Genomic DNA, 567,670 nt, shown 5'->3' on the forward strand with positions numbered 1-567,670 from the left:
GCATTATAAGTTACATTGGGTTCGATTGGGTTCGATTGAACCCAATGTAACTTATAATGCATTCCGCAAAACAATCAAAACTGCCCCTATCCTCCCAATTAAAGAGGCTCAAATCAGAAAGATAATGCACAAATTTAACTTGCATGCGAGGTGTGCAAAGAGGAAACCTTTTTTCTCTAAGAAAAACATGAAGGTCAGACTAAAGTTTGCCAGAGAGAATGTAGACAAACACTAGGACTTCTGGAATAGTGTTCTATGGACATGTTTGGTGTACACCAAATATAGCATTCCTGGTAAAGGACCTCATTTCAACTGTGAAGCATGGAGGTGGAAATGTCATGGTTTGGGGATGTTTTGCTGCAGCAGGACCTGGCCAGCTCACCATCATAGAATCCACCATGAATTCTACTGTGTATCAAAGGGTGCTTGAGGAACATGTGAGACCATCTGTAAGAAATTAAAACTGAAGCAGAACTGGACCAGCAACACGACAATCACCTAAAATCATATAAAACATACCAGTAAATCTACCAAGGATTGTCTGAAAAGCTAAGAAATGGAGCATCCTGGAGTGGCCTAGTGAAAGCCCTGATCTTAATCCTACTGAGATGCTGTGGGATGATTTGAAATGGGCTGTACATGCAAAAAAAAACCCCTCAAACATCTCACAGCTGAAGGAATTCTGCATTGAGGAGTAGGCCAAGCTTTCTTTAGACCGATATCAGAGACCGGTAGATGGCTACAAGAAGCATCTCACTGCAGCTATTTAGTCAAAGGGGGTAACACTAGCTATTAGGGTATAAGGTGTCCTAATTTATTCCTCAGTTAGAATACACATTTTTGTAGATATCTTTTGTTTTATAAGTAAATCAAGGAAAATTGTTATTGTGATAATATTCACCACTACAGAGGTGCCTACTGTTGACTAAAGGCACGTCCAACATTATCCATGCCTGTTTTACCCTTAGGAACTGGTAGATACTTCCGTATTCATATTTGCAGTGCTATTTGTGGAGAAGCTATATTTTTTATAATTAGATTTTATTTGCTTTTAAATGATAAATGCAATCATTTATCATGTCAAAGGCAATTAAACCAATTAAAAATTGTTCCTAACTAGCAGCACTGTTTATAGAATTTGGGACCTTTGTAAAATTGGTGCCTTTTATAGAATTTCCCCTTATATATGCACTTAAATAGCTATTAAACTTTGTAAATGGTCCAATTGGAAATTGTCCTTACTCTATGTAGCTAATATTTAAGTGTGTCCTCTGCATTCATAATTTTACCTATGTTTGAGGGAAGCATTCTGAGTAGTTGATGTTTTAGTAGAAAAAGTGTTCATAAGAAAGCAAGGTGCAAGCATCTATGGGAATTTGTTGCCATACTGAATTGCAAAGCAAATGTCTGCAGGTAAAAAGAATTCACAGACTTTGCAGCTATACAAACAATATGAAAATGACCCTTCAGAATAATTTGAAAATGGAAAATTGTTTTGATTTTATGTATGCTTGAATTCACATGGATAACCTGGCAATATCAAAATGTTACCCTTTATTGTTTAGCTTCATCATTATCTGAAGACAGTCCATTTTAAGAACGGTCTTGGTGAAGAGATGTTTTTTGATGAGAATAGAGATCTCACCATTGGGTACAATATCATAAATGTTTTCTATTTTCACAACGGGACACGGAGGAATGATGTTGTTGGTAGTTATAACCCTTATGCTGCTCCAGGACAGGATTTCATCATTGACGAGGAGGCCATCATGTTTGATAGTCACTTCACTGAGGTCAGAATCAATTAACATTAGAACATGATGAGCTATGCTGAGTCATGTTTATTTATTTATTTTATTGTAAAAATGTATAAACTGCTTGAATCTAAGCTATCTTCCTGTATTCCTTTTACAAATATTTTGTTTTGAAATTCTATGTCCTCTGGTCAGTCAAATTATGCTTAGTCAGCATGTTGTCTGAGGAAAATATAGACATTGGCAAAAAAACTGAGTGAAAGTATTCTGCAGTTATCATGAGTGCTTCATAGGATTGTACACTCACTTGAAAATTTATGAGAAACATAATATATGCATGTACAATTTATTCAAACTTTTATCAGTTATACGGCAGGTGTAACTACTCTTTACCTAGATTTTGGAGATTATGAACAAGTGCCACAAGCTCTGTCCATACTCCACCCCATGTATTCCCACTTGCAAACTATGTTTATATGTATTGGAATCTTCTAAACCACTACTAATGACGGGAGTCAATTCAGAGCAGATTCCATGAGCTTCAGTAAAGGTGTTACAATACATGAGCTTCAGTAATTGAGTTACAATATATGAGTTAAATATATGTATCTTACCTATTTATACCATTTATATACACATACTATTATTATAGTTTCTGTGTATTATATGTTCATCTTTCTTTGTATTCTTTGTGAGTACACCCTTTCATGTTTCTAGCCTGCTGTTTCCTCCATGTTGCTATTCCCCTAATTGTTTTTTTATTTGCTAAAGTGTTTTGTGATGAGTATCATCTTTATTACTTTCTTGAACTTTTGATATCCTTTTCTAGTTTTAATTCCCTTGGAAGGGAGTTCCACCACATTGGGGCCATCACCAAGAACTTTATTTTCTTGACCCTTTTGTTTTTGATGTCTCTGAAAAAGGGTATTTCCAGTAGGTATTCTAGGCTCAAGCATAGGGTATGAGTTGGTTTATGGTTGTCTATTCTGTTTGTTAGGTGTTGTAGTTCTAACAGATGAATGATTTTGTGATCTTGAATTTCACCCTTCTTTCAATTGACAGCCAGTGTAACTCTTTTCCCTAGCAAACTATATGCTACTTGGTATAGGTTTTTGTGAAGTTTCTATCTTCAAGGATCTTTTATGATAGGTATTCTTTCTTTGAGTATCTTCCTCATGTAAATTCTGTTGAATCTAAGCCAGATTTATCTAGCTTCTTCATCCTCATTAGATTTCCTAATTTTTCTTTTGAGTTTCCTTTTCTCTCTTTTTAGCTTCATAGTTTCTTCTGATGGGGTGAATACATCTTTTATTTTGTTTCTTCCTTTTTGTATTTTTAATTGGCCTACCTCTTCTAGACAGTCCAGTGCCTCATCCCAAGGTCTGTAGTCTCGGTTTTTATGTCTGTGAAGTGTGTCTCCAGTTTGATTTTGAATTTGGTGCTGTCTATTAAGCCTCTCCCTATTCTTAGTCTTGTTCTGGAGGTTTTTAATTGTTGCCAACTCTCTGGTTGTCTTATCATGAAGCGTATTAGGTGATGGTCTGCTCATAACACTTTTATAGCTGTGAGGTTGCAGTTCCTTATATCTTCCTCCATGTCAAACAGTACATCTAAACTAAGTAGTGTTTTTTTTTTGTGTGTGTGTGTGTAGGGGGGGTTCCCTTCCCTATCTCCTTTCTTCCATTCCAATCCAAGCTACACGAGCATGCCATTCTTGATCCTCTTCAATCAATCTGATATTTACCCCATCTCTCCACAGAGACTGCCCTAACCAAAGTCTTCAGTGATTTGTATTTGGCCCGATCAAAGGGCATTTACTCAATCCTCTTCCTTCTTGACCTGTCTGCTGCCTTTAATACTGTTAATCAGAATGTAACATAACACATTTCTAGACTGCATAATCCTAAATTCAATGCAGTTAACAAAAGATTATGCTATGAGAAAATACAAAACTGATGTAGTTACATAGGGATTTAGTTAGCCACAAATTTGGAGAAAAGAAAAGTCTTTAAAAGTTTTCTATAATGTGTATAAGATGTAGATCTAATCAATAATGGATGAAAATCTTTTCATAATAGGCTGCTTGATAAGAAAGACAATGCCCGTGATGTTTCTGAAGGGAAAATAAATAGGGCATGCGATTTTCTACTCTTCTCAAGTGTCATGATAACAAATCTTTCAACAAGATAATGTAGTGCCACACCAGAAGGAATTTTATAATATAAACATCCCAACTTAAAAATCACCATGGCCTCCACAGCGGAGCCAGTGCAACTTACAGTAATAGGGGGTTACATGGTCGAATTTCCTCAGGCCATAAATCATTCTTACTACTGTATTTTGAACCAATGTCAAACAGGCCAAATTTTTCTTAGTACTTGTCAGATATACTGTACAATATTACAGTAATCTAGAATACTCAAAAGTAATGTCTGAACTAAGAGTGTAAAAGTAGTAGTATCGAAGTAGGATCTGATGATACAAAGTTTCCATAAGGTATAGTAACCCTTCTGAACTACTGCATCTATCTGGGTTTTCATAGTCAAGCAATGATCAAAAAACACTCCCAAGATTTTAATTGTATAACTTATTGTAAATGATACTGAACTGATCTTAATTATTGGTTCAAAAATAATCTTTGGTGATTACACAAAAAAGAATTTAGTCTTTTCCTGGTTTAGTTTCAGCTTGAATTCTTGCATCCAGGATTCCATCATATTCAACACAGACTCAATAAATTGAGTACTGTTGGATAACGTATTACAGCATGGGATAACTATTGTAATATCATCAACATAGCTGAATAACCTCAAACCCACAGCTTACTCCTTGAAATGCTGTCCTCACTTGGATTCCCGGTTTTCTTCCTGCCTATCCCATCACACCTTTAGTGTATATGTTGGTGGGTCCTCTTTTGCTTCTAACCCACTAGAAGTTGGTATATCCCAGGGTTCTGTCTTAGGACCACTTCGCTTCTCTCTTGCCACCTCTTTTTTTCGGTGCCCTGATCTCTTCCCATGGCTTTCAGTATCACCTATATGCAGATGACTCCAAGATCTACCTCTCTACACCCAAAATTTCACCTTAAGAACATAAGAACATAAGCAATGCCTCTTCTTGGTCAGACCTGAGGTCCATCTTGCCCAGCAGTCCGCTCACGCGGTGGCCCAACAGGTCCAGGACCTGAGCAGTAATCCTCTATTTATACCCTTCTATTCCCTTTTCCAGCAGAAAATTGTCCAATCCTTTCTTAAATCCCAGTACTGTACTCTGCCTTGGCTGGCTCCTGAAGGTAAAATAGGAACAAGAGGAACAGGGTAGGAAATGCCAAGTCTGACATGGGCGCAATTCTTTTTACCACAGGAGCAAGACTTTTCACCGCTCCCGCGGGGCGGTGAAAGGTCTTGTCCCCATTCCTGTGGTAAACCAGTTGCAAATGTCTCCATTCTTGCGGATTTACTACGGTGACCACGGTTTACCGTAGTAAATGGTCCCCGTGTCATTCTCTAGCCCTAACCTATTTAGTCTTTCTTCTGAAGGAGATGTTCCATCTCTTATCATTTTTTTTTTTTTTTGCTCATCTTTGAACCTTTCCTTTTTGAGATGGAACAGCCATAACTTCACACAATACTCAAGACATAGTCGCACCCATTTTGTTTACCATCCCTTTTCAAATATTTGTGTGTGGGGGGGGGTTAGCAACTGCAGCACATTGGGGTGAAAATGTTGACTTATTGTCATCAGTTCTTCCATACTGAATGAGGTTACAGCACAAATGAAAATTGCTCTTTCCGTAAAATCACAGAAATGTGAAGACCAGCTAATTGTGATGGCATAAAGGGGACCCTCACCTTCAGAATGTGCTCATTGCCGTTTTTGTCATCCGGTGCTACGTACACACGGATGAAGACGGAATTACTGTATTGACCCCGCAGTGCCACAAGGGTATGCAGCATACTGAACTTCTTTTCAGACCAAGTTCCCTCAGCTCCAAGATTAGATTCCAGCACTGGCCAGCGCAACGATGACTGTTTGAGTAAACTTATAAGTGGCTTCATATCTGCTTTCTCCACCTCAGCTGAAAAATGGAGATTTTGAAAAAATAAAATTAAGAGTGGAACTCTACATCTTCATCAATCAAGCCAAAAAAAAGTACGGTAGTGTTCAAGTTCGTTTGATTAATGTGCAATGTCTGAACTTTAAGCAAATGTAAAAGGCTATATAAGATACGAGGGGCCGCTGAAAAGTTCTCAGCCCAACCAACAAAGCCGGGGAAGTTACCATCGAGGGCCATACACTTACCCCCCTCCTCTACGAAACCGCACTAGCAGTTTCCAGCGTTAGGAGCTGCGCTGCTCCCGATGCTCATTGAGTTCCTATGAGCGTCAGGAGCAGTGCGGGCCATTCAGCGCAGTTCTCTGTGCTAAAAACTGCTAGCGCAGTTTAATAGAAGAGGGGGTTAGTCCAGTGATTTACCACTTTTTTGTTCTGTCTGAAAAATACGAAACAAAAAAAAGGGGGGGAAAATTGCTGGACTAAGTGTATAGGCCTTGATGATGACCTCCCCAACCTTCTTGGTTGGGCTTAGAACTCCTCAGCGGCCCCTTGTAGAGTTGTTGCAAAAGTCTAGGTAGCCTTAGTCAAACTGCATGCTTCAATAAATCTATAAGAGAACTTGCGCTGGATTTTACTAAACAGCGGTTGAGGTTTCTACCATGGGTGGGCAAGTCAAAAGCTCCGACACTCTTAGAATTTCTATGAGCATCAAAGCATTTATCTCACCAGCCCACAGTAGAAACCTCTACCGCTGCTTCGTAAAAAGAGCCCTTAGTGCTTTTCTCTCGATTATTTCCAGGAACCTTGAAACCTGTACAGGCAATCTTTAACATTAACTTATAGCACAAGGCTTATTGCCTTTTCAGTGAGAAACCAAACAGAATGCACTTCAGAAAAAAGGAGGATAGATTGAGACAACCGAGTTTTACTTCGCTGAAAGCAGTGGGAGTAGAACCCAGAAATCTCAATCCGCCCTCCTTTTCCCGGAGCTTTATGGTAACCCTAGGGTAGTGGTCTCTGCTAATTTTGGGGTCTGAAAAGGCTAAAACAGAGCCGACAAAAATCTTCCTACTTGGGGCCATGACACCAATAACACTTCTCAACCTTCAGTCCTACTAGAACACCTGGCCGGTCATACATGCAGAACACAGATACGAGTAAACTCTATGCAAATAAGGGAGCACAAATTAAAAGTACTAATATACACAAATGAAATTCTAAGCTGCCAGACTCTGCACGCGGTACAACATCAGAGAAATAGAAATACATGAATTTCTTCCTGAACAGAGCAAAATATAGACAGCAGATGTAAACTCTCAAAACTGACACCTATCAGTCACTAAATTGAAAATAAAATAATTTATTGTCTAGTGATTTTATTTTTCTACTCATTTTTTCCCAGTCTCTGGTTGCACTTCCTTCTGTCTGTGCTCCTAACTATGTTTCCAGGACCTTCTTATTCATTTGCCGTTTTTCTCTCCTTCACTCGCTGCCCTACATCCATCTTTGGCATTAATTTTTTAACATTCAACTTTCTTCCATTTTTCTGCTTTTTTCTCAAATCTTTCTACTTTTCCCATGTCTTCCCTTCCCATCTAATCTATCCATGCACATTATCTCCTCCCTCTCTCTACCCTACCTTTCCATTCCTTTCCCCCATCCATGTGTATCATCTCCTCCCCCTTTCTTCACCCCTATTCCCATCTATCCATAAACAACATTTCATCCATCTCTCTTCCCTTCCCCACCCCACCCATCCCTGTGCACCATCTTCTCCCTCTCTCTCCTGTGGTCTGACATCTCTGTCTTCCCCTTTGCCCCTCCTTTAGTAAATCATCTTTTTCTTCTCCTTCGCACAGTTTGGCATTTCTCTCCCCTCCATAGTGGTCCAGAATTTCTTCCTTGGCACTCATTGTCCAGCTTCTCTCCCTTACTCCCTTCTGCCCCTGGATCCAACATCTCACTCTGTCTCCCTTCCCTTTCCCTCTCATGCATATATCCTTCCCTCCAACCCAATGTCCCGCATCTCTCCCTCTCTCTTCCCTCCTCCCCCATCCAGTATCCTAGTCTAACATCTCTCCGTCTCATCTTCCTTTCCTCCCTGCAGTGTCTCCCCACCCCGTGAACACTTTACCCTCTCTCATCTCTTCCCTCTTTCCTTCATTCCAAGTCCAATCTCCCTGCTGCGAGTTTTGACCCTTTCTTCCCTCCCTCCCTTACCATCTCTCTGATGGGCTACAGTTTTAATTCTAAAGCAAAATCATCGCCAGCAGAGACTGTAAGCATCTCTCCCTCTGTTCTCTCCATTGCTATATCCAATATTTGTTCCTCTTCAACCCTCCCCCATAAAGCATCTCTCTCTCTGTCTTCCCTGCACTGCCTTATTCAACACCTCTCCCTCTCAATGGAAGTAAAACCTGGATATCTCAATCCATCCTCTTTTTTTCTGGAGCCATATGATAACCCTACCCTTAATCATTGTGGTTGCCCTTCTTTGAACCCGTTCGAATTCCACTATATCATCAATGAATATCGGGCTCCAAATGTCCTATCCAGTCTGCCTAGTCCAAGAAAAATTCTATGCCTGTTTGGCTGACCTTATTGCCTGGATATCCTGAATCTAAATGTAAGAAAATTGGTATAAAACAATGATAAGATCTCCTTAAACCCAGCCAAACTGAAACTAAACATGCCCAAGACTGAGTTGCTCTTCTTTCCTCCTAAACCCTCTGCTCCTCCTCCTCTACTCTCCATCTCAGTAAATAGTACTGTCATTGTTTCAGTCTCCTCTGCTCACAACTTAGGAGTCATCTATGATTCCGACCACCTCCTTTTCTATGCACATCCAACAAACTTCTAAGGTCTGTTGCTTCTATCTCTACAACATCACCAAAATGTGACCCTTCTTCTCTGAGCACACTACCTGAACTCTTGTCTACACTCTAGCAACCTCACACTTAGATTACTGCAATCTACTTCTAACTGATATCCCATGGTGTTGCCTCTCCCCCTTGTAATCTGTGTAAAACTATGTTGTATGAATCATTTTCTACAACATAAAACACTCATATCACCCCTCTCCTTAAATCACTTCATTGGCTCCCTAAAAACCTTCGCATACAGTTCAAACTCCTATTGCTGACCTACACGTGTGTTCATTTTGCTGCCCCTCAATATCATTCCTCTCTTCTCTCTCCTTATACACCTCACAAAGAACTCTGTTCTTCAGATAAGTCGCTCTTACCTGTACCTTTCTCCTCCTCTGCCAATTCCAGACTTTGTTCCTTTCATCCTGCTGCCTCCTAAGCCTGGAATAAATTACTTGAGTCTGTCCACCAAGCCCCTTCCCTTGTTTAAAAGCAGACTGAAAACCCACCTTTTTTTATATAGCATTCAATCCATAACCCTACTCCCCCACTGTCCTCCAAACTAGCCAGCAGATTAACCATTCCCCTTAAATGTATCAATAGCATCCTGTTTCTCTGTCTTGTCTGTTATGTTTGTAAGCTCTTTCAAGCAGGGATTGTCTTCTTTGTGACTGTACAGTGCTGCATATGTCTGGAAACACTATAGACTTTCACAACAAAACTCAAATTTCTTATCATCTGACTTTCCCACCAAAATTCAAATTGGTGGACAGCCCTGTTCCCAATCAGGTCAGTGAACCCACTATTTACAAAGTCACCCTGTAGAATTCAGAGCATACCATGAAGAAAGTTAAGGATTGAAAGCTATATCAAAAAGGTGGCTGAAACATCAGTTTCTTCCTGATAAACACGCCATGAGACCCGGAAACCTGCAACAAGAACAACTACATAGACTTAACCATTGATAATGTCAACTAAAGTTCTGATGCTGTTTGTAGACTTCAACTTAGTTATAATCTTTAACAGGTGAGACCTAAAAATTCAAGTTAGCTGATTGTTTTTGATCTAACCTAAATTCCCCCAGGAAACTACTACTTTAGAATTAAAAATCAATAGTGGCCATTTGCTTCCAGACAGGAATATTTTCAGGAAGTCTGATTGAGGTACAGTTAGGCAGCTAGATCCTTTGTAAACTAACCTCTCTGTGGTAAGTTTTATAATCAAATACAATTTCTGATTTACCCAAGATTGTCCATCAAGCCCCTTCCCTTGTTTAAAAGCAGACTGAAAACCCACCTTTTTGATATAGCTTTCAATCCTTAACCCTATTCCTCTGCCCTACAACCCAGCCCGCCGATTAACCATTCCCCTTAACTGTATCCATAACATCCTGTTGTCTATCTTGCCTGTTTAGATTGTAAGCTTTTTCGAGCAGGGACTGTTTTCTTACTCTTTGTGACTCTGTGCAGTGCTGTGTGCATCTGGTAGCACTATAGAAATAATTAATAGTAGTAGTAGTAGTAAAGGAATATTGTTTTTGCTAAATTACATTCCAGCATCAAATAAAATTATGTATCTTGTTTTCTCAATGCTTAGACACCTCCACAGTCCAGGTGTAGCTCAAGTTGCCATCCTGGTTACAGGAAATTAACCAGGGAAGGAGAACCCATCTGCTGCTATGACTGTATTCCATGTGCAGAGGGAGAGGTCTCCAACCAAACTGGTGGGTGATATCATGGAACATATGTCCGACACAAGGCTATAGATTCTTAATGATGGTTCATGTCGGTGAAATTAGACAAGGAAAAAGTCATAGAAACCATGACTAATCCACAGTTTAATTGACATTCTATTTATTTGAAGAATGAGAGAAATTGGCATCAATTATGGTCCCCTGTTTAAAAATAAACCACTTTACTACATGGTCAACATCTAATCACCAGCAATATTATCTCTATCTATCTATCTACAGTATCTATCCATCCTAGACTAATCTCTTCCATGAAAACGTTTCTGGACTAATAACAATAGGCAGATTGGATCGGTCATTTGATCTTTATCTGCCTGTCATGTTTCTTTGGTTTTGAGTGATAAATAAATATTGGTTCCTTCTGATGGTCCAAAAATACCTTTATTTGAATTTATTTAAATATATAAATGTTGAAGGTGATCAGATACCAATATCAATGTCCTCTACCCAATATAGAAGGGCAAAGGTTTGTCCAAGTCATAATATGGACATCCAGGATCAAGCCTGTTCTAAAATACATGTGAGATGGATGTCCATATGCTGGAAACATCTGGCATGAACATTTACTTTAAAAACAGAAAGGTCCAAATTATGAACCAGGCAAAACAAGGCACCTGGATGGATTTGTGGCTGCAGAACATCCATATTATAATATGGTCATATTTGGCTGGATTCCGTATTAGATGCCAGTTTCTGCAACTGCCTAAGAAGCAGCTGAGAATTGCACACTTGCATCCTAAACAGAATTGCATCTGTCCTAAGGGACAACCCCAGCTAACTAGCCCAATTCTTTAACTGGCACTTATGTCACAAGTGTTGGATAGAAAATCATGTCTGATCTCTTGCCATCATCTGATCAAGAGAATCCCCCTGCCACAATCAGCTGAGCAGCTGTGGCAGGGAACCCCTGAACTCCCAAGCAAACTTGGCTGGCAGGATGGATAACAATAGCCTTACTGGGTCAGACCAATGGTCCATCAAGCCCAGTAGCCCGTTCTCATGGTGGCCAATCCAGGTCACTAGTACCTTGCCCAAACCCAAAGAGTAGCAACATTCTATGCTATCAATCTAGGGCAAGCAGAGGTTTTCCCCATGTCTTAATAACAGACTATGGACTTTTCTTTCAGGAATTTGTCCAAACCTTTCTTAAAACCAGCTATGCTATCCACTTTTACCACAATCTCTGGCAATGCGTTCCAGAGATTTAACTATTCTCTGAGTGAAAAAATATTTCCTCTTATTGGTTTTAAAAGTATTTCCCTGCCAGAACCATCAATTCCTCACCCACAAATTAAGCCTTGCCCTGGAACACTCGTTAAGTAAGCCAGAAAGGAGGGATACCCATTCCCACCTGCCCCAGAGCCACTACCACCTGAGGCAAGCTGGGTAGGAGGGATGCAGTTGAATGTATGGCTTGAAGAATACTCAAACCTTCCAGCTGGTAGTGCACCACTCAAAAGTGGTGGGCCTTACCCTTCCCAGGGCACTTCCACTGCATCCCAGAATTCACTGGGAAGGAGGCCTGACTACATTTGGCCCAGGTGCCTAAGGCCCTTCTTATGGGGAAGGGCCTAAGGAAGGGGAAGCCCCACCATTTTGGAGTTGCAGGCCAGATAGCCAGAGGATATGAGCATACATCTAGCTGGACATTCAACTGAAAGGTACAGGGGGGTGTAGAGTTAGGGGTATGGGGTTGGGATCCTGAGCCTTGGGGGTATTGTTGGGGTTCAGGTTTGGGGAGGTTTGAGTTTGGGGGATGGCAGCACATTAGTATACAACAAGTTAACCTAATCATTTTTTTATAATGGGTATAACTTAAGGGCAGACTAGATGGACTGTTCAGGTCTATATCTTCTGTAATTTACTGTTACTATGTTACAATGTATCTTTCCACCTAAGTTAAAGAACATTCTTGCTTCCATCCTACTCAATTTAGATTCCACTCAAATCACAGCACAGAGACCTTGTTATTGACATTTGCCACCACAATCAATCAATACTTGACCACTGGTCACCAGGCAATCCTCCTCAAATTTTACATATCTGCTGCCTTTGATTCAGTAGAACATCAACTATTACTAGTAAAACTCAATGAAATAGGCATTGTAGGAATCATCCTGAAGAGGTTCAAAGACTTCAAAACAGATAATATCTTGTATACAAAGATGATTTTAAAAAAACACCTGGCAGGTGTTCTGTGGTGTACCGTTAGGATCACTATTATCACTGATCCTCTACAACCTGTTAATGAGCTCACTAAGCAGTAGCAAATTCAACAACAATGAATGCATATATTCATATGCAGATGACATTCATCTACTTATCCCAATTAGTTGGGACTCTAACGACACAACACCAATAATATCAAATGGAATTCTAATGACACAACAGTGATAATATCAGATGGAATAGACAAAATTCATACCTGGGCTGCATCCAACAAACTTAACCTAAATGTGTACAGAACCAAAATTCTGTGGTTTCTTAATGCTGTACACACAGTTCCTAATGCTGTAACTCTCACCTCAGGATTAACAAGATGTCCAAGATACTAGGAGTCATTCTCAACTCCATTCTATCATATCAAGTATCCAACTTTCTACAATAAGAGAAGACTAAGACTCATCAGGCCCCTTTTATCAAGAGCGCCACTTTGCCATACTAACAAAAATGTTCATACTATCCCAGGTGGACAATTGCAACTCGCTCTTTGAGGGTCTAAACTCTACTCTCCTGAACAAATACAAATGATTCAAAACACGCCTGTCAGACTGATATTCAAACGGAAAAAATTGACTCCTTCTCACCCTACTATAAGAACTGCCTGTCAAAACTCACATCACCTTAAATCTATCATGCATAATATTTCAAATCCTATATGCAAAAACTGCTGTACTGCTCATAAATGTATTTGACATCTACTGGTCTACATCAACCAGAAAACTGAAATCGCTTCAACTGCTACTCCTGTCTGCCAAAGGGGTTAAATACAAAGGCGTATTTGATTTGCTTTTCACATAACTTTGCACCAAGACCTGGAACAACCTCCCAAATGACATCAGGATGGAAACATTCTATAACAGATTCCCCAAAAAATTAAAAACACTCTTCTTTGAAAGCATACAAACCACAGACAACTAACTCAAAATAATTAATATCATTAAATCTCATCCTCTAAACTAAACTAAACTAAACCTTAGGTTTGTATACCGCATTTTCTACAATCGTAGAGCTTGGCACGGTTTACAGGAGCTGGGATAGAAGAGGAACTCCAGTGAAGGGTTATAGGCCTTTGTATAAAGAATGTTTAGAGGGGCTTAGTATACCAGAGAGGAAGGAAGTATTACATCTTTGAGAATAGTCAAGTTTTCAGATGTTTACGGAAAAGTTGGAGGGAGCTCAGATTCCGAAGTGGCCTAAGGGTCAACATTTACCCAGTTTGTACGGTCTGTTGTCTTGTATTTTTACTATAAGAAAGTATGTTTAATTGTCATTTTAGATAAATGTAAATACTTTTCGTCATTTTTGTTAAATGTAAATAATTTTTATTCTGTACAACGCTTTGTAGTAACGAAAAGGCGTTTAATCAAAAATTGAATAAACTATAAACTATAAGTAAGGTTGTTCCAAAGCTCAGTGATTCTGAAGGGGAGGGAGGTCCCTAGTTTTCCTGCATGGGAAATGCCTTTTAATGAGGGGAAGGATAGTTTTAATTTTTGGGTGGATCTGGTGGTATTAGGATTTGAGGAATTCCAAGAAAGTGGAATAAAGGGAGGAAGGATTCCATGTAGGATCTTGAAAGTTAGGCAGGCACATTTAAAGTGGACCCTGGAGATTACTGGAAGCCAGTGAAGGTTGGACCAGAGCAGTGAGACATGGTCAAATTTACTTTTTGTGAAGATAAGCTTAGCTGCAGCATTCTGAATCTACTGAAGTCTTTTAAGGCTTTTCTTTGTTAAGTTTAAGTCAATAGAGTTGCAATAGTCCAGTCTGGAAAAGATGATGGATTGAACAAGGACGGCAAAGTGTTTTTGATGGAACAGGATCTCACTTTCTTCAGCATCCTCTATATAAATGCTATACTAGTACAATCAAATAACCTACATTCTCTTTTCTATTATCCTTTCCATAATTCGCAACCTCCTCAAACTACTATAAAGTAGTATATTCATTCTGTAGCTCCAGGTACAAGTGGATCAATTTTTCACTCCGTCAAAAATTACAAAGACTAGGGGACACTCAATGAAGTTACAGGGAAATAATTTTAAAACCAATGGGAGTAAATTTTTTTTCACTCAGAGAATAGTTAAGCTCTGGAATGCATTGCCAGAGGATGTGGTAAGAGTAGATAGCTTATCTGGATTTAAGAAAGGTTTGGACAAGTTCCTGGAGGAAAAGTCCATAGTCTGTTATTGAGAAAGACATGGGGGAAGACACTGCTTGCCCTGTATCAGTAGCATGGAATATTGTTACTCCTTGGGCTTTGGACAGGTGCTAATGACCTGGATTGGCAACCGTCAGAATGGGCTACTGAGTTTGATGGACCATTTGTCTGACCCAGTAAGGCTAGTCTTATGTTCTTAATAAACTCGATTCATGGTTTCTCTGGCTCAACATATCTCATTATATTCTAATGTTAATTGATTCTGACCTCAGTGAAATCACTAGACCACACGATGGCCTCCTCATCAATGATGAAATCTTGTCCCGTAAATGCATAAGGATTATAACTACCAATAACGTTATTCCTACGTGTCCTGTTGGTTAGATAGACAATGTTTATGATATTGTATCCAATGGTGAGGCCTCTATTCTCATCAAAAAATATCTCTTCACCAAGACCATTTTTAAAGTGGACACTCTTCAGATAATGATGAAGCTGAAGAATAAATAGTACAATTTTGATATTTCTAGGTTATCCATATAAATTCAAGCATACATAAAAGCAAAACAATTTTCCTTTTTTCAAATTATTCTGAAGAGTAATTTTTATATTGTTTGTATAGCTGCAAAGTCTGTGGATTCTTTTTACCTGTGGACGTTCACTTTGAAATTCAATAAGGGAACAAATGCCCACAAACGCTTGCACCTGACTTTCTTATGAACACTTTTTCTACTAAAACATCAACTATTTTGGAAAACAATATATGCCACATTTCAATCCTTAGCCTAACACTTGTCCTCAGAATGCCTCTCTCAAATATAGGTAAAACTATGAGTACAGAGGAAACGCTTAAATATTAGCTACATACAGTAAGAACAGTTTCCAAATGGACCATTTATAAAGGTTAATACCTATTTAATCACATATACTTATAAAGTGGAGAGTTTATAAAAGGTACCAATTATACAAAAGTCACTTAAGCCCAAATTCTATAAACAGTGCTGCTAGTTAGGCACCATCTAAATAGGTTTAATTGCCTTTAATTGATGTGATAAATGATTGCATCATTTAAAAGCAATTAAAATCTCATTAGAAAAAAGATGGCTCCTCCACAAATGGCACTGGAACCACAACTACAGAGGCACCTACCGGTGCCTAAACGTAAAACAGGTATGGTTAATGCTTGAAATACACTTGGGTATCAGTAGGCACCTCCGTAGTCATGGATATCATCACAAATGTGCGCCAGAAATGTAGGCCAGGATTTTCAAGGCCTACATTTCCAGCGCCTATCTATGACATAGCTGTGATTCTATAAATGGTGCTATCGTGTGATTAACATGTGATCAGTACCACTTATGTGGGTGGCTGCTGATCATGGCACTGTTTATAGAATCTGGGCCTTAGAACAATGCTTAGCATACTGTAGATTTCCATACCTATTTTTGAACTTGAGGATTGTACTTGCAGAAACCTGGTGTATTTACTGCCTTTAACTACCCTGTTGCAGATCAAAGCAGTTTATAATTTAGAATTCAACATAAAATGAAAGGAACTTCAAAGTTTTTGATATGAAATCACAGAAAGTCAAGCAACCAGAGCACCCATAATACTTATATTTAGGTACAGTCATCAAATATCGACCTCAGTAATTCAGTCATGAACATAAAATGCCCTTTGAAAGAGCCAAGTCTTTAACTTTGTATTGAACAATTTTACTGAGATTTATCCCCTAATAGGCAAAGACAAAGTATTCCAGGTTGCAGCGGCCACAAAGAAAAATGCAGTGTATTATGTGCATTCTAGCTGGGCAGCATGAGGACTAGGTAAGACCAGTTAATGGTCATTAAGAGTTCATCCTGGTGAGTATGGTATAATAAGTGTTGATAGATAGCATGGGAAACTACAAAAGAAAGCTCCCAATGGGTCATTCCATGTCAATGGTCCAGAGCTCCCTACATGACTATCTCAGAAATTGATACATTTTTTTCATGGGGTATGTTGGGGCATCTAATAAAGATATCTATAGTTTTGGTTTTTGTTCCCCTACCAACATGGCTTCAGACCCTGCTTTAACACTGAATCCCTCCTAGTTTCCCTAATTTCAAAGGTACAACAATTACACTCACGTAACAAATTCGCTGTCCTACTACAATTCGATCTTTCCGCTGCTTTTGATGTCGTCCATCACGACATACTACTTTACCAACTTTCCGAGATTGGAATCGACTCCACCGTCCTAATGTGGTTCTCAAACTTCTTACGCTCCCGTTCCTACACCGTCAACACAAATGGCACCATGTCCACTCCTTGGACTCCATCTTGCGGTGTCCCTCAAGGATCACCCCTTTCCCCTATTCTCTTTAACATCTACATGTCCTCCCTGAAACTCTTTCAACTATCCCCCCTGGAAACAATCTACACTTATGCAGATGACATCCTTGTCCTCCTTGAGACTGACCAGAACCTCACCAACCTCCACGAAAACATTACAGCTTGCATAATGAGACTCCGTGCCTGGTCCCTCTCGGTACAGATGAAACTAAACAAATCTAAAACAAAACTACTCTGGCTCGGCCCAAAATTTGAACACCTGCCCACACTTTTCGCACTACCCACAGGCGATACACTACAGCTCGAGTTCTCATGCAAGGTCCTTGGTATCACTATCGATTCCTCTCTCTCCCTCAATGACCACCTCAACTCCTTGGCAAAATCATGCTTTTTCAGCCTTCACATGCTGAGGAAAGCTAGATCCTACTTCAGCCAACAACACTTTGCCATCCTTGTCCAATCCATCATCCTCTCCAAACTAGATTACTGCAACGCCATCTACTTAAATCTATCAAAAAAAAAAGTATTCTAAGACTCCAGCTAATCCAGAATACTGCAGCCAAACTGATCTTCTCAAAACGCAAGTCTGACCATGCCTCCCCACTCCTTGCCAAACTTCACTGGCTCCCAATAATCTCCAGAATCCATTTCAAATGTTCCTGCCTGGCTTTCAAGATCATTCATGGAATCCTGCCTCCTCTTATCCCACTGTCTTTCAACTCCTCCAGTCCCGACTCCTCCAGAATTCCCCAAAGGCTTAAACTAGCCTTCCCCTCTCCACGCGGCATCCACTATTCAGGCAAACTGGTAAAATCCCTTCTCTTCAAAATCACAGGTCTTTGGAACGACCTCACCACCCCGTTGCGGAACCTGAGCTCCCTTCAGTTATTCCGCAAACAACTGAAAACCTGGCTTTTCAGCAAATTGTAGCTCTATCCTTCCCCCCTTTCTCTCCCCCCTTCTACACATAAGTTCATGTAATCCTTTTTCTTCTTCTCTACCCACTATTTTAAGTTCTTGTAAACCGTGTCGAGCTCCATTCTCATGGAGATGATGCGGTATATAAACTTAAGGTTTAGATTAGATTAGATTAGATTATGTACTAGAATCAACATGGTCTGTGTTTTGAAAAACACTTCTTCCCCAGGGTCCTTGATAATCAGTACATAGAGTATCAAAAAGCCAAAAGGTTTAGAACAAAAACTCGAACAAAACAGGCTTATGTTTGAGTTTTTTTGTGTTCTAATCCATTTGATTTTTGATACTCTATGTCAGTGGTTCTCAAAATTGTCCTGGAGGACCGCCAGTCAGTCAGGTTTTTGGGATAGCCCTAATGAATATGCATGGAGAAGATTTGGATGCCTATCACCTCCATTATATGCAATTCTCTCTCATGCATATTCATTAGGGCTATCCCAAAAACCTGACTGGCTGGCGGTCCTCCAGGGCAGGGTTGGGAACCACTACTCTATGTAATGATTATCCTGGAGCCCTGAGGAAGAAGTGTTTTTTGAAACACGGACCGTGTTGGGTTCGGTACATAAGAGAACAAAAAACAGTTTTTGGATACAATTATTTTATTTATGCTGTTTATACATGTTTTTATGATTTTTATTAAATACATATTTCTACCTTGTACATTGTTCTGCAATTTTGTTTTTTTGCTCCTACATCTTTATTGAAGTTCCTGTTGGTTGTTTTTCGTTTGGCCATGTTTTTGTATCCAAGGAAGATGTTGAGTGAGAACCCTCCTTGAAATTGAAGCAGTTTACATGGAATTACCTGCATGTAAAAGACCCTATTCTCTAACACTGAGCCTAAATTTAAAGTATACCTCTGCCCTATCCATACCCCTCCACCGGCTATGCCCCCTTATGAGTTACGAACATGACAATTTAAGCACACAATCTCAGATTCTATAAATAGTGCCAATCCAAAATATGTATCCAACTAAATCAGCTAACAATCAAATTTGTATGTATAATTGGGTGCTAATTAACACTGAATTACACCAATTTAAATTTGCATCTGCATTTTGCTATAAACTATTTTATAACAATGGGTAGAGCACAACCTAAAAGGAAATGTGGACATGGATAATGCTTTCCACATTTTGATGTTCAGTGTATAGCACTCCTTTTACTGTGATCAGTTCTCTAATAAAGGATTTTACCTTCCAGGGAAAATAATCCAAAAATTTCCTTTCTCTACTCCCCATAGAGTTGTTTCCAAACCCAGATCTGACCATGTTATGCAGTGCGTGTGCCAAAGTATACACAGCATTGTATACACCATAGCTGCTTCCCAAGTATTTGGTGTTACAATGTAATCCAAGGAATGTTGCTTCATTGATGACACAAGATCTCCTGATGTTCTTTTGGCAATGGCTGTCACACAGGCTCCTCCACCATATTGAAGAAAAATAATCAAGTGGAAGCAGTGTATAATTTACCTCACGCACAAATTTTGAAAAACTTGGAATATTCTTTTTTGCAACTGTGAATGCCAAAGTGTTGTTCCTTACTCTTTTGTCCAATTCATAACTCAAGGTGAAATCCTGTTCAAATGTGGTGATCCAGACCTTTTTGGTTAGAGTTAAATTATCTACATTTATAAACAGATTCAAGAAATAATCCCTACTACAATAAAGAATGGTTACATTAGAAGACGATGCATTGATTCTGTGATAAATTTTGGAGATATCAATTGGTGTGACATTGTCACGACTGAGGACTTCTATGAATTCAAGGCAGCCTCCATTCTGCTCAATCCCTTCCTTTAGGATCTGGACAGCCCTCAGGCTCTTGTCTTCATAACATGCAAGGATACCAACCCAACCCCAGCCAAAATATTTCAGTAAGTTGATTATTCCAGCACAGAGGTGCAGTTCACTGGGAACAGTCCGATAAAAATAAGGAAACTTATCAGTGTCACTCATAAAAAGATTCTGAGAGGTGAAACTGATCTGTTGAGAAAAAGCAATTAATGCATCACCATCTTTGGCATTGTGCCACAGCATTTGAAATCTCATATTTAAAACAGAATTTTGCACAAAGAGTAAAAAAGGCTACAATGAGAGATCACAAAATAACCTTATGTGAAATGGCATTACAGCTGCATTGAGCTCTGAAGGAAGTGTGGTAAATTCAACCAGCATTAATCAACAGCAGGGTAATTTTTATAATTTCTTCATAGCTTGAAAGATACTTTGTAGATGAATTTCTCCTCCTGAGGTGTTACACAGCCAAAGAGACTTTTTACCTGATCTTGGAATACCTTCTACAAACAGAATACAGATGCCAATATGTATGGAATTCAGTAACTGCATCTTGAGACAGTGCCTGTCCCACCAAGCAATAATCTATGGAGAGCTATTCAAAAGTCTTAGAGGCCCCAATACTGCCCCTAAAAAAGCACTCATCTTTGCCTTGATCCACCTCAGGAGGTAGTTAGAATCCAAGTCTGCCAATCTGATACAGATAAGAAAAAGAAGAAAATTTTCTCTCTCAATGAAATATAATACAACTAAGAGCTAATGAACTAAGAAAGTACTTGAAGTAAGTGCACCATAGATCTTTGTTAGCACAGAACAAGAAGACTCAATCAGCAGAATTATCCCTGGACATTCAATAGCAGTCCTTATCTGGGCACCAGAACTGAATATAGACCTCATCTGGAGAAATGTGGCACCAAGGTCATTATCCACAATATTGCCCCAATATTGTGTGTGTGTGTGTGTGTGGGGGGGGGGGTTTGTGGGGGATTCTGTAACCGGTGTTGTTTTTGACAGACACTAGTTACAGAATCCAGCTTTTAGGCGAAGGACTTGCTCCTCCTTCACCTAAAAGCCCTTGTGTTGGACGTTTTGGGCTGATGCGTTTTTGGGGTTGTGGCCCACTGTAACTCAAAACCAGTGTTTAATAGCACACTCAGTGGATAGCCCACAAAATAACACCCTGACGTGTGGCCCGGACTGGAGCCACCCTGCAGGACCGGATTCCAGACAGGAACTCAAGAGAAAAGAAAACCAGAAAGCAAAAGTCAGCACAATTACTTTTCAATATCAAAATAATATCAGCTTTTATTTCTTTTAATCCTCCAGGTAAGTAGACTTTCAAAAATGGATGCCAAACTTATCAGAATGTTCTTTATTAAAAAACACACCAAAAAAAGTAGCAAACCACAACCAGCAAAAATAACAGTCCCAAATAAAGTCATTAACTTGCTCAGCAATGTTTCTTTTCAGTTGTGGCAGAGGGTTTGATTGTTCCCCCTCCCAGTCCCAGAGTTGTCTGCTCCCAAGCAGGCAGTTTCAAAAACCCAAATCAAGAATAGTTCATAGCATACATTCAGCACAAGTGCCTTAAAAGTCCTCACAAGCCTCTGGACAGTTCCATTCACTGCCAGGTCAGGAGAGTGCTAGGTTTTGCCAAAACAAAGTCCTTAAATAGACTTTCAAAAATTCCCACCCAGGATGTATGCAAAACCTCTCCCCAAAATACAATCACTCCTTAGCTTGTATTCAAAAAAAATAGTCTCTCAAACAGTTCATAAGCACAAACAACACTCACTGTTTGAGGGTGGAAGCCAAGTTCACCTGCATAGGCTCAACAATCACAGGAGCAAACTCTGTCAGGCTTTCTTCCAATTCCATGTCCTGTTCTTCTGGAAAATTAAATTCCCCAGCCTGGCCAGCCTCTATCACCTCCATAGGAATAGGCTTGTTGCACCTGCTTGGCTCTCTAGGGAGAAAGAGCTTAAAGGTTCTCCCTAGCTGGCTTCCTTTCCTGTTCTCTGCACCAGGTTTAAATATCTTGGGACGACGCCCTGCAGTGTCAGCCCTGGCAGTGTTCCAAGGGCCTCTTGAGCTCCCCCGGTGGTCAATGTAATTATCAAGCTCAGAAACTGCCTGTCCCTTCCCAATTCCTCTCCGGGATTTCTTTTCTCCTCCATTTTCTTTTGTCCTAACTGGGACCTGGGCAGGGAGGATACCTGGCTGGTCACAGGGTTCATTATGGGATATAAGTGTAGACGTCATTTGGGTGTACTTGTAGACGTAGTGGTTGGCTGGGAATTTAAACAGCTGAAGGTAGAGGCAGGCCATAATCAAAACAAGGACGTTTGTTTTGGTTATGGACACTTTCCCTGCTTCTGCTTTCAACGTTTAAGGCCTTAGGCCAAAAGGGGACTTAGACGGTTTCTTTGATTATGCCCCTCTCTGTATGTAAGATTGTGTAAACTGTTTAGGCTATAGAAAATTTTTTAAATAAATGTTAGGTGGATGTATGCACTCGACTGCCACCTAACAATCATTTTAATTGGTGTTAGTCAATCCGGCAATTGACATCATTTAAAACCAATTAAAATGTTATTTATAAAAAACATATAGATGCCCAAAGACGCCTCCAAAAAAGGATACCATAATTGCATCAAAAGAGGAGCCTAACTGCATCTAAGGTCCAAATAGGCATGGTTTATGATAGAAAAGACCTTAGGCAACTCAGTAGATGTGATTCCCATCAAGCATATGTGCCAGTTACTTAGGTCTGCAAAACCCTGGCATTACATTACCAGCACCTATGGTAGACATAAACTATGATTCTAATAATGGTGCCTAAGAATGGTTGACACATGGCCGGTGCCATTTCTGGAGGTGCCTGCCATGGCTCCATTATCAGAATCTGAGCCTAAGCATTTATAAATTTATAAAATACTCACATTTTTGCTGTTTTCTCAGCAACAACTGGGAATGTCAATGTGAGCTTTTACAATTTTGTGTGTTGTTATTATCTACATTTATTTATTTGGCTTTATTTACTTCCTTTTTCTGTTTTTTATAGTTCAATAAGTTTTATTATATAAAATTTATAAATGCAAACAAATCATAACAGATTACAATATACATAGGAACCAACAATCATCCTATACAATAATAGAAATATCAAACATTAGAAAAATAAAATTATAAGTTGACGCAATTAAAACAAAGCAAAAATGAAGGTAGCGTACTAACAACTACCAATAGATAATAACAAAGGTTAGATGTAAAGCGTTACAGGTGTGACAAACCCAGCACCAGCACTAGTTCGGTCCCTAATAGGATCGGGTGCAGAAGAGCTGATCAGATTGATTCTGGCGCTCAACTTGAGGCTGACCTCCCTTGCCCCTATGATCAGAGCAGTAGTGATCTGGAGCAGAGGCAGGCAGACTGGCAACAGCAGCCTCCGGGCTTTAGGGCAGTTAGAGAAGCCACAAGGAATATAGCTGCATTAGATAAACCCAGGCAGAGAAAAGCTGCTTTAGAGCCAAAGCCCATCCCCCGCTACAGGCTGAAGGGGATTGGCTCTGAGCTGTTTAAAAGCAGGCTGAGACAAGCAGCAGGGGGAGGAGGAGGAGCGAGTGACCAGGGTGAGTCACTCTCACAGCCCAAGGCAGGTGAGGAGCTGTGGAGCAGAGCAGGAGAGACAACAGTGCCAGATTGGCCCATGCAGGATTTGGAAGAAATCCGTCCCACTTCAAACTTCCAGATTCCAGACCGTGTGGAAAGCATGGAGGTACAAGTAGCTGGCCCTATGCTAGAGAGCCAGACAGAATGTATGGAAACTGAATGAAGAAAGTGAGTAACTGGGAAACCATTAGTGGTTTGTGTTTTTTTTTCCCTTTTGCCTATGTTTTTCTGCTGTGCAAACAAGCCTGAAGAATGTGAGATAGGTTTGGGCTTTATGAGTATTTTTGAGTTTAGGAATAATACTTACCGGAATCCTAAACTATGGAAGTGATTTAAAGTCAAGTTTGGGAACAAGAAGCTCAAGAGAGAATATTTAAGTTTGTGGTTTTGAACTTTGGAAATCCTGCTGTGACTCCCGTTCCTGAGGAGCTAATTAGCTTATCTCTCTCAGCTGTGTGTTTTGCCTGCACGAGGGAGCTGAGGGAAAAGCTGAACTGTTGCAAGAGTGTGCTGTAGCTATATTGCCTAAAGAGTTTGGTTTAATTTGGATTTACAGCAAAGGTTTATTTCAAACTTTATTTGGCTGCTGAAATCTGCTGTTACATGCCTCTGATATTAATACTGAGAGAAAGTTTGAATTATGAGTGAACACCAGGGTAAAGCAATCCTGAGTCAGAGCACATGATTCCAGGAATAACCAACTACAGGAAGTTGCTGTTTTGTTAAAGCTTTATTTTTGCAATTAACTTTATTTTGGAAAACATGCAAAAGTGTTCTTTATTTTATGTTACATCTTTTTGACCACCTGGTCAGAATAAACATCATATTCCTATTTGAAGAACTTGGTTTCACTGGTGATATTTGGAAACTCTTTGCTTGCTTTGTCTCTCATAGGCCTAGGCGGTCGCCTAGAGCCACCTGAAAAGTCCTGAAGGTACCCCTGGTTAGAGGGGACACGCCAGAATCCTTGTGTTTGTCACACGACAGCCCGCCGCTGCAGAGGGTTTGTGACACAGGTCACACAGAATGCGGCAACAAGATTGAAAATGGGTTTGTCTAAATATGATCATATTCTGCCTCACCTCCAAAAATTCCATTGGCTACCAGTTGCCTTCAAAATACAGTACAAAGTTTTAATGATTTGTCACCAATTCTTGTATGGAAATATTCCAGAATTAATTAAAAATAACATATCTGCTTATATTCAAAAAAGAATTTTGTGTTCTGAAAGTATGGCCTTGCTGAAGACGACTGTAAATCCATGGTTGGTTGATACTGGCAAAAAGGCCTTTTGTTGTGCAGGAATTAAGACTTCAAACTCTTTGGTAGGACGGATACAGAACTGTTATGAGAGGGGTATGTTTAGAAAATTACTTAAAACAAAGTTATTTATTGACACTTTCTTTTAGACATATTTTTTTGGTAAGCTTGATGAACTGTTTATGATCCACAGTTACGTTATTAATCTGTCTATGACATGCTATTAATTTTATCTGTCTTTTAATCTCTGTTTCTATTCAAAACTATGTTAGTATTTTTTAGCTATGAATTTTAAGGCTTGTTTGTATGTCTATTTTATTATGTGTTACAACTATGTATGTGTATTTTGTTAACCATTTAGCTGTAAACAGCATGGATGTACATTAATAAATTTCAACAAAATAAATTTGTTATGTCACTATTTTATTAGCGGTTTCCAAATTTTATGATATGTGTGCAAACTATCCCTTTTTCAGCAAAAGCCCTTTAACAATGAGACATACTGAATTCCACCAAGTGATATATTCTACCCTCAAAATTTTTTTTCAATAACTAAGAATTGATTTTATTGCTAAATTAAGTAAAATTCACAGTAATTTAGCCATTTCATCTGTGATTGGGACCTTTAGATCTAGTCTGCCCAAAAGAATATTTATGGTTAACTATTCTTGAATGTTAGCCAACAAACAAATGGACTCCCAAACTTATTTACAAAAGGAATTCATGCAAGGCAGTGTACAGCAAGAACAAGTCAAACATAAGTGAGCTTCCCTCTTGCTGATTTTTCATTGGAAGGAATGGGGGTGATGGGTGATGTTTGGAAGTGTCAGTGATGGGGGTATTGAGTGATGTCAGGGGTGTCAGTGATGGGGGTCAGGTGATATCAGAGGTGTCAGTGATGGGGAGTCAGGTGATATCATGGGGTATCAGTGATGTCAGGGGTCTCAGGTGATATTGGGTATGTCAGTGATATTGGGGGTATCAGTGATATCAGGGGGTGTTAGTGATGGGGTGATGTTGGGGGTATCAGTGATGTTAGAGGTATCAGGTGACATTGGGGTTATCAGTGATATTGGGAGTTGTCAGTGATAGAGTTATGGATTATATAGGAGGGTGTCAGTGATATTGGGGTAGTGAGTGATGGGATGATAGGCAATATTGGAGGGTGTCAGAGATATTGGGGGTATCAATGATGGGGTGATGTTGGCTGATGTAGGGTATCTGTGATGGGATGATTTTGGGTGTTTGGGGATATCAGGTATGTTGGGGGAGGCTTGTAGGACTTGAGGAAAGTGTCTATTTGTGGATGGGGCTGGGGGTTTGGAGGGAGAAAGGAATTGTGGCTGTCCCTGCCATTCAGCTGATCTTGGCATAGGAATTACCATTCAGCTGAGCCGCAAAGAGTCTGTTTAAATAATACATGTACCGGGCAATTGGGGGTGGAGTCCACAGCGTGCCGCCGCTGTGCGGCGGCAGAGAGATCACACATAAGTCAGCGGGCAATTGGGGGTAGAGTCGCTTAGTAAACTAAATAAGCAAATCATCAAACTAAAATAAAATTTCAAACTTGAAACTTGGATATCTTTTAGACCCTTATGCATGTTTGAAACAAGTCTACCTCCATACGTATAATACTGTTTCCTTAAAGGTTTGATTATCCCTGTTGAATTTCCATGTACTAATCCTACCCTAATCCCACCCAAAACATGCTCTTAATATTTAGACACACTGGAGACAAAAATACTAGAAATACATCCAGAAAGTCAATGTTGAAAATGCCCACTTGGACGTTTTGTCTAGTAAGACATCCAAATATCAGTTTATGCTGTGTTTTGGATATCTATCATTTTTTTGAAAATGAGCCTGATATTATGCTACACTACAAAATATATGTTGAATGGAATAAGATTGTCTTTCAACTTGGTGGTTAGAAACTATTATATAGAACAAAATTACAGAACATGTACATAGGCATGAATTGAAGAGACAAAGCAAACATGGATTTAATCAATAGGAGCAGGGAGGAGACAGGAGCGAAAGCAGCAAACCAGCAGCTGCATATCAGAGTGAGGGGAGGAGGAGGAGAATGGCAGGTGAAGAAGGCAGGCAAGAGGGGCCAGCGGTGAAAGGTAGCTCCACCCACCCCTCTGATGTCGGCGCTCGGATCCGGAGCTCCCCCTTACAAAGGGAGGGGCCAGCGGCAGAACACCGCATGAGCAGGGAGCAGGCAGAAGTCGGGAGGAGACAGGAGTGAAAGCAGCAAACCAGCAGCTGCATATCAGAGTGAGGGGAGGAGGAGGAGAAGGGCAGGAGGAGAAGGCAGGCAAGAGGGGCCAGCAGCGAGAGGTAGCTCTGCCCATCTCTCTGACATCAGCACTCGGATACGGAGCTCCCCCTTAAAAGGGGAGGGGCCAACAGCGCGCAGACATTCGGCATGCGTCAAAGGCACGCATTAAAGGCGTTCGTCTTAGCGAGAGTATCTTTGCGAAGGGCAGCCACAGCAGCCACACCAACAGAGAGGAGACACCAGCAGCCACACCAGCAAGCAGAACAGAGGGGAGACACCAGCAGCCACACTGACAGAGGAGAGACACCAGCAGCCACACCAGCAAGCAGAACAGAGGGGAAGCACCAGCAGCCACACTGACAGAGGGGAGACACCAGCAAGCAGAACAGAGGGGAGACACTAGCAGCCACACCAACAGAGGGGAAACACCAGCAGCCACACCAGCAAGCAGAACAGAGAGGAGACACCAGCAGCCGCACCAGCAAGGAGGGAGAAGCCACTTCATACGGACCAGCAAGCGGACAGCAATGAAAGCAGCGGACGGAAACAGGATGTTGAGCTACCAAGTTTTCTGCACCACTTGCCATATGTATGACTACCTCCACTCTGGGAGGCAGTCTTATGTATGCACTTGATGCGGGGAACTGGAGCACCTGAAGAAACAAGTTAGACTCCTGGAACTAGAGGCACTTCGAGCAGTGGAGGAGGAGGACAGAGATGCAGACAACTTCAAGACAGAGGAAACCACTGAAAAAGAAGTCTGAGAGTTAGAGAAATTCATCGAGGAGGCATACAGAGAGGCCATGGAGAATCACCCGGAACAGCCGGGACACACCCACAGTGAGTGAGGACCACCTAGAGGACAAACACAAGGAAGAAATGGGTGACATAGCAGTGGCACCTGGAAACAGCGAAGGGAAATCAAAGGAAGATGCAAGACATCACCAGGTTGAGGGAAGATGGAAGTACACAGAGGACACAGACCTACGGCTGGAGAGATGGGCGTACACCAGGGACACGGACCTGAGGCTGGAGAGGCCAGAGAAGTCAGACAGGACAGCGATCATCGTGGGGGACTCCATCATCAGGCAAGTTGACAGCCACGTAGCAGGAGGAATACAGGATCGGCTGGTGACTTGCCTACCAGGAGCCAAGATAGAAGACATAGTGAGCCGCATCAACAGGATCATCAACAGCGTGAAAGAGGAAGATACGGCGGTGGTGATCCATGTGGGAACTAACAATGTAAGCAACAGGAATTACAGCAGGGAAGTACTGAAGGAACAGTTCCGGATGCTAGGAAGGAAGCTGAAGACCAGATCACCGAGGTTAGCATTCTCGGAGATCCTGCCGGTACCCAGAGCAGATGAGAAGAGGCTGATGGAGCTGCAAGCAGTCAACGCGTGGATGAGGCGCTGGTGTGAGGAAGAAGGATTCCACTTTGTGCACAACTGTACAACATTCTGGGGGAAGAACAAGCTATACAGGAAGGACGGACTCCACCTCAGCAGAGATGGAATGAGGCTTCTGGCAAACAACATCAAGAGAGAAGTTGAGAAGTTTTTAAACTAGGAAGAAGGGGAAAGCTGACAGTCGCTCGAGTGAGAGAGTCGATGGTTGGGAACCGGTATACCCGGAGGATACTGTGCAGAAAGATAGCGGAGAAGACTCACCAGATCTCAGGCAAGACAGATCTAAAAGGACACAAGAGGGAAGGAAATGCAAGAAAGAAACAGGCCACATACTTAAGTGTACATACAAGAACACAAGGAGCCTAAGGAACAAGATGGGCGAATTAGAAGCTATGACACAACAGAATAACTTTGACATCATCGGCATCACGGAAACAAGGTGGACCGAAAAAAACACCTGGGACACTGTGCTTCCGGGATACAAATTATACCGCAGAGACAGAGTGGGTCACAAAGGTGGGGGCGTTGTCCTATATGTCAAAGAGGGAATCGAATCTACTGGAGAGAACATGCCTGAAAGTATGAATAAGTTAGAGTCTCTATGGGTCAAAATTACGGGAGCAAATGGATTGGAAATGAAAATCGGCATCTACTATCAACCCCCAGGGCAGCCCGAAGAAATGGATGGAGAAATGAGAGATGAGATCAAACGCAACTGCAAGGGAGGCAACACAGTTATCATGGGTGATTTCAACTACCCAGGAATAGACTGGAATCTAGGCACCTCCAGCTGCGGTAGAGAGACCAAGTTCCTGGATGCTGTAGGCGATTGCTTCCTGGAACAACTTGTCAAGGAAAACACGAGAGGAAATACAATTCTGGACTTAATTTTAAATGGACTACAAGGACAGGCACACGATGTAGAAGTAGAGGGGATATTGGGAACCAGTGATCACAATATGATCTGCTTCGACATAGATGCAGGAGCGAAACATAGATCCAGAACGATAGCCACGGCGCTGAACTTCCGAAAAGGAAATTATGAAAGGATGAGACTCATGGTGGGGAAAAAGATCAAAATGAGGATAAGCACTGTTAAAACGCTAAAGCAGGCATGGTCCCTTTTTAAGGACACAGTCACCGAGGCACAAAATCTATATATACCACATATCAACAAAGGAGCCAAGAGGAAAAAGATCAAAGAACTTGCGTGGCTCACTGTAGCAGTGAAGGAAGCGATCAGAGACAAGAAGACTTCATTTAAGGAATGGAAAAAGTAAAAAATGGATGAAAACTGGAAAAAGCACAAACAGCATCAACGTAAGTGCCATAAAGCAGTAAAAGGGGCCAAAAGAGACTACGAGGAAAAAATAGCCAAGGAGGCAAAAAACTTCAAGCCTTTCTTTCGATACATTAAGGGGAAATGACCCGCAAAGGAAGCGGTGGGACAGTTGGTTGATAATGGAATAAAGGGAGAACAAAGCCATCGCTGATAAACTGAACACATTTTTTGAGTCTGTATTTACCAAAGAGGACATACACAACATACTGGAACCCAACAGGCTATACGCTGTAGGCGAAGAAGGGAAACTGACAAGGTTGACAGTTAGTCTAGAAGAAGTATGCAGGCAGATTGATAGGCTTAAGAGTGATAAATCCCCAGGACCGGATGGCATCCATCCGAGGATCATTAAAGAACTGAAAGGGACTATAGCTGAACTGCTTCAACTAATAGCCAATCTGTCGGTTAGATCGGGAAGGATTCCAGAAGACTGGAAGGTGGCGAATGTTACGTCGAACTTCAAAAAAGTTTTGAGAGGAGATCCGGGAAACTACAGATCGGCAAGTCTGACTTCAGTACCGGGAAAGATGATAGAGGCGCTGATAAAAGACCACATCATTGATCACCTTGACAGACACAAACTGATGAGGACCAGTCAGCACAGCTTCAGCAAAGGACAATCTTGCTTGACGAACTTGCTGCACTTTTTCGAGGGAGTAAACAAGCAGATAGACAAGGGAGACCCGGTTGACATTGTATATCTGGATTTTCAGAAGGTGTTCAACAAGGTTCCGCACGAAGGACTACTTCGAAAAAATGAGAGCCATGGAATAGAGGGTGAAATACTCAAGTGGATTAAAAACTGGCTAGCAGATAGGAAACAGAGAGTGGGATAAATGGACAATATTCGGACTGGAAGAATGTCACCAGTTGGGTGCCGCAGGGATCGGTACTTGGACCTGTGCTCTTCAACGTATTCATAAACGATCTGGAAATGGGTACGACAAGTGAGGTGATTAAATTTGCAGACGATACGAAGCTATACAGAGTAGTAAGGATGCAGGGGGATTGTGAAGATCTGCAACGTGACATAACCATGCTCGAGAAATGGGCAGTGACATGGCAAATGAGGTTCAATGTGGATAAGTGTAAGGTAATGCATGTTGGTATCAAAAATCCCACACTCGAATACAAGATGTCCGGGGCAGTACTAGGAAAGAAACCTGGGAGTACTGGTCGACAAGTCAATGAGGCTGTCTGCACAATGCGCAGCGGCAGCGAAAAGGGCAAACAGAATGCTAGGAATGATTAAGAAGGGGATCATGAACAGATCAGAGAGGGTTATCATGCCGCTGCACCGGGCTATGGTACATCCTCACCTGGAATACTGCATCAAGCACTGGTCGCCATACATGAAGAAAGACATGGTACTACTCGAAAGGGTCAAGAGAAGAGTGACTAAAATGGTTAAGGGGTTGGGGGAGTTGCCGTACGGTGAGAGATTAGAGAATCTGGGCCTGTTCTCCCTTGAAAAGAGGAGACTGAGAGGAGACATGATCAAAACATTCAAGATAATGAAGGGAATAGACTTAATGGATAAAGACAGGTTGTTCACCCTCTCCAAAGTAGAGAGAACGAGAAGGCACTCTCTGAAGTTAAAAAGGGATAGATTCCGTACGAACATAAGGAAGTTCTTCTTCACCCAGAGAGTGGTGGAAAACTGAAACGCTCTTCCGGAGGCTGTTCTAGGGGGAAAACACCCTCCAGGGATTCAAGACAAAGACAAGTTTCTGCTGAACCAGAACGAATGCAGATAGGGCTGGTCTCGGTTAGGGCACAGGTCTTCAACCTGGGGGCCGCCACATGAGCAGACTGCTGGGCATGATGGACCACTGGTCTGACCCAGCAGCGGCAATTCTTATGTTCTTAATCTTTCCACCCCAATCTACTACCTTTTTTCAAAGGAGTGAATAAACATGTGGATAAAGTTAGACTAGTCAATATTGTGTATCTGGATTTTCAAAGATTTGAGAAAATACCTCATGAAAGACTCCTGAGGAAATTAGAAAGTCATGGAATAGGAGATAATGTCCTATTAAGGATTCAGAACTAATTAAAGGACAGAAAACAGAGTGTATAGTTAAATGGTCAATATTCCAATAGAGGATATACAGTGGGGGTTTCCCAAGGGTCTGTGCTGGCACCACAGCTTTTTAATATATTTATCAATGATCTAAAGATGGGATTAACTAGTGAGATAATTAAATTTGCTGATGAGACAAAGTTGCTCAAAGTTGTTAAATTTCAAAATAATTATGAAAAATTGCAAGAGGACCTTTCATGACTGGAAGACTGAGCATCAACAAGGCAGATGATGTTTATGGTAAGAAAGTGCAAAGTTTAACATATGGGAAATAGGATCTAGGTGTCATCATTGAGCATACTTTAAAACCCTCAATGTGTAACAGCAGCTAAGAAAGAACATAGGATATTAGGAATTATCAGGAAAGGAATGGAAAACAGAAAAAAAAAAAAGTTATAATGGCCTAGTATTGCTCCATGGTGTGGCTGCACCTTGAATACTGTGTGCATTTCTAATCACCACATCTCAAGAATGATATAGTAGAATTAGAAAAAGTACAGAGAAGTGTGATGGAAATGGTACAGAAGATGGGATGATTTCCCTATGAGGAAAGGCTGAAGAAGCTAGGACTCTTCAGCTTGGAGTAGAGATTGCTCAGGGAAGATATCTATAAATTACTGAGTGGAGTGGAATACTAAGTAGTAGATTTAAAACAAACCAGAGAAAATATTTATTCACACAGAGGGGCATAATCGAAAGGAACATCTAAGTCTGTTTTCGTCCAAGTCGCAAGTCGTCCAAAGTAAAAAATTGCTTAGGACACATTTTTGAAAAATACGTCCAAATTTTTTTTCCGTTTTTAAAATTGTCTAACTATATGTCCTGTTGATTTGATCATCCAAGTCACTAAATCGTACATCTTTATACCACATTTTCGGCCAACTTTTCGTCCAAGTCAAAAATGCCTAGACTAAGCCATGTTGGACGTGGGAGGGGTCTGCAAAGTGATGGACTGAACACCCAGACATGGCACCTAAATAGTGGGGTACCTTACAGGGCACTGCTGTGAACTTCACAAAAAGGGTGCCATGTCTTTTCCTCACTACAGCTCCCTTATAGGTCATGGTGAGCTCCCCAAACCACCTCTAGAATTCCCTAGACCCACTTATCTACCACCACTGTTGGAAACAGAATACAGGACTTAGTGGACTTTAGTTCTGTCCCAGTATAATAACTCTTATTCTCCTATGTTCTAATGTGTGGGGGGATGACTTTTTAAACTTTCCCCTGCATATTACATCAATAAATACATATTTGTGCAATGTTGCAGATTTGTGAAGCTATTTTATTAAAACACTTATGGGGTAATTCTATGAGGAAGCCACCTAGATCTAGATGCAAGAACACATGTTCATTTTTTTCCTAATCATGTACCTGTATAAATGTATCTTTTTATAGAATGCTGACTATTGGAAATATATGGGTCATGCTTTTGAAATGAATTCTCTGTTGGTGAGAGTGTAAATGAGCAGAATGGACAAATACGGTCCATATGCATATTATGGAATGTTATAATTTACTAAATATTTAGGAGCAAATCATTACGTATTTAGGCATTTTGACCATTTATGCTTATATTTAAAAAAATAAAAATATGTTGCTGACCTTTTTTTATAGAATAGGTTTAAAATAGACATCTGTTTTACCTTTGTCCTATACCCCTTGCTATAGAATCACTATCATAGTCATCGATATACCTTAAAAAATAGGCCCCAATTTGGCACCGAGTTGGACTTCCTGCCTTGGCAACTTGGTGTAAAATTACCATCCTCTGCTACCATCAGTTTTCATTTTCCTGGTCCAGAAATAAAATTTTGGCTTTATTTTGAAAAAGGATCATGTTCCGTAGGTCAGGTCTTATAATAGGGTTAAAAGAACATTGACAATTCCCCTCACCTGTGGGTAGTTGTATATATTGAACATACTGGACATATGGATTGATTCTTCTGCTGGAAGACCTTCAATTATTGCAGCCAGTGTGCCAGATGTTTTACAGCTGTAATTAGGGACCCAAAATTCCCCTCCTGAAAATATTTTCATGGCAGCCTGAAGTGTTAGGGTGGGATTGTTGTAAGACTCATGTATAAGGAACCCCAGAGTGAGGTTGGGTAAGAGCTCAGAGTTGTTGTTGATTTCCTCAATGGCATAAACAAAGGCCAGAAAGTTGAAGTAATTTACTGGTAGAAACCTGGAATGGCATTAAATGTCAGACAAAATATGCAAGATACTTATATGCTATATAGGTTGATATTCAAAGTGATTTGAAAGAGGATGAACTTAAAATGATTCAGATGCAGTTGCATTTAGTGCTGGTGTACATATAGCAAACTAGGCATGTACAACTGCACAATAAAACAAACAATCATTACATTATTTCCCCCCTTTAACTAAGCCACATTAAATGCTTTGACACTGGTACAATGGTCATAAAATTCCTAACTAAGCTAAACTAAACCTTAAGTTTGTATACCGCATCATCTCCACAAACGTAGAGCTCGGCACGGTTTACAGGAAATGGTATAGAGAAGGAACTCCAATGAGGATTACTGGACAGTATAGAGAAAGTTTAGAGGGTCTTAGTATAAAATAGAGGAGGAAGTATTACATTTTTGAGAATAGCCTATGAGTGTCGGAGCATTTAGTGATCCAGGCTGTGGTAGAAACCTCTGCAGCTTAGTAAAGGGAAGGGGTTGTTAGCTATTTGGATATGAGACTAAATACTGAGGTTTAATTTAGCTGACAGTAGTCAGCAACTAAAGAATTAAGGACTGTATAAAGACCAGAATTTTTTTTAGGTTTTTTTTTAATGGTACTTTTTAAAGTCTCCTCAATAATATATGAGTTAAAGAAAAAAAAGGTCCATATACTGTACTGTATATAGTCTAACTTCAATATAATTTTAAAACAAGCAAAAAAAAAAAAATTAACCATCAACTTTCCTCCCAATATTCAGCCAGAGAGGGTCAGGTCATGGCCTGATTTGTGCCCAAATATTCAGCCCTGGATTTTTTCTAGGTATTGGAATTGATTACCTGGGCACCTCATAGCTCCTGGTACTTAATCTAGTTATTGGCAATATTCAATGTGGATGAATACCTGGATAACTTCTAGGATTTCTCCAACTCTTTATGCTACAGTGGTCTGTAGTGATATTCAGTGCAGTGGAGGAGTAGCCTAGTGGTACAGCAGCCTGAGGAACTGGGTTCAATTTTCAATTCCTACTGCAGCTCCTTCCGACTATGAGCAAGTTACTTAACCCTCTGTTGCCCCAGGTACAAAAAAAGTAGCTGTATACAGTATGTAAAGCACTTTGCAACCACAGAAAGGCAGTCCCAACCATATATTTTTATTTATTTATTTAAAAACAATTATATACTATCTATACTCTAAGCCAGGGGTGTCAAACTCAAATCACATAAGGGGCCACAATCTAAAACATAGGCTAAGTCATGGGCTGGATTTTTTTATTAAGATACTTATCCCCTCCTTTGCTGATGCATAGCGTGGGCCCAAGTACCGGTGGTGGCTTTGATGCTCACAGGACTTCAGTGAGCGTCAGATCAATTACCGCAGCCGGCGCCAAAATCCACACTGCGTGCCAGCAAAGTAGGGGGTTAGTCTTAGTAGAAATATAGGGATACAACCTCTCCAATCCCATGCCAGTTACAAAATAAATAGGTACTAGTTCATGCTTGCTGTCTAACACCAGCTCTGGAAGGATACACATTTCAAATTCAACATATTGTAATCACAAAATGGAAAATAAAATTATTTTTTCTACCTTTTGTTGTCTGGTCATTTTGCTTTTAGTCCCAGTTTCTCTTTCTGATTTTGTCTATCTTCTAATTTTCTTCCTAGTGTCTGTTGTCCATTTTTTTCCTCTTCTCTCTTGTTCCAGTCCTTGTCTCCAAATATTGATTTTTCCCTTTCAACTTTTCTCCTTTTTACTTTTCTACCTCTATCCATATAAATCTTGCCCTCTTTCTCATCATTCTCCTTTTTAAATTTTCAGCTACCTATCAATTTCCATCTCCAGATCTAACTTCTCTCCCTTTCTCTTCCCAAATGCCCCCATCCCATCTCTCCCTCTGTCTGCTGCCTCCCTCCCTCCCCCAGGTCCACCATTTCTCCCTTTCTCTTCCCAAAGGTTCTCCCTTAAGTATCTTTTTCCCTCTTTCTCAATACTACTGCAGGTCCAACCTCTCTCCCTTCATCCCGCTCTCCTCACAGTCCAGCTTGCCTTTCCCTCCAGCACCGGCCCCTCTCTCCTTCTCTCCAGCATGCCTTTCCCTCCAGCACCAGTCCCTCTCCTTACAGCCCAGCTTGTCTTCCCCTCCAGCACCAGTCCCTCTCTCCTTACAGCCCATCATGCCTTTCCCTCCAGCACTTATCCCTTTCTCCTCACAGCCCAGCATGTCTTTCCCTCCAGTGCCAGTCTGATGTTGCTGCCAAGCTGAGGACTCTGCTGGCCTCAGTGATTCAGGAGTATTGTACATGGCGGTCTGTCTCCAATGACACGCAACTTCCCATTTCCGCCCAGGTGGACCGCGGTGGATGGAAAGCAGGAGGGGGAGCCATGGACAACACAGCAAAATCGCTGCCACAGCTGGCAGACTTTCTGGCATGATGGTGACATTGGACCAGCGCAGGAGAGAGGACACGCTCTGAGAAGGGGAAGTTAAGAAGCATACCCATGGGCCACATAAAAAGACTAGTAATGCTGGATTCGGCCCACGGGACTTGTGTTTGACACATGTGCTCTAAGCAGTTTCCATTAAAATAAACATTGTGTCTCAAGACCTAACAAACTTCAACTCACTCTCAACATACACTAGAGTCATGACATAGATAGTTATCAAACTGCCCACTTATAAACTTCAAACACCATTAGAGAAGGTACTGCTTTCATTAGATTCACATGTATCCTAACATTAGCATTCACACTTCATCATCTCCAGTCAACCTCTAATACATTTACTTTAATAAATCACCGACACTGCTTAACTGGAAAATGTTTGGCCGCAGCTTTATTTATAACCCCAACTTTAAACATTTCAACAATTAATTCTTATATTGGAAACATTTCACCCCAGTAAAATTGGCTGGACCAGAAACCCCTCTTTTCCCACCCCTCCCCCCATGAGCTATTCAGTGATGAAACTAGCTCATCCCCTCAGGCAACTCCTTGCCACTTTACCCCATAGCATGACCCACGATATTGTCAGGTCACACACACCCCCAACTCATGGCGGTGACGCCCATGAGTAATTCTTTTATTTCCCCCATCACATGTATTCAATTCCCCTTCCAGCCACATCAAACAATATCCCCCATGTTTTATGCACACTTCCCTTTTCCCAGCTGCGAATGACCCACCCCACCACATCTCACCCCCCCCCACCCTTTACCCTATCCGAAAATCATCAGCTAACCCAGACCACTACAGGGAGGGAGGGAGGGAAATACTCCTTCCACCCCTCCTCCTTCACATCCACCCTCTCCCACACCAAAACCCTAAAATGAATTAAACCGTCAAAATAACTCTACCTCAATATTCCAAACTCTACTCCGATTAACCAATCCCTATCCTTCAGTCAACTATCCCTTTCCTAACAACTATTTCCACCAATCCCGCACCTCTTCTATCTTTCATATCAGTTCACCCTCCTCCCGCACACACACCCCCTCACCCTCTAACCTTAACCTGTCCTCTTACTCAGTTCAGCTAATGTTATGACCCTGCCAGCTAAATCTGGCAGGGTACTCTAAACTGTGTTTTCTTTTTAATTTTCCTTATGGGACTGCATATTGGGATAAGGGTTGGTCAACTATATCTGCATTACTTACTATATCAGAACTTTTATCTTATCAAACTAGTTTTTTAGCCCGTTACATTAACGGGTGCTAGCAGCCCTTCTCCCTTACTTTTTCCTCCTCCCTGTCCTACAGCACCCCCACCATTCCCTGCTCCCCCTGTCCAGCAGTATCCCTTCCCCACTGTCCATTAGGAACCCTTCTCCCTTACCTGCAAACCATGCATCTTTGGGGCTTTTGGTAGGCCGGGCCACCTTACATTTGAGAAGTCCCCCGCCCCTTTCCCTGTGCAGCAGGGCAGCATCATTTATTTTATTTTCTGGCCGGCTTCCTTGTCAAATTTCAAAGCCGTGGGCAGTGGCGGCTCCTCGACCGATCTGTGCTTACAATGGCCCCACACTCGCAGTCTGGCTGGCTCCCTTACTAAAGCGTTTTGCGATGGCAGCTCCTATTGCATCCAGCCCTGTGTCAAAGCTTCTCTGAAGGCTGGTTCCCATGAAAATGTTATTTTTCTGTTCAAATCCACGGCAGCAGATTCTCTCAAGAGGCGCACCAGCGTCGGAAGCCTTATCTCTGACAACAGAGAGGTTTTCAACGCTGGTGCGGCTCTTGAGAGAAGCTGCCGCCATGGCTTTGAACAGAAAAATAACATTTTCATGGGAGCTAGCCTTCAGAGAAGCTTTGGACACTATACCGGATGCAAGAAGAGCTGCCATCGTGAAATACTTTAGTAAGGGAGCCAGCCAGACTGCGAGTGCGGGGCCGTTGTAAGCGCGCATGCACACTCTTGCTGACCATGGACAAACAGATCATGGAACACGCCGGTAAGAGTGTGCACAGATTTATTCTAGCTGCTCTTCATATGGATACTGGGTTGGATACTTACAGAACCCAGTTACTTAAAAAATCTAACAATGATAACTATTAAATCCACACTATTGAATTGGGAAGATTTTTCAAGATTAGATTACAATAACTGGTGGAATATGGCATGCTTATATGTTAAATATGAAAATATATATATATTTGCACATAAGTGTGGCAACTTGGGAAATTTTAAAAACTATGGGAGTTTTTACATGAATACAGGTGATTAATGTTTGTATTATGTTATGTTAGACAGTATGGTATTTTTGTAGCATCCCAGGAATTGTGATGCATTGTCCCATCCCCTTTCCTGCTATCTGGGTAGGTTGCCACTGAGTATCAGTGATGGAGCTGAGTAGTGCAGTTTGACTGCTCAGCAGTTAAATCATTTGGTATGATCTAACATTTTTGATGCTTCAATATTTCAGAAAATAGGGATTTGCTAAGACAAAGAAACAAACAATTTAAAGTTGGCAGCTAATAAAATCATGTTAAATGGCTGCTAAGAAATCACCTGTAAGGGAACTCTGTGAACAATTGATTTATCCATTCTGATTTTAAAATAATATTTTATAACTTTTCTTTGCAAATCTATGATAAAAGGAGCTTTTGATAAACACTGACATCATAGAGGATCAAGGGATGCTGGAGGTGAAATGCACAGAAAAATCCCAGGGTAGTTTCCAGCATCTAAAGATGCCTCTATCGGGTACAGGTTAGATGTTCAGTTCGTTTCAGATGGGAGCTAAAAGAGATGGTACTTACATGGTTTTTCCATGGATTAAGGGAGTTGTGAAAGACACAGGTCCATCTACATAAAAACGTTTCACAGTTACAATTACCCCCATCATGATGTCCCCCTCCTTGTAATATCCTGGTAAATACCCCCAGTTGAGTTCTAGCTTACAAGGTTGCTCAGTGGTTTTCCAAAGCACATCATAAAGCATTATTAGAAATAGAAGCGGATGAAATTCCATCTTTCAAGATCTGAAACAGCATTTCTTCTTATAATTGTTGCCCCTCAGTTATGTCTTAGACTTGGTGGAGGATATTCTGTGAGTCTTGGCAGTTCTACCCAATGTTAACTTTAAGTTGCAGATAGAAAAATAATAACATATTGAAATACTTCCAAAACAGCATGAAGGAAGTCAGAAAAATCTAATGCAGACACGGAGGTGAACTCTATTTCTAACTGAGATTCAAGGTCTATAGAGACTCCATGTGGTGGTTCTTTGGCCCTATTGTTCAAAGATTCAGCCTCAGGAGATGCTTTCTCCTGATCTTTGCATTTACTATTAAATATAGTTTTCTTTTTCTTTTCTTTTTGCAAAAGTATAATTTTGCAGATGCTATGCTTTCATTAGCAGAGTGCCAAATATTAATTTGACTGGAATTCTTGATAGATTGTAAAATTATACCAAAAAACAATACTGTCCGTTTGAACTGCAGTTAATAGAAATTAGATTGGGAAAGATGTTTGTGAGGCCAGAATTTACCAGACAGAGCAGGGGGGGGGTCACTTTTTATAGAATAAGATCTATAAGGCTTAGGATTGATTTGTCAAGTTATTTTTTTTGTACCATGCAAATGCTTACACTCACAGTTGAGTTTGCTCAGATGCTAGTTTCAATATATAAGTGCACTCTAACCATGTTCTCACATTTTTTATAAAATGCATAGGTTTACTGTATGTCTGTCCCTGTTCTGCACAAACTATGCCCCTGGGAATACTTACATGTGGCATCCTGTTGGTATGGATCCCAAGGATGGGGAGGTCTCACTATAGTCCCCGATGTCTACCCTTCTTCTCCCCCGTCAATCAGAATCCGAGACCAGGATTGAATTTCGATAAGGAAGTTTTTATTTTGGCCGCAGCATGGTTACAACACAATCCAAATAATTCTATGAATAACAATGTTCAACTATCAATAACCTGCCAAATAACAACTTATCCTAAACTTTCTAACAACCCTCCGGGGTAGGGCACACCATCATACCAAGTGGGGGCCAAGCTGGGGTCCATTCATCACTGCAGATGAGTAGATGTTCAAGTGAATGCTCTACTCCCACTTAGCCCAAGCCACTGTCCAAGCATCCAGGGCCCCATTGGTTGTCCACCTCCGATCGCCATTCAAGTGATTGGGGGTAGCGATAGTCCACCTCTGCTTACCTCTCATTCCAAGAGGGATCTCTCAGCCAGCAAGGAGTAGGAGCACTCACTTTAGAGCAGCACAATCCTATTCCCCTACCAAATGTTCCCCTTCCTCCACTTGTCTTGGTTCCCCTCCCTTTCTATTAAGCATTACACCTGCCACAACTCGCAGTAGTTAGCACGGTTTCAGCAAAGGCAGATGGTGTTTAAGGAACTTGATGCACTTCTTTGAGGGAGTAAACAGACAGATAGACAAGGGCGACCCAGTCAACATTGTATATCTGGATTTTCAGAAGGCATTTGACAAGGTTACACATGAACAACTACTTCAGAAAATTGCAAGCCATGGAATCGAGGGTGAAATACTCACGTGGATTAAAAACTGTCTCGAGCATAGGAAACAGAGAGTGGGGGTAAATGGACAATAATCGGACTGGAAGAGCGTCACCAGTGGGGTGCTGCAGATCTCGGTGCTTAGACCCGTGCTCTTCAACATCTTTATAAATGATCTGGACAAAGGTATGATGAGTGAGGTGATTAAATTTGCAGACGATACAAAGTTATTCAGAGTAGTGAACACACAGGGGGATTGCAAAGATCTGCAATGTGATATAATCAGGCTCGAGGAATGGGCATCAACATGGCAGATGAGGTTCAACATGGATAAATGTAAAGTGATGCATGTAGGTAACAAAAACTTCAAGCACAAATACAGGATGTCCGGGGCGGTACTTGGAGAGACCTCCCAGGAAAGAGACTTGGGAGTTATGATTGACAAGTCGATGAAGCTGTCCACGCAATGTGTGGTGGCAGCGGCAATAAGGGTGAACAGAATGCTAGGAATGATAAAGAAGGGGATCACAAACAGATCTAAGAAGGTTATCTTACCTCTGTACCGGGCCATGGTATGCCCTCACCTGGAGTACTGCGTCCAGCACTGGTCGCTGTACATGAAGAAGGACACGGCATCACTCGAAAGAGTCCAGAGAAGAGCGACTAAGATAGTTAAGGGACTGGAGGAGTTGCCTTACAGCGAAAGATTAGAGAAACTGGGCCTCTTCTCCCTTGAATAGAGGAAATTGAGAGGGGACATGATCGAAACATTCAAGGTACTGAAGGGAATAGACTTAGTTGATAAGGACAGGTTGTTCACCGTATCCAAGATAGGGAGAATGAAAATTGAAAAGGGATAGATTCTATATGAACATGAGGAAGTTCTTCACCCAGAGAGTGGTAGAAAACTGGAATGCTCTTCCGGAGTCTGTCATAGGGGAAAAAACACCCTCCAGGGATTCAAGATAAAGTTATACAAGTTCCTGATGAACCAGAACATACGCAGGTAGGGCTAGTCTCGGTTAGGGTGCTGGTCTTTGACCAGAGGGCCACCACGTGAGTGGATTGATGGTCATGATGTAACACTAGTCTGACCCAGCAGCGGCAATTCTTATATTCTTATATCTTAGTGACACCTCACTTGCCGTGAGTTACCCACACTGAGTTTGTGGTAGTGACACCTCACTTGCTGCGAGTTCCCCACAATGACTGACCTCATGCAGTGGCCCTTAGCATTAACAAACTATGAATAGTAGACCTGATGATAAACAAAGCAACAGATAAAACTAAGGTCCTCAGAACTGACCAACAGAAGAAAATGGTCCTACGGCCTACGGTGGACATGATCCAGGGGAATCGTGGTACTTCCAGAAAAGAAGAAGCTAGATAGGCCTGCTGATAAACAGAAGAAAAGAAGAATTGCGGTCCTCGGAAACTGACAAACAGAAGAAAATGGCCTAGTTTGGGACAGTGGACATGATCCCAAATTTAGGTTATTTCCATAAGGAGGAAGCTAAATAATTGTTGTAGCACTCCTGCCGGCCAATTTGTATCTGTGCACTGGACAGACATGTCCCCTGCTGCAATGCACACCTGCTGAAATACTGGAGCTGAATGAAATTGCCTGATAGACAAGGACATGCTTCCTCTATGGACTTGATAAGGATTCGTGGAGAAAAGACTTTGAAATGAAAGAACTGTTAGGAAAATATGACATATGCTAGAAATGTTTCTTCCTATCCAATCCCCCATCCCAGGATTGAATGCAGTGTGCCACAGTGACCCATGCTTAACATCTGGCAAGAGCAAGTAAGGAATATGAAGTATGATTCAAATGTTCCTCCCCCATCCCAGGACTGTCTGCAATGCGCGACAGTGAACCATGCTTAAGCATCTCGCAAGAGCAAGTCATACCTCCCCAGAAACCTTGCCTCCAGGTACTACCACTACTGGGGATCTGGATGATGAGCAGGTGTCACCCTATAGCACCACCACTATAGCACCAGAAGGTTATTGCCCCAAAGTCTGAGTAAAGCACCTAGTCCCCCGGCAAGGACAGTATTCTTAGCTTTGCCTAACATACCGGGAAACCACATAACCCCTTCACCTCATAACCCATGGGGAAGGGGAAGGAATTATACAATTTATGTAATAAATCATAGATGGCTATGTAGAAATTATCTGCCACCGTGCTTGAAAGCAATCAAAACCATTCAGCTGGAAAGAGCTCAACCCACAGTGGAACATCATCCTAACACCCTTATAACCCAGCCTATCCCCTGCAATTCCATCTATTTCTGAAGCTGTTGCCCTTAGTTCCGCAACACGGAATGACATAGGTATAACTATGAGAATCATATATGGAGGAATGATGAATCTACTGATATTGTTATACGAGACATGAATGAGGCTGGACTGGCCAATGAGCACTGATGAAAGGAAAAATGTCATTTAGCGATCTCAAGAATATGGAACAAAACAAAGAGCGAAAAGGATAACGCAATATGGAGATCCAAGACATGAGTACACGAGAACCATCAAAGAAAATGATCTACCTTCTACTCTAACAAAATAGGATTTTCCACAATGAATAGCAAAGAACTCTTCAGATTAATTAACACCCTATGTGAAATAGAACACCTCCAAAAGATCTTCCTCAACCCAACTAACATCTTCAAAACAAAGTTCTCAAACTAGGAGCCTCCTTCCAAAACTCCCCTCTCAACTACCGCATTGACCCTACCCCCAAAACCCAGCAGACAGGTACTGGAATCCTTTAAAAACCCTAACTTGTTCCAACTTCTCAAGCTTTATAAAATATGCCAGGATTCTGCAAACACTACCACACTGAAACAGCCTCCATTGTGGACTAAATCATCCTCATGCTCGGTTTAAGGAATCATGTACTAGTCCTACAATTCGACCTAAGCAGCACATTTGACCTAGTAGACCACAACATACTACTAAGCTGCCTAAATGCCATAGGCATCTCCGGCCACTTGCTTCACCAGGTCATTAGTGAACCAGTCTACTCCAATCATGGACCAACTCCCAAGGCTCCCCACATCACCTACACTGTTCGACTAGGCCATGAACTGTCCCCACTAAATCTCTACATGTACATATAAGCTGATAACATCATGATCATACACCCCTTCTCTACACTATCGACTGAAATCAGACTCATTTCATCCGTCATCGATCAGTAGAACAATGGATGAAAACTTCAAACTAAAACCAACCCTGAGACTAACATATTTATTGCCACCCCAACGAACAATTACAAGGAACCATCAATCAGCTTACCAGGGAGAAACTTTCCATTAACCCTATCATAATTCCTAGAAGTGACCTTAAATCAGCAACTGGCATTTGATGCCCACCTGACTTCTTAGTAATCATACCTGCTATGGAAACTATGTACGATAAACCATAGTTCAACTTTGCGTTATTTAGACTATTAGTACAATCACTAATCCTAAGCTTGCTGGACTACTACAACATCATCTACCTATGATCCTACCAAACTACCAAAGGTTAAGAACAAACCAAAACATAGCCATATGACCTGAAACATTTGTCAAACCAATCATTCCGAAGATCACTGTAAACCCATTTGACAAATGAGTTTAACTTCCTTAATCGTTTTTCTTTTGTCTTGCTCCTGAAGCTTGCACTTGTGAATGCATACCTTTATTTGTTGACCACCTGAGTTGCGGTGCTGTGTGTGAGTCATGATCCACCAGCAGAACCAATATGAAACAGACAACGACAATACCGGCCATGTCACCAAGCCCCAATAGTGAGACCATGACTGTCCCATGTTGTTCACACCGATCCCAAAGCCATTGGTGAAGGATATGCTGTATGACTGCGCTCTCTTGCAAGCTCCTCCTTTGCTTGGAACCCTTGCTGAGCACCAACCCTGCCCGGGTGGGCGTTTGCAATGCTGTATCAGCTGGTGTACATACAAATAAGATACAGTGGTACCTTGGATTACGAGCATAATCCGTTCCAGGAGCATGCTCGTAATCCAAAATGCTCGTATATCAAAGCAAGTTTCCCCATAGGAAGTAAGGGAAACTTGCTTTGATATGTTTTCCCCCCCACACCTTTCCCCCCCGAGGCCAGCAGCGCTGCTCCCCCCCCCCCCCCCGAGAACTGGCATTGCTCCCCCCGAAGGCCCCCTCGCGAACCGGCACCCTCCCCCCCGCGATCCGGCACCCCCCACACCGCCATCGGGCACCCCCCCCCCCCGCTGCCATCGGGCACCCCCCGCCGCGACCTGAGATCCCCCAACCCACCCGAACCCTCTTCTTACTTCCAGTGTAGCCTCCGCATCGGCATCAGCACCAGCATGTCCTGTGCCCGAAAATCTGCTTCCTGTGCCCCCCCTTCCCGATGATAAAAGATAAGTTATTCTAATTTATAATAAAAAGTTTTATAAAAAAAGATTAATAAGTCTAATATAAAGATGGAATGATGAGGAGTACCACATAATATCACCAATTCTATTATGAAAAGGTGGATTCTGAATGTCCATTGATAAAGCATTAGTCCATTCAACAGTATTGGATTGAGTGTGGAGTTTAAAGTGGGGAAAGATTTATTTATTGTATGGTGAGTCAGCTAATTGTGGTAGAATGGCCCCTTTTACTAAACCACAATAGTTTTTTTTAGCACAGGGAGCCTATGAGCGTCGAGAGCAGCATGGGGCATTCAGCGCAATTTTCTGCGCTAAAAACCGCTATTGCGGTTTAATAAAAAGGGAGGGGTATATTTGTCTATTTTTGTATAGTTGTTACTGAGGTGACATTGCATAAAGTCATTTGCCTTGACCTCTTTGAAAACCCGCTGAATATAAATGATAATTAACATTTTCTCTGCATACTGTGTGCTTTGTGTTTTTAAAATTTTATTGTTGGTAGATCATTTTGACTTGGCCACGAAGATAAGGGGGGAGGGAGGGAAGCTGCTGAAAGACATCTAGTAATCCTTGCAGGCTTGACTGTGCAGGGAATTCTTTTTGTAAAATCATGTTTTGTTATGTGACTGGCATTATTTAGACTTTAATTTCTATGAATGAATAGAATGAAAATGATATAAAATTACGTGCTTGTTTTTATGTGCGTGCGCTGAAGGAAACTGGAGAGAGTGGGCTGAGGACACTGAAGGGAAATTGGGAAGAGAGAGTGGGGAGAAGACACTGATTCATAAATTGACAATTGTACAGAATATTGTTTCTTTTTATACTTTAATATAATAAGTTCAATATAAAACAATTAAAGGCTTGTGTGGATGGAATCAGGTGCTTTGCGGGGATGGGGACCCAGCTGACTGGGAGGGGATGGAGACAAAATTTTCCCCCTGTCATTCTCTAGGCTCTGCCATGAATCAATTTCAACTATGTGCGGACGTGTGGGGTGTCAGTCGGGTTGACGTAGCCGTTGTAACGCAAGCGGGCACGGGGTATGGCTTTCAAAAAAAATCTTAATCGCTGTCACAAAGCGGTAAGAGACGCCAAAAAGGTCTATGAGAAAAAGTTAGCGCAAGAAGCAAAAAACTTAAAACCCTTTTTTAGATACATAAAAGGGAAAAAAACAGCTAAGGAGGCAGTGGGCCCTCTAGATGACCAAGGAAGAAAAGGGTGCATTAAGGATGATAAACAGATTGCTGATAGGCTAAATTTATTCTTCGCATCTGTCTTTACCAAGGAGGACACTGCATTACTGCCCAAAGCAGAGAAAGTATTCAAGGGAGAAGATGAGGATAGCCTCACCACAGTAAATGTGGACTTGGATATGATATACAAACAGATCGACAAACTAAAAAGTGACAAGTCCCCTGGACCAGATGGAACTCACCCGAGAGTCCTAAAAGAACTTAAGGTAGAAATAGGAGAGTTATTACAATTCCTTGCTAATTTGTCAAACAGAACAGGTCAAATACCAGATGACTGGAAGATAGCAAATGTCATCCCAGTCTTCAAAAAAGGATCGAGAGGAGAACCAGGCAACTATAGACCTGTAAGTCTTACGTCGGTTCCTGGGAAGATGGTAGAAGCACTAATCAAGGATAGTATAGTGCAACATTTGGATAATCATGATCTGATGAAAGCCAGTCAACACGGCTTCAGGAAGGGGAAATCATGTCTGATGAACTTGCTACAAATTTTTGAGAAGGTGAACAAACACATCGATAGAGGAGACCCAGTGGGCATAATATACTTGGACTTTCAGAAAGCATTCGACAAGGTCCCACACACAAGGCTTATGAGAAAATTAGAATGCCATGGAATAGAGGGGGACATCCTAAGATGGATAGGTAGATGGCTGGAGAACAGATTGCAGAGGGTAAGCATAAATGGGAAGTTCTCGGACTGGGAAAAGGTGACAAGCGGTGTGCCCTAGGGCTCGGTTCTTGGGCCCGTTTTGTTCAATATCTTCATAAATGACCTGGAAGAGGAAATATAATCAAGTTTGCAGATGACACGAAACTATGCCGGACAGTTGGGTCACTAATGGACATTGAAGAACTCCAAAGAGATTTGAACCAGCTAGAGAAATGGGCGGAAAAGTGGCAGAGGAAGTTTAATATGGAGAAATGCAAAGTGATGCACCTGGGAAGGAAAAACAAGGAACATGAATATAAAATGTTAGGTGTGACATTGGGCAAGAGTGAACAAGAAAGGGATCTGGGGATACCCTGACAGGACCCTGAAGCCGTCGGCGCAGTGCGCATCGGCGGCGAAGAAGGCAAACAGGATGTTGGGCATGATAAAGAAGGGAATCACGAGTAGATCGGCGGATGTCATAATGCTGCTTTACAGAGCAATGGTCAGACCACACCTGGAGTACTGTGTCCAGCACTGGTCTCCCTATCTAAAGAAGGTATGTGACCCTGCTGGAGAGGGTGCAGAGGCGAGCTACGAAGCTAGTAGAAGGTATGGAAAATTTGAGCTACAAAGAACGCCTCAGAAAACTGGGCTTATTCACCCTTGAGAAGAGAAGACTGCGAGGGGATATGATAGAGACTTATAGTGGCAGGATAACTTCTTTGGTTCTGGTAGTGATTCCTTTTTTGATAATGCCCAACATTCTATTCGCCTTCTTTGAGGCTGTTGCGCATTGTGCACCCGGCTTCATTGTTTGGTCCACCAAAACCCCCAAGTCCCTTTCTAGGTTGCTTTTCCCCAATACCATTCCCCCCATCTTGTAGTTGTACATCGGGTTTCCTTTCCCTATGTGCAAGACTTTGCATTTCTCTACATTGAAGCACATTTGCCATTTATTTGCCCATTCACTCAGTTTGTTCAGGTACCTTTGTAGTTCTTTACATTCCTCAACAGTTCTAACCCTGCTGGAGAGTTTTGTGTCATCCGCAAATTTTATAACTCGGCACTTCGTCCCTACTTTCAGGTCATTAATGAATATATTGAACAGCAGTTGTCCCTGAGGGACACCGCTCGTAACTGCTTCCCATTCAGAGTAGTGTCCCTTTACTCCTACCCTCTGCTTCCTGTCTGCCAGCCAATTACAGATCCCCTTCCACTCCGTGGTTCCACAGTTTTCTTAGCAGGAGCTCATGGGGTACCTTGTCAAAGGCTTTTTGGAAGTCCAGATATATGATGTCTATGGGGTCACCTTTGTCCAGTTGTTCATTTATCACCTCGAAGAAGTGCGGCAGGTTCGTTTGGCAAGATCTTCCTTTACAGAAACCATGCTGGCTGGTTCTAATCAGATTATTTCTTTCTATATGCTCATTGATGCTGTCCTTGATTAATGATTCGGCCATCTTCCACAGAACTGAGGTTAAGCTCACTGTCTGTAGTTCCCCGGGACGCCTCTGGATCCCTTTTTGAAGATAGGTGTAACATTCGCTATCCTCCAGTCCTCCGGGATTACCCCTGTTTTCAAGGATAGGTTGCAAATCTTCTGTAATAACTCCGCTATTTCGTCTCCGAGCTCCTTCAGTATTCTCGGGTGGATTCCACCTGGTCCCGGCGATTTGTCAGTTTTTAATCTATCTATCTGTTTGAGTACGTCTTCGAGGCTCACCTCTATTGATAATAATTTTTCCTCTTGATACCCCTTGAAGGTTTTTTCCAGATTCGGCACATTGGATGTGTCCTCTTTCGTGAAGACTGATGAGAAGAACGTGTTTAGTCTGCCACCTCCTTTTCCTCCTTTACCATTCCTTTCCTGCCTCCCTCATCCAGGGATTCCACTTCCTTCCTCACTGGTTGTTTTCCTTTCACATATCGAAAGAATGGTTTAAAATTCCGTGCCTCCTTGGCAAGTCTCTCCTCATACTCTTTTTTCGCTGTTCTGACCATGCGGTGACATTCTTTTTGATGTTTCCTGTGCTTTTTCCAGATTTCCTTGGTTTTATCCTTTTTCCATTTCTTAAATGATTTTTTTCTTGTCTCCTATAACCTTCTTAACTTCATTGATTATCCATGCCAGGTCTTTTGTTTGATTCTTTTTGCTCCCTTTTCTAATCTGGGTATATACAGGTTTTGCATCTCATTTACCATGTCCTTGAATAAGGTCCAGGCTTGCTCCACCGTCTGTGTTTTCCTGGAGTTGTTCTTGAGTTTTCTCTTTACCATTTGCCTCATGGCGTCATAGTTCCCTTTCTTGAAGTTGAACGTTGTTGCAATGGTTCTCCTCCCCTTTGGCATTTCTATTTCCACTTTGAATCGGATCATGTTGTGATCACTGTTTCCCAATGGTCCTACTACTTCCACTTCTTGGGTAGGTCCTTCCAGCCCGCTGAGGATTAAATCCAGTATAGCTGTCCTTCTTGTTGGTTCCTTGACAAGCTGCTCCCCCTTTCTGATGAGTCCTGTCTCTTTGGTAGAGCTTGTACCCTGGCAGTACTATGTCCCATTTGTTTGCTTCGTTCCACCACGTTTTCGTGATTGCTATGACGTCTAGGTTCTCATCTTTGGCCATGATTTCTAGTTCTAGAATTGCCGCAGTTGGGTCAGGCAAATGGTCTATTGTGCCGAGCAGTCCGCTCACGCGGCGACTCTTAGATCAAAGACCAGTGCCCTATTTGAGTCTAGCCTTACTTGCATATGGTCCGTTCCAGTAGGAACTTATCCAACCTTGTCTTGAATCCCTGAAGGGTGCTTTCCCCTATAATACGCCTACTACGGAAACTGAAGAACCATAGGGTGGAGGAGACGTTCATAGATGGATCAAAAATTGGTTGGTGGGTAGGAAGCAAAGGGCAGGAGTAAAGAGCCATTGACTGGAGGAGGGTCACAAGTGGTGTTCCACAGGGGTCGGTACTAAGACCACTGCTTTTCAATATATTTATAAATGATCTAGAAACAGAGACGAAGTGTGAAGTAATAAAATTTGCAGAAGACACCAAACTATTTAATGGAGTTGGGACTAAAAAGGACTGCGAGGAATTACAAAAGGACTTGAACAAGCTAGAAGAGTGGGCGAGGAGATGGCAGATGAAGTTTAATGTAGTGAAATGTAAAGTCTTGCATGTAGGGAACAGAAACCTGAAGTACAGCTATACGATGGGAGGGCTGGTAATGGGTGAAAGTACCCAAGAAAAGGACTTGGAGTTATAGTGGACAACACAATGAAGCCGTCGGCATAGTGCGCAGTGGCTTCTAAGAGGGCGAATAGAATGTTGGGTACAGTATTATCAAAAAAGGCATTACAACAAGATTGAAAGAGGTCATCCTGCTTTGTATCGGACAATGGTGTGCCCGCACCTGGAGTACTGCATCCAATATTGGTCGCCGTACCTTAAGAAGGATATGGCAATACTCGAGAGGGTTCAGAAAAGAGCGATGCAATTGATAAGAGGTACCTTTCATATGCTGAAAGATTAGAGAAACTGTGGCTCTTTTCCCTGGAGAAGCAGAGACTTAGAGGGGACATGATAGAGACTTACAAGATCATGAAGGGCATAGAGAATGTGGAGAGGGACAGATTCTTCAAACTTTCAGAAACTACAAGAACGAGAGGGCATTCAGAAAAATTAAGAGGGGACAGATTCAGAACCAATGCTAGGAAGTTCTTCTTTACCCAAAGGGTGGTGTATGCCTGGAATGCACTTCCAGAGGGTGTGATAGGACAGGGTACGGTATCAGGGTTCAAGAAGGGATTGGATGAATTCCTGAAGAAAAAAGGGATAGAAGGGTATAGATAGAGATCACTATACAGGTCCTGGACCTGATCGGCCACCGCATGAGCAGACTGCTGGGCAAGATGGACCCCTAGTCTGACCCAGCAGAGGCACTGCTTATGTTATGTTCTTAATAGCCTCCGGAAGAGCGTTCCAAATTTCTACCACTCTCTGGGCGAAGAAGAACTTCCTTACATTTGTATGGAATCTTTTCCCTTCTAACTTTAGCGAGTGCTCTCTCATTCTCTTCACCTTGGAAAGGGTGAACAGTCTTTTTTTTCTACTAAGTCAATTCCCTTCAATATCTGCTTCTCTCTCCTTTGGCAATGATTTCACACAGCTCAACTATCGAGCACAGTGACTGAACAGTTTTCCCTCACACTTGCTCCTCAGTACCCCTTTTGCTGACTCAGTTTCTTCTCTCAAACAGCTGTCACTCTGATTATCTCTCTCAGTCACTCATGTGCACTTATTCTCAGTGTCTCGTTCTTGATCTGCAAAGCTCTGTCCTGTTCACTGCCTTCTCCAGGTTTCCACTCTCACATCCTGATGCCATTTATTGGCCAGCCACATTTCCTGGTCTGCAGCTCCTCTCGATCAACACCAAGATGTGCAAGAAAATTGGGACCGCAATATTTTGTAATGATTTCAGGCTTTTTGCTGAGATACATTGTAAGCTGAAAATGCTAACTGGCTGAGATTCAAAGTTAGCAGGCACTGCCAACCAGAAAACTGCGAGTAAGTGAGATAATTCAGTGTCACTAACTGGATGTTATTACTGAGTATTCCCTCTGACCATCTCAGAAATGTCCAGAAAGTACTGGGACACTCAATGGGCAGAATTTGGACAGAGCCAGAGGTTGTAGATTTAGTAAGAAATTCTGTAAATGATATTGTTAATTAGGCAGCAGTAGGCCCTTAATTGTTTTAATTGGTTCAAATAGTGCAGTAATTGACTGTACCAGTGAAAAATCAATTAAAATGTCTAAGGCCATTATTAATGCTGGAAGTAGCTTTAAGCGCTGTTAGGCACCTACCTTTCACACATCCATAATTCTCCAAATGCTGCCATTGCATGATCGAACAAGGTACCTTTTTGACTTTATAGCATAAAAAGGCGTCTTGTGCCCCACTGAGGGAGTTATTTATCTGGTAAACACAACTTGTGCAAACTGTAGGAGGGAGGGGTGGGGTAGGGAACTTGCAGCTCCAGTGGTACCATTTGCTCTGGTACCATGAGTTACTTGAAAGGAAACTGTGATCTGCTTGGACTCAGGAGCAGCTTGGTTATGGAAATCCAAGTTAAAGGAAAGTATAGCCCTAAATAAGAAAGGGGATTGAGGTTTTATTCTTTGCCAACAGTTGGACAGTTGAAAAGTTTCAAAGTCATGGACTTTTAGGGTTCATTTTGCAGGCCTTGGGCCTTGAGCCTAAGCACAAACTTGACCTGAGAAATTGTGTAGGACATGAACACTCTAATATGGACTGGTTTAGGTGTTCCCAAGCCTTGCTATCCTGTTAAGATACATTTATTTTTGAGGCTTGTGGAATAAACACTGGCATCTTGGAGATGCTCAGTGGTGGTAGTCACTGATTCTTGTTTGCCTCTTGAAGTACTGAATTGGCCACTGCAGAGCGAACTTAGCTGCTGAGCTAACTGTGGTTTTTAGTTTAAGAAGTTTTTGCAGCAGTAACCACTTTTCCACCTGGACTTTTTTGCCCTGCGTTACACTAAAGTTCCCCCCCCCAAAAAATGGCCACTAAGATCTATTCTAGAAAGGCTGCTCTAAGGTAGGTGCTCTTTATGGAATAACATATGATGCCAGGATGTACAATGGATTTTAAGCATGATATAAATCCTTGTGCCTAAATAAGGTGGACAGATTCCAGCATTACCTCCAACTAGAGAATGACACGGGGAAAAAATCTGTCCCCGTCACTGCTCCTTCCCTGGCCCACTATCCCCTTCACCGCCACCACCATCCCCTTCACCGACCCGTCACCGTCCCTGCAGCATCCATATAAGCCTTAGTACTGCAATATTTAGCTTATTCCTTCCTTATAAATCAAAGTTCTGGCTGCTGAACTAGAGAAAGAGATGTTCAGCTGGCAGGGCTTTGTTTATAAATTTTTATCAACACAACTAATATACTACTTTATCCTAAAGCAAAAAATAAATAAATAAATAGAATTTTTTTCTACCTTTGTTGTCTGGTTTCTGCTTTCCACATCTTCTCATTCAATTCCTTCCATCCACTGTGTGTCTTCTCTCTGCATCTTCCATTTGCTGTTACTGTGCCTCTCCCTTCACCCCCCAATTGGTCTAGCACCCATCTTCTTCCCTCCACTCCCTCATTGTCTGGCATCTGTCTTCTTCCCTTCCAGTGTCTTCTCCCCACTCTGTCTTCCACATTTCCATTCAGGGTCGGTTCTTCTCTACCCTCTTTCAATGTCTGTTCCATTTCTTTCCACCACCACCCTTCCCTCCCTCCTTTGCCATCTGTTCCTTTCTACCACCCTTCAGCTCCTCTCGCGTGGCCTATCTATCTACCTTCCTCCCTCTTATTTTCATGGCACGTTACAATGTAATTTGTGCAAGCCGCTGGAGCCTGCGAGCTCGGTCCCTGTCCCATCCCCACAAACCATGTCACTTCCTATTTTCCCCATTTCTAATATCTCCCCTATGTATCTGGCATTGCCCCCCCTGTGTCCATATACCATCTCCATGGCATATCCCCTTTATGTCTCTGTCCCTATGCCCCCATGCATATAATTTCCCCTCTTTCTGTTACCTTTCTGTGTCCAGATTTCCCCTATCTTCCTCTTCCATACCAGTGTGTCTCTTCTTTTCAACCCCATCTAGCTTCTTTCCCTCTTTCTTTCCCTGCCCCCCTGCTTCCAGCATCTGGCTCACTTGCCTGTCCTCCCCTTTCTTTCTTGCTGTGGGTTTCTTTCTTTCCCTCTTCATCCCCTTGGCCCAGAATCTTTTTCCCTTTCACTCCCTCCTTCCTAGTGTGAGCCGGTAACATGTGCGATCGCGTGGTCCAGCAGCCCCCACCTACCCGATCGCAGCATTCAGCCAGCATCCTCCCTCCACCAAAACGGGGAACGAAAACTAGCAGTCACTGCGTGGACGGGGACAAGGCCATTCACCATGGAGCGGTGAATGGTCTTGTCCCCGCAGTGAGGCATGAAGGATCGCACAATCCCTGCAGCCCACATCCGCCTGCCCAATTGATCCTAGTGATTAGCGAGCTCTCTCCCTTCTCCTCACCTTAGTTTGTAGGTTTTCTTTTTCGGCGACCCGCATGCTATCAAAGAGCCGTGCACCCGCTGCTGCTCAGTTTCGATCTTCTGCTCTGACGCAACCGGAAACAGGAAGTTGCAGCAGAGCAGAAGATTGAACACTGAGCAGCCGCACGTGCGCGGCTCTTTGGGAAAGCATGCAGGTCGCCGAAAAAGAAAGCCTGCAAACTAAGGTGAGGAGAAGGGAGAGAGCTGCTAAACAGTAGGATCGATTAGGCAGGTGGGTGGGGGCTGCGGGGACCATGCGATCACCCGTGTTCCTGGCTCAAACTGGAAGGAGGGAATGAAAGGGAAAAGGATTCTGGTCCAAGGGGATGAAGATGGAAAGAAAAACCCACAGCAGGAAAGAAAGGGAAGGACAGGCAGGTGAGCCAGATGCTAGAAGCAGGGGGGGAGGAAGAAAGAGGGAAAAAAGCTAGATGGGGTTGAAAAGAAGAGACACACTGGTATGGAAGAGGAAGATAGGGGAAATCTGGACACAGGAAGGTAACAGAAAGAGGGGAAATTATGTGAATGGGGCATAGGGACAGAGACATAAAGGGGACATGCCATGGGGATGGTATATGGACACAGGGGGGGGGCAATGGCAGATACATAGGGGAGATATTAGAAATGGAGAAAATAGGAGCACAGAAGCGAGATGGTTTGTGGGGATGGGACAGGGACCGAGCTCGCAGGCTCCAGTGGCTTGCACAAATTACATTGTAACGTGCCATGAAAATAAGAGGGAGGAAGGTAGATAGATAGGCCACGCGAGAGGAGCTGAAAGATGGTAGAAAGGAACAGATGGTAAAGGAGGGAGGGAAGGGTGGTGGTGGAAAGGAATAGAACAGACATTGAAGGAGGGTGGAGAGGAACAGACCCTGAAGGGAAATGTGGAAGACAGAATGGGAAGAAGACAGATGCCAAACTATGGGGGAGCGGAAGGAAGAAGATGGGTGCTAGACCAATTGGGGGGGGGGTAAAGGGAGAGGCACAGTAACAGCAAATGGAAGACACAGAGAGAAGACACACAGTGGATGGAAGGAATTGAATGAGAAGATGTGGAAAGCAGAAACCAGACAGCAAAGGTAGAAAAAAAATTATATTTATTTATTTTTTGCTTTAGGATAAAGTAGTATATTAGTTGTGTTGATAAAAATTTATAAACAAAGCCCTGCCAGCTGAACATCTCTTTCTCTAGTTCAGCAGCAGGAACTTTGATTTATAAGAAAGGAATAAGCTAAATATTACAGTACTAAGGCTTATATGGATGCAGCGGGGACGGTGACGGGGCGGTGAATGGGATGGCAGTGGCGGTGATGGGGCGGTGAAAGGGATGGCGGTGACGGTGACGGGGCAGTGAAGGGAACGGCGGTGACGGGGCGGTGCAGAGGATGGTGGGCCGGGGACGGGATGCTATAATGGAGTAAAAGTGTTGGGGAATTTTACTCCTCAAATGGATCTATGACAGAGGTGGGTAATTCTAATTAAGTTGAATATTCCATGTATTATGTGCAACAAGAGAAGGAAATATAGGAGAGAATATTATGGATAGACAGTAGAATTACCAATCAGCTCCCAAAGGGCACTAGGCTAATTACTTTGAGAAAACATTCGGTGCTCTAAAACAATTAACTATGAGAAACTTGATTATGGGATGGGTTTTGAACTATATTGTGGTGAGGTAAGGGCTCAGTCTTTCAAAAGTTGGAAAAAAAAAAGCCTCTGTGCTTTACTTGATTGAAGCACCAGCCTTAATTATTTGAAATTTTCTAGGACCTTCTCAGATCTTCTACAGCTCAACACTTCCCGGACAACCAGCAGATACTACTGACCTGCCTTTCATAGTGAGAGTCTTTGCCTCTAACAAAGGAAACTCAGAGACAAACTTTGCACTGTACTTCCTTCCAGGGATCTTTATTTTCAGGTAACTTTATCCTCAGGGTGAATCCATTCCAGTATCTTGCATCCTTGTCAGACGTTCACTTTGCACAAGATAATTTACATTTCTTTGATCTCTGTGGTATCACATACTTGCTTACTCTTACTGTTCCTCTAAAGAGCAAGACATTAAAATAGACCACTTAACTTCATTGCCATATTCAAATGAGTCTCATGTTTTTGCATTATAGCCTCTATGTGGACAAGGGGGTTTCCATTTGATTAGCTGCCTCCACACCCTGGATGACAACTTTTGACAAATTTTACTTCTCATTTCATCCTCCACCCCAGATGATAGCCAAAGGAAATACTTAACACCAATACAAAACAAAGCTGACAACTATCTTCTCCCAGCACTCCTGCATTTCTCCTTCAGTGCTATAACAGCTCTGTCAAGGTGGACCAACTGCCTTTTCCTATTTCTGTTCATAGTTCCAGTCTTAACTACCCTCAGAGCTGTGTCACCTTCAAGGTCCCATTCAGTTAGCAGGGCACATGCTGTTCCTTTCCTCTGGCGATTCCATTCATTTCCCTTTCACTCCTAGTGTAACTGCTTTTATGCTAGAGGAAGCCCATCAGCACCACGTAGAGTTCCCAGGGCTGGAAAACTGTACTCAGGAAACACATGTGAGGAGAGAAGACATCCATGCAAACACAGAAGAAAACGAAGACGAGATAGGAGACAACCGCACAACAGGAGGAATAGTGAGAGCACAGGAAGATGTCCCCCCACCCAAAGAACAGGAAACAATTTCAAGAGTATCATTGGAGGAAGATGACTGGCCCTACTCCAAGGACGTGGACCTACGCCCCCCAAGGAACTCCCGAATAAAGAAGATGGGGATCATCGTAGGCGACTCCATTATACGACACGTGGACAGCCACACCGCAGGAGGAAGAGAGGACAGAGTCGTCACCTGTCTGCCTGGAGCAAGAGTAAAGGATGTGACCAGCAGGATCTCCAGGATCATAGATGGCGCACGGGGAGTGGACACCGCTGTGCTTATCCACGTGGGAACAAATGATGTGAGCGGGCGGAAGTATGACAGGGAAGAGATGAAGGGCCAGCTCCGCTCACTCGGAAGACAATTGAAGATCAGGGAGGTGAAGGTGGCCTTCTCTGAAATCCTCCCTGTACCAAGAGCAGATGGAAAGAGACAAGGGGAATTGCAAGTGATCAACGCCTGGATGAGACGATGGTGCGAAGACGAAGGCTTCGACTTCGTGCGCAACTGGACGGCGTTCTGGGGAAAAAGCAAGTACTACAGAAGGGATGGACTACACCTCAACAAGGAAGGAGCAAGAGTTTTGGCAGGCAACATGAAGAAAGCAATAGAGAAGGCTTTAAACTGAAGGACAGGGGAAAGCCGACAGTCGACAACCGGTCGATGGCACGGACAACAGGATGCCCCGACGTAGGAACAAAGGACCACTACTCATACACAAGAGAGGTCGACCTCACAGCCAACAAAGGAGAACAAGCAGGAAAGGACAACTCAGACACAGGAGGGGATGACCACACAGCAAACATGGGAGATAACACAGGAGCAGTAAAGGATACCGTAAATGAAACTGTAAGGACAGCCAAGAGTAGAAGGTCCAAAAAGGTAACACGAAGGGAACTTAGATGTATGTATACAAATGCTAGAAGTCTAGGAAACAAAATGGGAGAACTAGAGACGATAGCAAGACATGAGAACATGGATATCATTGGCATAACAGAAACATGGTGGAATGAAGAAAACAAATGGGACACAGTACTACAGGGATACAAACTATATAGAAGAGATCGAGAAGGGCAGAAAGGTGGAGGTATTGCCCTATATGTTAAGGAAGAAATAGATTCTGTTGGAATGAGTACAACAGACAGGAAAGAGAAGCTGGAGTCCCTCTGGATCAAAATTCCTGGTCGCAATGGCGCAGATATAAAAATTGGCCTTTACTATCGTCCCCCAGGACAGGCGGAAGTCACTGACTCAGAAATGATGGAGGAAATCAAACAAGTATGCAAGACAGGCAATGTAGTTATATTGGGAGACTTCAATTTCCCAGGAATAGACTGGAAACTAGGAGCCTCCAACTGCGGCAAGGAGGCCAAGTTCCTGGAGGTGCTAGGGGATTGCTTCCTGGAGCAAATGGTAAAAGAGCCGACAAGAGGCGACGCCACCTTGGACTTGGTCCTAAATGGTCTCACTGGACCGATAACAGAAGTAGAAGTCATGGTTCCACTGGGAACGAGTGATCACAATGTAATCAACTTTAAACTTGACATCGGGAAAGGGAAACATGTCAAAACCTTAACCACCACCTTAAACTTTAAAAAGGGTAAATACGATTGCATGAGAGCCATGGTAACAAAACGACTCGAGAAGATGGTGGACAAACTTGAAACAGTAGATCAGGCATGGTGCCTATTGAAAAATACTATTGCAGAAGCACAAGATCTCTACATTCCGAGGATTTCCAAAGATCGGAGAACTAAAGGCAAAAGAGAACCGGCATGGCTTACCATACAGGTGAAGGAAGCCATAAAGGTAAAGAAGGACTCTTTCAAAAAATGGAAATGCACGAAGACAACCGAAGCCTGGAACAAACATAAAGATGAACAGAAGAAATGTCACAAGGCGGTGAGGGAAGCAAAACAGGACTATGAGGAAAAAATAGCCCGGGAGGCCAAAAACTTCAAGCCCTTCTTTAGATACGTGAAAGGGAAAAAACCTGCAAAAGAGGCAGTGGGACCCCTGGACGACAAGGGAAGAAAAGGGTACATCAAGGAAGATAAACAAATCGCAGACAAACTAAATTCCTTCTTTGCGTCCGTTTTTACGAAGGAGGACACCTCAACAATACCTGAAGCGGAGAAAGTGTTTGCAGGAGAAATAGAAGACAGCCTCACCACAGTTGAAGTGGACTTAGCCCAGATATACTATCAGATCGACAAACTTAAAAGTGACAAATCACCTGGACCGGATGAAATTCACCCGAGAGTCTTGAAGGAATTGAAGATTGAAATTGGAGAGTTATTGCAAAAACTTGCAAACCTGTCAATCAGAACTGGTCAGATACCAGACGACTGGAGGAAAGCGAACGTCACGCCAATTTTCAAAAAAGGATCGAGAGGAGAACCGGGCAACTATAGACCTGTGAGTCTTACGTCTGTCCCCGGCAAGATGATTGAATCACTGATCAAGGATAGCATAGTTCAGCACTTGGACACACACGACTTGATGAAACCCAGTCAACATGGATTCAGGAAAGGGAAATCGTGTCTGACGAATTTACTCCAATTCTTTGAGACCGTGAACGAGCAAATTGATAGTGGAAAGCCGGTGGACATAATATACTTGGACTTCCAGAAAGCATTTGACAAAGTTCCACACGAAAGACTTCTCAGGAAGCTACAAAGCCATGGCATAGAGGGAGATATACAAAGATGGATAGGCAAATGGCTGGAAAACCGAAAGCAGAGAGTGGGCATAAATGGGAAGTTCTCCGACTGGGAGAGAGTGACTAGTGGTGTGCCCCAGGGCTCGGTACTTGGGCCGATCCTTTTTAATATTTATATCAATGACCTGGAAAACGGAACATCCAGTGAGATCATCAAGTTTGCAGACGACACAAAACTCTGCCGGGCAATCAGATCGCAGGAGGACAGTGAGGAACTCCAGAGCGATTTGTGTCGGTTACAAAAATGGGCGGAGAAATGGCAGATGAAGTTCAACGTGGAGAAATGCAAGGTAATGCATTTAGGCAGTAAAAATAAGGAATACGAGTACAGAATGTCAGGTGCAACTCTGGGGAAAAGTGAACAAGAAAGAGATCTGGGTGTACTGATAGATAGGACCCTGAAGCCGTCGGCACAATGCGTGGCAGCGGCAAATAAGGCAAATAGAATGTTGGGCATGATAAAGAAAGGAATCTCGAGTAGATCGGAGAAAGTTATAATGCCGCTTTATAGGGCAATGGTCAGACCCCACTTGGAATACTGCGTCCAACATTGGTCTCCCTACCTAAAGAAGGATATAAAACTGCTGGAGAGGGTGCAGAGACGAGCAACTAAACTAGTGAAGGGTATGGAGAAACTGGAATATGAGGATCGACTTAAAACACTGGGATTGTTCTCCCTTGAGAAAAGGAGACTGCGTGGGGATATGATCGAGACCTTCAAAATACTGAAAGGAATTGACAAAATAGAGCAGAGAAGATTATTTACAATGTCCAATTTGACACGGACAAGAGGACATGAAATGAAGCTAAGGGGGGGCAAGTTCAGGACTAATGTCAGGAAGTTCTGCTTCACACAGAGAGTGGTTGACATCTGGAATACTCTCCCAGGGGAGATTATTGCGGAATCGACAGTCCTAGGTTTCAAAAGCAAACTAGATGCATATCTCCTTGAGATAGGCATATAAAGATATGGTTGGCTATAAAATAAGCCAGGTGAATACCTAGCAGGGCCTCCGCGTGTGCGGATCGCCGGACTTGATGGACCGAAGGTCTGATCCGGAGATGGCGCTTCTTATGTTCTTATGTTCTTATGTTCTTATGAAAGGTTCTGAAACAGCTTCACCTAGGAATCTCTCCTGGCTTACTCAGAATTCTTCTGAGGTTATTTGAAGACTCTTTCTCTTCCCCCATAATATTTCAGTCTGGAATTTTTCCTTACTTCCCCAGGCTCCCAAACAACTGGCCCATGGCCTGGAAAGTGTAGTTGTCCATATAGAAGCCTGTCTTTCCTGGTCCTTCTCCTAAAACAGCACCACAGCTACCCCTAGTGGTCTCTGAATACTTATTTGGCCTTATTTTTAAGGTACAGGTTTCAGGTTGTAAGTTGTATGCTGTATTTTAGTGTGATTTCTTTAATTCTGTTCTAATTATATATACAGTTTACAGTGTATGTACATATACATACATATATATCTTAAATAATAAAATGCTAGCCATGCATGCACACTTGCCTCGCGTGTTCCCTGATCCCTTTTCTGTCGGGATGTGGCAAGACAAGTGTGCATGCATGCCCTTCCCTGCTCTCCACATCACAATACGGCCCTACCGGAACATGGCAAAACAGACAGCCGGGACCGAAGGAGCCAACGGCAGAAATCTCAGGTTGGGGAGCTGCAGCTCAGCCTCTTCAGACCCCGCCGCTCCTTCTCTTCGGGCAGCAGGCTTCTCTCACGCATCCATCGCCGCCGCTCTGTTGAGAACTGCTGGCGTGAGTGCGCATGCGTACGTCACCACAGGCGCAGCGAAACTGGAGCAGACTTCCCCCCTCCCCTCAGAGCAGACTGCACCACGCAGCCTCTTCACAATGAGGAGAGGGATCGCGGCCGCTCAGCGCCCCCACCGAGGAGCCCAGCAACTTTCCGCTGCCCGGGACCCGAGTCATTTGCCGCCCCACCTCTTCCCTTATCGCGGGCCCGACTGCTGATTTAAGCAGCGTGTGCAGCAGTCTTCACACGATGCTTCGGGCCCTTCTACTGCCCTGATTTGCTCCGGACGTGCCATAGTAAATCAGGGCAGTAGAAGGACCCAAAGCAGCGTGTGAAGACTGCTGCACATGCTGCTTAAATCGCCATGTGTATTCGGGCCCGCGAGAAGGGAAGGGAAGGGGGGGGGCAGCAAAGGACTTGAGACCGCGTTTGTAGTCGCGACTGTGGGAAGGGAAAGGGGGTAGAGGAAACGCTAATGCTACTGCACAGGGAACTGGTGTGGGGGGAGGGAAATGGAAGGGGGAGGGAATGCTGCTTTGGACAGACAGACAGAGGGAGGAAGGGAGACAGAAAGACAAGAAGAAAGACACAGGGGCAGGTGCAGAGGGAATTGGTGTGGGGGGAGGGAAATGGAGGGGGAGGGAATGCTGCTTTGGACAGACAGACAGAGGGAGGAAGGGAGACAGAAAAACAAGAAGAAAGACACAGGGGCAGGTGCACAGGGAACTGATGTGGGGGGAGGGAAATGGAGGGGGAGAGAATGCTGCTTCGGACAGACAGACAGAGGGAGGAAGGGAGACAGAAAGAAAAGAAGAAAGACACCAAGAAGAAAGACACAGGGGCAGGGAGATACACAGAAAGACAAACAGACAAAGAGGGACAGAGACAGATAGAAAGAAAGACAGCGGGAGTCGCGTCAGGAGGGGTGCGGGATGCCGCAGAGGGAACTTTTCCAATGGGTGAAACTGGGCGGCTGCCGGGAACGTCTGATCAGGGGCAGAGCAAGATAAGTGTATCATAGGGATAAGAAGGAGGAGGGGGGAGAAAATGGAAGGGACGCCTACTGCTGGACAGGGGGAGAAGTAAAGAGGTGCTGATGGACAGGGGGGTGAAGAAAAAGGAACGGAGGCCTAATGTTGAACAGGGGGAGAAGGAAGGTGCTGCTGGACAGGGGGGAGGTAAAACAAAGGGAGAAGGGATGCTGCTGCATAAGGAGAGCTGTGAAGGGGAGGTGGTGGACACAGGGGAGGTAAAAGAAAGGGAGAATGGACAGGGGGAGCAGGCAAGGGGTGGTGATGGACAGCCAAGGAAAAAGAAAGACAGAAAGAAAGAAAGCGGCTAAGCAGAGAGAGAGAGAAAGAAATAAAGACAGACACACGCACATATATTCTAGCACCTGGACAGCCGAGGAAAAAGAAAGAAAGAAAGACAGAAATACAGAAACAGGCTAAGAGGAGAGAGAGAGAAAGAAAGATAGACACATACATCTATTCTAGCACCCGTTAATGTAACGGGCTGAAAAACTAGTATATATATATATAAATTGTACCCTTAGACCCTGACTTAAACACTAGTAGCCATCGTAATGTTGGGGGCCAGTATATTAGGCCAGGGTTTTTGTGGCCTAATTTATAAGCGCCTAACATAGATGCCTATCAACACCTAAGTAATTTGATACCCAAACTCTACTCCTAACCATGCCCTGAACTAATGAGTGGCAGGAGGTTGCTTCTGGGCTTCCCCTGCCCTCAGCTGTTTGGGCTTCCCCTGCCAGCTCTACGCATGTATGAGAGTCGTTCTTACAGTAATTCATCAGTGGGATTAGATAGGGTTTACGATAAAGCTCTGCTGGAATCATTTAGAGCAAACTTTTTTGTGCATTAATAGCTCTTTTGGAATCAGCCAAAATCAGATTGGAGCAGACTCACATGGTCTTACTGACCCTGTTTATTTATTTTGATTTCTATCCTGTTCTCCCAGAACGGTTTACAAGTAGACATTCACAATCGTTTGAAAACAGACTAGTCATGACAACAAATAGGTTACAGTAGAGCTTATTCTAGAGACCAGACTGGTCATAGCGATGAGTACTAGGAGAAGTATATTGAGGAGGCAGTTTTTAATGGCCCAACTGGCATATTTGGTGCATCTAGCTCTTAATCCCCCCACTGTCCCAGGTACCACAGTTAGATTGTGAGCCTGATGGGACAGATAGAGAAAATACATGAGTGTGTGATTGATATTCAGTATATTGTAAACCATTTTGGATGAATCTCTTCATGAAAAAAAGATAGTTAATAAATAAATATATAGGTGATATGGGTAATATTGAGCGCAGAGGTTTTTCTTGATATATATATATATATATATATATATATATATATATATATTCCAGTCACTGTGATTTAAATAATCCAGATATTCAGTGACAGCAAACTGGATAGGAGCTGCCACTAAAATTCTAGGTTTTGCCTCAGCCCTATGGTTATCCAGATATTTAACTGTTCTCTGGAAAGTCAATTTGCATACATTTAGACTATGTATCCTCTTCAGCTCTGCAAGTACCTCCATAATAAATAAATAAATAAAATGGCCATAGACAGCTGATATCCACAGAAATTTATTCATCTAGGGAAACACCAACATAATCTGATGTACAGCATATCTACTAATACTTTTTTTACAGAAAGGGTAGTAGAAGCCTGGAACAGTCTCCCAGAAGTGGCGGCAGAGAAAGAGACTGTGTCTGAATTCAAGAAAGCCTGGGATAGGCACTTGTGATTTCTTAAAGAGAGGAAAAGATTATGCTTACTGTGGATGTGCCATTTGGCCTTTATCTGCCATCATGTTTCTATTATAAAACATAGAAACATGATGGCAGATAAAGGCCAAATGGCACATCCACAGTAAGCATAATCTTTTCCTCTCTTTAAGAAATCACAATCACTGCATATGCCTATAGAGCTAATAGGCATATGCAGTGATGTACATACTATAGTACAGTGGTTCCCAACCCTGTCCTGGAGGACCACCAGGCCAGTCGGGTTTTCAGGATAGCCCTAATGAATATGCATGAGAGAGCTCTGCATATAATGGAGGTGTCATGCATGCAAATCTGCTCCATGCATATTCATTAGGGCTATCCTGAAAACCCGACTGGCCTGGTGGTCCTCCAGGACAGGGTTGGGAACCATTGCTGTAGTATATGAAGGTTTCTCTGTCCAGAGTGGGCTCACAATGTAAAATGCTTTTTTGTACCTTGGCCAATGGAGGGTTATGTGACTTGAACAGGCTCAGAACGAGCTGCAGCAGGAATCAAACCTAACAATTAGCCTACTCCTTCATGAAAGAGATTGTATGCAAATCTATCACTATCAGTGCTTCTTATCAATTTTAAAGCCCTACCAAACATATATATATTAATTATAGATATTCTGAAATCCTGAAAAATTAGGTGTGTCCTGGAGACAAGCTTGAGAACCACAAGTTCAAATTTTTGAGTTTTCAATTTAAAGTGAGGATTATATATTTGGCAATCCTACATCAACTGAGATCTACACTGAACATCAGAAATAAAGATAAAATGATTATGTATCTATTTATCGGTATCATGGCATGTCTTTGAATATTTCATTCAATTGTTTTTGTTAGGTAATTTCTGTTGTTCCTCTCAGGTCTCAGCAGAATAACATAGCATTTAGGGAAAAATATACAACTCAACAGTCCAGCGCTGGAGGCCAGAATAGCAAATATTTCTACTGCCACCATGTACTTGCCCTTGGAGCTCAAGTATGTTGGGATGAAGGAGATCCAGACACTGCAGAAGACTAGCATGCTGAAGGTGATGTACTTGGCCTCATTGAAACTGTCAGGTAGATTTCTTGCTAGGAAAGCTACAATAAAGCTGATGCCAGCCAGAAATCCTAGGTAACCCAGAACACAATAAAATGCAATTACAGATCCTTCATTACATTCAATTAATATTTTTCCTGTTTCTGATTGCATGTTAAGATAGGGGAATGGGGGAGCAGTGAACAACCAGGAAAGACACAGAACAGTTTGAAGAAGAGAACAGGAAAGGACTATAGAAAGTGAAACCCTGGATCTCATCCATTTCCGGAGCTTGCTTCCAGGCTTGGTTGCATAAAAGGCCATGACCACAATTATGGTTTTTGAAAGGATGGAGGACAGAGATATGGTGAAAGTGATCCCAAAAGCAGTCTGTCTCAGAATGCAAGTCACCTTGTTTGGATGTCCCATGAATATTAATGAGCAGAGAAAGCAGAGCATGAGGGAGATAAGGAGAATATAGCTGAGGTTTCTGTTGTTAGCTTTCACTATGGGAGTGTCTTTGTAATTAATAAAGATTCCCAGGATGACAACAGTGACCAGAAAGAAAAAAGTTGTGATGGAAGTCAATGTTAGACCCAAAGGTTCTTCATAGGACAGGAAGGTTATCACTTTTGGAATGCAGTTATCTCCTTTTTTATTAGGCCACTGGTCTTCTGGGCACTTCCAACAAGTGTCTCCATCTAAGAGTGAAGAAATTGTCTAAGTATCTCTTAAATAGCATCAGTAAAATCACCTCTGAGAGCCATGACACTTTCATTCACTGAAGTTCTCACAATAATAAGAAAAGAAACACAAATTACAAAAATCTGCAGTGGGACTTAAACCAGCAACATCTGGATTTAGTGCTCTTAGCAAACCACTTTAACCATTAGGCTATTCCAATTGGTTGAGGACTATGAGCAGGGCCGGATTTTCCTATAGGCTAACTAGGCTAACTAGGCTTCAGCCTAGGGCCTCAAGATCTGTGTCATATTTTTTATAAAGGTTAGTACCAATAACAACATGTTTCATTTAACATATTGATATATATCACAGTAATGATGTATTTTATTATCTCTCGAATTTTACAAACTTAAAAATGGGAGGTGAAAGGGCCTCATAAGTGGAATAGCCTAGGGCAGCGATAGTGAACCTATGGTACGCGTGCCAACTGTGGCACGCGAAGGCCTTGCAGCTGGCACGCGCAGGGCCGCCATCAGGGCAGTACTATCAGGGGGTGCACAGGAGAGAGAGCTGAGCGGGGACGATGGGGGACCCGCGGGGTTAAATATAACTCAAGCCGCGAGGCTCGTCTTCTACTCCGACTGCCCTGCCGCTCACACAGCCGATCGGAAATCTTCCCCGACGTCAGCGCTGACGTCGGAGGGAGGGCTTAAGCAAAGCCCGCCCTCCGACGTCAGCGCTGAAGTCGGGGAAGATTTCCGATCGGCTATATGTGCGCGGCGGGACAGGCAGGAAATAGAAGACAAGCCTACGCGGCTCGAGCTACATTTTGCTGAGAAAGTTGCTAAGATGGGCTGGGAGACAAACGGGGAACACAAAAGGGGGAGGGAGTGCGTTTTGGACACAAGGCATGAACTTGGGAGAAAGGAAGGGAGGGAAAGAGATGCTGAGGTGGGGGAGGGAATGGGTTTTTGGACACAGAAGGCATGAACTTGGGAGAGAGGAAGGGAGGGAAAGAGATTCTGAGGTGGGGGATGGAATGGGTTTTTGGACACAGAAAGCATGAACTTGGGAGAGAGGAAAGGAGGGAAAGAGATGCTGAGGTGGGGGAAGGAATGGGTTTTTGCACACAGAAGGCATGGACTTGGGAGAGAGGAAGGGAGGAAAAGAGATGCTGAGGTGGGGGAGGGAATGGGTTTTTGGACACAGAAGGCATGGATTTGGGAGAGAGGAAGGGAGGAAAAGAGATGCTGAGGTGGGGGAGGGAATGGGTTTTTGGACACAGAAAGCATGAACTTGGGAGAGAGGAAGGGAGGGAAAGAGATGCTGAGGTGGGGGATGGAATGGGTTTTTGGACACAGAAAGCATAAACTTGGGAGAGAGGAAAGGAGGGAAAGAGATGCTGAGGTGGGGGAGGGAATGGGTTTTTGGACACAGAAGGCATGGACTTGGGAGAGAGGAAGGGAGGGAAAGAGATGCTGAGGTGGGGGATGGAATGGGTTTTTGCACACAGAAGGCATGGACTTGGGAGAGAGGAAGGGAGGGAAAGAGATGCTGAGGTGGGGGAGGGAATGTGTTTTTGGACACAGAAGGCATGAACTTGGGAGAGAGGAAGGGAAGGAAAGAGATGCTGAGGTGGGGGATGGAATGGGTTTTTGGACACAGAAAGCATGAACTTTGGAGAGAAGAAAGGAGGGATAGAGATGCTGAGGTGGGGGAGGGAATGGGTTTTTGCACACAGAAGGTATGGACTTGGGAGAGAGGAAGGGAGGGAAATAGATGCTGAGGTGGGGGAGGGAATGGGTTTTTGGACACAAGGCATGAACTTGGGAGAGAGGAAGGGAGGGAAAGAGATGCTGAGGTGGGGAGGGAATGTGTTTTTGGACACAGACGGCAAGGACTTGGGAGAGAGGAAGGAGGGAAAGAGATGGTTGTGTACACGGGGAATAGAAGAAAGGAGAATTTTTGGTCATAGGGAGGGAGTGAGGTACAGATAGTGGCATACCAAGGTGGGGGTGGGGGCGGTCTGCCCCAGTTTTACGCCCCAAGGGGGTGCACAGGTGGCCACCCTCCAGTGTTCTCCCTAGGCTGGCAAACTGCGTCTCTTTAGCCACTTGAGTGCCACCGCCGCCATTGGGAACAGGCCAGTGCCAAGTTCTCCCTGCTTTTCCTGTGGGGCCGACCAACTCTCGCCACCCGCGTCAATTCTGATGTTGGAGAGGACGTTCTGGGCCAGCCAATCGCTGCCTGGCTGGCCCAGAACGTCCTCTCCGATGTTAGAATTGACATCGAGTGGCGAGAGTTGGTCGGCCCCATGGGGAAGAGAAGCAGGGCGAACTCGGCGCCAGCCTGTTCCCGATAGCGGCAGTGGCAGCCTATTCCCCAGTGGCGGTGGCAGCATTTTCCCAATGGTGGTGGCATAGGGGAGGGCAAGGAGAAAGAAAGAAAGGGGGGGACAGGGAGCCAAAAAAAAAAAAAAGAAAGAGGGCTGGGTGAAACAAAGAAAAATAGGGCACGGAGAGAGAGAGAAAGACAGACATACAGAATGAAAGGGGATATGGAGAGAGAGAAAAAGAACGAAGGGGGCAGGGTGAAACAAAGAAAAAGTTTGGGGAGGGAATGAGGTCTGGAGGAGAGAAAGCATACAGGAGGCTGAAAAAAGGGAAGAAATATTGGATGCACAGTCAGAAGAATAAAGTGCAACCAGAGACTGGTGAAATTACCAAAGGTAGGAAATGATTTTATTTTCTATTTAGTGATCAAAATGTGTCCGTTTTGAGAATTTATATATGCTGTCTATATTTTGCACTATGGCCCCCTTTTACTAAACCGCAATAGCGTTTTTTAGCGCAGGGAGCCTATGAGCTTCAAGAGCAGCGTGGGGCATTCAGCGCAGATCCCTGCGCTAAAAACCGCTATCGCGGTTTAGTAAAAAGGGAGGGGGAATATTTGTCTATTTTTGTATAGTTGTTACTGAGGTGACATTGCATAAAGTCATCTGCCTTGACCTCTTTGAAAACCCGCGGAATATAAATGATAATTAACATTTTCTCTGTGTACAGCGTGCTTTGTGTTTTTAAAATTTTATTGTTGGTAGATCAATTTGACTTGGCCACAAAGGTAAGGGGGAGGGAGGGGAGCTGCTGAAAGAGTCTACCTTGATGTGGTTGCAGGCTTACAAATCTTTTGGTCAAAGAGTACGGCGACAGAGAAAAGTATGTGTGTATTCGGCCCATGAATGAAATCATTAAAACATTATAAATTGCCAATAAATTGAAATGAAAACCAAAGGATTGTGAATCAAATTGATTCTCTGACAATACAAAGATTCCAACCTTTAAAAATGATGTTACATAGTTCAGGCAACTTTATAAAGAGTTTTTAGATACTAAAATCTTGTTATTAAGGTTTAATTGACGTGCTGGCACTTTGAGGAAATTCTTTGGTTTTGTGCGGCAGTTTGGGCACTCGGGCTCAAAAAGGTTAGCCATCACTGGCCTAGGGCCTCTTTTCATCTAAATCCGGCCCTGACTATGAGGCAAATTCTATAAACAGAGTATTGATTTTAGGAAGGGGCAGGTCTAACCAGTCAATTAGGATACCTATTTGCTAAAATAAAACTCTGTAAATATCTGTTATGGGTGCAGGGAGACATGTCTGGAACTGGACATTTAAGTTCACCCAAGGCTGGGCATGGGTGTGTTTTCACCTAGAAGAGGCCATGGATGAGTTAAACGGCCCTAGGCATGTCTCTATGGCAGTGATAGATGCCCGAAATGTAGGTCAGCAAAATGCTGGCCTACATTTCAAATAGACCCAGCTGCTGAGCTGATTGCAGCAAGGAAATCTCCATGCAATGATAAGGATGCCAATTTCCTTCTGCCCTAGAACCCCTTGAAGCAAGCCAGGCAGGAGGAATGACCACTCCTTGCTGCTGACAATCTCCCAAACTTGAACCCCCCCAAACTGAACACCCCTAAACCTGAAACCCCAATACCCCCAAGGCTCAGACCCTGATCCCTACATCCCTAACTCTATCCCAAGTCCTTTGTACCTTTTGGTTGAATGTCCAGCCAGAGGGATGCCTACTTCCTCTGGCCAGAGGCCTGCCACTCCAAAATGATGGGCCTTTCCTTTCTCATTGCATTCTGGGATGCAGTGGAAGTGGCCTAAGACTCCAGTTGACCCATGTGTCTAAGGCCCCTCCTATGGTAAGGACCTTAGGCATTTGAGCCAATCAGAGCCTTAGGTCCCTCCCCGGTGTATCCAAGAATTCAACAGTAAGGGGAAGGTACACCATTTTGGAGTGGTGGGCCAGCCAGCCAGCCAGAGGGTATTAGTATACCTCCAGCCAGACATTCAACTATATCCTTCCTACCCAGCTTGTCTTGGGAGGTAGCTTCAGGACAGGAGGGAGTGGACATCCCTCCTTCCTGGATTGCTTTGGGGAGGGGTTTCCAGGGCAGAAGGGAGTAGGAATCCCTCCTGCCTGGCTTATTTCATGGGTGGGTTTGAGGGTTCTTGTGGGAGAGAGTGAACATACCTGCTGCCAGCCAAGTTTGCATGGAGGTTAAGAGGCTCCCTGTCATAGCCGCTCAGCTGATTATGTCAGAGGCATTCCCTTGCTGTGATCAGGTGCAATTCTCTAACCAGCACCTGTGACATGGACACCGTTTATAAAATTTGGCCAGTTAGTTAGGGCTGAGCGCCTATTCCTTAGGATAGATGCAATTCTGTATAGGATACTGGTGTGTAACTCTCATCCACTTCTTAGGTGACTGCTGCAACTGAAATCCTATACATAATCAAGTTATAGGTGACCATATTATAATATGGATGTTCTTCTGCTGCCAGAAGTCCTTTCAGGTGCCTTGTTTCATATGGTTCATAATTTGGACTTTTCTGTTTTTAAAGTAAATGTCAGATGTTTCCAGCATATGGACATCCATCTCACATGTGTTTTAGAACAGTCTATATCCTGGATGACCATGTTATGACTTGGACATCCTTTCTAAAATGCCCTTCTTTTTTTTTAATTTATTTATAAAATTTACACACTTATTATCAAGCATATCACCTTGTACAGAAAGTGAGATCAAGAAAACATAATATTATTATTTACTCTCAAACCTGAAAATAAATCAAAATATTAGAAGAAAAATAAACATCATAACTTAATCACACACTAGTCCTCAAATTAGGATCCAGGATTAACGTTGAGAGTAGAAATTAAATAATATTTTAACAAGGAAAATCACTTAAACTGCTACTGAAAAGAGAGCTAATTAATTATTGCAAGGGTACAGATGGTTCTACTGACTCAAGACGTTTCGAAGAAAAGGAAAGCAGTCAAGTGAGCTGGTTCTACAAATACATATTTCAAGGAACGGCATCTAATGACACATTTACAAGGGTACCTAAGAAAGAAAAGACCCCCTATCCGAGTCACTCCTGGTTTTAACATTAAAAATTCCCTTCTTCTTTTCTGAGTCTCTCTCGAGACATCAGGAAATATCTGAATACGGAGACCGAGGAAGTCCTTGGATCTATTTTTAAAGAAAAGTTTAAGAATCCAATCCTTGTCTGGGGCCAAAGCCACAGTCAATAAGAGAATGGCTGGAATAGCCAGTTCTCTATCTGATTGCTCTAATAAAGTGGAAACGTCCAAGGATTCTTCTTGTGGTTTTCCTTCATCTTCTTTCTTTGAGGATCCTGATTTCTTATAGGTAAATAGTAAACCTTTGTAAGAGGTGGTAAAGAATTCTCAGGTATTTTAAGGATTTCCAGAAAGTACCACTTTATCATATCAAGTTTCAAGTTTCAAGTTTATTAGGTTTTAATATACCGACCATCAAATAAATATCTGGCTGGTGTACATTACAATAAAATATAAAAAAGGAAAAGAAGTTAATATATTCAATATTTAGAGGACAGACAGTGTATATTAAAACATAGACTAGACAAACTTGATTGTGAGGGAAGGGGTTAATGATAGGGTAAAGTTACAATGTTGAGAGAAAAGGGAGAGAGAGGGGATGGGAAAAAAACATTAGGGTGGGGAAAAGTCATTGAAATAATTTTTTTTTTTTTGAAGTTAAATAATTAAAAATTACTGAGAAATAGATACTAAACTCGTGGAGAAATTGATAGTACTTTTGGAAAATTAATTAAATGCAAATTATTAAAACGAATATTATTCTCTAAAGCACAGGTGTCAAAGTCGGTCCTCGAGGGCCGGAATCCAGTCGGGTTTTCAGGATTTCCCCAATGAATCTGCATGAGATCTATTTGCATGCACTGCTTTCAATGCATATTCATTGGGGAAATCCAGAAAACCCGACTGGATTCCGGCCCTCGAGGAGGGACTTTGACACCCCTGCTCTAAAGCTTCCAATTTTCTCTTTATAATTGTGTTATCTTTAACAAATAGATCTTGATTACTCTTAATTGTTTTTAAATTCTTCTTTTCTTTTTGAATATCTAATTTCAACGACACTGTCTCTCCCTTTATAATTTTTATTTCTTCTTTCTGGATTTGTATTTCTTTATCCAAATTTTTAACTTGAAGATTAAGGGCATTTCCAAGATTGGACACTAAGGGGTAAATTCTCTATTAGTACGTCTAACATAGGCGTGCTTTAGACGTCCGGCAAACGCAAGTGTCAATCAAATGCTACTTAGGCGTGCGGTAGACGTCTCGAGAACCGCGTGGCGCAAGATAGACGCAGGTTTCTGAAATGTCATTAAGACATCTCCAATGGACTCGTGATAGACGTGGGTATGGGTTGTTTTTTTTTTTAGATTATACTTTTTTTATACTCTTTATTATCACTCATTCAGCATTGTAAGTATAGGATGATGAAAAAGATAACCAAAACACAGTATACCATTTTGTAAACTATATATTAGTTGATCTAGCAATATCAGTGAGGTAGGGAATGGCAGACAGAGAACACTGCTGTGTTGTATCTTTTTCCTCTAGGATATCAGAATTGTACAGTTTACCATTAATACAAGGAAAAAAAATATGTTATGTTTCAAAGGAGAACTAGAAGATGAAACGTACCAAGTGGGTGTTGAACTTACATTATCAGTATGGAAGGTGGGAACCGGTAGATGTATGCTACACAGAAAGCTGTACAGAAATGTCATACTCACCTCCTATTAGAAGTGGAAAGGATAGGACTTTGAACACCATATAAACTTCGTTTAAGTTCCACAAAGACTGGCAGGAAAGGCACCCTAAGTCATCCAATAAGCTTTCTCTCGATTTCCCAGAGACATTATTTCAGAGAGGATAGTTTAGAAGTGATATCTTGCTCGAAAGAACACTCCTGGTCTTAAAACATTGCAACAATCAGCTCATTCTTCAGAACAAAGGTAAATCCCATAACTTACACTGGCCCAACTTAGAAACAGAATCAAAACACAGATTAGACCTGAATGTGGCTTCTAGTTCACAGGAAGAGGAAGTAGCAAGCAGCACAATGCTGACCTCATTGTGACATCATCAAGGTGCACCTGGAAGGTAGATATGCCACAAGTAAAAGACAAGCCAGGAGTTGAACTCACAACCTACAGATGAGCGATATAGTGCTTTTACTCACTGACCTACACCTGTGTCTCTGGTTGCCCTGTCATAGCATATCTTAGTGATGTCCTAAAGTATACTCTACTTAGCTATCATATCACAGTCAGTTGAGGCAAAAGACTGGTAGCTCAATGGTGTAAAGCACTGTTGTCACGGATGCAACACCCATATTCTTAAGTATGGTTCAATAAATGTAATACAGAGTCAAAATTATGCTGTTTATTTTATCAAACCCAAGCTCAACTTTGTAATGTATTGTGTATAGTCTCGCTAATGTGTTTGTGATGAAAATGAGATGCGATAGGTGTATATCCTATATAATAAAACCCTAGCCGCGCATGCGCACATACCTGCGTGCTTCTGTGATCTCTGCTCTGTGATCAGTAGGTCTGAGGCCAGCAGGAGTGCAGATGCAGCAGCCAGGCGACTCCCCCCTCCCGCCCTCACTCACCACCAAAACCACCACCGCCAAAGCCTCCTCCTTCTGCCCAGCCGGGAGGAGGGCTCCGAGTCGCTGAAGACTGTCCCAGATCAGCTTACACAGTCCCTAAAAAATTAACCTTTTCATCTGAGGCGCGAGGCTGCGTTGACCTTCCTCCCCCGGCTCACTAAGGTTTCATCTTAAGAAATTCAAATGCATTGTTGAAAATGCAAGTGACTATTCTCTGTCATCCTAGACACCCCTGCAACACCCCAACAACACACTCCTGCAGCATAAACCCCTCATGTTATAATCAAGTAAAAGACAAGCTGGGAGTTGAACGCACAACCTATGGATGTTTGGTACAGCGCGTTTACTCACTGAGCTACCGAGCTACTTAACTCTAGTCCTAACCCTAACCATAAAGTAGCATCTGACGTCATAGAAGCCGTTAGAATTTTGAAATCGTTTTGGACGTTCATTGGGTGTTCTCAGATCAAATACACCTGTAGATACTTGCAATGATTACCCCTTGTCAAAGCTTGTACCTAAAGCCATTTCTGGAGACTCCTATTCCCAAGTCCCCAACATAGCTCAGTGCTTAAAAGCACTGCATGTATCTTCCAAAGGTCAGGGGTTCAAGTCCTGATTAAGGTTACCAAAGACATAATATTCTTTTTATTTTCCACCCACCCAAACATGCATAGCTAAGCTAAAATATGTGAACCTCACTTCCCAATCTTCATTTATTTAATTTATAACTTGTCATTGTGTTTGGGGGAGGTGAAGTTTCATTAGGTTTACATGGTAAGCTTCTAAGCTTGTACCTAAAGTCATTTCTGGAGACTCCCATTCCCAAATCCCCAACATAGCTCAGTGCTTAAAAGCACTGCATGTATCTTCCAAAGGTCAGGGGTTCAAGTCCTGATTAAGGTTACCAAAGACATAATATTCTTTTTATTTTCCACCCACCCAAACATGCATAGCTAAGCTAAAATATGTGAACCTCACTTCCCAATCTTCATTTATTTAATTTATAACTTGTCATTGTGTTTGGGGGAGGTGAAGTTTCATTAGGTTTACATGGTAAGCTTCTAAGCGTTCTGCTATACTTTTATGTATAACAGCGATATCGGCGTGCTTTAGGATGTAATCAACAGTGTTGATGTAGCGCGGAGTGGCCGCTGCAAGCACGCCCAAGCGGCACAAAAACGTCATCGCGTTTTTTTGCGTTGTGATGTCATAGAATCACCCGTTCTTCATACGCAGTTATTTCTCCTAAAATGGCTGCCAGGAGTCAGCCAAACTTTTCCACCCAGGACTCCAGGCTGCTGGCCAGGCTGTTTCTCTCCCGGGAGCACAGCTATTTTGTAGTGCCTGGCCATCGCAGGTCATACCTGCAATTCAGGGACTCATGGACCCGCCTGACCCGGCGGTACAATCGTAGAGCCTCCTGTCCCAGGGAAGTAAGTATTCCAAGTCAGGCCCTCACAATTAATCATGTAAAAAGTAATTATGATGGAAACCTGTTTCGATCAAATTGGTCATGTTTTTTGTGATTCCTTTTTAAAACTACAATTGTGCATAATAAATCTTTTACATTGAATACTAAAATTAAAGCGCATCCCAAAGGAGCAGTAGTAGGATTTCAAAGACAAATTCAGCTCCTACAAGGCATCTATTCCATTCACAACATGCACACAACTTATTTTTGGGTCACGAGCATCGCATTTGTAATAGAAACATCTTGAAATCAACTTTGCCAAAGGAAAACAAATATATTAAAGTGCTGCTATGTCATTTCAAGTACCTACAACTGTCCTGTATCAATCTGCTGGTCTAGGGAGATAGTGGCATGACGTTTAAAGTGACAGCGTCAGTACCCTGACGTCAGGGGTTTCAAGTCACACTGCTCCTTCTGACCAAACTATTTTATTTCCCCTGCTGCATAATTGTAAACTCACCAGGACATGCTATAATGTGGGGCAGTGCTGATAGAAACATAGAAACATAGAAATTGACGGCAGATAAGGGCCACGGCCCATCCAGTCTGCCCACCCTAATGACCCTCCCCTGCCTTTACTTTGCGAATAGAACCCACGTGTCGATCCCATTTGGCCTTAAAATCAGGCACGCTGCTGGTCTCAATCACCTGAAGTGGAAGACCTCAGCACCCTGAGGTTGTAAGTTCAATCCCACACTCCTCCTTGTGATGCTGGCCATGTCACCTCACCCCCCCCCCCCCCACTGTCCCAGGTACAGTAGAGAGATAGCGATGCCTCCAGCACAGAAAGGGGAAAATGCTGGAGTACGTGAATACATTCATGTAAAACATGTGGCAGAAGGGGGAGGAGGCAGGCAGCAAAGCGGATAGGGGCTCCTGGAGGGCAGCATACTCCATTTTTATGTGCTTATAGAGGTCAATACTTAAGTAAACATGTTATGCCACAGTGCTAGATGGCACTCATCATATCCCTCCCTCTCCGTTCTTTCTATCTCTCTCTCTATTATCCAGGTTGAGGATCTCAGGAAACGGGGTCGGATGCTGAGGCGCCAGGAGCGAGCCTTCCTTGAGGGGGTGAGGGAGGAATTGCGCGCTGAAGCCGGTGAGTAATGAGTCCAACGTGTGTTTCTTTGTGATCAGCCTACCAGAATAAATAGATGAAAATGCTTGAGTAGCTGTAAACCATTCTTAATCATAAAATCTGCAGTAAAGCTGCTATTGTGATATCATGTCACAATGGCTTTATGGTGTTCTACTTGCCTCACTTACTTATGCTACATTTTGATGTTTACAGTGGAGTAGGTGCTTTGCATCCTGTTATTAGCATTTGAAGAAAATAACGTAGTAAAGAATGTCATGTTCAAAAGTGTTGTGGACATATCTGACTGGATCCTGTTTCCCTCTTGTCAAGCAGCAGCACAGGCACCCCCTCAGGAGGCACCGCAGGTGATGGAGGGAGCCCCACCCTGGTCCTCGGCGGAGTAGGAAGAAGAGGAGGAAAGGGAAGAAGGGGAGGGGGAGGAGGAGGAGGGGGATTATTCTCCCTGGGAGCCCTCACGACCACCCACACCGCCTGCCCCACCACTGTCCCCTGGACCTCCACCGCCTGCCCCACCACTGCCCCCTGGACCCCCACCGCCTGCCCCACCACTACCTCCAGGACCCCCACCACCATCCCCTGTTGGACCTTCCCCTTCCCCCACCCATAGCCCTTCCCATCACTCTCCTGCCCTTCCTGTTCCTGATCCCATCCCACCCCCTTTCCTTTCTGTTCCCCCCCAGGAGCAGCCCAACCAGCCTCAGGTGGGGCGGGCAGGGAGATGAAGGCCTACTCTGCCATCTTGGAGGAGGTGCAGGTATTGAGAGGGTGTGTGGAGAGGATGGAACATGCCCTCTTGCGGCTGGTAACCGAAAGAGGGCATGGTGCCAGCAGCCATACACCCTCTCAATGACTGTACCTCTTCCGGCCCCCTCACCTGAGGTAGCTCAAGCTGCTCTTGGGGGGCACCCACCCTCTTTCCCTGCGTTATATGTTATATATGTAAATAGTTTTTTAAAAAGAAGTTTAAGTTTTTAAAAGTTTTATATTTTAATAAAAAAATTGTTTATAGTTTAAACGTGCCTGTGTGGTTTTAACCTTGTAGCATCATCAGTTTAATGGACTGAGTCCAAGGTAGATAGGGGTTCAGGAGGGACTGCTGAATGGGCCCTTTTCAATATAACAACAAGGTGACATATAGAAAGTTTGACAATCTTTATTGGGGTCTGTCATTCATTCTATTACCTGCTAGCCACTCTGATGTCAAATCATTGCAGAATCTAGGAAAAAAGCAAGTGAATGCAAGGGTATATGCAACTGTAGGTAGATGATGACATCTCAGCTATGATGTGCAAAGTAAGCCAGTCCCTGTTCCAAAGTAAATGGCTACATAAGGAAGAGAATATAAGACACTGTGGTAGATTTGTTGTTAAGGAATAGGGTTACTGCTAGTAAGAGTTGGCTCCACACCAGGAGAATCCAAATGAAACATGTGGGTTTTTCTTCCTTTCACGGAAGGTGATGGAAGTAAAGGCCAGATACCTCAATCTATCCTCCTGGTTCTTGAGCTGCACTAGTTTGGTTAAGCAGGTGTGGAAACCACAAAGATGCTCACAGCTGCACTGCTCTCAGTAATACAAAACTCCATCTGACAATACTGCAGGAAAAACTACAGTTGCCTGTCTAGGACACCTGAAAACTGAAAAGAGGAGAAGCTGGTTTACACAAGGTTCACAAACAGGGGGTTCAACCCCCAAGGTCCTTATCTGTCCTCCCTTCCCTGAAGCAATGTGTTAACCTCATTTATGTTGAGCTGCTTAGATGTCACCGTGGTATAGTTGTTAAAGCAATAGCCTTAACTCGCTGATGGTGTGGGTTAATATCAGCTGTAATCCTCCACTGCTACTGTTTAGAACTCATGTGAGGGAATAGACTAACTGAAAACAAAAAGTTTGTGTGCATATAACAGCAGGAATGCGTGCCATGGTGTTCTATGAGGCCAACATTATCAATTTACTATTGTTCCTGAAAGTCATCAAGGATACCTGTGTGAAGAGAACAATAGAAGTGTGAAACATGTTAGCTTTGTGAACATTTATTTCACTCATCAGAAGAGTGACTCAAGTGAAGAATAGAAGAGTAAGCAAATAAAGGTTACCATATATCATTCTCACCTAGAACTGTTTGGCTAGGTGCAAGCTGGTGTGCTGAGCTGCTCGTCTGGTCTCTCTCTGGCAAACACAAAGGTGATGAGCATAGTTAACCTGAAATGAAGAATAAAGAGAAACTGTTAACAAAGACCTATGTCTCCAAAATTAAACACTGAAGTTGTGGCAGAACACACACCTAGAAGTAACAGAGGTGCTAACATACCTTTAGACTCCTTATTAAAAATGGCAGCCATTAGGCACTCATTAGGAGTTTTCCACCTGAACCATGTACACTGATTGGATGTCCACTGAATGGCAGTGTTTCCCCCCCCCCCCAACACACCCGACCTATTCTTATCAATGAGTTAGTACACAGAACCATTCCTCACCTGATTTTAACTTGCCTGTAATTTGATTCTACAAAGAATTAACTTTAGCTCTATGAGTAAACCCTCTCTGATGTATGAACACATCCATTTTACTTACATATCCATATTTCTACCAGCAAAATATCTACCAGCATGGTCTTTATCAGTCTTCTCAGTCATTTTTGTCAGCCCTGTGGAATGGAGAGTAAGAGATATCAGAAATAAAATAACTATTATAAACAATAGCACACAATGAAAGCCCATAAAGAGAAGTCAGTTTTTGCTGGTTGGTTTCTTTAGTTCTATCATAAGGACACCTAAGTAGCTTACAAAATATCATTCTCACCTGGACTTACTATCTGAGCTGCTTCTAGAAAAGATAAAACAACATATTAGAATGACATGTAGCTTGTTAATGGCTCTGTGGAATAGAGAGAAATGGGAGGCAGAGATAGGAAAAAAAAATGTAAAAGACTAAGACAGAGTAAAGTCTCAAACATCTGCATAAGCAATAGGACAGAATAGAAAGGAAACACTGCTCACCTGGACCTTCTTATACCCATGCACGCCTATGTAGCGTCTGACGTCAGCATGGCGGGAAAACTTTCTCTATGCCTATTGGGCGCCATTCGGGTGCGGTTGCTTGTCCCGCTTCCTAACCACGCCCATCACACCTGATTGGGTGTCCTATGGGGGTGTGTTTGAACGTGTTCTACAAGTAGCCTGAAAAGATGTCTGCACCTTGCAACATGGCTCCAAAACGGAAATCGAATTTCTTGCATGGAGAGTTGCAGATAAGGAAAATGGAGGTGGGGCAGACCATGACATTATGAAAGCAGGGAGAGTGGTGGGTGTGGGCATCTGTGTGTAACCTTGCCTGGCCCCTTCTTTTCCCTAACAATTGATTCCCCTCCACACTTAACACAAAACCTAAGTCCTCAACAATCCCTCACACCAACACCCAGAAAAATCCATAAACTAAAGAAATACAGATAATGGGGGTGGGGAGGAGTGGCAAAGGCAGAAGGGAATATAAAGGAGAACAGGCAAGTCATAGCACAAAGTTTCATCATTGAGGAAACGAACACCACAAACACCAACTCACATGAGGGGGTCTTACATAGGAAAAATGGCTGTGCCAAAGCTTTCTATATACTAAGCACGCTTAATTAGCGTCTGACGTCATAGGAACGGTTAGGATTCAAATCTAATTGGATGTGCATTGGATGTCGTTTTGCCATATACAGCTGTAGTGACGTTGTAGTTATTTCCTTCACATCTCTAAGCTTTAATACGAAGCTCTATGTTCTAAACAAAGTTACCTCTATAGCTCTATGCCTTAAGGCATTGCTTTTCATCTTCCATACATCGGGGGTTCAAGTCTTGAGTAAGGTTAGCAAATAGTTTATATTCATTTCTCAGCCAGGACACCTGGTAACTCTTTAGCCTTGCCTTTACATATCAATATTTTGCTTCAGCTTTTATTATGTGCAACCATTGTCTAATATTTAATGCAACCTGTTCTCTCTCATGCTGAACACCCTCCCCCACCAAAAACATCCCCCCCCTAACTGGATCATTCTTCAACACCTGTCCAAGCCCTCTGAAGTTTGATTTAACTAATAGTTGTTGGCCAATGCCTATATTGCATCAAAAGAAACACATTCCTACTAGAATGGCTTGTAGTTAGGAGTAAATGAAAGCATCTCATGCACCTGTGGCTGCAGAATGCTGAGGAGAAACATCAAATTCCACCACTTCTGAGAACTGTTATGATGCAAGGAAACAAAAGTGAACAACAAACAGCACTGCAATCGGCTCTCTTTTGAAAGCAAAGAAAAAACAGCACACATTCTCAGCACTTAAAAAGAGAATAAACAGATACACACCTTAACATTCAAGCTTCCCTCATTGCAAAATGGAGGTCTTCAGTTGCACAAAACTGACCTCATTGTGACCTCATCAATCTGCACCTTCAAAGTAGTATGCCACAATTAAAGATGTGCTGGGTGTAGAACTCACAACCTCTGGATGTTAGGAGCAGAGGCTGGCTCTTAACACATAGAGCTACAGCTGCTTCTACTTAGGTTCAACTCACCACCCTTTCATATCATACTTGACTGAGCTGTCTATGCTCATTAGCTATCATATCAAGATGATCTCAAATAAGTTTAAGCAAAGGAATGCCTAAAGATTTGGAAGGTTTTCAAGTAGAAAACAAATATCAAATATGTATTAAAGAATTGCAGCACAAATGACGCTGATCGGTAAGGGCAAAAAAACACCACTTTTCCGGGTATGACGCCTAAACGGAACAGATTACTTACAGTCATATATCCATTAGTACAGTGCTTAGAATGAAGATTAGCGTGTGAGAAAAATGGAACTCCACCTCACATGCATTCAAGCACACTTGGGAATATGAGTTTGGGGCTCAGTGAAAGCAGCGCTTTTAACCATTGAGCTACCACTCTTTTGTCTCAGCCTACTATGACATTATAGCTAAACTCCTTTTCCCTTAGCACTTCACTAAGATATGATATGACAAGGGAGCCAGAAACATTGGAGCAAAAGTTGCTGTAGGTCAGTGAGGAAAGACACTCTACCAATCCTCCGGGCTTTGAGGGTTCAAATCCCAGCCTGTATTTTACTTGTATGAATCAAGGACCTGAGCTATAATATCCACAAGCTGTTTTTTTCAAAAGTAGCCTCAGCCCCACCACTCCACCGCTTTGTTACTTTGCCATTGCGGGAAGAATTACATGAGAACTCATCATTGGCTGCTTATGCTACTATTTTAATACATTTTGTTTTACTTTCAAAAAAATTTTTCCTTTTCAAATAATTATTTAATCCTTTAGTATACTAATGTACTTAGCTTTTTTTTCTTTTTTTCTGCTGAGCCAACGTCCGAGAGTTAAACCCGACATGCCATGTTTCGCACTAAAGAGTGCTTTATCAAGGGTCTCCCATGACCGCCCGAGTCATCCGACTATTCAGATTTAAGAATAGTCGGATGACTCGGGCGGTCATGGGAGACCCTTGATAAAGCACTCTTTAGTGCGAAAAATGGCATGTCGGGTTTAACTCTCGGACGTTGGCTCAGCAGAAAAAAAGAAAAAAAAGCTAAGTACATTAGTATACTAAAGGATTAAATAATTATTTGATAAGGAAAACATTTTTTGAAAGTAAAACAAAATGTATTAAAATAGTAGCATAAGCAGCCAATGATGAGTTCTCATGTAATTCTTCCCGCAATGGCAAAGTAACAAAGCGGTGGAGTGGTGGGGCTGAGGCTACTTTTGAAAAAACAGCTTGTGGATATTATAGCTCAGGTCCTTGATTCATACATATTGACCAAAGCTAAAATAATTAACAAAGCAAGCCATATTCTTTGAGCTTGTATTTTACTTGTGGCATATCTGCCTTCCAGGTGCACCTTGATGATGCTTTCCACTTCTTATAGGAGTTGAATATAACATTACTGTACAACTTTGCTGTGTAGCAGAAAAATAAACTTTTCCCCCTTCCATGCTAAGAATTTGAGTTCAACTCATCTTATATTTCTCCTTTTAAACATGGCATACTTTTTTGGATTTTATCATGGTAAAGTATACATTTCTGAAATGGTGAAGAAACAATAATATACAACTGCAGTGTTTTGTCTCCTAGCAGAATTAACTGCCTATAAGAAGCGGTATAAGCAAATCCAAACTGCTATAAGCACAAGAAAGCATTTCTAGGTCAACACGGTAATGCTCTTGTTCTGACCTCTGAAACTCCCAGGTTCGACTCCCTCCTTTGCTCATTTTAATAAGGTCCTAGTTTTTTCCTAGTAGCACTTATAACAGGGTCTACATGGTGGACTTTGCCATTTGTAAGGTGCACATTTTCCTTTCCAGGCAAACCTATTTTCAATTTACCATGGCTCGGACATCCTAAGCAGTGATGAGAGCACATTAACCAGGCGATCCACAAATGTCATCTTGCTGTCAGAGGAAAGGTTTCCTCTCATCACTGCTTAGGATGTCCGAGCCATGGTAAGTTGAAAATAGGTTTGCCTGGAAAGGGAAATGTGCACCTTACAAATGGCAAAGTTCACCATATAGACCCTGTTATAAGTGCTAATAGGAAAAAACTAGGACCTTATTAAAATGAGCAAAGGTGGGAGTCAAACCAGGGAGTTTCAGAGGACAGAGCTCAGAACAGAAGCATTACCGTGTTGACCTAGAAATGCTTTCTTGTGCTTATAGCAGTTTGGATTTGCTTATACCGCTTCTTATAGGCTGTTAATTCTGCTAGGAGACAAAACACTGCAGTTGTATATTATTGTTTCTTCACCATTTCAGAAATGTATACTTTACCATGATAAAAACTAACAAAGTATGCCATGTTTAAAAGGAGAAATATAAGATGAGTTGAACTTAAATTCTTAGCATGGAAGGGGGAAAAGTTTATTTTTCTGCTACACAGCAAAGTTGTACAGTAATGTTATATTCAACTCCTATAAGAAGTGGAAAGCAGTATCAAGGTGCACCTGGAAGGCAGATATGCCACAAGTAAAATACAGGCTGGGATTTGAACCCTCAAAGCCTGGAGGATTGGTAGAGTGCCTTTCCTCACTGACCTACAGCAACTTTTGCTCCAATGTCTCTGGCTCCCTTGTCATATCATATCTTAGTGAAGTGCTAAGGGAAAAGGAGTTTAGCTATAATGTCATAGTAGGCTAAGACAAAAGAGTGGTAGCTCAATGGTTAAAAGCGCTGCGTTCACTGAGCCCCAAGCCCATATTCCCAAGTGTGCTTGAATGCATGTGAGGTGGAGCTCCATTTTTCTCACACGCTAATCTTCATTCTAAGCACTGTACTAATGGATATATGACTGTAAGTAATCTGTTCCGTTTAGGCGTCATACCGGAAAAGTGGTGTTTTTTTGCCCTTACCGATCAGCGTCATTTGTGCTGCAATTCTTTAATACATATTTGATATTTGTTTTCTACTTGAAAACCTTCTTTAGGCATTCCTTTGCTTAAACTTATTTGAGTTCATCCTGATATGATAGCTAATGAGCATAGACAGCTCAGTCAAGTATGATATGAAAGGGTGGTGAGATGAACCTATGTAAAAGCAGCTGTAGCTCTATGTGTTAGGAGCCAGCCTGTGCTCCTAACATCCAGAGGTTGTGAGTTCTACACCCAGCACATCTTTTAATTGTGGCATACTACTTTGAAGGTGCAGATTGATGAGGTCACAATGAGGTCAGTTTTGTGCAACTGAAGACCTCCATTTTGCAATGAGGGAAACTTGAATGTTAATGTGTGGATCTGTTTATTCTCTTTTTAAGTGCTGATAATGTGTGCTGTTTTTTCTTTGCTTTCAAAAGAGAGCCGATTGCAGTGCTGTTTGTTGAGGAAAAAAAGGGGGTTGTAAAAGCCATGTGTAAATTATATTATTGTTCGGGCAGAAATGTGGTTTGTTATCCATGCAATATAATGTGTTCCATTGACATTATATTTATTAGGACAGAGAAAAGATGAAAATTACCTATTCAATCTCACTATTGGAATTATTGATGAAAAAACACAGCGAACGTCTGCCTCGCGTCTAACAAAGAGCCGCAATTACAAAAGTTGATACAGCATTGAAATCCAAGTTAGACCAGGGTTTCTTACGTCTACATAATACACGATATTTAGACACAGGCGTTCGCTCAGGTAGCGCCTATCTAGCGTCCCCATTTGGCACGCCCACGGAACGCCCACGTCCAGAGCTGGAGACGGGACTATGCTTTCTGTAGACGTCAGTCCGTCAACTACCTCTTAGGGACGTCTATGTGTCATTTATCTCCCAATTAACATTAATTAAGACCCTTAACTCCGTAATTATTCACTTACATCGGACGTCCAAAGCACGCCTAAGTTAAACGCAGTAATAGAGAATTTACCCCTAAGTCCCAAAGAGAGTCTAGAGTGACTTCAGAGGGTTTAACAGGGGAAACAAAAGTTGCTTGTACCATTAATAAATGTTCACTCGGCTGGTTTACCTCTCTGAAGTCTTGATTCCCTTTAGCTGAAGTTGTCTCTGTTGCCGGTTCTTCTGAGAGGAGAAAATCACTCTTAGCTATCTCATTTGCAAGCCCTCCAACACACTGGCCTCTTGAGAGGAGAACACTTCCTCCTCCGGCGTGCTCTCCTCTCGCAGTGAGCTTGCTCCCAGCTGCAACGGCTGTAAGGGTGGCGTCCTTACGTCGGTGCTCAGGGAAACTTCTAGCCCAAGGGAGTTCACCGTGGCACTACTCTCTGCTGGCGTTCCCAGTGGGCGATTCCACGATGAAACTTGCTCACTTATTCCCAAAGAAGAGAAAGGCAAAGGGATTGTATCAGGAGACTTGGATCTCACTGGTATGCTAGAAACATCAATTCAAGAAGAAATAACTGTTAGAGCAACTTTACTGGTAACCTTTGTTTTTCTCCAAGATAAAGAGGCAGTTCTCCGTTTATTCTATAGGACTGAGAATGTGGAATTTCACGGTTCCAAAGTTTCAATATTTCCTGACGTATCTAAATTGACGCAAGCCAGACGGAAGAAATTCCTGGCATATCGACAGTTAACTTTGAATATGGGAGCAACCTTTCAGTTACGTTTTCCCTGCAAATGCTGTCTTACCTATCAGAATGTTAGATATATATTTTATGACCCGGATCAGTTAAATTTCTTTTTAGAGGGTAAGACGGAATTTAGAGCTCCAGATCCTTCCATACAGTCCTCTATCCAGGCAAATGGTTAATCCAACCGTACTCTGTAATCTGTAACTCGTATGAGGTTTTTTTCCTTTCTTTTAGACCCAACTTCCCTTGGAGGTGATGGACTCTCTCTCTTCAATATGTGGACTCTGATTGGTCATATATGTGGAATTATTTTACATAATTTAATATAATCATTTTCTTTTTCAATTGTTAATTTCTTTAGATTGTTGTTAAACAATTTGTGAAAAATATAAATAAATAATAAAAAAAAAAAAAGAAACTTGCTCACTTAAGAGAAGCTTAAAGATGTCATCTACTGCAGGCAATGGGGCTTCTGAGCATCGGGAGGCTCCACCAACACTTCTACCCCTTCTCTTAGGCATTCCAAAGAGGTAAGCGAGACACTCCTAAGCGCCCTCTCAGCAGCAGCAAGTGGCAGCCATCTTGGATCCACTTCCCATCACATCTGAATCTTTACTACCATTCTAAAATGCCCTTCTATATTGGATAGAGGACACCGATCTCTAATATTCCTTTTCTGGCTAAAATCACTGAAAAGATAATATTTTCCCAGCTTTCAGACTTTGTTGAAAGCACAATTGTACTACACCCAAACCAAACCAGATTTAGAAAACATCATTATACGGAACTTTCATGAATAGTACTTACTACCAACATCTTATACAACCTTGACCATTACAACTCTATAGTATTAATTTATCTGGATTTATCAACAGCATTTGATATTATAGGCCATAAACTTCTTACTAACTGACTGAAGGAAATTGGCATATCAGATCAGGTCTTAGACTGGTTCACCTCTTATTTTAAGGACCGCATATCAAAAGTACCATTAAACAACCATACTACAGACACATTTCATAATAACTTTGGTATACCTCAAGGCTCTATTCTGTCCCCTCTTCTTTTTAATATTTTCCTGGCCCCTCTGATCACTCTTGGGTAGTCTGTCGGCTTCACCTTCTTTGCATATGCCAACGACATACAATCAACACACCCGGTCGATCTCACTAACATTGATGATATTCTTACTATCAATAAAAAAATTGGAAAAAAATAAGTGACTGGCTCTACATTAATATGTTCTCTTTAATGTAAACAAGTCCAAAATCCATGGTCTTCTCAATCAGGCATGGTCAATCGCTATCTCACCCATTGAATTTAGGTCTATCCCAGTTCAGTCAGTTTAAACTATGAAGCTTTTGGGGATTACTCTAGATGAGAAACTTACATTTCATGATTACATCAGTTCAATTGTAAGGAAATTTTTTACCATCTCTGCATGATTCGCTCTCTTGCAAAATATCTAGACCAAGCCTCACTTAACAAATTTGATGCCTTCAGATTATCCAGAACACCGCTGTCAAAATTTTTTTTTTTTTTTTTTTTTTTTTTTTTTTTTTGTTATTTAATATTTATTGAATTTTTCAATATAATCAAGCATAAAACCTTGTACAGAAAGGAATTCAGCATGAAATTAATACAATTGAAAAGATATATAAAAGAATATCAATATATAAGCATAAATTTCTACTCAAGTCCTCAATCAGATCCAAGAGGGGTTATAGGCGAATCAAAGAAATTATATTTAAACCAAGCAATAACTAGTTGAGTGAGATTAAAGCACCCTTTCTTAAACTAAGCACTTTCTTTCTCCAGAGGTGCAGTTGAGAGAAAGGTTGTCAGTTGAGATGGCTCAAAGAAAACATATTTATGAGAATGATAATTAACAACACATTTACATGGATGTCGCAAGTAAAAGGTCGCCCCCAGAGATATAACACCAGGTTTCCTTAACAAAAATTCTCGTCTCCTTCTCTGTGTATCCCTAGCCAAATCTGGGAACATCTGAATTTTACAACCTAAAAATTCTTTGTGTTTATTTTTAAAGAAGAGTCTCAGCAACCAGTTTTTATCTGGTGCGAGAGCTACTGTCAAAAGTAAAGTGGCTGGGGTCATCAATTCTCTATCAGACGTTTCCAAAATATTAGATATGTTCATTAAATCAGGTCCCATTTTCTGTTGTTGTTGATCTTGAGTTTTATTTGGAAGGTAATAGACCTGCGTAAATGGTGGTAACGACTCTTCAGAAAGTTCCAATACTTCCGTCATATAACGTTTCAACATTTCCCTTGGGGCTATCATAGGAACCCTAGGGAAATTTATCAGTCTGAGATTATTATTACGAGAGAAATTTTCCATTGCCTCCATCTTCCTTCTTAGGTTAGTATTGTCTTTAATTAATGTCTCAGTAATTTGTTGGGAGACTTTTAATTCTTGACAGACATTCTGTACTGAAGTTTTTGAGTCCTCAAGTCCAGTCTTTAAATTTTTAATCTCAATTTCATGGTTATTAAGTTTCTTTTCTAATTGTTGTAGTTGTGGGTTTATAGATCTTGCCAAATTGGCCACAAGATCCCACAGAGAATCTAATGTAACCTCTCGGGCTTTCTCAATTTGAAAAGGTTGTAAAGGTTGTAATTTTAATTTGGTTAGCTCACCCTCTGGCAGCGTGTCTCCTACAGCAGTCTGTCGAATTCTCTCATCCCCCACCGCTTCCTCCTCAGTCTCCTCGCTCAGACATCCTCTGCACCAGCAGGGAGTCCTGCCACATCAGTTCCCCCGTTGTTCTCCTTAGCCTCCGGGAGGAGGTGAACTCCGAACCTCAGGAAGTACCTCCTCTCGCGGGGAACATGGTTGACTGAGGGCGTGGGGGAGGTGCCCCTTACTTCGGGACTCAACGATGTCTCCGGCCCCATGGAGAGCGACACAGATGCGCCTCCACCATGCGTCTTCCCGCGGGGAACTCCCCCGAAGCTGTCGGCGTGCCCTGCATTCTCCTCATCAGGTCCTCGATGTTTCCGAAGACGGCCGTTTCTGGAGCGCTGCGAGGCTCCAGCAGCGCTGCGTCCCCCTCCTCTTCGGGCCAAAATTATTTTTTAACGCAAAAAAAATTTGACCATGTTATGCCTCTGATGGTCAAAGCACACTGGCTGCCTATTCCCCATTGCATCACTTATAAATAATGCTGCTAACCTTCAAAACTAGACAAAACAGAACAGCCAGAATTCATCAATAGATCTTCTAGTACCCCTAACCTCACAACGTACTCTCCGGTCATCAAATCAAAATCTGCTAACAACTCCTTTGCTAAAAATGATCAATACTATACACAATAATATTTTCTCTGTTACTACTCCCATGCTCTGGAATTTAGCACCGACATACTTATGAGAGATCTGCACATTAGATAATTCAAAACCAGCTTAAAAAATGCTTTTTAATGATGCGCTTGCATTATGACTGTCCTTCTAAGGACATTTAAATTGAGTTTTAACCAAATTTTTATGGCAATTATAGCAATACAGATTAAATTTTTACCCCTTACCTTCTGTTTTTTTTTCCCTTAACTGTTCTTTTCTTTCTGTTTATTGTAGTTGTACCATTTTTCCTCTCATGCGAGTTTGATTTGTGAGACTTTATAGATGTCTTTATTGGATAAAAATTAGTTACTAATTTTAATGTGTCTGTACACCCTGTTTTCTGTTTTTTTAAAATTTATTGTAAAGCCGCATTGTAATTTAAAAAGGCGGGATAACAAATTTTTAATAAAACTTGAAAACATTTAAGTCTCTAGATAAATTCAAATAAAGTTTTGTTCAAGGAGCCAATATTATTTTAACACTCATAGCCATAGAAACAGAAACATGCCATGAAGATAAAAGCCAAATGACCCATCCTGTCTGCACATTGTCGTCAGTTTAGAAAATATTTCATGGAAAATATTAGTCAGAATGTCAGGATAGATAGAGTGTTGAATGTTGGAGGTGATTGGATGTTGACCATCTAATGAGGTTGATTATTTTTAGACATGGGACAATAATTGATGCCAATTTCTCTCATTCTTTAAATAAATATAATGCCAATTAAACTGTGGATTAGTCATGGTTTCTATGGCTTTGTCCCTTGCCTAATTTCACAGAGATGAACCATCATAAAGCATCTATAGCCTTGTGTTGACCACATGTTCCATGATATCACTCACCTGTTTGGTTAGAGATCTCTCCCTCTGCACATGGAATACAGTCATAGCAGCAGGTGGGCTCGCCTTCCCTGGGTAATTTTCTGTAACCAGGATGGCAACTTGAGCTACACCTGGACTGTGGAGGTGTCTAAGGATTGAGAAAACAAGTTACATAATTTTATTTGATGCTGGAATGTAATTTAGCAAAAGCAGTATTCCTTTACTGACCACTAAATCAGAAATTGTATTTGATTAAACAGACCCACAGAGAGGTTAGTTTACAAAGGATCTAGCTATCTAACTATACCTCAGTCAGACTTTCTGAAAATATTCCAGTCTGGAGCAGCTAATGGTCACTATTAATTTTTAATTTTAAAGTAGAAGGTTTTCTGGGAAAATTTAGGTTAGAGCAAAAGCAATCAACTAACTTAAATGTTTAGGTCTCACCTTTTAAAGTTTATAACTAGCTAAGTTGAAGTCGACAGACAGTAGCCATAACTTTAATTGACATTATCAATGGCTAAGTCTATGTAGCTTTTCAGCTTTAACCCAGTCAATCCACTTGTGGCTGGAAATTCTCTTAAATCTATCTGATAGGGATCACACAGGGAAAAGATTTTCTACTCTTTTTTTTTTGGGTTCATAAAGCTTTTTATGAGATTTCTAAAAATTTAATTTGGTTCATTACATACATTTATATTAATGTTTATGTTTATTAAAATCTTTCTATATCGCATATACAGCCAAAAAGGATCAAAACAGTTTACAACATAATTCAATCAAAAATATGAAAAGAACTCTATTTTATTATTTATTTATTTATATTTGTTACATACATAACAAAAAAAATTAGGTACATTAGGGGTCATTTTATTAAGGCGTGTTAGCCATTTCAGCGTACTAAATATTAGCGAGAGCTAACCGCTAATGCATCCATAGACTATAATAGACATATTAGCGTTTAACGTGTGCTAAAATAGCTAGAACACCTTAGTAAAAGAGGGGGACTTTTACCAAAGCTCATATATTGTACCATCATATATGAAGCTCATACAAACCATTCTACATTGAGTCTCCAGTCATTAGTAGTGATATAGAACAGGGGTATCTAACCTTTTGGCTTCCGTGGGCGCATTGGCCGAAAAAAATTTTCTGGGGCCGCACAAACACTAACTCTAGCCGATGAGCCAAAAAAAAGTTTGGGCAGGTCCCAAATTTGCAATCACTAATATAGATGTATGTATCTAATAATAAACCTTCATTAAAGGAACACTGTGGAGAGGAACCCAAAAGAGCAATAATACGTACCCTGACTGAGTGATCCTCCACGTGCACCACTGACAGTGCGAGCAGCCACAGGCTTCCACATCCCCACTCTGATGAGCAGGGATGCGCGCTCCTGGTTCTCCCATTCACTTCTCTTACAGCTACGGTGAGCCTCTTCAGAGGTGATCCTCATCAGAGTGGGGATGCTGAATCAGCTGTCAGGAGTGCATGTGGAGGATCGTTTAATCAGGGTACATATTACTGCTTTGTTGGGCCTCCCATTTTGAGCTTAGGCTCCCTCAAAATGAACATCTCCCCTGTTGTAGCTAGTAGGGATCCCCAAGTCTCACCAACTGACAGCCATCTCCTCCCCCTCCAACTTCCCAAGTTCTGCAGCTGGCAGCAATATTGCAGAGCTGCTGCCTTCCCTCCTCCCTGCCCCCCTTTGCTTTCATGCATGCATGAAAGCAGGGGCAGCTTGAGGATATTGCAATTGGCTACAAAGCTTGGCGATTTTGAGTTGCCAGACTGGAGGAAGATGTCTTCAGTTGGCAGGGCTTGGGAATCACCACTAGCTCAAGCATTTATAAATTGCACTCAGGCAGGGAGAAACTTTGGTTCCCATCCACTAATTTTGGGCTCGTCCCTCCCCAAATCAGCAGTATATACACAGTATTCGCTATGCAGGCAAACTGGGAAAATCCATTCTCTTCAGAATCACAGGTCTTTGGAACAACCTTACTACCCTGCTGTGGAACCTGGGCTCCCTCTAATTATCCCGCAAGCAACTGAAAACCTGGCTTTTCACTAAAATGTAATTCTATCCCCCTTTACTATCCCCTCTTCTATATATAAGTTCATGTAAACCTTTTTTTTCCTTCTCTTCCTATATTTTAAGTTCTTGTAAACTGTGCCGAGCTCCACAACATCCATGGAGATGATGAGGTATATAAACTTAAAGTTTAGTTTAGTTTAGTATATGACTAAGCCACTGAATACAAAAATAATTGTGATGCACATATCCCAAAGCTAACTTATTCCATTTAATAAATTCAAAATAAAACCATTTTTCTATCTTGTTGACTGGATGTTTTGTTTTTCCATCATCTTGGTCCCAGTTTCTCTTTCTGTTTTTATCTCTATCTTCAACTAATTCTCTTTTCAGTGTCTGCTGTCCATGTTTTTTCTCCTCTTCTCTCATGATTTTTACCTGAAAAAATGATATCGGTTTGAAGTCACCATTCATCCTTAATAATACCCCAATAGAAATCGTTCCCAAATTAAAAATTTTAGGAGTTATAATTGACGATAAATTAGTATTCAAAGACCATATCAATAACATAGTTAAAACATGCTTTTATAAACTACGCTTGATACGATCTATTGCCAAATTTCTTGAGCCCAAATCGCGCAATATTTTGATTCATTCACTAGTAATAGCTAAAATGGATTATTGTAATTCTTTACTACTTAATATTACCCAAAAAGAAAAACGACATCTGCAAATTATCCAAAATACTGCTATCAAATTGATCTATAACGCTAAAAAATATGATCATGTTACACCATTATTTATTGACGCTCACTGGCTCCCTATTAGCCATCGCATATGGTTTAAGGTTATGTTGCTTATATTTAAAACTTTGGCTTACAACGAACCCCAGTTTATATCAAAAATGCTAATTCCCCACAGCTCTGCGCGTGCACTCAGATCATCTTTTCAAAATCTATTAGTTGTTCCTTCTCTAAAAATAATAGGCACACGAAGATCAGACATGTTTTCTGTAATCGGTCCCCAATGGTGGAACTCTTTGCCTCAACATATCAAAAACGAAAAAGATATCTCTTCTTTTAAAAAATCCTTGAAAACACACCTTTTTAAAGACGCTTTTAACATTTAAACCTTTTTGACTTTTATGATATTTTTTAACTACCCTGTTTCCTTTTGTTTTTTCCCTTATTTGTCTTTCTCAATATAACAGATGTATCTTTTTACCCTCCTCCCCTTCCAACTAATGTCTGTCTTGTCTTAATCTCAATGTTCATGTATTTTGTATTTATTTTTAACTCTATTCTATTTTATAATTATGTACATCGCTTTGTAAACAGATTCAGCGATTCATCAAATATTTAATAAACCTTGAAACCTTGAATTCCATTTCCTTCTTAAGCCTGTCTCCAATATATTGATTTTTCCCTTTCAGCTTTCTTAACTTTTTCTTTTCTGCCTCTGTCTACTCAAATCTTGCCTTCTTTCTCATCCTTCTTTTTAAATGTTCAGCTATCTCTCAATTTTCCTTCTGCTCTGTCTCTAGCTCTCCCATTTTCCATCTCACTCCTTTCCCAGCCTCCTATTCCTTTCTATCTACTCCCCATGACCACATTTCTACCACTGTACTCACTGCTCTCTCACTCATCTTGTCATCTCCATTTTGATCTCATCCACTGGCTCACCACCATCAGAAAAATAGAATATTGCTGGATCTCTGTTCTTTTAATATTCAGTGCTGTGCAGTTGTGATTAGCCGCATATACTGATTCTAAATGATCTTCTGGGATTAGACTTTGAGGGCCTGATTCTCTAAAAGTGCGTTCTGATTTTAGGCAGCTGTAGACGTCCTATAGCTGTCTAATCAGCCAATCGGGATGCACGTTTAAAAAAAAAAAAATGCTCCCCCAGGCAGGCCGCCTATATTGAAGGCGAGGCCCGCAAGACACATAGGCCCTGATTCTGTATAGAACGCCAGGGAGAGGCGTCCTATTCAGAATCGGCCTAAACTAGACACGGCCGCTACACTTATCGCGGCAAGGGATCTCTCTGCCGCTATAAGTATAGCGGGCTGTGGCCCCCTGACCGATCACTGGCAGGAGGGTGCCCAAACCTCCTGCCCGAAGATGCCCCCCCCCTCCCTGACACTACCGACCGCCCCCCCGACACTACCGACCGCCCCTCCCACCCCCGACATTACCGATCGCTGGCAGGAGGGTGCCCAATCCCTCCTGTCCGAAGACGCACCCTCCCGACACTACCGACCGCCCCCCCCGACATTACCGATCCCCCCCGACAATATTGGTCGCTGGCAGGAGGGTGCCCAATCCCTCCTGCCCGAAGACGCACCCCCCCCGGCGCTAACAACCCCCACTCCACCAAACCTGTTCTTACAGATGGGTCTTGCACGTCGAGCAAGCAGGCATGCCTCGTCGAAATGAGGCGGGCCCGCCCCTTCCCGGCCCATCCCGCCGAAGCCTAAGGCCTGATTGGCCCAGGCTCTAGAAGCCTGGACCAATCAGGCCTTAGGCATAGCGGGTCCACCCATTGGCCAATCAGACCTTAGACTTAGTAGGGATGGGCGGACCCGCTATGCCTAAGGCCTGATTGGTCCAGGCTTCTAGAGCCTGGGCCAATCAGGCCTTAGGCTTCGGCGGGATGGGCCGGGAAGGGGCGGGCCCGCCTCATTTCGACGAGGCGTGCCTGCTTGCTCGACGTGCAAGACCCATCTGTAAGAACAGGTTTGGTGGAGTGGGGGTTGTTAGCGCCGGGGGGGGGTGCGTCTTCGGGCAGGAGGGATTGGGCACCCTCCTGCCAGTGACCGATATTGTCGGGGTGGGATCGGTAATGTCGGGGGGGGGGGCGGTCGGTAGTGTCGGGAGGGTGCGTCTTCGGGCAGGAGGGATTGGGCACCCTCATGCCAGCAATCGGTAATGTCGGGGGTGGGGGGGGCGGTCGGTAGTGTCGGGGAGGGGGGTGCATCTTCGGGCAGGAGGTTTGGGCACCCTTCTGCCAGCGATCGGTCAGGGGGCCATGGCCCGCTATACTTATAGCGGCAGAGAGATCCCTTGCCGCGATAAGTATAGCGGCCGCGTCTTCTTACAATGTAGACCAGCATTTTGCTGGCCTACATTTTTAAGCTTCTCATCTACTAGGGAGACGCGTAGGGCCGCCTAGGTTCAGCCTAAGGCCCGCCTAAGGCCCTTAGACGAGCTTAGGCATCTTGCGGGTCTCCCTAGGCTCCCGGAAGCGCCTTCAGGCCTGCCTGGGGAGCATTTTTTTTAAAAAAACGTGCATCCCGATTGGCTGATTAGACAGCTGTAGGACGCCTACAGTTGCCTAAAATTGGGACACACTTTTAGAGAATCAGGCCCTGAGTGTACACCAGCTGAGACTGTACTTTCAGAGCAAAATTTGTTATATATTGAAGAGTTTAAAATACAGAAGTATATTGTGGACTCAAGTGATAGCACCTATTTTGGAGTTTTTTTTAAATCTAATCTAATCTTCTATTTGTGCATCACTCATACCTATACAGGCTCAAGGCAACTGTAAAGAGAGGCAAGAAGGGAGAGGATGAGGAGGGAGAGAGGGAGGAGAGGGGGATAGAGGAGAGGTGGGTAGGTAGGAGAGAAGAAAGGGTAAAGGAAATTTTCAGTTTTCTTGGGAAGATGATGTGGCAAGGTTCAGTTCTGGTCCTTTCTGTAACGCCATTCCAAATTTTTACTCCTAGAAAGGGAAGCATGGAGTGGAAAACTCATTTGTAGTGAAGATATTTTGTGGATAGGAGATTTAGTAGCATCCGGTTTAGGGTTCTGCGAGAAGTAGACCACGCTATTGAGAAGAGCTGGAAGAGTGGGGCTGCAGAGTTTCCATAAAGTATGTGGTGAATGATGCATGATATTTTGAATGTTATTCATGATGGGAGGATAGCCAGTGCAGTTGTTTGATGAAGGTCATGACTAAGTCATATTTTCTCATGTTGAAGATGAGTCTTATGGCAGTATTTTGGATGAGTTGCATTTTGTGAATTAGAGTAGTGTTGATTCCCATGTAGATGGAGTTGCAGTAGTCCAGTTGTGGTAGGATCATCTGCTGTATGATTAAGGCAAAGTGGTGTTGGTGAAAGTACAGTCTGATTAGCCTTAGTTGTCTTAGGGTGTAGAGGGACTTCTTTCGTAGACTAGATATTTGAGGTTCCATGGTAAGAGTGAAGTCCAGCATGCAATCTAGGATTTTGGAGATTTGTAAATGGAGAAGGTTTCACCTGATCGAAGGGTGATGCTTGTTGGTGCCATTTGCTGGCTCGTGTGGAAGTATAGAACTTTGATTTTAGTTGTGTTTAGTTTGAGTTTGTTGGTTGTTGCCCAATTTTGGATTTTTTCTATATTGTGTGAAATTTTAGATAAGTCCGATTGATTTTTGGTTGTGGGAATAAGGAGAAAAATGTCATCTGACAAATGCTTTTGTCTTCGAATTTGATGTTACCTAGAGAGCTCATGAAGAGATTGAATAGAATGGGGGAGAGTGGGGAGCCTTGTGGCACACCACAGAAGGCTTTCCAAGAGTTGGAGGTCTCTCCATTCTTATTGATGATATATTATTTTAGCACTGTGCCTGTTATGCCTACTTCTGATAGTTTTATTAGTAGTAGAAGATGGTCAACTGAATCGAAGGCTGCTGAAATATCAAATTGGAGGAGTATTGCTTGGTGTCCTATGCTGAGCAGTTGTTTGGTTTTTGTGATTAAGGTGAGGAGGATAAGCTCTGTGCTGTGTTGTTGGTGGAATCTGAATTGGGATGGGTGGAGGAATGAGTGTTGCTCCATGTAAGTTGTGAGTTGTTTACTCACATGGGTCTCAATGATTTTTGTGAAAATGGGTATGCCGGCGATAGGCCTATAATTTGAAGCTGAAGAGAGATCTGCCTTTGGTGATTTTGGAATCGGGGTGAGGGCAATTTTTCCCATTATCTTTGGCAAGTGGCCTTGGTTTAAGGAGTTATTGAGTAGGTTGATAATCCAGGTGGTGATTTGTTCAGGAGCGGCAGTGAGAAGGTAAGAGTTGTCTAGGGAGCTGCAGCCTGCAGATAGTTTGGATAGTAGTTTTTTATGTCAGGGATGGACAGGTTGGAGAATGAGGTCCATATTTGGTCTGCTTTGGTGGGTTCAGGGTGTGTTGAGATGCACTGAGAATATGTGTCTAGGTGGGGATTGATTTGGTTACCTCTGATTGTACAGTTTTGATTTTATTGAGAAAGAAGTCTGCTAGATCCTGAGCACTGATTTTGTTGTGTTGTCCTTTGTTTTCATGAGCCAGTGGGGTTGTGAGCTGAGATCTTTTTTTCTTCAAATACTGCTGAGGTCTTTTTTTCTCCAAATACTGTTTTAGAAAGTTGCTACTCAAGTTGAATGAATATTGCTCTTGCACTGTTTCAGATTAGATTTGCTCCACCTCATGATCTTGTATACCAGATAGACTGAGACAAGTGTCTAGCATATGTTTTTTGATATATATGGTGAAACACCATATGCTTCTCAGTTTTTCAAATAGTATGATTTCAATTACCCAACATTGACTGCTTAAATGCTAGGGAGGTAAAATTCCTAGATATCATAAATGACTGCTTCTTGGAGCAACTGGTCCAGGAACCAACAAGAGGGAGTGCTATTTTAGATTTGGTCCTTAGTGGAATGCAAGGCATAGTACAGGATTTAACTTGTTGGGTCTACTGGGAAACAGTGATCATAATGGGATCAAATTTGAACTGATACCGGGATTAACTTTGCAAAAGAAATCTACTGAAGCGGTATTTAATTTTCGAAAGGGCGACTGTGATAAAATAAATAAATGGTTAAAAATAAGCTAGAAGGATCAGTTGCAAAGACTAGGGCTGCAAACCAGGTGTGGGTGTTATTTAAAAATAACATTGTGGAAGCCCAGACCAAATATATTCAACATATCAACAAAGGTGGAAGAAGAGGAAATGAGAACTGGCGTGGTTAAAAGGTGAAGTGAAAGAGACTATTAGAGCCAAAAGAAAATCCTTTAAAGAATGGAAAAAGGATCTGAATGAGGAAAATAAGAAACACCAGCAATGGCAAGTTATATGAAGCATTGATAAAGACAGCTACAGAATATGAAGAGAAACTTGCAAAAGAGGCAAAAACTCATAATGATATTTTTTGTACATCAGAAGCATAAAACATGTGAGGGAATCTGTGGGACTGTTGGATGATCAAAGAGCAAAAAGGGCACTCAGGGAGGATAAGGCCATAGCGGAAAGATGGAATGAATTCTTTGCTTCGGTCTTTATGGAAGAAGATGTAAGAGATCTACCTGAACTGGAAATGGTTTTCAAGGGTGATAATGTGGAGGAACTGGAAAGAATCTTGGTGAATCTGGAAGAATGTACTAAGCCAAATTGACAAGTTAAAAAGTGATAAATTGCCAGGACCAGATGGTATACATCCTGGGGTATTAAAAGAACTCAAACATGAATTGCTGACCTGCTGTTAGTGATCTGTAACCTGTTGCTAAAATCATTCTGTAGTACTTGAAGATTGGAGAGTGGCCAATGTTACTCAGATTTTTTTTAAAAGGGCTCCAGGGGAGATCCGAGGAAATTACAGACCGGTAAGCCTCACTTCGTTGCTGGACAAAATGGTAGAAACAATTATAAAAAATAAAATTGTGGAATCGTAGACAACATGATTTAATGAGATGGAGTCATCATGGGTTCAACCAAGGGAGATCTTGCCTCACTAATTTCCATGACTTCTTTGAAGGTGTGAACAGATATGTGGATAAAGGTGAGCAAGTTGATATAGTGTATCTAGATTTTCAGAAAGCTTTTGATAAAGTTCCTCACGAGAGGCTCCTGAGAAATTTAAAATGTCATGGGATAGATGGCAAAGTTCAGTTGTGGATTAGGAATTGGGTATTGGATAGAAAACAGAGGATAATGTAAAATGGTCATTTTTCTCAATGGGGGAGAGTAAACAGTGGAGTTCTACAGGGGTATGTACTAGGACCAATGCTATTTAATTTATTTATAAATGATCTGGAAATTGGAATGACGAGTGAAGTGATTAAATTTGCAGATGACACTAAACTGTTCAAAGTTGTTAAAAGGCATGCAGATTGTGAAAAATTGCAGGCGTACCTTAGGAAACTGGAAGAATTGGCACCCAAATGGCAGATGAAATTTAATGTGGACAAATGCAAAGTGATACACATTAGGAAGAATAACCTGAATCACAGTTAGTGGATGTTGGGTCCACCTTGGGGATTAGCACCCAAGAAAAGGTTCTGGGTGTCATTGTAGACAATATGATGAAACCTTCCACCCAATTTGTGGTGATGGACAAAAAAAGTAAACATGGATGCTAGGAATTATTAAAAAGGGATGGTTAACAAAACTAAGAATATTATAATACCCCTGTATTATAATACCCCTGTATTGCTCTATGGTGTGACCTCATTTGGAGTACTGCATTTAATTCTGGTGTCCTTATCTCAAGAAAGATATAGTGGCACTAGAAAAGGTTCAAAAAAGGGCAACCAAGATGGTAAAGGGGATAGAACTCCTCTCGTATGAGGAAAGAATAAAGCAGTTAGGGAACTTCAGCTTGGAAAAGAGACTTCTAGGGGAGATATGATTGAAGCCTACAAGATTCTGAGTTGAGAAGAATGGGTACAAGTGGATCAATTTTTCACTGTCAAAAATTACAAAGACTAGGGGATACTCAATGAAGTTACAGGGAAATACTTTTAAAACCAATAGGAGGAAATATTTTTTTCACTCAGAGAATAGTTAAGCTCTGGAACGCATTGCCAGAGGATGTGGTAAGAGTGGATAGCTTAGCTGGATTTAAGAAAGGTTTGGACAAGTTCCTGAAGGAAAAGTCTATAGTCTGTTATTGAGAAAGACATGGGAAGCATGGAATATTGTTACTCCTTGGGTTTTGGACAGGTGCTAGTGACCTGGATTGGTCACCGTGAGAACGGACTATTGGGCTTGATGGACCATTGGTCTGACCCAATAAGGCTAGTCTTATGTTCTCATATTCTTAATAAACATGATTCATGTTTTCTCTGACTCAGCATATCTCATCATGTTCTAATATTAATTGATTCTGACCTCAGTGAACTCATTATCCCACGCAATGGCCTCCTCATCAATGATGAAATCCTGTCCCATAGATGCATAAGGATTATAACTACCAACAACGTCATTCCTACGTGTCCTGTTGGTTAGGTAGACAATGTTTATGATATTGTATCCAATGGTGAGGCCTCCATTCTCATCAAAAAATATCTCTTCACCAAGACCATTCTTAAAGTGGACACTCTTCAGATAATGATGAAGCTAAAGAATAAAGAGTAAAATTTTGATATTTCTAGATTATCCATGTGAATTCAAGCATACAATTTTTTCTTTTTTCAAATTATTATTTTTTTTTCAATTTATTTATCATTTCAGTACATCCAAGTTACAAAGATGTTGAAGGCAATACAAAAGTATAAACTCACTTAGTTATATTACTAAGGACCAGAAAATAAACAATGAAACATTTATCTAATACAGTCCAAATCTGAGAAGAAGAGACAAAATAATAAAACCCCTCGGGAAAGGGGACATTTCAAAAAAAAAAATCAAAAATTAGGAAGTAGAGCAGTATTAAGATATTATCCTATCCATTAATTAATTACCGCATTAATAACCTGTTTCAATCAGACTGTGTCGAGATTCCTTTACCCTCTAGGAAAAAACCTAATTGGACAGGTTCAAAGAAAATATATTTACTCCCTCGATATGAGACAAAACATTTTCATGGAAATCTAAACTGAAACACTGCCCCCATAGCAATCACCTTTGGTCGAAAAATCAAAAATTCTTTCCTCCTGGATTGTGTCCACTTTGAGACATCTGGAAATATATATCCCTTTCACCTAAATAGGTGATCTGTTTTAAATTAAAGTATAATTTCAACAGCATTTTTTTATCTTGTAAGAATATCAATGAGACCAATAATGTCATCTGCCCCTGAATTTCAATATCAGAAGATTGCAAAATAGCACAAACATCCAACTGTGTATTCTCAATTGCTACAGCTTTTTCCTTTTGCATTTGTTTTAAATAATAAATTATTTGTATGGGGGAGACTTGCTTCCGTAATATTTAGAACAGTCAACATAAAATTCTTAAAAAGTTCTTGTGGCGACATAAACTTAGCAATCGGGAAATTAAGAATCTTTAAATTCAAATTTTTTGTTGGTTTTCTAAGTTTTCAATCTTCCTTAAGGTCATTATTTTATCTGTCATTTGTTTGGTAAGCAAGTTCTTGGTCTCAGTTGTTACTTTCTCTAAGTTTTTAAAATTCATTTGATGTTGTTGAATAGAAGTCTCTAAGGAACTTATCCTAGAGGTAGAATTTAAAGTAATAGAAACAAAGTTGGTGCATACCGAGTTCAGGTTCTCAATCACAGTCCAAATAGAATCCAGCTTTACTGCTTGTGGTCTCACCAGCAGATTGAAGGGGGAGATAATAGCTGGATTTTCTTTGGCTTCTACCCCAGAAGATGAACTCTGGGCTCCCACAACCTCACCACCACTAGCTACCGATAGCTCCACTCTCCCTGAATGCTGCAGCTCCAATGCTGGAGTCTGCATAGTTGTAATCACTTCCGGGTCTACCGTGGCTAGAGAACATGCCTCTCTCCATATGCTGGGGGAGCTCTCCTGCATGCTCTGCTCCACAAACGTTTCTCCGGGCTTGGGAGGGGTATGCGGTCCTCACGGGCTCAGCAAGAGCAACATCTCACCGTCCAAGCTGTGAGCTTCCCGACTCACAGCAGCAGAAGCGCCCAAAGTGGATGATTGGACTGTAAATGCTGTAATTACAGTCTGCTGCGGTGTCGAGAAGCCTGAGCTAGGTGGAGGGAAACCCCTCTGTTTCTCCCTTCTTTTAGGCATATAAAAACAAATTATTTTCTAAAAGTTTAAAGGAAAATTCATCTTCGAGGTGGGAGTGCTCATCTCAGCGACCTGCTCCTGATGCCATCTTGTCTCCCCCACTCCTTTTTCAAATTATTCTGAATAATAATTTTAATATTGTTTCTATAGCTGCAAAGTCTGTGGATTCTTTTTACCTGTGGATGTTCACTTTGAAATTCAATAAGGCAACAAATGCCCACAGATGCTTGCACACTTTTTCTACTAAAATATCAACTAGTTTGGAAAACAATATATGCCACATTTCAATCCTTAGCCTAACACTTGTTCTCAGAATGCCTCTCTCAAATATAGGTAAAACTATGAATACAGAGGAAACGCTTAAATATTAACTACATACAGTAAGAACAGTTTCCAAATGGACCATTTACAAAGGTTAATAGCTATTTAATCACATATATCTGTATAGGGGGAGAGTTTATAAAAGGTACCAATTTTATAAAAGTCACTTAAGCCCAATTTCTATAAACTGCTAGCTAGCTGCTAGTTAGGTACCATTTAAATTGGTTTAATTGCCTTTAATTGATAGGGGATAGAGGGGTATAGATAGAGGATTGCTGCACAGGTCCTGGACCTGTTGGGCCGCCGCGTGAGCGGACTGCTGGGCGTGATGGACCTCGGGTCTGACCCGGCAGAGGCATTGCTTATGTTCTTATGTTAAATGATTGCATCATTTAAAAGCAATTAAAATCTCATTAGAAAAAAAGATGGCTCCTCCACAAATGGCACTGGAACCACAACTACAGAGGCACCTACCAGTGCCTAAAGGTAAAACAGGTATGGTTAATGCTTGAAATACACTTAGGTATCAGTAGGCACTTCCGTAGTCATGGATATCATCACAGATAGGCACCGGAAATGTAGGCTAGGGTTTTCAAGGCCTACATTTCCAATGCCTATCTATGACATAGCTGTGATTCTATAAATGGTGCCATTATGTGATTAACATGTGATTAGTACCACTTTTGTGGGTAGCTGCTGATCTAGGCACCTGGGCCAATCAGGCCTTATGGTTAGTGGGATGGGCGGACTCGCTATGCCTAAGGCCTGATTGGTCCAGGCTTCTAGAGCCTGGGCCAATCAGGCCTTAGACTTAGCGGAGATGGGCCGGGAAGGGGCAGGCCCGCCTCATTTTGACGAGGTGGGCTTGTCGGCTGGATGGCAGCAAGACCCGGCCGGCCAACAATTTAGAGGTTAATTGTGAGGAGGTTAGTTGGGGGAGAGGTTAGGGGGTCATCAGGTCGTTAGCATGGGGGGTCTGGTTTTCCGGCAGGAGGGGTTGGGTACCCTCCTGCCGGCGATCAAGAGTTTTTTTGGGGGGCGGTGTTGGGCACCCTCCTGCCAATGATATGGAGTTTGGGGGGGTGCTCCGGCAGGAGGGGTTGGGCACCTTCCTGCTGGTGATCGGACAGGCAGCCACGGCAGCTATACTTATTGCGACAGGGAGATCCCTTGCCGCAATAAGTATAGAGGCCACATCTACTTACAATGTAGGCCAGGATTTTGCTGGCCTACATTGTAAGCATCACTTCCTCTACTAGGGAGATGCATAGGGCCGCCTAGGTTTGCCTAAGGCCCTTAGGTGAGCTTAGGCATCTTGCAGGTCTCCCTAGGCTCCTGGAGGCGCCTTCAATATAGGCGGCCTGCCTGGGGGGCATTTTTTTTTTAACGTCCATTCCGATTGGCTGATTAGACAGCTGTAGGATGCCAACAACTGCCTAAAATTTGGATGCACTTTACAGAATCAGGGCCAAAATGTGCTTTGAAAGAGCCAAGTCTTTAATTTTGTATTGAACAATTTTAATGAGAGTTATCCCCTAATAGGCAAAGACAAAGAAATCCAGGTTGCAGCGGCCACAAACAAAAATGTAGTGTATTATGTGCATTTTAGCTGGGAAGCAGGAGGACTAGGTAAGACAAGTTAATGGTCATTAAGAGTTCATCCTGGTGAATATTGTATAGCAAAAGAAAGCTCCCAATGGGTCATTTCACGTGACTATCTCAGAAATTGATACATTTTTTTCATGGGGTATGTTGGGACATCTAATAAAGATATCTATAGTTTTGGCGCATGATTTCAACTATGTACTAATTTAGGGGCTCTTTTATTTGGGCCACTTTTTTGTAAAAAAACCCATAATAAAACTGAATAACAATGTACAAGGTACAGGAATTTATTCATTAAAAGTCATAAAACATGTATAAACAGCATAAATAAAATCATTGTATCCAAAAACTGGTCTTTGTTCTCTTATGTACTGGAATCAACACGGTCTGTGTTTCGAAAAATACTTCTTCCTCAGGGGTCCAGGATAATCCTTAGAGTATCAAAAAGCTAAATGGATTAGAACACAGAAAAACTCAAATATAAGCCTGTTTTGTTCAAATTATTGTTTGCTCTAATCCATTTGGCTTTTTGATACTCTAAGTAATGATTATCCTGGACCCCTGAGAAAAAAAGTGTTTTTTGAAACACGGACTGTGTTGGGTCCGGGATATAAGAGAACAAAAACCAGTTTTTGGAAACAATTATTTTATTTATGCTGTTTATACATGTTTTATGACTTTTAATGAATACATTTTTCTACTTTGTACATTGCTCTGCAATTTTGTTTTGTTTTTTTGCTCCTGCATCTTCACTGCAGTTCCTGTTAGTTGTTTTTTGTTTGGCCACTTTTTTGAATCCAAGAAAGATGTCGAGTGGGAGCCTTCCTTGAAATTGGACCAGTTGACATGGAATTACTTGCTTGTAAAAGACCCTATTCTCTAACACTGAGCCTAAATTTAAAGTATACCTCTGCCCTGTCCATACCCTTCCACCGGCTATGCCCCCTTATGAGTTATGCACATGACAATTTAAGCACACAACCTCAGATTCTATATATAGTGCCAATCCAAAATATGTATCCAATTAAATCAGCTAACAATCAAATTTGTGTGTATAATTGGGTGCTAATTAACACTGAATTACACCAATTTAAATTTGCTTCTGCATCTTGCTATAAACTATTTTATAACAATGGGTGTGTGCCAAAGTCCCATAGAGCACAACTCAAAAGGAAATGTGGACATGAATGATGCTTTCCACACTTCGATATTCAGTGTATATCACTCTTTTTACAGTGATCAAATCTCTAACAAAGGATTTACCTTCCAGGGCAAATAATCAAAAAATCTCCTTTCTCTACTCCCCGTAGAGTTGTTTCCAAACCCAGATCTGACCATATCATGCAGTGCGTGTGCCAAAGCATACACAGCATTGTATACACTATAGCTGCTTCCCAAGTATTTGGTGTTACAATGTGTTCCAAAGAATGTTGCTTCATTTATGACACAAGATCTCCTGATGTTCTTTTGGCAACGGCTGTCACATAGGCTCTTCCACCATAATAAAGAATAATAATCAAGTGGAAGCAATGTATAATTTACCTCACTGACAAATTTTGAAAAACTTGGAATATTCTTTTTTGCAACTGTGAATGCCAAAGTGTTGTTCCTCACTCCTTTGTCCAATGCATAATTCACGGTGAAATCCTGTTCATATGTGGTGATCCAGAACTTTTTGGTTAATATAAAATTATGTACATTTACAAACAGATTCAAGACATAATCCCTACTACAATAAAGAATGGTCACATTAGATGATGCTGCATTGATTCTCTGATAAAGTTTGGAGATATCGGTTGGTGTGACATTGTCACGACTGAGGACTTCTATGAATTCAAGGCAGCCTTCATTCTGCTCAATCCCTTCCTTTAGGATCTGGACAGCCCTAAGACTCTTGTCTTCATAACATGCAAGAATACCAACCCATCTCCAGCCAAAATATTTCAGTAACTTGATTATACCAGCACAGAGGTGCAGCTCACTGGGGACAGCCCGGTAAAAATAAGGAAACTTGACCGTGTCACTCATTAAAAGATTTTGAGAGGTGAAACTGATCTGTTGAAAAAGAAGTATTTAAGTGTCATCATCTTCATCATTGTTCCAAAAGCATTCAAAATCTCATGTATTTAAAACAATATTTGGACAGAAGGACAGAAGGCTAAAAAAGAAAATGACAAAATCACCTTCCATGAAATGGTATTACAGATAGATTGAGCTCTGAATGAAGGGCGGTAAACTCAATCAGCATTAACCAATAGAATTAGAACTTTCATACTCTCTTCAGTGTTTGAAGACTAGTAGAAACTTTGCAGAAGAATCTCTTCCATTCTACAAACCTCCTGAGATGCACAGCAAATGACAACATTTCACCTGCTCTTAGAGTGTCTTTCAGAATCAGATTTGCAGAAGGCCATTAGGAATTCAATAATTACTCCATCAATCATCACTCTATAGGGAGAGATTGAAAGGTTTTCGAGGATCTTTTACTACATATCCTCATTTTTGCCTTAATTCACCAGATACAAAGAAAAAGTGGAAATTCTTTCATAGAACATAACCAAGAGCTAATGAGTCGAGCAACTACTATACTGTAAGTAATTGCACAGTAGATCTTAATTAGAACAGAACAAGAACAGTGACAGTGTTTTGGCTTCATAACTGTATCAGGGGTCAAATCTTTATTTCAGCAATAGGATTTCCATTTATGCAGGCATTGATTTGACCAAATTCAACCCATAACAGTTGATCTACAACTTGCTATGTGATTATATCATCATATAGGGGCCTGCGGTTCGTAATAGAGAGTTGTGCAGGGACAGAAATCCCTCCCGTACCCACCCATTCCCACCAGAATCTCCTCCATCCTCACCCATCCCCATGAGGAATCCCCTCCGTCCCCCAGTAAAAATTACCTGTCCCCATAAAAAGCAGCAATTACTTCTGACAGTTTTGATTTTAGTTTTGAGTTTTACAGAAAATTCAAAACAAAGTCAGACATCTGCCAGAACTGGCATCAAACCAATATCCTTTCTCCCTCCCTCTCCCCAATCGGATGGGGTTGGCATATCAACAAAATGCTATCCTAAAGAAGTAGATTTAAGGCAGAATTTGATGAACAGAAAGAAGATGTCCGGTGCAACAATTCTCTCCTCCGCTGTTCTTTTTTAAAATAAAGTTACATGCACTTTTGCCCCTTAATATTAGGCTTCTGGAAGTCGATTTGGGTTACAATTAATAGGATTTTGGGTACCTCCAAGTCCATGTCTTACGATGTGGTTCTCTTTGGAACTGTATTGCAACCCAAGTCCCTAATTTCTGCAGCTGAGAATAAATTACTTCTTGTAATGACTGGGATTGCTATACAACTGATCACAAAAAAACTGGAAGAATCCCTGTGCTTGTGTTATCGATACGAACATATGAATTTAGAAATAAAGGGTTATAGTAAAAATTTCAATAAGATTTGGGCCCTTTAGCAAATTTTGTATCCACCAATTAATAGTCCAAGCCTTCCATTTCATTGAGTTTTACACAATCCAGATTGGGAGGGAGGGAGGGATGGGGGGAAAGATGTTTATATTATTATTGTTAGTAATAAGTGCTGTTATTTAGTGCCAATTGTTGCATTTTTAAATGCACTTTGTACTGGATGTTATTAAAATGAATAAAGACAATTAAAAAAAGTTACCAATTAAATGTTGGTACCTGCTGGACTGAAGCAGTTTGATGCAGGGTACTCTGGCTCCAGTGACTAGCGGTATGCCCCAGGGCTCGGTACTTGGGCCCATCTTATTTAATATTTTCATCAATGACCTAGAAGAAGGAACATCCAGTGAGGTCATCAAGTTTGCAGACGACACGAAGTTATGTTGGGCAATCAGATTACAAAAGGATAGCGAGGAACTACAGAGAGATTTGAACCAGTTAGAGAAATGGCAAATGAAGTTTAATGTGGAAAAACGCAAGGTAATGCATTTGGGCAGAAAGAACAAGGAGTACGAGTATAGAATGTCAGGTGCAACTCTGGGTAAGAACGAACAAGAAAAGGACCTGGGGGTACTGATAGAGAGGACCCTGAAATCATCAGCACATTGTGCGGCAGCGGCAAAGAAAGCAAATTGAATGTTGGGCATGATAAAGAAGGGAATCACTAGTAGATCAGAGAGAGTCATAATGCCGCTTTATAGAGCAATGGTCAGACCACACTTGAAATACTGTGTCCAACACTGGTCTCCCTACCTAAAGAAGGATATAAAACTGCTGGAGAGGGTACAGAGGCAAGCCACGAAACTAGTTAAAGGTATGGAATACTTAAACTACAAAGAATGACTTAAAAAACTGGGACTATTCTCCCTGGAGAAGAGGAGACTGTGAGGGGATCTGAATGAGACTTTTAAGATAATAAAAGGAATCGACAAGATAGAGCAGGATAAAAAGTTCTTTACAATGTCAAATGTGACCAGGACAAGAGGTCATTGACTGAAGCTGAGGGGAGACAAGCCCAGGAAAAATGCCAGGAAGTTCTGCTTCACGCAGTGAGTGGTGGACACCTGGAACGCTCTCCCAGTGGAGGTTTTAAGGAGAAGTTAGATGCACATCTCCTCGAAAGATGCATAGAAGGATACAAGTGACTAAGTTTTTTTCACCAGGTTACACCTGGCTGGGCCTCCATGTGAGCGGATAACCGGACTTTATAGACCTAAGTCTGATCCAGAGATGGCAGTTCTTATGTTCTTATGTTTATGTTCCAGAGCTGCCCAGTCATGCTGCCCAGTCTGTCCTGTGCTCCTCTATACAGCTGCAGTGAGTCACGGTGGCAGGCTTGAGCCAACAAGATTCTTGAGGGGAGGTCTCACACCAAGGCTCACTACTGGGAGAGCTCTGCACATCCACCAATCTGGGAGCACTTCTACAAGGAAGTGCTCATGATTGGCCATCAAGCTCCAGCTCTGTCTCCCTGATTGGTGGATGTACAGAGCTCTCCCATGTGAGTGGTAATCAATAACTGCTGCATTGAGGGATTTAAGAAGCCTAGATGGAACACTGGAATAAAGGTAGGTTGGCATTTTCATAGGAACCCCAGAAAACCAGCGTCCATCCCAACAGGAGTCCCATGGGCCTAGGGAGATCCCTGCAGGATTCCCATAATCCCCGTTCCCATGAAGACCTCTAATTCAGTGTTCTTCAACCTTTTTACACCTATGGATCGGCGGAAATAAAATAATTTTTTTGTGGACTGGCAAACTACTAAGACTGAAATTTTAAAACCCTGTATCCACCTCGTCTCCGCTAGCTCGGTCCCCACAAATCATCTGATCCCATCTGCACAAGCCTCAGTTATGATTTTATATTGAATGTATTTTATTAAAGTATAAAAATAAACAATATTCTGTACAATTGTCATTTTATAAATACAAATAATACAGAGCAAGGATCAACAAAACCCCTTTACATATATCCCCTCTACTATCAAGAAAACTGAATAAGCCAAATTATTACAGAATGCTAACAGAATACTACAGAAATATCATGCTAACAGAATACTGCAGTCACACATGACAGGAATAGTGTTAGGGGAGTGCAAATAGGGCAACTGCCCCCTGGTCAGAGAGAGCCGTAAGCCGGATGGAAGCTAAAGAAGCACAGCCTGGGCTTTATAATCCCCAGTTATGTCTAACACCAGCTCTAGCAGGATATATATTTCAAATCTGGTATATTCTAATCACAAAATAGAAATAAAATTATTTTTTTCTACCTTTTGTCATCTCTGGTTTCTGCTTTCATCTTCTTTCCATCGTCTGCCCTCTCTGTCTCTTCAATCCAGCATCTGCCCCTTCCATCCACTGTCTGCCCTCTCCCCCTTCTATATGATATCTGTCTTCTTTCTATGCCCCTCTCTCCTTTCCATCCAGCCTGTGCCCCCTCTCTCCTTTCTCCTTTTTACATGATTCATTCCAGCTTCACTGCTCTCTTCATTTTTATCTCTCCTACACCAGATCTAGCATTGTTGTCCCTCTCTGCTTATTTCTCTGCTGACCCCTTCCCATCATCAATCTCTCTACTTTCTCATGCCTGTCTCTCCCCTTCTCCTCCTCTAATCTCCCTGCCAGCTGTTTCCTTCCTTTTTTCCTTCTCCCTTCCTTCCTCCTCCTGTCCAGCAGTAACTCTCTTCCCTTCCCTTCCTTGCCTCCCAGCAGCATCTCTCCTTCTCCTTCCCTCCAGGTCCAGTAGCAGCTGTCCCTTTTTCCCCTTGTCCAGCACCTTCCCAGACTCCTTTCCCTACTCCCCTCCCAGCAGCATCTCTCCTTCTCCTTCCCTCCAGGTCCAGTAGCAGCTGTCCCTTTTTCCCCTTGTCCAGCACCTTCCCAGACTCCTTTCCCTCCTCCCCTCCCAGCAGCATCTCTCCTTTTCCCTCTCTCCAGGTCCAGTAACAGCTGCCATTTTTTCCCTCTTGCCCAGCAGCTTCCCAGGCTCCAAAAGTGGCTTTCTCCCCTCCCAGCAGCTCTCCTTACTTTCCAGCACAGCGATTCACTAAGGCAGCCTCGGGTCTTTTGATGTGTCACGCCACCTCTGAAGAAAGAGGAAATTGCATCATCAGAGGTGGCCATGACTCAGCAAAAGCCCCAAGGCTGCCTTCTTGAATCGCTGCACTGGTAAGTAAGGACAGCAGCTGAGAGGGGGGAAAGCCACTGTCGGAGGCTCCCCAAGATCTCTCTGGCCCTGCACGGACCAGCTGGAAATGACATCTCATCGATCTCATCGGCCCTGCGTGGACCGGCAGGAAATTGAAGTTAATCAATCTCGCCAGTCCTGCGCGGACCGGCAGAAATTTCCCGCAGACCGGCACCAGTCCACAGACTGGCGGTTGAAGAACAGTGCTCTAGTTCATAACACAAGGCAACAAAATTTTTTTTTGTAAATCATCTGACATCAGAGCACATTTTTCTACATCAGTTTTTCACCCTGATTTCAGTTCTGAGGTTAAGACCCAAAGTGGTGACCTGGATTAAAAACTGGTTGTCAGATAGATGATAGAGGGTGCTGGAAGGAGGAAGGAAAGGTAAGTAGTAGAGTCCCTCACGATTCAGTGCAGGGGCCGATCCTGTTCAATATGTTTGTGAGTGACATTGCTGAAGGGTTAGAAGGAAAGGTTTGCTTTTTTGCAGATGATAGCAAGATTTGTAAAAAAAAACCTGGTTCTACAAAAGTTAAAGGAATGGTCTAATATCTGATAACTAAAATTCAATGCAAATAAATGCAGAGTAATGCATTTGGGGATTAATAATTGGAAGGAACCATATATGCTGGGAGGTAAGAGGCTAATATGCATGGATAAGGAGAAGGACCTTGGGGTGATAGTGTCCAAAGATCTAAAGGCAAAAACAAAACAAAACAGTGACAAGACATAATTTAAAGTTGAGGGGTGGTAGACTCAAGAGCAATGTAAGGAAACTGTTCTTTACAGAGAGGGTGGTGGATGCCTGGAATGTGCTCCCAGAGAGGTGGTGCAGAGGAAAATGGTGACAGAGTTCACCGTTGTATGAACAGAGGATCTAGAATCAAAACATAATAGCAAATTTTGAAGTACTGGGCAGACTTGCACAGTCTGGCCCTGATTCTCCAAAGTGCCGTCCCAATTTTAGGCAGCTGTAGGCGTCCTACAGCTGTCTAATCAGCAAATCGGGATGCATGTTTAAAAAAAAAAATGCTCCCCAGGCAGGCCTGAAGGCACCTCCGGGAGCCTAGGGAGATCCGCAAGATGCCTAAGCTCGTCTAAGGGCCTTAGGCGGGCCTTAGGCAGGCCTAGGCAGCCCTACGCGTCTCCCTAGTAGAGGAGAAGCTTAAAATGTAGGCCAGCAAAATGCTGGTCTACATTGTAAGTAGATGCGGCTGCTATACTTATCGCGGCAAGGGATCTCTCTGCCGCTATAAGTATAGCGGGCCGCGGCCTGTCCGATCGCTGGCAGGAGAGTGCCCAATCCCTCCTGCCCGAAGACGCACCCCCCCCCCCGACACTACCGATCGCCCCCCCGACACTACCGACCACCCCACCCCGACATTACCGATCTCCCCCCCCCGACAATATCAATCGCTAGCAGGAGGGTGCCCAATCCCTCCTGCCCGAAGACGCACCCCCCCCGGCGCTAACAACCCCCAAACCTCTACTCCACCAAACCTGTTCTTACGGCCAGATGGGTCTTGCACGTCCAGCCGGCAGGCACGCCTCGTCGAAATGAGGCGGGCTAGCTCCTTCCCAGCCCATCCCACCGAAGCCTAAGGCCTGATTGGCCCAGGCTCTAGAAACCTGGACCAATCAGGCCTTAGGCATAGTGGGTCCGCCCATCCCCACTAAGTCTAAGGTCTGATTGGTCAATAAGGCCTTAGATTAAGTGGGGATGGGCGGACCCGCTATGCCTAAGGCCTGATTGGTCCAGGCTTCTAGAGCCTGGGCCAATCAGGCCTTAGGCTTTGGCGGGATGGGCCAGGAAGGGGCGGGCCCGCCTCATTTCGATGAAGGTGCCTGCCGGCTGGACGTGCAAAACCCATTTGGCCGTAAGAACAGGTTTGGTGGAGTGGAGGTTTGGGGGTTGTTAGTGCCTGGGGGGGGTGCATCTTTGGGCAGGAGGGATTGGGCACCCTCCTGCCAGCAATCGATATTGTTGGGGGGGAGATCGGTAATGTCGGGGGGGGGCGGTCGGTAGTGTCGGGGGGGCGGTCGGTAGTGTCGGGGGGGCAACTTCTGGCAGGAGGGTTTGGGCACCCTCCTGCCAGCGATCGGTCAGGGGGCCGCGGCCCGCTATACTTATAGCGGCAGAGAGATCCCTTGCCGCGATAAGTGTAGCGGGCTGTGTCTAATCTAACCCGATTCTCTAACCAGCGTCTGTAACATGGACACCGGTTACAGAATCGGGGTTTAGTTTAGGCCGATTCTGAACAGGACGCCTTTCCCAGGCGTCCTATGCAGAATCAGGGCCTAGGTGTCTTGCGGGCCTCGCCTTCAATATAGGCGGCCTGCCTGGGGAGCATTTTTTTTTAAAAAACGTGCATCCCGATTGGCTGATTAGACAGCTGTAGGACGCCTATAGCTGCCTAAAATCGGGACTCACTAGTAGTATAATGGGTACACCTCATGTCAAAATGATTGACAGCTGTCAGAGATAAGGATCGACCAATCAGCGTTCACTTCCGGGTTAAGCCCCGCCCATTATCCCGCCTTAGTCTCTGCCCATGGCCCCGCCCCCACTCATGGCCCCGTCCCGCTCTTCACCTAAGCCCCGCCCCTCCAATAGGAATGAATGGTGGTAGCCCCGCCCCTGACCCTGCCCCCGCCCATAGACCCACCCCTCAAGCCCCGCCCCTCTCATTGCCATGCCCCCTCATGTCCCGCCCCGGAAATGCACTTTTTGATGACATCACCGGTAATGGGGGCGTGTTTGACCCAGAAATAAGCTTTCTGATGATATCACCGGAAATGGGAGTGCCTTACCCTACTGGAAATGCGCTTTTCTGACCATGTAGGCAGAAATAGGGTAAATGACGCGGCGGAAATGCGCTTTTCTGACCATGTAGGCGGAAATAGGGGAAACAGACTTAGTCAAAACCCCCACCCGGAAATGATGTGGCCAGAAAAGAAACGTCTTTATTTTAACAGTTTTTAGTTAAAAGACAGGGTTTAAGAGCTCACGGATAGAGCAGATCACAAAACAAAAGGCATTCACAAAATCTTTCCTGCTTTTAAAACAGAGCAGGGGCAGAAACAAATGAGAAAAGGTTGCATTTGCTTTTAACACACTTTTCAGTAGGAATTCTGAGCTAATGGTTAATGGGCCAGCTCCCCTATTGTCATGGTAACAGCTGATAAGCCCCTTGCAGCACCCCTCCCCTGATAAAGCCAAGGGGGAGAGAGGTGGAGGTGTGTTTAAACATGTCTGAACTTGTCCCGGCCCCCTACTGTTGTCTTAACAATCTGAAAAAAAAACAAAAGCAGCTGTCACCTAACAGGGCTCTGTTAAAAAGGCAGAGCTATGAAAGATTCTTTATTGAAGCAAATTTATTATGATCCATAGCGGCAGGAAGCTATGGAGGCATTACCCCTCTACTTCAAGCGGCTAAAAAGAGTGATATAACAGTCCGGAGAAAAGATGTGGTGGATTGGATCACCGATCAAAACGCATACAATTTACACAGACCGGCTAGAATCCATTTTAAAAGAAATAAAACAATTGTGTCGGAAGTTGACAGACAGTGGCAAAGTGACTTAGTCGACATGTCAGCCTTTGCCCGTTATAACAACGGTTACAAATACATCTTAACGGTAATAGATATCCTGTCAAAATATGCATGGGTCGTATGTTTAAAATCAAAAACCGGTCATGAAGTCACCGAAGCTTTTGAAACAATATTTAATTTAGGGCGTACACCTGAAAAACTTCAAACAGACAAGGGTAAAGAATTTTTAAATAAGTCTCTGAAGAATTTATTAAAACAAAAAGGTGTTAGCCATTTTGTGACCCATAATGATGTTAAAGCAGCTGTAGTGGAAAGATTTAACAGGACTTTAAAATCCAAAATGTGGAGATATTTTACAGCCCATAATACCTTTACTTATCAAAACGTCCTACAGGCTATAGTGCACAGCTATAATTATAGTTTTCACAGAACGATACAGGCGAGGACTGAAGATGTGACACCCTCAAACTCTTTGCAGATTTGGAAAACAGTCTACGGCAGTAACATCAAATGCGATCCCACAAAGGATCTCTTAATGAAAGGAGACCATGTAAGGCAATCTGTAATAGAAATCTGTAATGTAATATATTGTAATATAATGTAATTTTCCCCAGAACTGAAGTCAGACTTACCGGTCTATAGTTCCCCGGGTCACCTCTCGATCCTTTTTTAAAGATGGGCGTAACTTTAGCTATCTTACAATCCTCAGGTATCATGCCTGTTTTAAAGGATAGATTACAAACCTACTGTAGTAGTTCCGCTATTTCCTCCTTTAGTTCTTTCAATAACCTAGGATGGATTCCGTCCAGGCCCGGAGATTTGTCAGTTTTTAATTTATCTATCTGGTTATGTACGTCTTCAAGACTGACCTCCATGGACGTTAATTTTTCTGCTTGATCTGCTTTGAAGATTCTTTGAAGATCTTTTCAGGTTCCAGCATGTTGGAAGTGTCCTTTTTTTTATAAATACTGACGAAAAGAACATGTTTAGTATATCCGCCACTTCTTTTTCCTCCTTAACCTCTCCTTTCCTGTCTCCGTCATCCAGTGGTCCCACCTCCTCCCTTGCCGGCTGCTTTCCTTTAACATATCTGAAGAACAGTTTGAAATTTTGTGCTTCCCTGGCAGGCGTCTCTTCATATTCTTTTTTTGCTCTTCTAACCACGCAGTGACATTATTTTTGATGCTTCCTGTGCTCTTTCCAGTTTCCCCCAGTTTTGCCCTTTTTCCACATCCAGAATGATTTTTTCTTATCTCCTATTGCTTTCTTCACTTCTTTAGTTATCCACGCCGGGTCTTTTGTTCGGCTCTTTATGCATCCTTTTCTAAATCTGGGGATTTTGCGCCTCGCTCACCGTGTCCTTGAATAAAGACCAGGCTTGCTCTACAGTCTGAAATTTCTTTGAGCTGTTCCTAAGTTTCTTCCTTACCATTACTCTCATTGCATCGTAGTTTCCTTTCTTGAAGTTAAAAGAGTCACTGTAGTTCTCTTTCCCTTCGACATTCCTACTTCAACTTTGAACTTGATCATATTGTGATCACTGTTTCCCAATGGTTCCACTACTTCCACTTCCTTTGCAGGTCCTCTTAGCCCATTTAGGATTAGATCCAGAGTGACATTCCCTCTTGTCAGTTCTCTGACAAGCTGCTCCATGAAGCAGTCCTGTGTAGCCTCCAGGAATCCGGTCTCCCTAGCACATTGTGAGTTTCCAAGACTCTAGTCTATGCCAGGATAGTTGAAGTCACCCATAACAATCGTGTTACCGCTTTTGCATTCTCGCCTTATCTCGGCTTTCATTTCTTCATCATTTGCTTTGGTTTGCCCAGGTGGATGATAGTACAGGCCCATTTTTATCTTGGGCCCTTTCCTTCCCAGTATTTTAACCCATAGCGATTCCAATTTGTTGGCCATCGCTGCTGTGTCCACTCTGGTTGAGTGTATGTTTTCTTTTATATATAGGGCTATTCCTTCTCCTTTCTGGCCTGACCTTTCTTCATGATAGAGCTTGTACCCCGGCAGTGCTATGTCCCATTTGTTTTCTTCATTCTACCATGTTTCAGAGACCCTAATGATGTTTAGGTTCTTTTTTTGGCCATGACTTCTAATTCTCCCATTTTATTCCTTAGGCTCCTTACATTAGTATACATGCAATTTAAGTCCTGGTATTTTTTTGTCTGCATTTTTTTTTCCTGTGCTATGATCTTTATTTTCTTTTCCTGCGCTCCGATATTTGTATCATCCTCTTCTTGATCTTCCAACTCTTGTTTTTTGCCCATTGTGTCTTCCCAGCATATTTCCTTCTCATTTTTCCTTGGGATACCTTTTTCCAAATCATCGACACTTGGTCGACTGTCGGCTTTCCCCTTCTTCTTAGTTTAAAGCCTGCTCTATTCCTCTCCTGACATTTTTTGCTAGAAGTCTAGTTCCCGTCGCGCTCAGGTGCAGTCCATCTCTCCTGAAGAGCTTGCTCTTGCCCCAAAATGTTGTCCAGTTCTACATGAAGTGGAACCCTTCTTCCTCACACCATCTCCTCATCCATGTGTTTTATTGATTGTAGTTCTGTCTGCCTCTTCACATCTGCCCTTGGCACTGGTAGGATCTCTGAGAACATTATCTTCTAAGTCTTCATCTTCAACTTCTTTCCCAAAATCTTGAACTGTTCAATCAGTGCATTTCTTCTGTAGTCTCTCCTGCTGACATCATTTGTCTCGATGTGGATCATCACTGCAGTCTCTTCCATCTCTGCTCCTTCTAAAATTTTTTCAATTTTGTCAACAACGTCTTTTACTCTAGCTCCTGGGAAGCAGATCATTAGTCGATCATCTCTTCCTCTTGCTATGTGGCTATCTACTTGCTTTAGAATTGAGTCTCCCACTAAGATCGCAGACTTTCCCTTCTTCAGTTTTCGCTCTGGTCGCAGGTCTATGTCCTCTGTGTACTTCGCTGCTTCCTCTTCTAGACCCTGCCTCCCCTTCCTGCGGGATTCCTAAGTTGCAAATCATCCAAAGTAAAAAACAGCCTAGGCATATTTTCAAAAATACGTCCAAAATTTTTTTCTTTTGAAAATCGTCTAATTATATATCCTGCCAATCTGATCGTCCAAGTCACTAAATCGTCCATCTTTATACCACATTTTCATCCATCTTTTCATTAAAGTCAAAAATGCCTAGAACAAGCCCTGTTAGATGTGGGAGGGGTCTTCAAAGTGATGGACTGCACACCCAGACATGACACCTAAATAGTGGGGTACCTTACAGGGCACTGTTGTAAACGTCACAAAAAGGGTGCCATGTCTTCTCCTCACTACAACTCTCTTATAGGTCATGGTGAGCTCCCCAAAACACCTCCAGAATCTCCTAAATCTACTTATCTACCACCCTAAAAGCCCTTATGGCTGCAGGAGCCACTTATATGCCAGTAAAAAAGGGGTTTTGGGGGTGTATAGGGGAGTACACATGTTTAAGTATCAATGCAGTGATTACAGGGACTTATGAGCATGGATCCTCCTTTCCATGAGTCCCTAACCCACCCCGAAGATGGCTTAAGCTGCCTCTGTGCTGGATGACTAGGCTTCCCCTATGCCAGGCTGCCAGGTGATGATTTTCTGGAGGCTGAATTTTAAAGGTGTGATTACAATTTTTATGGGGTTGGGGGGGGGGGGTCGGTGATCACTGGGGTAGTATGTGGGGGTCTGTATTATGTGTTTGCAGTGCTTACCTGGTGACTTTAGGTGGGTTTTTGTGACTTAGACCATGTTTTAAATGGTCTAAGTCACAACATCCAAGTTCTGTCGATCCTGGGCTGTATAACTTTTGGTTATACATGCTGTACAGCTAAGTCTAAGCCGGCCCATGTCCCTCCCAACTCCTGCCCTTGACACTCCTCCTGAAATGCCCCATTTAGCTTTGGTCATTCAGCAACACTATGAAGGCCTGGGTCGTTTAGAAATACGTCCAAAACCCGTTTTTATTATCGGCACTTGGACGTATTTGGACAATGTTCATCCAAGTGCCGACATAGGCCAGTTTTTGGACATTTTTCTCTTTCAATAATGAGCCCCATAGAGTATGATTTATTTTTGTGAGTTATGTCTGGATTGTCATGGCACAACATCCAGCAGCAGTCGGCCATCATACTCTCATTCCATAAACCTTGGTAGTGATGCTCCATTAACTGAATGTCCTGGTGAAAACATTCTCCTTGCTTGTCACTCACCATACTAAGATTTTCTGAAAAAAAAAGTCAAGATGCGAGTGCAAAAAGTACATTTTTATTGACATGCAACAGTCAAGTTTCTGATGAGTCAAGAATATTCTGAACTCCTTCCTTGTATGAAGAAGACTTATGGTTGCGCAGAATTTTCCACTAACCACCTGAATGCCTCCCAAGCTACAAGCTCATCTGCTGAGAGTGATTGCTTAAAATCTTCATCCTGCATAATGGACTTGATCTGTGGGCCTATAAATATCCCTTCCTTCAGTTTTGCAGTGCTGATTTTTGGCAATTTCTTAATAAGATATTGAAAATCTGGCGAGTTTGATTTACCTATGACTTTTACCAGGTTCTTCATCAACCCCAGCTTGATATGAAGAGATGGAAGAAATATTTTATGAGGATCCACCAATGGCATATATTTCACACTGGTCGCCCCTGGGTTATAGGTATCCCTCAGCTGCCAAGAACACTTGACATAATGTTCAGCTGTAGATCTGCTATCTCACAAGCACAGGAAATAGCAGTATTTAGTGAATCCTCCTTGCATTCCCATTAGCATGCCAATGACCTTCAGATCACCACAGATGTTCCACTGGTGTGTTTTATAACTAATTGTTTCTAGTAAATTCTTCATATTCTCATAAGACTCCTTTAGATGAGCAGAATGGGCAATTGGTATACTTGGTTTGGAATTTCTGTTGTGCAGTAACACTGCCTTCAAGCTTCTCTGTGAAGAACTGATGAAGAGACACCATTCATCTGGACAATGCACTTGAGACAAACTATTGAAGAGCCCATTGATGTCATGACAAAAGCACAATGAGCCATTTACAGTGAAGAATGTTGTTAAGTTATGATTCCTTTTTCTGTAATGGGTTATATTAGCATCTTTTGCAAGCAAGTGCTTTTGCTTAAGCCTTGAAGCAATAAGTTCTGTTTTTTTTTCTTTTAAAAATTTAGATCATGAATAAGATCATTGAGCTCAGCTTGTGTAAAGGTCTCTGGTTCTGAATCTTCATCATTCACATAATCAGGATCAGATAATTCTTGATAGTGATCAGTCAACCCATCCCATCCCATGTTCAACAGAAGAAAGTCCATCTTGTGGAGATACAGGGGCAGGTAGTGAGTCATCATGGGGAATAAGCCTAATAGCAGAATCCAGAGTAGGATATATAATTTTGTGCTCAGTATAAATATATCTATAGTATATACATTAATCTTGAGGCACCATAGTTATTCAGTGCTGGATGCTATCTAGATATAAACACGTGAATATCCAGTTAGGCTGCTGACCATCATTGAAATCTATATAATGGCAATTTCATTAACATCCATGTCAATCCAGTCCAGACAAATTTATTATTCCCCCTGCCAGCAGATGGAGCCAGAGAAAGACAGCTCAGAGCTGACTATACTTCCCTTATAGTGGCCTGATATTGCCTTCAGTTTTTGAATATTTCTGTGGCTTCACCAGTCGGTGCAGAGTTGTGGCTACAGGCCCAGATCAAATCTGGTAAGATGTATTTATTTATTTAAAAATGTATATACTGCCTATATTCTAAGCAGTTTCCATAAAATAAGCATACATAAGAATTTAAAAACTTTCATTCACTCCAATATCGAGTAATAAACTCCAGTCACTTCATACAGACAATCAAGTCACTGCATATCAAACCTTGCTAAAAGGCTAGCTTGCAGATTTCAAAACCAGTACAGGAACTACTTATATCAAATCCTAAACTGTATTGGCTTTACATATAGGCATCCACAATCAGTTTGGCTATTTTTTTAAATGAAATGGTCCATACATAATCTATAGGCTGCAGTCCCATAGGACTGATTTTTCTCTACTCTTCAGAGCAGACTAGTGAGCTAGAATTTTTTTGCCAGGTTCCACCCCTCTCTCCCCACTCATTCTCAAGGGGGTTGTGGCTTCAGCCTTTTAGAAACAGAAGAAGAACAAGACAAAAGCCTACCTCCAAGTCTACTATGATGTTGTGCCTGATTGGGACTCAGGGGATTTGAAGTGATCACCTTCCCTCTCTCTTTCCCTCCAATTGCTTCTAGCATGTCTGCACATAAAAGAAGATGCCAAAGATGAAAATGTTATAATGTCCTCATATTGCTCTATGGTACAGCCACACCTTGAATAGCATTTGGACACCATATCTCAAAAAGGATATAACGGAGTTAGAAAAGGTACAGAGAAAGGCAACAAAAATGATAAAAGGGATGGGATGACTTCCCTATGAGGAAAGGCTAGAGTTCTTGGAGAAGATACAGCTCAGAGGTGATATGATAAGAGGTCTATAAAAGAATGAGTAGAGTAAAAATGGTAGATGTGAATCACTTGCTCACTCTTTCCAAAAATACTAGGACTAGGGGACATGCAATGAAAGTACTGATTTAAAACAAACCGGAGAAAATATATATGTATTCACATGCGTATTTAAACTCTGAAATTTGTTGCCCGAGAATGTGGTAAAATCAGTTCGCTTAGAGGGGTTTAAAAAAGTTTGGATAATTTCCTAAAAGAGAAAATCATAGGCCATTATTGAGATGGCTTGGAGAAATCCACTGCTTATTCCTAGGATAAGCAGCATAGAATCTCTTTTACTACTTGGAATCTAGCTAGAGACCTAGGTTGGCCTCTGTTGGAAACAAGATGATGGGCTTGATGGACCTTTGTTCTGTCTCAGTATGACAATTATGTTCTTATGACACATTGCAGGACAGTCATAGCAGTTTAGTGAGTGGTTGCAACCTGAGGAGATTTAGCACTTAGTGAAAAGAGAATCTAATGAGGTTGCTCAAGGGGGCTTGATATCCTACTAGGACCAGTACTGTGTATGTTCCTGCATGGATATGTCCTGATCTATTTTCTGAAGAAGCCCATCAGATGGGACACATCTCCTTTTTCTGTAGTCAGATGATTCCTTCTTGGAATATCTTTTTCATTCTTTTTTACATCCTCCCCTTATGGGAGAATAAGGCAATATAGCAAGGACATCTAGTTTCAGGTGTTACAATCTTTTCCAGTCTGAATATGACTGAATAGGAGATTTATGTAAGAGTTTAAAGCTTCTTTGAGTTCAGGTTTTTGGGGCAACAGTAATCCCCTTGAGGGATCTATTTTTCAGTCTTTTTTCTCTAAAACAGATTGGGGTGAATTTAAACTCACAACCCTCACAGGAGGCAGAGGCTGTTTTTGGGACAAAGGCACAGACATTCTCTTCCTATTTATATATATACATACATATATATATATATATATATATATATAACAAATCCATATCATCTATAATTCTGTGTGAGTTACAACCAATAAAGAGGATGGTGGATATCTACAATGCCCTCTGTAATAGAGATTAAAACAGTAACAGAATTTAAACATATTTGTGATAAACACAAAAGATTCCTAAATAGAAAGAACAGAGACAAAACAAGCTTAGCTTTGCTTACACAGCAACTCCAGTAATTGGGAAATAAGACCAGACTACTATGGTCTGTATCCCAATTATGACTAGACAGATCTAGATGGGATAGAATGAGCTCCAACAGCAACTCTAGGAGTTGAGGACTAAGACCATTTCTGAGCAGATTTCTGTGGTGTGAGCCCTGAAAGGAGGAAAGTGTTGTACGATGGTTAGAGACGCAGCCTCAGCACCCTGAGGTTGTGGGTTTAAACCCCATGCTACTCCTTGTGACCCTGGGCCCAAATTCTGTAACCAGTGCCAAAAGTTAGGCACCTATTTCAGATGCGCCTAACTAGATAGGTGCCTATCTAAATAGAATAACAAGCTCAATTAAGCTTTTTATTGAGCATTGATTGAAATCTAGGCGCCTATCAAGAAAGCACAATTCTATAACAAGGCGCCTCTAAAATTTAGGTGGCCTTCAAAAAAATAGGTGTTATGCATGTTAGGCGTGGGCGTGGCTACGTGTTAGGTGCCTTCTTACAGAATCAATGCTCTTAGGCGTGCTTAAGCACTCGCATGGGCGCCTAACTTTTAGTTGTGCCTAGAGCTGGCCTATTTAATAGGCGCCTCCAAAATAGATGCTGCTCAGCGTTATTCACTAAACAGCACCCAATTTTACTTAGATTGCGCTGAACAGTGCCTATATAGGTGCCTAACTTTTGGGCGCTTCTTATAGAATTTGCCCTTTAATCCTCCACTACCCCAGGTACATTAGATAGACTATAAGCTTGATGGGACAAAGAGGGAAAATGCTTGAGAACCTGATTTGTAACTTGGTCTAAGCACCTTTTGGAGGATGGGTTAAAAAAATCAAACAAAAATGGCAAAGTGATCAAGAACAAGCATGAATATAACAAAGAAAACTAAAGTAAGCACATATACTAAAAATCAGCCCAAAAACTAAAAATATACATAACCCATTGGACAGGGATGACTCAAGAAAATAAATTAACAGGTAAGTCCAAATTTCCACATAAAGCACCAAATCCAACCATCTCAATAATTTAGTATATAATTTTTGCCAGTGTTCAATATATAGATATAGATATATATACGTATATATATATATATATACACATACACACATAGTATATCTCTCTTTCTATCTATCTATATCTATATCTATATACAAGTCTTATAGCCCGTTACATTAACGGGTGCTAGAATATATGTGTGTGTGTCTGTCTTTATTTCTTTCTCTCTCTCCTTCTTCTCCTCTCCTTCTATATTTCTGTCTTTCTTTTTACTCGACTGTCTACCCATTCTCCCTTCCTTTTACCTTCCCTGTGTCCACCACCACCCCTTCACTGCTCCCCTTATCCAGCAGCAACCCTTCTCCCTTTTTTTAATCTCTCCCCTGTCCAGCAGCATCTCTTTCCTGCTCCCCCATCCAGCAGTAGGCCTCCCTTTCTTTTTCTTCCCCCCTAGCACCTCTTTCCTGTTCCCCCATCCAGCAGTAGGCCTCCCTTCCTTTTTCTACCTCCCCCATCTCTTCCCCTGTCCAGCAGCACCTCTTACCTCATATCTGCCCTCCGCCGAGAGCCACCTGTAGCCGCCAACAGCTGCCGCGGTCTACAGATGCTGACAGCTGCTGTGGCCTTTGGCAGACAGCCTCTGTGCCACCCAAAGCCGACATCCACCTTGGGAAAGAGAGATGCATGGAAGCGCGCATGTGCACTCCTACCTGCAGGGACCTACAGCGCACGGAAAACGGGAGCATGCAGGTAAGAGTGCGCACGCGCGGCTTAGGCTTTTATTATATTAGATATATATATCATTGCTATCCAAAAATATTCTAGCTCCTTCTAAAACCAGCCTGGGCATTATCCAGATAATGTTGGCATGGTCTGTAATGATTTTCAGCTATGTTTATCCATAAAATGTCATTGAACATAAGAATAGCCATACTGAGGCAAACTGATGGTACATCTAGCCCAGTAGTGGCCAGTCCAGGTCAAAGGTACCTGGAAGATCAGTGACAGCCCAGTCAACATTTTTTGACACCTCAAAGAGCAAAGCCTGGCCTTCCTTAATCACAGAGGGTAAAATAGCACATCTTAATGGTAGCCCACAATTATAACTTCCCACCTTAGCCCGAACAAGAGACAGGATCCAAAACCACAGATCCAGAAGTAATGAAAGAACTTAAAGAAATTAAACAAATGCTTTCAATTCTCACAAAAAAAGTTACAGAATTAACAGATGATGTTTCAACATTAAATAAAAAGATGGATCTAATCGAATTAAAATCTAACGATTTAGAAGAAAGAATGATAACTGTGGAAGAGGAAATTCTCAACACAAAAACTGAAAAAAAGAAAATTGAAACACTTACTAAAGAACTGGAGGATTACTCGAATCGTGAGAGAAGAAGCAATGTTCGTCTGATAGGTTTACCGGAAGGAGCAGAAAAGGGGAATCCGGTGACCTTTATAGAAAACTTATTACCAAAACTACTTCCTCTACAAACTAAATATCCCATAGAGATTGAAAGAGCACATAGAGTGCCAACAAAGAGGTCAGAAAAGCATCAAGGACCGAGGCCACTGATATTTAAACTACTATGCCACCAACAGGTTATGGAAATTTTTCATCTTGCAAAACAGAATAAAGGTTTACAATATCAAGATGCCCGTATTCACTTTGTCCTGGATTTTGCAAAAAGCACAGCAATTAAAAGAAAGAAACTGCTGGATTTGAGACCACAACTACGTGAACTGGGAGCAAAATTTGGTCTTGTATACCCAGCAAATATGAAAGTAACCATAGCAAACAAAACTTTAACCTTTGATAATGCTGAAGAGCTACAAAAATATATACTAAACCAGGAAATGCCAATGTCATCTTAATTTTCTTTATTTTATTATAATTCAAATAATTTGAATGTCAAGTTTGAATGTCTTATAATATAAACAGGTAGGGGAAATGAAATGTTTTTCATTGTATTAAGAAAAGCTAATATCACCTTGTATTTTTTGAAATTATTGATTGAATATAATAAGTATTTAGCAGATGAAAAACGGTATAGAATGTTTTTGACTCTGTTCAAAAAATTCCTTCAACGATCTTTTTACTAGAAATATGGATAGATTATACATTCTAGAATGGAATGATACTTCAAATGATAAATTAACATATAAGTATACAAGATCTTAGATAAAAGTAATATAGTTTTTAAACAAGGAAGAATATAATATTTATTAGATAATAAATAAGAACTTAAATATAAAAACGAGATATAAGCCCCTAATTGGTTTTAGAAAATTAATAAATAAATTAACTATTGATATTAATACTAACAGATGCTGTAATGAGCAGATCCTAAATACTATTATGTGATTGAATCATGGTCCAGAGCTTTCTTCCTATGGAATGTATGTAAGAATGAATGAAGATGTATGTATATATAACCCACTTCTCAGAAGACAATACAGGAAGAATAAACCTATTAAAAATCCTTTCTCGGATTCAATGGAACTACAAATCCCAGAAGTCCTTGCAAAAGGAAATACATGTAAAGAATAACTCTAAAAACCGGATGAACTATGAACAAATATGAATAAATAAACTACTAGACTTGATAATAAAGGATAAAGGATTACATCGGATGAAAGATCACAAAATAAACTAAAATTAGATCGTCGCTGGAACCGGAACTTATTCGGAATTAACAAACTATTGAAAAGAAATGAATAATACTCTGGATATAAAAAATAAGAAGAAGAAGAAAGGAAGAAAAAATAATATTTACTTGGATGAATAAAGATAATGGAATGACACATCTTTAACTTTGATATATCTTAAAAAATGAAACTAGGAAGTATGTTATATGAATGAGGTATGACTCTATATAATGAAGGAAGGAAGCTATGGAACGGGAAAAAAAAATCACATAGTACAAGTAGCACACGTATGTGAAACATTGTTTATTTTCCAAAGAAATGAAACATCTCATTATATAATATATAAGTTTAAAAGAAATATAAGGATCTAGAATATATTCATAAACTTATATATTACTTAAAAATATTATAAAGAAATAGAATTAGAAAATATAAAGGTGATATATATGAATTTAAAATAAAAAAAAATTTTACAATATTTTTCATATTTTTTGAATTAATAAGATATACTAATAGGTATAAAATATGAAAATGATACAGAAAATAATATTTGAAAATATTAAATTTAACATTGGAAAAAAAAAAGGGCAAAATGTTTAAATATTATATGGATTGTTAATGTTATTTAGTAATATTTGATATATTTGTGACTTATATCTGAATCTTAACAGGAAATGGACTTTTGTGGAGTGTTTTGATACCTGACCTAAGATGCGTCTTGCCAAGCATACACAGTTAATATTGGGGGGGAAGGGAGGGGAGGGAGGGAAGAGGGGAAGAAAGAGAATGGGGAAAATATATTATTACAATGTGTGGATATCTGAAAATAATAATCATATGATTTCATGTCAAATTTTAATTACAAAAGTAAATGGATATTAAAATTTTTTCAATTAATGTCAATGGCTTAAATCATCCTATAAAAAGAAAAAAATTATTAGGTTTTCTCCATAAGCAAAACGCAGATATTTATTTCCTACAAGAGACACACCTTTCAGACACTGAATCTAGGAAGCTAACAGAAGGATGGATATCAAAATGTTTTTATTCACCGGCAATAGGGAAGAAAGCAGGGGTAGCGATAATAATAAATAAGAAATGCAAAGCTGATTTTAAATTAATAAATTCTGACTCTTCAGGAAGATGGATACATATTAAAATGGATCTGGGAAATACAACCCTGGATTTATTTAATCTTTATGCTCCTAATTCGAACCAAATGGAGTTTTTTAATCAAATTCAACAGATATTACTACCACTGGCTACTTCTAACTTAGTAGTAGCTGGAGATTTCAATGCTGTAATGGATCCAATTGTGGACAAGAAACCAAGTAAAATCATAAAATCTTTAGGACTAGATAATTTAATACAATCTTGTAATTTAATAGATATATGGCGTATCCTTCATTTTAATGATCGAGAATATTCTTTTTGTTCTCAGGTCCATAAATCCTTTTCAAGAATTGATTATATATTTGTAACTAATAACATAGCGCAGCGTGTATCAAAAGCAGTTATAGATACAATTATAATTTCAGATCATGCTGGTGTGTGGATTAACCTTAAGAATTATAATATTGATCAATTTAATTCAATATGGAGATTTAATAATGATTTATTAGCAGATTCGAAATTCTTAGATCTTAAAGTAAAAATGCAAGAATTCTTTCAACTTAATTCTTCAGATGACATTAATATAGAAATTTTATGGGATGCTTTTAAAGCAACAATGAGAGGAAATATTATTTCTTATTCAGCTTTTATTAAAAAAACAACTTAAAAAACAATATGAAGATATGGAAAAACAAATTAAATTATTAGAAAATAAATTAATTAAAAAATGGGAAAACAATACATTACAAGAGTTGTTAAAAGTAAAAGTTAAATATAATGAGATTTCTTCTCAATATGTGAGAAAAGACATTTTCAATAAACAAGTACAATATTATGGCAATTCAAATAAAGCGGGAAAATTATTAGCAAATTTTCTTAAAGCAAAGAAAAGAAAATCTAAGATTATTGCAATAAAAGATATACAAGGTAACACACATACCAGCACAAAAGATATTATAACACAATTTCTTGATTTTTATAAAGAATTATACACTTCTAATTCTTATAAAAATAAAGAACAAGAAGGATTAACATTCTTAAATTCCTTTCTTGGACCTAATATTCCGGATCATATAAAAGGAAGTTTAGAAGATCCTATATCTTTAAAAGAAATAGAAACAGCATTGAAGTTTCTTAGAGTTGGATCCGCTCCAGGTGGAGATGGGTATACTGTTGAATTTTATAAATCATTTCAAAATATCATTTTACCACATCTGTTAAATTTATATCAATATCAAATAAAGAATGAAAATATTTCAGGTACTATGGCAGAATCGATAATTATAGTCTTACCAAAACCAAACAAAGATCCTACTCTGGTTTCAAATTACAGGCCTATTTCGTTATTAAATGTGGATAATAAGTTAATGGCTAAAGTATTAGCACTTAGATTGGCAAAAGCTCTTCCTTTCATTATAGATGTACATCAAACAGGATTTATTGCTAAAAGACATTCATCAAATAATACTAGACTAGCATTCCACTCATTAAATTTAGCAAAAAATATAAATGATCCAGCTTTTCTAGTATCTTTAGATGCAGAAAAAGCTTTTGATAGAGTGGAATGGAATTTTATGTATCAAGCTTTACAATGGTTTGGTATAGGCTCCGGTTTTATTAAAATGATCCAGACATTGTATAGCTCTCCTGGTGCAAGATTATATATTAATAATAATTTATCAACTAGATTTAATTTGCATAGGGGAGTTAGACAAGGATGCCCTTTGTCTCCATTACTTTTTGATATTGTACTAGAACTTTTATTAATTGCAATAAATAAGACTAAGGAGATAAAGGGAATCACGTTTTCCAACTGGGAATTTAAACTTTCTGCATATGCAGATGATATTTTATTATATTTAAGAGAACCGGATACTACTATTCCATGTATACTTAATTTATTAGAGAAATTCGGCACTTTTTCTGGATATAAAATTAATTGGAGCAAATCTGAAGTCCTCCTAATTAATGTTCATTGTACGAAAGGACTATTTGACCCATATTCATTTATTTGGAAAGAAGATGGAATAAAATACTTAGGAATTATGATCAAAAATACAATTGAAGACACAGTCAAAGAGAATGAAAAACTTTTATTGAAAAAATAACAGAAATGTGTGAGCAATGGAATCCATTACATCTTTCTTGGTGGGGAAGAATTCAAACAATTAAAATGATGGTATTGCCTGTGGTTTGTTATCAAATGAGTATGATACCAATATTTTTTCAGGGGTCATTTTATAAAAAACTTAACAATATTCTTACAAAATTTGTTTGGTTTGGGAAAAGACCAAGAATCGCTTTAGTATCATTACAAAGACCAATTGTGGAAGGGGGGGGTAAATTTTCCAAATTTTTATAGGTATCATGAAGCCTATATTTTAAGACAGGGTATGTATTGGATCCTCCCAGATCTCATGGAAAATGTACCAGATTGGCTGTATTTAGAATGGCAGCTCCTGTTCCCTTTATATCCAGAACATCTAATTACCATAACAATGCCTAGGAGATATAAAGATAACAGAATCTTTTTAGATACTTGGAAAACATTGAGATACATAAGTAACCTATCACCAGAACCAATAGCTAAATCTCTAAATCAATCAATATGGGTAAACTCCAGGATCAGAATTGGCGGATTTAAAATTGCCTGGAAACAATGGATAAATGCAGGAATAAGAACATTGAATGATGTCATATCAGAAGGTTCCTTGCTTAGTTTTTCACAATTGCAAAATAAATTTGGACTAAATAAAACACAATATTTTAAATGGATGCAATTGAAGCAAGCCATTCAGGTAGGGTTCCCTGAATGGAAAGATCTTAATACCCAATATAGTTTGCAAGTTTTATGTTTCCAGGCGGATTTCTTGGGACACCAAGCCGCAAAATGGTATAAATTAATATATGGATTTCTAAATAATGAAAAGAAAACTGGACTTAGGGATATTTGGAGCATTGAGATTGGACAGACAATTTCTGCATCTCAATGGCCAAGATTCTGGTCCTGGAGATTAAGATTAACAAAGTCAGCATCTATGAGTCAAACATGGATATTTTTATTACATAGAGTGTTATGGACCCCGACGTGCTTGCAAAAAATAGATAATACTAAATCTAATAGATGCTGGCATTGTAAAATAGAAGTAGGGACATTAGATCATTTAATTTTTTTTTGTCCTTGCATAAAAGCCTTTTGGAATTTAATTTGGCCCCAAATTAACATATTACTAGAAAATCATATTGGTCTCTCATATGATACCATATTATTTGGTACTGCAATGAGAACACAAAGTCCAATATCAGCAAACAATAACAAATTGCTTTTAATATTGACAGGAGTTGCCATGCAGCAAATCACACAAAATTGGAAGGATTATACCAAGCTAAATTATACATTCTGGTGGAACTCGGTGTGTCACATTTACAAAATGGAGAAAATATTGGCATTACAACAAGGAAATATAAAAAATTTTAAGAAAATATGGGATCCATTGACAAAATATTCTAAAGATCAGATATCTTAACACATTGATAATAATAATATAGGGTTAGGGAGGGAAATATAGAAATTAATATGAGGAAAAATGAAAAAACAAATAACAGGGGAAAGGGATTCAATATATATGATATGATATTGTACATACAACTATAATTATTATAAACTAAATATTATGCTATTCATTTATTGTAAGAATGAAAATTTTATAAATAAAAATTTAAAAAAAAAAATAACTTCCCACCTTAATAACGTCAAGTTCCGTCTCTAGCAGTATTCAAATCCAAGCTAAAATCCCATTTTTTTCAAGGCTGTTTTCAACACCTAACTCCTACTCACTGTAAGATGCCTTTGACCATCCTATCATTCTGTCTGCAAGAAATTCCCCAATCCTATGTCCGTCCTATCATTCTGTCTATCCAAATTAGATTGTAAGCTTTTCTGAGCAGCGATTTTCCAACTTGTAAAATGCACAGAGCTGTGTATGCTTTTCAATGATATAGAAATGATAAATAGTAATAGTAGCTATATTTCCTAGCTTTGCAGATCTTGGTGGCTTACAGTAAATTAAATACATATACAGAAATCTAAAAATAACTCCCTTATTATGAGAGGGACAGCAAACAATCAGTTTCGGAACATCTAGCAAACCTAAGAAAGTTTTATCTGTCTACAAACTTGTCTACAAAAGCCAGCTAAATAAGCTTTTAAACCTCTTTAGCAAACCTTCAGAATGCAAACATCCAGGAAGGTTGTTCTACAATGCAGGCATTAAACAACAACAAAATATACACTTGTGAGTGGATTCCGTATGCACCATAGTCAGTGCCAGAACTTCTCACCTACATCCTGTCATAGACCTCAATTGTAGTAAACTCTATGAGGGAATTTCTAAAACTAGCACCTAAACTTAGTTGTCGGTTTGTGCCTAAGTTAATTGAAGAACGCCACTAAAAATGGAAAAAAATGACAAGATTGAAGTGCCTAAATAAAAGGTGCTGGAATCACACCTATGAAGGCGCTTTAGGCCGCTGAATGCCAAAGTAGGCATAGCCAATGCTGGACGTCATCTTATGTGGCCTAAAGCACCTATCTTTCCTGTAGGTGTGATTTGGAAACTGGCATTAATGCGTGACTGATATGTGATTGCATCCACTTTTAAAGCTACCACCAATATTGGCACTGGTTACAGAATCCAGCCCTATATGTTTACACTAGGAGCTTAAATCAAACTCAGTACAACACAGGTAATCAATGATAATGTTGATATAATGATGTCACTGAATTTCTACTCCTCATCTTCTCCAGCAATTGGCAGTATGTTATAGAATCAAAGATAAATGAAGGCAGATTAAAACTACATGGCTTATTTATGTTGTCTTTCTATCCATGTCTTCTACTATTCCTTCCTCTCAACTGCTTCAAATTGACCTGGGTAATTTTTTGCTTATACTACATTCCCATAATCAAGATGAGATATTAGCAATACATGGATCATGGAAACAAAGCACCCTGCTCAAAAAATTGGTGTACCTAGCAGAATTAACATTGAATATATACATATATCTATAATAATAAAACACTAAGCGTGCATGCGCACTCTCGCTGCATGTTCCCTGAGATCTGATCTGTCGGGATGTGCCGGCAAGAGTACGCATGCGTGCTTACTACGTATCCAAAGGTGTGCTAGAGACGTGACAGGCGCGTTTGGCGGCGGGACATTTAGAGGCAGCCACAGAGGGGGAAAATAAAAGTGTACCATAGTCATCAGATGGCGCGGGGCAGCGGTCTGGGAATGACAGAAAAGGAGAAGTGAGAGTTGGTGTCACTCAGAGACGGCCGCTGCAGCCCCTGTCACCGCCTAGGCCTCCAGGCTACTCACATGCACCCTCCGAAGGGCTGGGGCACAAAGAGCACCTCCTGCTCCCCCCCCTTCCCAGGACAAACCAAGAAACGGAGCCGGCCGGCCTCTGCGACAGACCCAAGGAGCCCAGCAACTTTCCGCCCTGGCTCTTGCGCTGACCCCGCCGCCTGGGACCCGAGTCCTTTGCCACCCCCCCTTCCCTTCCGGCGGTCCCGACTATGAACCTGGCAATTCCAGCAGCGTGTGCAGCAGTCTTCACATGCTGCTTCGGGACCTTCTACTGCCCTGATTTGCTCTGCCGCGTCTCTGATGATGTCATCAGGGACGTGCCAGAGTAAATAGAGTAAATATTATATATAGAGAGAGAGTAAATATTATATATATATATAATAGCAGAAATCTGATGCACAAAGGAAAGCTGATCATCAAATACCACTTCCAAATACTTAAAATTATCCACAAGCTAAACTGTGGTATTCAACAATATGGTATATGAACCACCAAGGATACTCAAGCACACTGGTTTTGTCTATGTTTAATACTAGACAATGGCTCAGCAGCCAATCTGATATCACAATCAGACAGACCTGCAATGGCCTAAAGCAATGATTCTTAAACCTGTGCTGGGGAAGCCCCAGCCAGTTGGGTTTTCAATATATCCCTATTGAATATGCATGAGGCAGATTTGCATGCCTTTCACCTCTGTTATATTCAAGTTTCAAGTTTCAAGTTTATTAGATGGCTTGATTAACCGCTTAAACCAAGTTTCTAAGCGGTGTACATTTTAAAAATTACATATGTTGGGTAACAAAACAGTCAATACAATTAATAAATAAGCTTAATGTGCTAAAAATTAACATTGTTAAACACAAGGTAAGAAGGGATGAAATACAATTTGTAAAGAAAAGAGGAGACATCAAAGGAAAATACAAAAGGATAATAAGACAATTGGGGGAAATAAAATAAACAAAGCAATAAGATAAAAGATTAACTTGCAAATGCATCTCTAAAAAGGAAAGTTTTTAATTCATTTTTAAATTTAGCAAATTCTTTCTCCTCCCGTAAAAACATAGGGAGGGCGTTCCATGTCTGCGGTGCTGTACAAGAGAAGATAAATTGTCTCCTCGTATTAATAATTTTAAGAGAGGGAATAGATAAAAGATTGTGTTCGCTAGATCGTAAGGTTCTCTTTGCAGAATAAGGGATAAGTAATCTGAATAAAAATGCTGGGGTTTTATTATATAAAGTTTTAAAAATAACTGTACATAATTTATGAGTAATTCTATGTATAACAGGAAGCCAATGAGCCTTTTTAAGGAGTGGTGTTACATGATCAAACTTTTTGGATTTTGTTATTAATTTAATTGATGCATTCTGAATAATTTGGAGTCGTTTTATTTATTGTAAAGCAATTCCTTTAAATAGGGAATTACAATAATCAATTTTAGATATCACCAGAGAATGAATAAGTATATTAAGTGCTTTAGGACAGAGAAATTTAGAAATAGAACGAATTTTCCGCAATCTGTATTAAAACCTATTTCATGCATATTCATTAGGGATATCTTGAAAACTCAACTGGATGGGGATCCCACAGGATAGGTTTAAGAACTACTGGTCTAAGATCAACAGACTTAGGAGTTAGTAAATTAGGCCAGACAAAACCTGGCCTAATATCCCAGTCACCTACATCCAGGATGTCTAGCGATGCCTAAGCATGCCTAGGTAGGCATGATTGTATAAGCAGTACGTAGTATTTGATTGACAACTGCACTTACCAGCACCTAAACAATAGGTGTGATTTGGTGCCATTTTTAGAATCAGGCTCAAAATCTCACTCAAGGCCTACCTAGTAAAAAAATTACTCTTTAAATTAACATCCATTGTTATCTCAATTTTCTATTTCACTGGTCCTTAGATAATAATTTGTCTTCATTTTGATAAAGGATCATGTTCCATAGCTCAGGTTATAAAAAATATTGACAATCCCCCTCACCTGTGGGTAGTGGTAGATACTGAACATATTGGACATCTGGATTGATTCATCACCTGAAAGACCTTCAATGATTGCAGCCAGTGTGCCAGATGTTTTACAGCTATAATTGGGGTTCCAGTTTTCCCTTCCTGAAAATATTTTCATGGCAGCCTGAAGTGTTAGGGAGGGATTGGTGAAAGACTCATGTAGAAGGAACCCCAGTGTGAGGTTGGGTAAGAGCTCAGAGCTCTTGTTGATCTCCTCAATGGCATAAGTGAAGGCCAAGAAACTGAAGTAGTTACCTGGAAGAAAACTAGAAAGACATTAAATGTCAGAAAATATAGAAGAGATAATTTCTGTTTTATAAACAAAGAGGTTGATATTCCAAGCAATTTAACTGGGCAGGATCCTCTCAGATAAATTATGCTGGCTAACACAGTATTTAAGGCAGTGGTGCTGACTTCCCAGTTAGTGTGCCAGGGCGGTTCAGAGACAGAGTTGAGTAGGAGCCAGGATACCATGCAGTGATATCACACCATTGATATCAATACTGGTACCTTCATAGTTTACTGGGCATGTAGGACTGTAGGAAAGTCAGCTGTAATTCTGCCCAATTAGCAAGACGGGTGTCTAAATATCAGCCATACTCACAAAATTTCCAGTGTCAGTGCTCAAGTCCAAAAAGAAGGATTTTTTATATCTAGACCTGTTTTAGTCACATACAAGTTACAAGCAGGTACTCTATTTGATAAATTGTTCCCATCCTTTTCTCCTGAAAGTGAAACTCTATGACAGATTTTGACAGCATCAGATATTATAGGCATACTGAACAAAGCAAAAAGCAAATCCACTCTTCACATAACACTAGATTAGCATTTCATTCTCTAAATTTAGCAAAAAATTTGAATGATCCAGCTTTTCTAATATCATTAAATGCAGAAAAAGCATTTGATAGAGTAGAATGGAAGTTTATGTATCAAGCTCTAGAATGGTTTGGTATAGGACCTGGTTTTATTAAAATGATTCAAACATTATATAGCTCCCCTGGAGCAAGATTAAATATAAATAATAACTTATCTGATAAATTTAACTTGCTAAGGGGAGTTAGACAAGGTTGTCCTTTATCTCCCTTACTTTTTGATATCGTTCTAGAACCCTTATTAATTGCAATAAATCAAACTAAGGGAATAAAGGGAATCACATTTTCTAATTGGGAATTTAAACTATCTGCATATGCAGATGATATATTATTATATTTAAGAGAACCAGAAGACACCATTCCACATCTACTTAATTTAATAGAAAATTTTGGAAAATTTTCTGGATATAAAATCAATTGGGAAAAATCTGAAGTTCTTCCAATTAATATCCATTGCACCAAAGGATTATTTGATTCATATTCATTTAAATGGAAAGAGGAAGGACTAAAATATTTAGGTATTCTTATAAAAAATACAATTGATGAAACAGTTAAAGAGAATGAAAAACTTTTATTAAAGAAAATAACAGAAATGTGCGAGCAATGGAATCCTTTACATCTTTCTTGGTGGGGAAGAATCCAAACAATTAAAATGATGATTTTACCTGTGGTTTGTTATCAAATGAGTATGATTCCAATATTTTTTCAGGGGTCATTTTATAAAAAGTTAAACAGTATACTAACAAAATTTGTTTGGTTTGGGAAAAGACCAAGAATCGCTTTAGCATCATTACAAAAAACAATTAAGGAAGGAGGGGTAAATTTTCCAAATTTCTATAGGTACCATCAAGCCTATATTTTAAGACAAGGAATGTATTGGATCCTCCTAGATCTCATGGAAAATGTACCCAACTGGTTATATTTAGAATGGCGCCTCATGTTCCCTTTACATCCAGAACATTTCATTAGTATAACAATACCTAGGAGATATAAAGATCATAGAATTCTAACAGATACATGGAAAACATTAAGATTTATAAGCAATTTATCAAAAGATCCATTGACTAAATCTTTAAATCAATCTATTTGGGTAAACTCCAGGATCAAAATTGGTGGATTTAAAATAGTATGGAAACAATGGATAAAAGCAGGTATACGTACTTTAAAAGATATAATAATAATAAATGGATCACTGCTTAGTTTTTCACAATTGCAACAAAAATTTGGATTAGATAAAACACAATATTTTAAATGGATGCAATTGAAGCAGGCCATTCAGGAAGGGTTCCCTGAATGGAAGAATCTAAACACTCAATATAGTTTACCAATCCTTTGTTTTCAGGCGGATTTTCAAGAACACCAAGCCGCAAAATGGTATAAGAATATAAACAAATTTTTAAACAAAAAAAAGAGATCAGGACTTAGGGATATTTGGAGTATTGAGATAGGACAGATAATTTCTCCATCTCAATGGCAAAAATTTTGGTCCTGGAGAATACATATTACAAGATCAGCATCTATGAGTCAAACATGGTTGTTTATATTACATAGAGTTTTATGGACCCCTACGAGATTACAAAAATTAGATAGTAGTAGATCTAATAGATGCTGGCATTGTAGGATAGAAGTGGGGACATTGGACCATTTACTATTCTTTTGTCCCTGCATTAATTCCTTTTGGAAATTAATTTGGCCCCAAATTAATAATTTATTAGAAAATCATGTTGGACCATCATATGATACAATATTATTTGGAACAGCAATGAGAACACAAAGTCCGATTTCAGCTAACAATAATAAACTTTTATTAATTTTAACAGGGGTCGCTATACAGCAAATTACTCAGAACTGGAAGGATTACACTAAATTGAATTACACTTTTTGGTAGAATTCAATTTGTCATATATATAAAATGGAAAAAGTATTGGCATTACAACAAGGTTATATTAAAAAATTTAATAAAATATGGGGACCATTGACAAATTATTCTATTGATCAGATATAATAACACATGTATAGAACATATAGAAGGGGTAGGGAGGGAAAACTATTGTAATATTAATATGATATAAAATTCTGATAAAGGGTTTATTTAATTCACATTGTAAGAACATTTAATAATAATTTCAAGTGTTTTTTCATAATTGAATGTATTACATGTATTTCACTTGATGTAAGAATTTAAAAAAAGAATAAAAAATATTAAAAAAAAAAAGCAAATCCAAGGAATAACTCTAGTGGTCAGGGCAGTGGACTGTAAACCAGGGGACTTAGGTCCAAATTCCACTTCAGCTCTTCAATTTTTTTATTTTTTTGCCTTTAAATTGTAAGCCCTCCAGAAACAAACATTTACTTACAGTACCTAAATATTTATGAAACTTGCAAGCTTTAAGGCTATTGGGGAGATGTACAAAATAAAGCAAGTATTTCCCTGTTCCTGGAGGGCTCAGCTTTTCAAATAAAAGAGTTATAGGGGGATATGAACCTGGCTGTCCCAAATTTCAGTCCACTACACTAGGCAGCCTCTTTACTCTGCAAGGACATCTATGTGGCCTTTCTGTTAAAATGTTACTAGATTCCCTGACCCTGGATTTTTGGCATTTATTATTTGAATGGTTAATTTTATGAAGTGGCTGTTCATTTTGCACGTTCTCACATATTCGTGAACAGGAAACCTTGATGCATTTTCATTCCAAAAATGCTGTGAGATGGGCAGGTATTTTAGACTTTACAAGCAGGACATCCAAGCTTTGTCTTGGACATCTTCTTGAAAATCCCCCAATATTTTTTTAAATAAATAACATTTTTTAACATTTCTTTCAGTACCTATGCTTATGGTGAGCATAATGGGAGGGAAATTTTACATCCAAGGAAAACCTCAGCATCTAAAGATATCTCTGTAGTTAAGACTGACAATTGCATCTTTGATGGGAGCTAAACACTGATGGTACTTACTGGGTTCTTCCATTACAGAAGGGAGTTGTGAAGGACACATGATCAGTTATTTGAAAATATCTCACAGTTACAATTGCCCCAATTATGATGTCCCCATCCTTGTAATATCCTTTTGAAGATTGTAAAGTTTGTTCCAGCTTACATTGCTGCTCAATGGACTTCCACAACACATCATAAAACATCAATACAAGTAGAACCAGGTAAGCTCCCATCTTTCAAAAGCCTTTTCTTTTAGGAATTGGATTTTGCAGGAGATGCTCTATGTGTTTTCACAGTCAAATCTAATTGTATCATTGAATTACAGATTATATAAAAAAAAAAAAGAGAAATCACATTCTGAACTGCCTACAAAGCAGTTAGGAGAGACAGAGAAAGTCTCATGCAGACAGAGCTGAACTGTATTTCTAGCTGAGATCCAAAGTCTATAGAGACTCCATGTGGTGGTTCTTTGACCCTATTGCTCAAAAGTTCATCCTTGAGGGACATCTGCTAATGATCTGTGCATGTAATATTAAATATAGGTTATTTCTCTTATTAAAAAAATATATCCTTGCAAAAGCCATCCCTTCATTAACAGAGCCACAAATATTAATTTTACAAGAATACTTAGTTGAATAGATAATGATACCCAAAAATAATTTGTTCATCTGGTGAGTAGAAATAGAAAATAGGTAGGTGTGGAAGAGATGCTTATATGATCAGAATCTACCAGGTATTTGATTTCCTGATGGAGTCACTGTTTATACATGAGTATCTCTGGTGAGGGAGAGTGTGGTGCAGAGGTTAAAGCTACAGCCTCAAAACCCTGAGATTGTGGGTTCAAACCCATGCTGCTCCTTGCAACCCTGAGCAGATCACCTATATCCCCCATTGCCCATCAGGACTGACAGATAAAAATGTTTGACTACCTGAATAAATTCATGTATACAATTCTGAGCTTTCCTGGGAGAATGGTATAGAAAGTTAAATAAATATAAGACTTATCAAGTTTGTTCTTGCAATGCACACAGTTACACCTATTCAGAAGCTGTTTATAGTATTTCCATATAGTATACTTAACACCTTTTATAAAATGCATTTGCATGTTATAACTCTTCCCATGTTTTACACAAACTACGCCTCTGTGAACACCTGCATGTACATCCTGTTGGTGTGGATCCTTCTATGTGGGTTTATTGCACACAATTTTATAAAACAGGTTCACTTTTGGAAATCTCACTAAAGTCTGTAGTGACTTGTTCATGGACAGATCTAAGATCATCCTTCTTGACCTGTCTGCTGCCTTTTATACTGTTAATCACAGCTTACTCCTTGATACACTGTCCTCATTTGGATTCCGTGTATCAGTCCTCTCCTGGTTTGCCTCCTACCTCTCCCAACACACCTTTAGTTTATGTGTTGGTGGGTCCTCTTCTGCTGCTACCCTGCTAGTGGTTGGTGTACCCCAAGGTTCTATTTTAGGACCTCTCCTCTTCTCTCTCTATACCTCTTTCCTTGGTGCCCTGATCTCCACCCATGGCTTCCAGTATCACCTATATGCTGATGACTCCCTGATCAACCTCTCTACACCCAAAATTCCATCTAATGTGCAAGAAACAATCTCTGCCTGTTTGGCTGATATTGCTGCCTGGTTATCCTGCCATCATCTGAAACTAAATTTGTCCATGACTGAGCTACTCCTTTTTCCTTCTAAACCCTTTGATCTTCCTCCTCCTTTCTCCATTTCAGTAAATAATACTGTCATCGTTCCAGTTTCCTTTGCTTGCAACCTTGGAGTTGCAAGCACATTTTGTGAGCACATCCAACAAGCTGCTAAGACCCATCACTTCAATGTCACCAAAATTTGCCCCTTCCTCTCTAAGAAAACTACCCAGACCCTTGTCCACACTCTCATAACCTCACGCTTAGATTACTGCAATCTACCTATAACTGATGTCCTGCAGTGTTGCCTCTTTCCCTTGCTATCTGTAAAAAAAAACTCTGCTGCACAGCTCATTTTCTACCAATCTTACTACGATCATGTCACCCCTCTCCTTAAATCACTTAATTGGGTCCCTATCCACCACTGCGCACGACTGTTCCTATTGAGCTAAAAGTATATACATTCTGTTGACCCTCAATACTTCTCTCTTTCTCCTTAGAATTTTGCTCCTCAGATAATATACTCATAGCTGTACCCTTCTCCTCCACTGTCAATTCCAGACTTTGTTCCTTTCATCTAGCTGCCCCCTTTGCCTGGAATAAATTACCTGAGTTTGACCTCCGAATCCCTCCCTTAACTTTGTTTAAAAGCAGACTGAAAATCCACCTTTTTGATACAGCCTTAAATCCTTAACCATACTCCTCTGTCCACCAACCCAGCCAGATGATTAACCATTCCCCTTAACAGTATCCATGACATCTTGTTTGTCTGTTTAGATTGTAAGCTCTTTCGAACAGGGACTATTTTCGTCTTCTTTCTGACTCTGAACAGCACTGTGTATATCTGGTAGTGCTATAAAAATAATTAATAGTAGTAAGATCAACCCCCATAAGAGCAGTATTTTCTCTTCTGCTTCTCTCTCCTTTGGCAATGATTTCACACACTTTGAGCAGTTTTCACCCTTACTCCTCAAAACCCCTTTGATTTCTCAGTCTTTTCTCTCAAACTGCTATCACCCTGATTTTCTCTCTCAGCCATGCATGTGCACTTATTCTCAGTGTCTCGTTCTTGACCTGCAAAGCTCTCTCTTGTCCATTGTCTTCTCCAGGTTTCCTCTCTCACATCCTGATGCTATTTCTTGACCAGCCATATTTCCTGATCTGCATCATCTCTCAATCAACACCAAGAAATTAAAAAAAAATTGGGCCTGTATTATTTTGTAATGATATCCAGGATCTTTGCTGAGACACATTATGAGCTGAAAATTCAAATCAGACGACTATCAGTAGGCGAGATAATTCAGTGGCACCAACTGGATGGTGTTGCTGAGTATTCTCTCTGACCTCCTCAGAAGTCTTCAGAAAGTACTGGGCACTCCATGGCAGAGCTGTGACAGAGTCAGAGGTTGCACAGTTAGGAGCAAATTCTAAAAACAACACTGCTAGTTTGGCAGTCATAGGCGACAGAAGCACGCCTAACAATTGTTTTAATTGAATGCACCAATGAAAAATCAATTAAAATGCAATTTAAAAATTGGTACCAATTTACCATCTAAGCAGGCACCTTCTGTGGGCATTGTTAATACTTGAAGTGGTCTCAGGAACTGTTAGGTTCCTCTTTTGACATGTTTCTCATGAAAGCTAAGCACCAGAAATGTAGAACCTGGAAGTCACTGAATCTCATTTGCCCAGTGAAGTACTGCCATGACCACTGCAGTGCAAACCTAGCTGCTGAGATTACTATGGTTTTTGGTTTAAGAAGTTATTGCAGCAGTGACAACTTTTCTACCTGGACCTTTTTTCCCCGCTCTACGCCAAAGTCTGCACCCAAAAAATGATTGCTAAATTTCATTCTAGTAAGGCTGATCTGAGGTAGGTGCTCTTTATGGAATAACATTTGATGGCAGGATCCATGCTGAATTATAGGCATAATAATATGTAAACCCCCATGCCTAAATAAGGTGCACAGATTCCAACATTACGCTCAACCTCACTGTGGCTTTCCAATGGCAATGCCCACATTTTGGATTTATGTAGAAAAATTTACATGCACATTTTTATAAAGATGCACACTGAATTTCCACTTATTAATTAGCATGAATAATTGATTCTTAATGTTCAATTATTAGCCCTAATTAGCTCATTAAATTGTTAAATTGTGCATGGACTCAAATCTTTACACATGTGGAGGGGCATAATCAAAAAAAGAGTCTAAGTCCCCTTTTGGCCTAAGGCCTTAAACATTGAAAGTAGAAGCAGGGAAAATGTCCATAATCAAAAAAACAATCAAAAGGAGGTTTTTAAAAAAATAATGGCCTGCCTCTACGTTCAGCTGTTTAAATGCCCAGACCACCACACTACGTCTAAACTTATACCCCATAATGAACCTAAAAAGCGCCTAAGCCCCAAACGTCCAACACAAGGGCTTTTAGGCAAAGGAGGAACCAATCCTTCACCTAAAAGCTGGATTCTGTAACCGGTGTCTGTCAAAAACAACACCGGTTACAGAATCCATGCCCCCCACAACATCGGGGCAAGAGAGAGTCCAAGCTCTCTTGCCCCACGGCACCCCCGAACCCCTCATGAAGATCGGGGCGAGGGAGCCCAAGCCCTCCTGCCCTGCGATCCCCAACCCCCTCGATTACGTTCGGGGCAGGAGGGAACCCAAGCCCTCCTGCCCCATGATCCACAACCCCCCGAGTCTGAACTGACCAGGAGGGAGTCCAACCCCTATTCCCCACCCCCCACTACAATATGGCAAGAGGGATCCCAGGCCCTCCTGCCCTCGACACAACCCCCCCAAACGACTGATCCCCAATTCCACGAATGCCCCTCCTGCCGATCCACAACCCCCCTGCTGACCCCACGACCCCCATCCCCAATCCCACCCCCACACCTGTTAAATGTTGGCCGGATGGACAGGTGCCAAGCCTGCCCATCCGGCAGGCCAGCCGGCTCTGGAATGGGGCCGGATTGGCCCAGGCAGCTGAAACCCCACCTAAGGCACCTGGGATAACAAGAATAGGCCCGGGAGTCTTAAGCCCCTCCTGTGGGTGGGGTCTTAGCCACATGGGCCGGGTTGGGGGGTTGTGTCAAGGGCAGGAGGGCCTGGGATCCCTCCTGCCCATATTGTAGTGGGGGTAGGGGGTAAGGGGGTCTGCCTGGGCAGAAGGGGTTGGGCTCCCTCCTGCCCGATCTTGTAGGAGGTGGGGGGTGAGAGGCCAGGAGGGCTTGGGCTCCCTCCTGGCCGGATCGGACTTGGAGGGGATTGGGGATCGCGGGGCAGGAGGGCTTGGGTTCCCTCCTGCCCCAAACATAATCAGGGGTTGGGGATCACGGGGCAAGAGGGCTTGGGTTCCCTCCTGCCCTGAATGTAATAAGGGAAGTTGGGGATCACGGGGCAGGAGGGCTTGGGTTCCCTCCTGCCCTGAATGTAATTGATGGGGTTGGGGATCGCACGGCAAGAGGGCTTGGGCTCCCTCTTGTCCCGATGTTGTTGGGGGGTGATGTATTGCGGCAGGAGAGATGCCTCATCTCCTCTACCGCGATGCCATCACTCCTCTACCTGAACTGCCGCAACCCACGGCAGGAGAGATAGGGCATCTCTCCTGCCGTGGGTCACAGCAGTTTGGATAGAGGAGTGATGGCATCGTTGTAGGGGAGATGAGGCATCTCTCCTGCCACGATCATTGTTGTAGGGGGTAGGCAGGTTGCTGGGGCTGCTGAGCTGATCGCAGCAGCCACGATCAGCTCTACGGCCCCTTTTTTGGCACTTAGGCCTGTTCTGACTTCATCTTCGTATAAGTGCCGACTAGCCAACCTGCCTAAAATTTTGGTTATACCTGCTACACACCTAGGTCTAGGTCGGCCCACCGCCCACCCTTTCCCCTCCTCTAAAAATGCCTATTTTCTCTCTGTGCGTTTAGAGGCAGGGGAAAGGCCTAAGCTGGTTTTAGATACGTCTAAAACTAGCTTTGATTATGGGTACTTGGACGATCAGGCTTTTTGATTGTCCAAGTAGCCATTTAGGCCACTTTTTAGACATTTTTTTTATTATTATGAACCCCATAGTATTAAAGGGTTACCAGCCATATTCAGACCTCTAACATGTAGCTCAGTGTATCATATATTGTGTGCCTCCTGGGATTTCAGGTGTGCCGTGATACACTTGGAAGGAGGAGAGGCACGGCTGACTTCTTACAGGATGTGCTTCATGCAGAGGGAGGCACATACTGTAGGTAATCAGCCAGTACCAGTGCCTCTCATTCTCTCTGGCCCTTTTCTTTTCTGGCACCCCCACTGGCAACTCAGGGCTCAACTGAAGGGCCTTTGTGCATGCAGAGACAACAACGTGATGATATCACACATGTGCATGATCTTATCATAGTTATGTCTCCACAATTCCAAGTGTCTCTTGCTGCAGCCACTAAGTTAATGTGCCGCAGCTTGAGAAAGACTGTGGGACACTGCTATAACTAAATAAAATTAGGACATCAAGCAGACTGTTCCTAACTATATCTGGTTAACAGTATAAATATTGCCACTAAAGAGTTTACACTGTTGATTAACACTGACTTCTGGACACCCAATGCAGCTGATATCCTGATGCAAGCACTGAATGTCCACAACCCAACATTCTTTCAAAAATGATGAAGACTTGGAGAAAATATTTTAGTGTCGGCACAATTTTGAAACCAGCACCGAAGTGTGATTGACATGCGATTGGAGGCCACTTTTAAGGCTGCTGCTGATATCAGTGCCAGTTTGAGAATCCAGGCCTATATGAATAGATAAGCTCCGAAACTTATTGCTTGTGTGTCGTCATCCTGACAGTGTTCAATCCCGGCTAGTTCCTAGCACAGGAAACCCTTGAAAAGTTTTCTGTGTATGTTTCATATTTCCTGCCTACTGTATACACTGTAAATACAGTCGCACACTCCCTACTCTGACGTCAGAGGAGGGGTGGGACCGCGGCGGAGGAAGCAGCTCTGAAGCAGCACAGGGATCGCTGACATCGCGATCCCGCTGCGGGCTGCTTCATAGATGTTGTAGGGAGGCCAGGGGGGCGAGCGGTCCTTCGGGGTGGGGCGGGCAGGCAGGCATGCCTTCAAGGGGGAGGGGGAGGGTGAAAGACAGGCAGGCAGGCCTTCAAGGGGGGGATAGGCAGGCCTTCAAAGGGGGGACAGGCCTTCAAGGTGGGGACAGGCAGGCAGGCTTTCAAGGGAGGGACAGGCCTTCGGGGGGTGCATGCCTTCAAGGGGGGACAGGCCTTCAAGAGGGGGATAGGCCTTCAAGGGGATCAAGCAGGCAGGCAGGCAGGCCTTCAAGGGGGGACAGGCAGGCAGGCAGGCTTTCAAGGGGGGGTGCAGGCCTTCGCGGGGGGTGCAGGCCTTCAGGCGGGTTGCAGGCCTTCGGGGGGAGTGCAGGCCTTCAGGGGTGGGATGCAGACCTTTAAGGGGGGACAGGCCTTCAGGGAGGGGGGCCCTTGTATAGAAATACACGGAGGGAATGGGGGGTTCAAAGAGACGTGCATATGCCGGACTTTGGGTGGGAAGAAATAATGGTCTGAAAATAGAGAAGAGGGAAGAGATGATGGACCATGGTTTTTAGAGAGGGAAGGAACAGAAAGGGAGAGAAGTTGGACACAAGGGATGGAGTGGAGGGGGGATAGAGATACTGGATAGTAGGGTAGTTGGGAAAAGAAAGGGAGAGATGGTGGACCCTGGGGTGGTAGGGAAGGAGGGAGAGATGCTGGATGAAAGGGTAGTTAAGAAAAGAAGGATCTGTGGAGGGAGACAAAAAAAGGATAGATGCCAGACCTCCTGGGGAGGGAAGGGAAACGGGGAGGACAGAGATGGCAGATTGATGGTTAGCATGCAGAAAGAAGGAAGAAGGAGACCCTGGCAAGCAAGTTATCAGAAGACAACCAGAGCCTTGGACCAACAAGATTCGAAAAATAACCAGACAACAAAAGGTAGAAAAACTAATTTTATTTTCTGTTTTGTGATTACAATATGTCAGATTTGAAATGTGTATCCTGCCAGAGCTGGTGTTAGACCGTAAACGTGAGCTAGGATTTAACAGAGAGGAAAAAAAAACAAACACCCAATTGGGTAGGAAAGTTGAATCGAAAAACCTATTCAATAGGCTGAATCGAATCAAAATTTTTATTTTTTTTTCTTGAATCGGGCAGCACTAGTTTGCGCTACTGTCTTAGACTTTAGGACCTGGGATTGGAGAGAGATGGCATCCTCAGTACTTTATAATGCAAGTGAAATGAGGATTTGGTCAGACTTTTGAAGGGTCTGCAGAAGAAAAATATTGTATAGACCGGGGACATGAGACAGCAGGAAATGGGAACTTTTCTTCCTTCTATTTTTGTGAATGGCAAGACTTTCAGAGAGTTCAGTTAAAATATGTGCTTTTTAAGAAAATATAATAATGTGTTTTATAAAGTTTATAAGCATTGCTGGCCTACCTGATGAGGTGTTCCTAATGGTGGTGGTGGTGGCGGCAGCATGTCAATGTGTTGAGAGGAAGAGGTGGTCTGGGAAATTCTGCTGAGCAAACTCCGGGCTCATTTCCACCCCTCAGTTAGTCCACTCCACTCAACTGGTTCACACACTGAGTGGGTCTTTGGGTGTTGTGCCTGGGTAGTTGTTTTGGGATCTCTTCCAGTGGTTTGTCAGTATCTCCTTGTGGTCCAAGGAAGGAAACTTTGTTAACCTTAGCATTGACCTTCAGAATATGTTTGTAACAGTGCTGCTTGTGTGGCATTAGGCTATGTAGTGATCGAAAGAAAATACCAGACCTTTGCACATTTTTGCACTATATGGTGGGTGTATGAGGAGATTCACATTTCCTACACAGCTAAGTCCTTGTGAAGTTACCTTGTTCTTTATGTATTTGACATCTAGCAAGGTATCTGTTTGGAAGGAAAGATCTAAGCTTAAAAATGATGTGGCCAGAAGTTATGGTAAAAGCAGATAGCGTTGCTGGTTTTAAGAAAGGTTTGGACAAATTCCTGGAGGAAAAGTCCATAGTCTGTTAATAAGACATGGGGGAAGTGTCTGCTTGCCTTGGATCGGTGGCATGGAATGTTGCTACTCTTTGGGTTTTGACCAGGTACTAGTGACCTGGATTGGTTACCATAAGAATGGGCTATTGGGCATGATGGACCATTGGTCTGACCCAGTTAGGCTATTCTTATGTTATGTTCTCATCGTAGGGGCCTATTTTTTTCTGGGAACTTATCAGTGTTTTTTAGAATGGGAACAAAAATGGAAGAGAATTAATGTGTGTGGAATGGGGGGTTTACTAATTTCTTCAGCTAAATAATTAAATCCACTTCAACCAGACATAGGAGAACTCACGCAACATTCACACACCCTCCAACCAAAATCGTCAAAAGAAAAAAAACTGTTTGACAACCTCCTAACACTCAACCCCCAACTCTACAACCTATTGACCTCGACCACAAACTACAAAACCTTCAAAAAAGAAATAAAAACCCTTCTATTCAAAAAACACATAAAACTGAACTAATACAATCAGAACTGTCCCAAGCATCACCTGCAACTACTCCATATAGAAACATAGAAACATAGGCCCCACCTGGAATACTGTGTGCAATTCTGGAGGCCGCATTATCGCAAGGATGTGCTGAGACTGGAGTCGGTGCAGAGAATGGCCACCCGGATGGTCTCGGGACTCAAGGATCTTCCATATGAAGAACGGCTTGACAAATTACAGCTATACTCACTCGAGGAGTGCAGAGAGAGGGGAGACATGATCGAGACGTTCAAGTATCTTACGGGCCGCATTGAGGCGGAGGAAGATATCTTCTTTTTCAAGGGTCCCACGACAACAAGAGGGCATCCGTGGAAAATCAGGGGCGGGAAACTACGAGGTGACACCAGGAAATTCTTTTTCACTGAAAGAGTGGTTGATCGCTGGAATAGTCTTCCACTACAGGTGATTGAGGCCAGCATCATGCCTGATTTTAAGGCCAAATGGGATCGGCAGATGGGATCTATTCACAGGGCAAAGGTAGGGGAGGGACATTAGGGTGGGCAGACTAGATGGGCCGTGGCCCTTATCTGCCATCTATTTCTATGTTTCTATGTTTCATATGTACTTCTGATGTCATGACAATTCAGATATAATTTATGTTATGTTTGGATTAATGGTTACATATATGAGGTTCAATAAAAGAAAATTTTCAATGCCTGTTTCTATTATGACCATTTATTTTTCATGGTTATTACAAAAATATTTTTTTACATGGGGGGGTGTCAAAAAATGATGGGCCCCGGGTGCCACATACCCTAGTTACGCCACTGGCTATATTTTACATTTCAGTGCTTCACTTTTTATTGTGCACTTATTGCATCTCATTATTTATATTTTATCTCTATACTACTGATGATATTTTATGGATATGTAATTTATTATATATGATTTCTTATTTTAAATATTTAGACCTTGATTCTACAATCAGTTCTTAACTTGGTAGGCGCCATTCAAAATTAGGTGCCCTTTGCAGAATCATGGCTAGTGGCACGTAACTTGATTTAAGACACTAGTAGCCATCATAATGTTGGGTGACAATATATTAGATCAGTGTTTCTGTGACCTAATTTATCAGCACCTAAAGTAGATGACTGCCAACACCTAAGTCATTCCACACTGAAACTCTGTCCCTAACCATGCCTACTTTTCAGGTAGGTGCAAGTAGGCACCATGCCGATTTCTGCAAGGAACTTAAATGAATCATGTTTTAATTAGCTTGTAATGGTATTTTAAATTATCATGCCAATTAAGGCAATTAAAAATGTTTAACTTCTGTGTGGATTCTTTAAACTGTACCATTTACAAAATTGTGGCTACCAGAAAAGAAGACTTGTCTAATAAATTATCTATAATCAAATTCACTTCTTAATCTAACTGAGCTCTCAGATGCCTGCACTGTATAATCATGAACAATTTTTTACAGTCTTTGCAGGACAGAGATATCTTTCATCGAGCTCAGTGCCTGTGAACTTGAAAAAGTGCTAATACTCTATGCTTGTAACTTATATAAAGTGCTTTATGTGCAGAATAAATAACTGAAACCGTCATTTATCTCTTTGTAACTCTGGTGCCGATATCTTGGTTGTAGCAAAATAAAACTTATGCCTCTGTCCTGCAAAGACTGTAAAAAAGTGTTCATGCTTATACAGTGCAGGCATCTGAGAGCAGAGTTAGCGTATGAAGTGAATTCGATTAGAGATAATTTATTAGACAAGTCTGTTTGGATTATTGGACAATTCAGTTGACTTGTTTCCATTGTGGGTAAATTTAGTGTTACCAGAAAAGAAGACCGGGGTTTTCAAGTCCTAAATTTCTAGCACCTACCTTTCAGGTCATAAGGTGACATTGTAGATGGGTTAACAGCGGCCAACTTGGGTGTACCCTCAGGTATCTCCATTGTTTTTAAACTAGATTTTAATTGATTTTAAATGATATGGTGAATTATCATGCTTTTTATCACCAATTAAAACAATTACGTTAATTAGCGGTAGGATATCTCTCACCACTTAACTTAGGGCATATTATACAGAATTTGAGCCTTAATTGATATTTCTATTTAGTTATGCACTCTTGATGAAGGCCTTTTAGGCTGACTCACAATTCATGTTGATTCATCTAGTAATTCTACTGTTTTACTGTGGAGCAAGAGGTGTTGATTCTCAACTTGATGGAATAAATTTGTTCCTCTGTACAATATAGCCCCCCTCTGATTTCCATCCACTCTGTTGTTCACGTTGTTTGCTGCCTGAAATTCATACATTGCTCACTTCACTATGAGGTAGCAAAAGAGTATCTGTCATTGGATCAAATTTAGAACCCCTGCTTATTTTTACAGAGATTTTAAAGAACCCTCATTCCTTTATTTGCATCATACGTAACAGATTCCACGTTGCTATCAACATTTTTTTTTTTTTTTGTAAATCTTTATTGACATTTCAAACTTTATAATGTAAACAATTGAAGAATCAGAAAAAATTGTATGAAAATACATTGTTATCATCACAATTATTGCATCATATGTAACAGACTCCACGTTGCTATAAACATTTTAGAAATAATTACATCAGGTGGTGCAGATTTTCTTTTGGAGACACTTGATGTTGAATCACTTTGGGCTCCTTTTATTAAGTTGCACTAGCGTTTTTAGCGCACATATAAGCATGCTAGCCGAAAAACTACTGCCTGCTTAAAAGGAGGCGGTAGCGGCTAGCGCGCATGGTATTTTAGCACGCGCTATTCCACGTGTTAAGGCCCTAATGCACCTTTGTAAAAGGAGCCCTTTCTGCTAATACATCCCAGAAAGCAGCTATCTCAATCATTAGGACGGTTTTGAAAGTATCAAAGATTTTATTTGTGAACTCACTGAAATGGCTCTAACAAAGAATTAGATTTCAGGATATTTAGGGCTCATTTTATGAAGCCGCGTTAGCGGCTTTATCGCACGCACCTTTTTTACCGCGCGCAAACCCCCGCGCTAGCCAAAAAACTACCACCTGTTGAAGAGGAGGTGGTAGTGGCTAGTGTGGCCGGCAAGTTAGCGCGTGTTATTAAGCGTGTTAAACCGCTAACGCGGCATCATAAAAGTTTCAGAAAGTCAAAGACACTGGAGTGGGACCACAATGGCCCCTGATAGGCAGATAGAACTCCAGGCTGTGAATGCATGGTTGAGGAGATAGTGCCAGGAGGAGGGCTTCCACTTTGTGAGGAACTGGACGTCCTTCTGGGGAAAGAGTAAGCTCTACCAGCGTGACGGCCTGCACCTGAGCACAGCGGGAACTAGACTACTGGCAGCCAATGTGAGGAAGGAGATCGAGAGGGCTTTAAACTGAGGAGAGGGGGAAAGCCGACAGCTGATCTGATGTTGACGATTCGGACAACAGTATCCAGAACAGATGCTGAACGGGCTGACTGCAAGGAGGAAGTAGAGAGACCGGTGGATCTTATGATCAGACAGCGAGGGAAACATCAGGTAAGGGGAGCTTGCTGGGAGGAGACTAAGGGGCATGGAGACACAAGGGGACTGGGTGGCACGAGGGCAAAAGCTGAGGGCAATATAGAGGTGCCACAAGGTGAGGGGGATCAAATGGAGGCTCAAGGGATGATAGCCCAGGAGGGGGCCGGTAGGGCTAGAAAACCCAGAGGAAAAGCGGGGAAGTGGGGTGGCGGGAATGTGGGGAAACCGAAAGCTACGAGTGTAAAGGCTGAGGGCAAAGCAGAAGCACAGGGAACAGGAGAACTGCCCGAAATTCAAGGGGAGGCGGCCCAGGTAAATACAGAGGTGGAGGAAAAACGACGGGACCTGCGGTGCTTATACGCAAATGCAAGAAGCCTCATGGCCAAGATGGGTGAACTAGAGGTCATGGCCAAGGGGGAGGACCTGGATATAATTGGAATTACAGAAACATGGTGGACAGAGGAGAATCAATGGGATGTGGCGCTGCCAGGGTACAAGCTCTACAGGAGGGACAGGACCCACAAGAAGGGGGGAGGCATAGCACTATATATAAAGGACTCTATCTACTCAGTCGGGATGGATATGGCAACGAAGGCAGAGGGGCTGGAATCACTATGGGTCAAATTGCCGGGAAACAAGGGTGCAGGCATAAAACTGGGGCTGTACTATCGCCCACCTGGTACACCGGAAGGAGTCGGACACGACTTGGAAGCTGAACTGAGACAAGAATGCAGGACTGGAAGTGTAACAGTGATGGGGGACTTCAACTACCCGGGGATTGACTGGAGTACGGGTCACTCCAACTGCGCTAGGGAAACAGGATTTGTAGAAGCTGTGAGGGACTGCTTCATGGAGCAACTAGTCAGGGAACCGACGCGAGGGAGTGCTACTCTTGACCTCATCCTAAACGGATTAGGGGGGCCTGCAAGAGGGGTAGAAGTGGGAGGACCACTAGGCAACAGTGACCACAATGCGATCAGATTCACATTAGAAAGGGGGACACCCACAGTAAGGAGGACCGCAACAACTGCGCTCAACTTCAGGAAAGGGAACTATGCTGCTATGAGGGAAATGGCGGGGAGAAAGCTCAGAAACATCCTTAGGATGGAGACTGTAGGAAGCGCCTGGACCCTATTCAGGGATACCCTGCAGGAAGCACAAAGAATGTACGTCCCCAGTTTCAGGAAAGGCGGCAAGAACAAGCGATCAAAGGACCCGGTTTGGATCTCAACAGAAGCAAAGAGGGCAATAAATGACAAAAAAGTATCCTTCCGGAGATGGAAAAAGGACCCAACGGAGGAAAATCACCAGGCGCACAGGAAATGCCAAAAGGAATGCCACCGGGAGGTTAGAAAAACAAAAGGGAACTACGAAGAGGGGCTGGCCAGGGAGGCGAAGAACTTCAAGGCATTCTTCAGTTACGTAAAGGGGAAGCGACCAGCGAGAGAGGAGGTGGGGCCGTTGGACGATGGGGATAGGAAGGGAGTGATTAAGGAGGATAAAGAGGTAGCTGAGAGGTTGAACACGTTCTTCTCGTCGGTTTTCACGAGAGAAGACACATCTAACATACCGGATTCAGAGGAGCTCATAAGTGAGGAACAGGCTGAAAAATTTGAACACATAGAGGTAAGTAAGGAGGATGTCCTCAAACAGATAGACAGGTTAAAATGCGGCAAATCGCCGGGCCCAGACGGGATCCACCCAAGGGTTCTGAAGGAACTAAGACAAGAAATAGCGGGCACAATCCAGCATGTTTGCAACCTATCCTTGAAAACTGGAGAGGTACCAGAGGACTGGAAACTGGCGAATGTCACACCTATCTTCAAGAAGGGATCGAGGGGTGACCCCGGGAACTACAGGCCCTTGAGCCTGACTTCAATTATAGGGAAGATGGTGGAAGCTATGATCAAGGATGGTATTTGCAAGCACATCGAGAGAAATGGCCTACTGAGAACAAGCCAGCACGGATTCTGTAAAGGAAGGTCATGCTTAACGAACCTTTTGTACTTCTTTGAGGGAATAAGCAGTCGGGTGGACAATGGGGAACCCATAGACATCATTTACCTCGATTTTCAAAAGGCTTTTGACAAGGTGCCACATGAAAGGCTGCTTAGGAAGCTGTGGAACCACGGGGTGGGAGGGGATGTGCACAGATGGATCAAGCACTGGCTGTCGGGTAGACTGCAGAGGGTCGGAGTAAAGGGACAATATTCTGACTGGCGGGGAGTCACGAGCGGTGTGCCACAGGGATCGGTGCTGGAGCCGTTACTCTTCAACATATTTATCAATGACCTGGAAAAGGAGGCAAAGTGCGAGGTTATAAAATTTGCAGACAATACCAAACTGTGCGGCAGAGTTAGATCCAGGGAGGAGTGTGAGGACCTGCAAAGGGACCTGGACAAGCTGGAAGACTGGGCAAACAAATGGCAAATGCGCTTTAACTTGGAAAAATGCAAGGTCATGCATATAGGGAAAAAGAACCCGTTGTTCAACTACAAATTGGGGGGGGCATTGCTGGGAGACAGCAGTCTAGAGAGAGACTTGGGTGTGCTGGTGGATGCATCACTGAAGCCATCTGCGCAGTGCGCAGCAGCCTCGAAAAAAGCCAACAGGATGCTGGGCATCATAAAGAGGGGCATAACAACCAGGACGCGGGAAGTCATCATGCCATTGTATCGCGCGATGGTGCGTCCACATCTGGAATACTGTGTTCAATATTGGTCGCCATACCTCAAGAAGGACATGGCAGTACTTGAGAGAGTCCAAAGGAGAGCAATGAAACTGGTAAGAGGGCTGGAACACTGCCCATACGCCGAGAGGTTGGATAGGCTGGGGCTCTTCTCTCTGGAAAAAAGGAGGCTCAGGGGAGATATGATAGAGACCTTCAGGATCATGAGGGGCATAGAGAGGGTGGATAGGGACAGATTCTTCAGGCTGAAGGGGACAACAGGTACGAGGGGGCATTCGGAGAAACTGAAGGGAGATAGGTTCAAAACAAATGCAAGGAAGTTTTTTTTCACCCAAAAGGTCGTGGACACCTGGAAAGCGCTACCGGAGGAAGTGATCAGGCAGAGTACGGTACAGGGATTCAAACAGGGATTGGACGGATTCCTGAGGGATAAAGGGATTGTGGGATACTGAGAGAGGTGCTGGGATGTAACACAGGTATAGAAAGCTAACCAGGTAATAAGTATAGAAACCCAACCAGGTAGTGCATGTGCAAGACCGGAGGGTTAGGACTTCAATGGGAAGATAGGACTCAATGGGAAACCAAGGTGGCAAGGGGGCCCCTTCTGGTGATTCAGACAGGTCGTGACCTGTTTGGACCGCCGCGGGAGCGGACTGCTGGGCAGGATGGACCTATGATCTGACCCGGCGGAGGCACTGCTTATGTTCTTATGTTCTTATGATATCTAAATTCTATGTTGCCAATTCTGTAACCAGCCATATCCACAGAATATCACATTACAGAAAAGAACAGAGGAGTGAAGTAGTGGTTAGAGGGTGAAGTGACTTGAAGAGGCTCACAAGGAGCTGCAGCAGGAATCAGACCTAACCATTAGTCAACTCCTCCATGAATGACAATGAATGCAAAACTATCACTATCATATAATAAAATAATATCATATAATAATCTCCAGAATCCATTTCAAATGTTCCTGCCTGGCTTTCAAGATCATTCACGGAATCCTGCCTCCTCTTATCCCACTGTCTTTCAACTCCTCCAGTCCCGACTCCTCCAGAACTGCCCAAAGGCTTAAACTAGCCTTCCCCTCTCCACGCGGCATCCACTATTCAGGCAAACTGGGAAAATCCCTTCTCTTCAAAATCACAGGTCTTTGTAACGACCTCACCACCCCGCTGCGGAACCTGAGCTCCCTTCAGTTATTCCGCAAACAACTGAAAACCTGGCTTTTCAGCAAATTGTAGCTCTATCCTTCCCCCCTTCTACACATAAGTTCATGTAATCCTTTTTCTTCTTCTCTACCCACTATTTTAAGTTCTTGTAAACCGTGTCAAGCTCCATTCTCATGGAGATGATGCAGTATATAAACTTAAGGTTTAGATTAGATTAGATTAGATCATTGTTTCTTATCAATTATAAGGCCCTATCAAACAGACATACATTAATTGTGGATATTCTGAAATCCTGACAGAATAGGTGTGTCCTGGTAACTAGCTTGAGAACCTCTTAGTGATATGGACTAGAAGTTCTCATTTTCAACATTTCTATTTAAACTGAGGATTACATATTTAGTAATCTTACATCAACTGAGATCTCCACTGAACATCAGAAATAAAGATCAAATGATAATGTATCTGTTTATCAGTGTCATGACATGGCTTTGAATATTTCATCCAATTGTTTTTATTAGGTAATTTCTGTTGTTCTTATCAGGTCTCAGCAGAATAATGTAGCATTTAGGGAAAAAGATACAACCCAACAGTCCAGCGCTGGAGGCCAGAATAGCAAATATTTCTACTGCCACCATGTACTTCCCCTTGGAGCTCAAGTATGTTGGGATGAAGGAGATCCAGACGCTGCAGAAGACCAGCATGCTGAAGGTGATGTACTTGGCCTCATTGAAACTGTCAGGCAGATTTCTTGCTAGGAAAGCTACAATGAAGCTGATTCCAGCCAAAAATCCCAGATAACCCAGAACACAATAAAATGCAATGACAGATCCATCATTACATTCAATTAATATTTTTCCTGTTTCTAAGTGCATGTTAAAATAAGGGAATGGGGGAGCAGTGAACAACCAGGAAAGACACAGAATAGTTTGAAGAAGGGAACAGGAAAGGACTATAGAAAGTGAGACCCTGGAACCCATCCATTTCCGGAGCTTACTTCCTGGTTTGGTGGCATAAAAGGCCATTACCACAGTGATGGTTTTTGAAAGGATTGAAGACAGAGATATGGTGAAAGTGATCCCAAAAGCAGTCTGTCTGAGAATACAGGTCACCTTGTTTGGATGTCCAATGAATATTAAGGAGCAGGTGAAGCAGAATATGAAGGAGATAAGGAGAATATAGCTGAGCTTTCTGTTGTTAGCCTTCACTATGGGAGTGTCTTTGTAATAAATAAAGATTCCCAAGATGACAACAGTGAGCAGAATGAAAAAAGTAGTGATGGAAGTCAATGCTATCCCCAAAGGTTCTTCATAAGACAGGAAGGTTATCATTTTTGGGATGCAGGAATCTCTTTTTTGATTGGGCCATTGGTCGTCTGGGCACTTCCAACAAGTGTCTCCATCTAAGAATGAAGAATATCATAAATAGCATCAGTATTAAACCCCTCTGAAAGGTTTGATACTTTCATTAACTGGAGTTATCATAATAATAAAAAAGAAACACAAATTACAAAAAGCTGCTATGGAACCTAAGCCAACAACATCTGGATCTAGTGTTCATAGTTGACAACTTTAAAGATTAGGCTGCTCCTAAATGTTGAGGACTATGGGGCAAATTCTTTAAATGGAGTCCTGATTTTAGGTAGGGATAAGCATCCTACGACTATCTAACCAGCCAATCAGGATGCATGGTTTCTAAAACAAAACCTTGAGGCAGGCCACCTACAGTGTAGACATCCATCATGGGTGCAGGGAGACATGTCAGGACACTTAAGCTCACCCAAGGCTGGACTTGAGTGTGATTTCACCTGGAAGTGGCCATGGGTGAATTTAAGCAGCCCTAACCATCTCCCTAGGGCTATGTTAGATGACTGAAATGTAGGTCAGCAAAAGTGTTTGCCTACATTTTAATTAGGCATGGCTACTGAGATGATTGTGGCAAGGACATCTCCCTGCCACAATCAGCTGAGCAATCATGGCAGGAATCACCGCACAAAGTTGGTTGACAGGATAGATGCGAACTCCTTTCCATCAGAACCGCTAAACCATCACCCACAAAGTAAGCCAGGCAGGATGTCCACTTCCTCCTGCCCCAGAACCCCCAAAGCATGCTGGGCAGGAGGGATGAACATTCTTTCTTGCCACCATCCCCCCAACTTGAACTCCCAAAACTCTAGCCACCCAAATCTGAACACCCCCACCTCTAACTCTACCAATCCTACACCTCTAACTCTTCCTCCAACTCCAATTACCATCAGTTGAATGTTCAACCAGAGGGATTCTTGCCACCTCTGGGAGGCTGGCTGGCCTGCCTCTCCAAAATGATGGGCCTTTCTCTTCTCAGTGCATTCTAGGATACAGTAAAAGTGGCTTAACACTCTAGTTGGCCTCTCCTATGGGAGGGGTCTTAGGCATATGAGCCAATCAGAAACTTACAACCCTCCCTGGAGTATCTCAGAATACACCTAGAAGGGAAACACCCCTATTTTGGAGTGGTGGGTCAACCTTCTCGAGGGTGTGCGTATACCTACAGCCAGACATTCAACTGCATCTCTCCTACCTAGCTTGACTCAGGGGTGATGGCTCCAGGACAGGAGGGAGTGGACATTCCTCCTTCCTGGTTTGTTTTTGGGAGTTCCAGGTCAGGAGGGAGTGGGAATATGTACTGCCTGGCTTATTTTGTGGGTGGGGGGGGGGTCAAGGGTTCTGTGAGAGAGAGTAGACATTCCTCCTGCTTGTCGGGTATGTGTGGGGGTTCAGGGGATGATGGCAAGGGATCAAGTGCAATTCTCTAACCAGTACCTGTGACAAGCGCACTGGCTAGAGAATTGGGCCAGTTAGGTGGTGTTGGGTGTCTGCCCCTTATGGCAGACATGATTCTATATATGTGACCAGTGTGCGACTCTCAGCCGCTTTTTAGGTGACTGCCGAATCTGGTGTCCTATACAGTATCCATCCCTATGTGACTATATTATAATATGGATTTCATCTGCTGCCACTAATCCGCCATGTGACTTGTTTTGCCTGGTTTGTAATTTAGACATTTTTGGTTTTAAAAGTAAATGTTCATGCCAGATGTTTCCAGCATATGGACATCCATCTCATTTGTATTTTAGAACAGGCTATATTCTGGATGACCATGTTATGACTTGGACATCATTTCTAAAATGCCATTATATGTTGGATAGAGGACACTAATATTGACATCTGATCACCTTCAACATTTAAGGGCTCCTTTTACTAAGCTGTGTTAGGGCCTTAATGTGCGGAATAGTGCACTCTAAATTGCCGCGTGTGCTAGATGCTAACATTGAGCTGGCGTTAGTTCTAGCCATGTAGCGCAGGTTTAGCATGTGCTACAAACGCTTACACGCAGCTTAGTAAAAGGAGCCCTAAGTCTCTAGAGAATTTTTTTTGTGGAAGGAACCAATATTAGTTTAACACTAATAACTATTGAAACAGAAACATGACATGCAGATAAAAGCCAAATGACCCATTCAGTCTGCTCATTCATCAGTCCAGAAAAGATTTCATGGAAAGATTAGTCGGGCTCCATGCCAACCTTCTTCCTCTTTTGATACAAACTACCTAGCTCTTCCCCCGATAAAACTCTCCCCCCCCAAAAAAAAAAAATTGTACCCTCATCATGAAGCCGCCTTCATGGCTCCTTCTCCTCCTGCTCTGCTCTTCTCCATACACTACCCCCTGCTTGAAACCTCCTTCCCCCAACCTTCCCGACCCCTCAATTGACTCTAACATCTGCCCTGGTCTCAAAATTCCCACATTGCTGCGCATCAGAAACCATCCCTCCCAAAAAAAACCTCGAAGAGTCAACCACGCATCCCTAAAGCCTGTTCCCTCCGCAAATCTCCCCAACCTTGCTTCAGACTCACTCACCCCAGTCCCAACACTCCATTGCAACGCCATATCCGCTTGCAATAAGATCCAAATCCTGAAGGATCTACTCAAAGACTCTGACCCGGGATTCCTATGCGTCACAGAATCTTGGATCACAAAAGATGACATATTTACACAAAATGAACTCTGCTCCCATGGCTACCAAGGTCTCTTCTCTCCCAGAACTAACCGAAAAGGAGGCGGTCTGGCACTAATTTACAAATCATTCTTCGATGTCCAGATCATTGAAAAGAGCAGCCACACCTCTCTAGAATACATGCTAGCCTCGATCAATGATGAACTCCAACCTCACCCACTGGGTATCCTACTTCTCTATCGCCCACCTACCCCTTGGAACAAATCCTCTGATCTCCTTCTCGAAACCATTTCAAACGCCTTCCTCAAATTTCAAAGACTTTTGATCATTGGGGACATCAATCTCCACCTTGATGACAACACCAACAAGGATACGATTGAACTGAAGAGCTTCCTCATCTCTCTTGGTTTTTCCCCCCTTCACCTTCCCCAACCCATGAAAAGGGACACACTCTAGACCTCATTAGCTTCCTGTACCTTACCGCCTACAAAACCGCAGCCGATGACACCCGCTGGGAACAGGTCCCCTGGTCTGACCACTTCCTTGGGACCTTCTGCCTACCCATCTTCATGTCGCATCTTGGGGCCCCTCCCCCTCCTCTAATTCCATCACCTTTCGCAAAAAAATTTCAAGCGACCTGTTCTGGACAAAATTTCTCAAACAACTCTCCTCTGCTCCCAAGCCCGCAGACCCCGAATCCAACTGGCATAAATGGACATCCCTCTCCGAGTCCACCTACCATTCCCTTGCCCCCCTTTCCACCAAATCCATCTCCTACCCTCGCAAAGCCCCCTGGTATCTCCCTTATCACAGAGAATTAAAGCAGAAATGTCAAGCCCTAGAGCGCATATGGAAAAAATCTAACTCCTCCATAGACAGACAGTCCTGGAGAGCCAACATTAAGCTCTACAATTCAGCACTAAAAAAAGTTAGGAAGAACTTCTACGGTGAGAATATATCCAGATCCAACAACCAGAGTAGTACACTTTTCAAAATCTGGCGCTCTCTAACCTCCAAAAAAGACTCCACCTCTTTCCCCTCCTCTCCCTCATCCGAAGTTCTAGCAAAATTCTTCAATGAAAAGGTCACTACCCTACACTGCTCCTTCCCACCTGCAATCTCCTACAACTCCCTAGTGCTCACTGACTCCAACGGTCTCTAGCACTATCCCAGCCGACAGATTCTAGACAGCCTTTGAGCACGTATCCGAATCCCTCATCCTTAAACTCTGTCTCAAACTGAAATCTTGCAATTGTTCTTTAGACCCTTTCCCCTCCTACCTCTACGAGGAAATACCCACTCAGGCCATCTCTTCCATTACCATACTCCTAAACTCTGCCCTGCATTCGGGCCTTTTCTCCCCAGAAATGGGCCATATCGCCTTAACCCCTCTATTGAAAAAACCCGACCTCGACCCTTCCTCACCATCCAGCTATCGCCCACTAGCGAATATTCCTCTCTTAACCAAGATGCTCGAGACCATCATATCGACCCAACTCTCATCCTATCTAGAGAAATTTTCCATTCTCCTACCTTACCAATATGGCTTTCGCCCCAATTTCAGCACCAAATCCCTATTGACCTCCCTAATCTCCAAGGTTCAACAACTTCACTCCCGTAACAAGTTCGCCGTCCTCTTGCAATTCGATCTCTCCGCCGCTTTCGACGTTGTTCACCATGATATTCTGATCTACCAACTCTCCGAGATCGGCATCACCTCTACAATCCTTGAATGGTTCTCAAAATTCCTCCGTTCCCGATCCTACATTGTCAATAGGAATGGCACCTCATCCCTCCCCTGGATACCAATCTGTGGAGTCCCGCAAGGCTCACCTTTATCTCCTATCCTTTTCAACATTTATATGACCTCTCTAAAACTCCTCCATCTATCCCCCCTTGAAACAATTTACACCTACACTGATGACATCCTTGTCCTTCTCGAGACCGACTCGAATCTCACCAATCTCTCAGAGAACATATCCTCTTGTATCTCGAATCTCCAATCTTGGGCCCACACCGTCCAAATGAAATTGAATGAAACCAAGACAAAACTACTTTGGCTCGGCCCAAAATTAGCTCAGCTACCCACCTCAATCTCACTGTACCTCTGGCTCCACTCTGCAGCTCGAATTCTCCAGCAAGGTCCTGGGCGTAATCATCGACTCTACACTGTCCTTCAATGACACCTCAACTCCCTGGTAAAAAAAATGCTACTTCAGCCTACACATGCTGAGGAAAGTAAGATCCTGTTTCCATCAAAAACATTTTGCCGTTCTCGTCCAATCCATCATCCTCTCCAGACTGGACTACTGCAATTCTATCTTCATAAGCCTAACGAAGAAAAACCTTCACAAACTCCAACGGATTCAAAATGCCTCGGCCAAGCTTATCTTTGCAAAAAGTAAATTCGATCACGTCTCAACGCTCCTTTCCAAGCTTCATTGGCTCCCGATAATTTCCAAAGTTCACTTCAAATGCATCTGCCTAACTTTCAAGATCCTCCACGGCATCCTTCCTCCATTAATTCCATTTTCTTGGAATTCTTCAAATCTTAATACCACCAGACCTACCCAAAAATCAAAAATATCCTTCCCCTCATTAAAAGACATTTCCCATCCTGGAAAACTGGGGACTTCCCTCCTCTTCAGATTCATCGAGCTCTGGAACAGCCTTGCCTCCCCTCTTCAGAACCTGAGTGCTCTCCAACCCTTCCGTAAACATCTGAAAACCTGGCTTTTCTCAAAAACCTACACTCCCTCCTCTTCTGACATCCTAGCCCGCTAACACTCTTCCTTCTCCGATCTTCACCCAACCCTTCCTTGGAGTTCCTTTCTCATTGCAATTCCTGTAAACCGTGCCGAGCTCTACAAATATGGAGATGGCACGGTATATAAACCCAAGATTTAGATAGTTTAGTTTAGATTAGTCAGAATGTCAAAATAGATAGATAGCTAGATAGATAGATAGATAGATAGATAGATAGATATAGTCGTGAATGTTGGAGATGATTGGATGTTAACCATCTAATGAGGTTGTTTATTTTTAGACAAAGGACCATAATTGATGCCAATTTCTCTCATTCTTCAAATAAATATAATGCCAATTAAACTGTGGATTAGTCATGGTTTCTGGGACTTCGTCGCTTGCTTAATTTCACAGAGATGAACCATCATAAAGCATCTATAGACTTGTGTTGACCACATGTTCCATGATATCACCCACCGGTTTGGTTGGAGACCTCTCCCTCTGCACATGGAATACAGTCATAGCAGCAGGTGGGCTCACCTTCTCTGGGTAATTTTCTGTAACCAGGATGGCAACTTGAGCTACACCTGGACTGTGGAGGTATCTAAGGATTGAGAAAACAAGTTACGTAATTTTATTTGATATTGGAATGTAATGTAGCAAAAGCAATATTCCTTTATTGACTACTATATCAGAAATTGAATTTGATTAACAAATCCAGAGAGGTTAGTTTACAAAGGATTTAGCTATCTAACTATACCTCAGTCAGACTTTCTGAAAATATTCCTCTCTGGAGCAGCTAATGGTCACTATTTTTAAAGTAGAAATTTAGGTTAGAGCAAAAGCAACCAGATAACTTAAATTTTTAGGTCTCACCTGTTAAAGTTTAGAACTAGCTAAGTTGAAGTCTACAAACAGCAGCCATAACTTTAGTTGACATTATCAATGGCTAAATCTATGTAGGTTTTTAGCTTTAACTAAGTCAGTCCACTTGTAGCTGGAAATTCTGTTAAGTCTATCTGATAAATATCAAACAGGGAAAATATGTTCTACTCTTTTTTGGTTCATTTGGCTTTTTATGAGTTTAAATAAAAATTTGTTTTTGTTCATTTCATACATTTATATTAATATGTTAATGTTTATATTTATTAAAATATTTATATACCGCATATACAGCCAAAAAAAGGATCAAAGCTGTTTACAATATAATTCAATCAAAATTATAAAAATAACTCCATTTATTATTATTTATAAGAACATAAGAACTGCCATCTCCAGATCAGACCCATGGTCCATCGAGTCCGGCGATCCGCACACGCGGAGGCCCAGTCAGGTATACACCTGATGTAGTTTTAATTACCCATATCCCTCTATGTCTCTCGTAAGGAGATGTGCATCTAATTTGCCTTTGAATCCTAGCACAGTGGATTCCCTAATAACCTCCTTTGGAAGAGCATTCCAGGCATCCACCACTCGCTGCGTGAAGCAGAACTTCCTGACATTTGTCATGGACTTGTCCCCCCTTAGCTTCAAACCATGTCCTCTTGTCCGTGTCACGTTGGACAATGTAAATAATTTGTTTTTGTGCTCTATTTTATCGATGTCTTTCAGTATTTTGAACGTCTCGATCATGTCCCCTCGCAGCCTCCTCTTCTCAAGGGAGAACAGTCTCAGTTTCTTGAGTCGTTCCTCATATTCCAAGTTCTCCATACCTCTTATTAGCTTCGTTGCTCGTCTCTGCACCCTCTCCAGCAGTTTTATATCCTTCTTTAGGTTGGGAGACCAATGTTGGACACAGTATTCCAAATGTGGTCTGACCATTGCTCTATAAAGCGGCATTATGACTTTCTCTGATCTACTCGTGATTCCTTTCTTTATCATGCCTAACATTCTGTTTACTTTCTTTGCCGCTGCCGCGCATTGTGCCGACGGCTTCAGGGTCCTATCTATCAGTACACCCAGGTCCTTTTCTTGTTCGCTCTTACCCAGAGTTGCGCCTGACATTCTATACTCGTGTTCCTTATTCTTACTACCTAAATGCATTACTTTGCATTTCTCCACGTTGAACTTCATCTGCCATTGCTCTGCCCATTTCTCTAACAGATACAAGTCGCTCTGGAGTTCCTCGCTATCCTCCTGCGATCTGATTGCCGGGCATAGCTTTGTGTCGTCTGCAAACTTAATGATCTCACTGGATATTCCGTCTTCCAGGTCATTGATATAAATATTAAATAGGATCGGCCCAAGTACCGAGCCCTGGTGCACACCACTAGTCACTTTCTCCCAGTCTGAGAACTTCCCATTTATGCCCACTCTCTGCTTCCTGTCTTCCAGCCATTTGCCTATCCACCTTTGTATATCTCCCTCTATTCCATGGCTTTGTAGTTTCCTGAGCAGTCTTTCATGTGGAACTTTGTCGAATGCTTTCTGGAAGTCCAAATATATTATGTCCACCGGCATTCCACTATCAATTTGCTTGTTCACGGTCTCAAAAAATTGAAGTAAATTCGTTAAGCATGATTTCCCTTTCCTGAACCCATGTTGACTGGGTTTCAGCAAGTCGTGTGTATCTAAGTGCCGGACTATGCTATCCTTGATCAGTGCTTCAACCATCTTTCCAGGGACAGACGTAAGGCTCTCAGGTCTGTAGTTGCCCGGTTCTCCTCTCGATCCTTTTTTGAAAATTGGCGTGACATTCGCTATCTTCCAGTCATCTGGTATCTGTCCAGTTCTGATTGTCAGATTGGCGAGTTTTTGCAATAGCTCTCCGATTTCAACCTTCAATTCCTTTAAGACTCTCGGGTGAATTCCATCCGGTCCAGGGGATTTGTCACTTTTAAGTTTGTCGATCTGGTAGTATATCTGGTCTAACTCCACTTCAACTGTGGTGAGGCTGTCTTCTATTACTCCACTAAACACTTTCACTGCTTCTGGTATTTTTGCAGTATCCTTCTCCGTAAAGACGAACGCAAAGATGGAATTTAGTTTGTCCGCAATTTGTTTATCTTCCTTAATGTACCCTTTTCTTCCCTGTTCATCCAGGGGTCCCACCGCCTCTTTTGCGGGTTTTTTCCCTTTCACGTATCTAAAGAAGGGCTTGAAGTTTTTGGCCTCTTGCGCTATTTTTTCCTCATAGTCTTTTTTGGCATCCCTCACCGCCTTGTGACATTTCTTCTGATCATCTTTATGTTTTTTCCATGCTTCGGTTGTTTTCATGTGTTTCCATTTTTTGAAAGAGTCCTTCTTTTATTTATTTATATTTATTACATACATAACAAAATTTAAGTACATCAATAAATGCACAAGGGAAAAAAAATCACAACAATGAGGCTTACTAGCACCTAAAACAAGGAAAAAATTCAAAGAACAGTATAGCAAACAGACAAATTAAAGCCAAAACTTGAAAAGCCTCCACATCAGGGCAGCTTCGCTCTTGTCAGGAGCTGCCCCAACTGATCTTCGCCCCCCAACAGCCCTTGCTACTCTAACTTTGAAAAGCCTCCTTCTCAGGATAGCTCTATTCTTCAAATACCAATCTCTTGGTCATTCCCTCCATTTACATAATAAGGCTGGACTCTTCTTGCTCCTTGGCTTCTAGTGTGTATCCTCTTATGTCTAGAATCAGCTTCCTACTGTTCTATGTTCTGAATTTTCCAGAAAGAAATTCTAAACTTTATTCAAGATGTGTTTTTATTTTTTCCAAAAGGTCTACCAATAGCTCCACTTGTTAGTTCCTTCTCTTTCTAGCCATCAGTGTGGTTTAGCCTATTAGTCTCTGTTCCCTCCCTGTAGTTATCTATTGCGTATGGTTAATTAAAATGTATAAACTATTTTTTCTTCTACTATGATAATCCTCTTGTATGATTTTGTCTATACCGCATTGTTTTAGTTAAGTAGTTACTGATATGTAATTCTTACATGTCTGACTATGACCTGGTTCTGTACATTACTCTGATGCATCTATAAATATTGGAATATTAAATGCCAATAAGTAAATTAAATAGATTTATAAAGAAAGTCTCTGCATTTGAATACCATATAAGCACAGAAATTACTAGACTACTGGAATAAACACACATATTTATCTATTTATTACTGACTTCTTAAAGAAATCCACCTGGTACATATTGTTTGCAAGGGTGAACGCATGAATAATACAAAGAAAGATGAATATATGATATACAGAAACTATAATAATGGTATATGTACATAGATTGCCTTGGTAACATTATTCCATGTATTTCATCTTACTACTCTTTTAGAAAATTAGTAAAAACGCAACTATTTGATAGATCTGTAACTACGTTTTTTTTTTTACTGTTTTTACTGATCTAGAATCAGAATCAGAATCTAGAATCAGAAAATAATATTAAATATTGAACTAAGGCCAGTACTGGGCAGACTTCCATAGTCTGTGTCTGTATATGGCCATTTTGGGGAGGATGGGCTGGAGAAGGCTTCAATGGCTGGGAGAGTGTAGATGGGCTGGAGTAGGTTTTGATTGAGATTTCAGCAGTTTTAACCCTAGCACAGTATTGGGTAGAGCTCTGAATTCTTGCCCAGAAATAGCTATGGAGAAAAAATTTAAAAACTTTAAATTGAATTAGGTTGGGCAGACTGGATTGACCATTCGGGTCTTTATCTGCCATCATCTACTATGTTACTATGTTTTGTTCATTTGGTTTGTCATGAATTCTATTACGATTCTGTACAATTCGCTGACTGTCTCAGTTATTTGTGTTGTAAACCACCTAGAACTAGCATGGTCTGGCGGTATCTAATATAATAAAGAGCTAGCGGCGCATGCGCACTCCTATTTGCGTGTTCTGTGCGCTGTAGGTCTGTGGCCGAAGGAGTGCGCATGCGCGCTAATACGTCACCAGCCTATCGCCTCCACAAGCCGGACCACAGCCAGACGACGATCTCCATTCCTCCTTTGCCACCCACCCCCTTTTCTTCCCGCGGGCCTGAATGGCGATTCCAGCAGCGTGTGCATCACATGCTGCTTCGGGCCCTTCTACTGCCCTGATTTGCTCTGCCGCGTCTCTGATGATGTCATCAGGGACGTGCCAGAGTAAATCAGGGCAATAGAAAGGCCCGAAGCAGCGTGTGGAGACTGATGCAAGCGCTGCTGGAATCACCACCTTTGTAGTCCGGACCGCGGGAAGGGAAAGGGGGGGGTAGAGGAAACGCTAATGCTGCTGCACAGGGAACTGGTGGGGGGGAGGGAAATGGAGGGGGAGGGAATGCTGCTTTGGACAGACAGACAGAGAGAGGAAGGGAAACACAAAGAAAATAAGAAAGACACAGGGGCAGGTGCACAGGGAACTGGTGAGGGGGGAGGGGGATGGAATGCTGCTTTGGACAGACAGACAGACAGAGGGAGGAAGGGAGACAGAAAGAAAAGAAGAAAGACACAGGGGTAGGGAGATACACAGAAAGACAGACAGGCAAAGGGGGCCAGGGACAGAGACAGACAGAAAGGACAGCGGGAGCCACGTCAGGAGGGGTGCGGGATGCGGCAGTGGGAACTTTTCCAATGGGTGCAACTGGGCGGCTGTCGGGAACCTCTGATCAGGGGGTAGAGCAAGGCAAGAGTATCATAGGGATAAGAAGGAGGAGGGAGGATAAAAAAGGAAGGGATGTCTACTGCTGGACAGGGGGAGAAGGAAAGAGATGCTGATGGACATGGGAGGTGAAGAAAAAGGAACGGAGGACTAATGTTGGACAGGGGGAGAAGGAAACAGGTGCTGCTGGACAGGGGGGAGGTAAAACAAAGGGAGAAGGGCTGCTGCTGCATAAGGAGAGCAGTGAAGGGGTATTGGTGGACACAGTGGAGGTAAAAGGAAGGGAAAATGGACAGGGGGAGCAGGCAAGGGGTGATGATGGACAGCCAAGGAAAAAGAAAGGCAGAAAGAAAGAAAGCGGCTAAAGAGAGAGAGAAAGAAAGATAGACACACACACATATGTTCTAGCACCCGTTAATGTAACGGGCTTAAAGACTAGTATAAGAATAAAGTTATTATTATTAAAAAGGTAAGATATACATATATTTAACTCACGTTTTGCAACACTTTTATCAAAACTCATATATTGTAACACCATTTCTGAAACTCATACAAACCATTCTAAATTGACTCTCCAGACAGGTTTAGAACCAATGCTAGGAAATTTTTCTTCACTCAGAGGGTGATGGACACCTGGAATGTGCTTCCGGAAGATGTGATAGGACAGAGTACATTAAGGGGATTCAAAGAGGGATTGGACAAGTTCCTGAAGGATATGGGGATTGAGGGATATAGATAGAGGTAGAGATAGGATCATGAAGGGTATAGACAGAAGAAACATGGGGATTAAAGGGTCTTAGACAAAGGATCACTTACAGGTCATGGACCTGATGGGCTGCCACAGGAGCGGACTGCTGGGCGTGATGGACCCCTAATCTGACCTAGCGGAGGCAAGTTCTTATGTTCTTATGTTAGTAGTAGTATAGAAACTTCCAATAAACATAAGCATATAGTTTGTAAGTGGGATTACAAAGAGATGGATGGATCTAGAGCAGTTATACCTGCCCTATGACTGATGAAAGTTTAATTAAATTGTACATGCATATATCATATTTCCCATAAATAATCAAGTAAAACACTCATGATAACTGCAGAATACTTCCAACTCAGTTGATTTGGCTATGGTTATATTTTGCCCAGACAACATGCACAATTTGACAGACCACAGGATGGAGAATTTTAAAACCAAAGATTTGTAAGAGGAACACAGGAAGATAGCTTAGATTCGAGTGGACTATAAAATAAATAAATAAACATGAGGCATGGTTTCTCTACATGACTCAGCATATTTCATCATGTTCTAATGTTAATTGATTCTGACCTCAGTCAAGTCACTATCCCACACGATGGCCTCTTCATCAATAATGAAATTCTGTCCTGGAAGAGCATAAGGATTATAACTACCAACAACATCATTCCTACGTATTCTGTTAGGTAGAAAGACAATGTTTATGATATTGTATCCAATGGTGAGGCCTCTATTCTCATCAAAAAATATCTCTTCACCAAGACCATTCTTAAAATGGACACTCTTCAGATAATGATGAAGCTAAAGAATAAAGGGTAAAATTTTGATATTTTCAGTATAATCATGTGAATTTAAGCACACATAAAAGTAAAAAAAAAATCATTTTTCAAATTATTCTGAAGAATTATTTTTATATTGTTTGTATTGCTGCAAAGTCTGTGGATTCTTTTTACCTGTGGACATTCACTTTGAAATTCAATAAGGCAACAAATGCCCACAGACATTTATACCTGACTTTCTTATGAACACTTTTTCTACTAAAACATCAACTAGTTTGGAAAACAGTATGTGTCATATTTCAATCCTTAGCCTAACTCTTGTCCTCAGAAAGCCTCTCTCAAATATAGGTAAAATTATGAATATAGAGGACATGCTTAAATATTAGCTACATACATTAAGAACAGTTTCCAAATGGACCATTTACAAAGGTTAATAGCTTTTCAGTTGTATATATAGGGGGAGAGTCTATAAAAGGCACCAATTTTACAAAGGTCACTTAGGCCCGAATTCTATAAACAGTGCTGCTTGTTAGGCACAATTTTAGTTGGTTTAATTGTCTTTAACTGATGTGCTAATTAATTGCATCATTTAAAAGCATTTAAAATCTCAGTACAAAAAAAATGGCTCCTCCACAAAAGGTGCTGGAACCCCATCTACAGAGGCATTTACCAGTGCTTAAGGGTAAAACAGGTATGGTTAATGCTTGAAGTACACGTAGGTATCAGTAGGCACCTCCGTAGTCATGGATATCATCACAGATGGGCGCCGGAAATGTAGGCCAAGGTTTCAAGGCATACATTTCTGGTGTCTATCTGTGATATAGTTGTGATTCTAAAAATGGTGCCATCGTGTGATTAACATGTGATCAGTGCCACTTTTGTGGGTGGCTGCTGATCGTGGCACTGTTTTAGAATCTGGACCTTATAAAGCAATCTTTATACGAGGGTCATTTCATACATAATGCACACTATTTTTTTCATTTACATGCTTGTTTGTTTTTTCAAGTATTTCTTTACAATCCTTCAATAAAGTCTCCCTGCTTTGCAATGACTGAGTCCCAACATCCGGGAAGCTTCATTATTCAATCCAACACAACATTTTTGTTCAGTTGCTGCATGGCTGGGATACAAGCAGAAAAAAGCTCTTCCTGAGATGCAAAACAATGTCCAGTCATAGGTTGTTTCAACTTTGGAAAAAGGCCAAAGTCTTGTGGACTCATGTCTGGGATGTAGGGAGTATGAGGTAACACCTCCCAGTCATTTTTGTGTAGTTTTTCAATGAGTGGAGAGCTCCATCTTCCCCACGGCCAAAAAAATGTTGACAAGCTCAATCAAAAGTCAAACAAATGATGATTTTTGCTTATGATCATTAAGGCATCATCATTACAGCCATAGTTGTATGTAGAAGAAGTGTCACAGCAGTGTATTATTGTGATTTTTGCAAAAAATGCATAAAACCTGATCTCAGTTGCTCTTGGCTGGGCCACTCATTCTTCACGACAAACCTCACCCACACATAGGGAATGTTGTCATTGAAAAACTACACAAATACAGCTGGGAGGTGTTACCTCATGCTCCCTACAGTCCAGACATGAGTCCACCAGTCTTTGACCTTTTTCCAAAGTTGAAACAACCTATGCGTGGACATTGTTTTGCATCTCTGGAAGAGCTTTTTTCTGCTTGTACCCGAGCCATGCAGCAACTTAACAAAAACGGTGTGTTGGATGGAAAAATGAAGCTTCCTGGATGTTGGGACTCAGTCATTGCAAAGCAGGGAGACTTTATTGAAGGATTGTAAAGAAATACTTGAAAAAACAAACAAGCATGTAAATGAAAAAAATAGTGTGCATTATGTATGAAATGACCCTCATAGAATAGTGCTTAGAATACTGAGCTTTGAACCCAGCATTGAACTTGAGGACTTGTACCTGCAGAAAACAGGTGTATTTATTTATTGGTATTTTCAATACTGCCTTTAACTGCCCTGTTTGTAGATCAAAACAGTTTATAATTTAAAATTCAACATAAAAGGAAAGGAACTACAAAATCTTTGATATAAAAGCATAGAAAGTCAACCAACCAAAGAGCACACATAATATTTGTATTCAGGTAAAGTCATCCAATATCAACCTCAGCAATTCAGTCATGACCATCAAATGCCCTTTGAAAAAACTACATCTTTAACTTTGTATTGAACAGTTTTAATGAGAGTTATCCCCTAATAGGCAAAGACAAAGAATTCCAGGTTGCAGCAGCCACAAAGAAAAATGCAGTATAATATGTGCATTCTAGCTGGGCAACATGAGGACTAGGTAAGACCAGCTAATGGTCATTAAGAGTTTAATCTGGTGAGTATGTTATAGCAAGTGTTGATAGCATGGGAAACTACAAAAGAAAGTTCCCAATGGCAGTTGGTCATGGGTCATTCCATGTCAAATGGTCCCGACTATCTCACACATGACTATCTCAGAAATTGAATAATTTTTTCATGGAATATGTTGGGACATCTAATTGAGATATCTATAGTTTTGGGGCATGATCTCAACTATGTCCTGATTTAGGGGCCCTTTTATTTGGGCCACTTTTTAAATTAAAAAACCAAAATGGAACTGAAGAACAATGTATAAGGTACAGAAATTAATTCAATAAAAAAATCATAAAAACATGTATAAACAGCATAAATAAAATAATTGTATCCAAAAACTGGTCTTTGTTCTCTTATGTACCAGACCCAAGATGATCCGTGTTTCGAAAAACACTTCTTCAGAGGTCCAGGATAATCAGTACATAGAGTATCAAAAAGCCAAATGGATTAAAACAAACAAAAACTCAAACAAAACAGGCGTAAGCCTCTTCTTTCATGGGTGCTGCCCATGATAAACACTCAGTGCAATGCCCTGGACCCCTGAGGTAGAAATGTTTCTAAACATGGACCGTATTGGGTCCGGTACATAAGAGAACAAAGACTGGTATTTGGATACAATTATTTTATTTATGCTGTTTATACATGTTTTATTGATTTTATTGAATACATTCCTGTACCCTGTATATTGTTTTGAAGTTTCATTTTGTTTTTTTGCTCTTGCATCTTCACTGCAGTTCCTGTTGGTTGTTTTTTGTTTGGCCACTTTTTTGTATCCATGGAAGATGTCGAGTGAAAACCCTGATTGAAAATGGGCCAGTTGACATGGAATTGCCTGAATGTAAAAGATCCTATTCCCTAACAATGAGCCTAAATTTAAAGTATACCTCTGCCCTGTCCATGCCCCTCCACTGGCAATGTCCCCTTATGAGTTACGCACATGACAACTGAAGCACACAGATTCTATATATAGTGTCAATCCAAAATATGTACCCAACCAAATCAGCTAACAAGCAAATTAGTGTTTATAATTGGGTGCTAATTCACACTGAATTACACAAATTCAAATTTGCATCTGCATCTTGCAATAAGCTATGTTATAACAATGGGTGTGTGCCCAAGTCCCATAGAGCACAACCCAAAAGGAAATGTGGATATGGATGATGCTTTCCACACTGTGATATCACTGCACAACAATTTTTTGGTTAAGTCTTGATTCCTGAAAAGTTTTTGGTGATTATGACAGGTACCAACTTGGTATGCTCAAATATGGTTTTGGTTTTACTGCATCACGTAAGAACTATGAGAAATAGACATTTTTATGTTTACTGACAATAAAATATATAGTCAAGTTTACGTTTCGCACAAGCGACTAAATGAAACAGAATTAAAAGTGTTTTGCTCCCGAGTTTCTTTTATATTCAGTGTCTGGTGCATCACGTTGTAGCATCCAACAATAGTCGGCAAGCATTGACGGATTCCAATTGCCCTGGTATCGTTTTTTCCATCGTAGCTATGTCTTGATGAAACCTTTCACCGTGCTCGTCACTCACAGCACCGAGATTTGCGGGGAAGAAGTCCAAGTGTGAATGGAGGAAATGAATCTTGAGTGACATATTGCACTTCATTCTCTTGTATGCTTTGAGAAGTTTGTCTACCAGCTGAATGTAGTTTGGGGCTCTGTAATTGCCCAGAAAATTGTCAACAACGTCTTTCAAGGCTTTCCAGCCAATTTTTTCCGGCCCAACTAACAGATCTTCAAATCGCTTGTCACTCATAACATGTCTGATCTGGGGGCCAACAAAAATACCCTCTTTGATCTTGGCATCAGTTATTCTTGGGAACATCTGTCTTAAATAACGAAAACCTTCCCCTTCCTTGTTCATTGCTTTCACAAAATTCTTCATGAGTCCCAGTTTAATGTGAAGAGGAGGCAAAAATATCTTTGTCGGGTCAACAAGCGATTCATGTGCTACATTTTTCTGTCCTGGAACTAACTTTTTACGGAGTGGCCAGTTCTTTCTAGAATAGTGCGACTCTCTGTCTCGGCTGTCCCATTCGCAGATGAAACAGCAGTACTTTGTATAGCCAAGCTGCAGTCCTAGTAACAGAGCAACGACTTTGAGGTCTCCACAGATATTCCAGTTATACCTGGTATACTGGACATACTTTAGTAACATTTCCATATTCTCATATGTTTCTTTCATATGTGCTGCATAGCCAACAGGTACTGAAGGATAAACGTTGCCATTGTGCAACAGAACAGCTTTCAGGCTTAACATTGACGAATCAATGAAAAGACGCCACTCTTCCGGGTTGTGATCACAACCAAAGACCGAGAACAATCCTTCAATGTCACAACAGAAACAGAGACTGTCGACTTGTGCAAAAAATTTGGTTATATCATGATGCCGGTCTCGAAACACAGAAATTTTCGTACCTGGTGATAGCAAACACCATTCCTGCAGTCTCGAACCTAGCAGCTCAGCTTTTGCTTTTGACAGACCCAAATCTCTGACCAAATCGTTCAATTCGGACTGTGTTATCAGATGTGGATCGCCTGATGAGGATGGTTCAAAATCCGGGTCAATGTCACTGTTAGAACCCTGCACTGCAGTTTCTTCATCTGGTTCGTCTAAGGTCCAATCCTCTGGTGGTTTCGGAACTGGAAGACTGTCATCATGTGGCATGGGTCTCATTGCTGAAGGCAGATTAGGATATTCAATTGACTTCTTGTTTTTGGCAGAGAAACCAGACACATTAGTCAAACAGAAATAACAGTCCGTCACATGGTCTTTCTGTTCTCTGCCATATCATCGGAACAGCAAATGGCATCGTCTTTCGAGTACCTCTGAGCCAGGCTCTCAGACTAACAGCACATGTCGCACAGCAAATGTGAGGCGCCCATTGCTTGTCTTGATCACCTATTTTGCAGCCAAAATACAGATGATAGGCTTTCTTTACAAGGGCAGTCATCGAACGTCTCTGAGGCGTAAGTGTATATTCCCCACAGATATAGCAGAATGTGTCGCGGCTGTTACGACACCGACGAGACATATTGCCCGACACCAAAACGTCTATAGCATCAAGCTTACTTACTGTTATATTGCTACAGCTACTATACTACTATACTTTACTATACTGATACTATATACACACACGGACTATCTATATTAACCAAATGAGCAGGATCGGTGTATGGAAGCCACCATTATAGCATGGTGAGACAGCGCAAGCTCGTTCAGACCTGCCCAGACATGCCCAGGATGTCATCTTCCATAAAACAGCTTCCAACCTGGCTAGATTTTATGCATGGACATACCCAGGCGGCACAAACCGTTGTTGATAAGACACTTATGGGAGAAAAAATTGTTTGCATCCAAATATAAGAAAAAATCACGACAAAATTGAAGATTTCTCTGAAATGGTACGTGATGGGTAATTTTTGATGTAATATTCATGATCAGCACCCAAAATTCTATAAGAAACACCCAGCAGTGTTCAGGAAGCAAAAACTTTGTTGTGCAGTGTATTAAGTGTATATCACTCTTTTTAAAGTGATCAGTTCTCTAACAAATGATTTTACCTTCCAGGGCAAATAATCCAAAAATTTCCTTTCAGTACTCCCCATAGAGTTGTTTTGAAACCCAGATCTGACCATGTCATGTAATGCATGTGCCAAAGCATACACAGCATTGTATACACTATAGCTGCTTCCCAAGTATTTGGTGTAACAATTTGTTCCCAGGAATGTTGCTTCATTGATGACACAAGATCTCCTGATGTTCTTTTGGCAATGGCTGTCACACAGGCTTCTCCACCATAAAAAAGAATAATAATCAAGTGGAAACAGTAAATAATTTACCTCGCGCACAAATTTTGAAAAACTTGGAATATTTTTTTTTGCAACTGTGAATGCCAAAGTATTGTTTCTTACTATTTTGTCCAATTCATAACTCAAGATGAAATCCTGTTCATATGTGGTGATCCAGACCTTTTTGGTTAAAGTGAAATTAACTACATTTACAAACAGACTCAATACATAATCCCTACTGCAATAAAGAATGGTCACATTAGATGATGATGCATTGATTCTCTGATAAAGTTTGGAGATATCAGTTGGTGTGACATTGTCACGATTGAAGACTTCTATAAATTCAAGGCATCCTTCATTCTGCTCAATCCCTTCCTTTAGGATCTGGACAGCCCTAAGACTCTTGTCTTCATAACATGCAAGAATACCAACCCATCTCCAGCCAAAATATTTCAGTAACTTGATTATACCAGCACAGAGGTGCAGCTCACTGGGGACAGCCCGGTAAAAATAAGGAAACTTGACCGTGTCGCTCATTAAAAGATTTTGAGAGATGAAACTAATCTGTTGAAAAAGAGGTATTTAAGTGTCATCATCTTCATCATTGTGCCAAAAGCATTCAAAATCTCATGTATTTAAAGCAATATTTTGTACAGAAGGATAGAAGGCTAAAAAAGGAAGATGATAAAATCACTTTCCATGAAATGGTATTACAGCTGGATTGAGCTCTGAATTAGAGAATGACACGGTGAAAAAATTGGTCCCCGTCACCGCCCCGTCCCCGTCTCACCATCCCCGTCACCGCCCCGTCCCCGTCTCACCATCCCCGTCACCGCCCCGTCCCCGTCTCACCATCCTCTTCACCGCCCCGTCACCGCCACTGCCACCCCATTCACCACCCCGTCACCGCCACTGCAATCCCATTCACTTTTCTTTATTTACGTATAAAGGAAACATTCTTTAAAACTTTAAAACTTAGTTAAATATTAGTTAATAACTATACAAAAACAAAACACGCAGAGAAAAAATTAATTAATATAAATTCTCAAAACTGACACATTTTGATCACTAAATTTAAAATAGTTATTTTTCATACAGTTTTTCAATCACTAATCTTCCACCACCCCTGGGGCTAGCAATGCAAAAACAAACACGACATGTACTTTAAATGCTTACAAAGTCCCACCTCTTTACTAGAGATCTTACTGAGCTCCTTCAAACCCCCAAGCTCCCATCCCATACACCTCATTTGGGCCAAAAGGGTTTCCGAAAGTACTTTAGCCCAAAGAATGTAGGGCCTCCCTTTAGGTACAATTATTCCAAGGAACCCCAATGGCCAAAATTAGAACCCATGAAGGGACACAGAGCGTGATCTCTCTCTCACTCCTTCCATTCAGCATGATCCCCTCTCTCAACCCTCTTCCATTCAGCATTATCCCTCTTTCTCCATACAATACACCTAAAGCGCCACTCAACCTCTTCCCCTTATCGCACCATCTCCCTCCCTTCCCCTCACCTTCGTGGACGCTTTCCAATTTCCCCATAGAATGTGTGTCATTGAAACCTCCCAATGGCCTCCCCTAAGATCGCTGGCAGGAGGGTACCCAACCCCTCCTGCTGGACCCCCCCCCCAACGAACCCTCCCACCCCGGAACCCCCTTAGTCTTACTTTCAAAGTTGGACCGGACAGCTCCTCGCTCGTCTGGCCAGCAGGCCTGCCTCCGTCCAAATGAGGCGGGCCCGCCCCTACCCTGCCCAACCCACAGGATCCTAGGGCCTGATTGGTCTAGGCACCTAAAGCCACTCCCGCTATAGGAGGGGCCTTAGGTGCTTGGGCCAATCAGGCCCTAGGATCCTGTGGGTTAGGCAGGGGAGGGGGAGGGGCGGGCCCGCCTCATTTGGACGGAGGCAGGCCTGCTGGCCAGACGAGCGAGGAGCTGTCCGGTCCAACTTTGAAAGTAAGACTAAGGGGGTTCCGGGGTGGGAGGGTTCGTTGGGGGGGGTCCAGCAGGAGGGGTTGGGTACCCTCCTGCCGGCGATCTTAGGGGAGGCCATTGGGAGGACCAGCAGGAGGGGTTGGGTACCCTTCTGCTGCGATTGTCGGGAGGGCCGTTGGGGGGGTCTACAGGAGGGGTTGGGTGCCCTCCTGCCATGATCACTGCCTAACCCACAGGATCCTAGGGCCTGATTGGCCCAAGCACCTAAGGCCCCTCCTATAGCGGGAGTGGCTTTAGGTGCCTAGACCAATCAGGCCCTAGGATCCTGTGGGTTGGGCAGGGTAGGGGCGGGCCCGCCTCATTTGGACGGAGGCAGGCCTGCTGGCCAGACGAGCGAGGAGCTGTCCGGTCCAACTTTGAAAGTAAGGCTAAGGGGGTTCCGGGGTGGGAGGGTTCGTTGGGGGGGTCCAGCAGGAGGGGTTGGGTACCCTCCTGCCGGCGATCTTAGGGGAGGCCATTGGGAGGACCGGCAGGAGGGGTTGGGTACCCTTCTGCTGCGATTGTCGGGAGGGGTTGATCTGACAAATGAGGAGCACGGTGAAACACAGGTAAATAGCGGTTCCTAGAAGGGGGTACATTGGCCCGCGGGGACAAACCTGTTCACCGTTTCCGCGGTCGGTGAATGGCCTTGTCCCCGTCACCGCAGCGACTGCTAGTTTTCTTCCCCATTTTCGGCGGTGACCCGCGGCTTAAATGCGGTGGCCGCGGGTAAACCGTCACCGTGTCATTCTCTACTCTGAATGAGCGTTGGTAAACTCAACCATCACTAACCAACAACAACATAACTGTCTTCAGATCTTGAAGACTATTGGAAACTTTCCAGAATAATCTCTGTCATTCTACAAATCTCCTGAGGAGATGCACAGCAAAAGACATTTCACCTGGTCTTAGAGTTTCTTTCAGAAACATTTTTGCAGAAGGCAATATGGAATTCAGTAATGACATCTTGCAAAAGTATGTGTTCTACCAATCAACACTCTATAGAAAGAGATCCAAAGGTTTTGGAGGGTCTTTTACTGCAACATTCATGCATCATTTTTGCTTTGATTCTCCTCATCATATAAAAGTATTAATGATGAATCCAGGTCTGCCACAACCTCACCCAGATACAAAGAAAAAGTGGTAATTCGTTCATAGAACATAACCAAGAGGTAGTAAGTCAAGCTACTGCTGGAAGTAAATGCACAGTAGAACTTTATTAGAACAGAGCAAGAACAGTGACAGTGTTTTGGATTCATACTTGTATTAGGGGTCAAATTCTTATTTCAGTAATAGGATACCCTTTTATACAGGCATTAACTTAACCAAATTCAACCCATAACAGTTGATCTATAACCTGCTATGTGACTATTTCATCATATATAGGCCTCTGGATCATGATTAAGTTTAACCCTTTATTTGCCATTATTGCTCAGAAGCAACATACATTTCTATTACTCTTATGGGAGATCTATATCTCCAAATGCATGTTATTTGGCACTGTTGCTCTGTTTCAACATCAAGTTATATAAAGCAGCCATTTTCACCATCTGTGAACTAAAGGGTTAAATATTTCTATAGTATATACATTAGTCTAGATGTACCTCAAGACTTTAGTGTAAAGCAATTTTTCATTGAAACGAAAAGAACACCGCAAAAAATACAATCATGTGGAAAGAGCAACAAGTCCCCCAACACCCACCCACCCTCCAAACCCAACCTCTCCCCAACCCACCCCCAACCAAAACCATCCAAGCAGCAGAAAGAAGAAACAAGAAAATGCAAGCCCCAAAACCAGCAGCATCCCAACCCTGTGCCACTGGGGAGGCCCAAACACCAGAGTCCAAAATATCATGCAAACAGAGCTCTGTACTCTGATGAGCCTGAGAGGAACACTAGCCCCCCCACACCCACACCCACCAAAAAAAAAAAAAAAAAGGATCAGACAGGAGAAAAATAATGAAAGATGGATATAATAAAAATAAAAACAAAAATTACAAACTAATGGAAAACACCACAGCCGGGGAGAGGCATACCCGAGCACCCGCCCTCACCGCTCAGAACAGCTCAAATCCGCAGCAGATTAAGAATTAAGCTCCGACTTCTTGGGGACAGTGAATAGATATAGGGCCTCCAAACCCGCAGAAAAAAAATTTTCTGTCAAAAGGAAGCACGCACCCGACTCCTCTCAAGTAACATTAAAGCATGCAGCCGATTGCGCCATGCCCAATATGCAGGAGGGTCAGCCGACACCCACTCAGTCAATATGACCTTTTTAGCTACCAAGCCCGCCTTCCGCAAGAATAAATTGCCGACACCAGGCGGCAAATGAAAAGCCTCAAATTTATCTAAGAGAAACCCCATCGGAGTAAGCGGGATGGAACAGCCCAACACAGCCTCCAAATAACGGACCACCCGCCTCCAGAAAGACTTAACTACCGGACAGTGTTTACTGTCACATTTTTCAATTGTGAGGGACAGGCAAGTTCTGCAGGACTCCAGGGAACATACCTGTCCTTAGCGACTGAAAATATTCCACCCCCTAGTGGTAGCAATGCAGCTGGAGGACACCTGCTCAGCTTAGAGGGAACAGTGCCCGGACACCCCCAAAAGGCGTGGAAGAAGGACTTCGGGGAAGCTGTAATTTCTCACAAAGATCCGAATCAGCCAAACCAGAATGAAACAGTCGAACCCTCGTGAAGTACGCCCTATGTAGCACCTGAAACTGGCACTCCCGAAGTTCAGCGGAAACAGAAAGAGTCGGCATCCAACGAATAAGTCCGCCCACATCCAAATCGGTCAGGAGAAGAACCAAGTCCGGGGCCCAACGAGCGCACAAAAGGGCCCAAGAGCGAAGCAGGGCCAGCAAGCAAAGCGCCTTATGTAACGCCGAAACAGAAAGCAAAACCAGCAAAAAAAGAGCGAAGCCGAGCACCTAAACCAAGCCGCAGGCCCTCCACCCTCAAGGAATGAACATAATGGTCCAATTGCATATAGGCAAAAAAATCAGTGGCACGAACCCCGTTCCAAAGCAGAAATGCCGGCCAAGAAAGGAGAGTCCCATCCCCAGTCAGTACATGCTCCAAAATAGTCAGTCCAAGTTGGGTCCAGCGTCGAAAGGAAGCTAAAGAGCGGCCGGGCAAGAATTGAAGGTTCCCTTGCAAAGGCAACTGATCAGACACCCCCGGTTTTTCTCCCAAGCGCAGCACCAAAGTCTTCAAGGTATCCCGCAAAGAGCCCAACAAGAAACTAGAGCGCAGAGAAGGAAGAGCCGACCGAGGTGCATGCAATAAAGAAGATAAATGCCAAGGATGATAGTACGCCCGTTCATAAGCCCAGCACGTAAACACGTCTTGTTCCAAAATCCAATCACCAAAATAACGGAGGAGGCAAACCTGATTATATGTCTGCAGATTGGGAACACCCATGCCGCCCCTCAACCAAGACCCTATCAAAAATTGAAACCGCATCCGCGGCTTCTTCCCATTCCAAAAGAACCTAGAGAGAAGTCGATGAAGCTCCCGAATATCTTTCCGCAATAAACGAATGGGCAACAACTGCAGAACATACAACCATTTTGGAAAAATAATCATATTGAAGAGATGAATGCGACCATGCACCGATAGGGGAAAAAACCTCCAGCCGTCTAGCCGCCGACGAGTATAATCAAAAAGCAGTTGTAGGTTAGTCTGCTTAAGGGAAGCAACCGAGGCCGTCAACTGAATACCTAAGTACCGAAAACACCGGGCGCCCAGCGCAACGGGAAGATCCCCGGCCAAGTGTCCCGAACCTCAGGAGACGTCGGAAGGGCCAAGGACTTATCCAAATTCAACCGAAACCCGGAAAAGTCCCCATATTCGGCCATCACCATTAAAAGAGCAGGTAACGCTGCAACCGGATTAGTAAGATGGACAAGGAGGTCATCCGCGAAAGCTGAAACCGTAAAGGACTCCTGACCAATACGAACCCCACAAATATCTGGATTATGGAGAACATCCCGAATCAACGGATCCAGGGTAAGAACAAACAGAAGAGGAGATAAAGGACAACCCTGTCTCGTGCCCTGCCGGATATCAAAAGACTCAGAAAGTATACCATTAACCCAAAGCGCAGCAGTGGGGGAAGCATAAAGCGCAGCAATCGCCTCCAGGAAGAACCCCTCAAAACCATAATGCCGCAGCGTATCAAACAGGAAGCGCCATGAAACCCTATCAAAAGCCTTCTCCGCATGAAAACTTACCAGCAGGGAAGGCTCCCGACGAGAAGCAATGAATTCCAAGGAAGTCAAAAGACGGCGGATATTTCTAGAACTATGTCGGTTCCGAACAAACCCAACTTGAGAGTCCTCCACAAGATCCGGAAGAACAAGAGCCAATCTGTTAGCCAGGATTTTCGCAAAAAATTTTGCTTCCAAATTAAGGAGAGAGATTGGGCGATAAGAACCAGGCAAGGTAGGACCCTTGCCGGGCTTCAACAGCACCACAATGTGAGCATCGCGCAAGGATGGCGGTAAAGACCCCTGTTCTACATAAACAGTAAAGGTAGAGGCCAGAAGAGGGGTGATCTCCAACGAAAGCATTTTATAAAATTCAGCTCGAAATCCATCAGGTCCCGGAGCCTTCCATAACTGACTAGACTGGATTGCCAGAGCCACCTCCTCAGGCGAAATAGGCGCATTCAGACGCTGGAGCTGAGGAGCAGTCACGCGTGGCACAGGAACATTGTCCAAGTAAAGAGCACTCGGCAGAGACAGCTCAGCGGACTGCGAGTACAACTGCCGATAAAATGTATGAAAAACCTCAACTATCTCAGCATCCGAGTGAACCAATCCGCCCCCTTCCCCCACCACCCACAACACCCTACGAGGGCTGTCCGCAGTACGCACCAAATTAGCCAAAAGCCATCCTCCCTTATTCACGTGTAAATAAAATTTATGGTGAAAATATTGTAAAGAACGAGAGGCTCGAGCCTGTAGCAACTCATTCAAGGAGGCCTGGGAAGCCAACAAATTGCTACGGCGCCAAGGGGTCGGGTTACATGCATACCACATCCGGTCAGCCCTCACCTGTTTTTCCAGGCGTAAGATCTCCCTGTCCCGAGCCTTCTTCTGAAAACTGGCATACGCAATGATTTCACCACGTAACACAGCCTTAGTCGCATCCCAGGACAAAACAGAGCAAAACAGGGTTATCCAGATGACTCGCATTGTGGAACTTATAGTCTGCCCATTTCTGAAGCAGACTATCAGAGAACCCTGGATCCTTATATAGTGCCGGCAGAAACCGCCATCGCCTGGATCCTACAGAGGCCAACCCGAAATCCAAAACACACCAAACAAAAGCGTGATCAGAAACACAATACGGACCAATCCCCGCAGCTCTCGTGGAAGAAAAAAGGACAGAAGACAAAAGCCAGTAATCGATCCGAGATTGAGTGCCGTGAGCCCGGGACAAGTGAGTATAGTCGCGGTCCCCAAGGTGCAACGTGCGCCAAACGTCCACCAGATCTAAAGAGAAACAAAGATAAGGAATACCCTTGGAAGAATCCAAACGGTCCTGGGGACAGGGGTCCGACTTATCCAAACTGGGGTCATGAACAATATTAAAATCTCCCCCCAGCAACAAAGGTAATCCAGAATATGTGCTCAGCGCCTTAAACAAACGAATGTAGAATACTTTGTCATAAACATTTGGCGCATAAATATTACAAAGGAGAAGAGACGTTCTTGCCAAGGTAATGTGAGCCAATACAAACCGGCCAGATGGGTCCGCGTAAACCCCTTGTACTGCAGCGTCCAAGGTCTTATGAAGAAGAATAAGCACACCAGCCTTACGGCGCACTGAGGCCGCACCCACCACCGAGCAAATTTTTCATGTTCCTGAGAGGTCAGATGCGTCTCCTGTAAAAAGGCAATATCCGCCTTATGGCGATTCAGGGTTTGCAATATTTTTTGGCGCTTAACGGGGGAGGTAACCACGCAAACATTCCAAGAAACAAATTTAACCATCAGAAGTCAAAAGGACCCAAAAGGAAAGAAAATCCTGAGTTCGAGTAAAGGGATGGTGAGGCTGTCCCAGCCTACAGACCCACCAAAACCCCAACTCTATCCAAGCGGTGAGTAGTTCCCCCGAAAGCCCACCGGAGCGGCGCGACCGGAGAGCCCCCCCCCCCCCCCCGGCCAATCCTCCAAGCCATGGCAAAAAGAGAAAACCAAAAACAAACAAACAGAAAAAACACCGTACCAAACCAAAAAAGAAATTCAAACGAAGAAAACAATCCCCACCCCCTACCACCCCCCAACCCCCCCAACCCCCTATCCCCCATAGGGACAGCCCCCATACCACCCCCAAAACACCTGTGTCCCTGAGGACCACCTAGGGCTGCCCCGAGCCCCCCCCGAACCCCTCTCAACATGCCCCAAACTATAACTAGAACACAGAGAGCTACCTCCCCACTCCCCCACCAAAATTCCCCCTCCAACTGAACTCCCCCCCAATAGCCAAGCAGCTATCATGCAAACCCCCCCCCCAACATGCAACCACATACCGAGAAGCCCCAAGGAACAACAGCCAAGGGCAGGCCAGGGGAGTCCCGTGATCCAACCTGTGCCCTAAAGGAACCCCTCCATTCAGATCCCAAATCCACACACACCCCTCATGCAAGCAATCCCAAAAGTACAACAGGAACAAAACAGGAATCAGGATCGCCCGCTCCCACCCGCACAGCTGCACAGATACACTGCCATACATCCTCAACACAGACATACCGAGTCCCAACAAACGAAACACTCCCGAAACACACTGTCAGGCAACCAAAGTCCCAAAAGGAATGATGCTCAAGAGAGACAGTGGAGGCCCAACCCAAAGTCCAGAGAATCGGGCAATGTGCAGGTTGCAGTTCTCTCGAACCCAAAGGAGTAGCCCCTTGCCCTCCGAAACTCTGGGGCCATCAGCAACTCAGAGAAGAGGGAACATCGTAGAACCAGGAAGGGCAAGAGCAGGCACACCGGCCCAGCAAGAAGAAAACTCAGCAGGCACCAAGGCAGAGACCACCCTGGGCAACCAAACAAGCCATAATCCTTCCAACCAGAGTGACAGGGGACTACTACCCCAAGACCAGCAGGAATCACAATGTCAGCAAGACATCAAAAAGCTCGACAAGGTAAGCAGTCCTCAGCAGAAACCAAGAGAACATCACGGAGACGAGGAGCTGGTAGACGGGATAGCCATCTGTGCCACAAATCGCGTGGCATCCTGCAGATGATCAAATTAATGTGGCTTCCCCTCATAAAAGATCTTGAGCTTGGCAGGATACAGCAAGGCTAACTGCACATGTTTGCGGTGCAGATCTGCGCAGACAGAAGCATAGGCCCGACGCTGACCGGATACCCTAGAGGAATAGTCCTGGAAGCAGAGGACTTGGTGGTTGTCATACAAAAGCGGCCCCTTCTGACGGATGGCGCGGAGAATCTCCATCTTATGCACATAATTGAGAAGTTTAAAGATCACCACCCTCGGTTTTTCTGAAGGGGCACGTTTAGGCCCAAGCCGGTGCGCTTGCTCAATCCGAAGAGGTCCCGCCCCCGAGCCCAACGCTAAAAGCAACCAGCGCTCCAAGAATTCTCTGAGCTCCGCCTCAGTGATGGATTCCGGCAAGCCAACCAGCCGCAGATTCCCCCGGCGCGAGTGGTTCTCAATGTCATCCAGCTTATCTTCAAGGGTGCAAATCCTTGACTGCAAATCAGCCTGTGCAGTGGTGACCTGGGATACAGTGTCCTCCAACAAGGACATGCGCTGGCAGCACCCCGAAAACTCTCCTTTCAAGAACTCCAAATGGCCATCCACCACCTCCAGCTTGTCAGTGATGGATTGGAGACGCTGATCTAAAGAGGTTTTAATGGCGTCTTTCAGTCTTTCACCTCAGAGACAATTGCCAGCAGCCATGCCGAGCTCACCGGAGGTCCCTCCGAGCCCTCCCCCTCCGCCATTTTGGGATCCGCAGGCCTCAATTTCTCCTTCTCCCGCCGAAGCGTCTTAGCAGCCATAGACGCTCAGCAGCGGGAAACAGCAGCAGGTAAAGATAAGCGGCTACAAAGCGATACAGGAGCAGGGAGAAAACGAGTGTTCACGGGGACAAAGTGCTGATAAAGCGAGAGGGGCTTGGGAGCTCGAGGCACACACATCTGCTCTCTAGCTCAGCAGCACGTGACGTACCTCAAGACTTTAAACATATCCCCAAATATTCAGTGCTGGCTGCTATATAGATAAAACTCTGAAGCCAAGATTCTGTATAGGGCACCCAGTCTCAGAAGCCGATGAGCATCCTATACAGAATCAGGCCTTAGGCTGTCTAAAATAAACCTGTTCTGTAACCGACGTCCATGTTACAGACACTGGTTACAGAACTGGGTTATTGTAGATGCGGCCGCTAAATAGATGTGTTGAGAGTAGAGTCAGTGCAACGGATGGCCACCAGGATGGTCTCAGGGCTCAAGGATCTATTGTACGAGGAAAGGCTGAAAAATTTGCAGCTGTACTCACTCGAGGAACTTAGGGAGAGAGGAGACATGATCCAGACATTTAAGTATATTACTGGCCGTATCGAGATGGAAGAAGAGATTCTCTTTCTCAAAGGATCCTCAGCCACAAGAGGGCATCTGCTCAAACTCAGGGGCGGGAAATTTCATTGGGACACCAGGAAATATTTTTTCTTTTTTTTTTTTCCATGAAAATTTTTATTAAAGTTATATAAAACCAAAGTAACAGAGGCAAAAGGCAGTACAAATAATAATATCATTACAGAGAAATATAAAATAAATACATTCATACATCAGATGTTTGCAGATATTGTAATAATGGGGACCAACAAGAATTAACAGAATGTATTTGTCCTTTACATTTGTAAAACGCTATTTCATATTTATGGTATTGTAAAACTAAGTTCCACCAATGTTGGATGTGAAGTAAACTTGCAGATTTCCAGTGAGTTAGAATCAATTTTTGAGCAAGAATAAGTAATATATCAAACAATTTTCTTTGAGAGTCTAATAGATCAATGTGCAAGGAGTGAGATTTGAACATTACAATAGCTAAAGATAATTGACAATCTATATGAAACATAGATTTCATTACGGACCATACTTCTTGCCAAAATGAATTCACATAAGAACATTCATATATCATATGAATTAAGGAACCTTGATCTGTGTGACAGTTCCAACAGACATTAGAAGATAGGAGACCTGCAAGGCAGAGCTTATGAGGGGTCCATAGGGCTTTATGATATAAGAAATACATAGATTGTATAGTACTAGCTGATGATAATGACCTCAGAGATTTTGACCAGAGCAATTCCCATGCTTTATCACCTAAGTGTTGTTTACAATCCTTTTCCCAGATGTCCATTAGTGTGTTGTTAGGTAAATTGTCCCGGAAAAGGACTAACTTATATAGTTTAGACGCAATGTGTCTTGTTGTCAAAAGGGTTGAGGCAATATTGGAAATAGATGGTTGAGTAGCAGTGATGCTTTGAAGGGAAATATTGTGTGAGATACAATGATGAAGCTGCATCCATTGATAATACGCAGAGGGCAATAGATCAAATTTAGTTTGAAGGATAGAGAAAGGAAGTAATTTAAAATTAACATCTACGATGTCTTTCAATAAGAATATTCCTTTGTCTATCCATTCCTTCCATAGAAAAGGTTTTTTGTCTATAAGGATATTCGGATTATACCATAGAGATATATACGGTGAGATAGCATATGAGTTTTCCAGGGTGGAATCAAAGTCTAAGAGACATTGTATTGTCGAATTCAAAATGGGGTAAATAGATGGGTTACGTGTTGCTGTTAGACAGGCAGCTGGAGGTAGAGGAGATAACAATTGTTTTTCCACTTCAAGCCAGATAGGTGAGTTGTTTTCTATATCAGAGAACCAGTGTAAGCCTTGATGAGTAATAAAGGCTTTATGATAAGTGTAGAAATCGGGGAATTGAACACCACCTGCTTCTTTTTTCAATTTAAGTTTTTTAAGTGCTATTCTGGGCTGCTTATTTTTCCAAAGAAAGGCTGATAAAAGGGAATCAATCTTTTTGTAAAAAGAAGGAGAAAAGAGACAAGGTATCATAAGTAGAATATAATTTATTTTGGGCATAAACATCATTTTTATTGTTTCCAATCTGCCCCACCAGGAGAGGAAAAGAGGGTGCCACAATTGAATTAAGGTTCTAACCAGCTGAAATATTCTCTGTGTATTGAGTTCAATAGTTTCTGGAAGGGTTGGCGTAAGTTCAATCCCTAGATATTTCAGCTTGTTAGAAGACCAAATCAAATTATGAGGTTGAACCATGGCTGAGGATGCAAAATGATTTAAAGGAAGAGACTCTGTTTTATCTTGATTAAGTTTGTAGCCTGAGAAGGAGGAGTAATCAGCTATAATATCTAGAAGTTCTGGAATCGAAGTTTCCGGCTCAGAGATGTATAGAAGAACATCGTCTGCATATGCAGAGAGTTTAACTTCAGTAGAATTGCACCTTACCCCAGATATATTTGGGTTTTGCCTAATTTGAATAAGTAATGGTTCCAGAGCAAGATTAAACAAATATGGAGAAAGAGGACATCCTTGCCTAGTGCCTCTATACAGGTGAAAAAAGGAGGAAAGAGAATTGTTCGCTATTATTCGAGCTGACGGAGAGGAATAGAGAATTTTGATCATTTGAATGAAAGGAGTTTGTGCCCCAAACCAATCTAATATATGAAATAAATAATTCCATTCAATTCTATCGAAAGCCTTCTCAGCATCAAGGGATAAGGCTATAACAGGATTTGGTGATTTGCTAGCTAAGTGAGATAGGTGAAAGAAAAGTCTGGAGTTATCCGCAATAAGACGATTAGGCATAAATCCAATTTGGTTAGAGTGAATTACTTTGTGTATAACCTTTTTGATTCTATTTGCCAGTATTTTAGCATATATTTTATAGTCTACATTCAATAACGAAATAGGTCTATAATTCTGTACTTTCAAATGATCTTTGTTGGGTTTTGGAATGACCGTAATGATTGCCTCACTAAAGCGACTGCGTTGAACTGTGTCTGGAGAGAGATATCTAAACATTTCAAGAAGATGATGTAAAAGATCTTTTTGGAAGATTTTATAAAATTCTACAGGGAACCCATCTGCACCTGGTGATTTGTTAGAATTGAGTTGTTTCAGTGCAAGAAGGATTTCCTCTGTAGTTATGGAATGATTTAAGAGTAAATTATCTGAATCAGACCATACCGGTCTATATAATTTTGAGAGAAAAGAATCTAGGGAGGATAAGTCGGTAGTAGTCTCGGATCGGTATAGTTTTCGATAATATTCCTGAAAAACTTTTAAAATACCAGAATATGAAGTGATAGAGAGATCATTCTCATTGTGTATCGCAGGGATCTGTATTTTACATTGTTTTCGTTTCAAGTATGAGGCTAACATTTTACCACTTTTGTTTCTTTCTGCGTAATATTTAGCTTCACTGAGAAATATTTGCATCCCCGCCTGTTTGGAAATGAGACGATTATATTGATATTTGAGTTGACATAAGTCGTTATATTGCTTGGGATCTTTTGTATTACTATATGAATGCTCCATAGTCGAGATTTGTGTTTCTAAGTCTGTTATAGTAATTTTATCTGCTTTGGATTTATGTGAAGCAATAGAGATAAATTCTCCTCTCAACACGGCTTTAAAGGCTTCCCACGTAATTAGAGGATCTGTATCAGCTGTAGCATTAGTGGCAAAGAAATCTTGAATAAATTTCTTAATTCGATCTATTATTACCTCATTTTCCAATAACGAGAGTTGCAGTCTCCATAAAGGAGATCTAGGTGTAGGTGTTATATTCCATAAGAAAGTACCGGAGACTAGCGAATGATCAGAGATGAGAATTGGGGAGATATATGTATTGAGTATGGAATTAAGGAAAGGAGGGGAAACAAAGATGTAATCCAGCCGTGAGAAACTATTATGTGGAATAGAGTGAAATGTATAATCTCTATCAGAAGGGTGTTGTAATCTCCATATATCAATTAACTGAAGTTGTGTAATAAGTGATTTAAAGGAGATATGAGATTTTTGCAGAGACATTTTGGATTTTGATTGTTTGTCTAAGTGAAGATCTAGAGGAAGATTGAAATCCCCCGCCATAATAATTGGAAGTGGTTCAAATGTTTGTATAGTAGTTAATAAATCAAGAAAGAACTCTGGAGAGTCACTATTAGGTGCATATACATTTATCAAGAGAAATGGCAGAGTATTTATAGTGATTTGTAATATTACCCATCTACCATTTGTGTCAATATCCTGACTTAATATCCTGGGTTGTATAGATTTAGAAAATAATATAGATACTCCTCCTCTTCTACCTAAAGAAGGAGAATCAATTCCAGAACCAATCCAGTTACACGCTTTAATCAAAGAGGTTGTGGAAGGGAGATGTGTTTCTTGTAACATTATTATATCTGGTGATTTTTGTTTTAGGTGAATGAGAACCTTTTTCCTTTTTATAGGGTTATTTAGCCCATTAACATTCCATGAGACAACAGAGACTGGTAATTGCTTATCTGAGGTCATAAAAGCTTATTTCAAAATATAGATCTATAGTATGAATCAGGGAGACATAAAATACCATCTTACTATCAAAGACATACTGCCAGTTGCCAAAAAGAAATACGTACATGTATAACAAAAACTGAAGTAGAACTTGCAATATAGCAAAAAAGGCAAAGAGGACCAACCTGGTCCAGCCATTCGTATAAAAAAAGAATGGTGCCATTAAACACAGAGTAACAAGGTTAAACATATCTCTCCTTTCAATGTGATACTTTAATAAAGTATCTACGAAGCAAGAAAATCATAAAGAAACTAAATATTGTGTAATTTTACAAATAGCATATATTATGCAAAGAATAAGAATTAGGATTATTTCAATAAAATATAATTAATGAAAATTAAACTAGTAATTCTTGTATAAAATCAAATCGAAAATTATCATGTAAATGAATTAGATCCTTTATAATATATGGACTATACAAGAATGTAACATATCGATAAGATAATCGTAAGTATATACTGCTCATTAACCATATTAATACCTTCATATATAATTTTTTTTTTTTTTTAATATTATTATTTAATTTTTTTATTTTTTATTTTTTATTTTTTTTATTAATTTTTTTCTATTTTTCTTCCTTTTTTTAAAAAATTTTTTTTTTTTTTTTTAAATCATCCAAATTCCCAACCAAAAGAAAATGTAATTTTTTTATTTTTTTTTTTTCCCATTTCCCCCTGTTTTTTTTTTTTTTTTTTTATAATTATTTTCCCCCTTCCTTACACAGAGTAAATTTTCTACAAATAGTAAAAGTTTATGCAAAAAAGAAACGAAAATTACTTCAGTAAACATTATGAACATAAAGTAAACTAGTAATCCTTATAAAAAATCCAATTAGAGATGAACAGGTAATTAAATTAGATTTTTTATATCATATGGAATATATATAAATGTAATTTATCAAAGAGAAAAAAAACCAAAACATATTTGTATTATTTAACTTTTTAGCTTACATTTTTTTTTTTACATTTTTATTATTTATAAATTGTTTATTAATTTATTTATTTTTTTAATTCTTTTTTTTCCCTTTCTCTTTCTCCTTTTCCTTCTTTTACCTCTCTATCTCCTTTTTTTCTCTTTCTTTTTTTTTTTTTTTTTTTCCTTTCTTATTCTTTTTCTTTTTCCCCTCCTTTTCCATTTTGGTAAATTATTGTATGATTTCATTAAGTTTATATTTAATTATTACCTATTTCTTATAGTTTCCTTCTATATTCTCTTCCTATATTTCCACAATATCATATGTATATAAATTTCATTAATTATAAGAAAATCTTTCCTTTCAACCAAAATAGATAAAACCATAATAAAGATAAGAAGTCTAAATAAAATGAAGTCAGAATAAATCCATAAAGAAATGAAGAACGACTATTCCCTTATCCTATGTTCCGCACGTTCTCTCTCAAAGAGAGAAACCATTAGCAGAAAACAAGAGAAGGGAAAATATTTCAATAAATTAAGCATGAGTTAAGTATAATATAAATAAGAAGATAAGGGAGACAGAAACAAATCTTGATGATTAAAGGCAAGGAGGGTGGAAAACAAGCACAGTCTTCTGCAGAATTTTCAGTTCTCACAAGTTGCAAGCTATCCAGAAATGATTGGAGGCATTCTGGGGGAACAGATATCAAAATAGAGTTATTGATTGTCATATTCATCCGGAGGAGTAGTAATAGGCATGTAGGTGAGGTATAGTAAAAAGAGACATTAGATGGAATATATGATTTGTGAATACAGGCAGTCCAGGATAGGATGAAAATGTTCTGGGGAAAACTAATATTGGGTATAGTTGTTGATTGATAGAGTCATTTGAAGGAGTAAAAACTGGGTATGTAGATGAAGTGTAAATATAATCTGTATATGGATGACATGCCTTGAGTCTGCAGGTTATCCAGGGAAGATTGGAGTTGCTCTGGAAAAACAAAATGCTGAGTAGAGTTATTAATTGTCATAGTCCTCCAGAGGAGTAAGAAATAGGCATATAAATGAAGTATAGTGAAGAATCATTAGGTGGACGACATGCCTTGTGACTGCAGGTTATCTAGGAAAGATTGGAGCTGCTCTGGGGAATCAAAATGCTGGGTAGAGTTATTAATTGTCACAATCATCCGAGCAGGATATTGCAGTCCATATCTTGCACCCATTGATTTAAGGCGTGCTCTCATATCCAGAAATGACTTTCGTTTTCGCGCCGTTGTTTTCGCTAAATCTGGAACGATTAGAATTTTTTTATCCTCAAACTTCAAATCCGAGGTGGATCTTGCCGCTGTTAATATTTGTAGAGCCTGAGGATAACGCAAAAGTTTTGCCACGATGGGTCTTGGTCGTGTGAATCCTTATTTTAAAGAAGATGGCGTCCTGTGGGCTCGTTCAAATTGTAGAGGTGAGTCGAGTGACAATTGTAAAATTTTCGGGAGTTGGTCAACCAGAAATTTAGTAAGATCTGATCCTTCCGCACATTCCTGTAGACCAATAATTCTTATGTTATTTCGCCGATTGCGATTGGAAAGATCCTCCAGCTCTTGGTCTAATTTTTTAAAGCGCTGCTGCACACGTTCCTCGAATTGTGCCGAGGAGAGCGCCGCCATGTCTGCTCTGGTCTCTAACGCCTCGACACGCGTTTTACAGGATTCGAAGGAGACTGAGAGTGAGTTTATTTCTCCGCACATTTCGCAGGTTATATCATATTGCTTTGTTATGAGATCTTTTAAAGCGCGGATCTCATCTAAAACGATGTCAGAGGAGTCTGTGTGTTGTTTACTCACCGGCGGTTTCTCTGGCGACGGAGGATCGTGTTTGGATCTTTTCGATCCCGATGTTTGTGGTAGTTGTAAATCTGTTTTACCAGATTTATTCACTGCCATCTCGGCTTTGAAATGATATAAGAATATATTAAATCTGTGGATATTAGCACTTGCTCCGCTTCGATGATTTAGTTTTTGAGGAGGAGAGAAGAGATTATGCTGCCACCTTGTTCTCCAGCTCAATAGCGCCCCGGAAATATTTTTTCATTGAGAGAGTGGTTGATCCTTGGAATGAGCTCTCAGTGCAGGTGATCGAGGCAAACAGCATGCAAGAATTTAAGAGCAAATGGGATGGCCATGTAGGATCCCTTAGAGGGTTAAGCCAAGGGAACCTGTCAAAAGGAGTGGGATCCCTAGGATAGTAGACTTGAGGGTGGGTCAGTAGAGTGGGCAGACATGATGGGCTATGGCCCTTATCTGCCGTCATCTTCTATGTTTCTATGTTTCAAGGGATCTCCTTGCTGCAATAAGTATAGCAGCCATGGGTGCAGCTGCCAGTCTCCTCCCTGAATGAATGAGGCAGGTGGAATCCTCCTGCCTGGAAGAACCCTCAATGTACCCCAATGATTTCTAGAAGGAGGGTGACCAACCCCTTGTGCCAGAGGACTCCCCCATGTGCCCCAATGATTGACAGCAGGAGTTTTCTAACCCCGCCTGTGTTAGATGGCCTAAAGCACATATGTTTCCTGTAGGTGCGATTCTGAAACTGGCACCGATGCATGACTGACATGCAACTGGCGGCCACTTTTAAAGCTGCCACTAATATTGGCACTGGTTACAGAATCCAATCCTATGTGTTTACACTAGAAGCTGAAATTGAACACAGTAAACATGGGTAATCAATGGTAACATTGATATAATTGTGTCACTGAATTCCTACTCCTCTCATCTTCTCCAGCAATTGACAGTATGTTAGTGAATCAGAGAAAAATGAAGGCAGATTAAAACTACATGGCCTATTTATGTTGTCTCCCTATCCAGGTGATTGGTGATTCTACCCCCCCGAATAGCGTCGGTGCACAAGCTAAGTACTTTTAGCATATGCTATTTAAAAAGTTTAAATTATTTCTTAAAAATATTTATAGCACTATACAATATTGGGTCCGATGATGAGTGGGAGCATAAAGCCCTGCACAATTAAATGGTTTGAGTGTGTGGTGGCCCGCTGTGGACCTGTAAAATATCACAGAATGAAGTATGGCAAAACTGGGAGTCTCAACAATATCTGTTCCCACGTTTAGAAGAAAGTTAATGTGGGGACATTGATCGAACTGTTTGGATTCTATTTCCACCTGGAGGACAGTGAATCAAAAAGATAAGTGACTTGTGATGTTCTGGACTGTATGCTAACAGTTTTTCAGATATTATTTTACAATGGAGTTTTTGACCAGGGATGTTTTTTCCTATGCTGCTTAAAGTTGTATACGGCAGACATAGAGATCCTCCAGGTGATTGTTCTCTTTCCCTGGAAGAAACTGAGGTCCTTTCTCCATTTAGAAATATATATCCTATCTTGTGCTTCACTCCTCTACAGTAGTGGATATAAATTGGAATAATTTTTGTGAATTTTTAGTATATTCCTCTTGCTATTTTGGATTAAAACTGTGAGATAACATCTTGCGGTTGCTGATTTATCTATTGGAGTAGTCTTCATTCTAATTTGGAACTTTAATGCCTTAGTCTCCCTATCCATGTCATCTACTATTCCTTCCTCTCAACTGCTTCAAAGTGATCTGGGTAATTTTTTGCATATATTACATTTCCATAATCAAGATGAGATATAAGCAATACATGGATCATGGATGCAAAGCACTCTGCTCAAAAAAAATTGGTGCACCTAGCAGAATTAACATAATGGAATATTTTAAATGTATAACAGCAGAATTCTGATACACAAAGGAAAGCTGACCATCAAATGCCACTTCCAAAGACATGAAATTATCCACAAGTTAAACTGTTGTATCCAACAATATATGAACCTCCAAGGATACTCTCGCCTACCTGATAATCAGCACAATAGTTTTGTCTACATTTTGTACTAGACAATGACTCAGCAGCCAATTTGATATCACACCCAGACAGTCCTGCAATGGCTTAAAGCACTGATTCTTAAACTTGTCCAGGGGGAGCCCCATCCAGTTGGGTTTTCAATTTATCCCTATTAAATATGCATGAGGCATATTTGCATGCCTTTCAACTCTATCTGTTTCATGCATATTCATTAGGGATATCTTCAAAACTCAACTGGATGGGGGTCCCCCAGGATAGGTTTATGAACCACTGGCCTAAGGGCAACAGCCTTAGGGGAAGTTTTAATACCTGCAATAAGTTCTCCACATAAGAACATAAGTAATGCCTCTGCTGGGTCAGACCAGTGGTCCATCATGCCCAGCAGTCCGCTCACGTGGGCGGCCCATCAGGTCCAGGACCTGCATAGTAATCCTCTATCTATACCCTTCTATCCCCTTTTCCTTCAGGAAATCATCCAATCCCTTCTTGAACCCCAAAACTGTACTCTGTCCTATCACGCCCTCTGGAAGTGCATTCCAGGTGTCCACCACCCTCTGGGTGAAGAAGAACTTCCTAGCACTGGTTTTGAATCTGTCCCCTTTTAATTTTTCCGAATGCCCTCTCGTTCTTGTAGTCTTCGAAAGTTTGACGAATCTTATGAAAAAAACAGAATCTAGCTGGATTAAATGTATAGCCCTCGATGGAGGCTACCACTGTTTAACTTGCCTTATTTTTAAACTAAGCTTTCCAAACCAACCTCATACTTGTTCTACAAAGGCTTATGTGTAACAGTAGATCTTTAAGTCAGATTTAAATGTTTTATATGATGGATTCCAAAGGCATGCAATAACCCCAAATGTCAAGTAACTAATAGTTTAAAGCTTTACTATGGTACATGAAGAGAACTCACTTAGCAGTTCTTTTACTAAGCTACAGTAGGAAATGTCATTAGTGCACCCTTACTCAGGTCCTTCCCATGCACTAAAGCCATTTTTACAGCAGCCATAAAAATGCCTTTTTCCGATTGTTTTCATTAATGATAATGTGCTAATGTTACCATTAGCATATGGCAATTTAAAAAAATTTCCAAATGAGGGCTTACTGTCACCTATTTTGTAGACATTAAGTGTATCAATTTATTTGTTAATTCCCAAAATAGAAATGTTTAAAGAATGTTGTGCCATGTTTCATAAAGCATAATTATCCTTCTCTCCCCACTCTTGAGAAACTACAGAAAATATCTAGCAATACTCTAATAAAAAGAACCGTTTTTGGCTTGAATTGACGACGTATTCAAAAGCAAAGTTCTAAACATTACAAAAAAAAAGGATTTTCATAGCCCAATATACTGCAAACTTGTAGGGCACTTTCGATTGCTGCCATAGTTAAACAGCAACCTTTCCACTTGCATTTTGCTGCAAGGTCGCACAGAAGATACTCAGGGAGCACTTGTTACTGGGAGAGAAAAAAAGCGGATCCTTAGATAAAAACAGCATATTGTAGGCTCTTTAGCCCATCTTGTTTCATCTGAGCCACAGAACCCACAGCACTCTCACGAGTCCAAAGACTGTTTACAGCGAATCTTTTAATAAGGCCAAAGAACTAAGATCAATTTTCTTCTGTTATTAAAGCGCTCATCGACGCCTCGCTGAGGCGCCCGGATGACTGTCCAAGCACAACCTGCCGAGCTACCACCCGGAAAAGACCCTTAGAATGGCAGTCGGCCTGGGCACTTCCCCCCCCTCCCAAAGTCCGCAACTCTATTTATGGAAACCAATGCGAAGGCGCCGAGTCACAGCTCTGCCTGACTAGCGCGCGGCACATGACAGAGCAACGTGTACCGGAACGCGCCTCTCCAAAGCCAAACAGCAGAAAACTATTCTAGTTCAATACTATTGCATACCAATTACAAAAGCAAAAAAAAAAAAAAAAAGGGGGGGCGTGAAAGAAGAAACATTTTAAATAAACATATTAAAAATAAATCTGTTTCACCAAAAAGACGAGTAAAAAAACCCCAAAACAACCTTTTGAATAACACATGGAATTTAAAATAACTTTTTACCCAATATACGACTTACGTTAATAAAATATAATATCAAGGTAATGCCTAAAATTTGAAAGAAAGAAATAGAAACCTACACTGCAGAGATACTAAGTCACACGCATTCGACTGCTCTCATACTCTCACACGCCGAGCAGCCCTCTTTGCACGCATGCGGGGACCGTGCCCTCCCTCGTGGTCTGCCCTCCATTCCTGTTTCTTCGGCTCTCAACAGTCCAGAAGGCCACCCCCACTCTCTTGCCAGTCCGCATTCCAGCACCACTCCCGGAATCTCACAATACCCCCATACTACCTTCAAACTCATGCCTGAGGTCGCTCGCCACCGGCCTAGCCGATTTCCTCCTCCGGCGCCCCACCCCCCTCAACGCAACTTAAGTACATAGGACCTGATTCTATAAATGGTGCCCAGATTATACGAAGAGAGGCATCCTAATCTAGCAACACCTTAGTTCTGCACACAACTTAATTGGTTTTAATTGGTTTAAATAGTGTGGTAAGTGATCACACCATTATAAATTGATTAACAAACATGATTTTAATTATCAATTTAGGCTGTGCAAAGATATCAGCACATCATGCCTAGCGACAGCTCGGTGGAGGCACCCTATGATGCCTAACAATGCTTACCTGAAAAGTAGGCATGGTGAGGGGTTGGAAAATAGGCATGATTGACTTGGGCATCACTAGGTGTCAGAGTTAGGAGCCAGTAAATTAGGTCAGGCAAAACCTGGTCTAATATCCCTGTCAACTACCTCTAGGATGTCTAGCGATGCCTAAGCATGCCTAGGAGCTACTAGGCATGATTGTATAAGTGGTACGTAGTGTTTGATTGACAACTGCACTTACCAGCACCTAAACGATAGGTGTGATTTGGTGCCATTTTTAGAATCAGGCTCAAAATCTCACTCAAGGCCTAACTAGTACAAAATTACTCTCTAAATTATCATCTATTGTTATCTTCAGTTTTCTATTTTACTGGTCCTTAGATAATTTGGCTCAGGTTATACAGTAGGGTATAAAAACATTGTCAATCCCCCTCACCTGTGGGTAGTGGTAGATTCTGAACATATTGGACATCTGGATTGATTCCTCGCTTGGAAGACCTTCAATGATTGCAGCCATCATGCCAGATATTTTACAGCTATAATTAGGGATCCACGTTTCTATTCCTGAAAATATTTTCATGATAGCCTTAAGTGTTAGGGTGGGATTGCTATAAGACTCATGTAGAAGGAACCCCAGCGTGAGGTTGGGTAAGAGCTCAGAGCTGTTGTTGATCTCCTCAATGGCATAATGGAATGCCAAAAAACTGAAGTAGTTATCTGGAAGAAAACTAGAATGGCATTAAACGTCAAACAATATAAAAGAGTTAGTTCCTGTCTTATAAACAAAGAGCAATTTAACTGGGCAGGATCCTCTCAGATAAATTGTGCTGGCTGACTGAGCAGCTAGCCTTGCTCTAGGTGTGCCCAAATATGCAGGAATAATGGAATGATGCAAATGTTTTCCAAATAAATTATTGTTTATTAACTATCAAAAATATTTATCGAAAGGTTATTTGCATAATGGAAATTTTTTACAGAAGCCAAAAGCTGGCATTTCTAGCAAAGAATCTCAACCTATAATTCGTTATTCACAAATATATATATATTCTGTCCAGTCTGACATCATCCCTTGTCGACCAATCAGCTGACAGAGGCTGTCCTTAAGTTTGAACAAAGAACATTCCTTTTGATATCGAAAAAGGTTTCACAAATCATATTTTTGTTTACATTAATTTCTAAATATGCATAAAACCATTATAACATATCCAATACCCTTTTTGTCATTCTCAAAACTTAAATCAAACAGTTCGTCTGTTAAAGCCAGCCAGCATTTATTTTCAGCATCTGCTGATAATTTTGTGTCCCTGTCAGCACAGAAGAAGGAGAGACCTACTCCCCCTCCCTCCTATGCTGGAGGTCAAACTAGCTGACCTTTCCTGCTTTGTTCTCAAAGACTGGTACAGTGTCTCTGGCTCTATTTCCAGATGTTGCCTCTTAGGCTCCCTTAAAGTTTCTTCAGGTTTAAAATATATAAAATATGTTTTTCAAAACCAATTCTCATGTTTAATATACATTCACACACATAATCACTCAAGGGATTCCATTCATTCATACCAGACACATATTTCATCCATATTTAATACAAGAAAGCTTTCCTTTTATACTCCACATGAAATCAAATATGCTCCACCTAACCAGCTCAAACACATCTGTTATCAATTAGACCATGAGGCTCAACACGGGAAAATGCAGTATGTTTTACCTCAAGAAGAGACACAGAAAGACAGAAACCAAAAATGGAGTCATTAAAACAAGATGGAGTGCTTAATACATCTATTTATGTATTATGTATCTATACCTGACTTCCATATAGTCCTGCTTCACCTAACACCTCACACAAATAGTGAATTCCCCTTTTCCTATGCTATATATCGGTTTCCTCGTCTTTTGTTTATTATCCTGACTTTTTCAAAGTTTAAATGTGTTTGCATGTATATAAGACCCTATGATCAGGACTAGGAAGGTCTCTGTCACGCCCTGCTAACGTTTCTGCGTAATCCAGGCCTTCTTCACTAACACAGGAGCCAGTATTCAACAATACTTAGGGCTGTGGTGCTGACTTGCCAGTTAGTGTGCTAGGGCAGTTCGGAGACAGAGTTGAGTAGGAGCCAGGACACCATGCAGTGATATCACATCACTTATATCATTGCTGGTATCTGAATAGTTTACCAGGCATGTTGGACTGTAGAAAAGACAGTTATAATTCTGCCCAGTTAGCAAGGTGGGTGTCTAAATATTAACCATACTCACACAATTTCCAGATATCTACTGCCAATGCTCAAGTCTAAAAAAAAAAAAAGGCCTTTTCTTTATCTAGACCTGTTTTAGTCACATACAGGTTACCAAAAGGTGCTCTGTTTGAGAAACTGTTCTCCTCCTTCTCTCGTGAAAGTAAAACTGGAAAGGAATACCAGACTCTATGACAGCATCATATATTATAGGCATTCTGAAGAAAGCAGAAAGCAAACCTGAGGAGTAACTTTAGTGGTCAGGGTAGTGGGCTTTCTGGGTTTTTTTCCTTTACATTTTGAGCCTTCCAGAAACAAACATATACCTACAGTACCTAAATATTAATGAAACGTGTAAGCCTGAAGGCTATTGGGGAGGTTTACAGTTAAATAAAGCAAAGTATTTCCCTGTTCCTTGAGGGCTCAGCTTTTTAAATTAAAGAGTTGTAGGAAGATATGGACCTTGCTGCCCCAAATTTCAGTCTTCTGCACTAGGCTGTCTCCCTACTCTGCAAGGACATCTATGTGGCCATTTCTCTTAAAATATTGCCAGATATCCTTGACCTTGGATTTTTGGCATTTATTATTTGAATGGTTATTTTGTGAAGTTGCTGCTCAGTTTTTACATTCTCACATATTCATGAACAGGAAACCTCAATGCATTCTTTGTCCAAAATGCTGTGAGATGGACAGGCATTTTGGACTTTATGAGCAGGACATCCAAGTTCTGACTTGGACAGATTTATGAAAATTCCCCCTTTATCCTCCAATATTTTTTAAATAACATTTTTTATCATTTCTTTTCTGTACCTACACTTGTGGTGAGCATAATGGGAGAGAAATTTTACATCCAAAGAAAGCCTCAGCAACTAAAGATGTCTTTACAGTTCATGTTGGCAAGACTGGCAATTGGGAACCTAACATCAATGGTACTTACTAGGTTCTTCCTTTATAGAACGGAGTTCTGAAGGACACTTGTTCAGCTATTTGAAAATATCTCACAGTTACAATTGCCCCAATTATGATGTCCCCATCCTTGTAATATCCTGGTGAAGATGATAAAGTTTGTTCCAGTTTACATTGCTGCTCAATGGTCTTCCACAACACATCACAACACATCAATACAAGTATAACCAGGGAGCTCCCATCTTTCAATATGTGAAACAGCATTTCCTATGGCAAATCTTCCCCTTCATGCTCCTCCTGCCCTTCAGTTAGGAACTGGACTTTGCAGGAGTTGTCTTCACAGTCAAATCTAATTGTATCATTGAATTATAGACCACAAAAAAGGGAAATCACATTCTGAACTGCATACAAAGCAGAGTTAGGAAAGACAGAGAAAGTCTAATGCAGGCACAGAGCTGAACAGTATTTCTAGCTGAGATCCAAAGTCTATAGAGACTCCATGTGGTGGTTCTTTGACCCTATTGCTCAAAACTTCATCCTTGAGAGACATCTGCTAATGATCTGTGCATGTAATATTAAATATAGGTTATTTCTCTTATTAAAAAATATATTCTTGCAAAAGCCATCCCTTCATTAACAGAGACACAAATATTAATTTTACAAGAATACTTAGTTGAATAGATAATGATACCCAAAAATAATTTGTTCATTTGGTCAGTAGAAATAGAAAATAGGTAGGTGTGGAAGAGATGCTTGTGTGATTTCCTGTTGGAGTCACTGTTTATAAAAGAGCATCTATGGAGAGGGAGAGTGTGGTGCAGTGATTAAAAATACAGCCTCAACACCCTGAGGTTGTGGGTTCAAACCCATGTTGTTCCTTGCAACCCTGGGCAAATCACCTACTTCAATACTCCAAACACCTAGGAGATATATTCACTTGTTCCCTAATTAAAAAGAATTAACTTTCAATATAGTGTTATACTATCTTAATATATTCAGTTCAAAGGATACCATAAGGAAAGGAGGAAAGAGCCTCAGACTCCCAGCCTGCCACTGCTCAATAGCTTTCAAGCTCATTAGTTTTTAAGCTATCTCATTGGCTCAAAAACCTCCTCCTCCCCTTGTTTCTTTGTTAATTTTTTTAATATTCTTTATTCATTTTTGAAACTTCAATTGTGCACAACAGATGATGCATTTACATAAATTATTATCATTACAGCACAATATACTTAATAAAAGAAAGATAAGACTTATTTTCTCCCATCCACTTCCAATTTACAAACACCTCATAAAAATACTTATAATCAACCCTTCTTTACTTGTTAATTTTAAAAACTCCCTATCAATTTTATAATCAAATAATTAATTTTTAATTTAGTCCAAAGTTTTATTTGGGACAAACAAGTCAATGGTTCCTAACATAATTTGGAGAGCATAGGAGTAGTATTAACTGTGAGCAATTGGAAGAGCCATTAGTGCAGCACTGTAAACAGGAAAATTATTGCTTCTCCATTTCAAAATACAGTTATAGATTAAAGAATGACACAGGGAAAAAATCTGTCCCTGTCACTGCCCCGTCACCGGACCACCGTCTCCTTCACTGCCACGTTCCCTCAATCCCCTTCACCGCCCCATCCACAAACCTGCCATCCCTTTCACCAATCCCTCCCCGTCCCTGCCATTACCTTCACCACCCCATCCCTGCAGCATCCACCCTTCCCTCTCGCCACCTTCAGCGTCCCGAGAAACTCCCTCCCTCACCCTTACCTTCGTGGCGTAAAGAAACTTAAGGGAGGGAAGGTACATGGTCACTGATCGCGCATGTGGCCCCCTTACCTCACTCCCTACCTCTGGCAAAATCTATCTCCCTCCCCCTTACCTTCACGGCGCTTTATAAATCTTTATTAATTTTCAAAACTAATACAAGTGCCATGAATTTTACAAACAATAATCAACATAAGCACTTAAATTCCATCAATAATAATACAAAGAAAAATATCCCACCTCACCCTTTCAACAGTACAATAAAAAAATTAACCAACAAAATAGAATAAATATCCTTTTATATTACCTTTCCTTTATTCATTAAACCCCTTAATATTTATAGCAACCCTATTCTTAAATCCCCTATAATTCATTTCCAGAATAACAATCCATTAAATAGCTAAGCATTCTTAAGAATCTCATAAGTTAACTCACTACAAGGAACAATGAATTAAAAACCCCAACAAATACAGCAGTATTTATTCACAACAGGCTTTCAAATTAAATTAAATTATAAGCTCTCACCATACTCACTACCTCTTATCATTAACACTCCGTCCTCCCTAAACCCCTTCCAAACCCAGAATTTTCTCACATATGTATTCTGAGCTCATGTCTGTTGTCTACAGATTTCAGCAAGCGCGTCACAAGCCTGCACCACAAGCTGAGCCATCAGCCATCCCACAGTAACAGGCCTGCAGCACACAGAACTCTACAGGGCATGCATAATCACTTTCCATGTTGAAAACCCTAATATAAGAAAACCACACTGGCAAACAGTTAACAAGCGAGGCACTTCCTTCCTGTCCCTCTCCACCTGCTTAGCCATCCAGCTGCTCCTTTAATTTACCTTCTCCGGGCGGCCGTCGTCCACAACAGAGGCTGCTTATTAGGAAGGAGCATCACCATTAAGACATCCCCATTTAAACTGATGCCGGCAAAGCCTGCCTGTGCCGCCCTGTAGTCACATGTATGTGGGTGGATGGGTGGAAGCTTCTCCTCTGCCACAACCTGACGTTGTGTCAGAGGAGAAGCTTCCGCCCATACAACGTGACTTCAGGGTGGCACAGGCAGGCTTCACCGGCTTGAGTTTATTTTCTAAAATGCCGCAAAGGTATGGGGTAGGTAGGGACATAGATTTTGTCGGAGGTATTATTATTATTATTATTATTATTATTATGTTCTTGTATACCGCCATACCCAGTGAGTTCTAGGCGGTTCACATCAATTAATTAGGATCCGATCTGCACATGGATTTACATCATTTTGTCGGAGTTACAAGCAACGAGGAAGGGAATGTAGGTACATTTTAGCAGAAATTTATCCAAGTTACAGGCAGCGACAGGTTGAATTGGCCGGGAAGAGGAAGGGAAGAGAGAAGCACAGGGAGGGAGGAGAGTGGGGGGGAGGGAGGGAGTTGGCTTATAGCAGGGGAGTGAGGGTTAAGGGTCCTGTTCACGGAAAAGGTATGTTTTGAGGAGTCAATTTTGCCGTCGGAGAGGAAGTTCCGCTGGCCAGAACTTCCTCTCCGACGGCAGAATTGACGTCGGGGAGAGGAAGACTGATCGGCCCAAGATCGACCTATTGGGAGAAATGCTGCCGGGTCCTGCCTTTGAGGAAACAGAAAGTAGGCAGGACCTGGCAGCAAGAAGAGCTAATCATAAGCTTCACTGACCTGTCTCCCGCTTTAGCCCGCGAACAGGGCTCTAACATGTGCGTGCCGGCTTCCCTTCTCCCCCCCCCCGACATAACATAGAAACATAGAAAGTGACGGCAGACATGGGTCAAGGCCCATCAAGTCTGCCCACACCAATGACCCTCCCCTACCTCCCTTTGTGAAGAGATCCCACCTTTCGATCCCATTTAGCTTTAAAATCAGGCACACTGCTGACCTCAATTACCTGTATCGGAAGACTATTCCATTGATCTACCACCCTCTCGGTGAAGAAGTACTTCCTGGTGTCACCATGCAATGTCCCTCCCCTGATTTTCCACGGATGCCCTCGTATTGACGTGGGTTAGACCACGGAGCATAAATTCTCCAAGCCGGTTTTTTTTTTTTTTTAATGTTGAGCAGTGGAGGCAGCAGCAGAATTCAGGAGCAGGCCAGTCAGGAGGGGAAAAAAGAGAAGGGAAGGGAACCCGCTCTGCGATCGACTGGGGTCGCCTGAGCGAGCGACCTGTCGATCGCGATCGACGTGTTGGGCACGGATCGGTGACTGTGCGCCTTCCCTCCCTTAACTGCAGGGCCAAGGCCATTCACTGCTCCATGGGGCGGTGGATGGCCTTGTCCCTGTGCCTGCACTGAGCACGTTTCCCCCCCTCCCCCATTTTGGCGGGCATGCCACGGGTAACTACCACCGTGTTAGTCTCTATTATAGATCACATTCCTGAAACTGTAGGAGATAGAACTAGGAAGTTGTTACAGAGTGAACAGGAATGGATCTACCATCTTGGTATAGAACAGCCCCGGGGTCTAAATTTTAGGATAGATTGGCACCTTTTCCTGTGATTAAATCCTTTTTGAATTTCATACTTTTGACCAACAGTATCAGTGAAACAAAAACCAGTAGTGTATTTAAAACGCTGTCTGGTATCTGTGAACAGTTTAGGTGGGGCATGTTTAACAACAGGGCTAGTCTAGTTTGAATAAGGGAGTGTTTTGAATGGGCAGTGTAAAGGAGTGCTTGGATTGGATTGCTTAAGTTATAGGTGGGTTTACAATGGCAGTCGTAAGTTTAAAGGAATGGCACCTTGTCTTGTGATTAAATCCTTTTTGAATTGCATGCTTTTGAAAAACAGTATTTGTGAAACAAAAAAACAGCATTGTATTTAAACACTATCTGGTATTTGTGAAAAGTGTAGGCAGGGCATGTTTAACAACAGTAAGGGAGTGCTCTGATTGGGCAGAGTAAGGGAGTGTTTTGATTGGGTTGCTTAGGTTGTAGGCGGGTCTGCAATGTCAGGCGCTGTCGAGTTTAAAATTTGATCTGAGAATCTTTGTGTCCATGCTTTATAGTATACATCATACATATAATAACATTTTAAACACTGTTTGGGATCAAGAATGCTTGTGGAAGCTTTGGTTCCTGGATGGAGAAGGTAGGGCTGAGCCAATTAACATGGCCAGCCTAGTTTAAGCCAGAGAGCACTGGGATTGGACAGCTCAAGCTGTAGGTGGGTCTTCATTTGTCCATGCTTTATAGTATATAGCATATACAGTATATAATAACATTTTAAACATTGTTTGGATCAGGAACGCTGGTAGAAGTGTTGGTTCCTGGATTGAGAAAGTGGGGCTGAGCCAATGGCCAGCCTAGTTTGAGTCAGGGAGCAATGGGATTGGACAGCTCAAGCTGTAGGCAGGTCTATGACATCAGATGCTAAGTTCAAAATCTGGCCTGAAGGTTTCCATGTTTGCTACCCTTTTGAGCACAGAGTTAAGTGCTGATGTAAGTTTAATTCATTTGTTTCACTAACTGAAGGGAATGCAGTTTTACGTCTATGAGGTAGATCAGGGGTATCAAACCTTTTGGCTTCCCTGGGCCACATTGGCTGAAAAAAAATGTTTCTGGGGCCGCACAAATGCTGCAGCAAGACAGAGGAGCCAGCAATATGGTAAACACCCAGAGGCAGCAGAGGAAAACACTGCATCGCCCTCAACCGGGGCCACACAAAATACTTCATGGGGCCACATGTGGCCCTTGGGCCGCAGGTTGGACACCCTTGAGGTTGATCTTTTTTTAATGTATCTGCTTTGATTAAATTGCAGACGCAGCTTTATTGCCCTGACATAGGGCAGAGGGAGGCACATCTTGTAGGTAATCAGCCAGTACAAGTGCCTCTCATTCTCTCTGGCCCTTTTCTTTGCTGGTACCCCTACTGGAAGCTCAGGGCCCAACTGAAGGGCCATTGTGCATGCAGAGACATCACACATGTGCATAATCTTATCATGGATGTGTAGACGCAATTCTGGGTGTCTCTTGCTGCAGCTACTACGTTAATGTTCCGCAGCTTGTGAAAGACTGCGGAACACTGCTATAACTAAATAAAATTAGGAAACCAAGCAGACTGTTCCTATCTGGTTAACAATATAAATATTTCCACTAAAGAGCTTGCACTGTCGATTAGCATTGACTTCTGGACATTCAATGCAGAAGATATCCTGATGAAGGCACTGAATGTCCACAACCCAACATTCTTTCAAAAATGATGAAGACTTGGAGAAAATATTTTAGTGTCGTAACAATTTTGAAACCGGCACCAAAGTGTGATTGACATGCGATTGGAGGCCACTTTTAAGGCTGCTGCCGATATCAATGCCAGTTTGAGAATCCAGGCCTATATGAATAGATAAGCTCCGAAACTTGTTGCTGGTGTGTTGTCATCCTGACAGTGTCCAATCCCAGCTAGTTCCTAGCGCAGAAAACCCTAGAAAAGTTTTTTGTGCATGTCTCATATTTCCCAGCTACTGTATACACTGTAAATACAGCCGTACATCTCCTACTCAGTTGTGTGGCTGAATGATCAACTGTCTATGGAGAACTACTATAACAGGTATGCAACTTCAATGGAGAGAGGAGAGAGAGAGATGGACTTGGGGAAGATGATGGAGGGAGAGAGGAAGAGAAGGACTTGGGGAGCAGGGCAAAATGGGGAGAGTAAGAGATGATAAACAATTGCAGACCATTCAAAGCACAGCCCTCAAACTGATCTACTCACTAAGCAAATATGACCACATCACCACTAGACTCACATTGGCTCCCAATGCAAGCATAAATATTACTTAAATTTTACAGTCATCTACACAAAGCCCTAAATTGTGCTGCCCCCAAATACCTGAATGAACTCCTCATCTGGAACAACTCAACCAGACTAAGAAGAACTCAGATAGCTTTAACTAACCACCATTCAAGGGCACACCACAAAATATATATATATTTGATGGCCTACTAGCAACACAAGCAGTGAAACATGACCATCACCTCTCCAACCTGCTAATAACACCATCAGACCACAAAACCCTCCAAAGGGAAATAAAAGCTCTACTGTTCAGAAAATTTGGCAGAACAACTTAATGCAGAATCAAAATTTAGCATTATGCCTGTAATCAACACAACTCAACACAGCATCGCATTTCTCTCTGTTCCTGCAACTTGTACTTTTACCCTGGGCCTGTAACTCATACTATACCCTGTTCCTTCTGGTAATGTCCAGTTTATATCTTTTGTAATCCGCCTAGAACTACAAGGCTAAGGTGGAATATAAATCACTAATGTAATGTAGTGCTAATATAATGTAATGCTGAATCACTAATGTAATGTAGTGCTTATCATGGGATTGGTTGCATGGAATGTTGCTCCTACACTTCTCCCTCTGTATTTATGGTTTCAGCATTCACGGTTTCGATTATTCATGGATTTTAGCTTGCTAAGAACATAAGAATTGCTGCTCCTGGGTCAGACCAGTGATACATCGTGCCCAACAGTCCGCTCCCGCGGTGGCCCCCAGATCAAAGACCAGTGCCCTATCTGGCTCCTCCCTCCAAATTACATCAGCTTGCATAGAGAAATTGCTGATTTCAACCGTTCACAGAGAAAATCACTGATTCCCAGCACTTTCTTCACCATGTTTTGCCTCTCCTTCAGGAACAGACCAGGTCTCCCACCATGTTATTCACGGTTTTTCTATATTCACGATGGATTTTAATAGAATAACATATGAAAAAGTTATTTGTGTTTTTTCTGTATTTGTGGTTCTTTTAATCCCCTATCACAGCGAATACGGAGGGAAAAGTGTATTTGGGGTTTTGCAAGGGACTTATGACCAGTGGCCTAGAGGTGAGGAAAGCAATGAGGTTGAAGAGCAGCTCTGCAAAACGGTGTATGATAGAGGCCATGTGGGTGAGTTAGCAGTGGAAAAGACAGCATCAGAAAGAGAAAAAAAGACCAAAAGAGATACAATATTAAGAACACTAAAGGAGTGGCTCAAAGGATTGTTAGAGTTCTTGGTACAGTATTTGGAGAGTACACTAAAAGGGGGGAGGGCTATATTTTACATTTCAGTGCTTCACTTTTTATTGTGCACTTATTGCATCTCGTTATTTATATTTTATCTCTATGCTACTGATGATATTTTATGGATATGTAATTTATTATATATGATTTGTTATTTTAAATATTTAGACCCTGATTCTACAAACAGTTCTTAACTTGGTAGGTGCCATTCAAAATTAGGTGCCCTTTGCAGAATCACGCCTAGTGGCACGTAACTTGACTTAAGACATTAGTAGCCATCATAATGTTGGCTGACCCTGCCCCTAGCCATGCCTACTTTTCAGGTAAGGGCAAGTAGGCACCACGCCGATTTCTGTGAGAAACTTAAATGAATCATGTTTTAAATGGCTTGTAATGGTATTTTAAATTATCATGCCAATTAAGGCAATTAAAAATGTTTAACTTCTGTGTGGATTCTTTAAACTACCATTTACAGAATTGTGGCTACCAGAAAAGAAGACTTGTCTAATAAATTATCTCTAATCAAATTCACTTCTTAGGCTAACTGTGCTCTCAGATGCCTGCACTGTGTAATCATGAACAATTTTTTACAGTCTTTGCAGGACAGAGGTATCTTTCATCAAGCTCAGTGCCTGTGAACTTGAAAAAGTGCTAATACTCTGTGCTTGTAACTTATATAAAGTGCTTTATGTGCAGAATAAATAACTGAAACCGTCACTTATCTCTTTGTAACTCTGGTGCCGATATCTTGGTTGTAGCAATATAAAACTTATGCCTCTGTCCTGCAAAGACTGTAAAAAAGTGTTCATGATTATACAGTGCAGGCATCTGAGAGCATAGTTAGCCTATGAAGTGAATTCGATTAGAGATAATTTATTAGACAAGTCTGTTTGGATTATTGGACAATTCAGTTGACTTGTTTCCATTATGGGTAAATTTAGTGTAACCAGAAAAGAAGACCGGGGTTTTCAAGTCCTAAATTTCTAGCACCTACCTTTCAGGTCATAAGGTGACATTGTAGATGGGTTAACAGCGGCCAACTTGGGTGTACCCTCAAGCACCTCCATTGTTTTTAAACTAGATTTTAATTGATTTTAAATGGCATGGTGAATTATCATGCCTTTTATCACAAATTAAAACAATTAAGTTAATTAGCGGTAGAATATCTCTCACCGCCTAATTTAGGGCACACTATACAGAATTTGGGCCTCAATTGATATTTCTATTTAGTTATGAACTCCTGATGAAGGCCTTTTAGGCTGAATCACAATTCATGTTGATTCATCTAGTCATTCTACTGTTTTACTGTGGAGCAAGAGGTGTTGATTCTCAACTTGATGGAATAAATTTGTTCCTCTGTACAATATAGCCCCCCTCTGATTTCCATCCACTCTGTTGTTCACGTTGTTTGCTACCTGAAATTCATACATTGCTCACTTCACTATGAGGTAGCAAAAGAGTATCTGTCATTGGATCAAATTTAGAACCCCTGCTTATTTTTACAGAGATTTTAAAGAACCCTCATTCCTTTATTTGCATCATACGTAACAGATTCCACGTTGCTATCAACATTTTTTTTTTTTGTAAATCTTTATTGACATTTCAAACTTTATAATGTAAACAATTGAAGAATCAGAAAAACTGTATGAAAATACATTGTTATCATCACAATTATTACATCATACGTAACAGACTCAACGTTGCTATCAACATTTTAGAAATAATTACATCAGGTGGTGCAGACTTTCTTTTGGATACACTTCAAATTGAATCACTTTGGGCTCCTTTTACTAAGGTGCGCTAGCGTTTTTAGCACACGCATAAGATAAGCGCACTAGCTGAAATATTACCGCCTGCTTAAAAGGAGGCCGAAGCGGCCAGCGCGCATGGCATTTTAGCATGTGCTATTCCACACGTTAAGGCCCTAATGCACCTTTGTAAAAGGAGCCCTTTATGCTAATACATCCCAGAAAGCAGCTATCTCAATCATTAGGACAGTTTTGCTTAGAAACAGACCCATTTGAAAGTATCAAAGATTTTAATTGTGAACTCACTGAAATGGCTCTAACAAAGAATTATTTTAGATTTCAGGATATTTAGGGCTCATTTTACGAAGCTGCATTAGCGTCTTTATCGCACGCACCTTTTTAGCGCGGGCTAACCCCTGCGCTAGCCAAAAAACTACCGCCTGCTCAAGAGGAGGTGGTAGCTTCAAATGCGGCTCGCAAATTAGCGCACTATTACGTGCGTTAAACCGCTAACGCGACTTCATAAAATGAGGCCTTAGTTTCAGAAAGTCGAAGGCACTGGAGTGGGAGCACAATGACCCCTGATATCCAAATTCTATGTTGCCAATTCTGAAGACCTATTTCTGTGTAACCAATTATATCCACAGAACATCACATTACAGAAAAGAGTAGAGAAGTGAAGTAGTGGTTAGAGCTGTTGCCTCAACAACTTGAAGTTGTGAGTTTAATCCCAACCTGCTCCTTATGACTCTGGTCAAGTCACTTAATCCCTCCACTGCCCCAGGTACTACAGTTAGATTGTGATCCTACCATGACAGATAGGAAAAATATTTAAGAGTGTTTGCTATTCAGTATATTGTAAACCACATTGGATGAATCTCTTCATGAAAAAGTTGGTTAATAAATAAATATATAAATGATGTGTGTAACCTTGAGCTCAGAGCTTTTTTTATATTCCAGTCACTGTGATTACAATAATCCAGGTATTCTGTGACAGCATCTGGATAGGAACTACCACTAAATAGGTTTTGGCATCAGCACTGGGGCTATCCATATATTTAGCCGCAATCTGGAAAGTCAATGTATATACATTTGGACTGTGTATCCTCCTTAGCTCTGCAAGTGCCTCTAAAATGGTCATAGGCAGCTGATATCCACAAAAAATTATCCATCTAGGGAAGCACCAAGATAATCTGGTGTTCAGGATATCTACTAGTACTTTTTGTTACTTAGTGCTACAAGACATATGTGGTGCTGTACATACTGTAGTATATGAAGGGTACTTTCTTTGTCCATGGGCTCACAATATAAAATGATTGGCCAATAGAGGATGAAGTGATTTGAACAGGCTCACAAGGAGCTGCAGCAGGAATAAAACCTTAACTATTAGTCAACTCCTCCATGAATGACATTGAATGCAAAACTATCACTATCATTATTTCTTATCAATTATAAGGCCCTATCAAACAAACATATATTAATTGTGAATATTCTGAAATCCTGACAGAATAGGTGTGTCCTGGTAACTAGCTTGAGAACCTCTTAGTGATATGGACCAGAAGTTCAAATTTTCAACATTTCTATTTAAACTGAGGATTACATATTTAGTGATCCTACATCAACAGAGATCTCCAATGAACATCAGAAATAAAGATCAAATGATAATGTATCTGTTTATCGGTGTCATGTCATGGCTTTGAATATTTCATCCAATTGTTTTTATTAGGTAATTTCTGTTGTTCTTATCAGGTCTCAACAGAATAATGTAGCATTTAGGGAAAAAGATACAACCCAACAGTCCAGCGCTGGAGGTCAGAATAGCAAATATTTCTACTGCCACCATGTACTTGCCCTTGGAGCTCAAGTATGCTGGGATGAAGGAGATCCAGACGCTGCAGAAGACTAGCATGCTGAAGGTGATATACTTGGCCTCATTGAAACTGTCAGGCAGATTTCTTGCTAGGAAAGCTACGATGAAGCTGACACCAGCCAGAAATCCCAGATAACCCAGAACACAATAAAATGCAATGGCAGATCCATCATTACATTCAATTAATATTTTTCCTGTTTCTAAGTCCATGTTAAAATAGGGGAATGGGGGAGCAGTGAACAACCAGGAAAGACACAAAATAATTTGAAGAAGGGAACAGGAAAGGACTATAGAAAGTGAGACCCTGGAACCCATCCATTTCCGGAGCTTGCTTCCTGGCTTGGTGGCATAAAAGGCCATTACCACAGTGATGGTTTTTGAAAGGATGGAGGACAGAGATATGGTGAAAGTGATCCCAAAAGCAGTCTGTCTGAGAATACAGGTCACCTTGTTTGGATGTCCCATGAATATTAATGAGCAGAGAAAGCAGAGCATGAGGGAGATAAAGAGAATATAGCTGAGGTTCCTGTTGTTAGCTTTCACTATGGGAGTGTCTTTGTAATAAATAAAGATTCCCAGGATGAAAACAGTGAGCAGATTGAAAAAAGTAGTTATGGAAGTCAATGCTATCCCCAAAGGTTCTTCATAGGATAGGAAGGTTATCACTTTTGGGATGCAGGAATCTCTTTTTTGATTGGGCCATTGGTCTTCTGGGCACTTCCAACAAGTGTCTTCATCTAAGAATGAAGAATATATTCTAAGTATCTCATAAATAGCATCAGTAAGGTTTGATACTTTCATTATCTGGAGTTATTAAAAAAAGAAAAACAAATTACAAAAAGCTGCTCTGGGACCTAAACCAACAACATCTGGATCTTGTGCTTATAGTTGACAACTTTAAACATTAGGCTGTTGATATAGGTTGAGGACAATTCAGCAAATTCTATAAATTGAGTCCTGATTTTAGATAGGGGTAGGCATCTTACCACTATCTAACAAGCCAATCAGGATGCATGGTTTCTAAAACAAAACCATGAGGCAGGCCACTTTTTTTATTGATTTATGAATTGTATTTTATCTTTTTTTTCTTACCCTCTCATATTTTGTTTTGTTAAATTGTATTAATTTTTGGTTCAATTAATGTGATTTTTTATTTTTACCCTGATTTTAAAGCTATGCATAAATCACATTGAAATTGGATTTTGCAATCAAATGTTTAAATAAACTTGAAACTTGAAACATCTGTCATGGGTGCAGGGAGACATGTCAGGACACTTAAGCTCACAACAAGGCTGGACTTGGGTGTGGTTTCACCCAGAAGTGGCCATGGGTGAGTTTAAGCACCCCTAATTATCTCCCTAGTGCTATGTTAGATGCCTGAAATGTAGGTTAGCATAATGTTTGCTTACATTTTAATTAGACTTGGCAACTGAGATGATTGTGGCAAGGACATCTCCCTTCCAGAATCAGCTGAGCAGTAATGGCAGGAGCCACCCCACAAAGTTGGTTGAAAGGATGGATTCTGTGACAAACCTACTGCATCCCCGAGGTTTATCACAGGGAAATATAGTAAAACATACAAACTCCAGTGCAGAAGGGCTGACCAGGTCAGTGCCCAAGAGAATAAGTCAGCTGACTTCCCTGTAAGCCTTGAGGAAGACGTGGAGACAGAACAAGAAAGCTTTGATTTACCTAAGTTAGTGTCTAAGCAAAAACAGAAATCTCTGCTCTCTTATTATCCAGTGCCTGGGAAGCAGAAGGCAGACAAGCAGTTTTCCCTGAGAGAAACGGTACAAGCAGAGGGAAGGAAATCCTCCACCCCTCTGAAGCTACAGGGGAGTGGTTTCTTCCCTCAGCTTAAAGTGAGGCTCTGTAGAGAGCTGAGGACAGAGGAAGGAACCAGGGGAGCCCTTGAGGCAGGAGCAGTGCAGAGACAGGGATCCCAGTGTGAGCTTGCCTGGAAGCAGCCAGGGCAGCTTGCTGAGTCCGATTGGGACATGAAGGAGGAACAGGTGGTGAACTCTCCTTCAGAATCGTATATTTCTGAACCTATGGTGATTGAGGAGAGTAATGCTCTGTTTGAAAGCCAGCCAGAACAAATGGAGGTAGCCTGAGAACTGTGAGTCCAAAAGGGATGATTTTTTTACCTTTCTGTTTCTTTTTTCCCTCACTGATAAACAGGGAAAGTGTTATGGCAGAAGCTGTAATATTGGAGATTGTAAAGTTTGCCTCCTGAATAACTGGCTGAGTAAAGCTCAAGAGCCTATACGGTTTTCCTGTACAAACCTTAGCTTAGCTGAAACAAATGCTGGGCAAAAAGACAGCCTGGAATTGCTCTGGTTGCTATAGCAACCTGTGAAAGGCAATTAGCCCTGCATGCCTTAGAAGTTTAGATAAAACTCTGACTAGAAGATTGCTCCATTTTTGCTTGTTAATTACAGCTCAAGCTTAGTGAGTGTTTTTCAGCTAGCCATCTTCAGCAGAACATTATTAAAGCTGAAAGGACTTTGGACTCTAATGGCAGATAGCCTGCATAAGTATAAGACTGGTGAAAAGAAATGATATGTTTTGTGATTTATTTGACAAAGCTCAGAGTAGAGTGAATGACATTTTGTTTTGAATAATTCTTTGTAAGTTTGTAAAGTTTCATGCCACCGGTGGAACCAGGATTGCATTATGTTGCTGAGGCCAATGGCCCAATAAAGCTTGTATTTTCACTAAGCCATTCAGAATACTGGATTTTCTCTAAAGGAACACACATAGGCTGTGCTAGGTAATAACCTAGGGGTGTCCAATTTGAAAGGTTCCCCTACTTCAAAGGGGCTCACGCCAGTATTTAAGGCATATGTCACTGCCAGGCTGCCTAAGGCGCTCAGCGGAAGCACAGATGGTGAAAATGCCAACTCCTTCCCATCAGAACCCCTAAACCACCACCCACAAAGTAAGCCAGGCAGGATGTCCACTTCCTCCTGCCCCAGAACCCCCCAAAGCATGCTGGGCAGGAGGGATGAGCACTCATTCCTGCCACCATCCCCCAAACTTGAACTCCCAAAAATCTAGCCACCCAAATCTGAACCCCTTAACTCCCACAAGGCTCAGGACCCCAATCCTACACTTCTAACTCTACCTCCAACCCCCATAACCATCGGTTGAATTTTCAACCAGAGGGATTATTGCCACCTCTGGCTGGCTGGCCTGCCTCTCCAAAATGATGGGCCTTCCCCTTCTCAGTGCATTCTGGGATATAGTGAAAGTGGCTTAAGATTCCAGTTGGCCTAGATGCCTAAGGCCCCTTCATATAGGAGGGGTCTTAGGCATATGAGCCAATCAAAACCTTAGAACCCTCCCCGGTGTATCCCAGAATACATCTAGAAGGGTAAGACCCCTATTTTGGAGTGATGGGTCAGCCATTTGGAGGGTGTGAGTATACCTACAGCCAGACATTCAACTGCATCCTTCCAACGCAGCTTGCCTCAGGAGTGATAGCTCCAGGACAGGAGGGAGTAGGCATGCCTCCTTCCTGGCTTGTTTTTGGGGGTTCCAGGGTGGAATGAGTGGGAATCTGTCCTGCCTGGATTATTTTGTGGGTGGGGGTCAAATGTTCTGGTGGGAGAGAGTAGACATTCCTCCTGCTGGTCGGATATGTGTGGGTGTTCGGGGGATGATGGCAAGGGATCAAGTGAAATTCGCTAACCAGTACCTATGACATGAGCACTGGTTAGATAATTGGTCCAGTTAGGTGGTGTTGGGTATCTGCTTCTTAGGGAAGACATGATTCTGTATAGGACACCAGTGTGCGATTCTCCGCTGCTTCTTAGGTGTCTGCAGAATTTGGTGTCCCATACAGAATCTATCCCTATGTGACTATATTATAATATGGATTTTCTTCTGCTGCCTCTAATCCATCCATGTGACTTCTTTTGTCTGTTTGTAATTTAGACATTTCTGTTTTTAAAATAAATGTTCATGCAGATGTTTCCATCATATGGACATCCATCTCACATGTATTTTAGAACAGGCTATATTCTGGATGACCATGTTATGACTTGGACATCCTTTCTTAAAATGCCATTATGGGCTCCTTTTACTAAACTACACAACACTTTTGAACATGACAGTCTTTACTACATTATTTTCTTCAAATGCTAATAACAGGATGCAAAGCACCTACTCCACTGTAAACATCAAAATGTAGCGTAAGTAAGTGAGGCAAGTAGAACACCATAACGCCATTGTGACATGATATCACAATAGCAGCTTTACTGCAGATTTTATGATTAAGAATGGTTTACAGCTACTCAAGCATTTTCATCTATTTATTCTGGTAGGCTGATCACAAAGAAACACACGCTGGACTCATTACTCACCGGCTTCAGCGCCCAATTCCTCCCTCACCCCCTCAAGGAAGGCCTGCTCCTGGCGCCTCAGCAGCCGCCCCCTTTTCCTGAGATCCTCAACCTGGATAATAGAGAGAGAGAGAAAGAACAGAGAGGGAGGGATATGATGAGTGCCATCTAACACTGTGGCATAACATGTTTACTTAAGTATTGACCTCTATAAGCACATAAAAATGGAGTATACTGCCCTCCAAGAGCCCCTATCCGCTTTGCTGCCTGCCTCCATCCCCTTCTGCCACATGTTTTACATGAATGTATTCACGTACTCCAGCATTTTCCCCTTTCTGTGCTGGAGGCATCGCTATCTCTCTACTGTACCTGGGACAGTGGGGGGGGGGGGAGGGGGTTGAGGTGACATGGGCAGCATCACAAGGAGGAGTGTGGGATTGAACTCACAACCCCAGGGTGCTGAGACTGTAGCCCATCAGCACTGCCCCACATTACAGCATGTCCTGGTGAGCTTACAATCATGCAGCAGGGGCAATAAAATAGTTTGGTCAGAAGGAGCAGCGTGGCTTGAAACCCCTGATGTCAGGGTACTGACGCTGTCACTTTAAACGTCATGCCACTATCTCCCTAGACCAGCAGATTGATACAGGAAAGGTGAAGGTATTTGTTTTCCTTTGGCAAAGTTGATTTCAAGATGTTTCTATTACAAATGCGAAGCTTGTGACCCAAAAATTAGTTGTGTGCATGTTGTGAATGGAATAGATGCCTTCTAGGAGCTGAATTTGTCATTTGAAATCCTACTACTGCTCCTTTGGGATGTGCTTTAATTTCAGTATTCAATGTAAAAGATTTATTATGCACAATTGTAGTTTTTAAAAGGAATCAAGATTTACCCAGAAAAACATGACAATTTGATAGAGACAGGTTTCCATCATCATTACATTTGACATGATTATTTGTGAGGGCCTGACTTGGAATACTTACTTCCCTGGGACATGAGGCTCTTCTGTTATACCGCCGGGTCAGGCGGGTCCAGGAGTTCCTGAACTGCAGGTATGACCTGCGATGGCCTGCCACTCTAAAATAGTGGTGCTCATTTACCAAGAAGAGCCTGGCCAGCAGCCTGGAGTCCTCAGTAGAGAAATTTGGCTGTCTCCTGGCAGCCATTTTAGGAGAAATAACTGCGTATGAAGAACGGGTGATTCTATGACATCACAACGCAAAAAAACGCGATGACGTTTTTGTGCCGCTTGAGCGTGCTTGCAGCGGCCGCTCTGCGCTACATCAACACTGTTGATTACATCCTAAACCACGCCGATATCGCTGTTATACAAAAAAGTATAGCAGAACGCTTCGAAACTTACCATGTAAACCTAATGAAACTTCACCTCCCCCAAACACAATGACAAGTTTAGCTTAGCTATGCATGTTTGAGTGGGTGGAAAAAAAAAAGAATATTATGTCTTTGGTAACCTTAGTCAGGACTTGAACCCCTGACCTTTGGAAGATAAATGTAGTGCTTTTAAGCACTGAGCTATGTTGGGGATTTGGGAATGGGAGTCTCCAGAAATGGCTTTATGTACAAGCTATGACGTCAGACGCTACTTTATGGTTAGGGTTAGGGCTAGAGTTAAGTAGCTCAGTAGCTCAGTGAATAAAACGCGCTGTACCATAGGTATCCATAGGTTGTGAGTTCAACTCCCAGCTTGTCTTTTACTTGATTATAACATGAGGGGTTTATGCTGCAGGAGTGTGTTGTTGGGGTATTGCAGGGGTGTCTAGGATGACAGAGAATAGTCACTTGCGTTTTCAACAACGCATTTGAATTTCTTAAGATGAAACCTTAGTGAGCCGGGCCGGAAGGTCACCGCAGCCTCGCGCCTCAGATGAAAAGGTTCATTTTTTAGGGACCGTGTAAGCTGATCTGTGACAGTCTTCAGAGACTCGGAGCCCTCCTCCCGGCTGGGCAGTAGGAGGAGGCTTTGGCGGTGGTGGTTTTGGTGGTGAGTGAGGGCGGGAGGGGGGAGTCGCCTGGCTGCTGCATCTGCACTCCTGCTGGCCACAGACCTACTGATCACAGAGCAGAGATCACAGAAGCACGCAGGTATGTGTGCATGCGTGGCTAGGGTTTTATTATATAGGATATACACCTATCGCATCTCATTTTCATCATAAACACATTAGCGAGACTATACACAATACATTACAAAGTTGAGCTTGGGTTTGATAAAATAAACAGCATAATTTTGACTCTGTATTACATTTATTGAACCATACTTAAGAATATGGGTGTTGCATCCGTGACAACAGTGCTTTACACCATTGAGCTACCAGTCTTTTGCCTCAACTGACTGTGATATGATAGCTAAGTAGAGTATACTTTAGCACATCACTAAGGTATGCTATGACAGGGGAACCAGAGACACAGGTGTAGGTCAGTGAGTAAAAGCACTATATCGATCATCTGTAGGTTGTGAGTTCAACTCCCGACTTGTCTTTTACTTGTGGCATATCTACCTTCCAGGTGCACCTTGATGATGTCACAATGAGATCAGCATTGTGCTGCTTGCTACTTCCTCTTCCTGTGAACTGGAAGCCACATTCAGGTTTAATCTGTGTTTTGATTCTGTTTCTTGTTGTGAAGAATGAGCTGATTGTTGCAATGTTTTAAGACCAGGAGAGTGTTCTTTCGAGCAAGATATCACTTCTAAACTATCCTCTCTGAAATAATGTCTCTGGGAAATCGAGAGAAAGCTTATTGGATGACTTAGGGTGCCTTTCCTGCCAGTCTTTGTGGAAGTTAAACGAAGTTTATAAAAAGTCTATATGGTGTTCAAAGTCCTATCCTTTCCACTTCTAATAGGAGGTGAGTATGACATTCCTGTACAGCTTTCTGTGTAGCAGACATCTACCGGTTCCCACCATCCATACTGATAATGTAAGTTCAACACCCACTCAGTATGTTTCATTTTCTAGTTTTCCTTTGAAACATAACATATTTTTTTTCCTTGTATTAATGGTAAACTGTACAATTCTGATACTGTGTTTTAGTTATGTTTTTCATCATCCTATACTTATCAATGCTTGAATGTGTGATAATAAAGAGTATATATAAAGTATAATTTAAAAAAAAAACAAATAAGAAAAAAAAAACTCGTACTCACGTCTATCACGGGTCCATTGGAGACGTTTCAGAAACCTGCGTCTATTTTGCGCACGTCTATTTTGCGCGACGAGGGACGTCTATTTTGAGCACGTCTATTTTGGGCGACGAGGGACGTCTATTTTGCGCACGTATATTTTGCGGGACGTCTATCTCACGCCTAAATATAGTTAATTGGTATTTACGTTTACCGGACGTCCAAAGCACGCCTAAGTTAAACGTACTAATAGAGAATTTACTCCTGAATGTCCACAACCCAACATTCTTTCAAAAATGATGAAGACTTGGAGAAAATATTTTAGTGTCGTAACAATTTTGAAACCGGCACCAAAGTGTGATTGACATGCGATTGGAGGCCACTTTTAAGGCTGCTGCCGATATCAATGCCAGTTTGAGAATCCAGGCCTATATGAATAGATAAGCTCCGAAACTTGTTGCTGGTGTGTTGTCATCCTGACAGTGTCCAATCCCAGCTAGTTCCTAGCGCAGAAAACCCTAGAAAAGTTTTTTGTGCATGTCTCATATTTCCCAGCTACTGTATACACTGTAAATACAGCCGTACATCTCCTACTCAGTTGTGTGGCTGAATGATCAACTGTCTATGGAGAACTACTATAACAGGTATGCAACTTCAATGGAGAGAGGAGAGAGAGAGATGGACTTGGGGAAGATGATGGAGGGAGAGAGGAAGAGAAGGACTTGGGGAGCAGGGCAAAATGGGGAGAGTAAGAGATGATAAACAATTGCAGACCATTCAAAGCACAGCCCTCAAACTGATCTACTCACTAAGCAAATATGACCACATCACCACTAGACTCACATTGGCTCCCAATGCAAGCATAAATATTACTTAAATTTTACAGTCATCTACACAAAGCCCTAAATTGTGCTGCCCCCAAATACCTGAATGAACTCCTCATCTGGAACAACTCAACCAGACTAAGAAGAACTCAGATAGCTTTAACTAACCACCATTCAAGGGCACACCACAAAATATATATATATTTGATGGCCTACTAGCAACACAAGCAGTGAAACATGACCATCACCTCTCCAACCTGCTAATAACACCATCAGACCACAAAACCCTCCAAAGGGAAATAAAAGCTCTACTGTTCAGAAAATTTGGCAGAACAACTTAATGCAGAATCAAAATTTAGCACTATGCCTGTAATCAACACAACTCAACACAGCATCGCATTTCTCTCTGTTCCTGCAACTTGTACTTTTACCCTGGGCCTGTAACTCATACTATACCCTGTTCCTTCTGGTAATGTCCAGTTTATATCTTTTGTAATCCGCCTAGAACTACAAGGCTAAGGTGGAATATAAATCACTAATGTAATGTAGTGCTAATATAATGTAATGCTGAATCACTAATGTAATGTAGTGCTTATCTTGGGATTGGTTGCATGGAATGTTGCTCCTACACTTCTCCCTCTGTATTTATGGTTTCAGCATTCACGGTTTCGATTATTCATGGATTTTAGCTTGCTAAGAACATAAGAATTGCTGCTCCTGGGTCAGACCAGTGATACATCGTGCCCAACAGTCCGCTCCCGCGGTGGCCCCCAGATCAAAGACCAGTGCCCTATCTGGCTCCTCCCTCCAAATTACATCAGCTTGCATAGAGAAATTGCTGATTTCAACCGTTCACAGAGAAAATCACTGATTCCCAGTACTTTCTTCACCATGTTTTGCCTCTCCTTCAGGAACAGACCAGGTCTCCCACCATGTTATTCACGGTTTTTCTATATTCACGATAGATTTTAATAGAATAACATATGAAAAAGTTATTTGTGTTTTTTCTGTATTTGTGGTTCTTTTAATCCCCTATCACAGCGAATACGGAGGGAAAAGTGTATTTGGGGTTTTGCAAGGGACTTATGACCAGTGGCCTAGAGGTGAGGAAAGCAATGAGGTTGAAGAGCAGCTCTGCAAAACGGTGTATGATAGAGGCCATGTGGGTGAGTTAGCAGTGGAAAAGACAGCATCAGAAAGAGAAAAAAAGACCAAAAGAGATACAATATTAAGAACACTAAAGGAGTGGCTCAAAGGATTGTTAGAGTTCTTGGTACAGTATTTGGAGAGTACACTAAAAGGGGGGAGGGCTATATTTTACATTTCAGTGCTTCACTTTTTATTGTGCACTTATTGCATCTCGTTATTTATATTTTATCTCTATGCTACTGATGATATTTTATGGATATGTAATTTATTATATATGATTTGTTATTTTAAATATTTAGACCCTGATTCTACAAACAGTTCTTAACTTGGTAGGTGCCATTCAAAATTAGATGCCCTTTGCAGAATCACGCCTAGTGGCACGTAACTTGACTTAAGACATTAGTAGCCATCATAATGTTGGCTGACCCTGCCCCTAGCCATGCCTACTTTTCAGGTAAGGGCAAGTAGGCACCACGCCGATTTCTGTGAGAAACTTAAATGAATCATGTTTTAAATGGCTTGTAATGGTATTTTAAATTATCATGCCAATTAAGGCAATTAAAAATGTTTAACTTCTGTGTGGATTCTTTAAACTACCATTTACAGAATTGTGGCTACCAGAAAAGAAGACTTGTCTAATAAATTATCTCTAATCAAATTCACTTCTTAGGCTAACTGTGCTCTCAGATGCCTGCACTGTGTAATCATGAACAATTTTTTACAGTCTTTGCAGGACAGAGGTATCTTTCATCAAGCTCAGTGCCTGTGAACTTGAAAAAGTGCTAATACTCTGTGCTTGTAACTTATATAAAGTGCTTTATGTGCAGAATAAATAACTGAAACCGTCACTTATCTCTTTGTAACTCTGGTGCCGATATCTTGGTTGTAGCAATATAAAACTTATGCCTCTGTCCTGCAAAGACTGTAAAAAAGTGTTCATGATTATACAGTGCAGGCATCTGAGAGCATAGTTAGCCTATGAAGTGAATTCGATTAGAGATAATTTATTAGACAAGTCTGTTTGGATTATTGGACAATTCAGTTGACTTGTTTCCATTATGGGTAAATTTAGTGTAACCAGAAAAGAAGACCGGGGTTTTCAAGTCCTAAATTTCTAGCACCTACCTTTCAGGTCATAAGGTGACATTGTAGATGGGTTAACAGCGGCCAACTTGGGTGTACCCTCAAGCACCTCCATTGTTTTTAAACTAGATTTTAATTGATTTTAAATGGCATGGTGAATTATCATGCCTTTTATCACAAATTAAAACAATTAAGTTAATTAGCGGTAGAATATCTCTCACCGCCTAATTTAGGGCACACTATACAGAATTTGGGCCTCAATTGATATTTCTATTTAGTTATGAACTCCTGATGAAGGCCTTTTAGGCTGAATCACAATTCATGTTGATTCATCTAGTCATTCTACTGTTTTACTGTGGAGCAAGAGGTGTTGATTCTCAACTTGATGGAATAAATTTGTTCCTCTGTACAATATAGCCCCCCTCTGATTTCCATCCACTCTGTTGTTCACGTTGTTTGCTACCTGAAATTCATACATTGCTCACTTCACTATGAGGTAGCAAAAGAGTATCTGTCATTGGATCAAATTTAACACCCCTGCTTATTTTTACAGAGATTTTAAAGAACCCTCATTCCTTTATTTGCATCATACGTAACAGATTCCACGTTGCTATCAACATTTTTTTTTTTTTTGTAAATCTTTATTGACATTTCAAACTTTATAATGTAAACAATTGAAGAATCAGAAAAACTGTATGAAAATACATTGTTATCATCACAATTATTACATCATACGTAACAGACTCAACGTTGCTATCAACATTTTAGAAATAATTACATCAGGTGGTGCAGACTTTCTTTTGGATACACTTCAAATTGAATCACTTTGGGCTCCTTTTACTAAGGTGCGCTAGCGTTTTTAGCACACGCATAAGATAAGCGCACTAGCTGAAATATTACCGCCTGCTTAAAAGGAGGCCGAAGCGGCCAGCGCGCATGGCATTTTAGCATGTGCTATTCCACACGTTAAGGCCCTAATGCACCTTTGTAAAAGGAGCCCTTTATGCTAATACATCCCAGAAAGCAGCTATCTCAATCATTAGGACAGTTTTGCTTAGAAACAGACCCATTTGAAAGTATCAAAGATTTTAATTGTGAACTCACTGAAATGGCTCTAACAAAGAATTATTTTAGATTTCAGGATATTTAGGGCTCATTTTACGAAGCTGCATTAGCGTCTTTATCGCACGCACCTTTTTAGCGCGGGCTAACCCCTGCGCTAGCCGAAAAACTACCGCCTGCTCAAGAGGAGGTGGTAGCTTCAAATGCGGCTCGCAAATTAGCGCACTATTACGTGCGTTAAACCGCTAACGCGACTTCATAAAATGAGGCCTTAGTTTCAGAAAGTCGAAGGCACTGGAGTGGGAGCACAATGACCCCTGATATCCAAATTCTATGTTGCCAATTCTGAAGACCTATTTCTGTGTAACCAATTATATCCACAGAACATCACATTACAGAAAAGAGTAGAGGAGTGAAGTAGTGGTTAGAGCTGTTGCCTCAACAACTTGAAGTTGTGAGTTTAATCCCAACCTGCTCCTTATGACTCTGGTCAAGTCACTTAATCCCTCCACTGCCCCAGGTACTACAGTTAGATTGTGATCCTACCATGACAGATAGGAAAAATATTTAAGAGTGTTTGCTATTCAGTATATTGTAAACCACATTGGATGAATCTCTTCATGAAAAAGTTGGTTAATAAATAAATATATAAATGATGTGTGTAACCTTGAGCTCAGAGCTTTTTTTATATTCCAGTCACTGTGATTACAATAATCCAGGTATTCTGTGACAGCATCTGGATAGGAACTACCACTAAATAGGTTTTGGCATCAGCACTGGGGCTATCCATATATTTAGCCGCAATCTGGAAAGTCAATGTATATACATTTGGACTGTGTATCCTCCTTAGCTCTGCAAGTGCCTCTAAAATGGTCATAGGCAGCTGATATCCACAAAAAATTATCCATCTAGGGAAGCACCAAGATAATCTGGTGTTCAGGATATCTACTAGTACTTTTTGTTACTTAGTGCTACAAGACATATGTGGTGCTGTACATACTGTAGTATATGAAGGGTACTTTCTTTGTCCATGGGCTCACAATATAAAATGATTGGCCAATAGAGGATGAAGTGATTTGAACAGGCTCACAAGGAGCTGCAGCAGGAATAAAACCTTAACTATTAGTCAACTCCTCCATGAATGACATTGAATGCAAAACTATCACTATCATTATTTCTTATCAATTATAAGGCCCTATCAAACAAACATATATTAATTGTGAATATTCTGAAATCCTGACAGAATAGGTGTGTCCTGGTAACTAGCTTGAGAACCTCTTAGTGATATGGACCAGAAGTTCAAATTTTCAACATTTCTATTTAAACTGAGGATTACATATTTAGTGATCCTACATCAACAGAGATCTCCAATGAACATCAGAAATAAAGATCAAATGATAATGTATCTGTTTATCGGTGTCATGTCATGGCTTTGAATATTTCATCCAATTGTTTTTATTAGGTAATTTCTGTTGTTCTTATCAGGTCTCAACAGAATAATGTAGCATTTAGGGAAAAAGATACAACCCAACAGTCCAGCGCTGGAGGTCAGAATAGCAAATATTTCTACTGCCACCATGTACTTGCCCTTGGAGCTCAAGTATGCTGGGATGAAGGAGATCCAGACGCTGCAGAAGACTAGCATGCTGAAGGTGATATACTTGGCCTCATTGAAACTGTCAGGCAGATTTCTTGCTAGGAAAGCTACGATGAAGCTGACACCAGCCAGAAATCCCAGATAACCCAGAACACAATAAAATGCAATGGCAGATCCATCATTACATTCAATTAATATTTTTCCTGTTTCTAAGTCCATGTTAAAATAGGGGAATGGGGGAGCAGTGAACAACCAGGAAAGACACAAAATAATTTGAAGAAGGGAACAGGAAAGGACTATAGAAAGTGAGACCCTGGAACCCATCCATTTCCGGAGCTTGCTTCCTGGCTTGGTGGCATAAAAGGCCATTACCACAGTGATGGTTTTTGAAAGGATGGAGGACAGAGATATGGTGAAAGTGATCCCAAAAGCAGTCTGTCTGAGAATACAGGTCACCTTGTTTGGATGTCCCATGAATATTAATGAGCAGAGAAAGCAGAGCATGAGGGAGATAAAGAGAATATAGCTGAGGTTCCTGTTGTTAGCTTTCACTATGGGAGTGTCTTTGTAATAAATAAAGATTCCCAGGATGAAAACAGTGAGCAGATTGAAAAAAGTAGTTATGGAAGTCAATGCTATCCCCAAAGGTTCTTCATAGGATAGGAAGGTTATCACTTTTGGGATGCAGGAATCTCTTTTTTGATTGGGCCATTGGTCTTCTGGGCACTTCCAACAAGTGTCTTCATCTAAGAATGAAGAATATATTCTAAGTATCTCATAAATAGCATCAGTAAGGTTTGATACTTTCATTATCTGGAGTTATTAAAAAAAGAAAAACAAATTACAAAAAGCTGCTCTGGGACCTAAACCAACAACATCTGGATCTTGTGCTTATAGTTGACAACTTTAAACATTAGGCTGTTGATATAGGTTGAGGACAATTCAGCAAATTCTATAAATTGAGTCCTGATTTTAGATAGGGGTAGGCATCTTACCACTATCTAACAAGCCAATCAGGATGCATGGTTTCTAAAACAAAACCATGAGGCAGGCCACTTTTTTTATTGATTTATGAATTGTATTTTATCTTTTTTTTCTTACCCTCTCATATTTTGTTTTGTTAAATTGTATTAATTTTTGGTTCAATTAATGTGATTTTTTATTTTTACCCTGATTTTAAAGCTATGCATAAATCACATTGAAATTGGATTTTGCAATCAAATGTTTAAATAAACTTGAAACTTGAAACATCTGTCATGGGTGCAGGGAGACATGTCAGGACACTTAAGCTCACAACAAGGCTGGACTTGGGTGTGGTTTCACCCAGAAGTGGCCATGGGTGAGTTTAAGCACCCCTAATTATCTCCCTAGTGCTATGTTAGATGCCTGAAATGTAGGTTAGCATAATGTTTGCTTACATTTTAATTAGACTTGGCAACTGAGATGATTGTGGCAAGGACATCTCCCTTCCAGAATCAGCTGAGCAGTAATGGCAGGAGCCACCCCACAAAGTTGGTTGAAAGGATGGATTCTGTGACAAACCTACTGCATCCCCGAGGTTTATCACAGGGAAATATAGTAAAACATACAAACTCCAGTGCAGAAGGGCTGACCAGGTCAGTGCCCAAGAGAATAAGTCAGCTGACTTCCCTGTAAGCCTTGAGGAAGACGTGGAGACAGAACAAGAAAGCTTTGATTTACCTAAGTTAGTGTCTAAGCAAAAACAGAAATCTCTGCTCTCTTATTATCCAGTGCCTGGGAAGCAGAAGGCAGACAAGCAGTTTTCCCTGGGAGAAACGGTACAAGCAGAGGGAAGGAAATCCTCCACCCCTCTGAAGCTACAGGGGAGTGGTTTCTTCCCTCAGCTTAAAGTGAGGCTCTGTAGAGAGCTGAGGACAGAGGAAGGAACCAGGGGAGCCCTTGAGGCAGGAGCAGTGCAGAGACAGGGATCCCAGTGTGAGCTTGCCTGGAAGCAGCCAGGGCAGCTTGCTGAGTCCGATTGGGACATGAAGGAGGAACAGGTGGTGAACTCTCCTTCAGAATCGTATATTTCTGAACCTATGGTGATTGAGGAGAGTAATGCTCTGTTTGAAAGCCAGCCAGAACAAATGGAGGTAGCCTGAGAACTGTGAGTCCAAAAGGGATGATTTTTTTACCTTTCTGTTTCTTTTTTCCCTCACTGATAAACAGGGAAAGTGTTATGGCAGAAGCTGTAATATTGGAGATTGTAAAGTTTGCCTCCTGAATAACTGGCTGAGTAAAGCTCAAGAGCCTATACGGTTTTCCTGTACAAACCTTAGCTTAGCTGAAACAAATGCTGGGCAAAAAGACAGCCTGGAATTGCTCTGGTTGCTATAGCAACCTGTGAAAGGCAATTAGCCCTGCATGCCTTAGAAGTTTAGATAAAACTCTGACTAGAAGATTGCTCCATTTTTGCTTGTTAATTACAGCTCAAGCTTAGTGAGTGTTTTTCAGCTAGCCATCTTCAGCAGAACATTATTAAAGCTGAAAGGACTTTGGACTCTAATGGCAGATAGCCTGCATAAGTATAAGACTGGTGAAAAGAAATGATATGTTTTGTGATTTATTTGACAAAGCTCAGAGTAGAGTGAATGACATTTTGTTTTGAATAATTCTTTGTAAGTTTGTAAAGTTTCATGCCACCGGTGGAACCAGGATTGCATTATGTTGCTGAGGCCAATGGCCCAATAAAGCTTGTATTTTCACTAAGCCATTCAGAATACTGGATTTTCTCTAAAGGAACACACATAGGCTGTGCTAGGTAATAACCTAGGGGTGTCCAATTTGAAAGGTTCCCCTACTTCAAAGGGGCTCACGCCAGTATTTAAGGCATATGTCACTGCCAGGCTGCCTAAGGCGCTCAGCGGAAGCACAGATGGTGAAAATGCCAACTCCTTCCCATCAGAACCCCTAAACCACCACCCACAAAGTAAGCCAGGCAGGATGTCCACTTCCTCCTGCCCCAGAACCCCCCAAAGCATGCTGGGCAGGAGGGATGAGCACTCATTCCTGCCACCATCCCCCAAACTTGAACTCCCAAAAATCTAGCCACCCAAATCTGAACCCCTTAACTCCCACAAGGCTCAGGACCCCAATCCTACACTTCTAACTCTACCTCCAACCCCCATAACCATCGGTTGAATTTTCAACCAGAGGGATTATTGCCACCTCTGGCTGGCTGGCCTGCCTCTCCAAAATGATGGGCCTTCCCCTTCTCAGTGCATTCTGGGATATAGTGAAAGTGGCTTAAGATTCCAGTTGGCCTAGATGCCTAAGGCCCCTTCATATAGGAGGGGTCTTAGGCATATGAGCCAATCAAAACCTTAGAACCCTCCCCGGTGTATCCCAGAATACATCTAGAAGGGTAAGACCCCTATTTTGGAGTGATGGGTCAGCCATTTGGAGGGTGTGAGTATACCTACAGCCAGACATTCAACTGCATCCTTCCAACGCAGCTTGCCTCAGGAGTGATAGCTCCAGGACAGGAGGGAGTAGGCATGCCTCCTTCCTGGCTTGTTTTTGGGGGTTCCAGGGTGGAATGAGTGGGAATCTGTCCTGCCTGGATTATTTTGTGGGTGGGGGTCAAATGTTCTGGTGGGAGAGAGTAGACATTCCTCCTGCTGGTCGGATATGTGTGGGTGTTCGGGGGATGATGGCAAGGGATCAAGTGAAATTCGCTAACCAGTACCTATGACATGAGCACTGGTTAGATAATTGGTCCAGTTAGGTGGTGTTGGGTATCTGCTTCTTAGGGAAGACATGATTCTGTATAGGACACCAGTGTGCGATTCTCCGCTGCTTCTTAGGTGTCTGCAGAATTTGGTGTCCCATACAGAATCTATCCCTATGTGACTATATTATAATATGGATTTTCTTCTGCTGCCTCTAATCCATCCATGTGACTTCTTTTGTCTGTTTGTAATTTAGACATTTCTGTTTTTAAAATAAATGTTCATGCAGATGTTTCCATCATATGGACATCCATCTCACATGTATTTTAGAACAGGCTATATTCTGGATGACCATGTTATGACTTGGACATCCTTTCTTAAAATGCCATTATGGGCTCCTTTTACTAAACTACGCTAGTGGTTTTAGCGTGCGCGCTAGACACAAACGCCTCCATTGAGCTGGTGTTAGTTTTTCTGCGTAGTGGGGGCCGCGCGCACTAATCTGTAGCGTGCACTAAAAACACTAGCACAGCTTAGTAAAAGGAGCCCTATTTGTTGGATAGAGGACACTGATATTGATATCTGATCATCTTCAACATTTAAGTCTCTAAATATTTTTTTTGTGGAAGGAACCAATATTAGCTTAACACTAATAATATTGAAACAGAAACATGACATGAAGATAAAAGCCAAATGGCCCATCCAGTCTGCCCTTTGTCATCAGTCCAGAAAAGTTTTCATGGAAAGATTAGACAAAATGTCAGGATAGATAGATATAGTCGTGAATGTTGGAGGTGATTGGATGTTGACCATCTAATGAGGTTGTTTATTTTTAGACAGGGGACCATAATTGATGCCAATTTATCTCAATCTCCAAATAAATATAATGCCAATTAAACTGTGGATTAGTCAAGGTTTCTGTGACTTTGTCTCTTGCTTAATTTCACAGAGATGAAGCATCATAAAGCATCTATAGCCTTGTGTTGACCACATGTTCCATGATATCACCCACCGGTTTGGTTGGAGATCTCTCCCTCTGCACATGGAATACAGTCATAGCAGCAGGTGGGCTCACCTTCCCTGGGTAATTTTCTGTAACCAGGATGGCAACTTGAGCTACACCTGGACTGTGGAGGTGTCTAAGGATTAAGAAAACAAGTTACATAATTTTATTTGATGCTGGAATGTAATTTAGCAAAAGCAATATTCTTTTACTGACCACTATATCAGAAATTGTATTTGATTAAAAACCCAGAGAGGTTAGTTTACAAAAAATTTATCTATCTAACTATATCTCAGTCAGACTTTCTGAAAATATTCCAGTCTGGAGCAGCTAATGGTCACTATTGATTTTTAATTTTCAAGTAGAAGGTTTGCTGGAGGAATTTAGTTTAGAGCAAAAGCAACCAGCTAACTTAAATTTTTAGGTCTCACCTGTTAAAGTTTATAACTAGCTAACTTGAAGTCTACAAACAGCAGCCATAACTTTAGTTGTATTATCAATGGCTAAATCTATGTAGGTTTTTAGCTTTAACTCAGTCAGTCCACTTGTGGCTGGAAAGTCTCTTAAATCTATCTGATAAGGATCAAACATGGAAAAGATGTTCTACTCTTTTTTGGTTCATTTGGCTTTTTATGAGATTTATAGAAATTTATTTTGGTTCATTTCATATATTTATGTTAATGTTTATATTTATTAAAATCTTTATATACCGTATATACAGCCAAAAAGGATCAAAGCTGTTTACAATATAATTCAATCAAAATTAAGAAAATAACTCAATTTATTATTTATTATTTATTTATTTATATTTATTACATATATAACAAAATTTAAGTACATCAATAAATGCACAAGGAAAAAAATAAAAATAAAACTATCACTGATCAAGTCCACATCAATGAGGCTGACTAGCACCTAAAACATAAGGAAAAAATCCAATGAACATTATCGCAAAGAGGCAAATTAAGGCCAAAACTTGAAAAGCCTCCTCTTCAGAGCTGCTCCACTCTTGTCAAGAGCTTCCCCAACTAATCTCCCACTGCCACTGCAATGGAAGAAGTTGGGCCTGGCATGGGAGACCAGCTATGCCCCCCAACAGCTCTTGTTGATTTAACTTTTACTTTTAAAAAAAGCCTCCTCTTCAGGGCAGCTCTACTCTTGTCAGGAGCTGCCCCAACTGATCATCCACTGCTGCTGTAAGGGATAGGAGTTGGGCTAGGCCTGGAAGACCAGCTCGCCCCTCCCCTAACAGCCCTTGCTGCTCTAACTTTGAAAAGCCTCCTCTTCAGTGCAGCTCTGCTCTTCAAATACCAATCTCTTGGTCATTCTCTCCATTTCCATAATAAGGCTGGACTCTTCTTGCTCCTTGGCTTCCAGTGTGTATCCCCTACTCTCTAGAGTCAGATCCATACTCTTCTATGTTCTGAACTTTCCAGAAAGAAATTCTATACTTTATTCAACATGTGTTTTTATTTTTTCCAAAAGGCCTACCAATAGCTCCACTTGTTAGTTCCTTCTTTTTCTATCCATCAGTGTGGTTTAGGGCTCCTTTTACTAAGGTGCGCTAGTGTTATTAATGCACGCACAAGATTAGCACGTGCTATTCCGCGCGTTAAGGCCTTAATGCACCTTTGTAAAAGGAGCCCTTAGTCTATTACACTCTGTTTCCTTAGTCTATTACACTCTGATCCCTCCCTGTGCATGATTAATTAAAATGTATAAACTATTTTTTCTTGTACTATAATAATCCTCTCATATGATTTTGTCTATACCTCATTGTCTTAGTTAAGTAGTCAATGATATGTAATTCTTACATGTCTGACTATGACCTGGTTCTGTACATTACCCTGATGCATCAATAAATATTGGAATATTAAATGCCAATAAGTAAAATAAATAGATTTATAAAGAAAGTCTCTGCATTTGAATACCATATAAGCACATAAATTACTAGACTACTGGAATAAACACACATATTTATCTATTTATTACTGACTTTTTAAAGAAATCCACCTGGTACATATTGTTTGCAAGGGTGAACTCATGAATAATACAAAGAAAGATGAATACAGTGGTACCTTAGATTATGAGCATAATCCATTCCAGGAGCATGCTCGTAATCCAAAATGCTCATTTATCAAAGCGAGTTTCCCCATAGGAAATAATAGAAACTCACTTTGATACGTTCCCACCCTTCAAGGCCAGTGGCGCTGCTTTATCCCCCCCAATGAGAACCGGCATTGCTCCCCCCGAAGGCCCCCCCGCGATCCGACACCCTACCACCGCGATCTGCCCCCCTGCCGCGATTTGAAGATTATAATTTTTTTAAATAAATAAACATGAGGCATGGTTTCTACATATTTCATTATGTTCTCTACATATTTCATTATGTTACATATTTCTCTACTCAACATATTTCATTATGTTCTAATGTTAATTGATTCTGACCTCAGTGAAGTCACTATCCCACACGATGGCATCATCATCAATCATGAAATCCTGTCCTGACGGAGCATTAGGATTATAATTACCAACAACATCATTCTTACATGTTCTGTTGGGTAGATAGACAATGTTTATGATATTGTATCCAATGGTGAGGCTTCCATTCTCATCAAAAAATATCTCTTCACCAAGACCATTCTTAAAATGGACACTCTTCAGATAATGATGAAGCTTAAGAATATAGGGTAAAATTTTGATATTTTCGGGTTAACCATGTGAATTCAAGCACACATAAAAACAAAATTAATTTCCTTTTTCAAATTATTCTGAAGGATAATTTTTATATTGTTTGTATAGCTGCAAAGTCTGTGGATTCTTTTTACCTGTGGATGTTCACTTTGAAATTCAATAAGGCAACAAATGCCCACAGACGCTTGCACCTGACTTTCTTATGAACACTTTTTATACTAAAACATCAACTAGTTTGGAAAACAATATGTGTCATATTTCAATCCTTAGCCTAATGCTTGTCTTTGGAATGCCTCTCTCAAATGTAGGTAAAATTATAAATACAGAGGTCACGCTTAAATATTAGCTACATACTGTAAGAACAGTTTCCAAATGGACCATTTACAAAGGTTAATAGCTATTCAATTGCATATATAGGGGGAGAGTCTATAAAAGGCACAAATTTTACAAACTTAGGCCCAAATTCTATAAACAGTGCTGCTTGTTAGGCACCATTTTTTAATTGGTTTAATTGTGTTTAACTGATGTGCTAATTAATTGCATCATTTAAAAGCAATTAAAATCTCATTACAAAAAAGATGGCTCCTCCACAAAAGGTGCTGAAACCCCATCTACAGAGGCACTTACTAGTGCCTAAGGGTAAAACAGGTGTGGTTAATGCTTGAAGTACACTTAAGCATCAGTAGGTACCTCCGTAGTCATGAATATCATCACAGATAGGCGCTGTAAATGTAGGCCTACATTTCTGGCGCCTATCTGTGATATAGCTGTGATTCTAAAAATGGTGCCACTTTTGTGGGTGGCTGCTGATCATGGCACTGTTTTAGAACCTGTGCCTTAGCACTAAGTAATCTTTATACGAGGGTAATTTCATATATAATGCACACTATTTTTTTCATTTGCATGTTTGTTTTTCAAGTAGTTCTTTACAATCCTTCAATATAGTCTTCCTGCTTTGCAATGACTGAGTCCCAACAACCGGGAAGCTTCATTATTCCATCCATGACAGTGTTTTTTGTTCAGTTGCCGAATGGCTTGGGTACCAGCAGAAAAATGCTCTTCCTGAGATGCAAAACAATGTCCACTCATAGGTTGTTTCAACTTTGGAAAAAGTCAAAATCTTGTGGACTCATGTCTGGGCTGTAGGGAGTATGAGGTAGCACTTCCCAGCCATTTTTGTGTAGTTTTTCAGTGATTGGAGAGCTCTATGTTCCCCTCGGCCAAAACAATTTTGACAAGCTCAATCAAAAGTCAAACAAATGATTTTTGCTTATGATCAGGAAGGCATCATCAATACAGAAAAAGCTAAATGTGGAAGAAGTGTCATAGCAGTGTATTATCATGAATTTTTGCGAAAAATACGCAGAAAAATGCACAAAACTCAACCTCATTCTTCATGGCAATGCTCGCCCGCACATAGGGAATGTCATTGAAAAACTATACAAATACACCTGGAAGGTGTTACCTCATGTTCCTTACAGTCCAGACATGAGTCCACCAGACTTCGACCTTTTTCCAAAGTTGAAACAACCTATGCGTGGACATTGTTTTGCATCTCTGGAATAGCTTTTTTCCGCTGGTACCCAAGCCATTTGGCAACTGAACAAAAATGGTGCCTTGGACGGAATAATGAATCTTCCCAGACTTTGGGACTCAGTCATTGCAAAGCAGGGAGACTATTTTGAAGGATTGTAAAGAAATACTTTAAAAAAAAAATAAACATGTAAATTTAAAAAAGATAGTGTGCATTATTTGTAAAATGACCATCATAGAATAGTGCTTAGAATACTGAGCTTTGAACTCAACTTTGAACTTGAAGACTTGTACATGCAGAAAACTGGTGTATTTATTTATTGATATTTCCAATACTGCCTTTAACTGCCTTGTTGTAGAGTAAAACAGTTTATAATTTAAAATTCAACATAAAAGTAAAGGAACTACAAAATCTTTGATATGAAAGCATAGAGAGTCAACCAACCAAAGAGCACACATAATATTTGTATTCAGGTAAAGTCATCCAATATCAACCTCAGCAATTCAGTCATGACCATCAAATGCTCTTTGAAAGAACTACATCTTTAACTTTGTATTGAACAGTTTTAATGAGAGTTATCCCCTAATAGGCAAAGACAAAGAATTCCAAGTTGCAGCAGCCACAAAGAAAAATGCAGTGTAATATGTGCATTCTAGCTGGGCAGCATGAGGACTAGGTAAGACCAGTAAATGGTCATTAAGAATTCATTCTGGTGAGTATGGTACAAAAGAAAGCTCCCATTCCATGACAAATGGTCCAGACTATCTTCCATATGACTATCTCAGAAATTAATTAATTATTTCATGGGGTATGTTGGTTCATCTGATACAGATATCTGTAGTTTTGGAGTATGATCTCAACTATGTCCTGATTTAGGGGCCCTTTTATTTGTGCCACTTTTTAAGTAAAAAAACAAAATGAAACTGCAGAACAATGTACAAGATACAGAAATTTATTCAATAAAAATCATAAAAACATGAATAAACAGCATAAATAAAATAATTATATCCAAAAACTGGTCTATGTTCTCTTATGTACCAGACCCAAGATGGACCGTTTTTCAAAAAACACTTCTTCCTCAGGGGTCCAGGATAATCAGTACATAGAGTATCAAAAAGCCAAATGGATTAAAACAAACAAAAACTTGAATGAAACACTGGACCCCTGAGGAATATTTTTTTTTTTTTTCGAACATTGTCCATGTTGAGTCTGGTACATAAGAGAACAAAGACTGGTATTTGGATACAATTATTTTATTTATGCTGTTTATACATGTTTTTATGATTTTATTGAATAAATTCCTGTACCTTGTATATTGTTCTTCAATTTCATTCTGTTTTTTTGCTCCTGCATCTTCATTGCAGTTCCTGTTGGTTGTATTTTGTTTGGCCACTTTTTTGTATCCATGGAAAATGTCGAATACGAACCCTCCTTGAAATTGGGCCAGTTGTCATGGAATTGTCTGCATGTAAAAGGCCCTATTCTCTAACAATGAGCCTAAATTTAAAGTATGCCTCTGCCCTATCCATGCCCCTCCACTGGCAATGCCCCCTTATGAGTTACGCACATGACAATTTAAGCACACATATTCTATATACAGTGCCCATCCAAAATATGTACCCAACCAAATCAGCAAACAAGCAAATTAGAGTTTATAATTGGGTGCTAATTCAAACTGAATTACACCAATTCAAATTTGCATTTGCATCTTGCAATAAGTTATGTTATAACAATGGGTTTGTGCCCAAGTCCCATAGAGCACAACCCAAAAGAGAATGTGGACATGGTTGATGCTTTCTGCATTGTGATATTCAGTATATATCACTCTTTTTACAGTGATCCATTTTCTAACAAAGGATTTTACCTTCCAGGGCAAATAATCCAAAAAGTTCCTTTCTCTACTCCCCATAGAGTTGTTTTGAAACCCAGATCTGACCATGTCATGCAGTGCGTGTGCCAAAGCATACACAGCATTGTAAACACTATAGCTGCTTCCCAAGTATTTGGTGTTACAATGTGTTCCAAAGAATGTTGCTTCATTGATGACACAAGATCTCCTAATGTTCTTTTGGCAATGGCTGTCACACAGGTTATTCCACCATAATAAAGAAAAATAATCAAGTGGAAACAGTATATAATTTACCTCACGCACAAATTTTGAAAAACTTGGAATATTTTTTTTTGCAACTGTGAATGCCAAAGTGTTGTTCCTTACTTTTATGTCCAATTCATAACTCAAAGTGAAATCCTGTTCATATGTGGTGATCCAGACCTTTTTGGTTAAAATGAAATAATCTACCTTTTCAAACAGATTCAAGACATAATCCCTACTACAATAAAGAATGGTCACATTAGATGATGATGCATTGATTCTCTGATAAAGTTTGGAGATATCAGTTGGTGTGACATTGTCACGACTGATGACTTCTATGAATTCAAGGCAGCCTCCATTCTGCTCAATCCCTTCCTTTAGGATCTGGACAGCCCTAAGGCTCTTGTCTTCATAACATGCAAGAATACCAACCCAACTCCAGCCAAAATATTTCAGTAACTTGATTATTCCAGCACAGAGGTGCAGCTCACTGGGGACAGCCCGGTAAAAATAAGGAAACTTGACCGTGTCGCTCATTAAAAGACTTTGAGAGATGAAACTAATCTGTTGAAAAAGAGGTATTTAAGTGTCATCATCTTCATCATTGTGCCAAAAGCATTCAAAATCTCATGTATTTAAAGCAATATTTTGTACAGGATAGAAAGCTAAAAAAGGAAGATGATAAAATCACCTTCCATGAAATGGTATTACAGCTGGATTGAGCTCTGAATGAGCGTTGGTAAACTCAACCATTACTAACCAACAATACCATAACTCTCTACAGAGCTTGACGACTATTGGAAACTTTCCAGAATAATCTCTGCCATTCTACAAACCTCCTTTGGAGATGCACAGCAAAATACATTTCACCTGGTCTTAGAGTTTCTTTCAGAAATATATTTGCAGAAGATAATATGAAATTCAGTAATGGCATCTTGCAAAAGAATGTGATCCACCAATCAATACTCTATAGAAAGAGATCCAAAGGTTTTGGAGGGTGTTTTACTGCCACATGCATGCATCATTTTGCCTTGATTCACTTCATCCTATAAAAGGAGGAATGATGAATCCAGATCTGCCACAACCTCACCCAGATACAAATAAAAAGTGGAAATTCTTTCTTAGAACATAACCAAGAGCTAGTGAGTCAAGCTACTGCTGGAAGTAAATGCACAGTAGAACTTTATTAGCACAGAGCAAGAACAGTGACAGTGTTTTGGATTCATACTTGTATTAGGGGTCAAATTCTTATTTCAGCAATAGGATACCCTTTTATGCAAGCATTGACTTAAGTAAATTCAACCCATAACAGTTGATCTATAATTTGCTATGTGACTATTTCATCATATATGGGCCTCTGGATCATGATTAAGTTTAACCCTTTATTTGCCATTGTTGCTCAGAAGCAACATATATTTTTATGGTTCTTATGGGAGATCTACAAGTCCAAATGCATGTTACTTGGCACTGTTGCTCTGTTTCAACATCATTACATAAAGCAGCCATTTTCACCATCTGCTTACTAAAGGTTAAATATTTCTATAGTATATACATTAGTCTAGATGTACCAGTGCTGGCTGCTATCTATATATAAACTTTGAAGCCCGGATTATGTATAAGGCATCTGGTCTCAGAAGTCGTTGGGCATCCTATACAGAATCGGGCCTAAGGCTGCCTAAACTAAACTTGATTCTGTAACTGACGTACATGTTACAAACACTGGTTACAGAACCGGGTTATTGTAGACATGGCCACGACATATTGCAGCAAGGGATCTCCCTGCTGCAATAAGTATAGTGGCCATACGTGCAGCTGCCAGTCCCCTCCACAAATGAATGATGCAGGAGGGATGCCCAATTCCTCTTGCCCGAAAGACCCCCCAATGTACCTCACTGATTGCAGGAAGGAGAGTGCCCAACCACTTCTGTCAGAAGACCCCCACAATGTGCCCAAATGATTGACAGCAGGAGGTGCTCAACCCCCTCCTGTGTTAGGTGGCCTAAAGCACCTATGTTTCCTGTAGGTGCGATTCTTAACCTGGCACTGATACGTGACTGACATGCGATTGGCAGTCACTTTTAAGGCTGCCACTAATAATAATAATAACTTTATTTTTGTATACTGCAAATACCACAAGCAGTTCAGAGCGGTTTTCAGAGGAAAAGACTGTACACAGACAGCGATGTTACAGAAAATATTTTCAAATTACATTGGTAAGTCGAGAGAGGTTAGGTATATCTGGAAGAATATGAGGCATACAACAGTATTTTCGAGGTAGAACAAAGCAGGAAGGAGTTAGAGAAATTTATCAAAGAGATAGGTTTTAATTGATTTCCTAAAGGATTAGCAGATTGTTTTGTCGAAAAAGTCAATAATATCAGGAAAAATTTCATACCAAAACAACAATCCATCTCAACACTTGATCTTAATAGGCCTTCTTCTTTAAATTCGAAATGTTCCTATTTCAAACTTCCTAGTCTCAAAGACTTAGAATTAATAATTAAATCTGTTAACCTTAAAGGATCCCTTATAGAAACCATTCCTCCTATCACCATCAAAAAATATTTCTCTATCTTCGGTCCCTATATACATACTTTAATTACCTTTTGTTTGCAACATAGTATAGTTCCAACAGTCTGGAAAAAATCGACCATTTTACCTATTTTAAAGGATCAAAAAGTTGGTCCAGATGTAAAATCCAACTACAGGCCAATTGCTAACATCCCATATTTGGCAAAAATAACAGAAAAAATTGTATATAATCAATTATCAGAATACATAGAAAAAACCAATATATTGCACCCAAATCAAACCGGGTTTAGACAAAACCACTCTACAGAGCACTCTTTGATTGGGATGACTACAATGATACTGTATCATCTGGATCACCACTCCTCTGTTGTATTGATTTCTCTTGGTTTATCATCAGCCTTTGATACCATTGATCATACTCTTTTAATAGACAGACTTAACTCTATAGGTGTAACTGATCAAGTTCTTAGCTGGTTTACATCCTACCTTGAAAATCGCTCCTCTATAGTCACCTTTAACAATACTAACTCTAACAATTTCACATTATCTTACGGTATCCCCCAAGGATCAATACTCTCTCCTATTTTATTTAACATCTTTCTTGCTCCACTTATGACCTTATGTCAATCTATTGGTTTTTCGGTATTCGCCTATGCCGATGATATACAATTATTACATCCAATTGACCCCAAGAATACACAGGAAATAATAGCAATAAATAACAAATTGGATCAGATTCATTGGCTGGATACCAACAAGTTATCATTAAATATTCATAAAACCAACGCGATGCTATTCCCGTGGAAGGATAGTAGTTCATTTATTACCCCCATTTCGATTAATGGCAATCCATTACAGATACAACAAAATATTAAAATCTTAGGTGTTATATTTGACAATAAATTATCATACCATGACCACATAAGTAATGTTGTTAAATCTACTTTTTTCAGACTACGTCAAATTCGTTCAGTTTCTAAATTCTTATGTTCAAAATCCCTCAATATTCTGATTCATTCTTTAGTCATCTCTAAATTCGATTACTGTAATGCTTTATTCAAAGGTTTATCTCATAAAGAAATTAGACGTCTTCAAATTGTGCAGAATGCCGCCATTAAAATAATTCACAATGCAAAAAAATTTGACCACGTCACACCCTTATTTAAAGAATTTCATTGGCTTCCTGTGGCACACCGCATTTTATTTAAGATATGCTTACTCACGTTTAAAACTCTTATTTCTCAAACTCCTGCTTTTATCCATAGAGTCTTAATTCCTTATACCACTTCTAGAACATTGAGATCACAGGATCAACATCTATTAACCATTCCCTCTTTATAAATCATTAATACAAGATGTCTCACTATTTTTTCGGTGACAGCCCCTCAATCCTGGAATGATCTCGCAATATATATAAGAGAAGAAAAGAACCTCGAAAAATTTAAGATTAAGCTCAAAAGTTTCCTTTTTAATGATGCTTTTAGTGAATAATGATCTTTTATTATTTTTATCTATCTTTTTTATTGTCTTTCTCCCCCCCATATGTTTTTACCTTTGTCTCTTGAATTTAATATAGAATGTAACCATTAATGAATTTTCCCATTGTTTCGATATAATTAGTACCAACTTAATTTTTTTTAAATTGTGTTTGTTTTTTGAAATATTGTCCATTTATATAATATTTTACCTATGTTTATATAATATTTTACCTATGTTTATAATTATTTGTTTTATCTTGTACATCGCCTTGAATGTAGAGTAGGCGATTAATCAAATTATTTAATAAACTTGGAAACTTGGAGGGAGTTTTTGAAATGAGGGTGGTTAGGCATTTATTCCATTTGCCTGCATGGAATGACAGTGTTCTATCAAGGAATCTCTTGTAGATACAGCCCTTCAGGGAGGGGAAGGCAAACAGATAGGCATTGCGTGTGCGAGTGGTGCTTAGAAATACAAAGTGGTGTGACATGTAGATTGGGGATAAGCCTGTTATGGTTTTGAAGCAAAGGCAGGCAAACTTGAAGATGACCCTTGCCTCCATCGGCAACCAGTGAAGTTTTCTGTAGAACAGGCTTACATGATCTGACTTCTGAGATCATAAATGAGATGGAGTATTCTGAATGATTCTCAGGTGTTTGATGTTCTTCTTAAAGGATCCCAGGTATATGATATTGCAGTAATCTAAGGTGCTTGTTTCAGTGAGGTTATGGGGATGATAATTGTAATGTCATCTGCATGAATGATTTCAGTTTTAAGTCAGATAACATATGTCCCATTGATGCCATGTAGACGTTAAATAGAAAAGGAGAGAGAGGGGAGCCCTTTGGAACTCTGCTGGGATTGCACCAAAATTGGGAGAAGGTTCCATCGCTGTGAACCTGGTAGGTGTGGTTTTTTTAAAAAACCTGTGAACCATGTTAGTACCTGTCCAGAAATGTCAATAGAATCGAGGCATCTGAGCAAAATGTCATAGTCGACAAGGTAACAGGCACTGCTTAAGTCAAACTGGAGTATCAATGCACTTTTCCCAGAGAAAACAGATGGAAGAGGTGATTGGTCAGCGACGCTAAGATGGTTTCAGTATTGTAGTTTGTGCGAAATCCTGACTGAGAGTCATGTAGAATGTTGAACTTCTCTAAATGTTTCATGAGATCAAGATTAACTAGACTTCTATTAGTTTAAGGAAAAGTTTCAAGTTTATTACGATTTTATATACTGCCTATCAAGGTTATCTAAACGGTTTTTACAATCAGGTACTCAAGCATTTTCCCTCTCTGTCCCAGTGGGCTCACAATCTATCTAACATACCTGGGACTATAGAGGATTAAGTGACTTGCCCAGGGTCACAAGGAGCAGCGCGGGGTTTGAACCCACAACCCCAGGGTGCTGAGGCTGTAGATCCAACCACTGCGCCACACACTCCTCCAAGAGGTATGTTGGCGATGGGTCTGTAATTGGAAACCAAAGAGACTGGTTCCTTGGAGTTTTTGATAATAGGAGGCACAAGAATATTGCCGAGTTCTGACGGGAAGTAGCCAGTGGACAGGCAAAGAGAGATCCAGGTGAAGAGGTCAGCTTTGAATGGAAAGAAGGCTGTTGTCTAGTAGGCAGTTGGATTTTGCATATTTAGAGTAGAGCTTGAGGCATTGGTTCAGTCTGGGTTTTCAAAATGATTCCAGATCATGTCAGCAGTTGAGCCTTCATTTCATGGAGCAGGTAGATTGATTGATAGGTCTGTGCTAGTAGCTACAAGAAATGTTTTCAAGTTACGAATTTTTGTGGAGAAGTGGTCAGCTAGGTTTGCTGTAGAGGGTGGGGATCTGTGTGGGAGCGTTTCTGAAGGTTAATCTACTATAATAAAATGATAGGCCGCGCATGCGCACTAAAAAATCGTGTTCCCTGATCCGTCACGGAAACACGACTACGCATGCACGGGTTTTACGTCACCACCTGCTCTCTTAGTACGTCACAGCCTCCCTGCTCTACACAAGCCCGACCGCAGCCAGATGACGATCTCCGTTCCTCCTGCCACCTGCCGCCGATCTCTGTTCCTCCTTTGACACCCACCCGCTTCTCTTCCCGCGGGCCCGAATGGCGATTCCAGCAGCGTGTGCATCAGTCTTCACACGCTGCTTCGGGCCCTTCTACTGCCCTGATTTGCTCTGCCGCGTCTCTGATGATGTCATCAGGGACGTGCCAGAGTAAATCAGGGCAGTAGAAGGACCCGAAGCAGCGTGTGGAGACTGATGCAAGCGCTGCTGGAATCACCACCTTTGTAGTCCGGACCGCGGGAAGGGAAAGGGGGGCATAGAGGAAACGCTAATGCTGCTGCACAGGGAACTGGTGGGGGGGGGGGAGGGAAATGGAGGGGGAGGGGATGCTGCTTTGGACAGACAGACAGAGAGAGGAATGAAACAAAGAAAATAAGAAAGACACAGGGGCAGGGAGATACACAGAAAGACAGACAGGCAAAGGGGGCCAGGGACAGAGACAGACAGAAAGGACAGTGGGAGCCACATCAGGAAGGGTGCAGGATGCAGCAGTGGGAACTTTTCCAATGGGTGCAACTGGGCGGCTGTCGGGAACCTCTGATCAGGGACAGAGCAAAGTAAGAGTATCATAGGGATAAGAAGGAGGAGGGGGGATAAAAAAGGAAGGGATGCCTACTGCTGGACAGGGGGAGAAGGAAAGAGATGCTGATGGACATGGTGGGTGAAGAAAAAGGAACAGAGGATTAATGTTGGACAGGGGGAGAAGGAAAGAGGTGCTGCTGGATAGGGGGAGGTAAAACAAAGGGAGAAGGGCTGCTGCTGCATAAGGAGAGCAGTGAAGGGGTGGTGGTGGACACAGGGGAGGTAAAAGGAAGGGAAAATGGACAGGGGGAGCAGGCAAGGGGTGGTGATGGACAGCCAAGGAAAAAGAAAGGCAGAAAGAAAGAAAGCGGCTAAGGAGAGAGAGAGAAAGAAATAAAGACAGACACACACACATATGTTCTAGCACCCGTTAATGTAACGGGCTTAAAGACTAGTATCAAATAAGGAGTTGACTATTCTGAAGAGTTCTTTGCTATTCAGCGAAGGAGAATTAATTGTTTGGGAGTAATGTTTACACTTTTCTTTAATCATTGTTTTGTACTCTTTGACTTTTAGTCACCAAGTGTATCTGTTTTCTTTTCCTGATTTACACCATATTCTTTCTAGTTTACGTACTTCTCGTTTTAGTGCTGATAGATCTGCATAAAACCAGCTAGCTGATAAACGGTGTCTTTTCTTACAAGCTTTCAATGGTGCAATGTCATTTAGAACCTGATTGCTGAAATTATTCCAGCCTAGGATGAAATTTGGATCTAAGTCAGGGATGGATATTAAGCTATAGTGTGACCAAAATTCTACTGGGTTTAGTTGTCCTCTTGTCCATATCATTTTTCTCTTTATGTGTGGTCCTTGGTTACCTATTGGATTGTTTTTTGAACCAGTGTAATTCAAAATTACATAGAAGGTGGTCTGCCCAGGGTATGTTAGCCCAGGTTTCACCTTTAAAACATACACTGTGGATAGTTGGAGCACTGGAAAGAAATGTGATCAGATCTAAGTGGTGACCTTTTCTGTGAGTTTTAGTCGGAGGTGGTTTGGAAAAGCATAGAGATGTGAGGAAGGAAAGTAACATAGAAACATAGAAATAGACGGCAGGTAAGGGCCACGGCCCATCTAGTCTGCCCACCCCAATGACCCTCCCCTACCTTTCTCTGTGAATAGATCCAATGTGTTTATCCCATTTGGTCATAAAATCAGGCACGCTGCTGGCCTCAATAACCTAAAGTGGAAGACTATTCTAGCGATCAACCACCCTTTCAGTGAAAAAGAATTTCCTGGTGTCCCCGTGCAGTTTCCCGCCCCTGATTTTCCACGGAAGCTCCCTTGTTGCTGCAGGACCCTTGAAAAAGATATCTTCTTCTACCTCGATGCAGCCCGTGAGATACTTGAATGTCTCGATCATTTCACCCCTCTCTCTGCTGCAACTTATCCAGCCGTTCCTCGTACAGGAGATCCTTGAGTCCAGGTGGCCATTCTCTGGGCTGACTCCAGTCTCAGCACATCCTTACGGTAATGCCGCCTCCATAATTGCACACAGTATTAGAGGTGGGGCCTCACCATGAATCTATACAATGGCATAATGACTTCAGGCTTACGACTGATGAAACTCCTGCGTATGCAACCTATGATTTGCCTTGCCTTGGATGAAGCTTGCTCCACTTGATTGTCAGTCTTCATGTTCTCACTGATGATCACCCCTAAGTCTCGTTCTGCTTCAGTTCTTGTTAGGATCTCGCCATTAAGGGTGTAAGTCTTGCATGGATTTTGGCTGCCCAGATGCATGACTTTGCATTTTTTGGCATTGAAGCTGAGTTGCCAGGACCTAGACCAGCGCTCCAGTAGGAGTAGGTTGTGCATCATGTTGTCGGACATTGAATTTATGTCTATTGTGCTTTTGCCCACTACATTGCTTAGTTTGGCATCATCGGCGAATAATGTTATTTTACCTCTGCCAAGTCTCTTATAAAGATGTTGAATAGGATCTGGCCCAGGACCGAGCTCTGCGGCACACCACTGATTACCTCTGTCATTTCAGAGGGGGTGCCGTTCACCACTACCCTCTGAAGCCTACCTCCAAGCCAGTTCCCAACCCATTTCGTCAATGTGTCGCCCAATCCTATAAATCTGCAACATTGGAATTCTCATCCTGCTCGAGGTGTAGATTAGATTGTAGGCACCAGTTACCGAGTTTGTAAGGAGGAATTCGTAAAGATCTTTTTTAACTAGGTTCCATTTGTTAGGGAGCATGTAAAATACTGTAACAATCAAATTATCTTTACAGTCCTCTTTGGATATTTAGCAGGTGAGAATTTCCAGGTCATTGGTTAGTTTAGACTCAAGAATTTGAAATTGAAAATGATCTCGGAGGATTATTGCTAAGCCACCTCCTCTCTTTGAGTTTCTTGATAGAGGAATAATTTTGTAATTTGTACGTAGTAGATCACCTATCATAGCATCCTAATTGGAAATTAGCCATGTTTCCGTTAAAAGTAGGATATCTAGGTGGGTTTCTTCTAGCCAGTCTTTGACCAATTGGGCTTTGTTCCTAACCGAACAAATGTTCAGATATGCAGCAGGGCAGCAAAGTTTGAAGATGTCTCCTGCTCCTGCTGTAATTTAAGCATTCCTGGTTGATTCTGGGGGGTGCAGCAAGCTGACATGCCTGGCCCAGCAGGAAGTAGGTGCCGGGAGCCCTGTAGAGAGTTGGTCTTGGCGCAGGTCGTTGGTTTCATTTGGGAGGGAGGCTGGGCAGCAAAGTTTGGAAGATGTCTTCTGCTACTGCTGCAATTTAAGCATTCCCGGCTGATTCTGGGGGCGGAGCATCCTCACACGCCTGGCCAAGCAGGAAGCAGGCAGCCGGGAGCTGTGTAGAGATTCGGTCTCAGCGTGGGTCGTTGGTTTTGGTTGGGAGCGAGGTTAGGCAGCAGGGCAGCAAAGTTTTGGCACTGGTTACACTGGTTGGCACTGGTTACAAAATCCAGCCTTACACTCGGAGCTTAAATTTAACACAGTAAACATAGGTAATCAATGGTAACATTGATATAATTGTGTCACTGAATTCCTACTCCTCTCATCTTCTCCAGGAATTGACAGTATGTTATTGAATCAGAGAAAAATGAAGGCAGATTAAAACTACTTGGCCTATTTATGTTGTCTTTCTATCCATCCCAAAGATATAATTACCCGAAGTGGTTCAAAAACACACTATACTAAACTAATCATAAATACCACTTCCAGACAGGATGTATCCAATAGATATCTAAATATGGATATTCATTCAGGAAAAGGCCTCAGAATAGGAGCATACATACAGTCCTATCACAGACTGAGACTTCAATGTATCAGCTCCTTGCTCTAATCATTGGCCAAAACACCTGAAAATCTCTTTAGTTCACTTAAATTATTTTTAAATCAATATATCTACTTTTTTAAAAATATTTTTTTAAATATTTTCAAACTTATGGATACACCTCTCTGATGGTTTGAGAGAGAATAATTGACAACTAGATCTAAAGTACTTATCTCAGTGTTGTCATTACTGGTTCATATATAGCTTGTTCACTGCCAATATGTTGCCGACGTGTCCTTCTACGCTCCCTGCTAATGATATGGATGTTGTAGTGACATATTCTGGCCATTCTAGCTGCGGATCTTGTCAGATGTGTAAAATAATGATCGTATCTGACTCTTTCTGTAACCCTAAGGACAATAAGAAGTACTCTCTTCGACATTTTTCTGACTGTAAATCACAAGGAATTGTATATATTCTGCAATGTCCATGTAGGTTACTATATGTAGGTCAAACCTCAAGAAAATTTACCACTCGAATAACAGAACATAAAAGTAACATTAAAAATAAAATAATGGGGGCCCCATTGGCTAAACATTGCATAGAAAAAGATCATGATTTTTTCTCCCTTAAAGCAATCATCATTGAAGTTGTTCGTCAGAATAAACGTGGGGGTGATTTTAAACGATACTTAGCCCAGCACGAACAGCGATGGATCAACCGTCTGGGATCTCTTGAACCTGGCGGTTTGAATAAAAATCTTGAATGGCAACATTTTTACTAATTTAACCTTTATTAAAATATTAATAGCAAATTTTCCTTCGGGTCTTAACTCTCCCCGTTAAGGGTTAATGTCGGGTTTGATGATGTCAGAACGTCCCGGTACGTTGCTTAGTCAGCACGCTGAGGCACAAGTATAAAGAGTACTGCCGGTGCCATATTTCCTCTGTTTGTGAGCCTTTGACAACGATTAACTGAGAAGTAAGTTAGAATACCTTTGATTAGAAGGAAAGTATGAATGATAATACTCTTATGGTATGATTTGAATTATATTTTAGATGCCTTAATGTCTCTGCCTCTGGCCCTGAAGCAGTGGACCGAATGTTATGTCCACGAAACGTTGGCCACGTCGGCAACATATTGGCAGTGAACAAGCTATATATGAACCAGTAATGACAACACTGAGATAAGTACTTTAGATCTAGTTGTCAATTATTCTCTCTCAAACCATCAGAGAGGTGTATCCATAAGTTTGAAAATATTTAAAAAAATATTTTAAAAAAAGTAGATATATTGATTTAAAAATAATTTAAGTGAACTAAAGAGATTTTCAGGTTTTTTGGCCAATGATTAGAGCAAGGAGCTGATACATTGAAGTCTCAGTCTGTGATAGGACTGTATGTATGCTCCTATTCTGAGGCCTTTTCCTGAATGAATATCCATATTTAGATATCTATTGGATACATCCTGTCTGGAAGTGGTATTTATGATTAGTTTAGTATAGTGTCTTTCTATCCATGTCATCTACTATTCCTTCCTCTCATCTGCTTCAAATTGATCTGGTAATTTTTTGCATATACTACATTTCCATAATCAAGATGAGATATAAGCAATTCATAGATCATTTTTAGAATCAGGCTCAAAATCTCACTCAAGGCCTACCTAGTAAAAAATTACTCTCTAAATCACAGGTGTCAAAGTCGGTCCTCGAGGGCCGGAATCCAGTCGGGTTTTCAGGATTTCCACAATGAATATACATGAGATCTATGTGCATGCACTGCTTTCAATGCATATTCATTGGGGAAATCCTGAAAACCCGACTGGATTACGGCCCTCGAGGAGGGACTTTGACACCCCTGCTCTAAATTATCATCTATTGTTATCTTCAGTTTTCTTATTTTTTATAATCTTTATTGATTTTTAATCTAAAACAGTGTCATACAAATGAACAAACAGTAAGTATTACATACATTACTCTAATATCTGTACAGGTAACATATATATCATTCAGGATTTTCAGTTATCCTTCATATAATAATAACATAATATATGGTATAAATGAATAAAGTTACCCAAATGTCCCCATCAATATTTATTCTCCTCCCTCCATCCGCCCACCCCCCATGGATGTGTAAAGGTAAATGAAAAAAAGGAAAGATAAGATAAATATAACTTATTATATTTTTACATATTTAGTCAATTGGCTCCAAACTTTATTAAATACACCACTATATACCCTATACTCTGCATTAATTATTTCATATCTTTATGTGGTGCACACGTTCACCCACCAAAAAGTATAACTTATTCTGTCATGGTTCTTCCAGTTACTCGGTATCAATGATCTGTCATGATCATAAATAGATTACTCTTGTATTTACCTAGAGTGGGTTTCACATGTAATATCGTTCCAAAAATTATAGCCACATATGATAATGGAATGTTTGAATCCAAAACTAAATTTATTTGTCTCCAAATTGACTTCCAAAATATAAATATAAACAGATAAAAGTATAGCAGATGATCCAAAGTCCCTGTATCATTATGACAATCTATTAGACTTAGACTTAGAGTTATCTATTTTATTTAATTGAACTGGAGGTCCAAAAAATCCTATGTAACAAAAATAACCATGTTTGCCTCAAAGATGCTGACACTCTACATTTCAATCTCCAAGTCCAAATTCGTGGCCAACGAGACACAGAAATATACTGTTTTATCTCGATGCTCCAGATGTCTCTAAGACTATTTTTTGGCTTCTTATTCAAAAATCCAGAAATCAATTTGTACCACTGGGCAGCCTGATGTCCTACTAGATCAGTTTGGTAGCAAAGGATCTGCAGGCTAAAGTAAGTTTTTAAATGTTTCCATTCAGGGAACCCACTCTGAATAGCCTGCTTCAACTGCAACCATCTGTATTGTTGAGATTTTAAAATTCCAAATGATTGTTGCAGTTGAGAAAAATCAAGCAGATTTCCACTAGATATAACATCATCTAATGTCCGAATTCCTGCCTGCATCTTGTACTTCCAAGTGATCCCAGCACCGCCTATTTGAATCTTTGAGTTTAAACATAAGGACTGCAAAGTAGATTTCATTATAGGAACATCTGTTAATTTATCAATAAATTTAATTTTTTTCCAGGTGTCCAATAAAATCACATTGTCCTTAGCATGACTTGGTATTTTAAAATTTAATATATGAGATAGTCGCATCGGGGACATGATTTTCCACTCCAGATATAACCAGTCCGGCTGATGTTCCAGTATTTTACTGGTCCTTAGATAATTTGGCTTCATTTTGAAAAAGATCATGTTCCATAGCTCAGGTTATGCAGTAGGGTATAAAAACATTGCCAATCCCCCTCACCTGTGGGTAGTGGTAGATTCTGAACATATTGGACATCTGGATTGATTCCTCACCTGGAAGACCTTCAATGATTGCAGCCATCATGCCAGATATTTTACAGCTATAATTAGGGATCCAAGTTTCCATTCCTGAAAATATTTTCATGATAGCCTGAAGTGTTAGGGTGGGATTGCTGTAAGACTCATGTAGAAGGAACCCCAGTGTGAGGTTGGGTAAGAGCTCAGAGCTGTTGTTGATCTCCTCAATGGCATAAGTGAAAGCCAAAAAACTGAAGTAGTTATCTGGAAGAAAACTAGAATGGCATTAAACATCAAACAATATAAAAGAGTTCCTGTCTTATAAACAAAGAGGTTGATATTCTAAGCAATTTAACTGTGCAGGATCCTCTCAGATAAATTGTGCTGGCTGACACAGGAGCCTGTATTCAACAATACTTAGGGCAATGGTGCTGGCTTGCCAGTTAGTGTGTCAGGGCAGTTCGGAGACAGAGTTGAGTAGGAGCCAGGACACCATGCAGTGATATCACACCACTTATATCATTGCTGGTATCTGTATAGTTTACCAGGCATGTAGGACTGTAGAAAAGACAGCTATAATTCTGCCCAGTTATCAATGTGGGTGTCTAAATATGAACCTTACTCACAAAATTTCCAGGTATCTACTGTCAGTGCTCAAGTCTAAAAAGATGGACATTTTCTTTATCTAGACCTGTTTTAGCCACATACAAGTTTTAGTCACAACAGGTGCTCTGTTTGAGAAACTTTTCTCCTTATTCTCTCGTGAAAGTAAAACTGGAAAGGAATATCAGACTCTATGACAGCATCATATATTATAGGCATTCTGAAGAAAGCAGAAAGCAAATCTGAGGAGTAAATCTAGTGGTCAGGATAGTGGGCTTTCTGTTTTTATTCCTTTAAATTTTGAGCCCTCCAGAAACAAACATATATCTAGAGTACCTAAATATTAATGGAACATGTAAGCCTGAAGGCTATTGGGGAGGTTTACAGTCAAATAAAACAAAGTATATCCCTATCCCTGCCTCACTACTCTGCAAGGACATCTATGTGGCCATCTCTCTTAAAATACTGCCAGATATCTTTGATTCTGGAGTTTTGGCATTCGTTATTTGAATGGTTCATTTTGTGAAGTTGCTGCTCAGTTTTCACATTCTTACATATTCATGAAATGGAAACCTCGATGCATTTTTTGCCCAAAATGCTGTGAAATGGACATGCATTTTGGACATTATGAGCAGGACATACAAATTCTGACTTGGACAGCTTTTTGAAAATTCTTCCTTTATCCTTCAATATTTTTAAATAACATTTTTTATCATTTCTTTTCTGTACCTATGCTTGTGGTGAGCATAATGGGAGAGAAATTTTACATCTAAAGAAAGCCTCAGCAACTAAAGATGTCTTTGCAGTTCATGTTGGCAAGACTGGCAATTGGGAACTTAACATCAATGGTACTTACTAGGTTCTTCCTTTATAGAAGGGAGTTCTGAAGGACACATGTTCAACTGTTTTAAAATGTTTCACAGTTACAATTGCCCCAATTATGATGTCCCCATCCTTGTAATATCCTTTTGAAGATTGTAAAGTTTGTTCCAGCTTACATTGCTGCTCAATGGTCTTCCACAACACATCACAACACATCAATACAAGTAGAACCAGGTGAGCTCCCATCTTTCAAGATGTGAAACAGCATTTCCTATGGTAAATCTTCCCTTTCATGTTCCTCCTGCCCTTCATTTAGGAATTAGACTTTGCAGGAAATGCTCTATGTGTTTTCACAGTGAAATCTAATTGTATCATTGAATTACAGATTATATAAAAAAAGAGAAATCACATTCTGAACTGCATACAAAACATAATTAGGAGAGACAGAGAAAGTCTAATGCAGGCACAGAGCTGAACTGTATTTCTAGCTGAGATCCAAAGCCTATAGAGATTCCATGTGATGGTTCTGTGACCTTATTGCTCAAAATTCATCCTTGAGGGACATCTGCTCCTGATCTGTGCATGTAATATTAAATATAGGTTATTTCTCTTATTAAAAAAATATATCCTTGCAAAAGCCATCCCTTCATTAATAGAGACACAAATATTAATTTTACAAGTATACTTAGTTGAAGAGATAATGATACCCAAAAATAATTTGTTCATTTGGTCAGTAGAAATAGAAAATAGATAGTGTGGAAGAGATGATTATGTGATTAGAATCTACCAGGTATTTGATTTCCTGTTGGAGTCACTTTTTATACAAGAGCATCTATGGAGAGGGGGAATGGGGTGCAGTGATTAAAGCTACAGCCTCAACACCCTGATGTTGTGGGTTCAAACCCATGTTGTTCCTTGCAACCCTGTGCAAGTCACCTACTTCAATACTCCAAACACCTAGGGGATATATTTACTTGTTCCTTAATTAAAAGGAATTAACTTTCAATACAGTGTTATGCTATCATAATATATTTATTTCAAAGGATACCATAAGGAAATGAGAAAAGAGCCTCAGACTCCCAGCCTGCTGCTGCTCATTAGCTTTCAAGCAGGTTGTATTCATGAGCTATCTCATAGACTCAAAAACTTTTTCCTCCCTATTTTTCTTTATTAATTTTAAAAACTCCCTGGAACAGCCCACAAACGCTCCTGCTCACATTGCATACCCAAACTTTGGCACACAATCCTCCCATCTGTCAGATCATTAGATGGACTCTGGAACTTCAGGAGGCCGTGAAAACCTTCCTCTTTATTAACCCAGTGCCTTAAAATCATTCACCCAGAAATGCCGCTCAGTCAATACACCTATGCCACCTAATCTCACCAGATGCTACTTAGTGCATATGTTTTATTGTCATGTCTATATTGTAAATTATTGTCATGTCTATATTGTAATTTATGTAAATTATGTTATCTCTGTTCTGTCTGGATTATTATGGATGCACTTTGTAATAGAGAATGACCCGGGAAAAAAATCGGTCAACGTCACCGTCCCGTCCCCGGCCCACCATCCTCTGCACCGCCCCGTCACTGCCGTTCCCTTTACTGCCCCATCACCGTCACCGCCATCTCTTTCACCGCCATTGCCATTCCATTCACCGCCCCGTCACCGTCCCTGCAGCATCTATATAAGCCTTAGTACTGTAATATTTAGCTTATTCCTTTTTTATAAATCAAAGTTCCTGCTGCTGAACTAGAGAAAGAGATGTTCAGCTGGCAGGGCCAGCCAGGCAATGAATGGCTGGCCCAGCATTCCTCTCTGATGTCAGAATTGACATCAGATAGCGGAACGCTGGTCAGCGAGGCTTCTGCAGGGAGAGCTTGGGGCAGCAGTGTGGGACATTGGGGAGAGGAAGGTTGATCAGTCCTAGATCGGGACGGCAACACGAGTCTATCACAGACCTCGGGATGGGCTCCACGATGGACTTGCATTGCCTTCCCGATCGACCGGTCGATCACAATCGACGTATTCAGCACCCTTGTCCTAGGTGTTTGGAGTATTGAATTGTTGGTTTCCTTGGAGTTGTGTGATTGTGGAGTGTTTCACTTGGTAATTAGGATGTCACCTACTTCCCCATTGGTTCAGGTACATTAGGCAGGGTATGAGCCCATCAGGACAGATAGAGAAAAATGTTTAACTGCCTGAATAAATTAATGTAAACAATTCTGAGCTTTCCTGGTAAAGAATAGGGGTAGGCAATTCCGGTCCTCGAGAGCCAAAGGCAGGTCAGGTTTTCAGGATATCCGCAATAAATATGCATGAAATAGATCTGCATCTCAAGGAGGCAGTGCATGTAGATTCATCTGATACATATTCATTGTGGATATCCTCAAAACCTGACCTGCCTGTAGCTCTTGAGGACCGGAATTGCCTACCCCTGGTATAGAAAATTGAATAAATAAATGTGAGACTTATTAAGTTTGTTTTTACAATTACACCTGCTCAGAAGCTGTTTATAATATTTGCAAGTACTTAACACTTTTTATAAAATATATTTGCATATTGTAACTCTGCCCCTGTTCTGCACAAAGTATGCCTTTGGGAACACCTACATGTGGCATCCTGTAGGTGGGATCCTTCTCTATGGGTATTTTGTACACAAATTGTAAAACAGGTTCACTTGTGGAAAATCCTTTAGAAGATTAACCCCCCACATGAGTATGTCAGCAGTACATTTTTTTCTAATTCCATCTCATTTAGCAATGCTTTGACACATCTTGACCATGGAGTTCCGTGAGTCTTCAGTTTCTACCCACCCTTTTGACAACCTAATTTTAAATCTCAATCACTCATGTGCACTTGTTCTTGGCACTCTCCTGTTCATTGTCTTTTCTAGTTTTGCTCCTTCACACCTGGCCACAATTCCTGGTCTGCATCATCTCTGAATCAACCCTAGGGTGTGCAAGAAAATTGGGCCTGTACTATTTCATAATGATTTTAGGCCATTTGCTGGAATATCTTCTGGCTGAAAATGCTAACTGGCTGATATTCAAAGGTTCTTATCAGGTGACAGGCAGATAAACATTGGCAAGGAGGATATGGAGACTTTTGGATTATTTACCATGGAAGTTGAACAATGTACTCATGGATTGTTATGTATGCAGTAAAATGTGAGGAATATGGTGGGGTAGTATAGAGTGGAAGCCATGAGAGAAAGGGAGGAGTAAGCAGAATTGCAACTCTTACCAGAAAATAATGTTGAAGCTGATGGTGAGAGAAGATAGTCCCTCAGTGTTGACAAAATAATAAATGTGAAGACATCTATCTCCTTGTGACAGAAAGACTGGGAGGAATGGTAGCACAGAGAACATAAGAACATAAGAAGTTGTCCCCGCTGAGTCAGACCAGAGGTCCATCTTGCTCAGCGGTCCGCTCCCGCGGCGGCCCATCAAGCCTAGTGCCTGAACAGTGGTCCCTGATTAATTTTGTAACTTACCTCTAATCCCATCCCTATAATCTACCTTTACTCTTATCTGTACCCCTCAATCCCTTTGTCTTCCAAGTACCTATCCAAAGCTTCTTTGAACCCCTGTAGCGTGCTCCTGTTTATCACATCCTCTGGTAGCGTGTTCCATGTATCCACCACCCTCTGTGTGAAAAAGAACTTCCTGGCGTTTGTTCTAAACCTCTCCCCTTTCAATTTCTCTGAGTGCCCCCTTGTACTTATTGATCCCCTTAATTTGAAAAATCTCTCCCTGTCTATTTTTTCTATGCCCTTCATGATCTTGAAGGTTTCTATCATGTCTCCTCTAAGTCTCCGCTTTTCCAGGGAGAAAAGCCCTAGCTTTTTCAGTCTGTCAGTATATGAGAGGTCATCCATGCCCTTTATTAGCTTAGTTGCTCTTCTCTGGACCCTCTCAAGTACCTCCATGTCCTTCTTGAGGTACGGCGACCAGAACTAAACACAGTACTCCAGGTGCGGGCGCACCATAGCACGATACAGTGGCAGGATGACTTCCTTTGTCCTGGTCGTGATACCCTTCTTAATGATACCCAACATTCTGTTTGCTTTCCTTGAGGCCGTGGCACACTGCGCCGACGCCTTCAATGTCGTGTCTACCATCACTCCCAGGTCTCTTTCAAGGTCGCTCACCCCTAGCGCTGTTTCCCCATTTTGTAAGTGAACATCGTTTTTTTTTCCCTATATGCATGACCTTGCATTTCCCTATGTTGAAATTCATTTGCCACTTTTTGGCCCATTTTTCCAGTGGGAGAAGAACATGCTGTCAGTTGCATACATCCCTGCCATATTTACATGACCATAGACTAGTGTAACTGTGTACATAAATGTATGATGTGCCGAGACCCAGTATGCCTCCGTTCAAACTTATATGAAAAGGCTGATTGCTTCCTTAGAAATCTAGTCAATAAAGTTAGAATTGTTTCTAAGGTATTTGGCTGTTTGTCTTTCAAATCCAACATCTAGTTTAACTGAGTGTTCATAATGTTTGGAAAGCACTTCTTTTTTGTTTTTTCATAAGACTTCAGAACCACCACTCCTCCGTCCCACCAAAGTGTATATACGGGGAGTTACAAATGGTGAAATCCTCACCGGTCTCTTCAAAGTTTTAAATAACATGCATTTCTTGGTGTATTATTACTTAACTTAGTAATGGTGAAATCTTGATTTTCATGCGGACTGAACGGTAAGACCCGACATGTTTCACTGAAGTTTCGTCAGGGGTCTACCCTAAAATAGATAAAATGATATGTATTAGTGTCCCTCTCAAACCATTACTTGCCTATCTGAATCAAACTCTAAATGGAAAAATTTCCTGACTTACCACTACTGCAGTCGTGCACTTCAAATCCATTAGTGTTATGAGATGCTGGCCGCATCTCAAGGGTTCTGTTTTATACACCTCCCACTACAGGACCGCCCCTAGACGTGATAGGCTCAACCCGGGAGAGACCATCCCCTGCCCTTCTAAGGGGTAGAATCTCCCTGATGTTGCAAAAAAACTATATGCTTCAATATACTAAACCAAATGACCCGGTTCAAAACATTAATGACCATTCAATTTCTAAGTTTAACCCATGGGGAACCACTGTATTTAATCTATGAATCCATCTTTGCTCTTTCAGATTCAATTCTCTTTTCACATTACCACCCACCTTCCCCTTCTGTTGTATACTATCAATCACTCTCCATTTGAGTTCAGCTACTGAATGGTTGTAGTTTACCATGTGGGAAACCATCGGGGCTTGTCTCACAATTTTATTGATCCTAGAGTTGTGTTCATTCAATCGAATTTTAATTTGACGGCTCGTCCTCCCTATATATATTAATGAACAGAGGCATAGAATTGCTTATACTACCCACCTACTGTTGCAGTTAGTCGACTGCTTAGCTGTGATAGTAGTGTGCTTCCCTAGGACTGCCCATTGGGTTTCTTCGATCGTGCTCCCGCACCATTGGCAATCTCCGCATCGTGTGTATTCACCTGCAGAGGTAGCATCAGGAGTTCAGAATTTCTTAAAATTTAGACACTGACCCATGGTTCTTGCTCTTTTGTACGACACCATGGGAAAGTTTCTAAGACTCTCGTGCAGGTTGACCACATGCCAATGTTTTCTCATTATTCATATGATGAATCTGGTAGTTTCTGAAAAAGGGAACACACAGATCAATCGTTCCTGATCCGGTTGTTCTTTCTCCTTATCTGTAATCAATAGTTCCCTATGAGCATACCTCGCTCTGAGGTAGCCTTGGCGAATCGCTCGATCGGGATATCCCCTGGCCAAAAACTTATCCTGCAATATCCGTGCCTGTGATTTAAAAATTCAATTAAGTCAGTACAATTCCTCCTGATTCTCAGAAATTGACTGATGGGCAGCCCAAATTTTAGTTTGAAGGGATGATAGCTCGTAAAATGTAATAGGGTGTTGCGAGCAACAGGTTTCCTAAATACTGTAGTCGAGAACCCACCCCTAGTTCTCTCCACCCGAAGATCTAGAAATTCAATCTGTTCTTGATGAGAAGTACAAGTGAATTGGATCTGTCTATCTATGGAATTTAAATATTCAACAAAATGTCCCAGGTCCTCCCGGGAACCCTCCCACAAAAGAAAACGTCATCCAAAAACCTAACCCACATGGGAATTTTGTCAAAAAAATTGCTGGTATATACATGTTGTTCTTCAAACGTTGACATGTACAGGGTGGCCATGGAAGGAACTAAACTTGCTCCCATGGCCACCCCCTACATTTATTTAAACACATTTTCTTGATATCGAAAGTAATTGTCTTCTATGACCCATCGGGCCAGTTGTATCAAAAAAGAGGTGGAAATTCTCTGTGGGGTACTCTGATTCTGAAGTACCTCCTCAATGATGGTCAAGGCTTGACTTTGAATCTGGGTGTATAATGAAGTCACGTCTAACGTGACCATCCAAAATTCTCCTGAAGGAGGTTGGATCCCCTGTAATTTTCTTTAAAAATGAGACGTATCTTTCAAGAAGGCTTTAACTTTCATTGCTTCTGGACTTAAAGACCAGTCCACGAATTTGGACAGGGGTTCAAGGATTGAATTACGTGTGTTTATGATGGGATGGCCCGGTGGAGGGCTGATGGTCTTATGGATTTTAGGGACGAAATGAATCAACGGGGTCTTCGGATGTTTTTATATCAGGAACCGGTATTCTTTTCTTGTGATCATTTTGTCTTTATGATGTTTCATGACCCAATCATTGATTAATCCACTTAATTTGTCTGTCGGATCCTGCTGAAGGGAGCAATAGGATTTGACATCCTGCAATTGTCTTCTTGCTTCTTTATCATAGTCATCTGTGTTTAGGATCACTGTTGCCCCTCGCTTGTCAGCTTTGGTGATTACAATCTGTTCATTGGACCTCAACTGCTGGAGCCCCAAATATTGAGTGTCCGACAGGTTTTTAGGAATATTGTGTTACCTCCAAGAACTTTCAATGGGGGTCAAATCCCTCAGGACTAAGTCTCGAAATGTGGAGATGATGGGGTCCATAGGCCCCGGAAGAACCCAATTCAAAGATGTTTTACAAATGGGTATCGTATCATAAGTCCTGTCCTCTACCTCTTCATCTTCTTCATCTGATGGATCCATCCTATTGTACTGTCCCTCTTCCTTATCTTGGGAAAAGTATACTCTTAATTGCATCTTATGTATGAACTTATGAAATGATAATTTGAGTTGGAAGAAGTCTGGTGGGTCCGCCAAGGCAAAACCCAATCCTAGCTCCAACAATGACTCTTGACCTGTGTCTAAGACAGTGGTGGATAAATTCACCACTGTCATTTCTGGGCTGATCTGGTCTTGATTCCTGCTTGTTGTATTTGCATCCTCCCTCTCTGTGTCGTTCGCCCTCTGCCTCTGGATCTTCCATGATTGATGGTGTTGGCCTCTTCCCCCTGTCTGTCCCCCAAGGTATCATTAGAATCCTCGTTCGTTTCTTCTGAATCCATGGAGGAACTATCAAACGCTACCTTTTTCTTTTGTACTGTGGGGTTTATTCTTCTGTTCCATGTGTATACTAGAGAGCTGCACGGGAACGGGGACGACGGGAATCCCGTGGGACCCACGGGCATCCCGTGGGTTCCCCATTCGGGACACGGGGATCCCGTGGGGACGCCCCCTAGGGTCACGGGGATCCCATGGGGACACCTTTGAGGGTCGCGGGGTTCCTTCGGGGCTGGATGTACTAAGTCGCGCGGCTTTTCTCCCTACCTGCTCTGCTTGCAGTAAAGAGCCAAACAGAAGTCTTCATAAGTACATAAGTACATAAGTAGTCGCCTCCGCCGGGGCAGACCAGAGGTCCATCCAGCCCAGCGGTCCGCTCACGCGGCGGCCCATCAGGCATATTGCCTGGTCAGCGGTCCCTGACTAATTTTACTGCCTACCTCTACACTTATCTCTAAACCTTCCACTGCTCTTATCTGTACCCCTCAATCCCTTTGTCTTCCAGGAACCTATCCAGGTCATCCTTGAAACCCTGTACTGTGCTATTTCTTATCACGGCCTCCGGAAGGGTGTTCCATGTGTCCACCACTCTCTGTGTGAAAAAGTACTTCCTTGCGTTTGTTTTAAACCTGTCCCCCTTCAATTTCATCGAGTGACCCCTTGTTCTTGTGGTTTCTTTCAAATTGAAAAATCTGTCTTTGTCAACCTTTTCGATGCCCCTCAGGATCTTGAAGGTCTCTATCATATCTCCTCTGAGTCTCCGCTTTTCCAGGGAGAACAGCCCCAGCTTCTTCAGTCTGTCAGTGTATGTAAGGTTTTCCATACCCTTAATCAGTTTAGTTGCTCTTCTCTGGACTCCCTCAAGCATTGCCATGTCCTTTTTGAGGTACGGTGGCCAGTACTGTACACAGTATTCCAGATGCGGGCGCACCATAGCCCGGTACAGTGGCAGGATGACTTCCTTCGTTCTGGTCGAGATACCCTTCTTAATGATACCTAACATTTGGTTTGCTTTCCTCGAGGCTGTGGCGCATTGTGCCGACGCCTTCAATGTCGTGTCTACCATCACTCCCAAGTCTCTTTCCAGATTACTGACCCCTAGCATTGATCCCCCCATTTTGTAAGTGAACATCGGGTTCCTTCTCCCTATATGCATGACCTTGCATTTCCCTACATTGAAGCTCATTTGCCACTTTTTCGCCCATTCTTCCAATGTCGTAAGATCCCTTTGGAGATTCTCGCAGTCAACCGTGGTTTCAACCTTGCTGAATAGTTTGGTGTCATCTGCGAATTTGATGACCTCGCATTTTGTTCCCGCCTCCAGGTCGTCAATGAATATGTTAAACAGGAGCGGTCCCAGCACCAATCCTTGAGGAACCCCGCTCGTGACCCCTTGCCAGTCCGAGTAATGGCCCTTTACACCAACCCTCTGCTTCCTGTCTGCCAGCCAGTTTTTGATCCATCGGTGGACCTCCCCGTGCACCCCATGATTCCATAGCTTCCTGAGCAACCGCTCATGTGGTACCTTATCGAAGGCTTTCTGGAAGTCTAGGTAAATTATGTCTATGGGTTCACCTTTGTCCACCTGGTTATTTACCCCCTAATGGATTGTTGTAATTCCTCCCTTTGTTTCACGTATACATCATGCGGATGCAGTGTTTGGAGTTCTGCCTCCATATCCCCCACTTTCCCACATAACTCTTTTTCTGTGGTTTCAGTGGTCTCAATTATCAAGATCATCAGATCCCTGGAGCAGCGATTGAGAATGGCTGTCCATTTATCCATGAATGTTCTATCAGAGGTGATCATTCTTGGCTCTTTAATAATCCTTAAACCCCTAGGGATCATTGTTTTTTTTAATATTCAACTAAGGTGCTACTATGCAGTTCAGCTCGTACTGCTCTTTTCAAAGTCATTTCCAGTTCTGTCCAAGATGAACCTGTGATCATCTGATTGTCCCCGTCCAGGAGTGCTGGCCTTTGCAGAATTCTCTGAAGGTCCTCATCTGAGTATCCTCCAAACTCCGAATGCTCTTGTGCCATTATAATCTTACAAACCTCCATTCAAACTTATATGAAAAGGCTGATTGCTTCCTTAGAAATCTGGTCAATAAAGTTAGAATTGTTTCTAAGGTATTTGGCTGTTTGTCTTTCAAATCCAACATCTAGTTTAACTGAGTGTTCATAATGTTTGGAAAGCACTTCTTTTTTATTTTTTTCATAAGACCTCAGAACCACCACTCCTCCGTCCCATCAAAGTGTATATACGGGGAGTTACAAATGGTGAAATCCTCAAAGGTCTCTTCAAAGTTTTAAATAACATACATTTCTTAGTGTATTATTACTTAACTTAGTAATGGTGAAATCTTGATTTTAATGCGGACTGAACGGTAAGACCCGACATGTTTCACTGAAGTTTCGTCAGGGGTCTACCCTAAAATAGATAAAATGATATGTATTAGTGTCCCTCTCAAAGCATTACTTGCCTATCTGAATCAAACTTTAAATGGAAAAATTTCCTGACTTACCACTACCGCAGCCATGCACTTCAAATCCATTAGTGTTATTAGATGCCGGCCGCATCTCAAGGGCTCTGTTTTATACACCTCCCACTACAGGACCGCCCCTAGACGTGATAGGCTCAACCCGGGAGAGACCATCCCCTGCCCTTCTAAGGGGTGGAATCTCCCCGATGTTGCAAAAAAACTATATGCTGAGATTGTGATGTCATAATACCTCATTCTACCAATAAGAGCCAACCTCTCAGTGATGTCACAATAGCATGATTGCCCTCTTCTTGGCTCACTTTTATTGAATATATCAGTGATTTCCATTTCTACAGACATTTCTAGTTTCTTTAAGGGGGAACTTATCAACATGGGCTATTGTTAAGATGTGTTATTTTACTGTTAACCCTAGTTAGAGTGATTAGGCCTGATTGCGTAAAATGGTAACTGTGCTAAAACAGTATGAGTTAGTAGTAAGCTCATGTTGATAACATAGATAGACAAATCTCATGAATAACTACAACACACACAAGATGGAAAATGGAAGGGTTACATTGCTAAAATAAAAAGGTAGAGAAGGAAAAGGCAAAGGTCAAGCTGTGAGGTAGAGGTTAAGTTCAAGGTATACATCTCATATGCTTCTTTTAAGAGAAAGGTTTTGAACATTGATTTAAATTTGTAAAGTTTGGATTCACACCTGAGCAAGTGGCAGTGCCTGGGTGAGGGAAAGGACTTTCCACAAACTAGCTTGCTCTGTTTGATTACATATAGGTTTCTTTCTAGCCCTGGCTCTTACAGGGACATGCTGCTGGAAAGGTAGTACTCGTGTACTCAGTTTCTTGATCTATCAATCTGTAACTAACGCCTTATATACATCAATCAATTCCTGATCAAAATTTGTGATTTAACTGATAGATGATTGAACGTGACCAAAGCGCTTATGATTCGTGATGATACGCCCCTCTTGTCCATAATTGGCTGCAGGTGATCACGCAACATCGCTTGACCTATCTGTGCTGCAGGGGATTTGATGAGCACAGTAGTCAAATTGTAACTGTTGTGATGGTACGTCGTGCGATACCTATCTTAATATTTTAATCCCTTACTATGTAGAGCAAAATACGAAAGTGGTCGGACGAATATGTACAATATGGATTCACGTGTATAACGGAACGTGATGGGTGTCAGTGTCCTAATTGCATGATTTGCAATGCCAAGTTGAGTAATTCTAGTCTAGCTCCATCAAAACTTCCTTAAGCTGCATGGAGATGGAAAATACAAAAACACAACGCTCGCTGAATTCAAGGTGAAGAGAGCAAGATTCGATGAAAAGGCTACTCTGCCTGTTCTCGGCTTTGTACCCATCAACAAACCGATCCTCACAGCATCGTACGAAGTTGCTTACCTGATCGCAAAGCAGGGCAAACCACACACCATTGGTGAAACACTCATAAAACCAGCTGTGTTGAAGATGGTGAATATCATGCTGGGAAAAGCGGCTGAAGTTCAGTTATCTGAAATTCCTCTTTCAAATGACATCATCAGCAACAGAATAGAGGACATGAGCAAAGACATCTTGGCTCAAGTAGTTGCAGATCTGATTTCAAGCCCGGCAAAATTCAGCCTTCAACTCGACGAGACCACAGACGTTTCCAATCTAAGCCAGCTTGCAGTATTCGTGCGCTATGTGAAAGACGACGTGATAAAGGAAGATTTTTTATTTTGTAAGCCTCTTACAACAACAACTAAGGCAACTGATGTGAAGAAACTTGTGGATGACTTAGAGGGGTACAGATAGAACTTGAGGTAGGTTATAGAAATGGTCAAAAACCACTTCACAGGTCGCGGACCTGATGGGCCGCCGCGGGAGCGGACTGCTGGGCGAGATGGACCTCTGGTCTGACCCAGTGGAGGCAACTTCTTATGTTCTTATGTTCTTACTTCTTCAAATACAACAATCTTTCGTGGGATATGGTTTCTTCAGTTTGTTCGGACGGAGCTCCAGCCATGCTCAGAAGAAAGTCCGGTTTTGGTGCACTAGTGAATGCTGATGCACCACACATCATTGTTACGCATTGCATTCTGCACAGGCATGCGTTGGCAACAAAAACCTTGCCTCCAAAACTGGCAGAAGTTTTAAAAATTGTTGTGGAATGCGTGAACTATGTGCAAAATAATGCTCTGAAGCACCACATCTTCAAGGAGCTGTGTAAAGAAATGGGATCTGAATTTGAGGTACTTCTGTACCATTCTAACGTTCGGTGGTTATCCTGGGGACAGGTGCTGAATCGTGTTTTTGCCATGCGTGTGGAATTAGCTCTGTTTTTGCAAGAGCAGCAACATTGTCATGCAGATTGCTTCAAAAATTCTGAGTTCATTCTCATTTTAGCGTATATGGCTGATATCTTTGCAAATCTCAATCATCTCAATAAGCAGGTGCAGGGTGGTGGAGTCAACATCATCGAAGCGGAAGAAAACCTGAAAGCTTTTCAAAAAAAGCTACCATTATGGAAACGACGAACAGAAAATGATAACTTCGCAAACTTTCCCCTGCTAGACAACTGTGTAAGTAAGATCAAAGATGTATCTGGAATCAGAGACATTTCTGTACCCGCGGAACTGAAGCAAACTATTTCCAACACACTTAGATGAGCTTGCAAAGTCTCTCGACGAATACTTCCCTACAAGAGAGTCATATCCAGCATGGGTGAGACAGCCGTTCATGTTTAGTGTTGAGACAACAGATGTCAATGATGAATACCTCGATGAAATCATTGAAATTCAGCAGAGCCAGGTTCAACAGCAACTCTTCAGAACAACAATGCTCTCAACATTTTGGTGTCAATTGGAAACGTACCCTGTTATTGCTAAGAAAGCTCTGGAAATTTTCATACCGTTTGTTACAACATATCTTAGCGAGCAATCCTTTTCGAGGATGCTGGACATAAAAATGAATAAAAGGAACAGACTTTGTTGCGAAAATGACATGAGAGTGGCACTTGCCAAGGTAAAGCTGCGCATTTCTGAACTGGTCTCTGAGATGCAACAGCAGAAGTCACACTGATTTGCAGTAAATTTCATTATTATGTTATTATTATTCGAAATATAGGAGCACTTTTTTGTTTTCAAAATTATTATTATTTTTTCCCTCACTGTATACCTATGTTTTGAATTTGTAAAAATCATATTTTATTTTTCCAATAAAGAAGGGTTCGGTGAACACGCATATGAAACTGGTAGGGTTCAGTACCTCCAACAAGGTTAAGAACCACTGGCTTAGAGGGTTTAAAAAAGTTTAGATAATTTCTTAAAAGAGAAGACCATAGGCCATTATTGAGATGGCTTGGAGAAATCCACTGCTTATTCCTAGGATAAGCAGCATAGAATCTGTTATGCTACTTGGAATCTAGCTAGGTACTTGGGACCTAGGTTGGCCTCTGTTGGAAACAAGATAATGGGACTTGATGGACCTTTGTTCTGTCTCAGTATGACAATTATGTTCTTATGACACATTGCAGGACAGTAGTGGCAGTTTAGTGAGTGGTTGCAACCTGAGGAGATTTAGCACTTAGTGAAAAGAGGTTGCTCAAGGGGGCTGGATATCCTACTAGGACCAGTACTGTCTATGTTCCTCCATGGATATGTCCTGATCTATTTTCTGAAGAAGCCCATCAGGTGGGACACATCTCCTTTTTCTGTAGTCAGATGATTCCTTCTTGGAATATCTTTTTCATTCTTTTTCATATCCTCCCCTTATGGGAGAATAAGGCAATATAGCAAGGACATCTAGTTTCAGGTGTTACAATCTTTTCCGGTCTGAGTATAACTGAATAGGAGATTTAAGTAAGGGTTTAAGGCTTCTATGAGCTAAGGTTTTTGGGAAACAATAATCCCCTTGAGGGATCTATTTTTCAGTCTTCTTTCTCCAAAACAGACGGGGAGAATTTAAACTAACAACCCTCACAGGAGGCAGAGGCTGGTTTTGGGACAAAGGCACAGATATTCTCTTCCTATTTATATATATATATATATATATATATATATATATATATATTGTGATAAGCAGACTATGCCTGCTAGGAGTGTCCCTAGCACAGATTCCAGTGCAAATCCAGACACTGTCCATAATCTGCCTTATTCCCCATTTTCTGCCTCTCAGTCTGAATTTTCGTCTAGGGCCTATAGAGGGAGTAAGAGAGCGGCAGTGCTAGGTTCCCATCCCCCTCTGGATCACAAGGTGAATCACCGGAAATCCTTTCCACCTGAGGGTTGGGGGCGGGGCTGCAAGCTGTTCTCCCTGAAGACTAGGCTTCTAGAGAATCAGAAGAGAGAGGAACAGCAGCAGGGAAGGTCACAAGGCTCAGGGCTGAGAGCTCCTGATAGCAGTCAAGCTCCAGAGGACATGGAGTTTACAGAGGCTGGAAGAGAATCACCTTCCAATCTGAGTGAGGAACCATTGGCCATGGAGTTAGAAACAAGCCCTGAAGCCAGTGTTGGGCTGACTCCTGATAATGCTCCTATGGAGGTTTGCCTCACAAAAGCAAGTATTATTTGAATATTGCTGAAGTTTATTGCAAGTTTGTTTTGGACTAACTTTTCTCAGACTGAATTAATCTAACTCATGTTAAAGAGTGGATTTGTACTATGCTGAATTAAGCAAGGACTTTTATTTTGAAAGTTTTGTTTTTCCATTTTTGAAAACTTAATTGTGTTTTTCCTTTTTGAGTTAAGCATACTTGATGTGCTAAGACAGTGGAGTTAGCCCCGTGTTATGTGGTGGGATAGTGGGCCTAATTTCTGGCAATTCAAGACCACACGGTGCACACTGTCTTTCCAGCCTTGAGTCGCTGAAGAAGCCAGTATTTTTACACTGTCTTGTAACTTTGTTTTGGTGGAAAAGTTTTTTTCCTTTCCTTTTGGTAATGAACTCCACCTGGACTATGATTTAAATGAGAGTTTTGTTTAAGTATGGACTCTTTTCGGTTTCTCAACCAGAGACTGTTTATTGAACATTGTGTTTAACTTGTATGGGAAGCCCATTGACTTGGCCATTGTAATCCTGACAAGCAAGTTACTGTGGTTTTTTTTGTTTGTTTTGTTTTGAACAATTAAATGCAACTCTTTTTTCAACATTGAACTTATTGTTTGGATGGTGTCCCTTTCATTGAACATTGAAATAACTTATCCTTGTGAGACACGCAGCGACTCACAAGAGTTTGATTGTGACCAGTATTCCCAGGCCCTCTGCCTGGAGCGTGCCAGCTACATACGTGGTATCAGGATTGGGATATATTTTTACTGCCTTCATGAGAGACTGTGATAAGGGACAGTATTTGTTGTTTCAATTTTGGAGCCCTTTGATGGACTGTGCTGTGAAGAGTGAAGCAGCAAATTAAAGACCTCTGAGGAGATCGTGGCAGCTGAAATCTGTGGAAGTGGAACCAGGACCGGAACCGAGGGAGCCCAGCTGTGTACCTGAAGGCCGTGCCTGTTATCAACCCAAACGCTCAGACTCGTCAGTCTGTCCGGTAAGGGTACCTTGGGGACAGCTGATTGAGGATTCTGGGTTGGTAGCGTGGGCGGGAGCAGAGACTAGCTCTCTCGCGAGTGTGGGGAAAAAAAAAAAATCCGCACTTGGGTTTCCTTGTCTGTGTTTGCTTCACAGGTTGCACCATGGATCTACAGCAGCTGTTTACCTTGTTGGCGTCGGAGCGTCAGAAACAGACCGAAGACTTGAAGGTCGTGCTCCAGGCGAACCAGGATCTCTGGCGGGCGAGCCAGGTGGAGTCTGGTCGGAGACACGAGGAGCTGGTGAACGCCATGGGCGAACAGACCAGGACATTCACTCAAGTCCTGCAAGGCAGAACAGAAGGCAGATCCCTCTTTACGGGCCGCCTGGCAGCAGGTAGGAAATAGTGGCAAGAGAGCATTTAATATGATAATGAAACGGGGATTATTGTATCGAATTAGTACTGCAAGGGGACTGGACAATAGGGTTGAACAATTAGTAGTACCCCAAGGTTTTAGGTCCCTAGTACTGCAGATGGCGCATGATCACCCTTTGGCTGGTCATAAGGGAGTGGACGCTACTGAGACACAGATTCTGCAAAGATTTTTCTGGCCTGGCTTACGTCAGGAGTTGGTGCATTTATGTGCCTCTTGTCCCACATGCCAAAAATTAGCCATTCAAAAACCCCGTAAGGTCCCATTAATCCCCATTCCATGGGTGGAGGAACCTTTGGGAAGATGGGCCATGGATATTGTAGGGCCCCTTCAGAGAACACCTCGGGGGTTTCAGTACATCCTAGTGGTAATGGATATTGCCACCCGGTTCCCATGGGCATTTCCCTTAAGAAGAACATCTACGCAAAATATCACTAAGGAGTTAGTCAGTTTATTTTGTTCTATAGGGTTCCCTAAAGAGGTACTCACGGATCAGGGAAGTAATTTTGTTTCCCGAGAGATGGAGGCATTTTGGCAAAGGTTTAATATAAGGCATATTAGGACTGCTGCCTACCATCCTCAGGGAAATGGTTTAGTAGAACGGTTTAATCAGACCCTGAAACTGATGCTTAAGAAGGTAGCCAGTAAAGAATTGACTGATTGGGATCTGATGATCCCTTGGGTATTATACGCTAGTAGGGAAAAGGTACAGGTTTCGTTGGGAATAAGTCCCTATGAAATGTTATTTGGGAGAAAACCTAGAGGGCTACTAGATATCCTTAAAGACAAATGGGACCCTTCTCCAGAGTGTCAAGTAAATATAATATCTTACCTGGGAGACCTTAAACAACGCTTGAAGAGTTTGGGGGAGAAGGGTAAGGCTCAGATGGGGAAAAGCCAGCAGAAACAAAAAACCTATTATGACAAAGGTTCTTAGAACCGTCAGTTGCAGGTGGGAGAACAAGTCTTGGTCTTAATTCCCACAGATCCCCACAAGTTTCTGGCACAATGGAGGGGGCCAGTTACCATAAGCCAGAGAGTTAATGAGGTCGATTATAAGGTCAAGGATAAAAAGGGTAGAGAACAAATCTATCATATAAATCTCCTGAAGCCGTGGAGGGAACGTCAGACCTTAGCCCTCATTGCTCAGGCTTGTGAGGAGGATGAATTTGGACCCCAGATAGGAGAATTTACTTTGAGCGAGCAAGTGACTATGGGAGAGGAGCTTACTCAGATGCAGAAGAAGGCGGTTTGGGGTCTGCTGAAAGAGTTTGAGGATGTGTTCTCTCCCATTCCTGGTAGTAATGTAATGTAATGTAATGTAATGTAATTTATTTCTTATATACCGCTACATCCGTTAGGTTCTAAGCGGTTTACAGAAAATATACATTAAGATTAGAAATAAGAAAGGTACTTGGAAAATTCCCTTACTGTCCCGAAGGCTCACAATCTAACTAAAGTACCTGGGGGGTAATAGAGAAGTGAAAAGTACCACATTAGTGAACCATGACATCCAGACTCTTCCAGGACAGGTAGTGAGAATGAAGCCATACCGTCTATCGGAAGAGAAGAAGGTCCTAGTACAGGAGTTGGTGGAGGAGATGTTAGCCCTAGGGGTAATAGAGCCCTCTCAAAGTCCATGGGCCAGCCCTATTGTGATTGTGCCCAAAGCAGATGGTTCACCCAGGTCCTGCATCGATTTCCACCAACTGAACGCTATCTCCCAGTTTGATGCTTTTCCTATGCCCAGGGTGGAAGAGCTATTAGACAAGTTAGGCCAAGCTCAGTATCTCACTACTCTTGATCTTACAAAAGGTTATTGGCAGATACCCTTGACACCGGTGGTGAGGCCTAAGACTGCTTTTGGTACCCCTTTGGGCTTGTTCCAGTTTGTCAAAATGCCTTTCGGATTGCATGGCGCTGCTACTTTTTGTCAGCGCCTAATGGACCAAGTGCTGAGGGGGCATCAAGAGTACGCTGCGCCCTATCTGGATGACATTATCATTCACTCTCAATCCTGGACCCAGCATATAGAACAAGTTAGGGCGGTGTTACATGCCCTACGAAAGGCAGGGTTAACTGTCAACCCTAAGAAATGCTGTGTGGGAAAGAAGGAAGTCAGGTATTTAGGATACCTGGTAGGAAGGGGAGTGGTGAAGCCTTTGCTAGATAAAGTGCAATGTATTCGGGAGTACCCTGTGCCGGAATCTAAAAAGCAGATACGGAGCTTCTTAGGGCTGGTGGGGTATTACCGGCGGTTTATTCCACATTTTGCAACACGGGCAACTTTGCTAACCGAGATGCTGAAAAAGAATAGGCCAGACAAGGTACGCTGGGACCCTGAAAGTATGAAAGCACTGGAGGATCTCAAGTCTAGTTTATGCTCAGAACCAGTGTTAGCAGCAGTTAATTTCCAGCGTCCATTTGTACTTCAGACAGATGCCTCTCAAACTGGATTAGGGGCAGCCCTAAGTCAGGAAGTGGAAGGATTGGAACATCCAATCCTTTATCTCAGTAGGAAGTTGCATGATAATGAGAAACATTATGCGACAGTGGAATTGGAATGCCTAGCCGCCAAGTGGGCTATGCAAAGTTTAGAGCATTACTTGGAAGGCCGTGAATTTACCCTAGTCACGGACCACACGGCGTTGAGCTGGCTCAATTCCATGAGAAACAATAATGCCCGCCTTACAAGATGGTATTTGGCTCTGCAAACGTTCCGGTACAAAACCATACATAGACCGGGGCATCTCCATACGAATGCAGATGCTTTATCCAGGGTTGGGGAAAAAGATTTGGGTAGAACCAGGTCCACCCCTAGCAGACAGTTAAGGGGGGAGGTATGTGATAAGCAGACTATGCCTGCTAGGAGTGTCCCTAGCACAGATTCCAGTGCAAATCCAGACACTGTCCATAATCTGCCTTATTCCCCATTTTCTGCCTCTCAGTCTGAATTTTCTTCTAGGGCCTGTAGAGGGAGTAAGAGAGCGGCAGTGCTAGGTTCTCTGAATCACAAGGTGAATCACCGGAAATCCTTTCCACCTGAGGGTTGGGGGCGGGGCTGCAAGCTGTTCTCCCTGAAGACTAGGCTTCTAGAGAATCAGAAAAGAGAGGAACAGCAGCAGGGAAGGTCACAAGGCTCAGGGCTGAGAGCTCCTGATAGCAGTCAAGCTCCAGAGGACATGGAGTTTACAGAGGCTGGAGGAGAATCACCTTCCAGTCTGAGTGAGGAACCATTGGCCATGGAGTTAGAAACAAGCCCTGAAGCCAGTGTTGGGCTGACTCCTGATAATGCTCCTATGGAGGTTTGCCTCACAAAAGCAAGTATTATTTGAATATTGCTGAAGTTTATTGCAAGTTTGTTTTGGACTAACTTTTCTCAGACTGAATTAATCTAACTCATGTTAAAGAGTGGATTTGTACTATGCTGAATTAAGCAAGGACTTTTATTTTGGAAGTTTTGTTTTTCCATTTTTGAAAACTTAATTGTGTTTTTCCTTTTTGAATTAAGCATACTTGATGTGCTAAGACAGTGGGGTTAGCCCCGTGTTACATGGTGGGATAGCGGGCCTAATTTCTGGCAATTCAAGACCACACGGTGCACACTGTCTTTCCAGCCTTGAGTCGCTGAAGAAGCCAGTATTTTTACACTGTCTTGTAACTTTGTTTTGGTGGAAAAGTTTTTTTCCTTTCCTTTTGGTAATGAACTCCACCTGGACTATGATTTAAATGAGAGTTTTGTTTAAGTATGGACTCTTTTCGGTTTCTCAACCAGAGACTGTTTATTGAACATTGTGTTTAACTTGTATGGGAAGCCCGTTGACTTGGCCATTGTAATCCTGACAAGCAAGTTACTGTGTTTTTTTTTTTTTTTTTTGTTTTGAACAATTAAATGCAACTCTTTATTCAACATTGAACTTATTGTTTGGATGGTGTCCCTTTCACTGAACGTTGAAATAACTTATCCTTGTGAGACACGCAGCGACTCACAAGAGTTTGATTGTGGCCAGTATTCCCAGGCCCTCTGCCTGGAACGTGCCGGCTACAATATATATACAATATGGGGCTCAAAATCGAAAGAGAAAAACATCCAAAAACCAGCCTAAGTCGGCAATTAGAAGAACATTTCTCAAAAACGTCCAAGTGCTGATACAAAAAATGGGTTTTGGACGTATTTCTAAATGACCTAGACCTTCATAGTGCCGCTAAATGACCAATGCTAAATGGGGCGTTTTAGGAGGCGTGTCAAGGGCAGGAGTTGGGCAGGACATGGACCAGCTTAGACTTAGTCATACAGCATTTATAACCAAAAGTTTTACAACGGAACTTGGACGTTATGACTTAGACCATGTAAAACATGGTCTAAGTCACAAAAACCTACCTAAAGTCACCAGATAAGCACTGCAAACACATAAAACAGACCCCCACACAATACCCCAGTGATCACCAACCCCCCTACCCCCATAAAAATTTTAATCATAACTTTAAAATTCAGCCTCCAGACCATCATCACCTGGTCGCCTGGCATAGGAAAGCCTAGTCGTCCTGCACAGAGGCAACTTAAGTCGTCTTGGAGGTGGACCCATGCCCATAAGCCCGTGTAATCACTGCATTGATACTTAAACATGTGCACTGCCCTATACACCCCCAAAACCCTTTTGTACTGGCATATAAGTGGCTCCTTCAGCCATAAGAGCTATTGGGGTAGTAGATAAGTGGGTCTAGGAGATTCTGGAGGTGGTTTGGGGGGCTCACTGTAACCTATAAGGGAGCTGTAGGAGGGAGAAGACATGGTACTGTTTTTGTGAAGTTCACAGCAGTGCACTGTAAGGTACCCCACTGTAAGTTACCCCAATAGGTGCCATGTCTGGGTATGCTGTCCATCACTTTGCAGACCCTTCCCGCATCCAACAGGGCTTGTTCTAGGCATTTTGGACTTGGATGGAAAGTTGGACTGAAATGTGGTATAAAGATAGACGATTTAGCAGCTTGGACGATCAGATCATCAGGACATATAATTTGATGATTTACGAAACGAAAAAAATGTTGGACGTATGTTTCGAAAATGTGTCTTAGGCTGTTTTTGTATTTTGGACATCTTATGGGATGGACGTAAATGGATTTAGATGTCCCTTTCGATTATGCCCCTCCACGTGTATATGTATATAGATATATAAAATCCATATTGTCTATAATTCTGTGTGAATTACAACCAATAAAGATGATGGTGGATAACTACAATGCCCTCAGTAGTAGAGATTAAAACAGTAACAGAATTCAAACATGTGTGGGATAAACACAAAAGATTCCTACATAGAAAGAGAACAGAGACAAAACAAACTTAGCTTTGCTTACACAGCAACTCCAGTAATTGGGAAATAAGACCATACTATGGTATGTATCCCAATTATGGCTAGAAAGATCTGGATGGGATGGAATGAGCTCCAACATCAACTCTAGGAGTTGGGGACTAAGACCATTTCTGAGCAGATTTCTGTGGTGTGGGCCCTGAAAGAAGGAGAGTGTTGTATGAAGGTTAGAGACATAGCCTCAGCACCCTGATGTTGTGGGTTTAAACCCCATGCTGCTCCTTGTGACCTTGGGCAAGTCACTTAGGCCCAAATTCTGTAACTAGTGCCAAAAATTAGGCACCTATTTTAGAGGCACCCAACTAGATAGGTGCCTAACTAAATAGAATAACAAGCTGAATTAAGCTTTTTAATCAGCACTGATTGAAATCAAGGCGCCTATCAAGAAAGAGCGATCCTATAACAAGACGCCTCTAAAATTTAGGCGGCCTTTAAACAAATAGGTGCTAAGCATGTTAGGCATGGGCGTGGCTAGTATTAGGCACCTTCTTACAGAATCACTGCTCTTAGGCATAATTAAGCACTCACATGCAGTGTTCCCGCTAAGCTGCGCTGGCGTGCGCTGGCGCACAAAATATTACATCGCAGCGCACAAGTTTCACGTCACAGCGCACACTCGAGCGGAGGTGAGAGGAAGCGGCGGCGGTCTGCCCTGATCGCCTAAGATGCAGCAGCGGCGGCTCCTTTCATGATCCCCGTAAATTACGGGGATGCCGCCGCTGCTGCATCTTAGGCGATCAGGGCAGACCGCCGCCGCTTCCTCTCACCTCCGCTCGAGTGTGCGCTGTGATGTGAAACTTGTGCGCTGCGATGTAATATTTTGTGCGCCAGCGCACGCCAGCGCAGCTTAGCGGGAACACTGCTCACATGGGCGCTTAACCTTTATTTGTGCCTAGAGTTGGCCTATTTAATGGGCGCCTCCAAAATAGGTGCCTCTCAGCATGATTCACTAAACAGCATCCAATTTTACTTGAATCATGATGAACAGTGCCTGTATAATAATGATATAACAACTTTATTCTTCTATACCTCTGTACAATATATCACCCTCTGATTTTCGTCCACTCTGTTGTTCACGTTTTTTGCTCCCTTAAAATTCATACATTGCTCACTTCACTATGAGGAAGCAAAAGAGTATCTGTCATTTGATCAATTTTAGAATCCCTGCTTATTTTTACAGAGATTTTAAAGAACCTCATTCCTTTATTTGCATCATACGTAACAGACTCCACGTTGCTATCAACATTTTAGCAATAATTACATCAGGTGGTGCAGACTTCCTTTTGGATACACTTCACATTGAATCACTTTATGCTAATACATCCCAGAAAGCAGCTATATCAATCATTAGGACAGTTTTTAGACCCATTTTAAAGTATCAAAGATTTTATTTGTGAACTCATTGAAATGGCTCTAACAAAGAATTATTTTACATTTCAGGATATATAGTGTCAGTAAGCAAAAGGCACTGGAGTGGGAACACAATGATATTTAAATTCTATGTTACCAATTCTGAAGACATATTCCTGTTTAATCAGTCATATCCATAGAATGTCACATTACAGACAAGAGTGGAGGAGTGAAGTAGTGGTTAGAGCTGTTGCCTCAACATCTTGAGGTTGTGAGTTTAATCCCAACCTGCTCCTTATGACTCTGAGCAAGTCACTTCATCCCTCCACTGCCCTGGGTACCAGAATTAGATTGTGAGCCTGCCAGGACAAATAGGAAAAATATTTAAGAGTGTTTGCTATTCAGTATATTGTAAACCACATTGGATGAATCTATTCATGAAAAATGTGGTTAATAAATAAATATATAAATGATGTGTGTGACACTGAGCTCAGAGCTTTTTTATATATTCCAGTCACTGTGAATAAAATAATCCAGGTATTCTGTGACAGCATCTGGATAGGAACTACCACTAAATAGGTTTTGGCATCAGCACTGGGGCTATCCATATATTTAGCCGCTATCTGGAAAGTCTATGTATATACATTTGGACTGCAAATGGCTCTGCAAGTGCCTCCAAAATGGTCATAGGCAGCTGATATCCACAAAAAATTATCCATCTAGGGAAGCACCAACATAATCTGGTATTCAGGATATCAACTAGTACTTATTGTTACTTAGCGCTACTAGACATATGTGGTGATGGTACAAAAGTGCACGAGACAAACGTGCGCCAACATTTGAGAGTGGACAATTGAGCGCAAGACTTCAGTGTGCTGCTCAAAAAGTTGATTTTAATGTGCTCTGATGGAGTATGTGGGGGAACACACCTACTTTACTTAATAATGTTTGTGCTGCCATGTTGGGGGTGTGTGGGGGTGTAACCCCCACATTATATAGAAAACTTAACTTTTTAACTATTTTTTAGGGAAAAGTTAAGTTTTCTGTATAATGGGGGGGTTGCCCCCAAAACCACCCCCAACAGCAGTGCCAACACTATTAAGTAAAGTGGGGTTTCCCCACACCCCCCCACCGGAGTCCTTTAAAATCAGCTTTTAGAGCGGCACGCTAAAGTCTTGCGCTCAATTGTCCACTCTCAAATGTCGGTGCATGTTTCTCTCACGTGCTTATGACTGTGAACCGACATATGTAGGGCTGTACATACTGTAGTATATGAAGGGTACTTTCTTTGTCCATAATGGGCTCACAATATAAAATGATTGGCCAATGGAGGATGAAGTGACTTGAACAGGCTCACAAGGAGCTGCAGCAGGAATCAAACCTAACCATTAGTCAACTCCTCCATGAATGACATTGAATGCAAAACTATCCCTAGCACTGTTTCTTATCAATTATCAAACAAACATAGATTAATTGTGGATATTCTGAAATCCTGACAGACTAGGTGTGGACCAGAAGTTCAAATTTTCAACATTTCTATTTAAACTGAGGATTACATATTTAGTAATCCTATATCAACAGAGTTCTCCACTGAACATCAGAAATAAAGATCAAATGATAATGTATCTGTTTATCGGTGTCATGTCATGGCTTTGAATATTTCATCCAATTGTTTTTACTAGATAATTTCTGTTGTTCTTATCAGGTCTCAGCAGAATAATGTAGCATTTAGGGAGAAAGATACAACCCAACAGTCTAGCGTGTGAGGCCAGAATAGCAAATATTTCTACTGCCACCATGTACTTGCCCTTGGAGCTCAAGTATGTTGGGAGAAGGAGATCCAGACGTTGCAGAAGACCAGCATGCTGAAGGTAATATACTTGGCCTCATTGAAACTATCAGGTAGATTTCTTGCTAGGAAAGCTACAATGAAGCTGACACCAGCCAGAAATCCCAGATAACCCAGAACACAATAAAATGCAATGACAGATCCATCATTACATTCAATTAATATTTTTCCTGTTTCTAAGTGCATGTTAGAATAGGGGTATGGAGGAGCAGTGAACAACCAGGAAAGACACAGAATAGTTTAAAGAAGGGAACAGGAAACGACTATAGAAAGTGAGACCCTGGAACCCATCCATTTCCGGAGCTTGCTTCCTGGCTTGGTGGCATAAAAGGCCATTACCACAGTGATGGTTTTTGAAAGGATGGAGGACAGAGATATGGTGAAAGTGATCCCAAAAGCAGTCTGTCTGAGAATACAGGTCACCTCATTTAGATATCCCATGAATATTAATGAGCAGAGAAAGCAGAGCATGAGGGAGATAAGGAGAATATAACTGAGGTTTCTGTTGTTAGCTTTCACTATGGGAGTGTCTTTGTAATAAATAAAGATTCCCAGGATGAAAACAGTGAACAGAATGAAAAAAGTAGTGATGGAAGTCAATGCAATCCCCAAAGGTTCTTCATAGAACAGGAAGGTTATCACTTTTGGGATGTAGGAATCTCTTTTTTGATTGGGCCATTGGTCTTCTGGGCACTTCCAACAAGTGTCTCCATCTAAGAATGAAGAATATTTTCTAAGTATCTCATAAATAGCATCAGTAATATACCCCTCTGAGTGGTTTGATACTTTCATTAACTGGAGTTATCATAATAAAAAAAGAAAAACAAATTACAAAAAGCTGCTCTGGGACCTAAACCAACAACATCTGGATCTAATGCTTATAGTTGACAACTTTAAACATTAGGCTGTTCATAAAGATTGAGAACTATGCGGCAAATTATATAAATTGAGTCCTGATTTTAGGTAGGGGTAAGCATCCTACTTCTATCTAACCAGCCAATCAAGATGCATGGTTTCTAAAACAAAACCCTGAGGCAGTCCACCTTTTTAATTTTTTTATGAATTATATTTTATCTTTTTTTTTTCCTTACCCTCTCTCTCATATTTTGTTTTGTTAAATTGTATTAATGTTTGGTTCAATTAATGTGATTTTTTATTTTTACCCTATTATAGCTATATTTACCCTATTATATTTATATTTATAGCTATGTATAAATCACATTGAAATTGGATTTTGCAATCAAATGTTTAAATAAACTTGAAACTTGAAATATATGTCATGGGTGCAGGGAGACATGTCAGGACAATTAAGCTCACCCAAGGCTGGATTTAGGTGTGATTTCACCTGGAAGTAGCCATGGGTGAGTTTAAGCAGCCCTAGTCATTTCCCTAGGGCTATGTTAGATGCCTGAAATGTAGGTCAGCAACATGTTTGCCTACATTTTAATTAGACTTGGCAACTGAGATGATTGTGGCAAGGACATCTCCCTGCCAAAATCAGCTGAGCAGTCATGGCAGGAGCCACCCCACAAAGTTGGTTGACAGGATGGATGCAGTGAAAAAACAATATACAATTTGATGAGAGTTATCCCCTAATAGGCAAAGACAAAGAATTCCAGGTTGCAGCAGCCACAAAGAAAAATACAGTGTAATATGTGCATTTTAGCTGGGCAGAATGAGGACTAGGTAGGGCCTGTTAATGGTCATTAAGAGTTCATTCTGATGAGTATGGTAAAGTAATTGTTGATAAGCATTGGAAACTACAAGAGAAAGCTCCCAATGGCAGTTGGTCATGGGCTATTCCATGTCAAATGGTCCAGAGCTCCCCATATGACTATCTCAGAAATTGATTAATTATTTCATGGGGGTATGTTGGTTCATCTAATACAGATATCTGTAGTTTTGGGGCATGATCTCAACTATGTCCTGATTTAAGGGCCCTTTTATTTGGGCCAACTTTTTAAGTAATAAACCCAAACTGAAACTGCAGAACAATTTAGAAGGTACAGAATTTTATTCCATAAAAATCATTAAAACATGTATAAACAGCATAAATAAAATAATTGCATCTAAAAATTGGTCTTTTTTCTCTTATGTACCAGACCCAAGATGATCCGTGTTTCGAAAAACACTTCTTCCTCAGGGGTCCAGGATACATAGAGTATCAAAAAGCCAAATGGATTAAAACAAACAAAATCTTGAATGAAACAATCAGTGCAGCGCCCTGGACTCCTGAGGAAGAAGTGTTTTTCGAACATGGACCATGTTGGGTCTGGTATATACGAGAACAAAGACTGGTATTTGGATACAATTATTTTATTTATGCTGTTTATACATGTTTTTATGATTTTATTGAATAAATTCCTGTACCTTGCAAATTGGTCTGCAATTTCATTTTGGGTTTTTTTTGCTCCTGCATCTTCATTGCAGTTCCTTTTGGTTGTTTTTTGTTTGGCCACTTTTTTTGTATCCATGAAAGATGTCGAGTGGGAACCCTCCTTGAAACTGGGCCAATTGACATGGAATTGCCTGCATGTAAAAGGCCCTATTCTCTAACAATGAGCCTAAATTTAAAGTATGCCTCTGCCCTGTCCATGCCCCTCCACTGGCAAAGCCCCCTTATGAGTTACACACATGACAATTTAAGCACACAGATTCTATATATAGTTCCAATCCAAAATATGTACCCAACTAAATCAGTTAACAAGCAAATTTTAGAACCCCTCCTTATTTTTACAGAGATTTTAAAGAACCCTCATTCCTTTATATGCATCATACGTAACAGACTCCACGTTGCTATCAACATTTTAGAAATAATTACATCAGGTGGGGCAGACTTTCTTTTGGATACACTTTATATTGAATCACTTTGGGCTCCTTTTACTAAGATGCACTAGCATTTTTAGCACACACATAAGCATGGTAGCCGAAAAACTACTGCCTGCTTAAAAGGACAGTTTTGCTTAGAAACAGACCCTTTTGAAAGTATCAAAGATTTTATTTGTGAACTCACTGAAATGGCTCTAACAAAGAATAGTATATGGTGATCCCTCCAAACCTCACTGGACTCAACACCAAGTTTATTAGTTATTTATATACTGCCTATTGTTGGAAGATTTCTAACATCAAGTTTTCTAACTGTTTTTTTACATCCAGGTAATCAAGTGTTTTTCTCTATCTGTCACAGTCTACCTAATGTAACAAAGTATAAAATAAAAATAATAAATTATTTTAAAAACCCACCTGAAGGGGGATTTTGAGGCCCGTTGTTAATTTTTTAGATTTGTGGCTCAAATTTTGTCTCCTAATCTGAGCTAACCGGCACAGTAAGTTTTCCATCGGAGAGTTTTTACTATAAGACATTTTTAGGTGTTGATTATTATAGTTTGTTTATAGATTTAACACACTTTTTTCTTTGATTTTTTTCATTGTAGATTTTGACCCCTGATGAAGCCTTAATTGGTGAAATGTGTCCCCGTAGGGTTAATATCATGCTGCAATGAATCCACTGTATTAAGATAAGTGTGATATTTTGAGTTTTACTGGCACTTTTATTAATATTGAGTTTTCAAGTTATTTTGAGCACTGTATTCGGTTTATAGTTTTGCTTACACTATACTCGATGAATGATACCTCCTCCTGCATTTCAGATAAGAAATCTTTGATGATTCACCCGAGCAGGCATCTGAGAGTCAGTGAAGCATCTTAATGTCTTTTCACACAGAAGTCTTTGTTACAGTAGAATTTTATAATTGTTAGACTAGTTCCCATTGATTCTACTTAAGTATTCAAATTTGGTTTGGCCCAGCATTTTGAAGGCCTGTAATGGTCTAGATATAAACAAGGGGTAGCACTTGAAACAATTCAAAAGAAAGAGCGATAAAAAGACATGTGTTGAAATGCAGAAATCACTCAATTGTTGTGCTTATAAGTAAGCTGTGCAGATGATATAGATGAGTCTACAGAAATTATTATGCTCAGAATCATGGAGGGGGTTCTGGGGAAGACCCCAGAACCAGCCACCTCACTGCCCAATCATCGCATGTGAAGAGTAGACAACATATTATATCATGTGAAAAATCTTTTGTTGTGAACGTCTAATAACTTAATGAGAGACTCAGCAAATTTATCTGTTAGCTTGCAGGTTCCGACGTGCACATTTCGCCCCTGCCTCAGGGGACCAACAATGATATGTGGAAAAACAATCATGCGGTGGACTCAAAGATTCTGGAAAATACAAAAGGTTAAACGAATTAATATTTTATTAATTAAGGAACATATAAAACCTAGATAATAAATACAAATAAAGTCTGAATGTCTTGACTATACAGAACGGGACTTACCAAAAAACAGCACTTGTCTCGCGCAACAAAGCGGAAGACAAATGTCACAGCTTGTTTCTTAAGTGTGTTACTGGGGTGGAAGAACCGCCATGTTTTTAAAGGGCTCCAACGTACCGACGTACTAGACGTCACAATGATGACTCAGCCAATCAGAGGCCGCTGGACACCCCGATCAAAGTGAGGGAAATTAAAGTAATGGAAAAGGCAAAACATAGGAGGCTGCTAGCACCGGCGGCATGCGAAAAAAGGGGGGAAAATAACCCACAGTGTATGCTGAAACATTAAATAAAAAATTACAAAAAACAAAAAATGATATATATAGCGAAAACTGGAAAAAAATATATAAACAAAAATATATATATGTATGTGTGAATTACAGGAAGGCACGCCATTCGATCTCACTGTTGAGACCCTGAGGGTGTAAAGTATGCAATTTAAAAATCCAACTCTGTTCTCTACTGTAAAGTCTCGCTTTTAAGTTACCTCCCCGGGGAAGAAAAGGAACTTCCAAAATTGAAAACCGCTGGTGATTTTGTGTCAACCAGTGTTGAGTGAGGGGGGCTTCCATGACTTTGCTAGTAATTCTACTAAGATGTTCCCCTATGCGTACTCGGATGCTTCTGATGGTATGCCCTATATACAGTAACTGGCATGGGCATTGTACCTCGTTTCCTGTGTATAGCCTGTCGACTTCCAGTAAGTTGTATATATCCTCTTCGGTAAATATAGACGCAAAAAATGTGTTCAGTTTATCAGCAATGGCTTTGCCCTTCTTTAGCACTCTCTTTATTCCATGGTCATCCAACGGCCACAACACTTCCTTCGCAGGTCGTTTCCCCTTAACATATCGAAAGAACGGCTTGAAGTTTTTCGCCTTTCACAAAGCTGTTAATAGAGATGGTGTTCAGTTTCCATATCTACGATATATCAGACTATGCCCAATATACTTAACATCATTATTATAATTATCCTATAATCATCAAATTACTGAAACATTTCAATTGGACTTGGGTTGGTATCATTGTACCTGATGACAGCAGCCTGTTGTTTGTCCAGCTCCTGAAAGAATGATTTGAGCAGAATGAAGCCTGCATTGAATTCATAGAAATAATCAAAGCCCATTTTTTGACACAATAAATGAATAGTCTCATTAAATTTGTCAATTCTAAGTCATCAACTAAAGCAATCATTGGTCATTTTAATACAGAGGCTACATGGGGTTTGTTTGAAATGATAAAAATTCTGAAGATTCCTGGCAAAGTCTGTATCACCATAACTGACTATGGGGCTCATAATTAAAAAACAAATAGATCTCAAAACCCTCTTAAATTGGTACTTGGATGATCTAAAAGACAAGTTGTCCAAGTGCCGATAACCAAAACAAGTTTTAGACCTATATAAAAACAGCTTAGGCCTTTTCAGTGCGGTTGTATACCCAAAGCTGAAAGAGGTGTTTTAGAAAGTATGGTGAGGGTTGGATTTGGGTGGGATATGGGCCGACCTAGACTTAGCTGTACTGCAAGTATAACCAAAATTTTAATGAGACTGCCTAGGCGGAACTTATACACAGTGATTTAGGCCATCTAAAAACAGGTCTAAGTGGCAAAAAGGTATCTAAAGTGACCATATTACCACTGCAGATACAAAGTACAGACCCACACACACTCCCTCAGTGATCACTGACACCCCCCCTCCACTGCTATAAATATCAGAATAAAAATATACACATCTGCCTCAGAACATCAGAACTTGGCATAGGAAAGTCTAGTAGAGCTGCACAGGGGTGGCTTAAGTGGTCTGAGGGGTGGGGTAGTGAACCATTGAGAGGAGGACCCAGGCCTATAAGCCAATCTAACTACTGCATTCATGGTGAAACATGTGCACCCATCAAAACCCCACAAAACCCTTTTGTACTGCCATATAGGTGGCACCTGCAGCCATAAGAGCTATTGGGGTGGTAGACAAGAGGGTATTAGTGGGCTTTGGGGGTGTTTTGGGGGAGCTCACTATGACCTTCAAGGAAGTTATGGTGAGATGTTTATGTGGCACCCTTTTTGTGAAGTTCACAGCAGTGCTTTGCGTGTCCAGTCCATCACTTTTTTGACTCTGCCCACATCCAAAAGGTCTTGTTCTAGGCGTTTTTGACTTGGACAAATTTAGGGATGAGAATGGGGTATAATGATAGATGACTTAGCGGGTTGGATGATCAAATGGCTGGTTGTACAAGTAGATGATTTTTTTTTAAAAAATGGGGGGATGTATTTTTGGGGAATTGACTTTAGACATGTCCGACTTTGGGCAACTAGTGGACTTAGGCCCAAAACAGACTTAGATATGTTTTTTGTTTATACCCCTCCACGATTTCCACTTGACCTACCCAGTGAGATTTAATTTAAAGAATAACACCTTGCTATTCATAGGAATAAATAAAAATATTCTAAGCTTTTAAAAATTTGTACGAGAAGTAAATCTTATTATGCTTCCTCATAGTTCATAAACTGAATGATGGTGGAATGGACTATGTCACTACTTGTACCCCCAAAGCATAAAAAAATTATGTATAGACAAAAAAAATATTACCACAAGTTTCACTGTGACAATACTCACTTTGCCAGCAGTTATACAATTTACAACGCTTTGTATACCCTGGCACATGCACTGAAAGACTTGCTTTTCTCTGGCTCTAGAAATATCACCATGTGGAATAGAGACCAACAGAAATTATTAGATCATCTGCCATGGAAGGAAACATCATTTCATAAAGGAATGCTATATTCAGAAAGAGAATTGGTGACAATTGGCTACTGGTAGAGTGGAGGGTGACATTTAAATGTTGTATATGATCCACTGCATGCTTTATAGAGATGGTCCATCTTATTTAAAAGATTTATAATGACTATAAATAACACAGATAAAGTGAAAATCAAATGCCAAAAGGAAATACATTCTCACTCAAACGTTGCACTGTGAGGAAACAAAGCTACCACACAAGCCAGAAATGAACCCATAAGGGAGGAAAAAGCCTCAGAAACTGACCCTCCCACACCACAGCCATGGCTTAAGGTGTTCAGGCAAAACCTGATAGGCATAAAAACCTCCCCTGGGAAAATAAAAAGCTCTGTGTGATGCAATAAATTTAATGTGGTCAAGATGGAATAAATATTAAACTTATCTTGACCACATTAAATTTATTGCACCGCATAGAGCTTTTTATTTTCCCAGGGGCAGTTTTTTATGCCTATGAGGTTTTGCCCGAACACCGTAAGCCATGGCCGTGGCAGTGGGAGGTTTAGTTTCTGAGCCTTTTGCCTCCCTTATGGGTTTATTTCTGGCTTGTGCGGTAGCTTTGTTTCCTCACAGTGCAATGTTTATGTGAGTGTTTTTCTTTTTAAAGATTTATTATTACTACATGTGGTATCTAGACTTTTGCACTCATCTCAAAACAATTCTTCAGATTTTGAGCTGAATGAAATATTTGTATCTTTATAGAAATATGGGCATGGGCCCTAAATTGAGGAATAAATTCCTGTGAAATTCAATGGTCATCAACTCTCAAAACATATGTGGAGAGGTATTTTCAATATGACATCCAAATATGAGGTTAGACATTTTACAAAATATGACCATTTTCAAAACAACAAATGTCTTTTTGTTTCAAAAATGGCTGTTTCTCAGATGCGTTTGTCCTCAATGCATCTACTGTGTCTTTTTGAACCATTAAACAACACCACCCCAAAAAAAATAAAACAACAACAACTAACAAAAGCCAAAAGACAAATGCACAAAACAAAACATCGGAATGAAGGAGGGGCCAACATTTATAGTAGACAGGCCACACAGATAATCCAAAAGAGCATTGGGGCACCCAAGAGGGCACTGCAGTGAACTTCACATAAAAAGGCCCAGATACAAATTTATCCTCCCCACTTCCTTCCAACGTCTGCTCCCCCTGTCCTCCCTGTCCTTAGAGCGTATGGTGATCTCTCCAAACCCTATTGGACCCAAGTGTACACCAAACCAGGTTTATTAGTTATTTATTTATTGCCTATCAGTGGAGGTTATTAAAGCAGTTTTTACATTCCAGTACTCAAGTGCTCTTCTTCCTTATTTGTCCCAGAGAGTTCACAATCTACCTAACTTGCAAAGGGTCACAAGGAACAGTTTTGGGTACTTGGTCACTCCTCCATTATGCCTGAAGGTGTCATAGTAGGCTTTGGGTGGTTGTGGAAGGAACATATATTCCACCATAACTGTAGCAGTTAGAGTGTGATAAGGGCCTGAGTCTCCATCTCTATAGTTCACTACTCTGCCAAATAGGCTACTCCAGGAACTTTCTTGCTGCTTTTTTAGGACTGGACATAATATACGAACATAAGAACATAAGAATTGCTGCCACTGGGTCAGACCAGTGGTCCATCGTGCCCATCAGTCCACTCACGCTGTGGCCCTCTGATCAAAGATCAGTACCCTGAGACTAGCCCTACCTGAGCACATTCCGGTTCAGCAGGAACTTGTCTAACTTTGTCTTGAATCCCTGGAGGGTGTTTTCCCCTATGACAGACTCCAGGAGAGTGTTCAAGTTTTCTACCACTCTCTGGGTGAAAAAGAACTTCCTTACGTTTGTATAGAATCTATCCCCTTTCAATTTTAGAGAGTGCCCTCTCGTTTTCCTTACTTTGGAGAGGGTGAACAACCTGTCCTTATCAACTGAGTCTATTCCCTTCAGTACCTTGAATGTTTCGATCATGTCTCCTCTCAATCTCTTCTGTTCAAGAAAAAGCCCAGTTTCTCTAATCTTTCACTGTACAGCAACTTCTCCAGTCCCTTAACCATCTTAGTCGCTCTTCTCTGGACCCTTTCGAATAGTACCATGTCCTTCTTTATGTACGGTGACCAGTTCTGGATGCAGTACTCTAGGTGAGAGCGCACCATGGCCCGGTACAGCAGCATGATAACCTTTCATTCACATCTTGGGGGTAAGGGGGAGGGGTCATTGACCATGGGAGGAATATGGTAGATCATGCCTTTATCCCTCCAGTGGTCATCTGGTCAGTTTGGATACCTTTTTGGCACTTATTCATTATTAAAACAAGTCAAGTTAAACATTTGATTATTGCAGAAAAACATCCAACTCATAAGCCTGTCCTAGACCCACCTGAACCACACTTTCAATATGCCCTGTTCAGATTTAAACACATTGCAGACAACCAGCTTAGAAATCCATCAAAAAAATACATTTGGAAATAGCAAATTGGAAGGTTTGGCAAGATAAACAGTTATCTGCCCCTTTATGCCATTTCTTAGAAGTTTGAAATTTTTCTAGTTCAATTGCCAGGCTCATTTAAAAAAAAGAAAAACAAGAGCAACTAAAATGATAAAGAGGATGGAATGCCAGTGGTGTAATGAGGGTGAGAGGTGCCCAGAGCAGTGGTGCATCTCCACCACACATATATCTGCCCCCAATCTTTCCTGCCGTGTATGTCCTCTTCTTTCATTCAAGTTCAAGTTTCAAGTTTCAAGTTTCAAGTTTATTTAATTCTTGATATATCGCCTATATAAACATTCTAAGCGATGTACATAATATAATAAAACATAGAAACATTAATATACTTTAAAAACAACAAATTTCAACAATGACTAACAAGAAAGCGGGGAAAAAGGGGACAAAGTTACAATAAGGGCATAGGAAAAAAGGGAAAAAACAGAAGGTTGGGTAAATTGTTACTAGGCACTCTTTATGAATAAAACAGTAGTGAAGCAAGGCAGCAGAGTTCTAAGGTGCCAGGTAGGTAGTGCTGGAGTGCATCATGATCCCACCTGATGCACATGCCCCATTCCATTCCTTTGTACCTCTAGTTGAAGTTGTTGCCATGTCAATCAACAACATGCTCCTCATGGCCCTATCGGCTCTCCCTCTGATATCACTTCCTATGCACAGCACCTAGAAGTGACATCAGTGGGAGAGCCGATGGGGTTGCGAAGAGCATGTTATTGACCGCCATGAACAATAACTTCAACAAGAAGTATGAGGGAAGGGAAGGGAGGAATGGGAAGAGGTAGGAAAGAAAGGAAAATGATTGCTGCTACCCCTACCATCATGGCACCCAGGGCAGACTGCCCACTTGCTCCCCTTACTAATCTACTACAAGGTAGAATGTGTTCACCATAGGGAAAAGGAAAACATTATTTTACTGAACAGATTTATAGGAATATGAGCAAACTTGTTCTAGGATCAATTAACATAACTTTGTATGGCCAATAGTTGGAATACAAATATTCTTACTCCACTAATTCAAACACTCCGAACCAGACATCAAAAATGAAGCTCTCCCTGCATACACACACACTAGCCACCCTTTTGATAATCCTCCTCATTTCTAGTTGGAAAGCAGCAGCAAACAACTTACCCACCACAACCGCATCCTCCAGTACAACCAACTTCCAACTTCCCAACAGAAGAATAATCACATCAAGAAACTCGAACCACCACACCAGCACTCAACAATCCATTACTGTTACCTGGAGAAGAAGATCAACACTCCCGAAAACAAAATCACATCCAACTCCCTCAACACTCATATACCCGGAAACAACTTACATTCCCCAGACCGACACAACCTCCCTTACATGTGCCTATGTTAACATCAGAGCACTAGGACCCAAAACAGAAAACATAAAAAATTGGATAAAAACAGAAAAACTTGACTGCCTATTCCTCACTGAAACCTGGTTAACCTCAGACACAGACCCTAGAATAAAAGAAGTATGTCCGCCAGGATACAAAATAACAGTAACCTGCAGAGAAAAAAAAAAGAGGAGGAGGACTAGCAATAATAATCAAGAACTCCCTAACTCTAAACGTACTTGAAAAAACATCCACTCCGCAAATGGATTTCCTAGCGTGTCAACTCACAAACCCAACACTACAAAACTCACTAAACTGCTTACTCTGCTACATAACACCAGGAAACTGGACCACAGTGAGACCTGAATTTGAAAACTTCATCTACCAAAACTCATTAACAGCAGAATATAACCTCATCCTAGGAGACCTAAACCTACACCTAGAAGACACAACTTCCACACCAGCAAATAACTGCCTATCCTTCCTCAAAGCCTTATCCTTCCAGATCCTAAACCCACAAACCACCCATGAAAAAGGTCATCAACTAGACATTGCTGCATTCATGTCTCTCCAACCATCTAATCCAGCAATCCAAACTACTAACGGAACATGGTCCCCATCCATATGGTCAGACCACTACACATACAACTTCAACATCAGTTGGTCTAAGACCGAACACACACCTCAATCAAAAAAAACCACATATACCACACGCAAACATATCGATCCAACCATTTTTTGGTCAAATGTAGATGAAACCATCCAAAACTGCGACCCAAAAAACTTCATCTCCCACTGGAAAAAGATATCCACTAACATCCTTGATGATCTGGCCCCCCTACAAACCAAAACCAGAACCAGCAGGAAATCAGACCAATGGTTCGATAATGAACTACTCCAACTCAAAAGACAATGTAGAAGATTAGAAAGAAAATGGAGGAAAAAGAACCAAGATCAAACAAAAACCGACTGGAAAAAAATCAACAAACAATACAAAAATCTACTAAGGGAAAAGAGGAAAAACCACTACACTAATCTCATAGGCACGGAAACCCAAGACTCCAAAAAAATATTCCAAATCCTGAAAGAATTAACAGACACCAAACCATATACTACCACCACGAACACCCCTCCACCATCACCCACCCTCTTAGCAGAACACTTCAAGAACAAAATTACCAACACCAGAGCCACTCCCATCCTCAACCCATCCCATCAAAACGCAATCACAATCCACTCTACAGGAAAAGAGGCAACCGCAGCAGACAGAATTTGGACTCAATTCCCCAACATACAATGGTCAGAATTCAACAAATTCTACAAAAAATACAGCCATGCCTCCTGTGACCTCAACCATTGCCCCTCATATCTCCTTACCACCTCTAGTGTAAAATTCCGCACCATAATTCTACAATGGATTCAATTCACGCTCACAGAAGGCACATTCCCTGCTGACCTCAGCGAAATCATCATCACCCCAATCCAAAAAGACCCAAAAGCACCACAAAACCACCCATCCAACTTTAGACCTATAGCCTCAATTCCGCTATATGTCAAAATTATAGAAGGCCTAGTAGCCAAACTCCTCTCCAATTACATAGATGACCACAACCTACTCCACCCCACGCAATCTGGCTTCAGAACAAACTTCAGTACAGAGACACTACTAGGCTCCCTTATGGATACCGTCAGACAACACCTTAGTACAGGGAAAAAAATGCTTCTCATACAACTGGACCTTACTGCAGCATTCGACTTAGTGGATCACAACATCCTTCTACAGATCTTAGACGCAATAGGCATCTCAGATAAAGTATACTCATGGTTTGAAGGATTCCTAAAACTCAGAACTTACAGTGTAAAACCAAACAAAGAAAAGTCAGAATCCTGGTCAAACCCCTGCGGCGTACCACAAGGATCTCCACTATCCCCTACCCTCTTCAATCTCTACACCGCTTCCCTAGGAACGCATCTGGACAATTTGGGCATAACCACCTATAGTTATGCTGATGACATCACCATCCTCATCCCATTTGACCACTCTAAACCGACCATGACAGACAAACTTCACCAAACACTTGAAACAGTCACAACCTGGATGGAAAAACACAAACTTAAACTCAACCAAGACAAAACCAAATTCATCCTTCTCGAAAATGACAAGATCCAAACCACAACCAATTTAGAAATAAACGCAATCAAATACCCAATCCAAACCACCATTAAACTACTTGGCATGACCATAGACAGATGCTGCACTATGCAACCGCAGATAAACAAAACAATTCAGAAATCATTCGCTGTCATGAGAAATCTGAGACAAGTCCGAAAATTCTTTGAAAGAACACAATTCCAACTTATAGTACAATCACTAATACTAGGTATATTGGACTACTGCAACATCCTCTTCCTTCCCTGCCCTGTAACCACGATTAAACAACTCCAAACAATCCAAAATACAGCTTTGAGACTCATCTACTCATTGAGAAAACACGACCACATCACTGAAGCCTTCATCAACTCACATTGGCTTCCAATCCAAGAAAGAATCCAATTCAAATTCTACTGCATACTATTTAAAACCCTACACGGAGACAGCCCATCATACCTGAACAATCGCCTCATCCAAGCACCCACTACCAGACACAGAAAAACACACTCCCCATTCATACCCCCCCCAATCAAAGAAGTAAAAAGAAAAAAACAACACGACGGCCTCCTAGCCACCCAAGCCGCAAGGCTGGATAACCAGATCTCCAACCTTCTGATGACCACTCCAGACTATAGGACGTTCAGAAAAGAAATAAAAACCACACTTTTCAAGAAATTCCTGAAACAGCAATAACATCACGACCTCTTAGTAACTCTAAAACCGACATCTGATCTACCCATTACTGCTCTAACAACAACAAAAGAACCTCCACTATGACCAACTATTAATTCTCTTACAAACCACCTCACCCTCAACAACCCGTTTATGTTTATAAAATCTACAATCAATGTAACTCTGTATTTCTAAATTAACCTTTTGTAATCCGCCTTGAACCGCAAGGTAATGGCGGAATAGAAATCCCTAATGTAATGTAATGTAATGTAATGTAATGTATTATACAGTATATGCCGCCTCACCCTTCCCGCGGTCCCGACAAACCTCTCGCCTCTAGCAGCGGCCGCAGCACTCTACACACGCTGCTTCACGGCCTTCTACTGCCCTGATTTTCTCCACCGCGTGTGTAGAGTGCTGCGGCAGTTGCTAGAGGCGAGAGGTTTGTCGGGACCACGGGAAGGGGCGGCAGCAAGGGAGTAAGGTTAGCGGCCACACCGCGTGAAGGGGTTCATGTGCACCGGGGGGGGATGGGTGCGATGACGACGATCTGCCTTACACAGAAACCGACTCCTCCTGGCAGCTGCACCGCCACGTGAGCCTTAAACCGACAGCTGAGGGCGTCCTGGAGTCCTTTGTAGCGGATGGGGAGCGGGCACAATCCAGCATGTTTGTAACCTATCCTTGAAAACTGGAGAGGTACCAGAGGACTGGAAATTGGCAAATGTCACAGCTATCTTCAAGAAGGGATCGAGGGGTGATCCCGGGAACTACAGGCCGGTGAGCCTAACTTCAATTATAGGGAAGATGGTGGAAGCTATGATAAAGGACGGCATTTGCAAGCACATCGAGAGGAATGGCCTACTGAGAACAAGCCAGCACGGATTCTGTAAGGGAAGGTCGTGCTTAACGAACCTTCTATACTTCTTTGAGGGAATAAGCAGTCGGGTGGACAATGGGGAACCCATCGACATCATTTACCTCGATTTTCAAAAGGCTTTCGACAAGGTGCCACATGAAAGGCTGCTTAGGAAGCTGTGGAACCACGGGGTGGGAGGGGATGTGCACAGATGGATCGAGCACTGGTTGTCGGGTAGACTGCAGAGTGTCGGAGTAAAGGGCCAATATTCTGACTGGCGGGGAGTCATGAGCGGTGTGCCACAGGGATCGGTTCTGGGGCCGTTACTCTTCAACATATTTATCAATGACCTAGAAAAGGAGGCAAAGTGCGAGGTTATAAAATTTGCAGACGATACCAAACTGTGCGGGAGAGTTAGCTCCAGGGAGGAGTGTGAGGACCTGCAAAGGGACCTAGACAAGCTGGAAGACTGGGCAAACAAATGGCAAATGCGCTTTAACGTGGAAAAATGCAAGGTCATGCATATAGGGAAAAAGAACCCATTGTTCAACTACAAATTGGGGGGGGGGCATTGTTGGGAGACAGCAGACTTGAGAGAGACTTGGGTGTGCTGGTGGATGCATCACTGAAGCCATCTGCACAGTGCGCAGCAGCCTCGAAAAAAGCCAACAGGATGCTGGGCATCATAAAGAGGGGCATAACAACCAGGACGCGGGAAGTCATCATGCCATTGTATCGAGCGATGGTGCGTCCACATCTGGAATATTGCGTTCAGTATTGGTCGCCACACCTCAAGAAGGACATGGCGATACTTGAGAGAGTCCAAAGGAGAGCAACGAAACTGGTAAAAGGGCTGGAACACTGCCCATACGCCGAGAGGTTGGATAGGCTGGGGCTCTTCTCTCTGGAAAAGAGGAGGCTCAGGGGTGATATGATAGAGACCTTCAAAATCATGAGGGGCATAGAGAGGGTGGATAGGGACAGATTCTTCAGGCTGAAGGGGACAACAGGTACGAGGGGGCATTCGGAGAAACTGAAGGGAGATAGGTTCAAAACGAATGCAAGAAAGTTTTTCTTCACCCAAAGGGTCGTGGACACTTGGAATGCGCTACCGGAGGAAGTGATCAGGCAGAGTACGGTACAAGGATTCAAACAGAGACTGGACGGATTCCTGAAGGATAAAGGGATCATGGGATATTGAGAAAGCTAACCAGAAAATAAGTATAGAAACCCAGGTCGTGCATGTGCAAGACCGGAGGGCTAGGAAGGGAAACCAAGGCGGCATGGGGGCCCCTTCTGGAGATTTAGACAGGTCGTGACCTGTTTGGGCCGCCGCAGGAGCGGAATGCTGGGCAGGATGGACCTATGGTCTGACCCGGCGGAGGCACTGCTTATGTTCTTATGTTCTTATATGTGATGGGGCATGGGGCGAGCTAGCGCCTCTCCCCCCTCTCCCCCGAACAACCAACTTCAGCCATTTCCGGCGTCTGGCCTCTGACGAATCCCGGGCCTGCTCTCCTTCCCATAAGTGCCGGTCCCTCACTCCCCCGCCATCTAGCGCATGCGCACTCGTGCCGCTGCAGAACCATGCACAGTGAGAGCCGGGGGCGCGCATGCGCAGTCTCATGTCTGCGACGGATCAGGGAACACGACTTTTGAGTGCGCATGCGCGGCCTAGCATTTTATTATATTAGATAAGGTCTCACCAGAGTCTTATACAGTGGCATCAATACCTCCTTTTTCCTACTGGCTATACCTCTTCCTATACACCCTAGCACCCTTCTAGCTTTCACCATTACCTAGTCAACCTGTTTGGTCACCTTAAGATCAATAAAATCCTTCCCCACATATGTGATGTCCTTGATAAGTGTCATCATACTGATCCCCACACATTTAAGTCAGATTAATGTTTGTCTCTCTCTTAATATGAGTTTAGTTTAAAAAAACACAGCAAACTATATTTAATGTTAAATATACAGAACTACAGCAGATGCCCCTTGAGATTAAACTCTAAGGAGAAGGACACTATAAAGCTACTGTATCCTAGGTGGAAGAGTTAAATTGAAATCAGCAACAGGTTTAAATGATACCCAATCCCATGAATTTGATTTCTGTTTCTTTGCTTATGCGCCATTTTCCGGTATGAAAATGACTGGATTTTAGGGAGGGATGTCAATAATTTAAAGATTAATTCCTTTGGTACCAGCAAGAATCCTGCAACAACTTCTACCAGACCGATGAATTATGTACATTCTCAGCAAGTGTTTTGTTGGACAAACTATTTCACTGTTTTGAAGGTGCAAACTCATTCTATTCTGATGTTTTTAATCCTTTCTCATATCCTATGGAAATTCATCGAGTGTTCATGCTCTTTAGGGCAGGATTTTTTGCCTTCACCTGGCTATCACAAGAATGGTGACATCATAATTGGAGGAATAGCAACTTTGTTCAATGTTCAAATAACTCCATCATCCTTCAAAGATCCTCCTAAATTGTTTTATTTTAATCTGTAAGTAGCCTTGTTTAGCTTATCCATACCAGACTTATGATAATTAATTTTACATAAAAAAGCCACTAACTGTGGCAGTTAATGACCTTAGTTGTTCTTTTGAAATTGACTAGGTTGAATTATCTAAATTTAGGATTCTAATATCAGTTAGAATTCCAAATTTGTCCAATTAATCAGCTTTCTAAAAGAGGGTCTTATGTTCCTACAATGTTGGTGGTCAAGGAGTAGAATAAGAACAGGGAAGAAAATTAATATTTCTGAGCACTTTTATTTGGCAAGTGCTGCTGACTGGGATATTCTCAGGCAGCATCTGTGCACTGTCTCTGAATATCCTTAAAGATCCCTCTGCATTGTGTATAAAGTGCCAGGGTATCCTAAGTTATCCAGAGAAGTTATCAGGATAGCAGATGATATTGCCACTGTCTGGATTAGTACCAATACTAACCTCTCATTATTTGGCCAGCCAGAATAGTGGACATCAAATAATTAGATATTGATTGCAGTATCAGATAAAAATTAAACTGACCACTATAACTGAATATTGGATATGGATTTAGATCTTATTGTCAGAAGTGGGCAACTAATTTAGGCAACTTTTCTTTAAAAATTAATTGTAAACCTACAATTTAGTGTCTGACAACTAGCACTTAAATTTCAAGAAAAAACATTAATAAATTAATGACCTTCCTATTCTGGGATGCCTACCAGCCATGAAAAAAATAAATAAATAAAGAGATGTCTCAACAACCACCCAGAGCTGAATAATAATCTTGAACCACTTTAAAGAAGTGTTTTTCCCCTTCCTATTGTTACTCCCTCCCCTTTCTTAACTCCCTTTTATTTTATCTCGATGTATTTTACCTATCCTTACCCATGGGCCTCTTGTTACCATTTGTCTTTGTCTATGCCGTCTTTGATATTTAACTCTCAGTGCCCCCTTTTTTATTTTAAAAAAATGTAGTATTGTAAACTGTCTAGATAACCTTTGATAGACGGTATATCAAATATGTAATAAACTTGGAAACTTGAAATGCAAATGTAAAGTGTTTCAAAACTGTCTAGATAAATTGAATAAACACCAGAGATAAATTCTTAACAGTTGTGTGGTATGAACAAGCATAAATTCATATTTTTGTTTATAATTTATTGGTAAATTCATATATTCCGTTCTGTATAAATAGAAAGTATCTCTTATTCCAAGCAGTCTGCACATTTCTACAGTGACCAGTCTCATTCAGGGGAATTCATCAAGGAAATTCACCAATAGTTTTATCCTTCATTCTTTCTTACTCTAAGGCATTGTTCTTCAACCACCAGTCCGCAGAAAATTCCTGCCAGTCCACATAGGACCGGCGAGATCGATAGCTTCAATTTCCTGCCGGTCCGTGCAGGGCCAGCAAGATCGATGAGATGAAGTCTGCGCAGGGTCGGGGAGATCATGGAGAGCCTCCACTAGTGGCTTTCTCCCCTCCCAGCAGCTGTACTTACCAGCACGGCGATTCAGGAAGGCAGCCTTGGGGCTTTTGCTGAGTCACGGCCGTCTCTGATGATGCAACTTCCTCTTTCCTCAGAGGTGGTATGACCCATCAAAGGCTGCCTTCATGAATTGCTGCGCTAGTAAGTACAGCTGCTAGGAGGGGAGAAAGCCACTGTTAGAGGCTAGGAAGCTGCTGGGCAAGGGGAAAAAAGGGATAGCTGCTACTGGACCTGGAGGGAATGAGGAGAGATGCTGATGGGTGGGGAGAAGGAAAGGAGTCTGGGAAGCTGCTTGGCAAGGGAAAAAAGGGACAGCTGCTACTGGACCTGGAGGGAAGGAGAAGGAGAGATACTGCTGGGAAGGGAGAAGGAAAAGGAGTCTGGGAAGATAGTTACTGCTGGACAGGGGGATGAGGGAAGGGAGAAGGAATAAGGAAGGAAACAGCTGGCAGGGAGATTAGAGGAGGGGAAGGAAAGACACAGGAATGATAAAGTAGAGAGATAGAGAGGGACCAAGATGCTAGATCTGGTATAAGATAAAAATGAAGAAAGCAGTGAAGCTAGAATGAATCATGTAAAGGGGAGAGGAGCATAGAATGAAGATAGACACCATATGAAAGGGGGAGAGGGCAGACAGTGGATGGAAGGAGCAGATTCTGTATTGAAGAGACAGAAAGGGCAGACGCTGGAAGGAAGAGAGTGAAAAGAAGATGAAAGCAGAAACCAGAGACGACAAAAGGTAGAAAAAATAATTTTATTTCTATTTTGTGATTAGAATATATCAGATTTGAAATATGCATCCTACAAGAGCTGGTGTCAAACATGGGACTGCAAAGTCCAGGCTATGATTCTTTAGCTTCCAGCTGACATAGCGCTTTCTCTGACCAGGGGACAGTTGCCCTAGTTGCACTCCCCTAACACTATTCCTGTCATGTGTGACTGCAGTATTCTGTTAGCATGATATTTCTGTGTAGCATTCTATAATAATTTGGCTTATTCAGTTTTCTTGATAGTAGAGGGGATATATGTGAATGAGAGGGGAGTTTTGTTGATCCTTGCCCTGTATTATTTGTATTTATAAAATGATAATTGTACAGAATATTGTTTCTTTTTATATTTTAATATAATACATTCAATATAAAATCATAACTGAGGCTTGTGTGGATGGGATCAGATGATTTGCGGAGATGGGGTGGAAATGGGATTTTTAAATTTCAGTCCTAGTAGTTTGGCAGTCCACAAAATAATTATTTTATTTACGCCAGTCCATAGATGTAAAAAGGTTGAAGAACACTTTTCGAAGGTGCCCTTCCTGTGGGCAAGGCCTAAGGCTACTGGGACAATTCCAGTTTGACAGGCACTTCAGGCCCCACCTGTGGGTGGGGTTTGAGGCACCTGGGCCTTTCATGCCCTAAGGCCTGCCATTCGATGGATGGCGGGCCTGCCGGATGTACAGGCTGTGAACCCAGCTGTCCAACTGTTTTGAGTTACAGGTCGATGTCGAGGGTGGGGGTGGTGTCAAGGGGTCAGCGGGGGGGGTCGCGGGGTCATTGGTTGAGAGGCTGATTGGAGGTTCAGGGGTCAATCGTGGGGGGTGCACTGAGCGTAGTAGGACCTGGGATTCCTCCTGTCCTTATCTTAGTGGGGGTGTGGGGTAGGGGGGTTTCATTGGGGCAGGAGGGCTTGGTCTCCACCCTGCCCAGTCCGATCAGGGGGAGGGTGGATCACGGCAGGAAAGATGGATCATCTCTCCTGTCATGATAGCGATTGCCCACCCCCCGAACCACAACACTTTGGGGTGAGGATCACAGCAGGGGAGATGCCCTGCCGTGATCCTCACCCTGAAGTGCCGCGGTTTGGTGGTGGGCGATCACCATCATGGCAGGAGAGATGAGCCATCTCTCCTGCCATGATCATTACAGTAGGGGATAGGCAGATTGCTGGGGCCACAAAGCTTCTACGATCAGCTCACTGGCCCCTTTTCAACACTTATACCTGGTCTAAGTCAAAACATATAAGTGCCGACTAGGCAACCTGCCTAAACTTTTGGTTATACCTGCTGTATGCGTATGTCTAGATTCCCCTTATGCCACTTTTTGCTTTATGCATTTAGAGGCAGGGGAAAGGCCTAAGCTTGTTTTAGATACATCTAAAACCAGCTTTGGTTATGGATACTTAGATGACCAGGCTTTTTGATCATCCAATTACACATTTAGGCCACTTTTTAGATGATTTTTTGTTTTGATTATGATCCCCATAAATTTTTTGCTTTGGAAATAATTACTCTGCATTTCAGTGGTAAAATATAGGAATTACTGTTATGTGTATGTAGGAAGGATGTCTCTTTGGCATAGTTGGTTTCTGCAGAGAAGTAGAAACATTGGAAAGAGAAGGAAAATAAATGTATAAATAAACATTGCACTTTCTCAACATTCAATGATTTAGTAAAGTCTGTAAAGGTGCTATTTATTTCACTCAATTTATTTATTTGGAGAATGGTATTAGCAAGATTAGAAGTCCTGAGACACATATAAAATGTGATTTGATGCTCTTACTGTGATCCACTTGAAGATCATATATATCACCTCTGTTCCTTCATTGGTAGCTCAAGACTGTCATTGAAAAATAGGGATACTCTTCCCTATATTAGATTTGTGATGTGGTACACACAAACCAAGGAAACAGAAAGGGAGACAGGGGTGAACAAATGAACACAAACTCAAGTCCTGAAATTCTGGAAATGTTAATGCAAAAAAAGGTACTTCCATAAACAACCAAAGGCTCAGTTGAAGAGGGAAACTTCTATATGTTTCGAAAAGACCTGACATGTTTTGCTGAAGATTATGCCTGTCTCAAGGGTCAATAGGTTTTTATATATTAAGTCACTAATGAAAGGAATTAGTTTACTCCAAAAATCCACAGCATAATCAATGTTTGATCATGAGTTGAGCATGATCAAGCATGATCAATTGCTATATATCATAGACAAGTTTGTCTTTTAAATGCTTCATTTGCCAAGTCAGATCTATACTTTCAAACCTATTGACTCCTGAAGCAGTCATAATGTTCAGCAAAACACAGTGTTGTGCCAGGTTTCTTGAATTCATTTAGAAGTTTCCCTCTTCAGCTGAGCCTTTGGTTGTTTATGGAACTACCTCTTTTGCATTAAATATTCTATCATTTTGGGATTTGTGTTTGTGTTGGAGGTCACTTCTGATACAGTGCAACCACGCCACACATTGTGGTCTGCCCATTATTTGAGGATGGCACTTGTACAGTGCAAAATTATGCTAAGGCCAATTCAAGACCACAGTGGAATGAGATATGATTTTCAGTGGTAGACAGAAAGATATATTTCAATTAATTTTTCAATTAGTAGTCTATTTTTTTATTTTATCTTTTATAGCATGTTTATTTTACATTATCTGCACTGAATCTCATTACAGATATGATGATGAAATCTATTACAACTTCCTTGCCTTTGTCTTTGCAGTGGAGGAAATTAACAACAGCTCAGAGCTCTTACCCAACCTCACACTGGGGTATCACCTTTATGAGTCTTACAATAATCAGCTCATGGAACTTAGGGCTGCCATGAATATATTTTCACAAACAGACATGCCATATATTAATTATAACTGTAAATCAACTGGAACACTCGCTGTTATCATGGAAGGTGTCCAAGCTGAGGGATCAAGTCAAATATCAAATGTGATCTCAATATACCACTACCCACAAGTAAGGGGACATCCACATTTGACTTTATTTGCTATTCTGTAATACATTTCTATAGACCTTCATCTTAAAAAAAGTGAATCCAAATTAGTATTGCAAACTTATAAATGTTATAAGCTGCCAAAACTAAAGGATGATGATAAAAGTTACATTTTAGTAGCACATCTACTTGTAAAGTCAAATGTATATGCTAAGGTTTCATAGATCAAACCAATTTTTGAACAAAATAGGGCATTCCCTCCCCAGTATAGACCATCACCCTCTTGAACACACATCACAGAATTCACACCCTCAAATTCATTTTCCCCAAATAACTTAGGACCGACCATAGCATTCCCTGGGGTCTAGCATCTGATGCAGAAACAATCCCCAGTTGTTCATGCAATTTTGCTCTCCAGGTTCATAATGGAACCTATTAAATCCTTCAGTAGTCTTATACTATTGCTGCTGGGATGAAACTGTCTAAATAGGGAATTCTTATATTGTACTTTTAACTGTAATTTAAACCATATGAGTAACGTATTTTCGCGGATATAACGCGCACCCGTGTAAAACGCGCACACGGGTATAGCGCGCGGGGAACACAAATCTATGTAAAAAAATTTTAATATAGCGCGCACGCGCGTATACCGCGCATGCTAAAACCTCTCCCGCCTACTCCGAACCGACATCCTCCCCCCCGCTAGCTTACCCGCGTTTTACAACTTTTTTTTTTCAATCCGATCCGGCATCCCCCTACGAACCAGCATCCTCCCCCCCCCCGCTCATGTCACACACCCCTCCCCCGCGATCCTACATCCCCCCCCCCAGCACCGCAAAATATGTCTTACCCGATTGGGCACCGGCACCAGCACCAATGCACAGGATGTGCCAGTGCCAGTGCCCGAAGATCCTCCCTCGTTGGTTTGGGTTTGTTTGGGCTGGGCTGAGCTGGGCGGTGCGGCGCAGGAGAGATCCTCCTTCTTCCTGCGCCGGGCTGGACTAGGCTTTGAGCATTTGCGCATGCTCAAAGCCTTCTGGTCTCGCTCTCTCGAAATCTCGGAGAGAGCGAGACCAGAAGGCTTTGAGCATGCGCAAATGCTCAAAGCCTAGTCCAGCCCGGCGCAGGAAGAAGGAGAATCTCTCCTGCACCGCACCGCCCAGCTCAGCCCAGCCCAAACCAACCCAAACCAACGAGGGAGGATCTTCGGGCACGGGCACTGGCACATCCTGTGCATTGGTGCTGGTGCCGGTGCCCAATCGGGTAAGGCATGTTTTGCGGTGCTGGGGGGGGATGTAGGATCGCGGGGGAGGGGTGAGCGGGGGGGGGAGGATACCGGTTCGTAGGAGGGATGCCGATCGGATTGAAAAAAAAAAGTTGTATACCGCGCTCAGGCATATAACGCGCGAGGGGTATGCGCGGTACGTAAAATCGCGTATAACGCGCGCGTTATATCCGCGAAAATACGGTAGTCTATTTTGAATCCATTGTTTGATGGAGAAGAATTGACTAGGATCACTCCTTCCCCAGCTGCTAGACAGGAGGGAATCCTCTGGTAGGTCCAGGGGATCTCTGGGGAGTTAAGGGGCTGGGGGTGACTTCAGGTGAGTGAGAGGTCTAGAAATATGACTTTGGAAGCAGTTGTTTCTGGGAAATAGGATTGACCTCAAGGGTTTGGTAATATGTTTGAAGGAAGGGCTGGCTTCAGGATGTGGGAGTCTGATCTTGGGGCTAGGTAGTCTGTATTTAGGGACACCCTTTTAAATGGATACTGTCCATTTTAAGATACAGTAGTTTCCAGAAGCAATGGACTACACATTACTGGATTAATGTTCCAGAGCATAAAATAATAGTTTGTAAGGATGGTCATGATTGCAAGTTGAGTCATTGACTCCCACAATAAACTAAGCTGTGGTAACATGAGATATTTTACTGTAGCTTAGTAGCTAATTCCCGCAATCTCTGGAAGAAAAAGGTAATTCTGAATTAATTATATTTCTTGACAGATCAGCTTTTCTTCTCATAATTCTATTAACAGAGATGTTGTTAAGTTTCCATATCTATATCAAACTATGCCCAGTATTTTTAACATCATTACTGGGATCATTAAATTATTGAAACATTTCAACTGGACTTGGGTTGGCATCATTGCACCTGATGATGACAACAGCCTGCAGTTTGTTCAGCTCCTGAAAGAAAGAATTGAACAAAATGGAGCCTGCATTGAATTCATAGAAATAATCAACATCCGTGTTATGACACAAGAAAGATTTGTCAAAATGAATGAGACTCTTCATAAATCATCAGCTAAAGTAATCATTGGTCATTTTAATACAGAAATGGCATGGGGTATCTTTGAAGATATAAATATTCTGGAGATACCTGGCAAGGTCTGTATCACCATAACTGACCATGATTTCCATGTGTACTACCCAGTGGAATATGGTTTCAAGAACAGCACCTTGATATTCAGAGGAAAAAAGAAAAATATTCCAAGCTTTTTAAAATTTATACGAGAGGTAAATCCTATTATGTTTCCTCATAATAGTTATACCCACTGTTGGTGGGATTCACTATGTAACAACCAGTGCCCCCAAAGCATCAAAAAATCCTGTAATAAAGATAAATATAAGTACTGTGCATTCCACTGTAACAATACCCACTTTGCCAGCAGTTATACCATTTACAATGCTGTGTACATTCTGGCACATGCACTGAAAGACATGTTTTTCTCTGGCACTAGAAATACCACCATGTGGAATGAAGACCGACAGAGATTATCAGATTATTTGCCATGGAAGGTAACATCATTTCATAAAGTAATGTTATATTCAGAAACAGAATTGGTGACAATTGGTTACTGGTAGAGTGGAGGGTGACATTTAAAATTCTATGTATGATCCACTGCATGCTTTTAAAGTTGATCCATCTTATTTAAAAGATTTATTACCTTATATGCTTTCTAGACTTTTGCACTCATCTCAAAACAATTCTTCAGATTTTGAGCAGAATGAAATATTTGTCTGTATCTTCTTTTTTTAAAATCCTTTATTTATTTTTAATCAAAAACAGTGTCATACAAATGAAAGAACAAAAGATATTCCACATATTACACTATTATCTATACAGGTAACATAAATATCATTCAATAATTTCATTTTCCTGCATATAATAATATCCTTATATATCCTAATATACAATACAAAAGATGAATAAAGTTACCCAATTATCACTATCAATATTTATTCCCCTCCCTTCAACCCCCCACCCCCCTGGATGTGTAAAGATAAATAAACCAAAGAAAAGAAGAGATATGATGAAAATATATTATTATGTTTTTACAAATTTAGTCAATGGGCTCCAAATTTTATTAAATACCTCACTAAAACCCCTACATTCTGTGTTAATTCATTCATATCTGTATGTAGTACACACATTCACCCACCAAAATGTATAATTAATTTTATCATGGTATTTCCAATTACTTGTAATCAATTGAATAGCTATACCTGTTAGGATCATAAATAGATGACTCTTATACTTGTGGAGAAGGCGCGGTATATAAACCTAAGGTTTAGTTTAGTTTATATTTATCTAGAGTGGGCTTCACATGTAAAATTGTTCCACAAATTATAGCCTCATATGACATTGGAACATTTGAATCGAGTACTAAATTTATTTGTCCCAAAATTGATTTCCAATATATTAATATAAACGGACAAAAATACAACAGATGATCCAAAGTTCCTATACCAGTATGACAATGCCAGCATCTATTAGACTTAGAACTATCTATTTTATTTAATCGAACTGGGGTCCAGAAAATCCTATGTAACAAAAATAACCATGTTTATCTCATAGATGCTGATGCTGTACATTTCAATTTCCAAGTCCAAATTCGTGGCCAACGAGACACAGAAATATACTGTTTTATCTCAATACTCCAGATGTCTCTAAGACTATTTTTTGGCTTTTTATTATAAAATCCAGAAATCAATTTATAGCACTGAGCAGCCTGATGACCTACTAAATCAGTTTGGTAGCAAAGGATTTGCAGGCTAAAATATGTTTTAAAATTTTTCCATTGAGGGAACCCACTCTGAATAGCCAGCTTCAACTGCAACCACCTATATTGTTAACTTTTTAAAATTCCAAATGACTGTTGCAATTGTGAAAAATCAAACATATTTCCATTAGACATAACGTCATCTAATGTCCGAATACCTGCCTGCACCCAATTCTTCCAAGCGATCCCAGCACCACCTATTTGAATCTTGGAGTTTAACCATAAGGACTGCAAAGTAGACTTTATTATGGGAACATCTGTTAACTTATCAATAAATTTAATTGTTTTCCATGTGTCCAATAAAATCACATTATCCTTAGCGTACCTAGGTATTTTAATACTTAATATATGAGAGTCTCATTGGGGACATGATTTTCCACTCAAGATATAGCCAGTCTGGGTAATGTTCTAAGAGCTCAGGGAGAATCCAATACATACCTTAATGCATTATATAAGCTTGATGATACCTATAAAATTGGGAAAATTTACCCCACCCTCCGCAATTGGTTTTTGTAGAGATACTAAAACAATTCTTGCTTTTTTCCCTAGCCAAATAAATTTTTGTCAATATAATTTTTAACTTTTTGTAAAAAGACCCTTGAAAATAAATTGGTAACATACCCAGTTGGTAACAAATTACCGGCAAGATCATCATTTTGACCGTTTGAACTCTCCCCCACCAAGACAAGTGTAAAGGGTTGCTCACACATCTCCATGACCTTTAATAATGATTTTTCATTTATATTTATTGTTTCTTCCAATGTATTTTTAATCCATATACCTAAGTATTTAATATCATCCTCCTTCCAAATAAAAGGAAATTCATCAAATAATCATTTCGTACAATGTACATTCAATGGAAGAATTTCTGATTTACTCCAGTTTGTTTTGTAACTAGAGAATTTTCCAAATTTATTAATCAGTTCCAGTAAACATGGATGGTAATTTCAGGACTTTTCAAATGAAGCAAAATATCATCTGCATATTGTCACAACCCTAGCCTTAAAGCTCGGTTTGTGCCAGGCAGGGGTTTGTCTAAACCTATCCCAGTTGTCAGAAGAGCTGATCAAGGTGACAAGCCAGGGGGAAAGTATAGGGAAGGTGGTTCATTTCCCTTTAAATCTCAGTTGGCTGAGCTCCAGGGAGTGGAGGATGCTGAGTATAACAGCCTGGAACAGCCTGAGATCACTCCCACCTCCCCTACCAACTCTCAGCTGCAGAAGCTGATTGCTGCTCCTGGGAGAGTTAGGCAAAAGCTGCAGGCTGGCCCTCCCCCTCAGAGAACTGGGCGTGCCCGGCTAAACGTAATAGAAGCTGCTCTGAGGGGAAGGAAGGCAGTCTGCCCTGAGCCAGCTCAGGAAGGAGGTATCCAGGACAATGCTCCTGATCCTCACTGCTCTACTGACGTGGAGATGTTAGATTTGGATCCTGACCCTGGGACTAACCAGCCAGCAGAGCTTGTACCTATGGATTGCCAGGAAACTGCTGATATTCCTGAAGGTATACCTATGGAAGAATAATAGGTTACATGTTTGTGAGACTTTTTTGTCTTCCTGCTCAGGTGAGCAAATTGTTTAGACTGCTTCTCAGCAGCTGTTTGCAGTTGAGGGAAGAAGGAGAGCAGTGCTGAACTTCTCCCTTTAAGGGAGCCTAAAAGGAAAAAAAAAAAAAAACACGTTTTTTTTTCATTGAAGAAATCTGCACTGTTAAGTTTATTTTGTGTTTTGAATGCTGAAGAATGAGGAAGTAAGTTTGGGGAGAATCCACTGTACAACTGGATGGGTTTGTGGGGCCATTTGGGCATTCTGTTATAACAGAGATATTTTTGTGGATTCGCTTACTCCCCTCCCCCACCAACTCCTTTGGAGCTGGCTGGGGCCAAGCCTACTTACCTCTCAGGCTTGGACACAGCACTACAGGCAGTGCTAATAGCAGTTGTAGCTAACTGTCTGACTTTAAGGATTACAACATTGTTTTGGAGAGTTATCTCTCGGCATCTGACAGCAAGTATTTTGCAATGTGTTTTATGTTACTTACCTGGATAAAGGTGAGAGCTGAGTCTTAATTATTTTTCGTCAGCTCTGTTTTGTTTTGGGAACTTATGTGGGTTACTTGGAGTCTGGACTGACTGGAAGTTGGCTCCCAATATAAGCCCACAATAAAGTGTGTTGGCATGAACTATAAACTGACTCTTTTGGATTTTGTTTCATGCTTTATTACTGAACATTGAGACCAGCAGGACTTCCAACTTTATGGAAGCACGTCGGAGGTGAGCTATAGTGTGCAACGGCCAGAGCCTAACATATCCACAGGCGTCGGCCTCGCCACAATATGCAGAAACTTTGTATTCCCGACCTGCCCAAGGAATACCACAAATCTCTGCTTGTTTAATAGCCAACAGTAAGGGTTCCAAAACAATATCAAACAGCAAAGGAGATAACAGACATCCCTGTCTCACTCCCCTTTCCAAGCGAAACCACTCTGAAAAAGTATTATTAATGTACAATCTAGCAAAAGGGGAGCAATACAAGGTTTGAATCATTTGTATAAATCTAGAACCAATACCAAACCATTCCATAGCCTGATACATAAAGGACCATTCTACTCGATCAAAAGCTTTCTCTGCACCTAAAGAAACAGAAAAGGCCAGATCATCCATTTTTTTGTCAAATTTAGCATATGAAAGGCCAATCTAGTATTATTTGAAGAATGTCTACTAGCAATGAACCCTTTTGGTGGACACCAATAATATAAGGAAAAGCCTTGGCCAAGCGTAAAGCTAATAATTTTGCTAATATTTTCCCATCTACATTAATCAAAGAAATTGGCCTATAATTAGCAACCAACAAGAGATCTTTATTTGGCTTTGGCAAAACAATAGTTAATGATTCTGCTATAGTACCTGTTATACAACCATTATTCAGTTGATCCTGATATAAATTTAATAGATGGGGTAATAATATGTTTTGAAATGATGCATAGAATTCAACCGTATATCTATCACCACCTGGAACGGATCCAACTCTAAGGGATTTCAATGCAGATTGTATTTCTTTTTGTGAAATGGGTGCTTTTAATTTTCCTTTCACATGCTCGGGAATTTTGGGACCCTCAATCAGATTTAAAAATTCCAACCCATTTGTCTGTATCTTCATATAAATTATTACTACTACTACTATTAATTATTTCTGTAGTACTACTAGATGAATGTAGCACTGTATAGAGTCTTAAAGAAGACAGTCCCTGTTCAAAAGAGCTTACAATCTAAACAGTCAAGAAAGACAAACAGTTAAGGGGAATGGTTAATCAGCTAACTAGGTTGGTGGACAGTGGGGAGTAGGGTTATGGATTGATGTCTATATAAAAAAGGTGGGTTTTCAGTCTGCTTTTAAACAAGGTAAGAAAAAGGGGCTTGACAGACATACTCAGATAATATATTCCAGACATAGGGGGGCAGCTAGATGAAAGGGTGTATGGGTTCTAAATTGTGGAATAAAATCGCTATAGAATTCCTATGGTCAACATATCTTTAAAAATATATTGGGGAATGTTTTCAATATGACATCAAAGATAAAAACAACAGACTATGGATGTGGATGTCCTGAAAGATGATTTTATTCGCTTTTCACAATAAAAATATAAATAAAAGTCTGAATTAGTAATACACATATGATTGCCCTGATGGACCCTACACAGTCTGTATTTTGGTAAGACCGCTTTCCTTAGGGGTCCAGGTGATATAGGGTACAAAGATAAAAATTTGAGAAATAGAATATATGTGTCTTTGAGCATAAAACCTGAAAATGGCTTGAAACAAGCAGAGTGACTTTTATTTGTATTTTTATCATGAAGAGCAAATAAAATCATCTTTCAGGACATCCACATCCACAGTCAGTTGTTTTTATCTTTGGATTGTTATTACTGTGGATCATTGGGCCTCCCTTTTTGTTTTGTTTTCTTGTGTTTCAATATGACATCCAAATCTGAGTTTAGACATTTTGCTGAATATGACCATTTTCAAAACAGCAAAATGTATTTTTGTTTCAAAAATAGCCATTTCTAAGATATGCATGGCCTCAGTGCATCTACTGTATCTTAATGAACCATTTTAGAAAAAAAAAAAACCAAGTCCAAAAAACACACAAAACAAGCTATTGGGATTGAGGGGGCCAGCATTTTTAACAGACAGGCCACACAGATATCCTATTAAACTAAACTAAGCCTTAAGTTTATATACCACATCATCTCCACGGAAGTGGAGCTCGGCACGGTTTACAAAACTTAAAAATATAAGGAGAGAGAGGAGAAAGATTTACAAAAGCATATGAACAGAGGGAAAATAAACAGGAGAAGAAATGTTATATGTTAGAAAAAAGCCAGGTTTTCAGTTGTTTATGGAATAATATTCTGCAGAGGGATTGTGAGATCGTTCCAAAGGCCCGTGATTTTGAAGAGGAGGGAATTTCCCAGTTTGCCTGCGTAGAGAATACCGCGTAGAGAGGGGAAGGATAGTTTATGTCTGTGGGCGGATCTGGTGGTAGCAGGCCTTGAGGCAGTAAAGGATAGTGGGATTAGGGGAGGGAGGATGCCGTGAATGATCTTGAATGCCAGACAGGAGCATTTGAAATGAATTCTGGAAAGCACTGGGAGCCAATGGAGGTTGGTAAGGAGAGGGGAGACATGGTCAAATTTGCGTTTTGCAAAAATCAGCTTGGCTGCTGTATTTTGGATAAGCTGGAGTCTGTGAAGACTTTTTTTTGTTAGGCATAAATAAATGGCATTGCAGTAGTCGAGTTTGGAGAGGATGATGGGTTGTACAAGGACGGTGAAATTTTTTTGGTGAAAGTAGGATCTTACTTTCCTCAGCATGGGGCACATAAAAAAGCCCAGGAATGCATTTCACCATAAATCCCTTATAGTGTATGGTGATCCCTTCAAATTCCATTGGACTCAACTGGACTCCACACCAAGTTTATTAGTTATTTATATACTGCCCATCAATGGACATTTTCTAAATTTTTTTTACATTCAGGTAATCAAATGTTTTTTCTCTGTCCCAGAGGATTGTGGACATGGCTCAAATGAGCCTGGGGGGAAAATCTATTAAAAATGGACAGGTATTTTGGTGAAATGAGCAAACATAAAAAATCTAGCCATTAAACTTTCTCACCTTGCGCTGGATTTACTAGTTATATAGGGCCTAATCCAAGAGCAGGTGAGAATGTTTATGAGTGGATATACTGTATATAAAACCAAAATGGAGAAAGCAGGATACAGAACCAGAAATAAAAAATGTAACATATTGGTTTGGAAAAACCACATGTGCTGTTTGAAGAGAAACAGGACAAGCAGCACGAATGCAGCTTAGGACATTAGATTGATTGATAAGCTCTGTTGAAGGCCATAGAAAATTCATACCAGATGTCATAGCTTAAATTTCACAGAGGTTCATTGTTCAAATGTGTGTTCAGTTCGGTCTAGGGAGATGCCCAAGGGATTTATAGGCAGACAGGGTTTGGCCTTTGACCTGGTTGCCTTACTTTGAGATACAGAACTATACATTCCAAGAGGCCCTGATTTTGCAGCATGAAGTTAGAAACACTAATTGAATACACATGTTACATTACATTACATTACGGATTTCTATTCCGCCTATACATGTGTAATGCATACATCCAGAATTAGGTGTTAGTACATTTTAGTAAGCCATTAAAATTATAAATTAAGTACTTACATATGTAGCTTTTTTAACGATTGTAGATTAGAATATGTTTACTTTAAAAATGTATTAAAGGATGTATATAGAAAATCGGAAGGTTTTGGAAGGTTTGGAGTGGGGAAGCCCCCTCCTCCTTCCAGTTCTTACTGTGAAACAAAGACTTTTCAGTACACGCTGTTAGCCATTCGAATAGCATGTGACAGAGACGTAGGTTGACTCTTAAGAGACACAGAAAGGATTTGTGAGTATAATCCAATATTGTTTTTGTATTTTTCTTTATAAATCATGTATACTAGTATTACTATGTAACTTTTTAGGAATTAGAATGTAACTTTTAGGAATTATTTTGTGAAACGGAGAAACATGCCCCATGTGTATGTATAGAAGCAAGCCTTATATGGAATCAAATATTTTTGACCAACTAAATGCAAGTAATGGAATGTCGTCATATTAAGTGTATATAACTGAATGAACCAGAATAGGGGTTGAATTCATATTTTCAGAATACTATCTTTATGCGTCTGATTGTAACGTGGCTCCATTGTACAAAAGTCTTTTGAATCAAGATTTCTGTTAATTCTAATAGACAATATATGATTGGAAATATTTGTACAATTATCATTATTCCTTAGGATTCACAATCTACTTAATATACCTAATGCAAAGAGGATTGAGTGACTTGCCCAGGATCAGAAGGAAAAGTGCTGGGCTTGAACCCACAACTTCAGGATGCTGAGGCTGGAGGTTTAATCACTAGTATAGACTGTTTTCTGTCTCCATCATTTACATTCTTTATTTACTTCATCTTTTAGCCATACTGTCATCATTTGGTCTTGTCTATGCCTTCTTAATACAAGAAATATATCTGTCAATTCTAAGCCTTTGTAGATGCTTCTTATAACCTTTTTAAACCAGCTCATGGTTGCAGCCTAACTGTTAATATTCAGCAGAGATAACCAGTTCTCTCCCACTGAATATTTGGCTATTCAGGACATTCCTGAAAATGTGTCCTTTATTCTTTAGCTTCATCGTTATCTGAGGAATGTGCACTTTACGAATGTGCTTGGTGAAGAGATCTTTTTTGATGAGAATGGAGACCTACCCATGGACTACAATATTATTAATCTGCTCTTTCTGCCCAATGGGAAACTGAAAGAAGAAATTGTTGGAAGTTATAAACCTGATGCTCCCCCAGGAGAGGATTTCACAATCAAGGAAAAGGAGATAGTATGGGAAGCTACATTTGCCCAGGTGAGAGTGATATAAATTTTTGTAATAAATATAAAAAAAACAACACAGCAGAAGATTCGCAAGATCCAATATGGCAGGAATGATAACAGCTCACGCAATATCTTACCCAAGTTTTATTCCCCTCTTTTACAAAAGCTGGCAGTGCAGGCTAGCATGGTAAATGCCCCAACACCCATAGGAATTGAATGGGCCTTTTGGACTTAGCATTTATAGCTGCTAGATTGACACTTGCCCAGCAATGGCATATGCTAAATGTACCTACCTTAAGAGATGTGAGGGAACGTTTAGGAACAGTGTGTGAAAAATATAGACTTTCAGCCTTTTTTAACTAATCTATGGGCAAAATTTAATGATATATGGAAGATATATATTGCATTGGAAAAAGAAACTCTATGAAAGAATTATTTTATATTTATTGGCATAGAACCAGGTCTCCTGGGAGGAGGGTACGATAGGGAATGGGAATGGGATTGTTTTAACTTTAGTATTGATAAGATGCACTATTATTATTAATTTACTAAGCTTATAAATTACACTTAGGGCTCCTTTTACGAAGCCGCGTTAGCAGCTTTATCGTACTCACCTTTTTAGCATGTGCTAACCCCTGTGCTAGCCCAAAAATTACCACCTGCTCAAGAGGAGGTGGTAGCGGCTAGCATGGCCGGAAAATTAGCACACATTATTACGTGCGTTAAACTGCTAATGCGGCTTCGTAAACGGAGCCCTTAATATTAAATGTGTGCTGTACTGAGATTGTTGTATTAAAATTATTAAATAAAGAATTTTTAAAAAAAAGAATTGAGCATTTGCCACGTGGCACTTGGCTATGTGGCTTTATAAAAAGGGGCCTATGCCAACATAGCACAAAGCATATCCACACAAGTTCTGTATCAGGAGCTATAACCACAACTGGTAATAAAATAAAACAAAACAAAATAACAATTTGTCGTACATAAATTAAGACAAACACAAAGAAAGGGATCAAAATACACAAAAAAGTCAATAACACCTAAAAAGACGTGTACAAGCCTAAGGAACTGTGACAAATAGTTCTTTGTTCAACAAAAGACCTGAGACTGTCAGTATTTTGGCCCTTGGCCTGCCTCAGGGATTTTATTGATTTTCTGTCATGCTGTTTTATTTTAAAGATGATTATCCCAATCTCGAATAAATGACGGCTCTAAACAATGGTTTTAGCAACGCAACTTAACAAGTGTTAAAGGGTAAATAATGTGCATTATAGCCATAATGCAACTTGATAACTACCTTACTAAGAAGTATAGTTATTTGCATAGGCTACTGATAATATTTGCTAATTTACCACTAACTTGTAGTAGTTTGCCAGAGGTTAAATTTTATTTACATATGTATTTATAAAATTGATATCCCACCTACAAATCAGCAGCATATAAAAATATACATAAAATAACCATTTTCAACTACCTTAAAAAATAAGACCAAAAAACAAAACAAAAAATGTTACCAAAAAGCTGTACATGTACAAGAGGGCCAATAAAAAAGTTGTAGAATCATTCATCTTAAGAAAATACACTACTACTTTTGTATCAGGTGGGGAAATACTTCATGTCATAGTACACATAATGCTATCATCAAAGCATTAAAAACAGCCAGAATAAGCAAGATAGTTTTGAAAACCTTTTAAAATTATAACAGTATTGACAAAAACAAATATGTCTTGGGAACCTATTCCTCAGTGCTGGGCCCTCAATAGAGAAGTCACATGTGGATGTCTTTGCATAGTGAATTATATTTGGTACTGATACTGAAACCCACCGCTCACTATCAGATCTCAAACAATGCACTGAAATAAATACTTTTATTGTTTGTTCTAAGTACCATGGAGCCACCTTATTCAATGTCTGGTAGAAAGTACCAGAACCTTATATTGAACACAGTACATCAATGGTAGTCAATTAAACTATTTCAGTAGTAGAGTCGCATATTCAACTTTTCCTTTATCCAAACTAATTTAGCTGCTGAGTTCTGAATCATCTGTAATGCTTTACACAGAATCTTAGTCACACCAAAAGTAGGTATAAATCATTGTAGTCAAGCTTTATTAATATCAACAATTAGTCCATTATTCAAAATTCTATATACTATGGGGCCAATGTTCCCTCTAAGAATTGATGAGATGTATGCAAAAAAAATATGCATGAGCGACAAGTTATATACTCCACAAATTTATGAGCAGGCGCAGAGGACGAGTGCCCGTGAGATTGTGGGAGGGTTAAATACTCAAAACTTAGAAGAATAACAATTTATTTAGAGGGGCATAATCAAAAAAAGCGTCTAAATCCCCTTTTGGCCTAAGTCCTTAAATGTTCAACGCAGAAGCAAGGAAAGTGTCCATAACCAAAACAAACGTCCTTGTTTTGATTATGGCCTTCCTCTGCCTAAACGCCCAATCTCCACTACGTCTAAAAGTACACCCACACGACGTCTACACTTTTTAGCCATAATGAAACAAAAAAATGCCTAAGCCACAAACGTACAACAGAAGGGCTTTTAGGCGAAGGAGAAGCCAGTCCTTCACCTAAAAGCTGTATTCTGTAACCGGTATCTGTCAAAAACAATACCGGTTACAGAACCCCCCCCCCACACACACACACAATGATCCAAGCAGGAGGGTGCCCAAGCCCTCCTGCCATGTCAAACCGCAACCCCCCCCGACAACATCGGGGCAAGAGGGAGCCCAAGCCTTGGTGACCCCCCTACCCCCACCCCCTACTACATTACGGGCAGGAGAGATCCCAGGCCCTCCTGCCCCCAACGTAACCCCCCTCCCAATGACTATACCCCCAGAACCCCCAGCTGACCCATGACCCCCCTGATGATCCCCCCACCCCCCTTCTCCGTACCTTTTTTCAAGTTGGCCGGACATATGGGTTCCAAACCCGCCTGTCCGGCAGGCAGCCGACAGCAGAATGGGGCCAGATTGGCCCAGCCATCCCAAAGCCCCACCCAAAGGTGGGGGCCTAAGGTGCCTTGGCCAATCAGAATAGGCCCAGCAGCCTTAGGCCCTTCCTGTGGGTGGGGCCTTAGGCACATGGCCTGGGTTGGGCCAGGAGAGCTTGGGCTCTCTCCTGGCCTGATGTTAATTGTGAGGGGGGGTGATAGATCACGGCAGGAGAGATGTCTCATCTCCCCTACCGTGATGCCATCACTCCTCTACTGGAACTGCCGCGACCTGAGGCAGGAGAGATAGGGCATCTCTCCTGCCGTGGGTCACGGCAGTTTGGGTAGAGGAGTGATGGCATCGTGGTAGGGGAGATGAGGGATCTCTCCTGCTGCGATGGTTGCAGTGGGTAGGTTGCAGGGCCGCTGAATTGATGGCGCTAGCGGCCATCAGCTCAGCGGCCCCTTTTTCGACACTTAGACCTTTGTTTGACTACGTCTAAATCAAAAAGGTCTAAGTGCCGACTAGGCAACCTGTAAATGTTTTGGTTATACCTGTTGTACGCCTAGGTGTAGGTCGGCCCACCTCCCGCCCACTGCCCGACCTTTCCCCTCCTCTAAACACACCTCTTTTCTCTCTGTGCGTCTAGAGGCAGGGGAAAGGCCTAAGCTGTTTTTAGATACGTCTAAAAACCAGCTTTGGTTATGGGTACTTGGACGATCAGGCTTTTTGATCATCCAAGTAGCCCTTTAGGACACTTTTTAGACTTTTTTTGTTTATTATTACCCCTTTAAAGTTTTTGCTTCACCAGCTTTCTGGTATCTTTACATACAGTGGCGTACCTAGCATATGTAACACCAGGGGCCCATCATTTTTTGGCTTCCCCCCATCTGTACAAAAAACACGATTTTTAGTAACAAGCCACACGTCACACATGAGTACCTAGGAAAAGGCAGCATCTTACATATTGCAGTGAGCAGTACATCAATACACCCATTGTAAAACTAAACAAGCCAGACCAGCACAGATCAATCCTGCACCATCAATCCTAACAGAAAACCATGTCTTTCGAACACACAGAACACAGAAAACACCTTCGCCTAGTATGGAATATGTCATCACAAACTAACCCCTCCCCCTTTTACAAAACTGTAGTATGGATTTTAGCCACGGTGGTAACAGCTCTGACGCTCATAAAATTCTGAGCATCAGAGCTGCTACCACCACGGCTGGTGCTAAAAAACTCTCCACAGTTTTGTAAAAGGGGGGATAAAATAGAAATACACAGCTTCAACGCTCAGCTCAGGGGTGCCCAAACTTTTTGGGCTTGCGAGCTACTTTAAAATGACCAAGTCAAAATGATCTACCAACAATAAAATTAAAAAACACAAAGCACACTATACGCTTAGAAAATGTTAATTATCATTCCTAATCTGGGTTTTTTCAAAAAGGTCAAGGCAGATGACTCTATGCATTGTCACCTCAGTAACAACCATACAAAAATAGACAAATATACCCCCCTTCCTTTTTATTAAACCACAATAGCAGTTTTTAGCGCAGGGAACTGCGCTAAATGCCCAGCACTGCTCTCAACGCTCATAGGCTCCCTGTGCTAAAAAAAACACTATTGCGGTTTAGTAAAAGGGGGCCATAGTGCAAAATATAGACAGCATATATAAATTCAGACACATTTTGATCACTAAATTTAAAATAAAATCATTTTTCCTACCTTGTCTGGTGATTTCATGAGTTTCTGGTTGCACTTTCATCTTTTGACTGTGCATCCAATCTTTCTTCCCTTCTTTCAGCCTGTATGTTTCCTCTCCTCCAGACCTCATTCCCTCCCCTAACTTTTTCTTCTTCTCTCCCTGCCCTTTCTTTCTTTTTTCTCTCTTGATGCCCCCTTTCTTTTTTTCTGTTTCCCTTCTGTCTCCCTGCCTGCCCCCTTTCTTTCTTTCTTTCTTTCTTTCTCCCTACCCTCCACAAAGCCACTGCTGCCACCATCGGGGGAAACAGGCCCCAAAGCCACCATCGCGGCTGCCCCAAGCTCTCTCTGCTTCCCACGTCGGGCCGACCAGCATTCCCCCAATGTCAATTTTGCCTTCTGAGAGGAAGTTCTGCCCAGCCAGGCAGCGATTGGCTGGCCCGAACTTCCTCTCTGACGGCAGCCTTAGGGGGGTGCACAGCCGGCCAAATCCAGACCTGGCCAGCTCTGCACCCCCCGTAAGGCTGCACCTGGGGCGGACTTCCCCCCCCTGGTACACCACTGAAGACGTGGCAGTGGCTCCTCTCACGAATCCCTACCTGCGTCGGAAGTCACCACTGCATCTTTCCACTTAAAATACACTAAGGCGAGCAGGGTAGACCGCCGCCACCGCAGCTTTCTCTCACCTCTGCCCGCGACACGAGCTGAGCGACAAGAGAAAACGTATGAGCGACGCCACTGAAAATAGTGAGCGATCACTCATGCGCTCAGCTTAGAGGAAACATTGTATGGGGCTCGTAATAATAATTTTAAAAAGTTCAAAAAGTGGCCTAAATCAGTACTTGGATGATCAAAAAGACAGATCGTCCCAAGTACCGATAATCAAAGCTGGTTTTAGACTAGGGGTCTCAAAGTCCCTCATTGAGGGCCGCAACCCAGTCGGGTTTTCAGGATTTCCTCAATGAATATGCATGAGATCTATGTGCATGCACTGCTTTCAATGCATATTCATTGGGGAAATCCATTGTGCAAGACTTGTTTGACCCCATTTGATCATGATTGGTGTGTGTTTGTTATCTTTTATGCAGTTTGTTAACCACCACGGACCCCTGAGGAAGGCGTGTTATCCGAAACACATAGAAACATAGAAACATAGAAAAAGACGGCAGATAAGGGCCGTGGCCCATCTAGTCTGCCCACTCTAATGACCCTCCCCTATTTATCTCTGTGCAGAGATCCCACTGACAATCTCATTTCTTCTTAAAATCAGGCACGCTGCTTGCCTCGATCACCTGAAGTGGAAGTCTATTCCAGCGATCAACCACTCTTTCGGTGAAAAAGTATTTCCTGGTGTCGCCATGCAATTTCCCGCCCCTGATTTTCCATGGATGTCCTCTTGTCGCTGTCGGACCTTTGAAAAAGAAGATATCTTCTTCTACCTCGTGAGGTATTTGAACGTCTCGATCATGTCTCCCCTCTCTCTGCGTTCCTCGAGTGAGTATAGCCGTAATTTATCCAGCTGTTCCTCGTACGGGAGATCCTTGAGTCCCGAGACCATCCGGGTGGCCATTCGCTGGACCGACTCAAGCCTCAGTACATCCTTGCAATAATGAGGCCTCCAGAATTGTACGCAGTATTCCAGATGGGGCCTCACCATGGATCTATACAATGGCATAATGACTTCAGGCTTGCGGCTGACGAAACTCCTACGTATACATCCTATGATCTGCCTAACCTTAGATGAAGCCCGCTCTACTTGATTGGCAGTCTTCATGTCTTCACTGATGATTACCCCCAAGTCCCGTTCCGCAACAGTCCTTGCTAGGATCTCGCCATTTAGGGTGTAAGTCTCGCATGGATTTTGACTGCCAAGGTGCATGACTTTGCATTTCTTGGCATTGAAACTCAGTTGCCAGGTCCTAGACCATTGCTCCAATAGGAGTAGGTCATGTTTCATATTGTCCGTTGTGCTCTTGCTTGTTATGTTACACAGTTTGGCGTCATCGGCGAATAACGTTATTTTACCGCGAAGCCCCTCAGCCAAGTCCCTTATAAAGATATTGAAAAGGATCTAGAAAAATTTAAAGTACTCTCTAATTCCTACAAGGAAAAAATAAATCAAGCAAAAAGGAACTATTATTCAGATCAAATTTTAAAAGCTAGAAATGTTTCTTCTTTATACAAAATTCTAAAATCTAAAATCAGTTACTCCATCATCCAAAAAACTAGAGCAATCTTCCAGCCATTTACCGACAGCACAAGAGCTTGCAAACTATTTTGTGGAAAAAGTTAAAAATATTAGGGAAAAGTTTAGTCAAAACGGAGAAATACTGATTAAACAAGATTCCTCAGAAGCTTCTTCGTTACTATCTGCAAAATGCGCACAATTTCATCTTTCTTCTATTGAAGAACTTAAATCTTTGATCAAAACAATTAATATAAAGGGTATGCAAACTGAGGTAATCCCTCCGTTTATCCTTAAAAAGCATATTGATATGTTTGGACCTTCAATACTTTTCCTGATCCATGAAAGTTTACAGTACAGCATTATGCCTAGGGATTGGAAAACCTCCATTATTCACCCTATTGTTAAAGATCACAAAATAAGTATTGAAGAGAAATCAAATTACAGGCCAATTTCAAATATTCCATTTCTTGCAAAAATAACAGAGAAAATTGTTTTTAATCAAATATCAAACTTTATAGAACAAACAAATATTCTACACCCAAACCAAACAGGTTTCCGACAACATCATTCTACCGAACATTCTCTGATAGGTATGACTTCTTCAATACTCTACCATCTGGATCATCATTCTTCTGTTCTTCTGATCTCACTTGACCTTTCGGCAGCTTTTGACACAGTTGATCATGATCTCTTATTGAATAGATTACAATCCATAGGCATTACTGAGCAAGTCCTTCTCTGGTTTAGATCTTATTTAGACAATCGATCTTGTATAGTTTCCTTTAATGATTCTATTTCTGCTAGTTTTTCAGTCTCTTATGGCATTCCACAAGGTTCTCTCCTGTCCCCACTTCTGTTTAACATTTTTCTTGCTCCTCTTATGACTCTTTGCCAATCTATTGGCTTCTCCGTATTTGCTTATGCTGATGATATACAACTTTTACATCCTCTTGACCCTAACAGTTCATCAGAAATTGCAGTTATCAATGAAAAACTAAATCAAATTCATCTATGGCTTGATAATAATAGACTGTCATTAAACATTAACAAAACTAACACCTTGCTCTTCCCCTGGAAAGACAATCAAAAAATTGCTTTTCCCATTACTATCCAAGGGGTTACTCTTAAACAAATAAACAAGATTCAAATTTTAGGTGTTATTCTTGATGAAAATCTAACCTACCACGACCACGTTAGTTATGTGGTTAAGGCTTCCTTTTATAGACTTCGTCAAATAAGGTCTATTTCGAAATTCTTATGTCCCAAATCATTGAATATATTAATTCATTCAATGATTATTTTGAAAATTGATTACTGCAATTCTTTATTCAAGGGAATGGCACAAAAAGAAATCAGAAGATTGCAGATAATCCAGAATGCCTCTATTAAATTAATTATGGGGGGCTAAAAAGTTCGACCACGTTACTCCATTACTTCAAAAGGCTCATTGGCTCCCAGTATCATACCGAATTTTATATAAATTAACTTTGCTCACATTTAAATCACTATTATATAAAACCCCTGCTTTTATTTACAAAGTTTTAATTCCATATAATTCTCCTAAATTTTTTAGATCTAATGACCAACTTTTGTTGTTCATTCCTTCTCTTAAAATTATTAACACTCGAAGGCAATTCATTTTTACTTTAACAGCGCCACAGACTTGGAATTCACTCCCACTTTATTTAAGAGAGGAGAAGAATTTGGAAAAATTTAAAAGCCAACTTAAGAGCTTTCTTTTTAAAGATGCGTTCAATACCTAATTGAAACGTTAATTGCTCTTTTATCATTTGTTCTTTTATCATTTTTGGATCTTCAATTATTTATTTGTCCTCCCATTCCTTTCGTGTTTTACCTTAACTGTTGATTCTTTCCTATCAAACATTGTATTTCCTCCCCTTTTGTCCTATTGTTTGTTTGTTCTTATATTATTTACCTTGTTTTAATTAGTTTATTTTTGATGGTTTTATACCCTTGTTAACGTTACCCTTTATTTTAAGTACATTTTAGAAATTTATTTTATTATGTGTACATTGCTTAGTAATTGTAATAGGTGATTAATCAAATAACAAATAAACTTGTAAACTTGTATCGGGCCCTGCGGCACTCCGCTGATCACTGCCATCGTTACGGAGTGGGTGCCGTTCACCACCACCTTCTGAAGCCTATCACCAAGCCAGGCCCCAATCCATTTAGTCAAAGTGTCACCTAATCCCATAGAACTCATTTTGCACAACAACCTGCGGTGAGGGACACTATCAAATGCTTTGCTGAAGTCCAAGTATACAATGTCCAAGGACTCTCCAACATCGAGCTTCCCCGTCACCCAGTCAAAGAAGCTGATCAAGTTGGATTGGCATGATTTCCCCTTGGTAAATCCATGCTGGCGTGGATCCCGCAGATTCTCCTCATCCAGGATCTTATCTAATTGGTGTTTGATTAGAGTTTCCATTAGTTTGCTCACTATTGATGTGAGACTCACTGGTCTGTAGTTCTCAGCCTCTGTCCTGCAACATTTTTTGTGGAGTGGAATGATGTTAGCCGTTTTCCAGTCCATCGGGACTCTACCTGTACTAAGGGAGAGATTGAAGAGCGTGGATAGTGGTTCCACCAGGACGTCCCTTAACTCCCTGAGCACCCTGGGGTGTAGGTTGTCTGGCCCCATTGCTTTGTTTACCTTGAGTTTTGACAACTCACAGTAGACACTGCTTGTTGTGAACTTGAAGGTACTAAACGGGTCTACTGAGCCATCCTTTTTTTGTAGTTGAGGGCCGGAACCTGGCGCCTCGCGGGTGAAGACCGAACAGAAGTATTCGTTTAACAGTTCAGCTTTTTCTGAGTCTGCTTCTACATAGGTCCCGTCTGGTTTCTTAAGGCGTACTATCCCGCTTGTGCTGTGGTTTCTGTCGCTAATGTACCTGAAGAAGGATTTATCGCCCTTCTTGATGTTCTTTGCTAAAGTTTCCTCCATTCGGATTTTGGCCTCTCTAACTGCTGTTTTGATGGCTCTTGCCCTAGTCAAATAGACTTCTCTAGAGTCCTGAGATCCTGTATGTTTGTATGAACGCTTTTTTCTTCTCTTTTATGAGGTCCGAGATCTCCGCAGAGAACCATTGTGGCTTATTGTTCCTGCGCCGTTTACTCACTGATTTTATATAGCGATTGGTCTGGTCGGGTCGGGTCCCTTGGTTGGCTATAAGGTTGTATATGTTACTGCATTTATTAATATACAACGCCTGCATCTTGTACATTATCTGCAGTCTGTTCGTTGTTTTCTGTTAGACATATCTAAAACCATCTTAGGCTTTTGCCTCTGAACATCTAGAGTGAAAAGAGGTGTTTTTAGAGGAAGGGAAAGGGCAGGAGGTGGGCCAACCTAGACTTAGTCGTACTGCAAGTACAACCAAAAGTTTAACGAGATTTCCCTGTCTGAACTTATACAGTTTGACTTATACCAAATCAAAACAGGTATAAGTTCTGAATAGGGGCAGCTGAGCTGATCACAGCTGCTGCAATCAGCTCAGCAGCCCCGGCAACCTGCCTACCCCCCACTGCAATGATCACGGCAGGAGAGATGCCTAATCTCTCCTGCCGTAATTGTGATCCCCCCTGAACTGCCATGAACTGGCAGGAGAGATGCCCAATCTCTCCTACTGGCACCCCCTGAAAACCCAATATCGGTAAGAGAGATGCCCAATCTCTCCTGCTGAAGGCCCCCCCAACAAACTTAATACCAGCAGGAGGGATCCCAAGCCCTCCTGCCAAAGACAACCCTGACACCCCCATGAATACCGGCAGGAGGGAGCCCAGGCCCTCCTACCAAAGTTGTGCCCCCCTGCGAACCCCCTGCAAACCCCTGAATGCCCCCTACTACCCTGACCTCCCACTACCCCAGATACCCCTACCTGGATCCCCCAACTAACCTTAAAGTTGGCCGGCTGGCCGGGACCTCTTTGAATGGCCCTGCAGAGTCAGCAGCCATGCTGAAGTGAATGAAGGTCCTGCGATGACTGCGCCATCTACCGCCTCTGTTCCAGAAGAGGTAAATGACGTCGGGGGTGGGGGGTAGACCGGCAGCGCAGTCATCGTGGGATCTTGCTGCAACTAACTGCATCTGCTGGCCCAGCCCCCTCCAATGTCAGTTACCTCTTCCATCCAGAAAAGGAGCATAGTAGGGTGGTGAAGTGAGAGAAAGGAGGTCAGGGTGGCATGGAAGGGTATGGAGGGTGACAAATGGGGGTTAGGGTGGTATGGAATCATGCTGAAGGGTGAAAAAGGGGGGTCAAGGTGGTATGGAATCATGGTGAAGGGTGACAAAGGGGGGGTCAGGGTGGTATGGAATGATGCTGAAGGGTGACAAAGAAGGGGTTAGGGTGGTATGGAATCATGGTAAAGGGTGAGAAAGGGGATCAGGGTGGTATGGAAGCATGGTGGATGGAGATAAAGGGGCAGATGCTGATGGAATTGCAGGGAAAGAGACATAAGGGGGAAAGATACTGCATGGAATTGGGTTGGAGGGAGAGAAAGGGGCAGATGCTGATGGAAGTGGGGGGAAGGGATAGGAGAGAGTGAAATGCCAGATCATGTGGGTGTGGGAGAAGGAAGGGAAGAAGAGGAGAAGAGAGATGCCAGACCATTGGAGGAGGGAAGGGAGGAAGATAGGTGCCAGACTAATGGGGGTGAAGGGAGAAATATAAGGGGGATGCATAAAGTTTTTAGAATGGGAATAGAAAGAGAGAAGATGCCATATAGAAGGGGCAGAGAGAGGGTAGACAGTGGATGAAAGGAAGAGAGTGACAAAAAGATGAGGAAAGCAGAAACCAGAGAAGACAAATTATATTTATTTATTTATTTATTTTCTGCTTTAGGTGAGATGCATTGCTATTTTTGTGATGTTGCATTGTATGCAGAGTCCAGCTTCTTGGTGCTTCAGTTTAATCTTTGTCTACATATTTTTGCTCTATCTCTCCATTTACAAAACTGTGGAGCATTTTTTAGCGTTGGCATCTGAGCTGTTACCACCGTTGCCAAAAACCATACTACAGTTTTGTAAAAGGGGGAGGAGTTAGTTTGTGATTACATACTAGGCAAAGGTGTTTTCTGTGTTCTCTGTGTTCGAAAAGACATGGTTTTCTGTTAGGATTGACTGTGTATGATTGATCTGTACTAGTCTGGCTTGTTTAGTTTTACAGTGGGTGTATTGATGTTGTACTGCTCACTGCAGTATGTAAGATGCTGCCTTTTCCTAGATATTCATGTGTGACATGTGGATTGTTACTAAAAATCATGTTTTTCATACAGATGGAAGGGTGTCAAAAAATGATGGGCCCCGGGTGTCACATATGCTAGGTACACCACTGCCTCAGGGCTGGCATTAGGAGGGACCAAACAGGATATTTGCCCTGAGCTGCAGAGCTCCAGAGCACCTCGCCTTGGGCTGGTATGTCCTTCCTTTCTCCCAAACCCCCTTACCTTTTAAAATGGAAAGGGGAGGCTAGCATTGCTCATGGCTCCTTTGTCACTGTTCATCTACTGTGTTCTACTCCCTCTGACAAGACTTCCTATTTCTACCTGGGTTGATTGCAGCAGAGGAACAACATTGAAGAAGCCACAATGGAAAAATATTTCAGCCCATGGGGGACACCTGGAGCTATGAAGACCCCTAGAACTGAGGAGGCCCTGGAACTGCTGACATCTTTAAATGAAGGGAGGGTTGATGGATGGGAGGGTATGTGGAAGACATAAAGCTGAGGGAAGGGAGGAGGGAAGGATGAGAAAGAGAAAGATGCTGTTTGAGAGGACATTTGGTGGGGGTAACTGGGAGAGATACAGGGAAGAGGGGAATTGAGGACTCCTTAAATTGTGCCCTGGGCTCCAGGATGTCTAACACCAGCCCTGCCTTCTAAATTCTCTATGCCACTGGCATACTCCCATGTTCATTCTGTTCAATGCAACTCTTTCTTCAATATTAACAATGAGACCTAGTTATTAATAACTGGGATTGACAGTAAAACAACACGTGTTAATGGTATAACTCTGCCCCTAAATTTATTCATCTTAAAACACCCCTACATAGATTTGTACATATAAAGTAGTTGAATATTACTTCCTGTGAAAAATAACAGGGGGTAAATTACCTCTAGAAGATAATTTGTGATAATAAAAGAAAAGGTCTCAACTGGTCCATAAGTGGACAGCAAAATAATGTGTATTTTATACACTACAATCCACTGTCATTTAAAGTCAGAGGTTTTTTTCCTTAATCCTCAGACACCTCCACAATCCAGATGCAGTCAGAGCTGTACTCCTGGCTACAGGAAATTACCCATAGAAGGAAAGCCTGTCTGCTGCTATGACTGCATTCAATGTCCAGCTGGAGAGATCTCCAATCATACTGGTGGGTGACATGCAACACTTGAGATGCTCATGGTGTGATGTCTGCTCTGTGAAATTCATAAGAACACGATAAAAGCCATATTTAAAAAAGACCAATAGACCATCCATCCCAGAATTCTGTTTCCAACAGTGGTCAGTTTTAGTTACTTAGAAGAACCCGGTAGATCTTAATAGGAAAGTCCATTTCTTCCTTATTCAAATCCAGAAATATATAGTGGAGGTACACAAGCTTAACTGTACACTAGGGGCCTGGTAGCCAAATGACTTTTTTTTTTTTTTTTTGGGGGGGCGGATAATTATAAAGGAACAGTACAACCTGATTGTTTATTGTAGCTTAGTTTACCATGGGAGTCCCTAACCTATGGGATCTTATTTCTGTAATATTTGACTAAAAAAGCATGTGATCAATTTCATATACTGCCCTATTCATAGTGATCAGAAGCATCAAGATGATAAGCTTTTTAAACTAGGGGATGCACTAAAGTCAGCGATCATCGCTATACCTGTTTTCACAGTCTTAGCAATGATCACTGATAACCGACCTGATGGACAAAATGGCCCACTGTGTGTTTTTCCCCTTGATCACCATTTTTCGATCTGGCTATGCAGATTAGCTAAAATTGATGCACTAACATCGCTTAGCTATTTTGCATCAGGTTTTTCCGATCATAAAAAACGATTGCTCTAGACCTGTTGGTAACTGTGTTACCAAGAGATCTGCCTGGATTTTTTTTCTTTTTATTTTGCATGTATTACACAAGCAAAATATCCATCCCATAAAAAAATAAATGAAAATAGTCCCCTACCACTGCCACAGGACCTCCACAATGACTCCCGACAAACACCCCCCGACAAATACTGCCCCTCGAACCTAAAACAAATGGCAGAAGGGATGCCCAATCCCTCCTGCCATCCCAACTGATACAACCCACCCCACCCCATGGAAAAATGGCAAGAGGGATGCCCACTCCCTCCTGCCAGGAAGGACTCCCCTCCCCCTGAAAAAAGGCAGGAGGGATACCCAATCCCTCCTGCTACCAAAGGCCTTCCTCCCCCCCCCCCCAAGGACCCCCTCACCATAATTTTTGTTGGGAACAGGAGGGATGCACATTCAAGCCAATAAGGGCCTTAGGCTCCTCCCCCTTGTATTCAGTATAGTGGAAGAAGCCTAAGGAAGTCCCTGATTGGCTTAGATACCTAATACCACTCCCAAGGGAGTGGACTAAAGCATTTGAGCTAATCAGGGCCTTAAGCCCCTTCCCATGTATCACATGATGTACCAGGGAGTGGCCTAAGGCCCAGCATTCTCGACAGCGCATTGAGGAGCAGGAAGGGATCTTAAATGATTTGCATCTCCGATCACTGTTGGAGAATCAGCTAGAGAATTGGCCAACAGCGGCCAAGTCCCTATCTATAGTGCATCTAGCCCAAAGAGCCAATAATGTACAATTTCCCTGTTGCTATGACATCAGAGACAATAGTAGCTCTGTGTTCTTGGCATTGAGAAGCTTTTGTTGTGCAAGTTTCTCCCTTGGGACCACTTTGGATGATTCTATTCCATGGCAGAAATCCTCCTTCCTGCTTGAGTCCCACCCTTATGACCCAGCAGGGTTGCATTACTTTCCTTTAAGTGGCATATTCTTAAACTAGCACCCCCAGATGTCCATTAGTATAACTGCAGTATTAGTGAAGGAGAACCTTTAATTTCCTCATACCCACCTAGAACTCTATTTTAGGAGGATTTGGTGAGATGTAAGACAAAAGCATGGTATAACATAGCATGGTATAGCACCATAAATTCCCTATACTTTACAACACAAAGAACATGCAAAATTTATTAATAGTCAAAAAAACAAAAGGAATTTACCCCAAAATATCCACAGAGAAGAAAATCCAGAGAAAACAAAAAAAAAACTGTGGAGTGACGATGTTCCTAAATGGACTTTATTTTAAAGTGTCAAAGTTCCAAAGATACACTAAAATCATCCACATAAAATAAATTCATCCACATAAAAATAAGTTATCCACATAAAAGCCTTAAAGGACCTGCAATTGGCTGGCCTGGAACTTACTCTCCAATGTCAGAATTGAGTCTATCGAAACTCCGTGATTGACTTGCGTTGCCTCTGCGATCCATTGGTCGATCGCAATTGACCTTTTGGGCACTCCCTGCTCTAGGGTAAAGTTTCAAGTTTTATTTATATTTGATTAATCGCTTAATTAAAATTATATCTAAGCGAAGTACAGTGTATGAAAAAAACATGATACTAAAGTAGTAAGTAACATGAAATATTATAAAATTAACAATTTATACTAAAATTTACTAAAATAGTAAATAACATGAAATATAAAAGTTAACAATTTATACATTAATGATTATAAAATATTTAAAAAAATAAAAAAATAAAATAAAAGGAAATAACATATGAATTATTACAAAGTTATAAAATAAAAGTTAAATTGAAAAATTTTTCTTAAATATTATATAATAAACATATTCAGGGCTTCCAGTCTCTCCTCATATGTCTTCTGGCACAAACCTACCATTTTTGTCACCTTCCTCTGGTCTTTTTATGTCCTTCACCAGATACGGTCTCCAAAATTAAACACAATACTTCAAGTGGGGCCTCACCGTCGACCTGTACAGGGGCATCAACACCTTCTTTCTTCTACTAGTCATGCCTCTCTCTATATAGCCTAGCATCCTTAAGGCAATATCCACTGCCTTTTCACACTGTTTCTTCACCTTTAGATCTTCAGACAATATCACCTCAAGGTCCCTCTCCCCATCCGTGCATATCAGCCTCTCACCTACCAGCACATATGGCTCCTTCTGATTTCTATTCCCCAAATGCATTACTCTGCACATCTTTGCATTGAATTTTAGTTGCCAGTTATTAGACCAATCTTCAAACTTTTGCAGATACCTTTTCATATTTTTCACTCCCTCTTCAGTGTCTACTCTGTTACAAATCTTGGTATCATTCACAAAAAGGCAAAATTTTCCTTCTAATCCTTCAGCAATGTTGCTCTCAAACATATTGAACAGGATCAGCCCGAGCACCAATCCCTGAGGGACTCCACTATTCACCTTTCCCTCCTCCAAGCAAATTCCATTAACCACCACCCTCTGGCATCTGTCCGTCAACCTTCATTAACAAATATCAGCAATTAATCTTCAAAAACACATAGCAGGCAATTCAATAACAGTGTTCCACCATTTAGAAATCCAAATGAAGCAGGTCTATGGTAGGGTTACCATATGGCTCCAAAAAAAAAGGAGGATGGATTAAGACATCCGGGTTTTACTTTCATTGCTGTCAATAAAAGAAAAAACCCAGATGTCTCAATCGTCCTCCTTTTTCTGGAGTCTGCAAGTACAGGCCACATAAATATTAATCTAATCTAATCCTTAGGTTTGTATACCGCATCATCTCTACGTTCGTAGAGCTCGATGCGGTTTACAGTAGGAGAAATAGGAAGGAACTACAACAGAGGGTTAGAGGTAGAAGTGTGAAGAAAATTTAGAGGACTTGGGATGCCAAGATATAAGAGTTTCCTTGATTCCTAAGTTGGAGGGAGACTTACATTTTTTGAGAAAAGCCATTAGTGCAAAGATGTGATATTTATGCATAAAATATGTGGAGGGGCATAATTGAAAGGAACGTCTAAGTCCATTTTCGTCCAAGTTGAAAGTCGTCCAAATTAAAAACACAGCTTAGGACATATTTTTGAAAATACGTCCATATTATTTTCCATTTCAAAAATCGTCTAACTATGTCCTGCCGAACTGACTGTTCAAGCTGCTAAATCATCCATCTTTATACCATATTTTCATCCAACTTTTAGTCCATGGCAAAAACGCCTAGAAACCTCCTAGGATATGGGAGAAGTCTACAAAGTGATGAACTGGACAACCAGACATGGCACCTAAATAGTGGGGCACCTTACAGCGAACTGCTGTGAACGTCACAAAAAGGATGACATGTCTTCATCTCACTACAGCTCCCTTATAGATAATGGTGAGCCCCCAAACCACCTCAAAAATCTCCTAGACCCACTATCTACCACCCCAATAGACCTTAGGGGTGCAGAAGCCACTTATATGGCAGTATAAAAGGGTTTGGTTTTTTTTAGGGGAGTGCACATGTTTAACCAGCAATGCAGTGATTACAGTGGCTTATGGGCATTGGTCTTCCTCTCCATGAGTCCCTAACTCACCCCAAATATGACTTAAGCTGCCTCTGTGCAGGTTGACTAGGCTTTCCTATGCCAGGAGGCCAGATGATGATGGTCTAGAGGCTGAATTTTAAAGTCGTGATTATGAATATTATGGGGTTGGGGTGGGTATTGGTGATCACTGGGGTAGTGTGTGGGGGTCTGTAGTTTGTGTCTGCAATACATTTCTGGTAACTTTAGGTATGTTTTTGTGACTTAGACAACGTCCAAGTTCCATCTATGCTTGCTGTATAACTTTCAGATATACATGCAGTATGACTAAGTCTAAGCCTGTCAACATCCCTCCCAAATCCTACCCTCGATACTCCTCCTGAAATGCCTCATTTAGCTATGGTCGTTCAATGGCACTGTGAAGGCCTAGGTCATTTTTAAATACGTCCAAAACCCGGTTTTATTATCGGCACTTGGACGTTTTGACTAATGATCATCCAAGTGCCAACTTAGGCCAGTTTTTGGATGTTTTCTCTTTCAATTTTGAGCCCCATAATATTCTGAAACCCCTGGGCTTAAATATAATCCCCATCAATGGCCCATCATGTTCGTTCCCTGTGAATACCCCTCTGACATTTCTCAAACTATAAGTGATTTTTTTTTTTTAAATATAATTTCATGGATTTCTAATCAATAAAAGTTATTGCAAGCTTTGCACATTCTTTATGAGTACAAGAAAGGGAGGGAAATTAGGTACAAATTTTGATATTTAATTTTTTGCAAATATTTTACTTTCCCAATGCAAAGATATCCTCAAGAACACTCCTAAATGCATATGGTTCATGAAATCTATGTACACTGTTAAGCAATACTCTGACTTACTTTGCCAAATGACATGGCCAACATAAAGTCAGTCATGTTCAGCAAAATGCTAAGCATCGTCAGTCCTCATATCTTAAAAATTTAGAGCAATATTTTGTCATTCTTGAAAACTTAGGACATTTTTGAAATGCTAAGAAAATATTATTTCTTCTCAGATATGGACGACTGTATAAGATGCCCAGAGGACCAGTGGCCCAATGAAAAAAGATATGTCTGTGTCCCAAAAATAATAAGCTTCCTTTCCCATGAAGAAACTTTGGGAATCATTTTGACACTTATCAGCATTCTCTTTTTCTTCATTACTGCTGTTATTATGGGAATATTCATTTATTACCGAGATACTCCTATTGTGAAATCCAACAACAGGAACCTAAGCTACATTCTTCTAGTCTCCCTCATGCTCTGCTTCCTCTGCTCTTTGATATTCATAGGACGTCCTGATAAAGTGACTTGTATTCTCCGACAGACTGCCTTTGGAATAACTTTTTCCATCTCTCTCTCCTCTGTCCTGGCAAAAACAATCACTGTGGTGATGGCTTTCCAGAGCACCAAGCCTGGAAGCAAGTTCCGGAAATGGATGGGTTCCAGGGTCTCATACTCTATAGTCCTTTCCTGTTCCCTTCTTCAAGTCTTCCTGTGCCTTGTCTGGTTGGGTGCTGCTCCTCCATTCCCACATGTTAACATGCAAGCAGAAGATGGAACAATTCAAATTGAATGTAATGAAGGATCAACAATTGCATTTTACTGTGTTCTGGGATACCTGGGATTTCTGGCTGGTATCAGCTTTATTGTGGCTTTTCTAGCAAGAAATCTACCTGGCAGCTTCAATGAGGCCAAACACATCACCTTCAGCATGCTGGTGTTCTGCAGTGTCTGGGTGTCTTTCATCCCAACATACCTGAGCACCAGGGGAAAGTATATGGTAGCAGTGGAGATATTTGCTATTCTAGCCTCTAGCTCTGGAATACTGGGATGTATATTTATCCCTAAGTGCTATATTATTTTATTGAGGCCTGACAGGAATAACAGGAAGTATATCACAAAAAAAAATAAATTTACTTAAACTTCCCTAAATATTAAAGGAAAACTAAAATAATAACAAACTCTTGCATTATATCAGAAATTTGTGAGTTCTATAGTTTCATTCCAGCTTGTACATGGTCAATCCAATATTAAAAGCTAGCTATATGGAAAATTATGTTGATAGTAGCAATATTCAGTCACAATACTAATAGATTATTCCTTTTAGTTTAAATATATAGGGCCACCACTGTGATTGCAGTTTCTGATATATTCAGTGCTTTTGCTTTAACATATAGCAAAGCAGAAAATAGAGATTAAATTAAATACTGTCTCCAGCATTTGGGCTGACTATCTCCCTTCCTCTGAGGATCGGGTATTTGTTCTTTTAAATTTAACTTTAAAGTCAGAGGGAAGTGTAATATGGTTCATATGTTTGTGGATGCATTCTTTTAATTATATAAAATTGAATAACAGTACATAATCTGTGATTGAATATGATACTAGTATTTAACTTTCTTTTTTAGAATAAGCATCCCATGGAATAGGCAACTTTCAGAAGCCTAAAAAGAGGCACACAAAACTCAGATCTATGCACCACAGTAACAAATGTAACCATACAGAATAATAAAGAAAACTGTCATGTTAAAATTTTTTATTTTTTGTTTTGCTTCTGGATAATAAGTGCTCTTTCTTAATTGACTATGCCACAAAAGTATAGGAAAAGGCTATCATTTTCCCCAAATAAATCCAAATCATCATGGATCCATTATTCAATTCGGGAGAGTCATTTGAAAAAAAAAAAAAAAGTGCTTTTAGATGTCTCTTAAAATTTTGAAATGATTCTTCCTTCCTTAACTCTACTGGTAATTTGTCCCACAATATTGAAAACAAGTTAAAAAATGCACCATTTCTGGTTGAGGCAAGGTGAGCCTTTGAGATATGAGGAACAGCTAATCTTTGTTTATCATTTTCATATTGAAACAATCAAGCATAAACTTGTACAGAAAGCTTAAACCATAAAGTGATACTTTAAAAATTACTATATGAATAAACAATAACATGCTTAAACTAGCTCTAGTCCCCCAATTAATGAGTTCCAAGATTTAATTTAACGGAATCAAGAAAATTAATAATAAAAAAACTCAAAGGCTGATTTGGCTGAGATCAAATTGACATAATCATCTCATTACTATCTCAAATATTGGGATTTAGATCTTATCTTTTTCCTTCTCCAGTTGCGACAGCGATAGGAAAGTTGTTAATTGAGCAGGTTCAAAAAATACATACTTTTGAGAAGAATAACGCACCACACATTTACAAGGATGATGTAAGTAAAATGTTGCCCCTAACGCTAGAACCCCCGGTTTCAACAACAAAAATTATTTCCTGTGTTTTTGGGTATCCCTGGCCAAATCTGGATACATTTCTACTTTTAGACCTAAAAAAAGCTTCTTCTTCTGCTTAAAGAAACTTTACATGAGCCAATTTTTATCCGGTGCCATTGCTCCTGTCAATAACAATGTAGCAGGTGTAACAGTTTCACTATCAGACAGCTCAAGCAATTCTGTTACATTCAAATCAGGAGCAATTCCTTGCTGCTGATCTTGTGGTTTTGCTGGCAAATAATAAACCTGGGATAAAGGAAGCAATTGTTCCTCGGTAATCTCCAAAACGTCCATCATAAATCTTTTTAACATTTCCCTAGGAGAATACACAGCACTTCTAGGGAAATTAATCAATCTAATGTTATTGGAGCGTGACGGATTTTCCAAGGATGCTAATTTCCTCCTAAGGTTGACATCAAAGTTTTTTGAATCTTTTTGGCCAAAGTCAATTCCTGATTCACATTATCCACCAAGTTTTTAGATTCAAGCATTCCAGTCTGTAGATTTTTAATGTCAATTGCTTGAGCCTTTAATTGATTATCCATACGTTGAAATTGAGGATTTATTAATGTAGGCAGATTTGCCACAAGGTCCCAAATGGAGTCTAAAGTTACCTCTTGGGGTTTCTGAACTTGAGGGAAAGAAAATATCACACGCTGTTCACCCTCCTGGAAACATCCCTCTCCACGCTGAATCATCACTTCAGCATCCAAACTTGGACTTCCCTCAGAATGAGACAAGTCCGGCACAGCTCTACCATCCATGATTTCTCCAGCCTCATGGACTTGCAGCGCCTGTATTCCTTGGCACTGCTCCATCTGTGGGGAGCTGGCAATCTGAGGGTGTGGGGGCGGAGCCCTGACATCGGGACTCAGAGTGTTGTCTAGTCCCAAGGAGACCACCTCCGTTCCACTTTCCCAGGGTATCTCCAGCGGGATCGACTCCAATGAAGTTGAAGGGGTGACCTGCAAATGCCACAAAAGCCCTTCTATGTCACCAAAGCTGGCCAAGGAAGGGCTACATGATGCCCCAGCAGAGCTCTTCCCTCTCCGCTTTGGCATTGCAGTTAAGAGGCAAAGTATTTAAGAGGACAATAATATCTAGAGTGGGCTTCCAAGCATGTAGCTCAGTCAAATCTGGCCGTGGCCATCTTGGATCCAGCCGGGGAACAGCTATTCTATTGTCATTTAAAGATCTCAACAAGGGACTAGGTGTGTAAAATAACACTAGATTAGAGAGATATAATGGTTGTAACTCAAATAATGCCCTATGTGCCAACATCAGGATTTAAAATTTAACTGTAAATTCCATTGGTAACCAATGGAATTTCAAATATAATGGAGTTACATGATCATAAATGCGTGCGTGACCTAACAGCCGAATTGCCACATTTTGTAAATGTTTCAGTTGCCCAACTGTTATTCCCACATATACGAAGTTGCCATAATCCAATTTAGAAAGAACAAAAACATGGATTAAAGTATGTAACGGTTTCTCATCCAGGAAATCTGGAATAGCTCTAAGTTGTCTTAATGCCCCAAATCCTTTCACAACTATAGATGCAACCTGCTTCTCAAAATTCAAATGACAGTCAATTATAATTCCCAAATACTTAAAACTATCTACTATCTCTATATGCTGATGGTGTAGTGAAAGATCTAGTTATGGTGTTCTCTTGTCAACGGAAATACAACATGCTACTGTTTTTGACATATTCAATACTAGTCCATGGTCCCCCAATCATTCTTCTATTCTATCCAAAGTATTGGCTCAGATCCAATGTTGAAGGGGATAAATCATATACCAACAAAATATCATCTGCATAGATATATGTACTGATTCCTAATTCCTGAATTTGTCCTGCAAAAGGACTCAAAAATATATTAAACAGAATAGGTGAAAGGGCTGAGCCTTGTGGTACCCCACAGTCTAATAATCTATCACTGGATATTTACCCACCCATAACTACACTAAAAGTACAATCCCCGGAGAAATGCTGCAAACCAATCCCAAACCACTCCTATTAAATTTATCTCATGGAGTAATCTCAACAGAATTTCATGGTCAACTAGATCAAATGCTGAGCTCAGATCTAAAGATATTACCATAGCAAAGTTCCCATGATCCAAGATAGAGTGAACTTCACTAAGGAAACCTGCTAAATCCTGCCTGTCTTGAAATTAGAACCTTTGTTGACTCGATATAAGAGACCAACTGCTCTAAAACTATCCGCTCTGTCAGTTTTGCTAAAAAGCAAAGATTTGAAACTGGCCTATAACTAGCATTTTTCCAGCATACTGGGACCTCACCCTTATTTAAACTGTTATGTACCATATTTAAATCCAAAGCAAATAGTCCACGTCTAGAGCATGATAGCCATCCCTATCTAACTCAACATTATTTGATGTTCCATTTTTTCCTCTTGACTGTAAAAGTAAAATTTTTGAGAGAAAAAAATCAGCTAGCACATCTGCCTCTGGCATTATTCTAGTTCTATTATTAGATTCCCCCTTTTTTAAAGCTGATTCTATTGAAAATAGTTGTTTAGTTGGAATTCTTGCATCTTTTATTTTCCGTATAAAATAATCTTTTTGGTTTTCTTTATCTCCCTATTAAAAATGCTTTGGATATTCTTATACTGACCTAAAGCTGAGCTAGTTATTTTCTTTTTCCACATTCTTTCTGCCCTTCTTAACTGTCTCCTAAGTAACCGTGATCCCTTATGAAACCATTTATTTTTGCATCTTTGTTTTTCTTTCTCTCAGAGGTGCTAGTTCATCTAATACTTCCTGTAAAACCTTATTCCAAATATCTACCTGATCCTCTAATATAGCTTCCAGAAAATCTGAGGGAAACTTAAGGAAAAAATGGGATATCTCATTTAATTGAATAGAATGCAATGACCTACAATATCTTATCTTATTCTTATCAACTTGATTACCCAACATTTTATTCCAACTGACTGCATAATGATCACTCCATGGAAAGAGGTTCATTCTCTATCCTCACCAAATTCGCATTACCAAAATTATCAGAAGTTAACACTAAGGCCTCCTTTATGAAATTGTGATAGCATTTTCTAGTACAGAGGAGCCATGCTGAATAGCCTTCACTGCTTCTAACGCTCATAGAGTTGCTATGAGCGTCCAAAGCAGGGTGGGCCATTCAGCACAGCTCTCTGCGCTAGAAACTGCTATCGCAGTTTCATAAAAGAGGGGGGGAAATCTAATGTATGTCCGTTTTGATGAGTTGCCACATTAACCCATTGATAAGATAAGAACAATCTAGTTCTATATTCATTTACCATGTCAATCAGAGCATTAAAGTCTCCTACTATTAATAGCCTAGAATATCATACCATTAAATCTGCTTTAGTCTGATATATATTATTCCAAGGTTTCACTGGTAATCATGGGGATCAGTAAAACACTGCCAAATAGGTTGAGCACTTCCTCCTGATCTGAACCAATAATAGTTCCTTTTATAGGAAAGACACTGATTTAAGTTCAAACAGTTGTAAAGAGGATTTATAGCTTATGGCTATCCCTCTTCCTCTCTTATCAGATCTTGAATGAGAAAAAAGTTCAAAGTCTGAAGGAAGTGCCTGAAATAAATAGGCTTCTTCCTCAATTCGTAACCATGTCTCTGTAAAGCATACAATCTCCACTTCCTGCTAAACTGGGACATACACAGGTGAGGCTGGACTCATTTTAGAGTACTGGTCTTTGACCTGGGAGCCGTAGCATGAGCAGACTTCTGGGTACGATGGACCACTGGTCTGACCTAGCAGCGGCAATTCTTATGTTCTTATGTTGTTGGACCAGAATAGCTGGTCTTATCAGTAGTCCTGCTTTTTAAATTTTTTTTAGATAGTAGTGAAAGTGCAAAACCATGCATAAAACTGCATCATATCTTCAATAAATATCTTTAAATGTTTTTATCTTCAAGGTATTATTTTAGAAATCAGCAAACTTAGCTTTTGTGGTTGCATTGGGGAGGGAATAAACAAGCCGACACGGTCATGTTTCGCCACCAGGGCTGTTTCGAGGCTCTCTCCCCTAAGAACATTAAAAATTTTATTTAACCACGGCTAAGGTAAACAAGGCTTTATCAGAAGCAGATTGCATGAGCTAAAAAGATAAATACATTTTTCAGTCCAACAATCTCTATATCTAATCTAATCTAATCCTTAGGTTTGTATACCGCATCATCTCCACGTTCGTAGAGCTCGACGCGGTTTACAGTAGGAGAAATAGGAAGGAACTACAACAGAGGGTTAGAGGTAGAAGTGTGAAGAAAATTTAGGGGACTTGGGATGCCAAGATATAAGAGTTTCCTTGATTCCTAAGTTGGAGGGAGACTTACATTTTTTGAGAAAAGCCAGGTTTTCAGATGTTTGCGGAAAACTTCCGAAGAGGGGAGATAAGGTTGTTCCAAAGCTCAGTGATTTTGAAGTGGAGGGAGGTCCCTAGCTTTCCTGTGTGGGAAATGCCTTTTAGTGAGGGGAAGGATAGTTTTTAATTTGTGGGAGGATCTGGTGGTATTAGGGTTTGAGGAATTCCAAGAAAGAGGGATAAAGGGAGGGAGGATACCATATAGGATTTTGAAAGCTAAACAGGCGCATTTATAGTGGACCCTGGCAATTATCAGAAGCCAGTGGAGCTTGTCCAGGAGTGGGAATATATGGTCAAATTTATTTTTAGCAAAGATGAGCTTGGCCGCGGCATTCTGAATCCGTTGGAGTCTGTGGAGGTTTTTCTTAGTTAGGCTTAAGTAGATAGAGTTGCAATAGTCCAATCTGGAGAGAATAATGGATTGGACAAGGAGGGTAAAATGTTTTTGATGGAAGCAAGATCTAACTTTCCTCAGCATGTGAAGGCTGAAAAAGCATTTTTTTTACCAAGGATTGGAGGTGGTCATTGAAGGACAATGTGGAATCAATGATGATGCCCAAGACCTTGCTCGAGAACTCAAGCTGCAGAGAGGAGCCAGAATGTAGTGGGATGGAGGTGGGTAGGTGATCTAGTTTTGGACCGAGCCAAAGAAGTCTTGTTTTGGACTCATTCAATTTCATTTGCACTATGTGGGCCCAGGATTGTAGGTTCATTATACAAGAGGATATGTTCTTAGACAGGTCAGTGAGGGTCGAATCGGTCTCGAGGAGGACGAGGATGTCGTCTGCATAAGTGTAAATTGTTTCAAGGGGGGATAGGTGGAGGAGTTTTAGGGAGGACATATAGATGTTGAAAAGGATAGGGGATAGTGGAGAGCCTTGCAGGACTCCACAATTCGGTTTCCAGGGGGAGTATGAGGTGCCATTCATGTTAACAATGTAAGAACGAGAGCGGAGGAATTTAGAGAACCAACCTAGGACTGTGGAGTTGATACCTATCTCAGAGAGTTGGTAAACAAGAATATCATGGTGAACAATGTCAAAAGCAGTGGAAAGGTCAAATTGTAGGAGGACGGCAAACTTGTTTTGAGAGTGAAGTTGTTGAACCCTTAAAATCAGGGAAGACAGTAGGGATTCGGTGCTGAAGTTAGGACGAAAGCCATATTGATAGGGTAAAAGAATAGAGAATCTCTCTAAGTATGATGATAGTTGGGAAAAAATGATGGACTCTAGTATCTTGGTTAGAAGAGGGATATTTGCAATTGGGCGATAGCTGGATGGGTCAAGGTCAGATTTTTTCAGTAGTGGGGTCAAGGCGATACGACCCATTTCTGGAAAGAAATGGCCAGACTGAAGGGCGGAATTTATGAGAATGGTGATAGAAGAAATAGCCTGAGTGGGAATGTTCTCATATAGGTAGGAGTGGAATGGGTCCAAGGATCAATTACAGGATTTCAGTTTGAGGCAGAGATTGAGGACCAGGGATTCAGATACGCGCTCAAAGGTGGTCCAGGATCTGTCAGCTGGGATAGGGATAGGATAGAGAAAATCACCCTTTTTCCTTTCTAATGTTTGTTAAGGCTCAAACTAACTTTTGAAAATGGCTGCGGCGTTCTTAAAACAGCTGAACACCACCGGGTTCATATGACTTAAAGAGCAAATGAGAAGATCAGACCAACGTCATCCACTCTACTTCCTTGTTTAAACCGAATGGTTCAACAGAATTAAATTTAAAAATCCACAATTGTTCTTTGTAATTGAGATTATCTTGGATATTATCTTGGTTTAGCATACAGCTATTCCGGTCCAACAACTGTTAGTTCTGATGTCATACAAAAATACTGCTGTAATATTTTTGATCTGTTTATATAAGCTTGCTATATAGATTTTTTATATCTTATACTTATTTAAAAAACTCTTTAACTTTAACCGCCTTCAATACTATTTGGATATTTAAACAAGTACATAATGGTCATCAGTATGTATTTTAATGCATGTGAATCTAAGTGCCTGGTTTATAGAGTTGCCCAGTGTGGTTAGATGTTGAAAGAACAGGCTAAGAAAGAAGTACTGAAAGCTTCAAATGATAATAGAGGGGGAAGTTATCAACACGGGCTACAATTAAAATGAGTTATTTTAATAGTAACTAGGCCTCATTGCATAAAACATGACCTGCGGTAAAATATCATGAGTTAGAGGTAAAAATAACACATCTTAATAGTAGCCCACATTGATTAATTTCTCCCTTAGTGTGAACAGAGTAACAAAGGGTTTCAGAATCATAGCTGACATACTGGAGAGATACCAGAGGACTGGAAATTGGCGAATGTCACACCTATCTTTAAGAAGGGATCGAGAGGTGACCCCGGGAACTACAGGCCGGTGAGCCTGACTTCAGTTATAGGGAAGATGGTGGAAACAATGATCAAGGACAGCATTTGCGAGCACATTGAGAAAAATGGCCTACTACGGACAAGCCAGCACGGATTCTGCAAGGGAAGGTCGTGCCTGACAAACCTTCTGTACTTCTTTGAGGGAATAAGCAGTCATATGGACAAAGGGGAACCCATAGACATCATTTACCTCGACTTTCAAAAGGCCTTTGACAAGGTGCCACATGAAAGGCTGCTTAGGAAGCTGTGGAACCACGGGGTGGGCGGGGATGTACACAGATGGATCAAGCACTGGTTGTCAGGTAGACTACAGAGGGTCGGAGTAAAGGGCCAATATTCTGACTGGAGGGGAGTCACGAGCGGTGTGCCAAGAGATCGGTGCTGGGACCGCTACTCTTCAACATATTTATCAATGACCTGGAAACGGAGGCAAAGTGTGAGGTTATAAAATTTGCAGACGATACCAAACTCTGCGCCAGAGTTAGGACCAGGGAAGAGTGTGAGGATTTGCAAAGGGACCTTGATAAGCTGGAGGACTGGGCAAACAAATGGCAAATGCGCTTTAACGTAGACAAATGCAAGGTCATGCACATAGGGAAAAAGAACCCGTTGTTCGAGTACAAAATGGGAGGGGGACGGCTGGGAGACACTGGACTTGAGAGAGACTTGGGTGTGCTAGTGGATCCATCATGAAACCATCCGCACAGTGTGCAGCAGCCTCGAAGAAAGCCAACAGGATGCTGCGGCATCATCAAGAGGGGATAACATCCAGGACTGTGGGAAGTCATCATGCCGCTGTATGCGAGCGATGGTGCGCCCACATCTGGAATACTGCGTTCAATATTGGTCACTGCACCTAGAAGGACATGGCAGTTCTTGAGAAAGTCCATAGGAGGGCAACGAAACTGGTAAGAGGGCTGGAAAACTGCCCATACGCCGAGTGGTCTGGTAAACTGGGGGCTCTTCTCTCTGGAGAAGAGGAGGCTCAGGGGGGATTGATAGAGACCTTCAAAATTACTTAGGGCATAGAGAAGGTGGGACAGGGACAGGTTCTTCAGACTAAAAGGGACGGCGGTACGAGGGGACACTCAGAGAAACTGAAGGGGGATAGGTTCAAATCAAATGCAAGGAAGTTTTTCTTCACCCAAAGGTCGTGGACACATGGAATGCGCTCCCGGAGGAAGTGATCCGGCAGAGTACAGTACAGGATTCAAACAGGATTGGACGGATTCCTGAGGGAAAAGGGGATCGTGGGGTACTGAGGGAGGTGCTGGGGTGTTGCATAAGTATAGACAGCTCACCAGGTCTTGTAGGTGAATGGCCGGAGGGTTAGGACTTTGATGGGAAGATAGGACTTAGATGAGATACCTAGGGGCAAGGGGCCCCTTCTGGTGATTCAGGCAGGTCATGACCTGTTGGGCTGCCGCGGGGGCGGACTGCTGGGCGGGATGGACCTGTGGTCTGACCCGGCAGAGGCACTGCTTATGTTCTTATGTTCTTATGATGTCATACCTCATTCCACCAATAAGAGCCAACCTCATCAGTGATGTCTCACTTTTATTACATATATCAGTGATTTCCATTTCTAGAGATATTTCTAGTTTCTTTAAGGGGGAACTTATCAACATGGGCTATTGTTAAGATGTGTTATTTTACTGTTAACCCTAGTTAGAGTAATTAGGCCTGATTGCGTAAAATGGTAACTGTGCTAAAACAGCACAAGTTAGTGGTAAGCTGTTATGCCCATGGCTGGCCAGGGCATGGCAAGTAGTCATTTTGGCTATTATGTGTGAATCTTCATGTCTGCTTGCTTTTTCAGTTGCAATCCTTGCTTTTTAATTAGGCAGCCTGTTATCAGCTTGTGTCATATATCTTATACTGTTTCATGTCTTACCAGGAAGGGCCGAGGAAGGTTTCCAATGGTACTGTAATTAGGAAGGGCCTGAGCTCATTCCATCTGTGAGAGTTAGGAGATAAGGGGGACATCTGTTGTTACTGCAGAAACAGCAGTGTCTGTGTGTGTGAGAAATTCAGCACTTTCTGTGCTATAAAAGACTGAGTCACAGACTGGATTTGGAATCCTGCTGCAGCACTGGGCGTACTGGGTCCTTTCCCTTGAGACTGTGTCCTTTCCCATGATCAATCAGATTCCCAATCAGTATTGGAAGAGGGCGTGCCAGACATGGTGAAGTATTCTATTTGATGTATATAGATATTCCATTTTCTGTCTATTTCTTATATATTCTCTGATGTCTATCTGCATTATTTGGTATTATCTGATGTTTATGCAATAAAGAATTTTATTACTCTGATGCTTTTGTGGAGGTGACTTCTACATACCCTTGTTAGATAAATACGTGGGCAGAACATAAGCTCATGTTGATAACATAGATAGAGAAATCTCATGAACAACTACAACACACACAAGATGGAAAATGGAAGGGTTACATTGCTAAAATAAAAAGGTAGAGAAGGAAAAGACAAAAGGTCAAGCTGTGATGTAGAGGTTAAGTTCAAGGTCTACATCTCATATGCTTCTTTAAAGAGAGAGGTTTTGAGCATTGATTTGAATTTGGAAAGTTTGGATTCACACCTGAGCAAGTGGCAGTACATTCCACTCTCTTCCTGGCTCTCATCAGCTTCAGCTTGCTTCTGTTTTGTTTGTTTTTCTCCCGTTTGCCTCTCTCCCCTTCCTACTCTGAAGGGACTCATTTTAAGCTGTGGAGAGCCACTCTCCCTGAGCCTGGCTGGGGGAAGGGCTTTCCACACACTAGCTTGCTCCGTTTGATTATATACAGGTTTCTTTCTAGCCCTGGCTCTTACAGGGACAGGCTGCTGGAAAGGTAGTAATCCTCTAGCAGTGGCAGGGACAAGTGTAAACTGAGTAAAGCTTTCCTGCCTGTACTTTTCCTGCCATGCCTCACCTGATGCCAACTCTCTGTATAAGCAATAGTCAGCTAATTCTGTAGCCTGGGATTCTACTTGATGGGCCCTCTTACAACGGGGTTCAGTGTATTTTCTCCCTATCTATGGGACAAAACCCAGAACAGACTTGGATTTGTCACAATATACATTAATCTTGAGGCACCACAGGACTTTAAACATATTCTCAAATATTCAGTACTGGATGCCATCTAGATATAAACACTGAGGGGTAAATTCTCTGTTAGTACGTCTAACTTAGGCGTGTTTTAGACATCCGGCAAACGCAAGTGCCAATCAAACGGTACTTAGGCATGCGGTAGATGTCCCTACAACCTCTTCGCGCAAAATAGACGCAGGTTTCTGAAACGTCATTAAGACGTCTCCAATGGACCCGTGATAGACGTGGGTACGGTTTTGTTTGTTTGTTTTTTTAATTATACTTTATTTATACTCTTTATTATCACTCATTCAGCATTGTAAGTATAGGATGATGAAAAAGATAACTAAAACACAGTATACCATTTTGTAAACTATATATTAGTTGATCTAGCAATATCAGTGAGGTAGGGAATGGCAGACAGAGAACACTGCTGTGTTGTATCTTTTTCCTCTAGGATATCAGAATTGTACAGTTTACCATTAATACAAGGAAAAAAAATATGTTATGTTTCAAAGGAGAACTAGAAGATGAAACGTACCGAGTGGGTGTTGAACTTACATTATCAGCATGGAAGGTGGGAACCGGTAGATGTATGCTACACAGAAAGCTGTACAGAAATGTCATACTCACCTATTAGAAGTGGAAAGGATAGGCTTTGAACACCATATAAACTTCGTTTAAGTTCCACAAAGACTGGCAGGAAAGGCACCCTAAGTCATCCAATAAGCTTTCTCTCGATTTCCCAGAGACATTATTTCAGAGAGGATAGTTTAGAAGTGATATCTTGCTTGAAAGAACACTCTCCTGGTCTTAAAACATTGCAACAATCAGCTCATTCTTCAGAACAAAGGTAAATCCCATAACTTACACTGGCCCAACTTAGAAACAGAATCAAAACACAGATTAGACCTGAATGTGGCTTCTAGTTCACAGGAAGAGGAAGTAGCAAGCAGCACAATGCTGACCTCATTGGGACATCATCAAGGTGCACCTGGAAGGTAGATATGCCACAAGTAAAAGACAAGCCGGGAGCTGAACTCACAACCTACAGATGATCGATATAGTGCTTTTACTCACTGACCTACACCTGTGTCTCTGGTTCCCTGTCATAGCATACCTTAGTGATGTGCTAAAGTATACTCTACTTAGCTATCATATCACAGTTAGTTGAGGCAAAAGACTGGTAGCTCAATGGTGTAAAGCATCGTTGTCACGGATGCAACACCCATATTCTTAAGTATGGTTCAATAAATGTAATACAGAGTCAAAATTATGCTGTTTATTTTATCAAACCCAAGCTCAACTTTGTAATGTATTGTGTATAGTCTCGCTAATGTGTTTGTGATGAAAATGAGATGCGATAGGTGTATATCCTATATAATAAAACCCTAGCCGCGCATGCGCACATACCTGCGTGCTTCTGTGATCTCTGCTCTGTGATCAGTAGGTCTGTGGCCAGCAGGAGTGCAGATGCAGCAGCCAGGCGACTCCCCCTCCCGCCCTCACTCACCACCAAAACCACCACCGCCAAAGCCTCCTCCTTCTGCCCAGCCGGGAGGAGGGCTCCGAGTCGCTGAAGACTGTCCCAGATCAGCTTACACAGTCCCTCAAAAATTAACCTTTTCATCTGAGGCGCGAGGCTGCGGTGACCTTCCTCCCCCAGCTCACTAAGGTTTCATCTTAAGAAATTCAAATGCATTGTTGAAAATGCAAGTGACTATTCTCTGTCATCCTAGACACCCCTGCAACACCCCAACAACACACTCCTGCAGCATAAACCCCTCATGTTATAATCAAGTAAAAGACAAGCTGGGAGTTGAACTCACAACCTATGGATGATTGGTACAGCATGTTTACTCACTGAGCTACCGAGCTACTTAACTGTAGCCCTAACCCTAACCATAAAGTAGCATCTGACGTCATAGAAGCCGTTAGAATTTTGAAATCATTTTGGACGTTCATTGGGTGTTCTCAGATCAAATACACCTGTAGATACTTGCAATGATTACCCCTTGTCAAAGCTTGTACCTAAAGCCATTTCTGGAGACTCCCATTCCCAAGTCCCCAACATAGCTCAGTGCTAAAAAGCACTGCATGTATCTTTCAAAGGTCAGGGGTTCAAGTCCTGACTAAGATTACCAAAGACATAATACTTTTTTTTTCCACCCACCCAAACATGCATAGCTAAGCATGTGAACCTCACTTCCCAATCTTCATGTATTTAATTTATAACTTGTCATTGTGTTTGGGGGAGGTGAAGTTTCATTAGGTTTACATGGTAAGCTTCTAAGCGTTGTGCTATACTTTTTTGTATAACAGCAATATCGGCGTGCTTTAGGGTGTAATCAACAGTGTTGATGTAGCGCGGAGCGGCCACTGCATGCACGCCCAAGCGGCACAAAAACATCATCGTGTTTTTTTGCGTTGTGACATCATAGAATCGCCCGTTCTTCATACGCAGTTATTTCTCATAAAATGGCTGCCAGAAGACAGCCAAACTTTTCCACCCAGGACTCCAGGCTGCTGGCCAGGCTGTTTCTCTTTCGGGAGTACCACTATTTTGTAGTGCCTGGCCATTGCAGGTCATACCTGCAATTCAGGGACTCATGGACCCGCCTGACCCAGCGGTACAATCGTAGAGCCTCCTGTCCCAGGGAAGTAAGTATTCCAAGTCAGGCCCTCACAATTAATCATGTAAAAAGTAATTATGATGGAAACCTGTCTCGATCAAATTGGTCATGTTTTTTGTGATTCCTTTTTAAAACTACAATTGTGCATAATAAATCTTTTACATTGAATACTGAAATTAAAGCACATCCCAAAGGAGCAGTAGTAGGATTTCAAATGACAAATTCAGCTCCTAGAAGGCATCTATTCCATTCACAACATGCACACAACTAATTTTTGGGTCACAAGCTTCGCATTTGTAATAGAAACATCTTGAAATCAACTTTGCCAAAGGAAAACAAATATATTAAAGTGCTGCTATGTCATTTCAAATATCTTCACCTTTCCTGTATCAATCTGCTGGTCTAGGGAGATAGTGGCATGACGTTTAAAGTGACAGCGTCAGTACCCTGACATCAGGGGTTTCAAGCCACGCTGCTCCTTCTGACCAAACTATTTTATTGCCCCTCCTGCATGATTGTAAGCTCACCAGGACATGCTGTAATGTGGGGCAGTGCTGATAGGCTACAGCCTCAGCACCCTGGGGTTGTGAGTTCAATCCCACACTCCTCCTTGTGATGCTGGCCATGTCACCTCAACCCCCCCCCCCCCACACTGTTCCAGGTACAGTAGAGAGATAGCGATGCCTCCAGCACAGAAAGGGGAAAATGCTGGAGTACGTGAATAAATTCATGTAAAACATGTGGCAGAAGGGGGTGGAGGCAGGCAGCAAAGCGGATAGGGGCTCTTGGAGGGCAGCATACTCCATTTTTATGTGCTTATAGAGGTCAATACTTAAGTAAACATGTTATGCCACAGTGCTAGATGGCACTCATCATATCCCTCCCTCTCTGTTCTTTCTCTCTCTCTCTCTATTATCCAGGTTGAGGATCTCAGGAAACGGGGTTGGCTGCTGAGGCGCCAGGAGCGGGCCTTCCTTGAGGGGATGAGGGAGGAATTGTGCGCTGAAGCCGGTGAGTAATGAGTCCAGCGTGTGTTTCTTTGTGATCAGCCTACCAGAATAAATAGATGAAAATGCTTGAGTAGCTGTAAACCATTCTTAATCATAAAATCTGCAGTAAAGCTGCTATTGTGATGTCATGTCACAATGGCTTTATGGTGTTCTACTTGCCTCACTTACTTATGCTACATTTTGATGTTTACAATGGAGTAGGTGCTTTGCATCCTGTTATTAGCATTTGAAGAAAATAACGTAGTAAAGAATGTAATGTTCAAAAGTGTTGTGGACATATCTGACTGGATCCTGTTTCCCTCTTGTCAAGCAGCAGCACAGGCACCCCCTCAGGAGGCACCACAGGTGATGGAGGGAGCCCCACCCTGGTCCTCAGCGGAGGAGGAGGAAGAGGAGGAGAGGGAAGAAGGGGAGGAAGAAGAGGAGGAGGGGGATTTTTCTCCCTGGGAGCCCTCACGACCACCCACACCGCCTGCCCCACCACTGCCCCCTGGACCTCCACCGCCTGCCCCACCACTGCCCCCTGGACCCCCACCGCCTGCCCCACCACTACCTCCAGGACCCCTACCACCATCCCCTGTTGGACCTTCCCCTTCCCCCACCCATAGCCCTTCCCATCACTCTCTTGCCCTTCCTGTTCCTGATCCCATCCCACCCCCTTTCCTTTCTGTTCCCCCCCAGGAGCAGCCCAACCAGCATCAGGAGGGGGCGGGCAGGGAGATGGAGGCCTACTCTGCCATCTTGGAGGAGGTGCAGGTATTGAGAGGGTGTGTGGAGAGGATGGAACATGCCTTCTTGTGGCTGGTAGCCGCAGCCATACACCCTCTCAATGACTGCACCTCTTCCGCCCCCCTCCCCGAGGTAGCTCAAGCTGCTCTTGGGGGGCACCCACCCTCTTTCCCTGCGTTATATGTTATATATGTAAATAGTTTTTTAAAAGAAGTTTATGTTTTTAAAAGTTTTATATTTTAATAAAAAAAATTGTTTATAGTTTAAACATGCCTGTGTGGTTTTAACCTTGTAGCATCATCAGTTTAGTGGACAGAGTCCAAGGTAGATAGGGGTTCAGGAGGGACTGCTGAATGGGCCCTTTTCAATATAACAACAAGGTGACATATAGAAAGTTTGACAATCTTTATTGGGGTCTGTCATTCATTCTATTACCTGCTAGCCACTCTGATGTCAAATCATTGCAGAATCTAGGAAAAAAGCAAGTGAATGCAAGGGTATATTCAACTGTAGGTAGATGACGACATCTCAGCTATGATGTGCAAAGTAAGCCAGTCCCTGTTCCAAAGTAAATGGCTACATAAGGAAGAGAATATAAGTCACCGTGGTAGATTTTTTGTTAAGGAATAGGGTTACTGCTAGTAAGAGTTGGCTCCACACCAGGAGAATCCAAATGAGACATGTGGGTTTTTCTTCCTTTCACGGAAGGTGATGGAAGTAAAGGCCAGATACCTCAATCTATCCTCCTGGTTCTTGAGCTGCACTATTTTGGTTAAGCAGGTGTGGAAACCACAAAGATGCTCACAGCTGCACTGCTCTCAGTAATACAAAACTCCTTCTGACAATACTGCAGTTGCCTGTCTAAGACACATGAAAACAGAAAAGATGAGAAGCTGGTTTACACAAGGTTCACAAACAGGGGGTTCAACCCCCCAAGGTCCATATCTGTCCTCCCTTCCCTGAAGCAATGTGTTAACCTCATTTATGTTGAGCTGCTTAGATGTCACCGTGGTATAGTTGTTAAAGCAATAGCCTTAACTCGCTGATGGTGTGGGTTAATATCACCTGTAATCCTCCACTGCTACTGTTTAGAACTCATGTGAGGGAATAGACTAACTGAAAACAAAAAGTTTGTGTGCATATAACAGCAGGAAAGCGTGCCATGGTGTTCTATGAGGCCAACATTATCAATTTACTATTGTTCCTGAAAGTCATCAAGGATACCTGTGTGAAGAGAACAATAGAAGTGTGAAACATTTATTTCACTCATCAGAAGAGTGACTCAAGTGAAGAATAGTAGAGTAAGCAAATAAAGGTTACCATATATCATTCTCACCTACAACTGTTTGGCTAGGTGCAAGCTGGTGTGCTGACCTGCTTGTCTGGTCTCTCTCTGGCAAACACATAGGTGATGAGCAGAGTTAACCTGAAATGAAGAATAGAGAGAAACTGTTAACAAAGACCTGTCTCCAAAATTAAACACTGAAGTTGTGGCAGAACACACACCTAGAAGTAACAGAGGTGCTAACATACCTTTAGACTCCTTATTAAAAATGGCAGCCATTAGGCACTCATTAGGAGTTTTCCACCTGAACCATGTACACTGATTGGATGTCCACTGAATGGCAGTGTTTCCCCCCCCCCCAACACACCCAACCTATTCTTATCAATGAGTTAGTACACAGAACCATTCCTCACCTGATTTTAACTTGCCTGTAATTTGATTCTACAAAGAATTAACTTTAGCTCTATGAGTAAACCCTCTCAGATGTATGAACACATCCATTTTACTTACATATCCATATTTCTACCAGCAAAATTTCTACCAGCATGGTCTTTATCAGTCTTCTCAATCATTTTTGTCAGCCCTGTGGAATGAAGAGTAAGAGATATCAGAAATAAAATAACTATTATAAACAATAGCACACAATGAAAGCCCATAAAGAGAAGTCAGTTTTTGCTGGTTGGTTTCTTTAGTTCTATCATAAGGACACCTAAGTAGCTTACAAAATATCATTCTCATCTGGACTTACTATCTGAGCTGCTTCTAGAAAAGATAAAACAACATATTAGAATGACATGTAGCTTGTTAATGGCTCTGTGGAATAGAGAGAAATGGGAGGCAGAGATAGGAAAAAAAAATGTAAAAGACTAAGACAGAGTAAAGTCTCAAACATCTGCATAAGCAATAGGACAGAATAGAAAGGAAACACTGCTCACCTGGACCTTCTTATACCCAGGCACGCCTATGTAGCGTCTGACGTCAGTAGGGCGGGAAAACTTTCTCAATGCCTATTGGGCGCCATTCGGGTGCGGTTCCTTGGCCCGCTTCCTAACCATGCCCATCACACCTCATTGGCTGTCCTATGGGGGTGTGTTTGAACGTGTTCTACAAGTAGCCTGTAAAGATGGCTTCACCTTACAACATGGCTCCAAAACGGAAATCGAATTTCTTGCATGGAGAGTTGCAGATATGGAAAATGGAGGTGGGGCAGACCATGACATTATGAAAGCAGGGAGAGTGGTGAGTGTGGGCATCTGTGTGTAACCTGGCCTGGCACCTTCTTTTCCCTAACAATTGATTCCCCTCCACACTTAACACAAAACCTAAGTCCTCAACAATCCCTCACACCAACACCCAGAAAAATCCATAAACTAAAGAAATACAGATCATGGGGGTGGGGGAGGAGTGTCAAAGGCAGAAGGGAGTATAAAGGAGAACAGGCAAGTCATAGCACAAAGTTTCATCATTGAGGAAACGGAACACCACAAACACCAACTCACATGAGGGGGTCTCACATAGGAAAAATGGCTGTGGCAAAGCTTTCTATATATTAAGCATGCCTAATTAGCGTCTGACATCATAGGAACCGTTAGGATTCAAATCTAATTGGATGTGCATTGGATGTCGTTTTGCAATATACAGCTGTAGTGACGTTGTAGTCATTTCCTTCACATCTCTAAGCTTTGATACGAAGCTCTATGTTCTAAACAAAGTTACCTCTATAGCTCTATGCCTTAAAGCATTGCTTTTCATCTTCCATACATCAGGGGGTTCAAGTCTTGAGTAAGGTTAGCAAATAGGTTATATTCATTTCTCAGCCAGGACACCTGGTAACTCTTTAGCCTTGCCTTTACATATCAATATTTTGCTTCAGCTTTTATTATGTGCAGCCCATTGTCTAATATTTAATGCAACCTGTTCTCTCTCATGCTGAACACCCTCCCCCACCAAAAACATCCCCCCTAACTGGATCATTCTTCAACACCTTTCCAAGCCCTCTGAAGTTTGATTTAACTCATAGCTGTTGGCCAATGCCTATATTGCATCAAAAGAAACACATTCCTACTAGAATGGCTTGTAGTTAGGAGTAAATGAAAGTATCTCATGCACCTGTGGCTTTAGAATGCTGAGGAGAAACAGCAAATTCCACCACTTCTGAGAACTGTTAGGATGCAAGGAAACAAAAGTGAACAACAAACAGCACTGCAATCGGCTCTCTTTTGAAAGCAAAGAAAAAACAGCACACATTATCAGCACTTAAAAAGAGAATAAACAGATACACACCTTAACATTCAGCTTCCCTCGTTGCAAAATGGAGGTCTTCAGTTGCACAAAACTGACCTCATTGTGACCTCATCAATCTGCACCTTCAAAGTAGTATGCCACAATTAAAAGATGTGCTGGGTGTAGAACTCACAACCTCTGGATGTTAGGAACACAGGCTGGCTCCTAACACATTGAGCTACAGCTGCTTCTACTTAGGTCCATCTCACCACCCTTACATATCATACTTGACTGAGCTGTCTATGCTCATTAGCGATGAACTCAAATAAGTTTAAGCAAAGGAATGCCTAAAGATTTGGAAGGTTTTCAAGTAGAAAACAAATATCAAATATGTATTAAAGAATTTCAGCACAAATGACGCTGATCGGTAAGGGCAAAAAAACACCACTTTTCCGGGTATGACGCCTAAATGGAACAGATTACTTACAGTCATATATCCATTAGTACAGTGCTTAGAATGAAGATTAGCGTGTGAGAAAAATGGAGCTCCACCTCACATGCATTCAAGCACACTTGGGAATATGGGTTTGGGGCTCAGTGAAAGTAGCGCTTTTAACCATTGAGCTACCACTCTTTTGCCTCAGCCTACTATGACATTATAGCTAAACTCCTTTTCCCTTAGCACTTCACTAAGATATGATATGACAAGGGAGCCAGAGACTTTGGAGCAAAAGTTGCTGTAGCTCAGTGAGAAAAGGCACTCTCTACCAATCTTCTGGGCTCTGAGGGTTCAAATCCCAGCCTATATTTTACTTGTAGCATATCTACCTTCCAGGTGCACTTTGATGATGCTTTCCACTTCTTATAGGAGTTGAATATAACATTACTGTACAACTTTGCTGTGTAGCAGAAAAATAAACTTTTCCCCCTTCCATGCTAAGAATTTGAGTTCAACTCATCTTATATTTCTCCTTTTAAACATGGCATACTTTGTTAATTTTTATCATGGTAAAGTATACATTTCTGAAATGGTGAAGAAACAATAATATACAACTGCAGTGTTTTGTCTCTTAGCAGAATTAACGGCCTATAAGAAGCGGTATAAGCAAATCCAAACTGCTATAAGCACAAGAAAGCATTTCTAGCTCAACACGGTAATGCTCTTGTTCCGCGCTCTGATCTCTGAAACTCCCAGGTTTGACTCCCACCTTTGCTCATTTTAATAAGGTCCTAGTTTTTTCCTATTAGCTCTTATAACAGGGTCTACATGGTGGACTTTGCCATTTGTAAGGTGCACATTTCCCTTTCCAGGCAAACCTATTTTCAACTTACCATGGCTCGGACATCCTAAGCATTGATGAGAGCACATTAACCAGGCGATCCACAAATGTCATTTTGCTGTCAGAGGAAATGTTTCCTCTCAACAATGCTTAGGATGTCCGAGCCATGGTAAGTTGAAAATAGGTTTGCCTGGAAAGGGAAATGTGCACCTTACAAATGGCAAAGTCCACCATGTAGACCCTGTTATAAGAGCTAATAGGAAAAAACTAGGACCTTATTAAAATGAGCAAAGGTGGGAGTTGAACCAGGGAGTTTCAGAGGTCAGAGTTCAGAACAAGAGCATTACCGTGTTGACCTAGTAATGCTTTCTTGTGCTTATAGCAGTTTAGTGAGACAAAACACTACAGTTGTATATTATTGTTTCTTCACCATTTCAGAAATGTATACCTTACCATGATAAAAACTAACAAAGTATGCCATGTTTAAAAGGAGAAATATAAGATGAGTTGAACTCAAATTCTTAGCATGGAAGGGGAAAAAGTTTATTTTTCTGCTACACAGCAAAGTTGTACAGTAATGTTATATTCAACTCCTATAAGAAGTGGAAAGCATCATCAAAGTGCACCTGGAAGGTAGATATGCCACAAGTAAAATAAACTAAACTACTTATTCTTAAACTCTGCTCTTAATTTGCTGTATACTCCCTGTATTTAAATTAGGTATGTAAATCTCTTATGTCCAAACACTTAAACCTATTGTACTTCTTATATGTCTAATTACTCTCCATTGTGTATGTTCACTTGTAGACCGTTCTGAGCTACTGGGAGGACGGAATAAAAATCTAAATAAATAAATAAAATAAAACACAGGCTGGGATTTGAACCCTCAAAGCCTGGTAGAGAGTGCCTTTCCTCACTGAGCTACAGCTCCAATGCCTCTGGCTCCCTTGTCATATCATATCTTAGTGAAGTGCTAAGGGAAAATGAGTTTAGCTATAATGTCATAGTAGGCTGAGATAAAAGAGTGGTAGCTCAATGGTTAAAAGCACTGCTTTCACTGAGCCCCAAACCCATATTCCCAAGTGTGCTTGAATACATGCGAGGTGGAATTCCATTTTTCTCACACACTAATCTTCATTCTAAGCACTGTACTAATGCATATATGACTGTAAGTAATCTGTTCCGTTTAGGCGTCATACCCGGAAAAGTGGTGTTTTTTTGCCCTTGCCGATCAGCGTCATTTGTGCTGCAATTCTTTAATACATAGTTGATATTTGTTTTCTACTTAAAAACCTTCCAAATCTTTAGGCATTCCTTTGCTTAAACTTATTTGAGTTCATTGCTAATGAGCATAGACAGCTCAGTCAAGTATGATATGGAAGGGTGGTGAGATGGACCTAAGTAGAAGCAGCTGTAGCTCTTTGTGTTAGGAGCCAGCCTGTGCTCCTAACATCCAGAGGTTGTGAGTTCTACACCCAGCACATCTTTTAATTGTGGCATACTACTTTGAAGGTGCAGATTGATGAGGTCACAATGAGGTCAGTTTTGTGCAACTGAAGACCTCCATTTTGCAACGAGGGAAGCTGAATGTTAAGGTGTGTATCTGTTTATTCTCTTTTTAAGTGCTGATAATGTGTGCTGTTTTTTCTTTGCTTTCAAAAGAGAGCCGATTGCAGTGCTGTTTGTTGAGGAAAAAAAGGGGGTTGTAAAAGCCATGTGTAAATTATATTATTGTTTGGGCAGAAATGTAGTTTGTTATCCATGCAATATAATGTGTTCCATTGTTATGTTGTCATTATATTTATTAGGACAGAGAAAAGATGAAAATTACCTATTCAAACTCACTATTGGAATTATTGATGAAAAAACACAGCGGACGTCTGCCTCGCGTCTAACAAAGAGCCGCAATTACGATAGTTGAAACGGCATTGAAATCCAAGTTAGACCAGGGTTTCTTACATCTACATAATACACGATATTTAGATGCAGTTGCTAGCTCAGGAAGCGCTCATCTAGCGTCCCCATTTGGCACGCCCACGGAATGCCCACGTCCAGAGCTGGAAACGGGACTATGCTTTCTGTAGACGTCAGTCCGTCAACTACCTCTTAGGGACGTCTATGTGTCGTTTATTTCCCTATTAACATTAATTAAGACCCTTAACTCCGTAATTATTCACTTACAACGGACGCCTAAAGCACGCCTAAAATAAACGCAGTAATAGAGAATTTACCCCTGAATATCCAGTTAGGCTTCTGACCATAATTGATATCTATATAATGGCAATTTCATTAACATCCATGTCAGTCCAGTCCAGACAAATTTGTTATTCCTCACTGCTGGCAGATGGAGCCAGAGAAAGACAACTCAGAGCTGACTATACTTCCCTTATAGTGGTCTGATATTGCATAAATTACAAATAAAAAACTTTAGAATTTAGAAACTTCTGTTCACTCCAAGATCAAGTAATAAACTCCACTCACTCCCTACAGACAATTAAATCCACTGCATATCAAACCTTGCTAAAAGGCTAGCTATGGCATAGATGGTCAAAAATATCTGCTTGCAGATTTCAAAACCAGTACAGAAACTACTTATATCAAATCCTAAACTGTATTGGCTTTACATATAGGCATCTACAATCAGCTTGGCTTTTAACAAACTTTTAAAAATGAAATGGTCCGTGCATAATCTATAGGCAACAGTCTCTTCAGAGCAGACTAGTGAACTAGAATTTTTTTTGCCAGGTTCCACCCCTCTCTCCCCACTCATTCTCAAGGGGTTGTGGCTTTAGTTTTTTAGAAACAGAAGAAGAACAAGACAAAAGCCTATCTCCAGGTCTGCTATGATGTTGTGCCTGATTGGGACTCAGGGGATTTGAAGTGATCACCTTCCCTCTCTCTTTCCCTCCAATTGCTTCTAGCATGTCTGCACAAAAAAGAAGATGCCAATGATGAAAATGTTACAATGTCCTCATATTGCTCTATGGTACAGACACACCTTGAATACCATCTGGACACCATATCTCAAAAAGGATATAGCGGAGTTAGAAAAGGTTCAGAGAAAGGCAACAAAAATGATAAAAGGTATGGGATGACTTCCCTATGAGGAAAGGCTAGAGTTCTTGGAGAAGAGACAGCTCAGAGGTGATATGATAAGAGGTCTATAAAAGAAGAGTAGAGTAGAAATGGTAGATGCGAATCACTTGCTCACTCTTTCCAAAAATACTAGGACTAGGGGACATGTAATGAAGCTACTGGTTTAAAACAAACCAGAGAACATATATATGTATTCACATGTGTATTTAAACTCCGAAATTCGTTGCCAGAGAATGTGGTAAAATCAGTTCGCTTAGAGGGTTTAAAAAAGTTTAGATAATTTCTTAAAAGAGAAGGCCATAGGACATTATTGAGATGGCTTGGAGAAATCCACTGCTTATTCCTAGGATAAGCAGCATAGAATCTGTTATGCTACTTGGAATCTAGCTAGGTACTTGGGACCTAGGTTGGCCTCTGTTGGAAACAAGATAATGGGCTTGATGGACCTTTGGTCTATCTCAGTATGGCAATTCTTATGTTCTTATGACACATTGCAGGACAGTCAAAGCAGTTTAGTGAGTGGTTGCAACCTGAGGAGATTTAGCACCTCGTGAAAAGAGAATCAAAAGAGGTTGCTCAAGGGGGTTGAATATCCTACTAGGACCAGTACTGTCTATGTTCCTCCATGGATATGTCCTGATCTATTTTCTGAAGAAGCCCATCAGGTGGGACACATCTCCTTTTTCTGTAATCAGATGATTCCTTCTTAGAATATCTTTTTCATTCTTTTTCACATCCTTCCCTTATGGGAGAATAAGGCAATATAGCAAGGACATCTAGTTTCAGGTGTTACAATCTTTTCCGGTCTGAGAATGACTGAATAGGAGATTTATGTAAGCATTTATAGCTTTATGAGTTCAGGTTTTTGAGGCAACAATAATCTATTTTTGAGTCTTCTTTCTCCAAAACAGACTGTGGTGAATTTAAACTCACAACCCTCACAGGAGGCAGAGGCTGGTTTTGGGACAAAGGCACAGACATTCTCTTCCTATTTATATACATATATATATACAGTATGAGCTACAACCAATAAAGACGATGGTGGATAACTACAATGCCCTCTATAGTAGAGATTAAAACAATAACAGAATTTAAACATATGTGTTTATCACACAAAAGATTCCTACATAGAAAGAGAACAGAGACAAAACAAACTTAGCTTTGCTTACACAGCAACTCCAGTAAAATTGGGAAAAAAAGACCAGACTACTATGGTCTGTATCCCAATTATGGTTAGACCGATCTGGAAGGGATGGAATGAGCTCCAACTCTAGGCGTTGGGGTTAAGACCATTTCTGAGCAGATTTCTGTCGTGTGGGCCCTGAAAGGAGGAGAGTGTTGTACGATGGTTAGGGACATAGCCTCAGAACCCTGAGGTTGTGGGTTTAAACCCCATGCTGCTCCTTGTGACCCTGGGCAAGTCACATAAGCCCAAGTTCTGTAACTAGTGCCAAAAGTTAGGTACCTATTTCAGAGACGCCCAACTAGATAGGCGCCTAACTAAATAGAATAACAAGCTCAATTAAGCTTTTTATTCTGCACTGATTGAAATCTAGGTGCCTATCAAGAAAGTGCGATTCTATAACAAGGCGCCTCTAAAAATTTAGGTGGCCTCCAAAAAAATAGGTGCTAAGCATGTTAGGCATGGGCGTGGCTACGTGTTAGGCACCTTCTTACAGAATCACTGCTCTTAGGCATGCTTAAGCACTCACATGGGCGCTTAACCTTTAGTTGTGCCTAGAGTTGGCCTATTTAATGGGCGCCTCCAAAATAGGTACCTCTCAGCGTGATTCATTAAACAGCACCCAATTTTACTTGAATCATGATGAACATTGCCTGTATAATAATGATATAATAACTTTATTCTTCTATACCTCTGTACAATATATCACCCTCTGATTTCCGTCCACTCTGTTGTTCACGTTGTTTGCTCCCTTAAAATTCATACATTGCTCACTTCACTATGAGGAAGCAAAAGAGTATCTGTCATTGGATCAATTTTAGAATCCCTGCTTATTTTTACAGAGATTTTAAAGAACCTCATTCCTTTATTTGCATCATACGTAACAGACTCCACGTTGCTATCAACATTTTAGCAATAATTACATCAGGTGGTGCAGACTTCCTTTTGGATACACTTCACATTGAATCACTTTATGCTAATACATCCCAGAAAGCAGCTATATCAATCATTAGGACAGTTTTTAGACCCATTTGAAAGTATCAAAGATTTTATTTGTGAACTCATTGAAATGGCTCTAACAAAGAATTATTTTAGATTTCAGGATATATAGTGTCAGTAAGCAAAAGGCACTGGAGTGGGACCACAATGATATTTAAATTCTATGTTACCAATTCTGAAGACATATTCCTGGTTAATCAGTCATATCCATAGAATATCACATTACAGACAAGAGTGGAGGAGTGAAGTAGTGGTTAGAGCTGTTGCCTCAACATCTTGAGGTTGTGAGTTTAATCCCAACCTGCTCCTTATAACTCTGAGCAAGTCACTTCATCCCTCCACTGCCCTGGGTACCAGAATTAGATTGTGAGCCTGCCAGGACAAATAAGAAAATTATTTAAGAGTGTTTGCTATTCAGTATATTGTAAACCAAATTGGATGAATCTATTCATGAAAAATGTGGTTAATAAATAAATATATAAATGATGTGTGTGACACTGAGCTCAGAGCTTTTTTTTATATTCCAGTCACTGTGATTAAAATAATCCAGGTATTCTGTGACAGCATCTGGATAGGAACTACCACTAAATAGGTTTTAGCATCAGCACTGGGGCTATCCATATATTTAGCCGCTATCTGGAAAGTCAATGTATATACATTTGGACTGTGTATCCTCCTCAGCTCTGCAAGTGGCTCCAAAATGGTCATAGGCAGCTGATATCCACAAAAAATTATCCATCTAGGGAAGCACCAACATAATCTGGTATTCAGGATATCTACTAGTACTTTTTGTTACTTAGCGCTACTAGACATATGTGGTGATGGTACAAAAGTGCACGAGACAAACGTGCGCCGACATTTGAGAGTGGACAATTGAGCGCAAGACTTCAGTGTGCCACTCAAAAAGTTGATTTTAATGTGCTCTGATGGAGTGTGTGGGGGGAACACCCCTACTTTACTTATTAATGTTTGTGCTGCCGTGTTGGGGATGTGTGGGGGTGTAGCCCCCACATTATATAGAAAACTTAACTTTTTAACTATTTTTTAGGGAAAAGTTAAGTTTTCTGTATAATGGGGGGGTTGCCCCCCAAACCACCCCCAACAGCAGTGCCAACACTATTAAGTAAAGTGGGGTTTCCCCACACACCCCCACCGGAGCCCTTTAAAATCAGCTTTTAGAGCGGCACGCTAAAGTCTTGCGCTCAATTGTCCACTCTCAAATGTCGGCGCATGTTTCTCTCACGTGCTTATGACTGTGAACCGACATATGTAGTGCTGTACATACTGTAGTATATGAAGGGTACTTTCTTTGTCCATAATGGGCTCACAATATAAAATGATTGGCCAATGGAGGATGAAGTGACTTGAACAGGCTCACAAGGAGCTGCAGCAGGAATCAAACCTAACCATTAGTCAACTCCTCCATGAATGACATTGAATGCAAAACTATCCCTAGCACTGTTTCTTATCAATTATCAAACAAACATAGATTAATTGTGGATATTCTGAAATCCTGACAGACTAGGTGTGGACCAGAAGTTCAAATTTTCAACATTTCTATTTAAACTGAGGATTACATATTTAGTAATCCTATATCAACAGAGTTCTCCACTGAACATCAGAAATAAAGATCAAATGATAATGTATCTGTTTATCGGTGTCATGTCATGGCTTTGAATATTTTATCCAATTGTTTTTATTAGATAATTTCTGTTGTTCTTATCAGGTCTCAGCAGAATAATGTAGCATTTAGGGAGAAAGATACAACCCAACAGTCTAGCGTATGAGGCCTGAATAGCAAATATTTCTACTGACACCATGTACTTGCCCTTGGAGCTCAAGTATGTTGGGAGAAGGAGATCCAGACGTTGCAGAAGACCAGCATGCTGAAGGTAATATACTTGGCCTCATTGAAACTATCAGGTAGATTTCTTACTAGGAAAGCTACAATGAAGCTGACACCAGCCAGAAATCCCAGATAACCCAGAACACAATAAAATGCAATGACAGATCCATCATTACATTCAATTAATATTTTTCCTGTTTCTAAGTGCATGTTAGAATAGGGGTATGGAAGAGCAGTGAACAACCAGGAAAGACACAGAATAGTTTAAAGAAGGGAACAGGAAACGACTATAGAAAGTGAGACCCTGGAACCCATCCATTTCCGGAGCTTGCTTCCTGGCTTGGTGGCATAAAAGGCCATTACCACAGTGATGGTTTTTGAAAGGATGGAGGACAGAGATATGGTGAAAGTGATCCCAAAAGCAGTCTGTCTGAGAATACAGGTCACCTCATTTAGATATCCCATGAATATTAATGAGCAGAGAAAGCATAGCATGAGGGAGATAAGGAGAATATAACTGAAGTTTCTGTTGTTAGCTTTCACTATGGGAGTGTCTTTGTAATAAATAAAGATTCCCAGGATGAAAACAGTGAACAGAATGAAAAAAGTAGTGATGGAAGTCAATGCAATCCCCAAAGGTTCTTCATAGAACAGGAAGGTTATCATTTTTGGGATGTAGGAATCTCTTTTTTGATTGGGCCATTGGTCTTCTGGGCACTTCCAACAAGTGTCTCCATCTAAGAATGAAGAATATTTTCTAAGTATTTCATAAATAGCATCAGTAATAAACCCCTCTGAGAGGTTTGATACTTTCATTAACTGGAGTTATCATAATAAAAAAAGAAAAACAAATTACAAAAAGCTGCTATGGGACCTAAACCAACAACATCTGGATCTAATGCTTATAGTTGACAACTTTAAACATTAGGCTGTTCATAAAGATTGAGAACTATGCGGCAAATTATATAAATTGAGTCCTGATTTTAGGTAGGGGTAAGCATCCTACTTCTATCTAACCAGCCAATCAAGATGCATGGTTTCTAAAACAAAACACTGAGGCAGGCCATCTTTTTAATTTTTTTATGAATTGTATTTTATCTTTTTTTTCCCTTACCCTCTCTCTCATATTTTGTTTTGTTAAATTGTATTAATGTTTGGTTCAATTAATGTGATTTTTTATTTTTACCCTATTATAGCTATATTTACCCTATTATATTTATATTTATAGCTATGTATAAATCACATTGAAATTGGATTTTGCAATCAAATGTTTAAATAAACTTGAAACTTGAAATATATGTCATGGGTTCAGGGAGACATGTCAGGACAATTAAGCTCACCCAAGGCTGGATTTAGGTGTGATTTCACCTGGAAGTGGCCATGGATGAGTTTAAGCAGCCCTAGTCATTTCCCTAAGGCTATGTTAGATGCCTGAAATGTAGGTCAGCAACATGTTTGCCTACATTTTAATTAGACTTGGCAACTGAGATGATTGTGGCAAGGACATCTCCCTGCCAAAATCAGCTGAGCAGTCATGGCAGGAGCCACCCCACAAAGTTGGTTGACAGGATGGATGCAGTGAAAAAACAATATACAATTTGATGAGAGTTATCCCCTAATAGGCAAAGACAAAGAATTCCAGGTTGCAGCATCCACAAAGAAAAATACAGTGTAATATGTGCATTTTAGCTGGGCAGAATGAGGACTAGGTAGGGCCTGTTAATGGTCATTAAGAGTTCATTCTGATGAGTATGGTAAAGTAATTGTTGATAAGCATTGGAAACTACAAGAGAAAGCTCCCAATGGCAGTTGGTCATGGGCCATTCCATGTCAAATGGTCCAGAGCTCCCCATATGACTATCTCAGAAATTGATTAATTATTTCATGGGGGTATGTTGGTTCATCTAATACAGATATCTGTAGTTTTGGGGCATGATCTCAACTATGTCCTGATTTAAGGGCCCTTTTATTTGGGCCAACTTTTTAAGTAATAAACCCAAACTGAAACTGCAGAACAATTTAGAAGGTACAGAAATTTATTCAATAAAAATCATTAAAACATGTATAAACAGCATAAATAAAATAATTGCATCTAAAAATTGGTCTTTGTTCTCTTATGTACCAGACCCAAGATGATCCGTGTTTCGAAAAACACTTCTTCCTCAGGGGTCCAGGATAATCAGTACATAGAGTATCAAAAAGCCAAATGGATAAAAACAAACAAAAACTTGAATGAAACACTGGACCCCTGAGGAATAATTTTTTTTTTTTTTTTTTTTTAACATGGATCATGTTGGGTCTGGTACATAAGAGAACAAAGACTGGTATTTGTATACAATTATTTTATTTATGCTGTTCATACATGTTTTTATGATTTTATTGAATAAATTCCTGTACCTTGTATATTGTTCTGCAATTTCATTTTGTTTTTTTGCTTCTGCATCTTCATTGCAGTTTCTGTTGATTGTATTTTGTTTGGCCACTTTTTTGTATCCATGGAAGATGTCGAGTGGGAACCCTCCTTGAAATTGGGCCAGTTGACATTGAATTGTCTGCATGTAAAAGGCCCTATTCTCTAACAATGAGCCTAAATTTAAAGTATGCCTCTGCCCTGTCCATGCCCCTCCACTGGCAAAGCCCCCTTATGAGTTACGCACATGACAATTTAAGCACACAGATTCTATATATAGTTCCAATCCAAAATATGTACCCAACTAAATCAGTTAACAAGCAAATTTTAGAACCCCTCCTTATTTTTACAGAGATTTTAAAGAACCCTCATTCCTTTATATGCATCATACGTAACAGACTCCACGTTGCTATCAACATTTTAGAAATAATTACATCAGGTGGGGCAGACTTTCATTTGGATACATTTTATATTGAATCACTTTGGGCTCCTTTTACTAAGATGCACTAGCGTTTTTAGCACACACATAAGCATGGTAGCCGAAAAACTACTGCCTGCTTAAAAGGAGGCCGCAGCGGCTAGCGCGCATGGCATTTTAGCAGCGCTCTTCCACGCATTAAGGCCCTAATGCACCTTTGTAAAAAGAGCCCTTTATGCTAATACCGTATTTTCTCGCATATAACGCGCGCATTATATGTGGTTTTTACGTACCGCGCATACCCTTGCACGTTATACGCGTGAGCGCGTTGTACAAAATTTTTTTTACATAGTTCCCCCCCGACATCCGATTCACCCCCCACCCCGCAGGACCGCTCGTACCCCCACCCCGAAGGACCGCTCGCATGCACCCGCACCCCCACCCCGAAGGACCGCTCGCACACCCACAGCCTTCCGACCCCCCCCATCATGTAGAAGCTCCTACCGGAGTCCTGCTGCTTCCTCTTGGCGGTCCTGACACCCGACACGATCGGGGCAAGAGGGAGCTCAAGCCCTCTTGCCCCAGCCAACCGTGGCACCCTCAACACGATCGGGGCAAGAGGGAGCTCAAGCCCTCTTGCCCCCCGACTCCCCGACATGATCGGGGCAAAAGTGAGCCCAAGCCCTCTTGCCCCGCTGACTCCCCAACTCCCTGACAATATCGGGCCAGGAGGGAACCCAAGTCCTCCTGACCCTGGCGACCCCCCCCACTAGTTGTTCGGGCCAGGAGGGAGCCCAAATCCTCCTGGCCACGGCGACCCCCTACCCCCACCCCGCACTACATTACGGGCAGGAGGGATCCCAGGCCCTCCTGCCCTCGACATAAACCCCCTCCCCCCAATGACTGCCCCCCCAAGAACCTCCGACCGCCCCCCCAGCCGACCCGCGACCCCCCTGGCCGACCCCCACGACACCCCACCCCCCTTCCCCGTACCTTAGTGTAGTTGGCCGGACAGATGGGAGCCAAACCCGCCTGTCCGGCAGGCAGCCAACAACAGAATAAGGCCGGATTGGCCCATCCGTCCCAAAGCTCCGCCTACTGGTGGGGCCTAAGGCGCCTGGGCCAATCAGAATAGGACCGGGAGCCTTAGGTCCCTCCTGGGGGCGGGGCCTTGGGCACACGGTCAGGTTGGGCCCATGTGCCTCAGGCCCCGCCCCCAGGAGGGACCTAAGGCTCCCGGGCCTATTCTGATTGGCCCAGGCGCCTTAGGCCCCACCAGTAGGCGAGCTTTGGGATGGATGGGCCAATCCAGCCTCATTCCGTCGTTGGCTGCCTGCCAGACAAGCGGGTTTGGCTCCCGTCTTTCCGGCCAACTATACAAAGGTACGGGGAAGGGGGGTGGGGGTGTCGTGGGGGTCGCGGGTCATCTGGGGGGGAGGTCGGGGGTTCTTGGGGGGAGCGGTCGTTGGGGGGGAGGGGGGTTTACGGAGAGGGCAGGAGGGCCTGGGATCCCTCCTGCCCGTAATGTAGTGCGGGGTGGGGGTAGGGGGTCGCTGTGGCCAGGAGGACTTGGGCTCCCTCCTGGCCCGATATTGTCGGGGAGTTGGGGAGTCGGCGGGGCAAGAGGGCTTGGGCTCCCTTTTGCCCCGATCGTGTCGGGGAGTCGGGGGGGCAAGAGGGCTTGAGCTCTCTCTTGCCCCGATCGTGTCGGGGGTGCCGCGGTTGGCTGGGGCAAGAGGGCTTGTGCTCCCTCTTGCCCCGATCGTGTCGGGGGTGCCGCGGTTGGCTGGGGTAAGAGGGCTTGAGCTCCCTCTTGCCCCGATCGTGTCGGGGGTGCCGCGATTGGCTGGGGTAAGAGGGCTTGAGCTCCCTTTTGCCCCGATCATGTTGGGGGTGCCACGGTTGGCTGGGGTAAGAGGGCTTGAGCTCCCTCTTGCCCCGATCATGTTGGAGGTGCCATGGATGGCTGGGGCAAGAGGACTTGAGCTCCCACTTGCCCCGATCGTGTCGGGGAGTCGGGACCGCCAAGACCTAGACTTAGCTATACTGCAAGTATAACCAAAATTTTAATGAGACTGCCTAGGCGGAACTTATACACAGTGACTTAGGCCATCTAAAAACAGGTCTAAGTGGCAAAAAGGTATCTAAAGTGACCATATTACCACTGTAGATACAAAGTACAGACCCCCCACACACTCCCTCAGTGATCACTGACACCCCCCCTCCACTGCTATAAATATCAGAATAAAAATATACACATCTGCCTCAGAACATCAGAACCTGGCATAGGAAAGTCTAGTAGAGCTGCACAGGGGTGGCTTAAGTGGTCTGAGGGGTGGGGTAGTGAACCATTGAGAGGAAGACCCAGGCCTATAAGCCAATCTAACTACTGCATTCATGGTGAAACATGTGCACCCATCAAAACCCCACAAAATCCTTTTGTACTGCCATATAGGTGGCACCTGCAGCCATAAGAGCTATTGGGGTGGTAGACAAGAGGGTATTAGTGGGCTTTGGGGGTGTTTTGGGGGAGCTCACTATGACCTTCAAGGAAGTTATGGTGAGATGTTTATGTGGCACCCTTTTTGTGAAGTTCACAGCAGTGCTTTGCGTGTCCAGTCCATCACTTTTTTGACTCTGCCCACATCCAAAAGGTCTTGTTCTAGGCGTTTTTGACTTGGACAAATTTAGGGATGAGAACGGGGTATAATGATAGATGACTTAGCGGGCTGGATGATCAAACGGCTGGTTGTACAAGTAGATGATTTAAAAAAAAAAAAATGGGGGGATGTATTTTTGGGGAATTGACTTTAGACATGTCCGACTTTGGGCAACTAGTGGACTTAGGCCCAAAACAGACTTAGATATGTTTTTTGTTTATACCCCTCCACGATTTCCACTTGGCCTACCCAGTGAGATTTAATTTAAAGAATAACACCTTGCTATTCATAGGAATAAATAAAAATATTCTAAGCTTTTTAAAATTTGTACGAGAAGTAAATCTTATTATGCTTCCTCATAGTTCATAAACTGAATGATGGTGGAATGGACTATGTCACTACTTGTACCCCCAAAGCATAAAAAAATTATGTATAGATAAAAAAAAATATTACCACAAGTTTCACTGTGACAATACTCACTTTGCCAGCAGTTATACAATTTACAACGCTTTGTATACCCTGGCACATGCACTGAAAGACTTGCTTTTCTCTGGCTCTAGAAATATCACCATGTGGAATAGAGAACAACAGAAATTATTAGATCATCTGCCATGGAAGGAAACATCATTTCATAAAGGAATGCTATATTCAGAAAGAGAATTGGTGACAATTGGCTACTGGTAGAGTGGAGGGTGACATTTAAATGTTGTATATGATCCACTGCATGCTTTATAGAGGTGGTCCATCTTATTTAAAAGATTTATAATGACTATAACACAGATAAAGTGAAAATCAAATGCCAAAAGGAAATACATTCTCACTCAAACGTTGCACTGTGAGGAAACAAAGCTACCACACAAGCCAGAAATGAACCCATAAGGGAGGAAAAAGCCTCAGAAACTGACCCTCCCACACCACAGCCATGGCTTAAGGTGTTCAGGCAAAACCTGATAGGCATAAAAAACCTCCCCTGGGAAAATAAAAAGCTCTGTGTGATGCAATAAATTTAATGTGGTCAAGACGGAATAAATATTAAACTTATCTTGACCACATTAAATTTATTGCACCGCATAGAGCTTTTTATTTTCCCAGGGGCAGTTTTTTATGCCTATGAGGTTTTGCCCGAACACCGTAAGCCATGGCTGTGGCAGTGGGAGGTTTAGTTTCTGAGCCTTTTACCTCCCTTATGGGTTTATTTCTGGCTTGTGCGGTAGCTTTGTTTCCTCACAGTGCAATGTTTATGTGAGTGTTTTTCTTTTTAAAGATTTATTATTACTACATGTGGTATCTAGACTTTTGCACTCATCTCAAAACAATTCTTCAGATTTTGAGCTGAATGAAATATTTGTATCTTTATAGAAATATGGGCATGGGCCCTAAATTGAGGAATAAATTCCTGTGAAATTCAATGGTCATCAACTCTCAAAGCATATGTGGAGAGGCATTTTCAATATGACATCCAAATATGAGGTTAGACATTTTACAAAATATGACCATTTTCAAAACAACAAATGACTTTTTGTTTCAAAAATGGCTGTTTCTCAGATGCGTTTGTCCTCAATGCATCTACTGTGTCTTTTTGAACCATTAAACAACACCACCCCAAAAAAATAAAACAACAACTAACAAAAGTCCAAAAGACAAATGCACAAAACAAAACATCGGAATGAAGGAGGGGCCAACATTTATAGTAGACAGGCCACGCAGACAATCCAAAAGAGCATTGGCGCACCCAAGAGGGCACTGCAGTGAACTTCACATAAAAAGACCCAGATACAAATTTATCCTCCCCACTTCCTTCCAACGTCTGCTCCCCCTGTCTCCAAACCCTATTGGACCCAAGTGTACACCAAACCAGGTTTATTAGTTATTTATTTATTGCCTATCAGTGGAGGTTATTAAAGCAGTTTTTACATTCCAATACTCAAGTGCTCTTCTTCCTTATTTGTCCCAGAGAGTTCACAATCTACCTAACATACTTGGGGCTATAGAGAGTTAAACAACTTGCAAAGGGTCACAAGGAACAGTTTTGGGTACTTGGTCACTCCTCCATTATGCCTGAAGGTGTCATAGTAGGCTTTGGGTGGTTGTGGAAGGAACATATATTCCACCATAACTGTAGCAGTTAGAGTGTGATAAGGGCCTGAGTCTCCATCTCTATAGTTCACTCTGCCAAATAGGCTACTCCAGGAACTTTCTTGCTGCTTTTTTAGGACTGGACATAATATACGAACATAAGAACATAAGAATTGCTGCCACTGGGTCAGACCAGTGGTCCATCGTGCCCATCAGTCCACTCACGCTGTGGCCCTCTGATCAAAGATCAGTACCCTGAGACTAGCCCAACCTGAGCACATTCCGGTTCAGCAGGAACTTGTCTAACTTTGTATTGAATCCCTGGAGGGTGTTTTCCCCTATGACAGACTCCAGGAGAGTGTTCAAGTTTTCTACCACTCTCTGGGTGAAAAAGAACTTCCTTACGTTTGTATAGAATCTATCCCCTTTCAATTTTAGAGAGTGCCCTCTCGTTTTCCTTACTTTGGAGAGGGTGAACAACCTGTCCTTATCAACTGAGTCTATTCCCTTCAGTACCTTGAATGTTTCGATCATGTCTCCTCTCAATCTCTTCTGTTTGAGAAAAAGCCCAGTTTCTCTAATCTTTCACTGTACAGTAACTCCTCCAGTCCCTTAACCATCTTACTTGCTCTTTTCTGGACTCTTTCGAGTAGTACCATGTCCTTCTTTATGAACGGTGACCAGTTCTGGATGCAGTACTCTAGGTGAGGGCGCACCATGGCCCGGTACAGCAGCATGATAACCTTTCATTCACATCTTGGGGGGTAAGGGGGAGGGTTCATTGACCATGGGAGGAATATGGTATATCATGCCTTTATCCCTCCAGTGGTCATCTGGTCAGTTTGGATACCTTTTTGGCACTTATTCATTATTAAAACAAGTCAAGTTAAACATTTGATTATTGCAGAAAAACATCCAACTCATAAGCCTGTCCTAGACCCGCCTGAACCACACTTTCAATATGCCCTGTTCAGATTTAAACACACTGCAGACAACCAGCTTAGAAATCCATCAAAAAAATACATTTGGAAATAGCAAATTGGAAGGTTTGGCAAGATAAACAGTTATCTGCCCCTTTATGCCATTTCTTAGAAGTTTGAAATTTTTCTAGTTCAATTGCCAGGCTCATTTAAAAAAATGAAAAACAAGAGCAACTAAAATGATAAAGAGGATGGAATGCCAGTGGTGTAATGAGGGTGAGAGGTGCCCAGAGCAGTGGTGCATCTCCACCACGCATATATCTGCCCCCCAATCTTTCCTGCCGTGTATGTCCTCTTCGTTCATGATCCCACCTGATGCACATGCCCCATTCCATTCCTTTGTACCTCTAGTTGAAGTTGTTGCCATGTCAGTCAACAACATGCTCCTCATGGCCCCATCGGCTCTCCCTCTGATATCACTTCCTATGCACAGCACCCAGAAGTGACATCAGTGGGAGAGCCGATGGGGTTGCGAAGAGCATGTTATTGACCACCATGAACTATAACTTCAACTAGAAGTATGAGGGAAGGGAGGGGAGGAATGGGAAGAGGTAGGGAAGAAAGGAAAATGATAACTGCTACCCCTACCATTATGGCACCCAGGGCAGACTGCCCACTTGCTCCCCTTACTACTCTACTATCAATAACTTCTTATATGATAGACTACTGGGCTAGATGGACCATTGGTCTGACCTAGTAAGGCTATTCTTATGTTCAACTTGGAAAAGAGATGACTGAGGGGGGTATGATTGAAGTTTACAAAATCCTGAATGGTTTGGAATAGGTAAAAGTAAAATGATATTTTATTCATTCAAAAAGTACAAAGACTAGAGGACACAATTAAATTGCATGGAAATACTTAAAAAAATAGGAGGAAATAATTTTTCCACTTATGAACAGTTAAGCTCTGGAAGTCATTGCCAGAGGATGTGGTAACAGTTGTTAGCATATTCTGGTTTTAAAAAGGATTAGACAAGTTCCTGGAGGGAAATTCTATGGTCTGCTATTGAAATAAACATGAGAGACTTCACTTCTTGCCCTGGAATCGGTAGAATGGAATGTTGCTACTATTTGGGTTTCTGCCACATGCTTGTGACCTGGATTGGCCACTGTTAGAAACAGGATACTGGGCTTTATGGAACCTTGGTCTGACCCAACATATCTATTCTTATGTTTTTAAGGAAGGTTGACATTTTTAAATTATTTTGAGAAGAATCTGCTTTCAGAAATATTCTTGCTCTTAATGATAAGTATTATTATTATTGTTCATTCTGTGTACTGAATAAATATTTTGATTATGATTTTGAATTATTATATAGTTTATGATGTATTCTTTCATATTGATATATTTGTTACATGTCATGCATCAAACTCTTTGGCAAAGCATGTCATTATATAAAGTAATGTAAAAGAAAACCATTAGTGGTTAATTCTATATGGGTGCTTTAGTTTAGCTAACATAAAGCCACATTGAAGGAATGTATTCTCTAACCAAATCCAGATGTCATTATAGAATGCTAGTGGAGTTACCCACACATATGGAGCCAGTGACCGGCACCTAAATTCAGGTGAATATAGCTTACTAGTATTTAAGCCCGTTACATTAATGGGTGCTAGAATATATGTCTGTCTGTCTTTCTTTATTTCTGTTTCTCTCCCTCCCACTGTCTTTCTTTCTGTCTGTCTCTCTCCCTGGCTCCCTTTGTCTGTCTGTCTTTTGTGTCTCTCCCTGCCCCTGTATCTTTCTTCTTTTCTTTCTGTCTCCCTCTCTCCCACTGTCTGTCTTTTCTTCTATCCCTCCCCCTCCATTTTTCTGTGCAGCAGCATTTCCCTCCCCCATCCCACTTCCCTGTGCAGCAGCAACAGCATTTCCGCCACCTCCGCGGTCTAGCCGGCTCACTTAGTCCCTTTCCGTACATAAAACCTTTTAACGTTTGTATTAGATTTTACTAGCCTTTTAAGACTACTTAAGTTATCGCTGTGTGCTTTTCTCTTAAAGTATGGGTGGCCAGGGGGCCTATCAGGATCCATCACATTTTGTTTTATGAGTGTGAGGGAAATATATGTTCCCCCTTTATATAGTTGTATGATTTAGCTATATAGCCCAATGATATATTTATAACTAGCATTTTTGCTGTTGGGGGCACTAAAATCTCTTATTGTATGTTTGTAGTGATTAACTTCGTGAAGAAGCCTGATACAATTTGTGACTCGGGCGAAACGGAGATCTTCCTTCAAGTTAAGTACCACTAGGTGTAATATTCCTACACTTTAATAACTTATTCACACATTCAGCATTGACAACATTATTCTTTATTACTCTTAACGAGTTAAAGAGATTAGTTGGTCAATGATAGTCTGCATTAAAGTCAGCCCTCAAGATTTGTTCTGAGGCTCAATTGCAGACGCTTGAGACCAATTATCTCTCCAGTGTATGAACTCTTCTACTCTGAAACAAAGGAGTTTTCTTTTGAGGGTATTTTGTATTTGATATACCACTTTTGGAAGGTGTTTTGGTTTTCCCATACACCTTATGACAAAGACCATGTACCATTTTAGTAGCTTTACTCTGGACTCCATCCTTTATTTAAGGTGTGGTTTCCAGAATTGTACACAATATTCTAAACTAGTCTTTAAGCCCGTTACATTAACAGGTGCTAGAATATATGTATGTCTGTCTTTCTTTCTTTCTGTCTCACTCCCTGCCCTTGTGTCTTTCTTCTTTTCTTTCTGTCTCCCTCCCTCCTATTATTTGTCTTTCTTTCTATTTGTCTCTCTTCCTGCACCGTATGCAGCATTTATCTCCCCTTGTCCACTTTCCTGTACAGTAGCCATATCAGCATTCCCTCCCCCTCCATTTCCCTGTGCATCAGCACTTCCCCCCTCCCTACTTCCCTGTGCAGTATTTTCCTCCCTCCCCATTTCCCTGTACAGCAGCTGCAGCAGCATTTCTTCCCCTGTCCATTTTCCTGTGCAGCAGTTTGTATTTTTTTTAGAATGCGAGAAGGGATGGTGTAGGCAAGGAATTAAGCGAGTGGAAAGTGAGGTTTGGATGGGATTGTCACACTGCAGTGGGAATGTCAGATGGGAGGTTCAACTGGGGTTCAGGTGTGTGGAGGAGGTTTGTGTGGTGTTGGGGGGGGGTGGCAACGACAAAATGGCTTTCTGTGAGAGAGGGGGGAGCATGAAGAGTATGGGAGCCTGCAAGACCGTACCTAACATTTTATGCGTGCATGTACACTTCTGTCTGCTTCCGATTTATGTTTCACGGAACATGCAGGTAAGAGTGCACATGCACGCTTAGCGTTTTATTATAGTAGATTGTGCTTGTTCAGCCATGGAGTGTAAAACTGTGTATATGTACTTAAGGGTTTTATCTAATATAATAAAATGCTAGGTCACGCATGCGCACTCAAAAGTCGTGTTCCCTGATCCGTCGCGGACATGAGAGTGCGCATGCGCGCCCCCGGCTCTCACTGTGCATGGTTCTGTTCCCCCCTCCCAGAGCAAAGCATGTTTGCTGTCTGGTCCCCAGCACACCCCTCCCCCAAAGCAGACCCCTTTCCATCTCCCCCTGGCCGGATTGAGTGGTTAGAGCTATAGCCTCAGCACCCTAAAGTTGTGGGTTCAAATCCCATGCTGGCCCTTGTGACCCTGGATAAGTCACTTAACCCCCCATTGCCCCAGATACATTAGTTTTTTTAAAATTTATTTATTACATTTTCTATGCTGTTCTCCCAAGGGACCTAAGAAAAATTTACAAGAATATATTCATAGATTGTAAGCCCACCAGGACAGATAGGGAAAATACCCTCCCCTGCCCCTCATCATCATTAAATGGAATATAAGACTATTTCTTTGTTGAGATACCACATAGAACTTCAAAAATGACCTCCTTATGCTTATGGAAACTGAATAAGAAAAGGAGCAGTATGCACACTGCAGCAATGGCAAGGTAGAATGTGTTCACCATAGGGAAGAGGAAAACATTATTTTACTGAACAGATTTACAGGAATATGAGCAAACTTGTTCTAGGATCAATTAACATAACTTTGTATGGCCAATAGTTGGAAGACAACTACAGAATACAAATATTCTTACTCCGTATCATACAGTATATGCCGCCTCACCCTTCTCGCGGTCCCGACAAACCTCTCGCCTCTAGCAGCGGCCGCAGCACTCTAAACACGCTGCTTCACGGCCTTCTACTGCCCTGATTTGCTCCACCGCATGTGTAGAGTGCTGCGGCGGTTGCTAGAGGCGAGAGGTTTGTCGGGACCGCGGGAAGGGGTGGCGGCAAGGGAGTAAGGTTAGCGGCCACACCGCGTGAAGGGGTTCATGTGCACCGGGGGGGATGGGTGCGACGACGACGATCTGCCTTACACGGAAACCGACTCCTCCTGGCAGCTGCACCGCCGCGCGAGCCTTAAACCGACAGCCGAGGGCGTCCTGGAGTCCTTTGTAGCGGATGGGGAATGTGATGGGGCATGGGGCGAGCGAGCGCCTCTCCCCCCTCTCCCCCGAACAACCAACTTCAGCCATTTCCGGCGTCTGGCCTCTGACGAATCCCGGGCCTGCTCTCCTTCCCATAAATGCCGGTCCCTCACTCCCCCGCCATCTAGCACATGCGCACTCGTGCCACTGCAGAACCATGCACAGTGAGAGCCGGGGGCGCACATGCACAGTCTCATGTCTGCGACGGATCAGGGAACACGACTTTTGAGTGCGCATGCACGGCCTAGCATTTTATTATATTAGATAAGGTCTCACCAGAGCCTTATACAGGGGCATCAATACCTCCTTTTTCCTACTGGCCATACCTCTTCCTATACACCCTAGCACCCTTCTAGCTTTCACCATTACCTAGTCAACCTGTTTGGTCACCTTAAGATCAATAAAATCCTTCCCCACATATGTGATGTCCTTGATAAGTGTCATCATACTGATCCCCACACATTTAAGTCAGATTAATGTTTGTCTCTCTCTTAATATGAGTTTAGTTTAAAAAAACACAGCAAACTATATTTAATGTTAAATATACAGAACTACAGCAGATGCCCCTTGAGATTAAACTCTAAGGAGAAGGACACTATAAAGCTACTGTATCCTAGGTGGAAGAGTTAAATTGAAATCAGCAACAGGTTTAAATGATACCCAATCCCATGAATTTGATTTCCGTTTCTTTGCTTATGTGCCAGTTTCCGGTATGAAAATGACTGGATTTTAGGGAGGGATGTCAATAATTTAAAGATGAATTCCTTTGGTACCAGCAAGAATCCTGCAACAACTTCTACCAGACCGATGAATTATGTACATTCTCAGCAAGTGTTTTGTTGGACAAACTATTTCACAGTTTTGAAGGTGCAAACTCATTCTATTCTGATGTTTTTAATCCTTTCTCATATCCTATGGAAATTCATCGAGTGTTCATGCTCTTTAGGGCAGGATTTTTTGCCTTCACCTGGCTATCACAAGAATGGTGACATCATAATTGGAGGAATAGCAACTTTGTTCAGTGTTCAAATAACTCCATCATCCTTCAAAGATCCTCCTAAATTGTTTCATTTTAATCTGTAAGTAGCCTTGTTTAGCTTATCCATACCAGACTTATGATAATTAATTTTACATAAAAAAGCCACTAACTGTGGCAGTTAATGACCTTAGTTGTTCTTTTGAAATTGACTAGGTTGAATTATCTAAATTTAGGATTCTAATATCAGTTAGAATTCCAAATTTGTCCAATTAATCAGCTTTCTATAAGAGGGTCTTATGTTCCTACAATATTGGTGGTCAAGGAGTAGAATAAGAACAGGGAAGAAAATTAATATTTCTGAGCACTTTTATTGGGCAAGTGCTGCTGATTGGGATATTCTCAGGCAGCATCTGTGCACTGTCTCTGAATATCCTTAAAGTTCCCTCTGCATTGTGTATAAAGTGCCAGGGTATCCTCAGTTATCCAGAGAAGTTATCAGGATAGCAGATGATATTGCCACTGTCTGTATTAGTACCAGTATTAACCTCTCATTATTTGGCCAGCCAGAATAGTGGACATCAAATAATTAGATATTGATTGCAGTATCAAATAAAAATTAAACTGACCACCCTGCCCGATCCGATCAGGGGGAGGGTGGATCACGGCAGGAAAGATGGATCATCTCTCCTGTCATGATAGCGATTGCCCACTCCCCGAACCATGACACTTTGGGGTGAGGATCACAGCAGGGGAGATGCCCTGCCGTGATCCTCACCCTGAAGTGCCGCGGTTTGGTGGTGGGCGATCACCATCATGGCAGGAGAGATGAGCCATCTCTCCTGCCATGATCATTACAGTAGGGGATAGGCAGATTGCTGGGGCCACAAAGCTTCTACGATCAGCTCACTGGCCCCTTTTCAACACTTATACCTGGTCTAAGTCAAAACATATAAGTGCCGACTAGGCAATCTGCCTAAACTTTTGGTTATACCTGCTGTATGCGTATGTCTAGATTCCCTTTGTCTAAAAATGCCACTTTTCGCTCTATGCATCTAAAACCAGCTTTGGTTATGGATACTTAGATGACCAGGCTTTTTGATAATCCAATTACACATTTAGGCCACTTTTTAGATGATTTTTTGTTTTGATTATGATCCCCATAAATTTTTTGCTTTGGAAATAATTACTCTGCATTTCAGTGGTAAAATAGAGGAATTACTGTTATGTGTATGTAGGAAGGATGTCTCTTTGGCATAGTTGGTTTCTGCAGAGAAGTAGAAACATTGGAAAGAGAAGGAAAATAAATGTATAAATAAACATTGCACTTTCTCAACATTCAATGATTTAGTAAAGTCTGTAAAGGTGCTATTTATTTCACTCAATTTATTTATTTGGAGAATGGTATTAGCAAGATTAGAAGTCCTGAGACACATATAAAATGTGATTTGATGCTCTTACTGTGATCCACTTGAAGATCATATATATCACCTCTGTTCCTTCATTGGTAGCTCAAGACTGTCATTGAAAAATAGGGATACTCTTCCCTATAATAGATTTGTGATGTGGTACACACAAACCAAGGAAACAGAAAGGGAGACAGGGGTGAACAAATGAACACAAACTCAAGTCCTGAAATTCTGGAAATGTTAATGCAAAAAAAGGTACTTCCATAAACAACCAAAGGCTCAGTTGAAGAGGGAAACTTCTATATGTTTCGAAAAGACCTGACATGGCACTGTGTTTTGCTGAAGATTATGCCTGTCTCAAGGATCAATAGGTTTTTATATATTAAGTCACTAATGAAAGGAATTAGTTTACTCCAAAAATCCACAGCATAATCAATGTTTGATCATGAGTTGAGCATGATCAATTGCTATATATCATAGACAAGTTTGTCTTTTAAATGCTTCATTTGCCAAGTCAGATCTATACTTTCAAACCTATTGACTCCTGAAGCAGTCATAATGTTCAGCAAAACACAGTGTTGTGCCAGGTTTCTTGGATTCATTTAGAAGTTTCCCTCTTCAGCTGAGCCTTTGGTTGTTTATGGAACTACCTCTTTTGCATTAAATATTCTATCATTTTGAGATTTGTGTTTGTGTTGGAGGTCACTTCTGATACAGTGCAACCACGCCACACATTGTGGTCTGCCCATTATTTGAGGATGGCACTTGTACAGTGCAAAATTATGCTAAGGCCAATTCAAGACCACAGTGGAATGAGATATGATAATCAGTGGTGGACAGAAAGATATATTTCAATTAATTTTTCAATTAGTAGTCTATTTTTTTTATTTTATCTTTTATAGCATGTTTATTTTACATTATCTGCACTGAATCTCATTACAGATATGATGCTGAAATCTATTACAACTTCCTTGCCTTTGTCTTTGCAGTGGAGGAAATTAACAACAGCTCAGAGCTCTTACCCAACCTCACACTGGGGTATCACCTTTATGAGTCTTACAATAATCAGCTCATGGAACTTAGGGCTGCCATGAATATATTTTCACAAACAGACATGCCATATATTAATTATAACTGTAAATCAACTGGAACACTCGCTGTTATCATGGAAGGTGTCCAAGCTGAGGGATCAAGTCAAATATCAAATGTGATCTCAATATACCACTACCCACAAGTAAGGGGACATCCACATTTGACTTTATTTGCTATTCTGTAATACATTTCTATAGACCTTCATCTTAAAAAAAGTGAATCCAAATTAGTATTGCAAACTTATAAATGTTATAAGCTGCCAAAACTAAAGGATGACGATAAAAGTAGTAGCACATCTACTTGTAAAGTCAAATGTATATGCTAAGGTTTCATAGATCAAACCAATTTTTGAACAAAATAGGTCATTCCCTCCCCAGTATAGACCATCACCCTCTTGAACACACATCACAGAATTCACACCCTCAAATTCATTTTCCCCAAATAACTTAGGACCGACCATAGCATTCCCTGGGGTCTAGCATCTGATGCAGAAACAATCCCCAGTTGTTCATGCAATTTTGCTCTCCAGGTTCATAATGGAATCTATTAAATCCTTCAGTAGTCTTATACTATTGCTGCTGGGATGAAACTGTCTAAATAGGGAATTCTTATATTGTACTTTTAACTGTAATTTAAACCATATGAGTAGTCTATTTTGAATCCATTGTTTGATGGAGAAGAATTGACTAGGATCACTCCTTCCCCAGCTGCTAGACAGGAGGGAATCCTCTGGTAGGTCCAGGGGATCTCTGGGGAGTTAAGGGGCTGGGGGTGACTTCAGGTGAGTGAGAGGTCTAGAAATATGACTTTGGAAGCAGTTGTTTCTGGGAAATAGGATTGACCTCAAGGGTTTGGTAATATGTTTGAAGGAGGGGCTGGCTTCAGGATGTGGGAGTCTGATCTTGGGGCTTGGTAGTCTGTATTTAGGGACACCCTTTTAAATGGGTACTGTCAATTTTAAGATACAGTAGTTTCCAGAAGCAATGGACTACACATTACTGGCCTAATGTTCCAGAGCATAAAAATAATGGTTTGTAAGGATGGTCATGATTGCAAGTTGAGTCATTGACTCCCACAGTAAACTAAGCTATGGCAACATGAGATATTTTACTGTAGCTTAGAGGCTAATTCCACAATCTCTGGAAGAAAAAGGTAATTCTGAATTAACTATATTTCTTGACAGATCAGCTTTTCTTCTCATAATTCTATTAACAGAGATGTTGTTAAGTTTCCATATCTATATCAAATTACGCCCAGTATTCTTAACATCATTTCTGGGATCATTAAATTATTGAAACATTTCAACTGGACTTGGGTTGGCATCATTGCACCTGATAATGACAACAGCCTGCAGTTTGTCCATCTTCTGAAAGAAAGAATTGAGCAAAATGGAGCCTGCATTGAATTCATAGAAATAATCAACATCCATTTTATGACAAAAGAAAGATTTGACAAAATGAATGAGACTCTTCATAAATCATCAGCTAAAGTAATCATTGGTCATTTTAATACAGAAATGACATGGGGTATCTTTAAAGATATAAATATTCTGCAGATACCTGGCAAGGTCTGTATCACCATAACTGACCATGATTTCCATGTGTACTACCCAATGAAATATGGTTTCAAGAACAGCACTTTGATATTCAGAGCAAAAAATAAAAATATTCCAAGCTTTTTAAAATTTATACGAGAGGTAAATCCTATTATGTTTCCTCATAATAGATATACCCACTGTTGGTGGGATTCACTATGTAACAACAGGTGCCCCCAAAGCATCAAAAAATCCTGTAATAAAGATAAATATATGTACTGTGCATTCCACTGTGACAATACCCACTTTGCCAGCAGTTATACCATTTACAATGCTGTGTACACTCTGGCACATGCACTGAAAGACATGTTTTTCTCTGGCACTAGAAATACCACCATGTGGAATGGAGACCGACAGAGATTGTCAGATTATTTGCCATGGAAGGTAACATCATTTCATAAAGTAATGCTATATTCAGAAACAGAATTGGTGACAATTGGTTACTGGTAGAGTGGAGGGTGACATTTAAAATTCTATGTATGATCCACTGCATGCTTTTAAAGTTGATCCATCTTATTTAAAAGATTTATTACCTTATATGCTTTCTAGACTTTTGCACTCATCTCAAAACAATTCTTCAGATTTTGAGCAGAATGAAATATTTGTCTGTATCTTCTTTTTTTAAAATCCTTTATTTATTTTTAATCAAAAACAGTGTCATACAAATGAAAGAACAAAAGATATTCCACATATTACACTATTATCTATACAGGTAACATAAATATCATTCAATAATTTCATTTTCCTGCATATAATAATATCCTAATATATCCTAATATACAATACAAAAGATGAATAAAGTTACCCAATTATCACTATCAATATTTATTCCCCTCCCTTCAACCCCCCACCCCCCTGGATGTGTAAAGATAAATAAACCAAAGAAAAGAAGAGATATGATGAAAATATATTATTATGTTTTTACAAATTTAGTCAATGGGCTCCAAATTTTATTAAATACCTCACTAAAACCCCTACATTCTGTGTTAATTCATTCATATCTGTATGTAGTACACACATTCACCCACCAAAATGTATAATTAATTTTATCATGGTATTTCCAATTACTTGTAATCAATTGAATAGCTATACCTGTTAGGATCATAAATAGATGACTCTTATGCTTGTGGAGAAGGCGCGGTATATAAACCTAAGGTTTAGTTTAGTTTATATTTATCTAGAGTGGGTTTCACATATAAAATTGTTCCACAAATTATAGCCTCATATGACATTGGAACATTTGAATCTAGTACTAAATTTATTTGTCCCAAAATTGATTTCCAATATATTAATATAAACGGACAAAAATACAACAGATGATCCAAAGTTCCTATACCAGTATGACAATGCCAGCATCTATTAGACTTAGAACTATCTATTTTATTTAATCGAACTGGGGTCCAGAAAATCCTATGTAACAAAAATAACCATGTTTATCTCATAGATGCTGATGCTGTACATTTCAATTTCCAAGTCCAAATTCATGGCCAACGAGACACAGAAATATACTGTTTTATCTCAATACTCCAGATGTTTCTAAGACTATTTTTTGGCTTTTTATTAAAAAATCCAGAAATCAATTTATACCACTGAGCAGCCTGATGACCTATTAAATCAGTTTGGTAGCAAAGGATTTGCAGGCTAAAATATGTTTTAAAATTTTTCCATTGAGGGAACCCACTCTGAATAGCCAGCTTCAACTGCAACCATCTATATTGTTAACTTTTTAAAATTCCAAATGACTGTTGCAATTGTGAAAAATCAAACAGATTTCCATTAGACATAACGTCATCTAATGTCCGAATACCTGCCTGCATCCAATTCTTCCAAGCGATCCCAGCACCACCTATTTGAATCTTGGAGTTTAACCATAAGGACTGCAAAGTAGACTTTATTATGGGAACATCTGTTAACTTATCAATAAATTTAATTGTTTTCCATGTGTCCAATAAAATCACATTATCCTTAGCGTACCTAGGTATTTTAATACTTAATATATGAGACAGTCTCATTGGGGGACATGATTTTCCACTCAAGATATAGCCAGTCTGGGTAATGTTCTAAGAGCTCAGGGAGAATTCAATACATAACTTGATGCATTATATAAGCTTAATGATACCTATAATTTTGGGAAAATTTACCCCCACCCTCCGCAATTGGTTTTTATAGAGATACTAAAACAATTCTTGCTTTCTTCCCTAGCCAAATAAATTTTTGTCAATATAATTTTTAACTTTTTGTAAAAAGACCCTTGAAAATAAATTGGTAACATACCCAGTTGGTAACAAATTACCGGCAAGATCATTATTTTGACCGTTTGAACTCTCCCCCACCAAGACAAGTGTAAAGGGTTGCTCACACATCTCTGTGACCTTTAATAATAACGATTTTTCATTTATATTTATTGTTTCTTCCAATGTATTTTTAATCCATATACCTAAGTATTTAATACCATCCTCCTTCTAAATAAAAGGAAATTCATCAAATAATCATTTCGTACAATTTACATTCAATGGAAGAATTTCTGATTTACTCCAGTTTATTTTGTAACTAGAGAATTTTCCAAATTTATTAATCAGTTCCAGTAAACATGGATGGTAATTTCAGGACTTTTCAAAGTGTAAAGGGTTGCTCATACATCTCCGTGACCTTTAATAATAATGATTTTTCATTTATTTTTATCGTTTCTTCCAATGTATTTTTATTCTATATACCTAAGTATTTAATACCATCCTCCTTCTAAATAAAAGGAAATTCATCAAATAATCATTTCGTACAATTTACATTCAATGGAAGAATTTCTGATTTACTCCAGTTTATTTTGTAACTAGAGAATTTTCCAAATTTATTAATCAGTTCCAGTAAACATGGATGGTAATTTCAGGACTTTTCAAATGATGCAAAATATCATCTGCATATGCAGAAACTTTGTATTCCCGACCTGCCCAAGGAATACCACAAATCTTCTCTGCTTGTTTAATAGCCAACAGTAAGGGTTCCAAAACAATATCAAACAGCAAAGGAGATAACAGACATCCCTGTCTCACTCCCCTTTCCAAGCGAAACCGCTCTGAAAAAGTATTATTAATGTACAATCTAGCAAAAGGGGAGCAATACAAGCTTTGAATCATTTCTATAAACCCAGAACCAATACCAAACCATTCCATAGCCTGATACATAAAGGACCATTCTACTCGATCAAAAGCCTTCTCTGCATCTAAAGAAACAGAAAAGGCTGGATCATCCATTTTTTTTTGTCAAATTTAGCATATGAAAGGCCAATCTAGTATTATTTGAAGAATGTCTACTAGCAATGAACCCTGTTTGGTGGACACCAATAATATAAGGAAAAGCCTTGGCCAAGCGTAAAGCTAATAATTTTGCTAATATTTTCCCATCTACATTAATCAGAGAAATTGGCCAATAATTAGCAACCAACAAGGGATCTTTATTTGGCTTTGGCAAAACAATAGTTAATGATTCTGCTATAGTACCTGTTATACAACCATTATTCAGTTGATCCTGATATAAATTTAATAGATGGGGTAATAATATGTTTTGAAATGATGCATAGAATTCAACCGTATATCTATCACCACCTGGAACGGATCCAACTCTAAGGGATTTCAATGCAGATTGTATTTCTTTTTGTGAAATGGGTGCTTTTAATTTTCCTTTCACATGCTCGGGAATTTTGGGACCCTCAATCAGATTTAAAAATTCCAACCCATTTGTCTGTATCTTCATATAAATTACTACTACTACTACTATTAATTATTTCTGTAGTACTACAGAATGTAGCACTGTATAGAGTCATAAAGAAGACAGTCCCTGTTCAAAAGAGCTTACAATCTAAACAGTCAAGAAAGACAAACAGTTAAGGGGAATGGTTAATCAGCTAGCTAGGTTGGTGGACAGTGGGGAGTAGGGTTATGGATTGATGTCTATATAAAAAAGATGGGTTTTCAGTCTGCTTTTAAACAAGGTAAGAAAAAGGGGCTTGGCAGACATACTCAGATAATATATTCCAGACATAGGGGGGCAGCTAGATGAAAGGGTGTATGGGTTCTAAATTGTGGAATAAAATCTCTATAGAATTCCTGTGGTCAACATATCTTTAAAAATATATTGGGGAATGTTTTCAATATGACATCAAAGATAAACACAACAGACTATGGATGTGGATGTCCTGAAAGATGATTTTATTCGCTTTTCACAATAAAAATACAAATAAAAGTCTGAATTAGTAATACACATATGATTGCCCTGATGGACCCTACACAGTCTGTATTTTGGTAAGACCGCCTTCCTTAGGGGTCCAGGTGATATAGGGTACAAAGAAAAAAATTTGAGAAATGTATGTGTCTTTGAGCATAAAACCTGAAAATGGCTTGAAACAAGCAGAGTGACTTTTATTTGTATTTTTATTGTGAAGAGCAAATAAAATCATCTTTCAGGACATCCACATCCACAGTCAGTTGTTTTTATCTTTGGATTGTTATTACTGTGGATCATTGGGCCTCCCTTTTTGTTTTGTTTTCTTGTGTTTCAATATGACATCCAAAACTGAGTTTAGACATTTTGCTGAATATGACCATTTTCAAAACAGCAAAATGTATTTTTGTTTCAAAAATGGCCATTTCTAAGATATGCATAGCCTCAGTGCATCTACTGTATCTTTTCGAACCATTTTAGAAAAAAAAAACCAAGTCCAAAAAAACACACAAAACAAGCTATTGGGATTGAGGGGGCCAGCATTTTTAACAGACAGGCCACACAGATATCCCATTAAACTAAACTAAACTAAGCCTTAAGTTTATATACCACATCATCTCCACGGAAGTGGAGCTCGCACGGTTTACAAAGCTTAAAAATATAAGGAGAGAGAGGAGAAAGATTTACAAAAGCATATGAACAGAGGGAAAATAAACAGGAGAAGAAATGTTATATGTTAGAAAAAAGCCAGGTTTTCAGTTGTTTAAGGAATAATTGGAGGGAGCCCAGATTCCGCAGAGGGATTGTGAGATCGTTCCAAAGGCCCGTGATTTTGGAGAGGAGGGAATTTCCCAGTTTGCCTGCGTAGAGAATACCGCGTAGAGAGGGGAAGGATAGTTTATGTCTGTTGGCGGATCTGGTGGTAGCAGGCCTCGAGGCGTTAAAGGATAGTGGGATTAGGGGAGGGAGGATGCTGTGAATGATCTTGAAAGCCAGACAGGAGCATTTGAAATGAATTCTGGAAAGCACTGGGAGCCAATGGAGGTTGGTAAGGAAAGGGGAGACATGGTCAAATTTGCGTTTTGCAAAAATCAGCTTGGCTGCTGTATTTTGGATAAGCTGGAGTCTGTGAAGACATTTTTTTGTTAGGCATAAATAAATGGCATTGCAGTAGTCGAGTTTGGAGAGGATGATGGATTGTACAAGGACGGTGAAATGTTTTTGGTGAAAGTAGGATCTTACTTTCCTCAGCATGGGGCACATAAAAAGGCCCAGGAATGCATCTCACCATAAATCCCTTATAGTGTATGGTGATCCCTTCAAATTCCATTGGACTCAACTGGACTCCACACCAAGTTTATTAGTTATTTATATACTGCCCATCAATGGACATAAGAACATAAGAAATGCCTCTGCTGGGTCAGACCTGAGGTCCATCGCGCCCAGCAGTCCGCTCACGCGGCGGCCCAACAGGTCCAGGACCTGTGCAGTAAATTTCTATCTATACCCCTCTATCCCCTTTTCCAGCAGGAATTTGTCCAATCCTTTCTTAAACCCCAGTACCGTACTCTGCCCTATAACGTCCTCTGGAATTGCATTCCAGGTATCCACCACACGTTGTGTAAAGAAGAACTTCCTAGCATTTGTTCTGAATTTGTCCCCTTTCAACTTTTCCGAATGCCCTCTTGTTTTTTTATTTTCTGAAAGTTTGAAGAATCTGTCCCTCTCTACTCTCTCTATGCCCCTCATGATCTTGTAAGTCTCTATCATATCCCCTCTTAATCTCCTCTTCTCCAGGGAGAAGAGTCCTAGTTTTTCCAATCTCTCAGCATATGAAAGGCTTTCCATCCCCTTAATCAGTCGTGTCGCTCTCCTCTGAACTCTCTCGAGTAACGCCATATCCTTCTTAAGGTACGGTGACCAATACTTGACGCAGTACTCAAGATGTGGACGCACCATTGCCCGATACAGCGGCAGGATAACTTCTTTCGTTCTGGTTGTAATACCCTTCTTGATTATACCTAGCATTCTATTCGCTCTCTTAGCGGCAGCTGCGCACTGTGCCGTCGGCTTCATTGTCATGTCCACCATCACCCGCAAGTCCCTTTCTTGGGTACTCTCAGTCAATAACATCCCTCCCATCGTATAATTATACCTCGGGTTTTTGCTTCCCACATGCAATACTTTACACTTCTCAACATTGAATTTCATCTGCCATCTCTCTGCCCATTCCCCTAGTATGTCCAAGTCTCTTTGCAATTCTTCGCAGTCCTCCTTTGTCCGAGCTCCACTAAATAGTTTGGTGTCGTCTGCAAATTTTATTATCTCACACTTCGTCCCTGTTTCTAGATCATTTATGAATATGTTAAAAAGCAGCGGCCCGAGCACCGAGCCCTGCGGAACACTACTCGTGACCTTTCTCCAGTCTGAGTAGTGGCCCTTCACCCCTACCCTCTGTTTCCTACCTTCTAACCAGTTTCTGATCCATCTATGCACGTCTCCGTCCACCCCATGGTTCCTCAATTTCCGGAGTAGACGTTCATGAGGCACCTTGTCAAAGGCTTTCTGGAAATCTAGGTATATGATGTCTATGGGGTCTGCTCTGTCCATCTGTTTGTTAATTCCTTCGAAGAAGTGCAATAAGTTAGTCAGGCACGATCTCCCCCTGCAGAAGCCATGTTAGCTGGTTATCAGAAGTTTGTTTCTTTCAAAATGTTCATCGATGTTTTCTTTTATCAGTGCTTCCGCCATTTTCCCCGGAACCGAGGTCAGACTCATCGGTCTGTAGTTTCCCGGGTCACCCCTTGATCCCTTTTTAAAGATGGGCGTAACGTTGGCTATCTTCCAATCCTCTGGAATCACACCTGTTTTCAGAGATAGGTTGCAAATTTGCTGCAGTAGTTCCGCTATTTCTTCCTTTAGTTCCTTCAGGTAATCAAATGTTTTTTCTCTGTCCCAGAGGATTGTGGACATGGCTCAAATGAGCCTGGGGGGAAAATCTATTAAAAATGGACAGGTATTTTGGTGAAATGAGCAAACATAAAAAATCTAGCCATTAAACTTTCTCACCTTGCGCTGGATTTACTAGTTATATAGGGCCTAATCCAAGAGCAGGTGAGAATGTTTATGAGTGGATATACTGTATATAAAACCAAAATGGAGAAAGCAGGATACAGAACCAGAAATAAAAAATGTAACATATTGTTTTGGAAAAACCACATGTGCTGTTTGAAGAGAAACAGGACAAGCAGCACGAATGCAGCTTAGGATATTAGATTGATTGATAAGCTCTGTTGAAGGCCATAGAAAATTCATACCAGATGCCATAGCTTAAATTTCACAGAGGTTCATTGTTCAAATGTGTGTTCAGTTCGGTCTAGGGAGATGCCCAAGGGATTTATAGGCAGACAGGGTTTGGCCTTTGACCTGGTTGCCTTAACTTTGAAATACAGAACTATACATTCCAAGAGGCCCTGATTTTGCAGCATGAAGTTAGAAACACTAATTGAATACACATGTTACATTACATTACATTACGGATTTCTATTCCGCCTATACATGTGTAATGCATACATCCAGAATTAGGTGTTAGTACATTTTAATAAGCCATTAAAATTATAAATTAAGTACTTACATATGTAGCTTTTTTTAATGATTGTAGATTAGAATATGTTTACTTTAAAAATGTATTAAAGGATGTATATAGAAAATCGGAAGGTTTTGGAAGGTTTGGAGTGGGGAAGCTCCTCCTCCTTTCAGTTCTTACTGTGAAACAAAGACTTTTCAGCACACGCTGTTAGCCATTCAAATAGCATGTGGCAGAGACGCAGGTTGACTCTTAAGAGACACAGAAAGGATTTGTGAGTATAATCCAATATTGTTTTTGTATTTTTCTTTATAAATCATGTATACTAGTATTACTATGTAACTTTTTAGGAATTAGAATGTAACTTTTAGGAATTATTTTGTGAAACGGGGGAAACATGCCCCATGTGTATGTATAAAAGCAAGCCTTATATGGAATCAAATATTTTTGACCAACTAAATGCAAGTAATGGAATGTCGTCATATTAAGTGTATATAACTGAATGAACCAGAATAGGGGTTGAGTTCATATTTTCAGAATACTATCTTTATGCGTCTGATTGTAACGTGGCTCCATTGTACAAAAGTCTTTTGAATCAAGATTTCTGTTAACTCTAATACATAGTAACATAGTAGATGATGGCAGATAAAGATCCGAATGGTCCATCCAGTCTGCCCAACCTGATTCAATTTAATTTTTTATTTTTTATTTTATTTTTTCTTCTTAGCTATTTCTGGGCAAGAATCCAAAGCTTTACCCGGTACTGTGCTTGGGTTCCAACTGCCGGAATCTCTGTTAAGACTTACTCCAGCCCATCTACACCCTCCCAGCCATTGAAGCCCTCCCCTGCCCATCCTCCACCAAACGGCCATACACAGACACAGACCGTGCAAATCTGCCCAGTAACTGGCCTAGTTCAATATTTAATATTATTTTCTGATTCTAAATCTTCTGTGTTCATCCCACGCTTCTTTGAACTCAGTCACAATTTTACTCTCCACCACCTCTCTCGGGAGCGCATTCCAGGCATCCACTACCCTCTCCGTAAAGTAGAATTTACTAACATTGCCCCTGAATCTACCATCCCTCAACCTCAAATTATGTCCTCTGGTTTTAATATTTTCCTTTCTCTGGAAAAGATTTTGTTCTACGTTAATACCCTTCAAGTATTTAAACGTCTAAATCAGTGGTTCCCAACCCTGTCCTGAAGGACCACCAGGCCAATCGGGTTTTCAGGCTAGCCCTAATGAATATGCATGAGAGAGATCTGCATATAATGGAAGCGATAGGCATGCAAATCAGCTCCATGCATATTCATTAGGGCTAGCCTGAAAACCCGATTGGCCTGGTGGTCCTCCAGGACAGGGTTGGGAACCACTGGTTTAAATCATATCTCCCCTGTCTCTCCTTTCCTCTAGGGTATACATATTCAGGGCTTCCAGTCTCTCCTCATACGTCTTCTGGCGCAAGCCTCCTATCATTTTCGTCGCCCTCCTCTGGACCGCCTCAAGTCTTCTTATGTCTTTCGCCAGATACGGTCTCCAAAACTGAACACAATACTCCAAGTGGGGCCTCACCAATGACCTGTACAAGGGGGATCAACACCTTCTTCCTTCTACTGACTACGCCTCTCTTTATACAGCCCAGCATCCTTCTGGCAGCAGCCACTGCCTTGTCACACTGTTTTTTCGCCTTTAGATCTTCGGACACTATAACCCCAAGGTCCCTCTCCCCGTCCGTGCATATCAGCTACTCTCCACCCAGCATATACAGTTCCTTCCTATTATTAATCCCCAAATGCATTACTCTGCATTTATTTGCATTGAATTTTAGTTGCCAGGCATTAGACCATTCCTCTAACTTTTGCAGATCCTTTTTCATCTTTTCCACTCCCTCTTCGGTGTCTACAATGTTACAAATCTTGGTATCATCTGCAAAAAGGCACACTTTTCCTTCTAACCCTTCAGCAATGTCACTCACAAACATATTGAACAGGATTGGCCCCAGCACCGAACCCTGAGGGACTCCACTAGTCACCTTTCCTTCCTTTGAGCGACTTCCATTAACCACCACCCTCTGGCGTCTGCCCAACAGCCAGTTTCTGACCCAGTTCACCACTTTGGGTCCTAACTTCAGCCCTTCAAGTTTATTAAACAGCCTCCTATGAGGAACTGTATCAAAGGCTTTGCTGAAATCCAAGTAAATTACATCTAGCATATGTCCTCAATCCAGCTCTCTGGTCACCCAATCAAAAAATTCAATCAGGTTCGTTTGGCACGATTTACCTTTTGTAAAGCCATGTTGCCTCGGATCCTGTAACCCATTAGATTCAAGGAAATACATTATCCTTTCTTTCAGCAATACTTCCATTATTTTTCCAACAAGTAAAGTGAGGTTCACCGGCCTGTAGTTTCCTGCTTCATCCCTGTGACCACTTTTATGAATAGGGACCACAACCGCTCTCCTCCAATCCCCAGGAATCACTCCCGTCTCCAGAGATTTGTTGAACAAGTCTTTAATAGGACTCGCCAGAACCTCTCTGAGCTCCCTTAGTATCCTGGGATGGATCCCGTCTGGTCCCATCGCTTTGAGCACCTTCAGTTTTTCAAGTTGCTCATAAACACCCTCCTCCATGAACGGCGCAGAATCTACTCCATTTTCTCTTGTAACCTTGCCAGACAATCTCGGTCCTTCTCCAGGATTTTCTTCTGTAAACACAGAACAGAAGTATTTGTTTAGCACATTTGCTTTCTCCTCATCACTCTCCACATATTTGTTCCCAGCATCTTTTAGCCTAGCAATTCCATTTTTTATCTTCCTCCTTTCACTAATATATCTGAAAAAAAGTTTTATCTCTCTTTTTTACATTTTTAGCCATTTGTTCTTCCGCCTGTGCCTTCGCCAAACGTATCTCTCTCTTGGCTTCTTTCAGTTTCACCTTGTAGTCCTTTCTGCTCTCCTCTTCTTGGGTTTTTTTATATTTCATGAACACCAACTCTTTCGCCTTTATTTTCTCAGCCACTAGGTTGGAGAACCATATCGGCTTCCTTTTTCTCTTGTTTTTATTGATTTTCTTCACATAAATATCCGTAGCCATTTTATCGCTCCTTTCAGCTTAGACCACTGTCTTTCCACTTCTCTTATGTCCTCCCATCCTAACAGCTCTTTCTTCAGGTACTTTCCCATTGCATTAAAGTCCATACGTTTGAAATCTAGGACTTTAAGTATCGTGCGGCTGCTCTCCACTTTAGCCATTATATCAAACCAAACCGTTTGATGATCGCAACTTCCCAGGTGAGCACCCACTCGAACATTAGAGATACTCTCTCCATTTGTGAGGACCAGATCCAATATCGCTTTTTCCCTTGTGGGTTCCGTCACCATTTGTCTGAGCAGAGCCTCTTGAAAGGCATCCACAATCTCCCTACTTCTTTCTGATTCCGCAGATGGAACATTCCAGTCCGCATCCGGCAGGTTGAAATCTCCCAAAAGCAGAACCTCCTCTTTCCTTCCAAACTTTTGGATATCCACAACCAGATCCTTATCAATTTGCTGCGATTGAGTTGGAGGTCTGTAGACTACACCCAAGTAGATAGAAGTTCCATCTTCTCTTTTCAGAGCAATTCATATCGCTTCTTCCTCTCCCCAGGTCCCTTGCATTTCGGTCGCTTGGATATTGATCTTTATATAGAGAGCTACGTCTCCACCTTTATGACCATCTCTGTCCTTCCTAAAAAGATTATATCCCGGTATGTTTGCATCCCATCCATGTGATTCACTAAACCATGTCTCTGTGATAGCAACAATATCTAGATCTGCCTCTAACATCAGGGCTTGCAGATCATGAACTTTGTTGCTTAGACTGCGAGCATTTGTGGTCATCGCTTTCCAGTTATTTTTCAGTGATAATCTCCTTTTTCGTATGGATTTTTGTGTCGTTTCACTTTCCGTTGCAATACTAAGAAATGAGTTGCCGATATTGCTTATGTTGCAGCCTTTACTACTATCACATCTTTTCTTTTGCCGGGGGTAGTCTCTATAATTGTCCTTCGTACATACACCACCCCCACCTTCTAATTTAAATGCCTAGAAAAATATTGTCTAAATTTCTCTGCGAGGTTTCTTTTTCCTGCTGTAGTAATATGTAGCCCATCAGTGCAATATAGCTTCTTGTCCTTCCATGTATTTCCCCATCCTCCTATGTACCTGAAGCCTTCTTGATGACACCAGGCTCTGAGCCATCTATTAAAGTCCTCTGTGTTTTTCAATCTTTGCTCTCCCTTTCCATATGCAGGCAGTATTTCAGAAAAAGCTAAAGTCTTTACAAAAGGTTTCATGCCCTCACCAAGCTCCCGAAAAGCTTTCTGTGCTGCAAGTGTGGAGTTGTTGGCCAGGTCATTTGTTCCCAGATGGATAACAACATCAGTGTTAAAATCCTTAGTTTCTTCCTTAATTATAGTCAGTATTTGCCTGGAACTCCTGGTAGCTGAAGATCCTGGAAGACATTTCACTATTTTGGTCTCGCCCTGTGTTCCAAGGTTAATGTCTCAGATGATGGAATCCCCCAACAGTAATAGTTTTCTGTTTTTGGCTTTTTTATTTGTACTTAGGGTGCATTTGTTCTCTTGAGTTACCTTCATTGGTTCTAGTCCCACCTCCCTTCTATTTTCTTGAGTATCGCGGTGCACTAGTGGAGCGAAGGAATTCTGTAGAGGTAATATTAGTGAAGGTGGATGTTTCTGTGTTACATGTCGCAGTCTTCCTGAGCCTACTGTGACCCATTTATTCCTTGGCTGTTTTATTCTTTGAGGTAGAGGTGGTAAGTTGGTATGATTTTGTGGAGTGATGGAAGCTGCTTTAATAGTATTCAATTCCTGTTTAAGTTTGCAGAGCTCCTCCTTAATACTGGCAAGTTGAAGACAGATGGGGCAAGCCTTAAGCCTCCAAATAGTATGTCTTGGAATTAAAGCACCACAGTGATTGCATAGAATAAAGGTCATCTTGATTGGTTGTGAATTCCTGATTATATGGGTCTCTATATATGAATAGTGGTCCCTGGGGTTGGTGGGACTATAAGTCTTACCCTTATTCCTATGAAGGGAAAGGGAAAGAGGAAATAAGATTTAACAGAGGAAAGAGAAGGGTTTATTTTTTGTGCTTTTTTTTTAGTAAGATCAGGGATGAGAAGAGAAATTAAGCAGATATAATGCTGAAAACCAGTGAAAAGAGCAGAATATGAAATGCAGAGCAACTTATTTTATTGAAGTTACAGGGCAGCCTTGTTCACAGCAATGTCCCAAAGATAATGCAATTAACCTTAGAAGTAAAACAGAGCCCCTCCCTTCTCCACCTAATCAGCAGAAAACAATGGCTGAATACTAGTAAGACAGAAATATAGGCTCTATACCACCTAAAACACAGTATTTTAAACAAAAATGCAGGTTCTAACAGTGCTACCCTAAAACACGGGATTTATAACAGGATTTTCCCTACTTTAGTCATCCTGAGCCACAGGCACCAGGATTTAATTAGAGTTAACAAAGTCTTACCCTTTTTCCTATGAAGAGGAAGAGGAAATAAGATTTAACAGAGGAAAGAGAAGGGTTTATTTTTTTGTGCTTTTTTATTTTTATTTTTAGTAAGAAACAGGGATGAGAAGAGAAATTAAGCAGATATAATGCTGAAAACCAGTGAAAAGAGCAGAATATGAAATGCAGAGCAACTTATTTTATTGAAGTTCCAGGGCAGCCTTGTTCACAGCAATGTGATAATATATGATTGGAAATATTTGTACAATTATCATTATTCCTTAGGATTCACAATCTACTTAATATACTTAATGTATAGAGGGTTAAGTGACTTGCCCAGGATCAGAAGGAAAAGTGCTGGGCTTGAACCCACAACTTCAGGATGCTGAGGCTGGAGGTTTAATCACTAGTATACACTGTTTTCTGTCTCCATCATTTACATTCTTTATTTACTTCATCTTTTAGCCATACTGTCATCATTTGGTCTTGTCTATGCCTTCTTAATACAAGAAATATATCAGTCAATTCTAAGCCTTTGTAGATGCTTCTTATAACCTTTTTAAACCAGCTCATGGTTGCAGCCTAACTGTTAATATTCAGCAGAGATAACCAGTTCTCTCCCACTGAATATTTGGCTATTCAGGACATTCCTGAAAATGTGTCCTTTATTCTTTAGCTTCATCGTTATCTGAGGAATGTGCACTTTACGAATGTGCTTGGTGAAGAGATCTTTTTTGATGAGAATGGAGACCTACCCATGGACTACAATATTATTAATCTGCTCTTTCTGCCCAATGGGAAACTGAAACAAGAAATTGTTGGAAGTTATAAACCTGATGCTCCCCCAGGAGAGGATTTCACAATCAAGGAAAAGGAGATAGTGTGGGAAGCTACAGTTGCCCAGGTGAGAGTGATATAAATTTTTGTAATAAATATATAAAAAACAACACAGCAGAAGATTCGCAAGATCCAATATGGCAGGAATGATAACAGCTCACGCAATATCTTACCCAAGTTTTATTTCCCTCTTTTACAAAAGCTGGCAGTGAAGGCTAGCATGGTAAATGCCCCAACACCCATAGGAATTGAATGGGAGTTTTGGACTTAGCATTTATAGCTGCTAGATTGACACTTGCCCAGCAATGGCATATGCTAAATGTACCTACCTTAAGAGATGTGAGGGAACGTTTAGGAACAGTGTGTGAAAAATATAGACTTTCGGCCTTTTTTAACTAATCTATGGGCAAAATTTAATGATATATGGAAGATATATATTGCATTGGAAAAAGAAACTCTATGAAAGAATTATTTTATATTTATTGGCATAGAACCAGGTCTCCTGGGAGGGGGGGTACGATAGGAAATGGGAATGGGATTGTTTTAACTTTAGTATTGATAAGATGCACTATTATTATCAATTTACTAAGCTTATAAATTACACTTAGGGCTCCTTTTACGAAGCCGCGTTAGCAGCTTTATCGTACGCACCTTTTTAGCATGTGCTAACCCCTGTGCTAGCCCAAAAATTACCACCTGCTCAAGAGGAGGTGGTAGCGGCTAGCATGGTCGGCAAATTAGCACACACTATTACGTGCGTTAAACTGCTAACGCGGCTTCGTAAAAGGAGCCCTTAATGTTAAATGTGTGCTGTACTGAGATTGTTGTATTAAAATTATTAAATAAAGAATTTTTTTAAAAAGAATTGAAAGGGCATTGGAGCATTTGCCATGTGGCATTTGGCTATGTGGCTTTATAAAAAGGGGCCTATGCCAACATAGCACAAAGCATATCCACACAAGTGCTGTATCAGGAGCTATAACCACAACTGGTAATAAAATAAAACAAAACAAAACAAAATAACAATTTGTAGTACATAAATTAAGACAAACACAAAGAAAGGGATCAAAATACACAAAAAAGTCAATAACACCTAAAAAGAAGTGTACAAGCCTAAGGAACTGTGACCAATAGTTCTTTATTCAACAAAAGACCTGACACTGTCAGTATTTTGGCCCTTGGCCTGCCTCAGGGGTCTTATTGATTTTCTGTCATGCTGTTTTATTTTATGTTTAAATATATTTATTGATTTTCAAATCATATAATCAAGAATACCTTGTACAGAAAGCAAATTAGCAATTCTACATAAAGCAAGAAACATTCCAATAACATTAAATCATATATTAACTAAAATGCTCAAGTCCTCGAATTTGGATCCAAGATTTCTTATAAAATAAAACAAAGATAGAAGAATTGAACTTAATGTACACTCTTTCATAAAGTTAGCTGGAAGGCTGATTGCTGGGATTAACCAATAGTCATAGAGCTTATGATTTTTCTACCTCCAATCGGGAGAGCGCTAAAAAAGAAGTCAACTGATTAGGCTCAAAGAAAACATATTTAACTGATCGGTGATGCACTATACATTTACAAGGGTGTCGCAAATAAAAAGTAGCACCCAAAGATATAACACCTGGCTTCAACAAAAGAAATTCACGACGACGCCTTTGCGTCTCTCGTGATAAATCAGGAAATACCTGCACTTTACAACCCATAAATTCTTTCTGTCTATTTTTAAAGAACAGTTTTAACAACCATACTTTATCAATAGAGAGAGCTACTGTTATAATCAAAGTGCTCGATTCTACAACCTCTTTATCTGATTTTTCCAATAACTCTGATACATCCAATAGTCCTTGATCCGACGACTTTTTTGGTAATTTAATCTTATTAGGTAAATAATAGACTCTTGATAAAGGAGGTAATGAATCTTCTGAGGCCCCCAAAACTTCAAGAAAATATCTTTTAAACATTTCTCTAGGAGGTGTCAGTGGAAGCCTAGGAAAATTAATGATTCTTAAGTTATTGTATCTGGAGTTATTTTCTAAGTTCTCCATCTTTCTTCTAAGATTGATATTGTCTTTCATTAAAGTTTCCTGTAATTGTTTGGATGATTTAATGTCCTGTTCAAGCTTTTGAACAGAGGAATTAGAGGCAGTCATATCTTTTTTCAATTCTTTAAGTTCAGTAGAATGTTGAGATAATTTCCCCTCAATTAACTGAAGTTTGGGACTTATGGTCTTCACTAGTCCGGCCATAAGATCCCATAGTGAGTCCAGAGTTATTTCTGAGGGTTTTTCCAGAGAAATTACAGGTAAAGAAATGTCATAGTGCTCACCGTCCAGTTGAATAACTTGACGCTGTCCCTGAAGGTTAACTCGCCTCTCAGATGATTCCCCCTCAGCTTCTTCAAAGGAGCTCATATCCATAGGAGCTCCTGTCAGCAGGCTCTGTGATGGACTACTTGCCTCAGGGGAAGACAAGACCCCGACCTCCGGGGTTACCTTACCCCTTGGAGAGCTGCTTAGCTGAGGTTGCGGGGGCGGCGCCCTAACGTCGGGGCTCAAAGATGTCTCCAATCCCGGAGGAATCTCCACGGCCTCACTGACGCCGCTACTCCTCTGCGGGCCTCCCTCCGACGCCGAAAAAATACCCTGCATCCGTCTGATGAGTTCCCCGATGTCACCAGCCGCGGGGGTGGCCGTGGGCCGCGAGGCACCAGCGGCACTACGGCCCCTCCGTTTAGGCATCGGGTAAGTAATTGAACCGCTTGAAAATTGTTTGAAAATTGTTTGAAGAAAAATCCTCAGAGCGGCATCTCAGCGCGTCCAGCCTGACGCCATCTTGGATCTGTCTACTTCTTTAAAACCATGCTGTTTTATTTTAAAGATGATTATCCCAATCTTGAATAAATGAAGGCTCTAAACAATGGTTTTAGCAAAGCAACTTAACAAGTGTTAAAGGGTAAATAATGTGCATTGTAGCCATAATGCAACTTGATAACTACCTCACTAAGAAATATAGTTATTTGCATAGGCTACTGATAACATTTGCTAATTTACCACTAACTTGTAGTAGTTTGCCAGAGGTTAAATTTTATTTACATATGTATTTATAAAATTGATATCCCACCTACAAATCAGCAGCATATAAAAATATACATAAAATAACCATTTTCAACTACCTTAAAACATAAGACCAAAAAACAAAACAGAAAATGTCACCAAAAAGCTGTACATGTACAAGAGGGCCATTAAAAAAGAGGGCCATTAAGAAAATGCACTACTATTTTTGTATCAGGTGGAGAAATACTTCATGTCATAGTACACATAGTGCTATCATCAAAGCATTAAAAACAGCCAGCATAAGCAAGATAGTTTTGAAAACCTTTTAAAATTATAACAGTATTGACAAAAACAAATATGTCTTGGGAGCCTATTCCTCAGTGCTGGGCCCTCAATAAAGTCACATGTGGATGTCTTTGCATAGTGAATTATATTTGGTGCTGATACTGAAACCCACCGCTCACTATCAGATCTCAAAGAATACACTGAAATATACAATTTTATTGTTTGTTCTAACCATGGAGCCACCTTATTCAATGTCTGATAGAAAGTACCAGAACCTTATATTGAACACAGTACATCAATGGTAGTCAATTAAGCTATTTCAGTAGTAGAGTCGCATATTCAACTTTTCCTTTATCCAAAACTAATTTAGCTGCTGAGTTCTGAATCTCTTTATACAGAATCTTAGTCACACCAAAGGTAGGTATAAATCATTGAAATCAAGCTTTATTAATATCAACAATTGGCCCATTATTCAAAATTCTATATACTATGGGGCTCGTAATAATAATTTTAAAAAGTTCAAGAAGTGGCCTAAATTGGTACTTGGATGATCAAAAAGACAGATCGTCCAAGTACCGATAATCAAAGCTGGTTTTAAATGTATCTAAAACCATCTTAGGCCTTTACCCTGCCTCTGAACATCTAGAGTGAAAAGAGGTGTTTTTAGAGGAAGGTAAAGGGCGGGAGGTGGGCCAACCTAGACTTAGTCATACTGCAAGTACAACCAAAAGTTTAATGAGATTTCCTTGTCTGAACTTATACATTTTGACTTATACCAAATCAAAACAGGTATAAGTTCTGAATAGGGGCAGCTGAGCTGATCATAGCTGCTGCAATCAGCTCAGCAGCCCTGGCAACCTGCCTACCCCCCACTGCAATGATCATGGCAGGAGAGATGCCTAATCTCTCCTGCAGTGATCGTGATCCCCCTGAACTACCACAAATTGGCAGGAGAGATGCCCAATCTCTCCTGCCAGCACCCCCTGAAAACCCAATATCGGTAGGAGAGATGCCCAATCTGTCCTACTGAAGGCAACCCCCCAACAAACTTAATACCAGCAGGAGGGATCCCAAGCCCTCCTGCCGAAGACAACCCTGACACCCCCATGAATACCAGCAGGAGGGAGCCCAGGCCCTACTGCCAAAGTTGCACCCCCTGCAAACTCCCTGCAAACCCCTGAATGCCCCCTACTACCCTGACCCCCACTACCCCAGATACCCCTACCTGGATCCCTCAACTAACCTTAAAGTTGGCCGGCTGGCCGAGACCTCTTTGATTGGCCCATGTGCCTGAGGCCCTGCTCATAGGAGGGGCCTCAGGCAACTGGCCTTAGGAGCCTGGGACAATCAGGCCCTAGGCCCCTTCCTGGTGAACCCCACAATGCACCAGGAAGGGGCAGGCCTGCTATTCAGGTGCTATGTGGGGGGTATTTGGGTGGGTGTTTGGGTGCATCTTCATCAGGTGGGCATGGGATCCCTCCTGCTAGTATAGGGTTTGTCAGGGGGGTGCACCTTCGATAGGAGAGATTGGGAATCTCTCCTGCCAGTATTGGGTTTGTCGGGGGGAGCTTGCAGGAGAGATTAGGATCTCTCCTGCCAGTTCACAGCAGTTCAGGGGGGATTGTGATCGCAGCAGGAGAGATTAGGCATCTCTCCTACCGTGATTGTTGTGGGGGGATTATGTAACCAGTGTTGTTTTTGACAGATGCTGGTTACAGAATCCTGCTTTTAGGCGAAGGACTGTCCCCCTCCTTCACCTAAAAAGTCTTACTTTGGGCACTTGGGACTTGGCAGATTTTTTGGTTGGGAATGTGTTTTAAGGTTAGATGTAGTAGTGGTTTGTGTAATTAAATTGCTGAATGTAGAGCATGGACATTTCCCTGCTGCTACTTTCAGCATTTAGGGACCTAGGACAAAAGGGGACTTAGATGTTTATTTTTATTATGCCCCTCCATGGGACTCATTTTCAAAGCACAAAGACATTCAAAAATGGCCTATATCAGTACTTGGATGTTTTTCTTGCAAATATATCCAAACACCAATTTTCCAAACTGGCTTTGTAGATGTCCCATTGAGTGTCTAAAGTTCAAGGATGCTTATTAGAGTCATGTTATTGTTGGGCTTTGGATATGGTTAGCATTTAAACTAAACTAAAAGTAATAACTTAGTTTTATAGACCAAGTCATCAACCAAGAGGAGCTTGACTCGGTTAACAACAATGTAATACATAATACATAAACTTGACAAGGAAAAGTAGACTGAAATAGTTAATTTCCAAAATGTTTAGCAAACAAAAAAGTTTTCAGAATTTTCTGGAATAAAGCAAAAGAATCTAAACTTCTTAAAGTAAGCGGTAAAGCATTCCAGAAGTTGGTTAATTTAAAAGCAAAGAATGACTAAGGACTCCTTTTACAAAGGTGCGCTAGTGGTTTTAGCGCGCATTAGCTGCTACCACCTCCTTTTACGCAGGCGGTAGTATTTCGGCTAGTGTGCGCTAATCATGTGCGCGCACTAAAAATGCTAGTGCACCTTCATAAAAGGAGCCCCAAATCTCTTAAAGGTTCTGTTTTTACCACTGAGAGAGGGAAATGTAAGTTTTAATTTGTGAGAACTTCTGGCAAAATGAGATCTATGAACATTCCAGTCTAAAGGAATCAAAGTGGCAAAAATGCCAAATAGGATCTTAAATGCAATACAAAATGCACTTAAATTGAATTCTAAAATACACTGGAAGCCAATGTAATTCCTTGAGCAGAGGGGTTACGTGATTAAATTTACCAAAAATAAGTTTATCTGCAGTGTTCTTTATTAAGTGAAGTCTCTGCAGACTGACCTTTGAAAGACCTAAATACACTGAATTGTAGTTATCCAACCTTGACAAAATGATTGATTGAACCAATACACAGGAGTGTTGTTGGTGAAAAAGTGTTCTCACTCTTCTCAGAGCACAGAGGAAAACTCAATTTTCAAAGATTCTTCTGAGTCTAAGATCACAGCAGAAGAGAAAGAATCTAACTTTGGGCCAAGCCATAAAAGCTTAGTCTTGGCAGCATTTAGACATCTTGTCAAATTCTGTAACCAGTGCCTAAAGTTAGGCACTTATTTTGGAGGTACCCAACAAGATAGGTGCCTATCTAAATTGAACAAACAAGCTCAATTAAGCTTTTTAATCAGCACTGATTGAAACATAGGTGCCTATCAAGAAAGCACAATTTTGTAACAAGGCGCCTCTAAAAATTTAGGTTGCCTTCAAAAAAATAGGCACTATGCATGTTAGGCATGGGCATGGCTACGTGTTAGGAGCCTTCTTAGAGAATCACTGCTCTTAAGTGTGCTTAAGAGCTCACATGGGCGCCTAACTTTTAGTTGTGTCTAGAGCTGGCCTATTTATTGGACGCCTTCAAAATAGGTGCCACTCAGCATGATTCACTAAACAGCACCCAATTTTACTTGAATCGCACTGAACTGTAACAGTGTCTATATCGACACCCAACTTTTGGGCACTTCTTATAGAATTTGCCCTCTTATGTTGATAATCAGACATATCCGAAGATATCCAGGGCATGATTTAGATGTTCATAGTTAGACCTATTTTTGAAGCATCTAAGTGCCACAAAGGTACCCCAAACTTACAATATTTGTGGTGAAAAGTGTGAACGGGCTAGGGGGACCCGCAAAGGAGGTGGTAGTACTAGCGCCACTAGGAAACAGCGATCACAACATGATCCAGTGCAAGCTAGAAATAAGAACATCAAAAGTTGAGGATTAGGTCAAGAGTGGCATCTCCTCGTGTTGGTTCCATGACCAGCTGTTCCATGAAACAGTCCCTCATAGCCTCCAGGAATTTTGTTTCCCTTGTGCAGTTTGAGTGTCCAATACTCCAGTCTATTCCAGGGTAGTTGAAATTCCCCATCACCACCACACTTCCGCTTTTGCATACGTGCCTCAATTCAGCCTCCAAGTCCTGGTTGTTTGCTTCCGGTTGTCCTGGTGGGCAATAGTACAGTCCCAATTTTATGTCTGCTCCATTTCCTCCTGGTAGCTTAACCCACAGCGATTCCAAGCCATCCGCCCTTACTGTTGTTTCCATCCTGGTTGAAGGAATGGAGTCCTTTATATATAGCGCTATTCTTCCACCCTTTTTGTATGCCCTGTCTCTCCTATAGAGTTTGTACCCTGGTATGACCATGTCCCATTTGTTGTCTTCTACTGTGTTATACCCCCTCTGACAATACTTCCTATTTCTACCTGGGTTGATTGCAGCAGAGGAACAACATTGAAGAAGCCACAATGGAAAATATTTCAGCCCATGGGGAACACCTGCAGCTATGAAGACCCCTAGAACTGAGGAGGTCCTGGAACTGCTGACATCTTTAAATGAAGGGAGGGTTGATGGATGGGAGGGTATGTGGAAGACATAAAGCTGAGGGAAGGATGTGAAAGAGAGAGATGTGGTTTGAGAGGGCATTTGGTGAGGGTAACTGGGAGAGGTACAGGGAAGAGGGGAATTGAGGACTCCTTAAATTGTGCCCTGGACTCCAGCATGTCTAACACTAGCCCTGCCTTCAAAATTCTCTATGCCACTGGTATACTGTCTCCCATGTTCATTCTGTTCAATGCAACTCTTTCTTCAATATTAACAATGAGACCTAGTTACTAATAACTGGGGTTGACAGTAAAACAACACGTGTTAATGGTATAACTCTGCCCCTAAATTTATCCTCTATCTTAAAACACCCCTACATAGATTTGTACATATAAAGTAGTTGAATATTACTTCCTGTGAAAAATAACAGGGGGTAAATTACCTCTAGAGGATAATTTTTGATATTAAAAGAAAAGGTCTCAACTGGTCCACAAGTGGACAGAGAAATAATGTGTATTTTATACACTACAGTCAACTGTCATTTAAAGACAGAGGTTTTTTTCCTTAATCCTCAGATACCTCCACAATCCAGATGCAGTCAGAGCTGTACTCCTGGCTACAGGAAATTACCCATAGAAGGAAAGCCTGTCTGCTGCTATGACTGCATTCAATGTCCGGCTGGAGAGATCTCCAATCACACTGGTGAGTGACATGCAACACTTGAGATGCTCGTGGTGGCAGGTTATTCAGTGCGATGTCTGCTCTGTGAAATTCATAAGAACATGATAAAAGCCATATTGAAAAAAGACCAATAGACCATCCATCCCACAATTCTGTTTCCAACAGTGGTCAGTTTTAGTTACTTAGAAGAACCCGGTAGATCTGAAAGTCGATTCCTTCCTTATTCAAATCCAGAAATATATAATTGAGGTACACAAGCTTAACTGTATACTAGGGGCCTGGTGGCCAAAGGACTTTTTTTTTGGTGGGGGGGAGGGGGCGGATAATTATAAAGGAACAGTACAACCTGATCTTTTATTGTAGCTTAGTTTACCATGGGAGTCCCTAACCTATGAGATCTTATTTCTGTAATATTTGACAAAAAAATCAAGTGATCAATTTCATATACTGCCCTATTCATGGTGATTAGAAGCATCAAAATGATAAGCTTTTTAAACTAGTGGACGCACTAAACTCAGCGATCATCGCTAAACCTGTTTTCACAGTCTTAGCAATGATCACTGATAACCGACCTGATGGACAAAATGGCCCACTGTGCGTTTTTCCCCTCGATCGCCGTTTTCCGATCTGGCTATGCAGATTAGCTAAAATTGATGCACTAACATCGCTTGGCTATTTTGCATCAGGTTTTTCCAATCATAAAAAACGATTGCTCTAGACCTGTTGGTAACTGTGTTACCAAGAGATCTGCCTGGATTTTTTTTCTTTTTTTTTCAATGGCAACAATATTTTGCATGTATTACACAAGCAAAATATCCATCCCATTAAAAAATAAATGAAAATAGTCCCCTACCACTGCCACAGGACCTCCACAATGACTCCCAACAAACACCCCCCCGACAAATACTGCCCCTCGAACCTAAAACAAATGGCAGAAGGGATGCCCACTCCCTCCTGCCAGGAAGGACTCCCCTCCCCCTGAAAAAAAGGCAGGAGGGATACTCAATCCCTCCTGCTACCAAAGGCCCTCCTCCCCCCCAAGGACCCCCTCACCATAATTTTTGTTGGGAACAGGAGGGATGCTCATTCAAGCCAATCAGGGCCTTAGGCTCCTCCCCCTTGTATTCAGTATAGTGGAAGAAGCCTAAGGAAGTCCCTGATTGGCTTAGATACCTAATACCACTCCCAAGGGAGTGGACTAAAGCATTTGAGCTAATCAGGGCCTTAAGCCCCTTCCCATGTATCACATTATGCACCAGGAAGTGGCTTAAGGCCCAGCATTCTCGACAGTGCATTGAGGAGCAGGAAGGGATCTTAAATGATTTGCATCTCCGATCACTGTTGGAGAATCAGCTAGAGAATTGGCCAACAGCGGCCAAGTTCCTATCTATAGTGCATCTAGCCCAAAGAGCCAATAATGTACAGTTTCCCTGCTGCTATGACATCAGAGACAATAGTAGCTCTGTACTCTTGGCATTGAGAAGCTTTTGTTGTGCAAGTTGCTCCCTTGGGACCACTTTGGATGATTCTATTCCATGGCAGAAATCCTCCTTCCTGCTTGAGTCCCACCCTTATAACTCAGCAGGGTTGCATTACTTTCCTTTAAGTGGCATAATCTTAAACTAGCACCCCCAGATGTCCATTAGTATAACTGCAGTATTAGTGAAGGAGAACCTTTAATTTCCTCACACCCACCTAGAACTCTATTTTAGGAGGATTTGGTGAGATGTAAGACAAAAGCATGGTATAACATAGCATGGTATAGCACCATAAATTCCCTATACTTTACAGCACAAAGAACATGCAAAATTTATTAATAGTCAAAAAAACAAAAGGAATTTATCCCAAAATATCCACAGAGAAGAAAATCCAGAGAAAACAAAAAAAAACTGTGGAGTGACGACGTTCCTAAATGGACTTTATTTTAAAGTGTCAAAGTTCCAAAGATACACTAAAATCATCCACATAAAATAAATTCATCCACATAAAAATAAGTTATCCACATAAAAGCCTTAAAGGACCTGCAATTGGCTGGCCTGGAACTTCCTCTCCAATGTCAAAATTGAGTCTATCGAAACTCCGTGATTGACTTGCATTGCCTTTGTGATCTACTGGTCGATCGCAATTGACCTTTTGGGCACTCCCTGCTCTAGGGTAAACATATTCAGGGCTTCCAGTCTCTCCTCATATGTCTTCTGGCACAAACCTACCATTTTTGTCACCTTCCTCTGGTCTTTTTATGTCCTTCATCAGATACGGTCTCCAAAATTAAACACAATACTTCAAGTGGGGCCTCACCATCGACCTGTACAGGGGAATCAACACCTTCTTTCTTCTACTAGTCATGCCTCTCTCTATATAGCCTAGCATCCTTAAGGCAATATCCACTGCCTTTTCATACTGTTTCTTCACCTTTAGATCTTCAGACACTATCACCTCAAGGTCCCTCTCCCCATCCATGCATATCAGCCTCTCACCTACCAGCACATATGGCTCCTTCTGATTTCTAATCCCCAAATGCATTACTCTGCACATCTTTGCATTGAATTTTAGTTGCCAGTTATTAGACCAATCTTCAAACTTTTGCAGATACCTTTTCATGTTTTTCACTCCCTCCTCAGTGTCTACTCTGTTACAAATCTTGGTATCATTCACAAAAAGGCAAAATTTTCCTTCTAATCCTTCAGCAATGTTGTTCACAAACATATTGAACAGGATCAGCCCGAGCACCGATCCCTGAGGGACTCCATTATTCACCTTTCCCTCCTCCAAGCAAATTCCATTAACCACCACCCTCTGGCATCTGTCCGTCAACCTTCATTAACAAATATCAGCAATTAATCTGCAAAAACACATAGCAGGCAATTCAATAACAGTGTTCCACCATTTAGAAATCCAAATGAAGCAGGTCTATGGTAGGGTTACCATATGGCTCCACAAAAAAGGAGGATGGATTAAGACATCCGGGTTTTACTTTCATTGCTGTCAATAAAAGAAAAAACCCAGATGTCTCAATCGTCCTCCTTTTTCTGGAGTCTGCAAGTACAGGCCACATAAATATTAGTGCAAAGATGTGATATTTATGCATAAAATATGTGGAGGGGCATAATTGAAAGGAACGTCTAAGTCCATTTTCGTCCAAGTTGAAAGTCGTCCAAATTAAAAACACAGCTTAGGACATATTTTTGAAAAATACGTCCAAATTATTTTCCATTTCAAAAATCGTCTAACTATATGTCCTGCCGGACTGACTGTTCAAGCTGCTAAATCATCCATCTTTATACCACATTTACATCCAACTTTTAGTCCATGGCAAAAATGCCTAGAAACCTCCTAGGATATGGGAGAAGTCTACAAAGTGATGGACTAGACAACCAGACATGGCACCTAAATAGTGGGGCACCTTACAGGGAACTGCTGTGAACTTCACAAAAAGGATGACATGTCTTCATCTCACTACAGCTCCCTTATAGATAATGGTGAGCCCCCAAACCACCTCGAAAATCTCCTAGTTCCACTATCTACCACCCCAATAGACCTTAGGGGTGCAGAAGCCACTTATATGGCAGTATAAAAGGGTTTGGTTTTTTTTTTTAGGGGAGTGCACATGTTTAACCAGCAATGCAGTAATTACAGTGGCTTATGGGCATGGGTCCTCCTCTCCATGAGTCCCTAACTCACCCCCAATATGACTTAAGCTGCCTCTGTGCAGGTCGACTAGGCTTTCCTATGCCAGGAGGCCAGATGATGATGGTCTAGAGGCTGTATTTTAAAGTCGTGATTATGAATGTTATAGGGTTGGGATGGGTATTGGTGATCACTGGGGTAGTGTGTGGGGGTCTGTAGTTTGTATCTGCAGTACATTTCTGGTAACTTTAGGTATGTTTTTGTGACTTAGACAACGTCCAAGTTCCATCCATGCTTGCTGTATAACTTTTGGATATACATGCAGTATGACTAAGTCTAAGCCTGTCAACATCCCTCCCAAATCCTACCCTCGACACTCCTCCTGAAATGCCTCATTTAGCTATGGTCATTCAATGGCACTGTGAAGGCCTAGGTCATTTTTAAATACGTCCAAAACCCGGTTTTATTATCGGCACTTGGACGTTTTTGACTGATGATCATCCAAGTGCCAACTTAGGCCAGTTTTTGGATGTTTTCTCTTTCAATTATAAGCCCCATAATATTCTGAAACCCCTGGGCTTAAATAAAATCCCCATCAATGGCCCATCATGTTCCTTCCCTGTGAATACCCCTCTGACATTTCTCAAACTATATGTGATTTTTTTTTAAATATAATTTCATGGATTTCTAATCAATAAAAGTTATTGCAAGCTTTGCACATTCTTTATGAGTACAAGAAAGGGACAGAAATTAGGTACAAATTTTGATATTTAATTTTTTGCAAATATTTTACTTTCCCAATGCAAAGATATCCTCAAGAACACTCCTAAATGCATATGGTTCATGAAATCTATGTACACTGTTAAGCAATACTCTAACTTACTTTGCCAAATGACATGGCCAACATAAAGTCAGTCATGTTCAGCAAAATGCTAAGCATCGTCAGCCCTCATATCTTAAAAATTTAGAGCAATATTTTGTCATTCTTGAAAACTTAAGACATTTTTGAAATACTAAGAAAATATTATTTCTTCTCAGATATGGACGACTGTATAAGATGCCCAGAGGACCAGTGGCCCAATGAAAAAAGATATGTCTGTGTCCCAAAAATAATAAGCTTCCTTTCCCATGAAGAAACTTTGGGAATCATTTTGACACTTATCAGCATTCTCTTTTTCTTCATTACTGCTGTTATTATGGGAATATTCATTTATTACCGAGATACTCCTATTGTGAAATCCAACAACAGGAACCTAAGCTACATTCTTCTAGTCTCCCTCATGCTCTGCTTCCTCTGCTCTTTGATATTCATAGGACGTCCTGATAAAGTGACTTGTATTCTCCGACAGACTGCCTTTGGAATAACTTTTTCCATCTCTCTCTCCTCTGTCCTGGCAAAAACAATCACTGTGGTGATGGCTTTCCAGAGCACCAAGCCTGGAAGCAAGTTCCGGAAATGGATGGGTTCCAGGGTCTCATACTCTATAGTCCTTTCCTGTTCCCTTCTTCAAGTCTTCCTGTGCCTTGTCTGGTTGGGTGCTGTTCCTCCATTCCCACATGTTAACATGCAAGCAGAAGATGGAACAATTCAAATTGAATGTAATGAAGGATCAACAATTGCATTTTACTGTGTTCTGGGATACCTGGGATTTCTGGCTGGTATCAGCTTTATTGTGGCTTTTCTAGCAAGAAATCTACCTGGCAGCTTCAATGAGGCCAAACACATCACCTTCAGTATGCTGGTGTTCTGCAGTGTCTGGGTGTCTTTCATCCCAACATACCTGAGCACCAGGGGAAAGTATATGGTAGCAGTGGAGATATTTGCTATTCTAGCCTCTAGCTCTGGAATACTGGGATGTATATTTATCCCCAAGTGCTATATTATTTTATTGAGGCCTGACAGGAATAACAGGAAGTATATCACAAAAAAATAAATTTACTTAAACTTCCCTAAATATTAAAGGAAAACTAAAATAATAACAAACTCTTGCATTATATCAGAAATTTGTGAGTTCTATAGTTTCATTCCAGCTTGTACATGGTCAATCCAATATTAAAAGCTAGCTATATGGAAAATTATGTTGATAGTAGCAATATTCAGTCACAATACTAATAGATTATTCCTTTTAGTTTAAATATATAGGGCCACCACTGTGATTGCAGTTTCTGATATATTCAGTGCTTTTGCTTTAACATATAGCAAAGTAGAAAATAGAGATTAAATTAAATACTGTCTCCAGCATTTGGGCTGACTATCTCCCTTCCTCTGAGGATCGGATATTTGTTCTTTTAAATTTAACTTTAAAGTCAGAGGGAAGTGTAATATGGTTCATATGTTTGTGGATGCATTCTTTTAATTATATAAAATTGAATAACAGTACATAATCTGTGATTGAATATGATACTAGTATTTAACTTTCTTTTGTAGAATAAGCACCCCATGGAATAGGCAACTTTCAGAAACCTAAAAAGAGGCACACAAAACTCAGATCTATGCACCACAGTAACAGATGTTTAACCATACAGAATAATAAAGAAAACTGTCATGTTAAAATTTTTTATTTTTTTTTTTTGCTTCTGGATAATAAGTGCTCTTTCTTAATTGACTATGCCACAAAAGTATAGGAAAAGGCTATCATTTCCCCCAAATAAATCCAAATCATCGTGGATCCATTATTCAATTCGGGAGAGTCATTTGAAAAAAAAAAAAGTGCTTTTAGATGTCTCTTAAAATTTTGAAATGATTCTTCCTTCCTTAACTCTACTGGTAATTTGTCCCACAATATTGAAAACAAGTTAAAAAAATGCACCATTTCTGGTTGAGGCAAGGTGAGCCTTTGAGATATGAGGAACAGCTAATCTTTGTTTATCATTTTCATATTGAAACAATCAAGCATAAACTTGTACAGAAAGCTTAAACCATAAAGTAATACTTTAAAAATTACTATATGAATAAACAATAACATGCTTAAACTAGCTCTAATCCCCCAATTAATGGGTTCCAAGATTTAATTTAATGGAATCAAGAAAATTAATAATAAAAAACTCAAAGGCTGATTTGGCTGAGATCGAATTGACATAATCACCTCAAATATTGGGATTTAGATCTTATCTTTTTCCTTCTCCAGTTGCGACAGCGATAGGAAAGTTGTCAATTGAGCAGGTTCAAAAAATACATACTTTTGAGAAGAATAACACACCACACATTTACAAGGATGATGTAAGTAAAATGTTGCCCCTAACGCTAGAACCCCCGGTTTCAACAACAAAAATTATTTCCTGTGTTTTTGGGTATCCCTGGCCAAATCTGGATACATTTCTACTTTTAGACCTAAAAAAAGCTTCTTCTTCTGCTTAAAGAAACTTTACATGAGCCAATTTTTATCCGGTGCCATTGCTCCTGTCAATAACAATGTAGCAGGTGTAACAGTTTCACTATCAGACAGCTCAAGCAATTCTGTTACATTCAAATCAGGAGCAATTCCTTGCTGCTGATCTTGTGGTTTTGCTGGCAAATAATAAACCTGGGATAAAGGAAGCGATTGTTCCTCGGTAATCTCCAAAACTTCCATCATAAATCTTTTTAACATTTCCCTAGGAGAATACACAGCACTTCTAGGGAAATTAATCAATCTAATGTTATTGGAGCGTGACGGATTTTCCAAGGATGCTAATTTCCTCCTAAGGTTGACATCAAAGTTTTTTGAATCTTTTTGGCCAAAGTCAATTCCTGATTCACATTATCCACCAAGTTTTTAGATTCAAGCATTCCAGTCTGTAGATTTTTAATGTCAATTGCTTGAGCCTTTAATTGATTATCCATACGTTGAAATTGAGGATTTATTAATGCAGGCAGATTTGCCACAAGGTCCCAAATGGAGTCTAAAGTTACCTCTTGGGGTTTCTGGACTTGAGGGAAAGAAAATATCCCCGAAGAATCCTGTTCAGTCATTTCTGTCACACGCTGTTCACCCTCCTGGAAACATCCCGCTCCACGCTGAATCATCACTTCAGCATCCAAACTTGGACTTCCCTCAGAATGAGACAAGTCAGGCACAGCTCTACCATCCATGATTTCTCCAGCCTCATGGACTTGCAGCGCCTGTATTCCTTGGCACTGCTCCATCTGTGGGGAGCTGGCAATCTGAGGGTGTGGGGGTGGAGCCCTGACATCGGGACTCAGAGTGGTGTCTAGTCCCAAGGAGACCACCTCCGTTCCACTTTCCCAGGGCGTCTCCAGCGGGATCGACTCCAATGAAGTTGAAGGGGTGACCTGCAAATGCCACAAAAGCCCTTCTATGTCACCAAAGCTGGCCAAGGAAGGGCTACATGATGCCCCAGCAGAGCTCTTCCCTCTCCGCTTTGGCATTGCAGTTAAGAGGCAAAGTATGTAAGAGGACAATAATATCTAGAGTGGGCTTCCAAGCATGTAGCTCATTCAAATCTGGCCGTGGCCATCTTGGATCCAGCCGGGGAACAGCTATTCTATTGTCATTTAAAGATCTCAACAAGGGACTAGGTGTGTAAAATAACACTAGATTAGAGAGATATAATGGTTGTAACTCAAATAATGCCCTATGTGTCAACATCAGGATTTTAAATTTAACTGTAAATTCCATTGGTAACCAATGGAATTTCAAATATAATGGAGTTACATGATCATAAATGCGTGCGTGACCTAACAGCCGAATTGCCACATTTTGTAAATGTTTCAGTTGCCCAACTGTTATTCCCACATATACGAAGTTGCCATAATCCAATTTAGATAGAACAAAAACATGGATTAAAGTATGTAACGGTTTCTCATCCAGGAAATCTTGAATAGCTCTAAGTTGTCTTAATGCCCCAAATCCTTTCACAACTATAGATGCAACCTGCTTCTCAAAATTCAAATGACAGTCAATTATAATTCCCAAATACTTAAAACTATCTACTATCTCTATATGCTGATGGTGTAGTGAAAGATCTAGTTGTGGTGTTCTCTTGTCAACGGAAATACAACATGCTACTGTTTTTGACATATTCAATACTAGTCCATGGTCCCCCAATCATTCTTCTATTCTATCCAAAGTATTGAAAGAGGGCTCAGATCCAATATTGAAGGGGATAAATCATATATCAACAAAATATCATCTGCATAGATATATGTACTGATTCCTAATTCCTGAATTTGTCCTGCAAAAGGACTCAAAAATATATTAAACAGAGTAGGTGAAAGGGCTGAGCCTTGTGGTACCCCACAGTCTAATAATCTATCACTGGATATTTACCCACCCGTAACTACACTAAAAGTACAATCCCCGGAGAAATGCTACAAACCAATCCCAAATCATTCCTATTAAATTTATCTCATGGAGTAATCTCAACAGAATTTCATGGTCAACTAGATCAAATGCTGAGCTCAGATCTAAAGATATTACCATAGCAAAGTTCCCATGATCCAAGATAGAGTGAACTTCACTAAGGAAACCTGCTAAAACTGTCTCAGTACTGTGTATAGTTCGAAATCCTGCCTGTCTTGAAATTAGAACCTTTGTTGACTCGATATAAGAGACCAATTGCTCTAAAACTATCCGCTCTGTCAGTTTTGCTAAAGAGCAAAGATTTGAAACTGGCCTATAACTAGCATTTTTCCAGCATACTGGGATCTCACCCTTATTTAAACTGTTATGTACCATATTTAAATCCAAAGCAAATAGTCCACGTCTAGAGCATGATAACCATCCCTATCTAACTCAACATTATTTGATTTTCCATTTTTTTCCTCTTGACTGTAAAAGTAAAATTTTTGAGAGAAAAAAATCAGCTAGCACATCTGCCTCTGGCATTATTTTATTTCTATTATTAGATTCCCCCTTTTTTAAAGCTGATACTATTGAAAATAGTTGTTTAGTTGGAATTCTTGCATCTTTTATTTTCCGTTGAAAATAATCTTTTTGGTTTTCTTTATCTCCCTATTAAAAATGCTTTGTATATTCTTATACTGACCTAAAGCTGAACTAGTTCTTTTCTTTTTCCACATTCTTTCTGCCCTTCTTAACTGTCTCCTAAGTAACCGCAATCCCTTATGAAACCATTTATTTTTGCATCTTTGTTTTTCTTTCTCTCAGTGGTGCTAGTTCATCTAATACTTCCTGTAAAACCTTATTCCAAATATCTACCTGATCCTCTAATATAGCTTCCAGAAAATCTGAGGGAAACTTAAGGAAAAAATGGAATATCTCATTTAATTGAATAGAATGCAATGACCTACAATATCTTATCTTATTCTTATCAATTTGATTACCCAACATTTTATTCCAACTGACTGCATAATGATCACTCCATGGAAAGAGGTTCATTCTCTATCCTCACCAAATTCTCATTACCAATATTATCAGAAGTTAACACTAAGGCCTCCTTTATGAAATTGTGATAGCATTTTCTAGTACAGAGGAGCCATGCTGAATGGCCTTCGCTGCTTCTAATGCTCATAGAGTTCCTATGAGCGACGGAAGCAGGGTGGGCCATTCAGCACAGCTCTCTGCACTAGAAACTGCTATCGCAGTTTCATAAAAGAGAGGGGGAGGAAATCTAATGTATGTCCGTTTTGATGAGTTGCCACATTAGTCCATTGATAAGATAAGAACAATCTAGTTCTATATTCATTTACCATGCCAATCTGAGCATTAAAGTCTCCTACTATTAATAGCCTAGATTAAATCTGCTATAGTCTGATATATATTATTCCAAGGTTTCACTGGTAATCATGGGGGTCAGTAAAACACTGCCAAAAAGGTTGAGCACTTCCTCCTGATCTGAACCAATAATAGTTCCTTTTAATAGGAAAGACACTGATTTAAGTTCAAACAACTGTAAAGAGGATTTATAGCTTATGGCCAGTGTTCCCGCTAAGGTGCGCTGGCCTGCGCTCGCGCACAAAATATTACATCGCAGCGCAAAGTTTCTCTTCACAGCGCACACACGCGTCGCAAAGGTAAGGTAAGGGGAGGTAAGGTAAGGGGACGCATTGGGGGGATTGCACTTCCCCACAATTGCCATGCTTCGGTTCCTCTTCTTCCTTCCTTCCTCCCCCCCCCCCCCCCCGCGGGACCCTGCGGCACCATCAACTCTTACTCCCTCTAATGTCGGCCCTGCAGCTCCAGACTTCCTCGCACCTTCTCCCCTCCCCCTTTGGATCGCTATTATTTTAAATGTTATAGCCGTGGAGCTGTATCCATCAGTGGAGATGTCTAACCTCGGCCTGCCCCGGAACTCTTACTGCAACAGTGACTTCCTGTTCCTGCCTAGACGGGCGGCTGCTGCAGTAAGAGTTCCGGGGCAGGCCGAGGTTAGACATCTCCACTGATGGATACAGCTCCGCGGCTATAACATTTAAAATAATAGCGATCCAAAGGGGAAGGGGAGAAGGTGCGAGGAAGTCTGGAGCTGCAGGGCCGACATTAGAGGGAGTAAGAGTTGATGGTGCCGCAGGGTCCCGCGGGGGGGGGGGGGGGGAGGAAGGAAGGAAGAAGAGGAACCGAAGCATGGCAATTGTGGGGAAGTGCAGAGCTGCAGGGAAGAGTGTTGCGGTACCCAGCTGGAGGGAGAAGGAAGATGAGGGAGGGAATTAAAGGAGATGCCAGGGCTTGGAGCATAGGAGGAAGGTATGCCAGTCTAAGGGAAAAGGAAGGGGGAGATGTGAGAGCATGGAGGGGGAGCGAAAGATGGAAGAAAAGGAAAGGAGAGAGATGCCAGAGAATCAGGGAAGGGGAGATACCAGACTATGAGGAGAGGTGTGGGAGAGGGAAGGCGAGGAGAGAGATGCCAGACCAATGGGGTGAAAGGAGAGATGGAAGGGGGAGGCATACAGTTTCTGGAAGGGGCATAGAAGGAGAGAAGATGCCATATAGGGGAAGAGAGACGGCAGACAGTGAATGGAAGGAAGAGAGTTACAAGAAGATGAGGAAAGGAGAAACCACAGAAGACAAAGGTAGAAAAAAATTTCTATTTATTTATTGCTTTAGGAGACATGTGTCACTGTTTCTGTGAAGCATTGTATGCAGAGTCCAGCTTCTTGCTGGTTCAATTTAACCTTTGTCTATGTATTTTTATTTTATCCCCCCTTTTACAAAACTGTGAAGCGTTTTTAGCACCAGCCTTGGTGGTAGCAGCTCTGATGCTCAGAATTTTATGAGCATCAGAGCTGTTACCTCCGTAGCTAAAATCCACACTACAGTTTTGTAAAAGAGGGAGGGGTTAGTTTGTGATTACATATTCCTTACTAGGCGAAGGTGTTTTCTGTGTTCTGTGTGTTCGAAAGACATGGTTTTCTGTTAGGATTGACGGTGTAGGATTGATCTGTGCTGGTCTGGCTTGTTTAGTTTTACAATGGGTGTATTGATGTACTGCTCACTGCAATATGTAAGATGCTGCCTTTTCCTAGGTACTCATGTGTGACGTGTGGTTTGTTACTAAAAATCATGTTTTTCTTACAGATGGGGGGGGGGTGCCAAAAAATGATGGGCCCCGGATGTTACATATGCTAGGTACGCCACTGTATGTAAAGATACCAGAAAGCTGGCGTAGCAAAAACTTCTAAGTTTTGAGTATTTAACCCTCCCACAATCTCACGGGCACTCGTTTCAAGTTTATTGAGATTTTGATTTAAACGCAATATCAAATATTTTCAATGCGTATAACAAAAATAAATTTGGGGAAATAAATAAAACCATTTGAACCAGTGTTCCCGCTAAGCTGCGCTGGCGTGCGCTGGCGCACAAAATATTACATCGCAGCGCACACGTTTCTCGTCACAGCGCACGATCGGAAGAGGCGTACGGCAGATGGCAGGGCGGCGAGAGGAGAATCGGGCGAGTTGGCTCATAACTTGCTGGCGCCCGATATTTTTGGCTCACGGTGAAAAAAGTTTGCTCACAACACCCGCCCGCTTAGAGGGAACACTGCTTATGGCTATCCCTCTTCCTCTCTTATCAGATCTTGAATGAGAAAAAAGTTCAAAGTCTGAAGGAAGTGCCTGAAATAAATAGGCTTCTTCCTCAATTCGTAACCATGTCTCTATAAAGCATACAATCTCCACTTCCTGCTAAACTGGGACATACACAGGTGAGGCTGGACTCATTTTAGAGTACTGGTCTTTGACCTGGGGGCCGTAGCATGAGCAGACTTCTAGGTGCGATGTACCACTGGTCTGACCTAGCAGCGGTAATTCTTATGTTCTTATGTTGTTGGACCAGACTAGCTGATCTTATCAGTAGTTCCGTTTTTTTAAATTTTTTTAGATAGTAGTGAAAATGCAAAACCATGCATAAAACTGCATCATATCTTCAATAAATATCTTTAAATGTTTTTATCTTCAAGGTATTATTATAGAAATCAGCAAACTTAGCTTTTGTGGTCGCATTGGGGAGGGAATAAAAAAGTTTAGATAATTTCTTAAAAGAGAAGGCCATAGGCCATTATTGAGATGGCTTGGAAAAATCCACTGCTTATTCCTAGGATAAGCAGCATAGAATCTCTTTTGCTACTTGGAATCTAGCTAGGTACTTGGGACCTAGGTTGGCCTCTGTTGGAAACAAGATAATGGGCTTGATGGACCTTTGGTCTGTCTCAGTATGACAATTCTTATGTTCTTATGACACATTGCAGGACAGTCATAGCAGTTTAGTGAGTGGTTGCAACCTGAGGAGATTTAGCACCTCGTGAAAAGAGAATCTAAAGAGGTTGCTCAAGGGGGCTGGATATCCTACTAGGACCAGTACTGTGTATGTTCCTGCATGGGTATGTCCTGATCTATTTTCTGAAGAAGCCCATCATGTGGGACACATCTCTTTTTTCTGTAGTCAGATGATTCCTTCTTGGAATATCTTTTTCATTCTTTTTCACATCTTCCCCTTATGGGAGAATAAGGCAATATAGCAAGGACATCTAGTTTCAGGTGTTACAATCTTTTCCGGTCTAAGTATGACTGAATAGAAGATTTATGTGAGTTTAAAGCTTCTATGAGCTACGGTTTTTGGGGCAACAATAATCCCCTTGAGGGATCTATTTTTCAGTCTTCTTTCTCCAAAACAGATGGGGGTGAATTTAAACTCACAACCCTCACAGGAGGCAGAGGCTGGTTTTGGGACAAAGGCACAGACATTCTCTTCCTATTTATATACATATATATACAGTATGAGCTACAACCAATAAAGACGATGGTGGATAACTACAATGCCCTCTATAGTAGAGATTAAAACAGTAACATAATTTAAACATATGTGTTTATCACACAAAATATTCCTACATAGAAAGAGAACAGAGACAAAACAAACTTAGCTTTGCTTACACAGCAACTCCAGTAATTGGGAAAAAAAAGACCAGACTACTATGGTCTGTATCCCAATTATGGTTAGACCGATCTGGAAGAGATGGAATGAGCTCCAACTCTAGGAGTTGGGGTTAAGACCATTTCTGAGCAGATTTCTGTTGTGTGGGCCCTGAAAGGAGGAGAGTGTTGTACGATGGTTAGGGACATAGCCTCAGAACCCTGAGGTTGTGGGTTTAAACCCCATGCTGCTCCTTGTGACCCTGGGCAAGTCACATAAGCCCAAGTTCTGTAACTAGTGCCAAAAGTTAGGTACCTATTTCAGAGACGCCCAACTAGATAGGCGTCTAACTAAATAGAATAACAAGCTCAATTAAGCTTTTTATTCAGCACTGATTGAAATCTAGGTGCCTATCAAGAAAGTGCGATTCTATAACAAGACGCCTCTAAAATTTAGGCGGCCTTTAAACAAATAGGTGCTAAGCATGTTAGGCATGGGCGTGGCTAGTATTAGGCACCTTCTTACAGAATCACTACTCTTAGGCATGCTTAAACACTCACATGGGCGCTTAACCTTTAGTTGTGCCTAGAGTTGGCCTATTTAATGGGCGCCTCCAAAATAGATGCCTCTCAGCATGATTCACTAAACAGCACCCAATTTTACTTGAATCATGATGAACATTGCCTGTATAATAATGATATATTAACTTTATTCTTCTATACCTCTGTACAATATATCACCCTCTGATTTCCGTCCACTCTGTTGTTCACGTTGTTTGCTCCCTTAAAATTCATACATTGCTCACTTCACTATGAGGAAGCAAAAGAGTATCTGTCATTGGATCAATTTTAGAATCCCTGCTTATTTTTACAGAGATTTTAAAGAACCTCATTCCTTTATTTGCATCATACGTAACAGACTCCACGTTGCTATCAACATTTTAGTAATAATTACATCAGATGGTGCAGACTTCCTTTTGGATACACTTCACATTGAATCACTTTATGCTAAAACATCTCAGAAAGCAGCTATATCAATCATTAGGACAGTTTTTAGACCCATTTGAAAGTATCAAAGATTTTATTTGTGAACTCACTGAAATGGCTCTAACAAAGAATTATTTTAGATTTCAGGATATATAGTTTCAGTAAGTCAAGGGCACTGGAGTGGGACCACAATGATATTTAAATTCTATGTTACCAATTCTGAAGACATATTCCTGTTTAATCAGTCATATCCATAGAATGTCACATTACAGACAAGAGTGGAAGAGTGGAAGAGTGAAGTCGTGGTTAGAGCTGTTGCCTCAACATCCTGAGGTTGTGAGTTTAATCCCAACCTGCCCCTTATGACTCTGGGCAAGTCACTTAATCCCTCCACTGCCCCAGGTAACAGAATTAGATTGTGAGCCTGCCGGGATAGATAGGAAAAATGTTTAAGTGTTTGCTATTCACTATATTGTAAACCACATTGGATGAATCTGTTCATGAAAAATTTGGTTAATAAATAAATATATAAGTGATGTGTGTGACACTGAGCTCAGAGCTTTTTTATATTCCAGTCACTCTGATTAAAATAATCCAGCATCTGGAAGGAATTACCACTAAATAGGTTTTGGCATCAGCACTGTGGCTATCCATATATTTAGCCGCAATCTGGAAAGTCAATGTGCATACATTTGGACTGTATATCCTCCTCAGCTCTGCAAGTGCCTTCAAAATGGTCATAGGCAGCTGATATCCACAAAAAATTATCCATCTAGGGATGCAACAAGATAATCTGGTATTCAGGATATCTATTAGTACTTATTGTTACTTAGCGCAACTAGACATATGTGGTGATGGGACATAAGCGTGCAAGACAAACGCGCAGCTACATTTGAGAACGGACAATTGAGCGCAAGACTTCAGCGTGCCGCTCTAAAAGCTGATTTTAAAGTGCTCTGATGGAGTGTGTGGGAGGAACCCCACTTTACTTAATAATGATTGCACTGCCGTGTTGGGGGGTGTGTGGGGGGTGTAACCCTCCACATTATATAGAAAACTTACCTTTTTACCTATTTTTTAGGGGAAAAGTTATTTTCTGTATAATGGGGGGTTTACCACCCTAAACCACCCCCAATGGTAGCGCCAACACTATTGAGTAAAGTGGGGGGTTCCCCCACACCCCCACTTTCAAATTAGCTTTTAGAGTGGTGCGCTAAAGTCTTACGCTCAATTGTCCACTCTCAAATGTCGCTTATGACTGTGAACCGACATATGTAGTGCTGTACATATTGTAGTATATGAAGGGTACTTTCTTTGTCCATAATGGGCTTACAATATAAAATGATTGGCCAATGGATGATGAAGTGACTTGAACAGGCTCACAAGGAGCTGCAGCTGGAATCAAACCTAACCTTTAGTCAACTCCTCCATGAATGACATTGAATGCAAAACTATCACTATCACTGTTTCTTATCAATTATAAGGCCCTATCAAACAAACTTAGATTAATAGTGGATATTCTGAAATCCTGAAAACTAGGTATGTCCTGGTAACTAGCTTGAGAACCTCTTAGTAATATGGACCAGAAGTACAAATTTTCAAGATTTCTATCTAAACTGAGGTTTACATATTTTGTAATCCTATATCAACTAAGATCTCCACTGAACATCAGAAATAAAGATCAAATGATAATGTATCTGTTTATCAGTGTCATGGCATGGCTTTGAATATTTCATCCAATTGTTTTTATTAGGTAAGTTCTGTTGTTCTTATCAGGTCTCAGCAGAATAATGTAGCATTTAGGGAGAAAGATACAGCCCAACAGTCCAGCGCTGGAGGTCAGAATAGCAAATATCTCCACTGCCACCATGTACTTGCCCTTGGAGCTCAAGTATGCTGGGATGAAGAAGATCCAGACGCTACAGAAGACCAGCATGCTGAAGGTGATATATTTGGCCTCATTGAAACTGTCAGGCAGATTTCTTGCTAGGAAAGCTACGATGAAGCTGACACCAGCCAGAAATCCCAGATAACCCAGAACACAATAAAATGCAATGGTAGATCCATCATTACATTCAATTAATATTTTTCCTGTTTCTAAGTGCATGTTAAAATAGGGGTATGGAGGAGCAGTGAACAACCAGGAAAGACACAGAATAGTTTGAAGAAGGGAACAGGAAAGGACTATAGAAAGTGAGACCCTGGAACCCATCCATTTCCGGAGCTTGCTTCCTGGTTTGGTGGCATAAAAGGCCATTACCACAGTTATGGTTTTTGAAAGGATGGAGGACAGAGATATGGTAAAAGTGATCCCAAAAGCAGTCTGTCTGAGAATACAGGTCACCTTATTTAGATGTCCCATGAAGATTAATGAGCATAGAAAGCAGAGCATGAGGGAGATAAGGAGAATATAACTGAGGTTTCTGTTGTTAGCTTTCACTATGGGAGTGTCTTTGTAATAAATAAAGATTCCCAGGATGAAAACAGTGAGCAGAATGAAAAAAATAGAGATGGAAGTCAATGCTATCCCCAAAGGTTCTTCATAGGACAGGAAAGTTATCACTTTTGGGATGCAGGAATCTCTTTTTTGATTGGGCCATTGGTCTTCTGGGCACTTCCAACAAGTGTCTCCATCTAAGAATAAAGAATATTTTCTAAGTATCTCATAAATAGCATCAGTAATAAACCCCTCTGAGAAGTTTAATACTTTCATTAACTGGAGGTATCATAATAAAAAAAGAAAAACAAATTACAAAAAGCTGCTATGGGACCTAAACCAGCAACATCTGGATCTAATGCTTATAGTTGACAACTTTAAACATTAGGCTGTTCATAAAGATTGAGAACTATGCGGCAAATTATATAAATTGAGTCCTGATTTTAGGTTGGGATAAGCATCCTACTTCTATCTAACCAGCCAATCAAGATGCATGGTTTCTAAAACAAAACCCTGAGGCAGGCCACCTTTTTTATTTATTTATGAATTGTATTTTATCTTTTTTTTTCCTTACCCTCTCTCTCATATTTTGTTTTGTTAAATTATATTAATGTTTGGTTCAATTAATGTGATTTTTTATTTTTATCCTGATTTTATAGCTATGTATAAATCACATTGAAATTTGATTTTGCAATCAAATGTTTAAATAAACTTGAAACTTGAAACATCTGTCATAGATGCAGGGAGAAACGTCAGGACACTTAAGCTCACCCATGGCTGGACTTGGGTGTGGTTTCACCCGGAAGTGGCCATGGGTGATAGATAGGACCCTGAAACCATCAGCACAATGTGCAGCAGTGGTAAAGAAGGCAAATAGAATGTTGGGCATGATAAAGAATGGAATGCCACTTTATAGAGAATTGGTCAGACCACACTTGGAATACTGTGTCCAACACTGGTCTCCCTATCTAAAGAAGGATATAAAACTGCTCGAGAGGGTGCAGAGATGAGCAACAAAGCTGGTAAAAAGTATGAAGTACTTGAGCTATGAAGAACGGCTTGGAAAAATGGGACTGTTCTCCCTTGAGAAGAGGAGACTGCGAGGGGATATGATTGAGACTTTTAAAATAATAAAAGGAATCGACAAGATAGAGTAGGACAAAAATTATTTACGATGTCAAATGTGACTAGGACAAGAGGTCATGGACTGAAGCTGAGGGGGGACAAGCCCAGGGCAAATGCCAGGAAGTTCTGCTTCACACAGCGGGTGGTGGACACCTGGAATGCTGTCCCAGTGGAGATTGCTGCAGAACCCATCATTCTAGGATTTAAGGGAAAGTTAGATGCATATCTCCTCGGAAGGCAAATAGAGGGATACCAGTGACTAAGTTTTCACCAGGTTGCACCTGGCTGGGCTTCCACGTGTGCGGATCACCGGACTTAATGGACCCAGGGTCTGATCTGTTGATGGCAGTTCTTATGTTCTTATGTTAGATGCTTGAAATATAGGTCAGCAACATGTTTGCCTACATTTTAATTAGACTTGGCAACTGAGATGATTGTGGCAAGGACATCTCCCTGCCACAATCAGCTGAGCAGTCATAGCAGGAGCCACCCCACAAAGTTGGTTGAAAGGATGGATGCTGTGTCAAACCTACTGCATCCCCGAGGTTTATCACAGGGAAATATAGTAAAACATACAAACCCCGGTGCAGAAGAGCTGACCAGATCAGTGCCCAAGAGAATAAGTCATCTGACTACCCTGTAAGCAGTGAGGAAGACATGGAGACAGAACAAGAAAGCTTTGCTTTACCTAAGTTAGTGTCTAAGCAAAAACAGAAATCTCTGCTCTCTCATTATCCAGTGCCTGGGAAGCAGAAGGCAGACAAGAAATTTTCCCTGAGAGAAACGGTACAAGCAGAAGGAAGGAAACCCTCCCTTCTTCTGAAGCTAGAGGGGAATGGTTTCTTCCCTTAGCTTAAAGCGATGCACTGTAGAGAGCTGAAGAAAGAGGATGAAACTAGGGGAGCCCTCAAGGCAGGAACAATGCAGAGGCAGGGAGCCCAGTGTGAGGCTGAGCTTGCCTGGAAGCAGCCAGGGCAGCTTGCTGAGTCCGATTGGGACATGAAGGAGGAATAGGTGGTGAACTCTCCTTCAGAATCCTATATTCCTGAGTCTATGGTGATTGAGTAGAGCAGTGCTCCGTTTGAAAGCAAACCAGAATAAATGGAGGTAGTCTGAGAGCTGTGAGTCCAAAAGGGAAGATTGCTGTTTCTTTTCTCCCTCACTGATAAATGGGGAAAGGGTTGTGGCAGAGGCTGTAATATTGGAGATTGCAAAGTTTGCCTCCTGAATAACTGGCTGAGTAAAGCACAAGAGCCTATACAAACCTTAGCTTAGCTGAAACAAATGTTGGGCAAAAAGACAGCCTGGAATCGCTCTGGTTTCTTGTTCTCAAACCTCCTTGCATGCTTACAGCTGTGCTTGTTATAGCAACCTGTGAAAGGCAATTAACCCTGCATGCCTTCGAAGTTTAGATAAAACTCTGACTAGAAGACTGCTCCATTTTTGCTTGTTAACTACAGCTCAAGCTTAGTGAGTATTTTTCAGCTAGCCATCTTCAGCAGGACATTATTAAATCTGAAAGGACTTTGGACTCTAATGGAAGATAGCCTGCATAAGTATAAGACTCTGGTGAAGAGAAATGTTATGTTTTGTGATTTATTTGACAAAGCCCAGAGCAGAGTGAATAACATTTTGTTTTGAAGAATTCTTTGCTAGTTTGTAAAGTTTCATGCCACCGGGGAACTGGTATTGCATTATATTGCTGAGGCCTGTGGCCCAATAAAGTTTGTAATTTCCACTAAAGCCATTCTGACTTCTGGATTTTCTCTAAAAGAAAACACACACAGGCTGTGCTAAGTAATAACCTAGGGATGTCCCATTTGAAAGGTTCCCCTACTTCAAAGGGGCTCACACCAATATTTAAGGCATATGTCACTGCCAGGCGGCCTAAGGCACTCGGCGGAATCATGGGTGGTGACAATGCCAACTCCTTCCCATCAGAACCCCTAAACCACCACCCACAAAGTAAGCCAGGCAGGATGTCCACTTCCTCCTGCCCCAGAACCCCCCAAAACATACTGGGAAGGAGGGATGAACACTCATTCCTGCCACCATCCCCCCAAACTTGAACTCCCAAAACTCTAGCCACCCAAATCTGAACCCCCCCAACCTACCCCAAGGCTCAGGACCCCAACCCTACACTTCTAACCCTACCTCCAACCCCTATAACCATAAGTTGAATGTTCAACCAGAGGGATTCTTGCCACCTCTGGCTGGCTGGCCTGCCTCTCCAAAATGATGGGCCTTCCCCTTCTCAGTGCATTCTGGGATATAGTGAAAGTGGCTTAAGACTCCAGTTGGCTCAGATGCCTAAGGCCCCCTCCTATGGGAGGGGTCTTAGGCATATGAGCCAATCACAACCTTAGAACCCTCCCCGGAGTATCCCAAAATACACCTAGAAGGGAAAGACCTCTATTTTAGAGTGATGGGTCAGCCATCTGGAGAGTGTGAGTATACCTACAGCCAGATATTAAACTGCATCCCTCCTACCCAGCTCGCCTCAGGGGTGATAGCTCCAGGACAGGAGGGAGTAGGCATGCCTCCTTCCTGGCTTGTTTTTGGGGGTTCCAGGGCAGGAGTGAGTGAGAATATGTCCTGCCTGGATTATTTTGTGGGTGGGGAGTCAAGTGTTCTGGTGGGAGAGAGTAGATATTCCTCCTGCTGTTCGGATATGTGTGGGGGTTCGAGGGATGATGTCAAGGGATCAAGTGCAATTCACTAACCAGTACCTATGACATGGGCACTGGTTAGATAATTGGGCCAGTTAGGTGGTATTGGGTGTCTGCCCCTTAGGGAAGACATGATTCTGTATAGGACACTAGTGTGCGATTCTCAGCCGCTTCTTAGGTGACTGCAGAATCTGGTGTCCCATACAGAATCCATCCCTATGTGACTATATTAAATGGATTTTCTTCTGCTGCCACTAATCCATCCATGTGACTTCTTTTGCCTTATTTGTAATTTAGACATTTCTGTTTTTAAAGTAAATGTTCATGCCAGATGTTTCCAACATATGGACATCCATCACACATGTATTTTAGAACAGGCTCTATTCTGGACGACCATGTTATAACTTGGGATACTGCACTGCCGGAGTATAAGCTCTATCACCAGGATAGGTCAGGACAGAAAGGAGGTGGAATAGCACTATACATAAAAGAAAGCATACAATCAACAAGAATGGACACAGCAGAGATGACCAACAAGCTGGAATCACTCTGGGTTAAAATACCGGAAGGGAAAGGGCCTGAAATAAAGATGGGCCTAAACTATCGTCCACCCGGGCAAACCAGAGATATCAATGAAGAAATGGAAGCAGAGATGAAGCGAGAATGCAAAAGCGGTAACACAGTTATTATGGGAGACTTCAACTACCTTGGGATAGAATGGAGTCTTGGAAGCTCAAGATGCGCTAGGGAGACAGAATTCCTGGAGGCTACACAAGATTGCTTCATGGAGCAGCTTGTTAATGAACCGACGAGAGGAAATGCCACTCTGGATCTAATCCTAAATGGGTTAAGGGGACCTGCAAAGGAAGTGGAAGTCGTGGGACCATTGGGAAACAGTGATCATAATATGATCAAGTTCAAGGTTGAGGTAGGAATACCAAAAGGAAAGAGAACCATTGCGACAACCTTTAACTTCAGGAAAGGAAACTACGAAGCAATGAGGGAAATGGTAAGGAAGAAACTTAGGAACACTTCCAAAAAATGGCAAACAGTAGAACATGCCTGTTCTTTTTTCATATGGTGAGTGAGGCACAAAACCTGTATATCCCCAGATTCAGAAAGGGGTGCAAAAAGAGTCGAACAAAAGACCCGGCAGGGATATCTAATATAGTGAAGGAAGCAATAGGCAATAAGAAAAATTCATTCAGAAAATGGAAAACGGACAAAACCAAGGGAACTGGAAAGAGCACAGGAAGTATCAAAAAGAATGTCACCGTGTGGTTCAAATAGCCAAAAGAGAGTACGAAGAGAGGCTAGCCAGGGAAGCACAAAATTTCAAACCGTTCTTTAGATATGTTAAAGGGAAGCAGCCAGCAAGGGAGGAGGTGGGACCACTGGATGACGGAGACAGGAAGGGAGTAGTGAAGGAGGAGAGAGAAGTGGCAGAAAGACTTAACATGTTCTTTTCATCTGTATTTACAAATGAAGACACAATCAATATACCGGAACCTGAGCAAATCTTCAATGGAGATCAAGCAGAAAAATTAACATCCATGGAAGTGAGCCTCGAAGACGTAAGCAGACAGATAGAAAAATTAAAAACTGACAAATCCCCGGTTCCGGATGGAATCCATCCAAGGGTTCTGAAGGAACTAAAGGAGGAAATAGTGGAACTACTGCAGCAAATTTACAATCTATCACTGAAAACAGGCGTGACCCGGAGGATTGGAAGATAGCCAACATTACGCCCATCTTTAAAAAGGGATCAAGAAATGACCCGGGAAACTACAGACCGGTGAGTCTGACCTCTGTTCCTGGGAAAATGGCGGAAGCACTGATAAAACAAAACATCGATGAACATCTTGAAAGAAACGAACTTCTGATAACCAGCCAACATGGTTTCTGCAAGGGGAGATCATGCTTAACGAACTTATTGCACTTCTTCAAAGAAATTAACAAACGGATTGACAGAGGAGACCCCATAGACATCATATATCTAGATTTCCAAAAATCCTTTGACAAGGTACCCCATGAACGCCTACTTCGGAAACTGAAGAACCATGGGGTGGAAGGAGACGTACATAGATGGATCAGAAACTGGTTGGCAGGCAGGAAACAAAGGGTAGGAGTAAAGGGCCACTACTCAGACTGGAGGAGGGTCACGAGTGGGGTCTCGCAGAGCTCAGTGCTCATGCTGCTGTTATTTGATATATTCATAAATGATCTAGAAACAGGGACGAACTTTGAGATAAAAAATTTTGCGGACAACACCAAACTATTTAGTGGAGCTCAGACCAAAGAGGACTGCGAAGAATTGCAAAGGGACTTGAACAAACTAGGGGAATGGGCGACGAGATGGCAGATGAAGTTCAATGTTGAGAAATGTAAAATATTACATGTGAGAAGAAGAAATCCGAGGTACAACTATATGATGGGAGGGATGTTATTGAATGAGAGTACCCAAGAAAGGGGCTTGGGGGTAATGGTGGACATGACAATGAAGCCGACGGCATATTGTGCAGCGGCCGCTAAGAGAGCAAATAGAATGCTTGGTATAATCAAGAAGGGTATTACTACCAGAACAAAAGAAGTTATCCTGCCATTGTATCGGGCGATGGTGCATCCGTATCTGGAGTACTGCGTCCAATATTGGTCACCGTACCTTAAGAAGGATATGGAATTACTCAAGAGGGTTCAGAGGAGAGCAACACGTCTGATAAAAGGTATGGAAAACCTTTCATACGCTGAGAGATTGGAGAAACTGGGACTCTTTTCCCTGGAGGAGACTTAGAGGGGATATGATAGAGACTTACAAGATTATGAAGGGCATAGAGAGAGTAGAGAGGGACAGATTCTTCAAACTTTCGAAAAATAAAAGAACAAGAGGGCATTCAGAAAAGTTGAAAGGAGACAGATTCAAAATGAATGCTAGGAAGTTCTTCTTTACCCAATGTGTGGTGGACATCTGGAATGCACTTCCAGAGGGCGTAATAGGGCAGAGTACGGTACTGGGGTTCAAGAAAGGAATGGACAATTTCCTGCTGGAGAAGGGGATAGAGGGGTATAGATAGAGGATTACTGCACAGGTCCTGGACCTGTTGGGCCGCCGCGTGAGTAGACTGCTGGGCTTGATGGACCTCAGGTCTGACCCAGCTGAGGCATTGCTTATGTTCTTATGACATCCTTTCAAAAATGCAATTATGGGCTCCTTTTACTAAGCTGTTCTAGTGGTTTTAGCATGCACGTTAGACACTAACTTCTCCATTGAGCTGGTTTTAGTTTTTCCACGTAGCGGGGGGCCGCACGTGCTACTCTGCAGCGCGCGCTATAAACGCTAGTGCAGCTTAGTAAAAGGAGCCCTATATGTTGGATAGAGGACACTGATATTGACATCTGATCACCTTCAACATTTAAGTCTCTAAAGAATTTTTTTGTGGAAGGAGCCAATATAGCTTAACACTAATAACCACTGAAACAGAAACATGACATGAAGATAAAAGCCAAATGGCCCATTCAGTCTGCCCATTGTAATCAGTCCAGAAAAGTTTTCATGGAAAGATTAGTCAGAATGTCAGGATAGATAGATAGATAGAGTCGTAAATGTTGGAGGTGATCGGATGTTGACCATCTAATGAGGTTGTTTATTTTTAGACAAGGGACCCTAATTGATGCCAATTTCTCTCATTCTCCAAATAAATATAATACCAATTAAACTGTGGATTAATCATGGTTTCTGTGACTTTGTCCTTTGCTTAATTTCACAGAGATGAACCATCATAAAGCATCTATAGACTTGTGTTGACCACATGTTTCATGATATCACCCACCGGTTTGGTTGGAGATCTCTCCCTCTGCACATGGAATACAGTCATAGCAGCAGGTGGGCTGTCCTTCCCTGGGTAATTTTCTGTAACCAGGATGGCAACTTGAGCTACACCTGGACTGTGGAGGTGTCTAAGGATTGAGAAAACAAGTTACATAATTTTATTTGATGCTGGAATGCAATTTAGCAAAAGCAATATTCCTTTACTGGCCACTATATCAGAAATTGTATTTGATTAAAAACCCAGAGACGTTAGTTTACAAAGGATCTAGCTATCTAACTATACCTCAGTCAGACTTTCTGAAAATATTCCACTCTGGAGCAGCTAATGGTCACTATTGATTTTTAATTTTCAAGTAGAAGGTTTCCTGGATGAATTTAGTTTAGAACAAAAACAACCAGCTAACTTAAATTTTTAGGTCTCACCTGTTAAAGTTTATAAATAGCTAAGTTGAAGTCTAGAAACAGCAGTCATAACTTTAGTTGGCATTATCTTTTTTTAATTCTTTATTTAATATTTTTAATTACAATAAACTCAGTACAAGACACAATTAAAGTCGAATATACCTCATAGCATTTGTTGTACTAATAAAAATAAAACATCTTATCAATGCTAAAGTTTAAACATTATCAATGGCTAAATCTATGCAGCTTTTCAGCTTTAACCCAGTCAGCCCACTTGTGGCTGGAAATTCTCTTAAATCTATCTGATAAGGATCAAACTGGGAAAAGATGTTCTACTCTTTTTTGGTTCATTTGGCTTTTTATGAGATTTATAGAAATTTATTTTGGTTCATTTCATATATTTATGTTAATGTTTATATTTAGTAAAATCTTTATATACCGTATATACAGCCATAAAGGATCAAAGCTGTTTACAATATAATTCAATCAAAATTATGAAAATAACTCCATTTATTATTTATATTTATTACATACATAATAAAATTTAAGTACATCAATAAATGTACAAGGAAAAAAAATAAAATAAAACTGTATCTCTGATCAAGTCCACAACAATTAGGCTGATTAGCACCTAAAACATAAGGAAAAAAATCCAATGAACATTATCACAAATAGGCAAATTAAGGCCAAAACTTGAAAAGCCTCCTCTTCAGGGCAGCTCCACTCTTGTCAATAGAAGCCCCAACTGATCTCCCACTGCCACTGCAAGGGAAGGAGTTGGGCCAGGCATGGAAGACCAGCTCTGCCCCCAACAGCCCTTGTGGATTTAACTTTTACTTTAAAAAGCCTCCTCTTTAGGGCAGCTCTACTTTTGTCAGGAGCTTCCCCAACTGATCTTCTACTGCTGCTGCAAGGGAGGGAGTTTGGCTAGGCATGGGAGACCAGCTCTGCTCCCCCCTAACAGCCTTTGCTCTAACTTTGAAAAGCCTCCTCTTCATGGCAGCTCTGCTCTTGAAATACCAATATCTTGGTCATTCCCTCCATTTCCATAATAAGGCTGGACTCTTCTTGCTCCTTGGCTTCCAGTGTGTATCCCCCCTTCTCTCTAGAATCAGCTCCATACTCTTCTATGCTCTGAACTTTCCAGAAATAAATTCTAAACTTTATTCAAGGTGTGTTTTTATTTTTTCCAAAAGGCCTACCAATGGCTCCACTTGTTAGTTCCTTCTCTTTCTATCCATCAGTGTGGTTTAGGGCTCCTTTTACTAAGGTGCGCTAGTGTTTTTAATGCACACACAAGATTAGCACGTGCTATTCCGTGTGTTAAGGTCCTAATGCACCTTTGTAAAAGGATCCCTTAGTCTATTACTCTCTGTTCCTTCCCTGTAATTATCTGTTGTGTATGGTTTATTAAAATGTATAAACTATTTTTTTATTGTATTATGATAATCCTCTTGTATGATTTTGTCTATACCGCATTGTTTTAGTTAAGTCAATGATAGTCAATGATATATACTTGTTACATGTTTGACTATGACCTGGTTCTGTACATTACCCTGATGCATCTATAAATATTGGAATATTAAATGCCAATAAGTAAATTAAATAGATTTATAAAGAAAGTCTCTGCATTTGAATACCATATAAGCACAGAAATTACTAGACTACTGGAATAAACACACATAATTATCTATTTATTACTGACTTTTTAAAGAAATCCACCTGGTACCTATTGTTTGCAAGGGTTAACTCATGAATAATACAAAGAAAGATGAATATATGATATACAGAAACTATAATAATAGTATATATACATAGATTGGCTTGGTAACATTATTACATGTATTTCATCTTACTACTCTTTTAGAAAATTAGTAAAAACGCAACTATTTGTAACCTAAGGGCTCCTTTTACTAAGCTGTGTTAGGGCATTAACGTGCAGAATAGCACGTGTTACAATGCCACACGCGCTAGACACTAAGGCCAGCATTGAGCTGGCGTTAGTTCTATCCGCGTAGCGTGGGGTTAGCACGTGCTAATCTGCTGTGTGCACCTTAGAAAAATGAGCCCTAAGTTTTTTTTTACTGTTTTGTTCATTTGGTTTGTCATGTATTCTATTATGATTCTGTACACTTCGTTGACTGTCTCAGTTTCTCTTGCTGTAAACCACCTAGAACAGGCATGATCTGATGGTATATAAGAATAAAGTTATTATTATTATTAAATAGATAAGATATACATATATTGTGACCAGGCAGACACGAAGCATGCCAAGGTCCCAGCTAAGCCCGGAGAAAAAGTGAAAAGAAAAACCCGGATAGGATTGTATAAAGAATGTCCTAGGGTAAAAAGGGATGATTTTCAGGTTGACCACCAGGGGGAGCCTGAGATTTCCAAGGACCTCCTGGATGAACAGTATCCAGGCCACAACAGGAGGAGCCCTAGAGCTAAGTTGTTCCCTGCTGAGTCAGCCAGGTTAGGGTGTGTCCCTAGAATATATAAACCAGCAGCTGAGAGCAAACAGACAGGCAGGCTAGGGAGAAGGTTCAGACCTTTTCTCCCTGAGAGTCTCCTCGGGCCAAGCAAGGGTGATACAGCCTCACCTATGGAGGTGCAGGAAGCCGGAGAAATGCTGGAGGAAGTCTTTTCAGATTCTGATCTCCCCATGGAACTGGACAACCTGCCTGAGGGAATAAGTTTTGATGAAGAAGCCATGGAGGTTGATCTTTCCACCAGCTGCAAGTCCCAACTGGATTGAAACAGTGAGTGTATTTACAGCTTGCTTTGTTTGAGAAAGACTGTTTGCTGAAGCTGAACCTTTTTGGGATTTTGCTTTTCTTTTCTTTTCTGTTTTGCATTTTCTGTGAAGCTGATAGTGTCTGTTTTGGGAGAGGTTTGCTATTACCTGGGAGGGCATTTTGAGGCTATTGTTAGCTAAGATAGAAATCAAACCTGAGGCACTCTCCATTGCCTGGCAGTGAATTGCATGGCTGCCAGAGGCTTCACTTTGAAGCACTGTAAATAGGGTATCCAGTGCCTTTAACCCTATTGTTTTTTTTTTTTTTTTTATGAACTGAATATCCTGCTCAGGAGCAGGCTGATTTAAACCCTGAGGTGAGCCAAACCTCAGAGGTGAGAAAGAAAGTGAAAACACTTTGGACTTTATATTTGAACTGTTTATTGCTCTTACTTTTTGAGATTGGACTGTTTGAAGTTTGATGGTCTACTTACCTGTTCTATGGGCCTCATAATTATCCTGACTTTTATGTTTTGGAAAGAATAAAGCTGAGGCATTTTGATTTATTACTTTTTTTTGGGACATTGTGATTTTTATTTTCTAATTGGTGTCAGTCCAGACCTGCAGGGTGACTCCAGGCCGGATCACACGCTATTGCTGTTCGTTATTGTAACTACTAGAGGTGCTGTGGAGTCCCGTGCGGACCACAGTGGTGGTCACATTAATTGGTATCAGGAGTGGGATTATTGCACCTCCTGCAGGCGACACCAGGGAACTGCAATTGAAAAAAAAAAAAAGTTTTTCTTTTGCTTTGCCATTTTTGGACTTGCTTATCCTTGATGTGATATTGCGATTGAGGGACTATTTACCAATTGTTTTGTTTGGAGAATTATATTTTTTGGAGTACTTTATCTGGAGTTTCCTGTGACCGAACCGGAGGAGGAGTCTTCAAGGACCAAACCGGAAAGAGGAAACCAGGATAAAGACAGCAGCATATCCTGTGGAGGAGTGCAGCGAGGAGCTCAGTTCGAGTTCGGAGGTGGAGAGAGCCAGACCAGAGACCCAGAGGGACTAGTGGATCCAGACCGAACCCAGTTCCAGACTGGTGACAGCACGGGCGGTGCACCCAATCAGCACAGACGCGCAGACTCATCAGTGCCTCCGGTAAGGGTACCCGGGGTAGCTGGTGAGGATTAGGTAGTGCTGGTTGGGGAGGGCTGGAGACTGGGAGAGGTTATTAAGAGGGGAACTCTCTCGATACAGCCACACTTGGGTTCCTTTTCTTTTTGCTTGCTTTCTAGGTCCTTGCTATGGAGCAGGCCCAGATATTGACAGCGATGACCGAGGAGGACCAGAGACAGGCCAAGGAACTGGAGGAAATTTTAAGGACCAATGAGGCTCATTGGCAAACCCGCCAGGACGTGATGATACAGCAGTACGGAGAATTAATGTCATCCGTGCAGGAACAGGCCAGAGTGTTTGCACAGATTCTGCAACAAACCACGGCATCACTGGCAAGGCAAGAGATACCGAGTGTAGCATCTCCGGCTCCGGTAGGACTTAATATGTTGACACATTTAAACTGGTCTGAGACTGTGCCTAGAGAAGACCCTGAAGTTCTTCTCAGTCCTGAGATGCTAGGACGGGGCTTAGAAGTTCTAGACACCTTTCTTGGCGCCCAGGAACTCTCAGGGGTAGGCCCTAGTTTAAGTCTGGTGCAAGCACACACCCCTAGGCAGAATCCCATGTGGTTAGATGTAATTGGGAATAGGAAACCCTCTGTTAAAGTTGCCTCTATTCCTTTATCTTGGCCTAGCGCTCCGAGAAATAAGAGGAAATGTGATAGGTGTGGTCGGTTAGGACATACACAAGATTTTTGTAGAGTAGTAAACCTATCCAGCCAGAGGGTCAGGGGTGATACTAGGGGGAACAAAATAAGTATCCCTGGGCAAGGGCTGAAAAATGCATGCACTACGCCAGTGTCCGTAGGCGGACACGAAACAATAGCACTGATCGACACAGGGGCCGATCAGTCGATGATGTTGGTACGCTTCTGGGAAAAGGTGTTCCCTGGGGAGAAAGAAACCTCCAATGGGGAAAGAGTGGTGATTAAATGTATACATGGGGATAGTGTACACTATTCACTTAGGCCAATCCTTCACCAATCCCAATCCCAATCCCAATCCCAATCCTTCACCAATCCCAATCCTTCACCAAGATAGGGTTTATCAAGTATCCGTAGCTCTGGTACCCGGTGCCCCGTATGACCTGATTCTGGGTCAGGACTGGCCAGGGTTGAGTGAGTGTCTGGGTACTAAACAGGGGCTTGTCAATACTCGGTCTCAGGGTTTACCCACCGTAGGTCCTGAGGCAGAACTGGGGAAGGTGTTTCCTTTTCAGGAGGGAGTTGTGGAAAGGCCTACTCAAAAACAGGCAAGAGCCTCAAGGGCTCAGAAAAGAAGGCAGCAGCAACAACGCACTCAGGCCTTGCGAAAGGTTGGTCAGACGCAAGAGTTCCCAGGGCTTCCACAAGAGATAGTGGATACCTTTCCCACATTTCTTAGGGAACAGCGTGCTGACCCGTCTTTACAAGATCTGTGGCAGCAGGCTACAGGGCCAAAATCGGGAAAAGCCAGATTCAGGATTAGAAGGGGTCTTCTTTATAAGGTAGAAACATGCCCAGAACTTTCAGGGGAAAAGAATGAACAATTGGTGGTCCCGAAGGGGTTTAGGAAGATCATTCTGCAATTGGCTCACGATTCCCCATTAGCTGGACACAAGGGGGTACTAGCGACCCAGACCCAGATTTTGGGCAGGTTCTTCTGGCCGAGATTGAGACAGGAGGTAGAGGAGTTTTGTAAGTCTTGTCCCAGCTGTCAACAGCTGACCATGGATAAGCCGCCTCGAGCACCCCTAATTCCCATTCCCGTGGTAGATGAACCCCTCAAGAGATTAGCCATGGACATAGTAGGTCCATTGGAAAGAACGGTAAGGGGGTATAATTTTATCTTTGTGGTGATGGATGTGGCCACAAGATTTCCCTGGGCTTTCCCGCTTCGGAAAACATCTTCTAAAGCACTAATGAAAGAGTTAATGGGATTATTTTGTAGCATTGGTTTCCCCAGGGAGGTACTGTCTGATCGTGGGAGTAATTTTCTATCTAGGGAGATGGAAGGATTTTGGAGAGAGCTGGGAAAAAGACATATTAAAACCTCTGCTTATCATCCGCAGGCTAATGGCCTAGTAGAGCGTTTTAACCAGACTCTCAAACATATGTTAAAGAAGGGTCTAAAAGGGAATATGAGAGACTGGGATCTATTTATTCCCTATGTTTTATTCGCTGCCAGGGAAAGAGTCCAGGATTCTTTGGGGGTCAGTCCCTTCGAGATGTTGTATGGATGCGCTCCCAGAGGGCTTCTTGATGTAGTAAAGGAGGGTTGGGACCCACCGGATGAGGCTGAATTAGATGTGTTATCCCATTTGACCCAACTTAAACAGAGGCTGGCTCAAGTTGCTGGACTGGGGAGAGAAAATTTAGAGTTTGCTCAAAGAAAACAGAAGACCTATTATGACAGGAAGGCTAAAGAGCGCCAGTTTGAAGTCGGTGATCGGGTACTGATACTGGTACCATCTGACCTGCATAAGTTCCTTGCTCACTGGAAAGGGCCAGCCACGGTGGTAGAGAAAGTAGGCCCTGTAAATTATAGGGTGAAAGATGAGAAGAAACACGTTCAGACTTATCACGTTAATCTGCTTAAGCCCTGGAAAGATAGGGAAACGTTAGCGCTGGTTGCTCAGCGGTGTCAGGAGGACGATTTGTGTCCCCAAATAGCCGATCTAGGGCGGGAAGAGAAGGTTAATGTAGGCCCGGAGCTCTCGGTAACCCAGGCACAGCAGGTGCAGGCCCTAGTGGGAAAGTTTTCGGATGTGTTTTCACACATTCCGGGCCATACGAAAGGAATCGCCCATGACATCATAACCGCCCCAAGTAGGATAGTGAGGGTCCGACCTTACCTATTGTCCGAAGAGAAAAAGAAATTGGTTAATGGTTTAGTCCAGGAAATGCTGGCACTGGGAGTCATCAAACCCTCACAGAGTCTCTGGTGCAGCCCAATCGTGATTGTCCCGAAGGCAGATGGGTCTCCCCGTTTTAGCATTGATTTTTGGCAGGTCAATGAAGTTTCGCAATTTGATGCATTTCCCATGCTGCGGGTGGACGAGCTGTTGGACCGTCTTGGTCAGGTGCAGTATTTGTCGACCATTGACCTTACCAAAGGGTATTGGCAGATTCCCCTAACAGCTGCTGCCAAGCCCAAAACAGCATTTAGCACCCCCTATGGGCTCTACCAATTTACCCGCATGCCTTTTGGACTTCACGGGGCTGTTGTGACTTGCCAACGCGCAGTGAACGAGGTCCTAAGGGGACACCAGGCCTACGCAGAGGCCTACCTAGACGATATCGTCATATATTCTGTGTCGTGGGCACAACACCTAGAACATGTTTCAGCAGTACTAGAATCTCTCAGAAGGACAGGATTTACTATAAATCCAAAAAAATGTTTTCTGGGGCAGCATGAAGTGAAATACTTAGGATACACAGTAGGGCGAGGGAAAATTAGGCCCCTGGTGGATAAGGTCCAGTGTATCCAGGATTATCCACGTCCTACTTCAAAGAAGCAGTTGCGGGGATTTCTGGGACTTCTTGGGTACTATAGGAGGTTTATCCAGGATTTTGCCACTAGAGCTACCCCGTTAACCAACCTGTTAAAAAAGGAGGGTCCCGACAAATTACCCTGGGGGTCTAGCAGTACGGAAGCTTTTCAGGACCTGAAGGGGAGTCTCTGTAAGCAACCTGTCTTGACTGCTGTGGATTTTAATAAACCTTTCACTCTGCAGACAGATGCTTCCGGGTGTGGATTAGGGGCCATGCTTAGTCAGGAGGAGCAGGGCCTTGAACACCCTGTTCTATATTTAAGTAGGAAATTGCATCCTAATGAAAGAAACTACGCAGTAGTAGAGTTAGAATGTTTGGCTGCTAAGTGGGTGATGCAGACCTTAGTGCACTACCTGGAAGAGCGTACTTTTACATTAGTAACTGATCATGCTGCATTGAAATGGTTGAGCACTATGAGAAACAATAATGCGCGGCTCACTCGGTGGTATCTTGCACTGCAAACCTTCCGATTTACAGTGGTACACTGACCAGGCAAGTTAAATACTAATGTTGACATTCTTTCACGTATCCCGGAAAACACCTCTGCTTATCAGGATAAGCAACATTTAAGGGTGGGGGTATGTGACCAGGCATACACGAAGCATGCCAAGGTCCCAGCTAAGCCCGGAGAAAAAGTTAAAAGAAAAACCCGGATAGGATTGTATAAAGAATGTCCTAGGGTAAAAAGGGATGATTTTTCAGGTTGACCACCAGGGGGAGCCTGAGATTTCCAAGGACCTCCTGGATGAACAGTATCCAGGCCACAACAGGAGGAGCCCTAGAGCTAAGTTGTTCCCTGCTGAGTCAGCCAGGTTAGGGTGTGTCCCTAGAATATATAAACCAGCAGCTGAGAGCAAACAGACAGGCAGGCTAGGGAGAAGGTTCAGACCTTTTCTCCCTGAGAGTCTCCTCGGGCCAAGCAAGGGTGATACAGCCTCATCTATGGAGGTGCAGGAAGCTGGAGAAATGCTGGATGAAGTCTTTTCAGATTCTGATCTCCCCATGGAACTGGACAACCTGCCTGAGGGAATATGTTTTGATGAATAAGCCATAGAGGTTGATCTTTCCACCAGCTGCAAGTCCCAACTGGATTGAAACAGTGAGTGTATTTACAGCTTGCTTTGTTTGAGAAAGACTGTTTGCTGAAGCTGAACCTTTTTGGGATTTTGCTTTTCTTTTCTTTTCTGTTTTGCATTTTCTGTGAAGCTGATAGTGTCTGTTTTGGGAGAGGTTTGCTATTACCTGGGAGGGCATTTTGAGGCTATTGTTAGCTAAGATAGAAAGCAAACCTGAGGCGCTCTCCATTGCCTGGCAGTGAATTGCATGGCTGCCAGAGGCTTCACATTGAAGCACTGAGAATAGGGTATCCAGTGCATTTAACCCTATTGTTTTTTTGTTTTTTTTTGATGAACTGAATATCCTGCTTAGGAGCAGGCTGATTTAAACTCAGAGGTGAGAAAGAAAGTGAAAACACTTTGGACTTTATATTTGAACTGTTTATTGCTCTTACTTTTTGAGATTGGACTGTTTAAAGTTTGATGGTCTACTTACCTGTTCTGTGGGCCTCATAATTATCCTGACTTTTATGTTTTGGAAAGAATAAAGCTGAGGCATTTTGATTTATTACCTTTTTTTGGGACATTGTGATTTTTGTTTTCTAATTGGTGTCAGTCCAGGCTTGCAGGGTGACTCCAGGCCGGGTCACACGCTATTGCTGTTCGTTATTGTAACTACTAGAGGTGCTGTGGAGTCCTGTGCGGACCACAGTGGTGGTCACAATATTTAACTCATGTATTGCAACACCTTTACCAATGCTCATATTTGTAACACCATTTCTGAAACTCATACAAACCATTCTAAATTGACTCTCCAGTCATTAGTAGTAGTATAAACATAAGCATATAGTTTGCAAGTGGGATTGCAAAGGGGTAGAGTTTGAGAAAAGAATGGGTATAGAGCAATTATACCTGCCCTATGACTGATGCATAAATTATCAAGTAAAACACTCATGATAACTGCAGAATACTTCCAATTCAGTTGACTTGGCTATAGCTATATTTTGCACAGACAACATGCTGGCTAAGCACAATTTGACTGACCAGAGGATGGAGAATTTCAAAACCAAAGATTTGTAAGAGTAACACAGGAAGATAGCTTAGATTCAAGTGGATTATAAATTTTTTAAATAAAATAACTAAATAAACATGAGGCAAGGTTTCTCTACATGACTCAGCATATTTCATCATGTTCTAATGTTAATTGATTCTGACCTCAGTGAAGTCACTATCCCACATGATGGCCTCTTCATCAATGATGAAATCCTGTCCTGGAGGAGCATAAGGATTATAACTACCAACAACATCATTCCTACGTGTTCTGTTGGGTAGATAGACAATGTTTATGATATTGTATCCAATGGTGAGGCCTCCATTCTCATCAAAAAATATCTCTTCACCAAGACCATTCTTAAAATGGACACTCTTCAGATAATGATGAAGCTTAAGAATAAAGGGTACAATTTTGATATTTCCAGGTTAACCATGTAAATTCAAGCACACATAAAAACAAAACTATTTTCCTTTTTCAAATTATTCTGAAGAATAATTTTTATATTGTTTGTATAGCTGCATAGTCTGTGGATTCTTTTTATCTGTGGATGTTCACTTTGAAATTCAATAATGCAATAAATATCCACAGACGCTTGCACCTGACTTTCTTATGAACACTTTTTCTACTAAAACGTCAACTAGTTTTGAAAACAATATGTGTCATATTTCAATCCTTAGCCTAACGTCCTCAGAATGCCTGTCTCAAATATAGGTAAAATTACGAATACAGAGGACACGCTTAAATATTACCTACATACAGTAAGAACAGTTTCCAAATGGACCATTTACAAAGGCACCAATTTTACAAAGGTTACTTAGGCCCAAATACTATAAACAGTGCTGCTTGTTAGGAACCATTTTTAATTCGTTTAATTGCCTTTAACTGATGTGCTAATTAATTGTATCATTTAAAAGAAATTAAAATCTCATTACAAAAAAGACTCCACCACAAAAGGTGCTGGAACCCCATCTACAGAGGCACTTACCAGTGCCTAAGGGTAAAAGAGGTTTGGTTAATGCTTGAAGTACACTTAGGCATCAGTAGATATCTCCGTAGTCATGAATATCATCACAGATAGGCACTGGAAATGTAGGCCAGGGTTATCAAGGCCTACATTACTGGTGCCTAAATGTGATATAGCTGTGATTCTAAAAATGGTGCCATCGTGAGATTAACATGTGATCAGTACAACTTTTGTGGGTGGCTGATGATCATGGCACTGTTTTAGAACCTGGGCCTTAGCACTAAGCAATCTTTATACTAGAGTCATTTCATACATAATGCACACTATATTTTTCATTTACATGTTTGTTTGTTTTTTCAAGTATTTCTTTACAGTCCTTCAATATAGTCTTCCTGCTTTGCAATGACTGAGTCCCAATATCCGGGAAGTTTTATTATACCATCCAAGACACCGTTTTTGTTCAGTTGCCAAATGGCTTGGTACCGGCAGAAAAAAGCTCTTCCAGAGATGCACAACAATGTCCACTCATAGGTTGTTTCAACTTTAGAAAAAGGTCAAAGTCTTGTGGACTCATGTCTGGGCTATAGGGAATATGAGGTAACACCTCCTAGCCGTTTTTGTATAGTTTTTCAATGAATGAAGAGCTCCATCTTCCCCTCGGCCAAAATAATTTTGACAAGCTCAATCAAAAGTCAAACAAATGATGATTTTTGCTTATGATCATGAAGGCATCATTACAGAAAAAGTTGAATGTGGAAGAAGTGTCACAGCAGTGTATTATCATGAATTTTTGCAAAAAATGCACAAAACCTGTCCTCATTCTTTGCAACAATACTCGCCCACACATAGGGAATGTCATCATTGAAAAACTACACAAATACAGCTGTAAGGTGTTACCTCATGCTCCCTACATTTCAGATATGAGTCCACCAGACTTCGACCTTTTTTCAAAGTTGAAATAACCTATGCGTGGACATTGTTTTGCATCTCTGGAAGAGCTTTTTTTCTGACGGTAACCGAGCCATTCGGCAACTGAACAAAAACGGTATCTTGGATGGAATAATTAATCTTCCCAGACTTTGGGACTCAGTCATTGCAAAACAGAGAGACTATATTGAAGGATTGTAAAGAAATACTTGAAAAAAAATAAACATGTAAATTTAAAAAATAGTGTGCATTATTTATGAAATGACCCTCATAAAATAGTGCTTAGTATATTGAGGATTCCCATACCCAGCTTTGAACTTGAGGACTTGTACCTGCAGAAAACTGGTGTATTTATTTATTGATATTTTCAATACTGCCTTTAACTGCCCCATTGCAGATCAAAGCAGTTTATAATTTAAAATTCAACATAAAAGGAAAGGAACTACAAAATCTTTGATATGAAAGCATAGAAAGTCAACCAACCAAAGAACACACATAATACTTATATTCAGGTAAAGTCATCCAATATTGACCTCAGCAGTTCAGTCATGAACATCAAATGGCTTTTTAAAGAACCACATCTTTACCTTTGTTTTGAACAGTTTTGATGAGAGTTATCCCCTAATAGGCAAAGACAAAGAATTCCAGGTTGCAACAGCAACAAAGAAAAATACAGTGTAATATGTGCATTTTAGCTGGGCAGAATGAAGACTAGGTAAGACCTGTTAATGGTCATTAAGAGTTCATTCTGTTGAGTATGGTAAAGCAATTGTTGATAGCATGGGAAACTACAAAAGAAAGCTCCCAATGGCAGTTGGTCATGGGCCATTTCATGTCAAATGGTCCAGAGCTCCCCACATGACTATCTGAGTAATTGATTATTTCATGGGGTATGTTGGTTCATCTAATACAGATATCTGTAGTTTTGGGGCATGATCTCAATTATGTCCTGATTTAAGGGCCCTTTTATTTGGGCCACTTTTTAAGTAATAAACCCAAACTGAAACTGCAGAACAATTTAGAAGGTACAGAAATTTATTCAATAAAAATCATAAAAACATGTATAAACAGCATAAATAAAATAATTGCATCTCCAAATTGGTCTTTGTTCTCTTATGTACCAGACCCAAGATGGTCCGTGTTTCGATAAACACTTCTTCCTCAGGGGTCCAGGATACATAGAGTATCAAAAAGCCAAATGGATTAAAATAATCAAAAATTTGAATGAAATAATCAGTGCAGCACCCTGGACTCCTGAGGAAGAAGTGTTTTTCGAACATGAACCATGTTGGGTCTGGTATATAAGAGAACAAAGACTGGTATTTGGATACAATTATTTTATTTATACTGTTTATATATGTTTTTATGATTTTATTGAATAAATTCCTGTACCTTGCATATTGTTCTGCAATTTCATTTTGGGTTTTTTTGCTCCTGCATCTTCATTGCAGTTCCTGTTAGCTGTTTTTTGTTTGGCCACTTTTTTGTATCCCCGAAAGATGTCGAGTGGGAACCCTCCTTGAAATTGGGCCAATTGGCATGGAATTGCCTGAATGTAAAAGACCCTATTCTCTAACAATGAGCCTAAATTTAAAGAATGCCTCTGCCCTGTCCTTGCCCCTCCACTGGCAATGCCCTCTTATGAGTTACACATATGACAATTTAAGCACACAGATTCTATATATAGTTCTAATCCAAAATATGAACCCAACTAAATCAGTTAACAAGCATATTAGTGTTTATAATTGGGTGCTAACTGACACTGAATTACACCAATTCAAATTTGCATTTGCATCTTGCAATAAGCTATGTTATAACAATGGGTGTAAGAAATAACCTCAAACTAAAAGTCCTTGATAAACACTCAACCCCCCACTTAGACCTTCTAGCCTGCCAAATATCCGACGACACACTAAAAGGCACCTTGATATGCCTTCTCTGCTACATCACTCCAGGAAAATGGATCGCCTCAAAACATGATCTCGAAGATTTCATCATCCAGAACTCTCTAAACTCTTCACATAACCTGCTCCTTGGAGACATAAATCTCCACCTAGAAGGCCACACCTCCAAGCAAGTAGAAGGTTTACTTTCATATCTCGATGCCCTTTCTTACCAGATTCTTAACCCTCAACCCACTCACGAAAAAGGCCACCAACTTGATATTGCTGCATACATGTCCCTAAACTCTCACACACCAGATATCCCCATCTCCAACGGTACCTGACTTCCCTCCCTCTGATCAGACCACTACAAATATACCTTCACCATCAACTGGGCTAACAATAACAACAAACCCAAACCCCCAAAAAAGTACTTCAAGACTCACCAGAAAATCAAACCCAACACATTCTGGGACAAAGTAGACCCCGCACTCAATTCCATCAACCCTAAAGAATTCGTAAGCCATTGGAGAACCCTAAGTGAAACAACCTTAAATGAGTTAGCCCCAGCAAAATCAAAACACAGAATCTGCAGACCTTCCGACAAATGGTTTGACACCGAACTTCTCCAACTAAAAAGACACTGTAGACAACTCGAAAGAGTCTGGAAAAAACAGAACCAGGAACAAAACAAAACAGCATGGAGAAATCTAACCAAACAATATAAGATCAAACTTAAGGAAAAACGAAAAGCCTACTACTCCGAACTAATTGGCACTAACACACCAGACACTAAAACACAATTCAACCTAGTAAGAAAACTAACTGACACCACACCTTTCCTAGCCACTCAAGGAAACCACCCACCAACAGCCTCCCAACTAGCAGACCACTTCAAATACAAAATACGCACAGTCAGAACCACTTTTAATAGCTCACAGTCCAACCTTGACGAGATACTAATAAACCCCACAATGGAAGAAGCCATAACTGCTGACAGAACCTGGACCAACTTCCCAACAGTACAATGGACTGACTTGGACCGACTCTACAAAAAATACAGCCAAGCCTCATGTGATCTGAATAACTGCCCCTCATATCTACTAATGAATGCTACCCCTAATTTCAAAGCTAACCTAATGCAATGGATACAAATCACACTCAGAGAAGGCCAATTTCCACTAGAACTAGGCGAGATCATAATCACCCCTCTACTGAAAGATCATAAAGGCCCAATTGACTCTCCCTCTAACTATAGACCCATTGCCTCAATCCCATTATAAGTTAAAATAATAGAATGTCTTGTTGTATAATATCTCACAAATTACCTGGAAAACCATAACTTACTCACAATCAGGATTCAGAACAAACCATAGCACAGAGACATTACTAGCAACACTACTGAATACAGCCCGACAACACCTCAGTAAAGGAAGTAGGATACTAATTATCCAACTAGATCTTTCTGCTGCATTTGACCTAGTAGATCACACCATACTACTCCAGATAATAGATGCCATAGGGATCTCAGGTGGGGTATACAACTGGATCCAAGGATTCCTTAAAACAAGAACCTATAGAGTAAAGTCTAATGATCTCAAATAATCCCCATGGTCTAACCCCTGTGGAGTCCCACAAGGGTCACCACTATCACCCATCCTCTTCAATCTATTCATATCCTCCCTTGGTACCACTCTAGATACCCTAAATGTAATATCATTCAGTTGCGCAGACGACATAACCATTCTGCTCCCCTTCGATAACCAAGACCCCCAACTCAACAGGACACCTGGAAACAACTCTGAAAGCAGTGGAAAAATGGATGACAAACCACAAATTGAAGCTTAACTCGGATAAAACAAAATTCTTACTACTTGAAAAGGACAAAAACCCTTCTATAACAGAATTGGTAATAAATGTAACCAAATATCCAATACAGACATCTCTTAAAATCCTTGGAGTATTGATAGATAGATGCTGCTCAATGCAGACTCAAATCAACAAAACAACACAAAAAGCATACTTCACCATGCGTAACCTACGAAAAATAAGAAAATTCTTCAACAAAGAACAATACAGGATCATAGTCCAATCCCTTGTACTAGGACTATTGGACTACTGCAACATCCTCTACCTACCTTGTCCAATAAACTTAAACAACTACAGTCCGTTCAGAACACAGCTCTCAGGCTAATCTATTCACTAGGAATATTTCACCACATCACCAATGCCTACCTAGACTCACACTGGCTACCCATACAAGCCAGAATCCAATTCAAATTATTAATTCAATTATACAAAGTAATAAACGGAACTGCGCCTACCTACCTAAACAATCACCTAAATCGAAACCTTTCACCCAGAATTAGGAAAAAAAAACAAGACACCATTCTCCTACCCAGCACTCAAAAGTACCCAACACAAAAAACTATACAACAGCCTCCTAGCTATTAAAGAAGTGAAATTTGACCCCTCCATATCCAACCTATTGACTACAACAACAGACTATAAAGCATTCCAAAAAGAAATAAAAACACTACTATTCAAAAAACATATTCGGTTAACCTAACCTAACACGAATCCCATCATGCTGGAATCTTCTTCTCTCTGTCACAAAATAACCTGAAACCTCACTATGTAACTTGAAACCAACCACCTTCTAATGTAATGTAATTTCATGGAAATGTCCAACTTTCTTCCAATGTATCTTCGTGGAAATGTCCAGCTATCTTCCAATGTAATGTAACTTCCTGGAAATGCCCAGTTATCTTCCAATGTAATCCGCTTAGAACCGCAAGGTACAAGCGGAATAGAAATCCGTAATGTAATGTAATGTAATCCCCAAGTCTCATAGAGCACAACCGAAAAGGGAATGTGGACATAGATGATGCTTTCCACACTGTGATATTCAGTGTATATCAATCTTTTTTACAATGATCCATTCTCTAACAAATGATTTTACCTTCCAGGGCAAATAATCCAAAAATTTCCTTTCTCTACTCCGTATAGAGTTGTTTTGAAACCCAGATCTGACCATGTTATGCAGTGCGTGTGCCAAAGCATACACAGCATTGTAAACACTATAGCTGCTTCCCAAGTATTTGGTGTTACAATGTGTTCCAAAGAATGTTGCTTCATTGATGACACAAGATCTCCTGATGTTCTTTTGGCAATGGCTGTCACACAGGTTATTCCACCATAATAAAGAAAAATAATCAAGTGGAAACAGTATATAATTTACCTCACGCACAAATTTTGAAAAACTTGGAATATTTTTTTTTGCAACTGTGAATGCCAAAGTGTTGTTCCTTACTCCTTTGTCCAATTCATAACTCAAGATGAAATCCTGTTCATATGTGGTGATCCAGACCTTTTTTGTTAAAATGAAATTATTTACATTTACAAACAGATTGAAGACATAATCCCTACTACAATAAAGAATGATCACATTAGATGATGATGCATTGATTCTCTGATAAAGTTTGGAGATATCAGTTGGTGTGACATTGTCACGATTGAAGACTTCTATAAATTCAAGGCAGCCTTCATTCTGCTCAATCCCTTCCTTTAGGATCTGGACAGCCCTAAGGCTCTTGTCTTCATAACATGCAAGAATACCAACCCATCTCCAGCCAAAATATTTCAGTAACTTGATTATTCCAGCACAGAGGTGCAGCTCACTGGGGACAGCCCGGTAAAAATAAGGAAATTTGACCTTGTCACTCATTAAAAGATTTTGAGAGATGAAACTAATCTGTTGAAAAAGAGGTATTTAAGTGTCATCTTCATCATTGTGCCAAAAGCATTCAAAATCTCATGTATTTAAAGCAATATTTTGTACAGGATAGAAAGCTAAAAAAAAGAAGATGATAAAATCACCTTCCATGAAGTGGTATTACAGCTGGATTGCGCTCTGAATGAGCATTGGTAAACTCAACCATTACTAACCAACAACATCATGATTCTCTTCAGAGACTGAAGACTATTGGAAACTTTCCAGAATAATCTCTGCCATTCTACAAACCTCCTGAGGAGATGCACAACAAAAGACATTTCACCTGGTCTTAGAGTTTCTTTCAGAAACATATTTGCAGAAAGTAATATGGAATTCAGTAATGGTATTTTGCAAAAGTATGTGTTCCGCCAATCAATACTCTATAGAAAGAGATCTAAAGGTTTTGGAGGGTCTTTTACTGCCACATGCATGCATCATTTTTGCTTTGATTCACCTCATCCTATAAAATGATTAATGATGAATCCAGGTCTGCCACAACCTCACCCAGATACAAAGAATAAGTAGAAATTCTTTCATAGAACATAACCAAGAGCTAGTGAGTCAAGCTATTGCTGGAAGTAAATACACAGTAGAACTTTATTAACACAGAACAAGAACAGTGACAGTGTTTTGGATTCATACTTGTATTAGGGGTAAAATTCTTATTTCAGCAATAGGATACCCTTTTATGCAGGCATTGACTTATGCAAATTCAACCCATAACAGTTGATCTATAACCTGCTATGTGACTATTTCATCATATATGGACCTCTGAATCATGATTAAGTTTAACCCTTTATTTGCCATTGTTGCTCAGAAGCAACATACATTTTTATGGCTCTTATGAGAGATCTACATCTCCAAATGCATGTTACTTGGCACTGTTGCTCTGTTTAAACATCAAGTTACATAAAGCAGCCATTTTCACCATCTGCCAACTAAAGGGTTAAATATTTCTATGGTATATACATTAGTTTAGATGTACCAGTTCTGGCTGCTATCTAGATATAAATTCTGAAGCCCAGATTCTGTATATGGCACCCGGTCTCAGAAGCCGACGGGCATCCTATACAGAATCAGGCCTAAGGCTGCCTAAAATAAGCCCGATTCTGTAACTGATGTCCATGTTACAGACACTGGTTACAGAACTGGGTTACTGTAGACATGGCCGCTACATATTGTGGCAAGGGATCTCTCTGCTGCAATAAGTATAGTGGCCATGCGTGCAGATGCCAGTCCCCTCCCCAAATGAATGAGGCAAGAAGGATGCCCAATTCCCCCTGCCCAGAAGACCCCCAATATATCCCAGTGATTGCTAGAAGGAGGGTTCACAACTCTTTCTGCCAGAAGACCCCCCAATATGCCCCCGTGATTGACAGCATCAGGTGCTCAACTCCTCTTGTGTTAAGAGGCCTAAAGCACCTATGTTTCCTGTAGGTGTGATTCTGAACCTGGCACCGATGCATGACTGACATGCGATTGGCGGCCACTTTTAAGGCTGCCACTAATATTGGCACTGGTTACAGAATCCAGCCCTATGTGTTTACACTAGGAGCTTAAATTGAACACAGTAAACATGGGTAATCAATGGTAACATTGATATAATTGTGTCACTGAATTCCTACTCCTCTCATCTTCTCCAGGAATTGACAGTATGTTATTGAATCAGAGAAAAATGAAGGCAGATTAAAACTACATGGCTTATTTATGTTGTTTTCCTATCCATAAAGAAACAAACTAGTAAAGGGACCCACTAGCTACTTCAAAATTCTTTTCATTAGGTGGTGCTCAGATTCCAAGATGGAAATAAAGAGTTCAGTATGGGGACCAAACCCCTATAAAAACTCTTAAGGTATCTATCATTGCACCGTATGAAGAAGATGTTTTAAAGTGCTCACAAGGTGAACTCATAATATGCTCAGAGTCTTTAGAAATACTGAATGAATGTCCAGTCTTTGAATGAATTTCAATATGTAACAGCTTCAAAATATGCAACTATTCAAAAAAGGACTTAGCTGAAGAATACTGAAAGCGTGGATGATTGCTGGGTCCTGACGCGTTTCGCCGCCCTGGCTTCCTCAGAGAACCCGCGGCTTTCAGGCTTGTATTCAAAAACTTGTCCTAAAAGCACAATGCAGATGAATGTGTCAAAACATTGAATACAGAGTCATTATTCACTAATAAGAACCGTTTCCTGAGCTCTCAACGCTAACAGCTGGGTACCTGTGGTGAATCAATAATTTCTCCGTTTCCTATGACGTAAGCGCTCAGCTGAGCGCCCGGTATTTATGCAGGAAGAAATGTCAATCACCTAGTGGAGGAACGCCCACCACTCCACTTCCTTGTTCAAACCCAAGGGTGTCACTGTTTGCCAATGATAAATCCATCGTTGTTCATGCTTCCAAAGCCAAGCCTGATAATTTCCCCCTCTCTTACAGTGGGCCACCTCAAGTACTGTGAACTGTAAATCCTGTAATTGATGTGAGGAAGCTAACCAATGTTGTACTAGGGGGGCATTGACATCCCCCCTCCTGATTTTGCTCAGATGTTCAGTGATACGTGTCTTGATACTCCTGGTGGTGTGACCGATGTACAACAGTTTACAAGGGCATGAAATGAGATAAACAACCCCCTGCGTGTCACAATCTGAATACTGCTGCAAAACATGTTTCTTTGGTAACCTAGGGTGGTGTATACTGGTAATAACCAGTGCATGCGCACATATGGTACAATGTCCACATTTAAAATGTCCCATGGGTTCTTGAATCATAACGTCTGCTGGTGTACTAACAAAGTGGGACGAGGACACAGTATCCCGTATATTTCTTCCCCTAGAAAAAGCAAAAAGGGGGGGTTGGGCAAGACTGGGGTGAACCTGCAACAAGTGCCAATGGGTCATGATGATTTTTTTAATGTGGAATACTTTGTAAGAGTATGGAAGGGTGCACACCATCCTGGATTCAGATTGATCAGTGGAGGGTTGAAGCAGGTAAGTACGATGGGCATAAAGGGCTCTTTTGTATGCCTTTTTGATGATGCCATTGGGATATCCACGGTCTCTGAATCGTTGCCACATATCACCTGAGCGGAGTTTGAATTCTGCCTTGGTGCTGCACAGACGCCGCAATCTTAGAAATTGACCCACGGGTAAATTATTTCTCAGATGGCGGGGGTGGTAACTCTCATAATGTAGAAGAGTATTCCTATCTGTAGATTTGCGATGTATGGTTGTGACAAAAGCCCCGTCTTGTATGGAGATGTGAATGTCCAAAAAGGCTATGTGTGTGTAAGAAGTACTCGCAGTAAATTGGAGATGCGAGTCACAAGTGTTGAGCCACTGTAAAAACTGCTGAAACAATTCCATGGTGTTAGTCCAAATCAAAAAAATATCATCAATGTAGCGCTTCCACACATGTATCTCTGAAGCATATGTAGATGAATAAATGTGTGTGTTTTCAAAGTCAGTGACGTACAGGCATGCAAGAGACGGGGCCATAGTGGCCCCCATGGCAGTACCCTGTATCTGCATGAAAAAATCATTGTCAAACATGAAGTAATTGTACTGCAAGGCAATAGTAGCTATGGTGACTAAAAAATCAATTCTAGCTGGAGACAACTGAAGTGTATCAAGATGTTTACGAACAACCTCAATAGCACTCGTTTGAGGGATGTTGGTATACAACGCCTGTATGTCAAGAGTGACCATGATTGCCCCACAAGGGATGCTTACTGACTCCTGGAGCCACACTAACATAGAGGTTGTATCCTTTATGTATGATTTAGCTTCAGACACTAGAGGTTTTAAATAGAAGTCTACAAAGTCCGACAGAGGCTCCAAAATGGAACCAATGCCAGAAACAATGGGGCGCCCTGGAGGAATGGTTGCATGTTTATGAATTTTAGGGACGAAGTATATCACAGGGATAGTAGGGTAGTTTTGATGTAAAAAACGATACTCCCTGTCCGTGATAGTGCCCTTTTCTAATGCCTGTAAGAGGATGTGGTGAATAAGATCAGAAATGTCTGTGGTGGGGTCGCCAGGTAAAGCTGCATAATACTGTGCATCACTCAGTTGTCTGTGTGCTTCATTAACATAAGCAGCAGTATCCTGTATAACGATGCCACCACCCTTGTCAGCTGAACGAATCACAATGTCCACATCATGGGACAAAGTCCTTAACGAAAGACTCATGTCTGTGGTCAAATTCCGTTTAATATGTGAAGATTGACATTCTAAACTGGCAAGGTCACGCTCGACTAGGTTATAAAAAACCTGCACATGTGGATCTAAGGGCCCGGGCGGGGTCCAGGTCGAGGGTTTGTGTAATCCCATGGGACCGGGGTCATTAGGTTTGTCCTGAAAAAAGAGTTTTAAATTACATTTTCTGATAAGTTTGTACAGACTGATTCTGGTGTCCAAAGGGTTGTAATTTGTGAATGGAACAAAAGACAGCCCTTTGGAGAGAACAGCTGTTTCACTAGCAGTCAGAACTCTGCTGGACAAATTGAAAATATTAATGGCCCCGGTTAGGGTTTCGGAGGGCGTCTTCCCCTGGTGGTCCGAGGGCCTCCTGATTTGTGAGAGGCCGTCCCTTGAAAATTTACTGAAGCAGAACGGGTCTGAACCGGTCCTGACATTGCTGAGCTACTGGAGTCAGAGTTAGGGTCCTCCCCACTTGACCCGCTAGATGTTTGTGCGTAAGTGGTTTTTCTAGGTTGACGGGACCGTTTATTGCGGTCCATCCATGGGTACACGTATCCCCGGATGTAATCTCCCTCATCTCTCTTAAATTTCCCAACCTTAGTTTTTCTAATGTCTGCTCGGAATTCTTCCATCTGTTTTTTTAAATCAGTTATTTTAGTAGAAAAGTCTTCTGGTGGTAATGTGTTTTGCACTAACGTGACTTTTTCTTGGTATTCAGAATGATATGTATTTAATTCTTGTTTAGTTGTGTCTATGATGAGCAGCATTAAATCTTGTGAGCATTTATTCAAAATGGCATTCCATTTTTCCAAAAAACTAACATTGTCAAGAAAGAGACGGGGCTCTGTACGCATACGGAGCCCCCTGGGAATACGTCTAGCTCTGCAGTATTCCGCTAGTGTAGCAGCATGCAATTCTGCCCTGATAGTTCTCTTCTGTAAAAAAGCTAAGTGTTCCCAATCTACTGAGGGGGTGGACACGTCTTCCTGTGTGAAAAGTTTGAAAGAAGACAAGATGTCATCAGCTTGTTGGTCGGTGAAAGAAAACATGGTATCCCAGCCGGTAGACGCCATGTGAAATTCTACCCAGACAATGAAGGTACTGAATCCCAATATAAACAACTGGGTAAATTCAAAAAGCAAAAGGGTTCCTAAATGAACCGTATCAAGAAACAAACTAGTAAAGGGACCCACTAGCTACTTCAAAATTCTTTTCATTAGGTGGTGCTCAGATTCCAAGATGGAAATAAAGAGTTCAGTATGGGGACCAAACCCCTATAAAAACTCTTAAGGTATCTATCATTGCACCGTATGAAGAAGATGTTTTAAAGTGCTCACAAGGTGAACTCATAATATGCTCAGAGTCTTTAGAAATACTGAATGAATGTCCAGTCTTTGAATGAATTTCAATATGTAACAGCTTCAAAATATGCAACTATTCAAAAAAGGACTTAGCTGAAGAATACTGAAAGCGTGGATGATTGCTGGGTCCTGACGCGTTTCGCCGCCCTGGCTTCCTCAGAGAACCCGCGGCTTTCAGGCTTGTATTCAAAAACTTGTCCTAAAAGCACAATGCAGATGAATGTGTCAAAACATTGAATACAGAGTCATTATTCACTAATAAGAACCGTTTCCTGAGCTCTCAACGCTAACAGCTGGGTACCTGTGGTGAATCAATAATTTCTCCGTTTCCTATGACGTAAGCGCTCAGCTGAGCGCCCGGTATTTATGCAGGAAGAAATGTCAATCACCTAGTGGAGGAACGCCCACCACTCCACTTCCTTGTTCAAACCCAAGGGTGTCACTGTTTGCCAATGATAAATCCATCGTTGTTCATGCTTCCAAAGCCAAGCCTGATAATTTCCCCCTCTCTTACAGTAGGCCACCTCAAGTACTGTGAACTGTAAATCCTGTAATTGATGTGAGGAAGCTAACCAATGTTGTACTAGGGGGGCATTGACATCCCCCCTCCTGATTTTGCTCAGATGTTCAGTGATACGTGTCTTGATACTCCTGGTGGTGTGACCGATGTACAACAGTTTACAAGGGCATGAAATGAGATAAACAACCCCCTGCGTGTCACAATCTGAATACTGCTGCAAAACATGTTTCTTTGGTAACCTAGGGTGGTGTATACTGGTAATAACCAGTGCATGCGCACATATGGTACAATGTCCACATTTAAAATGTCCCATGGGTTCTTGAATCATAACGTCTGTTGGTGTACTAACAAAGTGGGACGAGGACACAGTATCCCGTATATTTCTTCCCCTAGAAAAAGCAAAAAGGGGGGGTTGGGCAAGACTGGGGTGAACCTGCAACAAGTGCCAATGGGTCATGATGATTTTTTTAATGTGGAATACTTTGTAAGAGTATGGAAGGGTGCACACCATCCTGGATTCAGATTGATCAGTGGAGGGTTGAAGCAGGTAAGTACGATGGGCATAAAGGGCTCTTTTGTATGCCTTTTTGATGATGCCATTGGGATATCCACGGTCTCTGAATCGTTGCCACATATCACCTGAGCGGAGTTTGAATTCTGCCTTGGTGCTGCACAGACGCCGCAATCTTAGAAATTGACCCACGGGTAAATTATTTCTCAGATGGCGGGGGTGGTAACTCTCATAATGTAGAAGAGTATTCCTATCTGTAGATTTGCGATGTATGGTTGTGACAAAAGCCCCGTCTTGTATGGAGATGTGAATGTCCAAAAAGGCTATGTGTGTGTAAGAAGTACTCGCAGTAAATTGGAGATGCGAGTCACAAGTGTTGAGCCACTGTAAAAACTGCTGAAACAATTCCATGGTGTTAGTCCAAATCAAAAAAATATCATCAATGTAGCGCTTCCACACATGTATCTCTGAAGCATATGTAGATGAATAAATGTGTGTGTTTTCAAAGTCAGTGACGTACAGGCATGCAAGAGACGGGGCCATAGTGGCCCCCATGGCAGTACCCTGTATCTGCATGAAAAAATCATTGTCAAACATGAAGTAATTGTACTGCAAGGCAATAGTAGCTATGGTGACTAAAAAATCAATTCTAGCTGGAGACAACTGAAGTGTATCAAGATGTTTACGAACAACCTCAATAGCACTCGTTTGAGGGATGTTGGTATACAACGCCTGTATGTCAAGAGTGACCATGATTGCCCCACAAGGGATGCTTACTGACTCCTGGAGCCACACTAACATAGAGGTTGTATCCTTTATGTATGATTTAGCTTCAGACACTAGAGGTTTTAAATAGAAGTCTACAAAGTCCGACAGAGGCTCCAAAATGGAACCAATGCCAGAAACAATGGGGCGCCCTGGAGGAATGGTTGCATGTTTATGAATTTTAGGGACGAAGTATATCACAGGGATAGTAGGGTAGTTTTGATGTAAAAAACGATACTCCCTGTCCGTGATAGTGCCCTTTTCTAATGCCTGTAAGAGGATGTGGTGAATAAGATCAGAAATGTCTGTGGTGGGGTCGCCAGGTAAAGCTGCATAATACTGTGCATCACTCAGTTGTCTGTGTGCTTCATTAACATAAGCAGCAGTATCCTGTATAACGATGCCACCACCCTTGTCAGCTGAACGAATCACAATGTCCACATCATGGGACAAAGTCCTTAACGAAAGACTCATGTCTGTGGTCAAATTCCGTTTAATATGTGAAGATTGACATTCTAAACTGGCAAGGTCACGCTCGACTAGGTCTGTACAAACTTATCAGAAAATGTAATTTAAAACTCTTTTTTCAGGACAAACCTAATGACCCCGGTCCCATGGGATTACACAAACCCTCGACCTGGACCCCGCCCGGGCCCTTAGATCCACATGTGCAGGTTTTTTATAACCTAGTCGAGCGTGACCTTGCCAGTTTAGAATGTCAATCTTCACATATTAAACGGAATTTGACCACAGACATGAGTCTTTCGTTAAGGACTTTGTCCCATGATGTGGACATTGTGATTCGTTCAGCTGACAAGGGTGGTGGCATCGTTATACAGGATACTGCTGCTTATGTTAATGAAGCACACAGACAACTGAGTGATGCACAGTATTATGCAGCTTTACCTGGCGACCCCACCACAGACATTTCTGATCTTATTCACCACATCCTCTTACAGGCATTAGAAAAGGGCACTATCACGGACAGGGAGTATCGTTTTTTACATCAAAACTACCCTACTATCCCTGTGATATACTTCGTCCCTAAAATTCATAAACATGCAACCATTCCTCCAGGGCGCCCCATTGTTTCTGGCATTGGTTCCATTTTGGAGCCTCTGTCGGACTTTGTAGACTTCTATTTAAAACCTCTAGTGTCTGAAGCTAAATCATACATAAAGGATACAACCTCTATGTTAGTGTGGCTCCAGGAGTCAGTAAGCATCCCTTGTGGGGCAATCATGGTCACTCTTGACATACAGGCGTTGTATACCAACATCCCTCAAACGAGTGCTATTGAGGTTGTTCGTAAACATCTTGATACACTTCAGTTGTCTCCAGCTAGAATTGATTTTTTAGTCACCATAGCTACTATTGCCTTGCAGTACAATTACTTCATGTTTGACAATGATTTTTTCATGCAGATACAGGGTACTGCCATGGGGGCCACTATGGCCCCGTCTCTTGCATGCCTGTACGTCACTGACTTTGAAAACACACACATTTATTCATCTACATATGCTTCAGAGATACATGTGTGGAAGCGCTACATTGATGATATTTTTTTGATTTGGACTAACACCATGGAATTGTTTCAGCAGTTTTTACAGTGGCTCAACACTTGTGACTCGCATCTCCAATTTACTGCGAGTACTTCTTACACACACATAGCCTTTTTGGACATTCACATCTCCATACAAGACGGGGCTTTTGTCACAACCATACATCGCAAATCTACAGATAGGAATACTCTTCTACATTATGAGAGTTACCACCCCCGCCATCTGAGAAATAATTTACCCGTGGGTCAATTTCTAAGATTGCGGCGTCTGTGCAGCACCAAGGCAGAATTCAAACTCCGCTCAGGTGATATGTGGCAACGATTCAGAGACCGTGGATATCCCAATGGCATCATCAAAAAGGCATACAAAAGAGCCCTTTATGCCCATCGTACTTACCTGCTTCAACCCTCCACTGATCAATCTGAATCCAGGATGGTGTGCACCCTTCCATACTCTTACAAAGTATTCCACATTAAAAAAATCATCATGACCCATTGGCACTTGTTGCAGGTTCACCCCAGTCTTGCCCAACCCCCCCTTTTTGCTTTTTCTAGGGGAAGAAATATACGGGATACTGTGTCCTCGTCCCACTTTGTTAGTACACCAACAGACGTTATGATTCAAGAACCCATGGGACATTTTAAATGTGGACATTGTACCATATGTGCGCATGCACTGGTTATTACCAGTATACACCACCCTAGGTTACCAAAGAAACATGTTTTGCAGCAGTATTCAGATTGTGACACGCAGGGGGTTGTTTATCTCATTTCATGCCCTTGTAAACTGTTGTACATCGGTCACACCACCAGGAGTATCAAGACACGTATCACTGAACATCTGAGCAAAATCAGGAGGGGGGATGTCAATGCCCCCCTAGTACAACATTGGTTAGCTTCCTCACATCAATTACAGGATTTACAGTTCACAGTACTTGAGGTGGCCCACTGTAAGAGAGGGGGAAATTATCAGGCTTGGCTTTGGAAGCATGAACAACGATGGATTTATCATTGGCAAACAGTGACACCCTTGGGTTTGAACAAGGAAGTGGAGTGGTGGGCGTTCCTCCACTAGGTGATTGACATTTCTTCCTGCATAAATACCGGGCGCTCAGCTGAGCGCTTACGTCATAGGAAACGGAGAAATTATTGATTCACCACAGGTACCCAGCTGTTAGCGTTGAGAGCTCAGGAAACGGTTCTTATTAGTGAATAATGACTCTGTATTCAATGTTTTGACACATTCATCTGCATTGTGCTTTTAGGACAAGTTTTTGAATACAAGCCTGAAAGCCGCGGGTTCTCTGAGGAAGCCAGGGCGGCGAAACGCGTCAGGACCCAGCAATCATCCACGCTTTCAGTATTCTTCAGCTAAGTCCTTTTTTGAATAGTTGCATATTTTGAAGCTGTTACATATTGAAATTCATTCAAAGACTGGACATTCATTCAGTATTTCTAAAGACTCTGAGCATATTATGAGTTCACCTTGTGAGCACTTTAAAACATCTTCTTCATACGGTGCAATGATAGATACCTTAAGAGTTTTTATAGGGGTTTGGTCCCCATACTGAACTCTTTATTTCCATCTTGGAATCTGAGCACCACCTAATGAAAAGAATTTTGAAGTAGCTAGTGGGTCCCTTTACTAGTTTGTTTCTTGATACGGTTCATTTAGGAACCCTTTTGCTTTTTGAATTTACCCAGTTGTTTATATTGGTTTTCCTATCCATGTCATTTACTATTCCTTCCTCTCAACTGCTTCAAATTGATCTGGGTAATTTTTTGCATATACTACATTTCATAATCAAGATGAGATATAAGCAATGCATGGATCATGGATGCAAAGCACTCTGCTCAAAAAATTGGTGTATCTAGCAGAATTAAAATAATGGAATATTTTAAATGTATAACAGCAGAAATCTGATGCACAAAGGAAAGCTGACCATCAAATTCCACTTCCAAATACCTAAAATTATCCACAAGCTAAACTGTTGTATCCAACAATATATGAACCTTCAAGGATAGTCTTGCCTACCTGATAACCAACACAATAGTTTTGTCTACATTTTGTACTAGACAAGGACTCAGCAGCCAATTTGATATCATACCCAGACAGTCCTGCAATGGCCTAAAACACTGATTCTTAAACTTGTCCTGTGGGAGCCCCAGCCAGTTGGGTTTTCAATATATCCCTATTGAATATGCATTAGGCAGATTTGCATGCCTTTCACCTCTATCTGTTTCATGCATATTCATTAGGGATATCTTGAAAACTCAACTGGATGTGAGTCCTCCAGGATAGATTTAAGAACTACTGGCCTAAGGTCAACAGCCTTAGGGGAAGTTTTAATACCTGCAATAAGTTCTCCACATAAGTATAGAGGACCTGATTCTATAAATGGTGCCCAGATTATATGAAGAGAGGCATCCTAATCTAGCAACACCTTAGTTCTGCACACAACTTAATTGGTTTTAATTGGTTCAAATAGTGTGGTAATTGATCACACGATTAAAAATTGATTAATAAACATTATTTTAATTATCTTTTTTTTAAAAATAATTTTTCATTTTCAAAAATTACATTGTGTTAAATATTTTCATTCACAGTAAAAATAAATACATCACTTATAAACAATCATTGGTATCCTATATAATAAAGCGCTAGCCGCGCATGCGCACTCAGACCTGCGTGATCTGTATTCCCTGATCCGTGATCCATACGTCCGTGGACAGAGTGCGTATGCGGCGGCCAGATCAGGAAAGCACAGCCAGCGACTGCCCCCTCCCGCCCTCACTCACAGCCAAAACCACCACCGCCAAAGCCTCCTCCTTCTCGCCGGCTCACCAGCGTTTAAATTGAGAAAAGCGCTGTACCGCGCTAAAGCTGGCTTTGCTGTCTTCTGTCCACTGTTGCCCGCCCTCTCTGACTACTTCCTGTTTCCACTAGGGTTGGCCGCAGTGGATAGAAGACGCCGAAGCCAGCAACTGTAACCGCCGATCTCCGTTCTTCCGTGGGGGGGGGTCTGGGAGGAGAGGGATCGCTGCCACTCAGAGCCCCCACCGAGGAGCCCAGCAACTTTCTGCTGCCCGGGACCCGGGAACTTACCGCCCCCCCTCTTCCCTTACCGTGGGCCCGACTGGCGATTTAAGCAGTGTGTCAGCAGTCTTCACACGCTGCTTTGGGCCTTCTACTGCCCTGATTTGCTCCGGACGTGCCAGAGTAAATCAGGGCAGTAGAAGGACCCGAAGCAGCGTGTGAAGACTGCTGACACGCTGCTTAAATCGCCAGTCGGGCCTGCGGTAAGGGAAGGGAAGGGGGGGGACCGCAAAGGACTCAGGCCCGCGTTTGTAGTCACGACTGTGGGAAGGGAAAGAAGGTAGAGGAAACGCTAATGGAGGCACAGGGAACTGGTGTGGGGGGAGGGAAATGGAAGGGGGAGGGAATGCTGCTTTGCACAGACAGACAGAGGGAGGAAGGGAGACAGAAAGACAAGAAGAATGACACAGGGGCAGGTGCACAGAGAACTGGTGTGAGGGGAGGGAAATGGAGGGGGAGGGAATGCTGCTTTGGACAGACAGACAGAGGGAGGAAGGGAGACAGAAAGACAAGAAGAAAGACACAGGGGCAGGTGCACAGGGAACTGGTGTGGGGGGAGGGAATGCTGCTTTGGACAGACAGACAGAGGGAGGAAGGGAGACAGAAAGAAAAGAAGAAAGACATAGGGGCAGGGAGATATACAGAAAGACAAACAGACAAAGGGGGCCAGGGACAGAGACAGACAGAAAGAAAGACAGCGGGAGTCACGTCAGGAGAGGTGCGGGATGCCGCAGAGGGAACTTTTCCAATGGGTACAGCTGGGCGGCTGTCGGGAGACTCTGATCAGGAGCAGAGCAAGGTAAGTGTATCATAGGGATAAGAAGGAGGAGGGGGAGATAAAGGAAGGGACGCCTACTGCTGGACAGGGGGAGAAGGAAAGAGGTGCTGATGGACAGGGGGGGTGAAGAAAAAGGAACGGAGGCCTAATGTTGGACAGGGGGAGAAGGAAGGTGCTGCTGGACAGGGGGGAGGTAAAAAAAGGGAGAAGGGCTGCTGCTGCATAAGGAGAGCTGTGAAGGGTTGGTGGTGGACACAGGGGAGGTAAAAGGAAGGGAGAATAGACAGGGGGAGCAGGCAAGGGGTGGTGATGGACAGCCAAGGAAAAAGAAAGACAGAAAGAAAGCGGCTAAGGAGAGAGAGAGAGAGAAAGAAATAAAGAGAGACACACACACATATATTCTAGCACCCGTTAATGTAATGGGCTATAAGACTAGTATTACATAAATTCTTATCCCTATCCCTCTCCCATCCCTCCCAACCATATACTCCATTATTGTATGATATATGTAATAATAAAATACCCCCCTCCCTATCTCATAAACTGATAAACATAAGGGAAATAATTTTACTTAATCCTGACAATATTTTGTTAATGGTTTCCACACATCCTGAAATTTCTTAAAATATCCCTTTTGTAAAGCAATAAATCTTTCCATTTTATAGATATATGTGATTTGTTGAATGGCAACCCCTGTCATTATTAGTAATAATTTATTGTTATTCGCAGAAATCTGACTTTTTGCTCTCATATCCATACCAAATATCACAGTATCATAGTATAATGCCACTGGGTTCTCTAATAAATTATTAATTTGGTCCCAAATTGATTTCCAAAAATTCATAATATATGGGCAATGAAACAATAAATGATCTAAAGTTCCTGCTTCTAAATGACAATGCCAGCATCTATTAGACAAAGAACTATCTAATTTTTGCAACCTAACAGGGGTCCATAACGCTCTATGTAACAGAAGAAACCAAGTTTGTCTCATAGATGCAGACATCGTACATTTCATCCTCCAAGACCAAATTCGTGGCCATTGAGATGCAGTAATTTCATGCTTAATCTCAATGATCCATATATCTCTTAAACCAGTTTTTAATTTCTTCTTAGTAAATCCACTTAAAACTTTATACCACTGGGCGGCCTGGTGACCCAAGAAGTCTGTCTGAAAACAAAGAAACTCCATACTATAATGATTATTAAGGTTTTTCCAATCAGGGAACCCTGCCTGAATGGCATGCTTCAATTGCATTATTTTAATTATCAATTTAGGCTGTGCAACGATATCAGCACATCAGGCCTTGCGACAGCTAGGTGGAGGCATCCTCTGATGCCTAACAATGCTTACCTGAAAAGTAGGCATGGTGAAGGATTGGAAAATAGGCATGGTTGACTTGGGCATCACTAGGTGTCAGAGTTAGGAGCCAGTAAATTAGGCCAGGCAAAACCTGGCCTAATATCCCGGTCAACTACCTCAAGGATGTCTAGCTACTAGGCATGATTGTATAAGTGATATGTAGTATTTGATTGACAACTGCACTTACCAGCACCTACATGATAGGTGTGATTTAGTGCCAGTTTTAGAATCAGGCTCAAAATCTCACTCAAGGCCTACCTAGTAAAAAATTACTCTCTAAATTATCATCCATTGATTCTATTTTACTGGTCCTTGGATAATAATTTGTCTTCATTTTGAAAAAGCTCAGGTTATGCAGTAGGGTATAAAAAACATTGCCAATCCCCCTCACCTGTGGGTAGTGGTAGATTCTGAACATATTGGACATCTGGATTGATTCCTCGCCTGGAAGACCTTCAATGATTGCAGCCATCATGCCAGATATTTTACAGCTATAATTTGGGATCCAAGTTTCCATTCCTGAAAATATTTTCATGATAGCCTGAAGTGTTAAGGTGGGATTGCTGTAAGACTCATGTAGAAGGAACCCCAGTGTGAGGTTGGGTAAGAGCTCAGAGCTGTTGTTGATCTCTTCAATGGCATAAGTGAAAGCCAAAAAACTGAAGTAGTTATCTGGAAGAAAACTAGAATGGCATTAAACATCAAACAATATAAAAGAGTTCCTGTCTTATAAACAGATTGATATTCCAAGCAATTTAACTGGGCAGGATCCTCTCAGATAAATTGTGCTGGATGACACAGGAGCCAGTATTCAACAATACTTAGGGCAGTGGTGCTGACTTGCCAGTTAGTGTGCCAGGGCAGTTCAGAGACAGAGTTGAGTAGGAGCCAGGACACCATGCAGTGATATCACACCACTTATATCATTGCTGGAATCTGCATAGTTTACCAGACATGTAGAACTGTAGAAAAGATAGCTGTAATTCTGTCCAGTTAGCAAGGTGGGTGTCTAAATATTAACCTTACTCACACAATTTCCAGATCTTTACTGCCAGTGCTCAAGTCTAAAAAGATGGACATTTTCTTTATCTAGACCTGTTTTAGTCACAACAGGTGCTCTGTTTGAGAAACTGTTCTCCTCCTTCTCTTGTGAAAGTAAAACTGGAAAGGAATACCAGTTTCTTTGACAGCATCATATATTATAGCCATTCTGAAGAAAGCAGAAAGCAAATCTGAGGAGTAACTCTAGTGGTCAGGGTAGTGGGCTATAAGCCAGAGGACCTAGGTCCATATCCCAATTCAGCTCTCTTTCTTTTTTTCCTTTAAATTTTGAACCTTCCAGAAACAAACATATACCTACAGTACCTAAATATTAATGAAACGTGTATGCCTGAAGGCTATTGGGGAGGTTTACAGTCAAATAAAGCAAAGTATTTCCCTGTTCCTGGAGGGCTCAGCTTTTCAAATAAAAGAGTTGTAGGGAGATATGGACCTTGCTGCCCCAAATTTTAAGTCTTCTACACTAGGCTGCCTCACTACTCTGCAAGGACATCTATGTGGCCATTTCTCTTAAAATACTGCCAGATTTCCTTGACCCTGGATTTTTGGCATTCATTATTTGAATTTAGTGAAGTTGCTGCTCATTTTTCACATTCTCACATATTCATGAACAGGAAACCTCGATGCATTGTTTTGTTCAAAATGCTGTGAGATGGACAGGCATTTTGGACTTAATGAGCAGGACATCCAAGTTGTGGTGCAGTGGTTGGATCTACAGACTCAGCACCCTGGGGTTGTGGGTTCAAACCCAATGCTGTTCCTTGTGACCCTGGGCAAATCACTTAATCCTCCATAGTTAGATTGTGAGCCCACCGGGACAGAGAGGGAAAATGCTTGAGTACCGAGATTGTAAAAAACACTTAGATAACCTTGAGAGGCAGTATATAAAAAATCTTAATAAACTTAAAATTCTGACTTAGACAGCTTTTTGAAAATTATCCCTTTATCCTCCAATATTTATTAAATAACATTTTTTATCATTTCTTTCCTGTACCTACACTTGTAGTGAGCATAATGGGAGGGAAATTTTACATCCAAAGAAATCTTCAGCAACTAAAGATGTCTTTGCAGTTCATGTTGACATCAATGGTACTTACTAGGTTCTTCCTTTATAGAAGGGCGTTCTGAAGGACACATGTTCATCTATTTTAAAATGTCTCACAGTTACAATTGCCCCAATTATGATGTCCCCATCCTTGTAATATCCTTTTGAAGATCGTAAAGTTTGTTCCAGCTTACATTGCTGCTCAATGGTCTTCCACAACACATCACAACACATCAATACAAGTAGAACCAGGTGAGCTCCCATTTTTCAAGATGTGAAACAGCATTTCCTATGGTAAATCTTCCCCTTCATGTTCCTCCTGCCCTTCATTTAGGAATTGGACTTTGCAGGAGATGCTCTTTGTGTTTTCATAGCGAAATCTAATTGTATCATTGAATTACAGATTATATATAAAAAAAGAGAAATCACATTTTGAACTGCCTACAAAGCAGAGTTAGGAGAGACAGAGAAAGTCTCATGCAGATGCAGAGCTGAACTGTATTTCTAGCTGAGATTCAAAGTCTATAGAGACTCCATGTGGTGGTTTCTATTGCTCAAAAGTTCAACCTTGAGGGACATCTGGTCCTGATCTGTGCATGTAATATTAAATATAGGTTATTTCTCTTATTTTAAAAAAATATATCCTTGCAAAAGCCATCCCTTCATTAACAGAGACAGAAATATTAATTTTTACAAGAATACTTAGTTGAATAGATAATGATACCCAAAAAATAATTTGTTCATTTGGTCAGTAGAAATAGAAAATAGGTAGGTGTGGAAGAGATGCTTGTGTGATCAGAATCTACCAGGTATTTGATTTCCTGCTGGAGTCACTATTTATACAAGAGCATCTATGGAGAGGGAGAGTGTGGTGCAGTGATTAAAGCTACTGCCTCAACACCCTGAGGTTATGAGTTCAAACCTGTGTTGTTCCTTGCAACCCTGTGCAAGTCACCTACTTCAATACTCCAAACTCCTAAGGGATATATTTACTTGTACCCTAATTAAAATAAACTAACTTTCAATATAGTGTTATACTATTATAATATATTCAGTTCAAAGGATACCATAAGAAAAGGAGGAAAGAGCCTCAGACTCCCAGCCTGCCACTGCTCATTAGCTTTCAAGCAGGCTATATTCATGAGCTACCTCATTGGCTCAAAAACTTCCTCCTCCCTATGTTTCTTTGTTAATTTAAAAAACTCCTTGAAACAGCCCGCAAACGCTCCTACTCACATTTCATACCCAAACTTTTGCACACAATCCTCCCATCTGTCAAATCACTAGATGGACTCAAACTTCAGGAAGGCCATGAAAAACTTCCTCTTTATTAACCCAGCACCTTAATGTCATTCACCTAGAAATGCCGCTCAATCAACACACCTATGCCACCTAATCTCACAAGATGCTACTTAATGCACATGTTTTATTGTCATGCCTTTATTGTAATTTATGTAAATTATGTCATCTCTGTTCTGTCTGGATTATTATGGATGTACCTTGTAACCCGTTTGAGCTCCTTTGGGAAGATGGGCTAAAAAAATTGAACAAATAAATAAATACATTTAATTTTTTAATTTAGCTCAAAGTTATATGTGGGACAAACAACTCAGTGTTTCCAAACACGATTTGGAGAGCATAGGAGTAGTATTAACTGTGAGCGACTGGAAGCAGTGGCGTACCTAGGGTATGTGGCACCCGGGGCCCATCATTTTTTGACACCCCCCCATCTATATGAAAAATATGATTTTTAGTACCAATCTACATATCGCACCACAAGAGTGTACCTAGGAAAAGGCTGCATCTTAAACATTGCAGTGAGCAATAGAACACCAACACATACATTGTAAAACTAAACAAGCCAGATCCCGCACAGTCAATTGGTCCTGTAGTCAATGCCAACTGAAAACTATGTCTTTTTCAGAACACACAGAACAGAGATACACCCTCGCCCAAAATGGAATAATCACAAACTAAAAATTGAAATATGTAGACAAAAGTTAAACTGATCCGCCAAGAAACCAGACCCTGGATACAATGCAACACCACAAAAAACAGTAACACATGTCCTCTAATACAGTGCAAAATATAAAGACAGTAGATGTAAATTTGAAAAAACTGATACATAACAATCACCACTTTATAAATTAACAAATAAAAATAAAACAAATAATGAGAAATAAAAAAATACAATTTTATTGGACTAATCCCCATAAGCTCGGTCCCCATCCCCGCAAACCACCTGATTCCATCCACACAAGCCTTGAATTGTTTATATTAAAGTATAAAAAGAAACAATATTCTGTACAATTGTCAATTTATAAATCAGCGTCTTCTCACCACTCTCTTCCCCATTTCCCTTCAGCATCCTCAGCCCACTCTCTCTCCACTTTCCTTCAGCGCACGCACATAAAAACAAGCAAGTAATTTTATATCATTTTCATTCTATTCATTCATAGAAATTAAAGTCTAGATAATGCCAGTCACATAACAAAACATGATTTTACAAAAATAATTCCCTGCAGTCAAGCCTGCAAGGATTACTAGATGTCTTTCAGCAGTTCCCCTCCCTCCCTCCCCCTTACCTTTGTGGCCAAGTCAAAATGATCTACCAACAATAAAATTTTAAAAACACAAAGCACGCTGTACGCAGAGAAAATGTTAATTATCATTTATATTCCGCGGGTTTTCAAAGAGGTCAAGGCAGATGACTTTATGCAATGTCACCTCAGTAACAACTATACAAAAATAGACAAATATTCCCCCTCCCTTTTTACTAAACTGCGATAGCGGTTTTTAGCGTAGGGAGCTGCGCTGAATGCCCCACGCTGCTCTCGACGCTCATAGGCTCCCTGCGCTAAAAAACTCTATTGCGGTTTAGTAAAAGGGGGCCATAGTTCAAAATATAGACAGCAGATATAAATTTTCAAAACGGACACATTTTGATCACTAAGTTGAAAATAAAATCATTTTTCCTACTTTTTTGTCTGGTGATTTCATGAGTCTCTGGTCCTTCTTCTGGTCCTTCTTCTTTCTCTCTCCCCCTAGCTCCCCTCTTTATTTCTGCCTTTCTTTCTCTCTCCTCCTGGCCCCCCTATTTATTTCTGCCTTTCTTTCTCTCCCCTTGGTCCCCCTCTTTCTTTCTGCCTTTCTTTCTCTCTCCCCCTGGCCCTCCTCTTTCTTTCTGCCTTTCTTTCTCTCCCCCTTGACCCCCTCTTTATTTCTGCCTTTCTTTCTCTCCCCTTGGTCCCCCTCTTTCTTTCTGCCTTTCTTTCTCTCTCCCCCTGACCCCTCTTTATTTCTGCCTTTCTTTCTCTCTCCCCCTGGCCCCCCCTCTTTATTTTTTCCTTTCTTTCTCTCTCCCCCTAGCCCGCACAAAGCCATCGTGCCGATTTCTCCACTTCCACGATTCTTTCCCTACCCTCACCCCCAAGCCAGCAGCCGATTTCTCCCTGCTCCTTCCCCGATGTCCTGATGTCCTGAACTTCATCGGGCAGCAGCAGCATTCACAATTCACTGCTGTTGCCCGCTTCAGGCCTTCCTCTCTGTCGGGTCCTGTCTTCATGAAAACTGGAAGAAGGCAGGACCAGGCAGAGAACAAGGCCTGAAGCCGGCAACAGTAGCGAATTGTAAACGCTGCTGCTGCCCGAAGAAGGTAATGGAGCACCGAGGCAGTCCGCTTCTCCCCCCTCCCAGCCGAACCCCCGCTGACCCTCCTATCTCCCCCCCCGTGAACCTTTCCGACCTTCCCAGCGAGAGCAGCAAACCTCCTTCGCGGCTTTCTCCTCCCTCTGCCGCGTTACTGATGACGTCATCAGTGATGCGGCAGAGGGAGGATAAAGCCGACGCTACTGGAGGGAGGTTTGTTGCTTTCGCTGGGAGGGTCGGAAAGGTTCACTTGGGGGAGGAGAGATAGGATGGTCAGCGGGGTTTTGGCTGGGAGGGGGGAGAAGCGGTCTGCCTTGGTGCTCCAAGGCCTGGCGCCATTACCTTTTTCGATAATGACGCCGATGCTGCTTTCGCTGGGAGGGTAGGAGCGCAATAGGGACCGGGCCAGCTGTGCACCGGGATGGACCTCCCCCTCCCCCTCGCCCCCCTTGGTACGCTACTGCCCTGGGGAAACAGCCTGCAACAAGATCGCGCGATGCCAGAGATCTTTGCCTGCTTCAGCTGTTTCCTCCGCCACGGTCCCGCCCCTCCTCTGACATCAGAGGAGGGGCAGGACCGTGGCGGAGGAAACAGTCGAAGCAGGCAAAGATCTCTGGCATCGCGATCTTGCTGCAGGCTGTTTCCAGACGCGACACCCGGCGCAGGGGGGGAAACTGGACCGGACCGGAAGCACCCCCTCAGGGCTTGGTACCCGGGGCGGACTGCCCCCCCCCCACCCCCCCTTGGTACGCCACTGACTGGAAGAACCATTAGTGCAGCACTGTAAACAGGAAAATGATTGCTTCTCCATTTTGAAATGTAGTGTTATAGATCACATTCCTGAAACTGTAGGAGATAGAACTAGGAAGTTGTTACAGTGTGAACAGGAATGGATTTTCTGTCTTGGTACAGAAGAATCCCGGGATCTAAATTTTAGGATAGATTGGCACCTTTTCCTATGATTAAATCCTTTTTGAATTCCAAGCTTTTGAATAACAGTATTTGTGAAACAAAAAAAAAAACAGCATTGTATTTAAACACTGTTTGGTACTTGTGAACAGTATAGGCAGGGCATGTTTAACAACAGTAAGGGAGTGGTGTGATTGGGCAATGTAAGGGAGTGTTTTGATTGAGTTGCTTAGGTCGTAGGCAGGTCTACAATAGCAGACGCTGTCGAGTTTAAAATTTGATCTGAGAATCTTTGTATCCATGCTTTATAGTACACAGCATTCATATAAGAACATTTTAAACACTGTTTGGGATCAAGAATGCTTGTGGAAGCTTTAGTTCCTGGATGGAGAAGGTAGGGCTGAGCCAATTAACATGGCCAGCCTAGTTTGAACCAGGGAGCACTGGGATTGGACAGCTCAAGCTGTAGGTGGGTCTTCATGTGTCCATGCTTTACAGCAGGGGTCTCCAAACTCCCTCCTTGAGGGCCAAATCCAGTTGGGTTTTCAGGATTTCCCCAATGAATATGCATTGAAAGCAGTGCATGCACATAGATCTCATGCATATTCATTGGGGAAATCCTGAAAACCTGACTGGATTTGGCCCTCAAGGAGGGACTTTGGAGACTTCTGCTTTACAGTATACAACATACACATAAGAGTGAGCCTGCTGGGACAGATATTAGCCCATACTATCATTTGCTTTATTGGATGCCTTTGGAGGCAAGAGTATTATTTAAATTTTCCTGTATCTGCTTTATGCTGATATCGGTATTGTCTCCAGCTTACCTTTTTCCCCATTTTATGATGCATAGACCATCAAGGGAAACTAGAAATTCATATTTATTTGCTTATCCTAAAATTAATGGGTGTAGATCAGGGGTGTCAGAGTCCCTCCTCGAGGGCCACAAACCAGTCGGGTTTTCAGGATTTCCCCAATGAATATGCATGAGATCTATTTGCATGTAATAGTAACATAGTAACATTGTAGATGATGGTAGATAAAGACCCAAATGGTCCATCCAGTCTGCCAAACCTGATTCAATTTAAATTTTTTTTAAAAAATTTCTTCTTAGCTATTTCTGGGCAAGAATACAAAACTCTACCAAATACTGTGCTTGGGTTCCAACTGTTGGAATCTCCATTAAAACCTACTCCATCCCATCTACACCCTCCCAGCCATTGAAGTCCTCTCCAGCCCATCCTCCCTCAAACAGCCATATACAGATACAGACCATGTAAGTCTGCCCAGTACTTGCCTTAGTTCAATATTTAATATTATTTTCTGATTCTAGATCCTCTGTGTTCATCCCATGCTTCTTTGAACTCAGTCACCATTTTCCTTTCCACTAACTCTCCCGGGAGCGCATTCCAGGCATCCACCACCCTCTTTGTAAAGTAGAATTTCCTACTATTGCTCTTGAATCTATCACACCTCAACCTCAAATGATGTCCTCTGGTTTTACCATTTTCCTTTCTCTGGAACATATTTTGTTCAAGTATTTGAATGTCTGAATCATATCTCCCCTGTCCCTCCTTTCCTTTAGGATATACATATTCAGGCTTCCAATGTTTCCTCATAAGTCTTCTGGTGCAAGCCTCCTATCATTTTTGTCACCTTCCTCTAGACCACTTCAAGTCATCTTACATCCTTTGCCAGATACGGTTTCCAAAACAGAACACAATACTCCAAGTGGGGCCTCCCCAATGACCTGTACAGGGGCATCAACACCTTCTTCCTTCTACTGGCTACGCCTCTCTTTATACAGCCCAACATCCTTCTGGCAGCAGCCACCGCCTTATCACACTGTTTTTTTTCGCCTTTTGATCTTCGAACACTATCACCCCAAGGGCTCTCTCCCCAACCATGCATATCAGCTTCTCACCTCCCAGCATATACGGTTCCTTATGATTATTAATCCCCAAATGCATTACTCTGCATTTCTTTGCATTGAATTTTAGTTGCCAGGCATTATACAATTCCTCTAACTTTTGCAGATCCTTTTTCATCTGCAAAAAGGCACACTTTTCCTTCTAACCTTTCAGCAATGTCACTCAAACATATTGAACAGCATAGGCCCCAGCACCGAACCCTGAGGGACTCCATTACTCACCTTTCCTTCCTACGAGCGACTTCCATTAACCACTACCCTCTGGCATCTATCCGACAGCCAGTTTCTAATTCAGTTCAACACTTTGGGTCCTAACTTCAGCCCTTCAAGTTTGTTCAAGAGCCTTCCTATGAGGAAGCTATCTGCTCTCATGCATATTCATTGGGGAAATCCTGAAAACAAGACTGGATTGCGGCACTCGAGGAGGGACTTTGACACCACTGATGTAGATATCAGACCTTCTTAGATAGGACTCTAGCATTTCAAGCTGGTAGACAGCAATCTTGGCTAGGTAAATGTATCCAGCAAGCAATGTTATCTTATTGTTCTTTTCATACATTCATTAAGACCAGTCTGTTCGATAAGTTTATTACTTAAATATATTTTTATTATTGAAACTGTATTTTACAAAATATCTGTATTTCTACTTCATTATTGTATTTCACTGGCTGTCCATCTCTTTTTGGTGTAAACTGCCTAGAACTCATGGTTACGGCGGTATAGAAGAATAAAGATATTATTATTATTATTAATAAACCAGGCATGAATGTTATTTAAAAATACCATCATGGAAGCCTAGACCAGATGAAATCCACATATTAACAAAGGTGGAAAGAAGAGGAAATCAGAACTGGCATGGTTAAAAGGTGAAGTGAAAGAGGCTATTAGAGCAAAAAAAAACCCAAAACATCTTTTAAAGAATGATAAAAGGATCCAAATGAAGAAAATAAGAAGAGACACAAGCACTGACAAGTTATATGCAAAGTATTGATAAAGAAAGCTAAGAAAGAATATGAAGAGAAACTTGCAAAAGAGGCAAAAATTCATTACAATTTTTTTTAGGTACATCAGAACCAGAAAACCTGTGAGGGAATCATAGGGACTTGGATGATCAAGGAGCAAAACGGGTGCTCAGGGAGAACAAGAGGGGCATAATCAAAAGGAACATCTAAGTCCATTTTTGTCCAAGTTGCAAGTCGTTCAACATAAAAATTGCTTAGAACACATTTTCGAAAAATACGTCCAAATATTTTTTCCATTTTGAAAATCGTCTAACTATATATCCTGCAGATCTGATCATCCAAGTCGCTAAGAAAACCAAAAAAACTCTGTGGACTTTATTTGAAAGTGTCAAAGTTCCAAAGGTATACTGAAATCATCCACATAAAATAATTTCATCCACATAAAAGCCTTAAAGGACCTAGTCCGCTAGGGATACAGGACCCAACACGGTCTGCGTTTCGACAAAATAAATCTAATAAAATAAGAACAGAGCTAGATGCGAAATTCACACATCTTAAAAATGAAGATTCAAATTTTGAAACTGTTATTAAAGATATACAACCTAAAATGGCAGAGCCAGTCCTTCGCCTAAAAGCTGGATTCTGTAACCGGTGTCTGTCAAAACCAACACCGGTTACAGACCCCCCCCCCACAACGATCCAGGCAGGAGGGTGCCTAAGCCCTCCTGCCATGTCAAACCACGACCTTTAAAATTCAGTCTCCAGACCATCCATCACCTGGCAGCCTGGCATAGGAAAGCCTAAACACTATACGGAGGTTAAACCGTTGTGAGCTCCAGTGGATGTTCAAATTAGATCCTATGTCACCTAAGGGGCTTAACGAATCATCAGATTGGCTAGCTCAAGTGGACTTCTAGTATGTGGCTGGTCTGTGTTTAACGTAGATGAGAGTTATTCTGGAAATGTCTTCATAGAGGAGGGATTATATAAATTCCAGAGTTAGTGTGCCGCGGTTTGCTTTGTGAGAGGTCCGTTGGCTGTATGATGTGTACTTTAGAGTAGTAGGTAAGCAATTGTGATTGAAGCAGTGGGGGGGGGTAATGTTTTAGTCCCCCTGAATACTTTTCCTATTTGAAAAATCAAGTTTTAATTGTATTGTTTCTTGGTTTTCAGTTTCCCCATGTCGCCTTGATAAAGAATTCGAAACGTGTTGGTGTTCGGGGGAATGAATGCAAGGCTGAAAGCTAAGTACTTTCTTTTTTTTTTTTTTTTCCAATTCTTTATCCATTTTCATATCTCATAACAAGTATATAATAATCATTCAATATTCATACAATTCACTTGTATATTTCATATAATATTAAATCTTATATTATCCCCCCTCCCCACTTCCCTTCCACACATATCAACATTTTATTTGAATCTCACACATTATACCCTCCCAATCCCATATCATATTATTCTTCTATATAAAAAAAAAAAGTGTCTAATCATTCGAATATTCAATCAATGGCCCCCAAATTTTTTTAAACTTGTTATAATTTCCTTTTTGCATAGCAAGAATTCGTTCCATTTTATAAATATAACATATAGAATTCCACCAAAAAGTATAGTTAAGTCTTGTATAATCTTTCCAATTTCTAGTTATATTTTGAATGGCAACCCCTGTCATAATCATTAGTAATTTATTATTATTTGCTGAAATTTGACTTTTTGCTCTCATCATTGTTCCAAACAAAATTGTATCATATGACATAGCAACTGGATTTTCTAATGAAATATGCACAATTATAGATTATAAAAGAAATAAGTAGGGTAAATAATAAGAATTGAAAAGAAAAAAATGAGGAGGAGGAGGTACCACGGGGCAAATGAAGAATTAATCCCTTCAAACTATGCTGTTTGTTGGGCAGTCTGATACCCCTAAGGACCTCATATAGATATTATATTATATGCATATTAAGACTTCATGCTGTGTATTAAGCTGACTCTGTGAATACTTGAATGCTTGATTTAACATTGTGTAACCATTAATAGGAATATTGTTGTAAGATAGGAAAGCCTAGTCATCCTGCACAGAGGCATCTTAAGCCATCTTGGGGGTGGGGTAGGGACCCATAGAGAGGAGGCCCCATGCCCATAACCCCCTGTAATCACTGCATTGATAATGAAACATGTGCACTCTCCTTTTCACTCCCAAAACCCTTTTTACTGGCATATAAATGGCTCCTGCAGCCATAAGGACTATTAGGTTGGTAGATAAGTAGGTCTAGGGGGATTCTGGAGGTGGTTGAGAGGGCTCATCATGAACTATAAGGGAGATGCAAAGAGGAGAAGATATGGCACCCTTTTTGTGAAGATCACAGCAGTGCCCTGTAAGGTACCCCAATATTTAGGTGCCATGTCTGGGTGTTCATTCCATCACTTTGCATACCCCTCCCACATCCAACAGGGCTTGTTCTAGGCATTTTTGGCTTGGATGAAAAGTTGGATGAAAATGTGGTATAAAGATGGACGATTTAGCGACTTGGATGATCAGATCGACAGGACGTATACTTAGACGATTTTTGAAACGAAAAAAAATATGGACATATTTTTTTGAAAATGTGTCTTAAGCTGTTTTTTACTTTGGACGACTTGCTAGTTAGACAAAAACGGGCTTAGACATTTCTTTTGATTATGCCCCTCTATGCTTTTTGAAGATTCTTTTGCAGTGCAACCATCCTTTTAAGGATGTTCTTTTTTAACCAAATAGAATTTTCTTCTGACCAACATTTATGCTGAAAAAAACCTGCAGTGTCCACCCTACCTTTTGTTTTTACCATTTTTGTTCTTTAATTTTGAAAATATTGTAGTTCTTCCCCTTTCTGTTTGTAGCAGTATATTTGTCTGTTTTAAAACTTAGTTGTTTTTTTAACTTTGATGTTATTTTACTATTTGATACCATTTTATTATTTTGTCTTAATTGTTTTTAACCCTACTCAAATGTATTATTAACATAAGCTGCTTTGAAATTTAGAAAAGGCAGGCTAAAAAAATTTAAATAAACTTGAAAAAGAAAATTTGAAATAATGGCAGCTAAGCATGATTGACACATAGGGCTCCTTTTACTAAGGTGCGCTAGCGTTTTTAGCACGCACACATTATTAGCGTGCAGTATAGCACATGCTAGCTGAAAAAATTACCGCCTGCTTAAAAGGAGGCGGTAGCAGATAGCGCACATGGCAGTTTTGTGTGTGTTATTCCGCACGTTAAGGCCCTAACGCACCTTTGTAAAAGGAGCCCATAGTCAGTGCCATATTTGAAAGTTAAGCACCAGGCAATTTAGGTGCTGCTGTTAACAGAATCAGGCCTAACTCATAATGCACATTAGTGAAAGGCTCGTATACGCTGTGGTTGCTATGTGATAGATCATGACAAAGGGAGACTCAGATGGGGTGGGGGACTGTTGATGTTAGATCACTATAATAAGGAGGAATTTCAGTACATTTAGAATTTCCATTAAATCCAATCCAAACTATATGAAACAGAATTCAGCACAATTCTCTTTCAATATGGCAAGAAATGACCTCAAAATTCTGTATTTTCATGATTAGAACAACTGATAAATTCAGTTTTAAGACTGAAAATATTATTCTATGTACAGTGAGCCCTGCCCTGGCCATCAGGGGTTTGAATATCTGGTAGATTCTATTCATAGAAATGCATTCTCTATTTTATTTATTTTCTTTGTATTATAAATCAAGTGCACAATTCCCCTGCTGGTATTATTACACTCCGCACTAAGCACTCCTTTTAAATTATCATTTATTTTGCAAGGGCATGTTCAGAAAAACAAGTTTATAAAAACAATCTATATTTAATATAAATTCACAAGTCAGTGGATGATATCCCTTGAGGCTGAGCCTTTCAGGAACAGAGTCTTATAAAGACTGCACGGTGCCCACAAAGCTGCAGGATACTCACTCGGATCAGAGTTCACATCAACAGGACGAGGTTTCTCTGAACCATCCTTAATGTGATCTGTATCCATCAAAGGGTCTTCTCAGTGTCAGTTTGAAACTTCTTGCACAATACCTAATACATACTGTAAATTTGAAAAAGTGAAGGTCACCATGACCTGTTCAAGATCATCCACCTAGAAAATTCCCCAAATGACAGAACAGGAAGAGCAGTTTTTTCTCATCTTGAAAGATGGAAGCTCATCCCCTTTTGATTTTATTAATATTTTACATTGATCTCTGGAAGCCTGTTGAGTGCCAATGTCCAAAGCTGGATATGAACTATAAAGAAGACGGTTACTACATGGATGGGGACATTATAATTGGGGGATTTTTTCAACAGCATGGTGTTACATTAACTAAATCTTTTAGCAATGTATTATCTGCTAAATACATACAGTAAGTAGCATTGTGTATTATCTCCCATTTGAGAAGGGTTTGTGAGTTGTTCTGTGACTAGCTGTTGACTTTGAACTGCAGATGTAACTTGTACTTCTATGAAGGGGCTTTGGTAGTTAATGTCTTATTAGGAGTTTTCATTATCTTGTTTCTATTTCATAGGATGTTACAGCATTTATAATTACATTAGAATTATGGTGTCCTCATTCAGTCTAAGAATATTTAACTCACCATTAAACACATAAACAAATTAAACCATAGCAAGTGAATTCTTACTAGCCAAGCAATGAGCTTCTCTGCACTGCTAATACTTTATCATTATTTTCATTTATTTGCAATTTAATATTTTAGCACTTTAAAACAGATGAACATGCCTTAATAGTCTTATTTTAAAAACTCCTCTGCCCAGTGAAAAGTACATTTCTTCCTCCATCTTTAAGCAGCCAGTGGTGTGCTTTGAAAAGATAAGAAAAGCAGATAATGTCCCCAATATTTTCACAAGGAGGCAGGGTATTTTCCCATTCTCAACCACCCACCCAAAAATTGCAGGTTCAGTCACATTTAAAATGCATCTATATATATAAAATCGGAGGTATGTATGTGTGTATGTATGTGTGTGTGTATGTGCCGCAATCACGCAAAAACGGCTTGACCGATTTGAACGAAACTTGGTATGCAGATCCCTCACTACCTGGGGTGATATGTTCTTGGGGTCTCGCAGCCCCCCTGCACACGTGGGCGGAGCTACAAACAGAACATCAGATTTCACCCATTCATGTCAATGGAAAAAATGTAAAAAGCTGCCATTCTCACAGTAATTCAAAAACGGCTTGACCGATTTGAACGAAACTTGGTATGCAGATCCCTCACTAACTGGGGTGATATGTTCTGGGGGTTTCGTGGCCCTTCTGCACACGTGGACGGAGCTACAAACAGAAAATCAGATTTCACCCATTCATGTCAATGGAAAAAATGTAAAAAGCTGCCATGGTCACAGTAATTCAAAACCGGCTTGACCGATTTGAACGAAACTTGGTATGCAGATCCCTCACTACCTGGAGTGATATGTTGTGGGGGATTCACTGCCCACAACTCTATTTTGCTTGCTCAAGGGTGGGTTCACCTAAGAATTTATATGTTCTTGCTCCAGGAGGTGAAACTAATATTGCTGTTTATAATCATGTTTTGCGTTAGTTGTATTGTATTCATTTTGTCAAATATTTTACTTTTTAATTTGAATATTGTACTTTTTATTAAGCTGTAAAAAAATACTTTCATTCACCACTATAAAGTATCTTTATTTGAATCCATTTACAGTGTTATTGCTATAATTAAATACCCGTGCAACGCCGGGGCATCAGCTAGTACTATATAAAATGAAGACATTTAACCCTTTAATGGGCAGATGATGAAAAGGCTGCTTTACTTAACTTGATGTTAAACAAGAGCAACAGTGCCAAGTAACAAGCATTTGGAGATGCAGATCTCTCATAAGACCAACCACCACAAAAGAGACAGGCAACTCTGCACAAATAGAATCCAATTCCAAGAGAAGGAGCAGGGCGTGCCTGGTCTATTAATAGCAAATATGATATATGCAAGTGCTTTAAAGCAGTCTAAAACTGTCACTTCAAAGTACAGCTAAAACATGGTCTTAGCACAGACTCTGTTTCAACTATGGTGCCTGCATTAGGAATCTGAAACATACAATAGCATAGCATAGCATGACCTTATCTTTGTTTCCAATTTATCCCCAATTAACCCCCTTTTACAAAACCGTAGCATAATTTTTAACACCAGCTACGATGTTAACAGCTCTGATACTCATAGAATCCCTATGGGTGTCAGAACTGTTACCGCCACAGCCAGAAAAAAATTGCTAAGGTTTTATACAGGGGGGGTGGGATAAGTCAAAGTTAGTCCCTAGAATGCAAAAAAAAGGGGCTCCAATAACACATTCACTATTCAAGCCATTTGGAAACATACTAGCTAAATAAAACATATATATATATCCATTGCCTCTTTTTATGTTTTATTAAAATTTGTTATACCGCATGTTCTTGCAACAGGTACAAGTAGTTTACAATATAAATATATTAAAAGAAAGAAACTCCTTATGTAACAGGTCAATTCTAAATAGAAAGCACAATACACACTCCTTCATTCACACCTACAACCTACAACACTTAATTAAAGAGATCCTTGTATCAATTCTGTATCACAAAGACTCAATTAAAAATAACCATTTCCACTAATATATGTACACTAAGTCTGAATATGTTGAAATTTCTCCAAATGCTTCATGGAAATAAAAAGTTTCAACATTGTTTTAAATGTGTTAACATTTGCCTCTTGTCTCAATTCTTGTGGAAGATGATTCCACAATTGAGAGGTTATGAAATAAAAAGCTTTAGTTCTATTTGATACCCATCTAGCTCTATTTGATAAAGGGAGAACTAATCTATTGTCCCTTATTGATCTCAAAGTTCTTGCAGGCACAATAGAAATCCTCTATGTTGCTATTCTTTGGGTTTTTTATCAGGTAACAGTGACTTGGATTGGCCACCGTGAAGATAGGCTACTGGGCTAGATGGACCATTTTTCTGACCCACTATGGCTGTTCTTATGTGAGCCAAGTAAAGGAGAATCAAGTCATTGTGATATCATTGGTGAGGTTGGCTCTAGGCCTTGTTGGAATGAGGCATTATGACAACACAGTCTCAGCTCTGTAATGTTGCTACTCTTTGGGATTCTGGACTCTTGTTAATCTTTGGGTTCCAGAATCTTGATATTCTTTGGGATTCTATATGGAATGTTGTTACTATTTGGATTTCTACTGGGTATTTGTGATCTGGATTGACCACATTTAGAAACAGGATACTGGGCTTGATGGAACGTTGGTCTGACCCAGTGTGGCTGTTCTTATGCTCTATAATATAATGGGGCCTTTTTACTAAATGAGGTAAACACTACCACAGGCTGAAATATACCCCATGATAGAGAGCATGTTTTAATGGGCAGAGAGTGGACACATCTATGTTAATCCATCAGTGCTTTGGTATTGCTAAATGATTAGCTCAGGGTTAGGTGTGAGCCCATACTTTGTACAAGAGGTATTTTTAGGGATCATAATCTAATGGCCTTACTTTACTGTAGAAATTTGTATCATGACCATTATCAATCCAGAAAGACCTGCATCTTTTTTCACTCTGCAAGATAAAAGGGCCCGTGGAGGGGCATAATCAAAAGAAATGTCCATTCCCAAAAAAATACATAATTTTTTTTTCAAAAATTGTCAAGTTGGATGAGAAGCTGTTTGATCATCCAGACTGCTAAGTTGTCTATTGTTATATCCCATTCTTATCCAAAAATTAATCCAAGTCAAAAACACCCAGAAGTCCTTTTGGATGTGGGAGGGGTCAGCAAAGAGATGGACTTTTCACCAAAGCATTGCACCAGAGTAGTGGGGTGCCTTACAGGACACTGTTGTGAACTTCACAAAAAGGGTGTCACATAAACATCTCACCACAAATCCCTTATAGATCATGGTGAGCCCCCCAAAACCTACTAGACCCACATGTCTGCCACCCCAATAGCCCTTATGGATGCAGGTGCCACTTATATGGCAATACAAAAGGGTTTTTGGGGGTGCACATATTTTACCATGAATGCAGTAATTAGTGTGGTTATGGCCCTGGGTCTTCCTCTCCATGGTTCACTAACCCACCCCTAAGACCACTTAAGCCACCTGGCTTTCCTATGCCAGGTGCTGATGTTCTGGAGCAGATATGTATGTTCTTATTACAATTTGTATGGTGTTGGGGGGTCAGTGATCACTGGGGCAGTGTGTGGGGGTTCTGTACTTTGTGTCTGCAATGCTTATCTGGTCACTTTGGATACCTTTTGCCACTTAGACCTGTTTTTACATGGCCTAAGTCACAATGTACAACTTCCATCCAGGCAACCTTGTTAAACTTTTGGTTATACTTGCATTACAACTAAGGACTCCTTTTATCAAGCTGCGGTAGGCGGTTAACGCGTGGAATACCATGAGTTCAACCGCCTGCCGTGCTAGTCGCTAATGCCTCCATTGACGAGGCGGTAGTTTTTGGGTGTGCCGCGGGGATTAGCGCATGATGAAATATCCAATGCGCTAACCCCCGTAGCGTACCTTGATAAAAGGAGCCCTAAGTCTAGGTTGGGCCACATCCTGCCCAAATCCTACCCTCACCACTCCTACTAAAACACCCCTTTTAGCTCTGGTCATACAGCATCACTGACAAGGCCTAAGTCATTTTTAGGTATGTCTAAAACCCATTTTGATTATTGGCACTTGGACTTGTCTTTTAGATAGTCCAAGTACCGATTTACATGGGTTTTTAGACATATTTATTTCTTGATAATGTGCCCCATAGTTTCTTATGGTACTCTAAGATTCTATTTAAAAAATGAACAGGCATAAATATGTGCATTTTTACAAATCTTTAAAGGTATACTAATTTATAATTCTGATCTTAATGTCATTACAGTTATTTTCCACGAAATATATTTAACTTTTTGGCCTTTGTTTTTGCGGTGGAGGAGATTAACAATAGCTCAGAGCTCTTACCCAACATCACACTGGGGCTCCAAATTGAAGAATTTTTTAGGTTTCCAAAGATTATAATTACTGCAGCCTTGAATATTTTGGGAGGACAGCGCACGGTAGTAAATTTCAAGTGCAAATTATCACGCACAGTGGCTGCCATCATTGAAGGCTTTGCAGATGAGGAATCATATGGATTCTACAACATGTTCCAGATATATCACTACCCACAGGTCAGAGAGATTCTTAATCTTATTTTACATTCTACCCCTTACCCTATATAGTCCATCCTTGCATACTATAAATCCTCTTCAAAATGAATTTATCTGTATCAAGCTGCCAAAATTCTCTTTCCTTTGCAGTTGCAGGAAGAACATTTGAGTCTCCTGCTCCTAAAATGTGCCAATCAAATCTAAATAGAGGTCTGTGCTGAGGAAGGGGCCTAACAGTTTTTGAGCTTGAGCTTTATGGAGGGAAGTTTAATATTCCAAGGTAGGGAGTTGCCTTGTTCTTTTCTTCCCATAGATGGTCCAGTAAGGAATGTGTGGAACATCATCAAGTGGGATATCCCACCAGGTGATCATTGGAGTGTCTAGAAGCTATGGAAGGAGGGAGAAAGAGAAGAATTAGCAAAGGATTGCCCATCTGGTCCACAGCTTTCCCCTGTTGCTATATAAGAAGAAGATAGACTTTTCCACATGCTAAGTGAACTAAATAGAGGTATATGAATCTAATCCACAACTGATCCTATGAGGCGGTTCATAGTCAGTGGTGCGTGAGAAACCAGCGCGCTGACAATTCGGCACAAGGAAGAAGCGTGCCACAGAAAAACTAATTTTTAAAGAGCTCCGACAGGGGGATTGGGTGTGAACCGCCCACTTTACTGCATAGTGTTCATGCTGCTGTTTGGGGGGGTCATTATATTTCTCCATTATATATATTATATATATATTATATATATTTCTCCATTATAGAGAAAATTTAACTTTTTTTAATTTTGGGGGGAAAGTTCCATTTTCTCTATAATGTGGGGGGTTTCACCCCCCAAACACCCCCATCGGCAGCGCAAACACTATGCAGTAAAATGGCCCACACCCCCGTCGGAGCTCTTTAAAAATAAGTTTTTCCGTGGTGCGCTGGTGTCTGGCACGCGATTATCCCATCACCTTTGAGGCACGGTATGTCCTAAGGAAGAAAGGTCTGGCCTTGGACAAACTCAATCTTGGTCCTTGATCAGAGACAATATAACCTAGGAAAAGCTTGTGGAAACACAGTTCTTGTTGGAAGGGAATAGAAACTTGTATACCACCTTTAAGTAGTTTTGGCATTTCAAAGCTGAAGGTATGGGAGGATTATGTGACTTGCCAAAGGTCACAAAGAACAGCACTGGGATTTGATTTCACAACCTCTGGGTAGAGAAGCTCTACCAGTGAACCACACCAGTGAGACTTTAAGCTAGAGGCATGGAAGTGCATTTTCAATATGACAGCTAAATCTTACTGGATATTTTGAGGAAAAAATCCATAATTCAAGTGGAGAAAGGGGCTGATTCAATATAAGATATCAGTTTCAGTAACCACCTAAGAAATGGCTGGGAATCACACACTGGCATCCTATACTGAATTGTGTCTGCCCTATGGGACAGAATTCTAACCCCACCTAACCACCCCAATTTTTTAACCAGCACCCATGTCACAGGTGTAGTTAGAGAATCACCTAGGGATCCCTTGGCATCAGCTGATCATTGCAAGGGAATACCCCTGTGGCAATCAGCTAAGTGGCTGTAGCAGTGAAACCCCCTGCAAAGTTGGCCAGCAAGATGAATGCCTCCTCCCTCTTGTCCCTGAATCCTCTAATCACCCTATAACCCCTGATATCCTGTAAACTAGAACCCCTGAATACACTGGGAAGGCCCATTATTTTGGTGGGCTTGCCAGTCAAAGATGTGAGCATTGCTTCAGCTAGACTTTCAAACAGAAGTTATAGGGGGTTAGAGGTGGGTTGGGGTAGAGTTAAGAGTGGAGGCCTAAAGCCTTTGGGCTGTTAGGGGGTTCATGTTCCTTGGGTATGGGGAGTTCTTGGGGGTTAAGGATACTGGTTGCAGGAGGGAGTGAGCATCTTTTATGCTGGACTTCAATAGGGGTGGGGGTTCAGCGGCAGGAGAGAACAGGCATATTTCCTGCCCATCTGCTTCTTGAAGTTTTCAGGGGTTTGGAGCAGGAGGGAGTGGTCATTCCATCTGCCCAGTGCTTCCTGAAGAATTTGGGTGTTCAAGGGCAGGAGGGAGTATGCTTCACTCCTACCTGGCTGCATCAGGGTAAAAAGGGTTCGGTGGCAGGAGGGAGTTGGCATCATTCCTGTTGGATTATTTTATGGGGGTTCCATGTTATGGCTCCTCAGCTGATCATGGCAGGAAAATTTCCTTGTTGGAACCAGCTCAGCGGCCATGTCTATTTTGCTGGTCTATATTTCAGACATCTAACATGACCCTAGGGAAATACCTAGGACCATTAAAGCTTCCCTAAGACCACTTCTGGAGGAAACCACAACCACATCCAGTCTTGGGAAAGCTTAAGTGTCCCAATGCATCTCCCTCCACCCGTGACAGATGCCTACATTGTAGGTGGAATGTCTTGGTTTTTTGCTTTTTTTTAGAAAATGTGTATTTCGATTGACTGGTTAGACAGTGGTAGGATGCCTACTGATGCCTACAATCAAGATGTCATTTATAGAACCAGCCCCAAAATGTTCCTTTTCAAAAATTCAAGATGTCTCTCTTTATGTTTATTTTTGAAAATGACTTAACTAGATGTTTTAACCCTTAGTACATTTATCTTTTTGTCCATTCTCAAATATAAAGACATCCACATGAAAAATGCACAAAAACAAGCTTTTTGGATGTCCTGAGCAGCCAGCATTCTTAGCAAACTGTTCACAGACAGCACAGCAGAGGGGTACTCTAAGAAGTGCTGTTTTGAATGTCATATAAAACGTCCAAAGTACACATGTCTCTAATCTGCATGTATTGTATGGTGAGCCCTCTAAAACCCACCCAAAACTTACTTTTATTATATGTACATCACAAGAATAGTCTTTATGCCTGAAGATGTCATCTTTATGTAGGTACAGTATGTTTTGGAGGGCTCACCAAACAATATAAGCACGTTATAGTGACAACTGACCAGGGACTTTTACGGCCTCTTTTACAAAGCCACGCTAATGGCTGTGCTGCGCTAATGACCCCAAAGTCCATAGAGACTTAAAGGGCTTTGGGGCTTTGTAAAAGAGGCCGCTAATTTGACATTAACTGCATTAACCCTTTAAATCTGCTGGATATCTAAAAAATTGAGTTCTGATTGAGATTGTGTAACAGGAGAGAGATTCAGAGAGTGGCAGTGTGCGAGAAAGTGAGAGAGACTATGAGGATGACAGACAGGAAAGACTGTGTGAGAGACTGGGAGAGTGAGAGACGTGTACTTGGATTACCTAAAAGACAGGTCATCCAAGTGCCGATAACCAAAATGACTTTCTAAACATATCCATTGACTTTTTATACCTCTAAATGCCGCTGTGCACCCAGAGCTGAAAGGGATTTCTAAGGAGTGATTAGGGTGATTATGTGGGTTGGATTTGAGTTGATCTAGACTTAGTTGTCTTGCAGGGATAATCAAATGTTTTATGAGACTTCCTGGATAAAACTTACATGTTGTTTAGATGTTATAAAGACGGGTCTAAGTGCCAAAAAGTTTCCAAAGTGACCAGATAACCACTTCAGGGACAAAGTAAAGACCCATACACACTCCCCCCATTTTCACTGGCCCCGTCCCATGCCCCCCCCTCCCCACAAGGTTCAGAATTTTTAAAAAACGTAGGACTTGTAAACACAATTGTCTCCAAAATGTGTACGCAAATAAAGCTCTCATACACCTGCACTGATTGCTCAAAGAGATTTAAATCAGCTTTTAGCAGGTAAATGGTATCTTTCATTGAGCTTAATGCTTCTATTTTTAAATAAATTTTATTTTGTAATATAATTCTTATACATATAATGCTTAATAGCATCAATATTAATAGTGACAGAGACCAGCACTTATCTTAAAGCCTGTCAGCCGGTTCTTCTATCATAAACACTTGTAGCCTTATTCATGGCCTAACGGTAACTTTTTCGCCAAGTGTTTATGGAGGGCCTCAGAAAAAAAAATCATTAATGTCTCATTAAAGAAATGACAATTTTGCATAAGGTAAAACTCTTTATAGTTTATAAATCTTTTCTTTTGGCTAAGTCTTAATAATAATATTGTGATTTATAGCTAAAGAGACATATGCTCAAGAAACTGTTTTATTTTACTTTTGTGATTATGATAAACATACAGAGGCCTTCAAAATAGTACTTGGTGGGCCACATGTGGCCCCTGGGCCATGAGTTTGAGACCACTGTCCTAGGTGTACTATCTGAAAACTCTCACTCTTTAGCCTCCAGTCTCACTGCTTCATGTGATAAATCTCACTCTTTGGAATGATTTTCATCATTGGCATCTTTGTGAATTCAGGGACACTATTGAGCGATTATTAAATAAATTTATGTACCGTCCTGTTTGTAGTATCTCTGGATTTGTAGAGGAGGGTAGGAGGAAAAGAATCAGCTTAACATGAGGCTGTCTATGTGCAAAATCCAATCCAATCCAATCCTTAAGTTTATATACCAAATCATTCCTAAATATAGGGGCTCAATTTGGTTTACGTTATTATTATAAAATGAGAACAATAAGACAAAGAAGGAGTCAAATCTATTTGATCATCATAATATAAATTAAGTTTTATATTTATATAAAGCTTGTTGAAAAAGATAGGTTTTCAGGATTTACTAAATAGATGAAGAGAAACAAGAGATCTAATTTCATAAGGGAATAAATTCCAAATAGTCACAAAAATGTCTGCATAAGATTGGGAAATATATCCTATGGGGTAATGATAATAAAAAAAAAAAAACGTCTAAAAAGTGTCCTAATTGGCTACTTGGACGATCAAAAAGCCTGATCGTCCAAGTACCCATAACCAAAGCTGGTTTTTAGACATATCTAAAACCAACTTAGGCCTTTCCCCTGCCTCTAAATGCACAGAGAGAAAAGGGGTGTGTTTAGAGGAAGGGAAAGTGCGGGCAGTGGGCGGGAGGTGGGCTGACCTACACCTAGCCGTACAACAGGTATAACCAATACAGTTTAGACGGCACTTAGACCTTTTTCATTTAGACGAAATAAAACCAGGTCTAAGTGTCGAAAAAGGAGCTGCTGAGCTGATGGCCGCTGGCGCCATCAGTTCAGCGGCCCAGCAACCTAACCATCGCGGCAGGAGAGATGCCTCATTTCCCCTACCGCGATGCCATCATTGTTCTACCCCCACACACAACATCGGGGCAAGAGGGGACTCTAGCCCTTTTGCCCCAGCCAACCACGGCACCCCCGACATGATCGGGGCAAGAGGGAGCTCAAGCCCTCTTGCCCCCCCGACACCCCGACATGATCGGGACAAGAGGGAGCCCAAGCCCTCTTGCCCCGCTGACTCCCCAACTCCCCGACAATATCGGGCCAGGAGGGAGCCCAAGCCCCCCTGGCCCTGGCGACCCCCCCCCCCCGCTAGTTGTTCGGGCCAGGAGGGAGCCCAAGTCCTCCTGGTCCTGGCGACCCTCCTGCTAGATGTTCGGGCAAGGAGGGAGCCCAAACCCTCCTTGCCCAGCCGATTCTGCCCTCCCGACAACATCGGGCCAGGAGGAAGCCCAAACCCTCCTGGCCATGGCGACCCCCTACCCTTACCCCGCACTACATTACGGGCAGGAGGGATCCCAGGTCCTCCTGCCCTCGAAGCAAACCCCCTCCCCCCAACATCCGCCCCCAAGAACCTCCAACTGCCCCCTAGCCGACCCGTGACCCCCTGGCCGACCCCCATGACACCCCCACCCCCCTTCCACGTACCTTTGTTTAGTTGGCCGGACAGACGGGAGCCAAACCCGCTTGTCCGGCAGGTAGCCAACGACAGAATGAGGACGGATTGGCCCATCCATCCCAAAGCCCCGCCTACTGGTGGGGCCTAAGGCGCCTGGGCCAATCAGAATAGGCCCGGGAGCCTAAGGCCCCTCCTGGGTGCGGGGCCTTGGGCACATTGTCGGGTTGACCTGAATTTGTAAATAAAGTGAAGAATAAAGCACAAAGCTCAGTATTTTGAAGAAAATTCAATTGTCAAATGATCTCCAGACTGCAGTGGTACTGAAAGAGGAAGAAAATCTGGTTTATGACCAAGCCACAATAGTCTTTGCAGGATTAAGTTTCATCTGAATGGAGGTAGCCCAGCCTTGGAGTCTAGAAATACATGAATTAACATCACATGGTAAGTTAGTTAATGCTGGGTCTACCTCCAGTATGATGAAAATATCATCTGCATAGGTGTAAATTGTTTCAGAGCTTGTTAACTTAAGTTTCCTTAAAGTAGTCATGTATATAAAAAGAAGAGGAGACAAAGGGGATCCCTGTGGCACACCTCACATTGATTTCCATACAGAAGAAAAATTACCCTCAGCATATATCCGATAAGCTCTCATGGTTAAAAAAAACCCTTTAAACCAACTCAATACTTCATGAACTAATAATAATAATAATAACAGCTTATATACCACAATACCATTAAGTTCTAACTCAGTATTAGACAGCAATTGTATCAAGATGTTGTGATGCACCACATCGAAGGCTGCTTAAAGATCAAATTGTAGTAATATTGCACAACGATTATGAGACAGTATACTTTGAATATTGGAAACTAAAGAAATCAATAAGGTTTTTTTGCTTAAGTTAGGGCAATATCCATGTTGGTAAGGATGTAGAATTTAACATTTATCCAAATATGTTGAGAGTTGTTTAGCAGCAATAGACTCATTCATTTCTGTTAATATAGATATGTTAGCTATTGGACGATATTGCAGTTCAATAGTAGGGTCTAAATCTGGCCCTTTTAACAGAGGAGTTAAGACAATGTGGCCCATGTCATATGAAAAATAACTATTCAGCAAAATTTGATTTATTAGTTTCATTAACCATGAAATGGCTTTGAAAGGAATATTACAAAAAAATTGTAAGATGGAAAGGGATCCAAAAGACAGGTTTATGTCCAAGTCTGTAGCATAAAGATAACAACTGATTGTCATTCACTAAATCAAAAGTACACCAAGTTCTGTCTACTGGAATGTTGCCAGAATTTTCTTCAATAACAATTAGGTGATCCACAGATATTATGCTTGGAAAAGAAGATTTTATAATTGTAATTTTGTCATTAAAGAATTTGGCCAAAGGGGAACATGCAATTCCAGGTACAGTATACAACCCCTTATGAAATGACTCTGATGGAGAGCAATTTTATAAAGGAGAGCCTAATTGGAGCCTAGACACAAGCACATCCTAAAAATTATATGCTATTGGATCCTATGACCTGTGTGATACAAATTGTTCCCTCAGAGTGATGAAAAAGGGTGATGTATTAACTGTTTTATGTTTTCATGACAGGTCAGCTACATTTCACAGAACCTTGATATGAGTGACCCTGTTCAGTATCCTTATTTTTACCGGACTGTCCCCAGTGAGTTGCATCTCAGTACTGGTATAGGCAAGCTACTGAAGTATTTTGGCTGGAAATGGGTCAATATCTTTTCAGTTGATAATGAAAGCAGTGTGAGAGCTGTCCAGATCCTGAAAGAAGGGATTGAACAGAACGGTGGCTGCATTGCATACCATGGAACCTTTCCTCACCCCAGAAGAATGACACATTCACTACAAGAGAAAATTCATAAAGCAATTAAACAATCATCGGCTGTGAACATTTACTACTTTAATAAAAACACTATAACTTTTCTACATTCTGTAGAGTTTCTTCAACTTCAGGTGAAAACAGGCCACGTTTTCATCACCATAAATGAGATAGAAATAACAAAATTTCAAAAACACTTTAAAATAAGCAACAAGTACTTTATATTCAAACCATATAGGAAAGTTATGCCAATTTTTTTAAAATATATCCGTGATATGAAACCTATCTGGCTGGGAAGTGATATCAAGGCTAAAGATTGGTGGGAGGCCCTGTGTGACAGCAGATGCCAAAAGAACATCAGAAGAGACTGCAACTCTACTGATAAGATCCTTCCCTTCAATCTCTGTTTCATCACACACTTTGGGAGCAGTTACAGTGTGTACAATGCTGTGTATGCCGTGGCACATGCACTGCATGACATGATCATGTCTGGCGCAGGAAATGGAACCACAAGGACTAGAGAAAATAGCGAAATTTTGTACTCTTTGCCATGGAAGGTAATTTTAGTATTTATTACAGAAATTATTTTTTCAAAAGGAAAAGAATTGTATATTTTGGCACCGAGTAACCAGTTTAAAAATTGATATTTTTAAAACTTGAAGAGTTTATTAATTTTTACCCACCTGGGGTGATTGGGGTTGGAGTGTGGTCTGTTTTGGCTTCAGTGTCGAAATTGTTGGATTGCGGGTCCTGCCGCGATTCAGAAGGCTCATTTCTTTTAAGCAGCCAGCTGCTTCATGGGTTCCTGCCACGATCTCCGGGGGAGCAGAGGTCAGGTGAGGGCAGCAGGCAATCGGCTGCAAATGTTTTGGCAGCCCAATGTGGGAGGTGGTGACGCAATCCCTTAAACAGGGCCGAAGACAGAGCAGCAAGTCAAGTTCCCCATGTGATGGCAATAAGATGATTTCTGGCCACCAGGGAATGTGGAGGGAACATGGTGCATGTGTGAATAGCTGCGCATGTGCAGAAGATGCCCAGCCTAGCCCAGAGGCCTGAGGAAAGGCGTGGGAGTATGCCAAAAATTAACAGAGGGGTTGGGAAGAGCAGAAAGGCCCGGGAGAGGAGGCAGGCAGCACCAGGGACTTAAGCGGACCCCAACATGGTGGGCGCTGGGATCTAGAAAACCTTTTGAGGGCTGAATTTAATGTGGCAGAAGAAAGGGTGTTTTTGGGGTGTTAGGAGCATGCCGGAAAGCTCAGCCCAGCACCAGAGAGGGCATGTTTTTGGGGTTATAGAGGTGGCATAAATGTGTTTTGACCCTGGTCAGTGCCAGGTCATGGTCTACAAGTTTATTCAGGCCTGTGTAGATCATGGAACACAAAGAGGTACCAGTTAGGCATGTGCGAGGAATGTAGCAGAGCAGTGCACTGAGAGTGGGGCTCGTAGAGAGTCAGGAAGCCTGGGAAAATTAAGTCTTTTGATTGGCTGCTGGTTCTAAAGACTCTAAAAGGTGTGTGGGGGGGCTGCTTTAGGAGCAGGGAATCTCTCCTGCCTCTATTGCTCCTGGCATGAGAGAAGGAACAGGCAGGTGAAAAGATTGTTTAAATAACTGAATTTATTCTGCCTTCAAGTTTAAAAACACTTTTGTGGTTTAATTACTTAAAGTATGGGTTAAGTATGTGTTGTGGTGAAGTATGAGTGCAATTATTAGAGTGTATGCATGAGTATGAAAGATGAATGGTCGGGTTGGGCACATGTGCCTCAGGCCCCGCCCCCAGGTGGGACCTAAGGCTCCCGGGCCTATTCTGATTGGCCCAGGCGCCTTAGGCCCCACCAGTAGGCGGAGCTTTGGGACGGATGGGCCAATCCGGCCTCATTCCGTCGTTGGCTGCCTGCCGGACAGGCGAGTTTGACTCCCGTCTGTCCGGCCAACTACACAAAGGTACGGGGAAGGGGGTGGGGGTTTCGTGGGGGTCGGCCAGGGGGTTCGCAGGTCGGCTGGGGGGGCGGTCGGAGGTTCTTGGGGGGGCGGTTGTTGGGGGGAGGAGGGTTTGCGTCGAGGGCAGGAGGGCCTGGGACCCCTCCTGCCCGTAATGTAGTGCGGGGTGGGGGTAGGGGGTCGCCGTGGCCAGGAGAGTTTGGGCTCCCTCCTGGCCCGAACAACTAGCAGGGGGGGGTTGCCAGGGCCAGGAGGACTTGGGCTCCCTCCTGGCCCGATATTGTCAGTGAGTTGGGGAGTCGGCGGGGCAAGAGGGCTTGGGCTCCCTTTTGCCCCGATCGTGTCGGGGAGTCGGGGGGGCAAGAGGGCTTGAGCTCCCTCTTGCCTCGATCGTGTCGGGGGTGCCGCGGTTGGCTGGGGCAAGAGGGCTTCAGTTCCCTCTTGCCCCGATCATGTCGGGTGTCGGGACCGCCAAGAGGAAGCAGCAGGACACTGGTAGGAGCTTCTACATGATGGGGGGGTCGGGAGGCTGTGGGGGTGCGGGTGCGGGTGGGAGTGCGTGTGAGCGGTCCTTCGGGGTGGGGGTGCGAGCGGTCCTGCGGGAGGTGAATCGGACGTCGGGGGGGAACTATGTAAAAAAAATTTTGTACAACGCGCTCATGCGTATAACGTGCGAGGGTATGCACGGTACGTAAAAACCACGTATAACGCACGCGTTATATGCGAGAAAATACGGTACTGCAGAACACTGGGAAGTAAAATAGACCATTATAACCTTAGGGCTCCTTTTATCAAGCTGTGGTAGGGGTTTAAAGCGCGGAATATCAAATGTTAAACCACCTGCCGTGCTAGTCGCTAATGCCTCCATTGACAAAGCATTAGTTTTTTGGCTTGCTGCGGGGGTTAGCGTATGATCGAATGTCCGACGCACTAACCCCGCTAGCGCACCTTGATAAAAGGAGCCCTTAGTTTCCTTATCGCACTTGCTAGATCTATAACTTCTGACTGGGTGATCACAAACTTTTGCTCCCCACTGTAAATGTGCTGCTCCGTGTTCTAAAGACGGAGATTGTTTTACAACCTATTGACATAGGTTACATTGAGTTGAGAACTGAATGATAGTTGCGAGAGTGTGTGGCACACTTGGAAACTGGGCAGAGTTAGGGAATCCTTCTGAATTAAGTTTATTTTGCTGGATAAAGCTAGCATACATGAGAAGTTAAAGAAGAGCACACAGATATACCACTCAGGGAGTTGGCGTTTTGCCTTATTGCTTTTTTTTTTTTTTTAATTCTTTATTTATTAGATTATTCATTACAATATCTTTGTAACAAACATGCATGAATGAACACAAAAAATACAAATGTAAATTCCCTAACGGGAATTAACATAATATAAGGAAACAATTTCAACCATATCCTAGTCCACATTAAAGCTGATCGCCAGTACAAATAAAACATCAAAGCAAATCTTTCTATCTACTATCTAGGAACAGGCAAATGGCTATTATATGTATTATACATCATCCTCCTAAAATAAACTGAATATTAGGAATTAAACTTTCAACAAAGGTTTCTCTTTGATAAAATCTTCTACCTGGGCTGGATCAAAAAACACATATTTATCATTTCCATATGATATCAGGCATTTACATGGAAATTTTAAGAACAAAGTAGCTCCGACTGCCAAAACCTTTGGCTTTAGCTGAAGGAACTGTTTCCTCTTAAACTGGGTTTGTCTAGAGACATCTGGAAAAATTATCACCCGTTGACCACAAAACATCTCTTGCTTTTTCAGGAAATATAATTTCAAAATATCTTGTTTCTCAAGCTCTGTCTTGAAGGTCACGAGAAGAGTTGCTCGTTTCTCAATTATGTCTTTAGATGACTCCAAAAACTGTGATACATTCAAACTCTCAGGTGATACTATTCTATCCATTCCACCTTCCTCTACCTTTTCTTTGGAATCTCTTGAGATGTAATATAAATTATCGACCTCAAAGGTCTCCACTTTATTATAATGTAATATCTCCCTCAAATACATTTTCAAGAGTTCCATTGAAGAAAGGTAATGTGTGGTTGGAAAATTTAACAAACGAAGGTTCTTAACTCTAATAGCATTTTCCATTTTTTCTAATTTAGCATGTAACATCATACTATCCTTTATATTAGAAACAGCACTAGCTTGTAAATTACCTACTGCCTGATCTAACTTTTCAACCTTTACAGCTGTTTCTCCAATTTTATTATTTTGTTCTTTAATTTTCACAGTTACATCAGATGAAAATTGACATAAGTTCAAAACGTTTTTTTGTAAAGATGACTCTATTCTGTTAATACTAAGCCAAACATCATTTAGAGTGATCACTTTATCCCTGGGGAGAGCATCCGAGCTTTGCCCAGTAATCATCTGCACTGGGGTTAGTTCTTTAGTTTGCCCCAGGGACTGTCCTGAAACCTCCAGACCAGATAATGACAATGATTGAGGGGAAGAAGAAATTATTCCTTCCTTAAAAGGGGAAGGAGATTCTTCTAACCGTAAGGAATATGATGGTTGAGGAGGTGGTGTTGGTTCCCCAGAGGATAAGGAGACAGCTTGAATATTAAAAGTTACCTGTTCCTCAACAGGAGGCAAGATAGGAACCACAAGATGGCGATCCATCGGGCCTGTTGTTGCAGCAGATGGTATTGCTTTAGCTTTCCTCTTACCCATGCTGTAGAATCGGTAGTCCTGCTCCCTGCTCCTCTTAGGCTCCGAAGGGGCTCAAAAGGGGCAAGCCCCTTTAGCCACGCCCCTTCAGCTCGCGACCCGGGGCTCACAACCGCGGGCCGCGTATCGCGGCTGTTCGAAGGTTTAAGGCTCCTTCTCCATGGACCCTCTCAGCTGGCTGGGTCGGGCAGCAGCGGGACTGCCTGTCCCGATGTTTCCAAGTGCAACAAGCACTAGCGACAGGCTCCCTCTCTGCTCTCCGTGGTTAAGGCTCCTTCTCCAAGGACCCTCTCAGCTGGCTGGGTCGGGCAGCAGCAGGACTGCCTGTCCCGATGTTTCCAAGTGCAACAAGCACTAGCGACAGGCTCCCTCTCTGCTCTCCGTGGTTAAGGCTCCTTCTCCAAGGACCCTCTCAGCTGGCTGGGTCGGGCAGCAGCGGGACTGCCTGTCCCGATGTTTCCAAGTGCAACAAGCACTAGCGACCGCTTTATTTTGAGATAGGCAGTAGGTAGAACAGGCTCCAGTGATTCCAGAAAGTCCAGATCCAGGTCTTGAAAGGAAGCTCCAGTGGTTGTTTCTGCAGTTACAATTCCAGATCTAAATCCGATTCCAGCAGTAGTAGTTCCAGCTTCCTGTGCCCCAATGCAAGAAAGCTGTGGTGGGCCCAAAAACAAAGGTTATCTTTTTCTTTATTAGTGTGCACACCATTGCTATTTTTATTTGGGACATTTTAGGAGACCGAATACTTACCTGCAAAAGGTTAAGGTGAAATTCTGTAAGGAGAGAACAAAACTTAAGTAAAGTATTAAGAAAGGAAATACAGTAAAGAGAACGAGTAAGAAAATAAATAATACTTAACTGAGGAATTGTTGTTAGAAAACAAAACAGAAAAGAAGTTAATAAGAAGCACTTTATATTTATTCTGAAATTTACTGATTTAATGCACTTTAATGAAAAGTCTTTCTAACTGAAGGTGAATATTTATGCTTTTAAGAGTCTTTGTGCAACAAAACTGAATTTTACTTATGAAACAAAGTTATCTGTTTGGAGTCTCTCAAAACAGCTCATTTCTCCTAGACAATCGATCATCCAAATCTCAAACAATTTGGTTAAAAAATGTATTTGCAAACACGAGACCTATTGTGAGAATAGTAAAGACATCCACTGCCTCAGGGGAAATTCGACCTTCCACTTGCACCCTTTGGCTGTTGCTTAAGAGGTATGTGTAAGGCTGATCCTTAGCGTGCACAATAGAGTTCTTATGTGGTGTGGGAATAATTATCTTCAAAACGAAGATAAATAAATTATATGAAATCAAAAGAAAAAGAAAATTCCCGCCCACTGTAAAAAGAAAGCTTTCCTCATGTTTTTTGATAAATACACTCAAAAATCATGATCAACTCAACATAAATACTCAAAGCAATTTAAATGACCAAGATAAGCTCATAGCCATTTAAAACACTTGTGTGGTGCAATCTAAGGGTATTCTGTGCTTAAGTAATTTTAAGCCACATGTTGGGGTGGGAGGATTGATCTGGAGCATACACAAGATGCAACAAAAACAAAAAATCCAACAGAATCTGCAGTGAATCCATCAAAACAAGAAAAACAAAGCAAAAACTGCAGACTGTGTACAATATGCAGGCAATATTTATTGTACCAAAATTAAAATGTAGTTATATAAAACTTTGCTGAGACGTTTTACTTTTGACAGTGACTTTGCAGAATCATACAGGCACTTGTTGTTATCTTCATGTTTTGTGGTTCATTTTATGCCTTATTTACCATGGACCCCTGGCGAAGGTGTGTTGTCCGAAACACGTACCGTGTCGGGTCCCTTGGTTGGTAAAAAAGGTTTTATATAGCTACATTTTAATTTTGGTACAATAAATATTGCCTGCATCTTGTACACAGTCTGCAGTTTTTGCTTGGCATACACAAGATGGCCTCATAATTTGAGAGCTCTTGCACACCTGAAACAAATGATGGAATATATCCCCCTCAAACAAGAAAATATTGGTGCTACTTGGCATTAATTAAAATCTTCATGTATAAATGTAGGTGTGGAATCCATGTTTAAATTTTACATATGATTCCTAAAGAGGGGCTTGGAAAAGAGAGAGTTATGGGCAGATCGGGGGCGTTCCTTGAAGTGACACATTGTTATAGAATAAGGTGGGATCCCACTTAATTTAGTTGTCTGTATTTGTACTGCATTTCAGATGTTGTAAATTTGCATGCTAAATGATAACTGTGGCTCCCAATTCTAAGCATAGAAAATGAAGTCTCAAAAGTAATCTGTGTCTCTATTTGTAGTTTCTATGGAGGTTTTTTTTATTTCTGGATTGTGATATTTAGGAGTCCAGGATTCTCTTGGCATACTTTTATAATGCTGTTTTCTTTTTCTTTTTTTTCCCCTCCTATTGTTTTTTTCCCTTAATTGTGTTTCTTTACTATTAATATTGTATTTCATTACTCTTCGTTCCCTTTGTTTTTTGTTTATCGTTTACATTGTTAGTCATAATTTATTATGGTTTGATTAATGTCTATCTGTTTCTGTTACCCCTGTATAATCTGTAATTTTAAAGATTTGTACATCGCTTAGACATTTGAGTAAGCGATTAATCAAATACTCAATAAATTTGATGCTAAGAACTGTTTATAAAATTGCCCTCAGCAATGATTTTTTAGGCACCAGTTATAGAATTCAGTCCTTTATGTTTAACATAGAGGGCTATTTTTGATAGGATGTCTTAGTCCAACTTTGTAGTCTCAATGTACATATACAATGTATAGAACTATCACATTCAATACCTCATTCAATTAAACTTAAACATAACAACCCAAATCCTCAGTGGCATCACTTTAGGCTCAAAACATGACATTGCCCAAAGCTTTACGTGTTATATCATCACTGGATCTTTTCCTTCCTTTTTAGGTGTGAAACATTTTTCAAAATCTATCTTAACAACTTATGTGGCTTTAAAGCAATAACATTAGCATTCACACTCTGTCACCTGCTACCAACAGCAAAACACTTCATCACACAATCACATAACTATATGGCTGCAGCTTTATTAATTATCTTAACATTATCTCAAAATCACATCACAATCTATATCAAACAACAACAAACCCTCAATGTGTTTTACATACCCCCAGGGATCTATTTGGTGATGAAACTAGCTTCCCTTCAATTCTTAAATAATGTATCCTCCCCCAAAATGACCTACGGTAATGCCAGGCCATGCCTCCCCTTGCTGTGGTATCGCCTGCAAGAGTTGCATTTAATTATTTAATAACTGCCAATGTCCCAAACACAACTGGGTCCAATGCCACATTTTTCTATTCCCCTTTGTCAGCTGCAACCTCCCAATTTCACCCAAAAGCTGAAGACACCCAACTCCTCCTAATCAGAAACCCTCTAACAATAACACAACCCCATTCTTCTCTGCTTTTCTTAACTAACACTCCAACCCACCAAATTACTTGACCAATCACCAAACTACTCCTCCCCCAATCTCCCCATTTACCTCATCCAATCACCCATTTGCTCACATCTATCTTTAACCCTTTATCTCCTCATTCCCAACAACCTGGATTCTAATCCCCTGCTCATCAGCACCAAGAAACTAACCCATTTCTTACCCCCTTCCTTTAAAACTGTAATTATTCCTAGCAGGTGACCAGGTTCTGCTAATGTTATCTTCCACCAGCTTACTCTGTTGTCTCCTGCACTTATCATTGTGGTCTCTGGATAGGAATACTTTCATCAACATGCTTCGCCTAATGCTTTGTCAAAGATTAATCCCTAATAAAGAAAGAAGACAGAATGAACAACTCACTCTTAACTCTCATTATAACTAAGCACTAACCTGCATTGAATGTAAAATAGGATAACTATGCCCCCTTTATATAAAACTCACTCAATCCCCTACCTAATTATTTTTTGCAAACTCTCTTAACTACATTATCACTTAAGATGGCAGCACATCTCTTACTAACCCACCCACTGGATCTTACATCACATGTCTCCAGCAGCTGAAATATTACAGACCCAGATTACTGCTCCTTCTCATCTATAAACTCCTCCCCCTCTCACAGTCCATAGATAAACCAATGTCTGCCACTCTAGCTCTGCATTCAATCCATGTGGAAAAATTGTATTTAATTAATATATCCAGCTTGAAATTATCTGTTTAACTTGGATCTACTTATAATGTACCCTTCATACCTTAGATCCATCATTACCTGAGAAACCTCCACTTTAAGAATGGTCTGGGGGAAGAGATGTACATGGATGAAAATGGAGACCTCGCCACTGGATATGATATTTTGAATTTCATCTTTCTTCCTGATATGAAATTTAAATATGAAGTTGTTGGGCATTATAATCCCCACGCTCCCCCTGGGCAGGATTTCACCATTGATGAGAAGGCCATCATCTGGGAGAGTTCTTTCACTCAGGTCAGATTTAAGTGATCAGAGGTGTTGATTGAAAGAATGTTGTATTTTGGCTTTATGGGCAAACATTTAACCTGCAGAGTCTTTATAGGCCACTTAAATTTGGGTGCTGATCTCAGATGTGCACATATAGTAATTAAGTTTCAAGTTTATTATAAAATTTGATTAATCGCTTATTCAAAATTCTAAGCGATGAACAAATCAATAAAATTACAAAATTGGGGGGACAACAAAATGAACAAAAACTGAATCTTACAAAACATATTGAAGACTAACTTTACAAGCATTAGTCAATTATTTTGGTTAATTGACACTAATTAGCTGTTACAGGCACGTCTGCCTACTTACTTGGAACAAACATCCTGATCATTTGAAATAGAAAGGGTTAGAGGGCTACATATACTGTTTATTTTTTATTTCTGGTTACAATCAAAGGGCTCCTTTTACGAAGGTGCGGTAGCGTTTTTAGCGCACGCACCAGATTAGCACGCGCTAGTCAAAAAACTACCGTCTGCTCAAGAGGAGGCGGTAGTGGCTAGCGAGTGTGGCATTTTAGTGTGTGCAATTCCGTGCGTTAAGGCCCTAATGTGCCTTCTTAAAAGGAGCCCAAAGTGTTTGACATATTTTAGACAAGTACTTAATTTATCTGCTCCTTAATTTATATGTGGTACAATGAAGTATTAAACAACTTTTGCAGAGTCACAAGGAGTTGTTATGGGAATTGAACTCACAACCTTAGGATGCTGAGGAAGCTGCTTGAACCACTTGGCCACTCAACCACTCAGAAAGGAGTTGTGTTTTTTTTCAGGAAGCAAGTGGGATGTGAGGGGCATGATGTTTTTTTCTATTTTGAAATTTGTTGGCTGTTCTACTTTTTTTCAATAGTTTGCTTTCATTGCATTTTTTAATGTTAATGTGATGTATTATGAATATTCAGTTATTGATTACTATAACCTTAGATTAGTGATCTCTAAATATTAGTATATAACTTGGTCTATATAAATTTATTTCCCTGAAAGTTGTCAAATCTGATCTGATCTGATTTTTGATTATTTTTACAAGTGCCCTCCTAAGCATGATATATGATGTTATACATGAAGACAATTTAAAAATAAATTAAAGGAGCATTCAATTTCAGAAACAACAATCCATTATTAAATGAAGTTATATAACATGTTTTATCAATCTTCAGATACCTCCACAGTTCAGATGCAGTCCAAGTTGCCTTCCTGGATACAGGAAAATAACCAAGGAAGGAAAACCCATCTGCTGCTATGATTGTATTCCGTGTGCAGAGGGAGAGATCTCCAACCAAACTGGTGGGTGATATCATGGGACACATTGGATACTAATAAATATAGGTTATCTATTACAGTCCCTGTAATTGAAACTAGAGAGGGATGTAGGTCTCCAAAGGCTGGGCGAGACTATTTTTGTTTTTTACAGAATGAGGAAAATAGTTGATAAGAGTCCTCTCTTCCCATCAGCTGGCGAACCAGTCATGGTGATAATTCAGGAACTGCCCTTTGTTTCTTTAAAAACAAAATACCATAGGGAATGATATCAGAAGGAGAAGGCATAGGATGAAGTTAAGAGATGATAGGTTCAGTAGTAAGGCTAAAAAAAATACTTCTTTGATGGATGTATGGAATGACCTCCCAGCGGAGGTGGTGGAGATGAAGACTGTATCTGTATTCACGATAGCATGAGGCAGGCATGTGGGATCTGTTAGGAAGAAGAGAAGATATTAGATGATGGGCGAAGGGCAGACGGGATGAGCCATTAAGCCTTTATCTGCCATCATGTTTCAATGAAAACTGAGACTTTCAGCCTAGTCAAAGAGAGAAATACCTGAAATAATAATAATAATAATAAATTCTCAATCTTGTCATATGGAAATTATGTAGAGCAGCACCATCACCAAACTGTGAAAAAAAAATCTGATTGGGTACATAATAGAACATTTAAGATTATGCATTAAACACACTCTTTTTGTATTGGTAGCTGAAGGACTTACATTCAGGTATTGCAGTAATTGTAGGTTTTATATACCACTTTGGAAGAAGGTGGTTTATAAATTTGTAATAAAATGAAAATTGCCCTGTCCCAAGAAGACTTATAATCTAAAGATTTTCTCCCATTGCTTTTGAAAAAAACAGATACACAATAACAACTGGCTCACTTTTGTCCAAATTTTCATTTACCCCTTCATAGAAATATACAGTACTCCTCCGATATTCACAGGGGTTCCGTTCCAGGAACCCCGCAAATCTCGAAAAACCGCAAATACAGTTTTTAATGGGGGACCTTGAAGAGGGCAGCGGGAGAGCAGCCGGAGTGCCGCGAGTGCAGGAAATCACTTGTGGTACGCTCCGACCGCCTCTTCCTGCATTAAGTTGGGCTTTATCCAATCAGGAGCTGTGTTTTCACCAGTGGAATGGGAGGGGATCAGGATTCAGATTGAGGAAATGGTTACATTTTTTGTGCAATGGTCTGTGGTATCTGCTTGTGGGTAGCATGAGTGCATATACTACCTGCTCTTACATGCAGCCATGTTATTTGCAGTCATTAGAGTTAAAGTACCAGGTGCTAACTCAATGTGCAGCTCCCAGTCCTTCACTCTCCATGCAGTTAGCATCTTTGCAGAGTGGTGAAGGTTTTAGGGCTCATGCAATTTAAGTGTACTTTAGTAAACAGTTCTCATGATGTCTGAGATAATGAGATGCTAATCTTTCTCAGATATGGACACCTGTACAACATGCCCAGATGATCAACGATCCAATCAGAAAAGAGATGCCTGCATTCCAAAAGTGATAACTTTCCTGTCTTTTGAAGAGCCACTAGGGATTGTTTTAACTTCTATCAGCATGTTCTTCTTTCTGATAACTGCTGTCTTCTTGAGAATCTTTATTCATTACCGAGACACTCCTATAGTGAGAGCCAACAACCAAAACCTCAGCTATATTCTCCTTATCTCCCTCATGCTCTGCTTCCTCTGCTCGTTGTTATTCATTGGGCATCCAGAGGATGTTACCTGCATTTTCAGAAAGACTACCTTTGGGATTGCTTTCTCCATTGCTCTCTCTTCCATATTGGCAAAAACCATCACTGTGGTCACAGCCTTCCATGCCACCAAACCAGGAAGCAAGCTCCGGAAATGGATGGGTTCTAGGATCGCTAACTCTTTAGTCCTTTCCTGTTCCCTTATTCAGATCATTCTGTGTCTTGCCTGGTTGTTAACTGCTCCCCCATTTGCATATCTTAATATGAGATCAGAAATTGGAACAATACTAATTGAATGTAATGAAGGGTCAGTAATTGCATTCTATTGTATTCTGGGTTATCTGGGATTATTGGCTGGTATCAGCTTCATCATAGCTTTCCTAGCAAGAAATCTACCCAACAGTTTCAATGAGGCCAAGTACATCACCTTCAGCATGCTGGTCTTCTGCAGCGTCTGGATCTTCTTCATCCCAACATACCTGAGTTCCAAGGGCAAATACATGGTGGCAGTGGAGATATTTGCTATACTGGCCTCCAGTGCTGGACTGTTGGGTTGTATCTTTTTCCCTAAATGTTACATTATTCTGTTGAGGCCTGAAAGAAACAACAAGAATGAACTAAGAAAAATGTAGGGGCCCTTTTACCAAACTGCATTAAGTGCAATCACACACTAAATATTGGGAAAATGATTAATCAGAAAGACTTTTCCTGATAAAGGTATTGTAATTTAGGGATTAGAAGTTCAGAAAATGTGTTATAAAATTCTATATTACAATCATCATTACCGGGAGCTTTACCCATGGGCAGATCCTTAATAACCTTAAGAATTTCTTTATACTTAATAACTTTTCCTAAAAAGGTGTTGTGTTCACTTGATATGGTAGGGTGTGTTAAGTTATTGGTGAAATTGTGGGAATTCTGGTGTAAGTTGTATTGGGGAATTTTCAAAATTCTCTAGATACAAGATTAATTGGAACTCCAAGGGATTACGCCAGGATCGGGAGAAGGTTCCATCACAGTAAACCTGGAAAGTGCGTTTTTTTAAGAAGCCTGTAAACCAGTTTAATACCTGTCCAGAAATGCCAATAGAATCAAGGCATCTGAGCAGAATGCCATGGTCAACAAGGTCAAAGGCACTGCTCAAGTCAAACTGAAGTACCAATGGTTTTTTTCCCCGGGGAAAACAAATGGAAGAGGTAATCAGTCAGTGAAGCTAAGACAGTTTCCGTACTGTAATTTGTGCGAAAACAGAATGAGAGTCATGTAGAATGTTGAACTTCTCTAAGTAGTTCATAAGATCAAAGGTTAAATAAACCTTCCATTAGGTTTAGGAAAAGTGGTATGTTGGCAATGGGTCTGTAGTTGGTAACCGAAGAGACTGGCTCCTCGGGGTTGTTAATAATAGGAGACACCAGGATATGGCCGAGGTCCACCAGGAAATGGTCAGTGAACAAACATAAAGAAACCCAGTTGAAGAGATGATTCCAGATCATGTCAGCAATTGAACCTTCCTTTCCTAAAGCAGGTTGGTTGATTATTGGTTCTATGCTGGTAGCTATAAGAGACGATTTCAAATTATAAATTTTAGTGGCGAAGTAGTCGGATAGGTTTGCAGCAGAGGGTGGGAGGTCTGAGTTGGAATGTTTATATAGATCAATATCAAACAGGGAATTGACTATTCTGAAAAGTTCTTTGCTATTCAGCGAAGGAGAATTAATTATTTGGGAATAATGTTTACAATGCTTTTCTTTAATCATGTTTTTATACTCTTTAACTTTTAGTCACCAGTTGAATCTGTCGTTATCTTTCCCTGATTTACACCATGTTCTTTCCAGTTTACGTACTTCTCGTTTTAAAGCTAATAGGTCGGCATCATACCAGTTGTCTGATAGACAATGCATTTTTTTACATAGTTTCAATGGTGCAATATTGTTTAGAACCTGATCACTGAAATTTTTCCATTCTAGGATGAAATTTGGGTCTAAGTCAGAGTTGGATATTAAGCTGTTGTGTGACCAAAATTCTACTGGGCTTAATTGAACTCGTGTCCAAATCATTTTCTGTTTAAGATTGATCCCTGGTTTCTTTTTGGGTTGTTTTTTGATCCAGCATAATTCAAAATTACAAAGAAGGTGGTCTGACCAAGGGGTGTTAGCCCAGGTTTCACCTTTAAAACTTATACTAGGAAAGTTGGAACATTGGAAAGAAATGTAATCAAATCTAAGTGGTGACTTTTCCTACGGGTTTTAGTCGGGGGTGGCTTGGAAAAACCTAGGGATGTGAGGAAGGAAAGTAGATCTGCTGTGTTGGAATTCTCTTCCTGCTTGAGGTGTAAATTAACATCACCAGCTAAAAGACCTCTTGCCCCGGCAGCACCCCGACTCCCTAACACTATCGGGGCAGGAGGGAGCCTAAGCCCTCCTGCTCTGCGGCATCCCCGAACCCCCGATGAAGATCAGAGCAAGAGGGAGCCCTCTTATCCAGCAACACCCCTGACCTCCCCAACACTATTGGGGCAGGAGGGAGCCTAAGCCCTCTTGCCCCGTGGCACCCCTGAAGTCCCTGACAGGATTGCGCAGGAGGAAGCCCAAGCCCTCCTGCCCTCGATGCAAGGGCCCCCCCGAACCTCCGATTACCCCCCGCTGATCCGTGATCCCCCCACGACCCCCATCGCCACCTACTCCCCCTCCCCGTACCTTCAAAAACATTGGTTGGATGGACTGGTGCCAAGCCCGTCCATCCGTCAGGCCAGCCATCCATTGAATGGCTAGCCTTAGGACCTTATAGGCCCAGGCGGCTCAAATCCCACCCACAGGGCCACTACTCGGACTGGAGGAGGATCACGAGTGGTGTTCCACAGGGGTTGGTGCTCAGACCACTGCTATTCAATATATTTATAAATGATCTAGAAACAGGGACGAAGTGCAAAATAATAAAATTTGCAGACACCAAACTATTTAGTGGTGCTTGGACTACAGAAGACTGCAAAGAATTACAAAGGGACTTGAACAAACTAGGGGAGTGGGCGACGAGATGGCAGATGAAGTTCAATGTAGAGAAATGTAAAGTATTGCATGTAGGAAGCAGAAACCCGAGGTACAGCTATACGATGGGAGGGATGTTATTGAGTGAGAGAACCCAAGAAAGGGACTTGGGAGTAATGGTGGACAAAACAATAAAGCAGACGGCACAGTGTGCAGCGGCCGCTAAGAGAGTGAATAGAATGCTAGATATAATCAAGAGGGGTATTACAACCAGAACGAAAGAAGTTATCCTGCCATTGTATCGGGCGATGGTGCGTCCGCTTCTGGAGTACTGCGTCCAATATTGGTTGCTGTACCTTAAGAAGGATATGGCAATATTCAAGATGGTTCAGAGGAGAGCAACATGTTTGATAAAAGGTATGGAAAACCTTTCATATGCTGAGAGATTGGGGAAACTGGGGCTCTTTACCCTGGAGAAGAGGAGAATTAGAGGGGACATGATAGAGACTTACAAGATCATGAAGGGTATAGAGAAAGTGGAGAGGGAGAGATTCTTCAAACTTTCAAAAACTACAAGAATGAGAGGGCATTCGGAAAAGTTGAAAGGGGACAGATTCAAAACCAATGCTAGGAAGTTTTTCTTCAGACAACAGGTGGTGGACACCTGGAATGCACTTCCAGAGGGCGTGATAGGACAGATTATGGTATTGGGGTTTAAGAAGGGATTGGACAATTTTCTGAAGGAAAAGGGTATAGAGGGGTATAGATAGAGGATTACTACACAGGTCATAAGAACATAAGAATTGCCACTGCTGGGTCAGACCAATGGTCCATCATGCCCAGCAGTCCCTTCATGCGGCGGCCCTCTGGTCTAAGACCAGCACCCTAACTGAGACTAGCCCTACCAGCGCACGTTCTTGTTCAGCAGGAACTTGTCTAACTTTGTCTTGAATCCTTGGAGGGTGTTTTCCCCTATAACAGCCTCTGGAAGAGCGTTCCAGCTTTCTACCACTCTCTGGGTGAAGAAGAACTTCCTTATGTTTGTATGGAATCTATCCCCTTTCAACTTTAGAGAGTGCCCTCTTGTTCTCTCTACCTTGGAGAGGTCCTGACCTGTTGGGCCGCTGCGTGAGCAGACTGCTGGGCGCGATGGACATCTAGTCTGACCTAGCAGAGGCATTTCTTATGTTCTTAAATTACTTATTCTCTTAAGTAGATATTGAACAAATAAGGAGACAGTGGAGACCTTGTGTCACTCCACAAAAAAAAAGATTCCACTTTTGGGACTTCTTAGTTCCCTTTCTTAATAGGTTCTATTTCCTAAGAATTCTGAAAACCATTTTAGAACTACTTCATGTATGCCTAGTTCACTCAACTTTAGAAGAAGCAGAGTGTGGTACACTGTATCAAATGTGGCTGAAATCCATGTTGGTATTGTCACATTAATCCTACTTATTTATATGCTCTGTAATTTGATTCTTTATAATACTGTCTACCATTTTGTCCAGCACTGATGTCAGTTTCACCAGTGTATAATTTCCTGGATATCCTCTGAAAACTTTTTTTTAAATGGTGTTGAATTGGCCACCCTCCAATCTTCAGGTACCATGCTGGATTTTAAGGGAAAATTACAATTTACTACTACTACTAATAATAATAATGATAACTTTATTCTTTTATACCGCCATCACCAGCAGTTCTAGGCGGTTTACATAAAAGAGAAACTGGACAATCAGAGAAAATACAATCGCACAATGGATACACTAATTACAATCTTAAAAGACTCCTAATTTAAGTAATAAATGTATCAAACAAATTGGTCTTAACTAATTTTTGTAAGGAACAATATGACAGGGCTTGATGGATACATTCACCGAACAAAGATTGCAGTTTACCTGCTTGAAATGCCAATGTCCTATCTTGGGATAGGTAAATAAATGAGATCTTCTAGTTTCCCGCAGTGGCCCTTGGTCAAAGACCATAAGAACATAAGCACTGCCTCTGCCGGGTCAGACCAGGGTTCCATCGTGCCCAGCAGTCCGCTCCCGCAGCGGCCCCCAGGTCCGTGACCTGTAAGTGGTCCATAACCTAAATTCTTATTCACTATTCATTTAGTACCTGTAAAGTTACCCTCTATCTGTACCCTTCAATCCCCTTCTTCAGGAAGTCATCCAATCCCTTCTTGAACCCAAAATTGTACTCTGCCCTTTCACCTCCACTGGGAGCGCATTCCAGGTGTACACCACCCTCTGAGTGAAGAAGAACTTCCTAGCATTTGTTTTAAATCTGTCTCCTCTCAATTTTTCTGAATGCCCTCTTGTTTTTGTTGGCTCGGTTAGTCTGAAGAATCTGTCCTTCTCCACCTTCTCTATGCCTTTCATGATTTTATAAGTCTCTATCATGTCCCCTCTAAGTCCCCGCTTTTCCAGAGTAAAGAGCCCCAGCTTCTCCAACCTTTCAGCATTTGAAAGGTTTCCATGCCCTTAATCATCCTTGTTGCTCTTCTCTGGACCCTCTTGAGTATCGCCATATCCTTCTTAAGGTACGGCAACCAGTATTGGACACAATACTCCAGATGTGGGCACACCATCACTTGATACAGTGGTAGAATAACCTCCTTTGATCTGGTAGTGATACCCTTTTTGATTATGCCTAACATTCTGTTTGCTTTCCTTGAGGCTGCTGCACATTGTTTCATCCACCAATACCCCCAAGTCTTTTTCTAGGCAGCCTCCCCCCAGTACCCTCCCTCCCATCGTATAGCTGTACATTGGGTTCCCCTTCCCCACATGTAAGACTTTACATTTCTCTACATTGGAGCTCATCTGCCATCTCTTTAAGATATGGGTGTGGTCAGTAAAGTAATATGGGGGGTCAGTGATCACTGGGCAGTGTGTGGTGGTCTGTATTTTGTGTCTGCAGCAGTTATCTGGTCACTTTGGATACCTTCTGGCACTTAGACCTGTTTTTAGATCACCTAAGTCACAACGTATAAGTTCCATCTAGGCTGTTTCGTTAAACTTTCAGTTATACTTGCAGCATGATTAAATCTAGGTTAGCTCACATCCCGCACAAATTCCACCCTCATCACTCCTCCTAAAATGTCCCTTTCAGCTCTGGGCATACAATGACACTGAAAAGGCCTAAGCTATTTTTAGATACGTCTAAAACCTGTTTTGACTATCGGTACTTGGACTACTTCTCTTTTTGAAAATCTAAGTGCCAATTTAGGCAGAATTTCAGACATATTTCTGTTTAAATTATGAGCCCCATAGGCTCTGGCCCACTTAAATCACCTATCGCTGCCCAACTTCCATTTTGAGGCAGTGATTAAGGAGGCAAAAACTAGCAAAAACTGTGTCCTTAGGCCATGCCCCGGTACATCATGTGAGGCACAGAGAGGGGCCTAAGGTCATGATTGGCTGAGGCATCTCGGGCTCCTCCCTTGGGATGGGCCAGGGGCACCTCAGCCAATCAGGGACTTACTTAGGGAGGAGTCTAAGGAAGTCTGATTGGCCAAAAATAATGGCCAATCAGGGACTTTCTTAGACTCCTCCCTAAAGAAGTCCCTAATTGGATGATATGCTCCAGACCCCTACCAAGGGAGGAGCCCGAGGTACCTCAGCCAGTAAGGGCCATAGGCCCCTCCTCGTGAATCACATGATGCACCGGGCATGGCCTAAGGCTGCAGTTGATGTCGGAGAAGGCCTGGAGCAAGAAGAACTGAACACCCCTCCTGCTCCCAACAATTTTAAAGGTGCAGGGAGGGGGTGGGCTGGGCCCATCCACCTGGCCAGCCTAGCTAAAGGTAGAGGGAGGGAATAGGGCTGGGCCGGGCTTGGCCAGGATGGGCTTGAGATGGCAGGAGGGAGTTGGCATCCCTCCTGCCTTTTGTTCTTCAGCAGGGCATTTGGGGGCATTTTTTAGGGGTTTGGGGAGGGAGGAAGCACTTCAGGGGGTGCTTTTTTATTTATTTTTTTTACCGGGCAGTAATTTTGCATGTGTAATGCATGCAAAATATCTGCCCGATTAAAAAAAAATTTAAAAAGCCAGCTGCTTCTCCTGTCACTACTGTAAGGGTCTGTAAGGGCTTTCCCGCAGAGGAGAGAATCCTGCATTCACCGTGGGCCTCATCTGGGGCAGCCTCCTTGGAGCGGCTGGGGCACGGGCAGTGTGTCTGGGAGGGAATGCATGGATGGGAGAACATCTCAGGGGAGGAGACATAGGCATCCTGGGACTGTCGGCCAAGTCTCTTCCCTGAAGAAGCCCTTTCTGGAAACATCAATTGCTCCTCCTAAACTTACTTGCTCCACTTCATCACTTCATCATGCTTCTATTCCTTTCTCTCCTCTCTTCTACCTTCCAAAGTATTTAGATCAATGCTGTCTTGTTAAAATGTTTATTTTATTTTTATTTTTCCTCTAACTCTACTTTTCACTTCTCTATTACCCTCCAGGTACTTTAGTTAGATTGTGAGCCTTCGGGACAGTAAGGGAATTTTTCAAGTACCTTTCTTATTTCTAATCTTAATGTATATTTTCTGTAAACCGCTTAGAACCTAACGGATGTAGCGGTATATAAGAAATAAATTACATTACATTACATGGACCATTTGGCCTTCATCTGCCATCATGTTTCTAGGTTTCTATAACCATAAAGCTCTATGACATCACAATGCAGGCAAAGAGCCTTAGCCAATGGGAAGAAGATATGCAAATGTTAAGAGCCTTAGCCAATAGGGAGAGGAGGAGATAGTGGATGCTGCAGAATTCTACTGTTCAACGGCTCCCCCTTCTGCTTCTATTCCTTTCTCTCCTCTCTTCTACCTTCCAAAGTATTTAGATCAATGCTGTCTTGTTAAAATGTTTATTTTATTTTTATTTTTCCTCTAACTCTACTTTTCACTTCTCTATTACCCTCCAGGTACTTTAGTTAGATTGTGAGCCTTCGGGACAGTAAGGGAATTTTCCAAGTACCTTTCTTATTTCTAATCTTAATGTATATTTTCTGTCAACCGCTTAGAACCTAACGGATGTAGCGGTATATAAGAAATAAATTACATTACATTACATTACATTACACATACTCAAGGATTGCTCTATAGCACAGGTGTCAAAGTCGGTCCTCGAGGGCCGGAATCCAGTCGGGTTTTCAGGATTTCCCCAATGAATATGCATGAGATCTATGTGCATGCACTGCTTTCAATGCATATTCAGTGGGGAAATCCTGAAAACCCGACTGGATTACGGCCCTCGAGGAGGGACTTTGACACCCCTGCTCTATAGTGATCCATGATATGGGTAGGGGGGCATGTCAACAATCATCCCCATTTGCATGCAGGCCTTTTGTGAATTTGTCAGCCTGCATGCAATCGGGAACGGATCGGACACAGAATCGGGGGTTAGTGAATCTAGCCCTTAGTGACTTGCCCATGGTCACAAGGGACACAACCTCAAGGTGCTAAAGCTATAACTTTAACCACTGTGCCACACTCACCCTCTGTTTTCTGTTTGATAACTAATTCCTAATCCACAAATGAACACTGTATCCTATCCCACAACTCTTCAATTTGTCTCAGGAGTTTCTCATGAGAAACTTTGTCAAAAGCTTTCTGAAAATCTACATATACTGCATCACCCGGCTCATCTTTATCCACATGTTTATTTGTGCCTTCAGAGAAGTCAAGCTCTTTTAGCTGAACCCATGCTGACTGTCCTATTAAACTGTGTGTTGTCTATGTGTTCCTCAGTTTTATTTATAATTGTTCCCACTATTTTGCATGACACTGAAGACTGTCTTACTGGTCTGTAATTTTCTGGTTCTCCCATGGAACCCTTTAAAAAATGTACATAATATTGGCTACCTTCTAATTTTTAGGAACTGCAGATGATTTTAGTGACAGGTTACATACAATCACTAACAGCAGATCAGAAATTTCATGTTTGAGTTTTTTTCAGTATCCTGGGATGTATACCATCCAGTTCAGGTGATTGTCAATTTGAGTTAATAGGTCTTCCAGGTTTATAAAGATTTTTTCAGTTCCTCCACATCATCAAACTTGAAACACATTTTCATTCCAGGTAGCTCTCTTATATCTTCTTCCATAAAGATCAAAGTAAATAATCAAGTTTCTCTGCTATGGCCTTATCCTCTCTGAGTGCCTATTTTGTTCCTTGATCATCCAATGGGCCCACAGATTCCTTCACAGGTTTTCTGCTTCTGATATATGTTTAAAAATTGTTACATGACCCTTGCTCTTCCTACTATACCTTGAGCTTCTCTTATGCAAAGTGCAGCAAGTTGGGAATGTGAGTGGAGTGGATCAGGGGAGGGTTTCAGCCTGTCAAGATACTGGTTTTTGCTGATGACATTTTATTTGTTCTTTTGAGGGTACAGCCCTCTTTGACCACTCTTTTGGGTCTTATTGATGAGTTTGGATTATACTCGGGATTCTGGCTTAATAAATACAAATTGATGATTCTCCCTTTGGATATTTCAGTTTGTTCAGGATGGCACGGAGTTTTCCCATTGCAATGGGCTGAGGATGGTATTAAATATTTGGGAGTCTGGATACCCAGAGACCTTTCTCAGTTGTATGATTTTAATGTGGCTCCGTGTCTGTGTCATTTGGAACAGAAGCTTTTGGTATGGAAAGCACTTCCCTCATCTTTGTTAGTTAGGATAGCCCTCTATAATGTTGTTATTGTCATATTGGTTATATTTGTTCCAGATGCTGCCTTTATTCTTTATGGTACAAACTAATAGGCATATCATCCGTATTTTGAATGGGTTTATATGGAATGATTAAAAAAAACCTAGAGTGTCTTATAAAGTAGCAGCCTCTCCAATTAAGGGAGGATTGGGACTTTTGAATATTCAAGTTTTTTGGTTGCATATCACCTTTGACACATTAATGATTGGTTCCAGAATCTTACTAAATTCTCATTTACGTAAGCGGAGATCACTATATTGCATCCATATCATTTTAGTACTTTATTTCATGACTCTTTGAAGCATCTTCAACACATATTAAATGTGTACCTGTTGTATTTGGCTATGAGAGGGGCTTGGCGGTAGTTCTGTGCCTTCCTGAAGATTTGTCCCACTAATTTGCCCTTGCTTCCTATCTGTGGGAACCCGGATTTTGAACTGGGAAGAACTTCTTGGACACTAGCACTGGGTGGCTAGGGGTCTAACCTATCTTTTCCATGTGCTCGAGGATGATGGTTCTATCAAATCTTTTACAGATTTATAGCCTGAATTCATGCTGCCTGCCTCAGATGGTTATGCATATTGGCAGTTGTGACATTATGTTCATGAGCTGCCCCATTCAACTTGGACATCTGATTATCTTGACCAATTTAAAGAGGTTCTGTGCCTTGGTGTGTAGACTGACATACCTTTGCGCTTCTATCATTGTGGATTACAAAAACTACTGCTTGTTGGTTGACTGATCTAGGTGTAATGATCATGGAGGGTAGCCTTAAGCAAAAGCGTCACATGCTGTCTACTGCACCTCTATATCTCACCAACATGAGCCCACAAAATGGACATTCAACAAGACTCTGAAGTGTGGTCATTCCGCTGCCACTCTAGGCCTCATGTTTTATTTCTGCTCATACATTCAGTGTTTTTGAAAGTGGATTTTGAACCATATTTTCATTTTGTGGAATGATCGCTGCAGACTAACTCCACTCTTGCTCTTCTCTCGGTGCACCATTGTAGCCCCAGTGCCTAAAGGGCAGAGAGATTTCATGAAAGTTTCTCTGTTATTGGGAGTAAAAGCTATTCTCAAAAATTGGTTGGCCATTGATTCCCCTTCATTGGCACAGTGGAGAGCCTTGCTCATTCAACATCTCCAGATGGAAAGACAACGGATCCCCGACTTGGATATTCTTAAAGGGAGAAAGCTACAATGTACATGGCAACCTTTTTGGAACTCACTGACTCTGGTTGCTCAAAGTCAACTGTTGAATCTCTGATTACTTTATTTGTATTTGTTTCTGTACATTTTGAAAAATAGGAGCTACAGTGTGTTTGGTGGATGGGAAGGGTGTGTGTATGTGGGGGAGAATTTTTGAAAACAATTGTAGCCTGTGTAAATATATCTATGTTGATGATTTCTTCGTTCTTTAATAAAATATGTTTTCAAAATTTGTTGTTATGGCAAGTTTCTCTTCATATTCTTTTCTTAGCTTTCTTTATCAATACAGTCCAGAGTGGTAATCACTGGTAACATACAATCCATAAAACCACCATCATAATATTTCACGCAATCTTTTTAAATTTTATTTTATTTTAAAGTTACATATGCTATATAATTTTTCCCATGGTGTCAAGTGTCCCAACTCCCAGCCTAGAATCTGAAAACAAAAACAAAACATATCCACTGTCAGTCACAAGAGGTTGCCATAAACAACTTTGTTCTTGTGGCTTTAATTAAATGGAAAGGACTTCAAATAGTCACATAATTTGCAGCAATCCACACTTCTCCTTCCATATGCATGGGAATTAGGGGAAGAACTGACCCATTAATATGGAAAAACCATGAATAAATTTTTATATGTTATTCACGTTTTTTTGCTAAAACCCTCATGAATATGATGAAATCGCAAATAAAGGAAGCACTGGGGAAAAGCAAATTTCTCTCTGCACGCTGAAGCAAGTGCTGGGAAAAAGCGCCTAACCTTTTATTGGCACTCTGAGATGATGTCATTTAGGGGGAGGAGCCAGCAAAGCCACTGTGAATAATCAAAGTCATGAATAATAAAACCACGAATACGGAGGGAGAAGTACATTTTCTTCTGCTGTGTAATTTGGCCTCATAGTCTGGTGGTTTCATCCCTTCAAATTCCTCCAATGTTCTGGAGAATCTTTAGGATAGATTCACTAACCTCACAGATCCAATCTGATCCGTTAGTGATCCGATCAGCGTGACGTGATTGCATGCAAATGGGGTCGATTGGAATCCATCTGACTACATGGATCGCTGAGCAGCGATCCTGACACATGTGCGGACCATCTTCCGTGCATGCTTACATAGCTTTTGAATTTTTAAAAACATTTTTACTTCACAGGCCCAGGGTTTTAAACCACTTTAAATCCATGGGTTAAAACCATGGGCTCACACTGTGGGAAGGTCAGGAGAGCAGGGTGGCGAGTCAGGGCAGAAAGCAGGGTGACAAGAAGTGAGTCAGGGCAGAGAGCAGGGTGACAAGAAATGAGTCAGGGCAGAGAGCAGGGTGGCAAGAAGCGAGTCAGGGCAGAGAGCAGGGTGGCAAGAAGCGAGTCAGGGCAGAAAGCAGGGTGACAAGAAATGAGTCAGGGCAGAGAGCAGGGTGGCAAGAAGCGAGTCAGGGCAGAGAGCAGGGTGGCAAGAAGCGAGTCAGGGCAGAAAGCAGGGTGACAAGAAATGAGTCAGGGCAGAGAGCAGGGTGGCAAGAAGCGAGTCAGGGCAGAAAGCAGGGTGACAAGAAATGAGTCAGGGCAGAGAGCAGGGTGGCAAGAAGCGAGTCAGGGCAGAAAGCAGGGTGACAAGAAATGAGTCAGGGCAGAGAGCAGGGTGGCAAGAAGCGAGTCAGGGCAGAGAGCAGGGTGGCAAGAAGCGAGTCAGGGCAGAGAGCAGGGTGGCAAGAAGCGAGTCAGGGCAGAAAGCAGGGTGACAAGAAATGAGTCAGGGCAGAGAGCAGGGTGGCAAGAAGCGAGTCAGGGCAGAGAGCAGGGTGGTAAGAAGCGAGTCAGGGCAGAGAGCAGGGTGGCAAGAAGCGAGTCAGGGCAGAGAGCAGGGCAGCAAGAGGAGAGTCGGGGCAGAGAACAGGGCAATCGGAAAGGACCTGAGCAACTTGTCCTTAGCAGTCACTTATTTTTTGATCGATCAGCCCAGTCGATGTTTCTCTTTTTTTTTTTTTTAGTGAATCACTGCCTGCCTATTTTTGCATGCTGTTCCCCTCATTTGCATGTGTGACTTGGATTGGATCCGGAGTATGATTAGTGAATCAGGTCAGGGTCGCTAAGTGATCGCAATGTTGTCGGGACACAATCGGTGTCCTTAGTGAATCTAGCCTTTTGTCTTAAAAATGTAGATGTAATGTAATGTAATGTAATTTATTTCTTATATACCGCTACATCCGTTAGGTTCTAAGCGGTTTACAGAAAATTTACATTAAGATTAGAAATAAGAAAGGTACTTGAAAAATTCCCTTACTGTCCCGAAGGCTCACAATCTAACTAAAGTACCTGGAGGGTAATAGAGAAGTGAAAAGTAGAGTTAGAGGAAAAATAAAGATAAAATAAACATTTTAACAAGACAGCATTGATCTAAATACTTTGGAAGGTAGAAGAGAGGAGAGAAAGGAATAGAAGCAGAAGGGGGAGCCGTTGAACAGTAGAATTCTGGAGAAATTTAAATGATAGAAATAGAACAAAACAAAGACAAAAGGCAAAACAATAGATAAGATTAAAGATAAATCATAAGCTGTATCATTATCACAGTGTTCCATCTTACTCGGAATAATTGTTGATGAGGCATCCGGATCTATCAAAAAGTATCCTCCTCTAGTAGGCCACTGACTGTGTTTGGAGATTCTGTATGGAAGTGACCTTTCTCCCAAGTTTTCCAATTTCCTCACCACTGCACCATGTTTCATGAGGGCCTCCACTGTGTGCTTCAGTGCAGCAGCTGTCTTGGGTAACTGTTTGACATTCATGATCAGTGCAAGCTTGTACTACAGCATCTCTTCCCTGAGCCATCTCTTATTCAGGATGAGGAGCCATAACTTATTTAACCTTTTCTCATAGGTACGCCATCTCATCCCTTATTTATTTATTCAATTTTCTATACTGATCTCCCAGATCTCAGAATGGTTTATATGAGTTTATTCAGGTACACAAGCATTTTTCTCTGTCTGTCCTGGTGGGCTCACAAGCTATCTAATGTACCTGGGGCACTGGGGGAGATTAAATGACTTTCCCAGGGTCACAAGGAGCAGTGTGGGTTTGAACCCACAACCCCAGGGTGCTATGGTTGTAGCCACACTCTCCCCTTCACTGTATCTTCACTAGTTCTCCTATATCTTTTTTTTTTTTTTTTTTTAGATGTGACAACCAGAATTACATACAGTATTTGAAGTATGGTAATCCCATGAAGTTATAAGAGCATTATTTATTTATTAGAATTTATTAACCACCTTTATGAAGAGATTCACCCAAGATGGTGTCTTGCATATATAATTGAACATAAAAGTTACAATATTATTAAGAGCATAATAGTAGTAAAAAGACCAAATATAAACATAAATACAACAAAAGAGGTAAATTCAAAATCAGTAAATTGAAACTTTATACCATAACCCAGTTTGACAAATATATTTCTTAACTGCACTGAAATTCAAATAAGAGAAATATAATACATACTAAAAGGGAGACAGAATACTTATTAATCATCTAGTAAATACAAACCAGAACATTCAAATAATATAGATATGGCACCAATGATTTTCTATAATAAACGGCGTGTAGCTGGAAAATCATAGCTCATATTCAGCTTAGAGAGCAATTTTGGATTTTCCAGCTACACACCGTTTACCCTCAGGGTCTTAATGACTGTATCGAGTGGAACACTATTGTGTAACCTGGGGCTCCTCCCCGGTCTTTCCTGACTGGTTCTCATATGCGTGACGTTGCTTTTGCTTGGCTTTTTAGCGCGCTTGCGCTTCCTTTCGTGTTCTCCTCCCTCCCAGCCGGCTCCAACTGATAAATTTCATGTTTCCATCTTAGGGTTCCTGATGAAGGGATATTACTCTCCCAATACCAGGCTTGATTGAACCCATCACTGCGTTCTCTACAAGCTTCTTTCAGGCAGATTCAAGCTAAGTCGGCTGTGGCCTCCTTTTGTCTTCTTGGGGAGTTGGCTGGGGAGGGTTCTTAGAGTGTTTTTTGCTGTTTTTTCACTCTTAGTGTCACTTATACCTTATTTTGGTTTAGCACTTAATTGCATTTGATTTTTGCACACGTGGGGCAATCCATGATGGTGTGCAGGCAGAGGTGAATTATCTTTGTCTTCTGTGTGAAGCGCTGGAGTTTTTCTCCCTTCATTGATCCTCCACACTGAGGTTGCCCCTCCCCCCTAAATTTATTTATATTTTATTTACTTATTATCTTAGGGGTGTCTGGTTAGCATTCTACACTCTCTGAATCCTTAGACTGTTTTTGCCTTTGTGTTGTATCTTTTGAAGTATCTTTGGCAATTTCTGAGGAGTTATTTTTTGCTGCATAATACAAAATGTCACGGCTGAATGAATTTTATAGGTTATGTGATGAACAGAAGGGAGGCTAAATTCAAGCCAAGTTGTTTGCATAGTTAATTAAGGCATAAGGAACTAATTTAGCTAGTGAGTGTGGGAAGCTAGTCCTAGTGTAGAATGAGAATATAGTAAATCACCCTATTTATTAAAGGCTTTGGTGAAGTCAGGCTTTCACCTGCTCCCTTAAATGGAGGTAACATCTCTGGAAGTAAATTCCAGAGCATGTGGGATACTCCTGAGAAGGCTCACTAGTGAGTATCACACTGTACAATTTCTTTCGGTGAGAGTACAGATAATAATGCTTCTTCAGAGGACCTCAGAGGTCTCAAAGCTATATAAAGCTTATTCTTTATTCTGAGGACCTTTAAGGTAGTTTATGTAACACTGCTTTCAGCCTTCTTTCAGTCGTTCTGTACCATTCTGAATTAGTTGCAGCTGATTCAAACTCTTTTTGGTTAGACTAGAGTACAGGGCATTGCAGTAGTCTAGTTGTGATGTTATCATGGTATGGGAAACTCTGTTTAGACTTGTCTTTTTAATATAATGAGAGAGATTTCATAGTTGCCAAAGATGAAGTTTGGTAGGATCAGAGTGAGCTATGAACTGTCATTTTAGGGGGAGTTCATACTCCTTAAAATATATTTTGAAGTCAGGTATTTGTCTCTTTGTGTTAGGAACCCAAAGAATATCTGTTTTGCTTGGGTTCAGGAAGAGTTTATTGTCATTTGCCCATTTCTGAGTTGTGGTTAGACAGGCAGTCAGTTTTCTCAAAGCTGTGGGGAGATCTGGTCCAATGGGTATGAGAATTTGTGCATCATTCAAAAACCAAAACAATCCAACCTGTCTGCAGTGAACAGCCAAGTGAAGAATGACAGAAGGAAAAATAAACCTGCAGAGACGATGTACAAAGTGTAAGGTTATTTTATTTAAAAATAAATCAATTATTGAAATCTGAAATGGTGATTCTATGTAAAGTGCAGGACCTGACATGGACCGTGTTATAGAGAAACACTCCTTCCTCAGGGATTGGGATGATATAGAATCATAATTATGGAGAACCGTGGGTTTTGAGAAATTGTTTGACAGTAAATACTGCTGGAATATATCCTGCTGCGGCCGCACAGTGTGAAGCTACTAGCCTTAGTCAAATTGGGCATCATTGGCATGGATATAGAGTTTTCTTATTTATTTATAAGTTTCCACATTTACAAATCAAGTAAACACTTGTACAGAAAGTTGGTTAGACAGAACAATTCTCACAAGGTATAAAATTTATGCCTTGATAGTCCTTAAAAGGAAATAAAATTAAAAGGACATTAATAATTTCATCTAACACAGCTCAAGTCCTCAACTTAAGATCCAAGAATTCTTATAAGTGAGAAAAAATGATAAATTATAATTAATTAAGAAATATGCTAAACATAGTGCTGAGGTAGGAGATACTTATTAAACTTCTTGAGCACTTGTTGTTCTACCATCTATTTGGGACATAGCCAAGAAAGCTGTTAATTGATGAGGTAAAAAAACATATTTAACTGAACGGTGGCTTATAATACACTCACAGGGGTATCTCAGGTAAAATGTCATCCCTAACAAAGTGACCCCTGGTCTCAAAAGAAGAAATTCTCGATGTTGTTTTTGAGTCTCTCTTGAAAGATCAGGGTACATTTGAACTTTTAGTCCTAGGAACTCTTTTTGTTTATTTTTAAAGAAAAGCCTCAATAACCGTCCTTTATCAATCGAAAGAGCTACAGTTAATATCAATGTGGACAGTGTTACCATATCCTTATCAGAAGTCTCCAAAATTTCTGATACATTTAACACTGCTTGATCAGATTTTTTCTGTAGATGAGGCCCATTTTTATTTGGGAGGTAATAAACTTGAGAGAACGGAGGTAGTGTCTCTTGTAAAGATTTCTACCAGGTATCTCCTAAGCATTTCCCTAGGAGTTACCATTGTCATTCTTGGAAAGTTAATAAGTCTCAAATTATTATTTCTTGAAGCATTCTCAAGCACTTCCAATTTCTTTCTGAGATTTACATTGTCCTTAATTAGGGTCTCTTGCAATTGTTTCAGTGCTATAACATCTTGGTCAAGCTTTTGAACTAAAGTTTTTGAAGCAGTCTGATCTTCTTTTATATCTTTAAGCTCCTTTGTTTGTTGAATTAACTTATTCTCTATATAATGGAAATTGGGGTTAATAGTTTTAGCAAAGTTAGCCACTAAATCCCATAGTGATTCCAGAGACACCTGAGTGGGCTTCTCCCATATAGGAAATTTTTGTTGAGTGTAAAAATGCTCACCCTGAAGAAGAGTTCCTTGGCTTTGCTCCATCTGGTTTATTCCACCACCGCTTGCTGACAAAGCCTCCAAACCTTCTGCAGAATTCCCCTGTACAGGGAGTTCTGCCTCTACGCTCTCCACTATGCTGTAAGGGACACAAGAACTGTCTCTGTTCTGTACCCAGGTCAGAAACCAGATTGACATCCTGGTCTAGATAATTACATTTAGTTAACTAGTTATTGAGTTAAATGCAAACTGTCTATTCTATAAGTTTTGCCAGAAAAAGCATGTTAGGGACTGGTTGGTAGCTTTTGAGCTTCTCCTCATCAGCTGGAAGTGCACCACAGACCTTTTTTTGTGTTGTTGGCTGATTCCCTTTTCCAAACAAGGAGTTAACAATTTAATTGGCCCCTTCAATGAAGCCTATGCTCATTTGTACTATCTTTGCTGGACAAGGGTTTTGAGGGCAGGTTGTAGGCCAAAGGCCATTCAGGGGGTTTTCCAAGAGCTTCCTCTGTGACCTGGTTAAATGAGTCCCAGATGGTTGTGCATCTTTCTTTCCCATTTCTAAAATCCTATTTGCTTTCTTAGCTGCCACAACACACTGAGCTGAGAGTTTCAAAGTATCCTCAGTGATGATATCTAGATCCTTTTCCTGGGTGGTAACTCTTAACGTGGAACCCTGCATCATGTAGCTATAATTCTTTCCCATATACATCACTGTGCACTTGCTCACATTAAACATCATCTACCAGTACACTAATCTCTATTTTAAAGAATCCTTAAAAAGTAAATCAAGTAGTCCAACCAGTAGGAACAAATCTGAGCCCACCTTCCTGCCTACTCATACTGCTCCTCCACTTTGGCCTGTATGCACTAAAGATAATCAGTAATACTGACTGGATCGTTGTTGGCGGATTCTCTGACCGATTTTGGATGAGCGATCAATGTGCTACCAGGTTTGCATTCAAATGATTTGCATAGAAGTGCACTTCATTTAAATTCAAACTTGACAGATCAATTGTTCAATGGGCGATTGACACATGTGAAGAGCCCTAACAGCAGTTGCAGGGAAAGCAGCCCCCTGTCACTACAGTTAGGGCTTCTTTCTTTTTGGCACAGCTATTATGCATGTGTTACACATGCACAATCTGCCCCATTAAAAAAAGGAAAAAGGCCCTCCCCAACAACCCCCCATGAACTGGCACCACAACCCTCCATGGCATTGAAAATAGCAGGAAAGATGCCTATTCCCTCCTGCCTAGCTGAATACCCACATGCCTTGCCCCCAACTGGTCCTGGACCCCTGTGTCACCAACCCTTCCCAAACCAATCCCTTCCCCTTCCCCAAAATAGGAAAGAGGGTGCTCATTCCCTCTTGCCATGCAGAACACCCCTATTCCATGCTCCCCTTGCACCAGGCACCCCTGAGCCATCATCCCACAACACCCCTAAAAAAATGGCAAGAGGGATGCCCACTCCCTCTTGCCATTTGGATGCCCCTACCACCAGCCCCGAACCTCACCCATACCTTTTTCAAAAGTTGGAACCAGGAAGCCCATTTCAGGCTCCTGCTTAATGGTGGGCCTTACCCTCTATATCCAACTAGAGGCACATAAGTATTCAATCCTATACCCCAAAAATTTTTATATGCAATTATATGAGTGCAGATCACCCAGGCAGGGAAAACCCATTCAGCCACTCTAATTAACTGAAGGAGCACAAAAAAAATATTTTGGAGAAAAAGGGGCCTTAGTTAAGGGCTTCATGGGTACCCCCAAAAATCTCCAATCAAGTGCTTCAACTTCAAATATGGTATACCACAAATTAGTCCCATATGCCAAAATATCAAAATGTCAAAAATAGGGTCCACGTTATTGATGGCCGAGAGTCCAATAAATCCACATAACAATAGACTACTTTTTATCATGACAGGAGATGCCATATAGCTTATTTTGAAAAATTGGGACAGGTTAAACTATAGTTTCTGGTGATAATCTTTGTGCCAAACATAAATTTGAACGTATGAGGGCAATACAATTGAGACATAAGAAATTCAAGGAGGTTTTGGACCCATTGACAAAATTTTATAAGGATTGATTATTAGTTTTAGCCCTTTGATTATACAAATCCAGGATGGGTGGGTTGGGGGGGGGTTATGCCTTTAATATATTATTTGGTCGTAATTTTGTTTGTCTTGATCATTTATTTTACTCTTGATTGTCTTTATACTGTATGAAAGGGTTGGTGGGTGGGAGGGAAGGGATATGTATTTGTTAAATCATTTGATGAAATTAACTATCGTTTATTTTGTACATTGTTTGATAATATGTTGCACTTGATGTTGGTTTTAAAATGAATAAAGATATGGAAAAAAATAGGGTCTACTCCCAGCAGACTGCAATCATTCATAAGGTGTGCATCCAAACTAAATTCAAAGCTTCAATACTGCTTGTGTCCATAGATAAGGAAGAGGGATACTTAGCTTCACATACTGCCAATCAGTTGTTCTTCTTCTCAAGCAAACTCATATGAGCCGACCTTCTTCCAAATCCAACAGAGAATCCCCATTTCGCTCTATTAAAGCTGCTTCAGGGGTAGAAAAAGAAACATTCTTCAGTGCTGTTGCAAAAAATCACCTCACACACATTCACCAACAGATTCAAGATGGCACACCCTCCCCATTGTCTCATGTGATACATGGGGAGGGGCCAAAAGGCCTAACTGGTTCAGATGTCTAAGACCTTTCACAAGGGGTGGAGCCTTAGGTGTCTGAGCCAATCAGGGCTTAGGCACTTCCCTCTGTAACCAGAATAATGAGGGAGGAGCCTAAAGCCCTGATTAATCAAGCCTTAGGCACCTGAACCAATCTTGGATTTTGGCCCCTCCTCGTGCATCACATGATGCACTGAGGAGGGGAAGGCCTGCCATTTTGGACTGGTGGGCCTGAAGCAGGAGCCTCAGAGTGGGATTCCTGCTTCCAACGTTACAAAAAGGTATGGGTAGGGGATGTCCATTGTCAAGAGGGAGTGGACATCCCTCCTGCCTATTTTGGGGAAGAATAGGGGATTGGTTCAGGGGAGTCAGTGGCACAGAGGGGCCAGGACCGAGTAGGCATTCCTCTTGTCATTTTTGCTGTCATGGGGAGTCACAGTGAAAGAAAAAACAAACAAACAGGTAGACCTTGAAGGACATGGCAGTACTTGAGGGAGTCCAGAGAAGAGCGACTAAACTGATAAAGGGTATGGAAAACTTCTCATATGCTGATAGATTGAAAAAGCTGGGGCTATTCTCCCTGGAAAAGTGGAGACTTAGAGGAGACATGATAGAAACCTTCAAAATCCTGAAGGGCATAGAAAAAGTAGACAGGGACAGATTCTTCACTTGTGGGGAACCACAAGTACAAGGGGGCACTCGGAGAAATTAAAAGGGAGCAGGTTTAGAACAAACGCTAGGAAGTTCTTTTTTACCCAGAGGATGGTGGACACATGGAATGCGCTTCCGGAGGCCATGATAGGCCAGAGCACGTTACAGGGCTTCAAAGAAGGTTTGGATAGGTTCCTAGAGGATAAGGGGATTGAGGGGTACAGGTAGGAGTTGAGCTAGTTTATAGTAATAGTCAGGGACCACTGCACAGGTGATAGGCCTGAGGGGCCACCGCGGGAGCAGACCGCTGGGCGGGATGGACCTCTGGTCTGACCCAGCAGAGGCAAATTCTTATGTTCTTATGAGAGATCTAATCTAATCTAATCTTCTATTTGTGTGTTGCACATACCTAAGCATGCTCAAGGTGACTTACAGAGAGAAGTAAGAGGAAAAAAAAGAAAAGACAAGAAGGAGAGGAAGGAGGATAAATGGGAAGGATACTCAGGAAAGAAGGGAGAAAGAGGGACTTTTGGAGATTATGTATCAAAGAGGAGGGTTTCCAGTTTTTTTTTCTGGAATGTGGTGTAGCTAGGTTCTGTTCTGGTCATACCTGTCGGCTATTTTAGGTTACTATGAGCAATTTCAATTTTGTGTGGGATTTTAGGGCATATATAGATGGGCTAGTCTACATGGTATTTTAATAGTAATGGGATAATTTGCATGGCTGGATCAGAGAATGAACAAACTCTCAGAGAAGCACATGGCCAGCAGTTGTTTGCATTAGGTCAAACCAGTTTAGTGACGATTGTTAGATGATCGGTAAGTTTAGTGCACCCCCTAGTTGGTCTGTATTCTTCCAGAGGCTTCAAAGAAAAGTCAATATCATTTAATTCTCTCTCGATTCACTTTCAAAGCAATACTACACTTAAATCATTCTATATTTATACCCTAGATGTACTCTCTGAAAAAGCTATCTTTAGCCTTCAACTGTGGCGTACCTGGGGGGAATGTGGGGGGGGACGCGGTCTGCCCCGGGTGCAAGCTCATGGGGGGTGCTCCCGGCATTGGAGTCATGGCCCAGGAACTTCCCTGCTCATGGCCCGATTCCAAGGCTTTCGCAAGTCCCCGAAGTGATCCAGCCTGAGCCCTCTCTCTTACCTTCCATTCCCCACGGCCACACACCCCGTCGCCGTCGGAGCATGGTACGCTCTACTGTCGGCATGCTTTTGTCACCAACTTCCGGTTTCCGGCTGGGTGGAAGCAGGAAAGGGAGCTCGAGCCACGTGCGACACTGCAATTACCTCTGAACTGAAGGTGAGTATCGCTGGGCTGCTGAGCTGCTTGGTGGTGGTTTTTGTGTTGTTTCTTTGGCTAGTGCTGCCCGAATCAATTTAAAAAAAAAACTAAATCGGCCTCCCGAATCCCGATTCATCATCTGACCCTCGCCCCCTAAAGCAGGATCGGCAACTTCCTCTTGCTAGCCAGCTCCTGCTTTAGAGGGCGAGGGGGGAGGGTCAGTTGGGAAGTGCTGCAGTGTCCTGCTTCCCCTCTGGCCTCCCAACTCGCACCTTTATCTGATTGCATTAGACAGTATTGGGGGGGTGTAGGCCTTCGGGGAGGGGTGTAGGCCTTCAGGGGGGTGCAGGCCTTAGGGGTGGGGTGTAGGCCTTTAGGGGGGACAGACCTTTGGGTGGGAGGTACAGACCTTCGGGGGGGTGTAGGCTTTCAGGGGGGACAGACCTTTGGGTGGGAGGTACAGACCTTCAGGGAGGTTGCAGGCTTTCAGGAGGTGCAGACCTTCGGGGAGGTGCAGGCCTTCAGGTGGGGTGTAGGCCTTTGGAGGGGTGCAGGCCTTCAGGGGGGATGTAGGCCTTCAGCGGGGGTGTAAGCCTTCAGGAGGGGTGCAGACCTTCGGGGGGGTGCAGGCCTTCAGGGGGGTGTAGGCCTTCAGCGGGGGTGTAAGCCTTCAGGGGGGTGCAGACCTTCGGGGGGGTGCAGGCCTTCAGGGGGGGTGTAGGCCTTCAGCGGGGGTGTAAGACTTCAGGGGGTGCAGACCTTCGGGGGGTATAAGCCTTCGGGGGAACAGACCTTCGGGTGGGAGGTACAGACCTTCAGGGGGAGTGTAGGCTTTCAGGGGGGTGTAGGTCTTCAGAGGGGACAGACCTTCGGGTGGGAGGTACAGTCCTTCAGGGGTGTGTAGGCCTTCAGGGGTAGGGTGTAGGCCTTTGGGGGAGACAGACCTTCGGGTGGGAGGTACAATCCTTTGGGGAGGGTAGGCCTTCAGGGGGGACAGACCTTCGGGGGGTGCAGGCCTTCGGGGGGACAGACCTTCAGGGGAGGGGGTCCTTGTGTAAAAGTACACAGAGAGAGGGAGGGAAGGGGGGTTCAAAGATACGTGCATATGCCAGACTTTGGGGGTTAGAAATAATGGGTTTAAAAACAGAGGAGTGGGAGAGAGATGGTGCATAATGGGATTTAGGGAGGGAAGGAACAGAAAGGGAGAGAACTTGGAAACAAGGGATGGTGTGGAGGCGGGATAGAGATACTGGATAGGAGGATAATTGGGAACAGAAAGGGAGAGATGGTGGACCCTGTACTAACATGAAACGACATCGACTTAGTGGAGCTCAAAAAAGAAAAATTAAAAAAGCAAAAGGGGAGGCGATTGAATCAATATCTGGATCTATGTTGAAATATGTAATGCTTTCAGCATCGCATAAAGGTAATGAAGAAGATTCTGAAGAAGTGCAAGCTGGCACATCCGAAATACCTTTAGTAGAAACGCAAGATTCAGATGACCCTGAACTGAAAGAAGACAGTGAATCGTCATCTATAAGTACTGACACTGAGGAAGAGAATCTAATTGATAGCAAGAGTCAACACCAAAAGCATAAAAATAACAGTGGAGAAGAAAGGGATGCTAGTAAAGACCAAGAGTTTGAAGAAATAGCGAATAAAATTTTACTTTACTGCAATATCCCTGCTTGGCCAGTACCAGTTCCAGATGACTTGAGAGTTAATCTGGTTAAGAAGGGAAGTGAACCTTTTCAAAATAAAAATGGACCTTTCTCTTCTAGTCAACGAGAAGGAAAAAAGAGCGAAAGATTCAGTCGACACTTAACAACCTCATGGTTCTACAAATCTTTACCAAAGGGCAAAAAAGTATTGAGAATCTGGATGGTTTATTCAAAATCAAAAAATTGCTTGTTTTGTTTTTACTGCAGACTGTTTGCAGATAGTGAGACAAAAGCTGGAACATCTGTCTTTGTAACTGGCTTTAAAAACTGATGGAAATTAAATCCTAAAGTCCCTGAACATGAGCGATGAGAACAACATCTCTTCTGCTTAGAACAATGGAAGACCTTGGCAAGGGGACTGGAACTCCAAAAAACTATTGATAGAATTCATGAAGTGGAAATGGATAAAGAGAGAAAATACTGGAGAGACATTTTACATCGTGGTCACAGAGAGGATATGTTATCAACAAACAAAGAAAATTTTTTGGAGTTGATAGAATTACTATCAAATTATGACTCAATTTTGAAGGAACATTTTGTAAAAATCAAACACACGAGGGAGGACACATCCAACATTCCGGAACCAGAGGAAATAGAAAATGGAGATCAAGATAGCAAGCTGGTCCAATTAGAGGTGAGCCAGGAGGATGTCCTCAGGCAGATAGACAAGCTAAAGAGCGACAAGTCGCCAGGTCCAGACGGCATTCACCCAAGGGTGCTCAAGGAATTAAGGAATGAAATAGCAGACACACTTCAGCAAATATGCAACCTATCCCTAAAAACTGGAGAGATCCCGGAGGACTGGAAAATAGCTAATGTCACGCCCATCTTCAAGAAGGGTTCGAGGGGCGACCAGGGAAACTATAGGCCGGTAAGCCTCACATCGGTCCCAGGAAAGATGATGGAGGCACTGATTAAGGACAGCATCTGTGACCATATCGAAAAAAATGGACAGCTAAGGTCGAGCCAGCATGGGTTCTGCAAGGGTAGGTCATGCCTCACAAACTTGTTGTACTTCTTTGAGGGGGTAAATAACCAGGTGGACAAAGGTGAACCCATAGACATAATTTACCTAGACTTCCAGAAAGCCTTCGATAAGGTACCACATAAGCGGTTGCTCAGGAAGCTATGGAATCATGGGGTGCGCGGGGAGGTCCACCGATGGATCAAAAACTGGCTGGCAGACAGGAAGCAGAGGGTTGGTGTAAAGGGCCATTACTCGGACTGGCAAGGGGTCACGAGCGGGGTTCCTCAAGGATCGGTGCTGGGACCGCTCCTGTTTAACATATTCATTGATGACCTGGAGGCGGGAACAAAATGCGAGGTCATCAAATTCGCAGATGACACCAAACTATTCAGCAAGGTTGAAACCACGGTTGACTGCGAGAATCTCCAAAGGGATCTTACGACATTGGAAGAATGGGCGAAAAAGTGGCAAATGAGCTTCAATGTAGGGAAATGCAAGGTCATGCATATAGGGAGAAGGAACCCGATGTTCACTTACAAAATGGGGGGATCAATGCTAGGGGTCAGTAATCTGGAAAGAGACTTGGGAGTGATGGTATTCACGACATTGAAGGCGTCGGCACAATGCGCCACAGCCTCAAGGAAAGCAAACCAAATGTTAGGTATCATTAAGAAAGGTATCTCGACCAGAACGAAGGAAGTCATCCTGCCACTGTACCGGGCTATGGTGCGCCCGCATCTGGAATACTGTGTACAGTACTGGTCACTGTACCTCAAAAAGGACATGGCAATGCTTGAGGGAGTCCAGAGAAGAGCAACTAAACTGATTAAGGGTATGGAAAACCTTACATACACTGACAGACTGAAGAAGCTGGGGCTGTTCTCCCTGGAAAAGCGGAGACTCAGAGGAGATATGATAGAGACCTTCAAGATCCTGAGGGGCATCGAAAAGGTTGACAAAGACAGATTTTTCAATTTGAAAGAAACCACAAGAACAAGGGGTCACTCGATGAAATTGAAGGGGGACAGGTTTAAAACAAACGCAAGGAAGTTCTTTTTCACACAGAGGGTGGTGGACACATGGAACACCCTTCCGGAGGCCGTGATAAGAAATAGCACAGTACAGGGTTTCAAGAATGACCTGGATAGGTTCCTGAAAGACAAAGGGATTGAGGGGTACAGATAAGAGCAGTGGAAGGTTTAGAGATAAGTGTAGAGGTAGGCATAAAATTAGTCAGGGACCGCTGATCAGGCAATATAACTGATGGGCCGCCGCGTGAGCGGAACGCTGGGCTGGATGGACCTCTGGTCTGCCCCGGCGGAGGCGACTACTTATGTACTTATGTACTTATTCCTTCTGAAAGCAGATTGAGTTCATACTTATCTCCAAAAATTCAAAATGAATTCATTCATCTTCTGGGAAATTATGTCAAAGAAAAAATTGTGGCATATATTAAAAAAGCAAAATACTTTGACATTCTTTTTGATAGCACCCCTGATGTTTCACACACTGATCAAATGTGTGAAGTGATCAGATATGTCTATATTGAAGATGATAAAGTTGAAATAAAGGAATCATTCTTGGGCTTCTTTCCTATTTCTGGGAAGTCTGCTGCTGAACTCACGGAACAGATCTTGAAAAAACTGGATAGTGATGGACTGAATATAAACCTCTGTCGTGGTCAAGGCTATGACAATGCTGCAACTATGGCTGGCATTCACGGTGGTGTTCAGGCAAAAATCAAAGAAATTAATCCCAAGGCTTTATTTGTGCCTTGTGCAAATCATTCTCTGAACCTTTGTGGAGTTCACTCTTTTGGAAGTGTTTCTTCATGTGTGACTTTTTTGGAGCTTTGGAAAAAGTGTATTCATTCTTTTCAGTCTCAACTCATCGATGGGAAATGCTGCAGAATGTAGGTATAACAGTGAAAAGACTTTCCCAGACAAGATGGAGTGCTCATTATGAAGCAGTGCATGCCGTAAAGACAAATTTTGAAAAGTTAATTTCAACCCTTGAAGCACTGTGTGATTCTAAAGAAAATGTGGATACAAGAGGATCAGCTCAGATTTTCTCTCTGCTGTATGTGATTTTTCTTTTCTGTGTTATCTCTTTTTCTGGTGTGAAGTTTTGCATGAGGTTAATCAGACACAAAAATATTTGCAAACAGCCGGGATCAGCCTTGAACAATGTACAGTGAAACTGCAAGCTTTAAAATTGTTCCTTGAAGACCAGCGCACAGAAATTGTGGAGAAGGCCATTAGCTATGGAACAACAAAATGTAAGGACATGGACATTGGCATAGAAAAAAAAATCAAATTTCGAAGAAGAATGCCTGGAGAAACAACAAAAGATGCTGGTCTTACTTTGACAGAAGAAACCACAAGGGCTATGTTTGGATGTCTTGATCATTTCACCAAGAACTGGAGACTCGTTCTAAAGCAATGGATCAAATAATGTCAATTTTTGCTATCATTCAGCCATTTTCTCTAATTTTTGCAGAAGAAGAAAACCTTTGCAAGATTTTACCAAATATAACTGAAATTTATGATGAATTTTCTGGTGAAGATATCTTACTGGAAATTTTTCGACTGCGGAGACATTTAAAAGCTGCTGGAATGAATCCCAAAGAAACAAAGACATGGACAGTTTTGCAATTTCTAGAATTTATTGTGAAATGGGATTTTTATGAATCCGTGCCAAACTTATCCTTATGTTTAAGACGTTTCCTAACTATTTTTGTATCTATTGCTTCATGTGAAAGAAACTTTTCAAAATTAAAATTAATAAAAAGTGTTCTTCGATTAACTATGAGCAATGATAGATTGACGAATCTAGCTATACTGTCCATTGAATATGAATATGCAAGGAAGATCAATTTAGATGAAATCATTGACAAATTTGCTGAAGCTAAGACTCGAAAACAGAAACTGTAATATTCATTACTGTGAAAGACCAATATGAATGTATGGGTTTTCCCTGTATTTTTCAAAAAATACGTGGATTAAAAAGTGGATTAATCCTATTACTTTTTCCCTTTTTTTGTACAAACCAAAACCAGAATCCATAGAAAATCTGACAAATGGTTTGACAATGAACTACTCCTACTAAAAAGCCAATGCAGACAACTAGAAAGATAATGGAAGAAAAACAGTCAAGATTCCACAACCATGATAAAACTACAAACAATACAAAACACAAAGCCCTAAGACTGGTCTACTCACTGAAGAAATTTGACTACATCACAGAGGCATATAACGACTCACATTGGCTCCCAATACAAGTGAGAATACAGCCTGTTGGAACAATTGACTAGTTCAATCCACCTCAACCAGACATAGGAGAACCCACGCACCATTCACACACCCTCCAATCAAAAACGTCAAAAGAAAAAAACTGTACGACAACCTCCTAGCCACTTGAGCTGCAACACTCGATCCCCAACTCTACAACCTATTGACCTCGAAAAAGAAATTAAAACCCTTCTATTCAAAAAACACATAAAACTGAACTAACACAATCAGAACTGTCCCAAGCATCACCTCCAACTACTTCATATGTACTTCTAATGTCATGATAATTTACACATAATTTATGTTATGTTATGTTTGGAATAATGATTACATATATGAGGTTCAATAAAATAAAATTTTTACTGCCTGTTCCTATTCTGACCATTTATTCAGTTTCATGGTTATTTCAAAAAATCATTTTTTTACATGGGGGGTTGTCAAAAAATGTTGGGCCCCGGGTGCCACATACCCTAGGTACACCACTGGCCTTCAGTATCACTCCTTGGCATCATAAATCTCTCTCTTTGGGGTGGTTCATCCTTGGCATCTCTGTGAATTCAGGGAAACTCCTAAGGGAGTGTTAAATACATTTATGTACCTCACTATTTGGGTTTTCCCTGGATTTCTAGGGGAGAGTAGGAGGAAGAGGGTCAGCCTAACATGAGGCTGTCTATGTGTAAATGACTAAAATTCCCCAAAGGGGAAGCAATTTTATACAGGAGAGAGGAGAGCCTAACAGGAGCCTAGACACATAAGAACATAAGAATTGCCGCTGCTCGGTCAGACCAGTGGTCCATCATGCCCAGCAGTATACACACGCGGTGGCCCTATGATCAAAGACCAGTGCCCTGAGACTAGCCCTACCTATGTACATTCCAGTTCAGCAGGAACTTGTCAAACTTGGTCTTGAATCCCTGGAGGGTGTTTTCGCCTATGACAGACTCTAGAAGAGCATTCCAGTGTTCTACCAATCTCTGGGTGAAAAAGAACTTTCTTACATTCATACAGAATCTATCCCCTTTCAATTTTAGGGAGTGCCCTCTCATTCTCCCTACCTTGGAGAGAGTGAACAACCTGTCCTTTTCCACCAAGTCTATTCCTTTCAGTACCTTGAATGTTTCAATCATATCCCCTCTCAATCTCCTCTGTTAGAGGGAGAAAAGGCTGAGTTTCTCTAATCTTTTGCTGTATGGCAACTCCTGCAGCCCCTTAACCATCTTAGTCACTCTTCTCTGGACCCTTTTGAGTAGTGCCATGTCCTTCTTCATGTACGGCGACCAGTACTGGACACAGTACTCCAGGTGAGGGCACACCATGTCCCGGTATAGTGGCATGATAACCTTCTCCGATCTGTTCGTGATCCCCTTCTTTATCATTCCTAGCATTCTGTTCACCCTTTTCACTGCCACCGCACATTGCGCGGACAGCTTCATCGACTTGTTGATCAGAACTCCCAAGTCTCTTTCCTGGGAGATCTCTTCAAGTACCGCCCCGGACACATAAGATTTTTGTTACCGACATGCATCATTTTACACAAGCACCTTCGGCAAACTATGTGCTAATAAATCCTATGACCTATATGATATAAACTATTCTTTCAGAATGACACAAAAGGGTGATGCATTCATTATTTTATATTTTCATGACAGGTCAGCTACAACTTACAGAATCTTTATATGAGTGACCCTGTTCTGTATCCTTATTTTTACTGGACTGTCCCCAATGAATTGCATCTCTGTGCTGGGATAGGCAAGTTACTGCAGTATTTTGGCTGGAAATGGGTCAATATCCTTTCAACCAATGATGAAAACAGTCTGAGAGCTGTCCAGATCCTAAGAGAAGGGATTGAACAGAATGGTGGCTGCATTGAATTCCATGAAACCATTCCTCACCACAGTAGTGTCCCAAATTCACAATTAGACAAAATTGGCAAAACATAGTTGGCAAAAGCAGTGTGCCTGACTTTATGACGCAGGACCTAAGACAGCTTGAACAGTGGTCATCAACTTGGCAGCTGGGCTTCAATGCTAAAAAATGTAAAGTAATGCACCTAGGCAAAAAAAATCCACACAGAACTTACACACTAAATGATGAAACCTTGTCCAGGACCACGGTGGAACGTGACTTAGGAGTGATCATTAGCGACGATATGAAGGCTGCCAATCAAGTAGAGAAGGCATCGTCCAAGGCAAGACAAATGATGGGCTGTATCCGTAGGGGTTTTGTCAGCAGAAAACCTGAAGTCATAATGCCGCTGTACAGATCCATGGTGAGACCTCATCTCGAGTATTGTGTTCAATTCTGGAGACCACACTACCGAAAAGATGTGTTGAGAATTGAGTAGGTTCAGCGAATGGCTACCAGGATGGTTTTGGGGCTCAGGGAACTCACGTATGAAGAAAGGTTAAAAAAACTGCGGATGTACTCACTGGAGGAGCGAAGAGAGAGAGGGGACATGATTGAGACCTTTAAGTATATTACTGGGCGTATAGAGGTGAAAGATGATATCTTCAGTCTTACAGGGCCCTCAGTAACCAGAGGACACTCGCTGAAAATCAGGGGAGGGAAATTTCAGGGTGATGCGAGGAAGTACTTCTTCACTGAAAGGGTGGTAGATCATTGGAACGAGCTGCCTCAGAGGGTGATTGAGGCCAGCAGCGTGTTAGAGTTCAAGAGAAAATGGGATATTCATGTGGGATCTCTAGGAGAGTAAGAATCAGGGAGTGGGTCATTGGTATGGGCAGACTCGATGGGCTATAGCCCTTTTCTGCCGTCAATTTCTATGTTTCTATGTTTCTATTCTGAAATCATCTACTGTGAACATTTTCTACTTTAATAAAAACTCTGGATCTTTTCTACAGTTTTCAATGTTTCTTCAACTTCTGGATAACACTGGCAAGATTTGTATCACCATAACTGAGCTAGAACAAATGAGAGAATTACTAATTTTATCTGGTATGAAAAACAACTCCTTTACATTCACACCATATAAGAAACTAATGCCAAATTTTTTAAAATTTATCAATGAGGTGAAACCTTTCTGGCTGGCAAGTGATTACTATGCTAAAGATTGGTGGGAAGGCCTGTGTGACATCAGATGCCCAAAGTATATCAAAAGAGACTGCAAATTTATGGATATCAAACACTTCACTCACTGTATCGGCACAACACTTGGGAGCAGTTATAGTGTGTACAATGCTGTGTATGCCGTGGCACACGCACTGCATGACATGATCATATCTGGCTCAGTAAATGGCACCACATGGACTAGAGAAAATAAGGAATTTTTGTACTCTGTGTCATGGAAGGTAATTTTAGTATTTGTTACCGGAATTCTTTATTCAAAAGAAAAAGAGTGGTATCCTTTGGAACAGAGTGAGAGGGAAGCTTTCGCAGGAGTAGTGAAGTGACCCTTCACCTTTAAACACCTTCTTCCTCCCATGATTTTGATAAATGCACTCAACAATCATGATTAACCAAACACAAATATTCAAAGCAATTTAAGTGACCAGGAGAAGCTCATAGCTGTTTAAATCACTTGTGTGCTGCTATCCAAGGATATTCAGTGCTTAAATCATTTTAAACCCCATGTTGGGGTGGGTGGGTTGATCTGGAGCATATTCAAGATGGTCACATGACCTGAGAGTCCTTGCATACTTGAGAAAATCATGGAATGTATCCTCTTCAAACAAACAAATATTGGTGCTAATTGGCATTAATTAAAATTTCCATGTGTAAATTTAGGTGTGGAATCTGAGCCTAAATTTTACATGCATGTCCAAATAGGGGGCATGGAAAGGAGAGAGTTATGGGCAGAGATGGGTATTCCTGGAAGTAACATGTGTAGTTATAGAATACGGTGGGATCCCTTCTTAATTTAGGTGTCTGTATTTGCAAAACATTTTGGTTGAATAAATGGCCATGCCTAATGCTAGCAGTGGTTTCTGATGACAAACAGCATTTATAGAATAGCCCTCAGCAAGGTTTTTTTAGGCCCCAGTTATAGAATCTAATCCTTATAGTTTATTTAAAAATTTATATCCCACATTGGTTTAGCACTAGAGAATGGCACAGGGAAAAATTTGTCCCCATCGCCACCCCATCCCCGCAACCACCATCCCTATCCCTGTCACCGCCCCATCACCATGACCACTGTACCCATCCCCACAACCACTGTACATGCCCCATTCCTGTCACTGTGACCACTGACCCCATCCCCGTCCCCACAACTACTATCCCCACAGCATCCATACAAGCCTCAGTACTGCAATATTTAGCTTAGTCCTTCCTTATAAATCAAAGTTCTAGCTGCTGAACTAGAGAAAGAGATGTTCAGCTGGCAGGGCTTTGTTTATAATTTTTTATCAAAACAACTAATATACTACTTTATCCTAAAGCAAAAAAAAAAAAAAAAAAGGAAATAAATAAATATTATTTTTTTTCTACCTTTGTTGTCTGGTTTCTGCTTTCCTCATTTTCTCATTCAATTCTTTCCATCCACTCTCTGTCTTCTCTCTGTGTCTTCTATTTGCTCTGTTACTGTGCCTCTCCCTTCACCAATTGGTCTGGCACCCATTTTTTCTCTCTGCTCCTCCCACCATAGTCTGGTATCTCTGTCTTCTTCCCTTTCAGCGTCTTCTCCCCACTCTATTCCCCATTTCCCTTCAGTATCTTCTCCCCACTCTCTGTTCCCCATTTCCCATCAACGTCTTCTCCTTACTCTTGTCTTCCCCATTTCCCTTCCAGCATCTTCTCCCCACTCTTGTCGTCCCCATTTCCCTTCCAGCATCTTCTCCCCACTCTTGTCGTCCCCATTTCCCTTCCAACATCTTCTCCTCATCACCACCCTTCCCTCTCACCACCTCACCACCCTTCAGCACCCCTCGTGTGGCCCAAATATCTCCCTCCCTCCCCCTTACCTTCACGACATGTTAGTAAAGTAGCTTTCTCAAGCCGGCTGAGCATGCCTGCAGTCGAGCATGCCTGCTTCTCTTCTGATGCAACTTCCAGTTACATCATAGGAGAAGCTCCCACACACACACACACGACTGCAGGCAGGCTTGGCCAGAAAGTTACTTTACTAACATGCCACGAAGGTAAGCGGGAGGGAGGGAGTTAGATTCAGCGGTAGATAGAAAGGAGAGAAGGGGCCATGTGTGATCAGTGACCGCGCATTCCCTCCCTTAACTGTGTGGACAAGGCCATTCACCACTCCACGGGGTAGTGGATGGCCTTGTCCCCGTGTCTGCAGTGAGCACTTTTCCCCCCACCATTTCAATGGGTTACCCATGGCTAGCCGCGGATAACAGCCACCATGTCATTCTCTTTTTAGTACCTCTCTCTTCCCTACAGCACCCACATCATTACACCACATCCCTCTCTTACCCCAATCCCCATACCACATGTAGCACCTATCTTTCCCTTCCCTTAATCTCCAGCTCTGGATCCAGTCAACCAGTCAGTACCCCCAAGGGTATAGCAGCACATATAACCCCCATTGTGGGCCCAGCAGTCTCCCACACTTTGTGGGGCAAGCAGCGCCCTCCCTTTACAGGTCTAGCAGCCCCATAAAACTGTTCCCAGTGGATAAAAAGGGAAAAAATCCTGTGACTCCCTTGCCCATGGGTTGGGACAGCCCAACCCCTTTATGCCTCCCTCCCCACTTCCCCTCCCACCCATGCTATCAGGACCTTAGGACTGGAACTTCAGTGATGGAGTGTCTTTTCTTTGGCCAAATCCCTCCTTCTGATGTATCTTCTGGTTTGATATACTGCATTTATATATTGGAATCAGAGTGGTTTATATGACTGTTTTGTTTGTCAGTGGGAGGGGGTGGATAGATTTTTACCTCCAGAAATGGTTTTATGAGTTCTCCTTATAGCTATAAAGAAAGGTTTATGAATGCTTGAAATTACCTGTTTAACCTGGCACTACTGAAAATGTACCCATCACTCATTAGCTCCACCGTTATCTGAGGAACCTCCACTTTAAGAATGGTCTGGGAGAAGAGATGTACCTGGATGAAAATGGAGACCTCACCACTGGATACGATATTTTGAATTTGATCATTTTTCCTGATTGGACATGGAAATATGAAGTTGTTGGACATTATAACCTCTACGCTCCCCCAGGGCAGGATTTCACCATTAATGAGAAGGCAATCGTCTGGGAGGATTCATTAACCCAGGTTAGATTTAAGTGATATGAGAGCACGATGAAAGGTTCTGATCTAAACAGGTATCATGAAGCTTGTCATACAATGGTGAAAATAATTATGTATTTTGGTTTTATGGGCAAGTATTTAGTAGGTTATAACTGAAAATTCAAATTTCCTACACAAATAGGCAATGATAATTAACTGTTCCATGAGGAAACATTTTCAGCCTGTCTGGTCAAGCAAAGCTTGATATTTTATAACTTATCCTTAAAAGGAGTGTTTTTACAGCAGCCTCCAGATTCTGTATAGGTCACTTAAACTGGGGTGCTGATCCCAGATGTGGGCATAAATTAATTATTCAATTAAGTTTTATCAATTATTGGGATTAATTGGTGTTAACTGCTCTAATTAGGAGTTACAGACACATGTGCCTAATTATGGTATAGGGCTTGATATACTGTTTTTTCTTTGTGGTTACAATCAAAATGATTTACATATTCCTCCACTCTGAAAGTTGAAAGTGTTCTTTTTCAGGAAGCAAGTGGGATGTGAGATGAGCATGATGCGGTTCTATCTTTTTTAATAGTTTGTTTTGATTGCACTGTTTTTGTTTTAATGTGATGTATTATGAATGTCCAATTATTGATTACTATAAGTAAGCTGTCCTTAGATTACTGGTCTAATCTGTAGATGTGCTGATAAGAATCAACACTTTTTGGATAGTTTTACAAATACCTTTTTAAGTATGAAAGGCCAGATTCTGTAATCGATGCCCAAGTCAGTGACCGCCTTAAAAGTGGTCGCTAATCGCCTGTCAATCAGTCCAGGACACCGGTTAGAGAATCACCCCAAGATAGGTGGTTGAAATGTAGGCCCGGAAAACTCAGGGCTACATTTTAGCCACTTATCTTTGTCACTAGACTGCAGCAGGGGGATTCCCCCTCCCCCATCAGCTGAGTGGCAGGGATTCCCCAAAGATGGGCACCAGTTACAGAATCGCTCAACTCAAGTTTCAGGTTTATTTGGGTCTTGATATACTGCTTTTATAAGCAAAGCAGTTTCCAATTTAATTAAAAGTTTTGAAAATATAAAATAGAGGGAACAAATTCACAGTTACGATACGGACATAACATGATACACATGGTGAAATGGGAAGGGTACATTGCTTAAAATAAAAGAAAGAGGAGGCAAAAAAAAATAAAAGGAATAAAGAGGATCTTTAATGTATGGCCTGATGTCTAAGGTTTTTGAATAAGGAAGACTAAGTATAAATCTCAAAAGCATCTCTGAAAAGAAATGTTTTGAGATTAGATTCAAAGTTGTTTAGATTCTTTTCTTGTCTCAGGGTCAGAGGTAAAGCATTCCACAGTGTGGGTGTGGCTACTGAAAAGATTGTTTTATGTGTTGTATCATAAAATAATTGACAAACTGAAGGGACCACTAAAAGATATTGTTGGGAGGAGCGTAGTATCCTATGTGAATCATAAGTGATTAGCAACCTATCTATAAATGATGGAATGTGATTAGATTGGACTTGAAAGCAAGGAGTAGTATTTTAAAAGTAATCCTATATGAAATAGGTAGCAAGTGAAATTTTCTGAGGAAAGGGGTTACATGGTCAAATTTTTTAGCGTTAAAAAATATTTTTACAGTATTTTGAATGACTTATAATCTCCTGATTTCTTTTTGTGATATGCCCTGGTAAATCAAATTGCAATAATCTAAAATTGAAATTACTAATGAATGGATTAGAATGTTGATTGAATTGGTGTTAAGTAGTAACTTGAGTGATATGATCATTTTTAGTTAAAGAAACATTTTTGTACCACAGAGCTGATCTGAGATTAATGGATAGCGTGTTATCAAGGATTACTCCTAGAATTTTAATGTTTGGTACAAAGTGAATTGGGACTGAAGAGATACATATTGGGGATGCAAGGGTTTCATTTTGAATCCTGTGAAAAAAGGATACATTTTGGTTTTTGATATATTAAGAGAAAGAAGATTTTGGCAGAGCCAGTCATACACAAGATGTAATTTTTGATTACTATCCAGGATTTCCATATGAATGTGGCTCTAGACTGAATGGATTAGTTGGATGTCATCCGTGTAGGCATAAACTGTGAATCCAACAGATTGGGCGACGGTTAACAATGGTGCAAGAAACAAGTTAAATAACATGGGTGTTCCGCCACTAATTTCTGTCAAATGGGATGATCAGTGACACTCAGAAAAGCACACAGACAATATAAAACATAAACAATAACACTTTATTATATATATATGTATATGAATTATAAGAATAAAATAGCATCACCTTGACCCCATACAACGACCATCTTCACAATTGGGAATCCTTGCAATTGATAGGTGGGTGTACCAAAAGACTGTCCCTTCAGACGTCATGGATTCTCTCTCCAGACGTCATGGATTCTGATATTAGGAGCAGAATCCCGTCCTTATAAGCTGCTGAGTTCAAAAGCATAAACAGCTGGTCCTGCTCTTTTGTTCTCTGTTTTGACAACACCTAGGTCAAGGAGGTGTTTGCAGAGATCGGTGTCCCATCTGTCCTTTTGATGTTATCAGGGAGGTGTTGCTTTATTGTCCTTTTGATGTTATTGTGGGTGACACGCAGGCAAAGGAAGTCAGATAAGCAGATAAACAAGGAGGTGCTGCAGTTCACTGTCCCTTTGATGCTATCCGGGCGACACGCAGGCAAAGGAAGTCAGATAAGCAGACTTGAGGATACATGTCACGTAGTATGCTGAGTTCATTTACCCCCTGTGGCCATAGGCAATACAGTCGATCCCTGGATCCTTAAGTCTGCACCTCCCAATAAGAAATTATCCAAATAAAGGGAGAGAGTGTCCGTTTGTATAAACCCACATTTAAAAAATGTTAACATAAGGATAGCTAAACAAAAACATAGAGTAAGGAATGAAGAAACACCTTTTGTGCCATAGCCCTCTAGTAAAAGCATCCCACCAAGGGTGTGCAGTGGAAGCTTCAATGTGATCTGATTGCTATATTTTGCATGGCTTTCTTTATAAATGGCAATAAAATACATCGGCAAAAGAAAAATTAATATTTACATTTGATATACACATGCTGAAAAGGGAGCTTGAATAGCATGAATCACAAGTTTAACAGTACTGCTAGCAACAAATACATTTTTATGTGATATTTCTTGTATAAAGGTATAACCTTGCGGTGGAATGATCCATTGGCACAAATAGTAGATATGTTGAAAAGAACATGGTTCATAGATGACACATTTGTTTTATTTTGTTCGTCTATTTGTTGCCCATGATAAGAGGGAAACCCTAATTGGGGTCCCAATGTCATAGGCATCACCATAAAAGGATACATTGTTTCATTTCAAAATTACACCATTTTCTATCTAAGGGTACAGAATGTGATGTGGTTTTAAAAAAACAAAACACAGTTATCATTGACGACATGTAACATTAACTGATCATATCGTAGTGTTAATTCATGATTATGTACAGTATTTGGCACCCATTCACCTTCCCATCTAAATACATCTGTTACTCTGGAGCCAAAATATGCTTGTTTGCCAGCCAGTATTTCAGAAACAATAGTATTTACTATACCTCAGGTTAAATTATTTCCTTATGTTCTAAACCTGGTATTCTTGATTCCCTAATATTTCTTGCTAATTAGGCATTTTACTTGAAAGTATCACATATAGGGAATCATGGAAATTAATAATCTTATTAATATTATATTTGTGCTCTTACTCATGGCTTACATACATTTAGGGTAGCTTCATTTTCACCATCGATCACTTCAGTTATCTGGTATCCCGTTTTTCTTAGCAGCTTTGGTTAGGGTCTGGCTATGCTCCAGTTTCACTAGGCTTGCTATGCCACTCACATGCCTTCACTCACATAAGAGTCAAGTGCACCACCCCCAGAGACCAGCCCTAATGTGAAACGGCAGGATATAGGCTCACTTCTATTCCCAAGTCGGTGCCACATAATAGTGTCATGGCACGGCACTGTATGTCTGGTTGCGTGTCATCATCTTCTCGATCTGGTGAAATTTTCTCTTAACCCAGCATGTTAGCCAAATCATCAGAATAAGAGAGCAGAGCTGACCAATTTTATCACAAAAGGATGAAAGTCTATATGGAATAACATTTCCCAGTACGTGATTTTCCAAGGAAAATATTTCATCATGACTGTTTAGCTTCAATGCTTTAGTTACAATAAACACCCCTAGTGGTAAAAGAGAAGATAAAAAAAAGAAAAAGAAGAAAAACCACTTTATGTACAGAATGTGATAACATGTGACACAATACTGGTGTGTAAGGTAGTATTTGTTTGAGATAAAAGAAACAACACTAATGCACTTAAAGGTATTCTGTAGGACATTCAGAAAATACACCTTTTTATGTTCTGGACATAATTATTATGTTACTTAAAAGAGACCATAAACACGTACTGATGGTAATACCAAAATAACTTATGTCAGGGATGTGCACTGCACTGTTTATACCTGGTAAGTTAAATAAAGAGAGACCATTTTTTTAAAAATTTTATTTCAAATACCAATGAACACCATTTTACCAGGTATAAAGCTTTCTAATTTTTTTCTCTTCAGATATCCTCTTATAATATAACCCCTAACTAAATTATCATTGGGCTGTATGAGCCATAGCATAAAATCATTGTGAGCATGGTTTTCATAAGAAACTTTCTTGTATGTGGGGGAATCTTTTTTGGAAAGGGATATGGTACCATTTGGACTAATAGAAGGGGTGGAATAAACTCTGGAAATGGCCAATGTGCGATGTTGGGGTACCCCATAAGCTAAAACAGACAACACATAACAGAAACAGAAAAACACAGAGTACGGCATTCTTTCTTCCATCGGTAATGATTCAGGGTTGCATTTAATCTGTAAATAAGCACACTATTAATCAAAAGAGTCATAAACAAATTTGGTATCCATTGGATTCCCACTATCAGGTCACAGTGTTGGAAGTATTTTAAATATGGCACAGTGAAATTGGTTCTCCTGACCATGTCTGGATATTAAGCTTCTAAAAGAAAGATAGATAGAAACTTAAGTTAATTGCTCTATAGAAAGCTGGTCTTCTTTCTATCTTCTTCCATTTCAAAGCTCTGTCACACAATCATAAGAGAATGCAAGCAGGGACGCTTTAATCTATAAAACATACAAGAGAGGTTTACGTGCAGGTACAGTGGTTCACAATGTTAGTGTTTGAGGTAAAAGACACATTTGCAAAATCACTTGGAGTGCAACTTCCTTATACTATCTAACAAAACTTTATACATTATAAAGGTCACTTAGCAATATTTCTACTTTTTTATTGTCCAACCTACCCCATATGTTACCCCAGATGTGAAATATGTTGCCGCCCTTTCCAAGTGAATGCAAATTGTTCTGGACATTGCTCCACTATATGAATAGTAAAAAATGTATTGGTTCATGTTTATAATTTAAGTGGAGATCGGTACTACTATTGGTTTGGATAATTTCCCCATCACTACTGATCTCATAGGAATGTCTGGCAATTTACTAAAACTATAGATTCCATCGGAAAGCTGTAATGTTAACCCTTTTAGGATATCTAGCCCTATTATATTTTAAGGAATCCCATAGATTAATACAGTATATTCCTAAATTGGTAATTGTCCAATTTTAAAATTTGTAATTTTTTTTTCTTCCTGCTTGTATAATTTTCCCCCCAATCCTGATATTTATATTCCTCCACCCCAGTGTCCACTACAGCTTGTACCTTTTGCTCCCCAGATTTCTACTAGATATTTATCTCTACCTGCGGACGCTGTTCTAATTTGGTCCAGGCAAACACTGAGGCTCGGCATTCACATTATTGATCCTCCCAACACTTCCACCCTTTTAAATCAGGATAAAGAAAGGAAGCAGTTTCCTCAGGAGGAGCCGTTGGCACCAAAATATCCTCCCTCTCTCCTTTGTTCACTTGTGCTTGAGGCATAGATTTTTTTTTTCAGTCCTCTACTTTTGTACATTCCCCATAATGTCCCTGTATCTTTTCCATCTATTTCTTCCCTCTTTACACCATCTTTTATTAATGCCAAAAACATATTCCTCCGAGACACCCGCTTAGCCCTGTTTGAATTGGATTGTCCTTCCCTCTTTTTATCAAAAGTAGTTTGAGGTCCCCAGTCTCCCAGATCTCCTAACTGTCGGACCGCTTCCAAGACTTCCAAAATAGTCCTGTCTGTTTGATTGATCAACAGAGTCATAATTACCTGTTTGTATGCCGGTGCAGCATACTTAATAATTTTATTTCACATGGACACAGTAAAAAGTAATGACATACATGTGTCAGCATGACCTATTTCTAAGGCTACCTTCATAGCCTCCTCCTTAATTCTCATTTGAGCATCTTTTAATGTATACCAAATTTTATCATTTGAGGGCCAATCAGATTCAAGTGGATATCGCCTCGTGACACCCCTACTAATTATCTCTAATAAAGACCATTGGGCATATTTTGCAGGATAAGGATCCTCTCGCAACACATTTTGTACTGCTGCTTCTTGACTAATTTGAACAAATTTAGGGGCATCTGTGGCATCCAACATAATCCCTGCTGCGCCCAGCTCCTGCACCCGAATTACCCATTGTATTAGTGGTAATTTTTCCCCTGAATTTAATTAAATATTTTAAATTTGAATTAGTGATTGTATTATCGAATGTAACCATTAAATATTTTTCCTTTTGTTTCACTATAACCTATTTAAATTACCTTTAAATGTAACGTTATTTGTGTTATGTGTATTTTAGATAATTGTTTGTTTAATTTAATAATTGCAAGTGTGTCACCAACTATTTTATTTGTACATCGCCTTGAATTTTGAATTGGCGATAAATCAAAAATACTTAATAAACTTGGAAAACTTGGAAACTTGGTTCCTCAGGCTGCTGTGTAAAGCGTGCCATCGTATCCATGATTTCATGTGGAGTAACATCCTCCATAACATTATTTCTAGTTAGATTTTCTCCTGTTTGCAGACTTCCCTGTAATCTTTGTCTCCTCACAGGCTCTGCTTCTAAACTTTCTGCCTGTTCTCCTTTAACACATATATCCTCCTCACTGTTATTAGAATTTGAATCCCAAATATCCCCATCCTGTTTGTTTGGATTCCAATCATCCAGCAGATGATAAATTAAGATTTTAACTTTTCTGTAACTCACTTTCCGCCTCCGTTTTTTGTATTTATATCATGCAAATCGCACAGCCTTATCCATTAACAACTTATTCTGACAATGTAGCATTCTAATGGCATGCTGTTGATTACACCTTTTCTTTTCCAGCTCTCCTGATTTCAATTGTAATTCATGTTTAGCTTCATGCAAATTCCTCCAGTCTGACAAAATCATCCTTCCTTGTCTAGAAATTACTTCTTGCTCTTCTCCTTTTGAGATTTTCACCTTTTGTAAGGAGGCACATAATTCATGTGGATCCCCACTTCCAAAAGTACAGGATTCACATAATCCTGCTTCTACAGACCACTCAGTGGCCATTAATTTACCTATACTGTCATTCCCATTCGGAATGGAGAGATTGGGAGCCTGCTCCTCAACCCCTTGTTTTCTAGGTAGCTTTTCTGACCACATTGATCAACCCCACTTCTGGTACCAATTTGTTCCGCCACTAATTTCTGTCAAATGGGATGATCAGTGACACTCAGAAAAGCACACAGACAATATAAAGCATAAACAATAACACTTTATTATATATATATGTATATGAATTATAAGAATAAAATAGCATCACCTTGACCCCATACAACGACCATCTTCACAATTGGGAATCCTTGCAATTGATAGGTGGGTGGATCAAAGGACTGTCCCTTCAGACGTCATGGATTCTCCCTCCAGACGTCATGGATTCTGATATTAGGAGCAGAATCCCGTCCTTATAAGCTGCTGAGTTCAAAAGCATAAACAGCTGGTCCTGCTCTTTTGTTCTCTGTTTTGACAACACCTAGGTCAAGGAAGTGTTTGCAGAGATCGGTGTCCCATCTGTCCTTTTGATGTTATCAGGGAGGTGTTGCTTTATTGTCCTTTTGATGTTATTGTGGGTGACACGCAGGCAAAGGAAGTCAGATAAGCAGATAAACAAGGAGGTGTTGCAGTTCACTGTCCCTTTGATGCTATCCGGATGACACGCAGGCAAAGGAAGTCAGATAAGCAGACTTGAGGATACATGTCACATAGTATGCTTCATTTACCCCCTATGGCCATAGGCAATACAATGGGCGAGAGAATGGATCCTTGTTGGACACCTTAATCTTGAAATATGGCTTTGAGGAAGAGTTTTGAAAGTGAACTTGATATTGTCTGTCAGAAAAGTACGAAATGAACCATTTAAGAGTGACTCTGGAAATTCTTAGTGTTTCAAGATGGTTTAAGAGGAGTGTATGATCAATTGTTTTGAAAGCTGCCTTTAAATCAAGTGAAATCTAATCTAATCTAAGGCTTGGCTTTATATACCGAGACATCAAGCCAAGAAAGCTCGACTCGGTTTACAATAGTTAACTTAACAAATAAAAACCATAAAGAATAAAGCTAAGTTTTGGAAGATTAATTTTCAAAGTGTTTAGCAAATAAAGTGTTTTTAAAGATTTACGAAAAAATTGAAATGAGCCAGAACTCCTTAAAAGAAATGGAAGATCATTCCAAAGTTGAAAGAACTTAAAAATCTTGACTCTTTTAATCCCTTTTTTGGAAGGAAGAGATAATTTCAATTGTTGATTACCTCTTGGAAAGCAGAATCTGTAAACGTTCCAAGATAAAGGAAGGAAAGGAGTAAAGATACCATATAGGATTTTAAAAAACAATACAAGCACACTTAAATTGAACTCTAAAATAAACCGGAAGCCAATGGAGACTCTGGAGCAATGGAGTCACGTGATCAAATTTACGTTTCCCAAAGATCAATTTTGCAGCAGAAAACTCAATCTGTAGAGAAGATCCAGAAACCAAAGCTACAGAAAGATGAAGACAATCCAATTTTGGGCCTAACCATAATAATTTGGTTTTAGTTGTATTAAGCTTCATCTAGAGCAGGGGTCAAGAACCTTTTTGGCTGAGAGAGCCATAAACATGACATATTTTAAAATGTAATTCCGTGAGAGCCATACAATATGTTTTAAACTAAATACAAGTAAATGTGTACATTATATGTAAGACCAACACTTTTAAAGTACAATAAGTCTCTGAATCTTTTTAATAACGTTGTTATGCTGTTGCTAACCAATGATGAATAAAATAGTTCTTACCATTAATGCAACTTCTGGTGCTGCATGGTTTTTCTGATGGCTTTGTATTCTGGTTGATATGTGGTGAGGTTAAGTTTCATGCAGGCGTTGAAACTTCCATCCGTTAAGCGTGATCGTAGGTTGGTCTTAATGTTCTTTAGATGTGAGAAAGACTGCTCACATGCATACGTAGAGCCAAACATTGTCAGTACAGCAATACTCACATGCTACAGTGTGTGGTATGTGATGGGAAGCGCGTTCCAAGTTTTGACAATCAGCTGGTCTGCGGGTTGAAGTTTTTTCATTTCTCCCCACTTGTGTTTGCTCACCAACTCTGCTTGCTGTCATGCAAGTCTTTCAAAATCTTCATTCAGTGACTTGAACTTATTCACCCATATGTCTGAGGCCTTCAGGTCAGCAGCTTGGAGCTAAAAATCTCTGACGGAGATGTAACTCAGGTTGGCGCTGTCCACTCCACACTCGTGTGGATGGGTAATGAACTTAAAAAGATGAGCGCGCTCATGAAATTCTCCAAAGTGCACTTTGAATGACTGCAGGAGATTAGATGTGAAGCCCGATAGCTGCTGAAGATCAAAATGTTGAGCAGGGTCACTTGCTGTGCATGCATCTTTAAACCCTCCCAGTTTTTCAAAGTGTTGTAAATGACCTGTTACAATGTTGGCGATGAAGAGTTCTAGCTTGTTTTGAAATGCAAACACTGTTTGTTGAAGGGATAAGACTGTATTTCCAACGCCTTGCATTTTCACATTGAGCTGGTTCAGATGTTCAGTCATGTCCACGAGATAGTAGAACTTCAGGAGCCATTCAGTGTTAGCTAGCTCAGGATGCTCGACGTTTTTCATTTCAAGAAAAGTCTGGATTTCGCTCAGACAAGCCGCGAAATGGCTGAGCACCTTCCCTCTTGACAACCAAAGCACATTGCTGTGCAGAAGCAGACCAGGATAATTATTCCCAACTTCATCCAGCAGTGTTTAAACTAGCGATCATTTAAAGCTCAGGCAACAATAAAGTTGACCACCTGACTGACCAGCGACATCACCTCATCTGGAAGTCAGAGTGTCACGTTGGCAGCGAGTCAGATGCAGCCATCAAAAGAGCCACATCTGGCTCCCAAGCCATAGGTTCCTGACCCCTGATCTAGACAGACTGTGCCCAGGCTTGAAGTTTGATATAGAAATTTATTTTAGATACTAGGTCAATAGAATCTGGATCTATCTCTATCAGTATGAAAATGTCATCTGAAAATGTCTTAATCAGAAGAACCAATTTTCTTTGATCCAAATAATTTCTGATCATTGTGAATAGGCCCAAAAGGGATAACTCTGTTGAGTAATGTGGTCTAAAACCTGTTTGGTTGGGATGCATTTCATTTGTTTGTTTGAGGAATGGTGTTAATTGATTAAAAACTGATATTGGAGGGGATAATTCCCCTGCTGTCATTGGCTGAGAGCGGCCACAGCAGGGAACCCTCATACCCAATGTCAAATCAGCTGGCAGGAGAGATGCCCACTCCTTCCTGCCAGTGCCCCATCCTCACTAACATCCCCAGCAGGAGGAATGCCCAATCCCTCCTGCCAGCAGCCCCTGTGAACATTCCTGGCAGGAAGGATGCACAATTCACTCTTCCCAACACCCCCACTTACACCCCTACCCCCAAAACACACTCATACCATTCCCCATACATTTTAGTCAAAGGCTGACCATAGGGATGCCCACTCCCTCTGGCCAGCAGGCCCACCTCTTCCAAATGGTAAGCTTTCCCCTTCCTGGTTCATCCAAGGCCTAATGCCCTAATTGGGCCAGGCACCTAAGGCCTCTCCCATAGGAGGCACATCCCATAGGAGGCACCTGGGCCAACCAGAGTCTTAGACCTCCTTCCCAGTGCATTCTGGGATGCAATGGGATTGTCCTAAAACTCTGATTGGCCAGATCTCTAAGGTCACTCCCATGGAAGGGAAAGGTCCACCATTTATAAGAAATGGGCCTGCCAGCCAGAGGGAGTAGGCATCCCTCTGGCCGGCCTTTGACTAAAAGGTATGGGAAAGTGACTGTGTAGGTTTTGGGGGTGGGGATGTTAGTGAGGGGTGCTAGCAGGAGGGACTGGGCATCCATCATGCTGGGGATGTTTAGGGGCTGCCAGCTCCTGCTGGGGATATTCAGAGGAGCTGCTGGCAGGAGGGATTGGGCAACCCTTCAGCTGGAGATGTTTGGGCAGCTGTCAGCAGGAAGGGTTGGGATGTTAGGAAGGGGTTGGGGGCACCAGCAGGAGAGAGTAGGCATCTCTCCTGCTGGCTGATTTGAGATCAGGTACGGGGGTTCCCTGAAACAGCTGCTCTCAGCCAATTGTGGCAAGGGAATTTTCCACTTCAATATCAGCTGAGCAGCAGGAACTCCCTAAAGCCGTAATTCTGTAACTGATACCCATGAATCGTGGCTTTGGGGAATCCCTGCTACTCTGCTGATGGGAGAATGGAATTCCCCTGCCACAATTGGCTGCTGCAGTCTAGGCTGGGTTACCTGGGCCTACATTTTAGCTGCCTATCTTGGCGTGATTCATGGCCAGGTAGCTACTTTAGATCATATAACCCCACTTCAGGCATTGGCCACATCTACTTTGGTGTTCTGCAAACTAAAGCAGCTACCTAGCTGCGATTCCAGTGGCCATTTTATCTTACCTAATCTTCTATTTGTGTGTCGCACATACCTATTCAGGCTCTAGGCGACATTCAGAGAGGAGTTGAAAGGGGATCAGGAGGAGGGAATAAAAGGGGGCTTTGAAAGGGGGGAGGGTAAGAGGGGGCTAGAAATCATAGTTGTCTAGGAGCTCATCTAGCGAAAGAGGTGGAAAGGTTCATTTCTGAGAAGTCAGGTAGGTTAAGCTGTCAAAGAGGAAGGTCTTCAGTTTTTTTTTCTAGAATGTTGTATGTTTAGTTTCTTTTCTGATCATTTCTGGCAGATTATTTCTGGTTTTTACTCCTATGAATGTAAGCATGGATTGGAATAAATGCCTGTAATGGAGATTTTAGGTGTTGGTAGGCGCTTCAACCCTGCTGTTTCTGACCATTGGCAGGGTGATTACAGATGCCTAAATTTAGGCACTGGTTATAGAATTTCTTTTGAAATATGCTTTTACACATGACCAGGACAATTTTAAAAAATACCCACAAATGACAAAGAAAATATCTGAAAAGCTGACCAGAAAAACAGTGTTTCATTTTAGAAACAACCAAATGAAGTTACATAACCTGTTTTCTCAATCCTCAGAGACCTTCTCAGTACAAATGCACTCCTAGTTGCCATCCTGGTTACAGAAAATTACCCAGGGAAGGACAGCCCATCTGCTGCTATGACTGTATTTCATGTGCAGAGGGAGAGATCTCCAACCAAACTGGTGGGTGATATCATGGAACACACGTTGGATACAAATAAATATAGGGTATCTATTATGGTCCTTACTCTTGAAATTAGGGATGGAAGTAGGTCTCCAAAAAGTGTAATTGATTGTTCCACAGGCTGAGGAAAAATATTTCAGATAAGATTCCTCTCTTTCTGTGAGCAGGAACTAACACCAGTGACTGATTTCTGTCTCTTTAAAAGAAAAATATCATAGGGAAAACTGAGACCCTCAGCCTAGTCCAAGGACAGAGATACCCTGAAATATACAAAAATTTACCAATCTTGTCTTTTGTAAATTAAGTAGAGCCACACTATCCCCAAAATGTAAGCAAACAATCTGATTGTCTCTATAGTAGAATTGATAAGGAAGGTTTTGCATTAAACACATACCTCCTGTACTGGAAGATGAAGGAAGACTTACATTCAGGTACTGTAGACCTTATAAGTATTTTACACCACTTTGGAATAAGACAATTTATAAATGTTTAATAAAATGGAAAAATGAAATGAAACTTGCCCTCTCTCAAGAGGGCTAATAATCTAAACATTTTCCCCCATTACTAAAGTGAGGTAACAGGTTCAAAAATTTAACATGCAGTAAGTGTAAAGCCTGTGTGGTCTGACCAGTTCCTGCCATTAAGTTACTACACAAGGAAAATGCTTAAGAGCATAAGAGATGCCAAACTGGAACAGACAGAAGGTCCATCAAGACCAGTATCTTGATACCAACAGTGGCCAATCCCTGTCACAGGTACTGGCAAGATCCCAATAATAAAACATATTTTATGCTGCTTATCATAGAAATCCTCTGTGGGTTTCGCCAAAGACCACTTAATAATGGTTTCTGGACTTTTTCCTTTAGGAAATTATCCAAACCATTTTTTAAAACCTGCTAAGCCAACTGCTGTCACCACAAACTATGGCAATGGATTCCAGAGATTAATTACTCATTGAGTGAGAAAATATTTTCTATAGTTTGCTTTAAATCTACTACTTTGAAGCTTCACATAATGCCCCTAGTCCTAGTGTTTTTGGTAAGAGTAAACAAGAGATTCACATCTACCTATTCCACTACACTCACCATTTTATAGACATGTCATATTTCCCCTCGGCCATCTGTTCGCCAAACTGAAGAGCCTGAGCCACTTTAGCCTTTCCTCATAATTCCTAACATTCCATTTGCTTTCAGGTTTCTCTTTCCCACATGCAGCACTGGCAGTTTAACCCTCAGTGGCGTACCTAGGGTATGTGGCACCTGAGGCCCATCATTTTTTTACACCCCCCATGTAAAAAAATATTTTTTGTAATAACCATGAAACGGAATAAATGGTCAGAATAGAAACAGGCAGTGAAAATTTTCTTTTATTGAACCTCATATATGTAACCATTATTCCAAACATAACATAACATAAACTATGTCTGAATTGTCATGACATCAGAAGTACATATGAAATAGTTGCAGGTGATGCTTGGGACAGTTCTGATTGTGTTAGTTCGGGTTTATGTGTTTTTTTAAATAGAAGGGTTTTTATTTTTTTTTTGAAGGTTTTGTAGTCTGTGGTCGAGGTCAATAGGTTATAGAGTTGGGGGTCGAGTGTTGTAGCTCGAATGGCTAGGAGGTTGTCGAACCGTTTTTTTCTTTTGACATTTTTGGTTGGAGGGTGTGTGAATGGTGCGTGAGTTCTCCTATGTCTGGTTGAGGTGGATTGAATTATTTAGCTGAAGAAATTAGTTACCCCCCATTCCACACACATTAATTCTCTTCCATTTTTGTTCCCATTATAAAAAACACTAAGTTCCCAGAAAAAAATACATTAAAATAAGAAGTGAAAACAAAGGCCCCCTACAGATGAGAACACAACATAAGAATAGCCTAACTGGGTCAGACCAATGGTCCATCATGCCCAGTAGCCCATTCTCATGCTTGCCAGGGTCTACTTCTTTCTGCATGCTAACCATCCATCTTCTATATCTGTCCTCCCCTTCCATTTCCCTTCCCTCCCCAGGAGGTCTGGCATCTTTCCTTTTTTCGTCTCCCTCCACAGATCCATCTTTTCTTAACTACCCTTTCATCCAGCATCTCTCCCTCCTTCCCCACCACCCCAGGGTCCCCTTGAAGGCCTATCCCCCCCTTGAAGGTCTGCCTGCCTGTCCCCCTTGAAGGCCTGTCCCCCCTCTTGAAGGCCTGCCTGTCCCCCCCTTGAAGGCCTGTCCCCCCTTAAAGGCCTGCCTGCCTATCCCCCCCTTGAAGGCCTGTCCCTCCCTTGAAGGCCTGCCTGTCTGTCCCCTCTGAAGGCCTGTCCCCCCTTGAAGGCCTGCCTGCCTATCCCCCCTTGAAGGCCTGTCCCTCCCTTCAAGGCCTGCCTGCCTGTCCCCCTTGAAGGCCTGTCCCCCTTCCCTTGAAGGCCTGCCTGCCTGTCCCCCCCTTGAAGGCCTGTCCCCCTTGAAGGCCTGCCTGCCCGCCCCACCCTGAAGGCCTGATGCCCCACTCCGAAGGACCGCTTGCCCCTCCCCCGACATCCGATTCTTCCCCAGCTCCCCCGCACCGTTTGCAGTGGAGAAGCAGCCTGCAGCGGGATCGCGATACCAGCGATCCCTGCGCTGCTTCAGCCCTGCTTCCTCCGCCGCGTTCCCGCCCCTCCTCTAATGTCAGAGGAGGGGCGGGACCGCAGCAGAGGAAGCAGTGCCGAAGCAGCGCAGGGATCGCTGGCATCGCAATCCTGCTGCAGGCTGCTTCTCCACCGCAAATGGTGCGGGGGGCTGGGGAAGAATTGGACATTGGGGGGGGAAACTGGACGCCAACGGCTTCAAGGCCGGGAGCACACCCTCAGGGCTTGCACCCGGGGCGGACCGCCCCTCCCGCCCCCCTTGGTACGCCACTGTTAACCCTACTCACTGTTTTTTTTAAATCTTATAGCATACCCTTCTCAAAATCTGTTTACTTTGACCTTTCCATTCTTGCACTAGAGTTCATAAGAATATAAGAATTGCCATACTAGGACAGTCTAAAGGTCCATCAATCCCAGAATCCTGTTTCCAATAGCAGGCAACTGAGGTCACAAGTAACCTGACAAGATCCCAAGTAGTAAATCAGATTTTAATGCTACTTATAATAGGAATAAGCAGATGACTTCCCCAAGCTATCACTTAAGGACTTTAGTTTTAGTAATGATCAAAACTTTTTTAAAACCCTGCTAAGCTAACTGATTCTACTACAATAAATTCCAGAGTTTAGTTACATATTTGTGAAGAAAGATCTGTTTCTAATTTGTTTGAAATCTACTACTTAGTAGCTTCATTGTGTTCCCCCTAGTCCTACCCCCTGTTTTACTAACCGATTAGCGCGCGCTAATCAAATTAGTGCGTGCTAAACACTAATCTATGCATGTTAGTCTATGGACGCGTTAGCTGTTAGCACGCAATAATCGGTTAGCGCACCTTAGTAAAACAGGGCCCTAGTATTTTGGGAAAGAGTAAACAAGTGATTTACATCCACCCTGTACCTTTTCTAATTCTGCTAGATCTTTTTTTGAGATATAGCACCAAAAGTGCATGCAGTATTTGAGGTGTACCCATAACATAGAGCAATACAAGGACATAATAGCATTCTGATCTTTGTTTTCCTGAGAATTCCTAGCATTCTATTTGCATTCTGAGACACTGCTACATACTGAGTTGAGGGTTTCAACATATCCTCAATAAAGACAGCTACCGTAGATCCTTTTCCTGGGTGGTAACTCCTTACATGGAACACACTTTAAACATCATCTGCTGTATTTATGCCCAATCTCCCATTCTCACAATGTTATCTTGCAATTTCTTATAATCCTCTTTGAACAATTTTATGTCACCAGTTGTCCAATTGATTCTTTTCCAAGCTTCTTGCTTTTAATACACCTATAAAAATATTTTTACTGTGTGCTTTTGCTTCCAGTGCAATCTTCTTTTCATGGCCTCTCTTTGTTGCTGCCTGCCCTGGTGTTAGTCTTGAGCTCCTAATTTTGAATGCTCTGATTTTTTCTCTATGCTTTGCCTTTGAGGTGACATTGTAGTTTCCTTCATTTTCCTATAATTTTTTTTTTAATTTTGTACACTGCTCTGATTTGTTCTGAAGGGCAGTATATCAAGTACTATTAAACTAAACTTAACCAACTCTTAATTCACAATAGGACTTTACCTCCGACCTGTCCCATAACTTTCTAGTTTCCTCAGGATCTTTCAGAAGATACTTTGTCAAATGCCTTTTGAAAATCAAAATACACAATGTAGACTGGATCACCTTTATCCACATGTTTACTCACTGTTTTGAAGAAATAAGAACATAAGAACATAAGCAATGTAGTAGAATTCAGAGGTGGGCAACTCTGGTCCTCAAGGGCCGAAATCCAGTCGGGTTTTCAGGATTTCCCCAATGAATATGCATGAGATCTATTTGCATGCACTGCTTTCAATGCATATTCATTGGGGAAATCCTGAAAACCCGACTGGATTCCGGCCCTCGAGGACCGGATTTGCCCACCCCTGTAGTGGATTGATTTTTTTTATAATACTCTCTACCAGTTTACCCAGAAGTAATGTCAGGTTCACCGGTTTATAATTTCCTGAATAACCTCTGAAACCTTTTTAAAAAAAATAGCTCTGCAGGTTCTTTTTTAAAATTCTTATAGTTCTCTTGGATGTATACCAGGGCTGCCCAAGTCCGGTCCTCGAGATCTACTGGCAGGCCAGGTTTTCAGGATATCCACAATGAATAAGCATGAGAGAGATTTGCCTGCACTGCCTTTTTGGTACGCAAATTTCTCTCATGCATGTTCATTGTGGATATCCTGAAAACCTGGCCTGCCAGTAGATCTCGAGGACTGGACTTAGGCAGCCCTGAATGTATACCATCTAGTCCAGTCCATTTCCTAAACTTTAATTTGTGAAATTGTTCCATTACATCTTCATGTTTTCTAGAGATACTGTCCAGGAAATGCTTTGGCAGCACTGGAAATACATCTATCCTATTAATATACATTTATTACAGCAGCATGTTAAAAAATATATTTCCTCCAATAGAAACTTGATGGCAGATAAAGGCCAAATGGCCTTTCCAGTCTATCCATCCTCAGCAACCATTATCTCTTCATCTCTCTAAGAGATTCCACATACCTATCCCGTGATGACTATCCCAAGATTTCTTGAATTCAGACATAGTCTCTGTTTCCACCTCCTCTACTGCATCTACCTCCTCTACCACATCTACCACCCTTTCTAATATTTCCTTAGATTACTCCTGAGCCTATCACCTCATAACTTCATCCTATGCCATCTCATTCCAGAGCTTCCTTTAGATGAAAGAGACTCGACTCATGAGCATGTACATCACATAGGTATTTAAATGTCTCTATCCTAGCTCCCCTCTCCCATCTTTCCACAAAAGTATACAGATTGAGATCTTTAAGTCTGTCCCCATACGCCTTATGATGAAGACCACACGCAATTTTAGTTGTCTTCCTCTACACCAACTCTATCCTTTTTATATATTTTTGAAGGTGCAACTTCCAGAATTGTATACAATAATCTAAATGAGGTCTTACCATAGTCTTATACAGCAACCACAAATTTCCCACCCTAATGAGTAGCATCACTAAGAATATTGCCAACCTACATACCACCCCTAAGGAGATTCTAGACTTCCATAACATTGCCCTGCCCACACTTGCCATCATCCCAATGAGGTTTGGGACATTTGTCTATCTTAATATCTTTAATCCCATGTCTTATTGCTAGTGTCCCTCATGAATTACCAGTAGGGAAATAGTGATCCCTAAATGTTCATGTTGCTGATAAAGTAACATGAACATTTGGCAGCCTGGATTAAAAATGATGGATCTGATCCATAGCTGTAGTATTTCAGAACTAGTTCTAGGGGAAAAGTTATCAAATAAGGTTGTACCATCCTTATTTGGACATGAAACTACATCTAAGGATCAGAGCCACTATTTTCAATCTGAGCATGAAAAGAGACAAAAATAGCTGAGGGATTGTTCATGCCCTCTGCCTAAACACCCAGAGACACCATCAGTAAATGTTGAGGGATCAGTATGGGGAGAGACGGGTTAAGTGGAGTGTGAGTGATCAGGATTTAGATTGGGGGAATAGTTGCATTTTTGTTCAGTGGTCTGTGGTATCTGCTTGCTGGTTGCATTAATGCATATACTGCCTGCTCTTATATATAGCCTTGTTATTTGCAGTCCTTAGAGTTAAAGTGCCAGGTGCTAACTCAGCCCTAGATGCTCTAAGAGGATCAGTAAGACCATGTGGGCATACACTGATCCAATTTTTGGGCTGATTCAGAAAGATCTATTGATACATGGATGTTCATCATAATCCCCTACTCTGTCATTCAACAATCACTGTGAAAGCAACTCAAACATGAGCCAGCAGGGGAATTCCACAAAGCTGAGACAGGGGAAACCCCATAAGCAGCCTCCTGCCACTCAACTGTTCGGGGCAGGAAACTTTTTTTTTTTCCATTTTTAATAGGCACAGATGCTGTGCATGTTACACATGAACAATATATGTCCCACTAACAAAAAAAGCACCTCCGCACCAATGATGGCTCTCTGCAATGAACCAGCACCATGAACTGCCCCCCCATGCCAGCAAAAATGGCAGGAGGAATGCCCACTTCCTCTTGCCATGCTGACCCCCCCAAAATAAAATTGGCAGGAAGGATACCCACTCCTTCCTGACAAGGAAGGCCCACTCCCATGCCAGATACTCCCCAAACATCCCCTTCCCTAGCCTTTTCCTCCTTCCCCCCAAAAAGGTCAGAAAAGATTCCCACTCCCTCCTATCACCAGAGGTCCCCCACCATCCCCTGCAACCCATGTCCCCCCTACATTTTTAGGGATGTTGAAGCAGGAGAGAAGCTCAGTCTATCTTGCTCGTAGGTCCACCACTCAAAATGGTGGGAATTTCCCTCCCAGGTGCATCATGTATCTTTTATTCATGGGGGAAGGGGGAGGGTAGGAAATGTTATGGAGGCATTTGGTGTAGGAGTGGGCCTTCAGTGGCAGGAGGTAGTAGGCATACCTCCTACCATATCACTGCCATGGGGGGGGGGGTGAGTTGCATTGGAAGATGAGAGTGGACATCCCTCCTATCAATTTTTTTTGCAGGGGGAGGTCAGAATTGCAGAAGAAAGTGGTCATGTCCCTGCCATTTTCACTGGGGTGTGGGGGGCTTTTTTATTTTTTTTTCTAATGAGGCAGATATTTTGCATTTATAACATGCACAGCATCTGTGCCCATTAAAAGAAAAGGTTAGACAAGTAAGCAACTGGTTTTGACCAGTCCCTTTTGTGGATTGCTCAAAGCGATCACTTTTTTTGTACATTGGGAAGCCATGTTAGAGTATCAATCACTCTACTAATTTAAATGGCATTTCAATATTAATGAGCTTATTTGCATGGTCGGATCTGAGAATGTGCGATAGTTCAGATAACCATACAGTGAGCCATTTTCTGCATCGGGTCAGTAAAGGTGATCATTGTTCAAGCTGTTAAAACAGGTTTAGGAATGAACATTGGCTTTAGTGCATCTGGGTCCCAGTGTGCTGTCTATAGACCTTCACTCTCCATGCAGTTAGTTTGAATTAGAGAGCTCTATCTTGGCTGAGTGGTAAAGGTTATAAGGCTCATGCTATTTAAGTGCACTTTAGTAAACAGGTTTGATGATATTTGTGAGATAAAGAAATGCAAAACTTTTTTGTCAGATATGGACACCTGTACAACATGCCCAGATGATCAATGGTCCAATCAGAAAAGAGATGCCCAAAAGTGATAACTTTTCTAACTTTTGAAGAGCCTCTAGGGATTGTTTTAACTTCTATCAGCATGTTCTTATATCTGGTCACCACTGTCATCTTGGGAATCTTTATCCATTACCGAGACACTCCCATTGTGAGAGCCAACAACCAACACCTCAGTTACATTCTCCTCATCTCCCTCATGCTCTGCTTCCTCTCCTCCTTGATATTCATTGGTCATCCACAGGAAGTGAACTGTATTCTCAGACAGACTACCTTTGGGATCACTTTCTCCATTGCTCTCTCCTCTATACTGGCAAAAACCATCACTGTGGTCACAGCCTTCCAAGCTACCAAACCAGGAAGCAAGCTCCGGAAATGGATGGGCTCCAGGGTCTCAGTTTCTGTAGTCCTTTGTAGTTCTCTTATTAAAATTGTTTTTTGTTTTGTCTGGTTGTTCATTGCTCCCCCATTCCCATACTTTAATATGAGATCAGAAATTGGAACAATACTAATTGAATGTAATGAAGGGTCAATAGTTGCATTTTATTGTGTTCTGTGTTACCTTGGATTTCTAGCTGGTGTCAGCTTCATTGTAGCTTTTCTAGCAAGAAATTTGCCTGATAGTTTCAATGAGGCCAAGTACATCACCTTCAGCATGCTGATCTTCTGCAGCACCTGGATCTCCTTCATCCCAACATACTTAAGCACCAAGGGAAAATACATGGTGGCAGTGGAGATATTTGCTATTCTGGTCTCTAGTGCTGGAATACTGGGCTGCATCTTTCTTCCCAAATGTTACATTATTCTGTTGAGGCCTGAAAGGAACAGCAAGAAGGAGCTAAGAAAAATGTAGGGGCCCTTTTACTAAACCACATTAAATGTTATCACATACTTAAGATGGCAAAAAAGACTGATCAGAAAGTGCATTCACGATTTTCACAGTAATTTTCCTGTAAACTTGTACTATTCGAAGGTGGTGGGTCATGGGAAAGGAATGTTATCCTGCTAGTGTGTTAAAATGAGTACATGAAAACTGGATAATGTGAACTTAACAATGAAGTTAGCACTTCCTAAACAGGTGGTGTTAAGTGTCCCCACCTTAATTTTGGCAAGTCCAAAGCACTAAAGATAAAATTACCATGTGTCCTGAAAATAAAAAGAAAATACTGGTCCTCAAAAATGACTTAGCATGCAGGACTATACCATGTGAAAACACAATTAAGACTTTATTTTAGCACAGGTTATTAAAAGGGTCCTGTAATAATTCATGGGCCTTCTTTCTAAGGTGAACTAAATGTTGCATTATTCAATGCATTCACTGCATTATCCACTGATTTCAGATGTGTAATTGAAATTCAGCTATCACGTCAGGTTTCTGAGATACACATTATTGATTTTTTAGACCAGGGGTGTCTAACCTTTTGGCTTCCCTGGGCTGCATTGTCCGAAAAAAAAATTTTCTGGGGCTGCACAAACACTAACACTAGCTGATGAGGCAAAAAAAAGTTGAGCAGGTCCCAGATTTGCAATCACTAATATAAAAGATGTGCATATCTAATAATAAACCTTCATTAAAGGGACACTGTGGAGAGGAACCCAAAAAAACAGTAATACTTACCCTGACTGAGTGATCCTCCACGTACACCGCTGACAGTGGGAGCAGCCATATACTTCTGCATCCCCATTCTGATGAGCAGGGATGCGCGCTCCTGGTTCTTCCATTCACTTCTATTACAGCTATGGTGAGACTCTTCAGAGGTGAGCCTCGTCAGAGCGGGGATGCTGAATGAGCTGTCAGCAGCACACGTGAAGGATCATTTAATCAGGGTAAATATTACCACTTTTTTGGGCCTCCCACTTAGAGTTTAGGCTCCCTCAAAATGAATATCTCCCCTGCTGTAGCTAGTAGGGATCCCCAAACCTCTCCAACTGACAGCCATCTCCCCCCTCCAACTTCCCAAGTTCTGAAGCTGGCAGCAATATTGCAGAGCTGCTGCCTTCCCTCTTCCCTGCCCCCCCCCCTCCCTTGGCTTTCATGCATGCATGAAAGCAGGGACAGCTTGAGGATATTGCCATTGGCTGTAAAGCTTAGAGATTTTGAGTTGCCAGACTGGAGGAAGATGTCTTCAGTTGGCAGGGCTTGGGAATCCCCACTAGCTCAAGTATTTATAAATTGCACTCAGGTAGGGAGAAATTTTGGTGTTCATCCACTAATTTTGGTCTCCAGTTCCTCCCCCAAATCAGCTGTATATGACTACGCCACTGAATACAAAAATAATTGTGATGCACATATCCCAAATCTAACATATTCCAGTAAATAAATTCAAAATAAAACAATTTTTTCTACCTTGTTGTCTGGATGTTTTGTTTTTGCATCATCTTGGTCCCAGTTTCTCTTTCTGCTTTTTCTCTATTTTCAACTAATTCTCTTTCCAGTATCTGCTGTCCATTTTTTCTCCTCTTCTCTCATTCCATTTCCTTCTTATGCCTGTCTCCAACGTATTGAATTTTCCCTTTTAGCTTTCTTAACTTTTTATTTTCTGCCTCTGTCTACTCAAATTGTGCCTTCTTTCTCACCCTTCTTCAAAAATGTTCAGCTACCTCTCAATTCTCCATCTTCTCTCAGTCTCTAGCTCTCCCATTTCCCATTTCACTCCTTTCCCAGCCTCCTATTCTCTTCTATCTACTCCCCATTATCACATTTCTACCACTGTACTCTCTGCTCTCTCACTCATCTTGTCATTTCCCTTTTGACCTCATCCACATGGCTCACTGCTTTCAGAATCCCCCTCCCTCTCTCCACTGGTCAGGATATAACTCCCTGTCCCTTTCTTTCCATTCCCTAGCATCATCTTATCCCAATTCTCTTCCCTCCTGCCCTTCCATGGTTCCATCTCTCCTCCTCTATCTCCATGGTTCAATATTTTGCTCCCTCTCTTTTCTATTTTTCTTCTTCCCTCCCCCCTTGATGCTGAACAATGAAATGGAGAAAAAAAAGAGATGCTGCATCTCTCTGTCTTCTATCCACAGGACTAATATTTCTTCCTCCCTCCCATCCCAGATCCAACTTCTCTCTCTTTCTCTTCCCAACTGCCCCCATCCCATCTCTCCATGCCTGCCTGCCTCCTTTTCCCAGGTCCACCATTTCTTTCTTTCTCTTCCCAACAGTTCTCCATTCAAGTATCTTCCTCTTCCTCCACACCACTCCAGGTCCAACTTCTCTCCCTTCAGACCATTGCCCACCATCTCTCTCTCTGTCCTCTTTTTCTGGTCCCATAAGCTCTCCACCCATGCCCAATCTGGCACTTCTTTTAATACCTTCCCTCCCAAAAAAGTCCAGGAGGCTTCCTCGGCCCAGAATGTTCTCCCCCTTATCTCTGCGTTCATGCATATCTACCTCACTCCTCTCCCACCATGTTCAATAATTCTCTCTCTGTCTCCGTCCCTCCTCTCTCTGCCCAACAGTTCTCCTCTTTCTGTATCTCCCCAATTGCACCATCTCTTTCCCTCCCTCAACACCCAATTATCCCTTTCTATTATCTCCCTCACCTCTGCATCTCTTTCCTTCACTCCCTCCATTCTTCCATCTTATGGCTCATGCTCCCCTCTATCTTTCCCTTCATTCTGTGTCCTAAGTTCATGCCAATCCCTCCTTCCTTCAATCATTTTTCCTAAGTTTGTGCTACCTCCCTCTCAAGTCCTCTCAAGTATCATGCCCTTCTCTCTCCCTCCCTTCTGTGATTACCATCTTGCCTGCTCCTTCCTTAATCTTGCTGCAGCATTCACTCAAAGTCGCGGGCAGCGGCTTCCATGCGCTGCCTGCAGATGATTTGGAAGCATTCCCTCTGATGTTGTGACATCAAAGAGAACACTTCTGGGTCAGCCACAAGAGGCACATAGGATCCGCTGCTCGCGGCTTTGAGCAAACACTGCAGCAAGATGGAAGAAGGAGCTGGCAAGATGGTAAACACCCGGCAGAGGAAAACACCATATCACCCTCATTCGCAAGAAGTGCCACAAAAAATACTTCACGTGGCCGCATGCGGCCCATGGTCCACTGGTTGGACACTCCTGTTTTAGATAGTTTGCCATATTGATACAATATTGCGAATATGAACTGTGTCCCACCAAACTTGTGCTAAAGAGTTTATTTTGAAAGCAAACATGAAGACAATAAGGAGACATGTTATAGCATATATTTATACCTCTCTTATCTCACACAAAAGTGATGTCAACATGTTCAGAAATGTTTGAGACACTTGCTTTTATGCTTGTACTGTATATTTGTTTCTCTTTGTAAGAATCAACAATAGTCTCCCATCATACTGGGATTGAACTTTCACTGATATCTGATTTCCATCACCTTGATATCTTGATGAAATATTTCCCCATGCTCATCGCTGACATCACTAAGATTGGGTGGGAAGAAGTCGAGGTGAGAATGTAAGAAGTGCATTTTAAGTGATATTCTGGCTCAGCATAATTCTCTTATCTGTGATTACTAAGAAAATTCTGAACAACCAGCTTAAATGCTTCCTATGCTGCTGATTCAGCTGGGTTCAGTTTCTGTTTGAATGCATCATCAAGAATCAGTTCACAGATTTTGGGTCCAACTAAAACACCTTCTTTGATTTTGGCTTCACTTTTCTCTAAACCAAATTTACTTCTTAGGTGCTGAAACATCACCATTTCTGCCCATCACCTTGACAACATTTTTCAGCAGACCCGATTTTATGTGAAGTGCTGGAATATAGATTTTCTCACAATGTACTAACAGTAGGTGCTTCACATTGTATCTGCCAGATATGGATTCATTCGGTTTGGCCATTGTAGTAGTTGGCATCATCACAACTGTTCCAAAGACACAAGAAGCACATATATTTGGTGCACCCCAGTTGCAGACCCAGAAGGAGTGACACAACTTTGAGATCACCACAGAGGTTTCACTGCATAGCATGTGAGTTATAAAAGTGTCTCCATCGATTCATATGTTTCCCTCAATCCAACTGCATAAGCAAGAGGAATAGATGGCTTCTGGTTTCCATTGTGTAAAAGTACCACTTGAAAGCTTGCTTTACTTGAATCAATGATTAGTCTCCATTCATCAGAAATATGTTCATATCCCAGTTGACACGAGACCATTAATATCAGTACAGAAATAAATGTTTCCTTTCATTTGGTGAAAGGAAGCCAGGATGGTGTGACGATCATGGCAAAAGATAATATCTTAAAAGATTCCATTGCTTCAGCCTTGAACCCAAGAATTCTGCTTTCTTCTTTTGACACTGACAAGTCTCTAACCAGATCATTAAGATCTTCTTGAGTTAGCAGGTGAGGTTGTTTTTCATCCACTTCAGGTTCCTACGACTCCTCCACAGCAGCAGAGGCACATTCTTCAACTGAACTGCAGATGTGCTGCAGATGTGGAAGTAGGAATTGGAACTGGATTCTCCAAATCATGGGTTTAATTGCTTATGGGCAATCAGGATACACAATTTTTGATTTATTCCTCTTTGTGAATCCAGCAATTTTTGTCATGTAAAAATAACAGTCTGAGTGATGATTTGTTGGTTCATGCCATGCCACGAGTACAGCGAAAGGCATCTTCATCCATTTCCCATTCAGTCACTGTGTTAATCCGGAATAGTAGATAATAGACACATGAGGTGCCCACACTTTATCTTGATCGCCAACTTTACAGCCAAAATGCTTGCATGCATTTTGAAGTCTGCTGGACAGATTCTTTCACTGATCTTTAGCAGTAAATTGTCCACAGACATAATAGAAACTATCAGGATGGTTAACACAACCTTGTCTGACCATAATAATTGTAATATCTTAGACAAAAACAAACAAAATATAAAAATTTACAGGTAGAAAAAGCAGCACAATCACTTTTTAGTATAAACTTTCAAATTACTGGTATATGTGATTGATGAGCTGTCCTAAAATGCAATATTATGTTATCTAAACAGTAAAATACTGACGCTTCACAGTCGCGTTATTGATGAAAATGATATAAACACATACTGACGCATAACATATAAACAGGATGTGATAGACCAAAACTGTTTTCAGATTTAGAGTCAGCATGTTAAGGTGCAGGTGACAAACTCCAGTAGCAAAATGCTTGTTGACCAGTGAAGCTTTTGACTTCATACAAAATAGAAATAAGTTTGAACATATAGGAGTAGACATGATTAAACAATTATTTGTCATTAATCAGAAGAATGGTTGGAAGAAAAAAAAAATCCACAAGTTCTGCTGAGAGGGGGCATAGCATCAGCAGTGAGCCAGGAGTCAGAAGCAAAGGACCAGGGTTCCACAACAAAACAGGGGTGTCCAAACATTTTTAATAAAGGATTGTACATTTTTATCTCCTGGCTCCATTTTGTTCACTTTGGAAGAAAAAAACAACAACTTGGTCAAGTATGAAACATAAACAGAAAAACCTAGGGGTCAATATTCAACGTTGCCTGGTTCATGCCAGGGTAGTCATAGAATAGCAAGTCATTATATGGTCATGAACCATCAAAGTGACTAGATTGGACCACAGAAATGGAAGTCCTAACTTTAATTGCTTAGCTATATGTGTAATTCCTCTGGACCCATAAAACCTCTAGAATGTACCAAAGGAGCTGTATGTGCCAAGGAGTAAGAATATGATATCAAGGTGATGAGCCATTGTGATTGAAATATGCTAGGTTCTGTAGAGAGGCAGAACCAGCAAAAGAAAGAAAGTGTTAAGACTCCTTACAAGTTGCTGGTGATGCTCCACTTGGAGTACTGGGTTCAGTTTTGAAGGTGGTATATTGCTAAGGACAAAATAGTCTTGAAGCAGTTCAGAGAAAGACAATAAAAATGGTATAGTGCTTTCACCAAAGTGTTTAAAGGAAAAGACATGAAGACTTGAACAGGCATACCCTAGAAGAAAGGAGGGATAGGGAAGATATTTATTTATTTAATGTGTAAATTCTATGAGCCCTCAACATTATTTTTAGGGGATGAGATTAATATGTAATTGCAATGTAATTTGAATGTATTTTGTAAATGTATTATGTATGAATTATTATGAATGTTTTCCATTTATTAACTGCTTAGTTTTAGGCAGTCTAGAAATATTAGAAATAAATAAATAAATATATACAAATGTATAGCCCGGTACATCCACAGTTCTGAGTGGGTTACAATCTACTCAGGTGGAAACAGGAAGTTGTATCAGAGGAGAAGCTTTGGGCAGCCATGTGCAACTCATGAGAATAGCTGCTGCATCGTGACCCCTCTAAATGATAAAATAGAGAATGACACGGTGGCTGTTACCTGTGGGTAGCTGCGGGTAACCCACCAAAACAGTGAGGAAAAACCTGTATTCACCATGGCTACCGGGACAAGGCCATTCACCGCCCCATGGAGAGGTGAATGGCCTTGTCACCGCAGTTAAGGGAGGGAACGCGCGTGGTCACCTAGCGTATTCCCTCACTCCTTACTGCCGCCACTGAGTTTAAACAGTTCCCTACTTCCTCCCTGCCTCTTACCTTCGTGGCCGGTGATGTCTAAACTGCCTTTTTACAGCAGCCGGAGCATTGAAGCTGCGTGTGGCTGCCATAAAGGTCATCTCTGATGCAACCAGAAGTTGCATCAGAGATGACCTTTCCGGCAGCCATATGCAACATCAATGCTCCGGCTGCTGTAAGAAGGCAGTTTAGACATCACCAGCCATGAAGGTAAAGGGCATGGAGGTTTGTCGGCACAGTTGTTGGACCAGGCCTGTTGTCTGGGGGGGGGGGTGGCTAAGAGGTGTTCTCAATGCGGGGGGGGGGGGTGAAAGCGCCATGAAGGTAAGGGGCAGAGAGGGAGAAAGGGAGGAAAGGTGGGGTGGAGAAGAACAGACACTGAAGGGAAATGGGTAAAACAGAGTGGTGAGAAGTCGCTGAAAGGACATGGGGAAGACAGAGTGGGGAAAAGACGCTTGAATGACATGAGGAAGAAAGAGTGGGTAGAAGGACACTGAAAGCACATGGGGAAGACAGAGTGAGGAGGACTGAAAGGACATGGGGAAGAGAGATTGGGAGAAGATGCTGAAGAGAAATGGGGAAACAGAGAGTGAGGAGAAGATGCTGAAGGGAAATGGGGAACAGAGAGTGGGGAGAAGATGCTGAAGGGAAATGGGGAAGAGAGATTGGGAGAAGACACTGAAGGGAAATAGGGAAGAGAGAGTGTGGAGAAGATGCTGGAAGGGAAGAAGACAGAGATTCCAGACTATGGGGGGAGTGGAGGGAAGAAGATGGGTGTCAGACCAATTTGGAGGGGGGGGGGGGAGAAAGGGAGAAACACAGTAACAGAGCAAATGGAAGACGCAGAGAGAAGAGAGACAGTGGATGGAAGGAATTGAATAAGAAGATGAGGAAAGCAGAAACCAGACAACAAAGATAGAAAAAAATTATATTTCTTTTTTTTTTTTGCTTCAGGATAAAGTAGTGTATTAGTTGTGTTGATAAAAATTTATAAACAAAGCCCTGCCTGCTGAACATCTCTTTCTCCAGTTCTCCAGCCAGAACTTTGATTTATAAGGAAGGAATAAGCTAAATATTGCAGTACTGAGGCTTGTATGGATGTTGCAGTGACGGTGAGTGGAGGTGAATGGGATGGCAGTGATGGGGCGGTGAAGGGGATGATGGTGATGGTGATGGGGCAGTGAAGGGAATGGCGGTGACAGGTGGTGAAGGGGACGGTAGGCCGGGGACGGTGCAATGACGGGAACAGATTTTTCCCCCGTGTCATTCTCTCTGATAAAACTGATTTTGACAAGCACCCACTAAGGTGGGGTAAAGGGAGGGAGAGAGGCTCGACAAAGAGAAGAGATGCCTGGACCACGGTGAGGCGCCCTGGAGTTGTGAGACCCAGGGCAGCTGTCTTATTTCCCTCCCCTACTGCTGGCCCTGGGTGACATACAGTGACTGGGTACCCCCTGACAGTGGTACATGTACCCCAGGGGTATGCATTGAGAATCTCTACTCTAGAGTTGTCCATAAAAACCTAAGGGGGTCTTTTACTAAGACACACTAGCTTATTTAGTGTGCGTTAAATGCTAACGCGTCCATAGAATATATTGGATGCATTATCCTTTAGCCCGCCTTAGTAAAAGACCCTCTAAAGTTGGAAAACCCTGCAAATTGAAGTTTTCCATGAATTCGTGCTTGATCAGAAAATATGTGTATAAAAAATAAAAGACCATCCTGGGGTCACTGAAAGCCACTAATTATATAAAGCTATATTTTTCTTATAATTTACTATTAATTTTGCTTAATGGAATATGTTTTTTTGTATTATAGCTACAACTCTGATGCTTTCTCACTCAGCAATGATGCATTGATAAATAGACATTTTATGAAAAAAATCTAGCTGCATTTTACTCAGTGAATCTTCAATATCGGTACTATACTGTAGAAAATAAGATAAATTTAACATACTTCACTAATAGCTTAACACGTACACTATGGTGTAGTCAGCTACCAAAAGTTTCATTGGGACAAGCTGGTTTTCAAGCATGGAAACCATTCCTCCCCATTCAATTAGACTGCTAGGGATCCCCTTTCCATAATTCCAAGGGTGGTGAAGAGCCTGGTTTGAGTTGAGGGCAAGGGACTGGGGAATCAGATCTGGGGGTCAGGGGAGGTGACAATGATTGTGAGATTAAAACTGAGGAGGGATATTGGGAGAGGTCAGACAAAAGGGGGTATTTAAGGGGAGTAATAGCCAGGGAGTGAATGAAGGTATTTAAAAATCTGCATGCTTTATCCAGTCTTCCAGTCTGTGCAGATTGTCACTCAATTAATGCTGCTACTAGTATCACTGAGCTCAAAACAAATACACTTTCATTTCTATGTGTGAAGTGATATCATCAAAAGTGGTAAAGTTGTCATATAGTATAAATTAGTTTTGAAAAACAAATTAAATAGTTCAAAAGGATTGATTATAAGACATTTGGAACATATAGACACTAGCACATAGCTTGATGAAGACTAATGGAATATTGTCTGGCTCGATACATTTAAAACATTACATTCTACAGCTATAACTCAAATGGCATATTTCCTTCTATATTAAGGGGCTCATAATAATAATAATAATAATTAAAAAAACATCCAAAAAGAGGCCTAAATCAGTACTTGGACGATCAAAAAGCCAGATCGTCCAAGTACCAATAATCAAAGCTGGTTTTAGACGTATCTAAAACCAGCTTAGGCCTTTCCCCTGCCTCTAAACACCTAGAGCAAAAAGAGGCATTTTTAGAGGAGGGGAAAGAGCGGAAGGTGGGTTGACCTGGACTTAGTCATACAGCAAGTATAACTAAACTAAACTAAACCTTAGGTTTGTATACCGCATCTTCTCCACGATCGTAGAGCTCGACACGGTTTACAGGACTAAGATAGAATGGAACTCCAAAGGATAGTTGTGGATTAAGAGTAAAGGAGGAATAGAGGGTTTTAGGGTACCAGAGAGGGGGGAGGTGTTACATTTTTGAGAAAAGCCAAGTTTTCAGATGTTTTCGGAAGAGTTGGAGGGAGCTCGAATTTCGGAGAGGGGATGTAAGGTTGTTCTAGAACTCGGTGATTCTAAAGGGGAGGGATTTCCCTAGTTTTCCAGCATGGGATATACCTTTTATAGACGGGAAGGATAGTTTTAATTTTTGGGAGGATCTGGTGGAATTGGGATTCAAAAACTTGAGCAGGTTGCCCAGTCGAAACTTATATGTTTTGACTTATACCAAGTCAAAACAGGTATAAGTTCTGAATAGGGGCCGCTGAGCTGATTGTGGCTGCTGCGGGGTTTGGAGGGGTTTGGGGGGATGATAGGGGGTTTGGGGGCATTCAAAGGGAGGGGGTGTTATAGGCAGGAGGACCTGGGATCCCTTCTTCCCATATTTAGGGGTGGGTGGGAGGTAAGCTGTGGACAGGAGGGCATGGGATCCCACTTGCCCATATTTTAGGGGAGTGGGGGGGTCTTGGGTGTGTCTCAGCAGGAGGGGTTGGACTCCCTCCTGCCAATATTGTATCGGGTGGAGTGGTCACAAGGCTCGCACATCAGCTGGAGGGGTTGTGCTCCCTCATGCCAGTATTATGTCAGGTGGGGGGGTCATGGGGCTTATGCCTTGGCAGGAGGGATTGGGCTCCCTCCTGCCAGTATTGTGTTGGGTGGGGGGTCGCGGGGCTTGCACCCTCCTACTGGTGTTGGTTCAGGGGTGGGGGTGGATTACAATCGCGGCAGGGGAGATGAGGCATCTCTCCTACTGCGATTGTTGTTGAGGGGTGTGTGAATTCTGTAACCGGTGTTGTTTATGACAGACTCAGTTACAGAATCCAGCTTTTAGGTGAAGGACTGGCTAATAAACTGATCCACAACGCCAGGAAATATGACCACATTACGCCACTATTGATTGATTCTCACTGGCTTCCTATCAGTCATCGTATTTTCTTTAAAGTTATGCTGCTGATATTTAAAACTATAACCTATAACGAACCACAATTTATAGCTCGAATGTTAATACCCCACAACACTATACGTCCACTTAGATCATCCTCCCAAAATCTCTTATCTATACCCTCTTTGAAAATAATAGGCACAAGAAGATCCGACATGTTCTCTGTAATAGGCCCCCAATGGTGGAACTCATTAACCCAATATGTTAAAAATCTTTAAAATCTCATCTTTTAAAAGACGCTTTTAGCATTTAAATTTTAGACTTGTTTAATTATTTACAGATTTTTAACTACCCCGTTCCCTTTTGTTTTTTTCCATTATTGTTTTTCCTCTAAAAAGAATTGTAACTTTTCCCTCTTTCCTCCCAATTCAAGTTTGTCCTGTCTTTAAAAATTTCTTTGTTATTGGGTTTGTCCTTTTGTATTTTTACCTTCTTTTATATTTTTGTACATCGCTTTGCAGACTGATTTAGCGATTCATCAAATACCAATAAACTTGAACTTGAAACTTGGGTGTTTGGGACTTAGGCTATTTTGGGGTTGATAATGTGTTCTATTATTCAATATCTTTCTATCCCCTCTTCTTTCTCTTGCCCAATCATTAGGATTTTCAATTTTCGCCTATGCCGACGATATACAGCTGCTTTACCCGATTAATACTTCTAACCCTTCAGATATTAACGATCTAAATACCAAATTAGATATCATAAGCGATTGGCTCTTCTCTAATAAACTTTCACTTAACGTTGATAAATCCTGTGGTCTCCTTCTCCCCATTAAAAAATCCGAAACATTACCAGGAACAATATACATCAAATCTATACCTTTACTTATGGATACTAAAATAAAATTACTAGGCATTACCTTAGATAGAGAGCTTACTTTTCATGACCACATAAGTTCAGTTGTAAAAATTTGTTTCTTTAAACTACGTATCATCCGCTCACTCAGTTCTATTCTAAATACTGACTCGATTAATGTCCTAATTCATTCCTTAGTCATTTCCCACTTAGATTACTGTAATTCTCTCTTAAATGGACTACCCCAAAAAGAACTTCGACGTTTGCAACTCATACAAAATACCGCAATTAAACTCATTTACAAAATAGGTAAGTTCGAACACGTCACCCCTCTTCTTAAAGAGGCTCATTGGCTCCCAGTCACCCACCGTATAATTTATAAAATTATACTGCTCTCTTTTAAAATCAAACTCTCCCACTTGCCCTTATTTCTCGATAAATTATTAATACCCCAAAGTTCTCCCCGTTCCTTAAGATCTACTGACCAAAAACTCCTTTTCATTCCATCTTTAAAAGAATCCTACTATACTAGGAAAACTAATTTTGCTATAACTGCCCCCACATTATGGAATTCTCTCTCTCAATTTCTCCGGGATGAAATTCACTTACCAAAATTTAAGACTAATCTTAAAACTTTCCTATTTCAAGATGCCTTTGATAAATCTTAATCTCAACTTTGTTTATTTATTTATCTTTTTCCCAAAACTAACCTTTACTTCAGCGCATATCTTTTATACCATGCACCCTTATCCTTCATGTCCTATCCCTTCCCTCTATCTCATTTCTTCTAATATTATGTAACTTTTCCCTTCCTCCCTACTCATCCTCACGGTCAGGTTTGTCAGTACATGTTTTATATGTTTTCTCTAATTTTTCTAATACACCAAACAACTAGTTCTTTCTAACCTATTTTAAATTTTATTGTTAACCGGTCAGATATTTGTTTTATGATCGGGATATTAAAAACTAATAAACTTGAAACTTCTAAGGTTAGACGTTTGGACGTTTAAACTGCTGAATGTAGAGGTAGGCTATTCTCAAAAAAAACCCTCATTTTGGATGGGTTTTTTTTTTTGTTTTTTTTTGAGAGTGGACATTTTCGCTGCTGCTACTTTCAGCGTTTAGGGCCTTAGGCCAAAACAGGTCTTAGACTTTTTTTATTATGCCCCTCTGAGCCTTTTAGACACCAAATTATCTAAATTGCTTAATGTGAGGAATTGCTGGTCATGTAAGGAATCCACTTGTGTACATGATTTTTTCAGCCCTCCATTGTATGCAAATAGGTCTCATGCATATTCATTGTAGAAATCCTGAAACCTGACTTTGTGAAGGCTAAGGTTGGTCACTTTTAGTTTAGCTCATCTATTGAATCCCCTGCTCTAAATGTCAAAATGGGCCACTGGAAGCTAGGGCTTTTCAGCTTGGAAGAGAGATGGCTGAGGAGAGATATGATAGAGCAAGGGATTCAGTAGATGAGCTAAACTATAAGTGACCAACCTCAGCCCTCATATTATTTTCTATGGATTATGAACCAAATGCACAATTCCTCTGACTGGCATTATTACACTTCTCACCAAGAATTACTTTTAAATTATTGTCTTGTATTTAATGAAAGCAAAGCTGTATACTCATATTTTAAAAAAAAACAAAAAAAAACACAAAACTATATTTAATATTAAATGCACAGATCAGGGAAAATATCCCTGGAGGCTGAACCTTTGAGGAGAGGAGTCCTATAAAGATTGCATGGTGTCCACACAGCTACAGCGTACTCACTCAGATTAGAGTTCACATCAATATCGACACAAGATTTCCACACTTTCTCTGTAATGTGATCTGGGCCCATCAATGAATATTCCTGTGTCAATTTTGAAATTGCTTGGTTAATGTGATTTTTTTTTCTGCTCACAATACAAAGCTTCAAAAGGATGGGGGTAACCAAGCCTTGTTCAGTATCCACTGCTATGCCAACCCATTAACAAGAGTGATATAGCAGGAAGATTTGCTGTTTCTCACCATTAAAGATGGGAGCTCATCCCCTTCTGGTTTTATTAATGCTTTATGCTGATCTTTGGAGGACAACTGAGTGCCAAAATTCAGAGGTAAAAACTGGAGACTTCCCAGAAGAATATTTCAAGGAGGGAGACATCATGATTGGGGGATTCATACAAATGTTCATTTATCTTGCGGTGACATACCCCACCTTCACATATTTACCCGATTATGGTGAACATTTCATGTAAGTGGCATTGTGGTTTATCTCCTATCTGAATTATACTTGTAAATTTCATTTTGGTGGCTGCAGACATGAACTGCAAATGTAATTCTACCCCTAAGGGGAATCTTTTCATGCCCATTGCCTTCATAGCAATGACTTATTCATTTCCCTGTCTCTATGACAATTTATGTGAAGGTTCATACTTGACAATAAGAGCTTGTGAATACTTTTTTCTTACCTACCCTTTTACTGAGCCACGGTAGAGGTTTCTATCATGGCCTGGAGAGATAAATGCTCTGACACTGCTCTGATGCTTATTGGAACCTCTACCAAAACTTAGGCCCTCTTCTATCAAACTGCGATAGGAACTCAATGAGCGTTGGGAGCAGGATGGGCCATTCAGTGCGGCTCCTCGCACTAAAAACTGCTATCACAGTTTGATAGAAAAGGGCTTTAGTAAAAGGGAGGAGGTTAGTTAACTGGTTTTAAGAAAGGTTTGGACAAATTCCTGGAGGAAAAGTCCATAGTCTGTTATTAAGACATGGGGAAGCCTGGATCGCTAGTATGGAATGTTGCTACTCCTTGTGTTTTGGCCAGTTGCTAGGGAACTGGATTGGCCACTATGAGAATGGGATACTAGGCTTGATGAACCATTGGTCTGACCCAATAAGGCTATTCTTATGTTCTTAAGTTAGCATAGCAACAGATGAGAAACAGCAGCAGGTCAATTCTAATTGTCAATATACAGTATTGTGACTTTAGGCTGCTAATGTTTCATCATTTGTTGTTCGTTTTTTTGTACTGATTTTTATGTGTGTGTGTGTGGGACTTTATATATCATTTTTAAAAGAGTACCACACTGATTTTCCTGCCTAAAGTTCTCTCCTATCACTAATTAAAAATGCATGAAGGCTTCCAATTTTAGGCAGCCAGAGGTGTGTTTTGATCTGGAAGGAAAACAGAGAAGATATGTGACATTTTTTTACAAGAACACAGGGTTCCCCCCCCCCCAAAAAAAAAAAAAAAAAAACATCAAGTGCAAATTGTGCAGTACAGATCTTCTAAAAGGGAACCTCATAGGAAGCAGAGAACAAACAATTCAGGAGGGTTTATCACAGAGGGTAATATTTTCAAATGAGTTAGTTTAGCTCATGGGAAGCAGAATAGTGAGGAAGTATATGAGGGGATGCTGAAAAATTCTCAGCCCAATCAAGAAGAGAATGACATGGATATGGCGTAATCGATAATCTGAAACAATGGCAAAACACAGAATTTCATTTCTGCAAATTGGCACTTAACGAAATAAGATAACACTCTTTTCAGCCACAGTGGCAAAATAATGCTCAGAATTTTGGAAGGCGGTCTGCTGGGCTGAGAACTTTTCAGCACCCCCTTGTAACAAAAAAGGCAAGTGGCATAGAAGTCTTTATTGAATAAGGTCCAACAAACTTCACCAAGGATCTACTTGGCTGTGTTCCAGCAGCACTGCCTGTGCCAGGACGTAGAGAATGACATGGGGGCAAATTTAACCTTAATCACGCAAACCTCAAAAACATGATTTTAAAGTGTTTGAGGCTTGTGTAGATGAGGACAGAGCTTGCAAGAATAGGGTAGGGACAAGGACAGAGTTCACAGGGATGGGACAGGGATGGTGAGATCCCATGGGGGTGGAGGAAATTTGTCCCCATGTCTCTTAATTGACGCTGCTAGCACAAACTCTGACATACTGTCTTACCATCAATTATGGTCTGTGCCATTACAAACAGAAGCTGGCTACAATCTCTGAGCATTATCAGTTTGGGATTATTTGTCTCCTGACACAGGCATCACTGCCGGAACACAGCCATGTTGAGTCTGATCTTTGGTGCCATCTCTTTGGGTAGTTGAGTGAAATTTAATGGATATTATTTCTTCCTGATCTCTTTTTGGTATATTTCCTCATTGTTCTGGTTCCCAGAAGACTTTTTAATGGATCCTTTCCTTCTAATTTTGCTTTTCATTTAGTTCATACCATGATAGTAATGAATCTTCAATCTCAAATGTGCTATTATTGGTTGCTGTAGTTCTTGCACTGTACTAAAGAAAGCTTCCTTCTGCCCAGATCTTTATTTATCCCAATCTTCTGCTATTGATAGACTTGTATTCAGTTTTTACACCTGGAACTTGGACTTAAAAAGCATTGCAAGTGTCAGTATTCATCTCAGCAAGCCTGAAAACTATGGATTAGACATGAATATCTAATATCACTCCCTTCCCACCCCACAGTATTTGTTCTTAGATAGTAAGTCTTATGTTTGCTTGAAATCTGTCTATGTGTTTATGGATTAGACACTAATATCTGTCGTTTTCAATGTCACCCCTCTTCCCTCATCCACATGTCACCCCCTGCCCCCCCCCCCCCCCCAGTATTTGTCCCCATACAGTAATTCATATGTGTACCAAGTTTGGCTGAAATCTCTCCATGCGATTCAGAGTTATACTGGAACATACATACATACATCCAATTTTATATACATAGATCATATGTAGGCAAACTATCCAGGTATGCAGGAAAAATCCTTTTACTCAGATCTGTAGCAAAATAATTTTATTTTATTTATTTATTTAAAACACATATATACCAACTAAAATATCTAGGCAGTTTACAATCAACATTCTCCTGAACTTCAAGCTCACACCACCCCTTTATCCTTCACCCAAACAACTCAGGAAGCTTCTATTGTCTGGTCCCACCCTCTTGCCCATCAACTACAGCTGACTTTTCTTCCTTATCTAAAATTACAAAGTAAAAATCTACACAACTTCTGTCTTCAACCAAGCCTACTGCATGCCCCTCAGACCCTATTCCTATTCCTCTACTTAACATTACATTACATTACGGATTTCTGTTCCGCTTGTACCTTGCGGTTCTAAGCGGATTACATTGGGAGATAGCTGGACATTTCCAGGAAGTTACATTACATTGGAAGATAGCTGGACATTTCCAGGAAGTTACATTACATTGGAAGATAGCTGGACATTTCTAGGAAGTTACATTACATTGGAAGATAGCTGGACATTTCCAGGAAGTTACATTACATTGGGAGATAGCTGGACATTTCCAGGAAGTTACATTACATTGGAAGATAGCTGGATATTTCCAGGAAGTTACATTGCATTGGAAGATAGCTGGACATTTCCAGGAAGATACATTGGAAGAAAGTTGGACATTTCCATGAAATCACATTACATTAGAAGGTAGTTGGTTTCAAGTTACATAGTGAGGTTTCAGGTTATTTTGTGACATAGAGAAGAAGATTCCAGCATGATGGGATTCGTGTTAGGTTAGGTTAACCGAATATGTTTTTTTGAATAGTAGTGTTTTTATTTCTTTTCGGAATGCTTTATAGTCTGTTGTTGTAGTCGATAGGTTGGATATGGAGGGTCAAGTTTCGCTGCTTTAGTAGCGTATAGTGTCGTATAGTTTTTTGCGTTGGGTACCTTTTAGTACTGTTATCCCTCCCATATGCCATATTTTCAATCTATCTGTTTCCACTACAACTGTCCCTGCTGCCTTCAAACATTTGGTGGTTAAAGCTGCTTCTCAAAAAACCCTCACTGGATTCCACCTGCCCATCCAATTATCACCCTGTATCCCTTCTTCCATTCCTATCCAAGCTACTCAAGCGTGCTGTTCTCCATTGCTGACTGAACATAAGAACATAAGAAGTTGCCTCCGCTGGGGCAGACCAGATGTCCATCCTGCCCAGCGGTCCGCTCCCGCGGCGGCCCATCAGGACCACTGCCTAAACAGTGGTCTCTGACTAATTTTATAGTTTACCTCTAATTCTGTCCCTATAACTTTACCTCTACTCCTATCTGTACCCTTCAATCCCTTTGTCCTCTAGGTACCTGTCCAGACCTTCTTTGAAGCCCTGTAGCGTACTTCTGCCTATCACATCCTCCGACTGGACTTCCTTTCAACTCATCAGATTCTCGATTCTCTACAATCTGGCTTTTACCCCAACAGTTCACAGAGACTGCCATCACTAAAGCCTGCAGTGACTTATTCATGGCCAGATCTAAGGGCCTTTACTCAATTCTCATCATTTCTGCTGCCTTTGATACTGTTAATCACAGTTTACTCCTTGATATGCTGTCCTCTCTTGGATTCCATGAGTCTGTCCTCTCCTAGTTTGCCTCCTACCACTTCCAATGTATCTTTAGTGTATGTATTGGTGGGTCCTCTTCTGCTGCTACCCTACTAGTGATTGGCATACCCCAGGGTTCTTTCTTAGGACCTCTTCTCTGCTCACTCCACACTTCTTTCCTTGGGGCCCTGATCTCTTCCCATGGCTTCCAGTATCATCTATATGCTGATGACTCCCAGATCTACCTCTCTACACCTGAAATTTTACCTAAAATCCAAGAAAAAGTCTCTGCCTGTTTGGCTAATATTACTGCCTGGGTTTCCTGCCATCATCTGAAACTAAATATGTCCAAGACTGAGCTGCTCCTCTTCCCTCCTAAACAGGGCAGGATTAATTCTTTGAGGGCCCCTAGGCACACAAGTACACTGGGCCCCCCTGGCCCTGCCCCGCTCTACCCATGCCCCGCCCCTACCCTGCCCATGTCCTGCCCCCATTTATCTGTTTTCTTCTTTACTTCTTTATTTCCACTTGTATTTCTTTTTTTTTTTTTAATTCAAAACAAAGATTAGTATACCAGTGCACAGTTTTTCTTCTATGCAACCCCAAACATCTCTGAACAAATCCCCCTTCCTTCCCTTCCTACCTACTTACCCAGGAATTTAACTCTGAACCCTTTCTATACATATATAAAAGTACTCAAATATTTGTAAAGCAGTAATACTATCCGAAATATAAGTCTATATTAATAATCAAGTTTACAACGCCTCTCAATTGCCTCACTCTATATCAACCAACTGTAACCAATATGTATATATAAACAACCAAATCTGTAACTCATCTGGTACATTCCACTCCATGTATGTTAACTTGCAACGAAACAACAAGGCAAGCAGTCCATCAAAGAATCCAACATGAAACAAAAGAAGATTGGCAGAAAATAAGGAGATTCAAATCAGGTTAATTCAAGGTGCTCCCAAGAACCATGCCTGATGCATTTTACCAAACAAGGCTAGTCAACGCTAACAAAAAACCATGTCTTTCATACAAACAGAACACAGAAAACACCACCTAGTATGGAATATGTAATCACAAACTAATCTCTCCCACTTTTACAAAACTGTAATATGATTTTTAGCCACAGCCAGCGCTAAAAAAATGCTCTACAGTTTTGTAAAAGGGGGGATAAAATAGAAATACGTAGACAAAGGTTAAATGAAACAACCAAGAAGCTGGACTCTGCATACAATGCAACACCACAGAAACAGTGATGCATGTCCCCCTAAAGCAAAAAAATAAATAAATAGAAATTTTTTTCTACCTTTGTCTTGTCTGGTTTTAGCTCTCCTCATCTTCTTGTCACTCTCTTCCTTTCATCTTCTGTCCTGTGCCACTTCCAGAAACTGTATGCCTCCCCCTTACATCTTTCCCTTCACCCCCATTGGTCTGGCATCCATCTTCTTCCATTCCATCCTCCAATGGTCTGGCATCTCTCTCCTCTTCTTCTCTTCCCTCTCCCACACCCACACCTCCATGGTCTGGCATTTCACTCTTTCCTCTCCCTTCCCCCCACTTCAATCAACATCAGCCCCCTTTCTTTCCCTCCAACCCAATTCCATCCAATATCCTTCCCCCTTTCCCTGCACACCAATTCCATTAGCATCTGCCCCCTTTCTCTCCCTCCATCACCCTTCTAGGTCAGAGGGGGGCCCACTGAAGAAACAGAGGACTCAGGTATTTGTTTGTTTTTTCCTTTGGCAATGCTGGGTCCCCCAGGAAATATCGGCAGTGCTGGGCCCCTCCAGGAGATCGACAACACCACCCTCCCCCCTGCATCGAAATCAACCAACCAGAATAAGTGACGTCGGAAGGGGTAGACCAGCAGATGCAAGGAGTTGCTGCAAGGTCCCTTGATGACTGCATCTGCCGGCTCTGCTCAGGGAAAAAGTAAGTGACGTCAGAGGGGTTGGACCGTTAGACGCTGTCATCGCAGAACCTTGCAGCAACTCCTTTCATCTTCTAGTCCACCCCCTCTGACATCACTTATTCTGGTTGGTTGATGTTGATGCCAGAGGGAGGGCAGTGTTGTCGATCTCCTGGGGGGAGGTAGCACTGCCGATCTTTCCTAGGGCCCGTGTTGCCAAGGAAAAAAATAACACCTGAGTCATCTGTTTCATGGGGCCCCCCTGACAACTTCGGGCCCTAGGTACATACCTACTGGGTCTATTCATTAATCTGGCCCTGCTCCTAAACAATATGCTCTTCTTCCTCCTTCCTTCTCCATCAGTAAATAATACTGTCATTGTTCCAGTCTCCTCTGCTTGCAACCTTGGAGTCGTCTTCAATTCTGATCTATTTTCTGTGCACATCCAACAAGCTTTTAAGACCTGTTACTTCTATCTCTTCAGTATCATCAAAATTCACCCCTTCCTCTCTGAGCACACTGCCCGGACCATTGTCCATGCTTCCGTAACCTCATGCTTAGATTACTACAATCTACTTCTAACTGCTAGAAATCCAGATTTTTTTTCTTAATTACCTATTTTTTCTTCTTGGCCATCAAGATGTGCAACCTTAGGATGCATAACTTTGCTCACAATTTTTGACCACAAAAACATCCAAGTTGAAAACATCCAATCCAGACCAGTTGGACATGGGAGGGACCAACATTGGAAGGGAATGGCCACACAGACATGCCAATAGAGCAGTGGGGCAGCTTAAAGGATACTGCTATGAACTTCACATGAAGGGTGCTAGATGTCTAACTCACCATAACCCCCTTATAATTTATGCTGATCCCTGCAAAACCCTTCCAAAACCTATTATACCCACCAGCCTACCACTCTAATACCCCTTATGACTGCAGATGACACCTATATGGCAGTATAGTAAGATTTTGGTGGGCTCACAATTTCTACCATAAATCTAGTGGTTAGAGTGGCTTATGGGCCTGAATCCTTCTTTCTATGGCTCACTAGCCTTCCCACCAGGTTACTTAAGACACCTTTATGATACTCTACTAGGCTTTCCCATACTAGGTGCTGCTGTTCTAGAAACAGGTATATACTGTTTCATTCAGATTTGGGAGTGGGGTAGGAGGGATTCAGTGACCACTGGGGGAGATGGAGGGTCATTGTGTAATCCCTCCAGGGTTAATCTGGTCAATTTGGGTACTTTTATGGCACTTAGATATTTTTTAACACAGGTCTATCTCTGAACATTAAGCTCTATCCTGGACATCTTGGGAAAGGTTTGATTATCACCACAAGATGTCCAATTCTAAGCACAACCAAAGCCTGCCCAATACACCCCTCCACCATGACCACCTTGAATTTTAGACACACAATGACTAGGAGGTCTCACCAGATGTCCAGCACTTGGATACCCCAGTGATTAGGACATCAAAGAGCAGGTTTATGCCATCTTTTAGATGTTTTTTTTTTTTTTTTTTTAAATAAGCCCATAAATTAGCAGCTAAAAATTAATCTAAGGCATATACATGTAATTATATAAAATACAAAGGTACAAAAATATAGTACATGCACATTTATGCTTTCTTCTGATATACAAGAAAGATACCCAATCTTTCTTGTATATCAGACTAATGATTCCTCTCTGCTCACTGTGACTGAAA

At 41.3% G+C, this 567,670-nt stretch overlaps 9 protein-coding genes and 1 pseudogene across 9 annotated transcripts; 5 read left to right on the top strand and 5 right to left on the bottom strand.

Annotated features, from left to right (window-relative positions):
• Positions 1-65,373: 65,373 nt before the first annotated feature.
• Positions 65,374-149,045, bottom strand: LOC117346225 (vomeronasal type-2 receptor 26-like). Its single transcript, XM_033915629.1, has 5 exons — positions 148,973-149,045; positions 134,083-134,363; positions 100,299-100,526; positions 90,143-90,269; positions 65,374-66,275 (listed from the first exon to the last, which is right to left on the bottom strand). Exons 1-5 carry the CDS (start codon positions 149,043-149,045, stop codon positions 65,374-65,376), a joined length of 1,611 nt encoding a protein of 536 aa, XP_033771520.1.
• Positions 149,046-154,957: 5,912 nt separating this feature from the next.
• On the bottom strand, positions 154,958-199,914 carry LOC117346226 (vomeronasal type-2 receptor 26-like). Its single transcript, XM_033915630.1, has 5 exons — positions 199,733-199,914; positions 197,004-197,295; positions 168,084-168,311; positions 161,673-161,799; positions 154,958-155,859 (listed from the first exon to the last, which is right to left on the bottom strand). The coding sequence occupies exons 1-5, from the start codon at positions 199,912-199,914 to the stop codon at positions 154,958-154,960; spliced, it is 1,731 nt and encodes a 576-aa protein (XP_033771521.1).
• An 11,021-nt stretch (positions 199,915-210,935) lies between these two features.
• LOC117346227 (vomeronasal type-2 receptor 26-like) lies at positions 210,936-211,901 on the bottom strand. The gene has a single exon (XM_033915631.1). It carries the CDS (start codon positions 211,899-211,901, stop codon positions 210,936-210,938), a length of 966 nt encoding a protein of 321 aa, XP_033771522.1.
• Positions 211,902-213,746: 1,845 nt separating this feature from the next.
• Positions 213,747-259,580, bottom strand: LOC117346228 (vomeronasal type-2 receptor 26-like). Its single transcript, XM_033915632.1, has 9 exons — positions 259,418-259,580; positions 257,015-257,210; positions 248,601-248,892; positions 235,089-235,880; positions 231,445-231,672; positions 229,006-229,132; positions 224,163-225,047; positions 218,047-218,084; positions 213,747-213,845 (listed from the first exon to the last, which is right to left on the bottom strand). The coding sequence occupies exons 1-9, from the start codon at positions 259,578-259,580 to the stop codon at positions 213,747-213,749; spliced, it is 2,820 nt and encodes a 939-aa protein (XP_033771523.1).
• Positions 259,581-267,528: 7,948 nt separating this feature from the next.
• Positions 267,529-327,266, top strand: LOC117346229 (vomeronasal type-2 receptor 26-like). The gene is made up of 7 exons (XM_033915633.1): positions 267,529-268,709; positions 296,638-296,929; positions 298,913-299,425; positions 302,100-302,216; positions 307,715-307,942; positions 321,026-321,152; positions 326,359-327,266. The coding sequence occupies exons 1-7, from the start codon at positions 267,529-267,531 to the stop codon at positions 327,264-327,266; spliced, it is 3,366 nt and encodes a 1,121-aa protein (XP_033771524.1).
• Positions 327,267-354,760: 27,494 nt separating this feature from the next.
• On the top strand, positions 354,761-400,997 carry LOC117346230 (vomeronasal type-2 receptor 26-like). The gene is made up of 6 exons (XM_033915636.1): positions 354,761-354,840; positions 371,130-371,421; positions 372,463-372,975; positions 386,879-387,106; positions 395,331-395,457; positions 400,102-400,997. Exons 1-6 carry the CDS (start codon positions 354,761-354,763, stop codon positions 400,995-400,997), a joined length of 2,136 nt encoding a protein of 711 aa, XP_033771527.1.
• Positions 400,998-412,091: 11,094 nt separating this feature from the next.
• LOC117346231 (vomeronasal type-2 receptor 26-like) lies at positions 412,092-465,673 on the bottom strand. Its single transcript, XM_033915637.1, has 6 exons — positions 465,607-465,673; positions 452,479-452,759; positions 437,115-437,906; positions 430,540-430,767; positions 420,418-420,544; positions 412,092-412,993 (listed from the first exon to the last, which is right to left on the bottom strand). Exons 1-6 carry the CDS (start codon positions 465,671-465,673, stop codon positions 412,092-412,094), a joined length of 2,397 nt encoding a protein of 798 aa, XP_033771528.1.
• A 245-nt stretch (positions 465,674-465,918) lies between these two features.
• On the top strand, positions 465,919-491,160 carry LOC117346232 (vomeronasal type-2 receptor 26-like). The gene is made up of 6 exons (XM_033915638.1): positions 465,919-466,040; positions 470,570-470,858; positions 478,173-478,970; positions 487,301-487,528; positions 488,718-488,844; positions 490,265-491,160. The coding sequence occupies exons 1-6, from the start codon at positions 465,919-465,921 to the stop codon at positions 491,158-491,160; spliced, it is 2,460 nt and encodes an 819-aa protein (XP_033771529.1).
• Positions 491,161-514,065: 22,905 nt separating this feature from the next.
• LOC117346233 lies at positions 514,066-517,902 on the top strand (annotated as a pseudogene).
• Positions 517,903-545,409: 27,507 nt separating this feature from the next.
• On the top strand, positions 545,410-546,264 carry LOC117346234 (vomeronasal type-2 receptor 26-like). Its single transcript, XM_033915639.1, has one exon. It carries the CDS (start codon positions 545,410-545,412, stop codon positions 546,262-546,264), a length of 855 nt encoding a protein of 284 aa, XP_033771530.1.
• Positions 546,265-567,670: the final 21,406 nt, after the last annotated feature.

Source organism: Geotrypetes seraphini, chromosome 12, assembly GCF_902459505.1.
Source record: "Geotrypetes seraphini chromosome 12, aGeoSer1.1, whole genome shotgun sequence".
NCBI classification, from domain to species: domain Eukaryota; kingdom Metazoa; phylum Chordata; class Amphibia; order Gymnophiona; family Dermophiidae; genus Geotrypetes; species Geotrypetes seraphini.

Excerpts from the sequence above, each read along its gene's own strand:
- LOC117346225 (XM_033915629.1), bottom strand. The coding sequence starts at position 149,045 with ATGGAGATACCTGAGGGTACACCCAAGTTGGCCGCTGTTAACCCATCT. Across the intron at positions 134,364-148,972 it reads GTCACCTTATGACCTGAAAG|GTAACTACTTCAGTTTCTTG; the intron begins GTAGGTGCTAGA and ends GTTTTCTTCCAG. Across the intron at positions 90,270-100,298 it reads GGGATAATGAGTTCACTGAG|ACACCTCCACAGTCCAGGTG; the intron begins GTCAGAATCAAT and ends CTCAATCCTTAG.
- LOC117346226 (XM_033915630.1), bottom strand. The coding sequence starts at position 199,914 with ATGTGTTGTGATGTGTTGTGGAAGACCATTGAGCAGCAATGTAAACTG. Across the intron at positions 197,296-199,732 it reads TTCTATAAAGGAAGAACCTA|TTTTCTTCCAGATAACTACT; the intron begins GTAAGTACCATT and ends ATGCCATTCTAG. Across the intron at positions 155,860-161,672 it reads AGAGGTCTCCAACCAAACCG|ATGGAGACACTTGTTGGAAG; the intron begins GTGGGTGATATC and ends CTTCATTCTTAG.
- LOC117346227 (XM_033915631.1), bottom strand. The coding sequence starts at position 211,901 with ATGAAAGTATCAAACCTTACTGATGCTATTTATGAGATACTTAGAATA.
- LOC117346228 (XM_033915632.1), bottom strand. The coding sequence starts at position 259,580 with ATGGCACAAGAGCATTCGGAGTTTGGAGGATACTCAGATGAGGACCTT. Across the intron at positions 248,893-257,014 it reads CCCATTGAAAGTTCTTGGAG|TTTTCTTCCAGATAACTACT; the intron begins GTAACACAATAT and ends ATGCCATTCTAG. Across the intron at positions 213,846-218,046 it reads AACACAGATTAAACCTGAAT|AGAAAATCCAGTATTCTGAA; the intron begins GTGGCTTCCAGT and ends GTGTTCCTTTAG.
- LOC117346229 (XM_033915633.1), top strand. The coding sequence starts at position 267,529 with ATGAAGCCATACCGTCTATCGGAAGAGAAGAAGGTCCTAGTACAGGAG. Across the intron at positions 268,710-296,637 it reads TTGGCTCTGCAAACGTTCCG|ATATGATGATGAAATCTATT; the intron begins GTACAAAACCAT and ends ATCTCATTACAG. Across the intron at positions 321,153-326,358 it reads AGAGATCTCCAATCATACTG|ATATGGACGACTGTATAAGA; the intron begins GTGGGTGACATG and ends ATTTCTTCTCAG.
- LOC117346230 (XM_033915636.1), top strand. The coding sequence starts at position 354,761 with ATGTTGGGAGAAGGAGATCCAGACGTTGCAGAAGACCAGCATGCTGAA. Across the intron at positions 371,422-372,462 it reads CAATATACCACTACCCACAA|ATCAGCTTTTCTTCTCATAA; the intron begins GTAAGGGGACAT and ends ATTTCTTGACAG. Across the intron at positions 395,458-400,101 it reads AGAGATCTCCAATCACACTG|ATATGGACGACTGTATAAGA; the intron begins GTGAGTGACATG and ends ATTTCTTCTCAG.
- LOC117346231 (XM_033915637.1), bottom strand. The coding sequence starts at position 465,673 with ATGGATACAGATCACATTAAGGATGGTTCAGAGAAACCTCGTCCTGTT. Across the intron at positions 420,545-430,539 it reads GGGATAGTGACTTCACTGAG|ACACCTCCACAGTCCAGGTG; the intron begins GTCAGAATCAAT and ends CTCAATCCTTAG. Across the intron at positions 412,994-420,417 it reads AGAGATCTCCAACCAAACCG|ATGGAGACACTTGTTGGAAG; the intron begins GTGGGTGATATC and ends CTTTATTCTTAG.
- LOC117346232 (XM_033915638.1), top strand. The coding sequence starts at position 465,919 with ATGAACTATAAAGAAGACGGTTACTACATGGATGGGGACATTATAATT. Across the intron at positions 478,971-487,300 it reads TGTACTCTTTGCCATGGAAG|ATCCATCATTACCTGAGAAA; the intron begins GTAATTTTAGTA and ends TTCATACCTTAG. Across the intron at positions 487,529-488,717 it reads GGGAGAGTTCTTTCACTCAG|ATACCTCCACAGTTCAGATG; the intron begins GTCAGATTTAAG and ends ATCAATCTTCAG.
- LOC117346234 (XM_033915639.1), top strand. The coding sequence starts at position 545,410 with ATGGTCCAATCAGAAAAGAGATGCCCAAAAGTGATAACTTTTCTAACT.